At 36.5% G+C, this 563021-nt stretch overlaps 3 protein-coding genes, 3 long non-coding RNA genes and 1 other non-coding gene across 9 annotated transcripts; 3 read left to right on the top strand and 4 right to left on the bottom strand.

The window, feature by feature from the left end:
- The first annotated feature begins 58209 nt into the window (after window positions 1-58209).
- On the top strand, window positions 58210-115593 carry LOC123630194. Of its 2 annotated transcripts, none has more exons than XR_006732614.1 (3): window positions 58210-58236; window positions 112514-112651; window positions 115325-115593. It is a non-coding gene; the product is annotated as an uncharacterized LOC123630194 (long non-coding RNA). The 2 variants fall into 2 exon arrangements; XR_006732613.1 differs by lacking the exon at window positions 58210-58236 and adding an exon at window positions 112095-112194.
- Window positions 115594-118393: 2800 nt separating this feature from the next.
- Window positions 118394-125166, top strand: LOC123630193. The gene is made up of 3 exons (XR_006732612.1): window positions 118394-118532; window positions 122867-122961; window positions 124838-125166. It is a non-coding gene; the product is annotated as an uncharacterized LOC123630193 (long non-coding RNA).
- A 2191-nt stretch (window positions 125167-127357) lies between these two features.
- On the bottom strand, window positions 127358-142093 carry LOC123630195. Its single transcript, XR_006732615.1, has 3 exons — window positions 142049-142093; window positions 139805-139874; window positions 127358-127378 (listed from the first exon to the last, which is right to left on the bottom strand). It is a non-coding gene; the product is annotated as an uncharacterized LOC123630195 (long non-coding RNA).
- A 39311-nt stretch (window positions 142094-181404) lies between these two features.
- ARHGEF26 (Rho guanine nucleotide exchange factor 26) lies at window positions 181405-310004 on the top strand. 2 transcript variants are annotated; one of them, XM_045539510.1, is made up of 15 exons: window positions 181405-181521; window positions 181910-183028; window positions 184351-184390; window positions 189431-189576; window positions 210302-210358; window positions 213553-213713; window positions 250815-250967; window positions 253710-253839; window positions 256856-256930; window positions 261851-261940; window positions 267400-267554; window positions 284130-284339; window positions 297234-297301; window positions 298563-298667; window positions 299457-301621. In XM_045539510.1, the coding sequence occupies exons 2-15, from the start codon at window positions 181961-181963 to the stop codon at window positions 299597-299599; spliced, it is 2601 nt and encodes an 866-aa protein (XP_045395466.1). In that variant the 5' UTR covers window positions 181405-181521; window positions 181910-181960; the 3' UTR covers window positions 299600-301621. The 2 variants fall into 2 exon arrangements, with proteins under 2 accessions (XP_045395466.1, XP_045395467.1); XM_045539511.1 differs by adding an exon at window positions 309783-310004 and having other exon boundaries at window positions 181411-183028; window positions 299457-299644.
- Window positions 310005-310785: 781 nt separating this feature from the next.
- On the bottom strand, window positions 310786-361833 carry DHX36 (DEAH-box helicase 36). Its single transcript, XM_045539512.1, has 25 exons — window positions 361519-361833; window positions 356671-356795; window positions 355491-355725; window positions 346301-346339; window positions 344768-344938; window positions 342298-342377; window positions 341493-341567; window positions 341192-341358; window positions 339368-339449; window positions 335237-335377; window positions 334839-334941; window positions 334381-334468; window positions 331425-331480; window positions 329877-329941; window positions 329006-329149; window positions 326766-326883; window positions 325319-325417; window positions 318046-318219; window positions 317826-317912; window positions 316470-316553; window positions 315470-315569; window positions 315285-315375; window positions 312663-312783; window positions 311820-311972; window positions 310786-311460 (listed from the first exon to the last, which is right to left on the bottom strand). Exons 1-25 carry the CDS (start codon window positions 361756-361758, stop codon window positions 311275-311277), a joined length of 3024 nt encoding a protein of 1007 aa, XP_045395468.1. The 5' UTR covers window positions 361759-361833; the 3' UTR covers window positions 310786-311274.
- A 10885-nt stretch (window positions 361834-372718) lies between these two features.
- On the bottom strand, window positions 372719-435284 carry GPR149 (G protein-coupled receptor 149). Its single transcript, XM_045556245.1, has 4 exons — window positions 434204-435284; window positions 433061-433253; window positions 426936-427384; window positions 372719-373314 (listed from the first exon to the last, which is right to left on the bottom strand). The coding sequence occupies exons 1-4, from the start codon at window positions 435182-435184 to the stop codon at window positions 372742-372744; spliced, it is 2196 nt and encodes a 731-aa protein (XP_045412201.1). The 5' UTR covers window positions 435185-435284; the 3' UTR covers window positions 372719-372741.
- Window positions 435285-443388: 8104 nt separating this feature from the next.
- On the bottom strand, window positions 443389-443495 carry LOC123631089. Its single transcript, XR_006732965.1, has one exon. It is a non-coding gene; the product is annotated as a U6 spliceosomal RNA (small nuclear RNA).
- Window positions 443496-563021: the final 119526 nt, after the last annotated feature.

The raw sequence follows: 563021 nt of genomic DNA on the forward strand, positions 1-563021 counted from the left end.
CAATCATAAGAGCACAGCACACTGAGACTGTTTACAAACAGGAAAAATAGTCTTATATACTCCAGTAGACTTTGGGGGCATATTATATATTAATGGCCCAAAGAATTTATATTAATGATAACAACACTGCTTTGTCCAGAGGCAGTCATGTTCGATTTATCACTTTCAAGTAGATAAGGCAGTGTGAAATACACTTCAGGAAGATTTCTATAAAAAATTTAAATTTAAAAGTTTTGGTGCTTAAGAAAATTCATCTTTATGGGATCTCTTAATCCCCAATGATAAGGGAAAGTTTCTAAAAACTAATATAGTGATAATCTTACCCTGGGAAAAGGAACTATAGAAATCCTACTAAAGATGTTTAGATTTATACTCTGAATAAAATTAGTGCTCAAAATATACAGTTTTAAATAAATGAGTTAGAGAAAACTTTGCACCCATCTGCAGATGCTAGCCTCAAGAATATTTTAGCCTCCAGTGTTACCAAATTAATCTACATAAACAAGATGCTTTACCCAATCAGAAGTAGCTCACCCCTCTCCTCATTTCTAAATGAGTTAGCTACAGAATGTGGTTGCCAGATTCAACATACAAAAATACATGATGCCCAGTTAAATTTTAATTTCTCTGAAATTCTCTGAAAGTTACATTTAACTGGATGTTGTGTTTTTATCTAGGAACACTACCACAGATATAAAACATGCTATGGACATAAAAAAAGTGTAGGAAGGTGAATCTCCAAGTTCATAGGGGACTCTTGGAGAAGATGGACAATTAAGTAGTTACACAGAAATAAGGAAAACAGACTCTAATATTGCTAATCCCTGTTCACTGGCTAAGACTTAGAAAAAAATTTGTCCAGGTGATACCTTAAAACCAAACTTAACTCTGTTATGTCCTCAGAACAAGAATCTTTGCCAGGGACCCAGCAATGGCTAAACTGTGGTCCCAAAAAACTACTACCAGGGCTTTAATTTTTGTTGACAAGGCCTATGGTTTGAATGCATCTCTCAAAGTTCATGTGTTTAAAATCTGATTCCCAATGTGGATGTATTGATAGGTAGGACTTTTAAGAGGTGTTTTGGTCATGGGGGCACTACCCTCATATATGGATTAATGCAGGAGGGGGTTCTTTAAGAAAGGATGAGTTCAACCCCCTTTTGTTTCTCCTGCCTCCCCCCATTTCTCTCCCCCTCTGCCTTCCACCTGCTGCCATGAGATAATGAAGCAAGAAAGTCCTTGCCCAACTTGACCCCCTGGTCTTGGACTTCCCAGACTTCAGAACTGTGGGCAATAAATTTCTGCCATTATAAATCACCCAGTCTCAGGTATTCTGTTATAGAGGCATAAAATGGACTAAGACAGCCACCACCTTGGAAGAGGGTGTCCAGGTATGAAATCTCTACCCTGGGATCAAGGTGGAGAAAGGTGCTACTTTCTTCCTCATTACAATAAATATATGTGTGCTTTGAGAGCCTGGCTGTGTGATTACTCAATTTATCCACATAGGTGTGTTGAAGTTGCGTGGAAACAACTAGATATTTATATCAGCCCAGATATAGGCTAGGACTTAAGCTGAGTAAAATGCCCTGGAAAAACGAAAGTCACAGTGTCTGGAGCACAGGTGAAAACAAGCGACCGCAATGAATCCCTGTGACACACCCTAGACACCAAGATTAATGCCTAAGACTAGGCACTTGAACAGAGTAGTGTTCTTGGGGAAATTACCTCTTATGCTTCAGCTTCCTCATCTATAAAATAAATATAATAATGCCACATACCTCATAAAATTGTCATGAAGATTTAATATAGGCTTACAATAGTGTATGTCCATATTAGGCCTTTTTAATAAATGTTACAATTTTCACAGTGATTTTCCTCTGTCTTAGTCTTGTTCAACCTGGAACTTTTTCTCCCAAAAGGTCGAATTTGGCCAAAGCCAAAACTACTTTCTTAAGGCAATTAGCAGTATTGGCCTCATGGAATTATTTCTTATTCTCATGGCCTGAGGTCTTTAGTAGCTTCAGAAGAATCTTCATAGACAATGATCAGTTTCCAAACATTTTAAAAACCTTGAAGATTTATAATTCAATATCTTGTCTAAATGGTGACTAGATCACTCCTTCTAGCGAGAATACCTCATAGCCGAGAAAGACTTCCCAACTTGTTTGTCAAGTTAGAATCAGGAATAGAATTGCCTGGGTAAAGCTTTCGGATTTGGACTGCCCTGAACTAGGTAACTGAGATACACGGTCCTCCCTGCAGATTGTGTATACGTCAAAGGTAACTGTCTTTGAATTAACCATAGACAAAACCTCCCAAACTTCTACCTGCTTCCTCACCCCCTCCTCTCCCCTGAGCTGAGGTGGCTGAGTTGACTTGGCCTGCCTTAGTGTCTGGAAGAGACAGCTGCTTTTTAATGCTGCTTCTTAATGTAGATTATTTAGGAACCACCTTACAAAGTATCTATTCTCACTTAATATTTAGTTGAAACTTTTGGGGGTTGAAGAGATAGTATATACTGTGACCTTTATTCATTTCATATTCGTGAAAAGCCTTTCATTAAACATTGCCTGACGGTATTTGAAACTAATTAGGAGCAGCTGAATGAGTTAATAAAGAGCCCACTATCCTTTTTTCCCCTCCCATGTTCTTATTATTCTGTAGTCATAGTTCCAAAATTGAGACTTCATCATTGGAGCACCTCCCTGACACGGAAGGTCAAGCCCTCACCCACGCTATTTCCAGCACTCCACTATTCATTTGGATTGGCAGTTCTCTTAATTAACACCTTGTCTCTATTTACCACAAAAGTTCATAGTTGGAAGCTAATGCCAAGAACATATGTAGTGTCTTTAATGTAAATTTGCCACATTCAAAATGGAAATTATTTTATCTAAAACATAATGTCTCTAAAATGCACTGGGAAGTTATGTTTTCTAATTGTTAATTATTAATCGCCCACATTATACAAGGCAGAATGAGTTTATCATTTCTCATTGCTGATTATCTACATGGGGAAAAATACAAGTAAATTAATACACATTCTTCGTTGTCAAAACGAGAAGCCACAAAGGTAAGGTAGATGCTGGCGTTGTTTATAATTATAAGCTACCTAAATGAATATTCATGAATGCGTAAAAAAACTGCACGTGTAACATATTCTTCCAGTATAAAAGATACAATTGTGTAATTTATATACAATGCTCTCTTGAGCCACTATATGATAAAATCTGAATGGCATATTATTAGAAAGAGGTGTAAATAGTAGCCTGTGAGGAAACAATTGGAGAAGAACTTTCTCTTTTGCTGTTAGATTCTGCCCTTGGGATATTCACACCTCAATAGGGCCCCTTTAACTCTACAGTATTTCTAACAGGTCACTTGTCTCCCAGGCATAAAGCTATTAATGGCTGTCTGATCCTCCTAATTAGCTTGACTGATTGATGGGGGTCAAAGCAACATCAGGAGTCTGGCAAGGTTGGTTACAAACTGACATGTTATTGTTTCATTTATCACTTATTAATTACTGTTAACTACCATGTCAGAGCGTTCTATCTCAAGAAAGTGAAACCAGTATACTGTTAGTATAATTTGCCGGTACAAATCTCTTTAGTATTGTATTTTTATTTAATCTAACAGGACAGATTTTCAGATTCAGTGACAGGAGTGTAGCACTGGGGATATTTCTACATTGCAGAGTATATATCTGTGGTTTGCAAAAAATATGTTGGTAACACTGAGCTAAAGCAAAATGAAAAAGTGTTATAGAATGGTCTTTGCTTGGTTCCATTCAAGAGAATAGACAATTTCTTGTAAGGAATTCAAAGCACACTGTGTTTACAAACCTTGAAACTGATGAGAGTGTCATCTCTTCATCCTTTCTCAGAAGCAACAGAAGTCTTTTGTGATTAAATCATTTCACTGATTTGCAGTTTTACTGAATTAAAAATTGGTTTCTACTCTATAATTACTTCAGGTAGTCCAGAATCCTCTTTAACTAGAAAAAGGAGCAAATCAACCATGTTTTTCTTCACTGATAATAAGAATATAAATACCTAGAACAATATGATGATGGAAAAGTTACCGAGAATTTTAAGTCAGTTCTTGGTTAAAATGGCTAGGGGAGAAAGCCAAACATTGCTCCCCTAAGCAATCTCATAGGATGCCCCACTTATCATCCGCAGGCCTCCAGCCTCCCCTGCCAATATCCTCCAATCATAGTGTCTTGAAACCTGGCCTTTTCTCCCACCATAAAGCTCTCCTGCTCCTCTACTTGCTTTTGAGTTTCTGCCAAACACAAATGATGGTGGTGGCTGACTCCCTTGCTATAGCAAGCTCTGACTGAATAGGCTTTGCCTGTTCTCATTTGAGTGATCTTCACTTATTTCCACACTTAGTAGCAGGCTACAGTTTTCTAAGTCATATTCTTAAAATGTGTGACTCTTTATCAATTTATTTTTATATGATTCTTAGACAGCCTCCATAAGTCAATTATATCTTCCAGAAAAATGAAATCTAATTTTATCTATAATTTGTCAAATATGAAAGTGATTTTTGACCCAAAAGTAATTAAAACTATTATTCTTAAGAGAAGACTCTTAGTTTACTGGATATAATGCATTCGATAGCATTTTAAAATAGAGCCAAGGAATTATATACTATAATACTAAAGTATAGTATATTATTATATTACATTTAATAATATGCTATACTTAGATCTAAAAGAAAGAATAGAATTAAAAGTAATCTTTCCCAAGAAGTTTTTCAAAGATAGAATCAAAAAGTGGAAGGCATATTCTGAACAATGAGGATTTTATGAACTTCATAGCTTTCTTAACCATGAAGTGAGTAGAATAGGGAAATGGATATTCAGCCTTGTTTCAAATTATATAAAAATGCATAAATTAAAAATGGATTAGGAAAAATTCCTAATAAAGATGAGTCTAACTTATATGCATAACTGCTTTGGGGTTTGTTTTGGTAATAACTATTATGTTGAACAATTACCATGTAAAGCCACAATTACATGACACATTCACACCCGTACTGCACCTAAAATTAAAAGACATAAAAATAACTTTAAAGAAAAAGAAACCTATCAAGGCCACAAAAGTCAAAGTTGAAGCCATCTATCAGCCTCAGGAGCTCCGTGTTACTACTTGATTCTTAATTAAAATAAGCCATCAAGTATGTTAGCACAGAATAGTGGCATTCAGGGATATTCCCAGTTCCTGTCTAATTCACTCATGCTGTGAACATTTCTCTTAAGAGATCTCTGGGAATACTAGCACACCCTTCCTTAAAAACACATTATAAATCAGGTTTTATTGGCATCAAGACTGCCATACATTCCCCTGTTCATTTTCTAATTAAATTGCTACAAAATTATTTTTCAATTTAATATATTTTAGTTTAATATAGTTTAAGTATTTGACTTTCTTATTTGTAGAAAATCAAATGCTTTAAAATACACTGAATACTATAATTAATTACTAAAAGTACTATAAACAAATTTCAATTTTATAAAATTTTTTCTTTTTCTTTTTAAGAAAGACCCCAAATACACAGCTAATCCCTTCTGCCTAGGGAAACATTTCTCTGAGGTGTCAATATTAATTCCCTGAAACTTCCTAGCCTAAGTTTACTATGGACCATTTAGTCCACCATTATAATGGGAATCACAGTGAAGGACACTCTGGAGCTATCACAGGGTCAAGAGAAGAACAAATCCCCTTTAATTTAATTCCACCCGATTTTTACACATTGCCATCCCCACATTCCTTGCCAACAGGCCTCCTCCACCTCCTACATGGTTTTACTTAAAGAAGAAACTCCAATGAGTCAGTAGAATTTTGTTACAAATTCCAGGCTTCTGTTTGATTCTTTTTGTTTCTTGATCTTATTAAAAATAAGCACAATAAGACAAATTTTTACATAAAATTTATTTAGTTTTTATTAGTTTTTCTAAGTCAAATTCTGATGAGTCCAGTGGAAAGTGTGGCAAAAAAGTAAGCAGGTAAACAAAAACATCTCATTTCATAGTGAATTATTGGACCTGTACTCTTTCTCTAAAAGCTTCTGGAACAGGTTTCTCACCAAAACGAAGGAGTTAGCCAAGAAAAAGGAAAACGTGGGACATAGGAAACAGGAGATCTAATGAGAGAAAAGAAGCAAAGGAAATCCCCAGGATCCTAACAGAGAAGACCCAAGATGGCATCTACAACGACAGTGCTGAGAGCAATACAGGTGTCTCAAAGAGAAACTTCTCTGGAGAAAAATTATAATAATAGAATATCTGAAGCCACTGAACATCTCAGGGATGATTTAGACCAGGGGCTGCAAACTACAGCCCATGGGCCAAATCTACAATAGCAGAGTTGAGTAACTGTGACAGAGACCACACGCTCTAAAGGATTAAAATCCTAAAAACTTTATATCTCTTTTTAGAAAAAACTTGCCAAAAAGATTTGAGGTTGAATTAGTTATAAGCACATTAAGAAACTAAGCAAAAGAAGATAAAGGATGATAACTGACTCTGGTTAAAGCAAATAGTTGTGTAGGAAAGGAAAAATAATAGTTTACTACATGACTCAGCTATAAATTGCATTTTATAATATGAATGTTGAGTATTCATCTAAGCAAAATTATAATATTTGAGGAAGATGGTGAAGGCTGGGGGAGAAAAGAGAGCTTAATTCTTGTCATACATACTGGAAATTCAATAAGTAATGGCTAAAAATGAAAAATCAGGGAGTAGTGATTAAAAACATATTTAGACACATGGCACCAAGAAAATCAGCTACAGGATATAAAAGTAGTTGCCTCTGGGGAGGAAAAGAAAAAGAAAAAAGTTGACATTGCTGTTTGGGTAACAAACCTCATACAACTCATGAACTCAAATTATGTGCATACAGAATTTTGAAAAAAATAAAATTAAAACTAAAAACATACTAATTTGGGCCTGGCATAATATAAAAACCATCCATAAAACATCAACAGTCATTTCAGAAAGTTTTCAGTCCTGCACAATGTGCTGCCCACATGCATTCAATTCTCTCACTAATCCACGGTTGGAACAATTATCCAAAATGATTAATTCACATGATCTTTACATTCTAATAAAAAACATTTATTGTTATATAATAATGTTTAAGTCCCACTGGTTCCATAGGACTTTCAATACTTGGTTGACCTTTGAACAATATGGGTTTGAATTGTGCAAGTCCACTTATACATGAATTTTTTCCCAAACACAAATAGAGTATTTAAATATAGAGAAAGCTGACTTTGTGGGTGCTGCAGGCCCACCTTCAGGACTTAAGTATGCACAAATTTGGGTATATGTGAGCAGTCCTGGAACCAATCTCCACAGTATAGTGAGGGACAACTATAATAGATATTCTGGGAATTATTTCTCCAAGAATTCTCAAATAATTCTGGAAGTTATTTATTTGTGTTAACACTATAAGTTAATGTTTCTATTTCAGCTCTTTGGCCTGTAAAGTGGGGGGAAAAAAGGAAAGAAAGAAAAAAGAGAGAAAAGGAAGACAGATATAGTTAAGATTATTATTAAGAGAAAAGATAAATGAGAATTCTTTAGTGCTAGGTAATAGGAAATTTTTAAATACTATATAAAAACAATATGTACATTATAGACCAAGAAAAGTATTTGCTGGAGTAATTCTCATTCTCTTCTGACATTTAATAGATTCATGCAATACTCTACTCAAATTTCCTGAATGCCAAGCTATAACCAAAGCTTTCTTGTTTCCTAAAGAATACTTTGAGATTTGGAATACTTTTTTCTAATAATCATTCCAGCTATTTGGCTTACATTTAATGCTTTTAATTTTTACTTTGATACATAAATAACATGCATGCTGTTAAGACTGCCTTCAAGGAAAAGGCATTCCTACATATAATCATGGATATTGCACAAAATTGAGCTTCTCTTTTGTTTGTGCATGTATAATTCAACATTTAAAATATCATTGCATTTCATTTCCCTGATTCTCCTAGCAATAATTTGTCCTTTTTATACTACATCTAAGACTTGATTCATCAACTATGAGATCATTACTATTTGGGTGCTGGCATTCTAGAATGTAAGAGTGATAAATACAATGAGCCTTGTGTTGAGAAACTCTTACAAGCACCAAGGAATGCACATAATATGAAAGAAGAGATGAGCTCATGCATAAAATGTATTAGTGTGAACTGAGGTATTGAAAATTGGTATGCCTTGATGTCAAATAAAGATCTTTATCTTCTTTGACTCTTTGGATGTAAGGACTACAAGATTGAATGCTGTGGTTACAGTCATCTGAAGTCTAAATGTTCTCATTTTTAATACCTTTTATTCAAAGTGACTACTATAATCAAAAGAAAACATGGAAGAATCAGTAAGTTTTTTAAATATATATTTAGTATTATTTTCAGTGGGTTTTTAAACTGTGTCTACATAATATCAGAACATTAGGATGAAAACTGAATTTGGCCAACCAGAAAGTTTTGACTACATTATACCAAAAATATAGATGAAAGATAACAAAATATAAATCCTAAACCTTCACAGAAAATTTACTTTATGTTTTATTTCTTCTTGTCCCTAACCCTTCTGACTCCTTAGACTCCACTGAATCTTTTTACTTTGTCAGCTCTCTTTTTTGGGCACTTCAAAGTTTCTGAGTGAGTGATTACATTCCCACTTACCCTTAAGAAGTTTGACAAAATTCTTATTCTGTCTTTATTTCCTCTTTTAAGTCTAGCATTCTACTTTCCAAGATTGGTTTTGCTCCTGAAACGACTCCTTTCCTCACATCTTCCCAACTGTCTTCCCATTTAAAGAAAATACCATTTTCCTCCTCTGACTTTAGGTTAGGAAAGGAAAACCACCTAAAATAACTTAAAAATGTAAGTCAACCAGCACCCTCTTTTAAGCAAAGAAGTTTCCATGACTCAACACATAAATCACCTAACTTGCCCCTGATTTAGGGCCTCCTATAATTTCAGCCATTTCAACTGGATCATATAATGTTAAGCTTTAGTCTCAAGGTCTTCTCTTAAAGGGTTGTCTTTTTTCCTTGCCTCTTGGGTTCTTTATCTGGCTTTTAACTCACTAATCTTTTTCATTTATTTATTCTTTACCCCTGGCTTCTATGTAATCCTTAGTTCCTCATTGGGCACCAATATTTTTCATTCATTAAATTGTATTATTTATTCAACAAATATGTATTGATTATTTTCTTTGAGCAAGGCATTATGCCAGGTACAGCGAGGAATTTTTAAAAATCAAACATATGTACCTCTAAGAATCTCACAGTGTAGTAAAGCATGCACACATAAGACTAAAATAAAAAGAAGTATATATGAACCTACCACAAGAAAGGTTCAGAAAAAGTGAGTTCTGATAAGTGGGATTACCAGGATGAGAGGAAGGTTGGGGCATGAAATAAAAAAAGTGTCATGTAAAATGTGAAGATGAATGGGATTTGAAAACCCAAGACATGTGCACAGGTGTGGAGGGGATAGTGGTAAAAGGAGCGGTTCAGAAAGGGGAGCATTCCAGGCAGAGGAAACAACCTGAGTCACATCAGGCACAGGAAGCTGATATGAAATATTTATGTTTGTTCAGAGCTCAGACTGAAGGAAAGAAAGAGCAGTAAAAACAAGAGTAGCCCCCTTCACCTTGCTTCACCCCCAGTTTTCTTGGTTTAAAACAGTTGATAAGATATTTATCTACATAAGAATCAGGGACTTTAGTCATGTGAAATAAATGCTAGTAAGAACTAGTATTTGGCCAGCATTTTAGAATATCTTTGTAATCTACATGATAAATCAGGAGCTGATTAAACAGCAGTGCCGTTTTCTACGGTTCCCTGGAGATGTTCAAGGGTATAACACAAGCAAGAGCCAGGAAGGCTCATCACAAATGAGGAATCCATTTTCAGTTGACTCCAAATGGGAAGATTCTTCATGCTTAATGGACTGCCAAGCCTCTTCTATCAATCTGCTCAAGCAGAATATTTCCACAAAGTAGTGATGCTTGTGCTGACATGTAAAATATGACTAAGACCTAAATGAAGGGGGTATGTGTGTGGTCAAGCATTCCAGGGAGGGGGCACAGCCTGCACAGAGCCTTCATGGTAGGAAGGAGAATGGCACTTTCAAGGAACTGAAAGTCTGTAGCTGACACAAAAGGAGAGAGGGGCAGTGTGTGGCATGATGAAACAGGAGATTACAACAGAGCCTTAGCCAGGTTAAGGCTTTTGGTCAATATCCAAAGAGCCATGAGAAACCAGAGAAGACTTTTAAGTAAGAGAGTGACATAATATGAACTGAACTTAACAAAATGGACTATACATCTGACTGCAATGAGCATTATATGGTGCTGTGTCCCCAGTAAGTAGAATATATGGGACCAGGAGCCAAGGGGTAAAAGCAATTCCCTTTACTATCCCTCCCAGTGACTTACTTGGGGAATGTACCACCACAACTTTAGACATTGTAGTTCTACAGCGCTCATTCCCAAATAGGTAACTCAGCAGGATTTCCATTTAACTTTGAGTTATGGCTACTATTCAGTCAAGTCAGGTCCATTGTACCAAGAGACTAACAGGTAAGGAAAGGAGTTACCATCTGACAAGCATAATTGATCCTAATCATCAGAAGGAGATAGGACTGCCAGTACACAGAATGGATAGAGAAGAATATGTTCAGCACCGAAGTGATCCATCCACTGGGACTTCTCTTGGTACACTCCCGCCCAATTTTGAATGGACAGGCAAATGGACAAGTCCAGCAACCACAGCCTGAGAAAGGCATGGTGACTTTGTTGAGGGGCATGGGTATTAAAGAGGAAATAATGAAAATCTATTGTGGCCTCAAGACCAGGTACAGCAGCTGCAGCTCTAGTTCATCCTATTAACATGCATCTTGTAAGTTTTCCCAAGAAATAATACAAATAAGAATCTTGGATCTCACCAGTTTACAGCTGAAAAAGAAAAAAAAGATAAAGAATTGTGGAACAACCGTCACTCAATGTGGTGCACTTACCATATGAAACAAATGGGTCTGAGCAGTACAAGGGATATAGATGCACCCAGGCCCTTGTTTTAGAAGAGGAGCTCATTCCCCCAGTTGACTGACTGGTTTGTTAGCTGCTGGGACCTCACAGCTGTATTTAACTCCTGAAAGTACCAAAGGGAACCTCCTTGCCCGAGGTTTCTTTTCTTCTACTTCAATGACAAGTTAATACAGCAAACAAAGGACCTGTCCCCTCACCTCAATTCAGAACAGCTTTGATGGACCATCTCAGTTCCAGAACTCCCACCATACCTGGTAAGGCCTCTGGTGTAAATGCATCACAGTTATGCCAATCTCTCCTTCTTCACAGTCCTGCTCCCCCCATTTCATTATAGTCCCTTCTGAAAGCGCTCTCCAATAATCTTCCTACACACAAATCTCTGTCTAAAAGTCTATTTCCGGAAAACCCAACATAAGATAGGTTATTCCTAATAGCCATAGCTGTATGCATAATGTGTGCTCATGCAAGAAGGGAATGTATTGAGGAGTAAATGGGAGAGGAAGAAATGGAATAAAATTTGGCTAAATAAAAAGAAAGAATTAGGGTAATAGCTCTAGTTCTTCAATGTCCTCATTTGTAAAATGGAGATTGATAATAATGCTCTTCCTCAAAGATATTTTATCCTTTTGTTATGTATTGGGAGGATAATATTGCTATACCTGATAGGGTATGTCTTTGTTAGTCATCATTTTACCAATTAGGAAGTTGAGGTACAGAAAATTTATGATTGTCCAAAACTTAGACATACTAAGGGGTAGAATCAGGACACAAATTCAGACAAATCTGACTGTAGAGTCTATGCACAGATTCCCCTCCCCCGGCATTCTCTAATGCTTCTTCAGAAAATAAGAAGGATCCACCCAGTGGTGTGATGGAGCTAGACTGTATTGGCTTGCAAAGCCCAAGTGTACATCTCTTTCCATGCATTGTTCATTGATGTCATATTGGTAGCTTCCAATCAGCCATGGTGGAAGTATTTACACCATAGAAATCAGTAAATGCTACAAATTAGGATTTTTTTTTTCAGAAAGTTAGCTGTTAAACATTTACCAGAGCACTGCTGTATTGGCTTTAAAAGGAGAGACACCTCCTCAACTATAATAGGAAGGAATAAATAACAGTGTAGATTCACAAAAATGAGTAGGGCCAGTGGTGGGAAATCAAAGTGATTTCTATTTTCTCTGTGTGGGAGGTGGCAAGATCATCTACTAAGAGTTGGGACACAGATATGGTATTAAATGATTGTGGGGAAGATTGTTATCACTCAGTATAATTCCTGCAATATTAAGGATGCATTAAAATACAGCTATTATTATCAAATATGCCTTTGACCATTTATGGTCTGACCATAATTACTAAATAGCATACAATTCTCATTACAGAATATTAATTATACTCAAAAAATATTTTTCTTTTACAAGTCTAGAATTGAATAATTCCTTCAATTATTAATATTATTGAATATAAATTTCTTAACCAAATGGATCCTATTTGATTGATTATTAGATTTAAGGTTTTTATGCTCAAATGGCAAAACAATAAAGTACATGCAGCCTTCCTTTGGAATTTTATCAAGGCTTGTTTTTGTCAGGTGCCCTACAAGTTACTCTTTCTCATATTTCAAGTTAATGACTCTGAGAAGTGTGTGTGTGTGTGTGTGTGTGTGTGTGTGTGTGTGAATGATTTTTGTTTCCCTGTAACTCTTTTAAAAAAAATAATTAACAGTAAAATTATTAAAATAAAAGAGATCTTTGCATTTTACAGTGTGGTGAAAAAGGAAACAGAAAAGAAGGAAAAAGAGGGAAAAACTATAACTCTCCGACAAGCATATTTGGAGGGAAGAGGAGCCCCAGGGCAGAATTAAGAAAGAATGAAGCTTAAGTTTAATCCCTGAGATCAGTAGAACATTGGAAAGAACCAAGAGATGCCACAAGCCAACTGAGAAGTAATCCAGGCACTCAGTAGGCTGTAGCCAAAGAATGGAGCCTTCTGAGTGCTAGGATGGTGCCTCACCTGCATAAGCACCTGTTCCAGGTGACCAATTTCAACACTCACCGGCATATGTGAATCTCTTTTTGGATTTTATGGGCCCTGAAATAATCATATGACATACATGGCTCGTCAAAGAGAGTAAAAAAGAAGAAATGAAGAGTTGCTAATCTATGAATATTGTACCATTTATAATCACTTTTAAAAAGAACTCAGTGTTTAAAAGTTACATTATACATATTTGGATAAAAAATATTTTTACTTAAGTATACCATTTCTAGTAAGTTTAGAGAGAGAGAGCAGTAATTCTTGGGAAAGGAAAATCTTTATGGAGTTCTTAATCCTGTAACACTTTATCAATGCATTCTATAATCTTATAAGCTAAGAAGATCTTATTTTATCATGAAATAATGACTTAGCATTAATGTCATAATTAAATTCAAAGTAGAATGTAGCACTCAGAACAAAAAATAAGCTTTGTCATCATAGGACTAAATTATCTCTAATGTTCTCTCCAGCTAACATATGTGAGTGCTTAAAATTCTTTGTCAGAAAAGACAATTCTTTTAGGAAAAGGAAAGACCATACTTTAGTGATTATAGTTGCTATTTTTTATGGTTTGTTAAACAATTAGTCTGATTCACAAACAGGACACATTCTGAAAAGTCAGCTTCCCATCCCATATTACTGCTGCATTTCACACTGCTCACAGTACCAATTTTACAAACATTTGCCGGTGTAATGATGCAGCAAAAGCCAGGGCATAGATTTGGTGGAAAGAAATGTCAAGTATGTAAGTGAAATCAAGAGATGAAAGAGAACTAAAAGAAAATAATCTTAAGAGACCAACAGTACAAATTTATCTAGACAACAGGTCAGTAGTATTTATGAACATTTCATCCTATGACATCTTACATTCACCTTTTATATGGCTCCTTTTCAGTATAATTGCATTCACTCATTTGATAAGGATTTACAAGGCCCCTTCTCTGTGCCAATCACAGGGCTCTGCAGCTGCAGCACACAAATGGTCAGATAAAGAGATAACTATAATACGATGCAATGTAGAAACACAGTGCTCCATTTCAGTACAATTCAGCTTAGATCAGAGATAGCATCATGAAGTGAAAGAACTGGTCTTGATTTGTTCCATAGTCTCATCTGCAAATGGGGGTAAGTACACATACTTGCTCACCTCATTCAGCTCAAATGCATGGCTTCTAAGTCTCCATCCATAATATTAATAGTAGGCAGTGTATAGCTTGATGCTTAATGTTACCAGTATGATAGCCAAAAAAGTATGAAAAAGGGCAGCATTAAAATTGACCTGATGCATCAGTGCAGTCCAGAAAAGTAAAGTAGCCATGGGCAGACAGAATGCCAGTCATGGCTACATGGGCAAAGCTAGAGGCACTGAAATGCTCACGGCCTTTTTGTGAGACCCATAGATTTGTTATACTGGCTCCCTCCTCCCCTTTCTCTCTCTCCTTATGTTCTCTTCTCCTCACTATATGAACTCATGTGATCTCATTAAGGGGTAGGTCGGATACAATTTATCTTTATTCCAGAGTGCTTCCAGCTAACTGCCTCTGTGATCCCTCTGTCATAAGTTCTTAGAAAAGAAGCTCAGTGTGCGCAATGTAAATGCTGTGTCATCCAGCCACTAAGGTTTGGCCACATGAAATTTAAGATCTACCATTTCTTACCTAACTTTAGTCAGTTAGTGGGTTCCCCAAACATACCCAAGGCTTGTTGATATTCTGTAAGTTCAAAGCAATAAACTTCTCCAACCTCACCCCGACTGCACCTCCAAACCTCTTGCCTGAGGTCTCACCCACCTTTTCTCCCTTAGTCCTACTGCTTCCTCGCACAGGCCTCCACAGCTGCATCCATTCTTACTGCTTCCCGGCTCATCCTGTGGTGGTCAGGAAACGTGGGGAAACGTGCCTCCCCACGTTTGTTGAGAAGTGAAGGTGACTCAGCAAGCCTTCCAGATCCTCCCATCCCACGCTGAAGTCCCACCCCCTCAGGGAAGTCCACCTGATGGTGCTTAGACCTATCACCCTCTTCCATCTGGCTGGAGTCAACAGGTTTCATCTGGTTTCATGTCCTAGCTTGGATCTATGTGACCTTGGGAAAGCTGTCAACCACCTTGTCTCCATTTCCTCATCTGTAAAACAGAGATATTTTCACTTACCTTAAGAGGCCATTGTAAGTATTAAATGAGATAAATCAAAGTATATACTAGGAAAAGTGCCTGGTTCATAGTAAGTACACCATAACTGTTCCCTTTTATTAGTATAAATAACAATTAATTAAACACTATCTTTCAGATGCTGTGTCCTGATTAACCTTTCAAAGCAGATATTAATATGAGTATTTTACTCATTGGGAAAATACACCCCTAAATGGTAGAAAATTTACCAAAGATCACACATAGAATAATAGTGTTAAGATTTTAAGGTCCTTCAGCCTAAGACGTGGTGCTTTTCTGTTTGTTTGCTTTTAATTTCGACACATTTCCCTTGGTTATTATAGTAAAAGAGGAGAGAAATGACATTTATAGAATGCATTTCTTTATGCAGGCACCAAGCTGGTCCCATTTTTTCTAATTAATTGGGTACTTATATGTGTAACCCAGATATCAGCTGAAGTCACTCTACCCTTTGAGAGATAAACAAGATTTTCCAGAACTCTCTATCCTACATCATAGGCCAGTGTGATTTCAAAAGTGTATTTTCTCCTGAACAATTCTGGTTTGGAGTTCCAGTGTCATGTCTTGGCTTCAACTTCTGGCTCTGGCTGAAACTTTCAATCTCATGTTTGCCTCTCCTCTCTCCCCCATGGTTTCTGGTCCACACTCACCCACACATAGGACTCCACGGTTTGCCTCTAAGTACATAAGAAGGCTGTACTTCAGATTTAGAGAGAAAGAGGGTGTTTAAATCACAGAAACACAAACAACTTAACACTGAATGTTCAATATCCTTGGTCTCACAACACCTTTAGGCTCCCTGCCACTGCGAATTTCTCAGTTTCCCATTTTTTGGCCCAAGCTCCATCATCCTGCCAAGTTGACTCCCTTCCTTCCCCTCAAAACTCTCCTAAGAGCTTTTCTCTGAAAAAGCCTTTGAAATTTCTGTCCTTTTATTCCTAGCTGATTTAGAGTCACAGATTTTTTTGTTTCACAGATACAAATGTGGCCATTTACTGCCACTCCAAAAGGGGAGAAGTTGCAACAGTTGACAGTCCATTTGGATTTCACGTATCAATGTTTTTCCACTATGATGTAGGCATTTAAATGTACTGCTAGTTCAGACTTCTTACTGATAAATTTTGCATAAGCCTACTTCAATCTTAAACTCTTTGAAAAAACGAGCTTTGACATATTTCACTCTCTTCCCCTACACTACAGTATCCAGAGTAAATTTTTGCAGATCATAGATTATATTAAGAATGGGCTATTAGCTCATCTATTAGATAATGCCAAAATACGTTGTAGAATAGTAGGAAAAAAATTATCCCTTGTATTATTCAGAGTTTTTCAGAGAAAGAGTACTAAAAGAACTGGGAACCCTGATTTTATATACATATACATATATATTATGTATGTATGTATGTGTATATATATATATATATATATAGAGAGAGAGAGAGAGCAGATTGATTTATTGTAAGATATTGGCTCATGCAGTTATGGAAGCTGAGCAGTCCCATGATCTGTTGTCTGCAAGCTGGAGACTCAGGAAAATCAATGGTGTAGTTAGAAGTCATAGGGCCATAGGGCCAATGGTGTGGATTCCACTCTGGGTTTGGGGCTGAGAACCAACAACATATAGGAAAGCAGACAACTGATGTCCCAGCTCAAGCAGTCAGGCAGAGATAAGCCAAATTTCCTCCACCTTTTTGTTCTATTTTGGCCCTTAGTGGATCAGATGATGCCTACCCACATTGGGGAGGATCATCTGCTTTACCCAATCTTTAATTTAAATGCTAATCTCTTCCAGAAACACCCTCACCAACAAACTTAGACGTTATGTTTAATCAGGTAGTTGGACATCCCATGGCCCAGTCAAGTTGGTGAATAAAATTACCTACCACATCCCTCTCTTTTTTTAAAATTTCAGAATATTACAGGGGTACGAACATTTTGATTTCATGATTCGCTTTTGTGCAGTTTGAGTCAAAGTTATAAGTGTGCCCATCACCAAGGCAGTGTGCACTATACACTTTAGGTGTAAATTTACCCATCCTCTCCCCCTCACCTACTTGGTTTCTGTTGAGTTTTACTACCATATGTGCACATGGGTGTTGATTAATTAGTTCTAATTTAATAGTGAGTACATGTGGTGTTTATTTTTCCATTCTTGTGCTTATCACATCCTTCTCACTTAAACTCTTTTCATAGAAAAGAAACTACACAAAGCCTGGATGTCACCAGAGATGCATTATCAAGCACATTCTAAAGAAAGAGAAAAGTAAAATGAGAAAAAGAAAACAATGTAAATAGTACAGAAGAAGGAGGGTAAGAAGGAGTAGAGAGAGAGGAATAAAATGGAAGTGACAGTTCCAGCCTGTTGGTTTCCTAGCCAACATCCATTACACTCTTCTTCCCTTTTAGCAAAATTCTAAAGTTGTAGAGAAATGAATACCATAGGAAAATGGGGATAAATCCTGATTATTCTAAACCGATTATTGTAATCCCAGCCCTTGCTAATTAACTGTTTAGGCAGCTGCATTTGATGCCATTCTGGCCAGCAAAATGTGAGAAGAATTGTGCTGGGGATGAATCTTGCAAAGGTTTCATCACACTTAAAAAAGAAAGTGAAACACAAAGAAATGTTTCGTTTCTCTGCTTATGTTGTTATATTTAGACAAAATGACTAAACTGAGATAATCATCTACTTTTTGACCATTATGGTGTCCAGTTTGAAGACAGCAGAGTGAAGGGTGAAAAGGAAATAGGTTCTTGAATCTGTCACCAAACAACCAAAATAAAAAGCCTTGGCAGTTTTATATCTCATAACTTCTGATTACTTGAGATAAACATCATTATTTAATTTAGTTGTGCCAAGGTTTCTATTAAATATCATTGTCAGTATTTTTACTGAAATGTAAAATTTTTAAACAAGGTAAGGTTACACTTATATCTGCTATTTGTCACTGAAACAAATTACTTAAAATTTATTTTAAAATATATAAAAATATTTTAAATATAATTTATTAAAAATTATATGCATGTGTATGTTTACATAATACAACACACACACACACACACACACACACACACACACAAAAGTAACTGGTTACAGAACAATGGTAAAACAGATCTTTCCATGCTCTGAGAACTATTGTACACTCCTAGCCAACGAGTTTTAATATGTAAATAGTCTTAGCTACCACACCATTCTGAGTTGCAGTTTTTGTTCACAATAACCTCCCTCCATGACGTTTATTTTATATTCCAGAGGACACAAAATTACTGGCCCAAAGTTTTGACTAATAGCTGACAAAACCATGCTGGGGCTAGAACCACCACAAAGAAACCAAGAAATAAAAGCATGCTGGATGTAAACGTAAAAGTTTTGCACCAGTTCCAGATGCCATCAAGGAAACAGTCAAGTTAACCGAGTGTAATGATCAGCAGACAAGTCAGTGCTGAGGGCAGGCCACCGACAATTAAGAAGGGCTTCATAAAATTGCAGCCAGAAAGGACTGGCAACCAATTATATGAACTGTAGCTGGGAAAAACCATGGCTAAATGCAACAGTATGAAGATATCCTACCAACAGACAATTCTGGGGACAACTTCCAAAGAGACTGTACCACAAGGACTACTTAAGGCATTGATTCAATTGTACCCCTAATTCAAGAATGTATATCACTGGCTAAAAGAAATATTAGGGGATGGAAAAAGAGCCCAGAGAAAGATGCGAGCATAAACAAAAGAATTATCCTTCGAAAAGACAGATTTGTCCTCCTAATTTCTCACACCAGTAAAATAGATAACAATATAGAGAAGTATATACACAGTAAAAGTGAGCATATATATGTATATGTTTGGTGGAAATACATAGATATATTAGACCTAAAGTCTAATAAAAAGATTTATGGCAGCTCTATTCATAACCAAAAACCAAAATGTCCATCAAAAAGAGAATAGATAAATTATAATATATTCATACAATGGACTATCACACACCAATTTTAAAAAAACTACCACTACATATAACATGGAAGAATCTCGCTGACATTGTTTAGAAAAAGAAACCAGAAACAGAAAAATACTTACCTATGAGTCTACGTATATGAAGTTTATGAACAAGCAAAACTAATCTCTGGTAATAGAGGTCAGAACGGTGGTTACCTCAGGAGAGGGCTCTGAGGGGCATATAATTAGAAGGGGCCAAGAATAGGTTTCTAGGCTGCAGAAAATGTTCTATATCTAGATAGGGATGCTGGATACAGAGAGAGAGAGAAACTCCACTGGGCTGTATATATGTTATACCTCAATTTATCAAGAAAGAAGAAAAAGAGGAAGAGAGGCAGGGAGAAAAGGAGGAAGATAGAAGGAAAAGGAAGAAGGAAGAAAAGTAGGGAGGGAGGGAGAAAAAAAGGAAAGGAGAAAGACAGGCAGGCAGGCAGGTGGGCAGGCTGGCTAGAGTGGATTCTGTTGCTGGCAATAAGAAGCCCTGATTAAAACAAAAGTAAGAAATAAATAACAGTCTAATGGTATAATTAGATGCCAAGAATTTATAGCAGGCTTCAATCTGTATTTTCTCCAACAATGGCCATCAACTCTAAGGTAACGTTAGAGGAAGAGGACTGACGCTGAGTGCCGACAGCTGCATTACACTGAATGTGCCTTCTCATTTAAACCGTACGATCAAAGAAGGTATTACTATCTGCATGTGTTAGAGTAAGTGACAGGTCCAGAAAAGTTAAATCATTTGTCTGAGAGCAAAGAGCTAATTAATACTAGAGTTGAAATTTGATTCAAGTCAACCTGACTTCACTGACCATGTGGGTTCTATAATACTCTGCTTCGAGAAGTAGGAAGCCTCAGCTTGGAGACTAGAAAAACAGATATCATGGAAGGCCAAAGAGCCATAGTAGTCTAGGGCAAACTCTCTCCTGGGTCCAGTTCTGATAGAAGTGAAAATACCATCAGGAGACAAATTGGAAAATAAAATTATGTTAAATGACCAAAGACCATATGAGGAGAAGATGCAGTACGAAAGGAAATTAAAGCTTGGAGTCTTGGAGCTGGAAGACTCAAGAATAATGAGAATACTCATGTGGTGGGAAACAGTTGACTATATGAACACTCAAAATATATTTAGTAAGCTTTTATCATTTCCAGATGATGGAAATACAGCACAGACCTACCCTTAGTCACAGCTCGTTGGTGATAAATCCAGAGGAATATGCTGGAAATTGCAGAGTATCTTATAGCTCCATGGCAATAAGGAGCAGGACTGGTTCAGTGAACTGGAGTGCCACATGCAAGAAAATAATGTGAAATGTTAAGAACAACTTGCTAATGATATGGACAAGTAGGTCAATCTTTCAAATTCAATTCCTTTACATTTTAATATGTAAAACCATATACCTATTTTATGTATGTTTTTTGTTGTGTTTTACTTTTAGTTCTTTCATAATTGACCCCTCCTAAAAATGCAGTATTTGGGAAATGCTTGGTAATTATTCTGATTTGGCAAATACTGACCATTTCATTCTTTTAAGTTTTATTACTATAAATAGAGATGTGGCTAAAATTCTATAAGCTGAGAATTATTCTGAATTTTCCTCTCTCAATTTCTTCCTAATTTTCTCTTTTCCTACTATTTCCTTTTTATATGCACATAAATATGAGGATAAAAACAAAAGGAAAATGGGAAATTCCTTTGCAATGAAGGTAATATTAATAGTATCAGGAAAGGGACTTGCTGACTTCTCACTATGGTTGGTGAGTCTTAATTTCAGGTTTAAGTCCTTCCTGAATTAGAAGCAATATAATACATGTTCATATCATAATTGTTTTCATGTTAGGTTTGTGTATCAAAGTAATAGTCGAAGTGCCAAATAAACAGAACTCTCATATACTGCTCTGGTGGAGAAGTGGCGTGGCACTTCCCAGCCTCATATAATTGATAACCCCAGAAGGTATGATGATGCATACCACATCAGAAAATCAAATCATCTGATGAGAACTCATCAAAATTCCTGCAGTAATATTGCTGTCTTTTCTTGTATTTGAAATAAATGCTCTTCTCCAATATATGCATTAGTATCTTCCATGAATCAAAAGTTTCACTCCATACCTCACCTTTATGTTCACATACTTATTAATTTTTAGAATTTTTCCATAATAATTACAGTAAGATTTTTATTTTTAGTTTTCTAGATTGCCTTCCAGAAAGAAACAGAAAAGATGATGATTAAGGAATCAAGAAAAATGTGTTTTGTTTGTGCTTCTGTCTTTTAAGCAAAGCACAGGGAAACACCCATATAAGCGGAGCACACATAATTAACTGGGCCCTCCATGACTTTGGAAGCAGAGATCTTGGAGAATGACTCACATTTTCAGGCAGAGAACTCTTGCTAGAATTCTAGTCTAACATTGTGAAGGTATCTTCATCAGCTAGAAGCATCCAGAGATACAGAAACTACTAGAGTGCCACATTGTGGTGAGTTCAAGAACAAACGTTAAAAAGCCTCTTTTTTAGTACAAATAAGCAAACGAAAAAGGAGCCCCATCTATCAGATCAACTGGGTCTTTGACACTTAACATTTCCTTGTGGATGTAAATTAAAGTGAATCAAATATGTTAGTCTTTTTTCAGATGCTCAGGTATTATTTTTTTGAAACTATGTAAGAATGAAATCATCAAATATTAATAGATACCTAGAAACTCATATAGGCTTCAGTGATGGCAGAGAATGGAGATGAGAGAAAACTTTTAGACAGCTGTTTGACTTTTTGATACAATTGACTAGCAAATTACTCCAGTTAGTCACTTCACTAATATAAAATTCTATGTCAAGTTTTCCCACCCTTGAACACTTATGAAAAGCTTTACATATCTACCTTTCCTGATCCAGGTCTTAGCAGGTGACAGGAAGAAAAACCCAGGGAAGTAACTGAATTATCCACCCTTGGGTGGGTATTTATACAAACTGCCTGAGGCCACATGGGGTCATTCCTAGTGCCTGGGTTAATTCTGAGCCTGAACTCGGGGTTTATTTCCAGGGGCTGTGGAAAGAGAACACGGAGAAGTGCTGGTGAGTCCCCAAGTGTCCCAATACAAAGAACAATGCTGGTTGTCCTAGTCCAAACTAGCTCAACTGTGGAGGCTCTGTGCTAAGGAGATACCCTTTAACTGCCTAAATCCACCACTTCTCAATCCCCCTCTGCACATAGCCCTGTGGGAAGAGTCTAAGAGACATTGCAGAAACCAAGTGGAGAGACCAAATGGGTCAAATTCATATTAGAACTTCAGATCTTGCAGAAAGGCATTTTTAGCTTGGCTAAAAGAAGTTTCTGAAATATTTTAATATTAGCACATATTCAGATTCCTTGAGGGCATAAACTTTGTCACCTTCATTCTGTATCCTCAGTACTCCTCATAGGGTCTAATACTAAGTAGGTGCTCTTGTTGATAGAACAATTATTAAAGGCATTTTACCAAATCCCTAAATATGATATTCTGCCCAATACCATGGTCTCATTTCTTTTACAGAGTAAGACATTAATGCATATAATAGTTTAGCAAAAAGTAATATGGTTCTGATAGACTCAAAAACTTTATAGAAAGGCTTCTATTTGACCATTTTCACTTACAAAAATGCCCCAAAAATGAGATTCAACTTCACAACTTAATTTGGTTTCATAGCATTTATGTATTTTCCAGGCATATCCATGTATAGGGCCTACTTATTACTATGAGCTAGATTAAGACCAGGAGAACATCCATTTTACAGATCAAGCCCAGAGAAGTTACATGTCTTCCTAAGGTTTCCCAACATTGTGGACAGGACCAGGGTTAAAACCAGCTCTCTTGCCTCAGTTAGGTTATTCCACCATCCTTGCCAACAGTTCCAGAAGTAAAATAAAATTATTTTATTTTTTCCCTCCTTTTCATATATGATGTTCCTCTAGCAGTCATCAGATTCTGTGTATCCACCAACTTGAAAAGAATACCTGTCACTTTAAAAGCTAATGGACCAAATTGCAGTTTGAACACTGAAAATACTTATTTTAATACAGAGCAATAGAGAATGAAGCATTAAAGCCAAATCCTTATTCAAACCATTTAATAGAACAAAAGCCCCACATTCCAACAAATCTTACAATCCCCTTTACTAAAAGTTGGAATCATTTTTAAAGAGGTTACCAAGACACTCGTTTTGTTATTATCCATTCACACACTTGCTAGGATTCAAAAATTACATTATAAAAAAATTTCCATACCTATCCTCTGGGAAATTTTCAACTGCCCAATTTTATTTCTTGCCCATAGGCAACTGGAATTAATTTACATAAAATGGTCCTCCAAGCCATAAACCACTTAAGCATTTTTTTCCAGAAGTAATCTTGCTATTACTGTTTTCTATAAAATATATAGTTTTTTTCATATGGAACAATTAATCTCAATGATATCTGGTCTTTTCAGAAAGAAATTTAGTTCTTAAATAAGGATAAAAATTATTTTATCCTAAAAATGTGATTAAAACTCATGGAAGTCTGATATAGTGAAAATAAAAATCTAAATAAAACCTTTTAGAATCAAAACTGAGATCAATCTAGAACTAACGAACATTTCATCACATTTTAAATTATAAGCTATTTTTACTTCCCAAAGATTTAAATTAGTGATTTTTAATACTTGAATTAATTTCCCCCAAATCTTGATTTAGGATTTTAAGGTATGTCTAAATATTGTCAAATTCTAACCTTACTAAAGTTTTCAAAATTGACTTGTCCTATGAATACTAGAAATCAAGTTTTTATATTGTTTTTGAAGCAAATTTGAAATAGACATAGTATTTCCTAAAAATGTCCTAAAACTCATTTATAGTTTTTCCCCAAAATCTGAAAGTACTCTATGTCTTCTGTGATGTGTACATTTGCCAGGTAATAACATATCTAGAGAACAACTCTTCTACAGGCATCTCTTCTTGAATGGTAGATGGTACCCTGGGACTGTGGGTGGAAGAGGAAACAGAGGGAGAAACAAGAACATTCTCTGCCGAATGCTGGCTTGATTCGGTGGACATACTTTAATAAAAGATTTGGTTCAGAACATGTACTTGAAAGAGATTTCAACGCTGAAGGAAAAGCAGCATATAAGTGCCATGGTTTCCTCTTTTCCAAAGAAAAAAAGGTGAGACTTCAGAGTGGTTGCCATGTAGGCAAGTGGGCAGCCAAGCAACAAGGCACTTCTGTGTGCGCTGTGAAAATACTCTAAATTCTACCATCATCTTGGGATCTGCATTGTTGCTGCAAAAGTGACTATTTCCTTATTTTGTTCTGTTTTGTTTAAAGCAGTATTCCAGTTAACATGCACTTCACAGTTCACTCAGTCTGTTCCACACCGAAATCTTGCTGCTTATGCACCTCTGAGAGTGGAGCATTTACATACAATCTACATAGCATCACCAAAGTTGCAGAATTACCCCAGATGGTGCAACATACTGGTAACTATGTGCACATGAAAAAGAATTTTTGACCGTCAACCAGTTTCCCACTCACTCCTTTGTAATGTATGGCACTGGGGAGTTAACATGACATCCTGAGAGGGAGAAAAGAGTGCTAAATTTCTCATCCATCTCTCTCCTTTTCTTGTCAGGGTCTCCCTGCCCTCAGACAAGCTAATCCCATCTCTATCTCCTTTAATCAGACTTATACTGCCTCTTAAGGGTAGGATACCTTATAATGACTAATCATATGTGAGTGCACGTGTGTGTGTGTGTGTGTGTGTGTGTTTCATTCATTTACATATATTTACTGAGTATCCATTATAAGTATGCTGGACACATTCTAAGCAATGGAGATACAAAAATAAAAAAGAAAGACAAGATTCCTGCTTCCACAGAGCATATATTCTAGCAGGAGACAAAGAATAAGAGGAAAATAAGCAAGATAATTTTAAAAACTGTAATTAAGCCATTTAATTTACAATGAGCTATGATTTCTTAGCAATCATTTTACACACTAAGAAAAAAATCAAACCTACACATTTTTCATATATAATTAAATTTTTTGAATATTAAACTTAAAAATTAATAAGGCTGTTGCAGTGTGTGGACACTTAAACATTGGGGTTTTTTATTTTGCAATCTTTCAATATATTTTAGAGCCATTAGTTGCTTTTTCTAGTCACAAAAATTTTTGTAGGCTCTTAAGAAGAGCCAAGGGCTTTGGCACTGTGTTCACAGAGCCCAGTGAATCAGTGGACTCTCCTTGCAGGCTATGTAAAAGGTCTATGTTTCACACTGAGCTTTGCCACATACCAGAGAATCTCAACTTTCTTTCTAACTCAGGGGCTCATCAGAAATTATAAGGTGGTTGGTGCTTAGTAAAATAAAGAGAACTATATGTATGGAAAGCCTCTAGTGGGAACAGATCCACTACTGAAACTGAACTGAAAGTTATAGCAATATTTTAATACATCTATATGGTGACATTTGTTAAAGTGATTTTTTTGCTTACATGTTAATCAGTGTTGAAAGGTTAAATTGCAGCATCCCCGAACTGTTTCTTCAGCTAGGGAGGATAGTTCATGATGTTGCACAGGAAATGGCACGGCTGTCATGGGACTACCAAAAGAGGAATCAATTTTCAGTTATACTTCCCACCAAAATTCAGAAAAAAAGAGGGCAGATTCCCAGGAAGAAACACAGAAGCTTTAGAACTCCACAGGTTAGTTCAGAAAGATAACTCAGCTTTTGGGTTCTAGAATCAGACTTGTGAGTCACATACTAGCTGTGAGACTCTGGGAAAGTTACTCAACATCTCTGAGCCTCAGTTTGCATATCTGTAAAATGAAGATAAATTATCATATCTAATTCATGGAGCTGACTATCTGCATTTGTCTGTCATTATGTTTATTTAAGATGTAAAATTTCTTATAGCTGATAGAAAGTATCAACTACTTTACCCCACCCCCTCCTCCCCTTTCAAAAAAGTTCTTCCTGAGTTTCTGGAGTCTTGTTCAGTATTCAGCATTCCCCTGTCAAAATCAAATCTATTCAGGTTTCCTCACCATTTAAAACATCTACTTTTTTATGTTTCTTGGCTCAAAAACCAATTCCATTTCTAATGTTTCCTTCACATGCAGGCTAATTGGTGGTGAGACAGCAGGAAAGGAGGAAGACTGTGGTTTATAATGTGTTCCACTCAGGCACTAAGTGATTTTAGCTTTGTTTAAGGTCTTCTGTCCAGCTTTAAGCACTTTGTAAGACATGGCCATAAGTAGCTTTTCTATCGGAATTCCAGATAACCATGTGGGTTAATAGCCATTGTGTTTATTCCTTTACCCAGAAATTGTGGTAGTATCTTGAGGTAAAATAGGCAAGTGAAATGAACATCTCTGCTGTGAATGTTTTAGAGAAAGAAATTCTCAAAATTTTGTAACTAAAAGCAAATTACATTATTAAATATGGGTATCAGCTTTATTCCCCATTTCAATTCTTAACATTATTAGTTAACTTCCACATTAATGAGAATTGACCATAGTTATTCCCAAATTAAAAGAAACCAACTCTTACCAGTATACATGCGTTATGAAGTGAAGTGACACATGTAGGCACTGTACCCACTGCCTGTCCCAGTAGCTCAGTAAATGTTAGCTGTTAGCACAGAGAGCAGCAGCACCGAGCAGAAAATGAAGTCTTTTGAGGACTAAAGAACAAAATAGGTAGTTGACATTGTGTAGAGTATATTATTTAGAAATTCTCATATCCAAATTTGGTATTTGGAGAAAATTTTGAGAAATAATTTAATCTGACAATTTTTTCATAACTAATAATTAGAATTGTGAAAAAGAAAAGAAAACAAACTTCCAAATGTGCTACTTCATTTCAGAATAGCTTTGAATAAAACTTATGCTAGAAAATCAGAAATGGCTTCAGTTTGAGAAAGACAGAAAAATTTCTTTTAATTTCTTTTACGTTAATTCTTTATAGAGGAAACTGAAAATGGTTATCTAAACCATCGAGGTGTTAGAACCCCCCTGGGTATATGTTATTAATAATTAACAGAATTGTAACATGCATGTAGTTGTCATTCATTCTCAACTAATCCTTATAATGTATTCTTAAAGTTTTTTTGTTTGTCTGTTTTTTTTTTTTTGTTTTTTGTTTTTGAGACAGAGTCTCACTCTGTTGCCTAGGCTACAGTGCCTGGCATCAGCCTAGCCTCAAACTCCTGAGCTCAAGCAATCCTCCTGCCTCAGCCTCCCGAGTAGCTGGGACTACAGGCATGCACCACCATGCCCGGCTAATTTTTCTATATATATATTTTTAGTTATCCAGCTAATTTCTTTCCATTTTTAGTAGAGATGGGATCTCACTCTTGCTCAGGGTGGTCTGGAACTCCTGAGCTGAAACGATCCACCTGCCTTGGCTTCCCAGAGTGCTAAGATTACAGGTGTGAGCCACTGCGCCCGGCCTATTCTTAAAGTTTTGATTGAAAAATTCTTTTAGGTTATTAAAATTGATAGACACTTGGCCTGAATAAAAACTTGTTGGTGCTTGGATGGCTCTGACATCAACCAGGCAGATTTTTATCTGGTCCTACTGCAATTACTTTATACAGTCTTTCTACACTGGTCATGCTGTTTCTCTGTTCATTTTACAGATGAGGAAATGACATCTAGTAAAAAATCAACATTAAACACTGGCCCAGTAGCAGAGTCATAATAGAGCCCTGGACTCATGATGGCTTCAGAGGATTCTTCCCACCTTCCCTGATTAATTCCAAAATAGAACAGCAATCTTGAACAAGTCAGGGGTGGATTTGCCTAAGGACATGCCTGCCTCCATGAATGGCAGTCAGGCTAGAACACAGACAACTTAAAGCTACATGGGAAGATTACGACTTTTGAGAAACAGACTGCAGAGCATCATAAATTGAACCTACCTGAAACTGGGTGTGTGCTTCCAGACAGGTCCGGGAAGCCATCCAAACATTCATGTACATTTTTTTTGTATGTCAGCTGCTGCATGGGTATTTTGAGAAGCACTCTGAGAATTCACAGCAGGAACCTGGCTTTTGTGTTTCGAATATGCCAGCTTTATTGCAACTCAAACAGAAATAAAAGGGAAACAGCGTCATTACGCAGCAGGTTTTTCGGTATGGTTCCGGCCTGGTTCTCACTTTTCTAGTTCCAACATGCTTGCCTCCCCAGCCTTGTGAAAAGAATGCTATCTTAGCAGAACCTGAACCCAATATGAAACACGGATGCAACATTTTCCTGCCATTTTTCCTGGGAAACGCTTTCATCAGAACATTTTGGTTTGCTGAGAACATGTATACCTCTTCTTTTGAGAGAGAAAACATTCTTTTATTTGGTGACCTCAAGAGCCTTTTTACCTTCAGCTGGAGGTGGGGAGGAGGGAAATGGAACTCCATTGGATAGGTAATTGTACTTCTCAGTCACACACTTTCTTGCTGAGCTACATAATGCTTCACGAGCTCTTAACTGAGACTTATCAAAGTGTTCCCAATTGTTAGTTCAAGGTCTGTAGCCAGCTTAGAAATTGTTGAAATGTACAAAATAAATGAGAAAAAAAACAGCAGGGAAAGAAATTCTAGGTCATGCTTTTAAAAGCTGCTTGACAAAAAATAAAAAAGTTTTTTCAGAGGATGGGAACAATTTCAATGTTCAGTTTTCTATACCAATGGTATTGTTAGACACAATACATACATCTCTGGTGCAGATGAGTCAATGATTGAAGAGAGCTTAATTCTAGGTGCTACAACATGCAAATATATCAAGTGGTATGGAATCCTGCCAAATACCAGTAATCCTGGATTGTATAGCTCAGTTAAATCTCCACATTGCATTCTCCTTTGTAATAAGTGCTTAGGGGGAAAAAAAGGAATTTTGAGTTGAGGTAAGAGGCAGGAAATAAAGTGATGACACAGCAGGAGTATATTAAATTTTTAAGAGAGTCTTAAATTATCTAAAAGAAACTTGAGGGAAAACACTGCAGGGCCCATAGGAAATGATATACACGAGTGAGGTGATGGTGCCAGGTCAGAACGTTTTGCTGTGCTAGGGCACAGAGTCGTCATTCACATTGTGTAGTATGCACCGTGGTTTCCCCACAAAGCAATGCAGTCTACGGTTTACCCAAACTAAAACATTCCTGTCACTCTGAATCTCTTCCCTCCAGCCCTTCTAGTTGCTCAGCTTTGATTAACTTCTAGTCACCTCTCCAATCTCAGCTCAAACATCATGTCCTTGGAGAAGACTCCCCTGACTCGATCTTGATGGAGTTGTGTCTCTCTGCAATACACTCTCTTTCTAGCCCCAGATAGCACATCACGGTTGATTTATATTGGTCTAAGTATAGGACTAACGGCTGTCTCCCAGCATCTCCTCAGAGCTCAGCACAGTGCCCAGCTTGATAGCAGATCTTTAAAAGATGTTGGTTAATAAATGAATAAATTTAGCAATGAATAAACAAGCAAATTAAAGGAATGGAATGGAAGCACTGGAGAGGATGCATTTCCTACTGGAGGGAGAGGAAGAAGCCAATAATCTTGACTTTGTTTCCAGACACAAAAAAACTCCACACTGTCTTAATTTTCACAATTTGTCCATAAAATTCAGTAACATTATTTTATCTTTCCATTCTTTATAGAACTTCTAAAGCAGGCTGCCACATTTCTACCCATCTTAACATTTAGCGCGGTGTTCATCATTAAAACATATCCATCCTGTATCAAGAAATTTAAGCCATATCTGATATGTGGGGATAGTTATTCTGTAATTGAGATTGATGGATCTCTGAGAGGGAGATGTCAGAGAAAGGACATGGCTGAGGCAAACATGGGCCTCCAGGTTTTCTCCTGGGGTGTCTCTGCCATGAGCAGCAATAACACAAGTCTTCATGCACTCAACACCCCAGTGACGCAACACAAGCCCTCTTCCTGGACCTGCATTAGCCCAGCTTTTTACTGTGCATTTTTTAAATGACCTCATTATTCAAGAGTAATGTCTGTAATTCCATGGTAATAATTCATGCAAAAAATAATCATCTCCAAGGTCTTGAAGTTAGATACTAAAAACAGACTGTAAAATTGCCCTCCTTCTCTCTCCTTCACTTTACCTTTCACTCCAGCCCTCCCCATGCTCTATAACCTTTTCTAAAAATAAAATCCCACATCTTTACTCCAAGTTAGAAGTCTCTGCTTCATAGCTTTGCCCAATGAGGAAAAGCTCCAGACCACATTCTTGACCATTCCCAGAACCATTCCTTAATTTTCTCCACCCTCACCTCTCCCATCTCCCCAGCAACTCAGGGCTTAGCCATCCCCAGGTTAGCTGCCTAGAGAGGACTGCAATCAAAAGGAGACTGTAATGGCAATCGTGGGCAACAGTCCAATATCGTGGAACCCAAGTGATGCTAATAAAAACAAACATGGGTCAGCAGTGACAGTCTACATAACGATCTAGTTCTTGAAATGGAAAATACTAATACTGGAATATCACTCACAATGGACATCTGATTCAGTGCTCATTTAAATGAACCACCCACTCCTTCTCCTTTGGGCCCCTTTCTAAAATCTTTTCTAAAATAAAGGACATAGTATCATAATTCTCAACTTCTTCAGACATATGTAGCCTTGCATTGTGCATAATCATATAATTTCTATGTTTAATTTTAATTATGTGTTAGATTCCCCCTGGCTTCCTCTTTTCCTACAGACTCTGTACAGGCATAGCTCAGAGATAATGCATGTTTGGGTCCAGACCACCACAATAAAGAGAATATCACATTAAAGTAAGTCACACAATTTTTTGGTTTCTCAGTGCACATGAAAGTTATGTTTACATTATACTGTAGCCTATTAAGTATACAATAGCATTATATCTAAAAAAAACAATGTACATACCCTAATTTAAAAATATTTTATTGCTAAAAAAATGCTAACAATCATCTGAGCCTTCAGCTAGTCATAATCTTTTTGCTGGTGGAGGGTCTCGCCTGTGTATTGATGGCTGCTGACCGGTGGTGGCTGCTGGAGGCTGGGGTAGCTGTGACAATTTCTTAAAATAAGGCAACAGCAAAGTTTGCCACATTGATTGACTCTTCCTTTCATAGAAGATTTCTCATCAATAGCCTGTGATGCTGTTTGATAGCATTTTACCCACAGTAGAACTTTTTTCTAAAATGGAGTCAATCCTTGAAAACCCTGCCATTGCTTTATCAAGTAAGTATATGTCATATTGTGAAGGCTTTGTTATCATTTCAATAATTTTCACAACATCTTCACCCAGAGTAGATTCCACCTCAAAAAGCCACTTTCTTTGCTCATCCATAAGAAGCAACTCCTCATCCATCAAAATTTTATGATGAGACTGTAGCAATTCAATCACATCTTCAGGCTCCACGTATAATTCTATTTCTCTTGCTATTTCTACCAAGTCTGAGGTAACTTCCTCTATTGAATAAGACTATTGAAGTCTTAAACCCCTCAAAGTCATCCGGGAGGGCTGGAATCAACTTCTTCCAAATACCTATTAATGTTCATATTTTGACCTCCTCCCATGAATGAAAAATGTTCTTAATTTCATCTAAAATAGTGAATCCTTTCCAGAAGATTTTCAGTTTACTTCATCCAGATCTCTCAGAGGAATCTCTATCTATGGCAGCTATAGTCTTAGCAAGTGCATTTCTTTAATAATAAGCCTTGAAAGTTGAAATTACTCCTTGATCAATGGGCTGCAGAATGGATGTTATGTTAGCAGGCTTGAAAACAACATTAATCTCCTTGTATATCTCCATTAGAGCTCTTGAGTGACCAGGTACACTGTCAATGAGCAGTAATATTTTGAAAGGAATCTTTTTTCCTGAGCCGTATGTCTCAACAGTGGGATTAAAATATTCACTAACCATTCTATCAATAGATGTACTGTCATCCAGGCTTTGTTGTTTCATTTATAGATCACAGGCAGAGTAGATTTAGCATAATTCTTAAGGGCTCTAGAATTTTTAGAATGGTAAATGAGCATTGGTTTCAACTTAAAGTTACCAAGTACATTAGACCCTAACAAGAGAATCAGCCTATCTTTTGAAACTCTGAAGCCGAGCATTGATTTCTCTCTAGTTATATAAGGCCTAGATGGTATCTTCTTCCAACATAAGGCTGTTTTATCTACATTGAAAATCTATTGTTTAGTATAGTTCATTAATTATTTTAGCTAGATCTTCTGGATAACTTGTTGCAGCTTCTCCATCAGCACTTGCTACTTCACCTGGCACTTTTATGCTCTGGAGATAGTTTCTTTCCTTAAACCCCATGAACCATCCTCTGCTAGTGCCATTTTTTTTTCTTCTGCAGCTTCCTCATCTCTCTCAGCCTGCATAGAATTGGACAGTGTTAGGGCCTTGCTCTGGATTAGGCTTTGGCTTAAGGGAATGTTGTGACTGATTTGATCTTCTATTGAGATCACTAAAACTTTCTCCATATCAGCAATAAGGCTGTTTCACTTTCTTATCATTCATGTGTCCACTGGTGTTGCACTTTTAATTTCCTTCAAGAAATTTTCCTTTGCATTCACAACTTACATAACCGACACAAGAGACCTAGCTTTTGGCCTGTCTCAGCTTTTCACATGCTTTCCTCACTAAGTTTAATCATTTCTAGCTTTTGTTAAAGTAAGAGACATGTGACTCTTCTTTTCACTTGAACAATTACAGGCCATTTTAGGGTTATAAACTGACATGATTTCAATATTGTTGTATCTCAGGGAATAGGGAGGCTCAAGGAGAAGAATAAAGATGGGGAACGGCCAGTCGATGGAGCAGTCAGAAAACACAAACCATCTATCGATTAAATTCACCATCTTATATGGGCATGGTTCATGACACCCAAAGCAATTATAATAGCAGTGTCAAAGATGACTGATCACAGAACACATAACAGTTATAATAATAGTGAAAAAGTTCGAAATATTTCAAGAACTACCAAAATGTGACACAGAAACACGAAGTGAGCACACACTGTTGAAAACACAGCACCAACAGACCTGCTCCCTGCAGGGTTGCCACAGACCTTCCATTTGTAAAAAACACAATATATGTGCAAAACACAACAAAGTGAAGCTCAATAAAACAAGATATGCCTGTAATTGTCATATGTGTTCCAAAGCCTTATTTAAACCATTCATAGTTATGGTGATCTAAAATATTTTTAGAATCTCAAGAAAATTTGATTCATTCTCTACATTCTAGAATCACAATTATACCTAGAATTATCTTAAATATTATTTGGAAATTTTATTTATAATACTTTCTTGCTCATTTTTCATTTATCTAACAATTTTTTCAGTGGGAAAAATATTCAGTCCTAGAAGTCATTAAAGCCCCAAGTTTCAGTTCTAATTTGGTTGACTGTATGACTTTTGAAATAGTACTTAATATTAATATCTCAGTAACTAAGTTTTATACTCTGAATAAGGAGCTTAGACCAATGTATTTTAAAGGTCCCTTTCAGTTTTAATATTTAAGATTTAATGTTCAATATTTAAGATTTAATAATTATAATTGCTTACATTAATGAGTACTAGGCGTTCTGTTTAGAACCTAACATACTTTACCTCACTCAATACTCCTAACAGCTCTATAAAATAAGTACTATTATTATTGACATTTTATAAATGAGAAAACTGAGGCACAGAGAGGTTACATAACTTTTCTGAGATTATTCAATAGAAAGCAATGGACCTGGAACAAAAATCTGTGTGTGACTTAAACTACTCTGATTAACATCTAAATCAGAGGTCAAGGGAGTGAAGATAACAAATCACCCCAAAAGTTAAATTCAGTCACTTTAGAAAATCTCAGAATACTTGGTGGTAACTCTAGTTATAAATTATTCAATTACTAAGAAACTGAGAGAGACTGTTTTATACCTCCAGCTATCTATGGCCCCTAGTCTATATTCTGTCAGCACATCTCTTCACAGACTCTCCCTCACCACACCTAAATACACAGGCTCACATGTGCACATGCACACACACACACACACAGCACACACAATGCTGGAAGGATACCTACCTACTGTAAGTCTATTTTTTTTTTTTTTTTGAGACATAGTCTCGCTGTGTTGCCCGGGCTAGAGTGAGTGCCATGGTGTCAGCCTAGCTCACAGCAACCTCAAACTCCTGGGCTCAAGCCATCCTACTGCCTCAGCCTCCCCAGTAGCTGGGACTACAGGCATGCGCCACCATGCCCGGCTAATTTTTTTCTGTATATATATTTTTAGTTGGCCAGATAATTTCTTTCTATTTTTTAGTAGAGACGGGGTCTCGCTCTTGCTGAGGCTGGTCTCGAACTCTTGACCTCGAGCAATCCACCTGCCTCGGCCTCCCAGAGTGCTAGGATTACAGGCGTCAGCCACCGCACCCGGCCTGTAAGTCTATTTAAACCGCACGATATTTTATATGGCAATCCTCATATAATAAGATTAGTTTGTTTGCCAAGCACCATATGTACTCACCATCAAATTGGTATTAACTGATCAACACGTAAGTGCACATATAGTAATATCATTCATCAGGTGTCGGGCAGATGGGAGCAGGGAGGAAGGGATGGGTATATATACACCTAATGGGTTTGTGGTGTGCACCGTCCGGGGGATGAACCCACTTGAAGCTCTGACTCGGGTGGGGCAAAGGCAATATACGTAACCTAAATATTTGTACCCCTATAATATGCTGAAATTTAAAAATATTAAAAGAAAAAGATTAGTTTGTTTGAAATTGGATTTTTATAAAGATAATAGAGCTTTTCATTTTATTTCCACAAAAATACCTACAGAGTCATACACATGCAAATTAGCTGGCCCCTAACTATGTAACACACTTTTTTATTACCAAAAAAAATTTTAAATTATTTTTGCTTAAGACAATAATGGAGGAGAAACAAAAAGTTATTCAGTCTGATAAAAATCAATTAAATGGGATATTGAGCTGAAATTCGAATGATCCTTATTTTTATTCCTGCCTCATCAATTTTGAAAGCAGTGTCCATAACCTACAGGAATGTTGCTAATACAACACATTTAAAAATTTTTCAGCATTTAATTCCTTCGTAAAACTGAAAAAATGTGGACAAAATAATGTGCCTAAATTCTTATCACTAAAATAAGCACTAAGCTAGCCATTAGTTAAAGAGCATATTTTTATTACTTTGTGGTAGTAATCCCTACTTATTCTCATTTTATTTAACCTATTCCTATTTTATTTAAGTAGTTTCAGGTTTAATTAAAGAACAATAAAGAATATTTGGGATTTTAGTGGAATGATAAATTTAGTTGTCCCTTTGGCAAATATATGAATAATTAATAGAGAATTATATATCCAAATAGTGATAGAAATGCATTATAGAAATATATACATACATATATAGACACATAAATCAAATAATGCATATAAAGCACTTTTAATTGAGTATTTGTTATACTTCTAGAGGATAATGGTGTCTAAGTTTAAAAGTCATGCAAAAAATTCAGGAAATAAAAGCTGGAGAATGCTTCCTTCAAAACAGTGTGCTAGGTAGTTTGAACCATTCTTCCTACTGGGAACAACTAGAAAAACTGTATAAAATACAAAAATATGTACTTGAAAGCATGGAAAAGTTAAAAAATCATAAAGAAGTATCTTCTTAAGATTCAGGAAGAAGGTGAAATTCAGAGTTAAGCCTATCCTTTGAGGCCACCTTTGTTCTTGCTGATGGGCAGCTGAAAGACTGAGAGTGGTATCTTTGAAAGTCTCACAAGTTTGGCTGGGCATGGTGGCTCACGCCTGCAATCCTAGTACCCTGGGAGGCCAAGGCGGGTGGATGGTTTGAGCTCAGGAGTTCAAGACCAGCCTGAACAAGATCGAGACCCCGTCTCTACTAAAAAACAGAAAGAAATCAGCTGGACAACTAAAATATATATATACATACACATATATATATATGTGTGTGTGTGTATATATATATATAAAAAAATTAGCCAGGCATGGTGGCACATGCCTGTAGTCCCAGCTACACGGGAGGCTGAGGCAGGAGGATCCCTTGAGCCCAGGAGTTTGAGGTTGCTGTGAGCTAGGCTGACGCCATGGCACTCTAGCCAAGGTGACAGAGAGGGACTCTGTCTCAAAAAAAAAAAAAAAAGTCTCACAAGTTTAAGAAGAAAGAGTTGAAGTACGATAGTGAAGAATGCAGGTCCTTATAGAACACTGCCCTTTATGTGGGAATCCTGAAGAGCTGTACCCTAGTAGTAATGATGAACCAGAGATAAACGAATGAGCATAAACTACAGACCAGCTTTGTATTATTCAGATAGCTCAGAAAATCTTATTTCTTGAAATTGAACTTTAAGAATCCGGGATTTCTTCATAGATGACACAAACAAATGGAAAAGCATTCAATGCTCATGGATTTAAAGAATCAGTATTATTAAAACGTCCATGCTGATCAAAGTAATCTACAGATTCAATGCAATTCCTATCAAAATACCAATGTCATTCATCACAGAATTAGAAAAAACAATCCTAAAATTCATATGGAACCAAAAAAACAGCAAGAATAGCCAAAGAAATCTTAAGCAAAAAGAACAAATCTGAAGGCATCAGATTACCCGACTTCAAATTATACTATTAATATAAGGTGATAGTAATCAAAACAGCATGGTACTGGTATACTGGTATAAAAGGAGACACATAGACCAATGGAACAGAATAGTGAACCCAAAAATAAAGCCAAATACCTACAACCAACTGATCTTCAACAAAGCAGACAAAAACATACGCTGGGGAAAGGACACCCTATTCAATAAATGGTGCTGAGAAAATTGAATACCCACATTCTGAAGAATGAAACTAGATCACTATCTCTCACCATACACAAAAAGTAATTCAAGATGAATCAAAGATTTAAATGTAAGATCCAAAACAATAGAAATATTAGAAAAGGTCCCAGGAAAAACTATCCTTGATATTTGCCTAAGTAAAGAATTTATAACTAAGACATCAAAAGCAAATACAGAGAGGGTTGGGGGGGGGAAGCAAATACAACAAAAACAAAAATAAATAAATGAGACTTAAACTAAAATGCTTTTGCATAGCAAAAGAAATAATTAACAGAGTAAAGAGACACCCTATGGAATGGGAGAAAATATTCACAAGCTATACCTCTGGCAAAGGACTCATATCCAGAAACTATAAGGAATTCAAACAAATCAGCAAGAAGAAAAACAAATAACCCCATTAAAAAGTGAGCAAAAGACATGAACAGACATTTTTCTTTCTTTTAAATTATTTTTTTTATTTCAGCACCTTACGGGGGTACAGATGGTTATGCGAACAAATATGTTTCAAAAGAAGTGAAACAAATGGCCAATAAACATATTAAAAAAATATTCACCCTCAGTAGTCATCAGGGAAATTAAAACCACAATGAGATTCTACCTTACCCCTGTCAGAATGGCCATTTTTGGGCTGGGCGTGGTGGCTCATGCCTGTAATCCTAGCCCTCTGGGAGGCCGAGGTGGGTGGATCGCTCAAGGTCAGGAGTTCGAGACCAGCCTGAGCGAGACCTCGTCTCTACTAAAAATAGAAAATAAAAATTATCTGGACAACTAAAAATATATATAGAAAAAAATTAGCCGGGCATGGTGGCACATGCCTGTAGTCCCAGCTGCTCGGGAGGCTGAGGCAGTAGGATTGCTTAAGCCCAGGAGTTTGAGGTTGCTGTGAGCTAGGCTGACACCATGGCACTCACTCTAGCCCAGGCAACAAAGTGAGACTCTGTCTAAAAAAAAAAAAAAAAAAGAATGGCTATTTTTAAAAAGTCAAAGAACAGTAGATGCTCGTGTGGATGTGATGGAAAGGGAATGCTTATACATTGTTGGTGGGAATATAAACTCATATAACCTCTAAGGAATAGAGTATAGAGATTTCTCAAAAAACTAAAAGTAGATCTACCATTCAATCAAGCAATTTGCTATGGGAGATCTACTTAAAGGAAAAGAAGTAATTTTATTAAAAAAAAAAAAAAGACACCTGCACTGGTATGTTTATTGCAGTGCAATTCACAATTGCAAAGATATGGGACCAACCTAACCAACCTAAGTGCCCACCAACTGTTGAATGAATAAAGAAAATATGGGGTATATATACCACGGAATACTACTTAGCCATGAAAAAGAACGAAATAATACCTTTTGTAGCAACTTGGGTAGAACTGGAGGCCATTATCCTCAGTGAAGTAACCCAGGAACAAAAAAACCAAACACATGTTCTCACTTATAAGTAGGAGCTAAGCAATGGGCATACATGGTCATACAGAGTGACATAACAGACATCGGAGACTCTGAAGAAGGAGAATGGGAGTGGGGTACGGGATGAAAAATTACCTATGGGATATAAAGTACACTATTCAGGTGACAGGTACACTAAAATCCTAAATTTCTGCACTATACAATTCATCCATGTAATAAAAATAACATTTGTACTTCCTAAATCTGTTTTTTTAAAAACGAATCTGGGATTTCTATTGAACTAAGGCTGAAAGAGTCAGATGAAACATTTCTCTCCATATTAAGATAATACTATTCCAGGCCTCAAATTATTTTTACTAACAGATTTTAAAATACTATGATAAGTGTACTGTCAAAGATAACTAGATACATGAGGAGAAAAGGCAACATAAATGAAAAATAGTAAAAACAGCAGACAATAGAAATATACCTACAAGGACTTCATATGTTAGAATTATCTGTTAAGATTTTAACTGCATTTACTATGTTTAAGAACATAAAACAAACTGTGGCAAGGATTAATTATTAAAAAATTACATAGTCAATGTGAAAAAGAGCCAAATAGAAGCTCTATAGCCAAAAACTATAATAAAAATTAATAACTCGGTGTTTTGTTTCAGCAGTAGATTAGATTTGGATAAAAGACAACTGGAAGATAGCTGAGAAAAAGATATATAGAATTAAGCAAAGAATGGAAAATATAGAAAAGTGTTTAAGAGACATAGGGGACATAGTAAAAACATTTTACATACAGTAATTGGAGTTCCCAAAGGAAAGTAAAAAAATGAATGATTTAAAAACTATATTTAGAATTACAGTTAGGAGGAATGAGTTCTGGTGTTCTTCCATGCTATAGGATGAATATGGTTAACTATAATTTATTGCACATTTTCAGAAAGCTGGAATAGAGAATTTTGAATGTTCACAACCCAAAGAAATGATAAATGTTTGGGGTCATAGATATACTGATTACCCTGCCTGGATCACTATACATTATATGCATGTATCAAAATGTTACTCTATATCCCACAAATACACACAATTATTACATGCCAATCAAAAAGATAAAGGGAACAAAAGAAACTATATTCAGAGATAATGCCTAAGAATTTTTAAAACTAATGAAACTGTTTGATCCACAGATTAAAGATCAATAAATTACAAAATTGGATAAATAAAAATGAAATTCCCATCTAGATATACCATAATAAAACCAATAATACAAAAGATAAGGAAGAATTCTTAAAATAGCGGCAGTGGGCAGAATTCTAAGATGGCTCCCAACATTACCTTTTTGTAAACCCACCCTGTCTAATCCCTTACCCTTGACTGAGACTTGTAAATATGCTGGGATAGTGCCCCTGGATTAGGTTACATTGGGTGGCAAAGGTGATGGGACAGCAACTACTGTGATGACATTGGATTTTATAAGACTCACTAGTAGCTGGCTGGAGAGAGATTCTTCCGCTGAACTTGAAGAAGTAAACTGCCATGTTGTGAGATGGCCACATGGCTAGGACCTGGTGGCCTCTAGGAGCTGAGAACAATACACAGCCAATAGCCAGCACAAAAACAGGGATCTCAGTCCTACAACTGCAAGGAATGAACCCTGCAAATGACTTAAATTAGCATGGAAGAGAATCCTGAGGCTCCAGCTAAGATCACAGCCTGGCTAACATATTGATTGCAGCCTTGTGAAACATGGAGCAGAAGACTCAGGTAACCCTGGTATAACCAGTGCTTCATTGTTATGGATTGTTTTATGAATTTTCCCAGCTAATATTCTGTTTTTTTCCATGTAAACTTTAGAATAAATATGTTGTATTTTTATTAGGTTCATATTACACATATAGATTAATTTATGTAGTATTGGTATCTTTATAATAAGGTCTTTCTGAGAACAAGCTATATATCATTATATTTGGTCAAATTATCTTGGACTCTCAAAAGCAATGTAAAGCTTTTTCACATAGATTTTATGAGGTTTTATAAGGTTTATTTATAGATCTTTTAAGTTATAGTAAATATAATCATTCCATTATGTTTTGTGTTTTTGTATGTTGTACAGCAATTGATTTTTGCACATTAATATTGTAGTCAGCTACTTTAAGTTCTTACCTACTGCTTCTATTATTTTATTGTTGATTATTTGGGTTTTCTATGTGTATAGTCATCTCCAAATAATTGTCATCTGCCTTTTTCCTTCCAATTTTTATATTTCAACTTTTTCTCATTTGATTGCATTAGTTATGATATCAGGCTCTAATATTTCACCAGTAAGCACAGTATTTCAGGCTTAATTTTCAGTTTCTTTATAATGTAGCTAATGTTAATAATATTTATTATTAATAATTGAATAATAATTGAATGCTTAGTATGTTCAGTGCTCTTTCCATGTAGTGATTGAATTAATCCTCACATTAACTCTCTAAGGATATTCTATTATCTCCATTTTACAGATAAAGAAACTAAGTCACAGAGAGGGCATGCAAAATGTCCAAGGTCACATTCTCCTCCTATAACCAGCATCGTACTAGCCACAACAGTGTAGTTATTGTTTTGTCTATCTCCTCACCACACTGTACCCTTTGAGGGTTGGAGTTCTTAAGACAAACCCTGGAACACATTAGCCATTCAGTAAATGTTTGCTTGGAGAAAGAAAGAAGGAGCTGGTTTCTGAGAAAACAACAGGCAAGTTCAGTTTGGGATATGACAAAAGTGAGTTACCTGCAGAAACATCTTGGCTAAAGCTAATATTTGGAGCCACTAACCTCTAACGGGCCTTGAAATCATGAGAGTGGTCAAGAGCACACATGGAGGACATGTAGAATAAGTGAAAAAGAAAGTCAGAAAGGTACACAACACCATGATATTTCCTGCCAGTACTGAACAATGTTCTTAGGAAACTGGGAGGATAATTTCCTGCCAACATGTTTTCTTAATAGATTTCCCCAACAAAAAAATAATATGTGTGTGTTTGTGTATTCTAGTCTATGGAAGAAATTGTCTGTAAAAGAAACTCTTTCTCAGGTCCACAGGTACACTCTATTATCTTATCCTTCCCTCTAGTGATCCTTACTGTTTTGTCCACTGTTGATATCACTTAAACTATATCAAATGGGCTTGCCTATTGCTTTATTTCCTACTGTATTATCTAAATTTGCCCCCAATGTCTTTAGTACTTTTTCTTCGGCACAGATGACCAGTTCATACCTAAAAACCACTGAGTCATTAAAATAAAGTAAAACATGACAAAATATAGCATGCAAAAGAGTTGTATGCTCACTGATAGGACCAATTTTAATAAGCGCAACCAATGCAAAGTGTTAATACAAATGAGATGTCAGGACTGAAAAGTCAAGTAGATTAAACATATAAGGAAGCCAGGACAGATGACAGAGTAAACCAGCTGACCCAGGGCTCCAGTATCTTGTATCAATTTCTGCTTCTCCCTGTCAACACTGAATTCCAGCACCATAACTTCCCCAGAATCCCCAGAAAATATGTTAGTCCAGATCTGGGTTTAAACGCAGGATAGTGTTAAGAGAATTCCAATGTGTCAAAGCTGATTGAAAAAAAAAATCCATAATGTACGATTGCCTTCTCCATTTGTATTCATAATACTGTCTTATTTGTTTAATAGGCTTTTTTTGGGGGGGGGTGCTGAAAATAACAGAAACCCAAATTAAGACTGGATTAAGCAATTAGAAAACAATTTATGTTACATGGGAGAAGTCTAGAGGTTGTTTCAGTAGCCTGGTGATGCTAACAAGGATGCAGGCTCTTTGTATTTTTCTGCTCTGCTGGCCTTTCTTTTCCCTGCTCTGGGTGGGTCATGGCCAGTGGCCAGCAGCAACTGGGACACTGGGCTTCCTTAATCACATATAGCAGGAAAAAAATAAGACTGGAGAATATAAGATACTCACTCTGTAGAACTGGGCAAACCTGAGACACATGCACCAATAAAAGTGATTAGGTAAATTTTTCATGCTCATCCTCACTTAAACTCATTTAAACTAACCGAGATCAATCCTAGGGTTTCAGATGGAAAAGATACATGAAAAAAGAAGAGTTTCTCTGAGAAAGGCAAAAGGGGAAATTTGATGCAAAAGAGGAAACAGGTCATGTTCTCTATACCCCATCAGAAAGTATGAGGGAACTTAATAATGAGCAAAGTTTGCTGTGTTTTTCCAATCCAGTATATCCTATCAGTTCATTGCTCTGTAAAGTATTTTAATTGTATATTAAAATGTCATAGTACATTTGAATTTTTTTATGAAAATGCTAGTTTTTGTTTAAAATAGAGCTGAGCTTGATTCCATTATATTTTAGAGCCATTTTTGGCCAGAAGAAAAAGTACTACCAATTTTCTAATAACGCTCAATGTGAAATCCAGCAAAGATCCCGCAATTATATAATATGGGATACACCCACACTCCTCCATTATAAAAAGTAAAAGAAAAAAAAAAAAGGTAGGAAATCTTTAGAATATTCACTATTTTCTGTCAATAAATGGCATGTTTTGTTAATTAAAACTTTCTTGTTAATAGCTAATTGGCACATATTTCATTTATTAACAGTTGGAGCATATGATAAATAGCATGGAAAATAGTAATGCTTTTGCAGATGTATCATTATAAATTCCTTTGTACAGAGGCTTTCTTATTTCATCTTATCAGTTACGTATTACATATCATTTTCTTTCTACTTTGATTATAATTCTGCTCACACACTTGCTATCATCAAGCAATATAAAAGAATATAATGCATTATAAGTAAACATGCCTGTGTATAGTCAGTGCTATAAGAGATTTCAAATAAGCCATTTGTTGGAATCACCAAAACTCTTTGTTGACACAATCAAGAGTTTAGTTTAATGTGCATATATTATTGGGGGCAGGGAGGAACTGGGATGACATTTCGTGATTTGAGGGGGAAAAAGTCAGGACTTTGCCACCTTCCACTCCATCCCAGTGGCTAGTCATTGGATCTGGCTGTCCACAGGGACGGGGGTGGTGTATAACCTCAGATAAGACAGCTGCCTTCTGCTGAGAACATTTCCGTGGAGGGTTAGCCCTGAGCGGCAACATCCAACCTTCCCCACAGCTGCGGAACGATTGTCTTGGTCCTTAAGGAAGGGTCAGTGATGCGCCACAGCACCAACTTCTGACTCCACCTCTTTCCTCTAAGAAGTAGTCTTTAAAGATAAATAATTCAGCATTTATTCTGCCTTTTTGGAATAAACTGGTCAACAAACCTCATAACATTACAGGATGAGAAGTTCTGTAAAAAGGAATCCAGCTAACAAATGCAAAAGGAATGAGAGAGTTAGAAAATCAGCATTTTGCACCCCTAAGTAAAAAATATGATTCATACAATGGTCATTAAAAGGAGCCAAAATTATGAAGGAAAATGCTGAAAAAATTATAGTGAAAGGATGAGTTTCATCTCCTGAATTTATGAATTAATTTTACCATCAAAACAGTATGGAAGTTTATCAAAAATAACAAAAATAGCACTGTCGTATGATCCAGCAATCCCACTAATGGGTACATATACAAAAGAAAGTAAATCAGTAATTTGAAGAGGTATCTACACTCCCATGTTTATTGCGGTCCTATTCACTATAGCCAAGATATGAAATCAACCTAAGTGTCCATCAATGGATGGATGGATAAAGAAATTGTGGAATATATACTCAATGGAATATAAATCACCCATAAAAAAGAATGAAATCCTGACAGTTACAACAACATGGATGGAACTGGAGAACATTATGTTAAGTGACATAAGTAAGCCACGCACAGAAAGATGAATTTCACATGTTCTTACTCACATGTGAAAGCTAAAAACAATTAATCTCATGGAGGTGTAGAGTAGAATGATAGATAGCAAAGACTGGCAAGGGTAATGGGGGAAGGTGGAAGATGAAGAGAGGGTTTGGTTAATGGGTACAAAAATGCAGTTAGAAGGAATAAGATCTAGTGTTTGGCAGCATAATAGGGCAACTATATTTAACCATAATTTATTGTATATTTCAAAATAACTAGAGAAGTGGAATGGATTTGGAATGTTCCCAACACAAAGAAATGATAAATGTTTGAGGTGGAGTGGATATCCCAATAACCCTTATTTGATCATTACACATAATATTATTGTTTCAAAATATCACATGTACCCCATAAAAATATACAAATATTATATATCAATAAAAATTAAAAATTTTAAAGTGGGATATTATCTGCTTCCTAAGTTGGGCACTATGAAATACACAGTGACATTTATAAATTATTTTGGACTACAAAAAAATTGGAACCTGATTTTAGATATAACTAAGTCTACACAATAAGGGAAACAAATAAAACTATACCACAAAGAAGGAACAGTCAAATCCAGGAAGTAGGGCCTCATACAGATCAATGAATCTGATTTCTCCAATATGCCAAGAGCTTGAAATAACAAGGTGGGTGACAGGGGAGGGAGCTGGTGAGAAGAGAGGAGGGGACAGACTTAAAAGAAACAACAACCATAAAATGTGGGAACTACCTTGTTTAGAACTTGCTTTAAGTGAACTGCAACAAAACACTTTTAAGAAAATCAACAAAAGTGGAGCATGGAGTAGGCCTTAAATAATATTAGAGAATTATTTATTAATTTTATTAAATATGATATTGCCATTGTGGCTATATTAGAAAATGTTCTTACTCTTTTGGAAATGCATGCTAAACTATTCAGGGGTGAAGTGGCATAACGTTTGTATTTATTTTCAATTACTCCAGGCAAAAACAAGAAAAGGTGGGGTGGGGTGGGCTGACAGGGGTGGGGAGAAAAGGCAGCTGCATGTTGACAATCATTAAAGCTGTAGAAGAGATACAGGAGTACACCGCACTATTCACTCTACTTTTTTGTATGTTTAAAAAATTTTATAATAAAATTTTAAAGAAAAATTATTTTCCAAGTTCTATGATTTTTTTTCCCATTCTAGGAAAGAATGGCAACATTGAGACTTTAGTTTATAATGTCTACAAAATGGTTCAATTATAAATATAAAACACAACTCTGAATTTTTTTGTAATTAAATATAAAATATGTAGCAATTTAGAACTTTAAATGTGAAAAGAAAAGAATGCTCATTATTCCTTCCTTAATGCATGTCTACCATTCAGTGATACTCATATTGTGTAAACACAAAGCAAATGATGGAAGAATATATTTTATTTAATATAATAAAATACGATTTTTTTGTGTGTGAAGAAGGGATTATATCTCAGACTTCTTGCTGCAAGATGACACTGTCCAACATCATTAAAATTCTAGCCCAATCTACTTTTTAAGTGAAACTCCCATTAAAATATGCAGAGAAAACTTATATTTTTATAATTCATATATTGCATATCAATTTCCAAGAATGGATCTTCTGACTATATATTTGTACTGGTTTTTATAAATCTAGAGGCATGATCAAATTGTAGCCTGAGACTAGTATGTGTTTGAATACTTTGGTTGCATTTTTAGATAGGATGCCACAGTGTTGACTAGAAATATCACTGACATCAAATTTAGAGAGAGAGAATGGAAGATGAAGGGTACTGAGTATCGTTGGATCCACACGTTTGAGAAGAAGGAAAGAGTCACTACTTTTGGCATGTCACTCAGGGTTCATGATCCTTTAGACAGAGTAGGCTCCTCCATTATTAATTTGTTCACTATAATGGAGATAAATTGATATTCCCCTTCCCAAACCAAGGATCTTTTCTAAAATCCCAATTCTTTTCTGTGTTTTGATGCAGTTTATACTCTTGAGCAAACACCAGCTGTAACTTGAAGCATACACTTTTTCCTCAGCTTTGAATTTATGGCTTCTATTCATAATCAAATAACTTGATGGTCATATAGTTATAGTAAATGAAGTTTTATAGGATAGATTTTAATGATTTGTGGGTTACAGACTCCACTGAGCATCTGTATCAGTCAGCACCTAGTTGCAAGCAACAAAAACCAATTCTGCCCAATTTAAGCAAGACTTCAATTCATTAAAAGGATGTTGGGTAGTTCATAGAATTCTTGGGTACGGTGAATAATCAGCTTTGGGGTTAGGCAAGCAGGAAATAGGTCCAAAATCTTTCTGCAGACTCAGTTTCAGTGAGGACACCCCTGCTGCCATCTCTGAGCATCCATGGTGAGGCTTTACTGCTTGAATCACTATCACTGGGCACTGGGGCAGGACAGCTGTCCTTGTGACCTCAGGACTCACTCTTCCTGCGATTGCCACCACAGTCAGAGGGTTCCCCACATACTCTGCATGTTTACATCTCTAGTTCCCGATTAGCATTCAGGAACACTGGTAAAGTAAAGGGCGAGTGTTGACACTCTAACTGCAAGGAGTGCGGAAAAGCATTTGGCATTTTCACCTTCCCCAGTGGGAGGTGAACAAGACTCATATGGAAGGGCTGTCAGATGCCAGGCAGATAAAGGGGGGGAAAAGGGTGTGTGTGTGTATATATATATATATATATATACACACACACACACACACATATATATATATATATATCGAAACAAATCCTGGTATGCCGTATAAAGCCTATAGAAAATTAGTTCTAATTTAGTTTTCTTTTTCTAAATCAAACATTTAAACTTAATATTTATATATCAGGTTGAGTTTTAGGTGAAAAGTATGGCCATGAGTGTGTATTCAAAACGAAAATAATTTCTATAAATAACCTCTTTCTCTTACGAGTCTATGTCCATAAAAATTGTCAATTATCATCATGTTAATAAAAGGACATTTTTATCATTATCCAGGTATCTGTAATATTAATCAGGGCCCCATGCATCCTGTCTTTAGCTGTGAGTCATATATGTGTGTATATGTGTGTGTGGGTGTATATATATATGCAATCCAGCCATCCAAACTGATTTCAGATAAATTTTGATATTTTAGTCTCATCTCTCAAGAAATATTAAGGAAGATCTAATTCACACTCCATGACAATACTTGTCTCCTCTCCTTCCTTTCCTCAGTCTCTGATACCCTCTAGATTCTCTGGAGTTGCAATGTCCAATAAAGTAGCCACTAGCCTCATGTAGCTATTTAAATTCAAATTAATTAAAATGAAATGAAATTGCAAATTCCTCAGTCACATTAGCCACAGTTGAGTGCTCAATAGCCACGTCCAGCCAGTGGCTGCCTTAACTGGGCCGTGCAGACGTAGACTGAGTGTGCACCTGCAGACCTCAACAAACCACCAAACTGTTTCTGACACCCACCTGTGCTGTGGTCTTGTCACCCCAACTTCCCCAACTCTTAAAATGAAATAGTGGGCACTGTGCTTCAGCCCTCCCCCTTTTTCTTCCGCTTCTCAGTTCAGTTCCTTCTCTAGCATGTTTTTCTCATTTTACATCACTAACGGACCCAAGGGCTGAGCTGACAAAGACAGAAAGTGCTCTAAGAGAGAGAGAAGCATGGAGTCAGGCAGGGAACATTTACATGTTTATATCTCTTTTCATGGTCACAGCAATAATAACAATTACTATTGCTTACTAAATGCCTTCTTATGTACCCAGTATTTTTACCTAATATATTAATATTACTTCTAATGCTCATAACAACCCTTATGGGGAATTGCTTCAATTTTATTTTAAAAACAAAAAAAATGAAGTTTTGAGAACTTAAATCTTTTACCCACAGTCCTACAACTAGCAGGGGTTGAGGTCAGAGGTAGATACAGTATCTCTTAACCACAAGGCCCCTGCTCTCTCTACTCCACCACCCTGAAAAGCAGTACTCTCCAAAGATATAATAGTGGACATTCCCATGGCAACGTAAACAGATAAGGGCAAAATTCCCAAAAGATCTCCCTTAGCTACACTAAGTGAGAAGTCTCTGCCACAAATACATTTTTGAATAAACTCTTTGAGCAAAGAAAAATCTACTTGATCATGTCTCTAACATAGCCTGGCCACAGGCATTTTAAAAGTTTCAAAATTCATTATAAAAACAACTAAGAAACATTTTCCATTTTGAATTTCAACAATACTTTCCAACTCTTCTTAGTTTGGCCTTTAAAATAAGTTTAAAATGTATAATCAAATAAGCAGATGGAAAAATGCCAGTTTTACTCCTCATTACTGGCAGTCTATGCAAAACCATCTGATTTTAATCTTCCCACTTGATTTGCCTCATGTTTTAAAAATTCATCCAGCTAGTGAAGAATAAATGCAAAACAAGTATAGTGTTAAGTTCTAGGGCTTGCCAGAAATTCAAATGTAGACATTACCAGTTTGCTATAAAAATCAATGTAAGAAATGTTTTAATTCCACAGGCAGAAAAGCACAAATGCCCTTAAAATTCCTCCTTTTAAAAAAATCATATTAAGAAAAAAGATTTTCCGCTTCTGGAACTTAAAGAGAGCCTGGTTTAGAAAAAGAATATAATACATTTAGAAGAGAAAGGGGGGAGGTGGACTTTGCTAATCTCTACATTTTCCTTTTCCCAGTTCCTCCTCACATTTCCATTTGCCAACAGTAAAATTGTTTTTTTAGAGTGCTAATTGGACCAGATTCTAGCCCAAAATATTGGTACTTATTGTTTACTGGCTTAGGAAGAATATGTGTATCACCAGACAGAATTTAACCCACATTATTTAATCAAAGAATACAACTGTTTCATGTGTAAAGTGAATTTGGGGAATTATATTCACTAGTGCCTGAGAGCTCTTTACAAGAATGATATATGGTTTCAAATATTAACAAGAACTATCAAAAGGAGATAATATGATTTCCAAATACTCTGTCTTGTTTTGTGATGAAAGTACAGATTAGATTTACTGAATCTTGCTAGACTAAAGAACGAATTTCTCCATTAAAACTGAATTATCATAGAGCTAAGATAAGAAAAAGAGACTTTAAACACAATGAGAAGAGACTCTGAAGATATTTTCAAGGTAGAAGTGAATATTATCTTAGCTGTAGTTGCATCTGTAGCCCTTTATTTTAAGTCATATATATACACACATACACACACACACACACACACATATATATATATATTTTTTTTTTTTTTTTTTTTTTTGAGACAGAGTCTCACTCTGTTGCCCGGGCTAGAGTGAGTGCCCTGGCATCAGCCTAGTTCACAGCAACCTCAAACTCCTGGGCTTAAGCGATCCTACTGCCTCAGCCTCCTGAGTAGCTGGAACTAAGGCATGCGCCACCATGCCCAGCTAATTTTTTCTATATATATTTTTAGTTGGCCAGATAATTTCTTTCTATTTTTAGTAGAGACAAGGTCTCACTCTTGCTCAGGCTGGTCTTGAACTCCTGATCTCGAGCGATCCACCCGCCTCGGCCTCCCAGAGTACTAGGATTACAGGCGTGAGCCACCGCGCCCGGCAAAGTCTTATATTTTTTAACTCAACTAAGAACCTGAAATATTTTCTAACTCTACTGCCCTGATTTTGCATTTAGCAAAGCATTAAATCCTCAGGATTTGTGAGCAAGCTTTCTTAGAAACTGTGGAAGTGGTTCCAACAGTGTTCCAAAATTAGAAATAATAGGAGGCCACCAAACTGAAAATTCTGTCACTCTGCTTATTCTCTTTCCCTTTGAAAGTCCTACTCATATGTCACCTCCTCTCTTCCTAGACATCACATTGAAAAGTGGCTTCTCCTTCCCTTCTATCTGACACCATCATACACACCAAGTCTGACTAACTCATGCAGAAAAGGAGTTTATGCCAAGAATATTGAGGAGCTAAAGGAATAGGAATTGACCAGAATGCTAGAAATTCATAGCTTAGCAAAGATCAGCAATCAGGTTGGCCAAAGGGGGTTAATAATTTCATGAGCTACAACTACATTTTTCAATCTTCGAGTAACTCTGGAAAACAGTCCAGGAGGCATGATCTGGTTCACAAGATCTCTCCTTGCTAGAGAAATGCTGAGCACCTTGATTTATAGCTCCCCAAGACTGCAAGGGAAAATGATTCCAAAAACTGAATTGGGTACTGTCACTAAAAGAAGGGGGCATGTATATTGGGCAAAGGGCAACTGAACCATTCATTTTGTGATTCATCAGGCTCTGTCTACCAATGTTCTCTGGTTTTCATCCTCAAATATTATTTTGTTCACATTTTATTATTTAACTTTTACTTACATTTCATCTTTTCTCTACATTGTCAGCACATTAAGGGCAAAAATAACATGTTTAAAATTACCCACAGTGCTTTGTACAAAGCAAATGTTCAATAAAATCGTATTGATTTAGAAATAGAAATAATAATGTCTAAACAGTTAGTTTTACTACATAGTAAAATCACTTTCTATGTTTTCTAGTCATTTATTTTGAAAATCTCTTAAAAAGACAGGTTTTCAATATTTGCAGATGTTTGTTCTTTCAACAATATTTGGTATTTTATTGGCAAGACAAGTTGCTGGGAGTAGTTTCTGAGTACGGGAAGAATGTGTCAACAGATCAGGAGCTTAGCATTCACACAGGGCTTATTAATCTTAAGTATTTACTTCACGCTCTAAAGATATCAGTTATTGCCATGTGATGAAACTGTGCCCAACAAACTGCAGGATCTGAGCTCTGAGACTCAAAATTATGTCTGACCACTTTCTATTCTCCCCTGAAAATACTGCAAATTGGACCAGGGTTCTAACCCTCTGCAGTGATGAACCAAAGCCTCTGTACTAGGACTTATCATTAGAAACTTGGAGGCACGCTGCTCACGGCTGTTCTCAACAGGCAAACATTGGCCTGCAAACAAGCAATGGAAACATGATGGCGGCCTTTTCCTAATCGGCTATTTCACTCGGGGTATTATTGCTCCTTTTGGTCTAAATGTTTCCTCTCCTAAAAAATAAAGGTGCTAGATGTGACCAAAAATGAGGCTGAGATATATATATTAAAAAACTGAAGTTACAACTAAGTATTAATAACATCTTACCTAAGATCACAAAACTAAAATGTTTTAGGGTCAGGGTTTATAACCAATTCCATTTCACTCCAGGGCTTGGGCTTTTAATTTCTACAGTCAACAACCTTGCAAATGTCCACTGTCACTGTAAATTCCACCACGTTGAATGAAGTAGATGAGAGAGTAGTATCTACCTAAGCTATTTACTAAATTCAGTGTTTCAGAGCATTGAGTATAGATAATCAAAAATCCACAATTATTTTGATGTCAGAACCTGGTTCTCTTTTTGCCATAGTACTACATTATCATTTCCCTGCAGTACTTCTTCACTCATCACCTTGATGTTCAAATGCCTGGATTGTGACAGAAGAGTAGGTGAAAAGCCGTCACCCAGCCCAACCACATCCGTGGAATGTAGCTACCTGGAGTGAGGCAAGAGAGGTCAATCTCAATTACTTAAAAGTAGTGGTTCATTTTTACAGATGATGTCTCTGGAAATGAAGATCAAACCTGTGTTTGACTATTCTATTAGCTGAAGCCTTACCTCAAACAAGATTGTACAAAAGTCAGTTTATTTCTGTCACCCTCATTTTCTCAATGCCACTCACAATTCCCTCTTTCAGCCGTGGTGCTTCTTCCCCTCTCAGGCTTTATGCCCTCCTTCTTTCTCCTTTTCAAACCCTGTTCTTAAAAACCATTGAGACACATAAATGCTCAAGGTGTTCAAGAATGAAAACAATTAAAAGATATGAGTGCTGGGACTATCTGTGTTGACGTGACTTAAGAATATAGACCAGCCATGTCAACAGGAATGAGGTATTTGTTCCAGGAAACATTGCCTGGGAATGATAAAGCTGTAAACCAGTTTAAAAAAAAAAAACCTCACTGTTTGCTTCAGGAAATTCCCACAGATCAATAATCAGAGACAAGAGTCTGCCCACCTGGGCAAACATTTGCTTATCACACCAAGTTTACTTACCAAGGCTGGTTTCAAGACCCTCACGTTGCAGGGTCCAGGAATTCTAAACTATTAGATCATGAATTTTGCCCAATCCAAATCAATTCCTCAGCTTAAAAGACCAACTCAACCCACTTGAGCTCAGATCCCAAAGCCCTAAAATTATACCACGTCTGACTTTCTCCTTCTGAGACACTACCATGATTGTCAAGGTGGTTGTCTCCTTAAGTATGGTGAGTTCTAATGAATTTATCCTTGCTTTATTAATAGGGTGTCTGGTGATTTAGGCCAGAGTCCAATAGGTACCTATGTAAAATGATATAACCTTATTTCTCTAGGTCACAGCAACCTGGGAATACAACTTTTAAGTACATAATAATATTTCCCTGATTACTTACTGGTAAAGATAGGAATCAAATATGCCCATTTAGTCATAACTGAGGAACATCGAGTTTTCCAAAACTACCAACCTATTTCCAGAAGACCTGAGGTATATCTCAAATGTACTCATGACCCAATCTCTCAATATCCACTCATTGGTAAGGCTTCTGCTACATTCAAACTTAAATAAAGCAAACATCACTATAATTGGAACCCAGTATTATTAAGCTTCTCCTTTAACTGAGGAAAATCTTGGTATCCACTAAAGTCACTGACCCTGCCATCCACCACTTAGGTCATGGCTGTTTTAGTCTCCTAAGCTGACCATGTGTTCAAAGCTGGCCAAAACCAGTGCTGTTCATACCACTGCTTCCAGGGCTGAAGCTGGGGAGAACTCACAGTGAGGAATGCTCCCAAATACCATGAGATTATACACTGTGTAAGCCATTATCTGCTCCACACATATATACGCCAAGTGGGTGGCCACATACCACCATTATTGATGAGCAGTTGAACAATCAGAGGAAAATGAGTAGAATACAAAGACTTTAAAAAAATCTTTTGTTCATTTATTGTTCCTTTCATGAATTCAACAAATATTTGAATGGCTCCTGGCGGTGACAAAAAGGAATTCCTTAATGTTATCAAAGTGTTGGTATCCATAGAGTAGTTTTGGCATCCATTCATCATCCACCCCATATATACTGAACACCTTCTGTGTGTCACAGAAACTGCAATCCTGGGTGTAAAATAAACAAGGCAGACAGTCCTCACCCAGCCTAAGGGAGGAATGGGGAACTAGATAATGAAACAGTTGGGGTGTACAATGACAAGGTCAGCACAGGGGACGTGGAGGGTGGGTAAAAGAGCAGAAAGAAGGTGAAGCAATCCGGATTTTAAAATCAGGGAAGGCTTGCTGGAGTAAGTAATCCATGGAGGCTCGGAAGCAAAAGAGAACATCATGTATTCAAGGAACAAAAGTTCAGGATGGCCAGAATGTTTCACGTGAAATAGGAGGACGGGGATACATGATGCTGAAGATTGGGGAACACACCATGGAAAGTCAGGTTGAAGATTTTGAAATTTATTCCCGGAGAGAAAAAGGAGGCTACTTAAGGCTTTAATCAGGAATATAAACCTATCAAATTTTCAGAGTGGTCACTCTGGAAACATTGTGGGAAATGAATTAGAAGGGAACAAATAGGAAGCAGGAAGGCCCATTAAGAAACTATTAAAATAACTCAAGTAAGAAATTAAGGTTTTCTGAACTAGTGTGTAGTGGCAGTGATAATGGGGTAGGGGGCGGGGGAGATGCGAGAGATCTAAGAGAGAGGGAGGAAGTAGAATTGATAACCCACAGTGATTGGCTGAGAGGTGGAGAATGTGGGAAGTCATCATTCTCAACTGATGAGTCAGGTCATGTCACTCCTCAGCTCAACGCCCTGCAATGTTTTCCATCACACTCAGAATGAAAGCCAGAGTCTTTACAATGGCCTACAGGTCCTGAGGAAGCCTACCCCACCCACCAGCCCCCTTCATCTCCACCCATTGCCTCCGACAAGCTCACTCCATCTCACCCACATCAATCTCCTGATGTTGCACGAGCATCCCAGGCCTGATCTTGCCTTAGATCCTTTGCTTTTGCTATTTACTCTGCCCAGATAATGGTGTGATTCACACTCTTTCCTTCTTCAAGTCATTGTTTAAATAACCCCTTTTCAGTGAGGCCTCCCTGATCATCCCACTAAAAATTTCAACCTCTGTGATAGTACTCCCGAGTTTTCTCCCTAATGCCCATCACTTTTTGAATTACAACATACAGCTAATTTATTTATTTTGGTTATTATCTATCTCCCACTACTCAGATGTAAGCTCCTTGCATTCAGGCAGGGAATTTTGTCTTGTTTTGTTCACTGCTGTATCCCAGGCTCCTGGCATAGTGCCTAGGATGTAGTGAGCATTCAATACTTATTGAATGAATTCATGGGCAAATCCCATGTCTGTAGCTTGACCAACTGATCAGATGATAGTTCCAGTTACTAAGATAGGAAATATAAACGGTAGGGAAAGTTTGCATAGAGAAGGTTATGAGTTCATTTTGGAATCATTTGCAGGGTCCTCTTGCCCGATGCCAAAACTATAATATTATAAGCATGACACTTTTATGTAAGTCAAACTATTAATAAAATTGCAACTCTTCCTAAAATAGCAGGAGCCAAACTCTTCTCTAAGGGAACAACATTTAGAATTAAAGCTCTGCTCTCACTGACAGGGCACCTGCATTAGTTTCTTACAAGTCAATCAGTGCTTCAGCTATAAATCACTGCACCAGGGCACATCAAGAAGATGCCAGCATCCCTGCACGCTTCTGCATGGCACACGACATACAGTGACATAGATATTCAGAACACAGTATGTTTGGGGATTCTATTTGAGGTCTTGTGTATCTTATATACCTAGGCAAGGATTGGCAAATAATCATCAGATACTGTTGTGGTAGTTTACTCAACTTTTCATCTAGCAATGGTTAACACTTTTTTTGAAAATCGTAAATCAGGTGTCAAATAGGAGATAGGCTAGTTGGAAAATAGGTGGGTTATATGACAGAGAAAATGCTAGCAAAGTGCAGTTTAATTCTTGGTACCTAAATTTTTTTTCTTTTGTTTTTTAACAATTTTGAAATCCCAATCAACTCGTAATAGTGTTTTGCAGTCCCAACTGGGAACAAACAAGTCTTCATACATCTGTAATTCTCAAAACTGTGCCATGCATCAGGATCACCTGGAAGAAAGGCTTGTTAAAAAACAGATCGCTAAGCACAAACCCGGAGTTTCTGATTCAGTAGGTCTCGGGTGGGCCCCAAGAATTTGAGTTTCTAACAAGTTCCCCAGTGATGCTAGCTCTGGTGGCCCAGGCACCACACTTCGAAAACCACTGTAGGTCAACAAGACTTTCCCAGGCCAGTTTGTGACCAGTTTAACCATTTCAACGGGGCTGTTTGCTGACTCCAAACTGAAGTTAGTTGAATTGAATATCTAAATACAAAACAGCCAAAAGATGTAAAATTAATTCAGATTATTTTTTAAACTTCCTTTTATTTAATTTGGCTTAATTCTGATATTTTTCACACATAATATAATCTATCAGCCATCTTTTTTTTTTTTGCAATTTTTGATTAAACTGGAAGTGAATATTTATGTTTGTGTGCTAGGATAAATGTTCATTGCTAAGTACTACCTTACGTATATTATGTTTCCTCTTGTGTAACTTTTTGTTTTTTCCTAAAGTTACTGCCTCATTTTTAACTTGTTTAGTTTTCTATGACCTATCACTAATGTGATAGAGCTTTCACCTGTTTCTTGAAAATATTTCCCAAATGATCAAACACATGGGATGATCAAATAGTTCTATTTTTTTTCCCCTAGAGACCCCACTCCATCTTCCTGCCCCAACAACCTGACAGGTAGTTTTCCGGGCTTGCTGCACAATTGTTACGCTTTGTCACTTTCTTGTGTTGGATCCACTGTTTTCTAATGCCTTGTCTTTCTATTTCTTGACTTACCCTCTTACTTTGCTGAACCACACAGTCTGGTTGTGTCACAGGAAAGGAGGTAAATATTGTGAGTCATTGCATGCCTGAAAAATTCTGTATTCTTCATTAAGCTGGGTATAGTGTTTTATATTGAAGTTTATTCTCACCTTCGATTTTTGAAGGCTTTGCTCTATTGTTTTCTAACTTGCAGTATTGCTAGTGAGAATTGAGATGCCATTTTGATTTTCTTTTTCCTTTTTATATGACCTTTTGACTTTTTTCTCTTAAACTTTTAGAATTTTCTCCTTTACTATGTTCTGAATTTACACATCCATGTGGCTTGTTGTAGCCTTATCACATGGGTGGAGCACCAAGTGAGCCATTTCTGTCAAGAGACTCACACTTTTCAACCTTCAGAATTTTTCTTATACTGTTGATTTGATCATTTCCTCTGTGTTTCTGTGGAAATCCTAGTAAGTAGATCTTGCAGGTCTTATATTAATCATTTAAATTTCTTTTTCTTTTAAACAGTGTTAGCATTTTATTAGGTTCTTCTTTTATTTTTAACCTATCTCTAACAATGTTTTTGAGTGTTGTGTCCCTAACCATATTTTCCCCACAAGTCCTATGTTATTTTTTAACTTTTTATTTTGAAACAAGTATCAATTTACAAAAAGTTGTAGAAAAATGTACAGGGAGGTCATAGATACCCTTCACCCACAATCCCCCAGTGATAACATTTTGCATTACTATAATACAACATCAAAACCAGGACACAGATTTTGGTACAATCCACAGAGCTTACTTAGATTTCATCAGTTTTATTTATTTATTTATTTATTTATTTATCTAGTCTTTCTTCCCCATTTCTGCACTTTTTTTCTTTATAGGTGCTTTCTCCAAGTCTACCTTCAAACACTTTTATTGAATTTTTATTTTGATTAATTAAATTTTACTTTATTTAATGTAATTGTTTTCATTAAATATTTGTTATATATTTCATTTTCAGTTCCTTCTCATTCTCTTTCATAGCATTCTCATGTTTCTTTGAGATCATTGATTATAGCTCCTTGGATGTTCTCTACTGCTCCATGTATTGTTTCTTTTCCATACAACTTTTGTTTTTTATAATTTGATTTCTCTTTTTCATTGGAAAGTTATGTCAGCAAATTGCAAACATTAGCCTGCTTCAGAATAGCCTGAAAAGTACATTAAAACACAGATTACAGAGCTTCAGCTCCACAGCTTCTGATTCGGCAGGTCTGGGGCGAGGCCATAGAACTTGCATTCCTTACAAGTTTCTAGTGATGCTGATGCTACTTGTCCAGGAACCAATCTTCTAGAATTACTGTTTGGGGTGCAAGGGTGTTGTATATCTTGAGGAGTAAAGGGGACTCTTGTGCGTAAAGACTAAGAACCTGCTTCTGGGTTAGTAATATAAAATTTTGCAATAAATACCAAATCTTGGTAGAAAATTGCTGTGCAAATAAAACATATAACACATACAACTGTGTAACACTCATAGAATTTCAAAATATGTGCTTATAAAATAGACAGTTTCCATAGAAAAAAGCAGAATTACCAATTACCAATGAATTACCAAGATGTTTCCAGAAAAAGCTTAAGATTTAGAATGTCACTCTGACTTTAGCTACTGTGATATAAAAGAATGAGCAAATTGCATAATACATCCTGATTATTCTTTATTAGCTATTGAAATCTTCCTGCTGATGAGTGGAAGTTTGGTAATTGAGTTGCAGCTTCCCAAGTGACAATGACACTGAGCAACCTGGAAATTATGTACTAGCAGCATTAAAAGGACAGTAAGTGTATTCTTTGTCCATCTTATAAAAGATATTATCAGTTACAGTTTTTCCTTTTCATTGGCTCTAATTCTCTTGAAAATCCTGAACGCTGCAGTAGTTAAAAATAAGACAAACAGCTCCGTCTAGTGGCAAATTTGATCATTGCAACCAAAGTCAAGAACAGTTCTCAAATCAAGCCCCTTTTTAAAATCTGTCTAAAACTTGGCAAGCAAACCTGACAGGAGGTGGCTGTTGTAATCCCTGCTCAGGAGACACAGCGGATAAACACTTAAAGCTGTCAGTCATGTTATCTCCATTTGGGACTTTTCTCAATAGTTAAGAGAGACAGGTGCAAAGCTCAGCTCAGTAATTTAATCTGAAGGGAAATATTTTTGTGAAACAGTGCTCTTCAGATAACTTTGTCTGCAAAACATAGGTACAACTTAGCCTACTCGTATCTTCACCCTCCTTTCTTTACGTTCCCTCTCCCCTCTCCTGCCTTTATGAGAAATCTGGAATTGAACTAAAAGTCAGAATCTTGTCATTCTTCATATGGCAGAGATAAACCACCCCATGGCAGCTGGAGTTCCCTGCCTTTGACAATTGTTTCCACAAAGCACTCGAGAATGTGAACAGAACACTAAACAAAGAGCAAAAGCTATTTCCCCCTAATTCCACTATGAAGCAGTCAGAAAATAGTCTTCTTCTCGTAAGAACTGGTATATCAGGGCAAAAATTTATCTTTTTCCATGTCTTTCCATTTTCATAATATAATGTGAAGCATCTTACAATAAGTTTAAAAAGAGAAAAGAAAATCAAGTTTAAAAAACAGGAGATGAGAAATCCAACTGAGAACTAAGATGGGCCTGTGGTATTTCTCGATATATGGACTAGAGATATTTGCTAAGGTGAATTAAAACTGATTGGACAGGGAGGATGGGAATTTGGTTGCTTTTTAACTCATAATAATTACAATATGTTAAGCCTATGGCTGTACCCCCAAAGTAAAATGATCAAAGGGTTAAAATATTACATGTGTTTGCTAAAGGTAATAGTCAAGAGGGTAGTTAATATTGAAGAAGTCAATTAAAAATTAACACATATTCAAGAAACATTTTAGTGTCAGAAGAATATTTACTTTCAGAAAATAAGTGTAACAACATGCTTGTTATTATTTAAAAAGAAAACTTACAGTGCCAAAAAATATAAAGAAGGTAAAAAAAATCCATAGTATAAGATCTACAGAAAAGCACTACTGATATATATGATATACCCTTTAAGATTTTAATTCTCTGGGGAAAAAAGCTATTTGCATTCTGTGGAAAGCAATTATTCTTTTTTATGCATTAATATTATGCATATAGGTGATGACTAAAGATGAATATAGCAAAAAGGATCATCCAATAGGAAATGTAGATAAGCTTTTTATGCACACAATTTAAAACTGTTTATTTTTTAAATGTATCAAAGAATGAATTTGTGGAGACAATCCACACTGTGAGATCAAAAAGGTAAATTTAAAGACCCAAAAGACGCCGATGATACCAATGCTGCCAATGTCACGGTTATTCTGAGGCTGGAAGGAAAAGGCATGTGTTCTATCAAACTTTCCCTCAATGGCAATATTCTAAGTTTTAAGCTATGAAATGATCTAAATATCATGTAAGTAACAAACCAAGAAGTCTAAGAATCCTGAGCACGATTTAGGGTTTTAATCAAATAAAGCCCACCACAAGGCTAATGTGACACATACATAATGATATGCATAATCACTGTAGTATTACACAGCAATTTGGCATAAATGGCAAATGATTACTTAAATGGCTGAAATTAGCGTTACTTTCACACAGCCCAATTAAGCATTTCTGGGGTCAGCTGAGGAGAGGGATAACAAGAGAAACTAAAAAGCGGCCGCAAGGCCCCACCAAAGACAACCAGGCAGCTGTGTCTCCCTCATTCTCTGGTGACAGCACAGCGTTGAGGAGGGGAAAGAAAAAAAAAGGTGGTACGAATCCTACAAAGGCACCAGGGAAATACAGTCTGTGGTTCCCGGTTAATTTTTTTTCTTTTCATCTGGGGATTTCTAGAAAATTCAAGACAGTTTGATCTTCCCTACCAGATAAGTGGTAGGACCCCTCAACCACCAGACTCTCAGAGGGAAAGACAAAGAAGTCTTTGAAGCCACACAGAGGGGCTGTTTGTCTGGTTTCAATCTATGTCCGCTCCCCTCCTCCACTCTCCTCAACAAGAACGGACTCAACTAAGTATGTGATTTAAGAGAAATTCCTGCACTTTCTTCTACTGTCACCTCCATCACCACCGCCGCATAGAGCCCCAGTACCCTTTCTGAAATATCAGCCATTTCTTCCCGTTAATAAATAAACAAGCCCTGGGATGATCCACAGGTGCTTCGCTGGATATTCGTGTCTGAACAGAGCAAGATCACTGGGTGTTAGAGTTTCTGAGGAGAGGGGTTACAAGGGGAGAGAATAAAAATAGCACAGACATGAGAGTAAGAAAGAAAAGACAAAATTTCACCTTTTTCAGAAATTTACCCCAAGTTAACCCTGCCTATTAAGGCATCAGAAAATAATATTAATAGAAAGAAAATGTGAAGTAAGATTTTAAAATTTTCAATAGTGGTTGTACAATAGCAATGTGAGCCTAGATAGGTTACTTAACCTCACTGAGCCTTAGTTTCCTTATCTAAAAAAATTAAATAAAATAAGAGGAATATACCTACTTAATTCACAGAAATACGAACTGGCTAATATACATTATGCTTCTCACATGCTTCCACAAAAGAATCCACAGCAGTTAAGAGTCCCTCCATGCCTGTAGAGATTCGGGGCAAAGCCAGTCATAAGAGACCCAAACCGCATGCAACACTTATTTCCAATTTTATACTTTAACTTCAATATTAATACATACTTGATATTCTTCTCTTTATGCATGTGGTTTTAAGAAAAATAAGTGTTTTAAAGTCTTTACCGTCAAGTAAAATTGATGCTAATGTTTGCCTTATGGTTTAGTGCAACCTGGACCCACACTCTAGTTTGAGAAGCCCAAATTTATGTAAAAGCACAACTAATGCTCAGTAAGTATTCTTTTTCCCTTACTTTCCCTTCCAGTTGTCTCAGAAGCCAAAAGCAGCCTTCATCTCACCTACAGGTTTTTCTCTCCCTCTTCCTACCCGAAATGCACAGATAAGGGTAGAAAATAAACCTGTTATTGGGAAATTCTCAATCAGAAATTATTTTTTGACCCCCAGGGCATATTTGGAAATGTCTGGAGCCATTTTTCGTTGCTACAACTGGGGAGGTGTGGCACAGGATAGTGGCATTTACTGGGTAGATCCCAGGGATCCTACAATGCACAGGACAGCTGCCCACAACAAAGAATTATTCAGCCTAAAATGTTCATCATGCTGAAATTGTGAAACTTTGAGCTATAAGTAACTGACCCAATTGTGACCCTCACCAGCAGAGACCCAAGCTAACCGATCTGTGCAGGAATGTTTTATTCTTTGCCAGGATGTAGGCACTCCCACACTTCATGGGCCTAAATTTAAACTTAAGCTAGTTGAAAACTAGTTCAAAGTCTTTACTCAATTCTGATTTTGTTCAGAAATGAAAAGCTTACTTTTCCAAGAAGTTTAAAATAGAACTCTGCCAAATAGTCAGAGGTATAATTTCTTCATCCTATATTTCATTTTTCCCTGAAGAATGCTAAAAAACCTGTAAACTGATCCATTTACATTCTAAGGGCTAATGACAACTAGTATTCTAACCTTGAGCTTTCTGCAAAATGTGTAAAAGATCATAGGGTTGAGTTTGATGCCAATTCTTGATTCAAGAAGACACATACACCCATAGACTCTTCAGAGGATTTCAGAAATGCTCTTCACCCTCAGCCAGGAAGTGGGATGTGTTATTTCACAACGTGCTTGCTAAATAATAAACTTCTGAGTGTATGTGCCCTTGCCACTCTCCTCTTTTCTCAGCCTGGTGTTCATGACTAGCTGGTTGACATAAGTCTTATGCCACATGGTGTTCTGAAGCCACAGCATCAATCAGGACTGAGCTGAGAAGTGTTTCAGAAATGAGGATACACTTCAGCAGGGGACGAGATATAAATAGTAATAGGAGTGAAACAAGTGTTAGTTGAAACTAAGCAAATAGGCATTTACCTGTGAAAACATCAAAATGTGTGTTAACTCATATAAAATATATCCTTATATACCAAAAAAGTACTGACACCCAGGCTCCATATGTTTCAGAGTATGGACAATTTCCTTTTTTAAAGCCTAGTCAACTTGTCCATATTTGGCTCCTTCTCATCTCTGGACACAACAAACACTGAACCTGATGGTCAGTCCACGGAAACCAAGACAGAAAACACTTGGAACCCAATGTAGGCCAAAAATGGCCAGAAAAGTTGATAGTCTACAAATGAAGTACCTGTGCTTTCCCAGAGAAGAGCTTTGCTCTGACAGAAACTATTTTTTTTTTTCTCTCAGCGATAAGAACTCCTAGTTTTCATTTGACAGGGTGCAGAAACAAGGACTACCCTTAGGCCTGGGCAAGAAGGTGCCCTGCTCTGACCCCATGCTCTAGAGGTGTCCAAGTGAGGCCTTCTCTGTTCATCTCCACTCCAAAGGATGAGAAGCTAATGGGGCCAGAAGAACTGCTCAGATGCCAGAGTATGGTCTGGATGCTCAGGACCTGGAATTCCTGCTCAAACAGCCCCTAACGCCCTTCTGAGGACTACATAAGCCTTTTCCCAGGTTTGTTCTGTCTTCCCAGTGGAGCCCTGGGCTTGGGGAATGAGCAAAGGGCAGTTATTTGTGCATGGTGCTTTGAGAGGGATGTGGGGAATGGCGCTGGGGCAAACAAGCTAGGCAGGTACCCGCACTTAGCAAGCCAGGGCCTCACAGTGCAGGACAGAGCAAGGAGTAGAAGAGCAGGGCTGGGGCCGGGGGGAGAGGGGTAGAGGCTGAGGCCCTGGGACCCTGAACCAGCTCTCTAATTCTGCTATATTCCGGCCAACTTCAAAAAGTCCAGGAATTCTAAATGTGAATCTGGCCTTCCATGTTTTTAAGAAAGTATTTTGTAAAAATAGGTAGCCAGACCATTTTACTATATTTAACAGTTTGGTAGCTTGATTTATAAATTTAAGAAATTTTTAACCATGTGGAATATGGGTTTCCATTTGTTCTCTTGCTCCATCTCTGAAAATAAAACAATGTGAGAGTTGCTCCTCACCCCATCCCGCTTCCCATAATAGCTTTTGCCATATCTGGTTCACTGGAGATGGTTTTGTTCTTTACTATAGCTCAACTGTATTTCCCCTGCCTCTTGGAGTTTGGATGGCGCCATGTATTTCAATTTGCTGGGCATTTTTCATGCACAATCTGCTGTCTGAAAATCTACTAACTCCAGCTCTCTGTTTTCAGATGGCTTCTCCAACTAGCTTTAACCTTATATTTTTGACCCTTTCCTTACTCTTCTCACCCTCCTCTGTTCTGGGCAGGCACCCACATTCATGCCTTTTGCTCCCTCCCCTGTAACTCCTTTTATAACATCTGACTCATTTCAGACCCTTTGTGTGTTCCTTTCTGGCTTCGTCTATCACGCTGCCTGCCAATTTCTTGCAATCTTTGCTCCTCCGCTCAGCATACTTTCTGGCTGCTTCTCAATTCTCATTCTTTAGCAATTTCAGTTGCTTACCCCAGTGAACATTCTCCTCCCTTTGCCTCTTGCATTCTTATGGGAGATAGGAAATTAATTGTTTATTTCTAATTTTGGCATTCTCCCTTCCTATACCTCCCAGACATTGAGTCTCCGCCTTACTGGAGGAGAAAAGTAATAACAATAATAATAAAATTTGCTTCTGTAGGGGCATAAAGGGAGTGATCCCTTTCTTCTCCATCACAAGGGTCACAGCTGACACCCCTATAATAAAGACAGGTTAGCAAGACAAAAGCATAACAAATCTATTTGATCATAGCTTCGTGTGACATGAGAGCCCTCAGAATGAAGATCCAAAGATACGGAGGTAACTGTCCATATTTGTACTTTGGTTCAGTGAAGTGTGGACAGCTGTGTAGAAATATGATTGGGCAAAATTGGTATGATCTAATGCTAACAGACCGAGTGCGGAAACTCAGCAAGGCCTGTCCATATTTTTCTTGGCCTCTTTGTGCAGCATTCCTTCCTCCTGGGTATGGGGCAGGACCCACTCTGGAATAAGGGTCTTAATTTCTTTATGGCCAGCTCTTACACAGAAAGGTGGGGCAAGGCAGAAGATTAAAGTAATATTTGGGGGCTTTATGGCTGCCTTTGGGGAAAAGTGGTTCTGGTAGCTATGATCTGCCTTGAGGAAGGGGAATTCTGGTTTCTATGGTTTCCTGGTGGGAGAATGAAGGGTGAGAGACAGGAAGGCAGAAGAAGGTCAGAGACTTTGCTTCTAAGGCTGCTTCCTAGGCTTTTTACTTTGGGGTATCATTTTCTGAGCCCCAACACTTTTACTCCAACACAGGCTAAGCACGGCTGGCTTTTGAAGCTGAGGTATTTCCATATTCACCAGTGATTTTTCCAATCATTGCTCTACTTTCAATTCCTCTCAACTTCATTCTTTTTCCTTTAATGAAAGTGGTCAAACAACTTTATAAAGTGACTAGAAACATATCAAAATTAAGATCTTTTACCTAGGACCACTTTATGTATCTAAATATATATGAGTTAGTGAGATGACTGAGGGGCCCCCTTGTGCTTATGTGTTTGTGATCGTGTTTTATTTCACAGATAAGATTGTTGCTGGTTTAGGTTGATGAAATGACATGAGATTTTTGAAAATTTGTCTTGGAATTGCAAGACTCACTGTGCTAGAAAGAACCTTAGAGATTATTCAGACTCAGTCTCTTATTTATAAGTAGGGAGATTTGGAACAGAGAATTTAAGTGGTTTGTCAAATAATAAATAAAAGCTATTGTTTATAGCTTATGTACTGAAGACCTCATCTAATTGCTACTCAAAGCAAGCCAGTCCTGTAAGTAAACATTAATATACTATAGTATAGTGAAACTTTAGAAATCTTCCAGTTAAAATCAGGAACAAGGCAACAATGCTTGTTATTACTGCCACTCTTTGACATTGTTCTAGAGGGCCTAACTCAATAAGACAAGAAAAACAGTGTTTTATATATAAAAAAGGAACACCTAGAAAAGTTAAGATGGCCATCAAGTAAAAGACTAACATAATTAAACCATATGAAAAACTAAAACTTTTATATTAAAAAGTGAGAACATGCACAAAATTAAGAAATAAGTGGGAGATAGAGGAAATATTTGGAGTCCATATGGAGACACAAGATTACTATCCATAGTACATAAATCAGTTAAAAAGAATCAAACATCCAAGAGAAAAAAGTGAGCAAAAAATATAAATAGCTAATATACAGAAGAGGAAATTCAAATGACCAATAAATGTGAAGGTATGCTCAGCCTCACTAGTTAAATAGTTCACTAGAATCAGGTTTGGGGTAAATAAGAAAAAAATATTCATTGTATTAAGCCACCAAGATTGCATTGTAGTAAGTGTTATATTTAAGTCTCCGATGGTCATAGCTTTTTAATACCAGACTCATATGTCATTATTTATCTGCTTCTTTTGAGAACAATATTCCAGAAATTATAACCTCAGGTCATTTTGCTATGTCACCAATCTATACTTTTCTCTCTTACCCACATGAGGTTTTTGTTGTTGTTGTTATTCTTCTTCTTTTGGCTCATATTTCTTTATTTAAAACATTATTTTTACTCAGAGATTCAAAATTTTAGAAATTTTGAAAGATGTTTCTAGTCAAAATACACTCATAAAATTTTTATATTGGTTAGTGCTATTGATAAACTCTTTCTAAGATAGTTATAGATGGAGTAGATGTATAAGGATAAAACAATTATTTCAGGATTGATTCTCGAAGCTCTATATCTATCAATCAATCATCTATCTTATCCATCTGTAGGCATAAATATATATAAGTACTTATAGTATTAGCTAAAACCAGTATGAACATCAAGGATAAATAATTAAAACTTCATGGATTCCTTTTATATTTATACTTTCGTATAATTATAAATAGAAAAATAGTAATTATACATTTACGCAACTCAGAAATAGCTTTTTCATTGAGGCTTTTAATTTTTAAAAACTACATGAAATTAGTAATTCAAAAAATATATAAAATTTTGTTTTGAATTTCACATCAAAGATTCTGGATTAGCACAGATATTAGATGGTCACATCTTTATTACAGATTATATATACATATATATATATATATATATTCCATATCTTTTTTTTTCCCTCTACTTGATCTAATCATATGTAGAAGAGGTATGTTGAAGTCACCCAGTATGATATGGTTTGTGTCAATTACTCTTTTTATTACGCACACTTTTTAATACAATTTTTATTCCAAAATATTAGAGGGTACAAGTGTTCTTGTTATATGCATGAATTGTATAATGCTGAAGCCAGAGCTTTTAGTATGCCCCTCACCAGAATAGTGTACATTGTGCCCAGAAGGTAAGTTTTTATTACTATCCACCCCTGATCCTCCCCACTTCTTAGTTTCCAATGTCCATGACACCACTTTATGACCATATATACCCACTGTTTAGCTCCCACATATTTGTGAGAACATGTGGTGTTTTTTTTCCATTCCTGAGATACTTCACTTAGGATAATGGTCTCCAGTTTCATACAGGTTGCTGCAAGTGACATTATTTCATTCCTTTTTTTTTTTTTTTTTGAGACAGAGTCTCACTCTGTTGCCCGGCTAGAGTGCCGTGGCATCTGCCTAGCTCACAGCAACCTCACTCCTGGGCTCAAGCAATCTTCCTGCCTCAGCCTCCCGAGTAGCTGGGACTACAGGCATGCGCCACCATGTCTGGCTAATTTGTTCTGTATATATTTTTAGTTGTCCATATAACTTCTTTCTATTTTTAGTAGAGACGGGGTCTCACTCTTGCTCAGGCTGGTCTCGAACTCCTGAGCGCAAATGATCCACCCGCCTCGGCCTCCCAGAGTGCTAGGATTACAGGCATGAGCCACCGTGCCTGGCCTACTTCATTCCTTTTTATGGCTGCATAATACTCCTGGTATATACATACCACATTTTCTTTACTCATCAGTTGATGGGAACTTAAATTGATTCCACATCTTTGCAATTGTAAATTGGGTTGTGATAAACATTCAAGTGCAAGTGTCTTTTTGATAAAATGACTTCTTTTCCTTTGAGTAGATACCCAGTAGTGGAATTGCTGGATTGAATGATAGGTCTACTTTTAGTTCTTTGAGGAAATTTCATACTGCTTTACATAAAGGCTGTATTAATTTACAGTTCTACCAACAGTGTCTAACCATTCCCTTTTCACTGCATCCATGATAAAATCTATTGTTTTTTGATTTTTTAATAATGATCATTATGATAAGGGTAAGGTGGGATCTCATTGTGATTTTAATTTGCATTTCCCTGATGATTAGTTACGTTGAGCATTTTTTCATATGTCTGTTGGCCATTTGTATATCTTCTTTTGAAAAAACTCTGTTCATGTCTTTGGTCCACTTTTTAATGGGGTTATGTGTTTTGTTGTTGCTGTTATTGATTTGTTTGAGTTCTTTGTAGATTCTGGATATTATTCTGGATTTTTTCCATTTGTTTGTGTCATCTATGATTTCTTTCATGAGTGTTTCATAGTTCTTGTAGAGCTCTTTCACCTCCTTGGTCAAGTATATTCAAAGGTATTTTATTTTCTTTGTAGCTATTGAAAATGGTATTGCATTCTTGATTTGACTCTCTGGTTGACTGTTATTAGTATATAGAAACCCTACTGATTTGTGTATATTGATTTTGTAACCTGAGACTTTACTGAATTTATTTATCAATTCTAGGAGTCTTGTGATAGAATCTTTAGGGTTTTCTACATACAAGATCATATCATTGGCAAACAGGAATAATTTGATTTGATAAAGGATTCCCTTTATCTCTTTCCCTTGCATGATTGCTCTGGCTAGAACTTCTAGTATTATGTTGAATAGAAGGGGTGACAGTGGGCTCCCTTGTCTTGTTCCAGTTTTTAGTGGGAATGCTTTAAACTTTTCACCATTCAGTATGATGTTGGATGAAGATTTGTCATACATAGCTTTTATTGTATTCAGGTATGTTCCTTCTACACCTAGTTTGCTGAGGATTTTTATCATGAAGGGGTGCTGGATTTTATTGAATGCTTTTCTGCATCTATTGAGATGATCATATGGTCTTTGTTCTTACTTCTGTTTACATAGTGAATCATATTTATTGACCTGCCTATGTTGAACCATCCATGCATACCTGTGATGAAACCCACTTAATTATGGTGGATTTTCTTTTTGATCTGCTGTTGAATTTGGTTTGCTAGTATTTTATTGAGGATTTTTGCTTCTGTGTTCATAAGGAATATTGGTGTGTACTTTTCCTGTTTTGTTCTGTTCTTTCCTGGCTTTGTATCAAGGTGATACTGGCTTTGTAGAATGAGTTAGGGAGGGTTCTCTCCTTCTCATTGTTACGGAACAGTTTCAGTAGAATGGGTACCAGTTCTTGTGTGTAGGTCTGGTAGAATTCAACTGGAAATCCATTTGAGACATTTTGTTGTTGTTGTTGAGAAATTTTTTTACTGTTTCAATCTTACTACTTATTATTGGTCTGTTCAGGATTTCCATTTCTTCCTGATTGAGGCTTGGGAAGTTGTGTGCTTCCTAAAATTTATCCATTTTCCTCTAGGTTTTCTACATTGTGTGCTTAGAAGTTTTCCTTGTAGTTCTAGAAGATTTTTTTTTTTTATGTGGTATCAGTTGTAGTATCTCCTGTTTAATTTCTGATTCAGCTTATTTGGGGCCTTTCTCTTCTATTTCTGGTTAATTTAGCTACAAGTCTATTTGATTTTGTTTATCTTTTCAAAGAACCAACTTTTTGTTTAGTTGACCCTTTGTATTTGTTTGTTTGTTTGCTTCCATTTCATTTAGTTCTCCTCTGAGGTTTGTTATTTCTTTCCCTCTGCTAGCTTTCTGTTTGGTTTGTTCTTCTTTTTTAAGTTCCTTTAGGTGTGACATTAGGTTGTTAATCTGTGATCTTTCTGTCTTTTTGATGTAAACGTTTAAGGCTATAAATGTTCCCCTTAGCATAGCTTTTACTGTATCCCATAGATGTTGGAAGCTGTGTCACCTTTGTGGTTCAATTAGAAAAAATTCTTTGATTTCTATCTTGATTTCATCAATAGTCCACGGATCATTCAGCAGCAGGTTGTTTAACTTCCATGTATTTGTGTAGTTTTAGAGTTCCTCTTAGAATTGTTTTCTATTTTTATTCCACTGTGGTCTGAGATGATACATGGTATGATTTTGATTTTTTTAAATTTTCTGAGATTTGTTTTATGACCTAACATATGATCTATCTTGGAAAATGTTCCATGTTTTGATGAGAAGAATGTAGTAGGTCATTAAATATGAAATGCCCTATTTCAAATCAAAAGTGTAGTTTATCATATCTCAAACAGGAAGCAGTACAATTAATCAAAGTATGCACCTAAACTATTGACACAGTTTTGCCATCTTAACAGTAGCTTATTTATGCCAGCAGTGAAGAAGCCTGGAGAGCCAGTGGTGATGAAATCATGAAAGGTCACAGCTTGTTGAGAATGGAATACTTTTCCATGCAAGAAGTGGTCCAAAGCCTGGAAGAAGTGGTAGTCAGTTGGTACAAGGTCTGGGGAATACAGTACATGACAGAGAGTTTCTAAGTCCAGCTTCTGTAGTTGGAGCAGCATTGTGTGTGCGACATGTGGTTGAGCGTTGTCTTGCAAGAGGATTGGCCTGTGTCTATTGACCAATCTTGGATGCTTAATCAAGCATCCTCATCATTTCATCCATTTTGTTTCAGTAGACATCTGCTATAATTGATTGACCAGGTTTCATGAAGCTATAGTAGATAATACCAGCACTGGACCACCAAACAGACACCATTAGCTTTTTTTGATGAGTATTTGGTTTTGGACTATGTTTTGGCACTTCATCTTTATCCAGCCATCATGCTGAATGCTTATGATTGTCAAAAGAAATCCATTTTTCCTCACATGTAATAATATGGTGTAGAAATGGTTTGCTTTTATGTCACGACAGCAAAGAAAAGCAATATTTGAGATGATTTCTTTTCTGACTCTTGTTTAATTCATGAGGGTCCCAGCTATCCAGCTTCGTTACAGTGCCCATTTGTTTCAAATGGTCCAGTAATGTTGGAATAGTAACATTAAACCTTGCTGCTAATTCACATGTAGGTTGAGATGGATTTGCTTCCACTACAGCTTTCAGCTCATCATTATCCACCTTGGTCTCAGGTTGCCCATGCAGCTCATTTTCAAGATTAAAATCACCAGAACAGAACTTCTCAAATGATTCAAGTACTGTACATTCATTAGCCACATCCTTCCCAAATACTTCATTGGCATTTTGAGCTGTCTGTGCTGCATTGGTTCCATGACAGAGCTTATATTTGAAAATAAGACAAATTTTTTATTTATCCATGGTTTTACAAACAATTGCTCTAAAAAATTTTGAAAAATAATCACAAGGCAAACCATGTGCTTAAAAGAATGAGGATGAACCTTCACAATAAAAATAAAACAAGAAGTATCAAAGTGAAATACCATAAATATCAACTGTCAAAAAAAGTACTTAAGGAAATTGGACATTTCATACCTAATAACCTAATACATTTTGCAATTTTTGGGTAGAATGTTCTATAAATGTCTGTTAGGTCCGTTTGTTCTAGAGTCCCATTTAAGTCTAGCATTTCTTTGTTGATCTTCTGCCTCGATGATCTGTCTAGTTTTGTCAGCAGAGTGTTGAAGTACCTGCCTATGATGATGTTGCTGTTTATTTGTTTCCTTAGATCTAGGAGAATTTGCTTTATGAATCTGGGAGCTCCCACGTTAGATGCATATATATTTAGAATTGTTATATCTTCTTGTTGAAATGATCCCTTTATCATAATATAATGACCATCTTTTTCTTTTTTTGCCATTGTTGATTTAAAGTCTATTTAATCTGATATAAGAATAGCTACCTCTGCTCACTTTTGATTTCTATTTGCATGGAATATTTTTTCAGTCCCTTTACTCTCCCTTGAGTTACTGTTTTATAAGAGCTATGATTTTTAAATTTTGGGTGTTTTTACAATACAAATACTCTCTTAACTTGCTTGAAAGAGATAATCATAGACAATTTCACCTGTCTACAGATATACTATCTGTATCAGTTTTCTAGGCCTGCCGTAACAAAATCCACAGACTGGTTGGCTTAAACAGGAGAAATTTATTTTCTCACAGTTCTGGAGGCTGCAAGTCCAAGATCAAGGTATTGGATGGCTTCGTTTCTCCTAAAGCCTCTCACCTTGGCTTGCGAAAGCCTGCCCTCTCACTATGTCCTCACAGGGTCTTTTCTCTGTATGTTCACATCCCTGGTGCTCCTTCCTCTTCTTATGAGGACCCAGGTCATATTGGATTAGGGCCCCATCTTTATGATGTTGCTTCACATTACCTCTTTAAAGGCCCTATCACACTGGGGCCTTGTACTGGGGTTAAAACTTCAACATAAGAATTCGAGGAGGGAACAAAATTCAGTCCATAACAATATCAAAATAATAAAAATAACATCCTAACTATACTATGAAAGGAAAATAAAAGAAAGTAAATTGATGATGAAATCACATGTATTAATATTTCAAAATGTAAATTATAGAGATCACTACAGTAGAAGACACTTTGAAGTAGTCAGCGGCTTTCATCCACTTATAACGAAAACATTTAGGTTTAAGAAAAGAAAAAATAGTAGAAGTCAACTATACAAAGTAGTTGGAGGGAAAAAACAACAGTGGCATGAGTAGCACTAGCATAAAACCTGATAAGATATGTAATAATAGACCAGAATGGTTTGCATAAGGTAAGGGAAAGAGCAAAATAGCATTGGATGAAGTAGGGATAGATGCCAAGACTAATTACATGTTTTCAAAGTGGAAGAAATGAGTGGAAGTAAGATAATCTCACCAATGAGCTAGACTACATTTAAAAGTGTAGTGTTCAAATAATCCTTTTGTTACAACATGGGATGAAATAATACAAAAATATTATCATCTCTCCTGAAATCTCCCTGCATGTTGAAGCATACATAGAGTCTCAAAATTTTATAGAGACTCTAGAAATCATAGCTTTTGATAGGTGATTGGAGAATAGAGGATATTTTTTTAAAAAGGAACTTCTAAAACAAAAGACTAAGGAAAACTAGTCTTCTAGGCCTTTGGAGACAGTATCAGAATAATGTCTAAATGCAACAGGCAGCCCGAAAACAATAACTAATTTCATTATGCAATTTTCAATATATACGTATTTATCACCATGCCACACGAAAAAAATAAAAATATATAGGATGACTATAATATGAAACTCTTTTAAGTAACTTATAAGTAAAATTTAGTGAAATCCTCATGCTTCATACAATTCCATTAGATGATATTCAATTCTAGATCTGTTCAAAAGAATTTATTTTCTCTATTGTACATGAAAATCACAGAAGACAAAATAGTCCAGTTTTATGATTTTGGTGATTTACATACCATGAGCACTGTTACTGTCAGTGAATTGCTTTTCTGAAGTGGTGAATAATTTTTGGTGAAGTTCCAAACAAAACAAAGTATAATGGTCACTGAATTAATGTGGTAGTTACATTCCTGGAAAATTCAGTACATAATAAAATCTTGTGAAAAATACTTAGTATTAATATGTAAAATAGGGTCTTCACTTAGATGCTTTTTAAATAGGCGTTTCACTGAGACATCTGAAAGTCATTCAGAACATACGAGATTGTTGTACAAGACTATCCTGCACATGGCAGGAAATTAACCATGCCTGGCCCCCACCTACTGTCAGAAGCTCTCCACCCTAACTACGACAATCAAAAATATTACCATCAATTTCCAAAACACCCCCTGGGGGGCAGTGTAGCCCTGTTGGGAACTAGTGTTCTGTCTCTACTTGGATACTATTTTCTAAAATTTTGTAATGTATCTCTCTCTCTCTTACATTATTCTTGTCATAGACCACTCTTTATCGTTTTTCCTGGAATCTCTCAGAATGGAAATCATATCTTAATTCTTAATGCCCTCTAATCGACTATAGACTACACACTTACCTTTCTAAAATATAAATCTGGACTTCTGGCCAGGATGGTGTGTGATTTCTCATGGAAGACCACCCTGCCACCTCTCACCTCCACCCCAAAATAGCAAAGATATAAGAAAATATGCAAACATATATTAATATTTACCCTCACAAACAAATGGCTCCAAAAAAAGAGAACAAAAATACAAGGATGATAAACACTATGTCTGAGATTTAACACAGACAGAGAATTTTCCCCTCTACTGTGTAGCAGGGATAGAAGTCCCCAATCATTGTGAGGAAAAACATCAGACAGGCCCATGTGTCCTGCCCAACTGTCCTGCCCTAAGGGTTTCCTCACCCGTTAACCAACATCAGTGCATCACCACTGTGGAGGCCTGTACAGAGCCATTGCCTGGGCTGACCAGGAAGGAGCAACAGGACCTGAACCAAACGTCTTACTTGTTGGCCTGCAATATTTCTTCAAACAAAAGTCCTGATCCACTGTTTTTTAATGGAGGACCCTGCAGAAACCAGCAGAAGCACCAGACACCAAGAGATACAAAGACGGCAGGGAGGCAGGGAAGATGGAGACACACAAGAAACTTCTACGTAAGATGGACTTGAGAACTAAAATTCCAAAGCACATAATGATAAGATGAAAAAGAGCTAAAGTAATTTTAAGACATTCAGCAAATGGGAAGATTCAATTCCAAATAAATAAAAATAATAGAAAAGCCTTCTAGAAGAATAAATGTCCTTAAAATTCTCAATACTTTTAAAAAAGGAATAACACCAAAAAAAAAAAAAAGCCGAAATAAGAACTACATAAAACAAATACCTATAAATCGAGGACAGTAGAGATTTTTGAAAAATCAGTGAGGAGGAAGAAAAGGAGGAGATGATATGAATGGGAGGAGAAGCAGCACTAGGAATCCTATAAATTAAAATTTTAATAATTATAAAAAATTAAATAGAAATCCTAGCCAAAGAGAGTATTAATGAATTGGAAGAGGTACAGTACAGAAAAACTGAACCAGAGCCAGCATAGAGATATAAAGAGACTTTTTTTAATATGAAAAGATTTAAGAGTCCTGTAGCTGCCCTGGGTGAGCAGAACTTCCTTCGAATATCCCACTGGGAAGGTCCCCACAGCCAAGGCAAAAAAAAAAAAAGAGTCCTGTAGTATAGACTAAAATGCTCCCGCAGGAAGCTAATCAGCATTCCGGACATAGAGAACAGTGAGAATGAATAAGAAGTGGCAACTGAAAATACCCTGTTGATAATTTTCCTGAATTTCAGAAAAAGATAATCTTCACATAAAAATCTACATACTCGTAACTAAGTAGTATAGTTAAAGGTACGCACATACCTGTACACACCTGTTATAAAGACAGACAAATAAAGCAGTGAAACAGAGAGAGTCCTGAAACCACCTTTTATAAAATTAATAAAGGGCCACAAGGTGGGAACTGTTGTAGGGGCCTAAACTCTGCAAAGGTATAGGCATAGTTAAAAAAAAAAAGTAACCAGCTATTGTTCCCTAGCTTGTTTTCTATAACTGCTTACTACTCAGGAGTCACGTAACTGATGGTCATAAGATTCATAGCTTTCTTAATTGCTCCTGTAGACAACATCACCTTTGTGTAACCTCAGGCTGGTCTTTGAGATATCTTCCAGGCCTTACATTCTGGTGGACCAACTGACCCAGCTGGACCAGTGGCCCACATCTCAGCTGGTCTTGCGACTCCCACCCAGGAACTGACTGAGCTCAAGAAGATAATTTCTATATCCCTATGATTTCACCTCCAACCCAACCAACCAGCAATACTGATTCCCTAGTCCCCTGCCCACCAAACCAGCCTTAAAACCCTAGTCTCCAAATTCTCAGGGAGACAGATTTGAGAAATTTCTCCATCCCTTCACTCAGAGCTTGAAATAAACTCTTTCTCTGCTGCAACCCCTGCTGTCTCAATGCATCAACTTCCTTCTGTGCTGCAGGCAATACAACCCAGTAGAGCCGTAATAGTCCCCAAATAGTCCCCTTCCTACATGGGCACTCAGTATGTGATATAGGGAGTGTTACAAATCAGCCAATTATTTTCAGCTTTCATAGTTTAGTGACAGTTCTATGGAAACAGGAACTCTCACTTTGTATTTTAATATGTTTGTATTTAGGAATTTTTTTTGACAATTAAAACAAGTGAAAATAAATTGCACTATTACTTTCCTACAGCCTCCCTATAATACTCACTATGTGAGTTTTTGACATACTTTATGAAATAGCCATTCTAAATTTTTCACATCAATAAACCCTGTGAGCCATTTGAGGAAGACTCTCATTTTTCTAAGTAATAACAAAACAGAGCGTGTGATGCCCAGATGTAATTGAAAGACTGACTGAATTATATTTTAACTCTATGAAAAGAAGATAAAACCCACTCTGTGTTTTACAGAAAGTTATTATAATTTCAAAAAAGACAGATAAAGACAATCCATGTGAGAAAACTTAAGTCTCAATTAAGATAAATAGAGCATCAAAGTATTCATAGTTTACTTATGGTCTGACGAAAGGAATTTCAGCCAAACCCCTTGTTAGGTGAACAGAGAACACAGAAACTTCCATACCTGGGGCTGGGGGCTTGATTTAGGCACTGGCAGATGGAGTAGCAAACTTTCCACAGAGACATTTGAAGGAAACCAAATATTTCACCCCAAAATAACTGAGAGTCTGGCACCTTTAAAGATCTGGGGGAAAAAAAAAAACATTTGCCATCTATTCCCTCTCAGGGCTGCCACCTGTGACATTCCATCTGTATAACAAGTCCGCCTTTGCTAGCCAGTCCTCCTCTTCTCTCACTCCCATAATGTATTTTGCCACTATCCAAGCCCCTATTCTTTCTGTAACCTCAAGATGGTATAAAAGCATCAACCATCTTTCCTTTCTTTGAGATTTTATAATTTGTAAGACTACCATGCATGTTAACAAACTTGTATGCTTTTTCTCCTGTTAATCTTCTTTTGTGAGTTGATTTCCAGTGAACCTTGACAAGGTGAAAGAAAAGTTTTCCCTTGGCCCCAACACAATTTACAGGAAAGAGGGGAAATTAGACAAGCTTCCAGAAGATAGTGTGGGCCAACAAGACAAATTGGAAGCTGGAAGAGATGCAATCACACACACACACACAAACAACATTTACATGGCCCAAAAATTCATCTTCTTTCACTCAGTTATAGCACCCATAGAGGGGAGTCTGTAACCATAGTTCTGCATAATCACACAGTGATTTTGTTCCTGGAAACTAGTTCAATTAAAGCTGGAGTAACTCAACTCTAACAGGAATCTGAGCAATCAGCCTCTCACCTTCTCTGAGACAAAATGTCTCCATTGTTTTGTGTTTTTTTTAATCACAGTGTCTGAAAAATATTCAATAGAAGCAGAGCTATAGCTAACCAGTTACCTAAAGAGCAGACAGGACTTAAAACAATTGTTATAAATATGTTAAAGAATAATATAGTAGGTAAAGGGATAAAGTATTTTAGAAGAGAAGAACCACATAGAATTCTACAATCAAACAAAATGTGCTATATTTTAAATTTCAAAATTCATTGGATGAGATTAACAGCAAATTGGATACTGCAGTTGAAAGGATAAGTGAACTTGAAGAAAGACCAATAGAAATTATGTAAACTAAAGAAGAAAATAAAAGTTTGTAAAGAAGTAAATAAAACATCTGTATTCTGTAAGATAGACTTAAATGATCTAGCACATGTATAAAAGTTGCAGAAGAAGAGAGAGGGAATAGAGCAGAAAAACATTTGGAGGAAATTGTAGCTATTTTGCAAATTTGATGGGCAAAATGTGAAATCTCAGATGCAGGAAGCTCAACAAATCCCAAACACAGGCTGAGTGTGGTGGCTCATGCCTGCAATCCCAGCAGTTTAGGAGGCCAAGGAGGGAGGATCACTTGAGGCCAGGAGTCCAAGACCAGCCTGAGCAACACAATGAGACCCCATATCTCCAAAAAATTTTTAAAAATTAAAAATTAAGAAAAAAGACACTAACCTTCTACTGAAGATGTAGCTTATAATTGTTTTATAAAACCAATTATTAGTCTTCCATCATTGTTATTAATATAACAAATTACTACAAGCTTAGTGGCTTAAAAATGACATAAATTTATCTTGCACTCCTATACATTGATATAGTTCTCACTGGGCTAAAATCAGGAAGTCAGCAGGGCTGCATTCCTCCCTCTCTGGAGGCTCTAGGAAAGAATTTGTTTTATTTTTCCAGCTCCTAAAGACCACTCACCATACCTCGGTTCTTGATCCTCTTCCTCCATCTTTAAAGCCAGTAACCCAGCCGGGCACAGTGGCTCATACCTGTAATCCTAGCACTCTGGGAGGCAGAGGTGGGAGGATCGCTCTAGGTCAGGAGTTTGAGACCAGCATAAGCAAGAGTGAGATCCCATCTCGACTAAAATATAGAAAGAAATTATCTGGACAACTAAAAATATACAGAAAAAAATAGCCTGGCATGGTGGCACATGCCTGTAATCCCAGTGACTCGGGAGGCTGAGGTAGGAGGATTGCTTAAGCCCAGGAGTTTGAGGTTGCTGTGAGCTAGGCTGATGCCACTGCACTCTAGCCAGGGCAAAAGAGCGAGATTCTGTCTCCAAAAAAAAAAAAAGCCAGTAACTCTCTGACCCTTTATCCCTTTATCTAGTCATCACATTTCTCTCTGACTGACTACAGCTAGAAAAATTTCTCTGGCTTTAAGGATTTATGTGACTAGATTGGTCCACCTTGATAATCTCCTCATATCAAGGTCTTTAACCTTAATCACATCTTCAAAGTCTCTTTTGCCATGCAAGGTAGCATATTAACCCACAGGTTCTGAGAATTAGGATATGGATATCTTTGAGTGCCATTATTCTGCCTACCACAATTGGCAGAGTAGGAGGGCACAAACACGGGCTCAAGACTAGAAATAGAACCAATCCAATAGCTGGTTTAGTGACTGAATCTGCAACATCACCAAAATCATGTCAATGCAGAGGCACCAAAATACATTAGAAAGCCTGATTTTCACTGTGGACCTGGGATCTAAGTGAAGACCAAAGAAAAAAAACACTCATGAGAGATGAGCAGGCACAGGCACAGAAGGAGAGAAAAGGGGAAGGAAACTACCGTTCAAAATGAGGCTGCAAATCAAAATACTATGACAAAATCTAAAGTTCAACAAGACAGCCAGCAAAATATACAATCAGAATGTTTACTTACTCAAGACAAAGTTAATTGTGTAAAAGAAATTGTAATCAATATATTACTCTATTTAAATTGATAAAGGAATTGTATCCATGAAAAAAATAATAAAAATTTAAGAAATTCAACTTGCAGAAATAAATAAAAACATAGTTTTACTTAAAGGAAGTAATTAAATTTTTGAAAGACACAGAGATGAAAGTGTATCCAATGTAAATCTCAGAGGAATATAAGAAAAGTATGAAAGAAACAATGCAGAAGTAATTTTTACAGAGATAATTATTCAAAAGGATAAAATCATAGTAAAACCATAATCATCAAGGATGAAGAATTAATCCTAAAAGCTAAAACAAATAACAAATTAAAGGAACACAAACTCACAGTGAACACAGAAATTGCATTGCTAAACTATAGAAGGACAATACAAATAAAGAAAATTATAGAACAATTACACTCATGAACATAGATGCAAAAATTCTTTTAAAATATAGCAATCAAATTCAGCACAGAGTTTTCAAAAATACATCATAAACAAATAGGGTTCACCCAAGGAATGCAAAAATGGTTTGTCTTCAGGAAGTCTATTAAATTTAATATACCACATTAAAAGAATAAAAGAGAAATAATATGCACAACTTTTAATTGATCACATATAGCAATTCAATACCAAAAATTATTTGGTAAAATACAGTCTCATTGTATTAAAACAAAACAAAGCAAACAAACAAAACCACTAGCAAAGAATGGACTGGAACTCTTCTAACTTGATGTATTATTAGAGGTCCAGTCAAAAAAATAGATCCCATACCAAATAGTCCTATTGAAGGAATTTAACACAGGGAATTAATTAAAGGTGTGGAGGGAGATGAAAGCCAAAAAAGGTGACAGAAATTAATGAAGCAGAAGCTATTATATCCCCAAGGAGGTAGCATAAACAGAGCCCAAGACCGAAGGTCACCAGGCAGGAGCTGAATGTATATGGAAACTGTCTGGGATTAGCTAGAACCACGAAATGAAGGACTGTCTTATGGGAGGTAGTGTCATGGAGGAGATGGAGCTGCTGCCAGAGACAGCTGAAGCATCAAGAATGGGGCAGAAACTCCCTGATGTCTCTTTTTCTTCCTCAGTCTCCTAGCAGTGCATACCCAAAACCCAATTAGTTGGTAGTGTCTGGGAGATGTAGTTTGCAGGAAAAAAGCAGAGATCTGAGAGCAAAGAGAGAAATGACCAGCATACTTGATAAAGGATATCTATCAATGAGGCAAACTAACTTTGAAGACATTCTCTTAATGTTAGAAAGAAGAGGAGAATTCACTCATCACCACTTCTATTCAACAGCCTATTGGAAGACCTAGAAAAACAAATGAAAAGATGGTGCTAACAGGAAAGGAATATATAAAACAGTCCTTCTATGCTGACAATATGATTGTCCACACAGAAAATCCAAGAGAATTCCCAGACCTACCATTCAAATTAATGAGAGAGTTCAGAAGGGTAGGTCAATAAGCAAAAAGTAGCCTTTCTTTTGCCATTAATAAGCAATTAGAAAATTTAAAAGAAGAAGATACCATTCTCTATAGCAATAAAATCTAAAAGGTATCTAAAAATAATACTAAAAAAATTGTGTAAGACCTCTATGAAGAAATTTGAAAGACATTATTGAACAGCTGATTAAAAGAATAGCAATACATATACTATTATTATACATACAGTATTATGCATGCCAGGGCTCAAGATCTTAAAAGTATCCAATATCCCCAAATTAATATATAAGTTTAATGTAATTCCAATCAAAACCCCAACGTGGTCTTTTATGCAACTTGGCAAGCTTATCCTAAATTCATATGAAAGATCAAAGTGGCCAAAATAATAAAGAAAAATTTAATGAACAAGGACTAAAGACCAGATATTAAGACATTTATTTTAAAGTTTTAGAATTTAAGATAGGAGAGAATTAACAGGGATAAACTGCCAGGCCAGAAACAGAATAGAATCTGAAAGCAGACACCAGAATATATAGACTTGATACATAATAGAAGTAGCACTGCCTATAATTTAATAAATGGGGCTAGGATAATTGGGTATCCAAAAATAAAAAATTAAATCATATGCCTACCCTACACAATACACCAAAATAAATCCCATGAAATTAAAACCAAAAATGTTAAAAAATAAAATTTTAAAACATTTGAAAGAGGATATAGAATATTTTTATGACCTTGTTATAAAAGGAATTCCAGATTGCACAAGTCACAAAGGAAATTATCAATAAATTTGATTTTAACACCACAAAAGCTAAAGACTGGAAGAAGACATTTGCAATACATATCACTGAAAAAAGACTAGTACCTAGAAAAATAAAAGAATTACTAAAAGTTAATAAGAATAATATTAATAACCAAATTTTAAAATAGGTAAAGGATTGGAACATATGCAAGTCACAGAATAAGAAAACTAAATGACCAACAAACATGTGAGAAGATGATCAAACTGACCAAAAACCAAAAGAACACAGATTCAAACAGTATCATATCATTACTTACCCATAAAAATAACAAAAATGTTACAATCTGCCAATATCAAGATTTGGCAAGTATGTTGAGAAGCAATCATAGGATTATAAAATTGGGACAAACACCTTGAGAAGCAACTTGTCAATATCTAATAAAGCTGGTATACATACCCTGTGTACCAGTTAGCTCTTGCCAGAATAAAGATGCATAACAAATCACCCCAATAACCAATGATGTAAAGCAATGATTATGTTCACAGCTCAATGGGAGAAGGGACAAATGTTACAGTATATTCATATAATAGCCTGTTATGTGACAGTTTAAATGAATAAACTAAAACTATATGAATCAACATAAGTAAATCTCTAACACAAAATGTGAAGGAAAATAAGCAAGTTGCAAAAGAATAACATCTAGAATAATGCCATTTATATTAAGTATAAAACTATGAAAAATAATACTCCAAGCTGCTTAAGACTAAACACTTGCATGGTAAAAGTATAAAGTCATTTATGAGAAAAATAAACACTAAATTCAGAACAGTGGTTGCCTTTGAAGAGGAAAGAATAAAATTAGAGAAGGGGATATAGGATCTAGGGGCTCTCAACTCTACAATGTTTAATTTTTCCCTTTGGTTTTAAGGAAAAATACCTGAAAAAAAAAGTTCCAATATCTTAAGATTTGTTAAAATTTAGTTCTATGTGCATGTCATCTCATAATATTATTCTTTAAATTTGAAATATTTTTAATTTTAAAAAAGAAAAAGGATAAGTGATCATACTCTACAACTAAAATATTAAAAACTTCTAAATATGTGGGTAGCAAGAATTTTAAAAGGATATGAGACAATGTAAACAGTTATTGAAGGAATATTTTTCTCATTTTAATTTCCATTGCTATTGTTACAATAAAGCTTTTTGAAGAAATAATTATATAAAAGGTCTACAGAATACACGGGTGAACTGATAAAAGTTAGGTCATTTCGACCATGGTTGTTTGGGTTTTTAGCCTCTCCTCAAAATATTTAATTGATATGCGTATATTATAGTAGATTTAGCTCTTAGATTATACTTTTAATCTGGTCAATTAATTTAAATAATCAACATAGATTAGTCTGAGTAGAAGACAATTACTTTCTTAAAGATTTTACTATGTATTACTTGCTTTTTGATTGGAATACCCATACATACCCTTTAGTCTATAGTCTCCAGATTCAGTCTTTTATTTACAGAATATTAAATTAAATTTTAAATTTGAACCAAATATGGCAAAAGCATTTTCATGGTCCTGTGTGTTTATTACAATAGCCTGTCAGACAAACAGATTAGCTGACACAAAAACATCTCTTCCAGAAAAGCTATTTTGGGAAAGCCCACGGATATTCTGATGGTTTCAAATTCCACATGTAGTCCCTCTAGACAGTTAATCTGCAACACATTTTATGTCACTCCTTTAGGCATGTGTGCTAGAACCTCCAGCAGCCAAAAGTCTATTTGCTTATATAAAGATCTAAGTAATAGTTTGAGGTCATACTGGGGAAACTCAGAGCCAATAAATTCAGCCCCACTGTACTTATGTCATGGTCTCCAGATGATTGCCCTGGCCTGAGGTGACCATTTATGGTCCAACTGTACAATAGACATATGAGAAAACACCGCAGACTTAAAAATACCCATGCTCTTTTGTGTTTTCTTATGACACAGTCACCACACTTGGAAGAGTCAACCGTATTGCCAAGTGGAGACTGGCTTGGCTTGAGACAAGAACTGGGTGTGCCCCATGGTGCCAGGCTGCTACCAGATGGAAAGCAGTACTTGGCTTCAGAAAAATATCTGTCGGGAGCCAGCAGAGCCCCAGCCACAGACTGAAGGCAGAGCTCAAAGCCCTAGCAATGTAGGAGATTAAGAAGAAAAAAGCCAGGACACAGGAGAAAAAGAAACTGAGCGCCAACCAGTTTATAAGACAGGACCTAGTGCACAGGGATCAAGGCATTCAGACATCAATTATGATACAGATCTTTCTTGAGGGCCTACTGTGGGCCAGGCTCCGTGCGGAGTGCTGGGCACAAGGACCTGCCTCTTTCTTTGCCCAGGCCTAAGAATTCCTATTCTTGTATATGCAGGTAAAATTATTGAAAGTCTACAAGATAATGGTAAGAGAGATTCTATGGTGAATAAAAGGTAAGAATTAGGCATTAGTGAAAAAAATTAAGTATTTTATCTGTGCAACTTTTGGTACTACTTGACTTTATTACCATGAGCTTATGTTAGTTCAATCATAATTTATAATTACATCATTTCTTAAAAATAAAGTAATGAAATGATGGTTTCACAATCGGCTCTTCAGATGTGTGAACTGAGGCCTACAGATATTAAGTCATATAAATTTATATGTCAAATTGGTGCTAATGCCAATGGGACAATTTAGGGCACCCTGTTCCAATTAGAACACTAATTAGTGTTTTGTTTTATGTTTTTTGTTTGCTTTGTTTTGTTTATGTTTATACCTTTTGATCAAAATATATGCTAAATATAAACATACTCAATTGGATATGGGCAGATTCCAAGAAACTTTACCATAAATTTTAAGAATTAAGGGACCAAACTACTTGACCTGCTTTATAAATTGCTTTTAAGGCATATTTTCATAATGCTCTATTTGAAGGCCAAAATCCTACCTTGGTTTTAAGAATCACATTTATATCTGAATTCTATAAATACTGCAAAGCAGTGGGAACAGCAAGGAGCCATAATTGCAGGAACATATTATTTAGGATTTGATAGACAGCTTTGATTTTATAAGAAACATGTAAATAACATCAAAGCCTAGCCCACTATTTTTTCAAATTTCTTCAAAAATTGTCTCTAAAATGTCAGAAACGAGCCCAGCTTACCAAGTGTTGCTATCAAGCTGGAACATCACATCGTTTTTTCCTGTCTCATCCTTCTTGGGCCACGTCAACCTCACACTCTCCCACTGTTTCCACTAGGTTTCCTCTGCTGGTTTCAGTCAATAACCACTGCATTTAAGGAACACTGCCCACATTAAGCTCTCAGTATCACCTACTGATTTGAAATTCTCATTTTTGCCTTAGCTTTACATCTTCAGTTTTAATTCATCTATTCTTTTATCTTTTATCTAATCTTATTTCTTGATTATCACATTTAGGCAGATGAAACTGACTTTGGATAGTCTGTATATAACATCCACAAAAATCCCATTACAGTTTTCTTTCCATTTTTCTTTCACTTAATATTGGTCAAAATTAAATGGATATACTGGAAATGACTAGAATGTACCAACTCCTAAATTCAGGGCAGATAAACAGGGGATCTCCTAGCAGAGGACAAGAGATGACATAGGGGGAGGGGGCATGGCAGGAGGCAACAAGTGGGACATTTGGAAGTCGGTAAGGTTCAGTATTAGGGCTTCAGGAGCAGGAAATAAGCAGACATCAAGAAAGACAGGCTTTCAGAGAGATCCAGTAGCAAGTACACTAAAGATATAAGAGCACCATGTAGGAAATGATGACTGTCATTTTTTGCTGTCTACTTAATACCTATTTCTACTCCCTTTTTTTGCTAAAAAGAGAAAGGGGGAAAGAAAGAGGAGAGTGAAGGGAAGGAGGAAGAGAAGGAGAAGGAGAAAGAAGAGGGGAAAAAAGAAGAAAGGAAAATAAGTGTTATTTCAATGTCAATGTCCCAGGTAAATGCTTTTATTAATATTTTTCAGCCTCCCTCATCACTAGACATGGTTGTGTGGCATCGTTCTGTCTGTGGCAAATTGCACTAAAGGCCCCAGTTCTTCACTCTCCCTATGGCCACGTGATTTGCCATGTAAATTTGCTGTGGTCTCTGACTCTGACTCTGAGCTCATCCAGGTGATTTGCTTTGGCTAATAGAATTATCCTTGCCAATTCTATAAGCCTTGGTCTAAAGAGGCTGTGCACATTTCTGCTTGCTTACTCTTGCACCTCTGCTCTGCCTGGCATAGTCCACTAGTTCCAGGAAGAGGAAAAGAAACCAGTGAGACAGAGCTGCCTCAGCTAACGTGCCTCCACCAAGCCCAGCCTCCCCCAGCCCAGTGTGCTCGGCAGAACTCAGCAGAACCACTCCAGTGAACCCAGCCCTGATCAGCTGAACTTCAGAGCATGCTAAATAACTGTTTGTTGTTGTATGCCACCGAGGTTTTGTAGTTATTTGTTATGCATCAAAAAGTAACTGATAAACTAACTAATGAGACATGTTGATAATCAGATGGCAGAGGGAGGAAAGGCATTTTGAGGTTTAATTTGACCCACTGGCCGCCTGTTTTAGGACCCTCAGTTATTTGGAGCTTCAAACTTTTCCTTTCTTTTTTAAAATCATTTTATTACTCTTTTTTTCCTAATACTTTTCCTTTTCCTCTTTCTTTATATATTGGCATGGGCATTGTTTTCATGCATTCTTTTTTTGCTGTAAGTCCCATTAACATCCACCAAATACATCCCTTTGTGCTATGAAATATATACTTTTACAAATAGAATTTAATTTTTTTAAAGTAGCACAGAAATGGTATAGCATGTTTTTGCTAAATTCTCTCTAAAATCAGGTGAAATTTCATATAAATTTGTTCTACAATTTAAAGCACAAAGGACTAGATATGAGTATCTTAAAGCAATATTAAAAAAAACACCAATATGGTATGAATGTGTGAGAATACAAGTCAAATGTGGGCAAATATCTGAGAAATGTCACAATGTCAAGACTTTCCTGTCCCCTTTCCCCATATACTTTCCTGTAATTGGCTTGCCCTGGGCTACTGGACACGCATCTGTGACTTTCAAAAACTATACTGTTAACAGTTCTTCAACCTGCCAGATGATTTAATAATATCTTCTCCAAACATGGTTAATGTACAAAAAAAAAAAATGGGGTTGATCTCCATGTCCTTTTGCTGCTGCTACATAAATCTACTGTTTGGGATTTCATTAACACAAAAAGAAAAATTTATTGAATATTCCCTATGTGTTAGCATTTGATCCACTGATCAATTAAATCAAAACAGCAGGGAGGAAAAGGAACAAAGTCCATCTTATTTCTTCTTACTACTGCCTTGGGACATTGGGGCCTTGAAAGATAGTAACATGATAAATATAGAATAACTTCAGTGGATATAGAATCGAATTTCTACACAGTTAAATGAATGTATTAGGTTTCTTTGGCTGCAGGCAACGAAAATAACTCCTTTTAACTTAAGGAAGGGGGAGAAATATACTGAAAGGCTATAAGGATAGTTCAAATAATGGAAGGAAAAATTATTTTTAAAAAAAGGCTTCAGGAAGGACAGGAACTTGGGAAACTCCAGGGATCGTAGCAGCAGTAATTAATAGCTATTTCTTAGAGAATTAATACCAAGAATAAATCAGTCTCAACTGGTTTTTGTCCAGGAGAGCATCTATTGCCTAAGGAAAGACTAAGACACTAGCAAAGAGTTTGAGGGAGTTTCCCTTTAAAAAAAAAAAAAAAGCTAAGGATTATTTCAAAAGTAATAGGCCACAGGGCAAAGTCAAGAAATATTCACCATAATGATAAAATTACAAATCCCAGGTTTTACTTCTCCAGGAAGACCAAAGTACAGTAAGAAGAATTAAATATTACAGAGAGATCCAGGGTCAAAACAGAGCTTCTGTTCTGTTCAACAGATGCACCTACTTTATTCCTCCTAATAGAAAGGATAGAAAGTAAAATGCATTAAAAAAAATCCACTTTCAAAATTAACATCTCTAGAGAGCAAAGAAATAAATTTCTGCAATTGTTCTTCCTTGAAAGTACAATACTGGTTTTTAAAACTTTCCTCCTTTGAACACAGAATAGTCATATAACTTTCACGTTGGAAATGGTTAGTAGTATTATTATATAATTTATATTATAAAACTATTTCTGAACCTTTATTTTTCATATGTATAAGCTAAAATGCAAAGTAGATTACATTTTATGAGAGCAAAGTTATTATTTCATTTCATTAAGCTGATGGAGAGAATTAAATACAAAGATTAGCACAATTAAAATCAGTTAATAATTGTTTTAATATTCTTCTGGATCCAAATCAGTATTTCCATATAATAACAGTCGAATGCACAATCATGTATTAAATGCCAAGTAAATTAATCATGTGAAAGGTGCTGATTTAAATGCCAAAAGAATTAACATGACCTTTAATTTATCAAGAACTCTTGGCATTTTGAAAAGAAAAGATTTAGAAAATAGTGTTCTGAACATACTTCAGTACTCTCAGGAATAATTTTAACTTGTTTCTTTTAAAGATAGTCTTCTCTTGAAATGCAATATTATGAAAAGAGCTAAATATTTTTATAAAGGAGCATTTGAGCATCCCTCTAAGTGAGAGAAGCATATTAACACTCAAAGGTTGTTTAGAATTTGGATTTATCTTTTTATATGTAAAGTAAACATCTCAACTGTAGCATAATTTGACATTCTAGTACATCTGGACATAACCCTCAAGGCAGAAGGGAAACTTCACTGGAAGCCTATTTTTCAGGAAACTTTTAAAGCTAATTCATCCCAAAAGAGGCAAAGGTAGAATAAAAATAAGCAGGCCTACTGTAGGCATAATTCTGAGATGGCCCCTGAAGGTGACCTGCCCTGTCCTTGAACTACAACTGTGATGAGCTGACATGTCTGTGATTATGTTATCTTATCTGGCAAAGGGGTTTTGCAGTAGCAGTTAAAGTGACTAATCAGTTGACTCTGAGCTAATCAAATGTGAGGTTATTTGAATGGGACTAATAATCACACAAGTTTTGAAAGCCAAAGAATTTTGTCTGGTTAGGAAGTCTGCCACTAGCCAGAGGAAGTCAGAGAGATTCAAAAGTACAAGAAGGAATCTACATACCACTGCGGGCTGAGAAAATGGATAGGACCAAGGCTGAGGACTGGAGAGAGACCATTAGAAGTGAGAGCAACCCCTGGTGGACAGCCAGGAAATGATACCTCAGCCCTACAGTCACAAAGACATTAAATTGGAACAATAACTTGAAGAATCTGGGAAGCAGATTCTTCCTCATAACTTCCAGATAAGAGCTCAGCCTGGCTGACACTTTGTTTTGGCCTTGTGAGACCTGTGCAGAGAACCCAGTCCAGGCTGCCTACGTCTACAGCACTGTGACATTGAGTACTGTTTTAAGTTGCAAAATTTTTGATAATTTGTTACACAGCAATTGAAACTTGTACATGGACCTAAGATGAAAATGTTCTTTACCCAGGAGGATGGCATGAGACTATCATTTGAGTTTGTCTCCCAGTGCAAATGAGTCTCCGGATTCATGTGAGTCCTATGGAGAAGAGGAGGATATTTTGGATAAAATAGGTGCTAACCTCTTTACGTGGTCTAGATAGGACAAATAGAGACCCAGAAAATGAACTTCTCTGCATACAATTTGCTGTAAAACAATCCGGAAAAAAAATTAGAGGGGGGTGAAACAAGATTAACAAAATTTTGAAAATCACTTAATATATGTTTAAAGTTTCTGTATGATAACATATGTTTCCATATAATATGTTTCTATATATGTTTTCATATGGTGTTATATATGTTTAAATACATATTATATGATAAACATAATAGGCATTTAAAATTTCCAAAGCAACAAAAACCCCTGGTACCAGATTGTGGTCTCTAAATACCTTTTCCCACCAAAAGGAGCTAGTTTTCCCTTAAGAATGGCCAGTTAAAAGTCTGGAGCAGAGAATGCACTAGATAAGCCAGAATCACATTGCTGTGTCAGAATGCAAGAAAGCTATCAGAGACAACCGGTATCTTTTCAATAAAAACACATGTTGAGTCTCATTGACTAAAGAATATAAATTTGAAAATCAAAAAATAATTGTGCATATAATGGATAGAAACACATCAAATATATTAAAATTCATTAATTCATAATAAAACTCCAAAAGTCTATGCCAAACAATCTTTGGAGGTTGTTAGAACATCAATTTTCTTTTTCTGAAAACTGAAATAAGTGAAATAATTAGCATATATCTTATCTTTTTTGTGAAAACCATTTCAGGATGACCAAAAGGTTGATAAGGGAAAAATTTTTCTTCTTTGTAGAACAAGTTCAGTTAGAAAAATCAACACTTTTCTATCCCTAATGAAAAATGATGTAATATTCATTAATGTTTGCTGAAAATACTAGATAAAAAGTTGATAAGAATCTTTATAATGGATGGCTAGGCAGACAATACCTGAATCCACTGATGAATCTGAACATCATTAAACTATCTTTGACTTACATACCTAGCCCCACTTATGTATTAATCTTGCCAGAAACTGAATCAGAATCTCATCAAGCAACAAGATCAAAATATTAGAAAATTTAAGTGATAAAAAAACATATTAAATGATACCACAAAGATGCAATCAATAAAATCCAAAATATGGAAAATTCTACAGAACAAATGATTTTGTTTTTTCAATAAACAAATAGTGTGTGAAACACAAGTGAGGACTATAATAGAATAAAGGAATTTAAGAAGGAAATCAACAAAATAAACTGTGTAGACTTATTTGAACAAATCAACTGATATAGAAACTCAGAGAAAATTGTTCATAAATTAGGTGTTAAATAATATTAAGCAATTTTTGTTAATTCTTTTCAGAGTGATAATGATATAGTAGTTAAAAAAAGTGTGTATTAAAAATATTTCAGTACTTACTATTAAAATAATTTTTCTTGAATTTACACTAGTCCAACAAAAAATATATATATGTTCATATAGACATTTATATAGTACATGCACAGGAATAAATAGATGATGGATAGATAGATCATGTGTAGAAATAGATAAAACAAAAGTGGAAAATAGTAGTTCTTGAGATTGGATGATGGGTACATGGGGTTTCATTATACACACACAAAGATACATACATACATACATGCACACACACAGCTTTAATATTTCACTTAGAATGTAGCACCAAAGAGCCAAGAAAGAGGATAGATTGAAAGGTTTCAAATCTCTCACTGGAATTGCAAATGTAAAGACCAAAGAAAATGGAAGGGAGAGAAAAAGATTTAAAATTTTTGTTTTAATTTCAGAACTTAAAAATGGCAAGAATATTTAAAGCTCTGATTAGAATAAATGAAAAAGAGCCATTCCCTGAACACATCATGGTGAAATTTCAGAACATCAAAAAAATCTGAAAATCCTCCAATGAGGAAAAAAGACATGACCTATTAAGGAGCAAGAATTGAAATGACATACAACGTCTCATAGGTAAGAATTACTACAAAGTAATGGAGAAATATCTTCAGTGGTTTAAAAAACAAATAATTTTGAAGCTAGAATTTCAAATCATTTACACAAAAAGGCAAAATAAAGATATTTTCAAGGCCGAGGCAGGAGGATTGCTTGAGCTCAGGAGTTTGAGATTGCTGTGAGCTACAATGACGCCAGCCACTGCACTCTACCCACGGCAACAGAGAGATACTCTGTCTCAAAAAACAAACAAACAAAAAGATATTTTCAGATATTAAAGTGTTATTCCCATAAATTTTCTCTGAAAAGTTAACTAGGGAATTCTTTTAAGAAAAAAAAAGAATCAGTAATAAAAACAAAAACAGTAGTAACAACTGTTAAGTATTGATTGTAAGAAGTAATAATAATAAAAATGTGTAACTAAAATCTCAGATGATTGTAATCTAGGTAGGAAGGAGAAGGAAAAAAAAATGTATTTGGGCACAAAGAATGAAATTAACCCAAGATTATTTGTAAAACTATGTTTAAACATAAGAGTTAAAATTTTCATATTTAAAATGTAAGTGCTAAAATGAAAAGAACATATGATATTAAATGTTGGTGAAAACAGTAGAATTCTCATTCATTGCTAATGAGAGCTCAAGTTGGCACAATCACTTTGGGAAACCGGCTGAGTCTACCACAGTTAAATATTCACATACCATATGATGCAATAATTTCATTTGTAGAAATATATTCAACAGAAATGAGTACTAACGTGCATCAAAAGACCTGTATTAGAATATTCATGGCTGCGTTATTTGTAATTGCCCAAAACTAGAAACTACCCAAAGCCCATCAACAGTAGAATAAATAAACATATTTTGGCATACTGATATAACAAAGTATTATACAGTAATGAAAATGAATAAACTACAACTATATATAACAATATAGATGAATCTCACAAACATAATGTCAGCATTACATTTAAAAAAAAAAAGCCAAATAATAGGTAATACTACATGATTCCGCTTATGTGAATTTCAAAAACAGGCAAAACTAGCCTACTATATTAGAAGTCAGAATAAGGGTTATTCTTGGAAAGGGAGTTAGAACTGGATGAAGGCCCAAGAGTACCTCTGGGATGCTGGTAATATTCTGTTCCTTGATCTGGGTGTGAAAAATCATCACGCCGTATGTTTATAATTTCTTGCCTTAAAATCAATAAAAATTTTTAAAAATTTAGGGGACTCCTAAAAATTAGAACTTACAAAAAATGTAGAACTTCCAAACTATGGATGGAAGTGAAAACAGAATGAGTGGTTGACCCAACAATAAGTAAAAGGAAATAGCAGGGAATGAAAGGGGTGGTGAACTGAGTACAAAAAATGACATGGCAAAAATATGTTCAAATTTACCAGTAATCCAAAAAAATTGTGAAAGGTTTAAATTTAACTCTTAAAGATAGAAATTCTCAGATACAGTTCAGTGTTAAGTACTATTTATATGATTTATAAAAGACTCATTTAAACAAAGTAACACAAAAGATTATGACACCAATTTTTTTAAACATCTGTAACAAGAAATACTAATGAACAGAAATCTGATGTACTAATATTTAATAGTAAAAAGTAGATTTCAAGAAATTAAAAAGGACAAAAAGGAATATTTCAGATTTATGAAGGGAATAATTCACCAAAAAGGAAAAATAGTCAAATATAGCTTCAAAATATATAAATAAAGAAATTGATAAAACTGTAATTATGTTAAGAAACTTTCCTATGGGCTCTTTCAAACAGAAAATACACATTTTATTCAAATATGAATGAAACATTTACAAAATATAATTACCTACCACATAATTTTATTTCAAATCCTGTAAAAAATAAAATTAAAAAACCCTTTACTCAGGATAAGCCAAATTATCATATAATTGTAGGTGTCTGTCTCATACATGAGTGAACAATTCATTACCATAATAATTACATGTTTTCTCTGTCGTAATTGCAATCTGTTTTACTAAAGAGTAAAATTACATAAGACCATGATAAAGCTCTAGTTATTGCTCAAGGCTGTCTGTGTGGGGAAAAAAATTATATGAATGCAAAGAAATATGACCTAGGTCTCACAGGTTTCTTAATAAGTAGGCTTGTGAGAGAATCTTGGACTCTATCAATCTTAGAAGTAACTTTTAATGTGTGAACTCTGGAGCAGAAGAGAGAAATCTCAGTATTACATTTTGAAAACTATTTAAGCATAAATAAATGCTAATGTTAGCTAATTCACACACATAATCTCTCAGGCAACAAATTTGTGCAACTCACGGTCCCACCACCAATATTGACTCTCCTTTTCCTGGGTATGTGCATTACATTGAGGACAAAAAAGGCTCTTATAACTGGTAACAATATAAATAACAGTATTTGGAGCAGCCTTGCCTTGGGACTAATTCTATATTAGTAGAACACTACAATTTTACTTTGCCAAGAAATATTGCCTAACATTAAATGGAAATTGAGTCTAACTTTGGGCTCCTTTTTTGAGGCAAGAGGAAGAATCTTGTAAGATATTTCTCCTAAAAAAAAAAAAAAAGAGAGAGAGAGAAGACAGTTGCTTAGTTGTAAATGGAGTCCTTATTTGTTAAGATAATAAACCAGTTATTCATTTTCACTGAACATGTTTTCAATTGGAGAAAAATAGAACTGTATGTCCTGAAACCAATTCATACATTTTCTACAAGATATTTGTCTTTTGTCCAGTCTTCATCTTTTTCTCCCAAGAATATAGCACATTTGATTCACAACAAATTTACAGAAAATGTTAATAGCCAATTTGATAATAATCACTGAACTTTTCACTCCTAACCATACAAACTTTACGAGAGAGAGCGAAAGAGAGAGATTAAGAGAGACAGTTTGTATATACAGGTAGTGGTGTGCTGGTTAATGTTCAACATCTGGCCTTTGGGGGGAAAAAGTTGTGGTTTTTATCATTTGCTGGTTTCTGTGGTGTAAATACTCCCTCCATGACTGATTTCAGGCTACCAACAGGATTTCTAAAAATTGAAGAGTGAGGTCTCATAAACCAGTGCAACCCAGTTTCAGTACACCAGTAAGGTGGGGGCATGGGATGCACTTACACCATCAACACTGAAGAAATGAAAGTATCTGCATTTTGCTAATCTGATTATGCAGTTTAGGGGATAAGATTTAGTAAATGTAATCTTTCATATTCTATTCAGTTATTCTTTTACTTAGGCAAAATATTCTACAACACAAATACCATCCTTTTATACAATCAGACCTAAGAGAGAGATGGTTGAATAAAATCACACAAGAAAAAAATTAATGCTACAGTAGTAGTCAACTGCAGAATAAAAGTGGATTTTAAAGAAATATTTTAAGGGCTCATTTAAAAGCAGAGCCTAAAGACAATAAGCAGGTCTTTGTGTCAGTTTGTTTCTTTTTTAAAATGTGAGGTAGTTAATAACCTTTGCCTTCATGCTCTGCTCAGTCCTAAGAAGAGTTTTTCAAGCTGTATTCCAGAAATGCAACATTAAAGTCATGCTGAGAGCTTTTCCTTTTAAAGCAGATACCAGCTTTTATAGATGTGAGGAGATGTCGCTCAGCTACACTCCCAGCCTAAGTGACTCTGATGAGCTTTGTATGATTTTCAAATAGGAGAAATGATCTTATGGCCATTTTCTCCCAACCTAGAATGGGCACCTTTTAATTGGAAAACTAGATAGCATAACACTTCGCTTTTTTCCCTAAATTATTGTACCACCTAATTGCTATTCAAATTTTTGAAATGACATCATTTTCTGAAAGTTGGTAAACTTTGTTCTATTTAATTATATACATTATACAAGCTGAGAATCCCTTATCTGAAACACAAATCCATTATCTGAAAGGCTTGGGACCACAAGTATTTCGGATTTTAAATTTTTTCAGATTTTGGCATATATGCATTACATATTTATTCCCTGGTTAAGTATCCCAGATCTGAAAATCCGAAATCCGAAATGCTCCAATGAGCATTTCCTTTGAGTGTCATGTCAGTAACCAAAAAGTTTTGGATTTTGGAACATTTCAGATTTGGAGTTTGGGATGCGGGATGCTCAATCTGTACCAAACACTTTCCTAACTACCTAACACTTTCTGTGGGTTATAGGAACAAAGATAGTTTTAAGGAAATAAATTCATTTAAAAATGGTTTCCTTTCACAATTGCCCTCCTTCTGCTTCACAAAACAAAAGAAATTGCCTTAGGAACATAAAAACCTCTGGGGCACCAAAGACACTAGTTGAAATGTTGGTGTAGGTTGAGAAAGTTGAGACTAGGTCTTTCTTAACTGAGGGAGTACTCAATGCCTTGTCTTAAAAAAATTTGAGAGGAACTAATCCAATTGTCAAACAGTAGATCATTAAAAATATTTTCAATCAGAGATTATATTAGTCAGGGTTCTCCAGAGAAATGGAACAAATAGGAGCTAGAAATAGAAATAGACATAGAGACAGAGAGGAATATAGAAACTGAGAAGAAGATAGAGATGGAGATGGAGGGAGGGAGGGGGTGAGAGAGAGAGAAAGAGAGATTAATTTATTGTAAGGAATTGGCTCATGCAATGGGGCTCACATGTCTGATAGGCTGGAAATTCATGTAGCATTTGATGTTCCAGTCTTGAGACCAAAATCTGTACAGCAGGCCAGCAGGCTGGAAACCCAGGCAGGATTTCTCTGATACAGTCTTGAGGAAGAATTGCTGCTTCTTTGGGAAACCTTAGTCTTTCTCCTAAGGCCTCCAACTGAGTGGGTAATCTGCTTTACTCAAAGTCTACTGGTGGTAAATGTTAATCACCTCCTCAAATAACTTCACAGCAACATCTAGACTGGTGTTTGACCAAATAACTGAGCCCCATAACCTAGTGAAGTTGATATATAAAGTAGCCATCAGAAAGATCATATATGATTTTTTTTTGCATATGACTTGAGTCCAAAAAACTGAATGACATTACAGTAACAAAACTTCCATTCTCATTTCCTTAGTTAAATGAACACAATCTTTTCATATGTAAAGAAGAAAAATAGAGCAAAATTGATGCTCAACCCTGTCTAACAATAAAGAATATTCATCCATGTCTACAATGAGGTAATTGGCAATAAAATAAAATTTCTGTCTATCCCCCTAAGAAATGCATTTGCTTAATAATCATGTATCAAAATCTATAATATATTTATACCATTTAGTTCAATTTTGTACCAATAACTATAATGAGAACTCAATCCAAAAGAAATATTTGAATAGTTAGACCCTATGGACAGAAATTTTTAAAAAAGGAGTTCCTAAATGAGTATTCATATTTTTATAGTAATATCATGATTAATAAAAGAATTTTAAGCAAAAAAATATATAAATATATTAAACAATGAAGGATTTTTAAGCATAAAAATATATTAAACTAAGAAACAATTCTGTGGGGAAGTGATATGAACATAGAAGTACAAAGAAAACTACAAATGAAATTTCTGGTTTGAAAGTATAGTCACCTAGGCTGGGCATGGTGGTTCATGCCTGTAATCTTAGCACTCTGTGAGGTCCAAGTGGGTAGATCACTTGACGTCAGGAGTTGGAGACCTGCCTGAGCAAAAGCAAGACGCTGTCTCCACTAAAAATAGAAAAATTAGCCAGATGTCGTGGCTTGCACCTGTCCCAGCTACTCGGGAGATAGAGGCAAGAGGCAAGAGGCAAGAGGATCACTTGAGCCCAGGAGTTTAAGGTTGCAGTGAGCTATGATGATGCCACTGCATTCTAGCCAGGGTGACAGAGTAAGATTGTACCACAAAAGAAAAAGAGGGAAAGGAAGGGGACGGGAGGGGAGGGGAGGGGAGGGGAGGGGAGGGGAAAGGCAGTCACCTATTTTTGAATGTGTTATAATTAGTAACACATTGCTACAGTTTTTAGGTTATATTGAATGCTTTCAAAAGAGCTTTTTTCTAAAAGGTCAACATTTACATGGTGCTGAAAATTATATCCCTTATAATTCCTTATAATTATGATAAGAAATATTAATGTCCATTTAAACATACAAGAGGATATATAGCTTTTTAAAATTCTTTTAGGAGGTTTGTAAGAAAAAATGTTAAAAGACTACTGTTATACGTGATGTGTATTAAGAACACAAAAGACATTTCTGTCTAAAAATAACTGTGCTAAGTGAAGGAAACTCTTGGAGTTCTCAACTCTACAGAATATATTGCTAAATATAACTGAACCTTAAGATCATCTAATTCAGTTCCATTATGAGGAAATTGGGCCCAGGAAGGGTAATAAGAGAGTCTCTCCAACTACTCCAATATCTTTGCCTACATCATGTAGAGACCTCTTGACAACGTGATTTGGCACATCATCTTGCTCTGCAAACAAGAATGTAGAGGGCAAATACACAGCATCAAAATGTTACATGTTAACATAATGGTATTTCATTAAGACATTTTATTTAATTAATCCTCCAACCTTATCATTTTTTGCTAAGGATAAATTTAATGTTTGTCCCTGAACTTTCATTTTAACAGATATTAATATGAACATATCTGAAAGTCTGATCCTGACATATAAAGTCCTGAAATATAAAAAAATGGCTACCAAGGATTATGCCCCTCAGATCCCAAATGCCCCGGGAGCCATTTCACTGGAGTAGGAGGGAAATCTGAGTGCTTTACCTTAGGTAAAGTGTTTAATACAACTAGGCTTTTTTAAAGGAAAAAATGAAGAGAAAGCAAAAAAATAGAATTGTATTCATTTGTAGCAATTTGTACTAGGATAATACTACCGTAGGTCATGTATTTTTTTTTCCTTTATTCTAAATTTTCTATAGTGTGATTACATTACTTTGACAATGGAAGATTGTCTTCAGAAACATTCAGAGAATCTAAGTTGCTTCACGTTCACGAAATTTGGGGAGTTTAGACAGAAAAGCAATATCAAGGGAGGGAAAGATATTTTTGAGCTTTAAATAGAGATCTACTAAGGGATATAAGATATGGTAAGAAATAAATGAAAATCAAAGACGTTTATGCCTTCACATTTTATATTTAATACAATTATTTCATCCTACCAATTGAGGAAAAGATGAAGCTCAACCCTGTTGGATTGTGATCCATGAGTAGTACTGCTGTCAAAGACACGCAATCAAAACAGGCAAAGAATGTTTAAATAGAGCCCATTCCTTAGTAAACCTTTGTAAAGACAGTAAAGAGATCCATTTCTAAACACCCAGCAGAATATCACAGTTAGCACATCTTGTTTTCCCCTCTCCTCTCCAGTTCTTTCAAATTCCACATCCACTAAAGACTTTCATTTGCCAAAACCAAAGGAAGGGAAGAAAGAAAAGTAATAGAAAATAAATTAAAAAGTAAATAAATCCCCAGTCTGAGATTGTTTCTTTCTCTTTCCCAACCATTTGGCATGCTGTGATTCAATCCCTGTGCTGGGTCGTACGTACCCAGCCTTCCCCTTTCTCAAAGTGGTGATGGGTATGGGTGGGGGGTGGAGAATGGTAGTTGGCTGGGAGTTACAGTATTCTTAAATTATTTTGCTTCAACTGAAATCATCTAAGTTTACTTTTAGAAACAAAAAATTTTTGAGAAAGGACCTTGCTCTATTGTCTAGGCTAGAGTGCAGTGGTGTCATCATAGCTCACTGCAACCTCAAACTCCTGGGCTCAAGTGATCCCCTCCTACCTCAGCCTCCAAGTGGAGGGGACTATAGGCACATACCACCACACCTGGTTAATTTTTTTATTTTTTGTAGAGACAGGGTCTTGCTCTTGGTCAGGCTGGTCTCAAACTCCTGGCCTCAAGCAATCCTCCCACCTCACCTCGGCCTCCCAAAGTGCTAGGATTATAGCCTTGAGCCACAACCCCCCACTAACTTTAAAATATATTTTTAAAAACTTAAACATTTACTCACAAAATCATAACAAATGCACTTTATCATTTCTTGCACCAAAAAATCAGAATTTGCTGTGGACACTCACTTGTTTAAAAAAAAAAAAAATTGGCACTGACAAAAAAAAATCTCATAGTCACTGAAACTCTACGAAATGTGTACTTTGGGGGAAGTCTGTGTTGACATGCAGGAGTGATGTGTCAGAGTCACTACTACAGGAGTATGGGTGCAGCGTCTGCAGAAGCATACAAGAAGACCACATAGCAGTGCTTGGAAAGATCCCTCAGTACTAGCTGCTCGCTTTTCCTTGCCTTTGCTTAGAAAATTTCTCTTTCAGCCTCCCCAACTGGGATATCTCCTGCTCAGTGGTAATCACAACGGCCTTTTAGAGTAGCTTTTGATCTGCCCACAATGATCTGCCTGATCACACCCACGTCTTGAGGGAGTCAGCACACACTGTGCTGCTCTCAGCCTCCTAGATCACACTGTGGCCTCTCAGTGCTTCCCCACTGCACCAGAGCAAATAGCAAATCATATCTGCATTGCCAAAAAAAAAAAAAAAGAGAAAGATAATGAATACATTTTAAAATACTTTTAAAACAATTCCATTGTTTAAGATGTTTATTTTCCAGGTAAATGATCTATGTACACACACTTGATAATATAATTCCCCCAACAAAAGGAAAGAAGAAAAGCTATGAAAGGGAGGTAGCTCCGGAGAGAGATACACAGTCAAGACACTCTATAGATTGGCCCCTTGACCAAAATATATTCCCTCACTCAGCCTGAACAGTCTCGTCTAATTAGCCAGACTACATAAAACTCCACTGTTGGAGATACTTTCAGGTTAACACATATATTCCTTTAAAGCACAATCTTGGAGTCTTATATTTAAATCAGATTATTTTCATGCTAAAACGTGATTAGGAAGACTTTCAGAAGTGACAGATTTTATTTGAGAGGTATGAAGGGTCTGAGTAGAGAAGAAATAGGTAATGTTGGAGCAACAAGGCTTTCCGTGAGAGAGCAAGGTCAAAGATTACACTCATGCAACTAGGAAGGCACTGGAGAGAGGTCCTGAAGAGGCTGGAAAGAAGTATGAATAAAGAGGCAGGATACAAAAGACACTGTGTGAGCATTATGGTTTTACCTGGGGCAGTGATTTGCCCAGGAAAAGAGGAGGAAATGTCAGCACTAAATACCACTCTCAGATTCTCTCCATGAACTAGCCCTCCTCCCTGCCTAGCTTCTATTCAGTTGTTCATTTATGCAACATTTATTAATAGTCCTCTGATTATAAATTACAAGATGAGTTCAATGAGGTTTTTTTGGACTGGTAGATAAGGTAGCCATAATTTGCAGTTCCACTTTATGGGGAAATGTGCACCAAATACCCCAAAATATAAACGCAACTTATTCTGAAAAATGCATATAAGAAATAACTGAGAATCTTCTTAGTGAACATGCAGAAAGAGGAAAAAAGATTATTAAAAGTAGCTAAATAGAATGCATACATTTGATTGTCATACTGAAACAGTATAATCTATTAGTCATTTATACAGTAATATGAATTAGTTAAATCTGATTGTTTTTCTCCTAATGCATAGCTGATACCATTGCCAGAAAAGGGAACTTTTACTGTGGATTGAGACCTAAGCAGAAAAACATTATTTTGCAACATGGATCAGGAAGTCTTATAGGCCAAGATACAGAGGTGCAGGAAAAAAGTTGGGGCAATAAAAATATAAAGGCCTGCTGAAGACTCGATAGAGACTCAAAAATATATTTGGATAAATTGGCTATATGATTAACTCAGAAGTAAAACATTAAGTAGACAGATGCCCCCCACCCAACGTTTTTATTTATTAGCGACTATTCTGGGGAAGAAGGGCAAGAGAGGATTGCTGAGTTTGAGAAGAAGGTACCACAGAATGTCATGGAAGAGGGAACATCTAGCACATCTTACCTGATGCATGAACTCAGCCAGGACAAAAGGATCAGACAGAGGTGAGGGGGTTTTTATAGGGTTATATTTCTTAAAGTAATTCAGTGCTAGCATTAAGTCTTTTAAGGAGCTTATTCTTACAGGGAATGAGAAACAGACTTAAAATGACTTAACAAAACACATTTTGGACCTTGAACTAGGCCCTCTATTTTAGATAACTTATATATCCCTCAGTTTGTCTCCATTTATATGCAGAAGAACAATTAGGTCATTAACAAGACACACCCAATGCAGTGCATCATCACTACAAACAACCATAAAAATTCTTTCTGGGAAAAGTAACCCTGTCCTTCAACATTTCAATTGTCAGATCTTGTGCCGAATTAGATTGCAAAGATTACATAATCTCTCTGAGGATTTCAGGCCTTTCATCTTCTCAGCTGGCATGAGAACAGCTAAGTATTCTCAAACAGCACTGGAATTAATATGTGTGTGGGTCCTATCACTTCATTTATATCATAAATCCTTGGCTTTTAAAAATGAACTTGATTATCCTTCCTCCAAGTAATGTTCTATCATTGTCTAAGACTAAGGGAAGTAGGTTCTGATTTCAAGAGTTTTTAATCCCTTAAAAGAAGAATTCTTCAAAAGGATCAGAATTGTAGAATATCAGAGTTCAATAGATCTTAGAGATTTTGGACTAAAGCTGTCTTTTTATTGATGAAGCCATGGAAAATTATTTGCCCAAAATCATACACCTAGCTAATAGAATATGTGAGACCAGGTCTTAGACTTTTGAGACTCAAGTTTATATATTTGTATACAAAAACAGAAATAAACTCAAGGGAGGTTGTTATGATTTTCAAACCTGTCTTCACATTAGAACCACAAGGGGAATTTTTTTTTTTTTTTTTGGAGACAGGGTGTCACTCTATTGTCCAGGCTGGAGTGCAGTGACATGATCATAGCTCACTGCAGCATCAAACTTTTGGGCTCAAGTGATCCTTCCACCTCAACCTCCTGAGTAGCTGGGACTACAGGCATGTGCCACCACACTTGGCTAATTTTTTTTTTTTTTTTTTTGTAGAGATGGGGTCTCACTATTGCCCAGGCTGGTCTCAAATTCCTGGCCTCAAGTGATCCTCCCACCTCAGCATCTGAAGTTTCTAGGATTACAGGCATGAGCCACCATGCTCAGCCCCTACTAGGGGAAATTTTTAAGCAAAATTCCCAGATTCTACTCCAGACAATTCAATGAAAATCTCTGGGTGAGAAGACCTAGCCAATGAATTTTTTTAAAATTTCCCAGGCAATTCTAATGTGGAACCAGTTTGAAAACCACTAGTGAAGAAAAAGAGTCCATCATCTTTGGCTAGGATGAACATAATCTATCTTTCCCCAGCATGTTCTTGGTGTACATCTATCATTCCAGGTCTAATTATTCATAGAAGCTCCTTTCACTCTCAAATGTGTTCCAGTGTGCATGATAAGCTATTAATACATCCTCTCTTTAGTCTGTCTGATTTGTAGGCATTGAAACATCTTCAATGGTGAATGCCAAATTCTCCCTGAAGTGTTAAAAATTTAGACCTATGAATTATGGTGCCCATCAAAAGAATAAAACTGTTCACCTACTTTGGAATTCTCCCCTTGAGAAAGAGACCTTTCTGTCTCCATGGCTTCCTAAATCTAAGGTGACAGTATAGCCAGATTATGAAAGACTTTGAGAAGGCTAACTTTCTGGGATCTGTCTAAGCTTACTGTTATAAGAGTTCCCTATTTCCCTTATCAAGAAATAGAAATTTATTAATATAAGATACATGAGGAGTAAAGGAATTCTGACACAAAGCCAAGTTGTAAAGGAAAATGCCTAGACCTTTGACATATCCAGAAAACTCATTTATACAATTCAAGGGATTACTAAATTCCTACATTTTTTAAGAATCTCCATTTCTATTTGTTGTTGTTGCTTATTTTAGTCAGAACATTTTCAGTTGCAGATAATAGAACCCTAACTCAACTAGCTTAAGATTAAAAAGAATTTATTCCTCTAACTCACATAACCAACAAATAATTTTATCCAGAATATTTTAAAAAAAACTCTCAGGAACTCAACAATAAGAAAACAAACAACCAAATTTAAAAATGGGAAAAATACTTTTAAAAATACTTCTCTGAATATTTGAGCAAAATATTTATCTCTGATAGGCTCAATAAAAGTCATGAATTTGAAAAAAAGAAAAAAAGAATTTATTAACTATGTAATTGAGAAGGGAAGAAATGGTCTCAGCATCAAGCATAAATATATCCAGGACCAGGCCATCAAGATCCTTTCCCCTTGAAACATCACACTGGACCCCATTGTCAATTAAAAAAAATTATTTCCCTCATGTATCAGTTCTGCTTCCATCTGAACGTGGCCTCATTCTTTCCTATTGTTGGCAGGCTCTATCCAAATGATGAGGAGGATAGCTGCCAGTGGTTTTAGATTCATATCCTTCCAGCAAAGGGACCACAGAGGCAAAAGACAATTTTCTACCCTTGTCTCAGTAGAAATATCCCAAGAAGTCTGATTGGTTGGCTGATGTCATTAAGCTACCTCTGAACCAATCTATGTGGCCAGGAGAATAAGTGCTCTTATTGGCCAAGACTGAGTCTCATTTCCATCCACTGATACTGAAGTGTATAAAGGTGGGGACTATTATATGAAGTTGGGAGCTGTACATAAGAAAGCTTGTTGTACAGTTAAAAACAAGAACTACCACATATTTATGCCACCATCCTCATAAATCCTTAAAAAGTAGGCGCTTCATTTCAATCCATTAGTAGAGGAAATCCCACAACATCTTTGAGGGAAGACTGGCTTGTTTCTAAATTGAAGGTAAGAAGGAATACTGAGTGAAAATGTAAAGTTTATTCTCCTAAATACATTGTTCCAAATTCACTTAGATATAGTGAGAATGGCCTTCTCTTCACATAAGTACCTGCACATCTACTGGGAAGCTGCCATTAGAAACGCAGTTACATACCAGTGAAAGAAGTGACTGAGATCTCTCTTTTATTCTAATAGGACCCTGAGTGCAGATGGAGGAGCATTAAATTACACAGGAAGTCTAGAAAAGAATGAAATCCAGACCTAGCATGTCCTAACCCTTCTCTGACCCTTAAAAACAAAAACTTTACAATTCACACTTTAATGCTTTATATTCAAATATCAGGTGGTAGCAAGAATTTGTGGATTACAGAAATGGAGCCTGAAGAAAATAAGTCAAAAAAAGGAGGTATAAGATTAAGTAGTTAATTCTTTTCTCTGATCAATTTTAGAATATATTTCTTAGTCCTTTGTCTCCACGTTGGGACTACATTCAAATGTGAAAAGAAATAAATACTGATTGAACACAGCTGGTGAGCATTTTAATATCACAAGTCCAAGAGAATGAAGCATGAGCCCGTGAGCTCCTCTCCAGTGTAACCTCTGTTTATTAGCAGATGTTTTAATGTATTCAATTCTGCTTCAGGAATGCACTTTCAGCACTTTATAACTATGAAATAGTAAGTGTAACTGAGTTCATAATTAATTTACAAAGAAGAAAACTGAGGCATGAAGAAGCTGGGCTCTTTCTGAAAATACTAGCAAATTATCATGGAGACTAAAAACCAGTTGCTGAAGGATATTCACCAGTCAGTGCATTTGCAGTGTCAGAGAAGGAAATGTTTTTCCAAACTCAGCTACTAACTATTGTACTCATTTCTATACTTCAGGGAGCAAATTGTGGTTCTTCAGATCAATGTTACTTAAAGTTTGAAATGCTAGTGTAAAACGCACAGTACTGGGTCTCACTCCATCCTTGCTGACTTAGTATCTCCAAGGAAAGGGACTGCCCAGGAATCTTTATTTTAATAAGCATGATCACATAATTCTTAAGCAAGATAAACTTTAAGAACTACTGCTTTACTGTCTATTAATTACCTGTACAATATTCACGAGCTCTAGTAGACAATTGGGTTTTTTCCCCTTTACATTTAAATCTTAATAAAAAACTATACTTGATCAATCAGTATTGCCTTTTGTTCCTTAAGGAATTTGGAAAAGCATTTCTTAAACAGAGTTTAATTTATACCTAGTCTGTTTCAGGAACATAAACAAAGGTTCCCCTATCATTCATTCAACAAATATTCACTGAATAATTATTATGCGACAGGCTCTCCTCTGTGCATTGGGGATAGAGCAATGACCAAATAGACAAAAATCCCTACATCCAAGGAATTTACATTATAAATGAAACAGAGGTTTCTAATAAGATTAAAAAATGAAAATATATATGTTAAATAATAATATTTGCTAAGAAAAAAACAAAACAGTATAGCAATAGGTAATATATATTAGTTTAGGTGCCATGGTTTGAATGCCTTCATGACTTTGGATTAATGCCACTATAAAAAGTGCTTGTAGGAGTGGGTTCTCTCTCTCTCCTGCTTTTCTGCCATGAGAGAACACAACCTTCCTCCTCCCTGGAGAATGCAGTATTTAAGGAGCCATAATGGAAACAGGGAGACCAGACCCTAATCTGCTGGCACCTTGTTCTTGGACTTACCAGCCTATAGAACTGTAAGAAAATTAATTTCTGTTCCTTATAAATTACCTAGTCTGTGGTATTCTGTTATAGCAGCACAAAACAAAGACAATAGGGTAAGAGAAAAACAGTGTTTGAAATTTTAGGTAGAGAAGTCAGAAAAGGTTGACATTTAATTTCAGGCTTAAAGGAGGTAAGGAAGTGTGGATATCTGAGACAGGAGAATTTCTGGCACAGAGATCAGCAAATGTGAAAATCTTGAAGGAAGCAGAAGCATGCCTGGTATGTAGGAAGAACAGGAAAGAGATCAGTGTGGTTGGAGCAAAGTGAACAAGAGAGAGTAGTTGAAAATGAGGTCAGAGAGTTGAAGGAGGGCAGATCAGGTGGGATCTTATAGGTTCTTCAAAAACATTCATAATATAACCCAGGTTATATTATGAATGAGATGGTAAGCCATTTGTATTGAAGATTTTGAGTATTATTATTTTTGTTGTTGTTGTTTAGAAGGCAAAAGTAAGAGGAGTATAATAGAATGGTTTAGAATGCAAACCTCTCACTCTGGAGGATTTCACTTCCAGCACTAGCCAGTCCAGTGATTTGGATCAACCTACTAAAGATAACGAAAAAGGCTAGATAACAATTTTTTTAACTTCCTAAATGCATTTAAAACTAACAAGCAATTGGGAATTAGGAGAAAACAGAAATCTAGAGAGATGAGCGTAACATTCAAAGTCACTTTTGTCCAGTTGGCATTTGTAAATCCAAAAGTGATAACTAAGAGGTTGTGAAACACTTTTTACGGCTTCATTGGAGTAGGAACATAGTAGGGGTCAAAACTGGAGAATATAGAAAAGAACTCTCCATTTAATTTTGGGCTCAGAAGGGCTGCAAGGTGTATTTCATGAATTTGAGTGAACTGGAAATAAACCAAGAACTATATGGACTGCAACGTCTTTAGCCTCATCCTGCGATCAAATCATCTGCCATGGTGCAGAATATCTCAAACCCTAAAATTAGATTAAGGTGATCCTAGACTAGTACTGCCACCAGGCACATGAAAGAAACAAAAGTAAATCTTCTCTAGAGGAATTAACATCATTTTTTACCTCAAATTATTTCCATAAATAATTTTTTCAAATACAATATCCAGCACCTAATCAAAGATAACCAGAAACATAAGGAAACAAGATAACATAAATAAGATCTGGCACAAATAACAGTAAGTAGAAACATCCATAATTTATCCAGATAGTATAATTATCAGAAACAGAATATAAAGCAATTATCATTTCTATGATAGTGAAGCTAGAAGACCAAATTTTAAGTGTAGCATACATTTATTTGGAGGTGTAAAAGAAGATATGAAAGTGGGACTATATATACAAAAATATTGGGTGACATTTTTCCAAAATTGATGAAAGAAGCAAGGCACAGATCAAGAATTTGCAGGTCAGATTAAAAGAAATTCACACAAAGATACAGTACAGTGAAACAACATATTATTAAATAAAAAGAGAACAATCCCAAAAGCATCCAAGGGGAAAGATAAAATGTAAATTCCTTTCAAAGGAGCAACGGACTAGCAGCTGACTTCCCAGTTTTCATCAAATGAAAACTTAAAGAGTGAAATATCTTTAACATACTAGTAGAAACAACTTTCCACTTAGAATTTTATACACAGCAATATCAGTCTTCAAAAGTGAAAGTGGTAGGAAACATGAGCTGCTTAAAAGAAAAAAAGTGAAAGTGAAACAAATACATTTTCAGATAATAAAAAACTGAGAGTATTCAAAGTTAATTCAAGATCACCTTCCAGTAATAGTAAAGGATAAATAGGCCTGCAAACTTTCAGCAGATAATGACTATAAAACATGGAAGAAATTAAGAAAAAAAACTATCTAAAGTCACAGAGAAGTATCTAAAAGCATAAGTAAACAAAAATTCCATTGGAGGGCTAAGAATTTTCAGGTCATAGCCTGAAAACCACAGAGACCCAAATTAAGAACCTGAACTGCTTGAATAACTGACTGATAGCTAAACTATTCATATTATGAGGTCCCAGGGGACACGACAGAGAAGAAAGCAGAAAGCAAAAGGATATCTGTTCTTGAAAAATAAAATAATGCAGAGCAAAATCTGTGAATTTGAGGCTTTTCTTTAAAAAGTGAATTGCCAGTTACGGAAAATTCAAATAGCAGAAAACCTAAAGGTCAGAATACAAAGCCCAAAGCAAACAAACCAGCAAAAAGTTACTTTTATCCTTAGAACCACAACTTAACTCTTCTTCCCTGTTATTATGTCCTTTGTACTGCTTTTAAAACCTGGTCCTCTGTGGGTTTCGCCTCTGCTGAAAAATTTGGTAATTATCCAAGTATTTAGGCACATAAGGAGTTTACCACAGAGAGGGTTAGAGTGTCTATAAATATATTCAAATAATTGAAGAAAGATATGGTATCAATGAATAAACAGGCAATCTCAATCAAGAAATAAATATTATTACTAAATGATAATTCTAAAGCTGAGGGAGTACATATATTAAAACTATAAAATCTTCTAGATGGGCAAAACAGCACATTGGAGATGCCAAGAGAAACCACAGAGAACTTAAACACAGCAATTGAAATTACCCAATCTGAAAAATAGAAAAAATAAGGCTGAAGAAAAATAAACAGAACTACAAACACTTGTGGGACAATAAAAAGCAGTCTAGCACGTAAGTGTTAAGATAAAGAAAAAAATAAGATAAACAGAAAATACCTTGTAAGTAACCACAGAAAAATGACCATTTATGGACTAATAATAATAATGAAATTAGCAGCTCACTTCTCAGAAAGTATGAAAACCAGAAGACATTGCAATGATCTATTTAAAGGCCCAGAGGAAAACTGTTATTAATCAAAAATTTTATGTTCAGTGAAACTTTCCTCTAACATAGTAGGTTAAAAATCATATGAATATTTCAATCATTGTCCAAAAAAAACCCTTTGATAAAATTCAACATCCATTCACATTTTTAAAAATATTTGCAAAGTAGGAACAGAAGGGGATGTCTTTAATCTCATATAGCAAACAGTTGTATATAATGATGAAATATTATAACCTTTCTTTTTGAAATTGAGAACAAGACAAAGGTATCTGCTGTCACTGCTTCTATTCACCATTGTATTGGTTGACCTAGTTAGTTAAATAAGAAAAAGAGAAAAAATAAAAAGGCTACAATTGATAAATTGAACTACATTAGAACAAAGAACTTCTGTTAATCAAAAACATTAAAGACTTGCATTTTTAATGCAAGTCATAAAATGAAAGAAGATATGTAAATCTAACCAAGAGCTCAAATCAAGACAACATTAAAAAGTTCTGCAAACTAATATGAAATAGAGATGACTACATTAGAAAAATGGACAAGAGATTTGAAAAGGAAATTCAAAAAAGAGGCAAATGGCTAGTAAACAGAAAAAGATTTTCAACCGCATTAGTAATCAAGAAAATGCAAATTAAAAACACAATGAATTCTCACCACGTATTTATCAGAGTGGCTAAAATTAAAGCAATGTAAATTCTCACACTGTGCTGATGGAAATATAAATTGGTCAGTAATTTGGAAAGCATACATTAACTGCCAAAGTAAAACTGTTGGTGTCTAGTTTTCTCTTTGTGAGGGTATTTTTAACTACTGCTTTAATTTAATAGTTATGTGAGTATGAAGGATTTTTATTCTTGATTGAGTTTTACTAGTTTATGTTTTTCCAGGAAATTGTTCATTTTGTCTATGAGTTTTTATTCAATGACATAAATTTGCTCACAGAGATATCTTGCTATATTTTAAATATCCATCAATTCTCTAATAATACAGTTTTTCTTTGACTTGCTATTTTATTATAGACGTTTTCAAACATAGTCAAAAGCAGAGAGATTAATGCAAATCAGGATAGTAAGTCACTCTATAACTATTTCTATCTTTTCATTTTGACTTTTTGTGTCTTTCTGCTTTTGAGATTCCTCTTGGGGATAGCACACTAGACTTTTTTTTTTTAATTTAATCCAATCTGACTATCTTTGCCTTCTAACTGGAGAATTTAGCCATTCTACCCTTCTTCTTTTGTAAGTTTAAGTGTTTAACTCCATTTTTTCTTTCTATAGTTCGGAATATTACATGCTCTATTTTTACTCATTTAATAGTTAACCTTAAGATTTTAATATGTAAACTTATTAACATCTAATATTTCAATATTTAGATATTAAATATTTAATATTTATTAATATCTAATATTTAATATTTTATACTGCCTTCCAAACAGAAATACTTTACATTTAACACCTATGACACCTCCTCATCTTATATGTTAATTTTCCTAAACATTTATGTTCTATCTTAATTTAACTACCGAAATTGAGACAGGGAACCGGCAGGCACTGCTTTGGACAGTGCTTTGGGCATTGCCTTTTAGGCATTGCTTCTGACACTACTTTTGGTATTGCTTTGGGCATTGCTAAATTGTGCAGACATTGTTTAACTGAGTCAGGAAGTCTCAAAACAAAGTTTCAACTACCTGATCAAAACTAGTTGGAGGCAGAACAATCAGTTAGAACCAAGATAGTGGAGAAATTGACCTCCTCTTGACCTTACAGCTTCATTATACACTTCATTACCATAAAAGTTTCTTAGGAAACCTCCCATTCCCATCATGTACCTGACACCATGATACTTCCTATTTAACCATATTTAGTCAAAAGGAGGTCATCATCCTAATTCTAGGAAACCACTATCACTTTCCAAGAAATAACATGAATATTCTTCCCTTTGTTTAGTCTATAATTAAGATGTTGCTTAACTAGAGGGGTTAACGGAAACATGGGGCCAGTTCTCCTCCACAGGGAGAACTAGCCTCCACTCTGTGGAATACACTTTCTATACTTCCTGAATAAAACTTGCTTTCACTTTATACTGTTTGCTTGACCCTAATTTCTTTCTTACACGAAGCCAAGGACCCACTTGTATTTCAAGTGATTCCCAGCATTGGGAGTCACTTTCCTGTGTCAAAATCAAATATTACTATTTTACCATCCAATTTTTTTTCCAGATTTACCCACATAGTTCCAAGATTTCTTGTTCACCAGTCCTTGTTGCATCTTTGAATTCCTTCTCGAATGATTTACTTTCTTCTGCAAGAGCATCATATATAGCAACTTTATTGAGATATAATTTACATATTGCATTAGTTCCCTGAGACTGTTGTAACAAATTATTACAAACATAGTGACTTAAAACAATATAAATTTATTCTCTTTAACAATTTTGAAGCCAGAAGTTTGAAATCAAGGTGTTGACAGGGCCAAATTCCCTCCAAAGGCTCTAGTACAAAATCTTTGCTTGTCCCTTCCAGCTTCTGATGGCTTCCAGCATTCTTTGGTTTGTGGCAGCATAACTCCAATCTCTGCCTCCATCCTCACAGGGTCTTCTTTTCTCTGTGTCTGTCAGTACCTTAACCTTTTATAAGGACACCAGTCAATGAATTTGATGTCCTAAATCCAGGATGATTTCATCATGAGATCTTTATCTAATTGCATCTGCAAAGACCCTGCTTCCAAATAAGATCACGTTCTGAGGTTCCAGGTAAGCATGAATTCTGGAGGGACATTATTTAACCTTCTGTACATACCATACAATTCACCAATTTGTACATAATAAAGTGTACAATTTGATGGTTTTTAGTGTATTTAGAGTTGTGCAACCATCTCTACAATCAATTTTAGAACATTTCCATCACTGCCTAAAAGGAACCCTGTACTCTCAAATACATCTTTTAAAATTTCCTTTAGTGAGAGCCTAGGGGTTGCAATTTTTTTTCAGTTTTTTATGTCTGGAAGTATCTTTATTTTGTGTTTATTCTTAAAAATTCAGCAAAGTTTACAATTCTAGGCTGACATTTATTTTCTCTCAACAGTTTTAAATAAATTATTCCACCATTTTCTGGCTCTGTTATTGCTGTTGAAAAGTCTGTCATTAGTCTAATTGTCATTTCTTTGTAGCATCTGTTCTTTTTCTGTCTCTCTGTTTTTTAAATCTCTTTATTTTCAGACTTCTGCAATTCTACCATGATGTATCCAAGTATGATTGGAATTTGTCATAACTTGAATTTTTAGATTTGTATATTTCATCAAATTTTTAAAAAATATCAGCCGTTACCTTTTCACAAATTTCTTCTTTTACATTTTTTCTACTCTCCCCTTCTGGAGATAAACATCGGCGGGAAAAATTAGCTTCCAGTTAGCTTAACAGATTGCTGTGTTCTGGTCCCATTTTCAGTGGAGGGACTTTCCTATACAGCACTGTGACTGACAGTCAAGCCAACTCACAGATTCGTGCCATTATTCACAGAAGCAGCTGTGGAGAGACATGAATTCCTCAGTATAAAGCCATTTCCACGCCACTTGAGGGAAAACTCAAAGCCCATCCCTCACTGAGAATGGTGGTTATATTAAGTCATCTTTCCATATTATGGACAGTGTTGCTATGTTGTAAATAAAGAGAAGTATGTTAATTATAAAAAAGGTCTAGAAATAATTGCTTGGCCTATAGATAAATATTCGAGTTTAGCCACTGATCTCTATTGGTTATTTCCCTAATGTTCCTGGGTAAGAGCGTTACAGAAATCTCATCAATCATACTTTGCTGTTTCCAAAGAAAACACACAGTATTAATTGAGCAATTATTGTAGCCAATATCCCAGTATATAATTCTAGTTAATTATTGCCAGTTAATTATGGGTTTTTGACAATATTTCTCTTTCACTGAGTAAAACTCAGTCTCAGAATGAGACATTCTTTTATTCATTATGCCAGAAATGAAATCCCAAAATATATTATTAAAAATCAACTATTACAAACCTAACTGTCTAAATGGAAGCTGTGTCTTTGTCATAAAACTTACTCAGGATATTTGGAAACTATAATTTGAAAAACAGAAAGCAAATATGTCCCAGAGCTATGGTCCATTTGTCAGAACATTTCCACATACATACTTTAATTTGATCCCTCTAAATAATAAAAGATATTTACATATGTTTGGCAGAAGTTATTGCTGTATTAATGTGTGTGTTTTTCTTCTGTATTTTCCCTTCCCCCTTTCCAAGAAGGTAGACAGGCTCTTTCTAATGTCCTTCCTTCAAGTGGTGGTCACTGCCAGGCCTGCCCACAGAAAGCACCTAAGCGAACTTAAATGGGAAACTCAGGTAAGGAGAGACTGTCCCCATGCTGGAAAAGCAACAATTTCAAGGCCTGAAACCCACGTTTTTGGTCTGGTTCACATGGCTTCCTAGAGAAAGTGAACAGAATGATTGCTTTTGATGGTGATTTGTTATTTTGGGGTGCTGATGTGTCTTGAAATACAAAAGGCAGTGAGCCCACCCCCAACTTCACAGACATTCCTCTTTTCAGGAGCTGCTAAGACCCCTGAAATTGGGTGTGCCTCAGGGTGAGACACAAGGGAGGCAGCGAGGAGGAGGAAGAGATGCATCTACACATTCGCATCCTTATCTTTATGTATTTCAGCTCTGCTTTTATGATGCTTCAGGAGTAAACTGAGACCAAGTTGTACTTCTTAGCCATCCTCAAACCCAAACCAGACTCTACTGTCTAATTTGGATACCCAGGAAAGTTTGTAGGGCCTGAAGCAAAAGCTGCTCAAAGGTAATCTTTTGTGAAAGTCTACACTCTTCAGAGATATTATGCCAGCTGTCCTTGAGTAGCGTTGAGGCTGTATGCGTGAGTTTGTGTCTGTGTTGGACAGTGTGACACAGATTGTTTTAGGCAACTTGGAGGGTTGCCTAGAGTACTAGAAGATCTACATCTTGCTCCCTGGCAAAGCCTAGGGTGGGTAGCAAGCCCACAGAGGAGTGGTGTTGCTCTACACATGTCACAGAAACACACAAAACTGCTGGATTTCAAGCGTCTATGGGTGCTTGTGCCATGAGTGGCAACCACCGCGGGCTAGAGATTCGAGACCCTGCCTTCATTTTCTAAACACCTCGTACACCTTCTGTACCATCCTAGAGAGGGAAAAGAGCTGCAGTCAGGCTTAATACCGCATTTGTCATCCACTTCTCAGAATAGAGAAAACAGGTCAAAGTTTAAGATGATTTAGAAGAAATAAAGTAATAGATTATTTCCTAGAGATTTGACTATGTGGTTTAAGAATAATAATTACTGTATATGATTTGTATTCACAATTTATCTTTCAAACTGAGGAAAATTTCAAAAATGTTATCACTTTCTGATAATACACACACCCACACACACCCTCAAAGGCACACACACATATGTACATACACACAGGCATACAGTCCTTACTGTTTCTCTCTTGTGCACACGTGTGTGTTACTTTTTATATATTTTTCATTTTCCACAGTATCAGATTTAGTATGGTCTTCACCCTCATGACAGTGGTTCTCTTCTCTACCTTTTCCTCTTTTTTTGGAATAGAATACCTATACGCTTTTTGCAGATGCATTTTATCCACCTCACCCTTCATCTCTACCTTCTTCACCCAACAAGAACCATTGAAACTGGCTCCACTATCTCTGTCTTCCATTGTACAATAGTTACAATTGCCATGTCTCTTCTGCATGATTTTCTTTTCTTTTGAAATGATACACTTTTCTTTCCTGCTTTGAAACTTCAAATGTTTAACTGACAGACTGAAAAAAGTGTAGACTTCTCTTACAGGAAGATTAGTAGCACAATGAAAGAAATAAAAACATAGGTCATCGTAATAGCAAACAGAGACAAGATATGTTCAGCACAGAAGAGACACAAAAATGCTTCTCCTCAGAAGGAAAGAAGTCAGTAGAGCCAGAAGCACCAAATGTGTGAGAAAGAAATTGATAATTAAAGGAGTGATTCCTATAGGAGAAAAGAGCAAGTGACATCAAGGGTATCTCGAAAATGAAGGCTCATTTTAAAATTAAAGAAGAGAATTACTAAATACACAGAATATGTAATGTAAAATTGAAATTAATTGGGTTCATATCACTTATCTCACTATTCTCAATAGAGTAGGAGATACTGCCACTGGCTGAGAATGGAATTGGAGCTTAGCAAGTTGGAAAGGTTTGAAATAACTGCTCTGAGAAATTCTAAAGAAGTGACAATAATAATAACAATAACTACAACAATGAGAATAACAATAGTGGCATTGTAATATAATAACTGCAGTCTTCTCTTTTGTCCATCTAATTAACCTCACCTTCTGTCCTATCCTCCCACTTCCTTCAGTTGTGTTCCTATTTCTAGAGACTTTGTTCTGGCTGCTGCAGGCCTATTGGCCTCATTCATTTTGGTCTTTCCATCCACTGGTTCTTTATACTCATTTCCCTCTTCCTGTCATCCTCTATTCACAAAGCCAAATTCCACTGGTTCCTTTTGTCTGCAGGAGCTCCCTTCTTATTTTCTTGCTACCCCTCACATTCAATCCCACCTTCACATTCCCCCACATCAGTTCCAAAATCTATAAATTACCCTGGATTAATTACTGAATCCAAATCTACTATTTTTTTCCCTTCCTTTCATGTCCCAAGTACTTTCTCTTTATTCATTTGGTAGCTGTTACCATCTCAGTTGTTTTATTCCACCTTCCATTTTATATTCCTAAAGATAGGCCAGCTCTTCCCACCTGCTCCCTTCTTCCCAGGGTAATCATAAGCATTTTCATAACTAGTCTTCCTTTCTCAGAGGTTATCACAGTCCCATCTGTTAAAGAAGGCGCTGTCACGCTACTTCCTCCATCCCAAAAGCTCAGTACTTGACAACTAGGTAATTTCTTGAGCCACAGTAAAAGTACATTTTAACCTTAAACTTTTTCTGCCCTAAAATGGTATCTTATTTTACTCTTCTACCCTTGCCATAATTATTTTATTCAAATTGGTTTTCTACTTTTCTTGAGACTAGCGACTTCTTTAAACAAGCCCAAGTGCTTTTATATTCAGACTTTCCTTCCCAAAGATAAAGAACAATCTTCATACTTGGTTGACTAAGTGAATTGCTTCATAAATCCTCTAGCATACTGTAATTCCCCCACCCCTGAAGCTAGAGAGAAAAGATATAAATCTAGACTCCAACCCATTTGCATTTGCTGCCTGTGCTCTAACAGACTTTATTCTCAGACAGGTCTGTGGCAAGTTAAAGATGGCCTTGAATTCTCTGATATCCTTCTCCTCCAGAGACTGGATGTACGTCCCCGTCCTATGAATGTGGGTAGGTTCTGTGCCTGCTTTGACCAATAGCTTGTGGTAGAAGTGACGCTGTGTCAGTTTCTGGGCCTGGGTCTTAAAAGACTGATAGCTTCTACTTCTTCTTTCTTGGAAGACTCACTCTTGGCACCCTCAGCCACTCTGTACAAAAGTCAATCAGCCTGATAGAGCAAGCAAATGGAAAAGACTGAGGCCACACTGAGAAGAAGGGCCCAACTGAACATAGCCTTCCAGACATACCCACTAAGGCCTCAAGCATGTTGGGAAATCTTCCAGGCCAGACCAGCCACCCTCTGCCTAATACTGAGTAGCCCCAGTCAATTCAATGTCACCTAGAGCAGAAGAATCACCAGGCCACGTGGCTGATTCTCAGCCACTTGCATTTCCAAAATACGAAGGTATGTATATATGTAAAATTGCACATGTATATGTAATATCTGTGTATAAAATTATTACTGTCTGAAACCACAGAATTTGAGGGAAATGTATTATGTGATAATGGATGAAAAAGCAAGATCTTATGGGCACAACCAAAGCAATACCATTCTTGCACAAATAGATGAAGTTCGTTTGTTCCTCAGTGATCTTAGAATCAAGTATTATCCTTATTTTACAGATACAAAAAATGGTAATAACACTGTGGGGTCGTATAGTATAAGGTTAAGAGTGTGAGCTTGGGAATGAGACTATCTGTGTCAAAGCCCACCTTGGTAACTTACCAGTTGTATAACCTTCTGAAGCTAAATTGAGCTTCAGATAGTGTCCAGATGAGTATGTTACATTGAATTACAGACCATTAAAAGTAGAAGAGATCTCAGGACCATCTAGTCCAGTGGTTTTCAAGCAATGCTCCTGGCAGCCCCCTCAAGAGCAGAAGGGAAGAGAAGAGAGTAAAACTCAACCTGACCTCCACTCTCTTTACCAGAGCAACTACCCTTTTATGTGTTTTATGAATTAAGCTTCCAGATAGAATTTTCTTAAAAATATATTGCTGCTGAAGCAAAATAAAATAAAACACTAAAATATATACATATGTTTGTTTTAAACTAGTACTCAAAGCCCTGATTCAAAGATGAGGAAAGTGTCAGGGAAAGTGACTTCTGCCTGGAATCCTCTTTCCCAAACTCTTCAGAAAGTCTTGCTCATCCCTCAGGTCTCAGTCTACACTTTCTTCAGAAAGATTTCCTCCACTTTGGATGTCTACTTCTACCACCATTCCTATGGCTTTCCCAAGTGCTTACTGTTTCATTTCATCACCTACAAGATGCACGTTTTTTTTCATATTTTAATATTTCTGAAATGAGAATGCATCATATGATTGATAACATTACCAGGTGGCAATCATGAGATAGTTTTGTGAAAACTTTCTACTGGGAGCTTCTGGTGAAATCAAAAAAAGCACCAAAGCTTCCAGATTCATTAAAATGACGGTTCTTTGTAATATAATTGCATGTTTAAATATTTGTGTCTTCTACTGGACTAGAAGTTACGAAAATACAACCACGTCTTTCTCATTTGTTGTTATAGCTCCAATCCCTAACACATACTACATTCTCAATGAATATATGTGGGATCGCTCAAGTAGTATTTACTTCCTGTCTTAAGAATTAAGAAGTTCATAGAATGTTTAAACACAAACAACAACAACAATTCTATCTCTTTGTAATTAAGGCCTGAATTTCCAATGGGCCAAAATCTTTTTATAGATTAGATATAATTACTTTAAGGTTAGTTTAATATTTGACAGAGATAAGCACAATATAGTAAAGTGAGACTGGGATCTTCAAACACTGCAACTGGTTTTGCAAATTGGTGTCAACTTTTAGAAAGCAGTTTTTTCAAATTTTAGTAATAAGGAACATTTGGATTGCACATCTTAAAAATCTGACTCTGGTTAACTTAACAAAAAGAAATATTAGAAACATACTCACTTAAGGAATAATTGAACTCCTCAAGGGCCATTGTGTGTGTGGAATACAAAGACTGGGGATGCATGCCAGGGTCACCTGGAACCGGATTCTGAAACACAGTGCTACTCAAAAAGAGTGTGGTGAGGGGAAGAAGAGCCCTTCTGTGATACTCAAAAAAGGTGTGGAGGAAGGGGAGGGTGACTCTTCTTTAGTGAATGCCAGCTAATAGAGAAGGAATGAGGGGAATAGAAAATCACCATTCTATAAGCCACAGTTTATAAATTGATTCAGGCAGGGATCATCGGTTATTATTAAAACAATTGCTTGTGATCTTGTTTGAGAAAACTATATAATCTCACAGTATCATTCCCACAAATTACTTAATAACTATAGAAAGAAGAATATATCTTTACAATGGAAAAGTCTAGAGCTTACCACCTTAAGCAGGTAATCAAACTTAGCTTTACCAATAATGGGACACTTAACATTATTTGCCTCTTGATATGATAGAATAATAAATAAAAAAATCACCTGTGTAGTATTCTTGAATACGACTTAATATCATTTTGAGTTTATATATTATATACTACATAATATTCTAGAATACTACAAAATATTATTTTGTTTTTATAGTAAAAAAATTTAAGTAGAAAAGAAACAAAAAATGCATATTTGTTTTTTATATTAAAGTTTCACTAGTCAGTCATAACAATATGAAGTATTTCAGTAATTTTGCATATTCCCTCCCTGAAAATACATTAACATCTGAAAATATTTGCCTTCTCAGCCCTTTTCTTCCAAACTGCTTTATTCATCATCATCTACATATATGCTTTGGGAAAATGTTTGGAAAAAGACAAACCCAATTGACACTAATCTAGCCACTTTGACTTTAATAAATAACAGATAACTAAATAATTGATATTGCACATTCATGTCAAATTACAATATTTATTTTAAAATGATGAGTGTGTTCATTGCAGATTAATGTCTGAATAGTTTAACAAAATTGTTTTCTAAAAAGTACCACCGAAAACAATGACTGAGTGATTTTGTATCAATCTACCCACTGAGAACAACTAGAAAAACTAAATTAAATGTAAAATATATATTGTTGAAGCATCTAACAGCTAACAAGCCAGTAAGAAATTGCAGAGCCAAAATATGGGTTTGGAAGAAAGCCCAGAATCCCAGAAGGGTGAGTCTTACATCTGAGACTGCTTTTTCCTTACAGGAGACTGCTGATTTTAAAAGTGGCTGCTAAGAGTCTGAGAAGTTGAGCATAGCTTTGAGCATAATCCAGAGGCTATTGGAACAAAAATTGGGATTCAGGGCTTCATCAAAGAGGAGACACCATGACAAACACGCAGTGCTTTGATTGGGATATGTAAGGACCGCATTCTAGGAGCTAAGGTGACAAAAAACAGACCGGTTCTAACAGAGACTAAAGTCAGGTTTTGAATCATCATTGTACCTAATTGAATGAAAGTTTATCTGGGTCTGCTAGTTCCTACCATAGCTGCTTGTTAAAAGCAAAAGTAAATCTCTAGAAGAAGATGACATCATCCACAATTTTAAAATATCTCTAAAAATTTTCATATATATTGCCTGGCACTCAAAAAAAAAAAACCAAAACTGGGCATATGAGAAGACAGCAATTGAAAATAAGAAACCAAAAGGAAAAAAATACCAACTCCAGATAATGGGATTATTTAATATAATTTAAAATAAGTATGATTAGAGTTTTCAAGAAATTTTAAAAAAAGTTAAGAATTTTAGTAGAAATTTTAAAACTATAAAAAAGAATCTAATGAATGGATTTAAGAGCAGATTAGACAAAGATGAAAAGAGAATTAGTTAACTGAGATATACATATATACAGATGCTTCCCAACTTGCAATGGGGTTACATCCTAAAAAACCCATCATAAATTAAAAATATGTTAAATCTAAATGCATTTAATACACCTAACCCACAAAATATCATAGCTTAGCCTAGCCTACACTAAACATGCTCAGAACAACTACAGTTGGGCAAAATGATTTAATGAAAAGCCTATTTTATAATAATGTTTAATACTGTACACAAATGGGCATTTTATAGACATAATGGGGTGCAAAAACACAAAACACAATATTCAAAAAACACTGACAACACAGTACATGGTTGTTTACCCTTGTGCTTGTATGGCTGACCAGGTTGCTCCTGCTGCCTAGCACTAAGAGAGAGTATTGTACCACGTATCACTAGCTTGGGAAAAGATCAAAATTCAAAATTTGAAATATGGTTTTCACTGAATGCTTATCACTTCTATGCCAATATAAAGTAAAAAATCATAAATCAAACCATTGTAAGTCAGGGATCATATGTGTGTGTGTATATATAAATATACATGTAGCATGAGATAGGGAAACAAGGTATAACTTATGATTATTTATAATTCCAGAAATAAAGGAAATAGATAACCCAGCAGAAGCAATACTTGAAGACTCAATGAATAACAATTGTCCAAAATTGACAAAACACGTAAGGCCACAGATTTAAGAATCCTTACAAATCCCAAGCAAAAAAAAAAAAAAGAAAAAGAAAATGGCACATAGATATGTCAGTATAAAACTACTAGAAAATACACACAAAATGAATATCTTAAAATCAGTAAGAAAAAGTCATATTATCTTCAAAGGAACAACAAATGGGACTGATAACTGATTTTTCAACGAAAACATTGGTATCTTGGAGGCAATGGAGTGATATCTTCAAAATTCTTTAAAAAAAAATACTGACAACTTAAAATTCTATACCCAACAAAAATATCCTTCAGGAATTTAAATAAGGAAATAAAGACTTTATAAACACAAAAACTAGAATTAATCACCAGCAAAACCACCCAAAAGGAAATACAAAAGGAATCTCAAAGAAAAGTGATTCCTAAGGCCGGGCATAGTGGCTTGTGCCAGTAATCCTAGCACTTTGGGAGGCCAAGACAAGAGGATTGCTTGAGGCTAGGAGTTTGAGACCAGCCTGAACAAGAGCAAGATCCCATCTCTACAAAAAAATAGAAAAATTAGCCATGTGTGGCGGCACATGCCTGTAGTCCCAGCTACTCAGGAGGATCACTTGAGCCTAGGAGTTTGAGGTTGCAGTGAGCTATGATGGTGCCACTGCACTCTATCCTGGGGGACAGAGTGAGACCGTGTCTCAAAAAGTAAAAAAGAAAAAGTTTCCAGATGAAAACTTGAAAATTCAGGAATAAATAAAAAGTAATGGAGAGGACAAATATGTGAATATATATCTTAAGAAATATTAACCAAATAATAAAATTATAATAAAATAATAATGCTTTATGAGGATCAAAATTTAGAAAGAATTATATGCATCTATGAAAAGTTCTCAAAATATATAAGATCATTAAACAATAAAAGGTTTGAGAAAATGCAGTTTATTAAAATTGGTCAAAAACTAATACCTTCTAAATTTTATCACTTTAGTAACAGTAAACTAATGAAAAATTCTTACTTAAACTATTAAATTTATAATCATATTACAATCCATTTTCATCACATTTCATCACTTTTAAGTCATTTCTTAGACTTAAAAGGAAAAAAATCCACAATTTGCCAAAATTTCCAAAAGCCTGCAAAAATTTTATTTGCTTAATTATAATGACACCCTCAAAGGCATAGCTATTCTAGGGGTGAGGGGAAACTTGTCCTTTCCCCAAAAACTTTGCTGAAAGGTCAACTAATAATCAAGGCAGATTAATAACAGAAAGACTTATTTACCATGTGCATAGGGAGAATCACAGAGTGATTACTCAATACCCCACTGGGATCCAGATATTTTTATTCACGCCTTATAGAGGGGAGGGGGAAAATAAGGAGTACAGGTAATTCTGTTTAGGGGTGACAAATGGTACTAGGGAGAACAAACGGATGGAGGAAACAGATTGGCTTGTAAATTAACCTGAGAGACAGGTATTGTGTTTAAAATAATTTGGGCCAGGTCTGGTTGCATTCTTGATCTTTTTTCCTGCAATATATTGAGATGACAGGGAGAGGAAGACAGGGAGAGGAATCTTTTGATTAGTCAGTCTGATTTATGCAGATGGAGGGAAAGCCCCTTCCAATGCTTTTTGATCTCAAAGGGCCTTTAATTCAAAATACTTTTTATACCAAGGAATCATCTTTTGGGGTGAAATTTCCTGAGCTCTTTCGCTACCCTCTTTTTTTTCACTTTAAGAATAAACATATATTTCTAGCACATGATGTTTAGAATGAGTCCCTCCTCATGAATTGAAAGCAAGTGTATCTCGAGTCTCCTACTTGATATTTTTAAGCCATCACTGAATGTCTTTAGACAATAATTTGCCTATAAGCTTTATGCTCGTAGAGATTACATACATAAGTGTGGGTAGAACTTATATGTCAACTATTAATAACAACAATCATTTTTATGGATCTGCTTTAGTGTCCCAATTCACCTTATAATTCCAACCCAAATTCAATGCTTTTACATGATGTCTTATGGCTTAGCAAGTACCATACAGGATGTGGCGAAGGCCAGTTTGGCTACAAGGGGCCCAAATTAGGATGTTAGGTGAATCAGAGGGCACTTGATAGAGTTAGGGATAGGCAAGTAGTAAAATCCAGAGAGTTTCAGTTTATGCAGTGCAGGCAGGAAGTGACACCAGTGCAGAGTCTAGAATCCAGCCCATAGGGAGCAAGAATAAAACTGCTAAGCCAGGATGGTAATATCTGATCCAAATCCACAGAATGTTTTGTTCCCACTTCGTATACGTAGACTTAGGTTCATAGTCTTTCACCATCATAGGAAGCCCTGACAACATAATAATTACTAGGGATATTTTATCCTCAAGTATAAAACAGCTGGGGAACTGAAAAATTTGGAATTGATATCTTTGAGATTTTCAATTCTCAATCCAGTTTTAAATTCCATTTCTGTGCCCTTACTTATTAAAAACCTTTTGCATGTATCTAATTTTTGGCATATACATAACCCACATGATATTGGCTCTAAGTGGTTAAACTCCTGAGCTTCTGTATACAGAAACGATGTTTAACAGACTTAGACAGGAATTACCATGGCATTACTGTTCTTGCCCAATGGGGGATCTTTTTCAGTTCAAACTCATACTGCAAATTACTTTTCCATCACAAAAATAAGTGAAATAAAGCCCCCAGTATCACAACATGTATATAGAATACAGAGGCAATAGATAGAGAGTATTCAAAAAGAAGCTAAAAGCTACAATCCAGCAAATGAAAAGAGAAGTCTATTCCAGAGGAGTAAGTAGAATAAGCAGAAGGCATTTAACAGAAAGTCCTGGATGGGAGCCACCTCCATTAAAGACAGTCGGTAATGCTTCTATACTGACAGTGAACTCAGAGCAATGACAAATTTTTAAAAAAGAAACCTTCTATAATTGGTATTTAAGGCACAGACTTAAAGTTATAACTTTCCTAGCACAGACAGGAAAAAGACAGGAGACATATGCAGAACAACACAGACAACTCAAGAAGAGAAAACCAGATCAGAGATAAGTCTTTACCTCTACTTGGTTAAAAGATTCAACAATAACTTAAAAAGGCAGATGTGAATATTAATTTCAGTATTGGTTCATTATTCATGCTTTATTATTAACTCCACAGAATACTTTCTATAGTTCTCATTTTAAAATATAAGTTTAGTCATTTTCAATTAATTTCTCTTTTTGCTGCTAAAACTAGCAGCAGCCCCTCTAGCCATTGGTACAGATAGTTAATTGGACCAAATGGACTCAATTATTTTGATCAAGACGCAGCTGCCCAGAGAGGCAAAGAAGGTAAGCAGCATACCTTATCATACACATTTGGACCATTGTGGTGGAAAACAGAGAACAGTAACACAGGTTATTCAGGTGTGTCTGCAAGCTTCTCCCAATTGCGCACTAGGTGCTAGACTTACAGCAACTAAATTAATTCCGATCTCTACCAAATGGGGTTTGGCTTTGGAGTTTTTTTGTTTGTTTGTTTTTCCTTAACTTTCCTTTGAGCCCATGTTCACCTCAAGCTACCTTCCTCTGGCTTTCCTCCTCTTTATGAAAAATACTGGTAAGCTGTCAGATTGGAGTAAGTTAAGGAGCATATGGGAAATGCAGAAAAAGATAAAGAGGGAGTACAGATGAGTCTCACTGGACATTTTGTATGAAGGGAGCCTTAAACCCGGTCTGCTGTACTATGATTTGTCTGTGGCTGTGCTTCTGCTTAAGGCCACACAAAATGACAAAACGTCCCTGAAGACTCAAAGGTATGCTCCTTTTTTTCTTTTTTCTTTTTTTTTCTTTCTTTTTTTGCATTTTATGTACTCTTCAATTACTCACTCTAATATAGAAACTGTAGACTTTGGAAGAATGAAACTGCTGTCAAACCACAGCAAAACAGGGAGAGAGCCAGGAAAATATATACCTGATATCTCTCTTTTCTCATTGGCTTGGTCCAACATCAAAGGGAACCTGAACAATACAGGTCATAGAAATTAGCTTTCTAGGGAACAGAGGGGCAAGAGTGGACAGACAGAGAATATTCACCATTCTTTCCCAGTTTTCTCTGCAATTTTCTGACACGTTCTTCTCAATGAATATAGATTTCCTGGGCCTCACAAGAATGTAACCACTTTGCCTCATCAGCCCTCCTGAACTCCTACCCCTACTCCTCCTTTTTCTTTCCCTCTGTATGCCTTTAAAATGCTGAAGGTTTCAACTTCTTCTTTGCAAAAATACAGCCACAGCCCACATGCAGTTCAATGATTTTCCTGGATGCATCCTCAACTTAAGCTTAATAAACGTCCATTGATTGAGATTTTTGCATCAGTCATTTACTTGAGTCAACAGATTTAATCATCCAAGTGCCTCCTGTACATTTTCCATTCAGTGTCTCAAACTCAACATACCCACAACTGCCTTCATAATCTTCTTCTCAAAATGAGACCCTCTTCCAGTATTTCCCCTCTCCTTGAGTGACTGCAATAATCAGAATGTTCCGCAACCCCAGAATCTTCTCCTTCACATTCCATATGCAATACATTACTACGCACAAGGGATGTGCCCTGGAAAATCTCTCCAACTGATCCACTGATCTACCACCATTTATATCCACCATCACCAGGGCCCAAGAATCTTCATCTGTTCCAGGACTACTGTTGCCTACTGCATTTCTAACTCTACTCTAATCTGTTTTCAACTTTGCTGCCAAAATGATCTTTTAAAATAATCATAAGTCTAGTCACTTCACTGTCATGCTCTACGAGAAGCCTTTAATCATTTCTTAGTCTATGATCAGCATCCTTATCATGATCTATAAGACTTCTTCCAAATCCTCCCCTACCCCCACCTTCTTCTCACTGTCTGTGCTCTTGTCACACTGCCCTTACTTAGATCCTGGGAAATGCTGAGCCCCTCCTGTCAGAGGAGCTTTGTGCATGGCTCTTTCTGTATGAAATGCTCTGTTCGCTGCCACCTCACTCCTTTGGCACAGAATTCCAACTCATCCTCCAGATCTCAGCTTGTAACAGAATAGTCGCCCCTCCTGCCATAGATATGGAAGCCTAAAATTGAGAGTGGAGAATATGTAACAGAGGGAATGGCCCAGAAAAAAAAAAAAGCAAAAATATTTTCTGTCTCTCACCCTTTTCAGAACTAAAACCAGCATCCCCCGCCCCAGCTGGGCAGGGCAGGGGAGTGTCTTTTGTTCTTTGCACTGCAGGAGATGGCTCAGAGAAACCATCCTGGTGGAAATCCAGGTGGCAGAGGTCCCAGGAGGTCCTGGCTAGCCCAGTGTCTGGGCTGGCGGAAGGTCCCATCTGATTCTGGAGATGAAAGGATCGGAACCATCAATTGCAGTTGAACAACAATACTCTGAACCTGAAAACGCTCCCCTTAAAAGCTCTGTATTTTTGCCTATGGGGGACGAATTTGGTACTTTGAGACAATAGTCTGCCATTTTCCTCATTTGTCAGCAAATTAATAAACTTCTCTGTTCTTCTTCTCAAACCACTTGTTCTTGTTGTTCTGATGCAGCCTCAAGGACAAGTGCTGAGCTTTTGGTAACAAGCTTAGCAAGCTAGCATTTTTCTGGAAGAAAGCCTTCCTACCCTCTCCCCTCAACCCAGTATGCTCTCTCATAGCATTATGTATGTTTGCTTCATAGAACTTATCTTATTTCTAATTTTAAATATATTGGGGATGATTATTTGATTAATATCCCCAACCCTCAGTACACTATAAGATCCATGTGGATAGGACTGTGTCCACTCTTGCTTACCACTGTACTCAGAGCACTATGCCTAGAGTGTGGTATGTGATCAACAGACATATTTGTTAAATGCGGGTGGAGATAGACGACTTGACAAGTGAATAAATGAGTGAGTGCATGGGAATAGTTAATGCAAATCCTACAGCTGGAAAGAACTGTCATTCCAGCTGGGAGGTCTTGGGTGGAGGCTAATAGTACAAGACTGAGACATGAAATAGAATGTAGAAACCAAGTTTTTAATGATTTCAAGATTTGTGTAAATCAGAAAGTCTATTCAAGTAATCCCTTGGGTTGGCCCTGCCTCAAATCATGCTGGGACCTCAGCACCCCAGGCCAGAAGGAAAGGGGAAGAACCCAGGGCCAGAAAGAATCTCGCCTACAGCACTCATTGGTGCAGGGCCCGCTGTGAGGAAAGGAGCTCAGGAAAACAGTCCAAGATGCTGAGATTAGCACTTGGGCACTGGCTTGGGCACTTGGAGTTGACAGAGATGTTAACACAGAGTTCAGTTCCTATTACAAAGAGTTGTCCTGCAGGGGTTTGCCATACCTGTCAGTCAGCTGGAAAGACTTTCCAATCAGATAACACACACGAGAGCCTGGAGAGAGGAGGGAAAAGAATCCGGTCAAACTGGCAGTCTTTTACACGCCTGAGTGCTCTCTTTGCAGGGAAACCATTTTGTGCATCTTAATGTTCCTCACACCGATGCCAACATTCTTTTTTCCACTTCCAAAATGTCTTGGAGCTGCCATGTAAACCCAGTCTATAATTCAAAATAATCAGCAAAACTATTTTTAGAAAGAAAACTCACTGCTTCATCTTTTAACCTAAAATGAATAAAAGTAATTAAGAAACTTGTTTTGGAAATAGTACAATGACTCCTCTGTATCTGAATATATCATGCTACCATGAATGAGAAACAAAACTTGCATATAACAACCGCAATTTGTAAGGTTGAATTGTTAGCCTGAGGAGCTGCCAAGGATATATGGAATTAGGAATTTTTTAAAATGCCATAACTAGTATTCTCTAACACTAGATAAATTGTGTTTTATCTATCTACAAAAAAAAAAAAATCAAGACTCAGACTCCCTGGCAGGTTGAATTTTGTTTATTTGTTGTTTTTGTAACTTTTAGAGCTTTTCTCCATTTTTTAATGTCAATGGTATTCCCACCTAAATACAACTATTTTCAGTTCTTTTGTAGTTCCTGACTGGATGCATGCAGCATGCATACAAAGAGTGAAGGAAAGAAAGAACAGACCCAGGAAATGCCTTTCCTCGGAGGCAGGATAATGCCAAGGCTCAGACTTGACTTTGCAGTTTTCCAAACTTGTCTCTGTTTCCATTGGCAACTGTGAAATACAACCAGCAGAGTGTTTCTCATTTAGATTGCTTTGCCAGTAGGTTGCATAATTAGAATGAATGTGCTTAATCTTTCTTAGAGCTAAAACATGGAAAGATTTCATTTGATGAAGAAAAAAAACAGTGGAAAGTATTTAAAGTTGAAGCATTTGTGGATTTCTAACATCAATACATAATGTTCTTTCCTGGTTTGGTTTCAGAAGTTGCACACTGGAACTGCTGCATCTAATGGTAAGGTTTGTAGAAAAATTTGTTGTGGTTGTTTCTTGCAATCAGAGCCAGAATAAAAAAGAATTACATCATAGTATCTCTCATTATAGAGTTAGGGAAAGAAAACAAATCTATCCCATTCAACAAACCTTTTTTGAGGACCTACAATGCCAAGGCATCGGGTTTGGCCTGATGGGGGAGAAATGAACCAAAGTCCTGCCTCTGTGAGTTTGCAATCCATGAAGGAAAATTTTACTGTTAAAAATAATAAATAATGTAACAGTGACCATTTTGCAGTCTTAAGATTGTCAAATAAATACCTTTGTGCTGACAGGATCAGAGAAGACTTCTTGGGAGAAAGTATCAGTTGAGCTGAGTCTTAAAATAAATGAACAAATGAACAGAGGCAAGAAGCACAAAAGCCACACATTTCCTGCCCTAGTCTAAAATTCCACTAAAACAATGGTCAAAGTATCCATTTTGAGAATAGCAAGCAGCTTTTCTGAGTGTTTTAAACTGTATTTATTTGTTGATTTATTATTTACAAGTAAGCTTAAATACCAGAATTGGTACTAACAGAAAATACTCTGAAAATCACCTAAACCAGTACATAGACTCCCATCCTTCAACACAAGTAGAGAGGTAAGTTTTGTTTTCTCTTAAATTTTACAGTTACATAACTATATTTTTCACTGCAGGTAAGGATTAACTCAGGCTCAAAAATGCTAGTTTTAAAAGCTTTGCTTATCCAATTTTCATCTGTTTTTACCATTCCACCACCTCAAATACTTCCTCTTCCACATATGTAAGTGTGTACTTACCTCCTATTAGATACCATTTCTGCCAAGAGGCTGAGAGGTTCCTACTCTCTTTAAACCTGTTCTTCCCAACACATAGTCTTTCCTATACACACACATACATATACACACACACACACACTCATCATGGAAGAAAGAGCAGCGCTCTGCCCCTAGACATCTCCTTATTGTCATGGATCTATCCCCTGAAAGCCCGTAGGAAAATGCATTATCAAGAGGGACTGTGTGTTAACTTCACATACCCTGATAAGCTCAGACTTATAAAATCACCCCTTGATGAGCGACTCCAAATGTGTGTGTGTGTGTGTGTGTGTGTGTGTGTGTGTGTGTGTAGGATCCCCGGGGGTGGGACCAAGGCATCAGGATTTTGACTGCTCCCAGGGAGATTCCAATGCGTTAATACAACCAAGAAAGCTCCAAGAGAATGGGACCATGTCTGTCATTCTGTCCTGTTTGTTCACTGCTCTGTCATATCACTAGCTCCCAACATAGCGCCTGGACATGGTAGGCTCTTTTAAAAATGATTAATTAATAGAAATAATTAATTGACTAGTGTGACAGAAAAAAATCTCAGTAGGGTAGGAACAATCATCTGAAAAGTCTCATAATATAATTCTTCTGACCCAATCATTACGCCGCACTCCACTCCTGCTGCAGCTGAGCTTCACTAAGAAGGACTGCACAATGTTGGAACGGCAGCGGCCTTAGAGATCACTTGGCCATTGGCTTTCAGCTGGTGCTCCTTCTTAAAGAAAATGAAAATATTTTATGCCAAAATATACTTCTTTGACATATTTTCAGATGGCTGTTCAGAGAGCCAACAAAGAGAAGTAGCCCTGCAAAGCTGTCCTTTGTGGGGAGCTTTACATCTGCAGAGAAAATCTGCATTGATGCAGCCAGGCTTTTTCTGAGGGCCTTCCTTTGTCAGATCTAGGAAAGATTAACTGAGAATCTGACAACTTTAAAGATCTGAAAGAAACATTTGCCATCTATTCTCCCTGAGGACTGCTACCTGGTGAGGTTTTATCTACATAACAAGACCACCTTTTCTGTCTAGGCATCCTCTTCTCTCTCCCCCATAATCCGTCTGGCCATCATAACCAGTTTGGGACCATGCTCTGACCCCCACTCTCTCCATAACCTCAAGATCGTATATAAGCCTCTGTACCCCATTGAGGGTTTGAGAGTAATTACTCTGTGGTTCTCCCCTGTGTGTATATTAATAAATTTATATGCCCTTTCTCCAATCAACTGCCTTCGGTCAGTTGATTTTTCAGTGAACCTTCAGAGAGTGAAAGAGTTCTCCCTTGGCCCCTATCCCGTGAAGTTCCTTAGGAGGACCTCAAGGGCAGCTCAAGGGGATGAGGAGAAGGCCAAGCAAATGGGGGTCCAGACTCTATGCCGTCTTTCCAAGAGAAGCTCTGCTTTTATTCCTTCATTCAGCAGCCGCTTGTTGAGTACATTGAGGGCATTTTGCCAGGTTTGTGGTTACACTACGGATACAGGAATGAGAAAAACAATTGCCCTTCTTATAACTTGAAATTGTATGTGTATTATTTGTTGCGTTCTACATAAGATTTCTTTTGAAAAATTGTTTTGCTTTCATAGATAGATAGATAAACACAATAAAGGCCTACTTCCTCATTTTATAGACAGAGAAACTGAGATTGAGTGAATTATGGAATTCACTTAATAAAAGAATTGGCAGAATCAAGACTAAACCCTTCTTCCTCTAACACTAAGCCCAGTGGTCTATCCATTTAACATTCCACATTTTAGAAGTAGTGGTTCCACGAAAGAGCTGAGACTACGTGCAAGAACAGATTCCTAGCCCTACTAACTACCTCATGAAAATGGGAGTCATGTAAAAAGGGAACTGCCAGCAGCTCAGTATTTTTGTCAGCATGACTTTGTTTGTAAGTAACTAAAAAAAAAAAAAAAAAAATTCAAACTGGATTAAACAATACAAAGAATTTATTGACTCACATACCTGAAAATCCAGAAGCAGCTATTGTTTTAGAAGGTTTGGTCCAGTGATTCATACAAAGTGAGCAGAATGTGGTTGGTTGCTGCCTCTTATTCCTCAGCAATGTTTCCTAAGTGGTGGCTCCATTTGCAACAGAAATTCTCCTTGAGGTTTCTAGAAGGTCTCCAGGCTATATGTTTCCAGCAGAAAAGAGAAGTTCTGCTTCCCACAATTGGAATCCCAGAACATAGTCTTATTGATCCTGACTGGCCCACCTCATCTGTACCCATCTGGGCTAAGTTACTGTGAAGGAGCACAGGGGGCTTCACCCCAAAATATGGCTCCCTTGTATAATCATTTTTTTGAATTAAAGGCCCTTAAAGATCAACAGATGCTAACAGAGACTTTTCTCCTATCCACAAAAAGACAAGACAGACCCACCAACGTGAACAATTATTTTTCCTTCTCCCACTTCCTGTCTCTCAGTCCTCTACCTCTCCCAAGGCACAAAATGAAATTGTTCTCTGAAGTTCCCTTAATTGCCTAAAGTCCAGACTCCCCAAGGAAGAAAAATTTTACTGCCAGTCCCTTCCCTGAATTTTCATTAACTGAACTCATATCTCAGGAAGAAAGACTAAAGTCTGTCAACAAACCTAGACAGACTTTGTCTGTTCTGCACACCCAACAGACTTTGTCCCAGGCCATTGTATGTTCTTCAAACCCAGTGAATTCCCCTAAAGATCGTTTACTACCCCCCTAAAATCATCCACACTTTCCTTAAGAAGTTGGGTATATAAGCAGCTGTACCCCATTGGGATATTGGGTAGTCATTCTGTGACTCCCACCTCTCTATGTATATTAATAAATTTGTATGCCTGACCTCCAATTAATCTGCCTTTTGTGAGTTGATTTTTCAGCCAACCATGAGACGGTGAAGGGGAAATTTTTTCCTTGGCCCTTACAGCTGATTGGTCCCCTACAGCTGCTTGGCTTTAGATGACCTGGGGCCATAGCACTCCAAACGTGGCTGGGAAATTTGAAGGAGTTTTAGAAAAGAGGAAGGGAGGAATGGATGGAGGAAAATAACAAATGAGTACACTGTACTTGCTATTCTAAGGTATTATATCTGAATCTAACTAAGCCGCTCAGTCAGCCAATGAGAATTCTAATGAGACATCTAAACTTTTAGAGTTCTTAAACATTTAAATATGAACACCAAAATCCTAATAGTGTTAGGGTTTCAAGATGTCTATGTTTGTTACAATATTATGTATCATTAAAATTATCTATAAAGTAATATTTAAGTGATCAGTGTAAAAAAGTAACAATGCACATTTGACTCTTGAACATCCAAAGGCACTTTTTCTTGGTTAAACAGTAGGTGATAAAAAAAAATTGTGGACTTATTCCTAACCTTGCCTCAAAAGTAAAATAAAATTATCTACTTATTCCTGAATGCTAAATAACCACAAGCAAAATATGCTATTTTTGCTTAAAAGTATAATTGATATAATGACACACTTGGTACGGATGCTCAGTTGTTGCTTCTAATTATAAATATTTATATTTGCACTTATGCTTTTTTGATGTGTTGACATAAAACAATTTGTTTTGATACGACTAACATGGAGCTTACACTGACCACTCCCCCCACTGACAGCATCTGCTATCTCTCCTTATTTCTGAAATTATAACATTTCTGAAATTGTATGAATTGACAGAAATTATCTTATGTGTGTGTACAATGATGAGTCATTTTTAAATTTTTACCTTATTTTATTTCTTAGGCTTAGAAAATTAAGATAAATATTTTCTTAGGCCAACAGTTCAAATTTGAGAAAAAATTAATATCATTAGCTTTCATAATTTTTGTGAAGGTATTTATAATAATATAAATTACAAAGAAGATAACTTATTCTCATTTTCCCCTGCTTCCTATCCAACTTTTTTTTCTCTTAAATTTTTATTGTCACACGATGACTTTAAAAAGTGCCTTTTATAATCTTCATGCCGCATATGTGTGAGTGCCTGGCTAAACCGTAGAGCATAGGAGTGCCCGGGAAGCCTAGCACAACTCACGGAGGAGTGTACCCGGGAATGTTCGTCCGCTATTTGGTTGACTATATGGCTAAGATGTAATGACAGTAACCACTGAAAACACAATGTGCTTTGCGTGTCTCCACACATTTAAATTTTCACAATAACCTTACAAAGTGTTATCTTAATTTTACAGATGAGGATTAGTTGACACAAAAAGGTTACTTTTCTTGGGAAAATTCTATTCTAAATGTCAGTTCCTATTCTCATCTACCTGGTATGATTCTCTCAGATTATAGAAAATCGTTTCACAACCCTGCTCCTCATGAGATTCACAAGATTTTTTTTTAATATTGATTATCCTAAAATATAAAAGACTGACAATAGATAGCAACTGTAGGCGAACCTGTGGAGCAACTGGAATTTCCTTACTTAGCAAGTAGGAATGTAAATTGGTACAACCACTTTGAGAAAAACAATTTCATCTAACAAGTTATTTGGCGTGTTGTAAGTAAACTAATAGATTACCTTCATTGTTTTGATTTTTAGTTATTTGATTTGCAAATAATGTCTGGTTCTGAATGGCTCCTCTGAGCTATCAGACTCACTCTGGCTGGCACCCCAGGAAAATGTGTCTTCCACCCCCTCACCACTGATCCAACTTCTTCCCAATCCTCCCTGGTCTCCTCTTAGAGTTGATTTGCTGTTTACTGCCCTAAGCTCCTCCAGACCTGATGCTTAAAGCCACGATAACCTTCCTTTTCCTTCTTAACTGTTGCTTTTGTGGTCCCTCCAGCTCACTGGCCTCAGTTATTCTGGGTGAATATTTCTCCCTTGTCCCTACCTTGGCACAACCCATCCACGGACAGTGTTTCCCTGGGATCTACCCACCCCATGGTTCCAGATCTCCCTTCTCAGAACTCAGTTGCTGGAAAAACAGCTAAGTCTCACAGCAATTTCCTGGCAATACTTCTTTAATAACAAGGATCATCTGCCAGGCTTTATGTGAGACCTGGATATGCAGCCTATTATTTTGGGTCTAGCACAATCTCTGGCCTACGTAAGCTACTTAAAAATGTGTTTAATTGTATTAAATACCACAGTTTCTCATCAGAATTATATATAAGTCAATTTTTTATGTTTCTTAAAAAACTGGTTTGCTGTTTTTACATGAAAACTCATCCTGGGTGGTATATAGAAATACAAATTATCTGAAGCTGTTTTGTCAGTTAGAATAAGTGTCATGAAAATGTCAAATAGAAAATCAAGCACAGGGTTTTCGTAGGAGCAAATTGAGAGAAGTATAACAATTTTCTGTTTAACAAAAGAAAAGGAAGAAAAAAGACATAAGGTAGTAATGATGTTACCACACTGTTTAGTTCTTAAACTTGTTTCTAGTAGTTGACTCAAAAAGTTTAGGAAAAGAGTAGGAGTATTTATTTTAAGATGTCATTGTGAAGTATTATTTAATAGATAATAACTACCTAGCAAAACAGCTTTTAAAAAAATCTTCAGAAGAACACACAAAAGCCAAGAGCACATTACTGATACAGCGTTCTCCTCAATGGACTCTTCCTGCCACAATCCCTGTGTGCTTTGATGTCCAAAATAAAATTTGTGTATACCACCCACCTTTATATGCACTAGACCCAGGACCTTTTAAAGAGATTTTACTCTTCTGTAGACCACACAAGATTTGTGTCATTTTTCTTCTATTTCTAGAGCAGAGATAAAATAAATTATTTTTTTTCCAGCTGTTACTTTTCCATTTATGTAGATAAGGTAAGCGTAACTCATTTGAGGATTCTCAGCCTCCTAGAAAATAATGGTTGCTCTATGTCACAATGTGTCACATTGTGGAATAAATATACATATTGAAGCAAGTATATTGGTTAATACTTTTTTGGTTGTAAGTGAGAGAATTCAACTTAGCATATGCAAAGAAAAAAATTGGGTGAGTGGTGAAGTGGAAAACTGATTTCCTCATGAGACTCAACAGGTCAGGGATACCCTCCTAACAGGGGGAGGTCATACGTGGAATGACTGTATCTAAGAACTCAACCCTGTCTGTATGGTTCTCTCCATTCCTTGGTTTTGCTTCACTCTGTATATATTGGCTTCATTCTCTCCTGCTATAGATGGCTTTCTTCTTGCAGCAGGAGAAGGAGAGGTATGGCTACAGATAACTCCAGGTATGTATTATTCTAGTCAGTTGAACTCAGAGCAAAGAGAGAACTTCTCTTTCTCCCAGTGCCCACATATAAAATTCTAGGGCAGTATAATGGAATCTAGCAGTTCTTGATAGGCAGATACACAAGAAATGCATGGAGTGGAGGAATATCAGTTCACCAAATGAAGGGCCTCTGCTGTGACTTGAAGATATGGGCAAGAGATAATGGCCAGATAAAAGCAACAGACGTTCTGAGTAGCAGTGTGGCAGATGCTTTTGGCATCCACCCCATCTCCTCTTTACCTGGTTCTAAGTTCACCTGTCACTGTGGTAGATGGTTCCTGACATAGACAGCTTCCCCTCTCAAGTCCTTGGCTCTTCCCTTTCCTCTGCCTGAGGGCTTTCTCTACGTGGTGGGAACTTGCCTCACCACAGACAGTCACTACACAAAGTGTGAGCGAGTTAACCTCCAGGGATGGAGTCAATCTTCACCCAGCAGAGGGTGGGGCATGGTAGGTAAAGTCCCAGCCAGTAGGACAATTCCAGTGGGATTGAACTGCAGTTGCCTACAAAGGTAGCTGGTTTATTAGACACCTTTTACTTGTTCTTCTCCTTTTCCTTTCTCCCTTCTTCACTACCTCACTTAGCTGCTCGGGTTTACATCCCAAATAAACCACCTCCACCCAAGTCCTGTGTCAAGGCCAGCATCAGAGGGAACTAAAAGCAAGAGGATCAGCTTATCTATTCAATTGGTCAAATAATATTTGTCTTAAACACTGAGAATATAACAATAAACAAGATAGGTATAGTCTCTCTGAGAAAGGATAGCAAAGAAATTTAATTTCTAATTATAACTTATGCCATATTATTTTTATGTGTATTCTTGGTACCTTCCTTAAAATAAGGAAAATGGTTCATTACATAGGGTTACCTTACTTGGTATAGATATTGGCTATAAAAGGAATTTATTTTTAAATATTTAATTAATTTTTGTACATACATTTATGTTTTACTTTGTCCTACATTATAAAATTAGAATTTGGGTCCCACTCAAAAATTTTGTCCCCAACTCCAAGAATAAATCAAATTTAGGGGTGCTATAAATAGAGTCAGGCCCAGCCTCTCTCTTATCCCATCTTTCTCATCCAATTTGTTGCCCTTCTGCAGGCTGAACTTTCACTTTAAATTCTAGCACCGATCCTAATCTTCAGCAACAGAAATTTAAATTATTCTTGTCCAGAACTTTGGGATTTAAGATGAGATTACCTCTAACCTCAAGTCTCCCAAATCCTAACAAGGCTTTGGTCTTATTCCTGAGACTTGTGTGCCCACCATGAATCATCTTATAACTGGGCTTCTTCATTATTCCTGGCCAACATCTAATGTATCAGTTGCTTTCAATCACAAGTAACAGAAAACTTAAACTAAATGGCTGGAACAAAAAAGGAATGCATTGGTCCAGGCAACTAAAAAAACCAGAGGTGATGCTGTCATTAAGCATCACATCATCCAAGGTTTACTATGTCCTTAGGATTTTGTCTTCATTTCTCTGCAAATTTTCAGTTCTGCCCATCTCCTTGTGTCAGCTTTTCCTCAGAATGGTTCTCTTCAAGGTACCAAAACTGACAGCAATAGTAGCAATGAGGGAAGAAACCATCTGCATTTCAACCGTCTTAGTAAAATTCCTAACATTCACTTTGATTAATCCAGTGGGTGGTGTCAATCCCATGCTGACCATATGACTGCTTTTTCAAAAGACACTGAAGGTAGGAAGAAAGGGAATGGAGGCTGTGCGGCAAGACAAGTGTCCACTACACCAGCATCAAAATTCCATAACTCTGTATTTTCTGCCTTGATTCTGTTTCTTTAGTCATTTATCATAGTCACCTGCCTTCTTACCCATGCTATTGAGCCCTGGGTCTTGCTTTGTTCTTTCCAACCCCTGCTAGGGACCTGGGTCCTGGGGTCTATTGACTAACTTTCCTGCAGCTAACCGTCTGAGCTTCTGATCATCAAACACCACTCAACTTCCTCTTACTCTGCTCCACAAATCTCCCAGGATGCCTCTTAAAGCCCCAGTGCTTCCTTTTTCTTTTATCCTACTGTTTTGGCTACCCTGACTTCTTGGATCAATACCACTCATGCTCTGTCATCAGGTCTGTTCACAGGCCAAGTGTCAGGTCTGGCTCCAGCCCCCTCTCCACTACTCTGCACTGCTGGGCCAGACCTAAGGAATGTTCAAAATATTTTTCTTAAATCTTCAAAATTATACATTTAGAAAGAGGGGAAAATCTAATAAAAAGATAAATAAAGCTATTCAAAATAATTTACAGATATTATTTTGAAAAACATTGATTTAGATTTTTTTCTGGAAAGAATAATAGGAATTATAAACTGCTTTAAGAAAAATAATTTTACTATTTACTAATGACATTTTAGCAAAGTATTTTCAAATAAATATGTTTAAGGTGATAAAACTAGAATGCCACTGAATAACCTTTCAAATTTCTTCCAAATAGGACAGGATTCAGAATAGGTGGAAATAATTTGCACATGGGTCATCTGTTTATTTAAGTTCATACTTCTAAAGTGTTTGAGAATAGCTTGTTCTTTGTTTATCATCTTAAACATCTCATCTGCAGACTTATTTATAACATTAAGCTGCTCCAAATTTTTTCACCCCAGTTTAAATGGTACAAAAACAAATTTTACTCCATGTCCCATCTGGTTTATTATAAATTATGAATTGGTCAAAGCCAGAATTATAACATTTTATGGTCTCAGGAACTAGCCCTTGGAACCAGAATTATGTGAGTGGCTGAGGTACACTAAGCAGTTTCCCAGTCCTGAAGATTGTGTCTTTCATCAAGGTAAGTAGTCCCTTCTGAAATGTTGCTCTCTTACATCTTTTATTAAAAGAAAGAAGGAAAAAAACAGACTTATAAAAAATGTATTATAGTGATTGGCTCTTTTGAAACAGTGTGATCCTTTCATGTCAGATTCTCCATGTTGCTCACGTTAGTGATGGATAAAGTGCTAATTAACTAATTTAGCCTTTATGATTAAACATTTATTCAGATTTTTAAAAAATCAAATATATTTGTATCAAGAACAAAATACTGCCTTTTTAAAAATAAAGAAAGAAAAAATAGAATTTCATACCTCAAAAAATGAAGATCTTCAAATGCAGCCATACATCTGAAAGATTTTCAAGGGTATTTCTTTCTTTTTTTGAGACAGAGTCTCACTCTGTTGCCTGGACTAGAGTGCCGTGGCATCAGCCTGGCTCATAGCAACCTCAAATTCCTGGGCTCAACCAATCCTCCTGCCTCAGCCTCCCGAGTAGCTGGGACTACAGGCATGCACCACCATGCCCGGCTAATTTTTTCTGTATATTTTTATAATTTTCTATAATTTTATAATTCTGTATATTTTATAATTTCTTTCTATTTTTTCAGTAGAAATAGGGTCTCGATCTTGCTCAGGCCGGTCTCGAACTCCTGACCTTGAGCGATCCTCCGGCCTCAGCCTCCCAGAGTGCTAGGATTACAGGCATGAGCCACCGCGCCCGGCCTCAAGGGTCTTTCTAAAAGATTTAATTATTTCGCTGCTCAGATATGCATATAAAAGTTCTCCATTGTATCCTGACGATAAAAATCTGTGTCTTTTACTAAAGAAAAAGCAATCCTATCTGATGACAAAGACCAGCCACATTATCCAAGACTTAGAAGCAAGTAAGAGAATAAATGCAATGTTAATATCATTTAATGTTGGCCAAATAGACACTCTTATAGGTTTGCAATAATTTTTCCTGTCAGATTATGTGGTTATTTTCTAAGGAAATAAAATATTTTATTGTTTGGCAAACAAGCTTTTTCTGCTCCCCCAAACATTTTCACTCCTAAGTGGAAATATTAATGCATTTACTATATTTTGTAGCATGAAACTGAACAGGGTACGGAATTACCATGTGTTTCTTTAAATTGCAACATATGTTTTAACTGCTCTCAAAGATGGTTAAAAGCAAATATTGAAAAACAAATGTAAGACTGACCTTAGGATTTTCACTACTTAGCAATACAGCATTACCTCGTGCCCAAAGTCTTGTCGTATATGTGCTCTGTTAACCAGGTGCCCTACTGCTGTGCTCTCATAATACCTTGGACACATCTCTGTCACTGTGTTTATCACACTGTGTTAAGGAGGGGAGGGAAAGAATGTCACAGAGCACTGATGTGGCCTCAGGGGCTCACTCCAAGGGGAATTTTTATAGGACAGAACTTCTCCCAGTCCCAGGGTTACTTCTGCATAAACCTCGACTGCTCCAGAAAGGTATCCTGTGGTAATTAAAAGACCATGGGTCCTGGGGGAAAAAAATCCACCATATATCCAGCACAAAGTGCCAGCTCTGAATTCTTCACAGGCATACCTTTCTGAGCCTCAGTTTCATCATTTGTGAGGCAGGTATAATAATGCCCACTGTGTAAGAGAAATGATTTGTAAAGTGCCTAGCATGTCATAGGTATTCAATCAATTCCATCAGCTGAAGGTACTATCTCCCTTGAACATTTACGCAACAAATCTTTGCATAATTCTATGTCTTTGTCACTATTTGTGCATATTTTATCTATCCTATTAGATCAAATATTCTTTAAGGGCAGGGAATGTCTTAGCTGTTTTTCTTCTTAGCTAGCTTAGCCTTGGTACATTATCCAGCACATTCGAGTAGAAGAATAAATATTTGTTAAAGAAGTAACTCAACTGTACTCAATAAAGTGATCTGGTTCTCATTTGTAGATTATTACTTTTTTGAAAATGATTAGTTCTTCTTCAGAGGACAAGCAAAATTAATCTTTTTCCCAACTTCCTCTCCCAAAATGTACCAAATGCCTTCTGTGTAGCAAGTACTGATGGAAATACTAATAATTGAAAAATGAATACAACTTTCTCTGCCCTCAAAGAGTTGAATATGAACTTGTTGATGTTGTTATTTAATTTCAGATGTATACTTCTATGTAGCTAATCCCACATGTTCTTCATATGCTGAAAAAATAAACATCTTTAAATTTGGCTCCTTCTCTGTTACATGTTGCCTTCAGATCCACACCCATGATGCAAGTGGAAACTATTCATGTGTATTTGATTATATAAAAATGGCTTGTGTATTTCCTTCCATTAATTACAGTGACTTTAAAATTTATAAACTATTTCCTTCTCTACCCCATTTGCCATATTCTCACAATATTAGTTACACATCCTTGATTTAACATAACTGGAGCACAGAAATATTTAAGATATATAAATAGATTTTAACCACATTAATATTCTGGGTTTTATGTATAAAACTTATTTCTCAAAATTTAATAAAAGAAGGTTTGTTTATATGAAAAATTTAAAGAACTCATTTTAAGTAAAGAATGACAAAGTTAAATCTTTCAATCAAACTGAAAGAAACATGTCAGTCTATTACAGCCGATTTCACTCTCCAAGGTCTACACCATGTTTTATTTGACTCTTCTAATGGATTCACCACAATTCTGCCAGTCCTGTGTAATTGAAGGTGCTAGGCGACATAAAGAACCCCACTCACTCTGGACACTTTCAACCAAATGAGCCCCACTTTGCCCACCCAAATGTAGAGTCTGCTCTAAGCTAGGAACACATATCCAGTCTCCCTTTTTCCGCCTTTCTTTTATCAGGACACCCCTTTATCATTTGTGATGAACAGAACAATCCAAACATCTGGTGCTGGACATCACTGGCATCCCCGAGATCTCAGTGAAACACAAAAGATCCCACCTAGAAATACCTACCTGTAGAGCTGGAAGAAGCCTTGGAAATCAAGAAGTCCAGGGCCTTCATTTTGCAAATGAGGAAAAAGCTCTGGCAAAATGAATACTGAAATAAATTGAGCAGCTTGACCAAGTGTACATACTGGTTAGTGAAGGAGCCTACATGGATGACTAAGTAATCTGTTTTAGGAGAAGGGCCTAGTGATCTCTAGAAGCCAGCTACACAGTCATGCCTTCTATGCATGGGGAATTGGTTCCAAGTCCCTCCTACGGATACCAAAGCCCACAGATGCTCAAGTCCTTTATATAAGATCGTGTAGTATTTGCATATAACCTATGTACAATCTCAAAGCATATCTTGGGGTCTTGGACCCACCCCTCCTCAAGTGTTCTCATGCAAGCTCACCCCAAGCAGACCTGCTTTTCCAGATAGTGTGCAAAGATTCATACTCTTCCTTTTCCACCATCAGAACACCTACATTTTCTAGTTGTTTCAGCCAATTTGGTTAAACCAATCCACCCTTCACTGTATGGTGATTTAACCCTTGCAGGAGGGATTGCTTGTTAAAAGAGAAATTTTGTTAGCCCTGCTACATGACTCTAATGATGCACCAGGACAGGATCAGTGTGGGTTTACCGCAGCTTAGAGCTCCTGTAAAATGAATTTTAGTCAGTGGATGGTTCAGTATTTTTATGTAACAGCCACTCAGATGAGTCATTCTAGATGGATGGGGGTACTGTCAGGCTTTTCATGAAACTGAATTTGCCTAGTAAATCCACTATTTTTACACAGATTTTACAGGAGTTTTACTTGGAGTAGCTTTAAGGACAATGACAAAAATCGGGTCAGGTTGCCCCTTGACACACCAACAGATTATAGTACTTTTCAAAACTGATGGTATTTGGTCTAAGGAGCCAGTCCAAAATTGTATCTCACTTGCTTACAAATTTCTTCTCTCCCAAGTCTGGACACAGTTGTCTTAACCTTTTCCTGAAGTAAAAAACAATCAGTGTAAGCCGTGAGTACTGCCCTAAAAACACTCCACATACTTCTACCTCTAAAAGCGGTTTCAACAGAAGTAGAAAACAGGGCCAGTTCATACAAAGCTGGCTCAACCATGTTCCATTTTAAGAATGATTAGAAAAACAGAAATTTAATTATTGTAACGTACATGAATTCTGCACACTTTCGAAAGAGAGAGTGAAAAGCATTGCTTAATGTATCAGACTAGAGATCTGATATTAGCCTGTGATCCTGCCTGATTCCATGCTGATATATGGCCCATACTAGCACCAAGTAAATGAGGGAAGATATTTTGGGGGAGAGGCCCAGTCTACACTTTAGAGTAGGAAATATACACCTCAAAATAGCCAAACTGTCAGTCCCTGTCACCAGGCCCCAGATGACTGGAGGAAATTACAAATTCCTTGAAGCCTATGCTGAATCTTATTTGTATTATTTTTTCCTTCTGCCTCCCATTGAGATCCCAGCCCATAGCAGGTGCTTAATAAATGTTCCCTAAATGAAAAAATAAAACAGTTCTCAACTTAGTTTCTTATCAATTCTTCCAAAAACATATAGCAGGCAAGCTATTCCTCTACTAATCTATATTATCTCAATTGGCCCAGTTATTATAAAACATTATCCTTTCCATTTATATATGTTCCATTTGTCCTTTATTAATTATATATTTTTTATAATTTTACATAATTATTTTTCACCAACACAGAAAGGAATTTTAAAAAAAGAAAAAATGAAAATTATGATAATCATAGAAAGAAAATGCTTACATGTACATTTTAGGAAAAATATGCCACTTATAATGTCATATTTAAGCTTTTTCATGTGTCATAGTTTCTGAAGACTTATGTACATTTTCCATATTTTATTATTAAAATAAAATAAAGAAAAATAAGTATTAAAAAGTGTTATGTATTTTAAATATATATAGTTAATAAGCCAGCAATCTGAAATAGTCATTAAGCTCTCCCTGTAGCTCCATTGCCCAGAGGCACTCTGGATAATCTTGCAGGACAGCTTGCTCACCATAGTTTGTACGCCTGATCTAATGAACGTGCAGCAGTAGTGCACCAGGCTGGCCTTGGGTCCAGATCCTGAGTTTGCACTCACAGCTTCTCGGCAGAAGACAAGGGCTGGCACATGCCTGGCCTTACGACAACACATGCCCCCCACCTCCCACCCAGCTGTCACCTTGGCTTCTGTTCCCTCTTTAATTCTGAAGTCCTTTTTGAAGTCTTTCTTACCTTATCTCTTAATGCTTCATTACACTAGGACTAGATTGGGTGTCTCCTTCCAGTGATTTAACTGGCTGGCATCCAGAATCACAGCAGTCAAGGCTTCCTACTTGTTTTCCTAAGGTAGCAAGTCTCTTGACTATCTTTATCTCCTTCCTCATGGCCACAATGATGCCCTGACCATCATCCTCCCATACATCTAGAACAACTAGCTTTTCTCCAAAATTCCCTGACCTTCCAATTATTGCAAAGCTTAATAATGGTTAGAAGCATTAACTCTAGAGTCAAAGCCTGTTAACTTCAAATCCTGGCTCTACCATTTAGCCACCATATGACCTTGGGCAAATTAGCCTCCTAGGCCTTTGTTCCTCAGTTGGAACATGAGGATAATGATAAAAAATAATATCTATGTTAAAGGGTTGTTATGAGGGTTAAATGAGATAATATATGTAAAGCACTTGAAACAACAGTGCAAAAAATAAGCTCTTAATAAACCTATCTATTACTGTTACCAATCCCTTCCTCCCTCTTTTAGAATACATATGTGAAAATTACAAATTCACAAGATTTACAAGGGAAGAAACTTGAAAATCAACTGGTCCAAGGTTAAAAATAATCGAATGTCTGCAGGGCCAAGACAGGCAATATGATTGATATGATTGAAAAGAACTCACAGGCAGGAAATGGGAGGTAGGACTGCGGTGGCCTGGCTAGACATCACCCTGCTTGCTACTCAGGGTGAAGCACACTGCTGTAATGTGAGCTCAGGAGCCTGGTATTACCAGATTTTCCAGTTTTTCAAGAGAAGCCAGAAATGCAGATTTGTGTGTAATTCCAATGTATAAATGTTGACAGTTAATTCAAACTCTTATAAAATGCTTTATGGGTTTTAAAAAAATAAAGCATGGCAGCTTCTACTTTAGAGCCTTTAATCTAATTGTATCTCATTTGCAAACTGAGAAAACAGGATTAAGAATAAAAATGCCACATGCCCAAGGGTGCACACAACTATGTAAGGGCAAAACTCTGATAAAACTCACGTCTCCCAAGCCTGACTCCAGGGACCTTTTACATACCTCCCTCTGGTGCTTTCCCCCTTGACATCTGCTTCTAATCTGTTCCTAAATGCTGTTATTCTGTACTTTCTGGTTCATTCTCATGACCACCATGCTAACTGGACCACTGTTGCCTCATAATCTCCTCACTAGGGTTTCTCTCACTCCGATCCACCTTGCTGTGTTTGCTAAGATCAGACTGACCTTTTTTTTTTTTTTTTTGAGATAGGGTTTCACTCTGTCTCCAGGGTTAGGCAATAGAGTGCTGCAACCTCGAACTCCTGGGTTCAAGCAATCCTCTGGCCTCAGCCTCCCGAGTAGGTGGGACTACAGATGCATACCACCATACCCAGCTAATTTTTCTATTTTTTGTAGAGACAGGGCCTTGATTTTGCTCAGGCTGTTCTCAAACTCCTGGCCCCAAACAATCCTCCCAGCTTGGCCTTCCAAAGTGCTAGGATTACAGGCATGAGCCACCACACCCAGCCTAGACCGACCTTCTTAACCTTAGCACTCACACCCTTTCAAAGATTCTTTACCATCCCCTGCATCAGAGCCAAGTACAACTGGTTTGTGGTTCAATAGCCTTGCTCCAAAACAACCTGTGTCACATTACCTTGGCCTCCCCTAAAGTAAGATGGAAATAATGGGAAAGTATAATAATAGCATTTACCTCAGAGTGCTGTTACGGGAAGTAAACGAATTAATACCTCTAAAGGGCTTCACATATTGCAAACATGCTAGTTACTTATGAATATACCTGTGTTATCTCTCCTACTAGACTCTCAGTGTCTTTAGAACAGAATCTATGTCTAATATGCTCTTCCCACCCAAATATTTAGTACATATTATCTACTCATTAGATACTTGCTGATGAGAAGAGTGAACGACTACATGAGTAAACGAAGAATCTGTATAAGAGTGTACTAAAGATCTCTTGGGCTGCAGAGACAGAAGCAGGCAGTGACTGGGGGGAGTTTGGCTCCTGTCTCATAATGGCAACTTTCGAAGTTTCACGTGAGTGATGAATTGGGGGTGCAACAGCCAGAGCCAGGCTCACTGCTTGAATAATTGTTCTGAGTGGAGTCCCCTTACTTTTAAAAGGATGCTTTTAAAAAGTTACTCTGTTGCCTAAGACTACAGCCTAACAGGGACCAGGGAGGCGAGAGAACACAGGCACGGTCTCATGACAGGGACCGAACCAAGCCACTGGTTATTTCTACGGCTGGACCTCTGTATCCTCAAAAGCACCGCAGAGTAGGATTCCCAAATTTCCATTATAAAGCCTAGCTGTGGACTGTGGGCACAGGGGCCATGTGGAGACAACTGCAAAACCCTAAAGAAGGAAAGAAAAATAGAAAACAAATAAATAAATAAATAACCAAAATAAAACTACCCAGTCAAATTGAGCCTGGAAATACAAATTCCAAAATACATGAAGAAATCCAATGCTAAGAAACACAGACAATAAAATCAAGAATCAGACCATGAATTCACTAAGACAAAACTATATGGAACAGCCTGAAAGTGTGTTTCAGATTTTCATAGAAAATAAAGGAATAACATCCTGAACAAGAAATGCTAAAGTAAAAAAAAAAAAAAAAAGAGCATAAATGAAACAAGAGCAGGGTGATAAGAAAAAAACAAGTTAGATGTATTATAAATAAAAATGTAGTCACTAAAATAAAAACTCAATAGATTGCTGACTCTTTACAGTGGTTAAGTAAAAGAGAGAATTAGTGAATAAAAAAATTGCACTTAAAACATTCACCCAGAACGCAGCAGAAAGAAAAATTATAGGGACTGATAGGACAGCAACTCTTAAAGTCATACTAGCTATATTTCTAGAACTACAGAGAAACAAGAGAACCCAGATTGCAAATGCTCTCTGACTGTTGAGAGCAAACAAACATATATCCACACCAACATATTCTTGTTAAAGTACATCAAAGATGAGAAAAATTTTAAGAAAAACAGAGAGAAAAGACAGATTACCTGCAAAATAATGATAATTAGATTCATCACTAACAACAAAAGTTAAAAAACAATGCAATTATATCTCAAGTGTTTACAGAAAATCTAGAATTATATGCAATAGCCAAACCATTTTACTTCCATTTCCAAGATTGGAAAAAAATACCTTTCAGACTCACAAAATTTGTGTGCTACCCATAGATCTTCTCTAAAATGATTTTTAAGTTATATCCATATCTATTAGTTTTCTATTATTGTATGACAAATTATCACGCACTGAGCAGTTTAAAACAACACAGTTTATTATCTCACAGTTTCTCTGGGTCAGGAGTTCAGGCGTGGCTTAGCTGGGGTTTCTGTGTTCAGGGTTTCTCACAAGGCTGCAGTCAAGATGATGGCCAAGGTGGATATCATCTGAAGCCTCAACTGGGAGATGATCTACTTCCTACCTCACACAGTTGTTGGCACAATTCAGTTTCTCTGGGTTTTTGGACTGAGAGTCTCAGTCCTTTGCTGGCTGCCAGCCAGAGGTCATCCTCAGTCCCTCATCACATGGATGTCTCCATAGGGTAGCTCACAACATAACAGCTTCCTTCTTCAGAACCAGCAAGAGAAAGAGAGTCTGCTAGTTACCAGGAAGTTACCATCTCTTGCAATCTACTCATGGAAATGACCCATAATTTTTGGCATGTTTTATTGGTTAGAAGCAAGTTGTACAGCCAGCCCACACTCAAGGCAAGGGAATTATGCAAGGGCATAATGATTGTAGGTCAGCTTAAAGTCAGCCCACCATATTTAGCAAGAGAAACACCCAGAGAAAACGTGGATTGCAAGAAAAATGTTCTTATGTTATGCCCCTGATATTTGATGCCATAAATGGTTTTACTCAGTGACTGATTTATAAGCCTATTTGTACTTACTAAGCTACTTTTTATTTTTCTGTTAATTATTTGAAAAATCACATTACTAGCGCACCCCAACTTGGATGAGCAAAGCATAAAGGACTTAGGTGTGATGACTAACTCTCTTATCAGGGTTGGTTTTTGAAAGAGAAATGTTCTGGTTCTTTGGCTCCTTGTTTGGAAAAATCACAAGCAGGGCTGGAGCTACAGAGTGAACACAGACAAGATGCAGTTCCACACAAATAGCTGTCACTGTAGAAAAGAAAGGCGAGGCCAGGTGCGGTGGCTCACACCTGTAATCCTAGCACTCTGGGAGGATCACTCGAGGTCGGGAGTTTGAGACCAGCCTGAGCAAGAGCGAAACTCCGTCTCTACTAAAAATACAAAGAAATGATCTGGACAGCTAAAATATATACGTATAAAATTAGCCGGGCATGGTGGCACATGCCTGTAGTCCCAGCTACTTGGGAGGCTGGGGCAGAAGGATTGCTTAAGCCCAGGAGTTTGAGGTTGCTGTGAGCTAGGCTGACTCCACGGCACTCTAGTCCGGGCAATAGAGTGAGACTCTGTCTCAAAAAACAAAAGAAAGGAGAAAGAAGGAAGCTTATACAATTGTGAAAATATGTTCCAGAAAGGGGAATAGGTCAGTCTCCATGAGTGGAGAAAGAGGTTAAGGACTCCCAGGTGGTTTCCTATATTGGCCTGGTCCAGGGGAGGGCTTACAGGGGGTGTAGGATGTTACCGGATGATTAATATACATGATTGTCAGGTGTTTTGCATTTTTCTGCAGTCCCTTCCCCCAATTGTGTCCCCCACCCCCTGCCACTAAGAACTGTCCTGCTGGCCTGTATCTGATACCTGCAGATTTGATGCCTGCCTAGCACTCCTTCCATACTGCTTACATACTCAGCACTTTAGTTCGTTTAAAAGAGAAACAAGGCGAATGTGTGGTTCAGGTTATGAGAAGGTATTGAATTGAAACAAGCTTGGTGCTTTTGAGGAAAAGTGTATATAACATATGCAAGAGAATCAGAGCATACGGGCACCTGTTTCTGGAGGCAGGTAGAGAAGGAATGGAAGATTTACTTCCTGTCTGGCATCACTAAAACAGCAGAAAGGGAGGCAATTTTTCCATTGGTATTCCGGCTGAAGTAGGGAAGGTATTGCCAAAAGAATTTTCTGCTTCTAGGCCATTCCTTTCCTGATCCTTCACCTACGGGAACAGAATTACTTGGAGCTTTTTTGGTCTGTGCCTATTGGCAGTTCTGCTTTGGAGGCAATAACGTGTCTCGAATATGTGAGAGGAAATAAGGAAACCCAGAGAACTCACCACCATGTCATTCCTCAAGTACCAAGGTCCCTAGAAGTGTTTCTTCTTTCTGCCTTTCTGAATCTTTCCATCCTTGTTCATTGTGTTATCTCCAAGGTTTTTCAGTTGTAAGAGAGAGAACCTGGAAAAGATGGAGCCACCTCATCTTGGCTGGAACGTGATTCGTATTTTTAAATGATAATTGTAACAAATTTTAGAAAAACATTTTTGAGACAAACACATTTGAGTATGGACTGAGGATTAGATGATATTGAGAAATTACTTTTAATTTGATTTGATATGATAATGTTATCATGGCTACATAAGAAAATATCCTTATTTTTTATTCTTTAGAGATGTTTTCTGAAATATTTGAGGTAAAATTATATAGTGTCAGGAATTTTCTGTAAACTATGTCTGCAAAAATAGAAAACATAAAAAGAAGAAAGATAAAGACAAAAAGAAAGAAAAGGAACGAAAAAGGAAAGGAAGAAATAAGAAAGGGGGACAGATTAAGCAAGTGTGGCAAGATGCTGGCAATTATTAAATCTGGTTGATGAGTATATGGGAGTCATTATGTTATTTTTTCCATTTTGGGATGTGGCCAAAATTTTTTGTAATAAAGAGTTTATTTTAAAAAAATCACTCTGGCTACACTGTGAAGAAAATATTAAAAGGGGAAATTTAAGAATTGGGGACCTAAGAATCTAAGAATCTGCCACGTTTCCAAGGAGTTTCATTCCATGAGTGGGGCAGGGAAAATACAAAAGAATAAATTTTCATAAAAATGCTCAAAAAATGATAGAAACATGTCAAAAGGACAAAGATCTCAATTTGCAGGGGTTCCCACTGGCCAAACTGGGGAAACTTGGAACATCAAAATAATGATATTAACAAATTATAGCTCATTGAATAAAATAGAAACCATAAAACCAAAGAGATGTAAGTAAATGAATAAATTAAAAGTTTGGTGAAGATCATGATACTATATAGTCTTATAGTCTTAAAGAACTCCCAAGAAACACTTATACAATTACGAAGTGAAAAAGAGTAACTTTACAGTGGAAAAACTGACAGGCACCACCTTAATGAAGTAATGAAAGTGAAAATTATTAATAATAGGACAAACTGAAATCATGTGTCACCTGATAGTATATAATGAGAAGAACACAGCATCACTTCTGTGATATTTCCACCAATGTATCACCTAAATCTAACAAGGAAGCTTCAGACAAACCCAAATTGAGGAACATTCTACAAAATAACTGGCTAGTATCTTCAAAGCAGCAAGGTCATAAAAATGGAAAAGACAAACAAAACAAAACAAAACAAAAAAACTGCTCCAAAATGAAAGAGACTCAAGAAATAACCAAATGCAGCACATTATCTTGAATATGAGCCTTTTACTATAAAGAACATTACTGGGACAATTGGCAAAAGTGGAATGAGGTCTAAGGTTTAGGTGATAGTAATGCATCAGTGTTAGGAAACACACATTAAAGTATTCAGGGGAGACAGGGCACTACACCTGCAAATTTCTTTTAAATAGTCCAAGGGGAAAAAAATTTCTTTGTACCTGCAACTTTTTTATAAGCTTGTGATTGTTTTAAAAAGTTTTTAAATTTTCTGTATGTGAGGAACAATTTGAGATAACAATACAGTGCAAGATGCCAAGGCCTAGAAGACACAAGACGTATATACAAAGAATTTACAACCCAGCAAAGGGTTGAGACATGAACACACATATGCCTGGTAAATCAAATCATGCCAAGAGTCAAATTTGACTGAAAATTCCTAACAGAGTTCTTGCCATAACATGTTATCACATGTTTAAGGAAAGTTAATACACCTTAAAAAATAATTGCCCCAACTTGATCCAACTTATTTGCAATACTGGATCTTTGAAGAATTCTTTATGCTTAAATCTGATCACCTTGTAACTGACTTAGATGGAATTGAAGAAAGATATCAGTTTTACCCATGGCCCAACAAAGTAAATTTATAAAGGAATTTATCAGTGAAGAAAAATGGAGCTCCAGAGAACAAAAATAAAGAACACTTTGTTTCACGCTCATTATACCTGGTTCCAGAGCAGCATTTATTTTCTGGAGTAGCAATCATCCCCCACAGAAAACTAATTTGTAAGACAGAAGAGGCACCCAGAGTACATTGGTTACCGTGTTTTTCAAGACACCTAATAAAGCAACAGGATGAAATGATCACTAGAGGGCACAGCTGGGTTGCTCTGAGCATATATATGCAAGGACATTTTTTGAACTTTATATCTAAAAGGAATGTATACCATCACTTCACCTGTGAAACACAGTAGATAAATGAGTTCATTTCCAAGAAGGTGCAATGCCTTGCCTGATACAGGTGATTTAGTTGCAGGAGAAAAAACACTGTCAGCAAATTAAGACATTCTCATTTCTAGATTACAATGTCATTTGCATTTTCTTATGGTTTTCAGGACAAATCTATTGTGTTGTAGCATTTAAAAATAGGACAATATGTCTACCCACAGTTAAGTTCTATTTCATTATTAAGAAGCCTCTTTGCTTTGCATAACTGCTAGCCAGCACTGGAGACATCATTTCCTTGCTGGCAACTTTCCATTTATTTTAATCTTTGGCTCTTTAATGGGAATTAAACTCGAAGAATTTTTTTTAAAAACAACATCCTTGGTAACTTAGAGTGATCACTTCTATGCCACTCTTACTGATGAATAGTGAGGTTTTGAAATCTTAGTATCCAATATTCTCTAGAATTTTCTCTTTTCAATTAGATCTCCTCTTCTGTCAATCAAGCTATGATGAACAAGAGTTTTCTCCCTGGCTACTACGATGCTTAGCAGCCTGTGGTATGTGGTATATAGACAGTGGACTTGAGGCAGGTCCATTATCTGTGCTCTGTATCCTGCCTCCACCTGCCCAACCTCTCTCTACTTGCAACTTTCCTATACGTTTGTGATTGTTTTAAAAAGTTTTAAACTTTCTGTATGTGAGGAATAATTTGAGATAACAAATTCTCTGCAAAATCTCTACCCCATATATACACCCTTCCCTACACCCATTTCTGGTCTTTCTCAAAAATGACCTGACCAAAAACACTAGTTAAGCATCTGAGCAACGCAAGGAGGATAGAAACAAATGAAAAATCACATACGCATAAGAACCTCACAATCTAGTTGGAAAGACAAAGCGTAAAACTAGGGAAAATGTTACTAACACATGGCTATTTAATTAACAACAAGCTCTGAAGACCTGAATTAGAATATAAGTTTGCCACCTATTGTGTGCATTTGGGCACTCTTAATTTCTCTGAAATTGAGATTTCTCATCTGTAATATGGGAAAAGTAATACCTATCATAGAGTTAATATGAGGATTTTATTTTCTGGGATAATATATAGCAAATATTTATTAATAGCTATAATGAACAATTACATCATCATCATGTGTCAAGATATATATGTTCAAAATTTTTTATTGGAAAATTTCATCATTGTGGCTACATATCAGGTACTTAGCAAAGTGTAAAGATAGTAATAAAGATAAATCACACCGTCATTGCTCTCAATGGGCTTACCATATAATATTAATACTAACATTGGTATTATAAATATATAAAAACATAAATAAATAAAAATACATATAGAGGAGGCCACCTTCCAATTTTGACCATTAGGGGTATATGATAAAGTTAGAGACCATTGATAGGCATGTTAATAACTAATTATTGTACTGTGTTAAAAGATTCCGAAGTAGTGGTGTGATTTAATTGTTATGGGAGCCCATGGATGTGCGATAAACCTTGACAGTCTTAAGTGTGCTTAGGAATTCACCAGTCAAAAATATGGGAATGGAATTTCAGGCAAATGTAATGAGCATGGCTTTGGGTAAGATAAAGTTGTGTTGAAATACTGACTCCATCACTTTCTAGCTGTGTGACCTCAGTTTCCCTCAGTTTGTGTGTGGAAATACTACCACCCACCCCAGGGCTGCCTGAGGGTCATTTTTTAATTATTTAAGATAATACTCATTAGTTCAACACAGTTCTCTTGCTCTAGGTCTCTTTTTCCCTCCTTCTTTCAGGAGGATGCTCTTGACTAGATGTCTCTGCACACATCAGTTCCACAAAGCACACAAGGGTAACAAATATTGAATTCTTCTATTATTGCTGCTCCAAGGTTGTTAGTGGTTAATGCATGGATTTTAGCCCCTTATGAACACTTGCTTTATATGGGTTTCTGGGACATGCTGTTTGCCTACGTGGACTTCTGATCTTCTGTCTGGCTCTGAACTATTAATATTACTACCTATAGTGGACATTCCTTGGTTTTTGTACTCTCACGTCTCCCTACTCCTGCTTCTCCCTACTGCTGGTAGCAGCACTCTGGTTTCCTTTGGCAGTGCTTCTATTTTTCATTCAGTCCATATGATTCTGGGGACTCTGGCCAGCCACAACAATTTATCTTCCTGGCGAGAGCAATTGTGTCTAGGATAGAGTACAGTGTGTGTCAAAGAGAGCCACATCTAAGATTTTTATTGGAACTTAGCAATAGAGCTTTCTCCTTCTTCTAGATTTGGAGCTGAAGTTGCCAGAGACCACCATTAAGGAAGCACCTGGCTGAGAGTGAAGCCAGTCTAGTAAAATATAATCAAAAGATAGTAAGAAAAAATAGCTTTCTAAGGACTTTTCTGAGCACCTGGATCCAACAATACCTGAAGCCAGTAGTTGTACTAAATGTTTCAGTATATGAGCCAATAAATATTTTTTTTTCTAAAGCCTAGTTTGGATTTTCTATCCCCTGCAACTGAAAGAGTCCTAATACCTCTAAAGTTTGTCAGCCAATCCAGTCTTCTGACTTACTACATTTAGTATTGGCTGCCTCTCTAAACCAAAGTTCTAGCTTTACTGCCGCCATTGACAACTGAGTTTGTTACGAAATACAGAATAAACCCACCTTCCTTCTTAGATCTGTTACATCTATGATGTGGCAATTTACCTGTGCTTATGGACTGCTTCTACATTCTGAAGCATATGGTATCGCTTCTCAGCCCTTTGGCTAAGATCAAATGTGAAGCGTATGGTAAGATCAGAATAAGTTGAATAAACCAATTCCCTACTGTTTTAGGAGGGCACTGCCTTTAACCACCTCCTTCACAATCTCAGTGCTACTATGACTACTACTACTACCGATAATAATAATAGCAAAAATGATAGATGAAATTTACTGAGCATCTACTGAGTATCTGACACTATATCATTAGTGGGTTATACTTAGTGGGTGGCAATTATCATTTCTTTAAAAATATGAGGAAGAATGGAATAGAATCAAGTAGATTAAAATGGAATGGAACAAAAAAGAATATACTGGAATGCATCCAATATAGTTGGATTTTGTGTGTGTGTGTGTGTGTGTGTGTGTGTGTGTATAGAGATGGGAGTCTCACTATGTTGTCTAGGCTAGACTTGAACTTCTGGCTTCAAGTGATCCTCTCTCCTCAGTTTCCCAAAGTGCTGGAATTATTATAGGTGTGAGCCACCACACCTGACCAATTAGTTTGCAAATTTCTCTTTCTATGTATGCAGTGTGTCTATGTGTGCATATAAGTACTGATTTGTAATATGCAGCATATTTTTAAAATATGAGTTGTGATGAAAAAAGTAACTTGTCCAAGGTGGCAAAGATAGTAACAGAGCCATCTCTGAATCCAGGTATTTGAAAGCCAGCTGACTGTCAAAATCATATGCCGTTTATAGATAAGGAAATTAAGTATGGAGAAGGTAAGTAGTATGGGGGAAATGATAATACCTACCCTATAGAATTATAAAGATTAAATGAGATAATACAATTGCCTGGTATACAAAAGATCATAATAAAAATTAGTATTAAACTATTTGGAAGTTTTTTTAATGTAACAATATATTATTAACAGATTTCCATTTCTTTAAGTATTCTTTTACAACAGCATTTTAAATGGCTGCAATATATTCCTTTGTTCGCGTTTATAATTATTTCTTTGCTTACCTAGTCTTATAAAGCATGTAGGTTGTTTCCATCTTTTTACTACTTATCACAGCAATTAATAGCTTATGGCAAAATCTCCATGTACAAATATTTGCATAGGCTAAATTCTGAGAAGGGGAATGGCTAAGTCAAAGGCCATATACACTGTAAACTTCAGAGAGTTTACACCAATTTACACTTTCCCCCAGCAATTGCTCTCTCTAAGTCTGACATCTATAAAAATGGGGTGTTATTTGTCAGGATCTTTGTAACAACTTAAAAATCCATTTGTAGGGCATGTCACTGCTGTTGCAATAAGACCAACAAACCACAAAGCTGGCTTTGTGAAAACCTCATCAAAGCATCCCCATGCCTCATCTCCTCTCCCTCATCCCTCTCCTGTCTCTACCCTTGACTCAGCCTTTTTTTGGAGAGAGGGTCTCCCTCTGTCACCAGGGCTAGAGTGCAGTGGCATCTTCATAACTCACTGCAACCTCAAACTCCTGGGCTCAAGTGATCCTCCTGCCTCAGCCTCTTGAGTAGCTGGGACTACAGGCGCATGCCACCATGCCCGGCTAATTTTTTTCTATTTTCAGTAGAGACAGTTTTTCACTCTTGCTCAGGCTGGTCTCAAACTCCTGGTCTCAAGTGATCCTACCACCTTGGCCTCCCAGAGTGCTAGGATTACAGATGTGAGCCACCGGGCCTGGCCTAGACTCAGCTTTATGTCTCTCCCTAGAGCACTCCCAGTTTCCGCAGGAAAATAACCATTCCTGCCATCATTGGATGCACTCTCCTGAACCTTGATCGAGTCTATCTGCTGAACACACAGGAACTGAGCAGGATCTTATTCTATTTCCAAATATAATCATACTGGGTACAACAATACTAATTGCCTGTTAGTGGACTCTGATAGGTACTACTTGTAAATACCCAATACGCTTTCCCATCCCCATTCTTCTTTTAGAAGCATATCCCCCTTTCCCACTTCTTTCTTTTAAGGAACACTTCCCTAATTCTATGTGGTCCTAGTGAGGGCCCTCCATCACAGTAACATGTCCTTCCCTCTGATGAGTGCAATCACCACCCTCTCTGTGCTTAGCATATTCTTCTGGACATAGAAATTGGTCCAAGGGGCAGATACAGGACACAGATACAGGGGCAGATTCAGGGTCAGAGTCTCTCTGTGAGCTCAAAACACAAATTTTGGGAGAAGAAATTTCTCTCCATGTGGTTACTACATTGTGATTATACATCTGCTGCTGCTGTCAGCCATGGTCGCAGCTGCTGGAGGAAGTTGGCCACTCCAGAAGAGAAGGAGATCAATATACCAATAGAACAGAGATGAGCACACCAAAGGGGTCTGATGACATCACTGAGTCTTGCATTCCGCAGTGCTTGAAGTCAGTGCCACCAGCAAACTTCCAGGTAAAAAAAAAAATTTTGGTTAAGGACAGTTTGATTGGTTTTATGCCTCTAGTAATTAGAAGAGTCTTGATTGACACAGTTGTAAAATGAGCAGTATAAACAACTTATATTTTGAGTTCAGAGTAGGGAGTTATACAGTAATGGAATTTTTTTTTTTGAGACAGAGTCTTGCTTTGTTGCCCGGGGTAGAGTGAGTGCCGTGGCGTTAGCCTAGCTCACAGCAACCTCAAATTCCTGGGCTTAAGCGATCCTACTGCCTCAGCCTCTCGAGTAGCTGGGACTACAGGCATGCGCCACCATGCCCGGCTAATTTTTTCTATATATATTTTAGTTGTCCAGATAATTTCTTTCTATTTTTAGTAGAGACGGGGGTCTCACTCTTCCTCAGGCTGGTCTCGAACTCCTGACCTCGAGCAATCCACCCGCCTCGGCCTCTCAGAGTGCTAGGATTACAGGCCTGAGCCACCATGCCCGGCCTGTAGGGCAGAAACCTGTTGAGTTGTAAAAGAATATATGTAATAGTAGTGGCAAGAGAATGAATGATCAATACAAAATACCTCTCAGAAAATTGTTAGTTTTTAAAGGTAATGTATTGAATTTAAATAAAGGAGATGGAGTGCAGAAACCTGGCTGTTGTCTCAATTCTACCTCTAGATAGGTACGTGTCCTTGATCAACTCACTTGTCCTTGATCAAGCCCCCTCTTGGGGGCTTCCATTCTTCATCTGAAAATAAGTAGACTCAATGGTTGAATTCTGGCATTTCTTGTAGCTCTAAAATCTGTAAACCTAGCCCAGTAAAGACGTTGTGATCGAATCTGTGTGTCTAGGAAATGCTATTTGCTGGTTGGCTTAGGCCTATTGAGGTGGGCAAGGGAAATATTACACTTGGGGCGGGGGTGGAGTCAGTCCCACCCAAACCACATAGTTATTACACATTAGAGGAGGGAGGAATAGATATGAAGGACACAATCACGATAACCACACAGTGGTTTTAGAAGGCAGCTGTGTTTGTCAATAACCAATTTGATAAATGATGAAGCCATTGAGCATTTCATAAAGTTAATCTAGGGTATGTGTGACTAAACCAGGGGTGGGGAACCTGAGGCCTTAAGGCCACATGTGGCCTTTTAAGTCCTTAAACATGGCCTTTTGACTGAATCTAAATTTTATAGAACACATCCTTTAATTTTTATTAATATTAATACATTTTTGTTCGTCTTTTACATTTTTATTTTATTTTTAAAATGAACATATTTAAAATACCAAAGAATAAAAGAAGTTTCAACAAAATAATCCTCCCAGGTTGACTGGCACAATTAGAACATTAGTAAGCCGTAACTGCTAAACTGATGGCTGCTACATTCATGATTTAGTTCTAACTTCTTCCACCAGACAGGAGCCACGACCACACAAGCCTGGTTGGTAAGCATTTATGGGGGTCAAGTACGCCACTCTGTTATCAGCTTTTGACAACGGTGCACTGCGTTTCTGTTTGAAGTGGAATTTGTGAATAGTTGCACAGCTTCAGAGTATTTCTATATTCTGTCTTAACAGTCTATCATGTCAAAGAAGACCAAAAGAATGCTGAAGGAAAAAAAGAGATTTTTTTTAAATGAGAATTGGGAATTGCAATATTATCTTGTTTCTGCCAAAGATAAAATGACTTGCTTGCTTTGTGATACTGCAATATCAGCATTAAAGAAATTCAATGCTCATCAGCAGTATAGTACTCATAAGGACTAAAAATATTTTAAATTAGAGGAAGAAGCACAAAAGGTTGTATTGCAGAAATTAAAAAATGAAAAGCAAAAGCAAAGACAAGTCTTCCAAGCAGCAATAACACCTGGAAATAATGCTACTGAAGCAACTTATAAAGTAGCTAATATACTCAGGAAGAAAGGGAAGCCATTCAGTGATGTAGAAATTGTGAAAGAATGCATTGTCTAAGTTGTAGGATGCTTAGACCCCGATAACTTTTCAATAAAGTACAAATAACTGCCTCTTTCAAGGAGAACCGTAACTGATCAGCAGCATGAATTATCCTTCAACTTAAGAGAACGACTTCATGCAATACTTCTAAAGGAAAATATATATTATTCAATCGCTTTGGATGAACCAACTAATACTGCTGACTCGGTGCAGGTTTTATAATTCATTGGGTCATAACAGATTTTGTTTGCTACGAAGAGTTACTTGCTTTGGGCACTCTAGCGCACAGAACACGGGGAATAAATATTTTCAACAACTTTCAAGATAAATGTCATGATGTTGGACTGAATTTGGTAAATTTATTTAGGCCATTAAAAATTAAATGCCCAATTTCGAATCAAAAGTGTAGTTTATTATATCTCAAACAAGAAGCAGTATAATTAATCAAAGTATGAGCCTAAACTATCAACACAGTTTTGCCATCTTAACAGTAGTTTGTTTATGCCAGCAGTGAAGAAGTCTGGAGAGCAAGTGGCAAAGAAATCATGAAAGCGGTTTTCCACAGCTTGTTGAGAATTGAATATTTTTCCTTGCAAGAAGTGGTCCAAAGCCAGAAGAAGTGGTAGTCAGCTGGTGCAAGTTGTGGTGAATATGGTGGATGATAGAGAGTTTCCAAGTCCAGCTGCTGTAGTTTGAGTAGTTTTGTTTGGGTGACATGTGGTCAAGGTTTGCTTTACAAGAGGATTGGCCTACCTCTATTGACCAATCTTGGCTGCTTAATCACAAGCATCCTCATGATTTCATCCAGCTGGTTGCAGTAAACATCATTGTAATTGATCAACCAGGTTTCCTAAAGCTGTAGTGGATAATACCTGTGCTGGACCACCAAACAGACACCATTGGCTTTTTCAGATGAATATTCGGTTTTGGACTGTGTCTGGGCACTTCATCTTTATCTAACCATTGTGATGAAAGCGTGTGATTGACAAAAATAATCCATTTATCATCACACATAACAATGCAGTGTAGAAATGGTTCACCTTTATGTTGTGACAGCAAAGAAATGCAAGCTTTGAGACGATTTCTCTTCTGACACTTGTTTAATTCATGTGGAACCCATCTCTCCAGCTTCTTTACCTTGCCAATTTGTTTCAAATGGTCCAATATTGTTCGAATAGTAAAGTCAAGCCTTGCTGCTAATTCACACGTAGGTTGAGATGGATGGATTCACTTCCACTACAGCTTTCAGCTGATCATTACCTAGCTTGGTCTCAGGTTGCCTACATGGCTCATTTTCAAGATTAAAATCACCAGAACAGAACTTCTCAAACCATCAACATACTGTGCATTCATTAACCACATCCTTCCCAAACACATTGTTGATATTTCAAGTTGTCTGTGTTGCACTATTTCCATGACAGAACTTATATTCGAAAATAACACAAATTTTTGACTTATCTGAGGTTTCAAAAAAATTTATTGAAAAGAAAATTTGGAAGATAATCACAAGCCAATACACATGTTTGAAAGGCTGAGGATGTACCTTCACAATAAACATAAAACAAGAAGTGTCAAAGTGAAATGTCAGAGATACCAACTGTCAAACTTAGTACTTAAGCAAATTGGACATTTCATACTTAATAACCTATTGAGTATATGTACAGACAGTGCACCTTCCATGACAGGAAAACATAAAGGGTTTATAGTGCAGATAAAGAAAAAGTATTAACAGATCCAGATGCTCTCATTTCTTTTCATTGTATCTTGCATCAGCAAAATCTCTGTGTTAAAGCTACTATTTTAAGTGGCACTTTGCAACAAGTTATAACTGTTGTTAACTATATTCATGCAAATGCAACACAGCATTATCAGTTTCATAACAGGCTAAAGATGAACCATGACTGAACCATGATGTATTCAGTGTGGATTTGCCATATTATTCTAAAGTGCATTGGCTACTGCAGGGACAGTTGTTAGCCAAAATTTTATCTCTGCAAGAACAGATAGTTAAATTTTATGAAGAACAGAATCAGCAATGTGAATTATTGAAAGAAAATTTCTATAGGAATGCAGTATTTCTGTATGATATCATGTTAAATCAAAATCATTTGAATATTTCTTTGTGAGTTAAAACTAAGTCTGTATATGATATGTGTCAAAAAATCCAAGCATTTCAAAAAAAGCTCTTTTTTCAAAACACTTCTTTTTCCAAAGGAAGTTCCAGATGAACATTTTCTCCAGTTACCAAAGGTCATTGGTGAGCAGGATGATATATGTGAATCATTTGAATAATACACAGCTATTATAGACCTATTAACTGGAGAATACAATGAAAGGTTGACTGACTTTGAGAATCATGATATCACATAGCATTTCAGCCTCACATAGTTGATATCACCAAGGCACCTAAAAAACTACAGATGAAATTGATTGAGGTCTCAGTAGATGACATTTTAAAATCATTATTTGATGGTAAGAAAGAGCCAATTGAAATATGGAAAAATGCAGTAGAATACCCATGCTTTTGGCAACATGCCCAAAAAATGCTGTCTTGCTTTTCAACCACTTATTGCTGTGAAGCTACATTCTCCTACCTAACCCAAATCAAGATCCCCTTAAGGTCACAAATAGAGGATCCCATCTAGAGGATCAACTGAAACTGCGACATCCATGCTGCAACCAAATATTCAAATGCTTTCCAACAAAAAGCAGATATAACAAAGTCATTAAAAGGTTAACTTTAAAATTAACAAATAGTTTTCATTTTTTGAAATTATTAAGTACATAGTAGAGTTTTAAAAAATAATGTACATTTTTAAGTATATATGATTGAAGTTTCTTGAATGCAGCCTTATTTGATTACAGTTAAATTAATGCGGCCTTCCAACATGAAAAGGTTTGCCACCCCTGTACTAAACCTTGACTTACCACCATCCTTTCTGAATGTCTGACCCCTTCACAAACTGGTAGGCCACAGATGGGTTTTGTTAGGATCACATATTATACTTTTAAAATTTGGAATTAGTTGCCAACATTTTAAAAATTGGGAGATTTTGCATTTAAAAATCTGGATTTCTGGCTTCTCTTGAATCAGAAGCTCTCTCTGGCAGTGCTGAACACACATTCCCACATGGCAACAATAGACCGGAGCTGAGTAGCAGCTGCTTCCTTCAGACAGGCATGTGTTTTTCAGGTTTTTACTACCTCTCTGTGTCACACTGCACACATAGGTTACCTTTTGGCCTCCGTAGATTTGCTCGTCTGTGAGCATTATCTCAGGGCCTGGTTATGAACATGCCCACCCACTGTGCTCATGCACTCAATGTGGTAACAATTGAGCTTACCCTGACCCTAGACGCCATATGGCAAAAAATGCTGTAAAATTGTGGCTAAGAAGTAACTGCTTAGTCAAGAGCTACTTCCCAGAAACTCCATTTGCAGTGTAATCTGCACACAAAACTACAGAAAATGGAAAATTATTTCTACTTCTTCTTTATTAGGGACTAAAGGATTTAATAAGACAAAATTTTTTTAATTGGCAAATTCTAATCCTGGACTTGTTGAGTACAAAAAAAGTCAATAGTCAAATACAGGAAGGAAAGGGATTGTTCTGAAGGATCATAACAAATATTCCAGGAAGCAAATTTACTCTAAGAAATAAACAAAAAAAATATTGTAGTTCCATAGTCTCTGTAAGGGTGAGAAAAAAAGTTTCTATTAAATGTGTACATTTTGAGATCAGAAAAAAATTTAACACATAAAAAAGCACATATCAAGTTATCTTTATCTGTTTTTAAAGTCAGGTTTATTGAGGGACAGTATACATCATGTAAAATTGTAAAATTCACCTTTTTTGAGTATATGTCTCCATGAATTTTAACAAATGTATATAGTTACATAACACCACTATGCTTAAGAACATTCCCAATTGTCACCCTAAACACTTTCCTCTACCTCTTTTGTGGTCAATCCACTTTCCCCACATCCAGACCCCTGGAAACCATTGGTCTTTTTTCTATCACTATAGTTTTGCCTATTCCATGTAGTATATATCCTTGTCTATTTAGATTGTATCACTTAGTATAATGCTTTTGAGATTCATCCATATTGTTGCATGTATAAGCAGTTAGTTCTATTTTGTTATATGAACGCACTGTGATTTGTTTATCCATTCACCAGTGATGGAAATTTGGATTGTTTACAGTTTGGGGTTATTATAAGTAAAGCTATTATAAACATTCGTGTACAGGTCTTTTCAGGAATGTATTTTTCACTTTTATTAAATACTTAGCAGTAATATTGCTGGGTCATATGATAAGCATGCATTAAACTTTATAAGAAACTGCCAGTTTTCCACCAGCAAAATGTAGGAGTTTCAGTTGCTCACAGCATTGCCAACACTTGGCATTGTCAGTCTTTCTAATTTTAACAATTCCAGTAGGTGTGTAGTAGTATCTCATTATATTTTTAATTTATATTTCCTTCAGCAAATGGTGTAGGACAATTTTTATGTGCTTATTTGTCATCTGTACATCTTTTTTGGTAAAGTCTCTGTTGAAATCATTTGCCCATATTTTTTATTTAGCATCTTTATATACAAGTAATTTATATATTCTATACAAAGGTCCTTTATCAGATATGCATTTTGATAATATGTATGGACACAATCTGATGGCAGAAACACTTTTGTATAGATTCAAAAGCAACCATCAATTTTTAAAACGCAGGAGCAGCAATAAAAAAAATCTAGTAGTATCTCATAGAAAATAGAATCAGTGATTTGGAAGGTTTAAGAAACACTCCCAAACCTTAGAACAGAAGGACAAAGGCCTGAAGCTGGGAACAAAAGAGAAGAAATTTAGCCCAGTGTGATGGCTCCTTCCTGTAATCCCAGCACTTTGGGAGGTTGGGAGAGAAGATCACTTGAAGCCAGGAGTTCAAACAGCCTGGGCAACATATCGAGAATCTGTCTCTATAAGAAATTTTTTAAAAAATTAGCCAGGCACAGTGGCACACAGTAGTAGTCCCAGCTGCTCAGGAGGCTAAAGAGGGAGGATTGCTTGAACACAGGAATTCGAGGTTGCAGTGAGTTATGATTGCACCACTGTAGTCCAGGCTGAGCAACAGAGTAAGACTCTGTTTAAAAAAATTTTTTAAAAGAGACAAATTTGGATTTACAATTGAATAAATAAAACAAAATGTCCCTAAACTCAGAAAATATGTCATTCTTCAAACTGAAAGGACACACAGAGGATCTGCAAAATTAAATTAATTTTAAGGATAAAGAAAAAAAATTCCTAAAGATCTAGGTGAAAGAAAAGGAAAATTACTTCACTAAGGAAAAAGAGGAAAAAAAAAAAGGAAACTGATTGGATTCAGATGTATCTTCCACAACTCAAAATGACAAAAAAATGGAACATTTTTTATACTTATGTTTTTCAAATGTTGGTCCATTAGTGAGTCATGAAATCAATTTAGTAGATTACAACCAGCATTTTATTTTTAAGTAGAATAGAGCAAAAAAGAATAGTAATATAAAAGTATCTAGCACGTATTAAGAGTAAATAAATTTGGGCTGTGTGTGTGTACACTGAGTAATAGCATAAAATACATTTCTTACTGTGGCCTGCATTTGAAAATGTTCAAGAAAAAGACAACTACAGAATTTATTGCCCATATATCGTTTCTGAAACAATACTCAAGTGAATATTATAGTTGACTCAGTAATGTAAAAAATATGGGCCTGAAATATTACTAAACAAAATGTAGCATGCATTTATATCTGCCAAGGGTCTAGTTGGCAACAACAGAAATTAAAGTTAACTCAGGTGGATTTGAACAGAAAAAGAATCTCTTGGAAGTATATTGGGTACTATATTAGTTATGTGTTGCTGCATAACAAATTACCACAAAACTTGGTGATTTAAAAAAATATTTATTGTCTCACAGTTTTTATGTGGAGGCACAGGTGGGTGAGTGCTCTGATTCTGCATCTCTCAAAGTGCTGCCGGGGGGGGGGGGGGGGGGTGTCAGCTGGGGCTGCAGTCATCTTAAGGTTTGATCAGGTATGAATCCATTTCCAAGCTCATGTAGTTGTGTTGGCAGGATTCAGTTCGTTGTGAACCACTGGATCTGGGGCCTCAATTCCTCATGAGCTGTTAACCAGCAGCCTCCCGTACTTCATTGCCACATGGACTCATAGAGTGGAAACCATTGCAGTAGTAACTGAACATTGCATATCACCTCTGGCACTGCCAACTCAGCCAATTCTGAACTCCAGATACCCCCCACAGCATTACTTAGAAGTAATGTATAAACAGCTATTGACATCATCAACAAATATTGTGAACATTATAAAAGTAGCTTTTTAAAAACACATATAAAATAAAAATAATTTATTTTTTCACAAATAATAATAACCTGAAACTATTAGAAGAAAAAACTTTTTATTGACTAGAGGAAATTAATAAGTAATTATATATACATAATGTAAAAATTTTTCTTATGAAAAATTTCAATCATAAACAAAAAAAGTAAAATTATTAACCTTCATGTATCACCATCCAACATCAGCAATTATCAATATGTTTTGCCAATCTTGTGTCATCTCTTCCATACACTTTCTTCTGGCTATCAAATTTTAAAACATATTCTCAACAATATAAATGATATGATATTGATGCTAATAAACAAATGGCATTCCAAATTACTTGTTAAAAATGTAAAGTTATCATTAGATATGTGTTTATTAAATGTCACTATGTGCCAGGCATCTGGGCAAACATACTCTGATAAAAATTGAATACTATCTTCTAAGCTACATTAATGAGTGTTTATGTGTTAAATAACATACCACAAAAATATACATAATAAAATTTGTGAGAAATTATAGTAACAAATTGAAAAAATCACAGGGACATTAATCTGCCTTTCTCAGTCTTATGAGAGCAAGAGGAAATTAGCAAATATAATATACATTATATAATTTAAAAGCTTAATTACCATATGTATTGACCTTTTTGCCACATAAACAATACATATTCTTTTCAAAAATCCATAAAGCATTTTATAAAATATTGTAAAGGAATTCTTAATAGATTCCAAATAATATATCTAGTAAAGGCACACTCTTTGACTGCAATATAATAACAGTAAATATTTTTACAGCAACAAAACATAAATGAGCAAAAAATAAAAGTCTACTTATTAACAAAAGTAAAATGTGTATAACTCAAAGCATAAATAACAGACTAATTAGAAAGCTGCCAGCAGTACCTATAAGCATCACGTAACATTTAAATCTATGAGAGGTGCACATAAACTGTACTCAAAAAATGCATAGCTTTAAATACTTTTAGTATTTAATAAGAATTAATGGGATTATTTGATTTTTTCCTATCGAGTTGTTGGAGCTTCTTATATATTCTAGTTATTAATCCCTAGTCAGATGGGTAGTTTGCAAATATTTTCTCCCATTCTGTGGGTTGTCTTTTCACTTTGCTGATGTTTCCTTTTTAGCTTGATATGATCCCATTTGTCCAATTTTGCTTTGGTTGTCTGTGCTTTGGAGGTGTTACTCAAGAAGCACTTGCCCAAACCAATGTTCTAAAGTGTTTCCCCAATGTGTTCTTTTGGCAGCTTCATAGTTTCAGGTCTTAGATTCAAATATTTAATCCATTTTGATTTGATTTTCATATATGGCAAGAGATAATGGTCTATTTTCATTCTTCAGGATATGAATGTCCAGTTTTCCCAACACCATTTATTGAAAAGACTGTCCTTGCCCCCATTATATGTTCTTGGTAACTTTGTTGAAGATAATTCCACTATAGATGTGTAGATTTATTTCTGAGCTCTCTATTCTGTTCCATTGGTCTATGTGTCTCTTTTTATGCCAGTACCGTGTTGTTTTGGTTACTACAGCTCCTTAATATAATTTGAAGTCAGGTAATGCGATTCCTCCAGTTTTGTTCTTTTTGCTCAGGATGGCTGTGGCTATTCTGGGTTTTTTGTGGTTCCATATAAATTTTAAGATTAAAAGGATCTGAATAGACATTTCTCAAAACAAGACATACAAATGGCCAACAGGTATATGAAAAAATGCTCAATCTCATTAGTCATCAGAGAAATGCAAATCAAAACTACAAGGAGATATCATCTCACCCTAGTTTAAAATGGTTTTTATCAAAATGTCAGTCAATAACAACAAATGCTGGCAAGGATGTGGAGAAAGGAGAACCTTCATACACTGTTGGTGGGAATGTAAATTAGTGTAACCACTATGGAGAACAGTATGGAAGTTCCTCAGAAAACTAAAAATAGAACTACCATATGACTCAGCAATCTCACTGTTAAGTATATATCCAAAGTGTGGGAATTCACTATATTGAAAAGGAATGTGCACTCTCATGTTTATGCAGCACTATTCCCAATAGCCAAGATATGGAATCAACCTCAATGTCCATTAATGGATGAATGGATAAAGCAATTATGATACATATACATAATAGAATATTACATAACAACAATAAAGATGAAATCTTGCCATTTGCAGCAACATGGATGAAGTTGGAGAACATTACGTTGAGTGAAACAAGCCAAGCACAGAAAGACAAATCTTGCATGCTCTCACTCATATGTGAGAGCTAAATATTAAAAACAATTGGTCTCATAGAGACAGACAGTAGAATGACAGTTACCAGAGGGTGGAAAGGGTAGCAATGAGGGGAGAATAAAGTGGGGATGGTTAATGGGTGCAAAAATATAGTTAGATGAATAGATAGAATGAACAATATTTGATAGCACAACAAAGTGACTATAATCAACAATAAGTTAGGTATACTTCAAAATAATTTAAAAAGTGGAATTGGAATGTTCCTAACACAAAGAAACGTTAAATGCCTGACGTGATGGATACCCCAATTACCCTGGTTTGATTAATACACATTGTATAACTGTATCAAAACATCATATGTACCCTATAAATATACAACTATTATGTATCCATAATAATTAAAAATTAAAAAATAATTAATGAAAATATGTGCCAATTATCTATTGATTGCTTCTCAGTTCCAAATTCACCCTTTTTGGTTGTTCTGTAAAATGGATATGAATCCTTTAACTGTTTTTTGTTTGCTAGCTGGCACTAAAGCTTTATCAGTAGAGAGTGCTGGAAAGACACTGCAGTAGAAAAGGGGTTTTGCTTCCTCGTTCTGGTGTGCTTACCAGGAACGCTCCTGAAGTATGAGTGGGTGGCTTTTTCCAGCACCAGGCTCCTGTAGCACTGGCATCTTCTTTTTTTTTTTTCCAACCTTCATGCTTATTTACTTTGAAATTACATTTTTTTAAACATACAGTTTAGTTACACAATTCAAAAATGAAACCAAGAAGTCTCACTCTTATTTTTGTTCTATTTATCCCTACACTTTCTCTTTATACCAATACCAATACATATTAATTCCCTGCTTTTCTTACACAAGCATTAACATTCGTAATTTACTGTCATTTGTTTGCTTTTCTCACTTTAGAAAATGTACTGGAACTCTTCCTATATTGGGATTCAGTGAACTTCATCAGCTTTCCTTTCACTGCTGCATAATATTTTGTTGTACATTGTACCATAATATATTTTAACAGCCTCATCAATGAATGTTTGTATTGTTTCCAATCTTTTGCTATTACATTGCTGTAATACATAACCTTGTATGTATGTTACGTATGCTGAAAAGATTCCCAAAAGTAGTATTGCTGGGTGAATAGGTAAATGCTTCCATAATTTTGGTAACTATTGCCAGATTCCTAGGCACAGAGTTGCATCATTTTGTATTCTCACCAACAGTGTATGAGAATGTCTGCTTCTCCACAATTCAACAGAGGATGGTGTCAAACTTTTGGATGGTTGTTAATCTGACAGATAATAAATTGTATTTTATTATGTTTTTTCATTTGTATGTGTCTTGTTGCTGGTGAGGTTGTGCAGTTCTTCATGCATTTAAGGGCCATTTGCCTTTTGTCTACAGTGTCATGTCCTTGGCTCATTTTTTCTATTGAATTTTTATTGTTTTTTTTTTATTTTTAGAAAATTTGTATCAGAGGATTAATGAGCTGAAAATATCTTAACACTTTCTTTTGTCTTTTTTATAGTTTTGAAATTATTTTAAGAACTACAGTACAGTTGACTCTTGAACAACATGGGTTTAAACTACTTGAGTCCACTTATCCATGTTTTTTTCAATAAAAGTTACATCGAGTGTGTCTGCCTCTCCTGCTTCCTTTCCTTTCACCTCTTCTAGAGACTTCTTCTCCCTCTGCTACCTCTGAGACAGCAAGACCTGTACTTCCCCCTTCTCAGCCTACTCAAAGTGAAGATGATGAGGATGAGAACTTTATGATGATCCACTTCCACTTAAAGAATAGCGAACATATTTTCTCTTCCTTATGATTTTCTCTTGTTTTGTTTTCATTCTACTTTTTAATGCTCTTTTAAAAATAATTTTTATTTCAAAATATTAGGGGGTACAAGTGTTCTTGTTACATGGATGAATTGTATAATGCTGAAGTCAGGGCTTTTAGTGTGCCAGAATAGTGTACATTGTACCTGATAGGTAAGTTTTTATCTCTCACCCCAGGGACTGGTTTCATGAAGGACAATTTTTCCATGGACGAGAGTGGGGGGCATGGTTTTGGGATGATTCAAGCACATAACATTTATTCTGAGGTCTAACCTCTTTGCTAATGACAATCTGTATTTGCAGCCACTCCCCATTACGGCCTCAGCTCCACCTCAGATCATCAGGCATTAGATTCTCATAAGGAGTGGGCAACCTAGATCCCTCCCATGTGCAGTTTACAGTAGGGTTTGAGCTCCTATGAAAATCTAATGCCACCTGATCTGACAACAGGTGGAGCTTATATGGTGATGCCAGTGATGGGGAGCAGCTGTAAGTACAGATTAGGCTTTGCTTGCTCGCCCACTGCTCACCTCCTGCTGTGAAGCCCAGTTCCTAACAGGCCATGGACCGGTAACAGGCCATGGACCAGGGGTTGGGGACCGCAGCATTATACCACTTTATAACCACGTGTACCCATTGTTTAGCTCCCACTTATTAATGAGAACATGTGGTGTTTGTTTTTCCATTCCTGAGATACTTTACTTAGGATAATGTTCTTCAGTTCACTCCAAATTGACTTGCAGCTTCTTGAAGCCTCAACTTTTGCAGTGCATGGCAGCCAGTAGCACCCAGAGGTAAGCAGGCTACTGCTTTTTGCAGTGCCTACAGCTTCTCCAACGCCAGGCTCTGGAAGTCCTCTCGCCTTCTCCAGTGCTTGCCTCCTGCTTTGCACAGTGGACAATAGCAGCCAGTGGCCAGAAGCTCCCCTGCCCTACCCCCATTCCTTTGGGTGGTTTTGTAGCAGAGTGAGACACCTCCCTGTGAATAGTTTTCCCTGGCATACTAAAAGGCAGATTGTTGGCAAGTTTCAGAGGACATATTTCCAGCAAGTTCCACTGGTGCAGCACCACAGAGACTTCTCTACCCTGGGTGAGAGCCAAGAGGGCATTCTCTCCAACAAGGTCTGGAGCTCAGTCCCAGGGGCCGGGTCGACCAGGGGAGGGAGCTTCTTGCTTGGGTGCTCCATTTCAACCAGAGAGTAGTGGTTGCTCCTTATATTGCTATTCCTGTCTTCTTTAGTGTTCTCTTTACTTCTTACTGGCCAATCCCTAATTACTTTGATTCCTTGTTGTGGTTAATAATTTTTATGTTAAACCCTCCTTGTTCAAATTACTATGTGGCTTATCTCTCCTGATTGGATCCAGACTGATACGAACCATTCAATTCAAGAAATTAAAAAAAGAATAAACAAAAGAAAGAAAAACAGAAGATATTACTAATGATAAAAGTAGAAATTAATAAATTTAGAAATGAGAACATCTGTAGAATTGATAAATACATACAAGAAACATTTGGAAAACACTGCCAAATTTAAATGGACAAGCTTGTATGGCAATGTTAATTAAATAAGAGTGCACAAATGCAGAATATTAAAAATTGGACAGAAAATATAAAACAAAGGTGATTAAAGCAATTGAGAGAAAGATTAAATAAATATGAGAAAGCACAAAGACAAAAACTAACCCAGAAAAGGTATAAAATCCAAATAGATAAATAACTCTGAAAGAGGTATTAAAGTGCTATCCTTCAAAAAAGCCTGATTCAGGCAGTTTCACCATGAAGTTTTCCAGCTTTCAAAAACAGGTGAGTCTTATGCTATTTAAATTGTTTTAGAAAAGAGAGAGAGAAGAAAAGAGCTTACTCACTGTAAAACTTCTCTAGGTCTGATAGTAAAGTACAGACAGTAATACCAGAGGAGTTGGTAAAGATTAAAATAGTTAAATAAAGTAACTGGTTCAGTGATTTACAGACTATAAGAGGAAAGGAGAAAAAGAAACAGTATTTGTTGAGGTCCATATCACTAGTGCCAAAACACCTACTGTAAGACATGTTCTCTGGCAATAAGTATCACAAAAGAAAATGTGGGTAATTTTTAAAAATAACCATAGGGTAGAATAGGTCTCTTTAAACATAACATGAGAGAAAATACTTAAACATTTGATGTAGATCTGTATGGCAGTGAACATGTAAACAGAGTGAATAGGTAACAAGCTGGAAAACTATTTGCAAAACATATAATTACAAAGGACTATTTTTCTAGATACTCAAGGTGCTCATATTGAATAAGAAAAGTATCAACTATCTGAAAGGTGGCCTTACTAATAACCTATCTAATAGAAGAAAATAAACTAACAGAAAGTAAGAGAAATAAACTCACAGCACATAATTTTCCCTTTAAAGGAAACTCACAATAAAACTACCCCCTTTGTTTTGTTAATTAAAACACCTGTGACCTAATTTTCTATCTCTAAGAGTTTGTTTCACAGCCTTGAAGAGCCCAACGTGGACAGTAGGGATGTGAGTTCCCACCCCAGCTCTCTGCCTCAGTTCCTGTCAAAAACCAGATTCCGAGTACTCTGATAAGCCAGCCTTGCAGAGGAAAGAAAAAATAAAGCGCACCTGCAACAGCTTTGCAGCCACTTCTGTTATCAGTCTACTCAAACAGAGCGGGGGTGGGGAGGGGGGCGTGGGGTGGGAGGGGGGAAGCCATTTTTACCCTTTAAAAAATACTGAGCCACTTCTCTTTGGCAGCTTGACATCCTTCTTGCCGTGCTGTTTTCCTTTTCTCTCTCTTTGTCTCTCTCTCTATCTCCTTCCCACTTTCTCAAAAAAAAAATAAAATAAACTTTCTTTCCTAAAACTATTCTATACCTGGTGTGAGAATTCTTTCTCTAACCTGACTGTGAGCTCCTGGTGAGGTCCCCACCCTAACACTACCCAGCATAAAAATGCACAAAGAACATGAACACTTGGTACATGAAAAATAAATATATGTAGTACATACATACACACATCAGAGCTTTGGCCAGGAAAATTTCCCTTTTGCTTATTCAAATCCTATTTATCATATCCTCAAGAAAGTTTTCCAGAGAACTCCCTTAGCATGCCTAACTTAATGTTCAATATTAATATCCCTTCTATTCATATGGAGACAGTAAGAATCCCTTTGAACAAATAACATCTGCCTAGGAAACAGTTAACATTACCCAAGTGAAACCAAAATTTCTAAAAGTGAGGTCTAAAGGCCATCTACATCAAAATCACCTGGATGCCTTATAAAATGCAGATTCATGGGCCCTGCCACAGACCACAAAATGAAAATCTCCTCAAAACCAGAGGGCCAGGATAGTTGGGCAGGTGCTGACATTGAAGGCTTTGAAAATGCTTCTCAGGTAATTCATATGTTCACTTGACTTGGAGAATTCTGCCCCTGTGAATCAATGATAAAATGTCTGCCTTTGTTTTGTATAGTTTATAAGGTGTTTTTTCACAAGCAATTTCTAATTCCATGCTCACATTCAATCTGGATGATTATCTGGGCTAGAGGAGTATTAGCTCTACTTTAAAGATAAGGAAATAAAATCCAGGGAGATTTAGCAATTTGCTCAAAGACTCACCTAGAAAATGGTGGTGCTCAGGTTTCACTATCTTTTCACAGCTATAAACTCTGTCTTTACCCAACTCATCTATAAACCCCCTAAAACTCATATTGCTTGATATTTGTAGAACCAACCCACAGCGGTTCTTCAGAGCAAACTGATAACAGGAAGAAACAGCAGTGGTGATAGAAGCAAGTGGTCGGGAACTCACGGCTCTATGAGGTAGAGGCAGATTTCAAAGATGTGGAAACTGATGGCCAGGGACGTGAATGTTTACACAATCGTCCCCTCAAGAAGGAAGGGTCAAGAACGTATCTATAGCAGGGAAGAGTAACAGGAGTTAAAGAAACACTTTGAGGACATAAGACAACCACCCCACAAAGAAAGGAAGGCACAGGCTAAATCACTCACCCTGAGTTGAGCACAGGTTTAGGTGTAGTTCACTACAACTGGGCCAAAGACACTCACTCAGCAGCAGAAGCAGCAGCAGTAGTAAGAACACTGACAATGACCTCAGGCCAGAGATAAGGAGCCAACTGTATCACCCAGAGCCTCTGCCTCTGCGAATTCCTTAGTCTGAGAGACTGCAAGTTTTGGCAGCCCCTTGCTTCCCAGATGCTTGAGAATCCCACAGCTGCAGAATTTGCTCTCTTGATCCATGCCAGAATCTGCAGGTTTCCCTGGCTGCAAAGTCTACTCTTCATTCCCAGACCCCTTTAGTGACCTCTACATGTACCTCGCCCCCGGGCCCCTGTGACACCTTGTGGAGCTGGCAGGCCAGATGGGAGCTATCCTAGAACTTGGACATTTTTGAATTGCTCAGTGTCTGCCCACTGAAATGACTGCCTGATCCCCTCAGGAAATCATTACAAAACCCCGTAACAACTGCAGGTTGCTGAGATTCATTCATGTTGTTGTCTGAAGATGCCGTTTGTTCACTTTAATTGTTTTGTTGACCTCCGCAGTGGAGCTGTACCATATTTTCTAATCCATTCTTCTGTTGATAGATAATTGAGTAGTTTCCAATTTTGGCATGTTGCAAATAATTACTGTTATGTTCATCAATTTTTATTGGATACCTACAAGTGGAATTGGTGTATATAATAGTTACCCTTAGAAGATAACGCCAAAAAGCCATCTACAGTGGATTACTAAGTTACTCTCTTACAGGCAATGTATGAGAGGTTCTGTTGCTCTAGAACCTCACCAACATTTATAACAGTACTGTGAGACGTTAGCATTTTTGCCAATCTGTTGACTGTGTGGTTTTAATTTTCATTTCTTTCATGACTAATGAGATGGAGCACTTTTCAAATGCTTTTTGACCATCAGGATTTAGTCTTATATGAAGTATGTGTTCAAATGTTTTGCCAGTTTTTCCAATTGATTGGAATGAGTTCTTTAAATATTTTTAGATACTAGTCCTTTGCTGGTCATATGTGTGACAAATATTTTTTCCCATTCTGTTGCCTCTCTTTTCATTCTTTATGGTGCCATTTGATTAATTACATTTTAAAAATATGTTTATGATGAAACTTTTACTACTCAGGAAATGATTTGTTCTTTCATTTTAAGAGACTAGAATAAATGATTATTTGGAGGAAATGGATTAGAAAGATTACATATTCTAATATTAGACCATATATTCCTTCATTCATCATATATTTATTGAGCACCTAATATATGCCAAGAACTGCTGTAGGTTGAGATACATCTGGACAAAAGAGACAAATACTTCTAGCATAATGGAATTTACAAGAGAGGACTCAATATTGCTTTTATTAAAAAAGTATAAAACTCATATAGTTTCTATTAAACATTCATTTTGAGCTTCTAAATACACATATATAAAAACAACATGGCACAGAACTTGAGTAAATATTTTAAAAGATAAGCAAAAGCTTTTTGTCTGGGTTGCTATGATTTGCCACTGATTTCAGCAGCCAATTTTCCAGAAAGCACACTGAAATGTCAGACCCCAGCCTCTCTAACAGATACAGACACCATAAAACCATATAAAGAAATTTATTTAAAAACACCTTATCAAAGATGCAAGTAGCTTAAATGTGAGTCAAACTGTGGGCTGAATTCATCTACAGTAATTACATTGAAATTTCAGTTTGAGTCATCAATACATACACATGATAAAATGAATCGGTGAGCACATAGGATGTGTGGAGCAAGCATACCTCTCTCCCATTCCGGACCCATCCCCTCTGATCCACCCCACACCCCCCCACTCTGGCAGCTACAGTTAGCAGCTTCTGTGCGTTCTTCAGGAGGTGTTCCATCATGCACAAACACGTAGGGGTTACGTGTGCATTCTGTTTTAACTATTTCGTACTGCTGGGTTAATTTAGTGAGCAGAGGCTGCAGGTTGTGTGGATGGGGGCTGTGATTTAGATTGATAACAAAGGGACAGCCTCTCCCAAGCTCACAACAAAGCCTCTGCAGTCCCAGGCTGGCTCCCCACGCCGATGCAAGCAGCCTGAGGATCTCAGTGGCCCTCCAGCGGATCCCAGGCCACCTCCCACCTCAGCCCAGGCTTCTGAGTGAACATTTATGTGGAGGGCTTTACTTCCCCTCCTTGTCCACCTCAAAAATAAAATGCTATGTCATGCCACTTTCACTTCCTCCCAGGTTTCTGAGCAGTTGCCTTTCCTTGCCACCCATGATTTTGCCCTGTGGGGTATATCACGGTCCCTGCATGTTTCACCCCTTCCTGTGCCTGTCCTCCTTCAGTTTAGCTTTCCTGAGAGCAACCTTGGGGTGATTTCTTGTCCCCTTCCATTAGCTCCTGCCCTCCTAGCACCTTTAATCTCCTGAAGTTTAGGCTCCTTCTCAGGCCCAATAGCCAGTACTCTGCGGAAGGTATTTTAGTCCATCAAGTCAGGGGCCTTGGCAGGACCAAGTTAATATATGTAAGGTATACTTTACAAATATCCCTCTACTCTGCATTATAAAACTCTCCAAAATAGGGTTGCAAGATTTAATGAATAAAAACACAGGAGGCCTAGTTCAATTTGAATTTCAGATAAACAATGAATGATTTTTTTAGTAGTACAGTATATCAGATACAATCTTTCATCTGTATTTAATCTCCCAACCCTATTCCAAAACCAGTTGAGCAGTTAAACAAACCTTCTAATCTGCATGTCTTTGCCCTAAAAACAAAGTTCTAATCCTTCTTTCAATGACTGTGGCCCATACACAGCAAAAGGTCCTACCAATTTCAAAACTGGGCATTTTAATTAATCTTGGGCCAGTGCAGGAGGCATTTCAAAGTGGTTGCTAGGTGGCAGATCTCAACTCCAGAAAGCATTTTTCAAATTCTATTAGTACTGCTGGGTGAGAGTAGCTTGGTAATGAGCCCAAATGTGTTTTAGTCTGTTACCATTTTTTTCTTCCAATTTAAAATCTACGGCAAAACTGAGTTTAAGTAACACGTCTAAAAAGCTTTGTCTTTTGAGCCAAATGCCAGAATGTCTAGTTAAACACAGAACCAAGTAATCACAGGCTTAATTTATTTCAGCTATTTTTCCCTGCTGGATTTTTGAAATAGATAAGATTAGATTTCTTCCAAACAAATCTGGGCAGGAAAAGACTTGAAAGTATTGGCCAGTCTTAAGTATCCTCACATGATTCCTGATACAATTTTACCTGGAAAACAGAGTGTGCACAACAGAATTTTCTTTTTTATCTTGAGTTCTTTTGCAAACACCAAACTCTGTACGTAAAAGGAACACTGTGGTCTATTCAGATACCTCTTTGTTCAGATTACTTTAACAAACTTCATGAAACAAGAGTTGTGATTCTACATGCTGTCTTGTTAATCCAGAGAAAGAGCAGGATCCAGGAAAGGAAGAAAAGAAGGGAAATAATCAACAAAAGAACAGTGATAGTGATGACAGTGCTCCATTCCAATTTCCCCAAAAACGACCAGAACCCTGCTTAGAGCATGTCCGTGCATGATGATTTCACCATTAAGATTGCATTAAGAGCAGATTCCAAATTAAACACGGCAGAATTAAACCATATCTGCATCTTTGTTCAAAAAAGTGTTCTCTTTTGCTATCTTACCTGTCCCTGGCATTGATGGGAAAGAAAGCAAAGAATCACAGAAATTTAGAGCTGGAAGGAAATTTACTTTTTTTTTTCCTTATTGGTGCTCGGGTTTTGCAAAGAAATAATTTAAATGTTTATCAACAGAAAATTTGCTAATAAATTACGTAAATTAGATGGAACTATATGAAATTGCTATATGACTGCTTTTGACTTAAAAGAATGGCAATTTCATTTGTTTCTCTCTAATGTCATGCAGCCATTAAGAAATATATGGTAGTTCTATAAACATTCATGTGAAATGAATGCTACTTAAGATAAATTATGAGGAACACAGCAGCACTATAGTGTGCGTGTGTGCGTGTGTGAGTAGTATATGTAGGGCTTATATGCTTATTTATGTCCACTGTAAATCTGAAAATTTATAAAATACAACAAACCGTTAACAGTAGATGCCTCTAGAGACAAGAGGCAGAGATATTTTTTACTTTTGTGTATATTCTCAATTTTTACTACATAGATATATTAAAAATTTCAAAACAGACACAAAACAAAACAAAAAACAAAGCAACATGGAAACCACTGTTTAAAGAGGTGAAGGGTCTGTTCAAGCCATACGGTGAGCTCATGCCAGGACCCATTGAAGAAAGTGGCTGCTTGATTGCTTATCTCACCCCTACAATTCAAAGAACAAAGGTGAACAGCTCTTGAGGCCTGACAAGGTCTGGGAGTCACTCACTACACTGACCTCAAGGTTGATTAGAGATCCTAATCACTCTGGTTAAATGGAGACCTTCCCCTCCCTCAAAACACAGTGTCATGGGAGGTTTAATGCCTCATATTTGAATCATTCTCACTGTGGTCGTGAGTGAGAGGATTGGGTGCTGCATGCAAGGGCTGGAAGCAAGAAAGAGGTCCTTCCCCTCTTGGTCAAGTCTTCTTACAATTTCCCTTAGGTCTGGCCACAAAGAGGCCTCTGAGCTATTAATATTTTCAACATTTCCCTACTCTTTTCTCATTATAATCTTTTTTTCTTAAGTGTAAAGTTAAAAATAACAGAATTTTATTCTAATTATTGGCCATTCAAGTCAGAAGAAAACCTGATTAGAAATTAGTTTTTGTGCAGTTATCCCTCCAGGTCTCTTCCATGCCCTGTCCCCACCCTCACTTCCATGTCTTTTCCTGCAACCAACCATTAACCAGCCACATTCAAATTATTCTAATCTATACCAGTGCTTCCAAACTGCATTAGGGAAGAGGAATAACTTCACCTTGCAGTTGAAAAAACTGTGGACTTAGAGATTATATGACTTGTCTTCATTCCCACAGCTCAAAAGTGGCAAACACAAACTGAAAACCAGCCTCCAGACTTCCAGCCAAGTGTCCCTGGTCTTGAAATTAAAACTACTTATTTCTCCCTTCCCCTCTAGCTACTGCCCTGTTTTTCTCCTTTCCTTTACTGTCAGAATTCCCATACTTGCAGTTAAGTGCCTATACTGTTTTCCGACTGCTTTCTCTAAAAGCTCTGCAAGTTGGATTCCATCCCCACCAAGGCGGAAGGTGCTAGTTGCAAGGGCACTAAGTGAGCAGCATCTTTAGCACTTGATGCTTTCTAAGGCTGGTCTTTCCTGATACACCATGGCAAGGATCACGTGTTTATTTCCTTTGCCACTGTATCTATTGCCAGCCGAGGCCCTGGCACCAACTGGGAGCTGAATAAACATTAGGTGACTAACAGGACTGCTGATCTGTCTCTCCTTTTGGAAACTCTTCCTTTCTCAGGTTTTTGTGGGTCTCTTCCTACTTGGATGGCCCCTCTTGCTCCACCTCTTTTTTCTGATGATAACTTTGGGCATTATCATCAATTGGTCAATCTGTCCGTTACTGAAGATTTGCTTGTTTTCAAGGTTTTGGTTAAGTACCATCTAATTGCTCTTCAGAAAGTTTGTACCAATTTACATTCTTACCATGAATAATTCACCTTTACCAGCACTTTACCAACAGTGGGCATTACCTTTTTCTTTTTTTTAAGTCTTTGCCAATCTAATGGATGAAAAACTATAATCTCATAACATTTTAGATTTTGTTTTTATTATTAAGTTTGAGTATATTTTGATGTATAGTGGGCCACTTGCATTTTCTTGAAAATGCTTATTCTTGTTCTTTGCTTATTTTTCTGTTGTATTTTTTTCTTATTCATTTGTGAATGATATAGTTTTTTATACTAAGAATTGTACTGTTACAGAAGAAATATGGTGTTATTAAAAAAGAATTTTGTGGTATGCTGCTGCCAGTGTTCATAAATATTATTCTTGTGAAATAGAAATTTATGGAAATTCAGAGAGGTAGATGTTAAGTACTGACAAAAGAAGTTTGTCCATTATGGCACATGTGTTACAGGGATAGCTTTTGTATAAAGCTGCAAACTGAGCTCTCTTTTGAATACTCACTGATTCATGAGAAGTGGTTCGGGAATCTTTTGAAAGATTCATTTTACCACAAAAACAAACAGACTTTCAAGGGTCTGGAGGGAATCATACCTGAAGATGCTCCAGTCAGCAGAGCATCGTGTTGAATATTCTGCAGACAGAACTGTTTCAAGTCTGGGAAACTTTCGGAGGCCGGCACTCAGCCCGCGCTGTTGAACCACTTTCTTCATAGCGGTGACGCTGGTGGAACCAAACCTGGCGCAGCAGAGCTGGGACTATTCCCGGGTCCGTGGGTCGTGGGTCCGCGGGGTGAGACGGCTCTGACATATCTATACTACTAACGCTTGGTCTGTTATGTAAGTATATTTAAATACAATCCGTTATCCCTCAGACTTTATGGCCTATTCGACTTTTCTTAACGCACAGAGGTTATACTTTTAAAACTGTGACTCTGTCAATTTTTTGCTTTTTTAATTTCTGACACTGGTATCATCAGATTTATTTTTAAAAAGATAGCAAGGTTTAAATCCCCTTCAGAGAGTGCCAGTTGCCATTCAGGTAAAATCCAGACCCCTCAGGTTCTGTTGCACACCACATTCTGTTCTCACCAAATCCAGCCACATGAATCTTCCACAACTTCTAAATGCAAACTCTCCGTTCTGGTGCGTAGTTTCTTGCATGTTTCAATGCATGGGCTCTGGATGATGGTAGAGAGAACCAGGTTAGGATTCTGACTCAACCATTTATTGACAATAAGAGAAATGCTTTTAGAGCTTCAACTTCTTCATGTTTAAGGGGGGTCAGAACTAATGTGAGATTAAGTATAATAAATAACCAAGCTTAACACATAGTTGGTACTTAACAAATATCAGTTGTCCAGTCATCCCTCCACATTTTTGCTCACACTGGGACATTTCTCTGGGATACCCCTCGCTTGTCCACCTTCCGATATTTTACACACCCTTCTGGCCCAGTTCTATCCAGACTCTTCACAAAGGCTTCCATAGAAGAGGGAGCTTGCCACCCATCTCACACAGTTTGGGTGTCTTGTCATTTCAATGTTTCAGGTATGTTTAATGAGTCAAGTTGTAAGCTTCAGGAAAACCTGGCCCAATGCTTGGCACTTAAATGCCACAAATACATGAATAAAAAGTGCATGGGACATAACAGCAAAGGTATTAAGACCAGTTAACAAATTACACTTAAAAATTAGCCTAATTATTATGCCAGAGACACACAATTGATGATAAATGAAAATTTGTTTAGTAAATGTAGCAATATATCCTGCATTATACCATTGAATATCCTAATAGTTCAATCTACCATTAGCATATACTAATAGAACATATTCCTAATAGTTCAATATACTGTATTGATTCAATTTTAAGAAGCATTTGGTACCACATTTTAACCCCTGAAACTGAGCTTGTCTTACTATCAAATATATAGCCAGTGGCTCGATGACAGTGATGATATAGTTGGCATTGCCTCTGTATTTGTGACCATGGTCATAACTGTTTGAATTGTCATCATTTCTATGAAATTCTATGCAATTTAATACAACATGTATCAAAGCCACATGCCAAGAAATGCAATTAAAGGCAGGAGTAATATCCAGATGTGTCAGATTAGGTCAAAGAAATTCCAAAGCAACAGGAGGCTGATATAACCAATTCATGTATCATGTAGAACTATGGTTAAGGCATGGAACTACAATTTGTCAGAAACTTCCTCTGGTTATCAATAGAGAAGCTACATAGCATGTAGTGACATATGACTCAGCTGAATGAGAAAATTACATGTTTAGTCAAATAGGATAGTGCCTATTTGCAGAATGGGTGTCGTTGGCTAGGAAGCAAATCCCAGACACAAGACTGGAACAACTTTGTAAGAAATGCTGCATTATCAATGATGTAATGTAGAAAAACACACATATTAATTCTCTGCATAAAAAGGAGTCAGAAAAATTAGTCTCAATGTACAGGACTTAATTAATTTATTTTGCTTATATTTTGCTTTTCTGTATAGGCACACTAAGAAAAAAAATCTGTGTCTAAGTAAGTCTAAGAACATTCTTTCAATTAAGTATAAAGTAAAAATCCTATATGATCCCACATTGTGTCATAGTTTATTTAGCAGCTCTTTTCCTTTCTTGGTGGTACATACAATCAAAGATGTCTTAGATTTGAATACATATAATAAATTGAATAGGCATTAGGTCTGTGAGTTTCCAAACTTCCAAACTTCACAAGCGTGGTGTTTTGTTGTTTTTTTGTTGGGTATTATTTTGTCACTTAGGAATGAGGTAGGCAGATCCTGTGATTTTCTCACAAACATCAGTTACACTTATTTGTAGCATGAACATAATTTGAAGAGAAGTCAGCTTCTTGCATCACCATTTACAGCTTCATTAAATAGGTCATACATTCTGAATTAGGTCTACATTCCATTTGTTATTAGTTAAGCACTTCTAAACTAATTTATATTTTTCCAATACAAAAGTAACATGTTTGTATAGAAAATGTCCTATATTAAAAAGCATCTATGTACATGAGTGTCTGATCAGTCATATATCTTCCAACTGAAATACTTGGTAAATTTCTTTTTAAAAATTTTATCTTATAAATTTTTTGATGCCATTTCTTCTTTTCTTCTATAATAGTTTATGAAAGTGTCTCATATCAAAGTAATATATATTCATTGTAGATACAGCCTTTGGTAAGTATAGAAAAGCATAACAAGGCATGAAACACATCATCTCACCACGCAAAGATTGCCTCTTAATATTTTTGGCCATTACATTCAATGTATCTATGGCAAAAACAAGCAGCGTAATGTGCACACAGTGGATGCTCAATACATCCCTGCTGAATGCATGAGTGCTGAAAGAGAACTTGGAGAAGGGCCCTTGTCTTGCTAATAGCATCAATTATACAGATCTTATGGTCTAAAATTATTTGTCTTCTCAAGTTTGCCTTATTATTCTCACACAGCAGGAGCCTGGCCAGGACACAACCAACTTTCTACTATTGGGCAACGGAGCACTCTGGAAGGCATGATCACTGTTCTGACTTCATTCTTTTCATTCATTCACTCAATTATTCAACAAATACTTATTAATTGACCAGTATGTACCTGGCATAAGGAGGAGAAACACATAAACATGTCCCCTGCCCTTATGCAGATTGTAGTGTAAAGACAGAAGAGACCAAAAAAAAAAAAAAAAAAAGAAAAAAGAAAAAAAACAGACAGAAGAGACAATAAACATAAACACACATATATATGCAAATTTTGGTAAGTGCATAAATGGAAGAGAACAAGTGACTGGGAAACTAAATGGAGGTGGGGCAGTGGTCTAATTCAGGAGGGGCGAGGGAAGGCCTTTCTGATGAGTGACAAGTCAGGAGGTCAAGCAGGAACAAAAGGGAAGGTTCTGAAGCTGTCGAACTGTGAGTGTGGCCAAAGAATAGTGAGGGAGAAAGTAATGGAGGAAAGACTAGGCTGAAGAGGTAGGCCGGTGGTGCCCTTAACCCACGGCAAGAATTTTGAATTTTATTCTATGTACGTCTGAAAACCAATACCTTTTTTTTGTTTATTGTTTGTAGGTAATTCAAGGTTCAAAGCATAAAAAATTCAAAGATTATTAAGTGAAAATTCTCCCTCCCTACGGTTTCCTAGCCACCCAGTTCTCCTCTCCACAGCTGCCAGTTCCTCCTCTGGAAATACTCTAGGCACAGACAAGGAAATCTGTCTGCACTACAAGGCATTTTAAGCAATAGAATGAGCCCATCGGATCTTTAAGACCACTGGATCTTGAGAGGTGCATGGTTCTCTGCGTGAGAACTCCGCGCTGCTGCTCACGCATTGCACAAACCCTACTCTGCCTTGCGTTCTTGGTTGCAACAAGAGCGATCCTCCACGGTTCAGGGGTTCACAAACTGCAGCTCGGAAGGGCCCCCACGCTCGCTCCCACGGTGTGCTCCCGGCAACGACCTTGAGCGCCCACAGTTCCGGTGCCGCCAACGCCCCCAGTCCACATCTACCAGCCCGAACCCCCTGAGCTCGCTCAGGTGCGCTCCTTTGTTTTGCACAGAGGCTGGAGCACTTTCAAGGCACGCGTGGGCGGGGAGACAGCGGCTACTTTCTGGCCGCGACGGAGGCGGTTCTGGGCGGGACCAAGGCTGGGGCGGGCCCGAGCTTGGGGGCGGAGCCGGCGCCGCGGTCGGGGCAGCGCTCTCCCGAGACCTCGCAGCCGCGCTGGCCCCGGACCCGGGCCACCCACGGGGCGGTGGGCGCTCGCTAGCCCCGGGCTCTGCAAGCCCCGGAAGGTAAATTCACCTGGAAGCCGGACAGTTTGAGCGCGAGGGTACCCACGATGAGGGCGGGAGGCCGGATGGCGGCGGACGGGAGCGTCCCGCGGCGAGTTTCCCAAGAAAGCTGAACTCGTCCCAAGTTTCTTGTACATCGGCTTGCACCGGGTGAATCAGTGACGGGCGCATTTCATGCGGGTGGCCTTTGGGCCTTGGAGGGACGCGGAGGTGATTGGATTAATCCTCCTGGACGGCAGCCCAGATTTCTGCCCGAGAAAGGGCGGGTAAGCGCCGTGCAGTCGTGTCCCGCGCAACAGCAGGGCGACCGCCGGGCTCCGAGCGCGCGAGTCTGCGAGGCGTGCCCGGTTGTCCCGAGGCAAAGTTCCATAACTTCTTTCCTCTTTAGGCAAGACTAGCTGCGTGCTGTTTGTCCCGGGGCTTACCCCGAGGCCCCGCTATGGACGGCGAGAGCGAAGTGGATTTCTCTAGCAAAAGCATAAACCCTTTGTGGCGGAGACGTTCGACCCCTGCGCCCCAGCTGCTGGGCCGGAGCAAGCCGAGGCCCCAGTCTTATCAGAGCCCCAGCGGGTTGCTGATCACGGATTTCCCGGTGGAAGACCGAGGGACGCTACCCGCAGCACAGACTCCCGCCCAGGTGCCCACCGCCTCGGACAGCAGGACTGTCCACGGGAGTCCCCTGCTTCTGGGCGCCCATCGGAGAGCGGTGGCTAACGGTGGTACCGTCTCCTTAGAGTACAGGGCTGTCTCTCCTAGACTTCGACGGCCCAAGTCACCCCAGGTCCTCAAAGCGGTGCCGGGCGGCTCTCCGAAATCCCCAGCCAATGGTACGGTGACCTCGCTCCCCGCGCCGCCGCCGCCCGTGCTGCGCCCCCCGCGGACTCCAAAAGCGCTCGCCCCCTGCAGCCCCGAGGGGGACCCGACCGGGTTGACAGCCAGCCCGGTGCCTTCCCCTACTGCAAATGGCTTTGCCCGTAATAAAGACTCTCAATCCGGTCTGTCGGCTATAGACCCCGAACCCTCGAGACTCTCTCCTGCGCTCCAGAAAAGGTCTTCGGAACAAAAACTCCCCTTCCAGAGGCTGCTTTCACAGGAGAACGAGCTCCCCGAGAATCCTTCCGTGATTTTGAGTACAAACAGCCCCGCCGCCCTCAAAGTGGGGAAGCAACAGATCATTCCGAAGAGCCTGGCCTCAGAAATTAAAATAAGTAAATCCAATAGTCAGAATGTGGAGCCCCATAAGAGACTCCTCAAGGTGCGCAGCATGGTGGAAGGCCTTGCAGCACCCCTGGGCCACGCAGGCGAGGAGGCTGAGGTCGAGAACGACTTGGATAGCCCGGGGTCTCTGCGGAGAGGCTTGCGGTCCACGTCTTATCGCAGGGCAGTGGTCAGTGGCTTTGATTTTGACAGTCCTACCAGCTCGAAGAAGAAGAACAGAATGTCCCAGCCTGTTCTGAAAGCAGTGATGGAGGACAAGGAGAAGTTTTCCAGCCTGGGAAGGATAAAGGTAAGAGTGGGCAGGAGTGTGGCATGCAGTTCTCTAAGCCAAAATTAAATGTGTTGGGGGCGAGGAGGAGCAGCACAGAGGAAACCAGGAGCAGTTATTCTCTTTTAATTCTGTTCTTTGCTATTGATTACCTGTGTATGCCTATCTTTGGTCATTGTTTAATGCAACTTTGTGGAAAGAAGTGAAACTCTTATCAGTTAACTTTCTAAGCTCAGGCAAAATCTGGAAGACATAAGGGAGAATTTTGAATCCAATTAAGTATTGCCTGAGTGAGTCCTGAGCACTTTTAATACAGGTAGCTGAAAGGGGGAGGGAGGCATGCTTAGATCTACACTCCTGACTGTGGTCAAGTTCTCTGGTGTTTGTTTAGAGCTGTCAGTGGGTGGTAGCTGTTATCACAGCTGATATGGGAAAATACTGATTCCCCTTTGAGCCTGTTGATTATTTTCTGCTGTTACTTATTGAATTGTTTTTGAGTGGTGATCACACATTTGATGTCATTCAGGTAAAATGTGAATTTTAAAATCAATTGCCAGAGTCAAAAAAGACACAAATAGTTTGTGGTCTTTTTTGTTGCTTATTTTTGTCACCATGGCCTTTGGTTGTATTTTATTCCCATTTTATGCCCATTTATCCTTATGCCCATTTGACAAATGGATAGCTCAAAACCTCAGGTTGGCGTGAACTGTGTGGTATTGCTCCTTGGTATAGGACTAGGAGCTGCACTTACTAAATTATTGCCAAATATGACATAAAGAAACGGGGAAAACTAGAGAGGGATATTTTGAAGTGTATGCTGCCTTCCCTAGAAGGCAGATCTCAGCCATAGGGCAGAGATTCTTTTTGGCAGTGACATTTTTTCTTGATTAATCAGAGAACTGGAACTAGGCTATATAAATGTCACACACATAATACACAAGCAAGCCTGTTTCATTTTAGAGCCTATGGTCTTAAAGAAAAAAAATTACATAACTTTTTATGTGTCTTTTTTTTTTTTCCAACTCTGCAAGTATGGTAAAGTTCAATTTAACAGTGATGGTGAATCACAGGTAGTGAAATGAGTTGAACTGCTCGTCATTTGAGGATTCTCAATCTGTTTTGGTGGGGTGTGGGGAACCTTGTGTATTTTATTTTACTGTTTCAGTGAATTGTGGTCATATGAGTGAACTGCTCTAGGGCTCATCTGCTGGGTGCTTTTGGAAATCTAATGAGTGTAACAACAAAAAAAGTACTTTTACTTAAAATGGCTGTATTTTCTATTTGGCTCATTCATACATAGTTTGCTTTGCTTTTTCCTTTTTTTTGCTTTTCTTGTCTCTTAGAAAAAAATGCTGAAAGGACAAGGAACATTTGATGGGGAAGGTAAGCATTTAATTTTCCAGACTTTTATTGCTGTTTCAATGTGGAATACCAATTATAAGTTGAAATCCAACTGCAGTAACAAAAATGCTTAAGATGAGAAGTATGTCCAACTTCTTTTCAAATTATACAGTCCAAAGCTCTGCGCTAAGCTACATTTTCATGTAGTAATACCAACAGTGAATATAATCAGTGGCATTTTGTATAAGTTAATAACTTTTTCAGTCCATGTCCTGAGATTTTTAATTCTTCTCTACTTTGGCTCTATCCCCATCTTTCTCAATAAAACGGAGAAAGTAAGAGCAAGCTCTAGCTGTTTAATTAAAAATTCTGAGAGTTTGGCATATAGATCTGAGGTCATATTTCCTTAGGTCACATTTCCTTTGACTTAATATTCTTTTCCCCGTATTTCCACATTTTATTATCACTTCTGACTTCCTGTTTCCTTATTAAGTTTCAACTTTGGGGAAGTGTTAATTCTCCTGGCTGACAAAAACATATTCTTAAGAATTTGTAACCCATATAGTACTTTGTTAAGGATCCCCAAAACAAAAGCAGCTCCAACCAGGTGTGTTCAAACCCTAATCAGATTAGTAGACTTTCTGTAAACAAATGGGTCAAATGTCAGCCAACTGAAAGAACCTTAAGGGAGCAGTCCCAGCTGCAGCCCTTATTAGGACTGCAGGGTCTTGGTGGCAGTGAAGGTAACTACTTCCTGTCATGCTTTGAAATGCTAAAGTTTCCCGACCTAGAAGGAATAATGAAGGGAATGCCCCACTTAATTGTAAAACCACCCAGAGTTATAAAATGTTAAACCTCGGGTGATTACAAAACATTTCCCTATACACTTCTTGTAAAGATGAGTTTCCCATTAAGCCTTTAAAAATGGCTAATTTATAAAAATTCATTTATTGCACCAATCTTAGGAAACTATATGGAAAAGAAATTCACATATAGTATTTTAGCTGGTTAGGATAAATTCATCTCTCTGATTTTATAACTGAGGAAACCGGAAGCTCTGAGAAATTTAGTAACTTGTCCTCTGTCACACAGCTAATACTAGGACACAGATCTGGTTCTTAGTCTACTTCGCTTCCTTCTTTACCACTCCATGACTGTGAAGTAAACAGAGAATCTTCCTAATATCTACTTAGGGAGACGCCTTACATCTCGAATTTGACATTGATTTTGTGACCTTTTTCCTCACAGGGTTAACAATTTTGAGATTTTTTTTTTTTTTAAGCCAGAAAGCAGACCTTCAATTTAACTAGTTTTATGTTCTTTCCTTTTATAAGGAGCTGTTTCTATGTATTCGCTCTTGTCTCTTCTCAAATGTGATGACTTAGAAATGCTTTTTCACATGTTCATGAGGAATGCAGGATTCTTATAGTTAATGATTAAAATGAAACTCAGGATGCAGTGTGGTGGAGTAGTGAGAACCCGTGATGTTCAGACCAGGCGAACCTGGGCTCCTGTCCTACTGCTTAGCCTCATGAGTTGAGTAACATTGACCTTAACCTCACTGAGCTACCTCATGTGTGAAACAAGGTTAATAATACTGTTGGCCACGTTGTGAGAATGAATGAAAAATCGTATCAGCAATATTATACATATACTTTGTGCCAACCACTAAGTACTTTGAAGACTAGAGAACTCAGTCTTTACCCTTATAATCTGTTTTACATTTACAGAAGACTCAGATCAGCAAAATCTTGCATAGACTCCAGTGTTACGTTAGTCATGGTGCATTCAGAACAATCTACAGTTGATGAGAAAAGAGGCAGATGTTTGCTTGCTTTGGTAGATGGGAAAGGCATTTCAAACTCAATATGTCCCAAACCAATCTCATAATCTTTCCCACTCTTCTGGTGTTCTCATCTTCTACTATCCAGTTGTGGGACCTGAAGACCTAGGAAATACCCTTAACATCTCCTTTTCTCTGCCCCCATATCCAGTCTATCATCAGTCCATTCTGAGTCACGTAGCCCAAATCTCCATTTCTTTCATTGCCAACCCCAAATAACATCTGGATTAGTCTGAGGTAGTCAGTGTTCTGCTCTTTAAATTAAGCAAATCTTTCCTTCCGGTGGGTTCCCATTGCATTCAGGATAAAGTGCAATCAGTACAGTGTGAAAGAAACTCAGTCCTTTTGTACTTAGGGTAAAATCCAGTTCTTTAACGTCGCCTACAAAGCCCTGGTTGATTTGGACTGTCTGGCTCATCTTTCAATTCACCGTGCACTATTTGGTCACTAGAAACACCCAAGCTTTAGCCACATTGACCTTCCTTAGTTCTTTTAAGATACAGTCATGCATCACTTAACCAGGAAGACACGTTCTCAAAAATGTGTCCTTAGTGTGTTGGTGAAGGGGTAATTCTGTTAAATAGAAGGAAAAAGTTCTAGTGTTCAATAGTGCAATAGGGCAACTATAGTTAACAATAATTTACTATATTTCAGAATAGCTAGAAGTTTTCATATGTTCTCAACATAAAGCAATGATAAATGTTTCAGGTGAATCATGTCCCAAGTACTCTGATTTGATCATTATATGTTATATGCTTGTATCAAAATATAACATGTACTCCATGAAAATGTACAATTATGTATCAATAAAAAATTTAAAAAAGAGAAAAAAAAATAAAAAATAAAAAAATAAAAATAAAAATACAAAAAAAATGTGCCCTTAGGGAATTCTGTCAATGTGTGAACATCATAGAATGAACTTACACGAACCTAAATAGTATACCCTACTATACACCTAGGCTATAGCCTATTGCACCTAGGCTACAAACCTATACAGCATGCTACTGTATTGAATACTGTAGGCAATTATAACACAATGGTAAATATTTGTGTATCTACACATAGAAAAGGTACAGTAAAAATACAGTATAAAAGATAAAAAATGGTACATCTGTATAGGCTTCTTACCATGAATGGAGCTTGCAGGACTAGAAGTTGCTCTGGGTGAGTCAGTGAGTGAGTGGTGAGTGAATGGGAAGGCCTAGGACATTACTGTACACTGATGTAAACTCTATAAGCCCTGTACATTTAGGCTACACTAAATTTATAGAAAACACTTTTTTCAATAATAAATTAACTGTAGCCTACCGTAACATTTTTACTTTATAAACTTTTTAATTTTTTAACTTTTTGATTTTTTAATAACAGTTTAAAATACAAACACATTGTATCTTTGTATGAAAGTATTTTCTTTATATTCTTATTCTATAAGCTTTTTCCTATTTTTCAATTTGAAATTTTTTACTTTTTAAACGTTATTGTTAAAAACTAAGACACAAATTAGCCTAGGCCTATACAGGGTCAAGATCATCAATATCACCGTCTTCCACCTCCACGTCTTGTTCCATAGGAAGGTCTTCAGGGTCAATAACACACATGGAGCTGTCATCACCTGTGATAACAATCCCTTCTGGAATACCGTCTGAAGGACCTGCCTGAGGCTGTTTTGCGGTTAACTTTTTTTTAAGTAAGCAGATAGACTGCACTCTAAAATAATGTTAAAAAGTACAGTATAGTAAATACATAAACCAGTAACATAGTCTTTTATTATCATTATCAAATATCATGTACTGTACATAATTATATGTGCTACACTTTTATATGACTGGCAGCACAGTAGGTTTGTTTACACCAGCATGACCTAATGCATTGTTCTGTGACATTAGGACAGCTATGATGTCACTAGGTGATAGAAAATTTTCATCTATGATCATGTGAGACGGCTGCTGTATATGTGATCTGTCGTTGACTTCAACAGCGTTATGTGGCGCATGACTGTATTATGTTACCCTTTTTGTTCCTGCTATGACTTTTGCGTGTGCTTTTTCTTTAGCTCTGTATCTTCTCAGCTTTCAGATCTTAGATTTTCCTCATTGACACCTCCCTGATCCCCAGACTAGATCACTCCCTGCCTACAGTCTGTTCTCAGAGCACCTGTGTATAATTCCTTCAGTTTATAGGTATGTATTTGTGTAAAATCATTGTGTCCTCAACCCTACACTGACTTGTCATCATGCTTGGAGTAAAAATCAAAGTCCCTTCAGTGACAATGAGGCAAGGCCCTCTCCTCACCCTTGACTTCTATCTTCTATACTTTTCGTCCCCCCTCATGGTACTCCAGCACACAGGCCTCCTTCTGCTCTTTGTACACATAGACACAGCAGGCAGACTCCTTCCTCAGGGCTTTGTACTTGCTGTTTCCCTGATGAGATGCTCTTTCCCTGGCTGTACAGCCTTGTTTTCTCACCTCTTTCATGTCTGCTTAAATGTGACCTTAGTGAGACTCTCCTGAACCACCCTGTGTAACGTCTACATACCCTCCTCCCAGCACTTTCTAGCCCCCTTCCCTGTTTTACTTTTCTTCGTGACACTCATCAGCATCTGAAGTACTATAAAAGTTACCTGTTTGTTTATTGCAATTATTCTCTCATGCTCTAATGTCAGGTGATGAAAATTGAGATTTTTATGTTTTTGGTTTATTATTATATTCCCAGTGCTAAGCAGTTGCTGGCACCTAGTAGGCATTTTCTAAATAACAGTTGAATGAATAAATGCATGAGTGAATTTGACTGATTTTGCATTAAATTGTTAGCTCATGAGAGGTGTCTCTTACTTTCCATTTTACTCTCAGCATATCATAGATGTATGGTAAATGTTTGCTAAATAGATAAATGAATATTGATGCACCTTGAAGACAAGATAGGGTAGCGAATTCAGTTTAACTTAAATGATAATGATTTAATAGGCCTGACCTTCCTGAGTAGTGAGCAGGGGCAGGGAAACTTTGCTTCTATTGGCATTCTGTGTATGGGCCCCTCCCCTTCCCCTGAAGACAAATTTAGGACAGAGCTGTGAGAAAATCACTTTTATGTAATTATTCTTCAGTGACAAAATCTGTTTTTCTCCTTGTTATTTATTAAACTGGAGACCAAACATTGTGTGAATATGGAATTTTGTTTAGAACAAGTTGAATGATGATTGAGGGCAATTAGTGACACTTAGAGCTTGTTTTCTTGCAGAAAATGCTGTCCTGTATCAAAACTACAAAGAAAAGGCCCTTGACATTGACTCTGATGAAGAGTCGGAGCCCAAAGAACAGAAGTCGGATGAAAAAATCGTGATTCACCATAAGCCACTGAGATCCACATGGAGCCAGCTCTCTGCGGTGAGGGTTTACCTTCTTTTTTATCTGTGGGAGGAAAAACCAAGTTGTGGAAATAATGTGTGGACATGGCTTTTATTTTTTCTGCCAGTGATCCTGTAACTCTAAGGAGGAAAAACTCTTCTTTTTAGATTGTGAAATGTTCCTCAAAACTCTGCAGGCACTAATGAGAACATGAACTCTGACATTTCTGATCAGGAAAATTAGGTTTTGATAAAGTGCCTTGAGACTGTTATACTATCGACTCTGGAAACTTCCTACTAGATATCTTTTTTAAGATATAGTATATGTGTAGTGGTGACTTAATATATCCTAAACTTTATAATTATGGCTATAAACACATATACAGGCATATGTGTATATATATGTACATAGCCATAATTATGATAAAGTTCAGGATGTACACACATATGTGTGTATATATGTACCTGTATATGTCTCTATGCACAATAGGGAGCTTATTACAGTTCTTCCTTGGAAATTTCATTTCATATGGACATGTTCATATTTTCTTGAAGCTGATTAATGAATGGCATTCTGTTCCATCTCCCTCTGTGCATCTTATTATGTGTGCGTGTGTCTGACACTTATTTTTGTGATCAACTTATTTTTACATTGAAGAGTAATTTCTCCTCTCTCCATCAAACATCTTTTGTCTTTTAACCATAATTTCTTTTCCTACTGGCTTATAAAATGTCGCAGTGTGATGCTTAGTTTATTTGATAAGAATTTGGGCAGCACATTTTCGTGCATCTGATGCATTAGCAAGTAGAAAGGAATTCCCACGGCTGGCTTGGGTAGGGGAGCATGACATCAAAAACAAGCCAGTACACCTCCATGAGTCCTTAGGCAGTATCAGAGCAGAGGCAATTCCATTTTAAGCCACAGTAAGCATTATTGAGAGTCAGGAATCTCATGTATTTAGGGGACCCACCAGCATAAGAAAAGGAGTTATGTTGGTGTTGAGTATACAGGACCATGGGAATGTGTGTAATGGTGGGATATGACTTCTGGTTCAGGCTCTACCTCCCCTCTTCTAACCTGTATTGGGATAGAGACCAAGCCCTTTCTCTCTGTCTCCTTCGACTTCCTAATTTCGTTCTAAGGAGAATCCATACATTTCCAGTGCCTCCAAGGTGTGGCACCCTTAGTATTATGCTACAATTTAAAATGCCTACAGTGGCAGCACAAGTAGTGTGAATAAATGTGTGTAGGCAGTAGGGGATAGGGGAGGGGCAGTGGTAAACAGGTCTTTTATAAATTGAACAGCTATTACTTAGCTCAAATCACATGAATACCAGGTCTCAGTGTTGCTAGATCTTCTTTTTAGAAAAGGGAATACAGAAATCCAAACTTTTATAAGTGTTATATCCCAATTCAAGTTTAAAGAAATGTTGTGTGAGTCCAACAAAATGTCTATGGGCCAGACTGGCCCTGGATTTTAGTATGTGGTAAGGTGCTAACACCTACGCACAGAGTTGGTGTTTTGGTAGTCTTATATCCTAACCTAATGATCTCATGATATGTGTTTACCAAAACAGATAATGTGGAAAAACTGGTGACAAGGTTTATGAGGCCATGTCAGCTCTGAATGGCTGTCTTTCAGTTCATTTGATTGTTGGTATAGACCATTTGGTAGAGGATCTGAGAGAAGAAAGAAGGCTGTGAATTTTTTGAGTTTTTCTCTGTGTGGCAGCAGCTGCGTTTGTTAGCACAGGGCTAAATCCTGCTGTTAGCCTCTGATGCTAAACACAAATGTGGATTTCTGTGGCAGTTACACGCTGATCCAACTTAGCTTTAGCACTAAAAATCAGGCTCCGTATTTATGCCTCCTGAAGTCTGGCGTTCATTTAGGTGATCAAATGTACATGCAATTAAATAGTAGTGCATATCTTTCCGTTCAGCTTCCAGTATGGACATGCGTTTTATTTCACATAAAATAAATATACTGATGTGCCTTTTGTTAGTAAGATTGATATCAAAAAACTATCTTGCAGCCAGGTGTGGTGGCTCATGCCTGTAATCCTAGCACTTTGGGAGGCCTAGGAGGGAGTATTGCTTGAGCTCAGGAGTTTGAGTCCAGCCTGAGCAAGAGTGAGACCTTCTACTGAAAAAAAAAAAAAAAAAGAATAAATCAGCTGGGAAACTAAAAATAGAAAAAAAAAATTAGCCGGGCGTGGTGGCATGTGCCTGCAGTCTCAGCTACTCGGGAGGCTGAGACAGGAGGATCACTTGAGCCCAGGAGTTTGAGGTTGCTGTGAGCTAGGCTGACGCCGTGGCACCCTAGCCCAGGTGACAGACCGAGACTCTGTCTCAAAAAAAAAAGAACAAACAAAAAAAACTATCTTGCAATAAAATATAAAACTATAAAGTGTGTTCTAACTTTATGTTATCTTGGAGTTGAGTGTTCCCAGGAAGCCTGTGTGTATTTACTGTGTTACTTGGCAATTATATTTAATCAAAGTAGCATGGTTGGACTTTGCCACTTAGCATTGCTTAGGCACCAGCCTACATTTTCTTTGTGCCTTTTTTGTTTCCTATTTGCTTAAATTTTACTTTAATTTTTTTGGTGCAAAATACTTCAAACCTGCAGACAAATTTAAAAAAATAGGTAAAGGTAATAGATTTCTGTGTACCCACTACCCATATTGAACAAATGTTAATATTTTAACATATTTGCTTCAGCTTCTGTTTTCTTAGACAGATTCAGCTAATCACTCCCTCCTTTCTAGTATTTTCCTCCTTCCTGCCTCCCCAGAAGCAATCACTGAAGTTATCTTCAGTCCTTCTCGTGTGGGTTTTCTATCTATCAAGAAGATACAACCAGCTCTGGCTTTTAGGAAAGCAGATATTTTAACACCAGAAAACAGCCCTTACCTTTTTAGAAGCCTATCCAGTTAGTAAATGTCCAAGTTGCAGTTGGGACCCTAAAGAGAGGAGGCTTCTTGAATCATTAACATCAGGGTGTCTCTCATAAGTGATCGGCACCTCCATTTCTCTGTCTGACCTCATCCCCTGAGCCCTCCTTGTAGAGAACATGCAGTGTTGAGGGCAGATCTTAAAAGACTTCCACTTTATATATATATTTTGCATCACCCTTCCTTGCTTAACTTTTAATATATCAAATTGGTAGAGTAGACCGCATCTAATCTTGCATGTGACATTTTAACACCAAACTCTTCTTGGAGTAAGGCCTTGATCCCAGGAAGAGAGTAGGAAAAGGGGTTTTATGGCAGTGGGTTAGGTCTCAATTTGGCATATACCTTGACTTTCTAATTAGGAGGGGAGTGAGTGGGGGCACTGTGCATTAGCTCCTGTTGGTTGTTTTATTTTCTAAAAATCTCTTATCTTTGTTGCAAACACCTGCCTGCCTGCTGGGATGGTGACATTTCCTCATCAGTTGACTGTAAGAAGTATTCAGTATGCCGAAGACTCTTTTGAAGTGGGGCAATTTGCAGTAATTTATGGTTGTTACATAAGGTCTTTAAGCCTCCAGTCTGTAGTGCAATTTGTCTGAGCGTGTTTTTCTCTGGTTTCATTGGACAGTGCCAGGTAGGGCAGTGTTCAACTACACAGGTGACAGGTGGTTCCCCATTTACAGTGTTGGGACAGCTTTAACTGTAGGGTTGTGGCCATCTAGGAATAAAGGAGAGTTAGAACTGGGTAAGAGGGGCATTTATTTGATCAGGCCTCAATAGAATACTGAGCATTTAGGCTGCCACAGACTTCTATGGTAGGACAAAGTGAATTAATGGTGAATGTATTTAGCAGTGGTGTCTCTGCCAACACATTCTCCATATAGAGATGAGCTGTTCTCTTCTGGTGAAGGATGCAACCTGGGCTCTTTAACCTTAGCGTATGGGGACAGGCTTATTCTTCATTTACTCGATTGTCCAAGTGTGTAGATCTGTTCTTAATTGGAAGTACAGGATTTCTTCACTCCGGGGAATATAACTTTGTGCTGCGCTTTCAGGCCTTGGGGAACATGAACGTATTTGAAATAATTTAAGTGGCCATTGTTCCCAGTGTTTGGTTGATCATATGTGGAAGAGATTCATTGAGGTTTTGAAACCTTAATGAATTTGGAAAGTCATTTTTGACCTCTAAAGATGATTATCTGGAACTGTGCCCAGACACAAGGAACCTGCCGTACACAGGTGAATCTTGCAGTGACTCACCTGAAACACCAGTGCGAGGACTAAGCCAACAGTTCTTAGATCTCTGGGAAAAGCACGTGGGTTTCAAGAAAAATATTGATTGTATTAGTCAGGGTTAGGACACTATGTGCTTGTTACGGTTAGTGCCAGGTGTGTGGCCAGCTAGGCTTCAGGTTTTTCCTAAGTTCATCCTTTAATAGGATCCCACAAGTATTTACTGCCTCTTCTTTTAGATAGATTTTGACTGGAGTTTTTTTTTCTTTCTTTATATGATAACCCCCCCACTCCTCCAAAATCATGTACTATGCATGTACTAAGAAATGACTGTTGTGAAACCAGTGTTTGTTTTGTTAAGTTTAGTGACAGCACCAAAGCCACCCTTCCTTGCCAGCTGTGTCCTGACCCCATTTATTTGCCATGGGGTGTGTTTGTGTAATTTCCATCACCTTTGAAATGCCAGGTCCCTTTGAAAAGGGTGTTCTGTATTCAATACCTAATATAATCATCATCTACTGTACTCTGATTTTGTACTTGCTGACATGTGGCTTTATCAGTAATCTTAAAACATTTTGAATATTTCTTCCGTTTGCTCAAAAATTTTAAACTCTTTAGTCAGGGGTTGGTTTTTATATTTTTATCAAAGTATTTATTCAGCTGTGCTTAGCGTGGCTAATGGTGTAATGAGAGATCTAGAATTTGGACCTGAAGCTCTGGTTCTGGGCTCAGAGCTTAAGGCACGTGCAGTTTACCTTTGGGAGACTGCAGGAGCTTGCAGGGTGAGAAAGGAAAATTTGAGAAGTGGCAATTTTATTATAAATATAATGTAATTCAGCTGAAAATACAACAGACACTTTGGAATCTTAGCAGTTCAATCTGATGGGACTTAACTTTTTTTTAGAATTTACACTATGTTTATTGTGAAAGATGTACTATTTTCTACTAAAAATCAGAGTTCAACAGATGTAATAAATCTGAATATCATTATGTTTGCAGAAATGCTTAATGCATTTATTTTTATTTATTAATATTTATTTAATTTTTGAGATAGGGTCTCACTCAGTTGCCCAGCCTAGAGTGCAGTGGCATCGTCATCACAGCAACCTCAAACTCCCAGGCTCAAGTGATCCTCCTGCCTCAGCCTCCTGAGTAGTTTAGACTACAGAGGTGCACCACGGTGCTCTGCTAATTTTTTTATTTTTTGAAGAAATGAAGTCTCACTATGTTGCTCAGACTGGACTTGAACTCCAGGGCTTAAGTGATCCTCCTGCCTTGGCCTCCCGAAGTGCTAATTTTACAGGGAAGAGCCACTGCACCCGGCCAATTAGTGCATTTAGATTTTCATTCTTTTCCCTAAATTTTCACACTTGTCTGAATTTTCAGTTGTTCAGCGACGTGTTGCTTAAAACAGTAACTTGTGCAGTTATGTAATTTTTTTTTTTAAGACTAGTCAAGTGCAGTAGTGAGGAGGTGGAAAGTAGTAGAACAAGGAGTTCAATCTCTGATTGTGAACAATCAAGTGAGATAACTCACTACCTTCGGACCAGCCTGCAGTCATATAATTTTTTATTTACAGTTTTGTGACACAGCAATGTCATAACATTATTTTTTACCTTAAATAGTGATTAAGGCCTTTTACTATATCTTTTGTGTTTAAAATGTAGAAAAATACTCTTATTTTCACGTCTGGCTTACTTTTAGCATTCATAGTTTAAACAGTTAGGACTGCAGGCATATACTAGTCTATACTTTTAAGTTGGACAGTGTATCTTCTAGAATCTTTGTGTCTTTATAAATAGAAATAGAGGTCCATGTGCCTAGACCTGAAACCCTGCTATAGTTTGAATATTTGTTCCCTCCAAAACTCATGTTCAAATTTAATCCATGAAACAGTATTAAGAGGTGGGACCTTTAAGAGGTGATTGGATCATGAGGGCTCTGCTGTCATGAGTGGATAAATCTATCCATGGACTAATGGATTAATAGATTAATGAATTAATGAGTTATCATAGGAGGGGAAACTGGTGGCTTTATAGGGAGAGGAAGAGAGACCTGAGCTAGCAGGTTAGCATGCTCAGCCCCCTCCCCATGTGATACCCTGTGCCACCTCCGGACTCTTCGGAGAGTACCCACCAGCAAGAAGGCTCTCAACAGATGTGGCTCCTTGACCTTGGATTCCTCAGCCTCCATAACCATAAGAAATAAATTGCTTTTTTAAATAAATTACCCAGTTTCAGGCATTCTGTTGTAAGCAACAGAAACCAGACTAAGATAGACCTCAGTAAGAATTCCCCTTGTAGCTGAGAATTGAAAGTAGGGACTGCTTAGCCTGGGCCAGAGACTAAGCTCTGTGTGGCCTTGCTGTTTCAGTATAATTGGACTGTGGTATTCTCTTAACATTTTGGAAATTAACTTTGACTATGTAAGCAATACATAGCAAGTTCTCCATGTAGAAAAGAATTCAGACATTGTTCATAACCTTATTCAGATAAGGTTACAATCTCTTTGATCACGCTTACAATTCCAGCCCCTCTCCCCTTCTTCATGGATAATGCTATTCTCAATTTCATAACACAATTCTGAAAATCCACGTATGTACATTTAAGGAAAAAGTGTAAATTACATGTACTTACATAAATAATATACAGATTATTTATAACATACAACTTGCTTTTTTCCTGAACAATGTGTCTTATAAATCATGTCATGTCTACACATGATCTTATAATTGCTATATTATTATACAGGATGGATATGCATTTAGCCATCTTTCCTTTTGGGGGATTATATATACTTTAAAAATCAAATTAAAACCATGAGCCATCGTCCTTCTCTTTGGAAAAATGCACATGCATATACATGTAAGTATTTGTTTATAATTTTTGTCTTATTTTTTTAGTTTCAGTTTGAGGGTTTTTTTGTTGTTGACTTTATTTCTCAATGCTAGAAACAACTTACTGTAGCCTTCTATGTATTGAGTACAGTTTCCATGTTGTTAACGTCACCTTTAAAAGTTTTTCTTGGCCGGGCGCGGTGGCTCACGCCTGTAATCCTAGCACTCTGGGAGGCCGAGGCAGGCGGATTGTTTGAGCTCAGGAGTTCGAGACCAGCCTGAGCAAGAGCGAGACCCCGTCTCTACTAAAAATAGAAAGAAATTATATGGACAGCTAAAAATATATATAGAAAAAATTAGCCGGGCATGGTGGCACATGCCTGTAGTCCCAGCTACTCGGGAGGCTGAGGCAGTAGGATCGCTTAAGCTCAGGAGTTTGAGGTTGCTGTGAGCTAGGCTGACACCACGGCACTCTAGCCTGGGCAACAGAGTGAGACTCTGTCTCAAAAAAAAAAAAAAAAAGTTTTTCTTTATTTGAATTACAGCAGTGTTGGAACTTCATATAACCCCTTCTGAAAAATATGGAGAGAGGGAGAAAAAACTGCTTGTTTGGAGCTGAGTAATTAAAGGCCAACTGAGTGGTAGATGTGCCAACAGAGAGGGTCTTCTTGTAATTTCACTGAGTAGAAAATCCAAGAGAGAGATTGATGAATGATTTCTTCATTCATCATCTTTATCAAAGGCCTGCTCCACTCCAGGTCTTATGCTAGGCACTGGAGATAGGGCAGGAACACACTCCACCTTGTTTTCATGTCCTTGCAAATACCCTGAATGGCAGGGCTGGCGTCAGATATCAAATCATCCCATAAATAAATGCAGAATTACAGCTGTTGTGAAACTATGAAGGACATGTTGGTGCTGCTGTGATATCTGCTGGGGAAGAGTACCTGTTTGGGCAAGGTGCTGTCAGTTGTAGGAAGATGTCAGAAAAGGTGACCTGACCTGCCATCTGAAGAGTGTCTAGATGAGTGGCGGGACAAAGCTGGGGGACAGGATGGAGAAGTTACAGGCAGGGAAAATGTCACATGCGCAGGCCCTTTTGGGGTAATCGTGGGTGAGAGATACTGAAATAGGCTGGTGTACCTGGAGCTTCGTGATCTTACTTGTAGGTTTTTCTTCATCCCTCCAGTCTCTACATATTGGAGGGTCCCTAGGCTCAGTCCGTGGGCCGTTTGTCTTACGTGGACTCATGTGGTGATCTCATCAGTCTTGTTCTTTTAAACACATCACACACTGATGACTTCCAAGGTGTTGCTTACTACGAAATCAGATTAAATTATAGTCTCATTCTTGATTAGGTATTTCTTTTGGGGAGGTGGATGGGATATATTAAAAAACAATAGCAGTGTGTAGGAATAAAGTGTAATTAGATAAAAGAAAAGAAGGGTCAGCTACTTGGAAGAATTTTGAGTAACTGTGGGGAAAGGCTCTATAACACTGAGCTTTGGATTGTGGACTCATTTATTAGATTCTTGTGTTTGCCTTCCTGACGTCTCCTCCCTCAGTCCAACGATGGCACTGTTTCTCAGGGCCGTGTTCACATAGTGGTTGGTCTGCATGATGTCTGGAGAGTATTGTCACCCTCAAAATTACTGTTGAATCTTTAAATATAGAATTAGGCTGGGCATGGTGGTTCATGTCTGTAATCCAAACACTTTGGGAGGCGAGGGCAGTTGAATTGTTTGAGCCTAGGAGTTCAAGACTAGACTGGGCAACATACTGAGACCCTATCTTTAAAAAAAAAGAAAAGTTAGCCGAGCATGGTTGTGCACACCTGTAGTCCCACCTACTCAAGAGGCTGAGGTGGGAGGATTGCATGAGCCCGGGAGTTCAAGGTTACAGTGAACTATGATTGCATCACTGCACTCCAGCCTGGGCAACAGAGTGAGACGCTCTCTCTACATAAATAAATAAATAAATAAATAGATAGATAGATAGATAGAATTAGTCCTTAAAAATTTGTTACTCAATTTTTTTTGAATTTATACAGAGCACATATATCTTGTTGAAAAAGATGATTAATCTATACTCTAATGTCTTAAGATTATTAGGACATTTATTATCCATATTTCTATTATTTGAGGAAATAAGGACTATAAATTCAATAGACAGCTTCTGCAGAGGGAGGTATTATTGCCAGTAAAAAAATAACTTGCAGGTTATTTCCCTCTTTGATGTAGGAAGTAAACCCATCCAACTGCAGTAACACAAAAATAGAGCAGTGTCCACTTTGGGTGGGGCAAGAAACCCTGCTTTTGGTAGTGGAGTGCAAAGGACTATGACTGTTGTCTGCCCGGCTGAGCAGCGGGGAGGCTTTACATCCACGTGGGTCCAAAGTCTCCATGTGAGCAGGCAGTGCAATGGCTGACTTGCAGGTTTGCTGTAGCTCTGGGACCTGCCACGTAGCATCACAATATTGATTTATTTACATGCAGTTAAATTATTGACCAAATACTTGCAGAGGATATATTGTGTGGGAGGGTTACAGCTCATGTAGTCCTTATGACAATATTATGAGGGCAAGTTCTTTACTTCATATCAAGGCTGCTGAGACTCTGGGATGTTAAATCTGGCCACTCTCCTGCTGTTTTCGTTAGGGTCTTGAGATGACCTGGAACAGCCTTTGAAGTTCCCTCAAAAGTGGATACATGTGCCTAAGGCTCTGGAAGAGCAGGAACCATATTTCCCTCTGGTGCTCTGCCAATAACGTGACTTGGCAACTCTGCCTGTTCGTTCTCTTCTCATGAATTGGCTAATTTTCCCTTTTTTTACTATGCCTGGCTTTTCTCCTGATAGCTTCTGAATACTCATAGTTTCTGAGTTCTTGAACTTAAACTTGGGGTTACCCAGCACAGCCCTGTCCCACCTTCATGTCATCCTTTCAGCTTCCATATAAAACTGCCCAGTTTAGATCTTTCTGTTTTGTTTTGTTTGTTTTTGAGACAGGCTCTCTCTCTGTCAAGAAGGCTGGAGTGCAGTGGCATGATCATAACTCACTACAGCCTCAAATTCCTGGGCTCAAGTGATCCTCCTGCCTCAGCCCCCCGAATACCTGGGACTACAGGCCTGTGCTACCATGCCCAGCTAATTTTTAACTTTTTTGTAGAGATGGGGTCTTGCTATGTTGCCCAGGCTGGTTTCAAACTCCTGGGCTCAAGTGATCCTCTCACCTCAGCTTCCCAAAGTGTTGGTTACAGGCTTGAGCCACTATGCCCAGCCTAGATCTTGAGAGAGAGGATCATATTGGCTCAGCTACTCTTCCCTCACTTATAAGCCACTTAAACATTTATTGTCATTTGGACAGGTGCCTGACTAGCTCTGTTCCAATCAGCTTTGGCCTCTAAGATGTATTATAGTAGGAAATGTGAACACTTTGGGCTGCTGCTTTTGAAGAGGCTGTGAGTAGAACAGCTTTTTTTGTAGGGGTCTACCGGAGTGGTAAGTGCTGTGACTGACTTGTAAATTTACACATCATAGCATGGATGTTGCAACCACGGTCTTTTTCAGGGGCTTGACATAATGAGAAATATGTTTTACCTTGTAAACAAATATGTGTGCTTGGGCATGTGTGTTTCTCAAACAAAATTAGTTTTTGTGTTACAAAACAGTTCTGTAAACTACATTTTTCTCTTAACAGTTTACAAAGCAGAAGTTAACCTTGATGCTTACAATATACTATGGTATTTTATGTTATTTCTGTTGTGTTACATTTAAATAGATAATGATCAGTCCATCAAAAGATGAACTTTATTTTGTTATTCACTAAGAGGTTATAACTTGTAATTTGAAAAACCCTAATGTCTGACTCCAAAGTTTGTTTGTTCCCACTGCGTTGTAGTGGATGGGGCAAACAAAACAAGTCTAAAACTCATCCTGCACTCCAGGAGCTTAGAGCCTAGTCCAGGAGACAATAGAAATGAAATATCTAAATGAAGTGTTTGAAAAAATGTAAGACAGAATGCCAAGGTGAATGCCAAATAGAAATGATAGAGAACGGTGTGAAGGTCAGGGAAGTTCTCTCGATAGGATATGACTTTAACTAGATGGGCTAGTGGAGCAGAAGAGTAGGAAATAAAAGTAATGCAAGTATAAATGACTTGAATAAAGCTTCATACATAAGCAAAGGGAAGAAGAAAGATGGTAATGCTACGTGGGTTTCTCAGATCTCCGTGCACTAAGGTAACTCCTGTCCAATGAAATCTTCGCATGCTTTGTATGTCTAATGTAAAACATCAGTTTACTCCATTACTTTTTCCAAAGCAGGTTTTGCTTAGATTAGATTTTTTTTGCACACCTCAGAAATTAACTTCGGTGTCAGTGCTGTTCTAAGTAACTTACTGTTTTGGAGTTTGTCATTCCTGTACACCGGCCACTTACATAAATAACAAAAATAAAATGGCATCTACGACATTGGCACTACTTTTCGAAACAGGTGATCAGGTGTTCTTTTCTTCTGCAAGAGAGGTACCTCAGACGTGTTCTGCCTTCCTTAGCCCCTTGACTCATACCTTCAGTATGTGTAAATAGCGTCATTCTCAGTTACGCTGACTGTGACCCTGGCCTTCCTCCTCCTCTGTCTCACGCTTGCAGATCTGCCTGTCATCACTCATTTTCAACACTAGTTTATAAACCAGTGCTTGGTTTGGACATGAATAAAATCCTTTTTTCTTATGGCTGCCCTTTATCTTAGCTTCTTTATTTCTTTTATCTATTTTATCCATCTCATTTCTCTAGCTTTCCTTTCGGCATCAACAAAGAAATACGTGTATTATTGGCATCCTTAAACAATTCCACTTGTCTTCTCTACTTGTTTTCTTTCTTTTTTGAAAGAGGATGTTGAAACATTTAGTTTTTGTTATTCAAAATGATGCTTTAATTACAAAGCCAAGACATATTTATTATAGAAAAATTAGAAAGTATCGATAGATAAAAAGAAGAAAATAAAAACTAGTTGAAAGGCCGGGCGCGGTGGCTCACGCCTGTAATCCTAGCTCTGGGAGGCCGAGGCGGGTGGATCGCTCGAGGTCAGGAGTTCGAGACCAGCCTGAGCAAGAGTGAGACCCCGTCTCTACTAAAAATAGAAAGAAATTATCTGGCCAACTAAAAAATATATATACAAAAAAATTAGCCGGGCATGGTGGCTCATGCCTGTAGTCCCAGCTACTCGGGAGGCTGAGGCAGTAGGATCGCTTAAGCCTAGGAGTCTGAGGTTGCTGTGAGCTAGGCTGATGCCACGGCACTCACTCTAGCCCGGGCAACAAAGTGACACTCTGTCTCAAAAAAAAAAAAAAAAAAAAAAACTAGTTGAAATCTTTCCCTTCACCAATTCCTGTTGACATTTTGATATATAACTTTTCAGATTTTTTTTAAATGTATATATAGAAATTGGTCTTTTAAGCAAAAATATAATAATAATAATAATTTTGTCACTTATTTTTTTCCTTTAACAATGTTGTAAATATTTTTTTCATGTTATTAAACCGGCTGTTTTATAAACTACTTTTTTTCTCTTAACAGTGTTATGAATGACTTTCCATGTCATTAAACTTTCTTCCACAATAATCTTTTTAAAACCGGTGTACTGTTTTATCAAATAAGTGAATGTTTGGTTCTTCCAATTAATTTCCTATTGTTAATCATTAGTTTGTTTCTCATTTTTCAGTTTGAAATTTTTCAAAATTTTAAGCTTACTTTTTAAAAACAATTATTTTGAATCACAGAAGTAATACAAATGTATTCTCCTTATTAAAAAGTTAAACATAGCAGTTAAGACTGACACCTGCTTTGACTTCACCACCATCCCAACCTCTCAACTGTTCATTGCTATTATTAGTCTGGTCTGTTCCTCAGTATTTTATTAAATAGCCCACTTTTTAGAAATTGTTAATGTTTCATTATGTAATTTTATAGAATTGCCCTTTTATTCTAAAATTATTCCCTTTCATCCTCGTTACTTCTTTGTCACTAGTGTTTTATATATTTGTTAACCTCATTTTCTTTTTCTTTTTTTTTTTTTTTTGAGACAGAGTCTCACTCTGTTGCCTGGGCTAGAGTGCCGTGGCGTCAGCTTAGCTCACAGCAACCTCAAACTCCTGGGCTCAAGCAATCCTCCTGCCTCAGCCTCCCAAGTAGCTGGGATTACAGGCATGCGCCACCATGCCCGGCTAATTTTTTCTATATATTTTTAGTTGTCCAGATAATTTCTTTCTATTTTTAGTAGAGATGAGGTCTTGCTCTTGCTCAGGCTGGTCTCAAACTCCTGAGCTCAAACAATCCTCCGGCCTCAGCCTCCCAGAGTGCTAGGATTACAGGTGTGAGCCACCGCGCCAGGCCTGTTAACCTCATTTTTCTCTCTTCTTAATTGCTGATAGATATATGAGAACTGCATCTCTCTTGTTCATCTGGGAGACAGAGAATGAAGACGTTTGGTCCAGGCTTAGTAGCCCACAGAGGGGAATGCAGAGAGAGAGCCACAAGGAAAAGAGAGGAATTTGTTTAGTGGGACAAATGTCAGGACTAATCAACAAGTTAATTGACTAGGGAGCCCCACTGACAGATTAGTTTTCACTGCAGCAGAAAGTGGCAAAGCCCACGAGAAATGTGGTTTCTGGGGCATCCATGGGGAGGAACTTAATTTAGGGGAAGAGTAGCTGCATATTATAGCTCTTGAAAAACTCAGAAGTTTTAGAAAGTAGCGTGCCACAGTGATTAAGAGCTCAGGCTTTGGGAGCGAACAGTCAGGCCTGGGTTTGAATCCCAGCGTTGCCGCTTGTTAGGGTGAATGCCTTGACTTTTCTGTGTCTCTGTTTTTTTATTTGTAAACTAGGGATAGTGATACCTTCCTCAAAGAGTTGTTATAAAGTTTAGATGCTTGGAAAGAACAGTGCCTGGCGCATGTTAAGCATTTGATATAATGGTAATTTGAGACATAAATTAAGGACTACCAAGAACTCTGAATCAGGAATTGCAAAGAGGTGGGTAGGAAGCTAGTGAAGGCTGGCTGCAAATGAAGGAATACACACTTATCTCTGAAATCGTACAAAGCACAGCAGTTTATTCTTGTACATTTAGTTACCTGTTTGTGGTTTCTATTCTGAGCCTCATAACTGTTGAAATAATTTGAGTTCATTCAGGAGGCCTGGCTCTGTCTGTAGAAGGTGACATAAGCCATAGAGGGACAAAAGCCCCAAGCCCCAGCCTGCTTTATCTCAGTTTGCCATCATTTTAGAAAACCTGATGTCACCTGCTTGAGGTGCTTGTTACTGTAATATTTCTTGAGATCCAAGAACTTTGATGAGAATTATAGAATTAAGTTTAACATCAGTAGATCAGAAGATCAAATTTTTTAACAAATGAATTAGGAGGTCACTGGCCTATTTTTAAATTAAGCATATGATTTTATTAAATGTGCCATTATCTTTTACCTTTCTTTTTTTTTTAAATAGTGTTCTTTCTATTTACCTGTCACTCCCCAAAGAAATGACCACATCTTGACCTTGTATTTGGTCTGGTTATACAGATCTCTGGCCATTGAAACTGATGTCATGTGGCAGCCCTAGCTTAAGTGAAGTGATGTCTCAGAACCTTTCCCTGTGGATGCCGTAGGACTGGAGAAAGCCTATGAGGTCTGGTTACAGAGGACCCTCTTTCTGGACCTTGGCAGGTTTTTCATTTTAATGGCTTCAAACATACTCTCAAATTGCTGCTGTTCCCATGTTATTTACAGTGAAATAACTCTAGCTCATTTGTAACTCAGGGATGACTTGGGCTGTGTTAAGTCTGTAGAAAGGACTTAGGAGTGATTGTGTCCTGTGGTGTAGTTTTACTTTGGGATCCCCTCCCACTTGAGCTCTTGGGAAAAGAAGCCTGCGGGTAGAGAATCACCAGTAGGCATGAATAACCAGCTTATTTTCAGCAAATGAGTGAACTCTGACAAGTTTAAAGGTCTTAGCTCAAATGGATATTCAGTGTAAGTTAGTGCTTTATGGAGCCAGAGTGATCTTGGATTATAAATATCTGATGTAATTTTTAACTGCCTACATTTCTGAGTCTTTTTGGTTGATCAGTCTTTTGGGGTCCTCCCATTCTGTTTTCCCTGGTTGGTGGAGAAAAATAGAGGGAATGCATACTCATCTTATCTAGAAACAATATCAAGTCATGGAGGGCTTGAGAACTCATCTCTGTTTATCCCACAGAAAAAGATGATCTAATTGGTCAAGAGACTAGTGCTGTTAGTCTTAGCTCTATCCACAGATAGGTTCTATGTAAATGGCAATATTAGTGTTCTATTTGGGGCTTAGAGAACTTGGCTCATAACCTCTTCCACTTAGTGGAGTCAGAGACCAAGGAATATTGCACAAAGTGTATGGCTTTCCTGACACAGCTCTCTGTGAGGTGAAGATGCTTAGTGTAACCTTGCTGACTGCAGTAGTGGACTCACTGCCTAAGCCTGTCTCTTCCTTTGTAGGATATTCATCTGAGAAGCTCAGATTGGCAAGGTGGCTTAGTTTGGGCTGCTATACGAAGAAACCATAAACTGGGTAGCTTATAAACAACAGAAATTTATTTCTCACAGTTCTTGAGGCTGAAGAATCTGAGATCAAGGCAGATTCAGTATTTGGGCAGCTTTCTGACTCATAGATGGTGCCCTCTTGCTGTATTTTCACATGGTAGAAGGGGTAAGGGGGTCTCTGTCCGACCTATTTTTTAAGGGCATCAATCGCATTCGTGAGGGCAGAGTTTAATCACCTCCCCAAAGGCTCCACTTTCTAATGCTGTCACCTTGGGGGTTAGGATTTCAACCCATGAATTGGGAGTTGGGGGCGGTGGGTACAGACATTCAGACCGTGGCACAAGGGATCAAGAAGGAAACCAACATGAATTTTAGATGAAGTATCTAATAATTAACTTTTGGGTCAATAGTTTAGGGTATTTACCCTTTTATAAATTTCATAAAGTGTGTTTTGGGTCTAACTAGACAAATATATATCTGTAAAAGTATCTTGTAGTGTTCTTTATTAGGTATAGTCAATTATTCCTTTCTTTCTCTTTTGGACATGCAAAACATGTCATTTACAAAGATCACAGGTCAATAATTTCAGCATTGATTAAAACAGTGAATATAAAATTTATAATTATGAATTTAAAACTATTGTAACATTAGTGAGTTCTATGTATTCACTATCTTGACAAGCCACAGATATATTTTCATATTTTTAATATATGAGAACTATAGTCTTGCATATTCTGTTTTTTGATTTGAATTAATTGTTATTCACTTAAAATGTTGAAGATATTGACATGTGTTCATACTTTCTCTTTAGAGTCTGGAGTCTGCCATGGCCAAATTTGAGCAGATTTGTGAATTGGTTAAATTATACAGAAACAAAAAGCTCAAATCGAATCCAGTTCTTACTGCTTCGTTAAACTACATTTGCAATTCTACTTGTTGATGACATATTTAAATAAGAAATTTAAACCAGCGAGGAATAAGAAAGTTCAGTTGAGGTTGCTTTGGCTGTCCATGTGTTTAAAAGAGTGTTGCTTTGGCTGTTTGTTCCCATCTGTACCCAGCTGGAGCTACCAGTATAAAATGTATATTTTAAAAATGAAAAAGGAGCCTGTACAATTTTAAATTTCTTTCACTTTAGATAGTAAATAGGACTCATAGGTTTTAGGAGATGGTATATTATTTTTTCTTTTCCACAAATAGAGACAAGGGGAGCATTTGCAGAAATGTGATAAACTTGGCAATACTTTAGATTCTCTTAGCAAAAACGGGCTAACTGCATAAAACATTTTAAAACTATAGGTATAAACATATGCTTTATACATATTTTTTTTTCATGCAAACAAAGCCTGGACCTTCAAATGATTTTTACTTAAGTTTACTGATGATAAGATCACTGCTTTTTAATTTGAAAATTTCCATAGATATTTCCTTATACAAACTTTGAACATGTTATTTCTTCTTCTTTCCTTCTTTTTCCTTTCTCCCTCCCTCCCTTCTCTCCTTTTATTCCTTCCTTGTTAATTTCCACTTGATATTATGTGCCTGTGTTCTCATTCTCCCCTAATTGTCTCTTCTCTGCCTTCTGCCAGTCTTCTTGGGGCCCCCTTTTTGGATCCCTCTCTCCCCCTCTTTGGTTTCATCCCTCCACACTCATCAGTCTCTGACATCATCCTGCCCGCTCATGCCCTTCTACCCCAGGCACCTGCTCTCAGGTGCTACTTGATTTAGAGTTGAGTGTGGAAGGCCCCAGGCAAACAAAATGATTTCTCTGGGCTCTGGAGGAAGAACCTGGCGAACCTGTCCTGTTAGAGAATGTGGAGGGGCTGAGGCAGGAGGACAGGCAGTGGGAGGACAGACCTGGGGGCAGTGGCCTGGCAGCCAGCCACAGTGAGCTAGCTGCTTTGTCAAACTCTCTACAGTAAACTTGCAGGCTCCCCAGTGTGCTGCACTTCAGTTTTCTCAATCATAATGCAGGAACACTTCCTGGAATTTTTTTTTTTTTTTTCTATTACTGTAGTTTTGTGTCAGCCACTGGTTCCTTACAGGATGGCTTTTTGGTTAAAGGGATATTTTACTATTTGTCATATTAGTATTAGTGAAAGATGATAATTCTGTATGTTAATATTTTACCCTTTTCCAAACTACCTTGTCTTCCCCCTCAAAAGAACAACTACTTTAGCTGTGTATTTTCCCTCTTTTTGATAGAATGAAATACTCTTAATTCCTCAGTAAACTATCTGTCATCTGGGTAAGTCTCTAAGCCCAAGTGTTTCTTTCTCTCCCCTGTAAGATTTTTGGGTCTGAGCTCTATTTGGGTGGAGATACCAGTGGTGTGGAAATTCTTCCTGGTGGCCTTACCTGTAGAGTGTGGGCATGGCACCTGTATATCCATCTGCCAGGACTTTGTGTCATGCAGGAAATCCTGTGAAATTCCTGCTCAGGGTTAATCAAAGGTAACAGCTGTGAAGGGTCTCACTCTTCTGGCTAGTCTCCTCTCTTACTAAAATGTGTGAAGAAGCCTTTTTAGCCTTCAGTTCTTGCTGACAGGCTGACCCAGGGTTAGGCTGGTTGGTAAGGCTTAGAACATTCCGCAATGTACGTAAACCAAAAAAACACATGGAAACTGGTACCAACCTGGCATTCGAAGGGGTCTTAGTGATGATATCCCAACCCTAGAAATGGGCTGCCTCTCATAGAAAACAGGGTGTTCCTAACCCATATAAAGCATGACTAAAAGCATGAGCCCAGGAATTGAGCATGCATGGATGCAGATCCTGGCCTTGCTACCTATTAGTTGTGTGCTCTTGGAGTCTAAACCTTCTGTGAAATAGGAATAAGAACAGTATCAACTTTTTAGGATTTTTATGAGGATTCAATGGGAAAAGGGGTATAAAATGCTTAGCATATTTCCTGGCCCATAATAAATGTTTAGTAAATGATTGCTGATTTTGCTATTGATATTCTACTCTACTATACTGCTTTCCAACTTTTTCCAAAGACCAAATTAAGGACAGTAACATATAAGCGTCTTCTTTTTCACAACAGCACAATATAGAGAGAATTGTGCACCAGCTGTCTTCACATTAGAGTATGCATCACACTCCTGGGAATTCATGACGACTTTGTAAGGATGGACAGAAAGAGTTTTGAGGATATCATTGTCCAGATCCTCATCTTCTGGGTTCCCCTTTCTTCTTCTTTTTTTTTTTTTTAATTTTATTATTTATTTATTTATTTATTTGAGACAGAATCTCAGTCTGTTGCCCGGGCAAGAGTGAGTGCCCTGGCGTCAGCCCAGCTCACAGCAACCTCAAACTCCTGGGCTCAAGCAATCCTTCTGCCTCACCCTCCGGAGTAGCTGGGACTACAGGCATGCGCCACCATGCCCGGCTAGCTTTTTGTATATATTTTTAGTTTTCCGATTAATTTCTTTCAATTTTTTAGTAGAGACGGGGTCTCACTCTTGTTCAGCCTGGTCTCAAACTCCTGACCTGGAGCTATCCTTCCGCCTCAGCCTCCCAGTGCTAGGATTACAGGTGTGAGCCACCGCGCCCGGCCCTGGGTTCCCCTTTCTAAAACAGACTGCATCTGCAGTTAAAGTGTTAAGGCAGGTTGTCTTTCCCACCTCCCTTTCACAGCCGCCGTTTTGCCATTTTACCACAGAAAGGCATCTGTCTTATCCATCTCAAATCTTACCGTCGTGCCATGTCCCAAGGTGTAAAACCACTGGGGCCTCACATTAAGGGGTCATTTTGAAATACTGGTTTCAGCAAACTCCTTTAATTAAGGTACCATCAACCCCATCTCAGTAAGAGATTCAATCTCAATAAAATTTTACTTTTCATGCTTTAAGCATTGAAATTGGAAGTAATTGTGTTGTTTTGATCATAGGTTATTAGTGATATTTGTATTGGAATCTTGTATACTTAAAGCTCAATGATCATAGGAAATTTTTAAAAATTAAATTAAAAAACTTATTAGCATCTGCTAGGGTGAGTAATGAGACTCACACAGAATTATATTGCATTAAGAAAACTTGGGGGGAGTTGAAATAGAAATGTGGTTTCAGGTTGACAAAAGAATAACATAAAGTATATGTTAAGGAAAGCTTACTTTTAAATGAATATCAGTGGGTATCAAATCATTATGGTTTTTACATTCCATTGGATATATTTAAAAGTGTATAGTAACACATTTTGATATGTTTAGATTTACAATTAGCAGGAAAATACATCTTTTTAAGTCTTTAAATTTGTGATAAAAATACTAGATGTCAACTTAAATAGGTCTTGAGAACATGGTTTTTAAATTTTGTTTTTTAGGAAGCATAGGATTTCATTGGTCGGTATTTTACATAGGCCTTACCTTTTGCTAATTTAATCTTTGACTGAGAAACATGAGTGTCTATCATGTGCCAGACTCAGTGCCAGGTGTACCAGAAGAGACTCCAGGTCCTGTCTTCACGGAATTCATAGGTCAGCCTCCACTCTTTGGTTTAGAAACTGAATGATGATGGGAGCTGCAACAATCAAATACGTGGCAGTTGAGATAGGATTGCAGTGATTCTACTAACAATGCCAATACATCACTCCAAGTATGGTACTGTGTACGTGGTTCTTTTAGGTACTATAGCTACAAAAAAGCTTCTCAAACTAGCATCTTTATTTGTGAAATTTAATATACTGAAAGACTATTGAAACTTGGAATGGGGGAGGGGACTTTGTTTTCTTGTTTGATTGGATTTTTGTGAAGGGCACTTGTATTCCATGGAGTCTTTGTGGAAAATAGTGTTCAAATTACTTTCTAAGTGTGTGAGCCTGGACAATAAAGTCTCAGAGTGGTGAATTCATTTTCTTTATTATCAAATTTCTTTATTTATGATTTGGGTGATTAATTTGATATATATTTTAGAAATATCCAGAAGTAAGACTAGAACAGAAAAACTCAACTTGATAGGATTGTGTTCCAGACACTTTTCACTTCTTCAGTGTTGAACTATGCTAATTTATTCATGGATTAAATGTTATTTGAGGGTGTTGAGAACAGAAAATTAATGTGCTAAATTCAACATTTTTCATAATTTCTCTTCATTTTTGAAGGGCATAGAGTTATGCCTTACATAACAAAGAAACTTAAATGAGTTAAACTCTGTTGTGCTTTTTCTCCTAGGTGAAAAGAAATGGATTATCTCAGACAGTAAGCCAGGAGGAAAGAAAGAGACAAGAGGTATGTTTCCACCCAGCAGATGCTTTAGAGCTCTGAAGTGTGCATGTGGGTGTCCGCTTTTTTGTGCTTTCACCTACTATGTGCTCTCGTTCAGTGTTGTTCTTTGGAAATGTATTTGTTTTCTTTTTACAAAAGCAGTTAGTGATCATTGTTAAATAAAGCTACACATAAGCCTTAAATATCTCAACATCATTTGAATTTAAACAACAAAGCACCTAGTCCAGGTATTTAAACTGGAAGAACTATGTTGAAAAATGAAATCGACACTAGGTCTGGAACTGAAAAAGAATGTTAGTGGAAAAGCTGTGAAATCTGAATAAAGTATGTACTTTAGTCTGTAGACAAATGTACCCTGGTTATATAAGGTACCTTGGTTGAGGGAAGCTGGGTGAAAGATACAAGGAACTCTGAACCCTCTTTGCAAATTTTCTATAAATCTAAAACTATGTTTATTTAATTAAAAATAAAACAGATAATACTAGAGTTTTACAGCTTGAAGTTTAAATGAATGCAGTTTAAGAAAATTGCTCATTGTAATGATGTGAAATTCTCAAAGCACTTTCCTCCTGCCTTATGCATATGTATTTGTATGCATATGCATATATATTAAAATCTATGCATGTACGTACATATAAATTAATTCCACGGAGGACACAAGGATATCCTTTTCTTATTTCATTGGCATGGAATAAAGCAAAAATACAAAAGTGCAGTATAGTGCCTTTTTTTTAAGTTTAAGAAAATATAATAGTATAGAACTTTGATATACACATCCACTGAGAATGAATGAATGTATTACATTTATAATTTCTCTTCATATTTTTTAAACAAAATAAAACTTTTTTTTCAATATAAAACTTTTGATGAAGTAGAATTCCTGCATTCTTACATACTCCTCTTCAGTCTCACTCCCTTCCTTTCCTCCCCAGAGACAACTGTAATTATGAATTGATACATATCCTTCCAATCTGTATTTTAAATCATGTTTTATATATAAATGTACACACAGACATATTTGTGTGTGTGTGTGTTAATATGTATATAAATGGTATGATTCTGTACATATTTTTTGGTTACTTGCTTTTTGCACTCAACATTGTTTTTGAGATTTATTCATGTTAATGCATATTAATCTATATCATTTGAACCACTATATAGTATTACATTCTGTGAATACCACATTTATAAATTTTTTATCCATTTTCCTGATGATGGACAGTAGGTGGTACTTTTTTCTTCATTGTTAACATTGTGGCATAAAAGAATGTTTCTCTCTCTTCGATTCAAAAGTTTCTCCAAGGTACTTAATCCTATTTGGACATTTCTGTTCTTTTAAATCTTATATATTTGAACCGCATCTATTTCTTTTATATTCTGAAAATATTTATTCAGACTCGTTATGTCAAAAAGTAATGACAGCAGTACCTTACATTAAACTACCAATTATTTATCTTTTCATGTGATCTATTCTAGTTTATTCTGTCTTTTTGTACAACTTTAGTATTTTGGATTTGATTACACAAGCTTTTTTTTTTTTTTGAGACAGAGTCTCTCTCTGATGTCCGGGCTAGAGTGCTGTGGCGTCAGCCTAGCTCACAGCAACCTCAAACTCCTGGGCTTAAGCGATCCTCCTGCCTCAGCCTCCCGAGTAGCTGGGACTACAGGCATGGGCCACCATGCCTGGCTAATTTTTTCTATATATATTTTAGTTGGCCAGATAATTTCTTTCTATTTTTAGTAGAGACGGGGGGGTCTCGCTCTTGCTTAGACTGGTCTCGAACTCCTGAGCTCAAACGTTCCACCCACCTTGGCCTCCCGGAGTGTTAGGATTACAGGCATGAGCCACCGCACCCGGCCTACACAAGCTTTTGTTGTTGAAAATATTTTAAGGCGTTCCAAGGCACCATATTCTTCAGCAATCTGCCACTTTTGGTCAGGAAGGAAGCATTTTCTTTAGTTTGCCTTATATTATGTTTCTTGGGGATCATCGTACTGATTGAATAGAATTACACAAGACACAATTTAGGTGAGACTCTCAGTGTTCTTACTCCTTACTCTTCAGGTAGTTACATCGCTTAATTCCCTGGAGCACAGCTGAGGCTAGAACAGCACATTTAAGCAAGACCCAAGTCCCTGCACTTTATGGATGCTAAAAAGGGGGATGAACACTGAGATTAGCAATTCTAACGTGACTTACAAAGTATGCACCACCCATCAGCAGCTGGGCATCCACCTGCTTGTGCCTCCCCTGCGCCCCCCAGTGCTCTTGGGGCAAGAGCTTGAAGAGGTAGAGCCCTGGAGGTCAGGGTGATGAAAGCAGTGTTACTGGGGAGCTTTCCAGGAAGGATGTGAATCTCAGGCTGAGGACTTCTCCCTGCATTGCCGTTTTTAGAGGATCTGAATTTGATTTTGTTAAGGAGCTAGATGAATTCCTTACACAGGGCGTTGGTGTCTATCCACATGTGTGGATTGGCATTTCATCATTAACGCTTATCAGGAAAACCACTGTGTGCCTGACACCAAGAGTTTCTGCAGAGGGGTCCTTTGCTCCTTGAGACACTGAGGAGAGTAGAGAGGGTGCTTTGTTGAATGGATGGAATGACTTTCAATTGTATGAGTTTATATAAAAGAATTTCTGTGGCTGATAAGAGCCCTTTAAGGGTAAGTAAAGTCATGCCAGAATATTTGCTTTTATTGACTGCAAATTAGTCAGATTAAAGCATAGAGAAGGAGCACGTATGAGAGGGGAGTGAAGGAAGACATTTGTGAGAAATTGTCTCTGAATCCCAAGTGATGACCATAAATCCTTACTGTCCCTGAAGCAGCATGCTTTGAAAGCAGGGCTGGAGGAGGTGACCCCAAAGGTTAATTAGTGTCATACTGAGATTTTATGACATACCCTGGCTTCCTTCCATAGATTCTACCCCTTGGCAAAGGCATGACCTCAGGATGCAATGTCAAGTCATCCAAATGCTTTCATTTTTTCATATATACACTACAGGCAGTGACTATTTCTTGAGATTTGGATATATTTGTCTTATATAAAGACGGTAGTTTGGTGATGCAGTTTTCTCAATGCTTATCTTTTTGCACTTTTCAAGATATTATGTCATTCTTATAGCAGAATTATCAGAGCTGTATTTAGTTCTCCAATTAAAATAATTAATAATACATTTCTTTTTCCTTCTTACCAGGCTATCTTTGAAGTCATATCCTCTGAACATTCATATTTACTCAGCTTGGAAATCTTGATTCGAATGTTTAAAAATTCTAAAGAACTGAGCGATACCATGACTAAAACCGAGAGGCACCACCTTTTCTCTAATATTACAGATGTCTGTGAGGCAAGCAAAAAGTAAGTGCGCTTCAGCCTGCCTTTGGTCATGCCAAGAGGTTGCATACTAATAAATATACCTTGTTATTTCTAAAGAAAGGCATTTGGGGTTATAAAGTCTCTCATTCGTTCAATTGGCTTTTGTCTTCATTCCTTGAAATAAATTTTAAGATATCTTTCAAGTTTGATGCATAGACAGATGCTCAGTATGTAATGAATTGTCACAGTGCACAGCTGTCTGAGGTCTCTTTATTCCTTCTCTTCCCCTACTCTGCTCACTCTTTCCTTCTGATTACATCAAGGGAACAGTCTTGGTTTGGGGCTAGTCTGTGATATTTGTCTATTTTAGTAAAGAAAGAGTAGGCCTCAGGCTTAAGGCTTTCATAGGCAGTATCTGGCTAGCATTTAATATTTTATTTTCATTACATTTAAGAATTTTTTGTTTTAGTTTTTGTCATGAAAAGTAGATAAAATCATATAATAGATTTTCACACACTGAAAACTTATATTTAACAATTGTTAAAATATTTCCATATTTGCTTATGTATTCTTTTTAAGTATCTCCAAGTATGTAGAAACAATGTTTTACTCATAAATAGTTCAGGATTCAGCTCTCATAAATAAGGACATTTTATATAACTACAATGTTATGGTAATACTTATCATTGCTTCTTTTATGATTTTATTCTATTTAATTTTTGTGTGTATAATAATAAATTCATGTTTTAAAATTCCAAAGATACAAAAGGTTCTATAGTGAAAATGTTATTCATATGCTGTTCCCTGGCCACCTCAGAGACAAGAGTCAACATTTGTTTTCTCTCGTATCTCTTTAGAAATAGTTTATGATTATATAAGAAAATATATTTATTTTTTTTTCATGTTTTTACTTAAATGGTAGCATATTGCTCTTCCTCTTCCTTTTTTCACTTCTATTCTGGAGATCATTATATGACTGTACATTAAAAGTTTCCTCATTCATTTTTATGTTTTTTTCCTTGCAATTATTTGTTGACGAGATCAGGTCATTTGTTCTGTAGCATTTCTCAGGAGGCACATAATGTGTGAGTGGTATAGCCAATACCAGATCCATTAATTCCTTAAGGATTATGAAATGATGTTACTCTATCACTCTTTATTAACTTATTATCTGGAATATTTCTATTAAGGGAAATGTACATTTGTCTATTAAGGTACCCAATACTAAATTTCATGTCATTGTACTTATGGATGCTCACATAGTTTTATTTTTAATCTCAATAATTTTTGATCATTTTCTTGCTATATGATATTTTAAGATGATAAAGGACCATATTTTACAGTTCTTGCTACAGGCTTAGAATCAGCCATTTCCCCAGAGAGCTCTGGTGTCTTTTGATGTGAAGTGGTATTTTAAGACCTCAAGTGTGAGTGCTAAGGGTGCTGGTTGCCTAGTGGTTTTAGGCTGTTTCAGTAGGTAATCAGACAAAAAATCCAGACTCATTTCTACAAAACAAGGTATATTCAAAGAAACCTATAGGTACTTAAGACTTATCAAAATGTACATATGAAATATGTACAGTTTTTTAATATATCAATTATATCTCAATAAAACTTGAACAAATTTAAAAAAAAGAATCTTAGCTTCTATGCCTGTCCCCTCTACCCTGTTGCCTCCTTGTATAGGCCAGAAAAGTGGTTTATCTTTGTTTTTTAATGTAAGCATATGTATATGCATATTTGTATTCCCCTAACTTCCCTAGATAAGTGAAAGCATATTCCACACGTTCTTCTCAACCTTTCTTTATTTGCATGACAATATATAATAGAGATTGCTCCATGGTAGTTATTCCTCACTCCTTTTTCCAGCTGCATAATTCTCCACAGAGTGGCTGTGCCATAGTTTATTCATTCAGCCCCTTATCTGTGGGTAGTAGGTTTATTTTCAGTCTCACTATTACAAAGAGTACTGCTTTGTGCTTATGCCCTGCTGCTTTTTAACCATTGTATCTTTGGGATGGATTCCTAGCAGTAGGATGACTAGATCAAAGGGTAAATGTGTATGCAAGTTTGTCAGATATTGCCAAATTCTCCTTCATGGCAATTGTACCATTTTGCAATACCACCAAGAGTAGATCAGTACCTGCTTTCCCAAAGCCTCTCCAGCAGAGCGTGTCAACAAACCTTTAGATTTTTGTCAATCTAATAGGAAAGAAGGATTATCTGAGCATAGTTTTAGTTAGCATTTCTCTTACAAGCTTTTCCATATGAATAAGAGCCATCTGGAACATAGTATGTGTCAGTAAATAACTAATAATATTCCTCTGTAATGTTGAAATGAATTAAAATTTGAAATAAGCACTGAAATTACATCAACAAAAGTGGAAGAAGGAAGGAGTTTTCTAAACCCAAGAGTATTTGCTTTGACTAGACCAACAGTGTTAATGTGTAAGTTCAGTTTAGCTAATCCCAGGAATTATCTGCTTAACAAGAAGGAGAGTGAAAAAATATTAGCATTTCTTCTGCTCAGGAAGATAGAAGCTATCACAGGCATCTTATCTGAAAAAGTTGATAAAATCATAGAAGTAGAAATGATGGTCACAACTGAATTCATCAAATAACAAAATATTAGAATCCAAGGTGCTCCCTGAAGCTTGAAGAACATGTATATTCATATATTTAGTCATTATTTTAGTTATCTTTTGTGGGATACTTACTTATACCAAGCTTTGCATTACAGCCTTTTCAGCAGAGTATTTATATATAGCTATATAGAGTGCTCTTAATGAACATGAGTGAAAGTCTTAGGATAAATAACAGAAGTATTAGTGTAGTTAGTAAGCATGTAAAACTTATCACTCTAAGAGGACAGTAAAACTGAAAGTGGAAAATTCTAAAAGGACTGGGAAATGTACTGCAATGTGGGTTTAGTTTAACGAGCCATATATAGCTATATAATGGACAATTATATAACAGAATGCTTTAGATGAATATTTAATAATATAGAAAATTTTTCATAATATATTCAGATTATAAAACAGATCTAAGGAGAAGGATTTCATATTATATTATATTTTAATTATTTGGAAAGTAATTTATCAAAAGCATAAAGGATAATTATCTTTGGATGATAGAATTATGAGTTATTTTATTTTTTTATCTTTGTGGTTTTCTGTAGTTTCAACTTATACAGTAAACATTATGTTTATATAGTCAAAGAAGGCAAGAATAGGAAAAACAAGCAATGAAGATCGTGAGCCAAAAATAAAACAGGGGAAGATATTGGATAAGTTTATGGCTGACAAATCCGTCATTGGTTAACCTTGAAATGTCATTTAATTTAAATTATAGATTAAAAATAATTATAATCATTTACAAAATTTTAATCATCTATGATTTTATTAAAACATTTTATTTCTATAGTAGCTTATAGTAAGGGGCTGTTTTGAACATTTTTGTCTATTTTTTACTTAAAAAAGAAAACTCTGAAATTTCTCAGCATTCATTAAAAGAAAAGAAAGAAATATATTTATCTGTTACATTTTTGCTCTGTTTTTGCTAGAAATGCAATGCTTTAATTTGGATATCTGCCGTCACGATAATTTGAACTGTTATAATTTATTTCAACTAAGAATGTTCAGCTTTTACATGATAATCCTATGTCTGTATCATAATAACTTACATTACAAAAGTTTGATTTAATTTGAAACACTCATGGCATAGACAGTCTTTTTAAATTTCAAAGTACTCAGAAGACTTGCAGAGGCTATTTCATGATGTAATGCCTGCTTGTTGAACTTCAAGAGTGATTCTCAACTTTTGATAACTATTATACTTAATGTGCTACTCGTGAGTTTCCAGTTCTACGAAAATGTATGATAAAATCTTGAATAAAACAAATGATATGATCAGTGTCTTAATTAGATGTTACTGAGTAAACATGGCATTGTTAAGTATGTCATACCCAAGACTATCTTCATTGTTTTACTTTTATCCAGTGAAAAATTATAGCTATAGGTGATGGCGTATTTGGTATTAGACTGAGATCAGAATATGCTCAATATCCAAATTAACAATGTGTCAGGTTCCCTGACGTTAGGTTCTTGACTGTTTGCCAATAAATAACCCTAAGAAGGTCCTCTATATAAGTTGACATTATTTTAAAACAGACAAGTGGGGGCAGTAATTACTCTAATTCTGTGTGTGCGTGTGCGTGTGCGTGTGCGTGTGTGTGTGTGTGTGTGTGTGTTTATAAGTAGTGTGTCTCTACAAAATTATTTTCTTTTTTATAAAAAGTTCATTTCAGTTAAGACTTATGGGGCCTCCCGTTCTGCAAGGCTTGTCAGTTCCAGGGCATTTCAGCTGGTGGCATCTGCCCAGTGAGTGAGTGTTTGTTCTCAGGGGGCCCATGGTGGCTGTCCCCAGTGTGTGTGCGGAGGCATTTCAACGTAGAGCACTTCCCCTGAAACAGGAAGGTTTGGGTCAGGCTGGAGGTTATGGGCATGAGGCCCTTGGTGAGAATCAAAGGGAGGGACGAGAGCAGGTGGTGAGGGCCTCGTGTGCCCTGCTGAGGAGTTTTTCCTGTTTCCTGAAGGCTATGTGGAAACGTTTAACAATTAAGTGGGGGACTGATGTGGTGGCATCTGAGAGAGAACAGCGCGGCATTTGCGTTAGCAGTTAGCAGGAAGGTGAAAATGGTGGAAGATTTGTGGCAACGGAAGTAACAAAGCCGGCTATGGTGGGAACTGACTGGGGACTCAAAGGCCTTGACAGATATTTAGAATATAGACTCTTGAGGACTTGCTGAAAAAGTGGGAGAAATTTAGTTTCCCCCCTGGTTTCTGCCTGGCTGTGTGATTGGAGGTTGGATTAGCCAAGATACAAGAGAAATGGGCTGGGGCTTAGTGAGGAAGACGTGGCATTCGGTTTGGGGCATGTTAAATTTGAGTGACTGTGGAACATGAGAAGAGATATATAGTTGAAAAGAGAAAAACAGATTAGAACTTTAGAAAACTCTTGAGTAGAGATGTACATTTGAGTCATAGAGGTGGTTCTTGTCACTCTGGGTTTAAACGAGCTTACTAGGTCTGATAGCGGTGGTTTGTAAGTAATGGTGGTGGTAGTGGTACTTTCCCCCAGGGGTATTTGGAAATGCATTTTTGGTTGCCCCAGTGACTCAGGGGCTGTTGCTGGCATTAGTAGGTGAGGGCCAGGATGCCAGGCATCCTGTGATTGTCAGAACAGTCCCAGACAGGCATGAATTGTCCCACCCAAATGCCAGTAGTGTCTCCTTGAGATGCAAAGAAGACCGAGGTCAGAATTTTGGCACAGAAACAGTCTGTGGGTTGGGACAGAAACAAAGTAACTAGGACAAGAATTGCATAATGTGCATGGTCCTTTATCAAGTCTTTTGGCTGTGAAAGTTTTCTCTCTTGTTTACACCTTCCTGTTACCCTGTCTTTTAGTGTCATGGGCCTGGCAGCTGTTTGCTCCTTGAAAGGTGTATGTGGGAAGGTAGCTAGAAGCCTAATGATCCTGTATTTGCCCCCTCCGAAGAAGGGTGCCACTTTTTTCTTTTTCATGGGATGATTGGAGCTAAATCCTTTACGTTTAGATAGAACTAAAATGACTTTGGATCCATTCCAGGACAAAGGCTTTGACTACCAACTCTGGACTTAACTTTCTTCCTCCTTAACTATGGTAACCTATTCTCTCTGACTCAAATTCATGAAATGTCCCTGGATTCATGATCTCCCTGTCTTTTGAGGACCTGAGGTGTCCCAAAAGCCTAATCCCATGAAAAAGGGAGTATTAGATATCCTCTTTCATTTAGAAGTGAATAGGCTTAATTCACAACTAAATATCACACATAGTATATGCCTTGCATGTTGCATATTTTTTGTTTTTATTTTTTGGTTCTTCCTTCATGAATCTGTGTTCATTTAGAATAATTTATAGATAATTGCCATATTAGTAGGGAAAGACCTATAAATGTGACTAATTTACATTAGGTTGCAACAGAATATGATCTAATACCATTTGTTTTTTAAATTTAAGATATATCCATGGTAAAAGACTGATAACATCAGGAAAGGAAATTATCTTTTGTACAAGACTGAATATTAACTCTACTGCTTTGTTTAGAAACTCCAAGGTCTAAGAAAGATCTTTTGTGTTGGAAAGTTTCCTGCAAAATGAAAATTCAATGAATCTTTGCTAAGATGTTTTATAAAATGATGTATTTTTACCCTCAATTCTCAGTTTTCATTCTAAATATCTAATATGCTAACAATCTTTCATTTAAACTTTTTCAGCAACAGGGTATGCTGTTATTTGCACCCTATAAAAACTGTACTGCTAAAGAACTTTGCAAGGTGCTTATTTCTTTTTCCCATTACAAAGTTAAAACATTGATATTTCTTCGGAAAGCCATTTAAAGCTAAAACTATGCTTGTCTTCAATTTCTGCAGAGTAAAGTAAAAATATCCATCAATGTGCTTTTGTGTCCTAAGGAACTGAATTTGTTCCCAACATATAATGAGCTCCAGTTTCTGCTTTGTGTAGCAGGGTAAATTACAATAATAGTAAACATACGAAACAGTATTTACCCAGCACTTGATTCTCCAGAAGATTTTCCCCTAATTTTAATCAGATTATATTAAAATTGAAATATCATGGACATTAAAAACTATTTTAAGTGCATATACGTTAATATTATTTTATGAAATGAGTTCATATTATCAAAAATGACATTTTATCCAAATAATAGCATAGCCAATCTGCCGTGAAACTGTTTTCTATTTGGTAATTAAAATTCTAAACCTTAATGCATTAACCAAAAAATAAATTGTAAGCCTTCAAAAGTTTTTTATAGTATTAATATTAGCATTTCATCTTTCCTGACTAATTCTTAAAGCTAAATTTTAAAAAGAAAAGCATATTAAATTTAACTAGGCCAGAGAATATGCAACTCTTTAAGCTGTAGAACCTGTTTAATTTTTGCCGTGAAGTAATAGCCGTTGCTGATGTTTTTTGTTAGCAAATGTTCTTTTCTTACTCAATATATACTCAATATAAGTTTACCACAGAATCTTTGGTATATAAAGCCATTCCCCTATTTTCCTTAATATAACAGAGAAAGTCTATTCTTTTTAAAACCAATTTTTTCAACTGACAGTTGAAAGACAGTGACATTCAGAAGCTATTCTTTATGATGCTTTTTGACTTTTTCTCTATCCTGAGAAAGATGAACAAAGAAGTTCATTTGAAATTCACCTCAAATACTCCACCGTGACATGGACGTTTCTGTCCATGTTGTTTAGCTCTTTCCAACAACCAGTGTCTGAAATAATAGTAAAAGAAATAAGTGGTTAGTTATGTAGCATTGCAAGTAGAGAAATAAGGACTACAGATGTCTTAAATAATAGATGCAGCCCTTTTGGTTGAGACTGCAGAAAAGCAGTGTGGGATCTGAAGTGTTTGTAAAATTGAACAGGAGGCATTGCCAGATAGTGTTGAAAATTTGACCATATTAGATCAATTTTGGTGGATTTGTTCGTAAGATAAAAAAAAGACTGGTGAATCTTTTACTGCAAAATGTTTCTGTTAAAATGGAAACATAGTCTTTGCTTTGTTTCCCTCTTTTTTTGCATTTTAAAAAATTTTTAATTTTTATGGGTACATAATAGTTGTATATATTTATGGGGTACATGTGATGTTTTGATACAGGCATACAATGTGTAATAATCAAATCAGGATAATTGGGGTTTCTATCACCTTGGTATTTCTTCATGTTAGGAACGTTCCAATTCTACTCCTTTAGCTATTTTAAAGTGTACCATAACTTACGGTTGATAGTCTTTGAAAGTGGGGAGGGAGGAGGCAAAGCTTGTCATAGCAGATTTATAATGGTGATCAAGTCAATCAATGTTGACCATTATGTTGAAATATATGTGGACTGTGGAAATGAAAATTGGAAAAGACTATAAATAGATCAATCCTAATGATTTCTCTATATACAGGAATGATATAATTACAAAAAAGCACACCCATAAAAAAGGATGGCTGATTAGAGACATGCACTTACCTTCATTCCCTTCTAAAATCCCTGTAAAAGTGATGGGAAAGCAAATGCACAAACAAGGATAAAGAAAGAAAAAAAAGAGAGAGAGAGAGACAAGAGCAACAATATTTTGGAACCTGAAAAACCAAGATGGATGCTCAGTAACAATTTCAGGCAATCCAAGAAATCTTAAATCTAAACTGGTGGTGAGGTAAGCCAAGAAACAACCAGACTTAAACCCCAGAACTTCTGAAAGGTGCAGGAATTGATGATGAAGTTGGTAAAGGTGTGACTAAAACCAGGAGTTTTGTGAAAGTCTGTTTGAGAAGTAGTCAGACCCTGGATTCCCTGTTCACCCTAGCAGCAGGGCAAAATTGGTGCACACTGGACTGGGAGACTCAGGCCCACCTGAAAAGAGGACCACTGGACAGGAAACAAGGATATAGTGACAGCTGGCACCTAAAGCCTCCTGTTGCCACTCTCCTTTGGAACTGTGGTAGCCAGGTGCACGAATGGGTACTCTTCCTTTTTTGTCAAATGGTGATTGGCATAGTGTAGGTTAAGTAACATTTCTCAATGTTTTTTATGCTCAAATACATCATTATTATCCTTACTATTAAGTTTTTTTTATTTCAAAATATTAAGGGGGTACAGGTGTTTTTGTTATAAGGATACCTTTTATAATGGTTAAGTCGGGGCATTTAATGTGCCCATCACCCCAGTAGTGTTCATTGTGTCCAATCATTATTATTAAGTTTTGCAGGAAGCGGTAAGTTGAGGATTATAGCACAAATATGTAAAACCTTAAACTTTAAAAAATATAGCCATTTTAGTAACATGTTAGGCAAATACTTACTGACTCTAAATCTCAGTTTCTCCCTCTGTTTAATGAGGATGACAGTATACCTAACCTCACATGATCGTTTTGAGAATTAAATGAGATAATACATGTAAAGTGCTTAACATAACACTTGGTAAGCCCTCAAACAATGATTATTTTATGATACGGCTGTCATTTTGATCATCTGTCTGGTATTCTGAAATGTCTCTGGGTTTTGTATTTGTCAACTTTTGGGTGTGTTAATACATCCTCTATATGTTGGCTTCTACCAGCATTGTTCTAGGACTAGGTTAAAGAAGAAATCTTGTTTCATACAGAATCTAGTGCAATGGTTTGCATGAGTTTGTTTTTAAAGACAGTTGTGGCACAGTATTGCAACATATTAGCAATCATTTTTATTTTAATATTGAATGAAGTCAAAGTAAACAGACTCTTCCGTAATCATAATGCATATTAGTTGTGACTGAGATTAAGACTTAAACCTGAGCTATATGTTTTCAACCAGCCCGGTCTTTTCCTTGTGAGTTGTAGATTCCTTGGACCAGTGCTTCAGAGCAGGCCCTGGCATGCTTCAGCTACCAGTTAGGCAGTTCTCCTGGCTACTTTTTGCAGGCATTTGGGCCTACTACATTCTTTTTTTCCTTTCTGCATTGCTTTTGCAAGCTCCAAGAGTCTGTGGATTCTGAGTTGTCACATGGAGATTTATACTGGATAATGATCCTGGTTGGGACTGATTAAAGTGTTACCAAGCTCAGTCATTAGCTGTTATCAATTTTAATATAGGGTAGAACTTTGTGGAAAAAGAAACAAAGGGTGGGGTTTAATTGCAGTATTTCATCTGCATTGCATTTACAGCTGTGGTGTTTGAACCATTACATGGATTTTTGACTCTGCCAGTTGTGAGTAAAAAAGCAGGACCACACAGTTTTTCAGGCTGATGGAAAAGATTTTAATGTAAATTTTGTGATCTAGCCAAGTTAAATGTAGCACTTGATTTAAGCACAAGGGCGATGGTTGATGTATTACATTTCAAAAGCAAATTTGTTTAAGCTTTCTAGTTGCTTATTGTGGGATGTTGCTTCTAATTGCTACACATTAATTATTAGCATCTGGGCCTCAATTTTGTGTTTTTCCAACACTTTTCTTATTTCATATGCTTTAATCCTTTATAGCATGCTGTGAAGTACACCAAGTCCTGGAGTAATGTTGTTTTGTTCAAAGTCGTTTCATTATAACATTGATGAGGAAAAAAAAAATCTGTTCCTGGCCAGGACAATTCATTGTCTGTGTGGAATTTGCATGTTTTCCCTATGTGTGTGTGTATTTTCTCAGGGTGCTCTGATTTCCTCGCACATCCCAGAGATGTGCATGTTAGGTGAATTGGCGTGTCTAATGGCCCCAGTCCAAGTGAGTGTGGGTGTGTGAGTGTGCCCTGCAATGACCGGTCCAGGGTTGGCTCCTGCCTGGTGCCCTGAGCTGCCAGGGTAGGCTCTCGCCATCTGTGACCTTCAACTGGAATAAGCTGTTTGGAAAAGGAATGAATGAATGAATGAATGAGTACAAATTATTGTAAAATACAAATTCATGCAGTATATGATAATCATACAAATGCCAACAATAAATGATGCGGTATGAAAGTGCTCCAGTGAGCCCGCTGTATCAGTGATTGTTTTTGAACTGTGTGGTGGTAGCAGGTGCTCCTTACACCATTTTGCAAACGTTTATTCCTTGATTCAACCCACCACCACTACAAGTGCCATCACTCACTGCTTCACCAAATATTGGGTAAATAATTATCTTACTTGTTTTTTCTTCATGTTTATTAAATGTATATATAGCTCACATTTATTTCAGTGTTTCACGTGAGAAGTGTTTGAGTCTTTATTTAGAAGTTTGGTGATGTTTTAGTGACCAGAATTATCCCATAGGAGCTAAACTCTTGTTTATATCAGTTAGCCTATGGTAAAATCGGTTTTGCTGTATATTGTTTCACTTAAAGTCCCAATTAAGTTAACCTATGGACAGTGTTAAGTGAGGACTTACTGTACCCTACTACCCTTTTGCAGGTGAGGAGACTGAGACCGAGATTAATGATGTGGATTTTCTTAAGTTATTCACTTAAATAGAATTGAGACTAGTGGGTTTTTTGATTCTTCAGAATGCATTGGCATAGACTACTTGTTCAAAAATACACATATATTTTAAATGTAGTTAAGGGTTCAGTCTAAAGAAATAAATTTTAATTTAGACCTCTGGTAGGGATCACACATCTGGAAAATTATTAGAATATGCTCCTTTTGGTGTACATCACCCATGGAGCTAGTCATGGAGAGAGATTAGACTCATCCCCTATTTGAATGCCTTTGACCTGTTAGAGTGTGGAGACCTTAAAAGCAAAGAGCATCTTGTTTTCTGTGTCACGGCTCTCTGGTGCACCATGGATATCGGATATTGTCATCTTGTCATTTTTTCATGGACGTTGCTTCCTAAGTGAGGAATATTGTCTAGTATCTTCATCATAAGCAGTCCTGAAATGTATCGCCATGGTTGCACTTTCTCAGTATTCTCTAGAAATAAGCTAATTGGTTATAAAAGTGTCCTATAATTCAAAATCTCTGGATTTTGTATTTATTAACCTTTGTATATATATCCCTGTAGATTTTTATTAGATTACAGAGACATCCAAATAACTTATATTAAATTCCTTAAATTACTTTTCCAGTGATTTGAGGAAGAAAAGAAAATGTATGTTTGGAAAGTGCTGACTTAATTGTGATTATTATTTTCTGCTTTTTGGTATGAAAAATCTAGTGTTTCCAAAATAAACTTTTGTAGAAAATGATTTTTCAAGTCTTTCTTAGGATTTAAATGAAAGGATTCTTTATCCCTTAGGTAGTAATGTAAATACTGAGTCACTTCACAGCAAAATATTTTGATGTTTTAGAGCATCAACTTTGTTTAAAAACATGTGAAAATGTGATTTTCTTAAAAAATTCTGAAATCACTTTCTGTATGCTAAGAAGACGGATGACTACTGTTTTAAATACTAATTCATTATATTATCAACATTCTCTAATTTTTTTAAGGATGTGGATTAAATGATACAAGCCTTGTGTTTCTAGATTTTAGAAGTATATTTATAGAAAAATATCCTGAGGAACATGTGTATATAGTGAATGGTATTTGTTAAAGTACTTAGCAGACACTTTATCTATATAGTGTTTTCTTTGGATTTCAGAAAGTTTTCGGGAAATGATTTGGACTTGGAAAAAAAATTGGTGGAAAGGTTCCATAGAAATGTCAAGATTGGCTAAGATTGACCTTGTCACTTGTGGGGGATTCAAACAAAGGTCTCTTTGTAACAAGAAAAACTGTCTCTGTATCGGGAGTTCATTGGAATTTCTCTTCTAGCAGAGAAGAGTGATGTGAACAACCAGAGCAGGGCACAATAGGAATGTTTGTGTTTATATCTGCTGAAATTGTCCTGTGACATAGCTCCTACTTCTCTTCTCTTGCATCTTGTATATTTCATACATGCTATGTCGTTATACAGATTTAAGTATGTATTTATGCACATATTTAGATATTTTTGAAAAAATATGCTATGAATAAGATATTTTCCAGCACATCTTTGCTAACCATTCCTACAAGTTGAAATTTTATTTGAGGCCATTAAATTGAAAAGAGAGCAGGAGTGATTAACCGTTGAAATTATTCTCTTGGATTTTGCTAAGTAGTATTAAGTTAAAGGTCTTTAGGAGGACTGGTTTAAAAAAAGTCTATATCACAGATTTAGCTACCTTATCTTTAATTTTTGGAGCATCTGATATAGTCATTTGAGAATTCATGTTTTTTTGGGTTTTAAAAATGTTAAATGTGGGAGAAGAGTTAGGTTTACCTCGTTGGTGTTTATGCCATTATGCCATCCCTGGGGATCACTGTGTTTAAATGTCTCCTGTTCTGAACCTTCGCTTATCCTTCTATCCCTCACCACCTTTTTTTAGTCTTCCTGGCCAATATCCAGTTTGCTTTTACGAAACTGCTTTTGTGATTAGAGTATAATTTTATTAATTTAGGATATCAGAATATTGTTCTACCAGTTTATTAATAAATGTAGAAATCAGGATATCATTTTATTAATATTTATGAGGTGCACACTAGGTAACTTACTGTTATTCATGAAGTATCCTTTTCAGCTTAGAGAGAGGGAAAAAGTATAATTATTTAGACTCAAAACACTTTTCTCCTGCATACTGTTGAGGAAAACATTCTTCTGCACTCTTTGAAGACCCCTATATATTCAGAAAAGCAGATGTTCAAACTGGAGAAACTTGTGCTTGCCTTTGTGTTTTATTTCAGATCTTCTCATCATAAACTAATTCCCAACTTTGAAGACTAGTTTTTGTTGATCACATCTCTCTTTCCTGAGACTGGAGCAAGGAGTCTTAATCTCACCCTTAGGCAGATCACTTCCTCCCTCTGCGTGTCAGCTGCTAAGTGAGCTTTCCATCAGCGTGGAACTCAGGTTTATCGGAATAACTGAAGAGTCTGAAACCAGGGCCCTTAGGTCCTGACTTGCTGTGAGTCCATTATCACCAGCTCACACTGGAGAATTACTTACTCTTCTCAGTGCTTTTTCTAGACCGTAAATTGTCCCCATGGTATGTGGATTTAGAAAAGTTAGTCCCAGAGAGTGGCAATTCTAACATTTCCTTAGGCTCAGAAGTCTGAACGCAGCGCCTTAGGCTGCTGGGCCATCCTGATGAGGCTCGAAAGTCTGACATAAATCGGGGTCTGGACGTGGTGAAAGCCTTTTGGGGATGGCATGAGAAAATACAGCTTTCCATGTTGCGAGAGTATTTTTCTTTTTAACATGAGAAACACTGGCTAGTGGACGTAAAGATGTGAATAACCTGCTAATAGGATAATATATGAAAATGATTTTCTGAGAGTGAATGTCCAAGCTCTGAAAAAACGGATGGAGCAGAGAGCTTTATAAGCTTTATAGCCTTCTCTTCTGGAATTGTTGAACAACGTATTTGAGGAAAACATAGCATAATATTTTGATAATTTTAGTGAATATATATCTTTGAACAAGCCTGGAATTGAGTTGCGGGCAGAGTTTGGCATGGTAAAAGTTTGCATTGTCCAGAGCTGCTTTTGATCCCTTTGAAATGCTCATTTTTCCCTTGGGAGCAGTGTGCATCCTTGTCAGGGGCCGGCTTACTGTTTGTTTGGGTGGAGGAGGCTACTCTGCCTTAATCAAAGAAGCTGGTTGACAGGGTCCACCTGCTACCACCCAAAGTAATAAATGTACATGATGAAAAATTCAAATTCTGTCAAAGGGATGCAGTGAGGTCAGTCCCCTAGTAGAGCTGGTTTGGGGTGTAGCTTCCAGATATTTTTTGCATATAGAAGTATAATTTTAAAATATGATGATAGCCTTACCATATACACTGTTATGCTCTAGTACCTCTTTACTTTTCCTTTAGTCCATCAAATAGCCAGAGTCTTAAATGAGGAATAACACTAGGTATCAGTTTTTTCTTTTCCTATACTCCCCAGATAAGCCAGGGCTTTTTCTATCTAGTTTCTTCTCTTCAGGAATTTTAAGTGAGTTATTGAATTTGTTTCTTGGGGAGATAGACATTGCTCTGAATATGGGATTTTTATTGAGAGTTATATCCTAGTCTTTGATGTAATAAAATATTTTAGGGTCAGTATTTTCAGCATGATTTACTGGGCACCTGTACGTACCAGGCACTGTACTAGGCATTGGAGATATACCAGTAAGCGTGACAAATCCTTGTGATCTATTTGGATAAACACACATAGAACAGGTGCTTGAGGATCAGGGTACCCCTCAAAGTAGGACTTTGACCCGGACTAGGGAACCAGGGGAGTGACTTTTCCCTACCCCTTAATTACTCTTTATTCTTTTCCTCCCTCATCAAATTAGTCTCATAAGATTGATGATCTTTAAAAGATGTTTTAATTCAAATATAATTCAATCTAGTCTCTAACTATATATAGAAATACCATACAAGTCACATGCTATTAATTATTTTATGTTTGCAAGTAACTTCCTTAAATGGGCACCTGGGATGTAGGGAACAGAGCTTGATAAACCCACATTTATGCAATGCAATTAAATTGATCATTTAGCTACAATATGAAGGTTTTTTTTGTTGTTGTTTGTTTTTTTTTTTTTTTGAGACAGAGTCTCACTTTGTTGCCCAGGCTAGAGTGCCATGGTATCAGCTTAGCTCATAGCAACCTCAAACTCCTGGGCTCAAGCGATCCTCCTGCCTCAGCCTCCCGAGTAGCTGGGACTACAGGCATGCGCCACCATGCCCGGCTAATTTTTTCTATGTATTTTTTAGTTGTCCAGCTAATTTTCTTTCTATTTTTAGTAGAGATGGGGTCTCACTCTTGCTCAGGCTGGTCTCGAACTCCTGAGCTCAAATGTTCCACCTGCCTCGGCCTCCCAGAGTGCTAGGAGAAGATTTTTATTTAAAGAAAAACAGAACCTGGATTATGTCACAGTTCAAAATACTAAACATACGTCTAGTTTAAATGCATAATTCTTTGATTATCTTGCCTCTGAATGATTTATAAATCTGGGGGATTTGGATGCTGTCAGTTTATCTAGCTTAAGGAAAAATCATCTGATTTATGCTTCAGGTTCACTAGAAACTCCTTTTATATCATGTCCTTAGGTAGTGTTTGGCTTTGTTAAAATTTCTGTAACTCATGATTACAGTTTTATTTTTAAAACCTCCAAAGATAAGTTGGTTGAGGTAGCAAATAGAAATTGTAAAATTTATCAACTGTGTGACCATTAGATCATTAGCTTGACTAAGATGTAGCTCACATGCTGTTAATTTTTTTTGTCAGAGTAAACCATGTGGTATACCCAGGCTCATTTTACTCTTTTGCTTTGTTTTGTGATTAATGAGCTATTTCCAGGGAATTTTGGGATTGAGAGGGAGCTTAGAAACCATATATTCCTATTCTGTAATTTACAGATAGTACCCCAGATCTCATAGCTAATTAGAATCAGAGCCAAGGCTAGAACCCAGGACTTTTGACCTGTTATTTTATGGGAAAGGCTGTTTCACCAAGTTTTTAATGTTATATATTTACATGGCTTAAAATACTTGTGTGCTGAGAAACCCATCCTTAATGATTCTGCTACCTCTCCCCTTCTGTTAATGTATTAGATGATTTCTTTATCCTTCTGTTAATAGCATTTCCTGTGCAAATATAGGCAAATACAAATAGTTTCTTATTGTCCCACTTTTCTTAAAAAATGTAGCATACTGACTGTATACACTATTCTGCACCTTTTTTCCCCTTTCATTGCAGATCCTGCTTCATTTACTGTGCTTGGGTCAGAGCCAGGTTGCTGTATTTAGCCTAACTCTAGCATATGAGAAATGTGGGATAGCTCTATACAGACCCTGTAGTGAAAAAGGATTAGAAATGGAAAATTAAAATCAAGATGAAAAGTGATTGAAGTTGCTATTATTTAGCCCAAAGAAGAGAAGGTTTGGGCCTTATTTATAGATGACAAAAGGTAGTCCTAGACGGAGGTGAAGTACCTTACCAACAGTCACCCAGCCAGCTGGTGTCTGAGTGGGGGTTTGCACTCAGATTTGCCTGTCAGTATTGGAGTCCCAACTCTGCTTCTACTGCAGCAGCCTGATATCGTTGTGAGTGACAGGTACAATTGATGGTCATTATTTGCAGATTCCATATTTGCAAATTCACCTACTTGTTAATATTTATTTGTAACACTAATTCAATACTTGTGGTGCTTTTGTGGTCATTTGCAGACATGTGCATGCAGAGAGGCAAAAGATTTGAGTCACCTGACACATATGTTCCCACTTGAGGTCGAACAAGGCAACGCTTTGCCTTTGTGTTTCAGCTCTTATACTGTGAACAAGTGTCCTCCTAGTCTATTTAGTGCTACATTTTTTGCATTTTTGTGCTTTTTTTTTTTTGTGATTTTACTGCTTAAAATGGTCCCCAAGCATGGTGCTGAAGTTCTGTCTAGGGTTCGTAAGTGCAAGGAGGTTGTGCTGTGCCTTTCAGAGAAAATGCATGTGTTAGGTCAGCTTATAGTGGTATTATTACAAGATATGGTTATGGTGCTATAGTGCCATTGGTATGAGTTCATTGTTATTAAATCAACAAATATGTATATTAAATAAGACGTCTTTAAACAGAAACATACATAAAACAAAGTTATGTATTGATCAGTTGATGAAAATGTGGTCAAAGGCTTATAGGAACCTACCCTGTATTTCCACTAGGAACAATGGTTCAGTATTCACAATTTAGCATTCACAGCAACTTTATAGAACAGAACTTCTGAGAGTAATGAGAATTGACCATAAATGCAAAACCAGAACTGGCCAGCTCCTTGCTAGTTCTAGTTGCATTTATTTCTTCTCATTCTACCCTAAGGTACAACAGGAACAATTAGTTTGGATGTTAGGAAAAAAAACTAACTTCCCAGTAGTGAATTAACTCAGGACTGTGAAATACTGTTATATAATATCGTTTTAATGGCTTGTTTTAAAACATTGTAAAGATTGAGACTTTTAGAATGTTGCTAACAGTAGTGTCACTGCGAATGTCACTGTGACTAACAAAGAGTATCATCAGTCTGCCTGGGCTCCAATCCTTCCTCTGCCATTTGTCCTGTGTGATGTTGGACAAACTACCTAACGTCTTTGTGCCTCAGTACTCATGTGTGTAAGATGGAGATGATAGCAGTCCCCACTTACTTGGATTGTTAGGGAAGTTAAATGAGTCAGTATATGTAAAGAAGTTAGACTTGTTCTTGGTATACAGTTAGTGCTCTTTGAATGTTTAGTGTAATTGCAATCTTCATTTGCCCAGGATAATTTTTAGTTGTTTGGGTGTAATTATTAATTGTCTTTTTTTCAGTCTCAAAAGGTATCCCAATTTGAAGGGTAAACTACATGGTGACCCTACCTGGGAGGATGGTTCATAATGGTCAGCTAATACTGAATCAGTGGCTACTTCTGTAGATACAAGTTGACTGATTTTTTTTTTTTCTTCTTGAAGACGTTGAAAAATTCCTTCCTCCTGGTTTAGAGGGCTGGTTAGAGAAGAGAAATTGAAAAGGAACAGGTTGAGTATTCAGATGGGGCATAATTGTGTGACTTTTACTCATTTTCTTTCTTGCTCTATGAAAGAGAGTGGTTTAGAATCTGGGTCTGAGTGCTAGAATAGAGAGGTTATGTTTTTCCCACTAGTCGGCTCTTTTCTCTAGTAGCCAGGATAGACTTGCAGGAACTATATTTTATATTGTAGAACAGTTTTAGGTTACAGCAAAATTGAGCAGAAAGTACAAAGAGTTCCCATATACCCCTGATGCTGCCCCTACAACCCCAACCCCATACAGCCTCTACCCATTATCAACATCCCACACCAGAGTGGTAAATTTCTTGTAATTGATGAAGCTACAGTGACATATCATTATCACCCAAGTTTCATAATTTACATTAAGGTTCACCATTGGTGTTATATGTTCTATGGGTTTGGACAAATGTAGAATGACATGTATCCACTGTTATAGCATCATATAGAATAGTTTCGCTATTCTGAATACCCTCTGTGTTCCACCTATTCATCTTGCCCTCCCCCTAAATCCCTGGCAACCACTAATGGTTTTACTGTTTCCATAGTTTTGCCTTTTCCAGTACTATTGAGGTTTTCTGTGGTTATTTGTTCCGCATACCCCGTACCTTCTGAGGTGGCTGTGAGGCATCAAGAGGCACTATTGAATAGGCAGATAAGCAGGTCTGGACTTGAGCAGTTTGAAGGGGAAGACATATTTGGGAGTAATTAGCATATAGAAGAAATTTCAAGCAGTTGTGCTGAATGAGATTATTGGAGAAAGAATGGAAGTAGAGAAGAGAAGGCTGAGTGAGCACAAGCCCTGGGACCTCCCAACACAAGATATTGGGAAGGTGGGGGAGGAGCCAGCCAAGAAGACTGAGAAGGAGAGGCCAGCTGGGGCAGAAGAAAACCCAGGAGAACAGTGTGCTCTAGAAGCCAAATGGCATCTCATGTTTTTTTTTTTCTTCATATTTATGAAGGAAAAAAATCAACATGCCTTCAGAATGACTTCAGTCTCTTGTGGCATCTTTTTGAGGATTTATATTTTGCACCATGTCAATGAGATAGAGAGTTGTAGACAGGAAAAGCTCTGCACAAGAAGCAGTTGCAACAGGGAGGCTAATGGTGTGATCCATGTAAAAGGGGTATCCCTTCAGAACCCCAGAGTCTTGGCATGGCCTCTGTGTCCTCAGAGGATTATCAGAGTAATCGGCATCACTTCCAAGAAAGTGAGAAGAGAAGGAAGCGGGGTAGGGCACTCCACTCTACATGGCAATGGATATTGTTGAAGTTTCACAGTGGCAGTGGAATGTGGACGAGTCTTCCTGGTTTCATTTGTTTTCAGAACGCAGGAAGCACAGGTTGTATTTAGAGACAGGCTGGCCGAAGAAGATCCAGACATGTAGAACAGATACAATCTAAGGCAAGCATTACCATCCGCAAATTGTTTTCGTTTTACAAAGTGAACCATCCAAGATTTTTTCTTGGGGGGTCATTTTGTAGTGATTTGATTTACAAAAAATATTAGCTTTATAAAAATATCAATTGCATAAATAATGTCCCCATTTTATAACTTCAAGTTGTTGTTGTGTAATGGATAGGCTGTGCCTCCCAGCTATTGACTTTGAAATAAAATGCTTATAAGGATCATATTTTGGCCCTTGTCTATACCAATTTTCACATATGCAGTAGCCAAAATCAACATTTGAGAAACTGCTAAGGCTTTACAGCACAGTTTACATCAGAATATAGTGTGTTCAGCCAAGTGCCATTAATACCTTTTCATAATCTTAATAATGCCATTTCAAGGGAATTTATTAGTGAGATTTCCATGGATTCTTCTCTGCATCACCTCCCACCCTAGTCCCTCCGCCCCCAAATTCATTATGTTGCTGCCTCGGACTTTTGCCGGCATAGTATAAATAATTGGACTTAGCTTTGGATATAGTTTCTAGCTCAGATCATGAATATAAGTTGACAAGATTTTCTGCTGATTTTAATTCACCAAGATTGCACCAAGATTATGAAGAGATGGCTGGGTGTAATTTTTCTTCTCTTTAGTCCTTCTGCAATTGAACTAATCTGTAAAAGTTCTTGCAGATTAATTATAGTTCTTGCAGAGATATCAATTATTGCAATTTGCAAACTCCAAAGCCTTTTTAATGAAAGACAAACATTTTAAAACCATATATTTGTCAAAATTTGATGCTAATTACAGCAATTCATTTTCCTCAGTTTAAATAACACTTCACAGGTTAATGAAAGCCTGTATTCTCTCTTCTATTTTTGTGTTTATATGAGAAACTTTTCAGGGATAGAGAACAGATTGATTGATACATGCATAAAACTATTTCTGATGAACAATATATTGCTTTCTTAGCAATTGGATGAAAACCAGAGGTTGCAGAGGTTTATTTTTGTGTTTTTGTATGTGTGTTTTTTTTTCACTTACATGGAGTTGGGGCTTTGAGGTTCCTGACAAAAGAAAGCAAAAGTTTAATGAGTCCCTAATAACTCAGTTTGCTTCTAAATAAAACACAAATTTGGGGGGTTAAAATGAGTTATTGCCAAAACTTTTTTGGCCTGGATGGAAATTAGCGTCCTCTGGAGTTATGCCTTAGATGCCTTGTCATTTGAAGATAATAATAGTAACAACATCTACCACCATTTATTCAGCCCAGTGTGCCTGGTATTGTGGTAAGTTCTTTTTATAGTTTATGCTATTTAATCCTTGCCACAATCTATGCAGGAGATAGTATGATCTTTTTTAGCAGATGAGAAACAGAAGAAGATTGTACCCAAGTAGTAAGTACCCAGATACTAGGTGATAAACCAGAATTCAGACCCAGATCTGACTCCAGAGCCCTCTCTGCAGGGAGACACATTCAGGTACCTGCCCTGGCAGCCAGGTCATGTAGCTGAGTAAAGTAGGATGGGTGTGAGATGGTGCTGAGTAGTGGGAGTCACCGTACACCAGGCTGTGAGTGCAGACCCCGTAATTCTGGCCATGTGAGCTCAGTGTTGCCAGATCTTCTGATATTTCAGAAAAAGCGGGAATCCAGATGTCTGGATGCAGTCTCTTGATTTTTATATGTTGGGAGCTAATTTAGATTTTTAAAATACACATATGTAGGGTGATCTCTGATGCACACTGCATTGGTTTGCTTTTTTGGCCTTAATGAGCCTGATAGAAATGGTTGGAGTTTATTGTGTCTGTGCACAAAGTGGCACGCTTGAAGTTCCTCAGAAACCTTCTCTACAAATTTAGCAGGGGTTGGAGGGAAGAAGGAAAAATATATCTTAGTGTACTATGTTAATATGTAATTTGAGGCTTTAAGGAGATACAATTGTGTAACTTCCAGTGATAAAGCATGCTTTTCTTTCCTACATCCCCCTGTTAAAATTAGATGGACAATCGGTTAAATAATGCACCATTGTCAAGTTTTTTATATTAGAGCAAATAATCAGGTAGATTTGCCTTCTCTATATTACTTTAAAATTAGTAGCCTTTCTTTAAAAGAATAGGGAAGGGAAATGCACACACACACACACACACACACACACAGTGTTCTGTAACCTTTCTGGCATTAGGGACTGGTTTCATGGAAGATAATTTTTTCCACAGGGGTGGGGAAGCCACTGACAGGAGGTGGAGCTCAGGCAGTGATGTGAGTGATGGGGAGCGGCTGTAAATACAGATGAAGGTTTGCTCCCTCACCCCACCTGCTGCTTCCTGCTGTGTGCCCCTACCACCCGGCCCCACCCCGCCCCCAGCCAGCACCGTTCCTAAGTTTCACAGAAGACAATTTTTCCACAGGCAGGGGCAGTTATAAAGGATAACAGCCTCAAAGCTATTTGTCTTGGGAGAGATTTATTAAAGGATATAAAATTACAGCTAGATAGGAGGAATAAGTTCTGGTGTTACACCAGCAGTCCCTTAGCATCATGGACCAGTTGCATGGAACACGTTTTTCCACAGACGGGGGTGGGGGGCAGCGGGGGGCAGAGCTCTGTGGTCTGGTCCCTAACAGGCTGGCTGGTACTAGTCTGCAGCTCGGGGGTTGGAGACTGTAGCATATACACACTCATTTTTTTTTTCCTGATTAAAAAAAATTAAGAAACTTGAGTTGGCTTTGCAAAAAGGTATGGCAACTAAAGAAAACTGAGAAATGCTTAAAATACATAGATAAGAGAAATATACTTTTTATAAGCACTGAAAAGAAAGATGATGAAGGAAACTATTTTTGTGTTGAGATTCTAGAGGTCCTAATAAATACAATATAAGTACCCTCAGCATACAAGTCATGATTTACCAGGGAAGGGTCACCTATATATAATGTCTCTACTTTTTAAAGAAATTGAATTTACCATTCTATATCTTAAGAATAGAGGGTAAAGTTCAGGTTTTGAAAGTCGAAGTAAAAGGGATGACATCCCTTTCATCTTGTTTTAGAGGTTCTGTGAAATGTAATGGTTAGATTTTTGACCTCTGTTCCTATACCTGCAGCTACACATAAATCAAAATGTTTAAGCCTATGTTGCGCTGCACATATAACTTACAATGTGCAAGCTGCGTATCATAGGCTATTTCTTCTGTTGGAGTGGGAGAGCAGGCATGTGGTAACTCTTTTATACCTAGAACTTCTTATGTTCATTGACTTTCTAAGGAAATGAAATACTTCCTTCTTTTTCTATTGTTAACCTTCAAGCTATCCTTTTAAAAAAGTGCAAGGAATTAAAATACCCGAACCTAGAGATTTATAAAAGTAAACTTTTACAAAATTACATTTTTCAAAAAATCTTGTATTCTTTTAAAATTCCTGTAGAGAATTTAGTAAAGAGAAATTATGCAGACTTTTTTATGAAGCTGACTGCCTCTGGTGTATTAGTATATCACTGACAAGTACTGTTAATGGTAGAACCTACAGATGATTTTTTGTTTCAATGACCACTTCTCATGGAACAATTCTCTGTGGCTAAATGAAAGTGTTTTAGTACCCCCTATCAAGGAAAGTATTTACACTGTGTGCTTTGCTTTGTTTTAGAAATAAGCCAGAGGATGTTTATTTTTGCATAGCTATAATGAGTTCGAAGGAAAGCACTTGGAAATGGAAATAATGTTTAATGGAAAGATGTGTAAAACCACTTGGAAATTGTAAAGCATTATACAAGGTATAGTGGAGCTATCAGGTATAATAACATGTATTCATTCTATAGCTGAAATTCATGCTGGCTTTGTTATTAGCACAGGTGCCAAGGCACTTTTGTGCTCCGACATTTTATAGCAATCAGAGTAGCTGCTGACAACTTGAACGCTGATGCACACAGGCTGGGCCTGTGCCCCGCAGTCCGGCTATACAGGAGTGCTTGCCTTCTGTCCCACAGGTGCAGCTTTCTCCATTCCTTTTACACTGGAGACCATTGTCTTTTGAAGGGATCACACATCTCTTGAGTAAATGACAAGTAGACAGTTTCTTTAATATTTCTCAAATTCCTGCAACTAACTTGGATCCAGCTCTGCTTCTGTGGCAGAAAGTGAGGATGGAAGTGACCAAATGTAAGTGTATAGGTATATTGGCCAAAGTCCAGATTAAATTTTTCTGGCAGTTTTCACTGCAATCATTAAGATTTCAATTAGGGGGAAAAAAAAAAAAAGGAAAGCTAGAGAATGACAAACTCCCTGAAGCTTAAGTGATCACTTCTCTACAAACCAGCCACTGTGTGTCCTGGTGAATGACATAGTCCTGGTGATCTCGTGTCAACATCCTTAGCAAGCAATAAAAGAAGATTTCACAGTGATATTGTTGCTTCGCAGTACATAGTGGGGGCAGGCATTTAGGTTGACTGAAAGGCATGAAGTGGCTGAGAGGACTCATTGGGAAAGAACCAGGATGAGAGGAGTACATCCGTGGGCTTTACTTAAAGGGTATTTGGTTAGAAGCTAATGTTAGAAATTTGGTTTGGAAAGCTGAGTCCCATTGATGTTTCCAAGCAAGAGGGTCATGGTGCCAGAGAAGTTTTTAGAAAGGAGTTTTGGTAGGTTCTTTAAAAGTGGATTGAAGCAGGATAAAAGGGAGGGAGATACCACAAAGAGCCCATTGCAGAAAGATGTGTGCTTTGGGGCCAGGGTTTTGGTAAAGAAATACAAGACGGAAGAGTTGCACGTATAAAACAGAACACAAACATTGGTGCCATGTGACTGTTTAGGGTTTATAAATTATTGACTGGCAGTAGGAAATATAGATTTAAGAGCATACATACCATAGAAATTTTTCTAAAGAAACAGATAACATATTTTGTAATTCTAAACTCACCATTAAAGAAAGTTAAAGTCTGCCAGTACCTTGGTTATCATCAAATGCTAACTAAGATTTTGGGGTATGAAAGAGATTTTCTGAACATTTTGACCCTTCTAGGCTAAATTGCCATACATTGGAAAGCCTTGTATGAGGGTATACAAACAAACATTTCTTAGCTTTCTGTAGGTGAAGTCATTATTCCCTCGTACTAGGAGGTCTTGCATGGTGATTAAGCGGAAGGATAATAGTTGTCATGGGTTAAAGGCTGAGCTGTGGAGCAGGGCAGGCTTTGGCGTGACATCCTGCCTGTAATTCCCTGGTGTGACTAGGGGGATTTTGGCTAAATTCCCTCTCGCTGACCCTACAAAGATGCCTAACATTCCACATCTCTCAGCCCTTTGGATCTGTAGAGTGGTTTCAGAATGCGGTCCATTGGGCCTGGAATTCCCTGAAGGCACGGTAGGGTTTGCCAATTTGGGTGTCAGGGAAGCCAAATAACTGGGCTCTGGGCCTCCTGACACTGCCTCAAGTAGAATGGCTCTCCTTTATTCTTTAGGCTTTGGGACTTTTCCTGAGAGTCACTTAGAAACCCATGAAATACAGACAAAATCTGCTAGCTGGAAAGCAGGAAAAGGGAGGGCTCTATACATGAACAAAAACGAGCTGATACCAGTTCTTGCCCTCTGTCCATTTCCCTAGCTGCTGTCCTTTTTATTAAAAGAGGTTTATTGAGATATTAATTCATATGCCATACAAATAAACCACTTAAATTGTATAAATCAGTAGTTTTTGGTATATTCACAGGTTGTGCATCCATCACCACAATCAGTTCTACAATTTTGTCACCTCGAAAAGAAATGCTTGTACCCATTAGCACTTACTCCCCACTTCCCCCAAACCTCCCCAGCTCTCGGTTACCACCAGTCTGCTTTGTTTCTATGAATTTGACTCTTCTAGATATTTCATATTAATGGAATCATATAAAATGTGGTTTTTTATGATGGGTTCCTTTCGCCTAGCATAATGCTGTCAAGATTGATCCATGTTGTAACATATGTTGGTACTTCGTTTTTATTGCTGAATAATATTCCATTGTCTGGATATACCACTTTTTATTTATTAATTCATTAATTGGTAGATATTGGGTTGTTTCTCCTTTGTACTATTATGAATTATGCTGCTATGAACATCTGTATACAAGTTTTTGTGTTTCAGGTGTTTATTACCCTCAGGTACATACCTAGGAGTGGAATTGCTGGGTCATGTGGAAACTGAATGTTTAACATCTAGAGGAACTGCCGGCCTCTTCTCTTTAGTGGAGAAGAATATGTGTAGACTTGTGGCTGGCCTCCTTGCCTTCTTTGCACCTTAATTCAGCCTTCCCTATCTGTTTATCCCATCCTTCTCCCTGCTACCTCCAGGGTTACCTTCCTAAAATACCAAAAACCTCAGTGGTTCTCTGTGACTTAGAAAGGAATTAAAACTGCTTAACATGGCCCACTCCAAGTTCTGTATAGTCTAGGCCCAGGCTATGTTTATAATTTCATCTTCCGGTAATTTTCCATATTTTGTGTATCCTTCAGTTTTGGATGTTGCGTTTCACCAAGCCAGTGGTTCTTAAATTTCTTTGTCTCATGGATCCTTTTGGGAATCTTTTAAAAGCTATAAGTTTTTTCTTCCTCAAAAAAAATTCATGTACAAATGTGCTGACACAACAAACTCGGCCTTCAAGTTCAGAGAGTCTGGATTTGCTTTGAGACCAGGAACAGAAGATGCTTTGAGACCATGAAGTCCACCACGGCATTCCATGGGCACAACCTGAGTATTTCCATATTTGCTCACACATCTCCTTCGCCTCTCTCATTGCCTTCCTCCTTCTGCCTTCCTTCTTCCTGGTGGTTACCTAATGTGAAGGATGTGAAGGTCTCTGCCTTTCAGAACGTCTTTCAGAGGACCTGGAAGGGGAAGTGTTTGGTTCCATTTTTGCTCATTGGTCCTCAACAGTTGTCTATGCAGTCCTGCAGCAGGGCCCCGAGGGGACGGAACAGAGAGGGCTAGCCTCCCTGGAAACTAGATTTTGATTGCCATGAAGGCAGGGATTTCCATTGGAATTGCCTGGGCTGTGTAGGTTGTGTGCCTAGAATAGAGTCTGGTACATAGTAGGTGTCCAGTAAATAGTCACTGAATGAATGAGTAGGGCAGGGAGCTGGTTCTGGAACCTCCAGCTTCCTGGGATAGATGAAGCTGTAAAGTAGGGCCCATGGGTCATGAAGGGGCTGTATGCAGATGCTGGATGTTGCATATTGGGGAAGGAACAAGAGGTTACAAGAGAGAGAGTTTCTAAAACAGATATGCAGGATGTATTAGTTTCTTATTGCAGCTGTAACAAATTGCCACAGACTTAATGATTTAAAACAATATAGATTTATTCTGAAATCAGAAGTCTGAAATCAGTTTTACTAGATAAAGTCAAGGTATCACCAGAGCTGCTTCCTTCTGGAAGTTCTAGGGGAGAATCAGTGTCCTTGCCTTTTTCAGCTTTTGGAGGTCACCTGCATTTCTTGGCTTATGACCCTTCCTTCTGTCCTCAAAGCCAGCTGCATCTTCTCTTCTCTCCGATTTCTGCCCGCCCTTCCGTCTTCTCTCTGCCTCTGATCCTCCTGCCACCATCTTGTAAGGACCTTTGTGATTGCTTTGGGTCCAGCTGGGTAATCCAGGATGATTTTCCCATCTCAGTATCCTTAACCACATCTGTAAAGTCACTTTCACCATATAAGATAATGTATTCCCAGGACATGGACATCTTTGGGGGCCATTATTTAGTCTGCCACAGGGGCTGTAAAACTAAACATGGTGCCCTTTGTGTTTTTGCCAAGTATATCTGTGCCTTGCCTGGCTTAGAGCCTCTTAATTGTGACATGAGTTCTTTCTCACAACGATTAGGAGGCCAAGGCCCAGGGCAGTGTTACATGTAAAGAAATGTTCTACCACTTCTCGGTTACTAAGAATTGTTAGTTTTCTCTGGTTCATTGCTCTCCCGTGTGTAACTTGCTGAGGAGGTATCAACACGTAAGACCTAAAACGTCTGAGCTAGACCCTTCTCTAATTTTGTCATTGGTAAATACCAATTAAATTTTTAAAAGCTGATAAGAAAGCATGTACCTATGATTTTGAGTGGATCTGATGTATGACAGGAGAATGCTGCACCTGTCCACCTAGACCTAATTGATGGAAATACGTGTATAGGAACCAGGCTTGCTGTCCTTGAACTGAGTGGACTAGAAAATGGAGAGAACCTGTTGGCATTACTTGGAAGACATGTGAATTATGTGAATTCATATGGGAAGAACGGCATTTTATTGCACTTTAAATGATAGTTAGTGTTGATGGGCATGTACCAATCCTTAGTTCAGTTAGTCATCATGAGGTGCTACCATTATTATTCCCATTTTGCAGATGAGGATTTAGAGGCATGGAGACCTTAAGTTGCCTAAGGAGAGGAGGCTAGTAAAAGATCAGGCTAGAATTTGAACCCAGGCAGTCTTGTTCCAGTGTTTGCACTTGTAACCAGTACCCCACTTAAATTTCCCAAAGATGTGATGTGCATGGTACGTGATTAGCTTTGCTACAGTGTGTCCGGTGTGGTACACTGTGAAATGGACTTTATCTGGAAGTGTGTTCAGTTATGGGTGTTATTATAATGTTTACTCATGAGGTAAGTGATCTCATCTCACTGATACAGAAGGAAAAGGAAAGTGTAAACGTTGGGAAAGAGAAAGTGGGAAAGCCTGGTCTCTGGTGCTGAGGAGGTGATTGGGAAGCTTAACAATTACACTTTCTCTCTTTTTATTCCTTCGTGTTTCCCTGCCATTGGCTTATAGTATCTTTTCTCTCCTTCCTGTTGTGTTTCCCTCTTCTCTTGGTTGCCGGTGGTCGGTTGCCGGTGGTCTTTCTTGAGCTGATTACTGCCTATGGCGGCACTGAAGGTTAACCCTGTCTTCTCTACCCAGTTGTTTGTTTTGTTTTAATAAATAAGTGGAAATTTATCATTATTCCCAAATCCATTTAAATTCAGGACAAGAACTTGTTTACTTCGTAGATCCTATTCTTCTGATGCTTGCTGACCAGTGCTAATAACATTTAAAAAGAAAGTATTTTTAAAGCCCTTGATTAAAGTTGAAGGAGAGAGTTGTGTGAAAACGGGCAGATTGGAGCCAGATGCTCCGTAAGCTGATGCAGGATTGAAAATGTCAGACAGGACATGAAATTCCCTTTTCCTTGTGCATCATTTTTCTTAGGATATTATGGCTTTGGAAACTGACTGCTAGAGTTTTTCAAACTTCTGTGTCCTGGTTTTTTTTTTTTTTTTTTTGAAAAAAGAAACTGAAGAGAGCCATAGAGAACATTTCTTTCTTTTTAAATGTTATTTTTACCTGTCAACTGAATTCTGATTTGAAATATCATGGACACTCCCTAAAAAGGGTCTGGAAATAGTGCCCGAGAGAAATTTGTTCTTTCCTGTACTGATTTTTATCCCAGAACAACCAGTCCACAATAGGAAAGGGGGCTTTGGCATGCAGAGGCTTTTATGTTTTATTTGACTTTGTTCCAATATTCTGTAAATTCATTCTTGGTGCCGCTTCCAAGCAGCAACTAAGAATCCACATTTTTCCAGTTTGTTTATAATTTATAATTTATACCCTAACCACATCCATAAAAGGCTCAAGGAAACTTACAATGAAAGACAGGTACACAGTGAGGCTGTTTAACTGGGAAACAGAAAACAAGGCAGGGACGAAGAGAACAAACACGCCTGGTAGAGTTACTGTGAGAGAGGATTAAACACAGCAACACTCTTCTGGGCAGCCATGATGAATGGGTCACAGCATTGGTTATGCAGCTATTGTAGACCAAAGGGAAACAGTTCCGTAGGAGTCATCAACCTTTCCTAGGGTTTGAGTTTACAAAGAATTTTTGCCAGGCAACGGATTAGCAAAACTGTTCTTGAGGATACAAGCCCTGCCTGGGGTATGCTGTGTAAGGAGTGCAAACTCCCACGTGGGATATTTGCCAACCCAATTCTGACAGCTGAGAAAGCTGAGGTCAGCAGAGCCATTCAGCCCACCCCCATCACAGGGACCCTCGTAATTTAATGTGGTTATTAGGTCATGGTTGGTAGTTCCTTGCTTTGTGTTGTTATTCACTATTCCTTTCCTTGGAAGAAGGTACTTGAATGGTGGGGCAAGGAGGAACAATAGGTATCTAGTATTGATTCATTTAACACATCTACTGAGTGCTCACTCTTTGTTACTTGGTCTCTGTCTTTATAGTCATATATAAAATTGAGGGGTGGTGTTTCCATTAGATGGAAATTAAAAATTGTGTCCACATAAAAAAAACATAAGCTGTAAAACTGTCCATAAGAACCCAGAGCATCTCAGGCCCAAGCACGCACAGGCGCTCATCCCCTCTAAAGGTGTTTTGATAATAATGCTGCCACGTGTTTTCTGTCATTTGCTATCCTCATTTCTAAGGAGTGTTATGCTCATTTCTGGGAGAAATTAAAATCTGGATGAATGCATGTGAGTAGCACTGAAAGAGAAGAATCAAGTAGGTAAATGGTTACCATGGGAAAAAGCGCCCTCTTCGCTACTTTATTTCTGTGAAGCAGGTTCAGATGATAAATACTTTAAATTCTCATTTTTAAGCAAAAAGTCAGTCTAATGGTATTAAAAGTTCAAGGTCTTCTTAATGCTGTTTTCCTATATTTGTGTGGTCCTGTTTATATTCCTTTTAGAACATATATTATCAGTGAGAGGCAAGACTAAGCAAGTTGGAGCCTCAACTGATGCGAAAGAGTCTTGAGGGATACTTGGTTTTGTGGCCTTTCTTTGCCCCTCCCTTCTCTGGTCCCCAGGTCCACCCTCCTTCTCTGGGATTTGCCGGGTACCTTGAAACGAAGGTGCCTGTGTGGAGCTGGATTTAAACCTAAGCAGGCTCTGTGTTGTGTGGTATTAAGCGTAAGAAAACCCTTTGATTCAAAGTCCCGCAAATACCCCTAGCTTAGGTCTTTTACCTCAGTCTCTTGTGCCAAATATCCAGGCTGATCTTTAAGGTCTTAACAGGATGATAAAAATTATTTAACAAAAATCATCCTCAAAATTTTAAGGATCAAACAGTAGCTATCAGAATGGGAATAAGAGCTACCAGAACATTTTTGTGTAGAACTCTTTTTTTCGTCATATTCCAAACCACTTTTAATTTCAGCTGTTATCCCCTTATTATCAATCCAGAGATGAAATTTCAGAAGCAAAAGCTAAAATAGAATGTGAGAAGTTGTACAGTCTGCTGAGGAGGAAACCTCTTGAGACCTTTACTTGATCAGGAGAGAGGTAGCATATTCTGACTGAGGAGCAACAACCCTGTATTTTTGTTGAATTAACACATTTCCTATTAGTGTTAGTCGGGTGAAGGATTCATAGATGAGCTTCATCTTCCTCATCGCTGATTCTGATTGATTGATAATAGTTTCCTGGAATGCAAATTCTGCATGCGGGCAGAGTGCCACGGTTGGTTAATGATGCCTGCCACGGGTTAGTGGTAGTACTCTCACCACGTGTTTGCTATCTCTGTCCAGTGTGTTCAGAGAAACTGAATCAGATCTTCAGTGTCAACATGACCACTGAAAGAACCAAATAAACAAGCGCCAAATCTCACTTATCCGCAGCAGACTATAAATTCACTTTGGCAGAGTTCAGAATGTTCCTTTGGTGCTCTATTAGGAAAGTTTTTCCAGCAGCACATAGTTTGCTGCCACTTATCTGGAATATTTCTTTGTTTAGTGAAGATATTTTATTATGTAACAGCCACTTAGACATGTGAAACCTGCGTGGTATGTTACAAGTCTCCAGCCTAAGTGAATATGACCCTCTCTGGCGGGATACTGCAGCTGTTTAGGTTGACAGACAGCTCATTCAAGTGAGAGAGACATCCAGGAATGATGAGTTTGCTTTAGGGAGATGGGTATTAATGAAGAAAAAGTACCTTGAAAGGATGCCATTCTGAGAGGGGCACAGGACAGTGTTGATTATAACCAGAGCCCTTTTTTCTCTGCTTCCAGAGAGCTGAGCGCTGAGCTTAGCTTTGCTGGCATCCTCCCTAAATTGGGCGGGGGAGGGGCTGGTCTGGCAGGTTTTTCAGAAAGTGCAGCTGGCATTGAAGAAAGTCAGGCTGGACTGGGTCTCATTTTAGTGATCCCACTTGACAGGATCGTAAAAGCTTGTGCTGGGAGTTCATGCCTTCACTGGTAACGCTCACTGTACCTAGCACAGTGCTGGGAACCCAGCTTGTGGTCAATAAATAGATGTTGACTTGATCCACCAGTGGGAGAAGCAGGGTAGAGACTGACCACTTAGAAAGTAAGAGAGAGACTGACCAATTTGTGGGTATCACGTTATTGGTAAAATAACAATAGAACAAAATTCTTTGAATATGTTTCACCTTTATAATTTTCTATTTAAAAAACCATATATTTGATTTATTCCTCCATGTGCTCACTTATCAAATATTTGACTGTCTCCTGTGTTCTGGGTGCTAGGGCCGGGTCCCGGGTATAGAGTGGTGAACGCAACAGATATGGCCCCGTCTTCTAGATCTTGCTAAGAGAGACAGAAGTAAACAGACACCATAAAACAATTGTGATCATAGTAGGTGCACTGAAAGAAAAGTGTGAGGTTTATGAAGGCATAAAACAAGAGAGCTTAACCCATCCTAGAAGGGTCAGGGAAAGCTTCCTGAAGGAGATGAAATTTAATCCAGGACATGAAGGTTTGTGGGGCTTCCTTAGGCACAGGGGAGGGCGATAGGGAGCAAAGAGAGCCGAAACGAATGACCCCAGAAAGTTTCACAGAGTACCCGTAAACCAGTACTTGATCCCGTACTTGATCATGCTGTGTCACGCAGGACCAGAGCACATTGCTGGCTGTGACCCTCCTCATTGTCTTTCCTGGAGGCTGTACCTAGTGTGGCTGTTGACCCCTCTGTTGTCTGCACATCTTGCCGAGAGACATAAATCTTCCGTGAAAGTCTTCACTATGTTGATTTGTGTAATTTACTTGCTGAGACCACTCAGCATTGGTCTTCTTGGAAAGTAACATATTTCTTTTCAGTTCCAGCTGTTACTCTTCTTGCTGGATGTCTCGGTTGCGGGTTGACCCTTGTTAACCAGGTAGGCAAGATCAGCTCACCCCTGAGAGCAGAGGCAGCAAGTGTGTGGTTCCAGCACAGGCAGGGCTCTGGGTTCAAACTGAGGCTCAGTTGCTTAGAGTTGTGACTTAAGCTCTCTTAGCCTTGGCATTCTTATCTGTAAAATGAGTATAATGGCCACCTCATAAAGCAGGCTTAAGGATTTGATGAAATGAGGTAGTAGACGGGGAGGGAGCACTCAGCACCGGTCCTGGCACAGTGGATGGTGGTCATATTTAGCAAGTGTTTGCTCCTTGACATCCACCAGTGCCTGTCACCCTGTGCCAGACACAAGGGAGCTTTTTTTGGCTTACTAATTAAACCAGTTATATTTTTTGTGTGTAAATTAAATAAGTTTTAATCTACTCTCTATATTGGTGAGCTTTACTATACAGGCTTTTCAAGAGCAATCAGGAATGCTCTATCTGACATGCCAACTTCATTACCAGTTGAATTTTAAGGCTGTCAGTAATGGTATGGGGGGACATTGATGCAGCACATTTGTAGGTCTTTTCTGTCTACTACACAGGACAAAAATGAATCTACCAAAGGTACACACACTGAGTGTATTAGGAGTGGCTACTTCACTATTGATTTTGCTTTTTCCTCAAAAATGCAATGCCACATTTAAGACCATCATTTGATAAAGCAACCACAAAAAGCCTGAAGAATATATAATCCCTACAGTTCTAGGAAATATTAGAGGACAGGTTAAAAAGACCATAAACAGGCTCCACATCAGGCTTTCTTAAAACATGGGCTTTAGTAGAATCATCTTGAACCTCCTTGGAGATTGACCTTAATGTCCTTGGTCTGACCATTCTCTTCACAGCTAAGGAGCTCACCTGGGCAGACTGCAATCATTTAAAGCACTCATTTGAAGTGTGGGTGTGATTGTGCTGGTGATGCTGAGTTAATGGTCAACCAGGGCTAACTTGTGTTTCTGGTTAGGAGTAACTTGTGTTTCTGGTCAGGAGGGAATATTTCTAGGCAGCTTTTTCTGGTCACAGGTTTCTTAAAAATCTAGATGTTAGGGATGAGATTAGAAATTTGGTATTTGGTAGAGAAAAAAAAAAGATTGTGTAACACGATTGGTTGTAAAACATGACCATCCTTTGTAATACTACAAAGAGGAAATAATGAGAGTGTTTTCCAGAAAAAAATTCATTAAACTGAAATGCATATTTCCATTAAAAAGTTGTCCACCTAATAAGCCGAATTACTTCATTCAAGTTTCATCCAGGGAACCAGAATGTTTTTACTTTTGCTTTTACATCACCAGCATTCTTGGTTCCTGAAATTATGCCTCATTCTTCTAAATACTTTCTTGGTCTTTCTGTAGCTCAGTTCACTTAGTAAAGTATGCAAATTTGCCAAAATAACCAAAAGATCATTTAACATAGAAAGCTTTAAATTAATGTCTTGATTGTGCTAATGTAAGAATAAAAGATGGGTGGTTTGGTTTCTATTACATCAAAGTAGTGACATAAACAGATATTTCATTAGTACCTTGTTTTTAATCTTGTACTTTGGCAAACCTTTTACAGTGATAAATGAAATTTTCCTTTTCATTGGGAAAAGCCAAGTTACTGTTGTTTTGGTTATATATTAATAGCTACATTCTTTCAGATTGTTAACAGTTAGTTAAAGACAAGAAACCACAAGAGATATTTGCCTCAGGATATTTATTTCTTAGAATTACACGATAATGACCTTATGAATGATTTCTTCCTTTTTCAGTTTTCTTTGGACAGTTTTCTTAAATTTTGCATTAAAAAACAATTGGAGTTAAATATTTCACATTTATATGAAAACCAGCTAACAAGGAACTACTCTTGACTGTGCAGTTGCTGGAATTCCAGTTCCTCTGAATTTTCACATTGTGTATTTCCAGCTGGCCATTAGATATTTCTAAGGCAAAATTAAATGGTTTTCTTCTTGCTTCTCCTCCCACCTCCTAAATCTCTGTCTTCAAGGACCCACCTTATTGCCCAGAACCCCAGCATCTTCCTTGACTTCCCATCAAATGGTTTTGTTTTGTTTTGTTTTGTTTCTCTGAGACAGGGTCTTGCTCTGTTGCCTGGACTAGAATGCCATGGCGTCAGCCTAGCTCACAGCAACCTCAAACTCCTGGGCTCAAGAGATCCTCCTACCTCAGCCTCCCGAGTAGCTTGGACTACAGGCGTGTGCCACCATGCCTGGCTAATTTTTTGTTTCTATTTTTAGTTGCTCAGCTAATTTTCTTCTATTTTTAGTAGAGATGGGGTCTCTCTCTCTTGCTCAGGCCGGTCTTGAACTCCTGATCTCAAGTGATCCTCCCCACCTCAGCGTCCCACAGTGCTAGGATTACAGGTGTGAGCCATTGAGCTCAGCCTCTAATGGGTTTTTTGAATCTATTACTTTTATCTCTACATTGTTACTTTAATTTTGATTCCCCACTGCCAGGCTTTATCATTTCTTGCTCAGATTAGCCATCTAACTGGCCTGCTTGCCATCTGTCTCTCTCTCCTTGTAATCCATCCTTCCTCTGTCCCAATTTTCTTTGTCTCATTAAGTGATTTATTGGCTTCCGCACCTCCAGTGCTTTCTCTCTGTCTGCAGATTAAAGAAAGCCTAAGCTCCTCAGTGTACAGTCTAGCTCAAGCCTGCTCTGCAGTCTCCTTTCTCTGCCCTTGTTCCTCCTGGAGTCCACACCTCACCTCACTGAGCTACCCACAGTCCCCCTGCAAGATCACGCCTGTGCCCGCGTTGCTTCCTCTGTTCCCTTCTTGTCAGTCTCAGCACTGATGACCCAGCTCCCAGCTCGCACGTTTCCTTACCTGTGTGTACGGCGCAGTTAGTGACCCTGCCCTCTGGAGTTTTCATCATACGCCTCTTGAACTGTTTTTACTCGCCACGCTTCTGATACCAAATGTGTGGGGTTTTATTCTCACACCAATCAATTCTCCAACTCTCCGGAACAGGTTTAAGGGCCCAATCCCACAAGACTGCCCTCACTTCAGATGCCATTTGTAAGTATTGTATCCACAGGTTACCCATATTTCTCTCCTGCTTGGCTACAAAGTCGAGGGTTCCTGCCATCCACCCCTCTTTCAGGCTCTGATTTGCTAGAACAGCTCACAGAACTCAAGAAGGCACTTTACTTGCTATTTCTGGTTTATTATAAAGGACACAACTCAGGAATAGCCAAATGTAAGCGATGTTGTAGGGCAGGTGGGGACTGGCACTGCAGAGCTCCCATGCCATCTCTGGGCCACTACTCGCCCCGCACCTCCAGGTGTTCACCACCCCTCCCTGACCCCATCAGGTAGGGATTTTTATGGAGGTTTTGTTAAATAGGCACAATGGATTAAATTATTGGCCCATACTTATTGAACTCAACTTTCTGCCTCTTCCCTGCCTGGAGGTGTAGAAGACAGGAGCTGAAAGTTCCAATCCTGTAATCATGGCTTGGTCTTTCTGGGGACCCCAGCCACCAGTCATCTCACTAGCATGCAAAAGGCACTCTTACTTAACACTGGAGATTCCAAGGGTTTTAGGAGCTGTGTTCTAGGAACAAGGGTTGAAGACCAAATATTTATTTTCTATTATGCCATACCTCTGTTACAGATCCAGTATTGTGGTTGGCTCCATGCTTCCTATCTGTCACTCAGCTTGAGTGCTGGGAGGGAAAGGACCATTTCTTACTCACCTTTCATGTAGTGAACTAACTCAGCTTTTTCTGTATTGGTCCTCGGTATTATGCTATCATTTCTTGATATATATGTATACTGTTACTGGCACAGAGTCAGTGTGCTTAAAATTCTACCTCTAGTTATATACTCAAAAGATTTGAAAACTGAGAATCAAACAGATATTTGTATATGAGTGTTCACAGTAGCACTATTCATGGTAGCCAAAAGATGGAAACTATCCAAGTGTCCATCAACAAGTGAATGGATAAACAATGGCCATATACATGTATATATAGATATATGTGAATTCTAAATCTGGTGACCCTAAATTGCTATCTCTCTAGATCTGGTAACCCGAATTGCGATCTACTTAAATTATGAAGACATTTAAATACCATGCTTATTATTAGAAATGCTTATTATAAAAATAATGTGATTATTTTTATCTTGAGAGAAAGGACACATAGTTAGGTTTATTTCGGATTTGTTTTTTAAACATTTATTCGGGTGTTTTGCTCATGTGCCTTTCAATACAATAAAATATATAAGCATGAACTCCTTTCCCCTCATATCCAGGGAATTCTTGAAAAATAGTGAAATGTGTTTATTCTAAAATGTACCTGAAGGCAGAGAAATGCCCCAAATGATCAATGTCTGTAGCCAAACACTTCAAGCAATAAGATGTTACTATGATAGATTTAAATTTAGACAAAATTTTAATAGTTTTTTGGGGGGAGCTTTTTGAGTTGGAATTCTGTATTTTTCATATTTTCCAACCCTGTATAATGGCATTACATGAGGATAATCTGTTTTCTCTTAAAGTATATGGAAGAAATGTAAATGATTTTTTTCTTTTTTTTTCAGATTCTTTATAGAGTTGGAAGCAAGACATCAGAATAATATCTTTATAGATGATATAAGTGACATTGTGGAAAAACATACAGCATCCACATTTGACCCATATGTGAAATACTGCACAAATGAAGTGTACCAACAACGAACACTACAAAAATTGTTGTAAGCAACGTTGAATGCTACAGTTTTAGTAGTCTAACCTAGTTTTAATTAGGACACATTGACTGAAGTTAGTTGGTCTTTTAAATCATATTTAGAAATGTCTTTTGATGGGCTACTTCCCAGGGGAGAAATGTTTATGAGGGTTACTTTTAGGGTAAGGCTGTTTGAGTAGAAAAATACAGTGTGTGGAGAATTTTCATTCTAGTGAAATTATAGTTTGTATTTTTTCTTCTCTTTGTTTTTCTTTTTTTAATTGCTGCAAGACACAGAATTGATCATCCCTCCAAACACTGCTGTTTTCTAAGCCGTTAACTGGCAGTTAGGTGGTTTGTCGGAGGCCTAGAGTGGGTTCTTGAGTAGATGGAGCTAGAAGGTAGGATGCAGGATTTTCTCTACTATTCTCATCTTCCTCCATTCAGTTGACAACTGTAATAAATTGTTTATAGAATTGCTGATTTTTCCCCGTGGGAAGTTAGGCTGAGGAGAAGACGGAAGGTCTGAAGGAAAGCAACAGAAAAAAAATGTTCTTAAAGGTTTTAATTATGCAACAAAAAAGAGTCAAGCTATAAATTTCCCTCCACACCTTTTCTTTTTGTTCTTTTTAGGTTAGGTTTGATATGTATACCATCTCTATCCTTAAGAGAGTCAGCGATTGTTCAGTAATATGTATATTAACTTTTAGGGCCCCTGTTCATCAGAAGTAGCTGTTTGTTTTACAGCAGGGTTGAGCATTGCTGTAAACCCAGTGTGGGGGCTTACTGGCTATTATCATTCTCACCCCCTCCTGTGAGTTGTGGCATTTATGACCAGAGCAGGGAGCTTTGGTCAGCTTCTATGCAATGTGTGAGACCCCTGTGGAGGGGGTGGGGGGTGATGATTACATCATGGCTGCTTGGAGAAATAGTCAAAGCCTCCAAGTTGGTGAGAGGGGCTGATTGTGCCCCCTCTCTCCTCCACATCCTCATGAAATTCTCATATGGACAGAGTGGAAAACCCACAGCTGCCAACCCCAAATGAGGTTTTTAGTACAAAGCAGGGTTTGTTCACGCTATTGACATTGGAGCTGGATAAATCTTTGTGGCGGGCTCTCCTATGCATTGCAGGATGTTTAACAGTATCCCTGGCCTCTATCTGCTAGATGCCAGAAATGTCTGTCTGCAGACATTGCAGAAGGTCCCCTGGGGGCAAAATCACACCCTTCACTTTCTCTAACCCTTCCCCCAACCCCCAACCCTGATATAGGGACAGAGGTTGCTGTAATAATTGTTATAAAAATGCAAGCTCATGTTTGAATTAGAACTAAGTTTGGTTGTCATTTTGCTTTACAGCATTTAAAAATGTGAATAAGTACTGCTATACATTATGTGACTCTTAAAAACAGAAGTTTTGTCTAAATTAGCCTAATGATACCATCATGTCAGCTTTCCCATGGAAATTAGTAATTGTGTTTTCAGGGGCTTTGTTGCAGTTGATGTGAATTTAAGGTTACAGCAGTGACTTTCATTTTCAGCTGCATGTTAGAAACGCCTGGAAATCTTTGAAAATGAGCCGATAAACAGTACCCAGAGTGCATCTCAGACTATTTAATCAGAACTTTTGGGAGGTAGGGCAGGGGACCTGGGACCTGAGTGATTTAGATATACAACCAGTTTAGAGTTTGATTTTTTTTTTTTTTTAACTTACTAAAAATCTATTCAAAGCTATCAGGGAAAAGAAACTTAAAACTTCTCAATTTGAGAAAAATGAAAATAAAACATTTCTGTGTAATTTATTTTAATTTGCTATTCTGGGTATTTCCCCATTTTTTTAGCAGCCTTGAACCAAATCATTTAATTTTCAGAAAACATTTTTTAAAAAAAAGCTCACTATTGCCACTTTCCTGCTTCCTGGCTGTTTTTTCCCCAGGCCAACGGAATACACCATCCATTTCCACCCCCTGACCTCTCTTGCCTCTTGAAACCCCCTTGGAAAGTGGCAGTGGGCCTCTGCAGAGCTCCGCAGGGGGAAGTTTGGTGAGAGAGTGAGAGGTGGGGGACAAGAGGATCAGATTGAGAGTAGGAAGACTTCGCATATTAGGGAACTTTATCAGTCTCTTACTGGAGTCCCAACCTGGCTTTCCTTAAAAGTTATGTGGGTCGTTCCACATGCAATAATATATGTCACAGTATCTTGCTAGGGTCCATTAAAAACCTTGGGGCAGTATTATCACTGTTCCTATGTCAATAGGAGAGGGAGAGAAATATTCTGGCTGATGTGGTCAAAAGAAGGGTTTTCTGTCTTGGAAAGATGATCTCTGAAAAAGGCCAAATGCCTCCCAATAATAAGTCCAGCCTAACTGGTAATTTCTTAGAGCATTGTCTATGGCTAGAGGAGTGATTTAAAACATACTATTCACTGTCTTATTAATGGATGTGTTTATAGATGATCAGATACGAGATTTGTGTACTAATTTGTAAATGACATGTTCACCATTGTTCACTTTCCATTTCCATAAAATTCTAGCTTATACATTTTTATCTTGTTATTATTTTTATGTGAAACTCACATCTCATATTCAGCCTTGAGTATGAAAGGAAGATAAGCCATTCATGTTTGCTTATGTAATTATGTTTATGTTTTCGTATATTCATTTAAACATTGTTGATAATATATGAATTTTTCACAGTATTTTGTAATCCATTTTTACTTCTTAACTTGAGGATGATATATTTTGATGTTTCCTTTTTCTTTGTTTTTTCTCAGAGCCACCAACCCCTCCTTTAAAGAAGTATTATCAAGGATCGAGTCACATGAAGACTGTAGGAACTTACCCATGATCTCCTTCCTCATTCTCCCCATGCAGAGGGTGACACGCCTGCCATTGCTGATGGATGTAAGACATGCTTTTCCCTCTGTGCATATCTGTGCTGCTCTAAATTTGATTACAGAAATTATTCTTATTCCACTTAAACTAATGTGTATACCTGCTATAAAATTCCTCCATTATGTGAGAAGGTGCTATTTGGTTGGAAAGTTTCACCTGTGTCTGATATCTCTGGAAATTATCTTTCATTTAAGATTATATGGTCATTCTGAAGAAATTAGATTACATCACCCACTTACCATTTTTTGAGGTAGGAAGAACAGTGATTTCTCAAAGTCAAGAAACCTGGCTTCCATTTCTGGCTGAGTCACTGGGCATGTGACCTTGGGCAACTCACTTAATCTCTTTGGGCCTAAGTTTCCTCAGGTGAATCACTAAGATCCCTTCATCTGTAATGTTCCAGGATGCTCTGGGGCTTCCCTTTCACCCAGGAATGAGACTCTTTCCAGCATGACAAGGCATAACTTTGCCTATATTATGCATTGTGCAAAGTGGGTGAGAAAAGCCCAGCATCCTTCTTGTGTTAGGCAACATTCACAAAGAAAACAAATGTTTGACTTTGAGTCTTGGCAAGACACGGCTGGGAGAAGTGAGTAGAGACTGCCTGGTATGAAGTGCAACTGGGAGGACAGGTAGGCCGTGGGCGGGAGCATCTGCCGCTGGCTGCGCCGGAACTGCAGATGCAGCAATGAGAGGAAACCTGGGTGGCCTGACACAGGTCCCATCCTGCCAGTAGACCACAGAGTGTGTTTTTGATCCAATTAGAATATTTCATCATAATTCTACTTTAAAATTGGATCATAATATCACTATATCAGTTTTTACATTCTTGATTTTATAAATCAAAACACAGGATAAAAATAGAACAAAAAGTATGATTAAGGTTACAAAGTAAATTCCATATCCTATATCCCATTGTAAATTCTAAGAGTTATTCTAAATTATCACTGAAATTTTGAAATGTATAAAAAGCGTGTGATCATGGGCACTTAGTTGACTGCTGCAGTCTGGAGGCTTTGTTAGTCATTTCAGAATTCCCAGCATCTTGCTGCTCTCCAAGTCCACCTCAGTCTACTGCCTTTACACCTTCCCCACCCAGTGCCTGTAATTTAGAAACTTTTCTCATGGATAAATATCGGGAAGCTTCCGATTTTGAAAATTTAGCTCCAACTCCTTTTTTCTGAGATTAATATTTATCATGTCTAAGGATAGAATGTAGCTAGGTTATCAGAACCAAATTTTGTTTAAAAAGAAAACTTTGGTCCATATAAGGAAATATTATTTCAAACATTACTATTTTTTAAAATGAGAAATGGGTGCTAAGCATAAAATTTGTCATAGTCTTAGATTTTTGAATTTTCAAGGTTCTTTTTCTTCTGAAAATGGTTTTTAGCTGTGTGTCCTTAGATTCTGTATATGCTGTGATCTCCCAGCCTTTTGTATCCTCTCTCTGTTAAATTTTGAGAAAATTGCCTGAATAGAATGTGACTCCAAAATCTAACACACCATGTTGTACAATGTTGGAAATTCATGCCATGATTATCCAGTAGGCTCTAAACTTTATTGGGTCACAGACCCCTTTGAGATTCTGAGTAGAACTGTAGCTTTTCTTTCTGGAAAATTCACGTATGCGCAAAATACTAAGGATTTCTGGTCTCAGGAGTATAAACCAATATTTTTCATATTGCTTTCATACCCATTTGTGGGTTATGAAATTGATTTTTGAATCATGAACAATGTTTTAAAAAATGAAATAAAGTAGAACACATGTACATGGCTTATAATGTGGTTAAATATTGTTTCATAAAAAACTTTGTTTCATTTATGTGTGCATGTGTACTGGTTGCAGGGTAAATGTATTTCTTATGGTTATAGTAAAAAAAAAAATATAAAAACCATTAATATAAGCCTGCAGATGGTGCACTCTGTGCGTCTCACCTATCACATAGTAACAATCCTGACGCCGACTTTCAGGTTTATAGGCCTGGTGCTCATCCACATGTAAAGTACCCGTGGCTTGCCAGCTGCCAACCTACTTTCCTCCTCTGCCTGTTGCCTATTGCCCTAATCCATTTTTCTTATGTAAGAATCTGACCACCTGGCAGACTCTGAATGTACTTAAAATGTTGTTTCTTCAGTTTTACTTCATTTGGAAATTTAAACTTGTTAATTGAAATGAACACTTTTTTTTTTTTTTTTTTTTGAGAGGGGAGGGACAGAGTCACCTGGGCTGGAGTGCAGTGGCGCAATCATAGCTCATCGAAGCTTTGAACTCCTGGACTCAAGGGATCCTCCAACCTCCCAAAGTGCTGGGATTACAGGTGTGAGCCACCACACCTGGCCTGAAATGATACTTTTAACAACTAAAATGGTTCCCTAAGCTTTGAATGTGTATAGTTTCAAAAGTTATATGTAATTCAGTTTACCTCTTTGAACTTCATTTTACCATCACAAATGAAATTTCTTAGTATACATATATCAAGAGAAAAACCTACAAGCCTTTTTTTCCTTGCTCTTTTTCTTCACATTGCATCATCTACAAACACAATCACCTCTAATAATAACCATTATGATGGTGATAATTAAAGTAACTCTTATTTATTGAGGGCCTACTGTATGCCAGGCACTCATAAAGAACTTTACATAAATTATCATTTAACCCTTGCAACAACTTTGTGATATAGTTGGCATTGCCCTGATTTTACAGATGGGGAAACTTACAAAAATGGGGTTGGTGATTTGCTCAAGGTCAAATAACTCGTAAGGGGGAGACCTGGCATCTGAAACCAGCTTACCTGCCTCTGAGTTCTATTTTCTTATTAACCATTCCCTGTGGATTTACTTGGACTGTGTGTTTAAAGATTATTTCCTAATTTTTAATTGGTTTTAATATTGTTCTCATACTCATCCATGATATTGTGTTCAGCACTGTTAAATTTGCTGTAAGAGGATATGGGTGGTCGTTGGTTTTATTTTACTTAGTGAAATAAATCCATTGATTTTGTGCACTTTTAATTCATTACAGACTATATGTCAAAAAACACCTAAGGACTCTCCAAAGTATGATGTCTGCAAAAGGGCCTTAAAAGAAGTGAGCAAGGTAACTGCTGGGTAGCTCCTCAGACAGCAAACCATTCAGATACCTCAAAAGACAGCGTGTGTTGGCTTGATACTGTAAACTGGTAGATTCTCACAGCCATTTGCACAGCATTCTTTATGTAGTGAAAAATAAAATAATATGTGTTGTACTAAAATGAAATTGATCTTTTCACTGTTTCAGACAGGTTTGCTTTAAGAGCCTAAATGCATCTCATTTTCATTTGATGTCTAAGTAGCTATTTATTCATTTCTCGTTCAGTAAATATTTATTTATTTGTAATTTTATTTGTTTATTTTACACCCATTGACCACCCCTCCCCACTACCCTTCCCAGACTCTGGTAACCGTCATTCTACTCTCTGTCTCCAGGAGATCAATTGTTTTAATATTTAGCTTCCACATATGAGTGACAACATGAAAGATTTATCTTCCTGTGCTTGGCTTATTTCACTTAACATAATGTTCTCCAGTTCCACACTTCTTGTTGCAAATGCCAGCATTTCATTCTTTTTTTGGCTATATAATATTCTATCATGTATGTATACCACAATTTCTTTATCCATTCATCTATTGACGGACACTTAGGTTGATGCCAAATCTTGGCTATTGTGAATAGTGCTGCAGTAAACATGGAAGTGCAGATATCTTTCTGATGTATTGATTTCCCCTCCTTTCGATATATACCTAGGAGTGGGATTTCTGGGTCATATGGTAGTTCTAATTTTAGTTTTATGAGGACCCTCCACACTGTTCTCCATAGTGGTTGCACTAATTTACATTCCCACCAACAGTGTATGAGGGTTCTCCTTTCTACACATCCTTGCCAGCATTTGTTGTTGCCTGTCTTTGATAAAAGCCATTTAAACTGGGGTGAGATGATATGTCATTATAGTTTTGATTTGCATTTCTTTGATGATTAATGATGTTGAGCATTTTTTCATATACCTGTTGGCCATTTGTATGTCTTGTTTTGAGAAATGTCTATTCAGATCTTTTGCCCATTTTTTAATCAGATTATTTGATTTTTTTCCTATTGAGTTGTTGGAGCTCCTTTTATATTCTAGTTATTAATCCATCATCAAATGGGTAGTTTATAAATATTTTTCCCCACTCTGGCATTGTTTCTTCATTTTGTTAATTGTTCCCTTTGCACTGCAGGAGTTTTTTTAGCTTGATGTGATCCCATTTGTCCAATTTTGCTTTAGTTGCCCATGTTTTGGGGATATTACTCAAGAAATCATTGCCCAAACCAATGTCCTGAAGTGTTTCCTCAATGTTTTCTTTAGTAATTTTCATAGTTTCAGGTCTTAGATTTAAGTCTTTAATCCATTTGGATTTGATTTTTGTATATGGTGATCATAAGGGTCTAGTTTCATTCTTTTGCATATGGATATCCAGTTTTCCTGGCACCATTTATTGAAGAAACTGTCCTTTCCTTACTGTATGTTCTTGGCACCTTTGTCAAAGATGAGTTCACTTTAGAAGTGTGGATTTATTTCTGGTTGTGTATTATCTTTCATTGGCCTGTGTGTCTGTTTTTATGTCAGTACCATGCTGTTTTGGTTGCTATAGCCCGGTAGTATAATTTGAAGTCAGGTAATATGATTCTTCCAGTTTTGTTCTTTTTGCTTAGTATGGCTTTGGCTATTCTGGTTTTTTGTGTGTTCCACATAAATTTTAGGTTTTTTTTTTTCCTATTTCTGTGATGAATGTCATTGGTATTTTGATGGGGATTACATTGACTTGAAGATTGGTAGTATGGACATTTTAACAGTATTGATTTTTTCCAATCCATGAGCATGGAATATCTTTCCATTTTTTGGTGTCCTCTTCAATTTCTTTCATGAAATTGTTTTCATTATAGAGATCTTTCACTTCTTTGGTTAAGCTTATTCCTACGTATTTTATTTTATATGTAGCTATTGTAAATTGGATTACAACCAGTGGTGGCTGGCAACATGGTAGGGAAGTGCCGAATGGTGTCTAAGCAGAGACGTAATGCGATAGTGGCTGTAAGCTAGGGATTGGGGGAAAGAGCGTGTCTCAGGTGTGTGTAGAGACTCAAAGGCAAGAAAGCACTGGCGAATTTGAAGAACCGGATGTTCTTCTTGTGACTAGAACCCAGTGTAAGAGAGTGAGAGCAAGTAGTGAGGAACCAGTTGTGTGGGGCCCCGTTACACACATTAGGGAATTGGGGGTCTTATCCTAAGATGACGTGGAAGGTGTAAATTTGTTTGTTATGAAGATGACAATGGGATGAGACTAGTTATGAGGCCAGTTATAGGTGATTAGGCAAGAGTTGTCAGGGGCCTCTACTGACGTGATGATGGTAAGGTGGAGGGAAGTCCACCTATATATTGGGCTCAGGGATAGATTGGGTAAGCACATTTGGGGACAGAAGGCAAGGAATATAGTCTCTGGCTTGGGCAATGAGGGGGATCCTCTTCTTTATCTACTATAGGAACATAGTGAGAAGCTGATGAGTTTCAGTTTGGACGTGTTGTAATTGAGATTCCTACAGGACATCCAAGCTGGCTGAATAAACAGAGCTCTAAAGGGAGACCTGAATTAGAAATGGGGTTTGGGAACCATCAGCATAGGGATGATACCTGAAGCTGGAGAGTGGATGGGATTACCTAGGGAAAGTATGTAGAATGAGCAGAGCAAGGAGTCTGAGACACAACCCTGAGGAACGCCAACATTCCTGGTCTTATTTAGGGAAAAGGAGCCGGCAAAGGATACTTAAAAAAATAAAACAAAATAAAACGTATGAGAGAAGAAGAAGAAGGAAAACCATAATGGCCTGGCAAAAGGCAGATAATTTGATGGTCAACCCTGCTGAGTGCTCCTGGAAGATAAAGTGACGCGATGGCTGTGTTCGTTGGGTTTGCCCTCAGGTAGTGAGTGTGGAAACCAGAGTGGACCGTGTTGAGGAATGAGGGAGGTGTGAGTGTGCAGCCGGCCAGGGGTGGTAGCCGGCTGTTCCAAGAATCTGGCGGGAGTGGGAAGAGAAAGAGCTGTAGCTGAAAGGGAGGGGAGGGAGGGTCTTTGTTTATTTATTTATTTTAAGATTAGAAAAATGTGGGTGTGGTTAGCTACTGATAGCAATATCTAGCTGAGAGGAAGCCAAAGAAGGCATACGAGTGACTGAAGACACTCACTGTATAGCCAGGCACAGAGGAGCAAAGATAGTGATAGCATCAGAATCTTCCTAAATGTCTGCTGCTATATACCCCCCGTTTGAGTTTAGGATGTCTTTGTACCACTTTACTCTTAAGTACTGTTTCTTTTAATCCACTTTAAATTGACTCACTGTGTTACTTATTCTCGTCCTTGCTAATAATAATTATTAATACAAAATCATGGGCTTTATGAGCTAGTTGTTTATGATTCTCACATACATCTTTATATTAAAAATAAATATATCTGGGAGCCACTTGTATTCATCTCTTCTCCCATCAGTGGTCTGCAGACCCACTTTGTTTTTACTTTTTATTTATTTATTTTTATTTTATTTATTTATTTATTTTTGAGACAGAGTCTCACTCTGTTGCCCAGGCTAGAGTGCCATGGCGTCAGCCTAGCTGACAGCAACCTCAAACTCCTGGGCTCAAGCAATCCTCCTGCCTCAGCCTCCCAAATAGCTGGGACTACAGGCATGTGCCACCATGCCCGGCTAATTTTTCTATATATATATTTTTAGTTGTCCATATAATTTCTTTCTATTTTTAGTAGATACAAGGTCTTGCTCTTGCTTAGGTTGGTCTCGAACTCCTGACCTCAAATCATCCTCCTGCCTCGGCATCCCAGAGTGCTAGGATTATAGGCGGGAGCCACCATGCCCGGCCCTTGCAGACCCACTTTGGAGAACACTAAGAGAAAAAACAGCCTGACCACTTACCAGCTGTGTGACCTCATATAAGTTACTGAATCTCTGAATTACAGTTTCCTGATCAGTTCAATGCAAATGATGACAGCACATAAATACATTTATCATGGGGTGGTTGAGGGGCTTACCTGAGAAAATGCATTCAAGTGTTTGCTGTAGTGCCTGGCACATAATAACGGATTGGTGAATGTTTGCTGTTACCGCTTTTGGAATAATTGATCTATGAGGCAAAGGAGGGGAAGTTTCCTGAGGTCCTCCTACTGCTCAGGAAGATCTCTCCTCCAGGACTGCAAATCCTGTGCTGCCCCCTGAGAGGAGAAGTAGGGGAGGAGAGGGCCTTTAGGAAAAGCTACTAGAGAAGTTCTAACCCTGGACATAAGAGAGATTTTGACAAATTTTGCTTGGTTGTTACTGAGACATTGAAAAGAAAGAATTTGCACAGAAGAGAAAATAGGAAGGTAGTAGTAATTGGTTGTTGAATTAAACCAGAAATGTTACTTAATTTTTTTCAAGAATTTCACATCCCAGTTACAGTAGACTACTCTGTTCCTTCAGGAATCTCCTGTTCACTTGATTTCATACCGGTACTTTCAGGAAAGGCTGGCAAAGATGTATTGGGCAAGTGAATTGCTCTACCTTTATACTAAAAGTATACAAAAGGCTATCATGTGAAGAGATGGAGTCCCAGGGACCTGTTTTCTCTGTAAGGCAGCATTTCTTTCTCTCTCTTGAGCCTAAGTCACGAATATCAAGAGTTATTCCCCCAGTCTCCTAGTGTTATATGGGAACTGAAATCACTAATATAGCCAGCTCGAGAATTAATCTTCTTTTTCATTTGTGAAGGTTACTGATAGGGTTTTGTAGATTCTGGGAAAACAATATCATTATTTCCAGCAAAAAGAGTGTGTATACAGAGCATTTATGAGTCTCCGGGGCTTCCCAAGTGCTAATTATTTCCTGGGAGGGAAATCTGCTTCTGAAAGTGAGGTACCTCTCCTTGACCTTTAACTCTCCTTACTATTCTGTTCCCAGTTGGTTCGACTGTGCAATGAAGGAGCCCGGAAGATGGAAAGGACCGAGATGATGTACACAATTAATTCCCAGCTGGAATTTAAAATTAAGGTATTCTCTTACCTGTGTTTATTAGTTGCTTTTGCTTAAGTCTTATCTAAATAGAGATAATTGAGGGCAACAAAGTGGATAGGAGTTTGCTTTTCAAAGAAGGATCGTAAATTGGTTAGAGAGAGACTGGCAGAAGGAGTAGCAGATGCTTTGGGCAATTCTGCTCTTGCTTGCACCAGACAAAATGACCTTTCTCCACATTGTGAAGTTAGTTATTATCTAAAAAGCACATACTTTTTTTTCAGGAAGACACCAAATGTGGGAGAAAGTGTAGTTAAAATAATAGAATTTTAGAATTGAAAGGAGAGTTCTTCAATATTCTCAAAATGTCCTAAAAAACAATAGTATCCCATGAGCTGAACCAGGGTGTTCTCCTAAATCAAATAAGGACTCCTTTTCCCGTTTGCAAAGCAGATCATTAATGGACAGTTCTTTTCAAGTTTATTTTTCTCCTATGACTCTTTTTTGAATATGCGCTGCTTGTTACTCCTTGTTTAATACTGCTCTTGAGCAGATGGCAAGATGAACAAAGAAGAAGAAAATGACAGTTAATGGCAAATCTAGGTCATGGCTAGTCCTTTGTTGCCTCACAGCTTAGTTCTTAATGGATGTGAGTGCTTGTGATTGTGATTCTATTTAGTTTTATAACACATAAATTTAATTAAGCAATTTTACATGACTGGTCATATTTTTCCCTAGTGAAAGTGTTTCTAATTCAGGCAGTAGAATTATAGTGAGTAGCATTTCGTGGTATTCTATTGAGAGCAGATTCTCTGCCATGTCATATAGTTCGAGGACCATAGACATAGCGTAGCTACACCCGTTCATTTTATAAATGAGGAAAAGAAGCCCAGAAAATAATTGTTGGCAGATTCACTTGGCTAGCGGTGGTAAAATCAGGACTAGGGTCCAGGCGTTCTGACTTGCAGGTCAGTGTAGACTCTTCTACCATAACACCCTGACTGAAATAGTTTAGATGCAGAAACTCGATCCATGAAACAGAAGATGATGTGTACTTGCTAAAAACAACACACACACATACACACACACACCCTCTCTCACTTTACATAGTCATAATGTCCTCATACAGAAATTGCCAAATGCAAAATTTGCTTTTGCATAAGAAATCTCTGGAAAGTTACAGAAGAAATTAGTTATCAGTCATTCCCTGTGGCGGTGGGGTAGGTGGGGCAGTGGTTAGTGGGTAGAACTGGGTGGATGAGGGATAGTGTGGGAAGGAGACTTTTCACTTAATACTTTTTTATAGTACTTGCTTTTTTTTTAACACCCTCCTCTGCCACCACTACAATATAGAATTTATTATTTAAAAAATTTTTTTGTGGCAGCTGTGTGGAGGTTGAGCTGGGAAGCAATAAGACCAAGACAGAAAGCCAGTGAGGAGACGGGCAGCGGACTTGGAGAGACTCTCACACGGGGTGCCGGGGGCAGGCCAGTGGCGATGATGTCCCCGGGCCTTGTCTGGCTGCTGGGAGGAATCACACCATCACTTGGAGGAACAAGTTGGGGGAAAGGCAATAAGTTCAATTTTGGCCATATTTGGTTTATGGTACAACTGTAGCTGCTACTTATACAGCTTCTGAGAATACTGGTTGAGTTATTTACTATGTGGTGTTTTCGTGTAGTCTCATTTCATTCTCACAAGAACCCCATGAAGTATTCTATTTAATGTTATTACCCTCACTTTATAGATGAAGAATCTGAAGCTTAGAGAGATTAAATAATTTACCCAAGGTCATACACCAAGATGTAGTGAAGTCTAGATTCAAATCTTTGTCTGACTTCAGAGTCCACATTCTTAACAATGACAGTATAATAATGTGGATCTTTTTTCTAATTTGGAGGGAAATAAAATTTACGTGTGTGGGGGGTGTGCGTATGCATAAACACACATTTTTCATTTTTAAATTTGCAAGTTTGTACAAGAGTGACATGTACTGAACTGTGGTAATATGAGAGAGGGTGGAAAGCATGCCTGGCCTGGCACTGGGAAGCCAGTGTAGAGTAAGAGCACGGGCTCTGGAGCCGGCCTGCCTGAGTCGCGGTAGTAGCGGCACCACTTACTGGTATACTAACAGTACAACCTTGGGTATTACTGACCTTTTCAAGTCTTGGTTTTCTGAACCATAAAGTGAGTCTGATAATAGTACTTTGCTTCATGGAGTTCTTGTGAAGACTAAATTATTTAAGAGATGTAAAGGACTTGAAACAGACCTGATTCATAATAAGCAAGCAGTAAAGATTATTGAGAAGCTGTGGGGGAATAGTTTCATGGGCATAGTGGGCACGTTGCAGAGTGAATGGGATGTGAAACAGTTTAAACTGGATGATTTCATTCAGGAACCTTGACTATAAAGAGGACAGGCCAGTGATAATAACTAGAGGAGGCACAAAGTCGAGGGACCATTTTAGTGAACAGTCTTCAGGATATCCTGTAGGTTGCAGAAAGGGAGCCAGGAGGGAGACAATACTAATGAGAGGGGGGAAATCAAGGAAATAAGGTCTTAGAGTTGCAAGAAGGTGTTGAGGCAGGAGAGCTCATCCTCTGAGATGGGAGGAAAGAAGTGATGGTTGTAGAGAAAAAGCTGGTCGCCAAACCAAGATGATCAAAGACCAGAGATTAGTTGGTGCCTCCAATCCAGAGTCTTTTCCCTCTAGATCACAGCTTTTTCTAAAGTTGCCTCTATAGAGTGGGGAAGAATTATTTTTTGTCTTGTGATAGAAAGTTTGACCTTGAAAATATGCACATGGAAAAATTGAGTGTTCTCAGCCTACCCCACAAGCTGTAAATTGTGATTGAGTAGGGTGCTGGTGTGTTGGTTGGTAGGAGGATTTGCTGGTTGCTGTTTGGGGGCCTTGCTAATGAATAGAAGTCCAAGAAATAACAGACAAAATAAATAACTCTAATGTGTTAAAAAATCTTTATGTTGAAGACAGTCTCGTGGTTTCTCAAAAAGTTAGACAGGATTCCGAAATGACCCACCAGTTCCACACCTGAGAGAACTGAAAAGAGGTATTCAAACAAAAACTCGTACATGAATCTTCATGGCAACATTATTCATAATAGCCAAAAAAGTAGAAATAACCCAAATCAACTGATGAATTGATAAATAAAATATGGCATATCCATACACCGAAGTATTATTCAGCTATGAAAAGGAATGAAGTTCTGACACATGTTACAACATGGATGAAGCTTGGAGACATTACACTAAGTGAAAGAAACCTGATTCAAAGGTCACATGTTGTGTGATTCCATTTATATGAAATGTCGATGTAGGCCAGATCAGAGTTAGATTAGTGGTTGCCACGTGCTTGGGAAAGGAGGAGTGGGAGTGACTGCGTATGGGGAATAATGCATATGGGGTTTCTTTTTGAGGTAATGAAAATGTTCTGGAATTCGATAGTGGCGATCATTACATGACATTGTGAATGTACTAAAAGCCATTGAATTTTATGTACCCTTTGAAGTGGTGAAATGGTGAATTTTATGTTATGTAAATTTTATCTCAATTTAAAAAAAAAGTATTTGCTCTTCAGAAGCTTTTCCTTTTCTTGCTCCCCCATAAAATTAGTTATATCTTATGCTGAGGCAGGTTTTCTAGGATGCTGAGTGACACAAAAAAGAATGAAAAGTCTCTTCTCTACAGGCATTGCTTCAGTACTGTTTAGGCCTTGTTTGTGAGTTTCTTTTCTAGTTTTGCACCTGGGTTCTAGTTTCAGAGCTTCCTTACTAGAGGAATTCACTCATGCTTACTTTGGGTGGTTTTGATTTCTTTTATTTTGGTCATTTTAATAGTCTCTTTAAGAAAACTTATCTGAATGAGTTCAGTCATCTAATAACTTTGAAACATAAACCACTTACAATATCAGATTTTTGTTTTCAAAAGAAGCATAGACAATATCGAAAGCCACTGTCAATTCCAGGTGTAGGTAGAAATTTAGTTTTGCCTAGTGGTATGTGAGGAGTCCATAAAAATCAATGTGCTTTTAAAATAATAAAACAATTGAAAACCCTTTCTTTCCCCATCCCCTAAACTAAGAACAGTCAGAGGGCAGCACGTACACTGGAACTTAACCATAATACTGTCCTTGGTTCATCTTGCAGGGTTACACACAAAGGCACGATAGCCCTGAGTTTCCTGTAATTACAGCCCTCCAGCAGGACCCAGCCTGACACAGGAGCGTTTGTGGTGACCTCTTGTGTGTGCGGACTGGTTCTCCAGAGTTATTTAAGCAATCTCTCTGTCTGTTGACCTTTAAGGTCTCAGCTGTCCCTGGTGGTTAATTGTCTGATTTGAGATTTTTGGAGCTGGAAACTTCATGAACTCCCTTAATAGGCAGTTTTGAAAAGCTTGGGGTCAGCCATAATCTTCTATCTTCGTTTTTAAACCTTCAGGAAAGTAGTATCTAACTAATGAGCAACCTTCTTATGAAAGCCCTTGATGTAGTTTTAAAAAGTATGAAATCCTTTCTTAGCCTTCTCTCTTCCTCTCAAATATCTTCAATTTCCTTTAGCTATTTTTAATCATTACTTCCTGAAAAGGATGACATTTGATGCTCTTTGCTTATTTTATGAGTATAGGCTGTTAAACCAGATTTGGGGCAGTAAACATTTTTGGTAACTTAAAAAAAAAAAGAGCTCTCAAGGGTAAGGATTATTCTGTGGTTTTGAGAGTTTTCCAGTTGGCTTGTACAAGACTGAATAAAGAAAAAAAGACAATGCAATTCCTGAGATACTGCCTTTTCTATAGGTTTGTGATGGATTATTGAGGAAAAACTTTACTTTGACAGCCAAAAAGTGGCATGATGTTTTCAGGGATGAACTTCCATGGGAAAAACTACCATAAACTTAACAACAGGTGTTCTCAAGAATATGGTTAAGTGGACAATCAGTAGACAAAACATAAGTTTGTGGGGTTTTTTCCCTCTTGAAAAAGGCTTTTTAGTTCATAATGTAAATGCAGACATTATTATTTGTCTGTTGTTAGTTATCTTGTAGTTATCTATGTTTTTCTGTATGTTTAGATTCTGATTTGAGATATTTAAAATAAGTGCAGTTCATACTGATAGATTTCATTATTAGGCTTCTCAATTTTAAGTGATTCCTTACTTCAATCTTCTTTTTCAGTTGAGAGTTAATAGAAGGGCCATAATTTTTGATTGAACCAATAACAATTTCTCATTGAGTTTTAGTTTCATATTGACAAGTTAATATTGTTTTACATTGGAAGATAAATTGTTTTTTTTTTTTCATTTTTTCTTGGAGAATATGCTATACTTCTCTAGTTTATTTCAGTGTTGTTAATATATGCCTATAAAATAATGATGCATACCATAATATATATCATTCTTTTGAATGTAAGTTTTATACTTTACTTTCTGTAATCTTAAAAGAACTTTAATTTGGCTTTGGGCACTGAGTTTTTCTCTTTTTGTAGCCTTTTCCTTTAGTCTCCTCTTCCCGGTGGTTGATAAAAAGAGGTGAGCTGACAGCCTACGTGGAAGACACTGTGCTTTTTTCCAAAAGGACATCCAAACAGCAAGTCTACTTCTTTCTCTTTAACGACGTGCTCATTATCACCAAGAAGAAGAGGTAAGTCTTGGTGTTGCTGGCTAGACATCCAGTTTTAAAGTTCTGTAATTCAAATGCCTGTTAGAGTGATCATCCTTTAAAAGCTAGAGATGTTGGACGTATAGTTCCTACATATTGAATCGTAATTGCATCTGTGCTTAAATTACCTGTATAGTTAAGACTTGAATCATCAGCATCATAATTCTAGCCAACCTCTGTTGAGCTTTTACAGCGTGCAATCCACTGTTCTAAGCATTTTGCATCTTTCTATCATTCAATTCTCATATCCCTGGGAAGGCAACACTCTTATGTTCTCATCTAGCGTTTTTCAGACTTCTGCCATAGAACCTTAGTGTGTAACAGATTAACATTGGTCCAGTTTATAATAGGCTAGAGAGCAGCTCCAGTGCTCTTAATAACTTAATTTGAAATCAACTGCCCATAATGATTGTTAGTCCAGAAGTTCCCGTGTGACTGGGAAGGTGTTAGCCAGACTCCCGTCTGAATGAAACAACTGAATGGAAGTTGAATGGCAGAGTGTTTGTTCTTCTTACTTTGGACTTCTGGTTGTGCATTCATGTCCAGCTGTAGGGAGATGTCCAGGAGGAATACTGTGGAAGCCTTTTCTTTATAGAATTTCTTTTTTCAAACTGTTCCCACTCTTAAAACACATGCACACACGCACACACCTTCAGCTCTGCCTTTCTCTAGGGAGCATTCTTTATTAAATGTACTCAATACATGTAAGATTGTAAAACATCTTCCTGCTAGACCTACATAAATGTTCCATCTTTCCTAGAATATGAATTTAGAGTAAAAACATAAATCTGTGGTGGGTTATTTCCACATATGAAGGAAATGATGATGGGCTGAATTAATGGCACATGATGGGAGTAGGGTAGTTCATGGGCTACATTGTAGGCACAGTGAGGAGAATCACAGAAACAAATCCTTATGAAAATACAAAATAAATGAAATATTGTTTAAATGCTATTTCTGAGTTGCTGACTTTGTAGCTTGAAAATTCAAATTAATTAAAATAGATTTGGCTTTTATTTTGGCTCCTTTTAATCAGACCGTAATATGAATTATTTCAGTTGCTTGGATGTCTAGCTGAAATGAAAACTTTGTTATGGTCTGCCATAATATGACGATGATAAATACATAAAAATGCTGATAATTATTTTTTATACTTCAGAAAATAGTGTTTTCATATCTCCTAGGAGGAACTAGTTCTCTTACCTGAAGTAGTCTAAGTGTTCTAGTAGCTAAGTAGACTTTATGAAGATTGGAGAAGAATTATAATTTTTGTGTTTTTATGTTTTGTTGGTTTCCTATGAGATAGCCTGTTTCCTTGGCTTTCTTCAAGATGTTTTGTTTTTAGGGAAGAGTAATTATATATGTCTCTTCAAATGCCAGAACTTTTAACATCTTCCAGCTGTTGAAATATTTGTTCTGTCTCAGTGGACCAAGAACTTTATCTAAATTTCTGATTTAAATGATAAAATGTATATTGACAGTACCAAGACAATTTTAGATATAAAAATAGTTTTTTATGATTATTTTGGTGACTTGATGAGAACATTAAGGGTATTTAAACCAGTATAATGCAACTTTTATTCTTGTTCTTACACAGAACTACTCAGTAAATACAGACTTTTGAAAGTTAGAATTACGATGTATATTGTATCCTACTTAGCAGCATACTTTGCCCTCCACAGATGGTTTTGCCATTATATTTCATGTTGTTCTCCTAGCTATCCACATTTATTTACTTGGGTATATTTGAACTTGTGTTGTTATATAAGAAAGAGCAAGATATACAGCTCCAATGGAGTGGGCAACCTGAGTACCTAATTTTGCCTTTTCGAAACTGGGATTTTGTTGCCTTAACAATTAGTTTATCATATTTCTAGGGTGCTCTTAATTTAAGGAATAGCATTGGAGGCCCAACTTGTTTACATCCTGAATAAGTGGTGAGGTGACAAGCAGGTCACAGAAGCTCGATAAGCAGGCTTGGGTAAAAATGTACAATATGCACAGCCATATTTACACTGTAGCTTTAAGGAGGCAACTGCAAATGCTTTGCATGCCAGAGGCAGCAGCAAAGGAGATACAACAGCTCTAAGCAAGGCAATAATTTAGGCTTGGCTATGAGGCACAGATAAAGGATAGTGTACCTGTGCCAGCTCTTTAGGACTGATCCAAGCAACCACTGCCTAATTTTAATTCCAGGCTTCGGTTAAGAAGCTTAGCTTCTGGGTCTCCAGTGGTTTTCAGCTTCAGGGAGGCTTCCCAGCTACTAGGGGAAGCTGCTCTGGAGGATAGTTACTCTTCTTCCTCCAATCCAGACTGGGAGATGGTTTATGCTGAGCATGTTCCATCAATTGCTGAGGTGTGTGGCCCCCCTCAGCTTTGCAGAGCTCGTATTACTGCTAGTCCCTGCAAAACTGGGCTTGGTTAGTGGTCATGGGGCTGTCTTCAAGGATAGGAATTTTCACTTTTTTAGAATATTAAAAAGAAAGATTAATTTTTAAAATTTTTCAGAAACATTATCTCAGCATGTTGCCCAGGGTGGAGTGCAATGGTTAGTCACAGATGCACTCATAGCACATTATAGCCTCAAACTCCTGGCCTCAAGTGACCCCCACCACCTCAGCCTCCCCAGTAGCTGGGACTACAGGGATGCACTACTGTGCCTAGCTCTTTAAAAGAAAGTCTAAAGTTTTCAATAGCTCTGGGCTGCTTGTGAGTCACTCTGTTTGCTCTACCAAATATCAAGAGGATACATGATTAGTTTTACTACTCTGAATGAAAGTGAGAACTCTTTGGTATTTGAAGCTTTGACTAGAAGTTACCTGGGTACTAGAGCAGACTGCTCAACCTTGGTGCTATTGACATGGGCCTGATGATTCTTTGATAGGGTTAGGGGGAGACTGTCCTGTGCAACACAGATGTTTTAGCAGCATCACTGGTCTTTATCCACTGTTTGCCAGTAGCAGTTCTCTTCGGTTGTGATAATCAAAAATGTCTCTGGCCGTTTTGGGGCAAAATAGCTCCCAGTTGAGAACCACTGTACTAGAGTGATGGCAAACTAAACCAGCTTTGCCTTCAGAGTAGTGAAGATGTATAAATCTATCAGACCTGGCACCGTCATAATAGTAATGTTATATTATAAAAGTAATAGGTTGTCGAGTTGTACCCGTAGTTTGATGAATAATAACTTACTATAATATCTATTTGTGCCTAATAATAACTTATTATAATTGCCTAATTACAAACCATACCTACATGTACAACCTTATGGGTTCTTAGTTTTAAAATACAAAATGTGGATCCAATACCTAAATAGGTTCAAACTCCCAGAAGATTTATTTTGTAAGGTAGTTAATTGTCTTATTATTCTCATTTAGTCCTTTATATCTAGCTTAGGCCTTCCCTCCCAATTTTGCTTAAAGCTAAAAGCAAAAATTTCTTCCCTGTATTAGTTTCCTACAGCTGCTGTATCAAAAGTACCACAAAGTGGGTGGCTTAAAACAACAGGAATTTACTATCTCACAGTTCTTGAGGCCAGAAGTCCAAACAAGGTGTTGACAGGGGCTCCTTTAGAAGGCTCTAAGAAAGAATCCTTCCTTGCCTCCTCCAGCACCTGGTGGCTTCCTGGCATTCCTTGGCTTGTGTCAGCATAATGCCAGTCCCTGCCTGTGTTTTCATATGACCTCTCCATTGTCTTTCTGTGTCTCTGAATGTCCCTCTCCTTATAAAGATATAAGGATCGGATTATTGGATTTAGGGCCCACTCTAATCCAGTATGACCTCAACTTGATTATGTGTGCAAAGACCTTACTTCTAAATAAGGTTACATTCAAGGTTCTGGGAGGTTAGGACTTCATTATACTCTTTTGGAGGATACATTTCAACCCACTACACACCCCTGTCCCATCTCCATTACCTCACTTAAACACATGATTAAGAAGTGTGCTGTCATGTCTTAAGCTAGTTCTAGAACACACATTTTTAAACATTAATTCATGCCATTTTTCATAGATTTCTGAATGTCATTATGGTCTTGTGACTTGAACACCTCTGTGTGGGGGCCTCATATGTTACCTTTATGGCCAGATCTTCTCTTTCAAACCTGTTCCTTTTCCAGGGTTTATTCCCTTCTTAGTAAAAGGCACCTTCATCCACCCGGTTGCTCCACGGTAAACCTGCACGGTTACCTAGACTCTCCCTTTGTGTGCCTGCACTCCATATCCTGTCCGTCACCAGTCTTCTCTCCTCTCACATTGCCACCACCCTTGTACCAGCCACCTCAAACTCTGCCCGTAAGACATGTCTAACTGGATTCATGCCATCCCCACCCCAATTCTTTTTACATTTGCCAGCCAGAGTATGCTTTTTAAAAGACAGATCTACTGAGTTTGTCTCTTGCAGAAAGCCCTTCCATGGTCTTACCTGGCACTTGGCATAAATGCCTCACTGAATACCACCCACTCCCTTTCGCAGGTCCTTGAACTGCCCACCTTCCTAGCCAGCAAGGCCTGGCATGTTTTCCTCTCTCTGCCTGCAATGCTCTCCCTCCCCTACTAACCTTACCCCACCTCAGGCCTTTGGTAGCAAAGTCCCTTTCATCCTTTAATTGTCACATCCACTGAGAGTTACTATCCAGCTCTCTAGAGTAGGTTTATTTCTGCTGCTCTGTGGTCCCATAAAACCATATATTTTCCTTCCATAACATTTAATGTTAACTACATGTTCATGTCTGTCTTGTTGACCTTGGTATCCTCAGTGTGTAACCAGGCACCTAGCCCATAATGATCGTTTAATAAATATTTGTTGAATGTGAACCAATCATGTAGGCAGTCAAGTATACACATTTTGAATGAACACATTATTCAGTGGGCAGACTTCCCTTTCCTATTAGCTCTCTGCTGCTAAAATCTCCTTGAATTCTTTCGTTTTTAAAAGATATGTTATTTTGTATTCTATGGTATTTATATATGTGTGTGTGTGTGTATACACACACACACAAACTTTTTTTATACTTAAAAAAGTATATTTAGAATTAGCCAGCTGGACTCAGTTTAGATGATCCCAGTTTTGTTGGCAACATCCAATGCATCATAGTCAAGAGCCAGTGAACTTAAGCCTTCTCTCCATTGGGCTTGATCAGGGTGTTGACCTTGGCCACATCAATGTCACAGAGCTTCTTTGCAGCCTGTTTGGTCTGGTGCTTGTTGTTGGCCTTGACATCCACAGTGAATGCAAGTGTGTTGATGTCTTCTGTCTTCATGGCCAACTCAGTGGCCAGAGAGAGCTTGGTGATGGCATAGCGGTCAAGCTTGTTCTCCTAGGGGAACTCTTGAGGATATCTGGGCTGCTTTCAGAGCCACAGCGTCTTTGGCCACTGGAAGATGAGTGATGTGTGGATCGTTTCTTTGTGGCTGTGGACACTTTTCATTACTGCCTTCTTGACCTTCAAAGCTAGGCTTTGGGAAGGGCAGGGGCTTCTTTCTTCACTTTAAGTGCCATCTTCATGAAAAGGGAGATAAATGTTTTTAATTATTTAATTTTGTCAGAAACAAATCTGGAGGTTTGTTTAGCATGTGGCTTCTGACATCCTCTGAAATTTGACCCATATACTTATCTATAAATGCCACGTAACTTCAATTTGAAAAACTTTTAAGACTACTTGCAAAACTGTGCCTTATAAAGAAAATTTTTTGTGCTTGTTTTTGTTTTGTATTATTTTATCAACTGATGTTTTTGGCTCCCAGTAGAAGTGTACTCATAAAAAGGGTTTAAGCAATAAAAATATTAAATTCTTTCTTTCTCTCTCTCTCTCTCTCTCTCTCTCTCACACACACACACACACACACACACACACACACACACATACACACACACACGAAACAAAAACTAAGTAGTCAAGTGAGTTTGAGAAACCCTAAATACTCTATTCCCCTTTGGGAGATTCACTGTTTGATCATATAGGCAGGCTTTTGGCTGCAGGTAACAGAATTCCCAAATAACAGTGCTGGCTCAAGCAATAAAGAGTTCCTTCACAGTGCATGAAGACTGAGCATGGGCAATCCACGTCCAGTAGCTTGCCCCATTCCATTTCCAATCCAGAACCCTGCCCCCCTTTCCATTCTTTGGCTACACTGTGCTCTGTGCTCACTTTTGCCCTGATGCATAGAGCCCCATGGGTGTGTATGACTCCTGCAGGTCCAGGCATCATGATTTCACTCAAAGACATGGGAGGGAGGTGAGGGTGAGGAACAGAGGCTGCCCAAGGGGGGCTTTTGCTTCTCTTTTTATCGGCAGAGAAAAACCCTTCCCAGACAGTCCCAGAAGACTTCTTGTACCTCGTGGTTAATTCTTGGGTCACAAGACTTCTCTTCAGTATGAGGGGGGCTGGGAAAGTAAGCACCTGACAAGGAGAAATGGAAGAGCTGTGCTTGTTTTAGGGGTCCTGATGCATCCCCTGGGGCTGGGCACATAGGGCCTCGATGGCCAAGGAGGCAGGAGAGGATGGCAGCTGATTAGATGGTAGATAATTCCACGCACAACTAGGAAATCCCTTTTCCACAGAACACCTATTAACATACAAGTAGTTTTGGAAGCAGAAAGAGCAACTTAAAAGTACTGATTAACACCTTGGAGGATAAATGGGATGGAGGCATCAGTTTCAAAGGAGACAGAAGTGATTGGAGATTTAGAACTCGGCTCTTTTTGGCTGGTGCTAGTCATCCAGGTATGGTGCAGTGGTCATGCCTTTTTGCTCCCACCAGCCCAGGTGTGCCCTTCAACACATTTAGAGCATGCAGATAGGTGGGTCTGGTCTGGGCATTAGGCACAATACCAAAAGAATGCTGAAAGCTAGCATAGTCTTGTTATCTATGACAGTAAATGAGATCATCTCCTGGTTTGTTTTTCATTCTTCTTCTCATTCTCCTACCCCCAAGTGATCTAGCCATGATGTTTCCAGGTATTCCTTATAGTTAGATCAGTCGTAATAGTTATAAAGTGTTAAGAGCCTATGTTGTTGAGCACATACCATGTGCCGTTCACTGTGCCAAAGTGCATATGCAACATATCATTGAGTTTTCACAGTCACCTAGTATTATCACCGTTTTACAGATGAAGACACTGAGGGAAAAGAGATAAAATATCTTTTTAAGATCTTTCAGCAGAACCAGGATTTTAATCTGAGTCTCTGATTCCAAAGGCTCAATTTCTTTGTTTTCATCACTTCTTGATTTCATTTTTCTAGACTGTTTTCACATTTTCCCCTCATCCTATAATGTTATTGGGAAAAATAACCTAGAAACTTACACCTTTTTTGTTGTTTTGAGAAACACCCTTTCCAAAGCAAGTTTTTGTTGAGTATTTTTATAGTTTTACTGGATGTAGGAGAAAACTGGAGCCACTACCAAATTGTATTTGCAGGTTTTCCTCTACCTTTAGCTGACCCAGCATCTGAATCTGGCGAAGAGTTTCCCTTTCATAACATTTCCTTCCTGCAGTCATTTAAGGCAGGAGATGTTCACTTCCTGATTCCTGCTTCCATAAACATTGTACCTACTGACATAACTTGAGCTCTGTGACATGTTACAAATCCTCAGGTTTTATAAAAATAATTTTCTATAATAGAAAACTACCAGGTCATTGTCATAAGATGAGGGACTTAAGTTAGAACTTGCGTTTTCCCAAGTAGTTTGAATGCCCAGGGGCTTAAAGCTGCGCAGGCTCTCTGGAAAGGGTCATGGCGTGGTTTGGTGCCATTTTTGAGTTTTTCCATGAGAATGCTCTTTCCCATTATAAAAACTTGTAGTCACTGATACTATCTGTCTTCCTCTGTAGAATAAAACTCCTTCCTCAGGAAATTAACTCTAAGAGCGTCTTGGATAAAGGAAGGGTAGTAAGACTGATTCAAAGCTCTTTGATTCCTGGAACCTAAAACTTGGTTGTTTTTAACTATTGTGGCATTTGGTTCTAAACTCAAGATGGTGAGATGGGTAGAAGAGACATGAGAGCTCCATTTTCTTTTTCCTCTTCTTTTTCTCCTACCACCCCATGCACCATTGATTCCTTTGACGTTGTGAGGTATTGTTTCCTCTGTAAGGAGAGTTGACTTGCCATCCAGTGTTGAAAGCTGCCTCTACGGAGAAGCATGATGTCAATGCCTGGGGTCAGACAGACAGAACTGGGCTCAAATCCTAGCTTTCAGCAAGTTACTTTTAATCTCTCAGAGCCTTAGTGTTCTGTATATAAAATGGGTTTAATAATGTCATCGTCATCATGGAGTTTCTGTGAGAATTAAATGAGATAATGCACATAGAGCTCTTACCATGGTGAATGTGCACAGTCCCTGCTAAGTGACCGATACATACTGACTGTCATTGATGTCACTGTGGTGCTTCTCTCTCTCTAAAGATCTTGCCATAAATCAGATTACTGCCCTTCTACCCTCTAGAATATTTTATTGTTTAAAAAAACTGGTTTAAAATCTTTATCCCATTGCTGCACAGCTGAAGGTTGTGGCACACTCTGGCACCAGACCTGGATTTAAGGCCTCCAGAATAAGAGCATTTTAGGAATAAATGCCTTTAACTCCATGCCTTTCCCTCCCCATCAAACCCACGTCAGACAGCAAGTGAGTGACAGATAACTATTGATCAACTTTTATTCTTTCTTTTATAAATTGGTGTGAATCGTGTATGCTTTTGTAGCAGTGATCTTCTTGCAACATCGCTCACAATTGATTAGGAGACACAACAACACTGTGGCTGAAAAAAGTGAATTAAGTCAGTGGTGGCACGCTTGTATTGAAGTGTGGGGGGCTGTGGGGGAAGTGGGGTTGCTCTGTAATTTGGAGTAACTTTTTACCCACTTAAGAAGCTGCCTACTTACTCTTCAGAGCTTGCTTAGTTCTGGTTATCCCAGGGAGAAAAAGCCTCGGTAAGGTGCTGATAGCCTCTCGGAGCTGCCCATCCCCTCTTTGTCAAAAGGGATGGGTTGGCCGGGCACGGTGGCTCATGCCTGTAATCCTAGCCCTCTGGGAGGCCGAGGCGGGTGGATCGCTCAAGTTCCGGAGTTTGAGACCAGCCTGAGTGAGACCCCATCTCTACTAAAAATAGAAATAAAAATTAGCTGGACAACAAAAATATATATATAGAAAAAATCAGCCGGGCATGGTGGCACATGCCTGTAGTCCCAGCTACTCGGGAGGCTGAGGCAGTAGGATCTCTTGAGCCCAGGAGTCTGAGGTTGCTGTGAGCTAGGCTGATGCCACGGCACTCACTCTAGCCCGGGCAACAAAGTGAGACTCTGTCTCAAAAAAAAAAAAAAAAAAAAAAAAAAAAAAAAGCGATGGGTTCAGGGCATCCCATGGGCAGCTACAGAGGTGCTGGGCTGTGGAATCTGGCAATCCGTGGTAAAGGGATTGGGGCTTCCTGGTCCTGTTGTGGATCACTGGCCAGCTTTTTTTTTTATCCTACCCACAAATGTGTTCTTCATCTCCAGTATTTGTTGTATTATTGACAATGAAATAGGATGCTTGTGGCATGTTTGTTAGTCTTCGGAATTATTTTGAGGAACTGAGCAAGTAAGGCTTTGAAACTAATTTCTGGGTAAATATTGTGCCTTGTTTTGCTGGTCAAAGTGCTTGCCAAATTATGAATTTCTTGACATAGGTATTTAGCTCTAATTATATTTAATCCACTTATGTTTTTGCAAAGCACATATAATTATCAGGCTTTTAGCAGAATGTCAGGCAATGTAAATAGATGGTGTTCTATTAGGAAAATAAAAAATAATAGCTAACATTTACTGATATTTACTGTAAGGTAGGCATGATTGTAAGAGCTTTACACACAGTGAGGTAATAAATGTATTATTTAATGCTCACAATAATCCAGTGAGGTTGGTATCATTGTCCCCATTTTACAGATGAGAAGACTGAGAGGGTCAGTAACTTACTCAAGCTGACAAAGCAAATGAGTGATAGAATTGGGTTTCTTACCAGACATTAGAATCAAGTCTGTATTCTTACCTAGTCTACTATACTTCATTACTTTAAAACTCAAAAACTTTTTTGTATAATCCTAAAACCAAACTTTAAAATTGAAATCTACCTCAATCAGGTGAAAAGGTGTTTTAATCCCTTAACTTGAAATAAATTTCAGCGTAGTTCAATGTCCTCCATCCCAGCGAAGTTCAACTAGAGTATTTTTATTGCAGTTAAGCACAAGATCAAGTGTGAGGATTTAGGAATCATGCTTTTAGATAAAGAAGGGGAACAAGTTGAAATTTGCAGAGGAAGAGTTGTCATACATGTCTTGGAGGAAAATAGGAAGAATTTCTTTTGATCTCATAAAACCCCAGGGGCTGCTGTGTTAGCACTACTGACAGAATGGCAGAGCCATTAAATCCCTGTGCAGGGGGTCTGGGAGAGGACCTTGGAGAGTGACCCCAAAGAAGGGTGACGTAGGAATGTCACAGAAGGCATTAGAAGATGGGATTTCAGTGTCATCAGATTCTGCACCACTGGGCAGAATAGTGGTGAAATCAGAAGCACTGGATTTGGTGGGCTCTGGGCCCTGGTGGCCTTGCAGAGCCATTTCGCTGGCCTGTAGTCACAGGGTCTGTGAAAACACAGACAGCTGCTAGCTTAGGAGACATTTGTCTTGGCACCAGCAGACTCTAGTAAAGGTTTTTTTAGGGCAGAGAAACTGTGAATTATTTCCAAAAAAGCCTATGGAAAGGGAACTACTGACTAGGTAAAAAGTTTAAGTGTCACTATGAGGATATATGTGGAAAATCATTGTGTTTTGATCGCATCTTTCCTTTTAAATTTAATTTAACTCTTGTACAAAAGGAAGACTTGGAAGTGCAGTGTGGGTTTCCATCTGTCATATTGGGGCTATAAAAGAGAGTTCCAGAACAGTGCAAGGGGTATGTGAGACTTCTCACAGCTAGGGCTGAGAGAAGCGGGCTGTGGGAAAGCTGATCTTTGCAATCTAACCCTTCGCCTCGCTTCCCCTTCCCCATCCTTCCTTTCTCCCTCCTGGGTCCATCTTGGTCAACGAGCCTGTGGTTTCCCGTTTCTACTCATCCTTAGTAAGTACCTAAGATGTTTGCTAATAAAGGAATGGACATGCTTGAAGCTCTGACTCGGGGTGGGGGGGGGGATGGGCAATATACATAATCTAAACTTTTGTACCCCCATAATATGCTGAAATAATAATTAAAAAAATGGTTAAGGCAGAAACGTGCCCTAAAGCATATGCATGTTTAAAGGCACTTCGCTGATCAGGAGGCAGGCCCTGATAGTTCTGCGCCCAGGAGAAAGATGACCCATCACCAACCTCTTCTTCACGTCTCTTATGTAGCCAGAGCTGGGTCCAAGGAAATATCCTGGCTTAAGGAGTGAGATTGGGATCCAAAATTTTTGCATCTTTCAGATGTTTCCCTGAATGTCTCACTATTATTTATTGACTAACCCATGAATTCTTCACTGATTTGAAATGTCACCTCTGTGGTATACTAAATCCGCAGACATGTCTGTGCCAGCTCATGAACCCACTGTTCTGTTTCACTCATCTGTCTTTCAACTCATGCCCCTGTTAAGTTTAATCCTAAATATTTTAAGAGTTTAGTGGCTATTATGAAAAAGGTGACTTCCTCATTATATTTTCTAACTGGGTATTGTTCACACATAGGAAAGCATTTTTTTTTTTTTTTAATCTAACCGCTAGACGGAATTCACTCTCACTTCGTGGTATATTTTCAGTCAGTGATGTCATCTGCCCGTAGTCAGTTGTTAGTAGGGCAGAAAAGACATCCCATTACCCAGGAGTCACTTCATCTACATCCTTCAGCATCCACAGACACCTAGAGTGATGATCGTCTTCATGTCTATGCATTTTTGATTTAAAAAATTATTTTTTGCTTTTACTTGTGAAATAGTATGCATGAAAATCATCAGAAAATCATGCAGAAAATCATCAATTCTAACATACCTGTCATCCAAATTTAATAGATACTAATTTTCTACCAGATTCTCTTTTTTAAACAAAAAAAGATAGAAAATAGCACAGATTACCCAAATTCCCTCCCCCATCCTTCTTCCTCCTCCTTCCTAGAGTAGCTACTGTGCTGAAGTTGGTGTCTGTTATTCCTGTGCTCACTACTGCATATGGATAGGTATAGTTTCGGTGTTTTAAAAATGTGTCTTTGTTATATGCAGTTTTTAAATGTTTTCCTTATTTGAAAGTAATAAATACGTGCCCAATATGAAAAACTCCTATCTTTATAGAAATTATAAGGCAGAAAGTTAAAGTGCTTTGTAATAATCTCTTTAAGAAAGCCACTATTCACAATAAAGTGTATCATTTTCTTTTATCCATGATGTTATGTTGCATAGAGTAGAAGCAAACACTGAGCTGCTTAACAAAGAATACCTTCCAGAAGGAACAGTTGAAGTATGTGTTTACCATCTTATCCTGTTCTCTGCTAGTAGTTCTTTATTTTGTTTTTTTAAAAGAAGAAGAAATCTCAAAAGAGGTTACTAGGACTTTCAGTGTGTTTCTACAGGGAGACCCATCATTGTCTACACACGGAGCAACAGACTTAACATAGATTTGATTCGATAGCTGCATCTGATAGCGGCCGCTGCTTGCGCAGAGCAGACAGCCTTGATGAGCAGCTGGTTAACCTGGAGCACATATAAGACAATCGAAGGAAGTCTCCATGTAAACTTCTCCAGGCAAGGAAAGGTGGTTTTCCCATTTGCCTTTTTCTGAGCAATTTAACTTCCTAATTACATGATCCAAATTGTTTCAGAGACTATGTAAACCATATGTTTGTTAAATGATCGAGACAAACATGGGGAAGTCTGATTGGCGTCAGCTTCCCTCAGGAAAGGGGGTTCTTTCCCGCCCCAGCTCAGCCTCCTTCTTGGCCACGGGTGGGTAAGCAGAAGAGGGAAACGGGGCTGTACACAGCTGCATCTGGCTACAGAGTCTCCTCTCCTGCCCAGACACATCATTTCAACACAGAGTTGTTATTCTGAATTAGGATGAGAGACAGTAGGTGCTGGCTGACACACGGAGAACAAATTCCATTCAGTATTCAGAGAGGGAGAGATACCCACGATTATATTGAACCTTCATGATATTTAAGTGTGTGGGAGAACACACGAGCCAGCAAGTGAGCTGCTTTTCAGTTTTTGTTCCATTTTTTCCCCTTTCTTTTCTCTTTTATTTCCCAGTTTTTGTTCCACTGGGTTTGAATGGTAGCCAATGAGGATAAATAATCAACTTAGTTCACTACTGTTAATGGAATCAAGTTTTTTAAATATTAAATTCACTAAAAGAGTAGTGAAAAAGTTATAAACACCTACATTGTTTATTATATAATGCAGAAGTTTAATAGACTAGATAAAATAATGATATCCGATGATTGATGGTAAATCAGTTAAAAAGCAAACAGGCCAGTATGTTTCCTGTATCTTATTAATATTTTGGATCAGAAGTCCAAACCCTGTTCAGACATATTCAGTGACACAGCTGTGCAGATATGTGGAAATGGACACTTGAGATGAAATCACATAGCTGTGAGTAGGGTAGCTGCAGTTTATCATTTGAACTGGACAGTTGGGAGGACAACAAGCATAAACTGAGTCAAACAGCCACCCTAGCTCTTAACCAATGGCACTGTAGTTGTCATTGCTTAACAGAACAATTAATAAATGTTTTTTAAAGTTTATCTACTTCTTCTGTCTGTATCCCCAGAAAACAAAGATTGAAAGCATCTATGAAATATACTAGCAGTTGTTTATATTTAGGCAAACATTTAGAAAATATGAACTTGGACAATTAAGAGGAAAAAAAGACTTAAGTAGTTTATTCACATCAGTTTATATTAGTTTCCTGTGAACTTTTGATCTTGAATTCTGTTGGAGGCAACTTAATAGTGAAACCACTTTATGCTGAAGACTTTTCGGAACTTGAGTCATCTTGAATGATGATGTTATAGCATATACATTTCTTTGACTTTCATTTCTTTGGAAATACCTGCAATACCTATGCAAATGTCATTGTTTAGGGCCCTGCCTAACTATTACCAATTTCTCTTTCTGAAGAAGAATTATTTTTAACTGGAAACAGGTAACTTTGACTAACAAGTCATCTTTTTTAACTTGTAAATTGGACCAAAAGAGTAACCAGGAGGTGCAAAGAGAGGACAGTAACAAAGAGGTCCCAGTTCATCTTCTTTTTCTCGTTGTTTTGATGTTGTTGAGGTTTTTTGTTTGTTTGTTTTGATGCTGTTTTGTTTTGTTTTGTTTTTTGCTTTTTGGTTTTCATCCTGAGTCCTGGGCTGTTAAATGCACGTCTCAGGTATCTATACAGCCTTATAAACCTTTTCTGCTCTGCTAAAAACTATTGTGTTTCTAATAAACCTGGTCTTTTAATAATAGAACCATATTTGTTTGTAGAGTGTATGCTTTTATACACTGCTTCCTCCTTTTATAAACTGCTTCCTCCTTTTATAAACATCATATGTGCTTTGATAAGTCTCATTTTGGATATGAGAAATATTTTGTATATCCTGGGTGTGGATATGTTGGTCTGTAGGCTGTCTCAGGAGAGCTTTGGAGATAATCTTGTCACATGAACTTTTAATTAATACAAATCACTACCCTAGGAACAAATAGCCTTAATCAGAAAGAAATATTTTGCTTTTATAGATGATAACTGTTTGCTGTTTTTTGAGGGAAGAATCTATCAAACAAAATTTTAGGAAAGATTATAAAGTTTCTCAAAGAGAGTTATAGGAAGTGGTGTACAGGCAGATGCCCACCATTGAATTAAAGAAATTCCAAGAAATCTTGAAGTACAAAGTGACCTGTTCTGAAATTCCTAGTATATTTTACTGGGCATAAGGATTTTTCTTTTCTCTTAGCTCCCCTGACTTCATACCTTTGTGTTTATTATTAAATAAGGTAATAATGCAATGTTCCTAGAATACACTAGAATTTATTCCATATTTATCCATTTGTTTAACAGTTATTTACTGAGCTCTCCCATGTTTGGCTGCAAGGGTGCAGATGTAGAGGAGAGGGAGCACAGTATTAAACCAGGTTTGGGGTTTGCCAGGCAAGTACAACCCAGGAGATTAGCGTAGGAGTGAGTAAAACCAGATGCTAAGAAATCCAAGCTGGTTAATTTAACATGCATGAATGAGAGGACATGAGGGATTGAAGAACAAAGAAAGAGGCGGTAGACTCAATGGGTTTAGGAAGTAGTGGATTAAATAATTGTTTGGGGTTGAGGATTATGGGAGAAGAGTTGGAAAGGCAGGGGTTGCTGGTTAGAGAGTGGAATGTTTGACACTGGGATGACAGAGAGGTTGTAGTTGATGGTAATGATGAAGCGTAAGGTATGACTGCGGAGGAGTGGCTGAAGTGGGACAGAGAACAAGATCATTGGAGAAGAGGAAGTCTGGGAGCCGCGGGTTCAGGGTAATGGAAGGATCCTCCACAGGGAAATTCAAGAAGGAAGTAGTGCTGTGGGGAGACAGAGCCAGCAATTAAACTTGTGGAGGAGGATCCAGAGTGAGCTCTAGGGGTCTGCAGATGACTCTGTGAGATAGAGACCCAGGGCATGAGCTTCAAAGCTGAGGACTCCTCCGGAGGAGGAAGTGGTCGTTGTCTGGAAGCAGGGATGAAAAGCAAGCAGTCAGAGAGCCCTCAGGGGATGCAGTGTCCTCTGGGGAAAGCCCAGTTTCTGTTATGATGAGAAGGTGGAGGGAGGGTTCAGAGAAGAGGCTGAGGATTTAGGAGATTTTACTGGATTCCCTAAATGAGGTACATCCACAGACGGCACAGTGGAAGGGGTTCGGGAACCAGCTGAGGAGCTGAAGGAGGTGGGGCCAGATTAGGCATGTTCACAGTGCTGCAGGGGTGAGTCCACAGAAATGATGGGTACTGGGCATAAGCAGCAACAGAGGGCGTGGCAGGATTAGTCCCGGTGGTTTCTGAAGCAGGTGATGAGGCTGAGTATGGGAGAGGATGGGTTGGGCAGCTTGCCAGAAGCAAGCGGACCTGTGTGGGTCTTCTCTCCCATGCACGGTTGTTTGGAGGTGGGGGTTGGAGCGTAGGGCCTTCCTACCCAGAGCGTGGGTAGGTAACAAGGACTCACCTACCTCTTCATTCTACGTGGAGGTGTAGGAGCTGGGGAGGCATACATGTCGAAGCCAGGACGCATGCAAGTATCATTTATTATAAAAGTTCTAGGATGACATCTAATGAAACCTAGACAGGTTAGTATTTTTTTAGTGTTGCTTTTATACTTGAGATGCAATTTGGAATGTTACATACATAAAAGTAGTAATTAGGTTTAATTGGAGGGGTTACGTTGGTTCATAATCTGTAGATATAATGCAGATTCCAATACATTTTTAAAAATAAGTCATTCTCTCTTTTCCTGCCTACTCCCTGCCACCTTCCTCCAAAATGTGACTTGAAAACTGACGATGTCACAGTCTATAGAATAATTGACATGTTCTTTTCCCTTTTCCTTATAGTGAAGAAAGCTACAACGTCAACGATTATTCCTTAAGAGATCAGTTATTGGTGGAATCTTGTGACAATGAAGAGCTTAATTCTTCTCCGGGAAAGAACAGTTCCACGATGCTTTATTCGAGACAGAGCTCTGCCAGTCACCTCTTCACTCTGACAGTCCTTAGTAACCACGCGAATGAGAAAGTGGAAATGCTGCTAGGGGCTGAGACGCAGTAAGTATGTGTTAGGAATGGATTTCAGAATACCTGATGTCTGTCTCCTCCAATTGCCCTTGCTCTGCAGACTCCCTAAAACCTGTAGCTACTATTTATTTATTTATTTTTTGTTGAGCACCTATTATGTGCCAAGCACTGCATCTGGGTGCTTTATACAAATGTTGTTCTTTTCATTGTGATCTCTCGAGGTCTTAAGAGATGGTTGTTATTTTTGTCCCTGTAAGTCCTGATAGATGCATTAGGCTTTAGGTGATGTGGGTTTTTTTTAATAGAGTGGTTTAAAAATCATTTTACTTTTTTCATTAACAAAAATATATGACCCACCAGCCTTAGGGAATATGACTCAATTGGTAGTTTGAGTCTAGGCCATAAGTTTTCTTAGATTTCTCAGTCACCTGCTTTCAACCAGACAGCAGAAAGCTCAATGATTTCTGTCAGAAGAGCTACTGAGTTTAGGGAAATGTGTTGATGAATGCTCTTTCCAATCCAGAGTGTATGCAGAGGCAGAACAGGCATCCTGTTCGTGCCCAGAGTTTCACCAGCAGTTAGTGTGCAATCAGTCCTCACGTCAGGTTTCAGTCTGAAACGTCAGTTCTTGGTGTGCTCATGGCCAAAGAATGACCGGACACTCGAAAGTTAGGCAAGCACAAAAATGAGGTTTATTGAGGAGAGAAAGATAGGATGATAGGGCAAGAGCAAGACATAGGTTTACAAAGCATGATGCATGGGCCACGGATGACGACCGGACCCACTGTCGCACTAAAGGGAGAGCAAAAGGAAGGGGAAAAAGAGGGACTAGTTATGGTCTGTGTCTTGTTTTATAGTGCCCAGATTTGAACTTCCTTGTGGCTCAGATGTCACGGTGGAACCACTTTGATTGGACAGTTGGAAGTCACATGACCTGAGCCTTAACTATGCATGCAGGTTGTTCTACGTCAGTTTCCAGACTTTATGGTATCCATGCTGCTTGGCCCGGGGGCTAGAGAGTCCTCTGCATTCTTTTGCAGCTGGTGCACCAAGTTCTGATTGGCAGATTCATAGGGTATTTCCTCCTCCCCCAGGTATGGAGAATTAGAGTGGGGCAGGATTAAGATAGGGGTAACAACATCCACTTTTGTCCCTAGGAGACCCGGAATCCCTTGCTATCTACCTAACACTCACATGGGTTGAGGGGGGAGGGTTTGATTTTTGAGTTTACTCTAGTGATTTTTTGGTCCATTTAGAGATAATTATCAATTTATTTATTTGGAAACCTGGAAACCTCTGCTTCAACAATTACCATGAGTAGATATTAGGTTGGGTCAGAGGGTGAAACAGTGGAGGGAAAGGAGAAGCTCCCTAATTTTTTGTCCTCTCATGTTCCTACATATGTCTCCCGGCTTCATCTGCCAAGGTTCCCATGGGGTGTGGTCAGAATGGATCAGCAGCTGGTAAATAACAACCTTAAGACTGTAGCAAGATCTTAGAAAAAGTCACCCCAGAGAGATATCTCTACAGCCTCTCGGTCTGTTGCCCGGGCTAGAGTACAGTGGTGCCATCATAGCTCACTGCAACCTCAGACTCCTGGGTTCAAGTGATCTTCCTGTATCAGCCTCCTGAGTGGCTGGGACTACAGACCTACATCGCCATGCCCAGATAATTTTTATTTTTTTTCTGGAGACAGGGTCTCACCATGTTACCCAGACTGGTTTCGAATTCCTGACCTCAAGTGATCCTCCTACTTTGGCCTCCCAGAGTGCTGGGATTATAGGCATGAGCCACTGCACCTCCTGGCCAATGTCTCTACTTTTTAAGAGTGATTTTAACAGCACTCCTGGGTCATTAAAGAGAATGTTAAAAAAAATTATTCAGTGACACTTGTCAAAGCACAGTAAGGCAGGCTTTATTCAGGACCATCACAGTAGGTATGGGGACCACTGCAGCAGGGTCTTGCGGTGGGGAAGAAAGACTGGCCTCAACTCTGAACACAGCATGGGCGAGTGGGAATTCATAGCCAAGGAGCAGTGTGAGGGTCAGTGGATGGAAAATTACTAAGAGCAAATATCAGGGTCAAGGAGGACTCTGGCTAAACTGAACTAACAGGATTCTTACTGAAGACAGGCCAAGGTGTTCTGACATCACCTGGGGGGCAGGAGGGGTGGAGGATGAGTAATCTGATCAGATATCAAGGATGAGGGGGTGTGGGGGGGTTCTTGCTAAACTGACTTAGCAGGGTTCTTTGCTCAAACTGGGTTTCATGAGGAAGTGCACAGGTGGGCCTAGGAGAAGATTCAGAAGCCTGACTGAAGTTTGGCCAAGCAAAGAATCTTGCCAAGAGGCATAAGAAAAATGTGAAAATTACAAGGCATCCACATAAGATGCTAAATGATCATCTCATACCTTTTGGCACTAGAAATACTTCAATGCTGGCAAAAACCAAGAAGGACAACTTGATGTGAAGCTGTAGAATATTCCAAATGAACTTGAGAGTTAGCTGAGGGAATGAATGAATGAGAAAAGGAGCTTCACATTCATGTGTGTATTTACAAAACAAAGAAATGCCTTTCTTTGAAGTCCCAGAGTTTTTCCCCTCACGTTGCTGAAATGCCCAAGTATGGCCCCCTGTGTTTGCTGCCCTGGGGAGGAGAGCTTGTGTGGATGTGTCGCTTGCTGGTTTGAGAGGTGACCAGCAAGAGACACACCCAAGGCTGGGGCTGAGGGAGGACACTACTTGAACTCTAAAAGTGATTCAAACTCCTCGGCCAGTGAAAACAGAACTAGACTTCCTTGATGCAGGGAAACTTGTCTTAAAAACAGAATTTAATATGTCTGAGCTTTGGGTTTTATATGACATCAAGTATGAGAAAGATTTAAACACTTTGGAGATTAGTACTTGTCCAGACATTCTAGAAAATTCTCAGAAACTCTGAGAGACTTCCCTTTCCTCATATAGTTAGTAATGGTGAAAATGTTGTTGGTTTTGTCTTGTGTTTTCTTTTTTCCCTGTTTACAAGGATTGTTTGTTCTTTATTCGGGGCCTTGCCAACATCTCAGCAGAGCTTTTCCTAACTATTTCATTCATAATTTATGAAATCTCCACCACTTGTTTCTTAGATTATTCAAAGAGAGTAGGAAGTAAACTGACAAGTCTAGTTCTTTTCACACTGAGGCTAGATCCTTTCCTGGGACATTCTGTAGCATTTGTTTCATCCTCTTGCCTTTTAATCTTTCCATAGACTGAATGGATGTTGGTTTCCTCAGCCAGACATGTTCTCAGAATATTTAATTATGTCACCCGTAAACCCATGGGTATGACTCATATTTGTAGTTCTTTAATTAATATCAAGAGTACATTCCAGAAGGGGCAGAGGTCTCCTTGGATACAGAAGGAGTGACACTTTCATTCTCCTCACTCTCCCTGCCCCTGCCCTCAATTGCAGTTGAGAAGTAAATAAATGGACAAGTGCTTATATGACATAAGATAGCATTGGTGTTGAAAGAAAATATACTGCAGCCAAAGATCACTTTCCTTAAAAACATAATTGGCCGTTTAAAAGCCTAGCAAATTGTCACATGCTGTGTTTAGAAATATGCAGGTCAGCTCTGGGCTACCTGCTTTTGACCAATCAAAGTTTTATTCTGTGTAGAAAGTGTTCTTTGCTTCTAAGATTTGTGAAATGTATCGATGAGTGTATGTTTTTTAGCTTTTCTCTTTTATGTTTTATTTGGTTAATATGGTCCATTGGCAATCTAGCTGAGAAAATGAGGTTTTCACTACCACTCTGGCCTTGGTAGTTGCAGAACTTCAGACCAGTCAGGTGTATCCTTTGGCTACTTATTCCTTGACCTGAAAAAAGAATAGGTGTCACTAAATATTAATATTTACCTTCTCTGAAAAACTGTTGTTAGTAGAGGCCGCCTGGGGATATAAAAAATGTAAAATCTGCAGTAGGAGGGGTACAGCTGTTTAGCACAAGGAAAATTCAACTTCATAAGACAATGAAATTGTGGAAGGACAGATCAATGGCTTTGATGACATAAAGAATGCAGACATGCTCACCAAAACAAAATGGGACAAACACTTAGTGAGCATCTGGGATGTGCCAGGCACTGAGCCAGCTATAGAACATAAAGAAGGGACCCATGAGTGCTCCCAGAGAAGGACAGAATTTCAGAGCGGAAGGAAACATGTAGGTAGGGTGACTGGACATCTCCATTTCCCCAGAATCAATAGTTCATGTCTATTATCCTAGCAAAATTATGAATAGCACTCTCTTTGACTCTCAAAAGGTTCTTGTGTAGACAATAAAATATGTGATGACCCTAATTATATATAATTACAATATTATAAAATAAATATTATGAAACATCATATATAATTATAAATATGCACATATAATTATATACATAGCCCCACTCTGTTATTTTTCTCCCCACGTAAAATGAGACTCACAAAGGTGAAGTGATTTGCCTCAAGCCATATAGGAAGTGATATATTGTCAAGGCTGAAACTAAACCTGGCCCTCTTCACCATCCAGCCCTCTTTCTGTTAACAAATTTTAATTTTCTTACTGAGAAGCTGCCAACCAGTAGTCTGTTCCATCCCCACCCTGCTGCTCAGTTTAGCCTTCTTCTGAATTTGGAAATCCAGAAGTTTTCGAGGAATACTCCAGGAAGTCAGTTGCTATTAAGTGTGAAAAACTACTAAAATAGGGAATATTTGAAAGTCCATAGACTCTAAAAAAATACAAGTTTGTGGAAACCCAGATGATAAATTTAGGATGTCATGTGGTTTGAAATATTTTATAATTAAATGTTAAATAGATATTGCATCCCAAGAATTATTTTCCACTTGAAACTTCCTTTTTGTTCCTTTGCTTGTGTTCTTCTCACTTCCTCGAATGCCCTCCTTAGGCCTCGTTGGATTGCCAGATGTCTCTTCTCTTAGGGCCCGCATCAAGTCTGTTGTCTGCCAAGGAACCTCTCAGTACTGCTCGTAGCAGTCTCCTCTCTGAGAATTCCAAATGCTCGCCATGTGTGCCCCTCTTGTTAATTCATTTTTCCTGTTATGTTTTCTGTCTAATATGCCCTCCACTGTATTACTCCTGACTCCCAACCTGCTCTTTTTTTTTTTTTTTTTTGAGACAGAGTCTCACTCTGTTGCCCAGGCTAGAGTGCCATGGCATCAGCCTAGCTCACAGCAACCTCAAACTCCTGGGCTCAAGCGATCCTCCTGCCTCAGCCTCCCAAGTAGCTGGGACTACAGGCATGCGCCACCATGCCTGGCTAATTTTTTCTATATATTTTTAGTTGTCCAGCTAATTTCTTTCTATTTTTAGTAGAGATGGGGTCTCGCTCTTGTTCAGGCTGGTCTCAAACTCCTGAGCTCAAACGATCCTCCCGCCTCGGCCTCCCAGAGTGCTAGGATTACAGGCGTGAGCCACCACATCTGGCCCCAACCCACTCTTAAGTCTCCTTCCTTCCCTTTACAGAACTTCGCAAGAGAGTGGCCTTTTCTTTGTTTATTAATTAATTCAGTGAAGTTTTACCAGGCACCTATATCCTGTCAAGTGCTATTCTGAGAGCTGGGATGTAGCAGTGAACAGTACAGAAACCAGATCCTTTCACTTAGGTTTATATTCACGTGAGAAACCTATCGCCCTGTGCTTCCTGCCCTCGGGGCAGGCGACTGTGAATGAAAGTGAGCTTCTGCAGTCAGCCTGGCCTACAGTGAGCTGGGACGGAGGGAAAGCATTTCTTCTTGATCCAATTAAAAATTAAAAAAAGATCATTTCAGGTATTGGTAAGTGCAGCGAAGACCATAAAGCTGGTGATGTGATCTGGAATGTTAAATGCTGGGGGGCATATGTACTCTGACTTAGGTGGGACGGAAAGACTTCTCTGAGGAGGTGACATTTGAACTGAGCCCTCAGTGACAAGAAGAAGTCAACCCCTGGGAAAATGTAGAGCCAGAATCTTCTAGGCAAAGGGAACAGCAAGTGCAAAATTCCCACAGCAGCCAGGCACGGTGCCTCACACCTGTAATCCCAGCATTTTGGGAGGCCAAGGAGGGAGGATTGTTTGAGTCCAGGAGTTTGAGACCAGCCTGAGAAACATAGTGAGACCTCTTCTCTACAAAAAATAGAAAAATTAGCTAGGCATGGTGCTGCCCACCTGTAGTCCCAGCTACTCGGGAAGCCGAGGCAGGAGGATCACTTGAGCCCAGGAGTCTGAGGTTGCAGTGAGCTATGATGATGCCACTGCATGCTAGTCCAGGCATCGGAGAGAGACCCTGTCTCAAAAACTAAACACAAATGAACAAACAAAAAAACTCCTAAGGAAACAAGTTTGAAGTTGTCAAACCTGGCTCGCACATGGCAAATGTGGTAGGAGCAAAATGAACCAGAGAGGGTGGGTGGTCAGAGGGCAGCGAAGGCCAGATCATGTGACACCAGAGCTGTTCCAGTGCTGTCTGTGGCCATCAGACCTCAGACCGTTACCAGCCCGGTGTGAGCAAAGGCAGTTAAAACTTACAGGAATTTGACAATTTTGAGGCATCAAAGCATGTGATGATTTTAACAGCAATTCATTTTTACTGTATTTCTGAAAACACTTGGTCCCCAGTGGGTTGGGGAATGGGGCCTGTTTCTCCACCACAGATATTTTGAGAAGCACTGATTTAGAGCCACACAAGCCATCGTAGGAAGCTCCACAGCTGGCTGGGGTGAGGGAGGTTGGAGGGTGGGGCAGAAGTGTCAGTGACAACAGTTAGGACTGGAGTAGTCAGGGAGTCCTGATGTTGGCTCGGACCACTGTACAGCAGAGAAGATAGAAATGGTACATTTTGGAGGCAGAAACAACAACAGGACCAGCTGATGGGTTGGATGAGTTGGGGTGGCAGTAAGTGAGAGAGGAATGGGTGATGCTTTAGATTTTTGGCTCGAGCGGCTGGCGCTGTGTGTTGCGCTACTCCTTAACCATCTTTGATACGGCGTCTTCCTCTGCCACCCTATTGAGGCCTCTCTGTCAGATTAACGGTGGCTTTCTGGTTTCACATCCAGCAGTCCAGTCTCCCTCTTTCTTTACCTCTGGTATCGTTTAATCTTGTTGACCCTCCAGCTCTCTCACACTAAACTCCTTCTTGAGATTGTCCTTCCTCATCCTCTCATTTGTGCTCCCTCTGTTTGCTCTACGCCTGTAACCTATTCGTCATCTCCTTCTGTTCAGAGGCAGCCTGTCTGAAACCGGTCATCACACACCCGCTGCTTTCCTCGCACACCCGTTTCTGTGAAAGGTCTCACTGAAACTGTTCAGCGTCACGCAGCCTGGAGACTTGGTGCCGTTTTTGATGCTTCTGTGTGAGAACAGACCCATCATCTGCCAGGTCTTCCTGTGCGAAAATCTGTTGCATCTCTCTGCATGTTTCCATCCCACTGCCTCCTTGGCAGGTCAACCGTGTCACTTACCTTTTGAACCACCTTGATTGCCTCCTGACCATTCTCCTCTCTCACCAATCCTGCACTGTTCTATGACTAATCCCCAAACTCAGCTACGGTTGTGTCTTGTCTTTGTACACAGCAGGTTCCTGATATATATTTTGGGAATTCACCCATAATTAATATAATTAGTTTTTCTATGTCCAAGACCAGGTAGAACATAGAATATCCTATATATAAAACATAGAATTCTATATCCGGTACAAGGTGGCCACGTGTAGGGAAATACTGCTTCCTATCAGTCTCTGTTGACTGTCCTTTTTGTTGCCACTGGAGCAAGTTTTCCCCAAATTCCACTTGTTTTTCAACTTTTGCCATTAAGGATGTGATCAAATGTTTTTTAAGATATACATCTAAGTCGTGTATACCGTTAAATCTGTTTGTCCCACAGACCCTAAGTCATTGTATTGTTGATGAGACAGTAGTCTGAAAAATACAAAAGCTTACTCCTTATAAAAGGACAAAGGAAGAATGTTTTACCACTGTCATTCTTTTTTCCCTCTGGGCCTTTCAAGAGGAATGTGGGAGCCCAAGAGACCCCTTTGTCTGCCTTCATTAAAATGAAGCCCAGACAGCTGCAGCTGGCTCAGGCGACAGGCTGTGGCAAGAGGCATCCTTGGCTTCCTGCACTTGCAATAGAATTTGGATGTCATTTGGGTCCAGTGTGTACTGTGATGAGGCATCTAGGACGTGTTCAGTGAACGTGAATTTTCTTCACCCATTGTATTTAGTTATAGGATACGATCATCTTAAACCATAATCAAAGACGCTTCTCAAAATTACTTCTCACAAAGAGAGCTAGAAGCCTAATGAATGTGGTTGGTGCTGTCAGCCACCCAGACAGCCAGTTCCTAGCCCTCCTGATAAAGGGGCATTGTTTGCAGGGAGCCTTTGAGCTCTTCCTGCTTCTGTTAATGATTTAATTAACAAGAATAAATGGGATGGAATAAAATTGTAAATAGTATCTCTGACATAGTCATATATTTCATCCTTTAAGAAAAATCACAATATAAAGAGGAGAAGTTTACATGAAAAAAATGTATTTATTGCAGGTTACAGAGTTTTTTGCTTGTCAAATCTGGACTCTAAATCCAATAATGATCTTTTACATTTGTATAGTGCTTATGAAAGTACTTGATCTTATGTGATCCTCATCAAGATCCCAACAGGACGGGAGGGAGGTGATAGGATCAGTCTTTTATTGGCGAGAAAACAGATAATTGACCACAGTAAAGATTAACTGAAGGATTCTGGACTGGACTCTAGGTCTTAGCTACTTAATATGATAAATAAGAAATAATGGATTTAAATGATACAACATGTCAAAATCCTACAGTTTAGAACTCTTTTAGTGAGCGTAGGGATGTTATTTTGCTTTGGTTGGATTTTTAAAATTAGGTAAGTTGAGCTGGTATCTAGTTTTCTAAAGCCTTGTCTCAGCATTTATTAATGACTTTTTTTGTTATGCTGTGGGTTTTCTTTCATGGATCAGTTTTTTTTAACTAATCAAGTTGAATAGAATGAATGAGAGAATGAACAAGAAATACCATCTTCACAATCCCACTCCTTATGGAGGCTTGAGGGACTTTTTTTCAAAGGCCATGAGCATAGAAGTTTCAAAAGGAACCACAGGTAAATTGGTAGGCTGTGAGAAGGAGCACAAAAGGTAACTGGTCAAATGCCATTTTAGGACAGAGTAAAGGAAGGTTGAAGAGCACCTAAGGTCTCTGCACTTCTGTTGAGAAATCAGGAAAACCTGTCAGCGATGAAGTCCTCAGCGGGAGTCCTACTCCTTGCAGTCTCATTTGCAATCCTGCCTCTGTTATTTCAAAGCCTACTTTCTACTTTCTAAGTGTCTTATCTGTCTTTTCTAGCAGATCTCTGGATTCAGTGAAAAGTTGAACTTTGCTATATCTTTGACCTTTCTGCAAATACGTTTAAACCTATTGTGCTTAATTATATGAGAGGCAGGACAAGCTGCTACCACAGCTGAGTAGGAAACTGTCGCGACATTATTTCATGCCATGCGTAGAGAATTTGGGGGTTATGGAAGGACTGCATTTATAGAGAGTTAAGTTCAAAGAGTCTTTTCTCAACTTGGTCTTCTTTCTCTACCCCTGGGTCAGGTGTATTTTGGTAGAGTGATCTGTCTCAGCACACTGCACACCGTATTTGGCTTTTGTGTGTGGTTTCTCTGTCTGTCTTCTCCTTCGTATTGAGGGCGGTGAAGAGCAAGGGACTCCACTTTATTCACTTTGCACCCCCAGCCTAGCACAGGGCCTGTGCAGAGTGAGCATTGGTTGGCGGAAGGAGGGGTCACGCCAGCCTTGGAAGGTGATACACTTCAGGTTAACGTTAGTGCAGCCCTGGTTATTCTGTCACTTTGAGCAAAGAGAAAAGTTCATGAACTGGGTGTGTGGTGGACTGAATTCATCTCGATTGTTTCATATCATTCCTGAAGAAAATAGATGTCTGTGACTAAGCCCTGGACTTGATATCTAAATTTAATAATGGGTAAGTCTATGCCCTGGTTTTTCTTGGCCTTGTAATTCTGTCTTACAAGTGAGTCTAGTCCCTGCGTTAGAGATGGAGTGCTTTCCGCTCCATGGTGGGGGGAGCTCCTTGGCAGGGCTCTTGGAAGCCCCAGGGGAAGTCCTGTGGTTTTGACAGCATCTAAGAGGGGGTGGGACGGACTCCATTGAAGCAGTTTCAAGCAGCGGCTCCTTTCAGTGAGGGCAACAAGGAGCGTCTTGTTCTATCCTCTGGAGTCCCTGTGAGGGGCCGCCGTGTCTAAGGGATGCCATTAGCATCCAGGCAGCGTGCCACGGGAGTGAAAGATTTCATCTGGACTTCTGGAAACTGGCGGCAGGGTGAAGCCATTGCTGAAACTGGCCACTCGATGCCAGAGACGGGCTTTACTTAGAAAGTCATATGTGCGAGAAGATCTGCTTCGCTGGTTCCACGTGGCTCCAAGGTGCTCTAGGAGGACAGCAGCGTGGGCCGTGTAAAGATGGCAGTGGTGGTCCAAGTCTGGGTATGGCATGTAGAGACACAAATCAATCATTTTAGATTTCTCTTGGTGAGCAACTCTTCCATCTGTAGGGTATTTAGTTTTCAGTTGGCTTACTACTTTGGAAATTCCAGTTGAACCTGAGTAAAAATAGATTTATCCCAACAAAGAGATGCCATCAAAGATTTGTGTTTGCTTGGGGGTTATTTTAAAGGAATTTGTGCTTTACTCATTTCTTATAAAACCATTGTAAAGCCCTTTATCCTCTTTAGAGAGAGACAAAGTTTTAAAAAGCCAGACAATGTCATCAGTTTCTGTATAACTTGTGCATATTACTGTCTGACACACCAGGTTGACCGGGGCCTCTTTTTATTCTTTGAAATGTCTGCCTTTCAGGATACCATGGTTTCCACCCTTTCTGCCCTCTCCCATTATTTTGTAAGCTCCTCCTAGGAAACACTACCTCCTTGCTCCCAGACTGCCTGGGAGCAGGTACTTAACACTCCAAACTGGCTTCATCCTTTGAAAAACATGGAAATAATAATGGTAATATTTTGTTTCTAAGATTGTTGTAAAGATTAGATTAGATGGTATCTGCAGATTTCTTAATCCTATACCTGACACATAAATGCTTCATGATATTATTTAGAACAGGATCTAATTCCTGCCCTCCCAGGGTTTATGGCCTAGTGAGAGAAGCAGACAAGTCAATAAATGATCAGGGTTCAGTGTGCAGTGGGTGATATGATTCATTCGTTGGCAGATGTGTACTGAGCCCCTATTACGTGTCAGGTAGTGTTCTGGAGATAATGCGGTGAACCAAATAGGTAAGACGCCTGCCTGGGCGAGGCTTGCTGTGGACCAGCAGTGTGACAGAGCTATGCAGAGGGGTGCCCTGGAACAGGAGTGTCAGAGTGGGCTGGGGATGGAAGGTGGGCTTGCTTACCAGAGGAAGCTGCCTGAAGGAGGTGAGACTTGGGTTTTCAGTATTGAGTGGACACGTTGAGTAAAAGCAGCCAAATACAAAAGCATATATGCTATAGGACTTCATTTTCTTAAAGTACAAAAGAGGAAAGATTAATTCATTGTAATGGAAATCAGAATAGCAGTTAACTTTGGACAGAGATTATTTATTGGAAAGGGACAAAAGGGAACTGCCTAGAGCGTCTATATCTTGATCTGGCAGTGTGCGTATGTGGGTATACGTAAGTAAACACAGGACTGGATACACTTACAATGAACACAGATTATTTTATGTATGGTACTAATTTTAAAAAATTGACGGCAAAAATGAGGAGGGATAGCTGAGTGGAAACAGGGAAGGGACAGGAAAGGCTGTGGCCCAGGGTGCCGCCCACCCTGCTTGGATGGAGGGATGACGTGGGGAGAAGATGGGGTGACAGTGATGAGAATCTTAGATGCAGGCTGTTATGGGAGAAGAGATTTTTTTCAAGTGTTGGGCATAGAGGTATTTTTATTAAGGAGGTGGAGTGGTGTAGTGGAAATTGGCCTTGGTTTGAATCGCGTACCTCTGAACTACTGTCTTCACATCCTTCAAACAGGCTTTTGGGAGGATTACGTGAAACAATGGATGTCAAGCCCTGTATCTGACATGTAGTATGGGTTTAAGGATTGTTCCTTAAGAGATTTAAAAGTGTGTGTATGTGGTTATTTAATTAATTACAATCCTAATACTTGATTCTCAATAAAATACTGGGCTATGTTGTAGAGCAGTGCTTGCATATCTGAAACTTTTGATCCTTTAATTATTTTATTTCATGTCAATAGCTTAGGTATAAAAAGTCTTGGGTTGTTTTTTTTTTTAATTTTTTCCCTGTACTGATTAAACCATTTTTAGCATTTGAGAACAGTCTAAAAGTGGTCAAAGAATTTGTTTCAATAAGGTTCATATTTGGCAAAATTAGTTGTATGAGAGATGAGATAGCTTTAAACATGTCAAGTTTCTCATCTTATCCAAAATGGTTTGAGTGTGTGGGAAGGGAAGGGGAGATAGCAGAGAAATTGCTTTAGGTAGGATTTTTTAAAAATGAAATTTACCTTTTTGAAATGTTAAACATTGGAATATTATGAGTGTGCTAAATATTTTTTTTTGTGGTTGTAGTGTGTTAGTGTAATTAGCTCTTTATTAAATTTTAAACTGCCATATGACAAAAGATTCATTGTCAAAAATCTTTTGACAGTGATGACTAGTTTCCTGCCTATTTTAGATTTCCCAGATTATCATTTTTAAATAACTCTTATCCTTGTTTTGAAGGCCATCCCCATACCTCTCTGGAGAATCTCTCCTGGTTTCTGGGAATGGCTTTGCACTGGCTGTCTAGAACATTCTCCATTCTGTGTGTAAACACCTGGAATCTCTCAGCTGGGTCTGCCCTTTGTGTTTAGGAGTGAGCGAGCCCGCTGGATAACCGCCCTGGGACACAGCAGCGGGAAGCAGACCACGGACCGAACTTGTAAGTTCCTTTGAGGGGACGCCTGCTCTGGAGCATGGAGGGACTCTGCCCCCTGCTGGACACTTGGTCATTAACGCATTACACAACCACAATACTTGGTTTATAAGTCAAACTCCAATGTTCCTTCCTTCTGCCTTCTGGCAGAACTGTGTGATCCCTGCTTTGGAAGTCGGGGGGGGTCTGAATTCACACCCAAGGTGCAGTTCTTTGTTGTGTAAACATGGAAATTCATTGCTTAGCCTTCCCCAGCCTGTTTAATTATCTGCAAGTCAGTTGCAACACAGAATTATTGTGAAGGTTAAGTAAGATATGTTGAAAGCCCTTCTTGAACTGTAAAACTCTTAAATTTTTACCTGTAATTTATTAATGGGCAATTGTTGCATGTTTAAGCTTTCTCCGTACTGTCAGTCTGAATCTAAGCTGAAAAGTATTTTTAACCTAAAAGAAAGTTACTTGATCATTCTTTTTGACCTTATAAGAAAATGTATTTTATTCTTCTAGGGAACCAGGAACGGGTGGTGTCGTGTGCTTATTAGCTCCCTAACTTTGATGTTATGCCTCTTTGGGTGATTCTAGTTGGAAGGTCAAATCCACAGAATGAGGGCAGCAAAACTGATTATCCTGGAGCACTCAAAAATCATACCTTTTAAGCTTAGAGTTAAAGCCAAAGTGATAGGTTTGAAAGGTCCCTAGAATCAAGTTTGATTTGAAAAAAACAAATGAAGTAAGAAATCACACATTAGCATTTTGGGGGAATGCTAATATTTCTTTTAAGCTTTTGGTTGGATCTCCTTTTACTGCTAAACCTCTTCAGCAGCTTTCAAGCACTGCTATTGGGATGAAGAAGCATCCCAGATGAGAGGCAAGAGAGCTGGGTCTGCTGCAGATTTTGTTACCAGTTGCACAGCCTTGACACATCACTGACTTTTTTTGCCTCGGTTTCCCTAAAGCATGATGGCTGTTTTCTGTTTCATTGTGTGACATGGCTAATGACTCCTGATCAAGGCTGTTATTGAGGGAATTCATGCATCATAAAAGGCCTCTCAAATCTGAGAGAGTTCCAAGTAAGAGAGTTCCTAGAAAAGTAACCAAGTAAGGGAGTTCTTAGAAAGATTTTGTTTCTTGATAGAAGCCCAACTTGTTTCTTTCAATGCCAGCCCTGAATTGCAGAGAAAGGCTGAGTAAATGTACATTATTGGTTTATACATGTTTTGTTTTTCCTCTGCTGCTGGAAACTTATTATGTCCTTTTTCTGTTGTAGCACTGACCCAGGTGGAAATCATTAGATCATTTACTGCCAAGCAGCCAGATGAACTCTCCCTGCAGGTGGCTGACGTGGTCCTCATTTATCAGCGTGTGAGCGATGGTGAGTGGGAGTGTTCTCCTGGGGCACTGATGGTCCAGGATTCAGGATGCCGTAGACCCAAAAAGTCTCATTTTGTCATTAACGCCTGTATACCAAATTCTGATGCATTAATGTTTGTGGTCACGTGTACTGACTTCTCATCTCTAAGGCGAATTTTGCTTCTTTTCTGTTCTTATTCCTTTCTCTCTTTCCAAAGACTTCATTTCCTAAATCAGTGGCTTCTCAGAAGCCAAAGATGACTTAGGCATTTCCGGGACTTTGAGTTGAAAACTGTTCTCAACAGCCCTTCTCCTTGTGTGCCTTCCCTTTGACCTTCTCGTGTGCACCTGCCTCTTGTCTATCTACACTTTATCATTTATCTACACTTTTGTTTTTGAATATGCATGCAGTCACATGGTTTGTTATTCAAAAAAGAAACATGAAGTTTTCTTTCCTTCTTAGTCTTCCAGTGGCCTTGTTCTCATCCCCAAAGTTTCTTCCCTACTTTCAAAAAAAAATTTTTTTCCCTGCTGCCCTTACCCAAAGGGTCCCCTTTCCCTAGCTCAGCCCAAGCTCACATACTCTCTCAGGCTCTTCTTGTCAGGCCCCTCTACTCATGTTCTGTCCCTGGTATGTCATTCCTTCCCCCCTGAAACCTTTTCCTGTCCTATTTCTCTCTTCTCACCTTGTATTATCCATGGCACCCTTGATGCTGCCTCTCAACTTTTCCCAAATCCTCCTTGGAGCCTAGCACAGTAAAGATTCCTCCAAATACTCATTGCTGGATGTGGACTCTGTTCATTTTTGCAGGATGGTATGAGGGGGAACGACTGCGAGATGGAGAAAGGGGCTGGTTTCCTATGGAATGTGCCAAGGAAATAACGTGCCAAGCTACAATTGATAAGAATGTGGAGAGAATGGGACGCTTGCTAGGACTGGAGACCAACGTGTAGCTTCTCAGATGGCCTTTTGCTGCTGCGAGATTTGCACTACATCTGGTAGGCTGGTTGGTTCTGGGCTGGTCTTATGGTTAATTTTATCACAGCCTATTTAATTAAAAGAATGAAAACACTCACCTTTAAGCTTGCCAGGTTGTTCTGTTCTCTCAGGAGAACAGCTACTGGATACAGTTCAGTGTTTGTGTAACCACTCCCTTGCAGATTCCTTTAGGTACACAGAGCCACTGAGTAGTCCACTTCAGGGATCAGGCAGTCTCAGCTCCTTCTAGTTTCACTACGTTCTGGCATAAAAAATGTATATAAGATTCTGTATCCTGGTTTTCTCTATCCTCACTTCACTAACACTACTATTCCTCCTTAAACATCTCCTTTTGTATGGTTCTCCCAGTATTAGCAAGGTTTTATGTCTTTAAGGAATGTTCAGTTTTATAAATATTTTTCCTGCTTCTTATTTTTCACACTCGATTCTAATGCTGTGTTAATTTCTAAAGGAACTGGTAGAGTTCAGAAGGTGAGCTGTTATGTTTTTCTAAACCTCTTCCCAGGAAAGGGACATTGACACTTGAATTTTTGCCACCTTTTTCCTCATTAGATGGTAAGGAGCCTTACTTAAAGGATTTTTTTTAATCCATCTCACCCCATATTGGTCTTAGATAAGTATAGCCTAATAAACCTAAGCTACTTTAAATAACATAAAATTTAGGTGATTCGCATGTTTGAGAAAATGCTGAGCATAGCACAGGGGGCCTGTTTTTTTTAATATTCCCAAATGAGCTGATAAAAAACTGACGTGAGGCAGCTTTGCCTTTAGTAATGCATGGTTTTCAACTGTTCCCACTCCAGTTTCCAATAGGAAATTAGCTGGAACACTGTAACAATCTCGAGGAAGGGAAAATTAGGCCTTAAAGGGTATCAAGAAACCAACATGGTACCTAACTGAAACCTTTTGACCTTAGTGGGAATCCATTCTATAATATTTGCACTAAAGGTTGTACTTGCTATATTTGGGGTCTCTCTTAACTGTTTCTGTAGATCTTTATTTCTTCCACTAGTGCAAGGAGAGAGAAAAGTTATTTTAATAATTGGTTTCATAGAGCTAATGAGGGTTTGGAAGACTGAGAGGGGAGAAATGATTTTTACTGGCAGCTATATGCCTTCTCTACTCCATTCTCTTTGACAAAGGGTAAAACCTGGCAACGTGTACATTGTTGGAAGACTCAGATCTATGTATGACACGTCCCACTACCATCGGCTAACTGGTTACCCAAGTCGTAAGGTTACAGAAGTCCAGTGCTCTGGCTCTCACACCCAGCACACTGCCACCTCAGCAGCCAGCCAGTGTGCTGTCCCTGGGGGCTTCTCACCCTCGGACTGTGGATTGCTGTCTTGACCAGTGCATAGTTTTGATTGTAAAAGACATTCCTGGGCCTTGAGTTCCTGGAGGTCTGGGCAAGTATGTTAATGAAGTAATAGCAGTGGACCACAGAAAGGGGTTTGCAAAACAAGTCGTCTGTCTCCTCTTTAATAATGTCACTGACTTTTTAGAGGAGAGGCTAACAAGTCGTAATTTAATCTAATGCCATATTTTATTTAGGAAGGAAGGTAAATTTGTTGCTTGCAAGGGAATAATTTTATATTATTTTTGCTAATACCCATTTGAAGCTAAAAAGCATTTATATGAATCCTGTGAATTAATTTATAAGTAGAGATGTTAAACAGCTTTGGAAGTATACACATCTTATAAATGGAAGCCTTATTTAGCGAGATCAATATTGTTATTAAAGTGTTTGTTGTTATACGGCAGGTATTTAACACATTCACAATGTTTAATTTCAACCGTGTTGTTTTTAACATGACAGTATTTTTTTCAAATGTAGTTCATTTGCTATGAACACCTTCTCTGAATTGTATAGTGATTTCATTTGTGAAGAACAAAAATGTTCATTTTTGTCCCAATAACTTGAGACTGCTTGTACACTTTTGGCAAAATATATGAATTTATAAAGATTTTGTATATACTTGCCTTTTTGTGTTGGTGTGATTTCATTTACTCTAGCTTGTTTACAGTTAAAAGTGTACAGTTCCTGGATTTTTGGTCAAATCAGAGTTAAGTAGCTAACATTGCAGGGGACTAATCTTTTCTTTTTGGGTATATACTAGCATCAGCTGCCCTAGAAAACAGGAACATTTTTAAGAGATGGGCCATGCTGTTGCTTCTCATAGTTGCCACAAAAATGCGGGACTGAACAGCTTAAATAGTACACAGTTCCCTTACTGCTGTTTGTCCCCTGGAGCATATCTTATCATTAATTTTGGTCACCTAGTATCAGAACCTTTGTGCTTATGAAATTTCTCTACTTGTGAATCTTGGTGAAAGACAAAGAATAACAACTATGTTAGTTTTCTATTGCAGTGTAACAAATTACCAGAAACTTAGTGGCTTAAAATAACACCGATTTATTATCTCACAGTTCTGTAGTCAGAAGTTCAGGACGGCATGGCTGGGTTCTCTGCTTGGAGTCTCAAAAGGCTGAAATCAAAGTCTGTGGGGACGGCTTTCTCATCTGGAGCTTGGTGTCTTCTTTCAAGCTCATTTCTGTTATTGGCAGAGTTCACTTCATTCTGGTTGTAGAAGAGGGGAACCTACTTGCTTGCTGGCTGTCAGCTGGGGCTGCTCACAGCATCTAGAGGCCATTTGTATTCCTTGCCACGGAGCTTCTTCCTTCTTCAAGGCAGCAATGATACATTGACTCCTTTTCCCACTCAGAATCTCTCTGACTCCCTCTTATGCTACCCATGGGAGAAAACTCTGCTTTTAAAGAACTTATATAATTAGGTTAGACTCATGGGATTATCTCCCCTATGATTAACTCAAAATCAACTAATTTGGGACCTTAATTAGACCTGCAAAATTCCTTTGCCATGCAATATATATATTTTTTTGTTTTGTTTTTATTTCAGCTCATCATGGGGGTACATCAGTTTAGGTCATATACATGCCATGCAATATAAAATAATCACAGAGGTAGTACCAGGGAGGGGTGGAGATCGGAGGCCATCTTACAATTTGGCCTACAGCACCCTCTATAAAACCTTAAAATGCTAGATACTTAGTTTTTCAGCATTCCTTGCAGCAAAGATGTAATAGGAAACACCAATCAGACACCTCTATCTTAGAATACACCAATCAAAGACATCTTTGGCCGATTTTCACTCATGCTAGTGATGGGAGAGGTAAGAAATGAGGAGTCCCATCTCTGGAATTAGCAAGATGCATCATCCTCTTTGCTTCATCCCCTATCTCAAATTGCTGCTGCATTTTCCCTGGGCTTTGAGAAGCAGCAGAAAGGCAGAGCTATTTGGTGGACTTGCAGTGCTAAATAATCCAGGTCAGAGTTTAGTACCTACCATTAATAATCTTTGTTGTGGATTGGGTCCCCAAGGGGCTTACTCTGGAGTGAGAGAATGAACCTGAAAGACCTAAAGCATTGTTTTCTGGGCTTCTAGTATATTGAAGTCCTGACAGAAGGAAACAAAACCTCTCTCTGAAGGAAGCTAGCATCATCTTATTTCTCAATTGTTACTAAAAGCAAATTATCAAATTGAAGGTTCAGTATAAACACTCTGAGATGTGGCATTGTGATATGGAAAAAACATCTAGATACTAAAGTCATCTAGAATATCTAGAAAGTATATCTATAGACAGTAAAATAATTATCTTTGCTATGTTTATGGAGATAAAGCCAAATTTTAAAATGTAATACAAAACTAGGAACTACAAAAAGTGATAAAGAATTTGAAAAACACAATCAACTAGAAAGTATGGAACTAAGTTTACACCCAATTAGATAAGAGTTAAAAGAGATGTTGGGGAGCTGGAAATGAGGCCAGAAGATACTACTCACAAAGAAGCATGGAGAGAGGAGACATGGAGAATGCAAGGAAATTGGGGTCCCAGAAGAGGGGAGAGAAAAGGAAGCATTGGCAAGGGGGCTGTGCCATTATAACCCTACTCTCACCAGTCATAGGATGCAGGCTGTCCCCAGAAAGGGGGAATGACCTTGAATAAGACCCTCAGCTGTGGACAATTCCTGTAGAGGCTGATGGGTGGAGGCTGTTACCTGGTAGCACTCCCAGCACCTAAGGGAGGTCCTTCAGTCCTGAAGGGGGATCAGGGCAGAATATCACAGCATTCACTACATGGAGCTATATCAATATTAGATAAAATGGTCTCTAAGATAAAAGGTATAACTGGGATAAAAAGATTGCCTACATGGTGATGAATGTTTCATTTAATCAGGAAGATGCAAAAATTCTAGATATACATTCTCTCAATAATATGGAATCAAACTATCCGAAGCAAAAGTTGGCAGAAATATAAGAAATAAATCATAAGTCATAGCATGAGACTTCAACACAGCTCTTAGTATTTTATAGGAAAAGTAGATCAAATCAATAAAAGTAAAAAATGTTAATGACAACAGTTTAACATAATGGGCATATATAGGACACTGCAATGATTTCAGCATATACAGTATTTTCAAGCACATAAAATATTTACATTTGACTATTTCCTGGGCCATAAGATTCAACAAACTTTAAAGAACTGAAGTTATACAGAGAGTTCTTTGATTGCAGCATAATTAGGTTAGAAATCAACAACAAAATTTAAGAAATATCCATTTATTTGGAAAGTTATGACCTAAATGTAAAATGCAAAACTATAAAATTCCTATGAGATGGCATTGGAGAAGATATATTTGGGTTTGGTAATGACTTTTTAGATATAAAATTATTAACAGTTGCAATCTGTGAAAGAAAAAATTGGGAAGTGGAACTTGATTAACATTGAAAACCTCAGTTCTGTGAAAGATACTGTTAAGAGAATGAAAAGACAAGCCACAGAGAGGGAGGAAATCTTTGCAAAACGCAATTGATAAAGAATTGGCATCTAAAATATACAGAGAACTCTTAAAATAACAATTAGAAAATAACTCAATTTAAAAAATGGGTAAAGAACTAGACAACTCACCAAAGATACACAGCTAGCAAATAAGAATATGAAAAGATGTTTAAGATTAGGGAATTACAAATGAAAATAATGAGATACCATTATACCCATTAGAATAACTGAAACCTAAGACCCTGACAATACCAAATATTGATGATATGGAGCAACAGGAACTCTTTTTCATTGCTGGTGGGAATGCAAAAACAACTTGGGAAGACAGTTTGGCAGTTTCTTTATAATTAACATGCCTCACATACGATCCAACAGTCACATTCCTTGGTGTTTGTTCAAATGAATTGAAAATATGTCCACACAAAAACCTGCATATAAATGTTTATAGCAGCTTTATTCATAACTCAAAACTTGGAAGTAACCAAGATGCCCTGCAATAGATTAATGGATAAACTGTTAGATCTATACAATGGAATATTAACCAGCAATAAAAGAAATGAGTTATCAAGCCCTGAGAAGACATGAAGTAACCCTAAATGCATATTGCTAAGTAAGTCAATCTGAAAAGTCAGCTACACACTTTATGACTTCAACTATATTGATGAAGCAAATTATGTAGACAGTAGTTTCCCAGGGTTACGGGGGAGTGAGGGAGGAATAGGTGGAGTTTTAGGGCACAGGGGTGTTTTAGGGCAAGGAAAGTATTCTCTATGTAAGCAGTGAAACAAATGAAAAGATGCATATGATTGATACATGTTCTAGCAGGACTGACCAAAAAAAAAAAGAGAAAACTAATTATCAACGTCAAAAATGAAAGAGAGATACATTATGGATCCTACAGACGTTAAAAAGATAATAAAGCGGCACTACAAAAAAACTTCACGCATAAATTTAAGAGCTTAGAAAAAATAGACTAATTCATTGAAAACCGCAAACTACCAAAACATTGAATAGTTCTGTAATTACTAAATAAATTCCCAATTTTAGAATTTCTGAAAAAGAAATCTCCAGGTACAAATGGTTTCATTGGAGAATTTTACTAAATATTTAAAGAAGAATTAACGTCAATTCTACATCCCAGAAAATAGATGGGGAAGACACTAGTTCCCAGCTCATTTTGAGGCCACAATTACCTTACAAAAACTATAGACTCGTATCCCTTATAAACAGAGAAGCAAAAGTCTTCAGCAAAATATTGCCAAATCCTATGCAGCAATATATAAAAAGAATTACATGCTGAGCCCAAGTGGGGTTTATTACAGGAATGCAGTGCTTGCTCAGTATTTGAAAAACAATGTGTGATTGCTATGATTTGAATGTCTTCAAAATTTCACGTGTTGGTAACTTAACCCTCAAATTCATGTTGACTGGAAATGGGGCCTTTGGGAAGTAATTAAGCTTAGATAGGGCAATCAGGATAGGGCCCCCATGATGGGAATGGCAGCTTTGTAAGAAGAGACCTGAGCTGACATGCATGCTCCTGTCCTCTAGCCATGGGATGCCCTCTGCTATGTCATGATGCAGCAAGAAGGCCCTTGACAGATGCTACCACCATGTTCTTGGACTTCAGAACTTTCTTTTCTTTATAAATCACCCAGTTTATGGTATTGTTATAGCAACTCATGCAAAAAAGAATACTTGGAAAAACAGCAAACTAGGGCTAAAACTCATTTTTGATATTCTGTTTTATACCATTTTTCATCAGTGTGAATGTATATTTGTCAGTACAGGAGGTCATTTGATTCAAATTTATTAAACTGATTTAAAATTTAAAAATATTTAGAGATCTATTAATAGTATATTAGCCTCATTATATTCTAACTTCAGACATCACAAAAATATTAGAGCTAGGTCTATTACACCTTTGCCTGAAAATCAAGAAAAAGCTTCCAGAACTAAAAATAACCGATCTAATTTTAAAAGAGAAATAGCCATGAAAATACAGTGAATGGAAGCTATGGAAAAGATTGAAATATTTAAAATAAATCTACAGCTAGAAGGCCTAGAAAATCACTATTTCATTAAAACTTTGTTAAAATGAATTTTATTCCTAATCGTCTTCATTGTGTAAAGATATTATACCATGCAAGGACTCAGAAATATACCATTCATTGTCTTCTTCTTGGAAAAAAAATTGCTTGAAAATTCATACCAGATCATTAAGACATGAATCAAATTTAAGAACCAGAAAAGGTAGTCACAATTTAAAAAGAAGTTTCCTAACTGGCTTGATCCTATATATAATCCACAGGTAAGGTTGGCTATGCAGTGCTTCCGTATTAGCCGTTTTCCTTAGCTCTCTTGCCTTTCCCAACACCAAGAAATATTTTTTTCTCATGCACTAGTCTTCACCTCGTGGTGAACATGCAACCTCTTGCCATCATGACTACCTGAAAGTGGTGCTTTCTCTTCTGGCACTTGGTAACAATGGCTTAACTCTTTACACTGTACCAGCCAAGTCAAGAGTAAAACATCTGGGCATTTTCAACATTAAGGAATGTACATAATCATTTTCTGCATCCCCCAATCACTTAACACATAAGCAAGAAAATTAAAATCCACATAGAAGTGTGTAAGACAACTAAGGAAAACAGCATACAAGTACATGAAAGAAAAGATGTTCATCACTAATCATTATAGAAATATAAATTAAAACCACAATGAGATAGGACTCCACATTCACTAAAGGCTAAAATTCAACAAAACAACAGCTAAAAATACAAAGTAGTGGCAAAGAATGTGAAACACTTTGACCCCTCACACATTGCTTTTGGGAATATAAAATGGTACAGCCAATTCTAAAAACAGTTTGGCAGTTTCTCATAAAGTTAAACACACTTACCATATGATATAGCAATCTTAAACCTAGGTATTTACTCAAGAGAAATGAAAACATATAACCACACAAAAACTTGTATATACATGTTCATAGCAGCTTTATTTTTAATAGCAAAACACCAAAAACAACTCAAATGTCCATCACCTAGTAAATGAATAAACACTGTGATAGAACCATACAATGCGATACTAAACAATAAAAAAGGAACTAACTACTAATACATGTAACAACATGAGTAACTCAAAAGTATTATGTTAAGTGAAAGACATTGGACACAAAACACTACATAGGATTCCATTTATTTGAGATTCTAGAAAAGGCAAAACTATAGTGACAAAAAGCAGATTAATGGTTGTGAGGGGTAGAAGTAGGGGCAAGAGGGACAAGTAGGGGCAAAATAAGGGACATTTTTAGATGATGGGAATGTTCTATATCAAGATTGTGGTGGTGGTGGTAGTTACATGATTTTTATACATTTAACAAAATTCACTGATTATACATTTAAGTTGGTTAGTTTTATTATACATAAAATAATACCTTAAAGCTTAACAAAAAGTACGGACATATATACTAAAATGTAAAAATGGTAAGATGATTAACTTTGTTGAATTTCCAAATATTCTTCAGTGATGATGTACTGTTTTAAAATCAGAATAAAAATAGTCACTTAAAAACAATTAGCATATTGTAAACAGGATTATACAACATCATCACAATGAGTTATAAATAAACACAAACTCAGAGCTAACAATAGAAGAAAACTTACCACTATTTACTTTGTGTGAAGGAGCACTAAAATAAATTCCTTCTAAAGCTTTTGTATAATTCATAACTTTTAGAGTGGACTTTATTTTACAAATGCAGTAAGATTAGAGAATAACTTGTAATAACTGATGTAAATTTATCTAGAGCTTTTGCCCAAATTAATTAAGAAGGCATTACATGTACTCACTTTTAAAGATGCATTTTTTTAGAGATTATTGGGCTTGCTTTCTTTCATTTTTTCAGGTAAGTTTCTGTTTCAGGGTTATTTTTTTTTTGAAGAGTTATCTTCTGCACTGCTCAGAATGGTAAGACAAACAGATTTTCCTTCTTAATTTAATGTCTTATTCTTTAAAACCACTAAAGAACAAACAGTTCTTAGATCTGAAATACATTTTCCACTCCAATAATGCCCTATTTTGTAAACAACAACAAAAAAACCTCAGAACATAAATAGCACCTTGAATTAAAATTTCCATCCTGATCAGTTATAGAGAAGACACAAATTGGAGGCGACAGTAACTGCGCTTTAATCTCTGTTAACACTTCATCTATTAAATAATTCTTCAGGAACATTTTCCCCATTCACATGGAGATTAAATATTGGTTTGCAAACATGGAACCAATAATCTTTTTTACAGAATCTTTTTCTTTTATTTATATATATATATGTATTTTTTTTTTCTCCCTTTAACTCCCTAATGCGAGTTAACAGAATCTTTAAATGCTTTCTTCCAAGACCATTTTGGCCAACTGACTTTGTGAATTAAAACCAGACAGTAAAAGCAAAGAAAAAAAGCATAAAGATAAACACTCTTATAGAGCAAATAAGACCAGATCAGATGGTCACCTTGACTTTAGGGGCAAAACCAGTATGCTACAATATTGTGGCATGACTCAATGCCAGAATTGAGAGACAGATCACTTTTGGGAGAAGTGCAGCCAAGAAAACGGACTTGGGACTCACAACACATTCACACCCTTGGTAGGCAATGACAGGTAGCAAACATTTCCAGAAATGGGAACAGTACCTGAACCAGTGCTGTTAACAGATCTCCGTAGCATTATCAATACATCCCAGTAATTGTATGATACTTAATCCTTTGGTTTCCTTGCATTTATGGGAAGGCACAATAAAATCTGCATTTTTTTAGAGTGCAGCAGGATGCTTTTCCTGTTTATTTTTGCAGTACGTCCAGCACTTTTACACCTTTTGTCAGACAAGGGTCAAAACTAATATCACAAAATATTAACAAACAGTAGAAACGGATATCTCAGCAAGTTAACACTCAATGATGGATAGTGTAAATTTTAGTTAATACGCTTTTTGCCAAGTTAATACCCTGCTAAAAGTAGTTTAAACAATGAAGGCTTTTTATTATATCAAAATAAGTTCATGTGTAGAGCAGTTCCAGAGTTGGTTAATTCTGCAGCTCACCAGCATTATAAAGGACTCTGGTGAGTTCTGTCTTTCCACTGAGCCAACCTGAGTTTATGGCTGTGTCCCCTTGTGATCACAAGTTGGCTGCAGCAGTTCCAAGTATCAGATTCAGACAAGACAATGTCCAAACAGCAGAATTTCCTCCTCTATTAATGAGAAAAATCTTTCTCAGGCACCCCCTTGAAGATTACTTCTCAGCTGTCACTGGCCAGGAGAGCTTCACATACACATGCCTCACCAATTACTTAATAAGCGGAATAAGACCACAGGACTGGCTTAGAACCGATTTGCTCTTGAGGAAGAGGGTCCAACAAACGTAGGCACAAAGCTAAGCAGCGGGGAAACCACCAGAACAAGGAAAGCTTTCTTTCGAAGCGACAAAATGGTTGTTGGACAACCACCAATAGTATCTGTCACAATCTGATCGGGCTGAAAACGTACATGTTGTCACACTAGCTTCCACTGGCTAACAGGGTAAAGCAGCAATGAAAAAAAGTGTATTATAATGGATTGTTATACATTAAATAATAATTAAGATTGAGAGAGAATACTCTATGTGCCAGGCACTAGCTTATGTACTTTACCCATATTAACATACTTCATCTTCACAGCTGTTACCTGTACAGTTGTCCTCGCTCCAGGACCCCCCATGGATACTAAAATCCACAGATGCTCAAGTCCCTTACACAAAAGGCATAGCATTTGCATATAACCTAGGGACATCCTCTTGTATACTTTCAATCATCTCTAGATTACTTATAATACCTAATACAATGTAAATGCTACATAAATAGTTATTATACTATATTGTTTAGGGAATAAGAAGGAAGAAAAGTCTGTACATGTTTAGTACACACACAATCATCTACCTTTTTTTCCCCATATATATTCAACCCATGGCTGGTTGAATCCACAGATGTGGAACTTGCAGATATTAAGGGCCAACAGTATTTTACAGATAACGAAAAGGAAACAAAGAAAAGCCAAGTAACTTGCCCAAGACATCCAGTAAATGACAGAGCTAAGATTGGAACTGAGGTAGTCAGGCCCCAGACTCATGCTCTGAACTGCTACAGACAATGATGTAAAATGGGTACATATACTTTAAAAAGAGTAAAAATATCAAACAAACCAAGCGATAGGTGTACACATAGAAACCAATCCAAGAAGTTAGCTGAGATTTACACATTGTACATTTTATTAAATACTGGGCTTTATTACAACAAATTAATTTACTTCTTATAGAAGTTTCATTTTAAAAAATATGGTTGTGTTCAAATTCTTACTTGACACAGCTTTTTGGCTAACCATTCTATTTTTACTGGTTCTATACTCAGTCATTATGGATAGAAAGATTAATTTTGTATAACAGAATTAAGGAATTTCTCAAATGGTACAACATTTAATATATATAAGGGGAATATACTCCCAAAGAGTGGACATGACCACAACAGAGAACAGAGAACATACTGCTTTTTATGGTATATTTATAATACCTACAGATATCATTAAGTCATGCACATTAAGTCTTTAATACCTACTGAAGATTTCTACCTTACATGTGAAAATTAGTCATGTTCCAGGGTTTGGCATCTAGCCCAAAATTTAAACTTATGATGGAGATGGCTGTCAAATGGGATTTTCAGACCACCCCAGAAAAGCTGTCAGCTGTAATATCCATCCTGGGATCGTGACGGAAAGTTCCTGGGAGTGGCCTTTTCCTGTGTTTTGATCAAGTCTATAATAGCTGACAGTACTGCACAGTCTCTGGATTTAGTGTCCTTCCAGTCCACAGGATGAGGACTTTCGATCTTCTCTTGCAGAAGGATATCTAGTTCCTTTCTTAATTCCTAAGGTTGGAAAAATTATACATGTTCAACAAAGGCAGATATATTGTCCAACAATATAAGAAATAAAATGATTTTAGCTGATATAAGGAGGTTCACAAGCTATTGCACAGAAGATTGAAATATTTAGTGAGCAACCAACTAAAGTGTAGTTAAATTCAAACTTCAAGCACACTGAGCCATTTAGAAGTCTGTTACCACCTCAAAGAATAATCTGGAAAACTATGAATCAATTTCTCAACGTTATTTGCTTTGTTGAAATAGAGCAAGAAGTTTTAATATATATAACATTTGGAACAAAACCACGAGACCACATGCTGACATATGTGTACATTTAAAGACAATCACGTAAAGTCAGTCACCTTAACAAGATGGGCAATTCTTGCCGGAGACTGAAAGACAATCCATTCATCTACAGCTATGGTTTCCTGATCGTTATCCTTCTGGATGGAAATATCACCTCCAAAGAACAAGAGACAATATGGGGAAACCTCCGTGCAGTCATACAAGTATATCTGTAATGAAAATTACAGTGAATTAATACATTCAGGAGTCTGAAAGCGTTATTACCACATTAATTTAACAATATTAACAGTATTAATTAATTAGTACCTTCTAAACTATGTATTAACTTGCTAGTGTAATTAGAGATTAATTTTGAAGAAATATCATTTTAAATGAGCCATTCTTCATTTTCAGGGACTATAGATATTTTATACTTTTGTTTTAAACTATAGCACCATTCTTCAAACAAAATATTTTTTGAGCGACAAAACTAAAACACTAATGTATTATAGCTGAAATTATTTTTATCTATATACTCAGTATTTTAAAAATCACATCAAATTATTTTCCTAAAGAAAAAAATATAAATAAACAGAATCCCACTTAATATTCTGACCAATATTTATAAGGTATAGTGACAAGCCAACAAAATTCTTTACACAGTGTAAACACCATAAAATGCGCCAATATTTCTTGAAAAAGTAGGCTCTGAAAGAAAATTATACAAATCAAATAACTATTCTAACTAATTAAAATACAAAGACCCATTATAATAGACCTGTAAATTAAAAGTATAGGTTATCTGCTTACAGAAAAAAGTTATAAATCATGTCAGAAGGAAAAAAAATACAAATTTTGTTTATAAAAATATCAGACTGATATTCAGATCAGACCCTTCACTATTTTAAATGTTAACTTACACTACTTGTCCTCATCTTCAGGTGATAGATAAGCCAGTTGTAGTGAAAGTCTGTTTGCTCCACATTAACAGATTTAGGATGAATAGAAACCGTGCCATCAGTTTTTGTGTAAACTTTCACCCTTTAAAAAAAGGCAAAATGTAGTCTGTTAAAAAGAAGTTTTCCTAGGATTCTTTTTTTTTTTTTTAAACTACCTCAAAAACTGACAGAAGGGCTTGGTAAAAACCAATAAAGCCTAGAATCTAAACAACTCGACAGGTGAATTCAGTTTATTTTTGCAAAAAATAAATTTTCAAATTTATAGTGGAAGAAAGAGCATAATTTTTAAAATATACGGAAAATTTTATCTAAATATGAATACTTTAAATCATATAACTAATTCTCTTCTTATAGGTATAACATCTCAACATCTTAGTAAAGTGACAGAGTATTTTTTTCCTTAATTATGTTAATATATACCACTGGAGGATAAACACCAAAATAAATATATAAAATAGCTGTGACTCAGATCAAGAGAACAGTCTATACATTTTACTATGACAATCATGATACTGACAAATAGCCCTCAATTTATAGGATAACTTTGTGAAATGATCAATTTAAAATTTTACAGAGCATGTACCCAGATGAATATAAAATAAAAAATTACACATTCTGTTTAAATATACATTGACACAGTTCTAGTTCAGTCTCTCAATTCCTAGGGGTCTTTTCGTTGACAGTCATGTCATACACATTTCACCTCAATTTGTAAGAGTTAATATTATTCAACAGGGAGACATTTGATGGTTTATTTTTAAATAGTTAATGGTAATTACCTGTATTAGACAATAGCATAAGACCTAATCCATTAATCCTTCCTATTTGTTTGTAAGAGCATTTTTTTGAGGTTCTAGGAATTCATAATACTTGTACCAAAAAATCATGAATAATATTCATGATTCATATTTAGAATAAAATCAGAAATTATGTTTTCGCAGCCCAATGTCAATTTAACCAATGCCATCCTGCAACCCTGCATGACTACAGCATCAGGAGTTGGCAAATTTCTATACAGGACCATAGAGTAAATATTTTATGCTCTATATTGTGGGGCTCTATAATCTGGTACAACCACTCAAATCTGCTAGTATAGTGAGAAAGCAAACAGACAACAAATGGACATGGCTGTGTTCTAATATAAAAATGTACAAAAAACAAGCGTATAGGCCAAAATTTTCTGACCCCTAGTCTGGACCAAAACAAAGCACCAATGCAAAAAGAACTACATTTTTTTCATAACGCCCTCCCAGGATGGCAGAGGGCGGGTAATGAAATATTTGTATTTCAAAGAGTCTCTCTGTGAAGTTACTGTAAAGTTAAGTAACACTACAGAAAAGAATTTGGCAAAGTACTGATGTCAAAAAACTACTTGGATCACTTAAAATCTGGATAATGCAACCACAATGATTAAAACTCCGCTACCCATGATTTTGTACCTTAGAATAGGGTTTCTCCAACCTCAGCACTATTGACACACTGAACCGGGTAATTCTTTGTTGTAGGGGGCTGTCCTGTGCATTTTATAGGATGTTTAAATGCATTCTTGGCCCCTGTCTAGTAGATGTTAAGAGTACTCCCCAGTTATGAAAACCCTAAAGGTCTCCAGACACCACCAAATGTTCCTGGGGGGTGGGGGGAGCGGTAAAAATCACCCCAGTTGAGAACCACAGCCTAGGAACAATGTTTGCACTTCGGTCTATCTTTAAAATCTGTATTTTTTAATGTTTATAACCATAGGGTATCCAACTTTTACATTTAACATCAGCAGTTCAAATATTTCACATATTACTATCCAATGACTTTTATTTGCTCACCTGCTGACACATCATATAATGTGGTATTATAAAACCATAATTTCTCCACTGCTACTGGACATCTATATTGTTTGCAATATAGCTATTAAAAAACATTTGGAATTACTTCCTTAGGACATATTCCTCAAATTAAAATACTCACTTATTAATGCACTGGGCCACTGACTATTATAAATGACCCCCGACACATGATTCTAATCTAGAGCACCTTCCAAAAGGGTGGCAACCATATCACTAGCCTTTGTGACTCTTAGTTTCTTTGTATCCTTACTAGATGAGCTCATTTACTAGGCAAAAACATGCCTTGCTGCTACCTCCAATTCCTACTGAAGCTATTTGTACATATATTACACTTTATTTCTCAAAATAGTGAGATTACCACAATTTTATTCAAACAGCTAAGTTACAAAATTATCCATTTTATAAGAGAGGAAAAAAAATTCCTGAAACAAAATCTACTCTAAGTAACTTCTATCCAGGCATTGGTTTTTAATAGTAGGTAGCTTTTCTAATACTGACACTGGCATCATATTTTAGCATTCTTTGAGAATGGGTGATCAAAGAGGTGATTCTAAGATGTATTGTGAAGGAAAGCAATGTTTATGCTACACAGTTTGTCTTCTTCTAAGTGATCAAAAGCAAAGAACAAGAATATGGCCCAAATATGAATAAGAACAAATTTACAATATAAGCCTTGTTACATTAAAAGATTTCAAAAGTTTAAGGAGAGAATTACAAGTACTTCATAATAATCTTCAATGCTTACATTTTTCTTTTTTTACTTAAATTTAGTCGGATTTTAGCAACTTTGGGATATAAACCAGCACAGATGACAGCTTTAATTATCTTCTCATTATCTGTTCAGGGTGGAAGGCAGAGGGGAAAAAAAAGTAAAATACTGATACAATGGACAGCAGTAACAAGTTATTTATGCTATGTTTTCTGCTTTACCTGAATTTATATTAGATTCTGGATCTTTAGGATTTCTACTGCTTACAAATCCAGCCCCAAGAAGATGTTCAGCAAACTGTCCTTTCATGTTATGCAGCATCTGGGGAGTAATAGTAAGAAACAGAACTAGAATACCCTTCACATGTAAGGGCTATACAGCATACATTCATAAAATAAATTTAATTGCAAACTTTCTCTGCTTTATGAAAATACTTTTGCAAAACAATGTTTTACAGCCAAGAGTCGGTAAACTACCAAAAACCTGTTTTTGTCAATAAAGTTTTATTGGAACGTAGCCACACCCATTTTCTGTTGAAACATGTTGTGTTCTGTATTTTCCTTTGTCTGTAGTATCAGAGTTGTCAAGATCCTTTTTTTCATTTTGCTAATGATTGGGCTCTTATATGCTAGATCACTGTTTACCACTTTGTAGGGTTGTTAAATGCCTCATGCCACACAGATGGTGTGCGTGTGTATTGCGAGAAGGTGAAGATATTCCTATTCCTACTGGCTTGAGAGTCCCAGTTCAGTGCAGAGTCTGAAGCCTGATGTGCATATGTCCTACCTATTGTTTACTTTCTTCCATTTTACAAACACCTGCCATGCAATGATTTCACTACAAAAATCAGAAAAGTTAAAGATATCCAGTCTATTTAATATTTTTCAATAGACTTTAGGAGTATTAGTGAAAATTCTCCGTTGAATCATCAAAATGACAGGTAGATGGTAGGGAAAGGAACAGAAATTGAGCCTTACTGTGCTTTGCTATTATACTCTAGAACCTTGTTTCCTTTCTTAGCCATTAGAGATTTTTGTTTGTTATATTATTACATATCTTTGTTTTGTTGCAGTTCATTTAATATTCTCCCTATAATTTTGTATATAACAAATACATACAATTTCTGTATATTTAACTTCTTGCTACAGATCTAGTTGTACAAAATACATATATTCTCTAATCTAGCATATATGATAATTACTGCAAAACATTAACCATTACCTGCAGTGTGTTTGAAGACAGAAAATATTCCCAGCAATAGTCCTTTTCGTATCTGAAACCGCGTCGCCTAGCTTCTTCCCAGCCCTATCGGACAAAGAAACCAAGAAATCTATTTATATTGCTCCTCAAAGCAAAGATTACTTACTGGTTTCTGTCTTTATTTAATGATAGTTTAATCTTCTACTGATATTTAATTTTCTTTGTAAAAAATTCAAAGAATTTTATAATTTACAAACTAAAAAGACAAACTCCCCACGGTCATAGTCCCTGAGAGATAACCACCACTGAAGTTCCAGACCTTTACACAATTAAGCACAAGTTAAATAGTAATACAGGGTGTCCCAAAAGTCACCGTACATAGGGAAAATGGGAAATTGTAGCTAAATGTACATTTACAAAATAGTCATTACAAAATTTTACAAAATTTTTCCTCTGTAGTCTTCCTACAATTTTGTAAAATTTTTCCTTGGTAGCCTTCATACAATTTTGTAAATTTTTCCCTTTGTAGTCGCCATGCAATTTTATAATGACTATTTTGTACATAAATGTACATTTAGCTACCATTTCTCATTTTCCCTATGTACAGCCATGTGTGGGACATCCTGTACATAAATTATATATTTTGCACAAAATCCCACTATAACTATACATAGTATATTAATCAAAAAGAGTATACTGTTAAACTTCAATGCTATTATATATATTCAAATTCACAAACTTCTTTTAGCTAGAGGAGGGAAATGGGGAAAAAGGAAACACAAGCTGAATGAACTCAAAGGGAAAAAAACCCATACATTTTCCCATAATATGCAGTACAAAACTGAACCTACAGTTATAAAAAAAAGATGCTACCTCTAAAAACCAAATTACATTTAAATTTTACAAAGATGAGTGATAAATGTTTATCCTTGGATAAGTCTGGCTTTTGGGAGCAGACAATGTCTAATCTGAATTATGCAGATGATTATGATACTATATTAAAATGTTACATCTGAATACAATATATAGGTGTAGTTTATTAATAAACAGAGACTATCATGAATGTTCATAAGACAAGGATACCAAGAAACAATATCAAATATAAAATTTTAAAATAAATTATTTACCTGTTCTGTTATTCCAAAACAGACATTTTTCCCCAAACGAGTAAATGTAATGAGCTATTACAAAATTGAAAACAAATTACAATTTTTTTCAAATGCTCACATAATTTTAAACATTCTCAGCAATGCATTCCTGATATTTATTATATTATAGATTTTAAAAGGTTAAATGTGCTCATATCCCATTATCAGCTTTTCACTTGAATAATCTATCAGTACAGAACAAGTTTTTTTTAAAATTAATTATTTATACCTCAAATGCATTCACAACTGTCAGGTGGTCACTTCTACTATTCTTTGCCAATTCTTTTCTTCTTGCATCAGCAATCTTTTCTTTTCCCTTAATAAAAAACATAAAGGCAATTTAAATTGCTCTGATGCTATAAGAGAGCATTCTAATAAACAGCTAATGAAAAGTGTATCTAAGCAATCACTTTCTGTATCTAAAAATGCCTATACTCAATCTTTCTTACCAATGGAATGACAAAGGGATCTTTGAAGCTGAGACTAGCAGCGATAGTGAGTACTGGGTCTAAGCAACAGAACAGAGCTCCAAAAAGAATCATTTTTCCAATATGTGGTTCAACTGGCAATCGGGCTAAGTGGACTCCAAGAGGTGTCAATTCTTCCTGTTTATCCAAAGCATTCTGTAAAGGAAGAATTTATGTTTAAAATAGACATTGTAAAACATTACATTTAAGTCTATTTTAGTATGCTTTAGGCCAGTACTCAGTCTTATAAGCCCAAATACCCTAATATTGTTCAGCTTTAGTTTTCTTCATCAAAACATAAATTCTGAGGTCAGCAAAGGTTACAAAGTTATTTAAACAAAAATAAAATTAATCAACAACTTGGCTTTTCTGTAAGTATTAGGAGAGAAATAACAGAAATAACAAACTAGCAAACTTTCAGTCAAATTAAGGAAATCACCTAGTATAAAGTACAGGAGCTCTGGAAGAAATAAAAACAAAGGAGACACTATCGTATATTAGGAATATGCAATGCATAACCCCTAGATCAGCAGTTCTCAAACCTTATGGCACCAGGGATAAGTTTCATGGAAGACAATTTTTCCACAGATGTGGGTGGGGGGGTGTGGCGGTGGAGGCAGAGCTCAGGCAGTGATGTGAGTAATGGGGAGCAGCTGTAAACACAGATGAAGCTTTACCACCAGCTGCTGGTCACCTCCTGCTGTGTGCTCCCCCTTTTCTAAGTTTCATGGAAGACAATTTTTCCATGGGAGTGGGAGGGTGTGGCATGGAGCTCTACAGCCTGGTCTGTGGCCCAGGGGTTGGGGACCACGGCCCTAGATTCTAGTAGTTTAGGTGGCATGAGACAGGAAGGCCAAAGATGAAAGACATATCTAGAACCCTGGGAAACAGCACTGACTTTTGCTCTGATTCCCTAGGTAACCTCATCCAACCATCCCACTGTGGAGAGCTAGGAAAGTGGCTTAAATACACCCAGGAATTAACAAAAGAATTACAAGTCTAGAATTTAGGAAAGGACACACGTCCAGAGAGGTGAGCCTATAGTCCCTCTTCTCCTGGCAGAAGCAACATAAATTCTTGTTGGAGGAAGTTACCCTCATCCCAGGGTTCATTCAAATTTTTATCTACAAAGAATTTTATAAATAGAATTTCTAGTATACAATTAAAATAACTAGGCACACAAGAAGACACAAACAAGAAATAATAAAAAATAGAATCCATAAGAATCCCATCAGACACAGATTTCTACTAAACATTTATGGAGAAAATGCCCTCAACCTTAAAACTCTCTCAGAGAAAAAGATAAAGAAAAAAATCTTAATACGCTCAACTTGTTTTTTGAGCCTACCATATCTTGATACCTAAATTTGACAGGGACATCTGATGAAAGGAAAACTAAACATGAAAAACACAAAACAAAATAATGGCAAATTGAATTCTAGCAAGTTAGATTTATTTTAAGAATAAAAACTTGTTTAAACATCTGAAACATTAATGTAATTCAACACATTAACAAACTAGAGAAGTCAGATCATAACCTCACCAGAAGTGGAAAAGGTGTTTGATAAAATTGATTATCTACACATATGTAATGAAAATCTCTTAGTAAAAACTAAAGATGTCCTTAATTTGATAAGGGCTTCTACAAAAAAAATCCTCAGCAAATTTTATAGTCCATGACAACTTGCTGAAAACTTTCCCTTTGAGAAGAACAAGACAAGATTTGTACACTAGGGCCGGGCACGGTGGCTCACGCCTGTAATCCTAGCACTCTGGGAGGCCGAGGCGGGTGGATCGCTTGAGGTCGGGAGTTCAAGACCAGCCTGAGCAAGAGTGAGACCCCGTCTCTACCAAAAATATAAAGAAATGATTTGGACAGCTAAAAATCTATATAGAAAAAATTAGCTGGGCATGGTGGCTCATGCCTGTAGTCCCAGCTACTCGGGAGGCTGAGACAGTAGGATTGCTTGAGCCCAGGAGTTTGAGGTTGCTGTGAGCTAGGCTGATGCCACGGCACTCACTCTAGCCCCGGGCAACAAAGCGAGACTCTGTCTCAAAAAAAAAAAAAAAAAAAAGATTTGTACACTATCATACTACTTCTGTTCAACATTGTACTAAGGGCCCTAGAGAATTGGAAAGGAATAAATAAAATTATTAATTATTTAAAGTTGTGACTGTGTATGCAGAAAAAAATCTACATACAGTTATTAGAATAAGGGATTTAACAGCATTAATGATTACAAGGTCAACATTCAAAATCCAATTTCTTTTCTGTATTAATCAGACTCACAAGAAAATGAAAAATTTAAAAGTTAGAGTAGAATCCAAAAATACTATTAACTTAGAAATAAATCTAAAAAAAGATGCATAAAACCCCTACACAGAAAACTCTTACAATACTGAGAGAGATTAAATAGCCAAATAAATGGAGGGATAGATGATGTCCCTGTTTGCTAAGACTCAATACTGTAAAGATATCAGTTCTCCCCAAACTGATGTACAGATTCAATGCAATCACAATCCAAATCCCAAGATTCTAAAATGTACTTGGAAATACAAAGCACAAAGAAGGGCCAAGACACTCCTGAAAAAGACTGGAAAGGAGTGATTAGTTGTCCCAGATAGCAAGTTTTATTACAAAGTTAGAGTAATTAAGGCAGTGTGGAACCCACTCAGGATAGAAATATAGACCAACAGAATAGAACAAAGCCTAGAAACAGACACACAAATCTACTGACATTTGACCTATGACAAAGACTGCAGAAGAAAGAAGAAAAAACAATGAATTTTTCTATAAACAGTTCTTGGTCAAGGGTCAACTGGATCTACATATGTAAAACCTTTGACTCCAACCTCACCATACACGTACAAAATGAACTGCAGATGGATTATAGATTAAATGTGAAAGATAAAACAATAAAATTTTTAAAAATGTATGTTCATGATCTCAGAGTAGAGAGTTGTTAAAAGGCAAAAATCAATAATCTTTGAGACTGATACATTTGATTACATTAAAATTAGGGATTTCTGTGTATCAAGATACTACTAAAAAGAGAAAAGGTGAAAATATAGACATGTATAATACACAACTGATAAAGGGTTCAGGTAAAGAGTACACAGGAAGTGTATAATGATCTACAATCTAACAGAAAAACTGGCACCAAACATTTATAAAAGAGACCATCTAAATGGGCAAAAAACATATGAAAAGGTGCTTACAAATTCAACGATACTTATGGAAATGCAAATTAAAACCACAAATTAAAACTACTACATACCTACCAGCATGGTTAGAATAAAAGACTGACAGTATTAGATTATTAAGTATGAAATGTCAGATTTCCTTAATACATTTGACTGCCACACTAGAAAATTTTTCTTTTCTTTGGGGCCACAGTGTTTTATTACAAAAATAGAATATAAACTTCAAAAACTAAACAATCCTTTCTAATCTAATGAAAAAAAATTTTTTTTTTTTTTTTGAGACAGAGTCTCACTTTGTTGCCCAGGCTAGAGTGCCCTGGCGTCAGCGTAGCTCACAGCAACCTCAAACTCCTGGGCTCAAGCAATCCTCCTGCCTCAGCCTCCCAAGTAGCTGGGACTACAGGCATGTACCACCATGCCTGGCTAATTTTTCTATACATATTTTTAGATGTCCATATAATTTCTTTCTATTTTTAGTAGAGACGGGGTCTCACTCTTGCTCAGGCTGGTCTCAAACTCCTGAGCTCAAACGATCCACCCGCCTCGGCCTCCCAGAGTGCTAGGATTATAGGCATGAGCCACCACGCCTGGCCTGAAAAATTTATTTTTTATTGTTTTCTGTGCGTGAGTTATATGCAACTTGAATAATAGTTTTACGGATGCCAAGGTGAAGAGACATGTGAGTTACATATGCTTCATGAGGCCCCAGCCTCAAAACTAGCATGAGTTAAATACAACACACATGCCAGTTAATGTGTTAAGTGCTAAATTTGACAGCTGATATCTCTGACATTTCACTTTGACACTTCTTGTTTCCTTTTTTATTGTGAAGGTACATCTTCATTCTTTCAACTGCATGTTTTGGCTTGTGATTATCTCTCAATTTTTTTTTAGAGGAACTCTTGTGAAACCATGGGTAAGCCAAAAATTCGTGTTATTTTTTAATACAAGTTCCATCGTGGAACCAAGGCAGTGCAGACAGCTTGAAATATCAATGAAGTGTTTGGGCAGTATATGGCTAATGAATGCACAGTACAGCAATGCTTTGAGAAGTTTCATTCTGCTGATTTTCATCTTGAAAATGAGCCACATGGCTGACCCGACACCAAAGGGGATAATGATAAGCTGAAAGCTGTAGTAGAAGGAAATCCATCTCAACCTACATGTGAATTAGCAGCAAGCAAGGTTTGACATTACTATTTCAACAATATTGGACCACTTGAAACAAATCGGCAAAGAAGCTGGATAGATGGGTTCCACGTGAGTTAAATGAGCATCAGAAGAGAAATTGTCTCAAAGCTTGCCTTTCTTTGCTGTCCACAACATAAAGGCAAACCATTTCTACACTGTATTATTACGTGTGATGAAAAATGGATTCTTTTTGACAATCACAAGTGTTAGGCACAATGGTTGGATAAAGATAAAGTGGTGAAACACAGTCCCAAACTGAATATTCATCAAAAAAGGCTAATGGTGTGTGTTTGGTGGTACAGCACTGGTGTTATCCACTATAGCTTCATGAAACCTCGTCAATTGATTACAGGGGATGTCTACTGCAACCAATTGGATGAAATGATGAGGATGCTTGCAATTAAACAGCTGAGATAGGTCAACAGAGACAGGCCAATCCTCTTGCAAGAGAATGCTGTTGCACAAACAATGTTCCTCAAACTATAGAAGCTGGACTTGGAAACTCTCTGTCATCCACCATATTCACCAGACCTTGCACCAACTGACTACCACTTCTTCCAGGCTTTGGACCACTTCTTGCAAGGAAAAATATTCAATTCTCAACAAGCTGTGGAAAACGCTTTTCAAGATATCATCATCACTAGCTCTTCAAGCTTCTTCACTGCTGGCAAACACAAGCTACTGTTAAGGTGGCAAAACTGTGCTAATAGTTTAGGTGCATACTTTGATTAATTGTACTGCTTCTTGTTTGTGACATAATAAATTAAACTTTTAATTCAAAATCGGACATTTCAGATTTAATGACCTAATAACAAGTGTTGGTGAAGCTACAGAGCAATGGGAACTTTCATGCACCCCTGGTAGGAGTGTAAAGTTTGGCAACTTTGGAAAACTGTTGGGCATTATCTACCAAACTTGATCATACATTTATACCTTCTATCTCAGTGCACCAGGAAACACTGACTATTGAAGAATATTCATACCAGCATTATATGTAATAGCCCAAAATTGGAAATAACAAAAATGTCTTTCAGTACTCATAAAATAAAATATGGCACACACACACATACACACACAAAAGTAATGAAGACAAATCTCACAATCTTAAGTGAAAAAAATCCAGAGCCTTGCTCCCCTGACCAAAAAAAAAAAAAAAGGGAAAGCACATCCTGTATGACTTCATGTAAAGTTCCCAAAATGGGCAAAATTAAATTGAACTCTTTATAGAGATGCATACTTGTATGGTAAAACCACTAGTAAAAGACAAGCAAGAGAATATCATCAAAGTCACAACAGAGGTTATCTTTGGGAGTAAGGGACAGTGGTGTAACTGGAACAGCGTATTGTACAAGGGGACTTTTAGCATACTGGGAATATTCTTACTTCTTAATGTAAGTAAGTATTACATGGTGTTTAATTTGCGATAAATCATTAAGCTGCACATTTTTGCTTTGCTCCATTTTCCTAGATGCACAGGCTATTAATATATTTCACAATAAAAACATTTTTTAAAAATGTGGGCCCCAACCCCACTATTGGCAAGGGTTTGCTGACATTTTCACGATTGTATTGGCTACAAATGGCTAAGACTGGCTTTCTTATTCAGTTGGAAGACAGGAAATAATCCCGCTGAGGCTTCCAAGTCCAGCTGAGTCACGTGGTTGTCCATCTCTACCATAAGTAAGTTGATTCTCTGATCACTACCTAGCTCTCAACAACCATCTTCTGTGAGCTAAAAGCCTAAAGGGGAAAAGAGGTCAATAGTAAAATCTCACCACTTCCTGAAACACCAGTAACCTCATTAACTCTAATCCAAACTCCCATAGAGAAGTGTAGATAATTTATAATGCTTTCTCATTTAAACAGCTTATTATGTCAAAAGCTATTACAATATTTCAATGTCACCAAATTCTCCAAGATTATCTACATGGATGGCCCAAAAAACCTGTGTAATATGTAAAATATATCTTTGGCATCCTCTAACCCAGCACTAACCAACAGAACTTGTAGCAATGACAGCAATATTCTATTTCTGCACTGTCCAATACAGTAGCCACTAATGCCTACAGAGCTTATGAAACCTGTGAATGCAATGAGATACTGAATTCCAATTTAATTCAAAATTTAAATTGCCACATATGGCTCTAGTGTCACGTATACTGGACAACACAGCTCTAACCCCTAGCACCCTTTTCCCCACACTGAACAATAACCAAGAGCTAGTCCGGTGCCTGGCTCAACATGGTCTTGTGCAGATATGGCTGACAACTAAGTAGTCACTTAAAACACTGGAATTGGTTTCTTAAAACACTGACTTCATAAAAAGGAACTAATGAAATCAGACAACCTTGTCCTAAGAAAATAAGTTGTAATAGTAAAATGACAGATGGAAGAATACAGTATTTTGGAGAAAAGCCACCCAGTTAGTGTTTCTTCAAAAAATATAAGAGTTGCCTTTATAAGATGACCATACTTGGACCATTAAGTTACTTGGACTTGACAAAAGCTCTAACATATCATGGTAATCAGGAAGAGTGGAATAAACCAATCAAGTTCATTTCAAGAAAACATATGAAGATCAGTAATTTAAAAATTTTACGTAATTTTAAATCAGGACTGCAATGAAATAAAACTGCAAAAAGGGCCCAGTCATATAAGAACATCACAAAACTACGAATGTTTAATTTTCTAAAGCATATCTTATATCCGAAGCTGAGAGCCTAATGGTGAACCAAATTTGGCACTGCACATTCACTGGACTACTTTGCAGTAATGAGAATAAATTTTACAATTAACTGGTTTACATGCTCTAACACTTTAAATTTGTCAGAATTTTAAAAAAATAAAAAATAAAATTTACCAGTTCCATCAGGTGTCTTATGGAGAGCAACACTGCCTCACTTGATGGTGGATCCATCAACCTACTCAGAAAATAAGCAATTCCACCTAGCCTTAAAATCTGAAGGGGGTGAGGGGAGAGACAAATATAATTAAACATATATCATACATTGATGTAATAATTTAGTTCTACTTGTGTTGAACACTCAAAGCATCAAACTTATACGTGATTTTCAAGTTATTTTACCAAAATGAATTAAAATTATACTTATAATACTATAAAAATATGTTTAAAGGCCTACATACTACTTTCTACCAGCAACTCTCTTAAATTTCTATTAAGAAAAGTAGCTGGTGGCTGGGTGCGGTGGCTCACACCTGTAATGCCAGCACTCTGGGAGGCTGAGGTGGGTGGATCGTTTGAGCTCAGGAGTTCGAGACCAGCCTGAGCAAGAGCAAGACTCTCTCTCTACTAAAAAAAATAGAAAGAAATTAGCTGGACAACTAAAAATATATATAGAAAAAAAATTAGCCAGGCATGATGGTGCCTAGTTCCAGCTACTCGGGAGGCTGAGGCAGAAGGATTGCTTGGGCCCAGGAGTTTGAGGCTGCTGTGACCTCGGCTGACGCCATGGCACTCTAGCTCAGGCAACAGAACGAGACTCTGCCTCAAAAAAAAAAAAAGAAAAAGTAGCTGGATAAAATCTCAACAAACAAGCTGCTTACCAATTATCTTCAACAAAAGATATCAAAAAATATAAGATGCTGAAAAAATGGTAAGTAGTTAGGGATAACATTTTAAGATGTAATAAAAGTAGTTAACATTTATTGAGCACTTATGATACCACGTACCAGGCACCATTCAAGAATTTTATGAGGTTAATTTAAGTAACCTGCCTGCCCAATGGAATAGAACTAGCTTTTCAGGGGAGGTGGGATTCACACAGAGACAGCCTGGCTACTCCAGATCAGTACATAATTAAAAACAGTTTAATACACATTTGAAGGAAGTTTAACACATTGACTGCCACACTAGAAAAAAAAAATTTTTCCTTGAGGCCACAATATTTTATTATGAAAACAGAATAAAAACTTTGAAAACAAAACAATCCTTTCTAATTTAATAAAAATGAAATTGACTGACTTCTATTCATTTAATCCATGTTTTTAGAATTAATTTGTCAGTATTAACTATAATAAGAACATCAACAAGTAAGATTTTCATGAACCAACGGCAGGGTTTTGCCCAGGTTTTGCTTCACGAAGCCCTGGACTCAAAACTAGTGTGAGCTAAATACGACTCACATGGCAGTTAATGTGTTAAATACACAATTTACTAACATACATGCAAAACAAATGCATGGTAATAATTCTTTCTCTCAGATTAATACAGTACTTTCTTCCATAAAAGATGCTGAAAATTAAAACATCATCCCCATTTAGTTTCTTAATTCTCCCACCTAATTTACCTTTATTTGTAAACAAAGCTCTTCCAAAGGAGTTCTTGAAATTTCTGGCAGTTGATAGTCATCTAGGAGACTTGCTCTAAGACCATTATAAAGATGATAGCAATGACCAGGTTGAACTCTTTAAAAAAAAAAGGTGGAGGGGAGTTATCAATGACTGTTTAGAACTCCAGAGAAAATAATAACCAGGGAAAGTAGCCAATATCTATTTCTTACAAGCCACATTATAACTAGTTTACATAATTATTATTTTATTTTTATGAATCATACATGCTGACTCCCCATCTGTTTGGAAAAACCTTAAACCTTCTATCCCCATGTCCCAGTTTTAAGAAGAAATACAAGACTTCCTCCTTCTGCCAACAATTTGGTTCCCTATATCTGACAGATTTCAGATTACTGTGCTCAGCAATAACAGTCTACTTAGGTTAAGCCTAAGAGTTGTAACCTCAAATATGCCTTGTGATCATATTATATAACAAATCCATGTTAACTGTCTATATTATTGAAAAACATTTTAAATACTGTACATTCTATTTAGTGAGCTCTCAGAGGTGTATTAAAACTTTGTTTTATATTTGCAACCAGTGACATGAATGATATTTTTGGGACAATGATAAGGATAGATGTGAAGAGGTAACTTAATATATTCAACATATTTTCAAGCAGAAGAAATATTTCTATAGGCTCTTGCTGCTACAGGAATAAAAATTCTAAAAATCTTAGCTATTTCCGCCATGGGTTTACAAAGACCCAGCATCTATTATGTAACATGGCTAAACATCTCTTTAGTAGAAACTAAGAGTAGTTCCATTAAGAACCACACAGTATAGCTCTTTCTGGCCTCCAAAATAACCATCAACCTAATTAGGCTTTGCTAAAGGAATTTATATCCATGAACCCTACAAAAGATGATTTTCCTTTTAAATTAAACATTATAATTCCACAGTTAACCTCCACCATAGTAGTGGGGATGAATGATTCATTAAAATGTAATACTCTACTCATATTATAATAATAATAAGGCCTAATGTCTTTACTGCTCATATATAAAGGTATGCCAAAACCTGTTCACTATAGTGAATATATTTTGAATCAGTATTCAGTGATGATGGGTCTACACAGGAAAATCCCAGTCTTGCTGGATTCTCTATCAAGTTATTCCCTGATAATCAATGAGGAGAATACACTTCGTTGACTAAACCATGATTTTGGTTCAAAAGCATCAACTGTATAATCTAATAAATGGCCCAAAAATCAAGTTATGTTGGGATAATCTGCAAAGACTATAGCAAGTAAGTCAGAACTTTACAGATATCGTATAAACTTAAAGGGCTGATAAAATGGTGTATTAAGTTTTCTTTCAATTCTCATTTTCTTACTTAAATAAGTCTATACCTGAAGATTAATAGGAATCTCTTGTTCTATGTGTAAGACGAAAAAGAAAAACTCTCTTCTGCAACTCCAGACGTGATTCTATCACTCATATAAGAGTGTAAAAATACTGTGAAGTGTGCATTAAAATACAGAAATAAGTGCAATTATTTGTAGAAGTTCAAGACAAATCATTTTTCTTACCATTAAGACAGAGAAATTTTATTTCTTATGCTACTACATCATCAATGGGAAAAAATGACTTTGTGTTTTCCTTAGTAACTAAGGGTAAAAAAATCAGTCCTGCTATATAAAGTACAGTGATTAGGAGTCCAGGCTGCAGAGCCGGACTGCCTGGATTCAAATCCTGGCTCTAACTATTTACAAAGCTGTGTGACTGTGACTTTGGACAATTCATTTAATTTCCTTGTATCTTAATTTCCTTACTCTTAAAATGGAGAAAATAACCTACCTTGTAGCACTGTGGTGAGGATTAAGCAAGGTAACATATATAAAGTGCTTAGGACATGACCTGACACTCAAATAAAATTAACTGTTATTATTATTAGGTAATATCTGCTTTTAAAAAAGGCAATGGATACAAAATTACAAGTAACATAACTAGTAAGAATAAAAGTATTAATTTTAATCAACCAGACTTAAGAACTACAGGTAAAAAAAATTCACAAAATAGAAAACTTGGCTGATACTTTTTCAAATAAACTATGATTGAAATAACTTTCCTTTTTAAAAATACCCTGCATGAAGTTCAAAATATCTCCTAATAAATATCTTTAAATGCCAGTAAAACATTTTGTTACATGAAATATTTTTGTGTTCTAAAGACTCTGGACAAAGTTCCCACTTACCTTCCAGCTCGACCTTTCCTCTGTTTGGCATTAGCTTTACTAACCCATTCAGCTGACATCGTACTGATGTTGTTCTGAGTATCAAAGTGTGTCTCTTTTATTTTTCCTCCATCTATCACATAAACTACATCATCTATGGTAATGCTATTTGGAAAACAGATATATAAAATGTTAAAAAAAAAAAACCACATCAAAACAACTATTAACCTCTAAGAGGCCTACAAATAGGGATTTTCACAGCATTTTTTCTCAAATCAAATTGATTTTAGCCATTCAGGATTTTCACTACTCTTCCCACATTTACCAACATTAGAGGAATCAAGCCTAATAGTAGGCACCATCAGTAGCTATAGTGACAGCACAGTGCCAATTATGTGGGTCACGTGCTAAATTCTTACTTGCCCACACAACCAAATTTCACAGTTTGCCTAATGCCTAGCTCTGTCAGTCCCCCAGTGTCATGGTTTAATATCACCTTCCATAAAACAATCTGTTTCAGTGACTGAACTGTATATTAGTACCTCCAAGGAAATACAAGAAATTTTAAAGGCTGGATACAACTAATTACCAAATTAATACCACCCCTAACCAGAAAGAGGGAAAAACGGACCTCAGCTCCCATGATTCTTCAGGAAAGCCTTGAAAAAAATCCACCCAAAAGGCTACTTCTGAAGAAGGCTAAAACAGTGCTTAGGTTTAAAAACAAAACCCACAAAACCATGCTTACCGCTATGACTAGTTTTAAAAAAAGCTTTATTTTTAAGAAATGACAAGGAATCTTGTAGGGGAAAAAAGATGATAGTACATTAATATTTTGTGGTGCTCAAAACTTATGCAGTCATCAGTAATTGATCCTTAAAATTATTTTTACCTAGTTTCAGCAATGTTGGTAGCAATTACTATTTTCCGAACGCCAGGAGGGGTTTTTTTAAATACCTGTAAGAATAAATACATCAAAATCCCGAAAGTACACAAATCTCTGATACGTTATTTTTGCAATTAGAGGCATTTACTTCATATATTGTTCATTTTTAGCATTCTGTGTTAATTCACTGACATATTTATAGATATATTTATAGTATACATCATTTTCAATACTACAAAATTCTCTCTTGGTAAACCAAACTAGATCTCCTACAGATGTCACTATCTTATCATAAACAAAATTTCAAATGAAATATGATTATTTAAATTTATAGCATGTCCTTTAATAAAAGCTGGAGGGTATAAGGTGGAGGGAAAGAAGGTTACTTTAAGGATAAGAATCAGGCCAAAACTACATGAGTAAGGACACTGGTCAATAAGGCAGTTGCCCAGGCCAACAGAATGGATGCCAGCTGACTATACCTCTATATACTAGATTGAGATCAGAGTACTAAAAAAAAAAAAAAAAAAAAGAAAAAGAAAAAGAAAAGAAAAAAAAAACATCTTCAAAATCTGAATCCTACCAACAATACTGCCCCATAGCCCCACCCCAACAATGCCACTGAAGTAGAAGGAAGACAGGCAGTCAAGTACTACTGGCTAAAATGCAAAAAATAATGCATCAACTTATCTCTTCATTTATAAAAATGGTAATCAACAGAGAAAATGTGTCCCACACTAGTCACATATTCTTTAGCAGAGGAATACATAATTTACTAGGTTATGGTGTCAAAGGTGGAAGTATCTCTACATTGGATACTCTCTGGAATTAAGAGTTTCTTTCTTCTCCCAGGTATCTACTCTCTCTATCTAATTCAGCTGGCTAAGTCTTACTCAGGTGCCAGCAAAAAGGATATTGAAAGGATCCCAATACAAAATATCTTGTTATTTTCTTAAAAAAAGAAGAGTAGAGAAACTAGAAAGGAAGAGAGGCAGATTTTCTCACCAATTTCATTCTCTAGGGCCTGCAAACACTGTGGTTTAGAAAATTATCTTGCCTCTGAGAATGCAGTGTTCGTTCTAATTAGGGAAGTCCCTGTTTCTGACAGAACCAAAACATTCATATAATGCATTATTAATTAAAAAGGAAATCTCATACCAGCAAAAATACTAATTTTGTTAAATTAAAATCTCAAACATCAAGCTGTAGTATGTTACAGGTAATTAATTTCTCGGTTGAGTTATTTTTAGTGGTACTCACATACCTTTATCTTTTATTCAGGAAACCAAAGCAAGTTATTGGTGAAACCAATTTTTAAACTTTTCCCTAATGTTGACACAACTAATTTGATTTGTGGATTACCATCTGTTATTCAAGTTTTTGTGCAATCATCCCCTGAAGACTCATTTGCAAAGGTTCTCAAGGAAGTATTTTTTTTATATGGATTACTATTTGAAAATGCTCTTTAAAAAAAATAAAAGAAAGTAAACAATAAGCACTCCTTAAAGCTTGGCTCTGTTTGAAAGAGAGAAAAGGATACATTTAACAACATACCTGTGTCTGATTAACTGTAGGCATCAGAGAATGTAAAGGTATAATTAGAAACTTATCTGAAAAGTAAAAAGAAAATTAAACTTTAAGATAAAGAGTTGCTGAAAAACTTCATCAAACATATATGGGACAATGAATTCAAATACTAAGCGACATAATTTTAAATTTATATTTCTAAATATAATCAGACCAACATTTTTTATATTCTTGTTTTCTGAGTGCTCCAACAAGTTCAAACTGATATTTTATTCTGTTAATTTATTTCATATTCACAAGTATTTTACCCAAATTCTTAATAATGTTCAAAAGTTGGCAGTAATCTTTTCAAATTATACCAGTAAAAGATCCTTAACTCTATTCCCATTGCTAAACTGAAGAGCCAAAAATTTTGCTTAATATGAGTGTACGTCTGTAGATGTTGGGTGATCCTCACTATTTCAATCATACAGAGACTAGTAATATCTGAATTTTTAGAGCAAATTACTTATTAAATATCCACATCCTACTTAGAAAATAATAGAAGTCTGGGTTAAAAATATTTAACAACACATTCTAAAGTGACCCACATTTTAAAACACAATTTTGTTAAAAATGTAGGAAATTATATTCCTACTTTTTAAGTTTCAAAATGAAATAACTCACCCATTCATGATTATTAGTCAACAGAGAAAGTTTGGTGTAATAGAGATGGGAAAGAGAGAGGATGTTAAGAAATCAAGGGCTAATTTCATGTTTAACTATGGTTAACAAAAATGCAACTTGACTTAAATCTCTAATAACAGTGTCCAAATGGTTCAAGACAATTATCTTTCCCCAGAAAAGAACTATTATCCAAAGGAGATATGAGGCTCGCCATAGACTCTTTATGACTCTGAAAAGATTTTATGAATTTTAAATACTTAACTTGAATTGAATCAAGCATATAGACATAACTTCCAGGTTACAGGAAATACAGGTAAAAGAGAATTAAATGAAAAGACATCACAGAGACAGACAAATCCAGAAACTGGATTTATTACCTAAAGCTAGATTAAAAGATTTATCTGGCTTACATTTTCTGTAGTTTGAACAAGCTAGCTATAAAAGACACTTTTGGAAAAAAAAATCAGAAAAGCTATTTATAGTCTGGATTATTAAATGATATTAAGAATTAGGTATGACAATGGAATTATGGTCACATAGAAAACTGTCTTTATTTTTAGAGATGCATGCTTATATATGTAGATAAAATGTGACAGCTACAATTTACTTTAAAAAGGAAATATCTAGACTGAAAAAATAACTCTTTCCCTGAAGTCATGGATATATGGTATTCATTATGATTCTCTAGTTTTCTATATGTTTAAAATGTTTGTTTACAAAAAGTTTATAAAGTTAAGCCGCCAGGGATAATGAAAGTAAAAACAATTCTGTTGACGAGAATATAATTTGGAAAAAAATAATCTATATTGCTGATACTGCATAACTAATGGAGTTCATAGGAACAAAGTCTACACTCTTATGAGAAGAAATAAATAAGGTGATAAGCATTCAGTAAACTAAGTTTCAAGGTTTACTTCTCATCAGCATGGAGTTAGGCCAATTTTCTCCCCTGCTACAGTAGCTAGGTACATAACTGATTATTAAGGCTAAATGTTTTTCAATATAATTTACTAGAGAAAAAAAATTCCTGTTAAGTTTTGGAAAAATTTCCTTCAAAAGGAATTGAGCTGATGGTAAATGTATAAAATGATACCTCTTTCCCTGGAATAATTAATTCAAATTAGAGTTATGAAGTCAATTATAACACTCCATAATACCCCACCCTTTTCCCACTGCCCATCCCATACATTAAATATAATGATAATGTTACACTTTGGCATATATCTTAATTTAATATTAGTCATTACACACTCTTACTTTTTTAAACTGTAAGTACATCATACAGTAATGGTATGATAGGAGAAGAGAGGTCAAAGTTAGAAGATTCAGCTAAAAAAAACTCTAGTTGTCTAAAAAAATTCAGCTGTATAATCATCACTGTATTTTTTCTATAAAGTTATCGAAAACAAGGAAAAGAGAAAGTAGCATTTCTTTATAAAGAAGTCATGTTAATTAGATCGAAATATTTTAGCAGCTAAATAGGAAATAATTTTAATTATAGAGAATGCCTTAAGGGCATTACAATAGGGTTTAACAAAATAAAAATACACCTTTACTATTTTAGCCAATACAATTAAATCAAAATATTTTCTAGTGCCTAGTAAAGATTAGATAAGTCAAAAGCATTTCAAAGAGTGAGGTTAGAAACTATTTTCAGAACTATAAAATACTAAATAGAATTTGCTTTGTATTTTATCTATTTGAAGTTAATAATGATTCCTGAAAATGCTTTGACTAAATTTTATAGGAGAAAAATGTCCTCATGCATTTCTCTAAGACATGAAGAGTTTATGTCTTTCAAAACATCCTGTTGAATCAAAATCACCCAAAGATTTATAAAAACTTCAGATGTCTGGGTCACATTCTTAGGTTTGGAGTGAGGATGGAGTGTAGGTATCTGAATTTTAAAAAAGCTCTGTGGGTGACGCTACTGCATAGTCAGAGCTCAGAAACACTGGGCTAAGGGATAAATTCATTCTTTTCAGCAGCAGTGAGTGAAAAAAAAACCCCAAATGTCAACATTTTTATTTTAAGGCCCAATTTTATTAAGCAGATTAAGTGAAAGAGGTAAAATGTTTTCTTCATAATACTAAATAAATAAATAACTTCACTATAAACCCACCACCTTTGTCTGTGACCCAGAACTTTAGATAAGATCAGACTTTAAAAAAAAAAACCCAACCTTGGCTTAGATCACCAAATTCTTATCACTGAGGTAGCCCCAGCAGCAAGACTTTTTCAATGAAACAGGGAAAAAAAATGTGCCATACAATGATGCAAATAGCACTTGTGGAATTGCAATACATTTATATAATACCTGATTTAAACATCACTTGTGACATCAAAAGATCATGTAAAGTGCTGATATTGTCCCAGCCTGGTAGAAAGACCAGTATTGCACCATCCTATGTGAAGAAGAAACGACCATTACAAAGGATCACATCAATAAAACACAGTCACAGTAAAATTGTTTAAATACTTAAGTGTTCATTAAAATTATACTAGCTCAGGATAATCTTAGTTAACAATTAAAAGAACACAAACTTACTTTCTAAAAAGAAGATTTATAATCATATATTCATTTGTTTAGTCTTTTCCTCAAACAGGTCAAATGCCTCAATACTTTACTATTTTGAGATTCTTATTTCTAGTGTCACAAGCAATTTCTTCCATGGTGTATTTTTAAAAGCATTTAGGAAAATTATTTTATTCATGGCCTTGATACATTAATAAAATTAAAATTGTTACTTGAAGAAAAAAAAAAATAAAACTAACCTCTTCTTCCAAAACAATGTATCGGATAAGAGCAGCAATCAAATTCAGATCAACTTTATCATCATCCATCATTTCTACAACATCTACAGTACTTGCAGAATACCTACCAAAGTTAAACAGAAGTCATAAAATACTTGATAAACTTTCCTGTGGCTTAACTTGTTATAAAAGCTTAAAATTAACTCAATCTGCAAATGGAGGAAAATAATCTACAGATAGGAGAGAATTACTGGGATAACAGTGCTTAAAAGTCAAATCAGCACAGTATTTAGCTGGAGTATGAGATTCACAAGACATCACTTTAAGTGTGTACAAATTCAGAAGACAATCCTCCCCCCTCCACTGCCTTTTGTTTTATTTACCTACTGTGTTCTCACCTTCCAACAAAATAAACTTACTTCCTTCGTAGTTCCCTTACGTAATCTGGCCAGCGTTCTTTATAGATTGTTTCTTTTTCTTCTTTTTCTTGCCGATTTACATGTCCTTGCATGAAACCCCTTTTAAACTGGGATCTCTGTTCTTTTTGCTCTGGAACATATCTAAAATAAAAATGTTCTTAAATACCTTCATTTTTTAGAAACTTTTTGATTTTAGCTAGTATCTGGGACTTTTTACATTTAGGATGTTCAAAAGGATTTCAAGAGTATTTTCGCTATACTTTCAAGTGCATGCCAGTTAAAATATCAGTTTATTTCTAAATGTTCATAATACATAAAACCTGACATTTCAGATAAAAATCATTTTTCTCCACTGAAGTATATAAACCCATAGACCATATTTAGTAGTCAAAATAAATATTAGAGTAACTTTTACCTTCAATTTTAAGTTTGCTCTAAAACAAAACTTAACATTAACATAAGTCCAAAGTAACAGTTAATGACTGCCTAGTTGAAAGACTCAGAGTTTTAAAAAGTTTTCCAAATCTGACTGCATAAAAGAATCCCCTGCGGAGCTTGAAAAACAGATTCCTAAATCCTACCCCTTGTGATTTAGATTCAGTAGGTCTGCCTGGGGTGTGCTAATCTAAGAATTTTAATTAGTGCCCCCAGGAGAGTCAAACAGTGTATCCACAGACCTACAGACCCATGCTAGAGAACTATTTAATTCTGCTCAGTCACACAGTTATAGCTAATGGCAGATCAGGAATCAGCATTCAAGTGTCCTTTGCGTTAGTCCAGTGCTATACTATGATTCCACCACTCCACAGTGATTGCTAAAAACAGAGGCCACACCTGTCCAAGAATTCTACCTACCACTGTGGGTTCTGAGAGACATGGAAGAGTGGAAAAAGACAAAGAAAAATGAACCTACCCTTTAACCCCAAAGCCTCTGAGTGCACTTATAGGATACCATAGAGATGTATTATTGCCCTTTATTAAAAGGATTTATTCTGTAAAATTTGGATTCAATCAAAAGGCCACACTTAAGGATCCAGAAGGCCACAGGTTCCCCATCCCACTATCTGGCCTTTAGTTTTCTTACTTGAGAGATTAATATCCTTATAACAGTATTGGCGTGAAAATTTTTAAAAAATGTGATAAAGTAAAGCATAATGCTGATATATAGTAGACAGCCAAAAAGTGTTAATCCCCTTCCCTATTCAGTACCTGTGACCCAGGATTCCCCTAAGTCTTCAATACATATAGAGGCACCAACTTGAAGTAGGGCAACCTGAGGCAGAGACTGGTCCTAGTCAGCAGTATGAACCCACAGTTGGTTCCCTTTCCAGAAATTCTAAAAACAGAGATAACCTTCAACTCCCCAATCACAGTACTGAATCAGAACCTTCCATGCCATCTTGCCCTACTCTTGGTCTGACAATCGTGTTTCCTCCTTCCTACTTCCCTGTTGTGCAGCTCTTCTTCTGGGAAGCAGATAGCTGGGAGCTTCTGATGAAAATCTCTAACCAATGACCACCCTCCTCCTACTGTCCTCTTAGAGCTGGTTTGGGGATGGCAAATGCACAGACATCATCTTTTTGCTTCAATAGACCCCTTAGCTACGCCTTCTATGGAGCTTAAGCAAGCAATTTATCATCATGTAACTTTAGCTTACTGATCCCTAAAACTTTGTTTTCTTTAATTGTCAAGCTGTTGCCTATTATTCTCTTAGAAAGCAATTGCTAAATGTGCCATGATATGAAGTGGGAAAACAGAATTAAGAAGAGAGTATGTAGAAAATTTACAGCCACTGATGATAAAACCAGGGCATGGAAAACCAGCACATGCTGTCTCTCTCACTTTTAGTAAGTTCTACCCTTTCTGACATACAATTTCCCTTCCTACTGATCTTCACTGCTTTCCTGACTTGTCCAGTCCATAGGTGATATATATAATCTCATTTCCGATACACTCTTCACTTCCCTCAGACTATGTATGTAATAGCTTATAAGTCTCCCTGTCTAGACATAAATACTGAGGGCATATACCAAGTCTTTCCTTGCTTTATGCTCAGACCTAACTATAGTACAAGACATACAGCAAAGCTTAATAAGTACTTGTTATTTGTTCACATTTGGTTTTTTAAGGGAAACGAGGAAAAGAAAAAAGGAAAAGAATATTAAAAAAAAATACTTATTAAACAAATGTCCATTCAAAATTCAGTACACTTTTTCCCATGTAAAATAAGCTGTAGGATCTTTGCTCTCACCTTCCCACTCTCACTTCCTGGTTTTCTTATTTAACAAGTGAGCTACATAGTCTCGAAAAATCTCATCACAAGTGTTTCTACAACTATCCCTTTATCCCAGTTTCTACAACTATCCCAGATGTGTACTGTAGGTCAGGCACTGTGCTATGAACAAGACAAAATTCTGGACCTTGAAAGGTTTGAAATTTAATGTAAGAGGCAAACATAAAGCATATAAAGAGATACACCACATGGTAAATAAGGTAAGTGTTATAACACATAAGATAAAAGTACTACAGGAGTCTAGATGAGAAAGCAACTGAGTCTGTGAGAGGTATCAGAGAAGGCTTAACAGGCAACCAGGCTAGGACTTTTCTTACACAACCAATAGTTTACAGATCAAAGGGCGAAGAAGACAATAAACATAAGTCTAAAAAGAGGAGACAACATGTAACAGCACAAACTCATGCCTGGCACATGAGAGAATAGTACATTTAGGATGGGCAAGTCATGAAATACATGATTGGGAAATGAGGCTAGAAAAAGAGAATGGGGTCTATGGCCATACCACCCTGAACACACCCGATCTCATCTGATCTCAGAAGCTACATAGGTTTGGACGTGGTTAGTACTTGGATGAGAAAAAGAGCATGGGGCCAGACTGTAAAGGGTCTTGGGATGATTAGCTAAGGAACTGAACCTGATCCTACGGGGGGGCTGTGTTTTCCCAGACCTGTTCCCATCAAGCAATATAAATATAATTCTGTATAGCCCCCTAGAGAAGGCTGCTAGCAGTTAAAGACCAGTGGCCAGAGTGTTAAGGGGATCAATAACTTGGGCATACCAGCTGAAGTACTCTGCTATAGCCCATGGCCAACCAAAAAAGACTATTAAATGGTTTTTTAAAGAGATATCAGATATGCAAGAGGCTTGACCATGGGGAGAAAGCTCACATGATTAGATTTGTTTTTAGGAAAATACATGGTAGCAGTTGCAAGAGTGAATACCACAGTACCAAAAGAGAACCTATTAGAGGAAGAAAAATAATAAGAACCTTAAGTAAAGAAATAACAATGAGAAGGCATGTTTAAGAAGAAAGGTTGCGTGTGTTGGGGGATAAGTACAAAATGACTTACAGTAACTTGGTTACTCAGCATGTAAAGCAGTTAGCATATCCTGGTACATAACTGCTTGAAATATTAGCTCTTTTGATTTATAATTGAGAGAACTGGGCAGAGAATAATATCATTAACCATTCTAAGGTGTACTGGGCAAGACATGTTGTTTTGTTTTTTTGGTAGGAGAATGAATGGTGGAGATCAAATGCAAGGTAATGATTTTGGCTTCAAAAATGTAGGTTTAAGGGCTCTGTGGTACTGGAATGCTGCTGAATAGAAAACAAGTTTAGAATTTAGGAAGAACGTTAGTCCTGAAGCTATAATGTTAAGAGCTGTGAAAACAAAGAACTATGGTCATGGAAATAGATAGGATGGCACAGTGAAAACGTAAAAGACTGAGAACCCTGGGGTGAAATTATATTTAAAGGGTGGGCAATGGAAGCCAGCAAAGGAGAATGGAAAACAGGTAGGAGAACCAGAAAAGACGTTCAAATATTAAAGACAGAGGTTGCCTAACTTTGCTGCCAAGGATCTTCAAAAAATACTGATGCCTGGCTACCACCCCAGACATTATAATGTAATTAAGGTGGAAAGAATCGAGCAAGTGGATTTCAAAAAGGTTCAGGTGATTTTAATGTGCAGCCAAGTTTGTGAATCCCCAATTCATAGAAAAATGTTTTAGAAAGAAGTAGTCAATGGTGAGGTTCTGAGACTAAAGTTTGAAGTAAGAAAGGTGACATATTAGTACTTTTTAATTTCTTTTGTTTTCTAATGTTTACTTACCTTATTTTTTCAATTATATCTTCCAAAAGATATTCTACAACCGGAAAAGTAAAACCAGGTATGTGTATCATTGGACAGTTACCTATTATGGAAGACAAAACACAAACACAAATTTGTACTCCAATGTTCAAAAAAACAATCAATATGATGTAAATAGGACAGTACACTGTTACTATTCTTATCTTCAGAAAATGGTTCTGTAGTTTTTACAGTTCTACCCTAATTTTTCCATATCTAGTTTAAAAAAAGCAGCAGTCTAGTCTTCACTCAATACCATTTTATTGATACTAAACTGTACAGACATCTTATAGTTCTACAAAATAACACAGAATATCAAAGAGTAGAGTATTTTAAGTTGAAATCACTTGAAACCTGTTAGTTAGGAGTCTATTTTCTTTTCATCATTAACCAAGATGGTGCCACATCAGAATCCAAGTTTTATTAAAATCTAGATAAGAAGCACTACTCCTGTGGCACCCAGAATTAGGGGAGAAAAGTGGTCAAAATAAGACCTAACCAATATTAAATCATTATTTACCATTTCAGAATCACTAAAAAAAAATTATGTCAGTACTGTTATTTAAATGCTACTTATATTTTCATAACAAACAAAACAAGCATCACACACATCAGAGGCCAAAATATCTGAGCCAGTAACACTGCTCTGCTTCTGACTTGCATAAATTTGAGCAAGGTGTTCAATGTTAGTTCTGAGTGTCTCATTTAAAAATAAAAAAATAATAATAATATCTGCCCCAACTAATCTTACAAGGCTTTCAAAATTAACTGGGATGTATTTTTGAAAACTTTTAAGAAGCCAAAAACAAGAACATTTATTAAACATAGCTACGTTACATTTCAATTCTCTCTGTATCACCCCCGCCACATACTTGTAAGCATGAAAGGCAGTGAGGCATAATTTTGAACTTCGTAGCTAGTCAAATCTAGTTTAGATCCTCTCATCCTTCTGTTAATCACACAGCATTGGGAAAGCTACTTAACTGCTCTGAAGCTGCTTTCCCATCTGTACAAATGGGAACAATAATAGTCCTTACCTCACAATCCTTATTATGAGAATTAATAGACAAAAGTGCCAAATACACTACGTGGCATGTGGAAGGTATCTTCCATAAGTGGTTACTAGTAGTATTATTAGCAAACTGCCACTTTAGCCTGAAAAAGTACACAAAAGCTACAGAAGAATCACTAAAAAAGTTTATAAAATTATTTGAATCTGTGGTTTAACTTCAATGATATAATCTTAATTGTAGCACCAAGAATCTCCATGTCATCACTATGAGCTAAAAAGAGGCACAGTTCTCCAATCCATGAAACCAGAGGGTAAGACAATATTAAAATAAAATGAATTGCTAAACATCTATTTTGACTACTATGTACCTAGTACTGCATTATTATTATTTTTTTTTTTTCGAGACAGAGTCTCACTCTGTTGCCCGGGCTAGAGTGCCATGGCGTCAGCCTAGCTCACAGCAACCTCAAATTCCTGGCTCAAGCAATCCTTCTGCCTCAGCCTCCCAAGTAGCTGGGACTACAGGCATGTGCCACCATGCCCAGCTAATTTTTTCTATATATATTTTTAGTTGTCCATATAATATCTTTCTATTTTTAGTAGAGACAGGGTCTTGCTCTTGCTCAGGCTGGTCTCAAATTCCTGAGCTCAAACGATCCACCTGCCTTGGCCTCCCAGAGTGCTAGAATTACAGGTGTGAGCCACCACGCCTGGCCTGTATTAGTTTTTTAAAAAATTAAATTTAGTGGTTTTCTGATACCTTTACTCATATAATAATCATAAATTTTACTCACCAAAATATTCTGAAAATTTCTCAGCATTCAATGTTGCACTCATCAATATTACTTTCAGGTTAGAACGAAAGTTGAGAAGATCTTTAATAACAGTCATTAAAACATCTGACTGTAGATTTCTTTCATGAATTTCATCAAGCACGATATGACTCACACTGGACAAACACCTAAAGCGGAAGTGTGAAGTATGTAATTCAGTACAAAATTTAGAAACAATAGTTTTTCTTCAACAACTAGTTAAAACCAATTTAATAATTACAAGTTTTGATAATATTTATTTCCTTAATTGCAACATACTCACGGGTCTGACTGGAGCCACTGAAGGATAATTCCTGTTGTACAGTATAAGATAGAACCCTGTTTCCTTGGCAACCGACTGTCAGTGAAAGATAGGAATTAATAATTATTGGTTTTCTTTTCTAATAATTTACTAAGTACCACAAAAGTTGCAAAAAAAATCTCCAATTTTAGCAGTGCTTTCAGTTTTAATGAAAATCTTCACACTTAAGTTTTTAATTATAAGAACAATCACCACAATAGAGAAATGAGAAATACTATATTCAAGTTAACTATACATTATCTTTGTTGTCATGATATGATGTTAATGATTTCTTTCTAAAGGCATAACTATTAAAATTTGGAGAACGACTGAATTACTTATGAGGCCTAAATTTCTGGCTCAGTGATCGGAAAGTCTGCTCATTTAAAACAGTAAATGGAATTCTGAGCTCCAGAAAAGGACTAAAGAAGTACTGTATAGTGGAGTTGGACAGGGGATTAAAGATACCAAAATCAATAAATAAAGTCAGTCAGGGGTGGGTAGGTAGCACCAAAAGGGATAGGACAACATCTTTTCAGGGGGACTGATGGTCTACTAATGTATGTCCAGGAAAAGTTATTTTTCTAATCATTATGAAATGTAAAAGCACAATTAAAACAGATAATCCAAAACTGATTTGGGGTTAAAAGATGAGTTGGTGGTGGCAAGCCATCTATGCTGTAATTGCTTTAAATGTTACTTCTAATAGTAATAACCCAGCTTTTCAATCTCCAGCTTTAAAGTTTTACCACAATCAACCGGTATACAAGAAACGAACACTTCTTACCTCTGGAGACGAATTTGGTATCCAGTACTATTACCATTGCCACAAGATTCTGCCCTTTCTGCAGCCACTCTTTCTGCAACCTTTAATTCAAATAAAATAGTTACAAAAAAAATACAATTTCCTTTAGAACAAACACCCTGAGCATCTATGAAATTCTGGGATTGCTGAAAAATTGTTCTTCAGATTTTAGATGAATTAAAAAAGTAAAGATATTTATTAAAATCTGAGGAATATAAAATTGTGTGTGCCTCCCTTAAGAGCTGTAGACTACTTGCTTATGTTTGTTTACATTTCATTCCCTCTTATAAAGTCCTTCAAAGTCAAATTCTATCTCATCACTATTTTCAAAGTGCCTTTCTATAGCATCCTTTCATTAGTTTCTGCCATTCTTTTTGTCTTTTCTAAAAGAGTTGGAAACCATGGTCTAAACTTGTAAGACTTGTGTATAATTTGAAGGTAAGTACATGTTGATACTTTTTTTCTTTTTTTGTTTGTGGTAGAAACTGGTGTTGCTGAAGTTCTAGTTCTTGGTTGTGTTTTCAAAGTTATGGCTGTCAAAGATAAGTCCTGGAGAGATGAAATGTTTTATTCTAATACTGATTTGTATAACTAAAAGTGACCAACAGTTATCTTGTGACACAACAGGGATAATATGAGGTTAGAAATAGAAAATCACATAGTTAATTTTTAAGATGTAAAACTTTCCAATCAGTATATCCAGTATACACTGACTTAGACCACATTAACCTGCCCATTTCAACAGATCCTGGAACAAATAATAAAAAAAAACCTAGTTAGCATGTTTTCCTGTCAGTGTCTATGGTAACTACCATGTATTAGAGAAAAATGATACTTAAGTCTAACTACATAATTTTGTTATGACAGAAGTGGTTTACTCTTAAACATTCTGTGATCTTACACAATTTCCAGGAATATGGTCCCCCATAAAAGGGTGAAGACTGTCGCTCTTTTTCCAGTATTTTTAGAAACTATAGCTAAAAATATATACCATATTTATTGCCAAATATTGCCATAATTGGTAATGTAGTTCCTAACCACAGATTCTATATTAAAATGTTGTAGATATGATAAACAATTATCATAAAATCAAAGACAACTGTAAAACTCCATAATTTAAATTTACACACAGAATTACAATACATAACATAGAAATAAATTTACTATACACACTGAATGTTATATAAGAAGCCTCAAACACCTTTAAAGAATATATAACTCTGGCCGGGAGCAGTGGCTCACGCCTGTAATCCTAGCCCTCTGGAAGACAGAGGCGGGTGGATCGCTCGAGGCCAGGAGTTCGAGACCAGCCTGAGTGAGACCCCGTCTCTACTAAAAATAGAAATAAAAAAAATTATCTGGACAACTAAAAATATATATAGAAAAAATTAGCCAGGCATGGTGGCGCATGCCTGTAGTCCTAGCTACTCGGGAGGCTGAGGCAGTAGGATCGCTTAAGCCCAGGAGTTTGAGGTTGCTGTGAGCTAGGCTGACTCACTCTAGCCGGGCAACAAATTGAGACTCTGTCTCAAAAAAACAAAAAAAAAAAAAAAAAAAAAAAGAATATATAACTCAAATACTTAACTACGTTATCTAAAAACAACAACAATAAAAAATACAAAAAACCCAATGTTATTTGTATAAGTTCATTATCCCTCATCTGAAATGCTTGTGACCAGAAGTGTTTCGGATTTCTAATTTTTTTGGATTTTGGAACACTTGCATTATACTTACCTTTGGTTAAGCATCCCAAACCTGAAAATCCCAAATCTGAAATGCTCCAATGAGCATTTGTTGGCACTGCTCCAAAAGTTTTCAGGTTTTGGAGCATTTCAGACTTCAGATGCTCAACCTGTAATAACATGTACTTATAACTATTATTTGTGCTTGCCTTCTCAAAATTTTGGATTTAGCAAGATTAGACAGCCAAGATAGATCACTTAAGCTAACAATATAAACTTGAAATAAGCCTTATTTTTCCTCAATGATAAATTTCTTCTTATTGAGTAGATGCATTCAAAAATCACTGACTATAGAAATGCAGCTTTAAAAAAGGTAAGGTTTCCCACTTTGACCACCATTCAGTGTATTTGTGCACTAAAAAGATAATCGGAATTGAAAACAATATTAAATAAACAAAGTAAAATTTAAAGCATCCAATGATGGAGATCACCTGAAGCTTAAAATCAATTCTATAAACATTTTATCAATTTTTCATTCTTTTGGGTTTATAATGAAATTTTTCTGGATTTACAATTTATCTTGAATTCAGAAGTATCTATTATCTGTAAGACAGAGGTCACGCAATCTTTTTGCCTTTACTACCAAATATTTGCTTTCATAGCAACAAATACTAAGTCTAACTAAGAATCATCCTAAACCTTCCAAATCAGTAGATTCTAGCAAGATTACTTAAAAAAGGGGAAAATTTCAAAACTGAGAGATTACTTACCGAAATGGCACTAATTCTTCTTGGCTGAGTACAAACTATTCTGCAAGCAGATCCTTTTCCCCTTTCGATGTAGTTATCCAAAATGAACTGAGTGACCTGAGTGGTTTTTCCACAACCGGTTTCACCACTTATTACAGTTACCTGATGGTTATCAATTAAATTCAACAATTCCTATTTCAAAAAGGAAAATAAGAGAAAAATATCATACATTGACCAAGTCTGAAAGGATATTAACCAAAATTCTACCAAACTGAAGGTAACTGTTCTTAATAAACAATTTAATGCTTTCTAAATTTTGTCATATGCAATACTGGCAAGTTTAGATATCTGGATCTACTACTTTTAAGAGATAAGTAGCATCAAATTATAAAGAATATAGCCAAGGCACTATTAAAGGAAAACATACTGACAAAAATGAGAGCTCCTAAGTTCCATGCATAAGAATTTACATTAAATTAAAGGAATACTGATATATGGAGCTACTGACTACAAAGACTACAAACCAAACCTCTGGCCTAAACAACTACTGAGAATATCAGGAACTTATATCATAATTCATAAATATGGCTTTGTCTGCAGAACAAGTTTTATGCATTGTTTTAGTAATAAGGAAGAATATAACATATTTTAAGATTTCCTTTCAAATAATTAAAATAAAGTTTTTAAATATCTAAATCAAATGGGTAAACTCTAGGTATCTAGAAAACCTCACATTTGGGGAAGATTTTCTTTCTTAAAAATTTTAGACATATATTAATATTTTTAATAATAATGTTCACTGTATAAACAAAACCATCATTTCAGAAGTGTTAAGGGTTATTTTTATCTACAAAACAATTTAATGTGAAAACCTACCTTTTAAAAATTCCTCATCTATTCTAAACACACTTTATATATCAAAGGAAGTTTTAAGTTTAAACACTGAAATTATAGCTGGTAAACACTGAGAAGTGGAATACGATTCATTCACTTAATAATTATTTACTAGATGTCTATAAAATGACAGGCACTGTTTTTAGTCAAGAGATACAGAGTAAACAAAACAAACTCTATCCTCAACAACTTACATTGGCCTAGGAAGGGAAGACACACAGATGTCAGGTGGTAATAAATGCTATAAAGAGCAAAAACATAAATAAATAAAAGAAGATTGGGAGAACAGAAAAGGATGAGGGACTATACTATTCTACGTTGGGTGACTGTGTTATAATGTGTAATCAATTAAAGCACTATATTTTTAGTAGTGCCTCAATTTTAATTGAAGTGTTTGGTCCTGAATTAAATTATTTATCTAGAGTAAAAAATTCTATTTTTTAAACTCCACAGATTTCAATTATGTACAAAAGTATGAAAAAACATCAGGAAAATTCTTTCATGACCCTTTTTTCTTTTTGACCTTCCAACAATTCAAAAGAACAAAATTAAGGTCTAATAATAAATACCCTATAGCAGAAGGTTTATTAATTTATATTTTTCTTGACACAGAGCTTTTATAAATTGTGTAATTACTTTGCAAATCAAAGTAAACTTTACCTTTCGCATTCCATATGAAGGCAGCTTTTCTCTGAAATGCTGAAATTAAACAAAAGTTTAAATTTTCATAAGAGAAATGTAATCAAATATAATCGTGGTGATCAGGATAAAACATAGGTAAATACGTCCAAAAGTATTTTTACTATGGCTTGTGTGAAGTTTCAACACTTAAGGAATTTACCAATCCTTTTTAATTTTGAAACACTCAAAAATAGAATTCTATCACATTCAACAGAATGAAGACACTTCTTTAAAGTTTGTAACAGTAAATAAAATCAGATCTATCATCTACTAGCACTCTAACAATCCCTAAATTATTTTTACCATTTTTCTACATATTTCTGTTTTACATATTCAACTTAGATTTGATTTCTATACCACACTCTTTTTCCAACCCATCAGTGCACCATTTACTAATACATCAGGCACAGCAGCAGATTCAAAGATTATTTCAGGGTATGTGCCTTTGAGTATAAGAGATAGCCTAAAACAAGTAATATCTGGAGTCAAAAAATCTAGTATTGCCATTTTATAACTACAATCTTAGTTAAGTCAAACTTGGAGCATGAATGCCTCAAAAGGTTTATCTCATATGGTTGCCAGTAGATCTGAATGAAAAATTTTTATATAAAAAGTATCAGTTTCTCAATAAATGTTGGTGTGGATGCAAAGAGATAGGAACACTCATACACTGCTGGTGGGACTGCAAACTAGTGCAACCTCTGTGGAAAGCAATATGGAGATACCTTAAAGAGATACAAGTAGATCTACCATTTGATCCAGCAATCCCATTACTGGGCATCTACCCAAAAGAACAAAAGACATTCTACAAAAAAGACATCTGCACTCGAATATTTACAGCAGCACAATTCACAATTGCAAAGATGTAGAAACAACCCAAGTGCCCATTAATACATGAGTGGATTAATAAAATGTATACCACAAAGTACTATTCAGCTATAAGAAACAACGGTGATATAGCATCTCTTGTATTTTCCTGGACAAAGCTGGAACCCATTCTACTAAGTGAAGTATCTCAAGAATGGAAAAATAAGCACCACATGACTCACCATCAAATTGTTTTCACTGATCAACACCTAAGCGCACATAAAGGAATAACATTTATAGGGCGTTGGTCAGATGGGAGGGAGGAGGAAGGGATAGGTATGTACATACATAATGAATGCGATGCACACCATCTGGGGGATGGACACGGTTGAAGCTCTGACTAGGGGCGGGGGGGGGGGGAGTGGTGGCCAGGGTAATATATGTAACCTAAACATTTGTACCCCCATAATAAACTGAAATTTAAAAATAAATAAATAATTTGGGGGAAAAAAAGTATCAGTTTCTGACACATTTAAGCTACTTGTAATTGTAAATTTATTGAATTATGACTGGAATACTAAAAAAGGAGTGACTAACTCTTTCCTAGATTTCTTTATGTGACACTTTCTAATTTTGAAAACTTTTATGGGACCTATACTATGTTAAAATACTAAGAAGTGGTACTATGGTTAACATTCAACTAGGTAAATAATATAACATGAAAAAAATATTCTATGGCATAAAAATAAAGCCAATTTTAATAAACCTCCTTTATTGAAAGGGAAAATATTTAATTTAAAAATAAAATTAGAAAATGAGTTTTCAGCAAAGGCCACAAAGTCACAGGAAATGGAAAGTAATTCTAGGTTAAAGAAGAAATTGCCAGCATCGCTACATATAATAGACATTCAACAAATGATAAAAGATTGATGGGCTGATTGACTGATTTCTTAAATTGATGGTCAAGAATAGAATTTAGGAGACAGGGCGGAGCAAGATGGCCAAACAGAAACCTCCAGCAATTGTCCTTCTGCAGGAACACCAAATTCAACAACTATCCATGCAAGCAAGCACCTGCAGAAGAACCAGAGATCAGGTGAGCGATCATAACAAAGAAAACAATAACATAAAGGAGCTCCAATACGTCTGGCAGTAGACCTCTCAGTGGAAACTTTACATGCCAGGAGAGAGTGGAAAAATGCTAAAGTAAAAAATCTTAAGCCTAGAATATTACATCCTGCAAAAATATCCTTCAAATGTGAAGGAGAAACAAAGACTTTCCCAAACAAATAAAAGCTGAGGGACACCAGACCTGTCCTACAAGAAATGATAACAAGAGCTCTTCAATATGAAAGAAAAGAACATTAATAAACAATAAGAAATCATATGAAGGTATAAAACCTACAGGTAGCAGTAAGGACACAAATACAGAATACTCTATTGCTTGAGTAGGAAGACTAAAAGACAAACCTATCAAGAAATAACGATAGCAATTTTTTGAGAGAGAGATAGTATACAAGGATATGAATGAAAACAACAGAAAGTTAAAAAGCAGGGGAAGGATGGAGTTAAAGGGTAGAATTTTTGTGATATTTCTCTTTGCTTGTTTGTAAGCAGAGTTTTCACATATTTAAAATCTTTTTTTGTAAGCCTTGTGGTTTTTTTGTAAGCCTCAAATCAAAAAACCCACTACAGACACACAAAAAATAAAAAGAAATTAAAAGACACTATCAGAGAAAATCCCTTTTAACAAAGAAAAGACAGGAAGGATATAAGAAAGAGAAGACCACAAAACAACCAGAAATCAAATAACAATATGGCAGTAGTAAATCCTTACCTATCAATAATAACACTGAATGTGAATGGATTAAACTCTCCAATCAAAAGACAAAGAATGGCTGAATGGATAAGAAAATAAGAGCCAACTATATGTTGTCTGCAAGAAACACACTTCACCTGCAAATACACACAGGGACTGAAAATAAAGGGATGGAAAAAGATATTCTATGCAAATGGAAGCCAAAAAAGAGGAATAGCTATCCTTCTATCAGATAAAATAGATTTCAAGACAAAAACTGTAAAAAGAGACAAAGAAGGTCATTATATAATGACAAAGGGGTCAATTCAGCAAGAGGATATAACAATTCTAAATATGTATGTACCCAGCATTGGAGCACCCAGATGTATAAAGAAAATATTATCAGAGCTGAACAGAGACAGACCCCAGTATAATAATTGTTGGAGACCTCAACGTTCCATTTTCAGCAATGGGCAGATCATCCAGACACAAAGTCAACAAAGAAACATTGGACTTAATCTGGACTATATGGACCAAATGAACCTAACAGATATTTACAGAACGTTTCATCCAACAGCTATAGAATACATGTTTTTCCCCTTAGCTCATGGATCATTCTCAAGGATAGACCATATTTTAACCCACAAAAAAAGTCTAAAGAAATTTAAAAAAACTGAAATGATACCAAGTATTTTATTTTCTCTGACCACAATCGAATAAAACTAGAAAGCAAGAAGAACACTGGAAACTATACAAACACATGGAAATTAAACAGTATCTCCTAAATAACCAGTGGGTCAATGAAGAGATTAAGAAGGAAATTAAAAAATTTCCCAAAACAAATAAAAATATAACATATAGAAATCTATGGGATACAGCAAAACAGTAATAAAAGGAAAGTTAATAGCAATAAGCATCTACATCAAAAGAAGTAGAAAAGCTTCAAATAAATCTACCAATGCATCTCAAAGAATTAGAAAAAGAAGTGCAAACCAAACCCAAAATCAGAATAAAGATCAGAGCAGAAAAAAATGAAACTAAAAAAACAAAAAACGCCAAAGATCAACGAAATGGAAAGGTGATTTTTTAAAAAGATAAAATTGACACACCTTTAGCCAAACTAAGAAAAAAAGAGAAAACTTAAATAAAATCGGAGATGAAAAAGGAGACATTACAACTGATAATGGAGAAATTCTAAGGATCATTAGAAGACTACTATGAGCAACTATATGCCAATAAATTAAAAAACCTAAAAGAAATGGATAAATTCCTAGACACACACAACCTATCAGGAAAAAGCCCAAAAAATCCAAAACCTGAATAAACCAATGACAAGTAACAAGACAGAAGTAGTAATAAAAACTCTCCCATCAAAGAAAAGCCCAGGACCCCACAGCTTCAAGCTGAATACTACCAACTACTCAAAGAACTAATACCAATCCTACTTATGCTACTCCAAAAAACTGAGGAGGGGATATTCCCAAACTCATTTTAGGAAGCCTGTAGCACCCTGATACCAAAACCAGGCAAAGACACAAAAAAAGAAAACTATAGGCCAATATCTCTGCTGAACACAGATGCAAAAATCCTCAACAAAATGCGAGCAAATGAATTCAACAAGGCATTAAAAGGATTATTTATCACGATCAAGTGGAATTCATTCCAGGTATGCAAGGATGGTTCAACATATGCAAATCTATCAATGTGCTACATCATATCAACAGAACAAAGGACAAAAACCATATGATCATTTCAACTGATGCTCAAAAAGTATTTGATAAAATTCAACATCCCTTCATGATAAAAAAAAAAAACCCTTAAAAATCTGGGTATAGAAGGGAATTATACAATAAAAGCCATCTATGACAAACTAACAAGTAGCAGTACACTGAATGGGGAAAAACTGAAACTCTTTCCTCTAAGGAACAAGACAAGGATGTCCACTTTCACCACTGTTATCCAACATAGTACTGGAAGTTCTAGCTAGAACAATCAGACAAGAGAAAGAAAGAGAAATAAAGAGCATCCAAACTGGAAAGGAAGAAGTCAAATTATCCTCGTTTGCTGATATGATCTTGTATCTAGAGAAACCTAAAGACTCAACAAAAAAAACTATTAGAACTGATAAAAACCAAATTCAGTAAAGTTGCAGGATATAAAATCAACATACAAAAATCAGCAGCATTTTTATATGCCAACAGTAAACAATCTGAAAAAGAAACCAAGAAATGTATCCCATTTATAATAGCTACAAATAAAATATCTAGGACTAAACCAAAGTAAAGGATCTCTGTAATGAAAACTATAAAACATCAATGAAAAAAATTGAAGCCAATATAAAAAAGGAAAGATATTCCATGCTCATGGATTGGAAGAATCAATATTGTTAAAATGTTCAGACTACCCAAATCAATCTATAGATTCAATGGAATTCTCATCAAAATACCAATGACATTTGTCATAGAAATACAAAAAATAATCCTAAAATTTATAGAGAACCACTAAAGACCCAGAATAGCCAAAACTATCTGAGCAAAAAGAACTAGAGGAATCACTTTACCTGACTTTTCAAATTACACTACAGAGCTATAGTAACTGAAATAGCATGGTATTGGCATAAAAACAGACACAGACCAATGGAACAGAATAGAGAACCCCAAAATAAAGAAATACATCTATCGTGAGCTCATCTTTGATAAAGGTGCCAAAAACATAAAAAGACAGTTTCTTCAATAAACAGTACTGGGAAAACTGGATATCCATATATGCAGAAGAAAGAAACTAGACCTGTATCTCTCATCATATGCAAAAAATCACAACAAAATGGATTAAAGACTTAAATCTAAGACCTGAAACTATGAAACTACTAAAAGAAAACATTGGGGAAATACTTCAAGACATTGGTCTGGGCAAGAACTTCTTGAGTAATATCCCCAAAGCAAAACTGGACAAATGGGATCACATCAAGCTAAAAAGCTTCTACAAAGCAAACAACCCACAAAGTGAAGAGGCAACCCACAGAATGGGAGAAAATATGTCCAGACTACCCATCTGACAAGTGATTAATAACTAGAATATACACGAAGCTCCAACTACTCAATAGGGAAAAAAAACCAAATAATCCCATTAAAAAATGGGCAAAGAGTCTGAATAGACATTTCTCAAAAAAAGCCATACAAATGGCCAACAGGTGTATGAAAAAATGCTCAACATCATTAGTCATCAGAGAAATGTATATTAAAATTACAAGGAGATATCATCTCACCCTAGTTAAAATGGCTTTTATCAAAATGTCAGGCAATAACAAATGCTGGTGAGGATGTGGAGAAAGGGAAACCCTCATACGCTGTTGATGGGTATGTGAATTAGTGCAACCACTATGGAGAAGAATATGGAGATTCCTCAAAAAACTAAAAACAGAACTACCATGTGACCCAGCAATCCCAATCCTAGGTGTTCCATATATATCCAAAGGATGGGAATTCGGTCTATTGAAAAAATATCTGCATTCCCATATTTACTGCAAGACTATTCATAATAGCCAAGATTTCAAATCAACCTAGAAGTCCATCAATGATGAATGGATAAAGAAATTGTGGTACATATTTACAATTAAATATCATATAGCCACAAAAAAGAATGAAATCGGGTTGGGCGTGGTGGCTCATGCTTGGAATCCTAGCACTCTGGGAGGCCGAGGCAGGAGGATCATTTTGAGCTCAGGAGTTCCACACCAGACTGAGCAAGAGCAAGACACTCTCTCTACTAAAAATAGAAAGAAATTAGCTGGACAACTAAAAATATATAGAAAAAAATTAGTCGGGCATGGTGGCACATGCTTGTAGTCCCAGCTACTCAGGAGGCTGAGGCAGAAGGATTGCTTGAGCCCAGGAGTTTGAGGTTGCTGTGAGCTAGGCTGACACCACAGCACTCTAGCCAGGGCAAGAGTGAGACTCTGTCTCAAAAAAAAAAAAAAAAAAAAAAGAATGAAATCCTGCCATTTGCCACACCATGGATGGAACTAGAGAACACTGTGTTAAGTGAAATAAGCCAAGCACAGAAAGATAAATCTCACATGTTCTCACTCATATGTGGGACCTAAATATTAAAAACAATTGATCTCCTGGAGATAGAAAATAGAATGATGGTTACCAGGGTACCAGAGGCTGGGAAGGGTAGTGGTGACAGGGGAATAAAGTGGGGATGGTTAATGAGTACAAAAATATAATTAGATAGAATGAACAATATTTGATAGCACAATAAAGTGACTATAATCAACAAGTTAGGGTATACTTTAAAAGAACTGAAAGAGTGGAAATGGAATGTTCCTAACACAAAGAAATGATAAATGCCTGAGGTGACAGATATACCAATGACCCTAATTTAATTCCCATTATATGCCTGTATCAAAACATCATGTGTACCTTATAAAGACATGCAACTATGACGTACCCATTATAATTTCAGAAAAATTTAAAAAATAAAATTATAGTAACTATAAAACATAATTAAATAAAAATAAAATCAGAACTGTTCTAGATAATCTGGTATATTACTGCCATGCTTGTTATGGTCAGGTAATTCCTACTGGTATCATAAAAATGATAGTCAATGTGATTAATTAAATGAATTCTGATACATTAAAATAATAAAAGCCATCATCCTTTTGTACTAATTTCTTTCATAAAAATTTTTAAATTTGAAAACTTCTTAAAGGACATCTAAAAATATTAACACTTCATGTAATCAAATGTAACCATCTTAATACGTGAGTATACAAGCTGCCCCACTGCACTTCTAACTGGCATTAACCATATTTGCTTTGCTTTATATATACATGTAAATGCTTCTAGAAAATGAATTACAGAAGATTCATTTCTAAGGCAGCCAAACCTATTTCCTAATTTTTGACTATAACCAAGATATGAGATAATGTGATCATAATCTGAGGACAGGAAATACCACTCTTCAGAAAATATAACATAATATTAATTAAGTGGCATCTAGCAAGTATAAAATTAATGTTAATTAAATTATAACAAAGAAAAATATTACTCATTGCTAAGAAGAATTAAAAAGTTGAGTTCTTAAACACAACTGAATTTTAGACCTGCTTCTGTTACGAATTGTACATCCTTAAGCAGGTTACCTAACTAAGATTCTTTTTCCTCATCTGTAACAGACATGTATGCTCTCTTAACAAGGTTGTTGGGAGGTTTATATTATATAGTACATTTGAAGCACTTTTAAACGCATCTGGGAAACAGGAAAATCACCAACAATTTTTATGTTTTTTATTTCTTTTTCAGAACTATATCAATCACTCATCTTCAATAATATTTGAGTTCTGTCCACTATACAAAGCAAAGCGACAGACAATAACTAACTCTTCTTGTTCCTAAGGCTATAAAAGCAGCTCTTCTCTCAACCACAAAATTCTGAATTAATTCATTTTGAAACTTCCTCTATTCTCAAATCTTATTTGTACTCAATAGGCATCAAAAATCTACTTAATTTGTCCCTGGACAACCTCAGTTCACCTATTCTAGTAAGGAAATTCAACTTTCTTCAGTGACAGTCAATGGATCCTTTCTTCCAAAAGATGAGACATTTACCTATTCCCAAAACAGCAGTATGTACATGCATATTAAAGACAATGGCCCTCAGAATTCTCAGTATATTCTCTTAAAAATATGCATACCTACATGTGAATATTTTATTACATTTCTAGAACACCCACAAAGCATACAATTTTATGGGGTTTTTTTTGTTTGTTTTGAGACAGGGTCTTACTCTGTTGCTCAGATTAGAGTGCCCTGGTGTCTTCATAGCTCACTGCAACCTCAAACTCCTGGGGCTCAAGGGATCCTCCTGCCTCAGCCTCTCCAGTAGCTGGGACTACAATTATATACCACAATGCCTGGGTAATTTTCTTTCTTTCTTCTTCTTCTTTTTTTTTTTTCTAGAGACAGGGTCTCACTATGTTGCTAGGATTACAGGTGTCAGCCACCACACCTGGTTACAATTTTAGGTTTTAATTGGAAGGACCTTAAAATATCTTGCCTAGCATGGAAAGAAAATACTGGAACACTTTTGGAAAATTTCAGTTCTTGTCACAGTCCTATATTTAAAATGTTGATGAACATGGCATATCATATGACTCTTGAAAGATTTAATTTTATCATCTATAAAAGGAAGGAAATGTATTAAATAATCTGGAAGAAACTTTACAATTCTAATTGCTTGACTGTTATGATGCCTCACTAAACTGGCCTAGAAAACTTAGGTTTTTCTTCTTTTCCCATTCATACTAGTATTTCTGAAACACTTCTTCTCCTTACTACATAAGCTTCTGTGGATGAGATAGGATACTATTATGTGTAATTTCCATTCCCATGGCTTTTCTCTCCTATTCAAAAAGAAAAAAATTCCCACAGAGGATGTCTTGTTGAGGAATCTTATTGATCTATACCAACCAGCTATCTATAACCATATATACATTTTTATCAAGGGTGAGAAAAGAATCTCAAGTAAAAATTTTTTCAAAATGTTGCTTTCCTTTACCTGCATCTCAATATACCGAAGGTCATTTTTTTTCTTTTGTAAATCTTCCAATAATTGTTGGTCTAAGGTTACATCTGGTTCATTTTCTTGCAAGAGATACTCAGAATCTCGGTCGATACATGATCTGTTCCTGATTCTAAAGGTCCTTTTTTCTTGGTTTATCAATTTCATTTCCTGGTTATCATGTTTCTTCTCTGAGCTAGGTTTGTTTTTAGCAGAAACTTCAGTACCGTATCTATTTTGACAAAATAAAAATTAAAAAAAGGTCAGATAAGGAACCATTCAAGGGCTGGAACAAAATAATATGCTGTTTAAATATTTCAAAATCACCCAAATCAAAAGCTTTTATTCTTTTCTCTTAGTAGAGCAATTATGAAATAGACTTAGATTCTCATAATGAATTCAAATTTTTCCTCCCTTTAAATAGATGTTGCCAGATAAGTTATTCCTTTTGGTAGTTAAAACAAAAAATTAAAAATCCACACAATAGTCACTTGTCCATTGCAGTGTTTTTTCTGATTTTCTTGGGACTTGTTTTATTTCACAATGTCTTCATTTTCTTCCTGCCACCTTTTCTGAGCTATAAATGGGATGCTACATTATACAGTTCTTAAAATACTTCAACTAATTTTTCCTTTAAATCAGTAGTCCCCAGACTTTTTGGCACCAGGGACCAGTTTCATGGAAGACAATTTTTCCACGGATTGGGGTTGGGTGGCGTGGAGTGTTGTGGGCAGGGGGAGGGTGGTGCTGAGCTCAGGCGGTGATGGGCAGCACATTTCCTAATAGGCCATGGATCAATACCAGGCCCTGGACTGGGGGTTAGGGACCACAGCTATAAATGATACAGTTATTGCAACCTTCCTAAAACGCAGCAATTTAACTTCTTGTAGACCTTTCCAGCAGGAGAATTTTGAAAATACAAAGATGACTCATCTCATATCCAGACACATTAATATTCATACCATTTAGCTTTCCTGTGAAAATATGCCGTCTACATTTTTTTAAAAATTTTTCTACAAATCTCTTCGATCTATTTAAGAAAAAAATTACTTCAAGGTTAACTTTCACTTACTGAAAAGTCTAAAGATGTATTTTTATTATCATCTTTTTTAGCTAATGCTATGAAAGAAGTATTACTCTTTGCCTATCCTTTAAAAGAACACTTTTTATGTCTTACCCATGATCCTCAGGAGCAAACCAAGATATCTGTGCTTCTGAATCTTTATCATTCTTAGCCTGGACAGAATTCAGTAGCTGCACAATTTGTTCTTCTCGTCTTTCATCCATGTGTACTACAGCTCTCTATTTTGTGCAAAGGAAAAACCATCTTTTTCAATATAAGAAAGCATGTGCAAAATTATTAACTACTAAAAAAAATAAAGACAAAGTAATATGTGTTCAATAAACATATACAAAAAAGTTACTTACCCCCACTGGCCTTCTGGCCCAACCCTACTTCCTAGATGTAATTAACATTAACATTTTTGTATATATCCTTCAAGACCTTTTACCACCATATATCCATAAAATTAGCTAACATGATTTGTAAAGAAAGTATATTTATGTCTCTTCCTACAACTTTGGCTCTCCTAACTCCAACTCTTACATATTAATTATTATGAATTTTTCTGTATCTTTGATTTTCAAAATTCTTAAAACCCAAATGGTCTGCCAAAAAAAAAAAAAGTTGAAAATTGGAATACTTTGGTTGCAATGAGTACTTAAAAGTTCTTATAATAAAAAGAAGACTAAACCATGAAGTAAGAGGACTGAGCTCAGAAGTAATAAATAAAATTGATAAGTGCTCATGGAGATGGTAATCCAATGTGGAAAATGAAGCAGTTGTTTCAGAGAATGAGAATAAAAAACACAACAGATTTGACACAAGATAAGATCTTTGGGGAGCTATGAAAATTTTTTAGAAACTTTAAATATGCATCTAAGAAATTTAACTACAGGTCAAGGTAAAACAAGAATAAATGTCAAACCCAATTCTTTGGAGACTTTTGTTTTTCAGATATAGTAAGCTGAAAAACAGATTTTCCAAAGTCCATGGGTCTACAAACTTCAGGTTCTTTAAGATCCAGACTTAAGGATGTACGTATGAATTGACAGGCAACTGGAAACACTTGAGGAATGGTGAAAATTAGAACATACAATGTTAAAGAACAAAAGAAAGAGTATGAATGAAAAAAGAGTTAAAAATTGGAATAAGGAAGTCTTACCCTTAATAAGTATTTAATGAGGGTGGGAAAGAGGCAAGAGGAAAGAAAGAATTAAAGAGAACTGTTTCAAATTAAAGGGTGGGTCCTGAAAGAAAAGCAGTAAGATCAGCCATTAGAGAGCTACTGTGCATCTTTCCTTCATCTCTCCTTCACTTGCCACCCTACTGCAATTTGGTTTTTACCTCCACAATACCACAGAAAGGGTTCTCATTAAAGTCACCTTGATGACCTTGTAGGTAAATCCAATAGATAGTCTCAGTCCTTACTTTACGGCATCTGTGCATGCTTGCCACTGATTACTTTCTCCCTTAAAGAAACACTTTAAGGGAGTGTTTAAGTGTTCTCTCCCTTAAACACTATTCTTGGATTCCAAAACAACACTCACCTCCTTATTTTTCTCTTCTCTGGCTACTCCTTCCTAGATTCTTTTGGAACCTCCTCTTCCTCAGCCTGACCCTTAAAATTTTTGTGTTCTACATTTTACAGCCTGATTATTCTACAGACCAGCAGCAATGGCATCATCTAATTGGTCCCACCACAGTCCTATATTTTAACAAGATGCCAGGTGATTCCTATGCACCTTCAAGTTTGAAAAGCAATGGTCTACAGAATTCAGGCATGGGCCCACTCTTCTCACTGTTTACTCTCACACTCCAACTATCATTCAATGGCCCATGAACTGCCAAATGCTCATCTCCAGTTTAGATTTCTCTAGGCATCAGATCCACACAGCTCTCTACCTCTTGGAAATCCTCATTTGTAAGTCCTATGACAATATCAAACTCGTAGTGTCCTTGGCTGAGCCTATAGCCTTCCTCCAACAAGCCTGATCCTTATAAAGGCATAAAAGTGTCATCCATTAACACTTGCTGTCCCCAGACCTCCAGATAATCACAAATCATTTTTAGTTTACCTCCTAAATCACTTTAATCTGTCCACTTCCCTGCATTTCCACTGCAAATGTCCTAATTCAAACTGTCAATTCTCACCTTAATTACTGCAGTGGCTACTTAACTGGTCTCCTTGCCCCAGAACAGCCTATCTCTTCAATTCATTCCCTATACTGCTACCAGAGTGAATTTAAACATTTAAAATTCAGTTCATTTCATTCTTTGTTTAAAATGCTTTAATAGCTTACTACAGTTCTTAGAGAAAAGTCAATGAATCTCAAAGCCCTGCTTATTTTTCTAGCCCAGAGCTTTTCAATCTGCTGTTTGTGACATTAAAATAAAGAATCATTAACAGCATTAATAAAAATAGAGTGGAGAAAGAAGTTCAAAAACAACAACAAAACCCAGAGTAATGCATAGGTAATTAAGTATTATCTTACAAAATTTTTGGTTTAGTTGTCCATATATGTGTACCAGATTGTAAACTGAAATGTATTCCTTTTTGTGTGAAGTGGTCAACAACTTTGAAGTCTAGTTCTCTACCCTCATCTCACCACCCTCCACATCCACGCTCTTACCTTTCAGTTTCTTGAATGCAGTCTTCCTCACTTCTATGTTGTGGCATATGCTGCTGCCTCAGCCTAAAGATCCTTTCCAAACCCCAAAACCCCAAACACACACACAGACTTTGGTATCTTTCAAATTTTCAACTTAAGGAAAGTCTTCTAAAATACCTTGATTTGAGTCAGGTGACAGCCTATATTCTCCTTGTCATAATACTCTCATTGTATTCTAAATGTCTACAGCCTCTAACACAAGGCAATCTCTGTAAGGTAGAGACCATTATTAACAAAGTGCCTAAGATACAGTCTCAAACACTGCCCTCAATATTTGTAGAGAGAACACTATGACAGCATCATTAGAATGCATTCAATTTGTAAACATGAGGATTACTTTAAAAGTAAAAGCTATGGAAATTCTGATGGGGATGTAATCACATCAGGCTGAAGGTAGTCAAAGGAAGAGTTAGGATGAGCCAAATGAAAAATGCACACATTTAAAGATGGAGACGTGCATTTTAGACAGGAGAATGATATGACCCTGTAATAAAAAGCAAAAATAAAGTATGTTTACAAAAGCTAGAATTACATCACACTGGAAACATGGGCTCAGAGAAGAAAGTGCATAGAGGAAAACCTGTTATGTTGAAGCCAGATTACTAAGATTCCCAGAAAATATGTTAAGAGGCCACCGAAATGTATTAGACTGAGACAGAGATGACATGATTTTCAATCTCAAGTTGTGAGCTCAGGAATGAAATGATCCTTCTGAAAGACCACCATGCATGGGTGGCTCTATTAAGGACAGACTTAATGGGGAGCAGGAGTGAAAGCTGGAAGACTAATTAGGAGGCTATGAACAGAAAACAAAACAGTAGCTTGATCTATGGTAACTGCTGTAGAGGCAAGTGGTTGAATCTGAGAGAGATTAAGAAGGCAGAGTAGATGCATTTGCTGAAATGAAAGGGAAGAATCAAAAATAAATTCCATTTGGTCTTGGCAAGTGAATAAATGGTAATGACATTGACTACAATGGACATATAAGGATGAGGGTAGAAATCAAGGGTTCCATTCATGATATCCTCTGCACAACTAGCTAAATACCTATCAAGTGGAAATAATGAAAATGTTTCCTGACTTACATAACTTTTCATCTGTTTAGATCTTATTTTCCCAGGTAGGCCATAAGCTCCCTGAATATTACATTTCTTCAGATCCCTGTAACAACACGCATTAAACCTTGTTTGAAACAGAGGATAAATAAAAGTTACTGTGCACATCTCTTTATACTTATGACACAATCATTCTAATTTCAAGATGGTTTAGATGTGCCTACCCTGATTTTCAAAAACCAGTTGCTCAATGAACAATTCTGGACTGTCAAAGAAATGGGTTTGTTTTTTAAAGGGAAGAATCTGATAAGTTATGAAAAGAAATGGATAAAGCCCCCAAAACACATCAATTAAAATAACATGGTTAAAAGAAATGGAATGGTTTAAAAACAGTAGCCTAAATGATGATTTAATTACACTCTGTAATATGAAAAGTGCTTTTAATAAAATCACTAAAAAGCTGTTGTAAGGCCTATATTAAGAAAGTTTCTGTTTAATAATAAAAGTTATTTTTTTTACTAGAATAGGCCTCTCAGGGAACTTCGTGTTTCCTTTATTACAAATCTTTAACATACCAATCAAACTGACAATCCCCTGAAGAGAAGAGACTAAGCCAAATTATCTCTTGAAGTTTCTTCCACTTCTAGGATCCTAAGTTTCCTTCTCAAAGAGAAGGTGGTAATCAATAGAAATTTCCCCACCCCAACATAAAAACAAAAAACCTGGGTTTGTGACTGATAATTTTAACACTAACATTTTATTGCCGGACTATTTTTCTGAACGATCTACATTCAAAATAGTGTTTGCTTCCGTTCCGCGCCAATCTATCTCTAATGCTGGAAGCCGCTATTTTGGACTTCACCAAGCAAAGGACCTAAATGAAAGTGACAATAATTATTCTAAGGAAAAGGACGACCAGAAGTACGACAAAGACACCCCAATAAAGTTAATTTCTGTTGGAACCTTGACTTAACATTTGTTTTGTCCATAGTTCTCACGTCCTTTAAGCAAAGAATACAGTCTGCCTGCATAAATCCTGCTCGGGTCAGACGCGCATGGCTAACAGTAAGTGGTATGACACACGCTGCAGGAAACCTCAGCGTAACCCAGCTGCACCTCATTTACACTTCACAAAGCACGTGTGTCAGTCAAGAAACAAAAGCAAGAAAAAAGGGGCCGCGGGAGGGTAAACAAAACCTGTCACGGCTCAGCCCCTCCACTATCGAATGTCAGATTACCTCCTGTCTTTCCGCTTCCTTGTTCTTCTGTCCCTGTTTTTTCGCGTACCACAGGCCGATTTCGCGGCCTTTCAGGTGCCCGGGATGCCGGCCCCTGCCGCCACGACCACCCCCTCCGCCGCCGCCGCCTCCGGAGCCTCGGCTCCCTCCGTGGCTCCCTCGATGACCCCCTCCATAGTCCCCACTGGAGCTGCGGGGCCCCCCATCGCGGTCCCAGTTCGGATGGTAGGCAAAACTCATTGTCCTAGCAGAATACAACCCGTGAGAAACCTCAACCGCCAGAAATGGCGCCCGGGTCCGGAAGCGAGTGCACGTCCACTTCCGTTTTGCTTCCGGCGCCCAGCGCGAGAGGGAGGGCCGTTTAGCATCACAAGCAGCCGTTTCCGGTGACGTCACGAGCGGACGGCAGTGGTGGTCTGGAGAGTGACCCGGGGTAATTTTTCTGCGTGAGGACAACTGGGTTGTCTACCTTTGTGGGTCTGGAGGGAGAGCGAGCGGGAGGCTCGCAAGTTTTCTTTTCCCAGGCCTAGCAAGTGAGGAAATGACTTTTGGGTTTTACTTTATTACTCGTCGTTTACCGAGTGAAGGCATCCTGAGTATGCTATCAATTAGGCCCTGGATAGTAAGCATTGATTGAAACAAAAGAACCCATGGATCGATGCCCTCTCTCCTAAAAGTCTCAAAGAAGTAAGTTCCTCATATGTCTTGAAAGCAGCCTGACATCTTTCAAATAATAATAATAAGTATAAAAGTGCCCCTGCCTCCTTTAAAGGATTGTCATTATTTACTACCTATATCCCATTAGATAAACATGTCTAAACCAAATTCAGTGCAGAGCACTTAGGCAACATGTGTAAATAAACAGCAATTGAAGATTCATATGTTCATTTGAAGCCATATACTGTTTATTAACCAGACCACTTAGTGTTTTTGTGCAAGCTCTTCTTGAATAGTGAAGTTATAGGGCCACACAGACTTGGATGTTCACCAGTGGAGATCCACTTCATTTATACATTTAATTGATTTAAAAGTGCTGGGAAATACTCATTGAACCAAGCAAGTAGGGCATTAGCTTTCATTTGCTTACAGTGTTGGGGGGAAGACAAAAGCCATCATTATATAGTGAATTAAGGAAGAGAAATGCTGTATGCTATGAAAGGGTCCAAAATACACCATTGTGGCCTAAAAATTATTTTGAGCAGAAGGCATTTGAGTTTCTGAAATCTCTTACCTGCCCGAAAGCAGATAGCCACCTAAAGAAACTCAAAAGAGCTCAATTGTCCTAAATCTCCTTCTTGGGTGGGAACAGGGAAGACTGACTCATCACTGGAAACTAGAAGTCCCCAACATACCTAAACAGACATTGCCACGAAACTATCATATCTTGCATCTGTTTTAAGGTCCCATTTATCTTTCCTAAAAGTCATTTGTTTTCCCATAAGTGCTCTTCTTCCCCTCCCCTTCCCCTATTAAGGTAGTATATAATCTCCAAACTCTAACTGCCTCCTTGAGTCTCATTTTTCTGTGAACTTCCTTATGTATGTGGTTAAGTCTGTCTTTTCTCTTTGGAAATAGGTGACATTTGACACCTTTATTAACTAGCTTCAGATGTCACATAGCATTGCTTCCACTATACTTTACTAGGTGGGACAGTTACATATGCCCACCCAGGTTTAAGGGCAGTTAGGACCACACCAACTTATGGGAATAGAGCCAAAGTCACGTTAAAAGAAGAGCATGTGGGAGGGGAGGTATTGTGCTCCTCTTTGAAGATAGCATCTGCATTAGTGCTAACTCAGACCCTCTCTAAAACCAGGTTGCGGCCACCATTTTGACAGTTTTATAACTTTCTTATCACAGATACTCCCACTGCTGTCCATGTGACAACTAGAAGTAGGAAAAGGGGTGGTAATACCATAAGTAGCATTTATTGAGTGCTTATTATGTGCAAGGCACTATAAGAGGGCACGATTTTATCTGTATTTTACTAGACTTAGGCCAAAATCTCAAGAAATGGAAAGACTAAAAAGAATGAACCCTCTCTTAGTTCATGAAAAATACGGCAGTCTTAAGGAAATTAGGGGAAAAAAAAACAAAACCCTAGACATCTATAAACATTCTTCATGTGTCGTTGATTTATAAAGCTTCCATTTTCAATTATTGAAACCTCGTTTATCTAGTTATCAGAGATATTTTAAAAATCCTAAATGGACATTTTCAGTCCTCTCCCTTATAAGTCATATTCCTCAGTGGACATTTCACAATTGTAACTACAAAGAGGAAGGATAGTGAAGTCTGCCCTGGAAAGACGATGTGAGGAAATGGAAATCCTGGCACATAGAAAGGAGAACAGAAAAGCCTCATTGTTATAGGAAATCATGTGAAGGTAGTGAGGATGGGGCAGAGGAGAGGGAAATATGGTTGGATCACAATCTTCTTCCTCCACCTCAGCTTTTGCCACATCTCTGGCTTAGAGCTCTGAAAGCAGACCATGTTTTGAAATATATTTTTAAAAATCTCTGGTTATAGATTTTAGTATATCCAGTGTTTGTGCTAAAGAGAAAAATTACTGACTGAAGCCTCGTATTCCCCTAGAATTCTAGGAGATTTTACTTTTTCATTATCTCAAGTTAATCTGTCCTCCTTTTTGCCAATTTTATCTGTTACTGCCACCAGCTTCTTTTGCTTCACTTATCTTTGGAGAATATTTTAGACAAATCGGGATTTTCTCCTGGTCTTCATCCTAAAATTGGTGAGGTCTCTTGATCCAAGAATACCAAACCTTTGTTCTACCCAAATCCATAAAATGTATTCTTCTTGAATATGGAAGACCATCATATCATCATCATGGTATGGTTTCTGTATAACACAGGAGGAGCTAAAGATCTATAAATTTCATTTTTTATCTTGGAGTCATATATGTAATGCTATGGCTAAAAGGATTTTAGAGATAATCTAAATAATAATCCATCTGGGCTTACTTTATCCCCAGTCTTTCTGAACATCCATCCAGTGCTCTTCTCACTGTACACCCAAGACAGTTACACACTAGGAGAGGTTATAGCTTGTGGTTATTTCAGTTTGAGTTCCTGTAGAAAATGGATGGCAAACTCATGTGAGGATAATTCAAGGAGGGTTTATATATATGCATATAAAAACTATTTATTCAGGTGCAAGTGTAAAGAGACCATAAGACATTTCTATAACCTGGAATTAGTAGCAACAGAGATGTTACCATTTCTAGGCACAATTGGATGAAGAGAGAAAGCAGATACTGGCATCCTGAAAGAGCTGAATACAGTCAGCTGCCTAAAGGGGCAGTGACCTTTGGTAAAAGGGCAGATCCACTTCAAGGTGATCTTGCAGAGAAAGAGTTAGAGAAATAAGTACCCTGACCTCACTCTCCTCCTCTGTCATCTCTTGTTGGAAGTCCCTGTTGGCTAAACCCAAAGGGAAGCAGAGGGCATGTGAAGTGTATTGATGCCGTTGGTACAGATCAGTCTCTTGAAGAAGAAAGTAAGGTGGAGAAGAGTAGATGGATCTGCAGGAGAAAAGTTAACATATTTTGATGCTCTTGGTTGGCACAAGTTGCAAATATCATGCCTCTAAGAGGCAGAGATCAGTCAGAGGATTTCCCTGTCCCTTTATTCCTTATCATACCAGATATTATCTTCTTCCAGCCTCCTGTTTGAATCTAATTGACCGAACATTCAATGGCTCTGGATGGCGTTGCTTACTCTGTGGACTCAGGGCATTTTGCAGGTAAGGGGTGGGAGTGGGGGTGTTCTCATCTTAAGGACAAGTTTCTGAAAGATGACAGGCCTGTCCTCCTCTTATTACCTTCTTGTAGGGTGGATCTTTGATGATATACTCAATCATAATTTTCTTATTTCACCTTTCTTATTGAAAAGGAAATTTCTGTTTATTCTCTAATCATAAAAAGCAAACAAGAGTGACTTTTAGCAGGAAATTTGCAGACATTACATAGTCTCCTTTTCAGTTATAGTAGGTATCCTATATTTTGGTGGAAAGAGCATGTAGATTTGGTATAACTTGCTTAAGAACTATAGATCAGGTGGCAATTTATTGTCTAAACTAGGACACTTTTAAGTGTGAAAGAGGACACCATTAATTATTATGCTGGGAAAACAATTGTAAAACGGGACCATCCTAGGTGAACCAGTCATTTGTATGAACAATTGCCATGTCTGCTGATTCCATCTGTTTCCTGTGAAAAGGGGGAAAAAATGTTATTTGGTAAGATCATAGGGTTTCAGGATCCATATTAAAGACCTTTTTGAGAGTCTTCCATATTTTCCATAATGCATTTTCCTTTGAAAACTACATAATCTCGTTAAATTGGTGGATTTTCCTCACCCACTTTAAGCATGCATTCTTAAATATTAGGAGAAAATATCATAAAAGAGTGCTAGGAAAAAATTTTTTAATTTGTAAACTTTTTGTAAATTTAAAAAGGTCATGAAAACATAAGGTCTTAAGGCTTCAGTTGGCCCATAAATCTGTAGCTTTACTACTCTGAGTAATCGTGATTTCATCTATATCCTTATGTTTTTTGACCTTGAGATTTCAAAGTTTTGGGGAGTTGAATTTCTACTAAGTGGTAGAGAGTAAAATTTACTTCTGAGTCTTATTTTTTTTTCCTTTTTTTCTGGAAAAATTACCCAGTAGGACTCTGGGTATGTAAAGGTAAAGCAAAGATCCTCCCCTGTAACAAAGGGTTTCAAGACAATGTGCCTCCAAGACTCTAAATTGCTCTACATAATATTGCAAAATATTGTCTTCAAAGTCATTTTATATTTGGATTTTTGAATGCTCAGTTCCAGCAAATTACTGCTTATTCTCGGGAGGAATATGTTTTTCTATGTTTATGTGAATGTTTGTGCATGTGTATTCTTTATGTATTTGAAATTAGGACCCATGACTGTAGGAAACACATGTAGATATGATCTTCTTTGTATCCTGAGCTATAAAAGAGATTGTTATAAACAAGCTGACCTATGTTTGGAGCATCATAGTCTGGGCTAAAGTCTTGAGGTCACAAATTCAGAGTTAAGACCAAAAAACTCAAAGTTAGGAAAATATATATCATTGTTATATTATTGTGTGCAGCACCGCTGCCTCTGCATTTTGTAAGACTGGACAGTGACCACCATTTACATTCTACTCTGGTATGGTATGTGATTGTCTAGTTGGGATTATAGGGCATGAGACAGAAACTAGCTAGCTAGCTTGAGGGGAAAATGCAGGTTCTCCACCACACAACAGAAACATGGTGCTAGCCTGGAGTGCTCAGCAAAACTGTTACAAAGTAGAGTAGGCAGGTGCCAAGATAACTACTGGGCCTGGGGAAAAGTGTCCAGCACTTTCTTAGGTGCCTCAGTACTTTCTTGCCCTGAAAGAGTCAGCTAAAACCAACCCTGACTGCTTTTCTTTTGAGACAAAGTCTCGCTTTGTCACCCTGGCTAGAGTGCAGTGGTGTCATCCTAGCTCATGCAACCTTTAATTCCTGGACTCAAGAGATCCTCCTGCCTTAGCCTCCCAAGTAGCTGGGACTACAGGTGCACACCCCCTCACCTGGCATATTTTCGATGGGGTCTCACTCTTGCTCAGTCTGGTCTTGAACTCCTAACTTCAAGTGATCCTCCTGCCTCGGCCTCCCAGATTGCTAGAATTACAGGTGTGAGCCGTGGCACCTGACCCAACCCTGACTGCTTTAAAACTGCTTTGGTTGTCCTATAGTGCCCTTTAGCTAATTGTAATACCAAAATCCCTGCCTAGTGAAAAATTGTAATATCATTAACATAACATGGGTTGTATCATGGCTCATGATGATGGTATGTTTGATTTGTTTCACTATGAACAAGCAATGATACAATATATAAGCTCTATATCACTCATTGGGAAGGGATTTTAGGCAACACCACAGGATGGGCAGATGCATGCGAGAAAGTTCCTATGGAAGAAATTCTTGTGCCACCCAGAAGTAAGAGCCCTTGTAAGTAACCTCTAATAAACTCATCTAACTCGCCAAGCTGGACTTGTTTGAGTCATTCTTTATTTTCTCAGCTCCCTTTCACTTTGGGGGGAAGTTTTTCCATACTGTCTCAGGATTTTCCTGAAACATAGCTAGTCACCATATTATGGGTTCTTCTTCCTCTACACATGGCTAGATATATTTCACAGCCTTCTTTGGAATTGGTGTAGCTGTGTGCTGAATTCTATCTAATGTAGCAGAAGCTGCAGTGATTGAAGTGCAGTTCTTCCAGGCCAGTCTCACTAGAAACTCCAGTGCAGAATCCCTCACGTTCTTTTCCCATCTGCCAGCTGATGCAGATGAGCATAATGATCATAAGAACCATACATTAAAAATGTGGAACTATAAGATAGAAGGGACTTAGGCCTCCGAACCATGTCTTCGAGCAGAAAGGCCCCGCTGACAAGGAACATTCATTTAACTGCTGCTGCTTCTCTTCAACTCTGCCTTCTAAATCTTGCGCAAATGCCTCTCGTTGTTAGATGCTAAGCCTGAACCTTGCTGACAAGAGACTGGAAAATACAGTTTTCAGCCCTGTGATACATGGAGGGCTGAAGAGACATTGAGATAGTACACTATTGACATAAAATAGATGTCAGAGGTAATTTTTTTCCCTCAAGCTACAGGCTTCATAGATAGGCATTTAAGAAATGTGCAATTTATTTAATGTTACTAAGGAAATCCTATTTATTTATTGAATCAGAATATAATTCTGTCACCATCTCTACTACTATCACCCTAATCCTAACCAATGTCATCTCTAACCCAGACTATTCAAATAGCCTCCTAACTGGAGTTGTTCTGATCATCTTTGTATCTATATATTCTGCCCCCTCACAACAGACAGTGATTTTTGAAATCAGATCATGTCACCCCTTTGGTCAGAACCCACCAATGACTTTTCACTTCATTTAGAATAGGACATGAAGTTCATACCTGGTCTACAAGGCAATAATGACCTTTCTTTCCCTTCCCTTATCTGTTTTTATCTCCAACCACACTTTCTCTCTCTCTCACTCCTCTGCATTCACACTGACCTTGATGGTTTCACAAAATACAAAAGGCAAACTCCTACTTCTGGATTCTTCTGTTCCTTTTGCTGGGACTGTGATTTCCCTAATCAAATAGCATGTTTCCCCACTTTGAGTCTCTGATGAAATGTTACCTTATCAATGAGTCTTAACTGAATTATAGGAAAAAGCACTCTTTCCACCTTTGTCCCTTTCTTCTAATTTTACTCCTTAAAACTTATTACCTCTGTTCCTTATTTTCTGTCAATACACTTAGTACCACCATATATATTGTGTATACATATACACATGTATATGTATGTGTGTATATATACACACATACTTAGCACTACCGCATATATGTAAACATGTAGTAAAGAATTTAACCTATCCAAAGAGAAGTTTGGCCTTTGTTTTTAGATTCTGGGAAGGTAATCTCTAAGCCCTTGGAATCTCATTCCTGATAATAGTGTCTTTGTTTGTCTGGGGGCTTTGGACCAGCCAGATGTAACAATGTGATTTTGGATGGGGGCTTTGGATCATTTTATATCAGGTTAACCTCCTGTGGAGCTAGAAACTGAGATCAATCATATGAGCAGTCAATCATGCTTACTCCTGCTCCTGCCATGATGGAGCCCCAGTAAAGCCTCTGGACCCCAAGGTTCAGATGAGCTTCTTGGTTGGCAATACTCTGTGCATGTTGTCACACAGTAATGCCAAGAAAGTAATGCTGTTCATGACTCCATGGGACAGTACAATAGAAATTCCACATTTAGAACTTTTCCTGCACTTTGCTTTATGAGCTCTTTCCTGGGCTGATTTTCATCTATGTCCTTTCCCTGGAATAAACCATAACCATGACAATATAGCTTTTCATGAGTTCTGTGAGTCCATCTTGTGAATTACTGAAACTAACCGTGTAACACATAACCCCTTGTTACCTGTTACTAACAGGTAACCCCCTGAACTTGCAATTGGTGTCAGGAGTGAAGGCAATCTTGTGTGGACTGTGTTCTCTAACTTTACAGCTCTCTCAAACTCATAATATGTATTTATAATTTGTTTTGTTTTTGTTCATAGTTATAATCCCAAGTACCTAGAATAATTTCTGCAGCAGTCATTTATTAAATATTAGAATGAAGATATAAATGAAAGTAGCTAAAAAGTAAGAAATTAAAAGGAAATCTATTTCTGAAATCCAATACTATAGAACCGTATCAAGAAAAACTTCCAAGTAATGCATATCAAAGTCTATTTTTATTATACTCTAAGTAACACTGTGATGTTTGTTGTCTTCAAAATAAGTTGCCTCTGTCAGTCACAACTCTCAGAAATCTTAGGGCTTTTATCTTATGTGTTTAAGTTATTAAGAGAGTTTTAAGGATTATGTGTTTGCAGTTTGTAGTAGTCACCACCAGATGGTGATATTTTTATCAAGTAACAAGTAGCTTCTGTCTTCAGTTAAATCAATTTATAGGAAAAAAGTGATAAGTGATACAAAACATAGTATTTATTAATAACAAGAACAATATAACTATACAAGGCTAAGATATCTGGATATAGCACAAGGTATCTATAAAGGTACTTCTGTTACCAGAAACATACTTTCACAATCAGAATCACTCTAAAGGAGAAGTAGACTGAAGTAAACTTCAGTTTACTTCAGCTTAACCTTCCCCTCTCTTAACCAAGAATTTGGAGGAGCCATTCATGTTTAGGCACAGCCCTAGCAGATTTTTCTTGTAGATTAGGATACTGTTGGTTTGGAGTTTGAAGCATTACAGGTTAGTAATATGCTGATGAGCCGCTCAAACTATGTCTTTGGGCTAAATAATCCTGCTATTGTTTTAATGCAGCAGAATTTTTAAGTGCATTCATTGTATAGTTAATTGAACACCCATGGGCAACTAAATGGAAATATCCTAATTTTTTTGCAGTTTTTCAGCCTAGTCTCATGTCCATTGAAAATAAAATGAAAGACAGGAGGAAAAATGTGTATTACTGTCTTCCAATCCAATTCTTATGCTCTTTAAACTTTTGATTTCCATTATCTTCTCCTTCCCATTCAAAATGCCATATAAAGAATTTATTTGCATTCAAATCTTTATTTTCTTCAGGTTTATTATGATCCTGTTTCTAATTTCTTTGTCATTGGAAATTGCATTTAGAGCTGCAATATCACCTTTCTCTTTCAGAAAATTATACATCTAAATTTAAGATATTAAAGCTTATCTTTTACAAAGCATTATTAGAATGTTCAGTTCAATTTTTATTTTATAAAGACATTTAATGCTATTGATTTATAACATTAGATTGATCTGCCCATTTGTCATTGTGTTAAACTAACCATTAATGTTGGTGATACAAAGTCTTTTATTATTTATCTTTTTTAGAGATGGGGTCTTGCTACATTGTCCAGGTTGGTCTTGAAGTCCTGGTCTCAAGTTATCCTCCCACCTCAGCCTCCCAAAGTGCTAGAATTATAGGTGTGAGCCACTGAGCCCAGCCACAACGTCTTTTAAAATAAAATATATTGTAATACACTTGAATTTGAATCTATATGTTATGCATTATTTAAGGCTTGCTTTACAAACATTATGATGGCATTATACTTGCTTCCTAAATTTAGATAATAAAATATTGAAAAGTTAAATGAGAGATGGAGAAAGTCCACTGAGATAATAATTTTGACATTGACTTGTCTTTGTGGCAAAAAAAAAAAAATCTGAAGATAAAACAATATGAGGGTCTATGTCAAGTAATTTAGAATTCTGATTCAATATAATTAAATAGAAACCAAAATAAATCATTCTAAAAAATAATTCACTCAATCTGTAAATAAATACATAAGATATATGAGTAAGGTAGGGGTGTACAAAGTCTAAGATCATGTAAAAGTCAATTCAGTAACTTTGGAAAATAAACATTTAAATAATACTTTAATATATGTTTACAGAAAGATTAGATAAAGTAATTTGAAGAAAAATCACTTTATAATTTTTGAAATATACATTACTAGTATTCTGACAAGGTGATTTCTGCATTTTTGCAATATAATGCATTTTAAAATTAATCTTGAAATGTATACTTTACAATCATTTAATAAAATAGTTGAGTTGTTTGAGACAACACATGTTGAAACAAAAACTGTGTTTGATATAATATTTGAAGTAAATTTTTCTGTTTCAAGAATGGCTAAGAAAGTTTGTGCAATCCACAGCTTTAGAAACAGATACTTTTGTTTTAGATTTGGAGGATTTTCCTTTGCTTTATCCAGAAGCTTATTATCCTAGTTGGGTATGCTTCTCAGAACGAAATTTGCCAGTATTTTCCCTCAATTTCTACTCGAATAAATAAAACAATTCTACAATGAAGTATACAATTACAGCTTTTTCTAATAATGTTTGAGTTAAAGACTACTTCTACCTGTAACACATAACACAGTTGTTTTATGGGCCAGTCTTAACATATTAAAAGAATGAAAGGAAAACACTGTTATATTTAAGAGAGAAACAAACAAACAAAAAAAACAGTCAACAATTTGTATTTGATAGAAATGAAGGAAACAACTATATATAGACTAGGGATATTCATGTTTCCAAGTTGAAAGCTAATTTGGCATTTTACAGAAGAATATATTCCCTAGAAATCAGTATAAAGCTAAAGCAGTAAATGTAATAAGCTTGCTTTGCCAGCCACATTTATGCAGGCCTCTTCAAATGCAACCTGGATTTTTGCTACATTTCTTCCATTCCTAAAATGTCTTTTTCCCCTTGCAGTAAAGGCCAGCAATATGTGTAGAAATATGTGCATGGGAACAGTATATTCATTGAGTTTATACAATTTTGTGTTTACTCAGAGGTTGACAAACATTAGTAAACTAGGCCAAGATTTGATTTAGAAAAGATTTTTTTTAGAAATCAGATAAGAAACAAAATCTTTTAATTACCACAGTGTGTGATCTTTAGGTAACACATCAAATGCACTTAAGTGTTTGCACTAGTCCAGCTGTTCACAGGAAAAATAATTAAAAACTAAATCAGTAAAGCTTACATAAACCAACAAATAAAAGGAAATCAGTCTCACAACAAAGGTGTTAGCTTTGCAGTTTGAAGTGGTGAAGTGGCGGAGCCATTCTTTCTTTAGACCAAATGATCACTAACTCCCCTTGCTTTCTTCCTCTCTTTTCCTGTAAGCTTTATTTAACAACTGGATTTCCTCTTGGTAGCCTTCCCTCTCTTGATGCTGCCTTTTACTGTTCTGCCTGTGCGCTTCAACAGTGTCTGGAATAGAGATGTTGATATCACCATCAGGATTACTTGTGGGTAAAAAGAGGGAGTATGAGGCTGTTTCTCCTAGATCACATGAAACAAATCTGTTTTCTTTCCGTGAGTAGCGTAGGGACGGAGATCTGACTTGTGTGGAGGATTGGCTGATGTTACTAATGATCGATACAGTGTCCAAGGCCTCTTCATTATCACAAATTTCAAGAACCTCCAAGTGTATTTTCACACTGGTATCCGCAAACGTGGAGGGAGAATCCTCTGAGTTTGGTTCATGGCCAACACTTTTGGATCGATAGACTTCTATTTTCTTAGAGGCTGGGGTTATTTTTTGCCCTTCTGCGCTTACCTCGTAGGTAGAAAGAGATAGGGTTTTTCCTGTAGGTGCATGGAGAGACACAGTCCCCTGGAATGCACACAGGGGAATGGCAAGGGCACCACCGGAACGCTGGGGACAGAAACAAAATTGTTATTATTGGAAACCCATTTCTGAGACTGAGACATTTAGAAATTCATTTTATTCATCAGAAAGGTAAAGTTTTTCTATTTCAGATCCATTTCTCTAGAAACCTTTTACAGATATGGGATTTAAATTCTGGCACCAAAGTGCCATAGCTCAGTTTCTCCTAGGTCAGACCAGACATCTAAATGAGGGCAGTCAGGAACCTTTCTTTGAAGGTGAAGGCCATATTTCCACAGTTGAAGGGAAAATTGTTGTACTGATGGGAAGCTATAATGGGTGTTTCCAAGGACAGAATTTGGACATAAAATTAAATGCATATTTACAATCTGATATTGCTTTTATATTTTTGTTACATATTCAGTTATATTAAAAAGTTTACATAGATTGAAAGAAATGCAGACTGGTGTTATCATCATGTACTTTTTTTTCCCGTTTAGTATGCCAGAGGGAATGATAATTTTGAAACTGCCTCAAATTAAGTTCAAAGGATATTTGAAATGTTAGGTGTGAGCATACACAAGACAAATTAAATGTCATCAGAACTGTGCTACAGTGTGCTTTTCCACAGAGAAATCAGTCATTACAGTAAACTCAATAGTAAAGAACTCCTCTACCTCTCTGCAAAAATTTGCCTGAGGTTTAAACCTTTTCTATTACGCTTATATATGTATACGTATATGTATATATAAGAAAAAAATAAGATTGATTCTTATAAAAAGTTTGTGCTTCTTACTGCTGATTCATGCCTTCATACTTTCAAATGATCCTTTTTTTGATTACATGTTAGTCTCAGAAGATAGTAATATGCCAAACTTCTAGAGCAGTGATTTTCTGAACTGAGTCTCTAAGCCAGCATCATCAGCATCACCTGGTAACTTTCCAGAAATTTAGGTTTTTGAACCCTACCCCAGACCTGCTGAATTAGAAACTCTGGGTACAGGGTCCAGCAATGTGTATTTTAACAAGCCCTTAGGTGATTCTCTTGCATAGTAAAGTCTGAGACCCATTGCTCTAACTAAAGAAATGTTGTCATCCAGAAAATAAGGTGGAGGTTAACAGACACTTTTTATATATGGGCCTACTACCTTTAAAGCCTGGAGTTACTAATTGGATTGGTATAAATGTGTCTGTCCACCTGGGGAATTGGCATGGGGGATCATGTTTTTTTGCCAATTTAGTGGAGTTGTCCTACTTTTAGCACTGAAATTTCTTCACTGCAGGAAACCCATCAGTCCCAGGCAAACCAGTAGAATTCAGGGGAGGGAGTTTGGTTACCCCAACAGTCCTGAACCTTTTTGGCACCAGGGACTGGTTTCATGGAAGAGAATTTTTCCACGGATGGGGGTGGGGAGATGGTTTTGGAATGATTCAAGCACATTATAGTTATTGTGCAGTCAAACCTTTCTGCTAATGATAATCTGTATTTGCAGCTGCTCCCCAGTGCTAGCATCACTGCTACAGCTCCACCTCAGATCATCAGGCATTAGATTCTCATAAGGAGTGCGCCACCTAGATCCCTCCCATGCACAGTTTACAGTAGGGTTCACGTTCCTATGAGAATCTCATGCCGCTGCTGATCTGACAGGAGGCAGAGCTTATGTGGTGATGCCAGCGATAGGGAGCAGCTGTAAATACAGATGAAGCCTCACTGGCTTGCCTGCTGCTTACCTCCTGCTGTGTATTGGGTTTCTAACAGGCCACAGACTGGTACCAGTCCGCAGCTTGGGGGTTGGGGACCGCAGGGTTACCCTATTTGGCATGGGCGTTTTCAATCTGGACCCAACAGCAGCTAGAGGAAGCCCAGGTTTCCACTATTGGAGAACAGTTTGGATTCTCTTTTATTTAGAGAAGTTTAAGGAGACCTAGGAATCTAACTTTAGGGCCTTGCACTCTCAGAAGGCTGGAAACTTTAAAAATTCACATGGTAAAATTTAACCTTCTGCTAAGGCAAAGAACTTTATTGACTCCACATGTGTAATATTGGCTAAAGTAGGAGAAACAGAGGTTCATTACTGCACCAGAGCATTATTTTGGTAGTGGCAATGTAAAATCAATGGACTGCCCAGGTTTCAAGGCACATATCCTGAACATGCCCACATGAACCAAGTATGCCAGATTAGTGACCCTGGAGCCGGCTGGAATGAAAAAGTCAAGTGCATAAGGCACTTAAGTACCTGGATGAGGAATGAGGACTAAATTAAGAAGCAAGGGGTGCCCTGTTTTGTTGCAGTACAAACTTAAAAGCCAAGGACCTAGCACCGCCTCTCTGCATAGCCCAATCCGATCACACCTTGTTGCATTTTCCTATCTCCCTCATAATTACTCTCTGCCTATGAAACTTGCTGCCAGCCGGGTGTGGTGGCATGTGACCATAATCACAGCTATTTGGGAGGCTCAGGAGGTAGGATTGCTTGAGCCCAGGAGCTCAAGGCTGCAGTGAGCCATGATCGGTCCATTGTACCAGTCTGTGTGACAGAGTGATACCTGTCTCTCTAAGAAAAATAAATAAAATAAAGAAACAAAAAATCCTGCCCCCAGATCTCAGCTAGAGGAGACAGATTTGAGTGTTATTTCCTGTCTCCATGCCTGTCAACCTTGCGGTAAAGCTTCCCCCCCCATCAAAATCTGGTGCCACAGTATTGGCTTCTATGTGCATTAGACAGCAAGTCCATTGTTCGATGACAGCAACTTTTGGCAAAGGGGAAGGGGCCTTCACTTTTATTTTTATTCATCCATTCATTAAACATTTACTAAGTATCTATTATGTGCAAGATTCTGAGCTTGTCCTGGTTATACATAGATACTATCTCTTCATTCTAAGACCTCACAGATGATTAGGTGAGAAACACATATGAAAAAACAAAATAAAATTTTTTTAGCTCTAAGTGTAGTAATTGAGATAGGAACCAAGTTCTATAGGGTTTAACGAATGACTATCTGTGGTAAGGAGATTTCATATAAGGGTGGCATTTGAAATTGATCTTAATAATTAAGAAAAGATTTATAGTTTTAAAAGCCTTGCTTTCTGAGTGATAAATCGAGTAAAGGGCCATCCTAAAAAGTTTCCATCCTCAGAAAATATTTTTGTTTTCAAAGACAGGAACTTCTGTTTCTTTTTAAAATCGAATTTGATTGCGACATTATTCAATCAGAAAATTTGACTGTCATTTAATAAGATGAATTATAAATACAGCCTTCTTTACTCTGAGAGCTAGTTAATTTGAAAGCTGAACTACCTTACATTATGCTTTCTACAAGAAAAAAACGTACAACTCTACCTTAGTGCTTAAAAAAATGTGACTAAGTTTTGTCTTTGATATGGGGCATTGTATAAACAAACTGCTACAGAGTGTGTTAGTATAAAAGAGAAATATTAGATAATACCCAGCAGTGTAGGCATGTCTATCTTCAAAGAACCTTTACTAGAGCTTCAACAGTATAATTATGTCATTATATGTACCAACTTGCATCACTGATAAGTAGTTAATATAAAAGCAAATGTGATGAGGAATTTTTCTGCACCTCATTTTATACATCCACATAATGCAGATTTTGATAGTTCCCCCATGCTAACCTTACCTGCAAATGAATAAGCAAGCTTTACTGAGTTATTAAATGATAGCTCATTAAAATTGGCATTTGAGAATTGCATAGTGCCATAGTTTGGCTAAGTGTGAAGTCCGATTTTTCTGAAATGGCACACAGTCTCGAGTTATTAAAATCATTTTGTGAATCATTGTTATTCAAACAGTCTCGATTTGAGAGTTATCAAGGTAAAAACACAGAGATGACAACAACAACAAAAAAACCCCACAAACAACCTGATTAAAAAATGGGCAAAGGACTGGAATAGACATTTCTCTAGAGAAGATATAAAAACAGGCAAAAAGCACATGAAAAAATGCTCATCATCACTTATCATTAGACAAATGAAAATAAAAAATATAATAAAAGACTACCTCACACCCATTAGGATGACTACTATCAAAACAGAAAACAACAAATGCTGGTGAGGCTGTGGAGAAACTGGAACCTGTGTGCACTATTGGAGGGATTATGAAGTGGTACAGCTACCATGTAAAACAGTATGGCAGTTCCTCAAAAAATTAAAAAATAGAATTACTAAATGATCCAGCAATTCCACTTCTAGGTATATACTCAAAAATAATTGAAAATAGTGTCTCTAAGGGATATTTGTACACCCATATTAATAGTAGCATTATTACAATAGGTAAAATGTCAGAGCAATCCAAGTGTCCATCAACAGATGAATGGATAAGCAAAATGTGGTAGATGCATACAATGGAATATTATTTCAGCCTTAAAAAGGAAAGAAATTCTCACATATGTTACAACATGGAACCTTGAGGACATTATTCTAAGAGAAATAAACCAATCACCAAAAACCAAATACTGTATGATTCCAGTTATATGAAGTACTTAGAGTAGTCAAAATATAAAGACAAAAAGTACAATGGTGGTTTCCAGGGGCTCAGAGGAGGAATGAATGGAGAGTTATTGTTTAATGGGTATAGAGGTTCAGTTTTGTAAGATGAAAAGAATTCTGGAGATAAATGGTGGTGATGGTGGTACAGCAATATGAATATACTTAATACCACTAACTGTACACTTGAAAATGGTTAATACAGCAAACTTTATGTGCATTTTACCACAATTAAAAAATTGGAGGGACAACATAGAGACAGATCACATAGAAATAGCCATCTGAGCATACAACTTTATACTATTAATCCAAAATTGGTAAGTTAGTTTCAGCAAAACAGTTCTATCTGTCACTTTAAGCTAATTTAATAATTTTAATTATGCTGGTTTTAAAAGTATTTAGTGTAAGAATTTGGTTTTGGTTTAGATTTGCATAAGAACTATAAGTGTGAGGAGTTTATACCAAATTTTATTTGCACATCTTTAAGCAAAATCATAACAATTTGATTTGACAGTGAGGTTTATAGAGATTTTTTTTTCCTTTAAAGGGGACTTGTATATTATTTAAGTTACAGAAACATTTCTCTGGGTAAGAGAAAATGGCAGCTTAAACTAAAGAAGTAGTAATAGGGTTAGAGACACAAGGAGGAAGCTGACAGACTGAGTAAAATCAACAGAATTTTCTACCTTTTTTAGGAGTTTGGAGGGAGGACTAAAATAGAGATTAGAAGCTAGGAGAACAGACTAATTGAACCATTATTATGTGCTAAGGAGTGGGTTAGCTGGTAGGTCTGTAGTAATGGAATGAAGAAGCTCGAATAGCTTAAGAGCCCACAGAATACAAAAATGTTCAAGCTCATAAACAATCGTATGTCCATGTGATAGATGCTGCAATAGACTCAGGCTGGGGTATTATGAGAATATGGAATAAGGGTGCCCAACTTAGGCCGAGTGAGGGAAAAGTAGACCAAAGAATCCTTCCAGAGCAGGGTTCAGATTTTACAGGTGATATTAACACTTGTCTAACATTGTTCTAGAAGTCCTAGCTGGGCAAAAATCAGGAAAAAAATTGAGAAATATAAATAATGAGTAGAAAGAAATAAAATTATCATAATTTATAGATGAAAATATTGTCTGCTTAGAAAATTCTAGAAAAGCAAATCTAGAAAAGAACTAAATAGGGAGTTTAGGAAAGTGGCTGAATTCTAGGTAAAAACTTTAAGAAATCAATAACTGTTGCCAACCAAAAAATAATTTTAAAAAGGTCTCATTCAAAATAGCAACAAAACTATAACAATGTATGAGACTTCATGAGGAAAATATGGCAACACTAAAGGAAGTCCTCAATAAATAAGAGACAAAAGAAATAATGTTTCTGCATAGGAAAACTCTATATTGTATATATGGCAATTTTCTTTTAATTCACTGATTTAATACAATTTTAATAAAAAGCCCAGTGGAATTTTATCTTGGAACTTGAAAAGTTTCTCTTAAGATTTATTTGCAGAGATAAATGCTTGTAGAATAAAATTTGGAAACAGACATTGAAGTTGATTTCCAAATATAATATTGATGCTACAACAATTAATACAGGGTGTTAACAGAAAGATTTGATAAATCTGTCAAAGAAAGTAGAGTCAAGAAACCAGATACAGTATATCAAGAAGATGGCATTTCAAAATAAGCAGAGTAATTATATTTTAGCAACAAAAAACAAAAATAAGTGGGATAAGGATTCAAATAAACTTTTTACATATTATTGGCTTTTCCTTAATTAAATTAGATAACTTTTTCATGTTACGTGCAAAAAAATTTTTGATTCTTAATAATTCTTGTAAAGTCCTTGATGAATAAGACTTTTCCAAATCTGGAATGAAAACTGGAAACCACAAAGTAAAAGATGGCCAGATTTGATTGTAACAAAGCTTAAAATCTCTTTATAGAAATATATGTTATAAACAAAGGTGTAAGACAAAAGGTAGCCTGGAAGAATGTATTTGCATTAAAATAAAATACAGTAGTCATAATATAGAGAACTCTTCTAAATCAATGAGATAATCAATCTAACAGAAAAGTGGAAAAGGGAAATGAGCAAAATAATTGGAGAAATAAAAATAGAGAGTAAATACATAAAAGATGTGCAATTTTACCAATAATTTTTAAAAAGTAAGTAAAAAATGGACCATTGTTGTTTCTTATATTGTCCTCCATAAAAAATAAACAACAAAAAAACCCAGAAGTAAAAAGATTGATACCATCTTTAGTATAAATTTTGATATTTGACTATATAACAAAAACTACATATACTTGCCAGTGTTCTTATTTCTGTGAGTCAATTCTACCAAATATTGATTTCAGAAAACAGTAATGTTTATTTTAACACTGTTGTGAGCCCTCAAATTAGAAACACTGTAAATGTCCACATACAGAAAATAGTGGAATACATTGTGATATAATTATGTACTGGAAAATTGTCTTGAACAGATGAGGTAAAACTATGACTACTGCCTGTACAAAATAATTTCCATATATTTTAGGTTATAAAAGCAAACTGAAAAACAATATCTATGGTGTGATTTAGTTTTCTTGTAGAAAAACACCCACCAGAAATCAACCCAGAAAATTATGCATGTATACAAATAAAAACATACACAGACACTCAAACACACATATATACTATAGGCATAGAAAAAAGGTTTGAAAGGCTACACACTAAACAATTGTTTTCTCTCCGACTGAATAGTGGCAGGGTATTTCACTTTTAATATTTTATATTTCTAAATTATTATTATTATTTTGCTCATGGAAGTTTAATAAGTAGAAGGAACAGATTGCAAAATATTACTAGAAAGGCACTCAGAATGTGGAGGGCAGGTACTGAGTGTGTGTTGCCTATGATGGTAGTCAGCCTCAGGGTTTGACATTTAGAGTTTGTGCCGCATTTGGGTTTGTTCTATTTTTAGGTTAGCAGAGAGAGAGGAGACAAGCTGGGTGGAGAGTGTTGTCTCAAAATTTTGCCCTAGTCCTTTGGTTGATTAGAATAAGAGTCCCAATGGGGATATAGCTAATATCTGATTCATATTTAAAAAGAGTAGAGAATGGCACTGATGGCAGGAAAAATAAAAAAATTAAATTATCTAAAAGGAAAAGCTATTAAAAAAATTCTATGGTCCTAGTCAGACAAAAATTTATAGTACTCTCAAAGTGGCCAGTGTCTGTAATATGTCAAACTACCCTCACTAATTTTACAGGAAAAACTGTTATAAACATTTGAGTCCAACAAATTGGCAATGTGAACTTTAAGTTCGAATAAAGAGTATCATCTCAGGAAACAATAACAAAAAAGGAAATACTATACAACTTGAATCACAAATGATAATGTAGCCTGCAGATCTGTAAATCATTCAGAAAGTTCAAGAACAATTTCAAAAAGAGAATAAAAGTAAAAGGCAATAGAACCTTAAGAGTAAAATGAACATTAATTATAAGAAGTAGAAGATAATACAAAAGGCTGTTAATACTGTTTTAATTGTTATTCACATTTGTAACGAGTTGAATAGCATCTCCTCCCCACCAAATTCATGTCCACTGTAAACTGTGAATATGACCTTTTTTGGAAATAGGATTTTTGCAGGTGTAATCAAATTTAATGAGGTCATACTGGATTAGGATGGGTCCTAATCCAATAACTGATGTCCTTGTAAGAGGAGGGAAATTTGGACACAGATGCATGTAGAGGGAAGATGATCATGAGAAGAGGCAGACAATTGGAGTTATGTTGTCACAAGCCAGGGAACACCAAGGACTTCTGGGAGCCACCAGAAGCTAGGGAGAGGCAAGAAAGAATCCTTCCCTGGAGCCTTCAGAGAGAGTATGGCCCTCCTGACTCTTTAATTTCAGACTTTTGACCTACAGAAATGTGAGACAACAAGTTTTTATTGTTTTAAGCCATCTAAATTTGTGGTAATTTGTTATAGCAGCCTTAGGGAACTAATAAAATATCTTACACAAACAAGTACAAAAATACATTTGAAAATAAACTTATGTTTCGAAGTCTGACAACTGCCCATTATTTTTCTGGACATTGGGTCTGTGTGGTCATTTCTGTCAAACCCATATGGAATGTAATTTCTTCAAAGGAAGGGAGGATTTATTTGTTAATCTTTATTTTCTCTACCATGTGTAACAGTGCCTGGCACATGGCAGGCCCTCAAAAATAATTGTTAAATGGATAAATAAAAGTGTGCATAAAGGGATGAATCTGCAAAACGTTGACCTTATATGCTTTTTAGATTCCATGTTTTAACTTTTTAAAGCACAAAAAATAGGATCATCTTTAAAAATATTGCTGCTTAAAATTTATATTTAAATAGTCTTATATAATAAACAATACAGTTACAAGTGCATCAGAAGGTCATATTAGAGCATATTCCTTTTATAAAAATAAAATATTATGGGACTGAATTGTATGTGAAAGTTTATTGCATGACAAAGAATGATAGATTCAGAGAACATAAACTGATTCATTTCATAGTCTCTTCTTTCTTTTCATTTAAAAGTCTATGAATTAGCATATGCTGTCAGGAATAATGATAATCCATTATTGCTGTATTCCTGAGTGTAGGCGGTCGGGAGCTTTTTTATTTGGTAATAAAAAGAAGTCTCTAAGCTTCACAAATGCTCCAGCAGGAAGAGAGCATGCCATGTAAACACATTAGCACAAATAATCTGCTGTGATAATTGATTCAGATTTACCGACCTTGGGTATATTGAATATTTTTATTTCTTCACTGTAACCTTCTAGGTGAATTCAGGGTGAAATTATAATGTGAAAGGAGTTGCTCCAAATTTCTCTCCTAACAAGGTGAAGTATTCTGTTGATTATGTGAATCATTCAACTTAAGAAAGACATATTATAGCAGGTAGGATCATAGCCCTTACCAGATACCATGGAGTTGCAATTTCTCATTTTATAAAGGGAGAACTGACAGCCACAGAGGTGAAGCTTGCCCAGGGTCACATAAGTAATAGTAGTAGGGCTGGCACCAGGACTCTGTGAAAGATGGAGTGTGGTGGCAGGGGGAACAATTAGGAGGTTTTTAAAATCATATGAGCAAAGAAAAAGATCTGAACTTCAATACTGGTAGTAAAAATGGCAAATGGGACTTCGTTTTTTTTAACTCTGGTTAAGTGCTCTTTCTACTCTATCATGCTGTTACTTTAAAAGAAATCTGCTTTAGCCAGAAGTTAGTCATAGGTTTTCTGCCCTGGAAGCTAGAATTCTATCACTAACTCATGAATAATCCAAGTGACTGAACATTTTAATCTCAAACTCATACAGATGATCTTTAGGTGATTTAGGTGACTTTTAGGCCTCTAAAAGTACAGACCTTGAGGAATTTAAGTTGAGCAAGACCATTTAAGATGATTTTGGGGGAGAAGCAGTAAGTAAGGACATTAAAAGAAAAAAATAGCAGGAAGAGCGGCAACTTTGTGAGAAAAACAAAAGTAGATTTTTAATAATTTACTTTCTGGAATTTACTTTTTATTCAATATACAAGACTATGTGATTACTGTATTTTCATATATTCAACTCCCAGAATATTCCTTGTGTCATTCTGTCTTCTTCATTTAAATGTTTAGGAAACCAAAATAAGAGAAGATGATACAGGAATTGCTCAAGGAAAGAGATGATAGGGGCAAGAAAATAAAGGCCCTTATCAAGGGTCTACTATGTGGCATGGAAAGTGCTGGGAATTTGACATATTTCACATTTAATCCTCAAAGGCCTTAGAGCTACAGATTAAGCTTTTTCTTTTTAATGATGAAAGTCTAACAACTGAGTAACAGCTTTAGGATTGATATTCATCATAACTAATATTTACTGATCCTGTTGAACATGAACCATGTGTCAGACTTCTTGCTAAGCCCTTTTATGCACTTTTTTATTAAATATTCATATCAACTTTATAAAATAGAGACCCTAATTATCCCAAATTTACAGATGATATAATTGAGACATAAGGAAGTAATGCAAGTCACTAAATGGCAGAGTCAAATCCAAATATAGTGTTATCTGTCTCAAACTCTCTGCACTTAACCATTCTGCTACTTCAAGACATAGTGTTACATAAAATCGGAATAATACCTCACTCTCCTAATTCAACTAGAACTCTGCAATGCTCTCTGGAAACAAGGAGACAGAAGGGATTTATTCACATTAGGGAGTGAAGATAGTATTTAGAGAAGACATTTAAGAAAATGTTTTTTAAATAGAATCCTAAAAGATAATTGCAGTAGGCACAATAGTGGGGAAAATGTATTCCAGGATGAGGGAACAAGAAGAGCAAAGACAAATGGAATTTTGGGGAAATGAGGCCAGAAACAGAGATTAGGCTCAGGGCTGAGAGCCCTAAGCAACACAAGTTTTGATTGTGTCCCATAGGCAAGGGGAAGCACCCCAATTTTTGTTTCTACATTTATAGAAGGGAATGAAATGATGACATATGGGGTGTCTACTATGTGCAGGCATTGCACTTGGCACTTTCCATATGAAATATAATTTAATATAATCATGAGGGTGGTGAACTTATTTACATTTTGTATGTAAATAAATTGAGATATGATGAGGTTAAATTTGCCCAGGTTACCTAGAAAGGTAAAGTTTGAACTATGATCTAGACTCAGCTTAGATTCCAAATCCTTCCCACTATGTCACTGAAGACCTAAGAAGATAACTGTGGACCCTGTGAAAGACAGAAGTGTGGTGGCAGGGAGAACAATTAGGAGGTTTTAAAATCATATGAGCAAAGAAAAAGAAGATCTGAACTTCAATACTGGTAGGAAAAATGGCAAATGGGATGGACTATAGAAATGTTGCCTAGGCAAAACTCTCGAGACTGTGGAGGGTAGTGGTGAAATACTGCCGTGAAGTCACGTACACTTGGCTGTGGACCTGGTTGAGTTGCTATCTCTATAATTCTTACCTTTCTAAACCTCAGCTGTCTTATTTGCAAAATATGAAGATTAAATGAGTTAATGCATGCAAAATGATTATTGGAGTGCCTCACCCATAGTAAGTGCTCCATAAATATTAACTATTATTAGAAGGTGAGTAAGGGAGAGGAATTCAAGACGTTTTTGAGGTTTCTAGTTCTAGTGTTGAGATAAGAAGTTTAGAAAGAGGTAGAAAATGAAATGCTATTTCCACAATCTTTATCTCCTAACTAGACAGCATGTTCCTTTTATTTTATTCTTATGGTCTAAATAGATCAATTAAAAGCCAGACATGGGCAGAGTGGATTAAAAAGACAACTCAACTATATATTGTCTACAAGAAACTTAATTCAAATGATATGGGCAAGTTGAAAGTACAAGGATAAAAAAAGATATATCATGCAAACATCAATCAAAGAAAAACAAAAGTGGCCATGTTAATAATCAGACAAAATAGACTTCAGAGCAAAGAAAATTACCAGAGACAGGTAAAATTATTATATAATAATAAAAGATTCAATCCACTCAAGTGACATAGCAATCCTAAATGTGTACAGAGCAAGCAACAGAACTGTTAAATATATAAAGCAAAACTAATAGAACTAAAAGGAGAAATCGTCAGATTCACAAGTACAGTTGGAGACTTTGACACTTCTCTGTCAACAATTAACAGGACAACTAGAAAGAAAATCAGCAAGAGAGTGAAAGACACTATCAATCAATAGTATCTAATCAGAATTTGTATAAAATTTTATAGAAAGAAAACTTTTATTTATAGAAAACTCCATCTGACAACAGCAGAATACACATTATTTTCAAGGGCCCATGAAACATATACTGACATATACCATATCTGGGCCATAAAACAAACCCCAATAAATTTAAAAGAAATAAAATTATACAGAGTAAGTTTTCTAGTTATAATGGAGTTAAGGTAGAAATAAACAGCAGAATGATAACAAGAAAATCTCCAAGCTCTTGAAAACTAAACAAAACACTTCTAAATAATCCATGAGTCAAAGAGGAAGTCTTGAGGGAAATAAAAAAATATATGTTAAACTGAATGGAAATGAAAATACAATAAATAAATATTTGTGCTAAAACAATTCTGAGAGTTAAGTTTAAAGCATTAAATGCATACATTAGGAAAGAGAAATAGTCTCAAATCAATAATTTAAGCTCCCACCTTGATGATCTAGAAAAAGAATAGCAAAATAAACTGACAGCAAACATAAAGAAAGACACAGGTAAAAGCAGAAATCAATGAAATTGGAAACAAAAAAACAATAAAGAAAAATCAATTAAAGAGAGTTGGGTTTTTGAACAGGTCAATAAAATTGACAATCCTCTACCAACACTAACAAAGCAGAAAAGAGAAGACACAAATTACCAATATTAGGAATGAAGCAGAGATATCTGCAGACTCTGCAAACATTGCAAGGATAGTAAGAGAATAAATACTACAAACAACTTTACAATTTAAATTTGACAACTTAAATAAAATGGACCAATTCCTTGAAAAACACACACGAGTACGATACATCCAATGTGAAATAGATAATTTAAATAGCCCTATAACTATTAAGGTAATTGAACTCATAATGTAAAACCTTCCAAAAAGAAATCTCTCCAGGCCCACAGTTTCACTGAAGAAATCTATCAAACGTTTAAGTAAGAATTAATACAAATTCGACACTATCTCTTACAGAAAATAGAAGAGGAGGGAACACTTCCTGATTCATTTTATAAACCGATTATAGTTATACCCTGATACTAAAACTCCCAAGGGACACCCTGAGGTAGAAGAAATTCTGCCTAAAGACCTCAGCATCAACTTCCAACGAACAGTTTCCAGCTTGTAGGCCTGCTCCACAGAATTTAAACTTGCCAGTCCTCACAAGAGCATGAGCCAATTCCTTTAAACCTTTTTTATATACATCCATTAAAAAATTCCACAGAAACAGTACAAAAAATAAAACTATGATATCATTTATGAATATAGATGCAAGCATCCTTAAGAAATATTAATAAATAGAATTCAGCAATCTATGAAAAGAATTATATACCATGCTCAAGTGAGATTTATTCCAGAAATTCAAGGCTGAGTCAGTATTCAAAAATCAATTCATGTAATCCACCATAATAGGCAAAAGAAGAAAATATGATAATATAAATCGATGGAGAAAAAGTATCTGACAAAATCCAACATCTGCTCATAATTTTAAAAAAAAACCCAGAAAGTGAAAATAGAGGAAAACTTCCTTATCTTGATAAAGAGCATCTGTAAAAACCCTACAGCTAACATTATTTTTAATGGTTAAAGACTTCTTTCCTCCTAAGATCAGGAACAAGACAAAAATGTCAGTTATCACCATTTTTATTCAACAATAAAAATTCTTGACTTATTTTACTGGCTAGAACTTCCAGTAATAAGGCAAGAAAAGGAAGAAAAAGTTGCAATAAGTCAAGAAAAGGAAGCAAAAGTTGTACAGACCAGAAAGGAAGAAATAAAATAGTTGCAACTTGCAGATGACATGATTGATTTATGTAGAAAATCCCAAGGAATTAATAATTGAGCTAAGAAAGGCTGCAGGATGCAAGATAAATATATAAATGCATTTGTACTTCTGTATACTAGCAATGCACACATGGGCATCAAAATTGAAAATACGGTACCATTTACAATTGCTCAAAAATGCTAACTATTTAAGTGCAAATCTTACAAAACATGTATAAGACTTATGTAGTGGAAACTACATCACAGTCTTTAAAATCTGGGCAATCAAAATAAATGAAGAGACATACTGTGTCCATGGACTGGAAGACTTGACATAGTAAAGAAGTTAATTCTCAACAAATTAATACATAAGCTTAATGTAATTCCTTTAAAATCCTAGCAAGATTTTTTTGCAGGTATAGGTAAGACTCTTCTTAAATACAAATGGAAAAAGGTACATGAACTAGAATAGCTAAAGTTATTTTGAGAAAATTAATATAGTTGTCCATTGGTATCTGTGGGCAATTGGTTCCAGGACCTCTCATGGATAACAAAATCCACAGATGTTTAAGTCCCTTATATAAAGTGGCATAGTATTTGCATATAACCTACACACATCCTCTCACACACTTTAAATCATCTCTGGATTACTTATAATGCCTAATATAATGTAAGTGCTATAAAATAGTTGTTACACTATATTGTTTAGGGAATAATGACAAGAAAAAAGTCTGTACATGTTCAGTACAGATGCAATTTTTAAAAATAATTTTGATCTGAAGTTGGTTGAATCTATTGATCTGGTACTGACAGATGCAAAGATCTGACTGTATAATGGGGGGAATCAATCTACCTAATTTCAGTATAGCTACAATAATCAAGACTGTCTTTTTGATAGAAAGATAGACACGTAGGCCAGGCGTGGTGGCTCACGCCTGTAATCCTAGCACTCTGGGAGGCCGAGGCGGGTGGATCGCTCGAGGTCAGGAGTTCAAGACCAGCCTCAGCAAGAGCGAGACCCCGTCTCTACTAAAAATAGAAAGAAATTATCTGGTCAACTAAAATATATATAGAAAAAATTAGCCGGGCATGGTGGCGCATGCCTGTAGTCCCAGCTACTCGGGAGGCTGAGGCAGGAGGATCACTTAAGCCCAGGAGTCTGAGGTTGCTGTGAGCTAGGCTGATGCCACGGCACTCACTCTAGCCAGGGCAACAGAGCGAGACTCTGTCTCAAAAAAAAAAAAAGAAAAGAAAAAAAAAAAGAAAGATAGACACACAGAACAGTGGAACAGAATAGAGAACCCAAAGGTAGGCTCACACAAATATACCCAACTAAGTTTTTACAAAGGTGCAAAAACAATTCAATGGAGGAAAATTAGCCTTTTCAACTAACAGAGCTAGAAGAATTGGACATTTATATGCAAAAAAATTAACCTATAACTGTCTCACTCTTTATTCAAAAATTTAATTCAAAATGAATTATAGACTTAAATGTATAATGTAAAACTATAAAACTTTTATTAAAAGCATACGGAAAAATCTTTGAGATCTAAGGCTAGGAAAGAGTTATTAGACTTGACACAAAAGTGTGATCCATAAAAGAAAATTTGATAAATTAGACATCATTAAATTAAATATTTTTGTTCTGTGCAAATGCACATTTTGATTCAGTAGGCCTATGGTGAGACTTGAGATTCTGCACTTACTAAAAGCTCTCAGATGATGCTGAGGCTGCTGGTCCAGAGACCATACTTTGAGTAGCAAGAGACATGTAACCTGTTTGGCTCTTTACAGTTCTAAAATTACATGATTTCATGGATAAATAGACTTCATTATTTTATAGTGTTAGCAATTTGGAGAAGTAGAGGAGGGAATTTAATTTCATTTGAAGGAATAGTAGAAAGCCCCTCTCCCCCTGCCAAGTCAACATTATAGCTGACTAGATTGAAAAACAGTCTTATCTTTTCAAATATCTTTAATTATACAATAATCTAATGCTTTATTCAAATAATAGTTATATTGCAAACGATGAACCATCTGATGAAAGATAATCAGATTTCAGCATAAAACCTCACTTTATGTTGATCTTATGGCCAAAATATAAGCTTCTGGAATGAATATATCATTGCACTTAAATTACATATTTCTTATTATGGAAACTGGCATTCTTATATTTTCTTTTCTTTCTTTCCTTTTTTTTTTTTTTTTTTTCTTTTGAGACAGACCCAGGCTAAGAGTGCCATGGTGTCCACCTAGCTCACAGCAACCTCAAACTCCTGGGCTCAAGTGACTACAGGCACACATCACTATGCCTGGCTATTTTTTTTACTATTTTTAGTAGAGACTCGCTCTTGCTCAGGCTGGTCTTGAACTCCTGACCTCAAGTAATCCTCCATCTTGGCCTCCCAGAGTGTTAGGATTACAGGCGTGAGCCGCCAAGCCCAGCCCCATATTTTTGATTCATATTTTTTAGCTCTGAGTCGATGACCACAACCATCACAAGCTGTAAGAAATCCTGGAGGAATTTTGAATTTTAAGTCCATTGTTGCTCTTGGGATTATTAGACAGGTTTTTCCATTCTGTGTCCTAATAGAAACTAAATCTCTTGTCTTATCTCTAAAATGACATTTCTTCAAAGTCCCTGCAAAGTTCTAAAAAAGAAAAAAAGCTAAAAATGACATTTCAACTCAGATATGATGTATATCCAAGTTTATTTCCATGTATTATCCATTCTCTCTATTTTTCTAACAAAATAAAAGAATAAACTAACTTGAAAGAAAGCACACACTTACAATATTTAGACAAGAAATAAAATTTCAACGAGAATAAATGAATCCTAAGAAATGAAATCATTTTTTATATCTTAATGATAAGCACTCATTCAATTGGGTGTTTCATCAGTTAGGACTATCCTATGAAAAGTGGTTACAAGATAATTTCTTCTTGTGCCACATTAACCAGAATTAGGTCAGTAATGAAGATATATTTTCATTGGTAAAACAGTTTAAAGGATAAACACAATGTTTTCATAAGATTGCTGCACTCCAGAAAAGGTGTTAAATTTCATGTTGATGGTGTTCATGAAAGTACAAAAGACAAGAATATTTTTATCAAATGCAGTAGTATTTACTACTACAAATATAGTAGTAAAAAGAGTATCAAACAGAAAAACAAATCTATAGAGACAGCAGATTAGGGATATCCTGTGGTAGGAGGTGGTGACAGGAATTAAGAGTAAATGGGCACACAGGATTTACTCGTGTGATGACAATATTCTAAAACTGATTTATGGTGATAGTTGCACAACTTAGTAAACTTACTAGAAATCATTGAATTGTGTACTTGAAATGGATGAATTACAGCAGCAGCTCCCAATCTTTTTGGTGCCAGGGACTAGTTTCATGGAAGATAATTTTTCCACAGATATGGGATGGGGGAAATGGCAGGGTGGAGGCGGAACTCAGGTGGCTCAGTTCCTAGCAGACCACAGACCAGTACCTGCCACAGCCCGAGGGGTTGGGGACTGCAGAATTACAGGATATGTAAAATATTCCTCAATAAAGTTTTCTTTATTAAAGAGCATTCCACTAACATTCAAGAGACCCTGTTCTGTCACTAAATAGTTGTATGGCCCTGAAAAAGTAGTGTACTCACTATAGATTTTTGCTTCATTATCTATAAGGAAGAGGCTGGGCTAGGTGAATCCCAAAGTATCTTTTATCTTTACTCATTCCAACATTCTGTGACTATTTTGACCAAGTTAGCCTCAAAGAAAGCACTTCTGGTCCTTGACAAATACCTAAGTAGGAAGGCTTTCCTGAAAAAAATTAAAATCACAAAATTTCCTATAAAAACTTGCCAAAATAAATTATAACTCCAAGACCCTTTAAAGAACATTTATCAATAAAGCTTTGTATGTCTACAGCCATACTACCATGAACATGCATGATCTCATCAATAAAGCATTGTCGCTGATGGATATTTTTATGCACTCAAAATATATGAAATTTAAGCCACTATGCATGTTACAATGAAAATTTTTGTGGTAGGAAGATATAATAAGAAAAGGAAGTAGATTATAAACCAATGTTTGTGTGTTTCATAGACCTTCACAAACTGGAAAGAAACCTGTGAGAAAGGTCTAATGATGCTTCTATTAATACAATTCTAATTTGAACTCTCCATCAATAGGAAACACTTATTGAGCACTAAATATAGGTAAGAAACCATATGAAATCTTCAATATATGGGTGTATGTGTGTATGTGTATGTGTGTATGTAGGATTTATAGATAACTTTTTTCTGATGGTAAAAATAATACATTGCTGCTTAATTTTTGGAATTGAAATAATATCTAAAAATCATGTACCAAGTAGTCCTTAGGTTATAGCAAAGTAAGGATGACTTCCATGTGATTATAACATTAACAATTTTAATCCTTGCAAAAAAAAGAGAATCGTTCAACTTTATACAGCCTATGTGGACAATATGCATTACCTAAATAAATGAAATTTTTCCTCATATTTTGCAAAATAGGAAGGAATTCTCTAGAAAATTCTCTGACATTTATCTAGAAAACAATTTGGTAAGTCTAATAGTTATGACTTTAAAAAAGACAATATGTGGTAGATTCAGAGACAGGTAGAAGAAGAGGTGCCTGGCAGGTGCAGGCATGGTTCTCTCTGTATATGTGAATAGAGATCTAAGGTATTTTCTGGTTAGTATAATTTTAGGTTATTTGCCCCTCTCTTCTTGGTACTTTTCTGTGTTGCTTGTATTTTAGAAATAATGAGCATATGCTATTTTAATAAAAACAATAAACTATTCTTAAGACGAAACTGAATGCAACTAATTTCTCTTTTGAAGAAAATACAAAGTAAAATTTCAGGTCTTAAATATGAAAAGACTGCTTTGTTTTTTCTTTCACTCAAAAAATTTTTTTTCTTCCCACTACTTACATAGCAATAGAACATAATATGTGGAAATTGTTTTCTAAAATTGATTTAGAAGACAAGGTCTCCAAAATTTTCCCATCTCACACAGCAAATACTAAAGCAATTCTTTTGTTTGTTTTATTTTTTTTTTTGAGACAGAATCTCGCTCTGTTGCCTGGACTAGAATGCCGTGGCTTCAGCCTAGCTCACAGCAACCTCAAACTCCCAGGTTCAAGCAATCCTACTGTTTCAGCCTCCTGAGTAGCTAGGGCTACAGGCATGCGCCACCATGCCTGGCTAACTTTTTCTATATATATTTTTAGTTGTCCATATAATTTCTTTCTATTTTTAGCAGAGACAGGGTCTCGCTCTTGCTCAGGCTGGTCTCGAACTCCTGAGCTCAAATGATCCACCCACCTCGGCCTCCCGGAGTGCTAGTAAAGCAATTCTTTTAAAATACATTATTACAAAGATTCTTTCGAAAAAATTAACTAAAAATCCTAGTAATATTATTGGATCTCAAATAAGGAAAATGTTAATGACAAAGTTACACGTAGAGTATCACCCATGTACACACTCCAGAAATCAGCCACTTGCCTTCAGAGGAAATGAGTCCTGCGAAAGTGAAAATGGCATATTCAACTAGTTTTCTTATTCCTGGGGAGAGAATAGCATGCATATTATAACAGGAATTTTATCAGGAATAGATAAGAGTACTTGTCCTAATAAAATCTATGTTTCATTGTAACTTGCTTGATAGTACTTTTTTAACTGATGAAATTACGGAGATATTTACATTTAAATTTTTCTGGGTTTTGGTTTTAATTCATATTAATTATTTGTGTAGTGGATATAACATTCATGAACAAATGCATATTTTAATTCCACAGGGTAAAAATTGGTGATGCTCCAAAGTTTTTTTTTAAAATTTGGGCCTAAAATTAATAAGAGAAAAATAATAGGCCCTTAATAAATGTTTGTTCAATAAATGGATGAAAGGAAAATGGAAAAAGTAACTGTAATCTTTATGACTAATAACAAGAATTTTTTACAAAGCTCAGAAAAATATGCTACAGAAAATAACTTCTGGGTGCTTACAGTTGTTTGCCTATTTAAAAAAATTTATGAGCTGTTTGAAAGCTCAGTCATACATCTAAAGTGGCCCACATGAGTCTTAATATTCCCCAAGAATCCTCAAATGCCAGGTAGTTGAGGATGAGGGCTTTAGTCTCTCACAATAGCCAGGGATGTTCCAGACTCTCAAGCCAGGCTTGGTTAAAACACGCAAAAATGAATATTACAGTATTTTTCTCTTTTCTTGGACTATCACAATAATTTTAATAGCAAAGGAGAGGAACACTGACATGTCAAATTTTATTTGGATTTGTATGAAAGCCCAAGGGACATATTTTAGAAGAAATCATTCTTGGCAAGTCTTAGGAAGCAAGGGAAGATTTAAAAGCAGTTGACTGTTGGCCTGCCTTGGGCTTTCCTCATACCGTCTTTGGAGAGGCAGACTTTTGTCCTGAGAGAAGCACTTGGAATGGACTCAGTAAACATACTGGCATTTCCAACAACCCACTCATCCTTTCTAACAGACTGATTTTGCAGAGATACTTAGTCTTGTTTTCTCTGGCTGGCCTTCCAAGCTATATGATGTGGCACAGTTTGAGCAAAAATAAATATTTACAACTAGCTGTATAGCAGCTTTTGACAAAGTTTTGTTCCTGAAAATTCAAATATCATATGCTCCTTAGGAAATATCTAATATGAAATTTTAATTCAGATGTTCACCCAAGAGCCACTTTTTAACATTACTTGCTTCCTTTTCTTTTTCTAGTAGAGGCACACTGTGTTAATAGGCAATTTTATTTGTGTTAAATAGGAAACATTACCTAAAAAATTTAGCAAATGATTTGAGGGTAATTTGTCCTCAGTAGTCTCATGCCAAAATATTATATTTTGTAAATGTTGTATTTTTTCTAATGCTTTTCATCTTTTTAGAAGTTTTTTTTTTTTCCTCCCCATTGAACTGTACTCAGTACCATCATCACAGATTACCACAGGGCATTTTTATTGCTATTAACTCTGTATAAATTCCTGTCCAAATTACCTTTAGGTTATTTTGCCAACTTGAAACTAGAACATTATTTTCACCAGAGGACTAGACTAGATGTGCCAGAATATTAACTTTTAACATGCTGAATGGATCCTAATACTGAAAGTTATTATCAATCAAATTATATTTTCTCAAAATTTATATCCCTAGTTGCAGTCAGACTTAACAAAAATTGTAAGAGATTAATTATGCTGAAAATGGATGGATATTCATGTCCCAGATTATGAAAAGTATATAGTTAATTTATGTGTCAGTTTGACTGGACTAAGGGATGTTTACATAGCAAAAAAATATTATTTCTGGGTGAGCCTGTGGGAGTGTTTCTAGAAGAGATTAACATTTGAATCAGTAGACTGAGTAAAGAATATTACCTTCACCAATTCTGGTGGGCCTCATCCAATTTACTAAGGGCCTGAATATAACAAAAAGGCAGAGAAAGAGCAAATTTGCTCTCTGTTTTAGCTGGAACATCCATTTTCCCTTGCCCTCTGACATCCATGCTCCTGTTTCTCAGGCCTTTGGACTTGAACTAGGACTTATACCATCAGCTCCCCTGGTTCTCAGGCCTTTGGCCTTGGACTGAATTATGCCACTGGCTTTCCAGGTTCTCTTGCTTTTAAACACAAGATTGTGGGATTTAGCCTCCATAATCGTGTGAGTCAATTCCTATATTAAATATCTCCCCTGACCCCTGTCTCCTGTTTCTCTGGGAAACCCTGAATAATATTAATACAAAATGTATACAACAATTTCCTGTTTTTATAATTTATTTGTTTTATTATTTAACCTTTAGTTGCTGAAAGAAGCATCTCTCACAATACCTATCTCATTGTTTGTATGGAAGTCATACAGTCAGGCTTTCAAATTTCTTAGAGAGACTTGTTTTCTCCACTACATATCAATAATCAAAATTTCTAAAAATGTATCTATAGTAGATATGTGCTTTTATAAGTCAGTTTTTTCTGTTCAAGTTGTTCCTCCTTAAATACATGTCAGGATGAAGCAACGTGTTTAAAGAGATTATTGGGATTAAATTCGAAGCTCTACCAGGAAGTCAAATAAACAATGTGTGTGTATGTGTATTCATATTGTATGTATAAGAATTTATAATATTTTTCAATAACTGATATCAAACAAATGTTATTTTGGAGGAATAGGTAACAAATTCTTATACTATGTCCATAAATTTCATGTTTTGTCTTGGCTGAAAGGAAAAAGCAATATATACCTAACAGGACATTCCTGTTTTGGAGAGCTTTATCTAAAAATACTCAAAGCAACAAGGGTATTGTAATGGAAACGAAAGATAAAATGCAAAGCACTCTCTCCCTTTACATTGCTTTGGAGAGGAGGCAGTAGAACTGAGTGCTTAAGAGGTTAGGCGCAGGAGTCCTATTTTGGCCTTGCCACTTTAGAGAGGGGTGACCTTGAGCAACTTCTTTGTGCTTCAGTTGCCTTTACATTATATAAAGATAACAATAATGACCACTTCCTACGATTATTTTCAGAATTAAAAGAAACTAAGTAAGGAATAAATAAAACAGATGCGTAAAGTATATAGAAGAGTACATACTTCAAGAAATGTTAGCTATTAATGTTAACACTGGTATTCCTAAATTTAAAAAAAAACAATAGAGGACAACAAACAATAAAATACATGGGGTAGAGAGGAGCAGGAAATTATAGCAGGTATTTATAAAGTAAAAAGATATGAATTGGCAATGGTACATACTTTTAAGGTGAATGGGATGGAAATATGTCATATCATTACTTAGTGGATATTTGCTACTGTGGCTTTTGAAGAAGAATGAAGTATTAAAAGAAAAAAGATTTTAGGTAAAGGATGTTTTGTTTTTAAATTTATAAATCCTGTCTGTTTAACTCAATATTTAGCAGTGAACTTTGGGCTAGAAGATCTCTAAATTTTATGGGCATTTACATAAATGGAATCATACACTATGTAGCCTTTTGGGTCTGGCTTCTCTCACTGTGCATAATGTTTTTGAAGTTTTTACATATGGTAGCATGTATCAGTAGTTCATTTCTTTGTATTTCTGAATAGAATCTCATTGTCTTGACATATCACATTTTTAATCCATTCTCTGTGAAAGTCTTATATTTTATTTTTTGCATTTAGATCTTTGATACGCTTTGAGTTAACTTTTGTGTACGGTGTGAGTTAAGTGTCTAAGTTCTATTATTTTTTCATATTGATATCCAATTGTCCTAGCACCATTTGTTGAAATGTCTATCCTTTGCCTATTGAATTTTCAGCTTTTTTTTTTTTTTTTGGTCAGAAACCAATTACACATAAATGTAAAGATTTATTTCTGGACTCTCAATTCTGTTTCATTTACAGTATCTGCATGTCTATCTTTTGCCACTCTTGAACTACCATGGTTACTGTGTCTGCATAGTAAGTTTAGAAATCAGATAGTGTTAGTCCTGCAGGTTATTCCTCCTTTTGCACTTCAATTAGGCATTCTTTACATTAAAAATTATAAGATTTAAACACAGAATAAATTTTTTGTGTGTGAATGTGTGTGTGTGTGTGTGTGTGTACGTGAGCTCATGTTTTCTGTTCATCTTCTTGGTAGAAACAAATAAACAAACAAAATAAATTAAAAAAAAATAAAACCTAAAACAGTTCTCTTCTATTTTCTAGAAAATCAAAAGGCTAGTCACATATGGTGAATGAATATAAATATTTTTTTTGGTATACAGTTAACATTTTATAGCTCTTGTTCATTAACACCTTTGATAAAATTGTGTGTGTGTGTGTGTGTGTGTGTGTGTGTGTTTTCTTCTATTGGGTAAACCTGCAAGTATCAATGGTGTGCAATGGTCTGTCAACATACTTCCAGGGAGTGAACTGTATTTATTATGTTGTACTGCAGAAACTCAAATAATTACTTGTGAAATTATTGCTTGGTGTAAAGGTTTTTCTACTATTTGAACTGATACCCATCTCCTTTAACTCCCACTGTTGTCATAGTCATTTAACACAAATAGGTGTGAAAACAAAATAAAATAAAGTAAGCAGGAAGGGGACAAACAATATTTTGCAATGACCCTACTTCTACGCTATTTATTCCTACATTTATGTGATTACACTAAGTTATTTATATGGATTATTAAAAATAAAAGATTATTTCATTTAAGGCATAATCTAAACTCCCTTTTACACAAAAAAATAGTCAAAAAGATGATTATAACACTTTCATTGATTTAATTTTTATATTTGCTAAAAAATTTTTTTTAATTGTGGTAAAATATTACATAAAAGTTATCATTTTTTTATGCTTCTCATCATTTCCTACCCTTTTTAAAAAATTTCAGCTTATTATGGGGGTACAAAAGTTCAGGTTATGTATATTGCCCATGTCCCCCTCATCCCCCTGAGTCAGAGCTTCAAGTGTGTCCATTCCCCAGACAGTGCGCATTGCACTGTACATGTAGGTATGTACCCATCCCCTCCCCCCACCCTCCACCTCTGTCCGATACCTAATTGGTGTTATTCCCATATATGCACTTAGGTGATGATCAGGGAAACCAATTTGCTGGTGAATACATGTGGTGCTTACTTTTCCATTCTTGGGGTACTTCACTTAATAGAATGGGTTCCAACTCTCTCCAGGGAAACAAAAGAGATTCTATATCACCATTATTTCTTATAGCTGAGTAATACTCCATGGCATACATATACCACATTTTACTAATCCACTCATGGATTGATGGGCATTTGGGTTGTTTCCACATCTTTGCAATTGTGAATTGTGCTGCTATAAACATTCGGATGCAGGTATCTTTGTCTTTTGCAGGTATAGAATGTCTTTTGTTCTTTTGGGTAGATGCCCAATAATAGGATTGCTGGATCGAATGGTAGGTCTACTTGAATCTGTTTAAGGTATTTCCATAATACCTTACTTTCCACAGGGGTTGCACTCGCAGTCCCACCAGCAGTGTATGAGTGTTCCTGTCTCTCCGCATCCACGCCAACATGTATTGTTTTGGGACTTTTTGATAAAGGCCATTCTCACTGGAGTTAAGTGATATCTCATTGTGGTTTTGATTTGCATTTCCCTGATGATTAGAGATGTTGAGCATTTTTTCATATGTTTGTTAGCCATTCTTATATCTTCTTTTGAAAAATTTCTATTCATGTCCTTTGCCCACTTTTTGATAGGGTTGTTTGATTTTTTTCTTACTGATTCATTGATTTAATTATTGTCCTCTCCTCCACCTCTCACTTCAAAGTTCCATCTACAACAATGCCATGTTCAGTTGCTGTTAAGTGATCACATATGAGTATAGTTCTGCCTTCATGAATGGAAATATTAAAGCATGAATAACCTGAATGGTAATTCATAAAGGTGTGATAGAGCTATTTCATTATCTAGATGCCTGTATTCAAGATTAATACCAGGTGTCCAAGGAACCATGCCAAACTTATTGTTGATCTTCTTGAAGCACTTTTTGATTCTCCTTGTACCTTAATTTAACTAAAATGTAGAGACCATTGCTCATTATACATAAAACTCAAACATTTATATGATGCAAATTATATGGGCCCCACTCTGGCAGAGAAAAATAGTCCTTCACTATGTGTTTCCACAAATAGGATCTTTTATTCTGCAAAAAGCCCTTTAATGCCTCCCCAATCAATTTCTCCATTACCCATTTTTTTGTTTTAGAAATGAATATGTTTCAAATTTAATATTCTAAGCTAACAATTAACACAAATTAATTATATTAATTGTGCCTAAATCGATTAAATCCATACTGCCAATATCCAGTATTATAAAAGCATTTAAGGGTTAGATTATTCATATAGAGTTTTTTTTTTTTAAAGAAAGCTTAACCACCTGCTGTCAAGTCAGGTGTCCAAATGAGTCCCAAGCAAACTCAAGCCCAATATTTTCTGAGCTAAGCGAATGTCAGATACACGATTTTTAAAGCAGAAACCTCAAAGCCAATGAATGACTAGGCTCCAGTAGCAGAAAGAGCTGAAGGAAAATTCCTACAGCTGTTTTGTTTTTTGAAGCTAGTGGATATTATGCTCTACACCAGTGTTTTCCAAATCTGAATATTCATCAAAATCTCTTGGAGAATTTTTTTTTTTTTTTTTTTTTTTGAGACAGGGTCTTGCTTTGTTGCCCAGGCTAGAGTGCAGTGGCATCATCATAGCTTGCCGCAACATCAAACTCCTGGGTTCAAGCAATTCTCCTACCTCAGCCTCCCAAGTATCTGAGGTTCCAGGCACATGCCTCCATGCTGGCTAATTTTTGTATTTTTTGTAGACATGGGGTCTTGCCATTGCCTAGGCTGGTCTTGAACTCCTGGGCTCATGTGATCCTTCTGCCTAGGCCTCCCAAAGTGCTGGAATTACAGGTGTGAGCCACTGTGCCTGGCCTCTTAGGGAAAAATTTAAGAAAACAAATACCAGGGCTCCGCATTCAGAATATTTGATTTACTTAGTCTAGGTGGGGACTGTGAATCATTAGGTAATTCTAATATGCAGTCAGTTTTAAGGACTACTATTGTAAAACAAAGCCTCCAAAACTCGGTTAGGTGTGACATCATGACTGGAAGAACATTACTGCGGACCGTTATGGTGCATTCACTGAACCCCAACACTTGTTGCTATTCATGTGATCTCATATGTTCCATTCACATTGCCACAGACTTATAGAAAATAACTTGAAGAATTAATATGTTCTTGTTGCTCATTATATGTTTGCTTTTCTGATAACTATATATTACAAATGTGGCAGATCTACAATTGCTACATCACTTTGAGAAATCAAGGGTTTTTTAACTAAAATTTTTCTTGAGTCTCAACCAAATAAGGTTTAACTAAATATGTAAATTGCTGTATTTGTAAATTAATTCAGCTCCATTTGTCTTCAAATATTTAGGGTTAAGTTTTTCTTATAATTAGTAACTATTTGAAATGTTTCATACCATGCCAGAAATATTTAATTGCTTTAAGATATTTAATATAAAGTCATCATATCTGGTGGTGGTGGGGGGAGGATATCCAAGATAAAACCAACTTTAAGATGTATGGTGGAACTACCCTAACAACTTACCTAGGTCTAATTGAGGAAATAAAAGTCATCATTAGATGTCCATTATGAAAGAGCAGGGAAATCATGTTAGGAAGTCCTTATACTCAAAATTGAATTGGATGATATGTATTATATTTTTAAAAGATATGATTACTTCCTAACACAAATTGCTCAGGAATACGTATTTGTCATTATGAGGATAGGAAAATATTATGCTCAAATGAATCAAATAGATGCAAAAACTGTCTACTTTATTGCCAGACTACCTCTATTATATTCCAAATGATAAAGGTTTTTCCAGTAGAGGAATTCTGCTAAAAGTCAGAAAAGATTTTTCAACATAGAGAGTTAATATTGGGAATTTTCAAGTTTTGTTATAACTTTAGCATAATTCTGAGAGACTAGAAGATATTTAAATACTGGATTTTGAAAGTAAAAGAGCATGGAGCTTTTGCTCTGTTGTGGCTTGAGATTCATCACTCAGGCTGAGCAGGAGAGAGTGGGGAGAAGGGATTGATCTCAGCACTATCGGGCTCCATGTGGGTAGGGCAAGGTAGCCAGCAATGGTGTTTCAGTCACGTAGGTAAGGCCCATCTGCTTCAGGGAGTGGCATTCTCCAGTCAAAACCAGGGGACCAGATGTAGCAGAGCTCAGCCAGTGGTGGGCGGGTGGGAAAAACTCAGACTTCCAGGAAGGCTGACCATCAGTATAGAAGCATGAACACAGCACCCAAGTGGCTCTAGATAACTTTGCCAAAAGTCAATTTCCAGAAAGCAAATTCATTAAAAGATCAATTTGTCAAATGGTCATTTGATCAGATTTACCAATTATCAAAATCTCATGTTGAAAAACAGTCCTCTTGAATATCTTCAATTAATATGTTTTACTCAACTGTATTTTAAATAATCTTCAATTTATTAAGTGCTGAGGATCATAAGAATAATTTAGTTTTCTTATGAGTATGTTCTTGAAGAATATGTTCATGAGAAAATTCATACTTAATATATTCAAGAATGTATTCTTGATCATATTTAAGCAAAATATGTCCTTGAATGTATTATCAATAAGAATATATCCAAATTCATTTATTAATAATAGATTCAAAAAGAATGTTCCTTAAAACAAATTGTTAGTATATCAGTAAATTCATTAAATTCAGTGAATTAGTCATTAAAAAATTGTTCATTCACAAAATTGATTTTTGATGAATTGGCCTATTTTCAATGTGGACTGGAATTTGGGGGCAGGATGAGGGTGGTGGAATCTGGAACAAGTGTAGAATAGCTCTAGTGTGGAATGTAACAAGGGCAACCCAGGACATAGTGCCTATGCCCATATCTGGGGCCAGCCTGCAGGAGAAGGGGTACTATAATAAGCCTGGATAAATGGAGGCATTGGGCTTGAGCCTACTTATTTATATCCTGCTAAAACCCAAATTACTCTGAAATTAAATAGTGAGGCTGGATCTACAAAAGATTAAATGAGTTGACCCAGCTGTGGGAAAACTGGGGAAGGCAGGAGCTGGGAAAACAGGAATAAAGCTGAGACGTTCCATTGAGCAGCTCACATTTAAACCATCTGAGACTTTACACTATCATCTCTGCTTCTTTGAAGTCATAGGCAGTCCCAGTGTAGGAGACAATTCAAATAAGGTTTGGCTAATTCTGGGAGCACCTGATTCTATACAGATTTCTTTCCTAGGAAGGAAGCAGTGTTTCTAATTCCTACTTTGTGTGAGTGCCTCACAGTGAATATGGAGCACAGTGCTGGGCATACTGAAGTAGCTTGGAAAAAATGCTTGTTGACTTGATATATATGGATGCTTAAAAACCTCATTTTAAGTCTTTTATGACCTCACCCATGACAAAGTTCTCATTTGTTCTTTGTAGAGCAAAATCCCCATTGTTTAGAGTCCCATATTCCACAGGCTTGAGAAACAAAGTTACTACCATCTTCGTCTTTGGTCTGAATGTTTGTCCCACCAAAATTCATATGTGGAAATTCTAACTCCCAAAGTGATGATATTAGAGGAGGCATTTTAAAAGGTGATTAGATCATGAGAACACAGCCCTCACAAATGGGATTGGTGCCCTTATAAAATAGGCTCAAAGGAGCTGGTTTGACTCTTCTACTATGTGAGAAAAAAGCAAGAAGACAGCTGTCATGAACCAGAAAGTAAGCCCTCATCAGACACTAACTCTACTCGTGCCTTGATCTTGGACTTCCCAGCCTCCAGAACTGTGAGAAATGAATTTTTGTTGTTTGTAAGCTACCCAGTTTATAGTATTTTGTCATAACAGCCCAAGCAGACTAAGACAGATGGAGAGAAATTTACATATAAGATACTAAATTGAAACAATGACCTTTGCACACAAAGTGCTGAAAGTTCAGAGAAGGTTTAGAAAACTGTGAAAAATAAAAAGCTCCAGGCATTTTTATAAAGCCTGTGGTGATATTTTATTTTCAGTAAATTAAACTTAAAAAGAAAATTCATAAGTAACTGTTACTAGTAAAGCAAAAGTATAGACATTTTCTCATTGCTGCTGCATTTCCAGATTCTTTGATTATATAAAGCACTTAAGAATTATAGACCACAGCATGTTAGGGGTAGGAAAGACCTGAGGTTATCTAGTTCCAATCTTTCTGTTTTTCTCAAATGCCTCATTTTTCAGATGAGAAAACAAAAGCAAAGAGCCTGCTTGATGTTATGTAGTTAATCAGTCCCAGAGTCAGAGTTACAGTCCAAATTCTGCCCAGCAACAGAATAGCTTTCCTAATCCATCCAAGATTCTGGGGCTTATGTGCCTTCATATATAATTACTCTATGCCAGGATAGAGCTAATTTAGGGTCTGTGGTTGTAATTCCATAATCAGGATGATCACTCTTTTTTACTATAGAATAAGTATATAAATAGAATAGTTTTAGTGCTTCTCCTAGGTGGAAGAGGGCAATATATGTATGAGTCATTGCCATCTCTTCACCTTCTTTCCTGGTAACTTCTCCTGTGGACTTCCTCAAATTGGATATATAAATAAACTATAGCTTTGAATGCATATTTGCTGCTTTGTATGTGTGGTTGTATGCACGCCTGTGATTGATAAATACCATTTCTTAAAAGATATGAGCATGTTTCTTAAAGGATACAAGTACATAGTGCATATCTGAGCTTATGGGTTGTATCTGGATCATTTTGTGCCTGGGGACTTGGTGTTTAGATGTTAGCTGGAGACGTAATTTGCTGAAAAGAAGCTTGTGCTAAGCCTGCTATAGTACTAGGCAAAGATGATGATTGGAGATTGTTCCACTTGGTTATTATCCCTAATCTCTGGGGAACCCTTTGGAGATGGAAAATCCAGAATCAGCTTTCATACTTTTTGTATTAGTTATGAGTGCTAAGAAGCTTACAACTCAGGAGAGGAACTCCTACTATAATGCACAATACCCTTGGGTACAAACTCTTTGTAAAATTTCTATAAACCAGTCATTGTCTCCTTTGTGAAAATTACCACCTAGTCGTCTCATAGATACTGGGGGGAGCGAGTAGGGTAAACCAGGGTTGGAAGTAAATATTGGATTTTGATACTCTGGGTAGAATCTTGGCCTGGTTGTATGTGCTTTTAAGGCTGCTCCTTTTTCGTTTGTTTTTGTTATGCCATCAAATCTACACATTGACTCCAGCCTTAGGAGCTGGTTAAGGGAAAGTCACACATCCAAAGATCTCCAATGCAATAACTTTCACAGATGTCTGTAACTTTCTGATTTTTCTGGTACGGATAAGGGGAATAACTAATGGTGCATAACAAATATTAATCAAATGAATACATGAATAAATACGTATTTAATGAACAACAAACACCTAATCTTTGAAAAACTTCATAATTTTAGCTTGTTTTACCTCAATACCCTGTGAAGTGAGTATTTTTATTTCCCTTTTCAGTTGAGGGAAGTGAGATGAGAGTCAAAAAGAGGTCTAATAGTTGCTGTGGATCAAAACTAGAAAGTACCAGCTTTGAAACACCTGCATCTGACTCCAAAGGCCCACAATTATAATTTACACAATTGCAAAGAGATACACGTCATTTCTGAGAAGCCAAGAATACTTGTCTACCTTTGTTTGCAACACTATAGGATCAGACTGACAAGTTTCCACCAAAGAGGGTCAGAGTTGATCTCAAGGGCATACTCTATTGAGGGAGGCAGGTGGCTTTGTCTCATTGTGAGACTCAGTGATCATAGGAAAGAGCAGTTTGTACAGATATTTAAAAAGAGGAGATGTGAGTTCCAGAGTTGAGCCTGTATTCATCTCCTTACTGTACCCAAAGCTTTTTGTAGTGTAAATCAATTCCATAAGGCAACATGCATCATCTACTCCGGACATACTACCTCACACTCTTTAATTCCACCTAGGACCACCTGAGAGACTGTGCATTCTGTATGGACAAGTTATTCCTGTGAAAGACATTGCTGAAGAAAACATAGGATTAGGGACAAAAAGGAAACATAGCTACTATGGATTTAATTCTCATAGAGTTATTACCAAGATTTAGGTAGCTAAAAATAATTTTTATGATTTTTCTTGCAAAGCCATTCATAATCAATAAAGCTAGAATTGTCTGAATAGAAGAGTCGATATTTTAAAAAATTATAATAATTTATGTATTTCCCTCCTATTCATCTGGGATTAATTCAGCTTTTCTTTTTCGGAAGAAGGGGTTGAAGTATATATTTTCTACTCTTTTTCTCTTTAAAGAAAATAGCCAAGGGAATCTCAGGATGTATATTAATTTTTAAAACCACTAACTGAATGTATATAAAATAATATCTATCACCACAATTTTTGAACAGAAATTTTATACTGAAGTGAAATGTGGAAAGTTCCTGGACTTCTCATGCTTTTGTGTGTTGAAACATGATATCTTCCTCCAACCCTTTCTGCAGGGTGAACTATTATTTCTTTCAATCCTCAATGAAAGCTGTGATGATTTTATTTCTCCTTTTAGAAAGATTATCTGTGCCTGTAATACTTTTGCACATCTGTGGTAACCAATTACCTTGAGATACTGTCATTATCTGTGTACTCCCATGCCTTCTGATTTCTGAGTTACTTGGGAGTGAGGACTTGGTCTTATTTGCCTTTAAATATTTCATACCTAGCCCTAGAATCAATGAATGTTTGTTGAGTGAATAATACAATCCAAGTCAGAAGTATCCTCACATTCTCCCCACAATGCCTAAGGATGAAATGCAGTGATCTGACATAACCTTTAAACCTAAGTATAGGTCAGATCTTATGTCTCCTTTAAATTGGTAGAATATGAGTCAGTGAGCCTAAATTATTTTCCTTGTTAAATCATCTACTATCTCTGGTTGTATTATTATACTTAAAAAATCTGTACCTTCTTTTAACTCATGGGAATGGTGAAAAATAAATGATACATCTAAAAAACCAGGGTTTCTTACTACCACATTATTATCATTATACCAAGTAGGCTCCAGGAACTCTCCACGGTGCTGAAAAATCTACCCTGAGGTAAAACAAAACAAAACTGGAAACATTTTCACTCTATCTGTGCTGTTTTCTGTTATTAAATAGTACGCATCCTATCAACCCCTACGGTATGACCTTAGAAAACTAAAGCAAAATATAAGACAAACATTGAGAAAAACAAGCCTAAGCATAACTTATGTTTTTGTGTGGGGGGCACTGATTTTAGTAACTTACCTCAAGATGTAGAGGTATTTAAAATAAAGAAATAATATTTTTTGTCTATTTGGAGTTGCAGGAAAGCATACTGATATGTGAACTATGCAGTTACTAATAAAACACATTAAAATATCACTGGTTTTTCAGGTTATTTTGGAAAAGATGTTTTAGTCAATGACTTCTTTAGAAAAACCCACTGACCTTATGTTACCTTACATTTACAGTACATTTATATTTACTGGTTTTTCCATCCACAAAATGAGTTGTAGGAAATCAATTTTAAAATTGTCAATTGCAGAGTAAATAGCAACATTCCAAAATATATTAATATGTACTCTTAAGAACTGTAATTTGTGGGAATAGTACCAATTTGGAATCCAACTTTCCTGTTGCTTTTCCTGAGTATATCAGGAGAATTTCAGACAACTTCTCTATGTCTTTTTGTCTCTGTCTCTCTTTTTCCCAGCATTCCACTGCTCTCTACACTACTGTTTTTGCATTTTCTGAGTTTTTAAATACTTGGGCCTTCAATTGTGCTTTTACTAGAGGGCTAGCTTAAGAATGATCTTCTGGTACCTTAGAAGATAGCATTCAGAAAACATAGCTCTTGCCCCCTTCCCAGAAATGCCTGTGGAGCTTATAGGATAGAACAGGGGTAGGTAGGTCAAAATACATTATTTATCATTGCCTGACTCTATTCCATCCAATTCTATTATCCTGAACTTCATTCAATTTACCTGTGTGTATCCTGGAGGTTGACTATCCCAGTACAGAACCTTATCATTCATGGTACAGAGAGCTGGAGAGCAGAATTCTTTCTAATAAATTGACCACTGTCAGAAGAAATAGAATCACTGTTATGCTACACATTTCACAAATATAAACATATATTCAAAAAAATTAAAGGAACCACTTTGTCTACATAAAGCACTTTCTAGTGAATGGGAGTGGGAGTTAACACAGGCAAGGAAGAAGAACAAATGAGTTTCCTCAGAATTTTGTGAAAAGGTAAACACTCATATGAAAATCTGGAAAAGAGTAGTTGAGCCACAGGTCATTCATTAATTAATCATCATGAAGTATTAATTTCACACAGACATCATACAAGGTTCTAGGAGACACAAAGATTTAAAAATTCAATCAGGAATGTCAGCAAAGTGACAGAATAGGAAGCTCTAGACCCTTCTTTCTCCCATAGAAACAATGATTCCCCAGTGATTCTCCAATAAAACACAGGCCAATTCACTTTGTAAGAAATCTGGAAACTAGTCAAAAGGCTCCTGAATCCCAGGCAAGTGTGAAACCAACCACATAAAAAACAGTGAGAGGCTGGAACATCACTTCACCAAGGGCCCTACCGCTGGCATGGTGCCATATACTTGAGGAGGGGGGGAACCCCAGCTCTCAATTTCTCTTTGAGGATGAAAGAGAAGAAAAAGACCATACATTGAACACTTGGGTATATTTTGGAGGCTGCCTGAGGCACTGGCTTCTGTCTCACTTGCCTTGGAGGTTTGATGGGACCAGTCACCCAGGGATACTAAGAGCAAAGACTATGGTTTGAAATAGCAAGCTAACACATGAAATAACCCAGCTCAGCACAAAGAATACAATCAAAACAAACAAACAAACAGAGAAACCCCTCCTCCCACCCCAGATTGCAGGGTCTCTCTGAAAAGGGAAAGAAATAATAGGACTGTGCATCTAATTCTCTGATATTTTTTAGGGGGCTTCCCAAGGTACTGGCTTTTATGTTGCCTGTCTCAGAGAACTGATGGAACTTGGCATATTATAGTCACCTGGGAGCTACTGAGACCAGAGACTATGGTTTGAAATATTAAGTTAACTCATGCCACAGCCTCAGTCACTCCCCCAGCTCAATGCAAAGTGAGTGGATGGGAAAAACCTCTAGCTCCCAGCTTCTCCCTGGTGAGGGAAGAAAAGGATGGGACCATACTTACTACAATCTGATTCTGCTAAGGGCTGCCAGAGGCAGGGGTATCTGTTTTACCTCTTTCAGAGCACTGAAGAGACCTAGAATACTCTAGATGCCTGTTGGCCAATGAAAACAAAGATATCAGTTTGACTTAACATGAAGGTTTGAGGGCCTCCTAGAATCTCTGGCTGGGCTGATTGCTGAGGGTCCTCTCCTGTACAAGACTAGTTCATGAAGACAGGGAATAGTAACTGTTTTGTCTAACGTATAGACACAAGCACAAAAAGTCAAGGAGAATAAAGAAACAGGAAAATATGTTCCAAACAAAGCAACAAGATCATTTTGCAGAAACAAACCCTAATGAAATAGAGATATATGATTTACCTGATAGGGAATTTAAAAAGATGCTCATAAAGATGCTCAGTGAGATCAGGAGAGTAATATGTGAACAAAATGAAAATTTCAACAAAAAGTAAGAAAATATAAAAAAAATTACCAAACAGAAATCATAGAGATAAAGAATAAATAACTGAACTGAAAAATTCACTAGAGAGATTCAATAGAAAAATAGATCAAGCAGAAAAAAGGATCAGCAAAATCTAAGACAATTCATTGGAAATTATCCAGTTAGAAGAGCAACAAGAAAAAAGAATAAGGGACTCATGAGATGACATCAAGTGTGCCAATATACACATTATGGGAGTCTAAGAAGGAGAGAGAGATAAAGAGGCAGAAAGCTTATTCAAAGAAATAATGGATGAAAACTTCCCATACCTGGAGATGAAAATGGACATCCAGATCAAGGATGCTCAACAAACCCAAAGAGGTAAAGGTAAAAAAATTCACAGTAAGACATTATAGTCAAATTTGCAAAATTCAAAAGCAAAGAGAGAATTTCAAAAGTATCAAAAGAAAGTGACTCATCCAATACAAAGGAACCTCCATAAGTTTATCAGCAAATTTCTCATCATCAACACTGCAGGCCAGAAGGGAGTTGTCAAAGTGGTGAAAGGAAAAAAACTGCCTAACAAGAATACTATACTTGGAAAACCTGTCCTTTAAAAATGAAGACTTTCCTTGACAAACAAAAGCTAAAGGAGATCATCACTACTGGACCTGCCTAACAAGAAATGTTAAAGGTAGTTCTGCAAATTGAGACAAAAAGATGCTAAACAACAATACAAAAACATATGAAAGTATAAAATTTGCTGGTAAAAGTAAATATATAGTAAAATACTGAATACTATAATACTGTAATGGTGGTAAATAAATCACTTTTGATTGTAGTATAAAAGATAAATGTCAAAAGTACTGAAAATAATTATAACTATAGAAATATGTTAATAGATACACTATATAAAAAGAAGTAAAATGTCACATCAGTAACACAAAATGTATGTGTGTGAGGGGGGAGGGAGAAGTAAAGGGTAGAGTTTTTGTATGCAATTGAAATTAAGTTGTTAAGCTTAAAATCAACTGTTATGCCTATAAGTTGTTTTATGTAAGTCTCATGGTAACCACAAAGAAAACACAAACAGAAGATGCACAAAAAGAAGAAAATAAAATCAAAGCTCATCAATCAAAAAGAAAAATCAACAAACAGAAAGGAAGACAGCAAGAGGAGAAAAGATGGCCAAAAGAACTATACAACAGTCAAAAAACAACAAATGGCGATAGTAACTCCTTCCTTATCAAAAGGAAGTACATCAATTACTTTAAATGTAAATAGATTAAATTCCCCAATCAAAAGACGTAGAGTAGCTGAATGGATTTTTAAAAAAGCAAGATAGAATTATATGAAGTCTACAGGAGATTAACTTCAGATTTAAGGACATACATAGATGAAAGTGAAGGGGTAAAAAAAAAATTCTATGTAAATGGTAACCAAAAGAAAGAAAGAGTGGCTACACTTATATCAGATAAAATTGATTTTAAGTAAAAAATTGCCCAAAGAGACAAAGAAGGACATTATATAAATGATAAAAGGTCAACTCACCATGAATATGTAACAATTATAAATATGCATGCAGTCAATATCAGAACACCTAAATATATAAAGCAAACATTAACAGAACTGAATAACAAAATAAACAGTAATACAATAATAGTAGAAGACTTCAATGTCTCAGTTTTAATAATTGTTATTTATTATTAATAAAATAATATTTTATGTTATTATTAAAAATAATAGGCAAAACATTAGCTAGACTAAGTAAAAAGAGAGAAGCCTCAAATAAATAAAATCAGAAATTAAAGAGAAGACATTACAACTGATGAAATCAAAATAGAAAGAAGCATAAGAAACTACTATGAGCAACTACACATCAGTAAGTTAAATTCTACCCAACATTCAAGGAAGGATTAATGTCAATTCTTCTCAATCGCTTCTAAAGGACTGAAGAGGATGCAATATTTCCAAACTGATTTTATGAGGCCGGTATCACCTTGATAACAAAGCCAGCCAAAAACATCACAAGAAAGCTATAGGCCAATATCCCTGATGAATATAGATGCAAAACTCCTCAACAATATAGTACCAAACCAAATTTAACAGCTTACTCAAAAGGATCATACACCATGACCAAGTGTGATTTATCCCTCGGAGGCAAGCATGGTTCAGCATATGCAAATCAATTAAGGTAATATAACACATTAACAGAAAGAAGGATAAAAATCACATGATCATCTCAATAGATGCAGAAAAAGTATTTGCCAAAATTCAACACCATTTCATGTTAAAAACTGTTAACAGACTATAAATATTAATAGATGAAAATTACCTTAACAGGACAAAGGTCATACATGAAAAGCCCACAGCTAACATTATACTCAGTAGAAAAATTTTTTAAAGCTTTTTCTCTAAGACCAGGAACAAAGCAAGGATGCCCACTCTTGCTACTTCTATTAGTACTAGAAGTCCTGGCCAGAGTAATTAGGCAAGAAAAAGAAAAGGCATGCAGGTCAAAAAGGAAGTAAAGCCGTCCCTGTTTGCAGATGACATGATCTTATAGGTAGAAAATATTACCAAAAAAAGTTATAATTGATTAACAACTTTAGTAAAACAGCAGGGTACAAAATCAACATACAAAAATCAGTTAGTTGTACTTCTCTACAGTAACAATGAACTATCTGAAAGGAAAATCAGGAAAACTGTCCCGTTTGCAATAGCATCAGAAAGAATAAAATATTCAGGAATAAACCTAACTAAGGAGGTGAAAGACTACTATACTGAACACTACTGTACTGATCAAAATCACAATTAGATATCAGCTCACATGTATTAGCATGGCTATTATAAAAGAAACAGACAAGTAAGTGTTGGTGAGGATATAAAGAAATTGAAATCCTTGTGTGCTATTTATGGGAATGCAAAATAGGTGCAGCTACTATAAAAAACAGTATGTAGATTCCTCAAAAAATTAAAAATAGAATTACCATATGATCCAGCAATCCCACTTCTGGTTATTTATCCAAAAGAAATTATAATGTTGAAGAGATATTAACATTTCCATGTTCACTGTAGCACTATTCACAATAGGCAAGACATGCAAACATCTGAAATGTCCATGGACAGATGCATGGATAAAGATAAAGTGGTATATACATACAATGCAATATTATTAAGCCTTAAGAAAGAAGGAAATCCTGCAATATGCAATAACATGGATGAACCCTGAGGACATTATGCTAAGTGGACTAAGCCCATGACAAAAGGACAAATACCTCATGGTTCCATTCATATGAAGTATCTAAAATAGTCGAAAACATAGAAGCAGAGAACAGAACCTTGTTTGCTAGGCATAGGGAGAGGAGGAAATGGAGAGCTGCTAATCAATGGGTGTAAAGTTTCAGCAACCCAAAATGAATACATTCTAGAGATCTGCTTTCAACATTGTGCCTATAGTTTATAATGTTGCATTGTACACTTAAAAATCTGTTAAGAGAGTAGATCTCATGCAAGTGTTCTTACCTCAATAAAATTAAAATAAAGATTTTTAAAAGATTCAATCTAGTGGCAAACACATAACTACAATATATATCATTGAAGATAGTAGAGAGAGGTATACATTAAAAAAAGGCACAAAGGAAAGAACTATCACTTATTCTGGGGATAGAGTATATTTAAACTTACTGCAGCCACCTGGGAAATGGGTCCAAATCTTTGCAAATGACCTTATCTCCCATGAGTCTCCCAGACCAAAGATGAGCAAGGGCAACACTGGATCTACTGGGACCATTATATATAAAAGCAAATGTTTTGCGCATACTTTAGTGCAGACTAAAGCCCCCCAGGTTTGTGTTGGCATTAAACTTGGGTTGGATGTGTGTAGGATAGAATTTGAGTCCTGATCACCTGGTTTTGGCAGTAATAGATGAGAAGAAAAAAATGGACTTCAGCTATTTAAATGAGGTTTATAACATAAAAGCTATAGAGTAACTCTATTCAGTAGAAATTTTTGCAATGATGGAAATGGTTTATGTCTTCACTGTCCAGTGAGGTACCCACCAGATGCATGTAGCTATTGAGATCTTGAAATGTGGCTAGTGATACTGAGGAACACATCTAAAATTTTTATTTAATTTTATTAAATTTAAAAGGCCACATGTGGCTAGTGACTACATTATTAGACAGTGCATATTTAGAATATAGAAGACTTGGTCCCAGAACACTGAGATGAAGTGGCCAATTTAACTAAATTAATAACTATGAGTTACTCTAAAATACAGTTGGAAAAAAGTTTTAGATACTGTAAGACTTAAACCCAAATATAAATGTTTTAAACATTGCATTATGTAGACATGCAGATATTGATTGACTAGCATTAATCAGTCAGCTGTCAGACCTAATGTTAATTGTCTTTTAATTAGCATTCCAACTCTTGGTAGCTTCCATCTACTATTGATCATTCAAGCTGACTCCTCCCTTCTTGCTTTGTAAAAAGAATATTTGAATTCTTACAGATTGCAAGGCTGAAATATAATGTTTTAGATCAACAAGTCTATAATTAATATAGGTGAAAAACTGTAATATTTTTGAAAGAAAAGTGAATGCTGGGATACTAACAAGCTAGAAAGCCAAAACAGACCTGAAGATTGAGATATCAACCTAAAAGAAGCACTTAATAATACTCCCAAGAAATGCTGACTTATTCTTGGAATGTGAATAAAAGTTAAGCAGGTAGACTGGGGGAAATATCTTTAAAATCAAGTTTTATAGTAATTTCTAGAGCAAAACTATAGATACCTTAAAAAAACACACATTGCCAATTAAAGGTAATGTTTTCTAAACGTTGAGTATATGACCAAAACAAAAAAATGTGAGAAGGCAAGAAATAATTTAGAGATGTTTTCTTGATAGGAAAACACAGTCAGGGGTTTCAAAAATATTTAATATTTGAAAATGTTATATTTCTTGACTACTTAATATTTTTCCTGATTCCTTAGGCTCCCTCCGATAAGAGGAGCAGTGATTAGGAATTATATATGGGGCTAGATGCAATGGTTTATGCCCGTAATCCCAGCACATTGGGAGGCAAAGGCAGGAGGATCACTTGAGGCCAGGAGTTCAAGACCAGCTTGGGCAACATAGCAAGACCCCATCTCTATAAAAAATGAGGAAAATTAGCTGAGTGTGGTAGTGCACATCTATAGTCCCAGCTACTTGGGGAGGCTGAGGTAGGGAGATTGCTTGAGCCCAGGAATTCCAGGCTGCTGTGAATTATGATTGCACCACTGGGCAACAGAGCCCAACACTGCCCAACCAGGGCAACAGAGCAATACCTTGTCTTTAAAAAAAAAAGAAGAATTATAAATATGTTCATGTGTGTCTAGATTTGAACCTAAGTCTAAAGAGTACTGAGGTGGTCTGAATTCTGAGATTCTCTCTGGAACATTTTGCTCCAAGCATATTTCATGATGTTGCCCAAATGAGCTTTAAGCTTTAAATTATATAAAATTATGTAAAATTTTTATTCAGACCGGTCTCCATTTCATATTAGGAAATGTTTGTTTAGTGTGGGACCAATATAACTATTCTCATTTTACAAGATAGATAATAGACACTAAGAAACAATGTCAAGCAGCTAATTATTAGTAATTGTTGAGGAATAGTAGAGTTCACATGTTTTTGGTTTCTATAATATTAGCAAGGAATTTTTATTTTTATTTAAGACATTACTAAAGCAATAGTATTCTTGATTGTAAATATATCTACTTAAAATATATTTTCTCTTGTTTCATGACTTTTAACTTGCAGCAATGGGAGGCTTTAAAACATTTCTGTCTATAGTTAAATGACTTTGTTACCCTTCTTTTATTTTAAAGTCTTCCTAAATTTAAAGTTTATTATCACTCAGTATGGGAACTATTCATTTAAATTAAACATTGTGTAATTTGATAGGGTGTCATTTTCAGAGAGTTTAAATCTAAATTATAACTAAAGGAAAACAAAATATTATGATTCTAAAAACACAATTGCAAATAATGCTTGATATTAATAAAATATTTTTAGGAATGTAAATACTAAAATCAGATTTTTATTACGTATGTAAGAACTTTGTAGGGGCCAGAGCTACCTTTTCTCTTCTCTTTGTTTTTTTTTTAACTCTTTAGATCTTCATTAATCATTTCCAACAGACTGTGGTAGTGAGGGAGATAGAGGTAAAAAAAATAATGCGGATGGTCTCTTCTGTCAGTCAGCTCCTTCTTATTTTAAAAATCATAGCATTTTTTTTTTAAAGCACTAACCATTGAGTCAGAAGACATGGCCTTGAGTTTAAAGCTTATAATAATGCCAGTCATGTAACTTGGGTATCTGAGGACATCCCACTGATTCGTGTGTCCATTGGGATGGTGAGAGGAAGGAGAGAAGTGTTCCTGAATTAGAGACCGAATTTGAAATGGAAGCAAATCTAATCCCTATTAGTTGGGAAAAGTTGAGAGTCAAGAGAGGAAAACCAAACACTTAAGCCAATTCTAGGGTGAGGTACCTGGTAAAGGACAGACTCATAAATGGAAAAACAGAGAAAGAATCAGATTCTAAGAAGAGATAGAGTCAGAAAAGGTCTAAAAGAGAACATGGATGGAGGGAGCGGTCCAGTATAGCCAGCCTGGAGGGACTATGGTTCATATGATCAGAGACTGGGTGTTATCGCATGTATTTTATGCTGGATTTTCTTAAACAACAGAATATGCCAGTGGTGTCCTGGAGCTGGCTCATGTTGGCTCATGACATTTTCAGGAACCTTGCAAGCTGGTTATTAAAAGTTAAACTATATTGGCCGGGCGTGGTGGCTCACGCCTGTAATCCTAGCACTCTGGGAGGCCGAGGCAGGTGGATTGCTCGAGGTCAGGAGTTCAAGACCAGCCTGAGCAACAGCGAGACCCCATCTCTACTAAAAATAGAAAGAAATTATATGGCCAACTAAAAATCTATATAGAAAAAATTAGCTGGGCATAGTGTCGCATGTCTGTAGTCCCAGCTACTCGGGAGGCTGAGGCAGTAGGATCGCTTAAGCCCAAGAGTTTGAGGTTGCTGTGAGCTAGGCTGACGCCACGGCACTCACTCTAGCCCAGGCAACAAAGCGAGACTCTATCTCAAAAAAAAAAAAAAAAAAGTTAAACTATATAAACTTATAATAAACTGAATTATATTAAAAACAAAGGTAATAAATACTCAAAACTCACCACTTCCAATTATTCTAATATATTTCATTATTATCTAGGCTCTTGAGATTATTTACATCTATTGTATCTGTATGTTGGAAATACTATAGGATGTTGTGTTACTGTATATCTCTTCCCAAGTCTGCATTCAGTGATGTCACATTGGTAGCTTGAAATCAGACATGCTTGGAGTATTTGTACCATGAAAGTCAGCAAATGCTTCAAATTAGAACTTGATTTATTGTTTTATTGATTGTCTTGAGAGTTAAGAAAGTAAAGGAAAAATGTTAATAACATATATTAAGTGTCATGTCTATAGCTAATACATTGTGAAGAGCATGGAAAATAGAGTATTTAAAAACTAATTATCTGATTCAACAAGGAAATCACCTATGTTATTAATAAATGAGTTTAGCGTATGTCTTTTTTTGTTTAATTTTCACCTTACTCATTAATGTATAAAAATGTTAACCAACATTTATATTTTCAGTTGCAACTATAGGGTGGCTATGGATATAAGATTTTGGTAAAAATCAACCAAAGGGTTCTGTGAGAATCAAGTGGCTGTATGGAATTTACAATAAAGAGTAACATCTATTTTAATATTATTTGTAAATTATGTGTTGCATATCTTTTACTTCAGTAAAACTTATACATATACTTCTATTATACTTACATACATAACACATTTTCCCCACAAAGTCAGTAGTTTAACATTCACCAACACACCACTGGAATATTAAGCTCAGCTCAACTTACTTATCTGTCAAAATACAAGAAAACATAATGATATGATTTATCTTCACATATGTTTATGACTATTGGGGTTTCCTCTTACAGGAAGTGTGAGTTTAAATCTTTTGCTCATATTCTATTCCATTGTCTCTTGTTTTATTATTGATTTATTGGTGTTCTTTACAAATTATGTATTCTAAATAAAAGTTCTGTGTAGATTATACATTTTTCAAATATCCACACAAAGAGTTTCTAAAAATATTGATACTCAAGTTTCACCCCAGACCAATTAAATCAGAATTTCTGTGGGTGGGATTGAGCAGCCTTAAAGATTCCCCAGGTGATACTAATCTGCCCCTTTGAAGAGAAGGGATTTGAACTTACTGTAAGAAAAGACTTGTTGACCATCAAAACTATCTCTCTGAAGAAGTGTATGGTAGTGAGCATGTGGACTGTCTCTGGAGTCAGACAGCCTAAGTTTGCTCCCAGGATCTGATAGACTTTGGGATTAACTTCTCTGTGCTTCAGTTTTTTCATCTGTAAAATCAACTAACAGTACCTACCACATAGAGTTTTTGTGAATGCTAAGTGAGCAATTTCACGTAAAGTGCTTAGAACCTTGTATGAAACATAGCAGGTACTCAATAAATATTAGCTATCATCATCATCATCAAAAGTTTAAATTAGTTAGTTGCCTCACAAAGTACTGAGAGCTGGCATCTTCCCTGATGGGAAAATATTAGAAACCTTTCCAGTAGTATCAAGAACAAGGCAAAAATGCTTGCTATTTCCTCAGCTATTCAACATTGTTCTAAAAGTATTGGCCAATATCATCAGACAAGGGAAATTAAACAGGGGCATAAGAATTGATAAAGAAGAAGTAAAACAATCTCTATTTGCAGAGGGTAAAATATACCTAGAAAACCCCGATAGTGATAAAAATTTTAATCAATAAAATGATTCAGTAAGGTAGCAGATATAAAATTAACAGGCATAGATCAATAATACCCTTAATGTACACAAACAATATCCTGTTAGAGGACATAGTGGTAGAGAAAACCTCATTTATAATGGAGACAAAGAAGATTGAATACTTAGGAATAAACTTAACAAAAATATGTAAAACTTATATGAAGAACACAAAATCTTTCAGGAGAAAGATACAATGGACTAGAACAAATGGAAAGACATTCCCTGTTTTTGCATAGGACAAGTTGACATTAAAAAGATGTCAGTTCTCTATGAGTTAATTTATACATTTAACACAATCCTGATGAAGCTTTTTTTATGGAGTTAGACAAGTTGAAACTAAATTCGATATGAAAAAAGAAACAGGCAAGAATAGCGAGAAAAATACTAAAAAAGAAAAAAATGCAAGGAGATCAGCCCTACCAGACAATAAACTCATTATAACAACCTTCCTCATTAAAACAGTGAGATATCAGTGCGTGAATGGATGAATAGTGAAGTAGAATAAAAAGTCCAGAAATAGATCCAAGAAAACGTGAAAATGTATAAGATAAAGAGCATAACTCACTGTGGATAATGATTGGCTTTTAAATAAATGTTTTTAGGTCGGGTGTGGTGGCTCACGCCTGTAATCCTAGCACTCTGGGAGGGCGAGGCGGATGGATCGCTGGAGGTCAGGAGTTCGAGACCAGCCTGAGCAAGAGCAAGACCCCGTCTCTACTAAAAATAGAAAGAAATTACCTGGCCAACTAAAATATATATAGAAAAAAAATTAGCCAGGCATGGTGGCGCATGCCTGTAGTCCCAGCTACTCAGGAGGCTGAGGCAGTAGGATCGCTTAAGCCCAGGAGTTTGAGGTTGCTGTGAGCTAGGCTGACGCCACGGCACTCACTCTAGCCAGGGCAACAAAGCGACACTCTGTCTCAAAAAAATAAAATAAAATAAAATAAAATAAGTAAACAAACAAACAAACAAACAAACAAATAAATAAATGTTGCTTTTAAATAAATTACAAGCAACCATTTGGAAAAAAGATATAATTATATCCATATCTGACACCAAACACAAAAATAAACCCCAAATGGACCTGAGATCCAAATGTAAAAATTTAAGCCACACAAGTACTAGAAACATGAGTAAATTCTGTTTTAAAATGGCTTTCTATTACTCAAAATCCAGAGGCAATTAAAGATTGATAATTTTTACTATAAACAAATAAAAAGTTGTGTGTGGTAAAAAATACCATAAACAAAAGTAAAAGATAACTAAAAAATTAGAAAAAAATATTTGTAATGTAGTATGTCATGAACATAATATCTCTAATGTGTAAAAAACTCTTAAAAATTGAAAGATAAATGAAAAATCCCAATAAAAAATCAGAAAAAGATAACAGATAATTTACAAAAAGGAATAAGATAAAAACATCCCTTAAACATACAAAAACTATTCAAACACACCTATAATTAGATAAATATAATTTAAAACAACCCTGAGATATCATTTCTCTTTTATCAGACTGGCAAAAATTAAAAAGTATGACAATATGTACTGTTACTGAAGTGGTGGGGGAAAAGATCCTCTGTCATATATTGCTGATGGCAGTGAAAACTGGTTTAATGCTTTTTAAGGGGAATTTGGCAATTTCTAATAAAACTGCACTTGCCATTTGATCCAGAAACCCTAATTCCAGGAATTTACCTTGACAATATACCTCCAATAATTTGAAAATACATATACTCATTGCAATACTATATTTAATCACAAAAAGTTGGAAACAGCCTAAAGAGAATAGTTGAATTGACTATGATATATCTACACTAGATTATTATGTAGTTATGAAAAAAAAGAATGAGGAAGATGTCTATGAACTGACATGTAGTAACTTCTAGGATATATTAAGTTAAAAAAGCAAAGTGCAAAAGCATATCTTTTATACATGTAAGAAAAAAGGGGCTATAAGAAGATAAGCATGTATCTGCCAATTTTTGCAAAAAGAAATACAGGTAGGTTAAGCCATAAACTATATAATTAGTTATTTACAGAGGGTGAATAGGAACAGCATGAGAAGAATGGGAAATAGAAACAGTGAAGAAGGAATGAGTGAGGAAAGTATACCTTTTATAGTTCTGACTCTTGGAAACCTGGTAATGCTTTACCTACTCAAACATAAATAATCAAAATCAAAAAGGATGTGAGGGGAACCCAAAATGTAATACAGCATGAAGGGAATGGAGAACAAAAGCACGGACTTGTGTAACTTTCAAAGATTACGTTCTGACTATAAACTGTAAGCTAAAGATAAAAAGAACTGTACACAACTATTAATATTATACTCTAGTTAATATTTTTTCCCACAAGGGTGTGGGTTAGCAATTTTAAAACTTTATGTGTATACCAGGATTGGGAAAATAAGTAAATATATCTGTGGATAATAAGAGCCAGTTTTTCTCATCATCAGAAAAAGAAATCACAAATAAAAAAAGGGAAAGGCATGAATGAATCCTATAGTAGTTGATTGGAATTGGAGGTATCAGTATAAACTCATGTTTTAAAATTATTTACAAATAGAGACTGGTATAGAAATATAGATGTGTACATGAGCATATGTATATGTATTTCCTAGTGAGATCGAGAACCAGCAGGCCTTGCTCCATAAGGAGCCATAAAACCTGAACCAAGATCTCTTATAAAACAGGAGACGGCAGAGAAACCCAAAGCAGCTAGAACCCAGATGGCCACAAAACATGACCTCAGGTTACCCTCATTGCTCATTATACACTAGTTATAATGTATTAGCATACTAGAAGAAACTCCCAGCAGTGCAGGTGACAGTTTACAAATGCCATGGCAACACCTGGAAGTTACCTGCATGGTTTAGAAAGAGAAGGGACCCTCGATTTCAGGAACTCCCCACCCGTTTTCCAGAAATCTTATGAAAAATCCTCCCTCCACTTAACATAAAATTAAATAGAAGGTATAAAATAAGACTCTAAAAACTCACAAGGTGCTACTCTCTTTTGCTCTGAGGGATAGCCACTGTCCTATCTATGGGGCAGTCTCCTTTTTTTCTTTTCTTTAATAAACTTGCTTTTGTTTTACTCTGTCAGCTTGCTCTTGAATTCCTGCATGAAGCTAAGAGCCTACTTGGTCTTCTGGCCAGACCCCAGTTTTGGGTTCCACTTTCCTGTATCACTAGCTCTGTCCAATAGGGTTCTAGAAGCAAGACACCTCAGTAGCAATGAGCATACCTAGCACCTGGGTCCTGATTTCTAAATACCATTTTCCAATAAAAAGAGCCAAAGCTCCTTGGAAAAAGGGTTGATTCTAGGGCTGGGTCAAGAAAAATACAAGATGCTGGAATATCTTGTGCTGTCAGAAAGTGAGGAAAGTAAGGAAAAGATGATGATGGCATGTTGAATGGATACAGAAACCAACATGAAAGAGCTCTCAATGGTCAAATCTAGGACAATTTGAGTAACAAAATAAATTATAGTGTGGCTTATAAACTATAAGTTGAAATAAATATCTATGAGTTCATACTGATATAAATAAATAAGTAAATGGAGGAAAAGAGATAGCTTTTCTTTATAGTAGAATTCCAATGATAAATCAGAAATAATGATAGAATAAAAAATTACCATCACATAATAATTGTTGCAGGCAAGATTCATCAATGAACACTAAAGTTAGTGGAGAAAAGTATGATATAAAGCAGAATATTTGTATAGTCTCAAAATGGCTCTCCATGAGACACTTATAAATTATAAACAGGCAAATAGTAACTTTGCATGGAGAAATCTGACAGACACCAGTTTTGCAAAGTGATCAAAGTTTACATTACCATCAAAAGACATACCAACATTATGTACCTCTTGATATGATGTACTAGAAAAGGCAAATGTCACTCCTGTGGTATTCTTGCCAAAAATACATAACCTCAATTTAATCAATAGAAAACATAAGACAACTACAAATTCAGGGGAACTCCAAAAACAAACCAAAACAGATCAGTAGTCTTCAAAAGTGTCAAAGTCATATAAGACAAAGAAAGACGGAGGAGCTGTTACAGATTGAAGGTAAGGAGACATAAAAACAAATGCAGCATGTAATCAGGGATTAGATCCTGGACCAGAAAAAGGGTATCAGCAGGGAGGACGACTGCCAAAACTGAAATAAGATCTATAGTTAATAATTTATTGATAATGGCATTATTGTTATATAACATGTTTTCATTAGTGGAACTTGGATAAAGGATATATTGAAACTCTCTGTACGATTTTTGCAGCTGTTTTGTAAGTCTAAAATTAGTTCACAATAAAAAGTTTTAAACATATAATGAGTTGCCAGAAACTTGAGTTCAAGTAATGGGTAGTTACTCTATAGAAGGTCATAGAAGAGGTTGAAGCCATAGCTGGGTGGTTTCAGTACATAGCCTTTTATAGAAGGTCATAGAAGAGGTTGAAGCCATAGCTGGGTGGTTTCAGTACATAGCCTTTAAGTTCTCTATAAGGCATGAGACTTGACAGAATTCTTAGCTTAACAGGTGTATTATCAGTTTTCACACAAGCCTTGATCCAATGCTAATTCCCTTGAATTTGTAGAAAGTGAGCAGTTAGCTCTATTTAACTCATTGCAGCAAATTATGCACGATATGAGGATCACAAAATGTGTTATGAAATATCCAAATTAGTTTAGAATAAAACTCACTTAGTTTCAACTTCTGAGCCTTTAAATACTTGAGAACAAATTTACATGCATGGAAGATTTTCAGCCACACTTCAAATAACCACTCAAAACTATACCAGATAGTGACACAAAGGGCTGCAACAACTTAAATGAGATGAAAATAGAGAAAAGCAGATCCCATGCAGATTATAGAAACCTATGCTGCCCCATGCAGTGTGATTCCATTTTTATCAAAAGTAAAAATATATGCATAGGAAAGAGCCCAACATTTTATATGACAAAATGTAAACAATGATTAATTCTAGGTGGTTGGAAGTGGATGTTTTTTCTTTACTTATCAGCAATTTCTAAATTTTCTACAATAATTGTATATTATTTTTATAATCATAAAAATGATAAAAGTTATAAATTTTTTAAAAAGAAAGTTGTATAATGATTTTCAGGTCCCTGAACAGTGAGTAATGGACTAACCTCTTCAAATAAATGGATGTATCCAAAAATAAAATATCTATACTCCAGAGAGTCATTTGTGTTAGGATGACTGGGTGGAGGCCACAAATAGAAGGTGATAAGTGTGTTTTCTTATTATGGTCATTTCAGTTAAAAATGTCAAAAGTTACTCAGAGACAAGTTTAAGCACATACTATTGTTAAGCTGAAAATGTCACAAGAAACACTAATATTTTGTGCCAAATTTGTTTTTTAATAGTTTATTTTTAAAAGTGAAAAAAGAAGATGTACTTTTTTTCGGGAAAAGAGAGAGAAATGTGCATTGGGATTTTTTTTTTTTTAGTTTTACTATACTTGATGGAGCATACATTAAATGGAAAAAATTAATTTTGCCCTGCTCTTTAAACTCATATCCATTCTCCAGTGCTTAGACTCTAAAGTAGTGCTTAAATTTAACATGCATATGAATCAGCCAGAGGATTTTGATTTTGCAGGTCTGGAGTAGATCCTTGAGTTTGCACAGGAATTACCTGGAAGATTATTAGTAATGCAGAATCTTGGACCACACCTCATACCTACTCAATCTCAATCTGCATTTTAATAAGGTCCTCATTTGATTTGTATGCACATTAAAATTTGAGAACCACTCGTCCAAAGAACCAAAAATAGTTTAATTGACTTTTGGTTTTGGTAGTTTCCTATGAAAATTACTTAAAGAAATAATATAAAAAAAGATTATAGAAACCTATGCTGCTACTAAACTCTGTTAGCAGAGCACACAATGTAATTTTGATTTGTAAAACTATTTTTAGGTAGTTAAAACATTTCCCTTAAAATGAAAATAAAATTTCCTTATTTCTTAGGTGACTTTAAAATTAGTTCTTGTTGGCTTTATTTATCCCTTAAGCTAAGTGGTTGTGTAGCAAATTTAAATACAATCACTTTCCCCTGCTTTGTCTCTCGTTTGAGGACTGTTTTAGAATCTGTTTATGTATATGTAATATAATATACTATATAATATTATATAGTATATAAAATATTTATATATAATATATAATTTTATATACAATGAAACATGTATTTATATATAATTATTATATTATCTATTATATAAATATATATTATATAAATATATATATTATAGTGGCATAGTGGAGGACCTTTCATTTTCAGATGCTATGGTGATAAGATTTTAAATGGGTTAAAAGTTATATCTTTGTTTCAGATATACAATAATAAATGAGTGAGTTTCTAGAACTCTAAAACAAGACATTAAAAGAAAAGAAAATGTAATCCATGCAGAATTTTATGAGCTGAGTATTAAAAGAGAAAAATAGAATGATCACCCATAAGCCACTAAATTATTTTTTAAGTCAAATTTTCTTTCTTCATAAATGACAAAATTTGGGGCTCTAGAAAAATCATCATTTCATTTCAGAAACAGGCATACTGTGGCCACCACATTAAAACTTTCTAACTGAACTCTGACATTACTGACTATTCCTTCTGAGCATTTTAATGGTAAACCACTTAGGATTCTACCTGCTACAGGTCCAAAAAGAAACAATTGTGTGGCCAGGTTTAACACTGAATTTGTATTACAAACACCCTCAACTCTTAAATTTTATTGGATCTCATTTAAATCTACTGAAATCATTCTACTACCATCTACTCTACACTCTTACTAGGTAATCTCAGTCTTACAAGATATACTGAGAATTCATTTACTAAAATAAATTCTAATAAAAAAATTAAACAAAATATATTATAAAAATAGAGCTCACTAAATATATTTGAAATAAAATCTGCTTTTTAAAAATCCTGAATACACATACTATTCAGTGTGGTGCCATTAGATATGATCTGATAAATTGAGCCCAAATATTTGAAAGTACAGCCATAAAAATTCAAAAGAATTAGTGTTTTCATAAAGTAACTGCAGTGTCTACCACAGTTTAATGTATCACTGTACAAGATGCAAAAGTTAACATTGCTTTCAGAGTAAAGCAGGCACTTGGAAGAAAAGGCTAAAAATGAAAGTGCTTTCGAAGTTACCATCTGCTTACTCCCATGTAATATTTACTGCTGGAGAATAGGGTAAGAGTTAAAAACTGTCTTTGATCTTGGAAAAAGTTCTCATGAGCTTTTTGGCCCAAAATGTATTTTGTTAACATTTTAATTTACAATGTTAACATTAAAATTTTTGTATTTTAAAATGTTTTGTAGAATTTTATACAATTTTTAAATTTAAATTTTGTAATTTCACTTAATGTTAACCTTAAAAACTATAGACAATTTTGTTAAGAGAAGGTCATAACAAAAATATCAGTCTCTGGTTTGAGGATTTTTTTCCTGATGCCTTAAAATTTATGATAGTATTTTAATTTTAATTGGTTTCTGGAAATACCAAGTTTTATCTTTTCTGAATATTGTATTACCTGTTTTACCGCTGATCATTTTTGTCCACAGCTACCATTTCATAAGTTTTCTGACTTACTTGCTCATCATAGTTTTTTTAAATATCACTTCTTAATAAGGAAATATTTATAGTTGAAAGATATATGGATTGATCAAAGTTTTGTACATTCCATATATCATTTTATTTTTTGATTTAAAGAAGATTGTGGGTAAGTTGTGCTTCATCATTCTCATAGGACAATATACTTATGTGCAAAGTGTGTGATTCTTTCACATGTTTCTAGGTGAAGTTAATAAATTATATTTTCCAAACTATAATCAAGACTTTTAAATGAGGGTTATAAGTTGTGATATTTTAGATAATAATTCCTGCTGTTTTTAAAAAATATATTTTAAAATTGAGTTAAAGTAATATTGAGTGACAAAAAGCAAGTCCCAGGAGACAGTATGATACCATCTTTGGAAGGCTCAAAAGTAGCAAAACTGAATTATATATTGTGTTAGAAGTACACAAATTGGTGATAAACTAATTTTAAAAAACATGAGCAAGATTCAAGATAACTGTAACCCCTAAATGGTCAACATGAGGATGGATAGGGGAACAGCACACATGGTAGTTACAAGTTATTGGGACACACACACACACACACGCACACACACTTCATCACAAATATCACTTAATTTTTATGTGCAAGAAAACAAGGAGGTTTAGATTATTTATGAACAAATTGGTGATGAAAGTGTAGGAATTCGTCTCTTAGCTAGGGGAAACATATTGTCCTAAAAATTGGGATAATTGTGTTCTTTGACTTTTGCTTTTCACTGTATTTTTCCCTTTATGGCAAATATTTAGTGATATTTTTCTGAGATTTCTAATCACTAAACAATATGCACAACTATCTTTTCTAATAATATATTTTGTATACTTTGTTTTACTATTCAACTGACTTTTTAAATGGTGATATCAGATTGAGACTAGTGGTTTTAGCTAATGAGAATAAAGGAAATCTCAGATTATTCTGCTCATATTCATAGCTGGTGTTATATGGTTATACTTTTAGTCAATTAATGCATTATTCCTAGCAGAATATTTTTAGAATTATGTTTTTGATTCCAGAAACTAGGTGCAAGTAGACTCTGATTTCCATTAAATCATGTAGAAAAAGGTCCCTTTTTCCTAGTAAATCAATAGTATGGAAGGCAAGGGCAACTTTAATTATCATATATGAGAGTTTGGGAGAAAGAACAATCTCATATCAATATTACACTGCAATTTCAATAAAATAAGAACTATCTCTCATCATTCTAGGCAAGCTGGAATCAAGGAGAGAATGAGATAAGATTCAGGTTCAAATTCTTTTAGTTTTATAAAACATTATAAAACCATGCTTTAACCCTTATGGAAATGGGACATTCAGCATAGCTTGCAAATGCTCGCCAGAATGTATTCTGGAATAAATCTTTTTTTTTTTTTTTCTTACTGCATACTGGAGGGACTAGTTCTTGCAAGACTGATAGGCAAACTGTCCAGTACAATTGCAATAGGACAACCATTCTCATTGCTAGTTGTATAAATATTTGCCTTTACATGAAAGAGAAAACTTCCCTTGGGGACTTGTGAGATACTTTTAGGATGGAGAAGGAAAAAATAAAATCTACAAGTCAACTAATCTGAAACATAATTTCTAAGAGTCTGGTCTGGATTTAAGCAGGTTACTTGAGGTTAAAATAAAAGGGTCTACCCTTCTCAAAGTGCTTATTTAACTCTGCTGATTCCAAAATGTATAGATTTTGAATGAAAATATATTCCTACAAAATTAAAAGGTCCTTCAAAAGATACCTTGAAATAAAATGAAATATTGTGGAAAATAATTGAGGCAAGTGAAATTAACCTTTGACTTGATTGAATGAAATAAGCAACTAATAATGTTTTTCATGCCCATCATATTTAGTCTTACACAGGAAGAAGAACTTTTACTGTACCTGACGTGGGGTTCTTTCTGATTTACTTCTACACCACTCCCAGTCTGAAAGGTCTGGTTTCTGACTCTCCTCATGAGACAGTCTCCTTTCTGGCCCTTCAAAAAAGGTGGTTTCTTCATAGTTAATATCACCTCTTGTTTTGTCAGAAAACACACCCCTTTCTTTGTCAGAATCCTGATTAGTCTCTGTAATATCAGTATTCGTGCATTTGTTGATCCCTTTTATTGTGGAGCTGTCCAAAGAGGGGGTGGTGCTGATTTCTACTTTTATGGCATTGAAGACATTACGGTTGTTTCTCTGAGAATCTTTTGTAGCTTCACACTCATAATTCATCAGGTTGTGATAGGATATGGAATTTTCATCATCATCATAGTAATCTTCATGTGCTATTTTATAAATCCCATAACTTTGTTGGAATGATAGATTGAATTCAAAGCCTCTCCTCTTGGCTAAGTAAAAAACAAAAACAAAATTCCATGGCTAGTAAGGTAGATAAAAACAACAGCTGGATATACATAGTGAATAAAAATAGGAAGTGCATTCAAGCTGATTATTATGCAATAAAAAACTACCTTCATTTACTCTGTGTCAATTATCCAAAGCAATTATGCCTCACAAACTCAAATCATCTTATAACCCTGGGCCTAATTTTTGTCACTTGCACAATGAGGGTCTTGAAATATATACAATCCTGAAAACCCTTTCAATTTTTAAAGGCAGTTTTACATAACAAAAATTTAACCATAAGTTAGTAAACTCGCAGACACATTGAGTTTTAGTTTTTGCAGCCTATCAATTGTTCTGTATATTTCTTTATTTTGGGATAAAATATATTGTTTTTAAATCTTATTTTGCTAGAAATTAATTATTAGGTAGCCTTTATATTATGTGAGTTATTCAGCTGACTATACCACCAATAGATATAATTGCTTTAATAATTTTGATGTATACCATTTCTGACACTTATGTCTATAAATGCATACAATAAAAAGTAGATCATGCTGAAAACCGGCTTTTAAACTTTTTAAAATAACATGTACATTTCTGATACAAATCAATTTGGAATAAATCAGTAAAAAAGTGGATGGACTTAAATTTTTGTGATGTGAAGCCCTTTACAATGTCTATAAAGCGGATTAATTACAGGATGAGGTTAGCAGGAATGCATAAAACTTTTTATGATTTAAATCAAGTGAAACATGATGGTATACTAAATATAGTTGGTGCATATGATGCAAAATCTTAGTAAAATAACAAAAGTGTAACAGAAAGTGATACAAAATTTTATGTGTGAATGTCATTAAATGCTAGATCATTTTTACATATTAAGAATGAAGTTATATCAAGGTGGTAGACAAGATACAACTTAATGTTTTTGTTTTCATCTTTCAAATGTATTGTTTTGAACAAATTTTCTACTTTGGTAGCTCTGTGTTTTATAGTCAGACATTTAGCTGTCTTTGGTAGAAAATAATTTATGAAAAGCTATAAAGTTTCTATGGGAAAAATAGGTAAAATTTGATTCATTTTACCATACACCCTAGTGTTGTTCACATACTGATTCTATTACTGAAATGTTCTCAGAACTTAAGATTTACAAACAAATTCTGCTGACTGGAAAATAGAATTTGTCAGTATCATTCATTATTGTTTGAGCCAGAGCACAAACAAGAAAAATGTCAATTCAAGGAAAATGGAAAAGTAGAAACAGATGTTTATATTTTATATTTGAACATCTCATTTATATTTCTACCTACCTTTTCTACTATAGTCAAGTAAAATTAAATAAGCCTTTTTAACTTACTTTAGCAATGTGAAAAGCAAAGGAAAAAGGATATTTTAATTATTGATAGGTTTCCCTTTTCTCCAAATAAGGATGTAAAGTGACAAATTATCAATTCAGTACCATCAAGAAAAAAAAAACTATCACAATATCCCAATTTTGTGATATAACACTTGATAAAATTGATGTCTATAACTATATGTTTTATTAGTGGAATATTATAACTCTGAAATATATAAATCAAAAATGAATAACATTTTTGATGAAGTGTGCGGAATATGTTAATAAAGGCCCTCCCTCCATGCCATGAGACACACGAGGCGGTCTGAGATAAGGCCATAAGAAGAAAGTAGAATTGTGATAGAGACCTTGATGTGATAGAGCATTCCAAGGCCAACTTCTGCACACATCATGTCATTTAACACATCAACAACCGTATACAACAAAAAGCTTATTGGTCCTATTTTACAGCTAGGAATACTGAGGTTGACAGAGGAAATCTACTTAAGATTATTTACTTGGTAAAAAGACTTGAATATAAAACTAACTTTTCAGAATTGGAGTTATTTGCCTCTATGTGAAATTGACCCTTAAAAGAAACATGTTAATGGAAGACAAATGACCCATATGTACTGTATTTACTTCAGAGAAAGTACACTAATTATGAAGTGTAACCAATAAAAACATTTGTTAGTGACTTTCCTTACACTAAAGTTAAATTCTTTATCACTGAGGTAACTCATGATACCTGAGATACTTAACCTGAGATATAAAGATTTATAACAATATCACAGAATTGATAATATTTGACTAGAGGCTGGCTATAAAGGGATAAATGCCTATAAAATATATTTAAATGACATTGTTAATAACCAAAACTAAGTTGAAAGAAATCTTAGAATCAAAGTCAAAATTGATCATCTTTAAGTTCCTTGAGGGTAAAGACTATGCCTTTTTTTTTCTTCTTTATTAACCAAAGGTAGCAAAACTCAAATGTTGATAGGGGCCAGTTAGGTAACATTAATCACAAATAAAGGTTAGACATATATTATAGCAAATGGGAAAGCTAGCTCCTTATCTAAGGTAGGCTCCTGAACTCCAGCCAATTGTTATAGAAGGATTGGGGACTGTATTGTCAACTATGGTGATTTTTCAGACAAACCAGATTCATAGATTTTGATGTAAAATATCCTGATCTTAAAATTTTGGTGCATAATTAAAATTAGTTAAAAGTAACTATAAAATTGGTTTTAAAAAATATATCTTTGAGCCAAATTCAGTTCATGGACCATGAGTTGGGAATTTCTGTTCTTTATCACAGTGCAGCGCTAGACACATAGTAACCTATGTGTCTTCCCTAAAAAAATATTTGTTGAGTGAATGAGTGAATGCATGAATGAAGCAATCTGTCAGAAGCATGCATGGAGTTATGGGAAGGGTTTGTCAGGATAGCCTTAACTCAATGATGCTAGCTGAATGGAATATGATTTAAAAAAATGATATCTTTAAAAAAACTGATTTATTTATAGGTGGAAGGCCTTGAAGGTGTTAGAGTTTCTGACTCCTATTTTATGTCACTAAAAAAGACTCCAGTTGCATTGTTTTTAAAACTTTTTTTGTGTCAGTGAAAGTCAGAGACCTTTCACTGACTAATAACTTGCAAGAAACTTAAAGACCATCAGAATATTGTCCAGAATCTTTTGAAATCTATGCTACACTTCTGAAAAATAAACATAATGTTGTATTTGTTCTGAAAAGCAAATGCTTCACTGTTCCAAAATCCTGGATGAAAAATGAATTAGCTTTATTATTTTGTTTTTAGTCACATCTTGCCAATTATAATTTTAGAATAAGTAACTGTATCAACTCATAAAAATGAATAATTCTTCAGAGTAATGTGTCACTTACCAGATACTCTGATTTTGTCAAAAAATAGAAGCTTAAAATTTGATTTTTATATAAAATATTTGATTAGCTGTTTATTTAATTTAAAAAAGAAAACATCATGTCAGGCAAACAAAATGAGTCTGAAAGCTGTATCCAATCCATATGTCTACCACCTGAGACCTCTGTGCTAAAGTCATACTTTTTAAAAAAACAAAAACACTTTTGTTTTGAGACATTAGTAATAAGATTATTGTTGGAAACAGGAGAGAATTATTATTTCTGCAAATTACTTTCCAGTACTGACATTCATTTTCCAGTTACATGTCTCTCAGTTCCTGTTCAGTGAAGCTGAGAAGAGGAATTATATTTACATCTGCAAAATTAGTCTATGGTAGATAGGAGTTAGGAAAAAAAATCTTTCCTTCTTTACTTCTGGAATTCAGAATGGAAAAACAAGCACATTATTCTTATTCTCAGAATTTCCCAATGGCATAGCCTGGATCAAAGAGGGAATGGAACCATTTGAACTATAAAAACCTTGTAATTAAGTTTCTCATAATATTTTACTTTTGCAGCCATGACTCTTTCTAAAAGCATCCACATTTCAAGTCTTTCTTTGGAATTTTGAAATTAAATCAAATAAAAGCAATAGTAATTTTAGAGAAAAAATATTATTTTAATCTTGAAAGGCATGTTTTTAATTTCAAAAATGTGATATTAATGTGATCATTGATTCTGCTGGCTTGCCACAGTCTCTTCTATCTTGTGCAGTACAGAAGATAGAATATTTCACAAGTCATTCACAATAATAGGTCTGTTACTTGCTTTGTTTTCACTCTGATATGGATGCTTTATACTTCTTAAAAATGATCGCCTTAAACCACTTTATTGTGACTTTTCATTTTCACTAGCACGGACTCTTGCTTTTCTTACAATCTTAGACATTATAAGACAGGGTTGGTTCATTAATGTAGCAGAAAAATGTTAAAATCTGTTGGACTGTTAGAGCCTTCAGGCTTGTGAATGATTTCTGATATATTATGTATTTGTAAGTGACCCATAAAGGTTTATCACGAATTTTCTCTGTCACTGTTGCTTTGGATATTAATCTCCAGAGAACATCATTATTATAAGTTCTATGGTAATTTTAAATGCAGATTAATTTGCCTTCTATTAACAATAAAACCTTGTGACATTCTTAACAATAAAAAAATTATGATCAGTTGAAAAATATCTAGACATTCTAAATTTTAAATGTGATCAATAAATGGAAAATGGCCATTTCATGACTAATATTTATAAAATAACTCTGTTGTTAAGTTGATTGTAGAGAATCAATCTTTGAGAATATACTTGGATATTCTCCAGATTTTACAACCCTAAAATAATGTGAGATGGACAGTTTTTATATAAACTTTCTTCTGTTAAAGAATAATATACTTGCTTATTCTGAACAAAGGACAATTAATGGAACAATTAATTCAGTATTCTTAAATTTATTAAATGGTAGAATATCTTATCTTTTGTCTGGACTGATAAAAAATATTCTCTTCCTTTCTGGCAGAGTCAAAGCATACAGCTCATTCCTCAACTTTGCCTGTTTTAGAATATGGGAACAATTACACTGCAAAGTTTTAAAATTGACCCTGCCTTCCACTTTCATTCTAGGTGTACTCTTTAGAACTTAGATTTTTTTTAAATGTAAATAGTGTGGCTAGATTCATACATGAGCATACAACGACAAACTCTGCCACTTTGTCTTCTCTTGAAACTGAGGTTGGTTTGGTTTGGTTTGGTTTGGGGTGTGTGTGTATGTGTGCATACATCCAACAGTAGAGGCCTACACTTAAAATTTGTTTTGAAATTGTCTTCAGTCTCTCTGATTACTTACTCAGAACTTTTCAAAACCTTGGAAGAATACAAGCAGCAAAATAAGGAAAATGCTTTCCTTTACTGTTTCACTGAATAATAATGGGCAGCAACATAATGAGTTTTTAATTCTTTCCAGAAAGTTAATAATCATTTCAGAAAGTTAATAATATTATAACATATAATATTATTAGCTTTCTGCAGGCTTCTCATAGCAATGCCCTTCTTATTTGCAGACTTGGGAGGGGCACTAATTTTCTGCTCTGGATTAAAAGCTATGTGAATATAATATCTAAATGCCTTTGCTGGCATGCTGTGTTGAATGACTTCTAGTTCCCTTTTTACATAAAATAATTATTGAATAGCACAAGTAGTACTTCACAGGATAGTTTAAACCGCGTCTCATTTAAAACCTACTTCAACACTGTGCTAGCAATTGTTTGATGTTATAACATCTTCTCTATATTTACCACTTACATTTGTCCTTGAACTCTTCATCCTCTACTGAGGCAACTTTCTCAATAGACCACTTTTCTGAATTTGACTGTATCCATATTATGCCCGACCACCGCAGTGCCAGACTTACTTTTTTTCCCATCGGATGCCACTGGGTATGCGTTCTGCCTGCAGTTGATGATGCAGCCACAGGGCAAGTGGGTCCAGCGGTTGGACAAGACAAACACTGGGGTTACAGTGGTGGCCAGCAGGGTGAGTAGAAAGCTGAGTGTCTCGAAGGGAAGGCTCTGAGATCTCACTACGTGCTGGACCACCATGTGGATCTGCAAAGGCGAGAGAACTTCAGATCTAACCCAGAATCACATTTTCCACTTCCCAAGCCTTTCCCCGCAGCGCGCTGCCCCAGACCCTTACCCAGTCCCCTTTCCTGATTGAGAGTCAGAAGCTCTGCTTCTGGGCCGGTGCCCTCATCTTTGGTGGTTTGCTCTTGGGAACTGGTGAGAGCACCTCACTATGCCAGACCGCACAAGATTTGGTGGGGCTTCTGTTCCGGAGTGTTGGGTCTGCGTTCCCTGCCAACTCAAGTCCCCACCAGGAAGGCATGGTCTACGATGTGGGGGACGCTACCCGGGAAAAGGGCAGGCATCCGGGAGTCCTGCATTTGGCACCCCAAGTGGACTTTGTAGCTCCCTGGACCCTCACCTCCTCCCGTGTGCGCTTGTAATAGCAGGGCGCCACTTTGTCACCTCTCAATCGGGTTCCCTCCTCAAGGCAGGAAAAAAAGCCTGTTTTGTCCCCTCTCTTCTCTCTTTAAGTCTTATGCTTCTCTCCTCTATCTTTCCCTGCTGGGGATGGGGATGTCTTTACCAGGCAGGAATGGAGCGGAGAGAAAGGGGTGACAGAAGGTTGGAGGAAAAACAAACCCTTCCTTTTACTCCCTCCTTCCATTTCTCAGTACTCAGATTCTGCTGTGAGAAACTACACCCTTGGCCCTCACAGAACTAGGAAAACTAAGTTGCCCGCGACCGAAAGCCCTCCCCACCCCCTTCAATTTTGAAAGGAGAAGCACTTAGCAGCAAAGGCTTCTCAGCCAACTAACCCTACCGGTGAGCTGCCTTCCTGCAAGTGAGTCTCTACAACGGAGCGAGACACATCTGGAAGCGTACTTAACCGCGCGTCTCTCGGTGACTCCCCAAACCAGCATGCTGGTTCCAACACGCACTCACACAGTCTGGCACACACACTCGCGCTTTGTGAGCAACTGCACTTTTACCATCATAGGCAGCCAAAGGATGACTTTTGTCAGCGCTAGGATCAAAGAGAAGCGCTTCTGCGCCACACTTATGGTGAAGCTCCTGGTGCCATAGAGAGTCCCCCGGTTCTCACGCCTGCTGACTCCAGCTCCTGCGGCAGCAGGCACACCCGGTCCGAACACAGAATCGGAGCTCGGGGAACATCCCCCAGAGCGCCGCGGGGCCGAGCCCGGGGCATCCTCTGGTGACAGGGAAAGCGCTCTCCCCCCCGTAGGAGGAGTCCCGGGAGTGGACGCTCCACGGGAAATTTCCTGGTAGTTGGCGTGGAGTCTCAGCGGTTCCTCCGAACACAGCAACCGGTGAATGAGAGGAACGGAGAAGCCCGCGAGGAGCGCGAAGGCCGAAGCGTACACCGCGAAGAGGAAGAGCACGTAGGAGCTGGAGCAGTCTGCCAGGCAGCCCCAGGGCGTGCGCACGAAGGCGCCCCAGCCGCACAGCGGGAGCGCAGAGAGCAGCAGACTGGCTGCCCACACGGTCAGCGCCACGCCGAGCACCTGGCCCGATCTTCTGGAGGCTATCTGGCTCCCCACAGCTCTGTGCATCGTGTAAAAGTTGTAGGAGACTAGGAGAGTCGCTTTCAAGTTGCTGGAGAGACCCTGGCATAAATACAGTAAGGCAGAGGTGGTGCACAGAGACTGGAAGTAGCCAGGGATCTCTTTTGGCCACTGCAAAAACATGAAGATGGTCACCGACAGGACGCTCATGAGATCATCCACAGACCAGGAAGCCACAAGCATGGACACGACAGTTCTGTTCTGCATCCTCAGCAAGGAAACTAGTGAATAAATGCTGCCCGCCAGGGCTGCAAGAGTAATTAAACATGTCAGGCAAAAAAGATAGATATTCAGAGTTCCTGGTGGATTTAAAAGGTCCGTAGAATTATGATTTCCTTTCCACAGGCTAGAGTCAATTGTTGATAAGTTACTGAGTAATAAAGACATTGTCCTTGGTCAATATTTAATTTTCCTTCTCAGTGAATCTGATAATTTTCTCAAAACAAAGCATGGCTGTTGCAAATCAGATTTCATTTCTCCCACCCAGTTTCCCTCTAGATGTTTCCCTGGTCAGTCCTGCAGGAAATGGTGAGGCATGTCTCCTTTAGATCTGACTCAACCCATATTTAAAAATTAGGTTCCATTTCAAGCATTAGTAAGAGTATTTTCAACACTCCAATTATTAAAAACAAACCAAAAACTCCCTCCCATTATCAAGTTTCAGGCAAGAAAGCAAAAACTCTTCAGGTAGATTGAGAAGCAATGATGTCTGGATCCTTTTGGGTCCTTCTTATGGAGCAAAGCAGCTTGTAGCGTGAAATAATCAAACTCTATTCACTTTTAAGAGCAGAAAAATGATGCATTTGGTTCCAGAGCTGGATTCAAAGGCAGAGATATCGTCAGGTAGGTTTCAGCTCTGAAGGCTGAGAGAGAGAGAGAGAGAGAAAGCCAGTGAGCCAAGCGCGAGCTCATGAGTGCCAGTCAGAGGGAGCCTGAACACAGGCTCCAATCTGAACCCTTGTGTTCTTCAATCAGCCTGCTATCCTCGGAGCTGCAGGAAGGAGGAGTCAGCTCCAACTAGGAGAGAAGCAGGAAAAAATAGGGAGGGGAGTCAGCGTGTGAGCAAAATGTGCGTATGTCTTCTCAGCCTGCCTCATTCAAAGCAAGAAACAGTGTCCTTGCTAAGCTTCTCCTTTGGTTTTGACATATAAAACTACCCAAATACTTGCTCAGGCTTAATGTAAACTACAAATATCACCTTTGAGAGGTCTAAGCTACTCCAATAACTAAGGGGCTGCTTTTATCCTTATCTAGACTTCTCTGTTTCATAATTCATTGGAGGAAGAATATTATCGATGCCGTTAGTAAGAATAGGATGTACTATATTTCTTTTTTTAAAAAAATATTATACTTAAGGATGTCATTATGGTCTTTATTTCACTAAACAGGTTTATGTAGAATCTTTGAGTAAAGTCACACTAACATTGCACATTTACTTATAACTATTTTCTGTCAATGTCATCAAGTAAACAGGCTGTCATTTGAATAAATGATATTTCTAATTGTTCATAAGGCCAGATGACATTGTATAGGGCCTAAAAGGAAACTCACCCCACAAAAAACATTTTGAATGAGAGTATTTGCGGAATTGGGTACAATAGTTGCATCTCTGAGTTGCCAGTTTTGCAAGATGAGTAATTTAGCAAAGAAGTAACAGACTAAGTGAAGTATCCCAAGAATGGAAAAATAAGCACCACATGTACTCACCATCAAATTGGTTTCACTGATCATCACCTAAGAGCACATTTAGGAATAACATTAATCGGGTGTCAGGCAGATGTGGGGGGGGAGGGGATGGGTGTATACATACATAATGAGTGCGATGCGCACTGTCTGGGGGATGACACGATTGAAGCTCTGACTCGGGAGGTGGGGGGCAAGGGCAATATACGTAACCTAAACTTATGTACCCTCATAATATGCTGAAATAATAAAAAAAAATTAAAAAATAAATAAATAAATAAATGAAGTAACAGACAGCAGTACTTCTGGACTGGCATTTTCCAGGGTGGTTTAGGGTAGCATTCCCCCTCAGCTTAGCCTCATGGCCTGATGACTGCATTCCCCCACACGCTGCTGGAGGTCTGAATAGAAGCAGGGGAAGGGAAAGGGGAAAGTTGATACGTTAATGATTTAAATGGATGGAAGTGGCTAGAGAAGTGTGATCATTCCTTTCATTTTAGAAATAACTGAAGCTACATTTTTTTTTAATTTCAGCATATTATGGGGGTACAAAAGTTTAGGTTACATATATTGCCTTTGCTCCCACTTCACCTCCCCCAATCAGAGCTTCAGGCGTGTCCATCCCCTAGAGGGTGTGCATCGCACTCATTATGTATTTATACACCTATCCTCTCCCACCCCCACATCTGCCCGACACCCGATTAATGTTATTCCTAAACGTGCTCTTAGGTGATGATCAGTGAAACCTATTTGATGGTGAGTATACGTGGTATGAAGCTACATTTTGAACCTGAATCTGTTCAATTGCAAAGTGATTGCATTAGTCATTGCCAGCCACACCCTGGGATAAACGCAGCAGGCAGTTCACTTATCTTGACATGTTGATTGTTTAATTTTCTCCTTCACTCAGCGAATGGAAACAAAAACTACATGCAACAGCTAGCGCAGCACTCTAGCTCTCCCTACTGATAGTAATAGATCTTGGAGAGCTGTGTGAGTAAGAAGGGTCTGGGGATACATCTATTTAAAAATAATGTTGATTCAGAAAGCACAATGATAAATAGACCTTATTTTTGAAGATTTTTAAAGTTCTGTGGCATTCCATTCTGCCTCTTCTCACAGACCTTATTCTTTCTTGCCATAGCAAAAATATTATTCTTGAATATGGTATTTAATCCTGGATTTTCAGTTAGGTTGGGCAATAAGTCTCACATTATTAAGATACAATGAATATAAATCAATAATAGCTACTGCAATACCATCTCAGGTCTGAGAACATTTCCCCTACTATTACCATCATTTCTGGGATTTCCATTAAATATAAATTTGAAAAAGGGACACTTAACCACCAAGTGGCACTGGCCTCTAGGATGTTACCGAAAAGGCAAGAGTGTTAGCACACTTCCAAATGTTGGTGGTAGGAGCCAGGAGAGATATCTGAATTTGACTCCAGATTGTGCTACTGCTGGACAGGTAACCTAGGACAAAAATTCTTATACTTTCTGTGGGTATCTATTTCTGCATCTATAAAATAAAAGGATGTCTTAGTCTATTTTGTGTTGCTACAATAGAATACCATAGACTTTCTAGTTTATAAAGAAAATAAGTTAATCTCTTACAGTTCTGGAGGCTATGAAGTCCAATATTAAGGTGTCAGCATCTTGAAGGGACTTCTTGCTGTGTCATCCCATGGTGGAAGGTATAAGGACAAGAGAGCATGCATGTGTGCAAGACAGAGAGCAAGAGGGGCTGCATTCACTTTTATAGCAAGCCCATTCTCTGAATAACTAACTCACCCCTGAGATAATGACATTAATCCATTCATGAAGGAAGAGCCCTTATAATCTAACCACCAATTATGAGGTCCCACATGCCCACATGTTGCACTGGGGATTAAGTTTCCAACACATGAACTTTGGGGGACACATTCACACCATAGCAAGGGGTTTGACTGGATTACTTTTAGGGATCTTTCCAGTTCTAAAATTAAATGATATATTTTTTTTAAAGTTTAGGTTAACCTTATCTTGTTTTTTTCTTACTATTTCACAATAATCAACATTATCATCTATTAAAACATGGAAGCCTATAAGAGGTGCTGCTTGGATTCTCCATGCTTTCTCTTTCTTTATGATAGCATGGAGGCTCTTGTCAATATGAAGAAGGTATAAGATTCAAGCAGCCTGGAATGTTGAGCCAACTGAGGGATTACAGCTCCCCTGGACAACTGTATGAACCTATAGAAATTTTTTGTATGAATAGGAAGCAAACTTTGTTGTATAAAAGTCACTGATTGTTGGCAGTGGATTGCTACTGGATGGTATCCTATTGTAACGGCACAAGATCAGTCTGGCTCAACTTTTATGTAACAAAGTTGTGAGCTGTTTTTCAATTGCCATAAACACCCAAGTTGAAGGTCACGTAACCTGAGCATGCCCAGATGAAACAAGTGTGCAATCACTGGCAATAACCTAAGTGCTTGGACTGAGGAACAGGGACTGAATTAAGAAGTGGATGCCGCATGGCAGGACCCAAGGTCCAATCAGATGAGGCCCTGGCATCACACCACAGCAGGATCCAGTTAGATTATGCCTCCAGGCATCTCTTCATTGCAAAATCCAATCATATCATGCCTCATTACCCTACACTTATAAAACCTGACCCAGCCTCCAGCTTGGGAAGACAGATTTGAGCATTTCCTCCTGTCCCCTTGCCAGTTGACTTGTAATAAAGCTTTTCTCTTCTCAGAGGCCAATGCCATGGTATTAACTTCTGTGAACATCAGCCAACAAGCCCATTGATTGCTTGGTAACACTAGCTCATCCTAATATGGTTAGGTATAATATTGCCTCCATTTCATTGATGAAAAAACAGAGGCACAGAGAGATTAATTGATTTTCCCAAAGTTACACATTTAGCAAGTGGTAGAATCAGATTTTAAAATTATTGTCAGTCCTCTGGTATGTACCGATGTTTAAAAAAAAAGAAAATTGTAGTCAAGTTCTGCATTCTTAATCATAACAGACACACATTTTCTAGTAACTCCCTCTTAGTACTTCATCCTTGGAAATACTTTCAATGGATATTAATATGCTGCTTTCCTTTCTTGCAAAACATGCTTGAAATGTCTCACTTTATAAATTTTTAATTTACAATATTTTACGAACCTTTAAGTTTTATAATACATTGTGTATGTGTGTTTATATATAAAACATATATAAATGTATGTATGTTTTATAATGCATTATATATTATAAAACATAAAGTTTGGTAAAAGGTTGTATATTGAGTTTATAAACATTATTTATATATGAGTAATGAGTTCCTTGAACGTTTTAAGTCCTCCCTTTTGCCACAATCCCATTTTTATTAAAATATCCTCTTGAGAAAAAAAAAATTCACTCTAAATGCCTTTCAACAAGTATAGCTTTTAGGAGACTAGGAAGAAAGATTTCTAAGAAGCCTCTTTGTGCCTTAAAAAAATTTACTCAGTTCCTATGAATGAGCTTTGTTCCTGTCTTACTTATGATAGTTATTTTTTTAATCTATGATAGAGCTTTATGTCTTCACTTATTTTAAATTCTGCCTTCAAATTACTTAATAATGCAAATTTATATTGATTTAAATAGAAGTTATTTATTTTTGTCCCACTGCTTTTTTGGCTACTTTAAAACATGTATTATATGTTTTAAACATGTACTGTATGTAATATAACATTACAGACTATTAAAGAACCTACAAAGTATTAAATTACAGAAGTTTAACAGAAAAAATTTCAGAGAATTTAAACAACCTACAGAAAATTATACCACAATAATTCTATTAGGCTTTTAGTTTATAAAGTCCTTGATATACTTATACCTTTGGAAAACACTGCAGACAATTTATTTTTCTAAAAGTCCACACTATATCTGAAAATCCTCAAAGACTAGGAAACACTATAAAAAGTTTTAGTTGAATATTGTAAAGTACATTCTTAGCAATGTGGGGGTTTGACAATAAAAAAGTAACCACAGGACCAAATGAAAACATTAGGTCTTGTTTCATAAAAATAAAAAAAGCATTATAGGTAAAGTTAACTCTAAGGTATAATACTTTTTTCTTTCTAGAAATATAATGTTATGCCCCCCAAATATTTTAGAGTACTGGCCCAGATTAAGACTGTTACTAATTTATCATCAAATCTCTAGTGAAAGATCTCGTAAATTATCCAATATACACATAGTACAGACGCATGTAACATAAATAAAATTCAAACTCTATAAATATATATTAACCATAAATTTATAATTTATATAATTGTGTTTATATGTAATATCTAGGTTATATAAAATACATACTCTGCTTCAGCTGATAATACAAAAAAAGTGACTAGCAATTTGGCATCAGAGGAGAACCTAAATGCTGTCATTTATTTTCTTCTTTTCTGGTGTCTCATTAGAAACATATAGTATCTTAATACTGTCTAGTAACTATAAGGACACAATTTAACTTGGTTCCAAGTCAGAGAGACTAACTTGGTGAATACGATCTTTAGAAACCTGATAAATACACTGTCAGCCCAAAGACAGCCCTTGACATTTGTGGGTATTGTGTCAAAGGTCTCTCAAATGCGAAATTCCAGAATTTTCTTTTACCTATTTCATATGTACATACATACATATAAGTGTATATATGTAAATACAGAATAGCTAGAGAGAAAAAGATTTGTTTTTAATGGTCACAGTCACAGCTTATTCAATTTCACTTATTCTGGACATGGATCTTGACTATAGTAGTTATGTAATTTTTACCTAGCCATATAATAAAGGTAGTATCTGGAAGAGAGTTTTTATATAGAGCTATGTGAAGCTGTTAAGTGCATTGGGAATGACTTAACTCATCCCATAGAATAAAAATATAAATAATATACAGCTATCCTAAACATATGTTATAAACATTCATTCATTCAACATCTATTTGAGTGTCTAAAGATCAGACAATGTCCATCAGTAGTAAACAGAATATTGAAGTTCCTGTCCTTGTGAATTTTACCATCTAATCATTTTTCATACTATTGCCTTCCTTAAATTCCTCTTCGAAAATCGCCTCTCATTCCAAGGGATTCAATGCATTAAATGTTTACTGCTTTGGGATGAGAATGCTCTGCTGCAAAACAAATTGACCAAGCCTTAACTCAGTGATGAAATAACGCAGGAGGACACCTGTATGTTATTATTTTTTTGAGCTACAAGGTTTCAAAGAAATTCTTTCAACATCTCAGTATCTCAAGGATAGAAGAACATCCTGAGCTAATTACTGTCACTATACATGATATGCAAAAGAATTCTGACGTTAATTTTTTTTCTTTCATTAGGGAGCTGGCAAAAACTCTGAAGTAGCTATGAGAATAGTTTTTGGTTCTGATCTGGTCCAGCTTTCCCTTCATCTTGCATGGTCTGTGTTACGCTGATCTTGATTATTACTTACCCCTCTCCATCCCCCAACATCATTCCTGTTCCATACCAGGGTGTGCAGACTATTGCTTCCTTTTCAATAATGCCTTTTTTTTTTTTTAGCATTTTTAGGATTATGTCATTCTCTACATATATAATCGCTGTAAGTTTGCTTTAAGTACCAAAGCCTAATCAATCATGTTCTCAAAAATGGTTGCTGTTTCCAACCTTTTGTAAAATGAATGACACATTGCCCTGCAAGTAGCTTCTCTCTCTCTGCTACAGCTTTGCTTTCTAACGTGAGCACTCTGTGTCCTCTGGAAGCATCATCATCTTGCCTTGAGTTGACAGCTGGAGCATGGTAATAGGAAATGTGTTTTATCTTAAGTCTTTAGGCAGAAAGAGTAATTTCCTTATAGAGGTCCCAGCTTCCCTCACTAGGTAAAAACAATGATGCTTTGAAAGATTTCTTGGTTTATTTTAGGGATTAGCAAACTATGGCCTATTTTTGTAAATAAAGTTTTATCAGAATACAGTCACTCCCATTCATTTATGTTTGTTTAATGGCTGTATTCAAGCCACAACACAGAATTGAATTCTGAGTAGTTCTGAGAGAGACTGCATGGACCATAAAGCCAAGATTATTTGCCATTTGGCCCTTTTCAGGAAAAAATTTGATGATTCTTGGTTTATCTGAAAGAGTATCATTTCGATCTAAATTTATCTCTGGTAGAATGTTTGGGTCACTTTGTGAAATTTAGACACATCCAAATCCCCTTATCTATTCTAACATATATAATAACATAATATTATATAATAAGTTTTTATTATATATTTATACATAAATCATATATCACTGTTAATAACATCAATAGCAACAATAACAATAGCTAACATTTATTGAGTTCTTATAATGTGCTGTACATTCTTCTAAGTTATTTGTATGTGTTAACTAATTTAATTTCACAATCTTATGAGTATTAAGTTTAACACCATTTTCCAGACAAAGGTACAAAGCAGAGAGTAAATAACCAACCTATAGTCACACTATTGGTAAGTGAAAGGGTTAGAATTTGAACCTGATTATCCAGAGACAGAACTCTGGCTTACAGAAGCAGGATGATAGATGCTTTATTTTTCTGCCCAATTCTTTAGATTTCTTGCCTTTACCGACATCCTGTGAGCCTCAGTAAATCAGAGTGATTGCGGGGAAAGAGAACTTCTTGAGGCAGCACACATTCTTTAGCTTCTAAAGAAATGTTAGAATGATGCAGGTGGCCTCTTGTTCTTTCTTTTCAGTTAGTATCATTGAGCTCCACGGGCTTTATAAAAATTGCCTTCCTAACTCTTAGTTCCCTGAGTAGAAGTGAAGTTTTGCCCAAATTCTATGGCTGAGATGTTAAAGCATGCAAGCAAAATCATTTGTTCAAGATGGTACAGCAATTCAATGACAGATGGAAATTATTATTTTTTTAAAATATGGAAGGCTTCATGAATTTGCAGGTCATCCTTGCGCAGGGGCCATGCTAATCTTCTCTGTATCATTCCAATTTTAGTATATGTGCTGCTGAAGCGAGCATGGCAGGTGGAAATTAAATTGACCTCTCTCCATTTCCTCATTCCTTTGCCTACCCATAAAGGGGGAAGTGTCTCTGGGTGGCATAGTGAGAAATACTCCTGGGTTTTGGATGTATTTGAAGTGAAAATGTTATTTATTTATGAAGGACTTTAAAAATCTTGTATGAAAGAAAAACACAGTAAGGTCTTAGAAATAAAACTCCTGCAGAGGTGAAAAGTGATATTGATTCACTACTCACTGGGGTGGAGAAGTTAGAATCCGACAACCTGAATGTCATTTCTAACTCTCATTGTCGGTTTCTTTGAATCCTTCAACAACCACTTAATCTTGCCTGTGGCTCAGTTCTTGTATCTTCATAAACAGAATAATATCTATCCTGAAGAACTTTAAAAGCTCATAGGAAAAGCATAAGATGTTAGAATAAATAATGATGAGTTTCTGGTATGTTTGTCTTCATAACTGGCAATTTTCTTTGAAGTAAAACTCTACATCGTCATAAACTCTGGGTTCTCTAGATGATGATAAGAGGAAAAAGAGTTGTAGTGTATCTCTTTGCTTCCTTCCCTTCCACTTCTGATGCAAATCAGAATCACGAAAGTCACCATACACATTATCCAACTTTCCATTTGATGCTCAGATTAATATACTATGCAATGAAAAAAGGGTGGGGGAGAGAAAGAGAGAGAGAAAGAGAGAGAGAGAGGAGAGACAAGAGAGAAGACAGAGAGACCGAGAGAATATCTAGTTGACTTAAGATATCTGGGCTGATAAACTGGTACTGATGTTAAGGCATTGGGGTTGGGACGAATATGGCTAGCCTAGCAAGGTTAGGGATAAAAAATATTGACAAATTAATAGACACAGATTCCATATTTTAAAATTGATTTGTTTCAGAAAATATTTGAGATGACTTCCATTAAGTCAGACTTGTAAATGGGTTAAGTGTAACTGTGAAGGCATGGCAAACAACAATAACAAAAGTACAAAAGAAATCTATGCTGTCACTATGCAGAAGCTATGACTATTAGTCATTTATATGCACAAATGGAATCTATATACATATGTGGTCATAATTAAATATAGAACAAGCCCTTGTTTTTTCGTGAATCAAAGTTTCCTTGGAGATCACTTCATATTAATTCTTTTTATATAGCTGTTTTGTATGGGTGAACTATAATTTACTTAATTAGTTCTTTATTGAAGAACAGTTTTTTCCTCTATTGTTTCTCTTTAAAAAACAATGACAAGTGAACATCTTCACACATATATCAAAGTATCTTTTTTTAAGTACATATGTAAGGTAAATTCTTAGCACTGGAATTGGTGAGTCAAAGTTGCTTTAAATTTTGACAGATTTGGCTACATGCCTACCAAGAAGTTGCATGAATAACAGTAACATAAACTCAGGAATATTAAAAATGCCTGTTTTTTTCCCCACATTCTCATCAATACTGAGCATTGTGAAAGTTTAAAAAATTTTTTTGTCAATCAACTAGGTTAAAAAATTTTTGATTTAAGGGATTCTGAGACAATGATAGCATAAGAAGCACCAGGAATCTGTTTTCCCAGCTAGACAAAAATTGTGCTGGCAGAATCTATCTAATGTAACTATTTTGTTACTCTGGAATCTAATGAAGGCTTGCAACTTCCAAGGGAAGACTAGACAATAATTTGTGATTGATTTCAGTCAGTGTCAGCACAGTAGCATCTACTTATCCCCTCAGCTCCTGCCAGGCACCCGTCCCTGTGTTCCTAGAGCAGCTTGTACACAGCTTGCAGGGGAGCCAGGGAGAGCAGAAAGAACCCTGTTCTTCAAATATTGGAGAGCTGTGCTCTGATTGCTAGTTGCTTCTCCTGATCACAGAGATGCAGACAAAAATGTGGCCTGGCCATTATTGTTGCATCTCCCCTCATTGTTGCAAGTCCCTCTCCCTCACTGAAGTTACAGCCAGGAGATTTAAAGGGCCAGTGCCCCCTTTGCCTCCACCCTAAATTTCTCTCTCTCTCTCTCTTCCTCTCTCTCTCTCTCTCCTTTGTGGTTGTCAGAAATTACACACCAAGCCATTTAAAAGCAACTTCATATGCAGGGAAAATTAGAAAGTAACCATGCATGCCCAGAGAAAGGTGCAGGCTAAGAAAAGACCTGAGAAGACCTTAGGTTTATATATCAGGTTTATACTTGGCACAGAGACAAATTCTTAGAAACATAAAACCTACTAAGACTGAATCATCAATATATAGAAAATCAGAATAGACCTGTAACTAGCAAGGACATTGAATTAGTAATCAAAAATTTCCAACAATGAAAAGCCCTAGACCTGATGGCTTCAGTGGTGAATTCTACCAAACATTTAATGAACAACTAATACCAATGCTTCTCGTTTTTTAAAAAAAATTGGAAGAGCAGGGACTATTTCTTAATTCATTCTGTAAGGCCAACATTGCTCTGCTGTCAAAGCCAGAGAAAGTCACCATAAGGGAAGAAAACTACAGACAAATATCTTTTGTAAGCATTGATGCAAAAATCTTCAATAAAATACTAGAAAATAAAATTCGTCAGAAGATATAAATAAATAGAAACATATCCCATGACCATGGATTAAAAGTCTTAATATTGTTAAAATGTCAGTACTACCCAATGTGATCTGCAGATTCAACACAATGCCTATAAAAATCCCAAGTTCTTTTTTTGTAGAAATAGAAAAATTCATCTTAAAATTCATATGGAATCTCAAGGGACCCTAAATTGCCAATGCAATATTGGAAAAGAACAAACCTGGAGAACTCACACTTCTTGATTTATTTATTTTTATGCTTTCTTTTCTTTTCTTTCTTTTTTTTTTTTTTTTTTTGGCACAAGGTCTCACTATGTTGCCCAGGGGATTTCAGGTGCTGATTTATTTTCCCACAAGCAGCTGGGATTGCAGGTGCTGATTTATTTTCCCACAAGCAGCTGAGATTACAGGTGCTGATTTATTTTTAAAAGAAGTTTTTACTTTTAAGGCAAATTAATTAATCGTTTTCTTTGGGACATAAGAAACACTTCACTTCAGAAGCAAAAAATAGTCTTTTCTTTTTAGTGCTAATATAGTATTACTTTAAAAAATTGATATAAAAACATATAACAAAATTTGCCATTCTAACCAGTTTTTGAGTGCACAGTTTAGTTGTGTTAAGTATTACATAGTCACACTGTTTTGATGTAGATCTCTAGAACACTTTCATCGGGTAAAACTAAAATGCTGTACCTATGGAACAATAACTCCTCTTTTTCCACTCCCCTTATCCCCTGATAATTATCATTCTACTTTATGTTTTTTCGAATTTCACTATTTTAGATACATCATAAAAATGCAACATGCAGTGTTTGTCTTTTTACAACTTGCTTATTTCACTTAGCATAATGTCCTCAAGGTTCATTTATGTTGTAGCACATAAAAGGATTTCCTTCTTTCTTGTGGCTGAAAAATGTTCCAAAGTATGTATGCATCATATTTTGTTCATCCATTTATCTATTGATAGACATTTGGGTTACTTTCACTTAGCTATTGTGAATAATGCTGCTATAGGAAACACATATGCAGATATCTCTTCGAGAATCTGCTTTCAAGTCTTTTGGATATATACCCAGAAGTGAGATTACTGGATCATATTGTAGAACTATTTTAAATTTTTAAAGTAATTATCATACTGTTTTTCCATTTTATAGTCCCACCAACAATGCGCAAGGGTTTCAATTTCTCTACATCCTCACCAGCACTTACTGTTTTTTCATGGTTGTCATTTGTATCACTTTTGCATTTCAATTTTTACCTGTTGAATTTATTTTGGTATATACTATTAGAAAACAATTTTGATGTATTTCTGTTTCCTAAGTAACTTTTCAGTTGCTCCAACATAGTTTTATGTAATCTATCTTTTTCCAACTGATATAATATGACACCTTTGATATACAGGTATAATAATTTCCCATATGATTGTGTGTATTTCTGATTCTCTCTTCTGTTCCACAGATTATTTTCTGTTGATTCCTTTCCATTAAAATAATTTCTTATAAATTCCATTGATGGATACCATGAATGCAGAAAAGTGATAATAAGTGTATAAATCAGTAAATTTTCATAGAGTGAACTAACTTTTATAAACAGCACTAGAGTGTCAAAGCCCCTTTGTGCCCCTTTCAGTTGCTACTCCCTCCCCCAACTACTATATTGATTTCTAAATTATAATCATATATTAGATTTCCTGGGAATGATAAAGCATGTCCCTTTGTGTGTCTATCTTCATTTGTTCAACACAATATTCATAAAATTCATCCATGTTTTTGAATATAGTGATTCTTTCTCTTTGGTATACAGTATTCAAGTTTATGAACATTCCATAATTCATCTATCAGTTTTACCATACCAGGTACATTTGTGTAAGTACACTCTATGATGTTAGCACGATGTAGTAATAAAATCACCTAATGACGCACATCTCAAAAGGTATTCCTATAGTCAAGTGACACATGACTGTGGTTTATAATGGGTAGTAATTTTACCTGTCCTTTACTCTGGAGGGAGAGACTGTTTCTTTCTTCTAAGGCTGTAAACAAACCTGCCCTTTACTTTGGAAGGATATAGTTTCTGTATCTTTTAAGGCTGTTTGCTATGCAAACAACACTGAAAAGAGAATCCAGAATAAAGACAGTCAGTGTCTTTTCTTGCAAGACATGCAGAAACCTGAGAGACTGACCCATGGAGACTTATGTCTCCACAGGAACAGGACAATGATATTCAGTATTGACATTACTATTTAATATATCACTGGAGGTACTAGTCAGTGCTAAAAATACAAACAAAGTTTAGAAGGGATGGAAGTAAAAAAAGGAAATTATCATCATGTGAAATGATATGATCATAAACCTAAGAACCCAAAGAATCTATAGACATATTGTTACAATTAAAAAGAGAATTTAAGTGTTGGGTACAAGATCAATTTCTAAAAATCAGTAGCAGGAACAATCAACTAGAAAATCTAATAAAATACTTATTTTCATAATTTCATTCCTGAAGCACTAAAAATTAGGAAGTATCTGAGGAATTAATTTAACCAGGAACACTCAAGCCTGCCTTAGAGAAAACTTGAAAACTTCAGTCAAAATGCATAGAAGATGATCTACTTAAAAAGAGAAATATTCCATGATTCTAGATAAAATGACTTGGTTTTAAAATGATATAAATTCTTTCTAAAATTATATATGTATTTAATGCAATCTCAATCAAAATTCTAGTTGAATTTCTTGAAGAATTCAATAAACCTAACTTAAAATTTATTTGGAAGCATAGAGATCTATGAAGAATTAAGCCAGTATTATAAAAAAGTGATAATACATATAACAAAGCCATTATTATAAAGGTAGTAGGATATTAGTATAGGAACACATAAACCATCAATGCAACACAACGGAGAGTTCAGAGACAGGCATGTGTAAATACGACAAATCATTATATGACAAACATGGCCCCATGAAGCATGGGCTGTAGAGTAAGTGATAATGGGAAAACTGACTTACTTTATGGAGAAAATTAAAAATGGATTCTAACTTTGTACCACAAATAGGAGTGATTTCTATGGATTAAAGACCTAAATATAAAAAGGAAAAGTGTAAGTTCTTTGTAATGTGGGGCAGTGAAGTTCTTATTGATTAAAACTTAAAACATAAGCTGTAAGGCAAAAATGTTGATGAGGCTTTTTATACCAAAATTAAGAATTTCTGCTCAAAGCACAAATAGCATGGACAAGGTTTATAGAAAGATAACAAAAAGAGAGTATTTTTGTAATTGCTAGAACCAAAGCAAAACAAATAATAATTAGTATCTATTAAAAAGGATAGTTCCAAATCAATACTTGGAGAACAACTATCCCAATGAAAAAATAGGCAAAGGGTAGGAACAGGAAACTTACCAAAGAGGATATACTAAAAGCTAAGAAATATGCAAAGAGATATTAAAAATAGAGAAATTCAAGTTAAAACAATGATGAGATATCATTTTACACCCATTAGGCTAACACAAATAAGAAAGCTAAATAATGCCAAGATTTGACAGGGCTCTGAAAACATAGGAACATTTTCGCATTGCTGGTAGGAGTATAGAGAGAGTGGTGCAAACATTCTGGGAAAGTGCTCCTTAAGGAAGTTAATTCTTTAATTCTATACCTATAACCTGGTAGGTATATGAAGTATTTATGCAGATTAATAGGTGGAAATGTAACAGGATGTTCATTATAGCCTTAGTTGTGTGGGTGGTGAGCTGGAGGCAACCTGGGTGCCCATAACTGAAAGAGAAGATAAGAAAAATGTGATGGATGACATGCCTCAATGAAAAGCACTGATGAGTTGTACATAAACAATATGATATATATTAGAAATCTTCATCTTGAAAAGAAAAATTTAAAAAACACAATGACAGGCCAATGTAACAGAATCAAGAACTCAGGAATAAAGCCATATAGTTCTACAACCAACTGAGTTTTGACAAAGTAGACAAAAACATGCACTGGGGAAAGGACACTCTAATCAATAAATGGTCCTGGGAAAATTGAGTAGCCACATGCACAAAAATGAAACTGGATTCCTATCACCATATGCAAAAATTAATTCAAGAAAGATTAAAGATTTAAATGTAAAACCTGAACCCATAAAAGTTCTTAAAGAAAACTTAGGAAAAACTTTTCCAGACATTGGCCTAGGCAAAGAATGTATGACTATGACTCCAAAAGGAAATACAACAATAACAAAAATGAATAAATGGGACTTAATTAAACTGAAAAGTTTCTGCAGAGCAATGTAAATAAACAGAGTAAATAGACAACCTACAGAATGGGAAAAAATGTTCATAAACTATACATCTGAGAAAGGACTATATCCAGAATCTACAAAGAATTAAATCAGCAAGAAAAAAGCAAATAACTCCATCAAAAAGTGGGTGAAAGATATTAACTGATGTTTTTCAAAAGAAAATAGACAAATGGCCAACAAACATGAAAATATGCTCAACATCACTAATTATTAGGGAAATGCAAATCAAAACTACAATGAAATACCACCTTACCCCTGTCTGCATGGCTATTATTAAGTTAAAAAACAGGCCGGGCGCGGTGGCTCACGCCTGTAATCCTAACACTCTGGGAGGCCGAGGCGGGTGGATATCTCGAGGTCACAAGTTCAAGACCAGCCTGAGCAAGACCCCGTCTCTACTAAAAATAGAAATAAATTATCTGGACAACTAAAAATACATATAGAAAAAATTAGCCGGGCATGGTGGTGCATGCCTGTAGTCCCAGCTACTCGGGAGACTGAGACAGTAGGATTGCTTGAACCCGGGAGTTGGAGGTTGCTGTGAGCTAGGCTGATGCCACGGCACTCACTCTAGCCCGGGCAACAAAGTGAGACTCTGTCTCAAAAAAAAAAAAAAAAAAAAAATAGATGTTGGCATACATGCAGTGAAAAGGTAATGCTTATTTATACACTGTTGGTGGGAATGTAAACAAGCACAGCCTCTGTGGAAAACAGTATGGTGATTGCTCAAAGAGCTAAAAGTAGGCCTTGCATTTGATCCAGCAATCCCACTATTGGGTATCAATCTAAAGGAAAAGAAATCATTTTATAAAAAAGACACCAGCATGAAAATGCTTGTTTTAGCACAATTAACAATTGAAAAAATATGAAACCAACCTAAGTGCCCATCAACTCATGAGTGGATTAAGAAAATGTGTGTACACACACACACACACACACACACACACACACACACTGTTGGATACTACTCAGCTACAAAAAGGGATGAAATAATGTCTTTTGCGGCAACTTGGATGGAACTGGAGACTATTATCCTAAGTGAAGTATCTCAGGAATGGAAAAACAAATACCATATGTTCTCACTTATAAGTGAGAGCTAAATGAGGGGTATATGCAACCATAAAATTATGTAATGGACATTGAAAACTAAGCAAGGGGGAGGGTGCTGAGGGATAAAAATTTACCTATCGGGTACACTAAAACTGCAGTCCCCAACCCACACCCCTTTCCGTGGAAAAATTGTCTTCCGTGAAACCGGTCCTTGGTGCAAAAAAGTTTGGGGACTGCCGCACTAAAAGTCCAGACTTCAGTATGATAGAATTCATCTATGTAACAAATAACACTTGTACCGCCTAAATCTATTGAAATTAAAAAAAAAAAAGAAACAGGAAAGAAATGTTTGGTGCAAATTCTATATACATATGTTAGAAATACATGCGAATAAAACATTAACTCACATTTTGTAAGGACATATACAAACAAAAATGTAAATATTAAACACAATAGATTGGATGCCTTAGGGATAAGGGAAATAGGAATGAGGTATATAAATAAAGGGAAAAAAAGGAAAAAAGGAAAAATCACCCGTTTTATCCGGGTTTTCAAATATATTTGCGTAGAGTTGAGCAAATCATTCTCTAACAATTCTTACAATTTTTCTGTTTCTTGCATATTTCTCTCTTCTAAATTTCCTTTCTGAATGTTTGTGTTTTGGCACTCTGTGGATTAGATTGTGGTAGGTAGTCTATTTTATTGCTTTTTTCAAAGTACTAGCTTCAGGGTTTTTTTTTACCAATACAGTTTATCTTCTTTTTAACTCATTGTATTGAAAAATAAATTTGTTTTTATTTTCTTACTTCTTGGATTGCATATTTAATTAATCCTATTTCTTCTTGTTTAGTAATGTGAATGTTTGAGGCTATTTATTTTAGCTGAACTCTATTGTAGCTGAATCCCTTGAGCTGTGATTTGGAATGAGAACAGAAATGTTAACCTGTATGCTCTAAAACCAGGTGGTATTTTTCAATTGTGAATATATTATTGCCTATGGAAAAGTAGTTCTTGGGTAAGGTAGTATCTTCTCTTTTGAGCTCAAATAAATATTGCTCTTCCATTTCCAACGGTGTAGATGTATTGATTTCATTGAAAAGCTGCTATCAAATTTGAATCTTATTCTGGTCTCAATGACATACCCTGCCACTCACAATATTGCTTGCTGCTTGAAAATGGATAACTTTCTGATTTTGGCTTTGATTATATCCCTTGGCTTTTCCCTGGCTGTGGTGGACACCAGAGTCTCTGTAGATGCCTCTTAAAACATGCACTAAATTTGCACTGAATAAGCAACACAGAAAGAGGTAGATGAAGGAGAAAGTGGGAGTGTCATATCCTTTTCATCATCATTTTAAAAATTATATGCAATTTGTACTGTTTTTCACTTAGACCCAAAGTTATTTGAGAAGGTTTTCATTTTCATTTCCAGGTGGGAGAATACTTTTTCATATTTTTTAACATAATTTCTCATTTTATTATATTGGATGAGAGAAAGTGATATATATTAAATTTTGGAATGAATTTAGGTTTTCTTGATAGTTTAACATTTGGTTAGTTTTTATAAAAGATCTATGGGCACTTGAAAAGAAGATATATTCTCTATGATACAGCATTTGGCACTGAGTTTTGGATAACTCTGCTTCTGGACAACTGCAGAGACATCTCCCACTACTTTGAGTACAAAACTCACTGCACTAGAGAGTGTCCTACAAGACGGTGTTTTCTTCTCTATTTTCCACACTCTTTTTGGAGGAAGGGATAGCTGATTTTGTAGAGGAGAGTGGAATAGAAATACTTTTTTGCTATCTTTGATTAGAAGTTGCTTTAATAAATATCTTAAAGTACAATTTGAAGATAATAATAATAATGAAGCCCAAGTTAAACATCTTGAACTTATTAATTAATTTATCTCAAGTCAAAGCAAAGAGCCTAGATTGTGACCTGACTAGCCATGTTCTATAATAAAAATTGTTTACAATACTTCACAGGACTCCTCCAATTCTCTCTTTATGTTAGAATTTTATTGTCCTGAAGATTCTTAGGATCTTGCTAGAGGATTCTAAAATGAACCCTGAAAGAAAAACGTTTAATAGCTTTTGGTTGTAATGGGATTTGTCCTACAAAAAAATAAGCACTTTTATTTTATAAATATTTAAAATATAACAATATAAGTATTATAGTCAAGTCTTCTTAAAGCCAATGAATAGTATCAGTTGCTAAGAGATCTGATTAATATTAAGCATGAAAGTAGATTTTAATGTATAGTAGTAATAGATAAAAATTCTACAAATAATGATTGTGACAGAGCAAAGGGGAACTTTCATGAAAATTTTCTTTTCTCTGAGAGCCACCTAGGAAGAAGACTTCAGATTGTATAGTGTCATGCATAGAGTAGGCATTTAATATATATTTATTTTTTGTGTTAATTTAAGCTGCCTTTGTTAAAAAAAAGGTGAAAAAATAAAGATGAAGACTGAGTCATAGCATCTTATTGCCTCTCTGAAAAGAATTTGAGTGTTCTGAATGTGGCTTCAAGGTGAAGTAGAGAGAGGTCTTTGAAACATTTTAAATAAAGCAATCTTGAAAAAACTAGTTATAGAAAGTCCAAGAAAGAAAAAAAATTAGAGTTTCGATGATAAAAATAATAATAATAGCTTGCATTTATTGAGTGATTATTGCCTACCTGAGTCTCCTTCAAGTGCTTTACTTATGAGAGTTATCTCTGAACATTTATTTATGGGGTCTTTATATAGAAGTAGGATTAGATTCAGTCCTTAATTCTCCAAAATCGGGAAATTAGGACTAAGTTGTGGAAATTAGAAAGAGGTTTAAAGTGAATATGAATTTTAAAAAACACCACAACTGGTTGAAATTCAAATGAAAATCTGCTAAAGTAATGAGATTCTCTAGTATTGGACGTGTCAAAAGAACACCTGGGCTCCCATTGGCCTGGGGAGTTTCAGAGGTAATAATACATGATTCCAGCTGATGGTTAGTATCAGTGACAAATACCCTGACTTGATTACTACCCATTATATGTGTTTCACAAAATTTCACATGTACCCCCAAATTTGTAGAAAAAATAAATAAAAATATAGGCTTTTGATAATAAGATGTTGAAGTCATCACTAGACTTAAATTTATTCTACACAATTCTGGGACACATTAAAAGTGATAAAATTGCAGGATAGTTAATATTTGATTAATAAAACCAACAAAACACACTTGTCTCTCTTAAACATATCTCCAGAAGAATTTTACTCTACTGTTGACATAGTAACCAATGTCCAATTCCTATCAGTTTATTTAAAAGACAACAAGCATGATGTAGGACTATAAAATGCTCTTTCTATATTCCACTCATCAATAATTAAACATATGGAATGCATGAATCTTCTAGTTCTTTGGTTTAGATATTCACATTCTCTCTCTCCACACCCCCAGCCCCTCTTTTGTTTCTTACATATTCTAGTTCTTCCAAACACAGAATTCCCTGTTAGAAACCTGTAGAAGCATCAATGGCATAGAGGCAAAATAAAATTAGAACTTTTTGTTTCCTCAGAAGGATTACATAAATGCTCTCTTTATCTTTTATTACACTTTTAAATGATGATGTACCTTAGTATTTTTGTCTACATAGCCCTTAACATTTTTTTTTATATTTGTAAAGTGATTTACAGTTCACTAAGCAATTTCACTTACATTGTGATCTTGTTTACTCTTACTACAGTATAGTTGATTTAACAAATACACAGCATTTATTATCATTTGGCTTTTGTATATAAAAACAGACTTACTAATATTTTCAATAGCTGTATTCCACAATTTTCAGTATGTACAATGCAATAATTTCCTATAGCATATAATTTCCCCCATAGAAATTTTTTCTAGTCAGGACCTATTTCTTTTTGGAAATCTTATAATCCTCTGCATTTTAATCACCATCATAAGCATTTTGACTGTCTTTCAGAAGCCATATTTAACAAAGAACATTTTTATGATTTTATGAGAATTGCAAGCACATAGCAACAAAACTTGTGGAGAGTTTAAGATCCCATATGTTTGGCTAGATTCACTCGTTGGCTAAATGTTGGCTAAATGTAAAAATTGGGCAAAACCATTGATAGATTAACACATAGCATGAAGCTTCTTCACTGCTTAGAAATGTTCAACCTGATGAATGTTAACGTTGGGAATGATAAGCCCCAACTATATGTAAAAGAAAGAACTGACTTTCGGTATCTGGGAACTAATTTCATGTTCAGAGTGTTTATCAAAGTTTGACATTGACCGATACATGATATTTTATAGCACATTGGAGATCTTAATAATATGGAAAATATTGCTTGTGGAGGTAGCACAATAAAGAAATGGTTTCTGTCTTAACTCTGTTTCTGAAGCTGTGCCTTTTATGGCCCTAGTAGTAGCTGGGCCGTGAGTAATCTTTGAAGGAGACTCTGGAGGTTTGCCTGTTCTTTGGGGGTATGACTTCAGTGCTTTGGAATCTAATAAAGTGTTTCTCTGAAGCTATCAAGAGCCCTTGTATTTCTGCCAACAAAGATTTAATTTAAGAATAATTAGAGATAGCATATCAGGGGCATAGGTTTTGTAGTAAAAATCTCAAATAACTTGATGTCTTTTTTTTTGCAAAGAATTAGACTGATTACCAAGAGGCTCTGAGGCTTTGTGAATCAAGTACAAATAGATGAACAGTTTTCACCATTTAAACTCAAGTTTGACACAAATCCCAAAATGTGATATGTGCAATTTGCATCTAAACATAAAAGTCATAGGATTGTGACTTTTCATCTACCCACCTCAGAATTTATAGTTGAGATTTTTGTTTTTATTTGTTATTTGTAAGTCTAGAGAGTAACCATAACCCAGATGATGGGTGCAATCTTTTAAGTTTTTACTAACAAATTGTTCAAGAACTAAATAGATGTTAGATTCAGACTAGTTTTTACAAAGACTTTTTAGAGAATTTTAGGATTTTCATACTGTTTTGCTATTACAGAATTGTGATGGGTGGGTCAAAGTTAAAAATAAACTGATCTAGTGCATTAAGCTGTATTTTTTTATAATTATTATAAACTGGGTATCAGTTCCTATCATTGTAAATAAAAGCCTAAAATATAGACTGAATTTAAAAAGTAGACATTATTGCACACAAAATGAGAAATAGAGTCCCTGTGATAGCTCAATAAATTAAAAATATTTTATTTGTCCTTGAAAGAGCTTAAATTCTCAGTCTGCCGTTAGAATCAAAGAACTGCAGAGCTGCAGAGAATCTTTTGGGTTATTAGTCAATGTATTATTTTGGAGAGGAGGAAACGGAGACTCAAAGAGGCTAGGTGACTCACACAAGGTCAGGAGCTAGCTAATGGCAGAGCTGGCCCCAATTCCAAGTCCATCTAGCCTTAAATAATGCTTTTTATGAGAATATGAGGTTTCCCTACTTTTCTGCTAGGCTGATGGAAAGTGCTTCAGTAATGACTTTGTGGTGCTTCAGGTCTTTCCCTTCCAGCCCCCTCCACTGCCAGTGTCAGTCTCAATGTTATTTCCCTGCCTGCCTCCCTCAGCATCTCTGATAGATGCTTCTGCAGGCTCTGATCCACCTGATTTTCTGGTTAGTTCTAAATGAGTTGTGTAGTGTTGTCCTGTTTATCTTCTGCCTCCCCCTGGGGGTGCTTTGGCTTAAATCCCCATCCCCAAACTGTTTGTTTGCCTCTGGGAAGATATCATGTGAAATACCGTTTTCTCTGTACAGTAAAACCCAGTGAATGAAATGAGTAATTCATCATTAGTTTATTTATTCAACAAACATTTATTGAACGATTACCATGGGTCAAATATTGTGCTAGAAAGTGAGAATGCAAAGGAGTAAGCCATGCTCATGTCTTCAGGAACGTGGCAGTCTCCCTGCAAGGGTTAGAATGTTGTATGTGTCCCCTGAAGGCACAAGTGAGGCTCACCTGATGCAGATTTTCTCCTCCACACTGGAAAGCCCTTGAATGTCCTCTTCGTTCACACCAAATATTCTGTACCACTTTTTTAAATTTTTATTTCATAACACTTAGATGACATATACCATCTATCTGCCAGACACTGTTTCAAGAACTTTACGATTATTAACTCATTTAATCTTCAGACCAACCTAAGAGGTAGGTTCTATTGTGATTCTCCCTTAAAGATGAGGAAACTGAGGCACAGAGAAGTTAAGGAAATTGCCTAAGTAAAGGTATCAAATCTTTAAAAGTTCTTCTCTTTTTATTCTCTGAATCTTTTTAAAGCTAATCTCCAGAGGCTTTAATGTCCTCCCCTGTCTTCCTTTTATTACTAAAAGTGGAATTCATTAATGTTCCTTTCTCATTTAGTCCACATTCTTAACGTAGGGGTTAAGCACACAGGCTTCCTGGGGACCAGACTACCTAGGTTCAAAGCCTAACTGTACTACCTGTTAGCTCTGTGCTCATGTTTTGATACTTCTAATTTCTTTGTCTGTTTGTTTATACTAAACTATAGAAAATCTGGTTAAATAAAGGTCTAGCATGCTTACCTGGGGATTCAACAGGGAACAGTGAGCCTGGGAAAACGGCGTAAACCTGCCGTTTCTCTTAAACCTGTCTCCTTTCCGAATTGGTGAGTATCAGCACTATCCACTCAGACGCCCCAGCCAGAACCAGCAATCTACTGTTGGTTTCCAGCTGGGCACACGTGGAAATCTCCTGGGGAAACTTTTAACAATTCCCGATGTCCTGGTCAGAGTCTGGTCCAATCAAATCGAAATCTCTGGGGTGGGTATTTTCTTTTTCTAAGCTTCCCAGGTCATTCCAATGTGCAGCTACATTTGGAATCCAATAGTGTTAAGTGCTTTTCAAACTTTAGCACACCTCAGAATCACTTGGAAGGCGAGCTAAGCATGGGTGGCTTGGCCCCGTGTCCTGAGTTTCTGATTAAGACAGTCTGGGATGGGGCCTGAGAATTTATATTTCTAACAAACTCCCAGGTGGCACTGATCCTGTTGTCCCAGGTACCCTGTTTAATGAACCACTGACTTAGTCTCCTTCTCCTATGCCATTCCTCCGCTTTCTGATCACTCAGTCTCCTGACTCCTGCCTTCTAAATATCCTCATATGCTCTCTCCATTTACTTGTTTCTGTCCTAATTCTCCCTTCTTGAAATTTCTTTCTTTCTGTGTTCTTGTTTCTAGTCTTACCCCACTCCAATCCATTTCCACATTGCTGCCAGGGTGATCATTCTAAAAATATGAATATTATGTAACCATGACGCTACAGGTTCAAATGATTAATTTGAAGTGTGAAGTTCCATGACTTTTATAGTCAAACTGTATTTCTACTACTTATTCCATATTGTCCCCAACTCTATCTAACTCTTTCTTTCCTGGTGCACAAGAAAATCTTAGTACTCCTTCACCATCTTCCACAGAACTGAGTGTGTACCTCTGGCATAGCATTTATTATTCATAAAGGTATTCTCTTCTGCACTGTGTACTACAGGAGGGAAGATACTGTATCTTATTCATCATTATATAACAAGGATTTATTGCAGTACTTGGAACAAGGAAGAGTCCAAGAAATATCTGCTGAGTGAGTGGGTTGTATTTTTTATGTCATTTACTCCAAGTTTCCCCAAATTTTTTGAACAATGCTTTAGTGAGGCCCTAAATAAACATAAATTTATACTTAATCATTTTTAATGTAATTATCACTGTGATGATTTTTTTAAATTCAAACTGCTTTTTGAAAGAAATTGAGAGTTTTGAAATATTAACCATCTAAAAAAGTCAATATTTCTTCCAGAATAGGATATCGTAACCCATTATATGAACATAATTTAAAATATTTAGGTTTTGATTTTCATTATAGTCATATACTTTTTGTAAGTGTATAGCAGAGTAAATTGTGGTCATGCATTAATGTATTATATTCATGATAATAATAGGCATATCATTCAAGTATTATCCTGTTAACTTTGATGATGAAATTTGACTCAGTTTATGTAAATTGTGAAGAGTTGACATATTCTCAAATTGAGATTGAGAGTAAGATAATAATGTATATTTTTAAGAACTTAATATGAAACCCTAAATGAATTTTGAGGTCTGAGTATTAAATTAATTACCATTTTATATTCTCTAAATCTTTGCATACAAATTTAGTTTGGATTTAGTATGTAACTTAAATTTATGAAAGGCCAATGTTATCCTATCAATACTGAATCCTTAGTAAAGTCATATACTGGGCTAAAAGCGGAAGCTTCTTGTTTTCTCCATAGGGTGGACTTTTTTTTCCCGCTAGCCAGCATCAGTTCTACCGGTGGTAATATACCCCAGTTTTCCTTTCTTTTTGGAGAATTGCTCTTCCTTTATTGTGTGCAGTGATGATGGCAGTATCATTCATGGTGCTCCACTCTGATATCCAACAAGTGGGTGTGTGGCCCAACCTAAGCCTTTTGGCTACTCCTTGCTGTAATTCGGAAATCTGAATGATGCAAAAATGGAAAAGAAAATGGTTGAAGCCAATTCATTTGAATAGCAGTACCCAGGGTTGGTTAATCAGTGTTGTAACATGCCATCAAGGACCTAGGGGTTTCCCTGCTTTAGCTCTATGTTACTAGCATATAGGCTTCTGTTGGAATCAGGTTCACCTCATGGTCTCAAGATAGCTACCATGCATCCAAGGGTGACAATATCTAAATGAAGAAAAGTGAAGTTTCCTTTGTAAGATCAAAGAATACCTTTTACAATGTCTTCCCATTAGATTTTCTCTCATGTATTATTGGCTAAAATTATCTTATATGTTCATTCCTAAACCAATCCTGGGTCAGGTGAATGGGATTATTATGATTGGCTTTGTCTGGCATTGCACATGATTCTACTGTAGCCTCAGTGTTTCCTACTGTCTTTTTTGTTGGGAAAATATCAAAATTCAGCACTCTGTGAAATAATTTCTTATTTTCATTTATGTTCTAGTTTCTTCCGTTATGCTAACGTAAGAGAGGCAATATAACTCAAGGCTAAGAACACAAGCCCTTTCTCCATATCCCTATTCTGTATTTCTTAACAGGACCTCATTTTCTCAACTTTGTAAAAAGGGAATCATAACTGTACTGACCTCATAGGATTATTGTGATGATTAATTGATTTAATGTATGCAAAGTTTTTAAAACAGTGCCTAGCACACAGTAAGCTCTCCATGCATGTCAACCAATTTTATTAGGTATGGCAGAGGCAGAGAGTGGAACTTCTGGCATAATCTTAATTTACCACATTTCTAGGAAGATTCCACTTAGTCTTTCCAGTTGTATTCATTTTGGACTACATTGTTGAAACAGAGAGTAATAGTAACCACTATTTATTGGACACCTTTGATGTGTAAGACAATGGCCAGGCATTTTTTGTGTTTGTTATGCATAACCTCATGTTCATCCTGTGAGCCAGGGGTCATAGAAATATTCTTTTCTTCAATAACTTTTAACGTGTTTGGAATTGTGTCACATGTGGCTAGTGGGAGCCTCTTAAAGTTGGCCCTTGAATACTTTTGACACAACCCCAGTAGTTTTGGTAACTTCCTAGCATTTTGGTGTGATAAGAAGTAATATTCTAGGCCCATCTTGGATGTTTTCTGCCCCAGAACTGGTAGTGGATTATTTTTTAGTGAAAAAAAATTTCAGTGTCAGCTTAAAGTGACTGACAAAAGTCACTTAATAGATGATCCTTCAACACAAATGCTCAAAGAATATTTGGTGAAGAATTATAGAACTGGGATTCTCCTTTAAACCAGCATTTGATCTCACCACACAAAAATTAATTCACGATGGATAACAGACTTAAACCTAAGGCATGAAACTATAAGACTTCTAGAAGAAAATGTTGGAAAAACTCGTGTAGACATCGGCCTAGGCAAAGAATTTATGAAGAGGACCCCCCAAACAATCACAGCAACAACAAAAACAAATAAATTGGACCTGATTAATTTGAAAACCTTCTGCACAGCCAAGAAAACAATCAATAGAGTGAATAGACAACCTACAAAATATTTGCATGCTACACATCTGATAAAGGGCTGATAATCAGAATCTATAAAGAACTCAAGCAAATCAGCAAGAAGAAAATCAAACAACCCCATTAAAAAGTGGGCAAAAGGCATGAACAGAAACTTTTCAAAAGAGGATAGACTAATGGCCAAAGGTATGAAAAAATGCTGTGTCTCTAATCATCAGGGAAATGCAAATCAAAACCACAGTGAGATTTCACCTAATTCCAACAATGGCTTTTATCAAAAAATCCCAAAACAACAAATGCTGGGTGGGACTGTAAACTAGTACAACCTCTAGGGAAAGTAGTATGGAGATACCTCAAAGTACTAAAAATAGACTTACCATTTGATACAGCAATCCCATTACTGGGTATTTGCCCAAGGCAAAAAAGAACATTTTATTAAAAAAGACATCTGCGCTTGAATGTTTATAGCAGCACAATTCATGATTGCAAAGATGTGGAAACAACCCAAGTGCCCATCAATACATTAGTGGATTAATAAAGTGTGGTATATGTATACCATGGAGTACTACTCAGCCGTAAAATAAATGGTGAACTAATACCTCTTGTATTAACCCAGATGGAACTGGAAACCATTCTTCTAAGGAAGTGTCATCACAAGAATGGAAAAACAAACACCACATGTCCTCACCATTAAGTTGGAACTAATCGAACAACATTTATGTGCACATATGGAAATAAAACTCACTGGAAATCAAGTAGGTGGGATGGGGGAGGAGGGAATGGGTAAAATCATACCTAAAAGGTACAATGCCCACTATCTGAGTGATGGGCACACTTATAACTCTGACTCAAACTGCACAAAAGCAATTTATGTAACCAAAATGTTTGTACCCCAAACTACTCTGAAATAAAATAAAATAAAATAAATACGCATTTGGGAACTGAGCTATTGAGGTGTGTCTAGGCTCCTCACTGCACACACAGGGTGTGCTGGCCCCACTGCACTCCTCATCCAGAAAGTCCCCCAAACCCCAGCCATGGTAGAACTTTGCCCTCTCTTATTCTTAAAGAGGAGTTTGAAACTTTGTCCATATTGTAATTTGATGACAGGCAATACACCTGAAAAGATGATATGACAGTGATTTCTCCTGGGTTTTTGTGAGAGAAGAATATCCAAATAGTCTACCTTTGGACTAATAGAGTATAATTGGACATTTTTAAAGAATAACTTTTAACATATACAAAGAAAATCCTTTAAATTGAAAACTTCCAATTCATTTCCCAGTTTTAAAGGAGAAGTGCTCAATCTGTCTATTTCTACTTTTGAGGCCTTGTTTTGTACTCCAACATTTGCTTTACTGTATACAATGAGGGACAAAAAAATTGTATCATTGCTTCACATCAGATAAAAGTAAAACGTGTCAAATCTTTTCCTAAGTATATAATTCTTCACTCATTATAGACACTATATCTTCCATATGAACTTGAGTTTGTTTGCCTAGAAAAAATTTGAGAAGCCACATGATAGAGATCTAGTCAATTGTATAAGACAGATTTCGAAATGTGATTTATTTCCCATGAAAGAACCTTTAAGCAACAAGACATATTTTCCAAGAAACAATAGCAGAGCCTGGGAAGGGTGGCTCAGAAAAGGAGTGATGTCTTGTATAAGAAGACTCTGAAATTATGCATTTGTCCTTTTAACACTTGACATTCTAAGACAGATTCAACAATAGTAACATCAATAATATAATGATTACTTACTATGTGTCAGTCACTATTAGGTGTCTTACTCACTTATTGAGTTTATTCTTCACAATGGCCCAGAGGTAGTAGATATTCTTCTATCATGCAGATAAGAATAAAATCTCGGAGAGGCTAATTACTATATGCTGTATCACTCAGCCTGTTAGTGGTGGAGCAGAAATTGAAAATCATGTCTGCTTGAGTACAAGGTTCATAATCTTTCTGTTAACACTACACTACCTTGAAATTGCCTTGAGGGTAAAAATGTACTTATTTCTCCCTCCCTGACCTCATCTCCTATTCCTATTTACTTTATTTTACATTAAAATAAAATCTCATTTCTGACATTTATCTCAGTTCTTGGATACTATTATAACATTACTAACCTTCAAAATAAATGATTTCTTTTATATTTGCCATAATGTGTGTGTTGCTAGCACTCAAAGAAAACATCAGTTTTAATATTGTCTGCACTTTGCTTGAAGCACTGTCAACTAAATTAATACATTCACATTTACCCCATAATGTTTTCAGATCACAAAAATTAATGTACTTTTAAAATACAATGTGGAAAGCAATAAAATAAGGAATAATTATGTTGAATGAGTTATGGTATTTAAAAGCAGGGCCTGTCATGAAGTGAAATAAGAAAAGGAAATGAAACCACATATACAATGCAAAATTCATTTATCCTTTATTAATATGGTGAAGCAGTACTATAAGATCTATAAAATACCTTTGGAGATGATTTGTATTTTCTTTGGTGCCCCATTAATGAAAGCATGCATATTGACATAGAAAAAGAAGTTAAAATAAACTTTAAGAATTCAAAATGGAACTTCTTTCCTTCATAGGTTAAAAATCCTGAATTCAGGTCACTAGGAAAATACTAGTTGGGGAGCACCACATAATACTTCTTTATTTAGATCATCAACGTATTTTCTGATAGTCAAACTAAAGTAAGTTTTATATGATGCTAGAATATCTCAATATTGTTGAATAAAATTATTTTTTTCTGGAAAAAATCTTGGTTAGATCTGATAAAAAAGACAATTGTTTACTTTTGTAAAGTACTGAATTATTAGGAGAAAATATTCTACTTTTTCAAAAGTATTTGTTGTAAATTATAATCAAAACCTTTGAAAGCCACTGTTTTTGATGGCTTATTATATGATTTTGTGACATCAGTGCTAGGTATTAAGTTCAAATGAAAAAAGCACCTTTGATCCCCTAAAAAAATATGTGTTAGTAATAGTCCTTTAAATAACAATAATCAAAAAAGTTTTTATTTAACGATGGTTCATTTGATTAATTTGATTCCTTTTTCTTAGAATGATTTCTTTATCTAAAATATATGTGTGTGGCAAGGGGACCTTTATCAGCTGTATTAGTTTCCAAGGGCTGCCATAACAAATCCCACAAATTTGGTGGCTTAAAACAACAAAATTTATTCTCACAGTTCTGAAGGCTCAAAGTATGAAAGAAGGTGTAGGCTGGGCTATTTAATCGCTGAAGTCTCCAAGGGAGAATTCTTCCTTGCCTCTTCAAGCTTCTGATGCTTCAACGTGTGGCTGTGTCACTACAATCTCTACCTCTGTCTCACATGGGCTGCTCTTCACCTGGTGTCTTTCTTCTGTGTGTCTCCTATGAGGACAATTGTCATTGGATTTAAGGCTTACCTGGATAACCTAGGATGATCTCTTCTTGAGATTCTTCATTACATCTGCAAAGACCCTTTGCACAGGTTCTAAGGGTTAAATCATAGAAATAGCTTCGACCCACTACACAAATTTTACTCAAACTTTATGCTCACAGTTCAAGAATGGGCTCTGGGATCTGAAAGCTGTAGGATCAAATGTTGGTTCTACCATCCATTAGCTGTGTGATATCTGGCAAGTAACTTAACCTTGCTAAGCTCCTTGTATGTATTTGGAAACTGTACAGGCCATGTATTCATAGAATAGGAGTTTTGGTATTAATAATTGTCCCTTTTTCCTGCTAAGGTGAATTTCTTTTGACCATTTACATTATACATGGTCACTCTTAGTTGATCTCTTTGTGTAATTTGGTGCTGTTGACCACTCCCCACTTCTTGAATATCTTTATTGCCTTAATTTCTTTTTAAAAAGTTAATTAATTAATTGAATTTTTAAGAGGTAAAGTGTTGCAATGTTGTCCAGCCTGCCCTCAAACTCCTGGGCCCAAGCCATCCTCTTGCCTTAGCCTCCCGAGTGGCTGGGACGGCAGGTGCACCATTATGCCCAGCTTTACTGCCTTCTCTTTTCAGATATCATGCTTTTCTGACTGTTCTTTCCCCTTCTTGTGCGCCTATCCACTCTCTTAAATATTGATTTCCTATGGTTCCTAACATCCACCTTTTCTTCAATTATCCCATATACTTTTTCCAGATGACTTTACCTGTTCTGAGAAGTTCAATTAACATCTGGTTGCTGATGAGTCTGAAGTTTATATCTTCAAATCAAATATTCCCCTACATGTATAAACCTGTATAAAACTGCCTCGTAGGTTTCTACACCTAGATGCTTCACCTCTAACTCTTCATATTCAAAGCTAAATCATTATTTTTTTTTATATCTGGGAATATATACCTTCTTTGTAGACTTACTGTTACTATCCAGCCATCCTGGTTTACTAGTAATTTCCCAGATATATCATGGTCTTTTGCCCCATCTTATCCTTACTCACACCTTTCTCTCAGTTTGGAACGTTCTTTGCCCATTTTGTGAAGTGCAACCCCTGTGGAAAACAATATGGAGATACCTTAAACAGATTCAAGTAGACCTACCATTCGATCCAGCAATCCCATTATTGAGCATCTACCCAAAAGAACAAAAGTCATTCTATAAAAAAGACACCTGTACCTGAATGTTTATAGCAGCACTATTCATAATTGCAAAGATGTGGAACACCTATTTATCTTTCAAGACTTAGTTCAAACATCACTTTATCCTTAAGATAGCCACTTTCTTCTTTGTATCCCTACTGAATCTTATACCTACTTCCATCACAGCAAATGGCATTTTTGAGAACTTGTTTTTCTCCCCCACTCAACCATGAGCTCCCTGAAAGCTAAGTATCCATGCTCCGTTTAGCTTTGTAACTTTACTCTTCAGGATAGCGTCTGGCACATTGTACTCAATAAACATTTGTTAAAATGGTTTCTTAAACCTACAAAAAGGACATCTTGCTATTATTATCATTTATGTTTGGCTTATTTTTAAATGTACTTAATGAGAGTAATAATAGTTAACATTTATTGATAGCTACTGTTTCAGGCATCTGGTGGTAGGCAGCCTTTTAAAATGACTTCACACAATGCCTGCTTCCTAATATTTACACCCTTATGTAATCTCCTCCTTTGGGGCATGAACTTGGTGACCTGCTTCAGATGAATAGAATACAGCAAATGTGATTTGACGTCACTTCTGAGATTAGGTTACAAAGAGAACGTGACTTCACCTTGCTCACACTCTCTCCTTTGCTTGCTCTGATGCAGAAAGTTGGCTTGTCGTGAGTTGCTCTCTACAGAGGCCTGTGGGACAGGGAACTAAGGGTGGTCTCCAGCCAACAGCCAGCATTGAATGGGGTCCTCAGTCCAACAATTTGAGAGGAAAATAATCCATCCAACAACTACGTCAGTGAACTTGACAGTTGGTTCTTCTCCAGTCAAACCTGACGGCACCCCTGGCCAACACCTTGCTCTCGGCATTGGGAGAGACCCCGAGCAGAGGACCCGGATAAACTGCACCTGGACTCCTGACCCAGAAACTGTGAAATGATAAATGTTTGCTGTTTCAAGCTGCTAAATTTGGGGATAATTTGTTACATATCAATAGATAACTAAAACTTACTGTTTCAAGCAATTGATGTGAATTGACTCATTAATTTTCGTAACAACTCTACAAGGTAAATGCTATTTTTAACCCCATGTTACAAATATTCATAGAAAACTGAAACACAGTTTTGGGTCTGGGCAGAGCTTAGCTTATCCTCAGTTCATTTCTCAGAAGGCTGCCATGAGGGTTTTAGCCAGAGCTGCAGCTCATCTTGGGCTCAAGTCACCTTTCCAAGCTCATTAGGCTGTTGTCAGCATTCAGTTCCCCAGGGCTGTGCGGTTAAGATCCCCATTTTCTCATTAGCCGTCAGCCGAGGTCCACCCTTGGCTCCGACACCACCACACGGCCTCCACAGGCAGTTCACGAAAGGAATGTTTGCTTTCTTCCAGGACATCAGGAGCATCTCTCTGACTTCTGACTGCTGACTCTGACCTATAGACCCCCTTTTTAGAGCTTATCTGATTAGATATTAGATTATTAGAATAATCTCTCTTTCCATGAACTCAACTGATTAGGAAACTTAATTACATCTGCAAAAATCTCTTTGTCATATATAACATAATATCATAGTAAAATTCTATTGTACTTGTAGATCTCACCAAGAGCATAGGTCACTAGGGATCATTTTAGAATTCTGCTTACCCCATGTATTTCTTTGGTCTTTCATTAAGACTTTAAAAAAAATAATTATAATAAAACAGTACATTTAAATAAGTATACCTTCCTTTTAAGTCTATCATATCACAAACATTTTCTGTATTATTATATAGGCTTCATTGCCATAAATTTGATAGGTTTATGTAATATAATTTTAAATTTAGCAACATTTTTCTATACATTTTCATGTTTAGTGTTGGGCAAATGACATAGCATTGTGGTTCAGAAATTTAATGTTGGAGTGAGATATGTTTCTTAACTTTTTTTGTTTCTGTTAATTTATAAAATGGGATAGTAAAACTACTTATTGCATATGATATTCTTAAGATTAAATAAGATGACACATATAAAATACTTAACGTGTCTTGAACCTAAGCTTTTTAAACAGTATCAGCATCATTATAATCATTATCATTTATTTGGTCCCCATTCCCATTTTAGTACAAATTTTTACAGACCTATTTGGTCTAAAGATTTCTTCTTGATGTCAGAGGGAATGCAGAAATACTTGGGATTTGAAGAAGTATAAGGCAAATAATAATTTGAGCTTTTATTTACTAGCCATGAGACTTTAGGCAAGTTACTTGTAAAATGGAAGTAGCAATATGCCTTACACAGCCTCTTGATAATGTGTACAGAAGGACAAAGGGTGTAATTGTTACATAATTGGTGCTTAATAATACTAGATGATTCACCTTGAAAACTCCATAAAATATCCCATATACTTGATATATATACTTATGGTCAAAAGTTGTCCATGTTTCTCTTGCATTTAGAGTTGACAGAAATAATGAAACAGGTTTAAAAAGATGGATTATAAAATTAATAGGAGTTTGAATTGAAAGGAATTAGACAATGATCCATTTTAAAATAATTTTTTTATTCCAGCATCTAAATGTGTAAATAAAAATAAGGATATAGAATTTCATAGTTCCCACATTTCTTGAGGATAACTTAAATAAATGGTACACATTCATATACTCCTAGAAAAGAGTCAAAGTCTTTAATAAATCACATATATTTCAGTCAACCATTTTTTTTTCTATAGATTTCTTAAAGCAGGCATAAAAAAATCCTTATTCTGAAGAGTTTCTCTAGTTACCATTTACCATGTTTAAATCAATTAATTGCTATATTTCAAAACATCCATCTTTATTTTTCAGTGAGGTTTTGTCATACTTGAATCTGAAACATTTACATAGAAACTGTCTGGGCCAAATGCCTAAATGTACTGTAAATCATGCTAATTAAATTCAGTATTATTGGAATCTTTTAGTTTCCTTTTTACAGGAAGATATCTAAAGATAATTGATGGAAACATTACATTTAGAGAAACATTTAGGCCTATGTACATTATAAAAGCAAAACAACTTGTAGCATTAAGGCTGAATTGTGAGAAAAAAAGCTGTCATTATATTTTAAGTTTGTAAATTAAAATATAAAAAGTTTTAAAAGTATTCTATTTTAGTAAAACTATTCCTAAAATGTAAATATCTCAAACATCTTCGTACTGATATGACTGACTTTTTCATTAGACAAGTAGTTGAGAAGACGGGATTCTGTGGGCCGCTGAGCACACAGCATGGTGGGGAGTGTCCTTGGGGTAGTTACTAAGCGGAGGGTCAGATTGGCTCTGCATCAACCTACCTCTTGGCTTCTCAATTTCCCCATCTATAAAATGCAGAATACATTGACACTTATTTAAAAGGGGTTTTGTGAGGAAACAATGAGATCATCTGTATAGAGTGCTGAGGCCTGCTGTATTATAAGTGCTCAACCAAAGTTAACTTTTATTCCATTACTATAATTTATGGTACCATTTGCATAGACAATTTCTGGAATGCTAACCCATTGCTTTTCTAATGCCTCCCTAATGGCATTTCTTTCAAGAAAACCTGATAATATTTAAGCATTAAATTGAACTGTGGCTGCCAGGCCTCAATTCTGATGGGATTTCACTATGTTTTCATGCCAATCCTCATTCTAGATGAGTTTGGGGAAGGGCTTAGTTGGCCAGGAAAGGAAATTTAAAGCTTTTTTCCTTTCTCAAAAGGTAACAAATCAAAACCATTCATGAAAAAATTTTAAGAAAATATTGTGATGTCCATTAGCAGAGAAAAGTATAGAGTAAATAGACTGCCATTCTTTCCATCTTCTTTCCTTTGTAGCAAATATATTCAAATTAGAACAAACTCCTACTGTTTTAATACATGGAGAGTTTGTCACAACTTCTGACACAGGAAGAGTCTCTGGCACCTCAGAAAGACCTGTAGTTACATTCCCTCACCTCTGGGAACCATTTCTGCTCTGCTCTCCACCTTCCCTTAGGTAAAGGCTTACTCTCTTTGATGGTTCTGATTCCTCTCTTCAGAAACTACCCAGATCATTTGTCCTGAGCAGTCTTTCAGCCTAACTGAGACTTTGCCCTTAGATAGTCTCTCTTTCAGTTCTGTCTTCTTTGGTTCTTTGTTCCATAGCCCATGGGTCAGCATTGCTTTATCCCATCTCAAGGTTCTGACATCTAGAACCTTGGCTCTGGTAAATCACCCAGACCCTTCCCTGCCAGAGACAAGGAGTCAGGATGTACTCCAACCTTGGGTATTCCTAGTCTAGAGATTTTCCTGGAGAATTAAGAGCTCATGTTCATTCTTACGCAGAGTGACCAAAGTTATGTAAAGGAGGTCTCCAGGGTTAATTCAGACTCCCAACCAGGAGTAAACTGAAGCTGAGCTGACCCTGGGAGGCTGGACATCTTCTCTGTTTGATGTTATCAAGAGTATCAGTCGTACAAATATTTCAGGTGAACCCAGCCTGCATCTATATTTTTGGACCTTGCTTCGGAAATGTACAGGGCTCCTTGTGTGGTGAAACAAAGTTTTGGTTGGTAATTCTGAAGATCAGACTTGCATGAGTTGAGGAATTATCTAAAGATGATACTCTTGCTCAGAGTTGTTTTTTCCCTCCAAACTTTAGATAAATTTGTCCTGGGCCATGTAGTTCTGACCCAGTGCTCTTGTAGCCAAGGGAACTCATGGCTTAGAGGTATACATTTTTAGATAATTTCAAGCCCAATTGTAATTGGCTTCTTTTTTTTCCCCTTAGAGACAGGATCTTGCTATGTTGCTCAAGCTGGCCTGGAACACCTGGCCTCAAGTCATCATTCTACCTTAGCCTCCTGAGTCGCTATAACTACAGGTGTGCACTATCATGCCCAGCTTGTAATTGGCTTGCATGGGATACTCCCTTGAGGCAATATCAGTGCCACAGTGAACAACTCTGTAGCCCTACACTAAATTACCAAGATCAATTACTTAACTGGAAGATTCTTTTGGAATATATTACTTACTTTGCATGTTGCATTTCTAGGTTTTGAGGGATATATAAAAATATATGGATAGTTCTTATCCTTGAATAGATCATGACCTATGAAAAGTCAGAGAAAAAATTAAATAATAAAACATGCTTTTGTGCTCTAGGAGATCAGAGAAGGAAGTGATCATTTTAGATTGGTGGCAAATGATTTCATGAAAGAAGTAGATACAAGCCGGGGCTTAAACAATGTAGAGTTTGCAGATATGAAAAACATTAGATTGGGAATATTCAGAAAGACCCATATTTCATATGGAACTGTTGGAGCTCAGAAAACAATACCCCATAATGAAGTCTTCAGAAGCAGCCTCAGCTCTGACCTTCCCCTGCCCTCATATCTCTCAGTCCCATTCTTCCCCTAGGCTAGCCATAGAAACTAGAATCCCTCTTTCCCAAGGCAAGTCATAGAAGCCAGATCCACTTTTTCCCAAAGCTAGCCATAAAACCTAAAAATATTACTCACTTTTCCCTCTGCCTTTCTGTGTAAAAACTGGCCATAAAGAAATTATTTGACCTATCTTGTTTGACTATAGGCCATAAGACCCCCATTTCCAGAGAAAGCCCTATACCACATTAGAAGGAAAAAGTATATGCTCAGAGTGGCCAAGAAGAATCTACACAGACAGGCCTTGCTGAGTTTCCCCATTCAGTCGATTAGCGTAAGATCATATCCTTTTTGTCCAATCACATGTCTACATTGCTGTCCATACTTTGTTGAACCTAAGCCAAAGCATAAAAATGGACAATTTCTCCTGTGTCTTTGGGTCTTCATTCTGAAGATTTTCGTGTATACATGCTAAATAAATTTGTATGATTTTTCTCTAATTAATCTGCCTTTTGCAAGTTGATTTTTCAGTTAACTTTCAGAGGGCCAAGGGGAACTTTCCCCTTTGCTCCCCATTGGCACCTACAGAACAAAGCTGATTATGTCATTCCCATGCTTAAAACCCTTCATTGTTTTTCAGTTGTGCTTTTCAAATTTGAATATGCATACACAATTAAACTGATGATCTTGTTAAATGCAGATTCACATTCAGTAGTTCTGCAGGTGTCTGAGATTCTGAATTTCTAACAAGTTCACTAACTGCTGCTGCTGCTGCTGGACCTCAGACGAAACTTTGAGAAGCAAGGGTCTGTATTAGGTTTTGGGAGTAGGGCAAATTACAGCCTCTGGGCCAAATCTAGCCTGTCACCTGTTTTTAAAGTTTCATTGGATCATATCCACATCCCTTTGTTTACCTGTTGTCTATGACAGCTTTTGTGCTATAAGGATAGCATTAGGTAGTTGTGACAGAGACCATATGGCACACAAAGCCAAAAATATTTACTATCTTATATTTTACAGAAAAGGTTTGCCAACTCTAGTATATACTATAGGATAATGCAAATACTTTAGGATTGTATATGAGGACCAGCAAAATTTGTCTTCAGTCTATCTGTCCAAACTCTCTGCTGTGCCTCCTTAGGTACACTACTGCCATGTGATCAAGTTGCAGGTACCCAAGTCCTGCATGGTCTTTCTCATTTCTTTGTAGGAGTATACCACCTGAAAGTTGAGCAGGTTATTTGAAAATTAAGCTAACATCATGTAACAATAAGTTTGTCCTACAGAATTTGACTAGAGAATCTTTTTGATATGAGATACCATTTATCTTACATTAGTGTTTTGTGGGATAACAATTGAACAATGCTGTACTAGTATATAAACATGCTATATATATCACAGAATTGCTATAAGATTACTGTTAAGTATAGTTTCAAAGTCAGAATCCTCTGGAGGGTAGGCTGGCTCTACTGTTCAATAGATGTGTAATCTTGGGCAAATTTAATCTCTTGCGAGTCAGTTTCTTTACATATAAAATGGGTATAATACTTCTGTCGTTAGAATTAAATAAGATAGTGTAAGTAAAGTACTTAGTCTGGCACCTGGAAGATTATAACCACTACTAAATACTGTCTTTTATTATACTACTACTGTTGTCACAACTTGCATCTACTGTTTGATTTTTGTCACCACCAGTTTGTCATTATCCCTGTGTTCTGCCTTATCCTGTGACTCAAAGTCATTGACTAAGATTTACTGTGAAAAAGCCTAGAAAATACACAGTGGCTTATTAGGTGCTGAGAGAGATCACTGTGGTAAAATCAGCTTTAATGTCAAATTGGAAACATTTTACCCTATACTTTCAAAATATTATGTTTCAGTTTATTTTAGAAATATTTCTGACATAATTGTGGTATATAGTAACTGAACATATTATTATTGTAGTCTTCTGAGATCCATGAGACAAAGAAGCAATTTCCCATTTCATGAAAAGATGACAAGAATATTTCTTAAATTTGTTCCCTGATTGAAATTTTTCATTGTAAAATGATAAGGAGAACTACACATTTCCAGAATGGCTAGAAAAAAAATTTCCTGTTATTTATGTAGTTGATGTCAGAATGCTAGGGAATAAAAGAATCTTGGGAAAAATATAGGCCTCCTTGTGGTATAAGGCCTCTAGGAATTGAAGAAAAACATACGCTTCTGTGGATCTTAACACCAATATCAATGGTAGAGTATAATAGTTTGTATTCATACATTTCAAAACTCCTTTAATAATCTCACTGGGTTATCAAATATGTCTTTGCCCTAGGTGACCCTAGATTTTGAAAATTGTGCATAGGCTTATCCTGAAAATCTGTGCATATGGGGAATATATAAGCTCCAAATATTTTTTAAAAGTAAGTCCTATTAAATCCATCAGCATTCAGAAAATATTTAACTATCTATTATTGTTTAAATTAGAGGGAAATCCAAATCAATACTTAGCGTAAGAAACTACTACTAAACCCTCAAACCTATATGAGCAAACTATACCTCTTCAATAAAAAAATAAAGAGCAATTAAAAAAATTACAAGTGAATTATCTTTTGCAAATAACTGAAACCTAAACACAATTTTTTTTCTTGTTTTCCGTCCTGTGTGTGACATTGATGTTTCTAGACTTGAAAATATTCATTTTCTTTGGAATCACAATAACAACAAACTGGGTCAAGAAGAAATGCCTGCCACGGGCCCATCTACTAGTCCTGTGTCTGGAAAACCCTTAAGACCTCTCTGACACCTCGTTTATCTATTATTAACTCTATGTTTTCCATAGTATTGTTGTGAGGATAAAAAAAATTAATGTATGTGAAACAGAAATGAAAACCATAGATCACAATATAAATCTTAAGGGTTATTGTGGATCATAAAAGATCTGAATTGTTTTTGAGTCCAGATTTTTGTGAGGCTGGCTTCTCTTTTTCATTTAGTTTTTAACTTAAATGTCACCTCCTCAGAGAGGGCTTCCCTGTCCGGTTAATCTAAAGTAGAAATCCACAACATCTACCATTCACTGTCTTCCTATTACCCTTTTTATACCACTCATAACTATCTGAAATTAGCTTACTTTTGTTTATGTCTTGTTTTTTGTCCCCCTCCCCTTAATACTGCAATGTGAGCTCCACTTGGCAGGGACTGTTGTCAGTTGTGTTCACTGCTGACCCTCAGTGTCTGGGGCACTGTGCAATGAAGGAGTGTGCTCTCCTTAATCACTCCTGTCTCCAGGCACATCTATTTAAATTAATTTAGGTCTTAGAGCTACATCAAATGGAGTGTTTTTATATGTATTTGGTAACAAAAGGTCTTCAGAAAGCAACTCATACCCAATGATAAATCCTATCCAAAAGAGAATTGCTTTCTCTGTGGGGTTATTTTCACCTCAGATAAAGTCTCTTTACTCAAAAGTGCTGCACAGAATTCATCCATCTCCAGAGAACCAGAAGAGAGATTTATTTTTTGATTTTCCCTGTTAAAGCAGTTGAGATCATTTAGACCACTGTTTTGATATTCTTCTCTCCAGTGCCAGCCTGGAATTATTATTATAGGGCTATGAGGTCTGTCTGATATTCTCAAATGGCATGAATGCACTTCACATGTTGGTTAAAAGGATAGGCAGTTTATTTCCATTAAACAAAGAATCCCAAAGTTTATGTGATTGAAGAGCTAAAATACCTTACATAACTAATGATTAAGACCCCAAGTCTTTACAAACTCTTGTGATGTCTCACACTTCTAGCCTCCACTAGCCTCTCTGGCCTTATACCATTGCTCTTCCTGTCACTCCTTCAACCCAGCCACACTGGCCTCCTTGCTGTTCCTGAGATCCTCCAAGATGTCCCTTCCCCAGTCAACACAAGGCTTGCTCCCCTGTATCCTCAGGTTGTTGCTCAAATGTTGCATTAGCAGAGATGCCTCCCTCACCAGCCTATTTAAAATCACAAAACCTTGCTCTGCATTCTCTACCACCTTCCTTGCTTCTTTATTTTTTTCATAGCACTTACGACCATCTGATATACTTATTTTATGTATTAATTAGTTTATTTTCTATATCCTCTCACCATAATCTATGTTCCACAAGGGCAGGGATTTTTGTATGTTCGCTGTTAGGCACTGTTGGCATCTTAGTAAGTAGTTAATAAATATTTATTAAGTTAATTAATGAATGAAAGAAGGAATTAATATGTAAAAGAGTAGCATGATTCAAATAACTGAAGTTCAAACAATTCATTAAAATTGATTATATATAGTTCTCCAACACTTGAAGCTGGGTGTTAATTAGATTACTGCAAGGAACGGAAGCTGTGGGGTTACTTCAGGATGTAGGATTTTATTTTAAAGGATTCAGGGGAAGTAAGGAAGAAGAGGAGCCATCTGTGCAGCCATCCAGGAGTTGCTTATGGAAATGGAATGTCAGTCCTATCTTTAGGACTTATCATTAGGTATGAGTTTCTTTCTGAAGACCTTTTGTTACTGAGTACATGGAAAGTTGTATAAAAATACTCATGTTCAGGATGCAGTCACTAACCTACTGTGGTGGTTCTCAAACTATAATGATGTATCAGAATCACCTGGGGTGCTTATTAAAACCAGAATTTGCTGGGCCCACCCCATCTTGGACTGAGTAAGTCTGGGTGGGCTCTGAGAATTTGCACTTCTAACCAGTTCTCAGGTGATTCTAATTCTGCTAGATCAACCCACACTTTGTGCACCTGACCTAGTAGTGTCAAAACCACTCTATTGACCTTGGGGTAATCTAGGGCTAGTGACTTAGTTCTTTCAACTTTACCTCCATATTATTCTTTGATCTTATTCTGATACCAGTTCTCATCTTTAATCTCAAGTCCTTGGTTTAGTTATGGAGTTTAGTGCCTCAAATTTGTTCTCTGGACCCTCTGCCTTTGTGCCACTTTGTGCCTGATGACTGCGTCTGTGTCTCTTATTTGAAGTCCCTGGGGCAGTTTAATGGCTGGATTGGATATCCTAGTCATTCTTCAGTAGAGAGTAGCGCTGTAGAATACAGCTCTCATGGTAGATACCTCATAGACCCTTTGGTTGTGCAAAGGTGCTGGACTAGTAATGTCACCTGGAATAAAGCATTAATCACTCATGTATAAGGCACCTCATGTCTCTTTGTTCAGAAGGGGTCTGTGAGGATGAAGAAACTTGAGTGTTTTTGATGGGGCCACTGTACATGTCAGGCAACTGGCATGGAGTATCTATTTCAAGGTGATTAAGGATATTTTGAAATGCTGTGGGAAAGAATGCCTGTATTTTACCGCCAACTGAGCCATAAATTAGACTAGTAGTACTGGACAAATTTTTGTTTTTCTCTTGGCCGTCATTTCCCCAGTGATAAGGTAGGGGAATTTAACAGAATGAGCTTTCAGTTGCCTCCATTACGCAGTGTGCTATGTTTTGATGACTCTTATTCATTGATGTACTTACATAGGTGCATGACTAAGTCAGCCTCCATTTCCAGGTTGTTATGATCCAATCTGTTATAGTTGAACATCAGATTCTGATTTTCTTAAGTGCATGGATATAGGACCAATTTGCCTGGGTTTGAATCCTGGTTCTGCGACTTAATAGCCATGTGGCCTTGGGAAAATTATTTTGTCTGAGCCTCAATTTTCTCATCCATAAAATGAAGATTATAATAATTTTCTTAATAGTTTTTTTATTAGATGAGTTATTACATCTAAGAGTATTTCTAATAGTTGGAAATGAAATATTAAAGTGTTTAGAAAAGTTTCTTGCATATAGAAAGGACTATATAGGCGTGTCTTTAACATTACTTTTGTGTGTTTTTATCAGTGCTATATTTTGTCTAATTTAACACATGTAACTATACTGTGCATGGGAGTTTTACTTAGAATTGTGGTTAGAATATGAAGACATCAGAAATTCGTTTAGTAAAATGCTGCTGTAGTGAGCACTCTGAAGTATTTTAGAAATACCTACATTTTCTAAAAAGACATTTCTGGAAGCAAAGAGGCACCTGACATTTTATAAAGGACCAAACTATAAGAACATAAAACATACTAATATTTGCGAAAGCCTAGGAGTTGGGGGCTGGGGATTGACTGAAAATGAGCACGATGGGACTCTAGGGGGTGATGGCAATATTCTATATCTTGTGGTGGTTACATGATTGAATATGTTTGTCAAAATGCATATACAAAAGAGGGGTTAATTTTGTTGTATCTATGTTATAGCTAAGTAGACCTAACTTTATTTAAAAAAGTGTTTCTCAGTATCATCTTTTGATATGGGAGATTTGGTAAAACACACAGCTTTCTATAATTCTGAGCTTGCACATTGATTTTGCATTTATTTTTATTTCAAGTATTCGAAATCTAACCTAAAATGTCAGTAGAGACACTGCCACAACTGCTGCCATTTTTGCAGGACCTGCTATATTCATGTTTGGATTTTTAGTCTGTGACCCTTTCTCATTAAATACCTCCAACCTCCCTCCTTCTCCACCTCCATCTCTATCTACTCATTTCTCCTGGGGCTCCTTAGGCTTCCCCTAACTCAGAAAATAGGAACAAAGAAGTGTATGTGATATTTGCTGATGCTGTTGTGGGTGGTACTGATTTATAACTTGTTGCTGCTGGTATTCAGGGAAAAAAAAATAGGTTTTTTGAATATTGATCTCATAGTCATTAATCTAGCTAAAATTTTTTAGTATTTTATAGGTTGTTTTGGTATTTAAAAAAATCTTATTCAGGAAGTTCCTACTTTACTGAGTACTTTTTAATTGTTATAAATGAATATCAAATTTTATGAAACATTTTTCTGCATCTGCTGGGATCACATGCTTTTTCTTCTTCATTTTGTTAATGTGTGGTAGATTATACAAATTGATTTTCAAATGTTAAAGCAGCCTTGGTTTCCTGAGATAAATCCATTTAATCATTATATTTTATTCATTTTATATTTGTTGAATTTAATGTATTCACATCTTGGTTAGGATTATTTCGTCAATGTTTATGGGTAAGGTTGTGCTTGATTTTCTTTCCCTGTGGTTTCCTTTTTTCTATATTCCAAGAATTATAGGAAGGTGTTCATCTTTTTTCTATATTCTAAGGATTTTTGTAAGATTGGGGATAATGATTCCTTAAGTGTTTGGAAAAAAGTCACCACCAAAGCCATATTGGCCTAGAGCTTCCTTTAAGAGAGTTTTTTAATTATGGATTTAATTTTTTTAACAATCATGAGACTATTCATATTTTTAAAATTCTTCTTTGTTCATATTAGTAAATGTTCTTTACTAGAATTTTGTCCATATTACTTAAGTTTTCAATATTTTATCAGCAGAAAGTTTCTCATAACATGCTCTTATATATTTTTGATATCTGAAGAATCTATAGTGATTTTCCTTTGGTTATATATGTTATCTCTTTGGTTTTTTTTTCATTTATTCAAGAGTTTTACCAATTTATTAGTCTTTTCAAAGAATCAAGCTGTGACTTTGTCAATTCCTTTTAATGTGTATTTGTTTATTTCATTAATTTTTGCTCTTAATCTTTCTTGCTTTTTCTTTGAGTTTATTTTGCTTTTCTTAATCTTGAGATGGATGTTTCGTTCATTAATTTTCAACCCTTATTTTCTAATTTCTGCATTTAAGATTTAAAGCTATAAATTTCCTTTAACACTTTTTTTATCTGTATTACATAAATTTTAATATTTAATATTTTGTTATAATTTTATTATAATTCAGATAAGAATATTTTCTAATTGTTGCTGCAATTCATTACTGGATACATGGGTTTTTTTTTGTAGCTCTTAATTTCCAAATATAGAGATATTTTCTAGTTATCTTTTTGTTATTGATTTCTAGCTTAACTCCACTGAAGCCAGATTTTAATCCTTTGAAATTTGCTTTATGGTCCAGTGCATATTCAATTTTGTTAAGAGGTGTGCCTGAAAATAATGTGTTTTCTGCAATTGTTATTTTTAGTGTTCTATATGTGTTTATTTGGTCAAATGTGTTATTCATGTTTTCAAACCTTTTATACCTTTTCTATGTCTCCTTATATTAATATTGTCAAGTATTGAGGCAGATGTGTTAAATTTTTATGTTAATTGTGAATTTGTATATATTTTTTTAGTTCTGTCAATAGTCATGCAAATTTTAAAATGTTACATCTTCTTGATGAATTGAAAATTTTATTAATGTAAATTATCTCTATCTCTAGTAATGCTTTTTGCCTCCAAGTCTGTACGGTCTAATATCTAACTGCATGTGCTTTTTCTTGATTAGTGTTTGCTGACATATAATTTTCATCTTGTTAATTTCAGTTTTTATGTACCTTTATGTTTTACATGCCTCTTGTAAACATTTAGTGTTGTGTGTGTGTATGCACACACTTGCATTTATTATCATCTGAAGATCTTTTCAGAATTTTTAATGAAAAATTTCAATCATACAGATTTTTAACATTTTCATATAAAAATACACATATATGTGATTAAATATGTATTATTAATATGTTATTCCAGTCCATTTCAAAATAATGATTGCAGACATCACGCTACTTCATCCCTAAATACTTTATTCATGTCCCAGGAATAAGAACACTTTCTTACTCAAGCACAACATTAATCACATCTTAGAAATATAATACATTTTTAATGTTATCTATATCTAGTCCATATTCAAATTTATGCTAGTGTTCCTCAAACTTATTTTATAGCTTATTTTCCAAGTCATAATTCAATAAATATTCAAAATGTATTTGGTTATTATGTCTTTTTATTCTTTAGTCTTTAAAATCTAGAGCAACTTCTCTCCATCCGTCTTTTCTCTTATGCTGTTGAGGTTTTTTAAGAGATTAGACCACTTATAGATTGTTCCATTTTCCATGTGTCTGTGATATTGTTTAATTTGTTCCTCTAACACGTATATTTTGTGTTTACCTGGAAGTTAAAGCCTTGATTAGATTCCTGTTAAATAGTCCATTGTCTTCCACATTTTATTGTTTTTTCTTGGTGTGTGTGTGGGGGAAGTCACTTGTCAGTCTACTGTTGCTCTTTTCAGAGCAGTGGTTTTCAACCAAGTGTGACTTTGCCCCCAGGGAACATTTGATGATGTAGGGAGAAATTTTTTGTTGCTTCCACTTGGAGGAGGGGTGTGTTATTGACATTGAGTCCACAGAAGCTAGGAATCCTGCTAAACATCCTGCAGTACCTCTACAGCAAGGAATTATCCAGTAAAAAATGTAAATAATGTTAGGTTGAGAAACTCTGGTTTTAGAGTAACATCTCCTTTCAAAAGAGATTTTTTTAAGGTATCTTTTTTTGCTTTTGTTTTTCACAGTTTCACTACAATATAGCTATGTGTTTTTGTTTTTTTATTTGTTTTTAATACTGCTCAGGCTTTGCTGGGGTTTTTGAATGTATGAATTGATGTTTAACATTAGTTTTAGGAAATTCTCAGCCATAACCTCTTCAAATATTGCTTTTGCTTAAGGATGAATCTAGGTTTCTTGGGATCTGAAGCTTTTATAATTTTGTGAAAACCACTTAAATAAGAATACAAAGTTAAGTATAAATTTTATTACTTATGTAACATGATAAAATAAATCACAACAAATTTCAAAAAATTTCTAAATACAGCAAAAATTTAAAAATAAAAAATCATGATACACTAATTAATTAACTGCCTGACTTCTGTACAATGCTTTTCCCCTGTCCATTTTTGTCATAAACACTTTACTATTCGTATAACAACAATTTGGTAATAACATTTCTGATTGAGGCAGTAAAAAATAAATATAGTCTTTTCTTCAGCATGATTGATTAAAATATTTTTAATTCATTATTAATATTTTAGAAAAGTTTATTTTAGCTTCAGTAGGAGAAAGAGAGATAAGAAAACGAAGCCAGTGCAGTGATTCTAACAAGCTGTTTTGAGTTTTCCCATAAAAAAGAATAGAGAAGTGAGGGGCACAAGATCACAGGATTTTTTGTTGTTGTTGTTTATTTATTTAAGGTAAGAGAAATTAGAAAATGATTGTATATTAATGGTAATGATTAAGTAAAGAGGTGAGGAGATGGGAATTATTTCAGGAATATATGCTTTAAGCAGTTGTGTTTGAAGAATTGGGATTTAATGTAGAAATGGAGGGGTTGTCCTTATCTGGGATTTTTAACCTGGGATCCACGGACTACTAAGAAGCCCACAGATAGAATTCATAAAATTTGTGAACTTGAATGGGCAAAAAGTACATCTTTATTTTTACTAATCTGTAATTGAAATTTAATGTTTCTTTCTATAATAAATGTAGTCAACAAATCAGAATTAGCTACCAATACATATATTTTTAAATTACATATCATCCATTGGAAATATCTTAAAATATCATTTACTTTCCTCACATTAAACTAGGCAGTTGTTAGACCACCTGGCAGATCATCTTATATAATGTATTAATAAAAAAAGCACATATATTACTATAAGTTTTTAAATATTTAGATAACTGAATTTAAATATAATTGGTTTCCTTTGTATTCTTAGGCATTTTATTTTATACATTAAGAACATTATTCTGTTCAGCTACCATGAATCCCAATTACAAAAAAAAAAAAAGAACATTATTCTGAAAAGAGTCCATAGATTTCACCAGACTGCTAAAGGGTCTCATGGCACACAGAAAGGTTAAGAACGCATGTTGTAACAGGAGGGAAGGCAGATTATATGGGTACAGAAGCAGGGAGTTTAGCAGATTTGGTGCTGGAAGTTGGAGACTTTTCACCTGACTGCTTCTAGTTTTCTCAGAGAAATAGGAGACAAGGTCATCAGGAAAGAATGAGAAGAGGGGAGGAGATAATGGAAATCTGAAAATAAGAAAAGGTGTGAATTGGGTTTCTAAGAGAAGAAGAAACCTAATTTCTTTCTAGGAGAATGAAGCAAGATTGCAGGGCAGTGCTCATTGGCCACTTGTATTTTCAAATTTAAACGGAGACCACAGTTGTGAGTCTCTCCTGCTCTGTTCAGAAGCTCGTATACAAGTGCAGAATGAGGAAAGAGTTGAGTTAACTAGAGTTAGAGCTTTACTAAAGAGGAAGATGTAAAGAGAGGGGAGAAAGAGAATTAATGGTTTAAATAGGAGAGTGATGTTAGAGATGGACTGTCAATACTTAGCTGGAAAAAGAGGGAAGTAAGAACATGAGGGGTACTATGGTCAGTGGTGGGTGAATAGATACTATTTCCATGAGGTGGATGAAATTGGTAGAGTTAAGGATACTGCAGTAATTAAACTGTAGAGAGAGGAGGAGAACCAGAGAGAATGAGAAAAAAAGTTCTAAAACAAATTGACACAAATTATGGCTTAAGGAGGAGAGGAGGAAGTGAATATATTAGCAAAGTTTATAAGCTTAAAATAAAAAATTTTAACATTGAAATCAGCTCCTCTTTTCTTGACTCTCTCCTTCCTAGGTTTCCATAACTAACACTCCATACAGGCTCTCATCATCTCTCGGCTCTGATTCCTCCTGAAGGGTGAAGTTGGCTTCTTTCACATTTGAAAGACCCACACCCCTTTGCTGCTATGAAATAGCAATCATATCAATTAGTAAGACAGTGACTGAGAATTAACATATGCTTGTGTTTGCTCTGTTCTTTGAAATATTACGCACTTTTCATGTGTCTTTCACAAACAATCCTATGAAATATAGATGAATAAACTAATCTTGAAGAGGGAAATTAATAAGATCAGTGGAATACAGGTAGCACCTGATGGAGTTGTAAATTTAAGAAAGGTCTGACTGTAAACACTTGATTTTCTCATGCTGTTATCTTGGCCAAGAGTGTTATTTTACCATCATATGGAGCCTGTTTTACACAAGCCTAAGTATGGTCATTGTTGATGGCTCCCTGAGAAAATCCCTTCATGCTATTAAATAACATTACACATAAATCTTATTTAATTTTGTCATAATTTATTAAAACAGCTGACATGTCATTTTCTTCTCTTTTTTTCCTTTTGCATCTATCTTCCTTGAACCAGCAATCTCAGTTTTAAGCAAATTTGAGATTATCTGAATAAAATGTTCCACAAATCCTCCTGACATGAGTATCTGAAAGTTATTTGTATCCTTTTTCTTTCTGCCATTGGTTGTAGTATTATAATTTCTATAAGTTGTGATTTAACTTATTTCTATACAATGCCAAAAATGACAAGTTTATTATGAAATCCATGGAAGGAAAATCAAATTTTCTGTTTAATAATATGTATATCCATCACATGGCAGAGTGACTAGATTTTTAAAGTATCATTGGGCTGATTTTGTGCTGCCTGGATATAACCTATGTATTATGAGGATAAAATAGTTTAACATAAAACCCTTGGTTCAGCTGAACATATTCCCTCATTCATCCATGCGTCTACCATTTATCCATTCATGCATATATTCATTCAGAAATGCTTACTGAATCCATGCCAGGTACAGTGCTAGGCACTGTGGATACAATGCAGGACAGACTCAATTTTGTCTTCATGGAATATACTATACATTTCATGAGATAAAGGAAATAAAGACAACCAGAGTGGTAGGGGCTTTAGAGTAATAGGGGAGAGTGCTTCCAGGCAGCACTTTGCTTAGAAGAATCAAGTCCTAAACTCTTGATTTATATGTATTGAAAAAATGTTGTACAAGAAATAGTCCTGCTTCTAAAATTGCCCTTAGTCATGGGGAGTTGTTAGGAATCACTAGAGGACTTAACAAAATGATTGGGCCTACTCCTATCTATTTTCACTCAGTGGTTCTAGGGTGGAGGTGAGGTAGGCCCAATGCTGGTCTATGCAGGACCCTTGTGGCAACTAGGAAATGGTATCCCTCTGATGGGTACAGCCACTTGGGGAGTATGGCTTGGCTATCAGATGACACACTGGGACAGGCAGTCTCATGCCAGGGTGCAGGCTTGGTGAGCACAGCACAGAATGGATTTTGGGCCTCTTTATTGCCTGGATCAGACACATTTATGCAACGTTCAACATAGCAGAGCTGGGTCTAGGCACCTAAAACATTCTCCTTTTGTCATTGTTAGGTGTGTCATTTGTTCTAAATGTTCTCCTTAACTGAATGTTTCTGTAGGGCTCTGCCTCTCTGATCGTTGTGTACATTTGTCTTGGAGAACCAGAACTTGTGAGTTATATTTCCACTGGATATGTTTTATTGTTGAACAGAATTGAGTACCCCCCATCGCCTTGTGCTCTATGATGTCAAATAATACAATGAAATTAATATATTATCTATATATACACCATTTGTGTATTTTTATGTTCCCAATTTGTCTAAAATTTTCATGATGGGATAAAATTAATAGCTTTAATTTAATGCTACGAATTATAAAGTTAATAAATTTGATTCCTTTTCTGAATTGAGCACTATTTACTGAGTTCTGCATGGGATGATAGTCTGTCATCACAAATACAAGAGTTTGAAAAAAATTATTTTGCTGATAAAATTAGTACTCAGTACTAGCAAAGATTGTATAAAAATATCTTTGTATTTTTGGAATTTACCAAGCTATTTCTAGGAGGAATGGTATAAATTTCAAAATCTTAGTAACAAACAAAGCCAAAAACAGCAAAATAGAACTGATCAGGGAGATATTATCTAGGTCCGTCTAAGGCATAGGATAAAAATGGCTTTGAATTCTCAGGGAAAAAAATCAAGATTAATTATGTTTTGGACACTTGGGCTATTCTGGAGTTCTCTGTCCACAAAAAAGGTAATGATTTTGGAAAGTAAATGTAACAGCTCAAACTAGCTCTGTTTTATAAAATATAAAGTCATATTTAGAAAACAGAGATATATTTTTCACTTTTAAAAATGAAAGCAGAGTTCTAAAGAAGAACAAAGGAGAGAAAAAAGTGCAGAAGGCAGTTAAATAACCCTGGTGAAAGTTACTGGGAGGATCTCAGGTCATAATTAAAAATGAATCTATATGTGAAATAGATCCTAAGGTTTGAGCATCAAATTAAATGACCATAAGTTCACATTCTTTTTCCCAAATATTTAATATTGATTTTTAATTTTTACTTTACAAAATTTTCATGTCCATTTTCTGGTTATAAATGAAAGATTACTCCTGTTTTGTTCCCTATTCTCCAATTAAAATTTAATTTTTTCAATGTCCAGTGTCACAGACTTGATATTTATGAAAATCTACAAAGCTACCTACCATTCTTTTTCTTTTTTATTTATATTTTTAAAGGGATTAAAGTATTAACGTAAATAAATGTTTTTCCAGAAAAGTTTTCATATACGAAAATAAGGCTAATACTTATTATTCAAATGATTAGAATTTCCTATTAAAAAATAGAATTGTCTCCAGATTAATGGTGCGATTACAGAGAATGGGCTGGCTTCCCCATACCATAGTAGTTTTCCCTTATGATGACTGGCAAAATGAACAAGTGTCTATTTCAAGATGATGATTTAAAATTCAAGACCAAATGTGGAATCTGAAAAGCAACTATTATTCTATCAATGAATATTACTGAATATTTACTACATGCCAGGCTTTGAAAATATCAACATGAAGCAGGAAAGCACCAGTGGGGGATTTCCTTGCTTATTGGAGTGGTTCTCAAATGTGAGAAAACGGATTATTTCAAAACCAGCATCATAGAGGTCTCTGTGGATCATATGAATCATGGTCTCATTGTAAAAGTCATTTAACATACTAAAATATACTGTTTCCTCTTAGATCAGTTGCATGTTATACTGAATTTTTTTAAAAAAATTTTATTTTAAGGTAAAATACAGATACAGAAAAATTTCACAAATGGTTTATTGAGACATTAAAGATGAACACCCATGCAATCACCAGCCAGTCAAGAAACTGAACTTTGCCAGCTTTCATGTATGTAGTCTCCCCAAGGTGACCACTGTCTCAACTCCTAAAGTAATCACTGCTTTCCTTACAGTTTTATCACTCAAGTGTGAATCCCTAGCTCAAAATATAGCTTAGTCTTGTCATTAAAAATTTTTATTTGAATTGTTTTTTAAGTCTCTTTTAATCTACGACTTCCCCTTTCATCTTCTTGACTCTCTTACATTATATCTACTAACAGACCCAGGACATTTGATTTGCAGAGTTTCCCACTGTTTGGATTTGGCCAATTGCATTTTCATGATAAACTTAATCATGCACCTCTGTCCTTCGCTAATTGGTAGCTGGAACCAGAAGCCCAATTAAATTCAGATGGGATCCCTTTGGCAAGACTCTAGGGAGTCTTGGGAGTCTAGGGAGTTCCTTCATCAGAGGGCACACAGTGTCTTCTTATCTCTCATTTGTGATGTTAGAAGCTTAAGTTAATCCCTAATGATCTTCAAGTTGGCCCTTGCGTCCTTTCAACATAACCCTAAAAGTTTTTGAGAGGTTGCTCACTATGTGGTTTGACGAGATTTCCAGGATTCTCTGGTATATTTCCTGTTCCAGGCCTGGAATCAGCCACTTCTCCAAGAATCTCTTGTTTCTTTTCTTTTTTTCTTTTGATACAGGTCTTGCTCTGCTTCCTGGAGTAGAGTGCAGTGGCCTCATCATAGCTCACTGCAACCTCAAACTCCTAGGCTTGAGCTATCTTCCTGCCTCAGTCTCCCAAGTAGCTGGGACTACAGGCATGCATCACCACACCTGGCTAATTTTTCTATATTTTTGTAGAGTCAGGGTCTTGCTCTTGCTCAGGCTGGTCTTGATCTCCTGGTTCAAGCAAGCCTCCCTCCTCAGTCTCCTAAAGTGGAAGGATTACAGGTGTGAGCCACAGCACCAGTCACTGGTTTCTTTTAATAGGGGATGACAACTGAAATCCACAATCTGGGTGCAAGGATGTTCAACTGCTTCTGACCAGAACTCCTTAGCAGAAAACATACAATTTTTAAAGACAAAATACATCATGATTTCATACCGATAGTTGCAATTCAAATTCAGGACTATAGGATTTCCACATAACCTCATCTATATTATTTGTATGTTCTAGTTCTCAGAGGCACAGGAGATAGTAAAATTTGAATAACTCATTTACTTTATCTCACATAGTACATACATCTGTGTTAAAATAACAATAATATTGTCTATTCTCTCCACAACGTTAATGAGAACAGTTAGAACCTTATTTGCATATGCTCTTCCCACTCTCCACCATTTTTTACAATTACACTGTATCTACATTGCCTGAACTTACTACCATTGCGTACTGTGCTTTCTCTTGTTTAGCCCTCATTTAACCTTAGTTCTAAAATTAACTATATTTTCTACATTTTTAATTCTCTTCAGCCACTTCGGTTGTTTGATGCTCATTCTCTAGTACATTTCTTAGAAAGAGTTCTGGGAACAATATTTCCTGCAGTCTTGCATGTTGATAACCATTTGTTTGTATCTAAAATCCTTGGCTCACATTTTCTTTCCTGGAATATGCTCCATTTTATTATGGAAGAAAGTATGACTGTTGGAAAGTTAGCAAACAATTTGATACCTATAAGGCATTTGCTATTTTTTTCCCCTAGATTGTCAAAGGATTTTTTTCTTTTTCATTAAAATCCACTAATTTTATTAGAATATGACTTGGTATTGGCTTTTCCAAGTTGATAATCTGAGGTATATGAACTGCTCTGTCAATATATAGATTCAAATTTTTTTTTTTTTTTTTTTTTTTTTTTTTTTGAGACAGAGTCTCACTTTGTTGCCCGGGCTAGAGTGAGTGCCGTGGCATCAGCCTAGCTCACAGCAACCTCAGACTCCTGGGCTTAAGCGATCCTACTGCCTCAGCCTCCCGAGTAGCTGGGACTACAGGCATGAGCCACCATGCCCGGCTAATTTTTTTTTTTTTTTTGTATATATATTTTTAGTTGGCCAGATAATTTCTTTCTATTTTTAGTAGAGACGGGGTCTCACTCTTGCTCAGGCTGGTCTCGAACTCCTGACCTTGAGCGATCCACCCGCCTCGGCCTCCCAGAGCTAGGATTACAGGCGTGAGCCACCGCGCCCGGCCAGATTCAAATTTTTTAAGGGAAGTTTTTTAGAATTATGGTTTTAGTATTGGTTCTGCTCCCTCTGTGTTTTTTTTTTTTTCTTCATGGGACTGCTTTTATTCATATGTTGACTTTTAAAATCTATTTTAAATATTTATCGCTATCTCTCAAATTCTTTTATATCTTTATCATCTCTATTTGATTTTAAATTTTTTTCTTCTTTTTTACCATGTCTTTTTCATAAAGTGATTTTCTTATAATCTCTGGTATTTACTGACTTTTGTGTTCTCTCAGGTTTAATCTTCATTTTCTTTTACATGTTTTGTCCTGAGCTCTGTCATTTCCTCTCTGGGATTTTCTGATATCAATTTATATTATTCTTTTACTGTTTTTAGACAATTTTCTTTATGTCTTTTAGCTCTGTGTACAACAGAAGGTTAGTGTTTTGGTCTTTTCTGTGAGCATGTCTTCCTAGCATTTAAAAAAAAATGTGGATATTATGTTGCCCTTATTCTCCTTTTTTTGTTATTATAATAGCTTCATATAGGGTTTTATCTCAATACTTAATCTTTGCCCGTTTTTATGTGAAATTAGTTTTTCTGCAAGTTTGGAAGGAGGCTTTGCTCACACAGGTTTTGTACTTTCACAGTGATCTCTCTTCTCTTGATTTTGTGTAGTGTTCCAAAATATGGCAACCTGTTTTCTGAGATTTCCTGGCTCTCTTTCCCTTCCCCACTTTTATGTGGATCTTGTATTTCCTTCATCTTTGTTTCACATACCCTGCTTGATTTTTATCTACTCCCAGCAGTTTCTACTGAATGTGGGCCTTGAAAAGAGAGCCATGTTTCAAGTCAGCTTCAAGAGTGCACATGGTCTAGGGGCTAGATTTTAACTAACCCTTTTAACTCCGCTCATGGACTAATTTTATTCACCCACTCAGTTGAGCAAAACTTCTCCTGACTTTAACTGCTGTTTTCAGTCAGTGGGCTGTGCTTTCCAGTGATCAGTTATTGGATCGGTTGAAGTTTTCCTGTTCTCAGGCCTGTAAGATGCCCTGTTTCTTTCCTGTACTTTTTCCTGCTCCAATGCTAATACCATCAAGTCTTGTGACTGTAGTTTTTTTTTTCACTTGCTTGTATTTGCACATTCATGAGGATAGTCTGTCACCTAATGTTGCCATGGATGATTCTATGAAGTTGTTCTGCCTGTTTTTATGCTGGGATTGAAGGCTTGTTACTGCCACTGTCCTCCCAGAATTCTCTTACACTAGATTTTCACATAGATAATTTATAGCAGATATGAAATTTTAATAAAAATGTATGGCAGAAAACTATGGTTGAGAAGATTGTATCCATTGCTTATTATTATTTTGTAAATTTTGGAAAATTGGATTTCACTTGATTTATATCAGCAAAGCACTTTTAGATACTGATCTCAGAAAACCTCTGAAACAGTAATATAGAGAAAATATCTGCAGAACATAGACAATGCTTTGAAACTGCCATGGTAAATGATTTACCTATAGTCAGGAAATAGACAAAATGATATTTTGTCATGCAAATATCACAAGGATAAGATAATTTAATTATCTGAAAAGGGCCTACTACTTCTAAATGTTTGCTTTCTTTTGAAACAAATTTGTATTTCTAACTTAGTTGTGGAATACTTTGAAGGGAAAGGTAGAAAATCTCTTTCAAGGTTGCTATTTTTAAAAATGAAGATGCCAGTGAAGATAACAAGCTCTGGGGGATTGAAATTGCCTTGCTAGGTGAATGGACTGAATAGCTCAGAAGGCAACACCATCCCTTTTAGGTCTTCAGAACATCATTCAGGAAATCAGTGGTATCACTACTAAAGATATTATCCCTGATAAGAGTTAATGCAGCTTCTAAGGGAGGGAGGCAGAGTGCAATAAGCAAAGGTGTTAAAGATATAAGATCTGGCTTTGGTCCTAGCTTCATCATTTATATCTGTGTAATCTTAGGCAAGTTATGTAATTTCTTTAAGCTTTTAATTATTTACCTGCAAAATGTATTTTATATGTGGTTGGTGGCAAAGTAAAGGACCTTGAAATAATTTAAAACAATTATAAATAGTGCTATTATGTAAATACTAATTTTATTCACAGGGAGTGGATATACACATAATAACTGCACCTCTCAGTTTTCGATCTTTGGTAAGTGGTATATCACCTGTCCAGTTGCCCAGACCAGAAGTCCTGAATATTTTTTCTCCTTCTTACTGACAGCCAATCAATCACCAGGGCCTACCAAGTCTACTTTTTCAATATCTCTCAGATATATCTATTTCTCACCATACCCACTACCCCTACTCTTGTTCAGGCCACCATTGTCTTTTGTCTGAATTATTGCTAGAACATCCTTATGAATTTCTCTGCCTACAAGCCTTATATTTCCCAAAAATAGTTTCCATTGTACAGCCAGAGTAATCATTCAAATGTGCTCAAGATTACGATATTTCCTTCCTTAAGCTTTCTTAATAAATTACTATTATATTCAGACAAATTTCCAACTCTTTAACATGACTTATAAGGACCTTGCCTTCCCAGCCCATTTGTTACCATCTATGGTCCTTGCCTACTATACAGCCTAGCAGAATTATTTTCAGTTCCTCAAATATGCTGTGCATTTCTTTGCCTCAGTGCCCTTGTCTAGAACATATTTTTGTCTTTTCCATTTCGCAAGGACAACTGCTAGCCTTCCCTGAATCCCAAAGACTGGGTTGTTTCCCTCTTATGTATTTCAACTACACACTAATTTTTACTTAGTTTTCATTATACTTGCTTGTTTAGTTAAAGGCTTTCCTCATTTGAGCTCAACCTCCAAGAAGCCAAAGACTATGAAATATTCACTTTTATATCTTTTGTGCCCATGACAATATTTTTTGGTTGAATGATTTACCACATTGTTCCCAGAAAACTCACGCTCTATAGACACAATGGTGAGCTGCCATTGAGGCTTGATTAGGAGATTATTCTGAATTAAACCACAAAAACAGCTCCAATTTTTAAGGATAAAAACACATTGTTTCCTACTCTTATGTAGATGTGCAAATTATGTTCTAATATTGTAAGAAAATCTCTGGTAGACATAATGATGATCTTCCCAGTAAGTCTTTTATTTCCTTTATAGATATTAAGCAGAATGTATACACATTAATATGTGTGCCTCATTGCTCTCTGTGGTACTTTTCTTTCTCTGAGATGTATAATATCTGAAACTCTTGAAATATGTAATTATCCATGAATCATTCTTTTGAGTCCTAGTCTTACTGTTATGAACTGAATGCTTGTGGCACATGTTGAAACCCAAAATTCATGTGCTGAAGCCCTATCCCCCAATATGATAGTATTTGAAAATGGAGACTTTGAGAGGTAATTAGGTTTAGATGAAGTCATAAAGGTAGGGCCTCCATTATGGGATTAGCGTCTTTATAAGAAGATAAAGAGAGTCTTTTGTAGATTCTGGGTATTAGCCCTTGGTCAGATATATAGTTTTTGAATATTTTCTCCCATTCTGTAGGTTGTCTACTTACTCCGTTAATTACTTTCTTTGCTGTGCAGAAGCCTTTTAATTTAATTAAGTCCCATTTATTTATTTTTGTTGTTGTTGTATTTGCCTTCAGGGTCAAGAAAAATACAAACAACCCCATTAAAAAGTAGACAAAAGACATGAACAAAAACTTTTCAAAAGAAGATAGACAAATGGCCAAACATAAAAATAGGCTCAACATCACTAATCATCAGGGAAATGCAATTTAAAACCACAACAAGATACCACCTTACCCCTGTCATAATGACCATTATTAAAAAATCAAAAAATAATAGATGCTGCTGTGAATGCAGAGAAAAAGGAACACTTAAACACTGTTGGTGGGACTGCAAATTAGTACAACCTCTATGGAAAGCAGTATAGAGATTTCTCAGAGAAATAAAAGTAGGCTTACTATTCAATCCAGCAATCCCACTCCAGGGTATTTACCCAAAGGAAAAGGAGTCATTTTATCAAAAAGACACCTGCACTCAAATGTTTACCACAGAAAAATTCACAATTGCAATGATATGGAATCAAACTAAGTGCCCATCAGCTGATGAGTGGATAAAAAATATGTGGTAATATATATACCGTGGAGCACTACTCAGCCATAAAAAGGAACAAAATAATGTCTTTTGCAGCAACTTGAATGGAACCTTCACTTAGGACCCTTAGCCTAAGTGAAATATCTTAGGAATGAAAAAAAAAAAGCACCACATGTTCTCACTAATAAATGGGAGCTAAATTATGTGTACAAACGGGCACAAAGAGATGCAAAGGACATTGAATCCAAGAAGGGGGGAGGGCGGAAGAGGGCTGAGGGATAAAGACTGCCTGTCAGGTACAATGAACACTATTCTGGTGAAGGGTGCACTAAAAGCTCTGACTTCATCATTATACAATGTATCCATGTAACAAAACATTTTTATCCCCGTAATATTTTGAAATAAAGAAGAGGAAGAGAGACCAGAATGTTCTCTCTCTGTCTCTCTCTCTCTCTCTCTCTCTCTCTCTCTCTCTCTCTCTCCCTGTCTCTCTGCCATGTAAGGACACAGAAAGAAGGTGGCTATCTACAAAATAGGAAGAGAGCCCTCACAGAGGAACTGAATAGGTCAGCACCTTGATCTTGGACTTCCCAGCCTCCAGAACTATGAGAAATAAATTCCTGTTGTTTAAGCCACCTAGTCTATTGTATTCTGTTATGGCAGCCCAAGCTAAGTAATACACTTATTGAAAAGCTACTAATCATCATTGTATTAGTCTAAATGGAATACCAAAAAGAAATCAAATATTTATAAACAGAAAGCCAATGTGAACCTTGGTACTTCTAAGGTTAAAAAACTCCAAAAAGTCAAAAATAAAAGACCAAGACACTAGAGGAAGAAAAATATCAATTAAACCATTCATTCAAAATATCTCTGCCAGCTCTCTGTAAGAAGGGAAAAAGAAAACTACTCCTCATTGGGGAAATTTTTATATAGCAGGCTCTGGATTTTTCCTCCATTTTTCACATCCTCAAATTCCCCTTTTCAGGATTGCAGCAATATACTTGGTCAGAAGAAAGTCTACCTAATGCACTCACTCTTGTGTGGCTCTCAGTACAGACAGTGTTTTTCCATTTCTTTCGTGGCAATATATTTTTTCCACTATTGGGATGTCTGGGAACACAGGAAATAAAAAGAATTTATTACCTTTTATACTGCAAAAGAGGACTCTAAAACTCACTGTGAAAATGCAATGTATCTTTTTGGTACTGAGTATTTTGAAGAAACTTAGGATACCACTCATCTAAGAAAATGGATTCTCTACTTTATCCTAACATGTCTGAGATTATATGGATGTATTGTTTCAGTAGATGCATCATCAAATTAACATCAGTTTGACAAGATAATAAATATCATATTCAAGGCAATAGAAATATATTGATGTTGGTGTCATCCTGATATGCATGGGCTCTGGATAATTTTAAGAATTGAAAGTCAAGGAAGGGCTCAGTAACTTCACAAATGGAAAGAAAACTGAGTGGAGAGTTGGGGGTTTTGGATGTTAAGTCAAACTGTTACTAGCTATGAATCCTTGAAAAATTCATGAATACGTGATTCAGTTTCTTCTCTTATTGAAATGTCATTTGATATGTAAGAAGAGGTCAAATGAAATAAGTCAATGGATATTGGGAAGTTACAATTTTTTAATTGGTGCAGTTGAGGTACTGCTAAAATATAGGAGGTTTGAACTCCTGTTCAGTTACTGACCCTTAGTGGGACTCCAGTCAACCAGACATCCTTCATGCTCCACAACATGTCTCCTTCTTGAAAATATCTGGCATGGTAATTAAAAAAAGTAATAATGTATGTATTGTAACTGAGACCAAAGGAGATTATTTAGAATCACACTCTGTTTCTATATGTTGATCTTGTACTTAAACTGATATTCCATATACAGTAGATAATACATAATATACAGAGTGACACATAGCGATTTGGTGGCAAAAATGATATTATAAATATAGCAGATGCTGTTAGTTCTCCACCTCTATCCTTGTCCTTGCCACTTCAGTGCAACTTGTCCCATCTTCTCACTTTCATTCAGCACCTCCATGTCTCCATCTGAGAGCTTTCTCTCTTGCTGCCACAGTCCAGTTTTTCAACACTGTGTCACCTGATGAAGGCTCAGAGTGTGAGCATATTAACACCACCACCCCCTCCTCAGGCAGGTTCGTTACCTGACTGACTGGACTTGGTAATTCCAGCTCTCTTGCTCACCACACTCTCAGCCATATACTTCACACTGACTCTAAATTTTTCTAGGGAGATTAACCGGCAGGTGCCCACCCTTCCCTTTCCAACTTCTCCTCCCCCTTACCAATACTTCATGGACCTTCCAAATGAATTATTTTTGTATTTGAGTTCTTGTCTCAGGATTTTTTTTTGTTCCTAGAGTAACATAAAGTAAGAAAATAAAAATTGTACATTATACTTCAAATTATGTTATTAGTGATACTCCTGGAGTCCCCTGCCTTTGCTTTAGAAGCAAGACAGAACATTCATTCCTACCACTGAGGCATAGTAGGTGTGTCGTAATGGGACACACCTTTTTGAAGGGGATACACCTTTTCTCTTTTTGAAAACCCTGAATTACTCAAAAGGGCAGCCTTTCTTTTAGTATTCCCTTTAAAATGTTTTATGGTAAGGGAGGAGTCCTAGTTGGTGTTAGGACAGTCTTTGAACTGACATCTCTAAGAAGTCCCTGCAGTGAGGTAGATGGCATAGTCTTTGGTGGGTGTCTGAGCTCAGAATGTGGAATCCTGAGCTAGGCAATAGGAAAATCCTACTTATCCTCCAGGAACAGGTCTCTGGCTTAGGTCCTCTCCAGCACCAAGTTTAGAGGTTCTCAAAGAAATTCACTGGGATGTGGGAAGAGCATGTTGAGACCAGGGTGATGATCTTAGAACAAAGGTGAGCTAGGTCAGCTGGGAAATGGAAACACAGGCAAGAGATTGGGCAGCATCCTCACTGTGTGCCCTAGGGAAGAGTAGAACAACTTCTGCCAGTTAGGCAGAGGAGATTTAGCTTCTATCAAACCCATGGGGTAGGACACTATTGGAGTCGGGGTCTTGAATGATAAGCGTTTCCCTGGCTAACGAGGTAGGTGATATAGGGAGGGGAGCAGGGAGGACTCTAGTAGACAGAACTACACAAGCAAAGGCATAGAGCCTTAAAATGGCTCATGTAGTTCTATTTACTCTGGGAAAAGTGTTTCCACAGTCCTTGTTTAATGCTGCTACTGTTATCACCGATGGCATTGTGTACTTTAATTTTTAATTAACAAATTGAAAAATAGTTCTAGACAGCAACAATGACAGGAATTATGACTACTTTTTAAAAACTTGAGCAGTAAAAGATCTTTCTCATAATAAAAAAACAAAAAGGAAAAAATGTTTAAAAATGACTGAACTTGAAATCTGCCATGTGATGGCTGTTTAAGCCCCAGCTTCTCAGCTGACTTTTTTGACCTTTCTCCAAGATTTGTGGTGATGTCAATGCTTGTCATCTTCATCATTACTCATCTCTTCTGCCTGTGGGACATTCATGTTCCATATGTCAAGACAGGGCAGCTGCTAGCAGTGTTAGGACAACTTTTATTCCATTCTAAACGAGGGGGAATTGCTTTAGATAAAATGACTCATCACCTTCTGCAGCCTTCCTGCTGACACAGGTAACCTTACATTTCATAAGCATTATGATTGGGATCATATGAAAAGTATTGTGGGGCAATAGGCCATCTCTTTAGTTATTTTTGCTTTTGTTTTCCAGCAAGACACCAGGAGTCACATTTCTCATCCAGCTGACACACTGGGTGTTAGTGCACATGGACACATTGTTAGGTTTTCAGGTTCCATGGAGCCCTGTTATTGAAGCAAGTGTTCATCTGTCAAGAATCCAAAAGAAATTGTCACTTCAGGGTTAACCATCATTCTTCAAGAACGTTGAAGTCATCTTGCAGCCTGGATTCCTAAATCATGATTATATTTTAATTTTTACTTTCTATAGGTCCACTGCTCCTCTAATTTGGAAATAAATATACAATAGGAAAGAAAATGATTAAATTATAAATATCACTCAATTGTACAATGAAAATGATCATGAAAATTTTCTTATAGATAACTTATTGTTCTAACTACTATTAGTTGAAGCATTTATTCAAAATTATACAATTATTGATTATTTATAAATCAATGGAAAAATGCCTAAAACTCAAAACAAAGAATATGCTTGCCATTTAGAATTAAGAATCATGAAAGAGGGTTGAAAATAGTTGCTTATGTAGGGCAAGAAGTAGGGTAGGAGAGAGACAATCTTTTCATCCCACAAGCCTTCTAAAACTATTTGGCTCTAAATTATATAACACATCTTACTTCATGAAAATAAAAAAGAGGCCTATAAAGATATTGGAAAGTTCAGAAAAAAAAACATTTTTTAAAAGAATATATTTGGTTTTTAATTAAAATTATATAAGAATTTAGGTCCTCTTGATTTGAAGAGAATTGGCTGGGAAGTGGTAACTTGGTAATTGCCACAAGTCTCTTTCAAAGGTTATTGTAACAAAGTAGAAAAATGTCTGCCTTGTTCTCTTTGCTGGTTTGGTTTAACTCTTAAATCAATGCCATAGTTATTGGGTTTTACATGGTTGTTTACACTTGTGTTTGCAAGAGTAAAGCTCCAATGCCGTATGTAGAAGATAACATGGGGTCTCTGAATATTCTAGCTGAGGAGGACTTTCTAGGCCTACAGGAGCCTGTAGAAACTGGGGAACACACAGAAACAACTCTTAATATCAGGAGTATTTAAAACTTGTGGGTAAAAACTAGGTCACTATTGAAGGATTGCAGAGGATCCAGCCAGAGGAGAGTGTCTGAAATGGATCGGTAGTGCAAGGTCTTCTAAGGTGACTACTGGGCACTAAAGTCAGAATTCAAAAAGGATCAGAGAGTTAGGGAACACAAGTGCAAAAGAGAAACACTGGAAACAATACACCTGAATTTTTGCATGTTTTGCTGTCATATTTTTGGGTGGTCCTCTCCTATTTAAAGGACTCCAGACAGAAGGGATTCCCATTTTTCTCCAAACTTCCATTTCAGGCTTACCTCTGGAAAACTTGATGACTTTTAGTGCTTGCTGAGACAGGAAGTGAAATCTGAGGAACCGCTGTCCCATATTATTCCCAATGAACTGAGTCCTGGAGAAGTCCTAGGTATTCCCAAGGGTCAGATGCCTTTTCAAGGATGGCCTCATGTGTATTTCTCTGTTAGCTTTTCTGCCATATCACCTTTTCAAATATCAAACAGATGAATAAAAATCATGTTTAATTTTAAAACAGCTCTTTCTTCCCTCCAGCTGTGTGTGTCAGTGCTAGTTCCCATTAATAAAGTGAGATGGACTAGTTAAAATGTTAAGGCCAGGCGTGGTGGCTCACGTCTGTAATCCTAGCACTCTGGGAGGCTGAGGAGGGAGGATCACTTGAGCTCAGGAGTTTGAGACCAGCCTGAGCAAGAGTGAGACCCCGCCTCTACTGTAAATAGTAAAAATTAGCTGGGTGTGGTGGTGCATGCCTGTAGTCCCAGCTACTCAGGAGGCTGAGGCAGTAGGATCACCTGAGCCCAGAAGTTTGAGGTTGCTGGGAGCTAGGCCAATGCCGCGGCACTCTAGCCTGGGTGACAGAGTAAGACTCTATCTCAAAAAGAAAAAAAAAGTTAATGTTAAATGCTAAGTCTTAAGGAGTGTTCTCCTTGTGAGATATGGAAATACAAGGTCTATACAAGTACTAATGACTGATGATGTTCTTGGAGGAAACAAGACGTGTATGAAATTGTGGGACTAATTAATGATTACTTCATCATCTGTTTACGTAGCAGAATGTGCGCTCTATTATTTGTAGCCTTTTTGATATTAGCTATATTTAACCAGATCCTTTCTATTTTTAAAACGATGCTATTCTAGTATTAACATTTATTTCTTCACAAACATATATTGCCTTCTATATGCTAGATACTGTGCTAAGATCTAGACATAAAGTTAGAATAAGATGACACAGTGTTTATGTTCATACGTAATTTTTACTTACGTGTAATTCTGGTGGAGGCAAATATAAAACAGATAATTTTACAAATAAAGAGTGTTTAAGTATTAGTACCATTGTGATAGACTGTTAAGGGAAAGCACAAGGTATATGAGATGTCAGGGAGACTAATTCTGATATGAAAGTTATGGAAGGGAAGTAAGAGCCAGATTGTGCAAAGGCTTGTGTGTCTTTAGTGAGTTTTATTCTGAGAACAATGAGAAGTCATCACATAGAGAGACTGAAAAGATAAATTGTTCCAAAAAGAGACCATTGAAACAGTGAAGTCATCAGTTTGTAGGGTCTTGCCTTAGTGTGGTGGTCTCTTAAAAAAAATGAAGGGACATGTTAGAAAGTTAAGTATGTTTCAGAAGGGCCTGGCCTTATAAACTAATAAGACCTTGGGATTTGAAAGAACAGGAGATTTGAGTGTGAAAAACTACTTTTGATTTTTGACATGTCAAATTCCCTGTGACCTTAAGAGTATTCACAGACCTGCTGGCCTGGCTAGATATGTAGAATTGAGGATCATTCCCAGACTTCTGTGTACAGTTTGTGTACCTGGGTAAGCCCAAAGCCCAACAAAGGAGCAGATCTTTCAGATAGAAGCCACAAAAGTATCTTCTATTCACAATCTATGCATCTGTAGGGTTGTGTCTGTTGCTCAGTTTTGTCATTTTTGCATTTACACAGATGCTGTGTGAAGTAGCAGCAGGTCTGATCTCTAAGAATAACTGAAAGCTGGAAATTAGATGAACTCTTGAGGAATAAATGTGGAGGAAGAGATTTAGGAGGTCATTAGAAGCAAGTGGGAGGAAAGTGAGGAACAGGACAATTTGACAGAAATGTAATGTGAAAGGAAGGGAGATATTAAAGCAAACACAAAAGAAATCAAGGAAGGAAAAGTCAAGAGTGTCAAATGCAGTAAAGATTTTAAGAGAGGGTAAGGAGAGAAAGACTACAGGGATGTTAATTAAAGAATTTAGGGGAAGTTGTAAGAATAAAAACCAGATTTATTTCATTTTTATATTCATTTCTCATTCACTCATTTTAAACATTTGTTCACATCCCTTCTATGTTCCATGTATGTGCTGATATGAGAGGTTTGTTTAGTGAGTGCCTGATGAACATATTCGAAGTTTAGCCAAGAGAAAAAGAAGGCAGGATCTGGAGTAAGCCCCCTTATGAAGATTCATTCAAGGAAAGAAAAACCTAGTTATCTTTAAAATAGAAGTAAGAAAATAAGTATGGGGAAAGGTTGAGGATAATAGGGATATTAGGGAAGAAAAGAAATAAATATGGGAGTAAAACTATATATTTGAGAAGAGAAAGAAGAGAAGATAGTTACAGGATTAGAAAGATGTTGAGGTGAAGATACATTGTATATGATAGACACTGGAGTTATTAATCAGTTTAGATGCTTTACAAATGCATTTTCTGAACTGATTTAATTTTTTTTAACCACTAGCATGATTTTGAACATGGATTAACTATCATAGTAGGTTAGAGTTTTATTGTTAGGCTCAGAGTGGACAGCCTAGAAACTGAGGGAAATAACTCGAATTCAGTTAAATTCTTTAAGAGTTTTTATTTCTAGTGTTATCTATTATATTCCCCTAAATAACTTTATTATAAATGAAAAGCCAATTTATAAAGACATTAGTGGGAAATAAATTCTGAAATATTAATTTTGTGTGTAAATAAACTGTATTATGGTTTATAATTTTTATAGTTAAACTTATTTATTTGCTTTTTATTCTTTTTTTTTTTTTTTCTAATCAATCACATTTTATTTTATTTTATTTTTTTTTTATATATATATTTTTTTATTTCAGCTCATCATGGGGGTACATAAGTTTAGGTTATATACATTTTCCATGTCCCACCCATCCCCCCGAGTCAGAGTCCCAAGCGCGTCCGTTCTCATTCTCCCGACAGTGCACCTGGCACTCATCATGTAGTCATACCTCCATCCCCTCCCCCCCCCCACCTCCCCGGGTCTGCACCTTCAAGCATGACCATTCCCCAGAGGGTGTGCAACGCACTCATCATGTAGGCATACACCCATCCCCTCCCCCCACCCCCCATCCCAGTCTGATATCCAATTGGTATCCTTCCCTGATGTACATTTAGGTGATGATCAGGGAAACCAGTTTTCTGGTGAGTACATGTGATGCTTGTTTTTCCATTCTTTGGATACTTCACTTAGTATAATGGGTTCCAGCTCTCTCCAGGAGAACCAAAGAGATGTCGTATCATTGTTATTTCTTATAGCTGAGTAGTACTCCATGGTATACATATACCACAGTTTACTAATCCATTCGTGGATTGATGGGCACTTGGGTTGTTTCCACATCCTTGCGATTGTAAATTGTGCTGCTATAAACATTCGGGTACAGGTGTCTTTGTTAAAGAATGACTTTTGTTCTTCTGGGTATATGCCCAATAATGGGATTGCTGGATCAAATGGTAGGTCTACTTGAATCTGTTTAAGGTATCTCCATATTGCTTTCCATAGGGGTTGCACTAGTTTGCATTCCCACCAGCAGTGTATGAGTGTTCCTGTCTCTCCGCATCCACGCCAACATGTGTTGTTTTGGGATTTTTTGATAAAGGCCATTCTCACCGGAGTTAAGTGGTATCTCATTGTGGTTTTGATTTGCATTTCCCTGATGATTAGGGATGTTGAGCATTTTTTGATATGTTTTTTGGCCATTCTTATGTCTTCTTTTGAAAAATTTCTATTCATGTCCTTTGCCCATTTTTTGATAGGATTGTTTGATTTTTTCCTGCTGATTTTCCTGAGTTCTAAATAGATTCTTGTTATCAGTCTTTTATCTGATGTGTAGTATGCGAAAATTTTTTCCCATTCTGTAGGCTGTCTGTTTATTTTCATGACTATTTCTTTGGCTGTGCAGAAGCTTTTTAATTTAATCAGGTCCCAGTCGTTTATTTTTGTTGTTGCTGCGATTGCCTTAGGGGTTTTCTTCATAAATTCTTTGCCTAGACCAATGTCTGTAAGAGTCTTTCCTACATTTTCTTCTAGAATTCTAATTGTTTCCCATTTAAGGTTTAAATCTGTTATCCACCGTGATTTAATTTTTGTGAGAGGTGAAATCTGTGGGTCCTGTTTCAGTCTTCTACATGTGGCTATCCAGTTTTCCCAGCACCATTTATTGAATAGGGACTCTTGTCCCCAGAGTATGTTTTTGTCTATTTTGTCAAAGATTAGATAGTTATATGAGGATGATTTTATATTTGGGTTTTCTGTTCTGTTCCACTGGTCTGTGTCCCTGCCCTTGTGCCAATACCAAGCAGTTTTAAGAACCACAGCTTTGTAGTATAGTTTGAAGTCTGGCAAATCAATACCTCCCATTTTGTTTTTATTGCTTAAGATTGCTTTTGCTATACGGGGTCTTCTCTGATTCCATACAAAGTGTATAATTATTTTTTCTAAATCTGTGAAAAATGATGTTGGTATTTTAATAGGAATTGCATTGAATCTATAGATTACTTTGGGTAGTATAGACATTTTAACGATGTTAATTCTTCCAATCCATGAGCATGGTATGGATTTCCACTTATTTACGTGTTCTGCAATTTCCTTCCTTAGCGTTTCATAGTTCTCTTTATAGAGGTCCTTTACCTCTTTAGTTAAATATATTCCTAGATATTTTATTTTCTTTGTTGCTATTTTGAAAGGTATTGAGTCCTTAATTTGGTTCTCCGATTGAATGGTATTGGCATATATGAATGCCTCTGATTTGTGTGTATTGACTTTGTAACCTGAGACATTACTGAATTCGTTAATTAATTCCAGGAGTCTCTTGGTTGAGTCCTTGGGGTTTTCCAGATACAACATCATGTCATCAGCAAAGAGTGAGAGTTTGATCTCTTCTGTTCCTATTTGGACACCTTTGATTCTTCTCTCTTGTCTGATAGCTCTCGCAAGGACTTCCAATACTATGTTGAAAAGTAATGGGGACAGTGGGCAGCCTTGTCTGGTTCCAGTTCTGAGTGGGAATGCTTTCAGTTTTTCCCCATTCAGTATGATGTTGGCTGTGGGTTTGTCATATATGGCTTGTATTATTTTTAGGTAGGTCCCATTTATGCCTATGTTGTTAAGTGTTTTTATCATAAAAGGGTGTTGAATTTTGTCAAATGCTTTTTCTGCATCTATTGAGAGGATCATATGGTCTTTATTTTTGCTTCTATTTACGTGGTTAATTACATTTATAGATTTTCGTATGTTAAACCACCCCTGCATCTCTGGGATGAAGCCTACTTGGTCATGATGAATTATTTTTTTAGTCAGCACTTGGATACGATTTGCTAGGATTTTATTGAGAATTTTTGCGTCTACGTTCATGAGAGAAATTGGTCTGTAGTTTTCTTTTTTTGTTGCATCCTTTCCTGGTTTTGGTATTAATGTTATATTGGCGTGGTAGAATGTGTTGGGGAGAATTCCATCCTTCTCAATATTGAAGAATAGTTTATGTAGGATGGGCACCAGTTCATCTTTGTATGTATGGTAAAATTCAGGTGTGAACCCATCTGGACCAGGGCTTTTCTTTTTGGGAAGGTTTTTTATTGCTGTTTCAATTTCAGTTGTTGATATTGGTCTATTCAGGAATTCTATTTCTTCCTGATTGAGCTTGGGAAGGCTGTGTGATTCTAAAAATTTGTCCATTTCCTCCTCATTCTCCAATTTGTGTGCATAAAGATTTTTGTAATATTCATAGATAATGTCACGTATCTCTGTGGCTTCGGTTGTGATTTCTCCTTTCATGTTCCTGATGGAAGTTATTAAAGATTTTTCTTTTCTGCTCTTGGTTAGTCTAGCCAGTGGTGTGTCTATTTTATTTATCTTTTCAAAGAACCAACTTTTTGTTTTATTAATTTCCCTTATAGTATTCTTGTTGTCTTTTTCATTTAATTCTGATTTGATCTTAATAATTTCTCGCCTTCTGTTGGGTTTGGGGTCAGTCTGTTCTTCTTTCTCCAGCTCTTTGAGTCTATTCATTAAGTTGTCTAGTTGTAAATTGTCTGTCTTTTTGAAATAGGCATTTATGGAAATGAATTTTCCTCTCAGGACTGCTTTAGCTGCATCCCATAGATTTTGATAAGTTGTGTCACCTTTGTCATTTAATTCAAAGAATGTTTTGATTTCTGACTTAATTTCTTCCTTTACAAAATTGTTATTCAGGAGAAGGTTGTTTAGCTTCCATGACTTTGCGTAGGAATGAGAGTTCCTGTTAAGGTTCATTATTATTTTTATTCCATTGTGATCTGAGAAGATGCAGGGTATGATTTCTATTTTTTTAATTTTTTTAAGACTTGCTTTATGACCTAGGATATGGTCAATCTTAGAGAATGTCCCGTGAGCTGATGAGAAGAATGTATATTCAGTGGTTTTCGGGTAGAATGTCCTGTAGATGTCAGTCAGGCCCATTTGTTCTAGCATTCTGTTTAAGTCTACTATGTCTTTACTTATTTTCTGCTTGGAGGATCTGTCCTGTGCTGTCAGTGGGGTATTAAAATCTCCAACTATTAAAGTGTTGTTGCCTATGATTTGGTTTAGATCGAGTAGGATTTGCTTTATGAATCTGGGTGCACCTAGATTGGGTGCATATATATTAAGTATGGTTATGTCTTCTTGTTGAATTGTGCCTTTCACCAGTATGTAGTAACCGTCTTTGTCTTTTATTACTTTTGTTGGTTTGAAGACTAAGTTATTGGAAATTAAAACTGCCACACCAGCTTTCTTTTGGCTACCATTTGCTTGAAATATCAGGTTCCATCCTTTTATTTTCAGTCTAAATGCATCTTTGCCGGTTAAGTGAGTTTCCTGAAGGCAGCAGACACTTGGTTTGTGTTTTTTTATCCATTGGCCCAGTCTATGTCTCTTGAGTGGGGAATTCAGGCCATTGACATTTAGTGAGAGAACTGATAATTGGGATAGATTTCTGTTTATCTTATTGGGTAGAACTTCATTGCTATGTTTTCTCTCTTGAGCCATTGTGGTGGCTAGAATTTGATCTTTAGCTCTTGGGTGGTTTTACATTCGTGGGTCTTTGTTGTGATGATCCATGTGTAACTCTCTTTTGAGTACTTCTTGGAGGGGTGGCCTTGTCTTGGTGAATTCCCTCAGTCCTTGTTTATCCGAGAATGTCTTAATTTCTCCTTCATATAGAAAGCTTAGCTTAGCTGGGTACAAGATTCTAGGCTGGGCATTATTCTGTTTCAGAAGAGTGAGAATGGGGCCCCAACTTCTTCTTGCTTGTAAAGTTTCAGTTGAGAAATCTGGCGTAATTCTAATGGGCCTCCCTTTGTATGTTACTTGTTTCTTTCTCCTTACAGCTCGAAGAAGGGTCTCTTTAGTGGATATTTTGGTCAGTCTGACGACTACGTGGCGTGGTGTTTTCCTATTTGCTATGAATCTACCAGGGGTTCTTTGAGCTTCTTGAACCTGTATATCTAAAGTTTTAGCAAGGCCTTGGAAATTTTCTTCTATTATGTCTTCAAATAGTTTATCTAGCCCTTGCTTATTATCTTCTTCACCTTCAGGGATGCCTATAACTCTCACGTTAGGTTTCTTCACATAATCCCACATTTCTTGAAGACTCTGGTCTTTTTTCTTATTTCTTTGCTCTATCTCTGTGACTGTCTTATTTAATTGGAAAGAGTTATCTTCAATTTCTGAGATTCTGTCTTCTATTTGATCTACCCTGTTCTTGAGACTTTCCACTGTGTTTTGTAGCTCCCTGAATAAATCCCTCATTTCTAGGAGTTCAGTTTGGTTTTTTTTCAATACGTCTATTTCTTTAGTGAATTTTTCTTCCAAATCCTGGAATTTTTTTGCGGTTTCTTTGCGGTGGATATCAATTTTTTCTTGTATATCATTCAGTTTATGTATAACCCAAGACTGAAATTCTTCTGGTAACATATTGGTATTCTGAAACTGGCTTGTGCCAATTGGAGGAGAGTTGGTATTTCTCTTTGGGGGCGAGGTTTCCGTTTGGTTTTTTGTGCTCCCCATATTTTTCCGCTGAGCCCTTCCCATCTGGCTCTATCGTTAGATCTTTTCTCACAGCTTTAGTCTAGTTAACAGCACGTCTTGTACTCTGTTCTTAGGCTATGGAACAGTCTAGGAATGTTGCTTCCTTTATCTATAGGGGGAGACTGTTGTGTGCTGTTTAGAGTTTCTTTTTTCTATCTCAGTTGGGGGACTGCTTCTGATGGGTCCACCCCCAGAGGGTTGGCTTGACCTAAGACCAGTTTGGCAAGTTAAATCATTGTGTTGCGGACTTTCAGTTAGTAGGCAGGATTCACACGATTTGCAAGCAGAAAGCCTCTTCTCCCTCTCTCTTTTTTTTTTTTTTTTCCTCCCCCTGGCTTTTTGGTTCTTCCTCTGGATGTGTGGTTTCTGTCACCTTCAGCAGGAAAGACACTGGCTAGGCCGAGGAGGCAGTGCCCTCACTCCCTCAGTGCCCCAGCTGCTGCAGCTCCCACGGGCAAAGGTCTACACTGTCCCAGTGTTCCCAAGGTCCGGGCTCCACACTCTTGCGTTTAGGGAAGCACTCAGTGTTCACACCTGGGAAGGGGACCTGGAGAGGGTCTATGGATCAGGGGATGGAGCCTCCTGAGGAGTCGCCTGGCACCCTATGGCTCTGCAGCAATTAGACCTTGGCCCGCACAATTGTTCCTGCCCACCCGCAGATCACTGGCACTGGGGGGTAATTTTCAGGGTCCGATAGGAATCACAGCTGGGGGTCTGGAGCACTCAGGAGTTTACAGTAGCTCCTGGGCTGGAGGGACACCGGAAAGAAGAAAAGAAAAAGAAAGGAAAAAAGAAAAGAAAAAAAAAAAAGGAGAGAAACAATATGAATAACAAGAAGAAGAAAGAGAAAACAAGAAAGAAAAGAGAAAGAAAGAAAGAAAGAGAGAGAGAGATAAAAAGAAAAAAAGAAAAAAAAAAATCCCACTTTAATATTTCAGGCTCGGGGCCCCTCGCCTCGGTGCAGGTCCGCGTCTGTCCCTTTAAGAGATAGGGCTCCGGCACCGCGGAGGCCTGCCAGAGTTCAAGGTCCTTTCCGCTTAGCTGTGGGAACCGAGATGGCTACTGCGCGTCCGTCGGTCGCAGGCGCCAGGGGAAAGCGTTCAGAGCTCGGCAGGCGCCAGGGCCCACAGCGGCTCCCCAGCCAGAGAGCTGCCGTACGGGAAGAGAAAAGCAAAAAAGTCCCGCTTTAATATTTCACGCTCGCGGCCCCTCGCCTCGGTGCAGGTCCGCGTCTGTCCCTTTAAGAGATAGGGCACTGGCACCGCAGAGGCCTGCCAGAGTCCAAGGTCCTTTCCGCTTAGCTGTGGGAACCGAGATGGCGACCACGCGAGAGCGTTCAGAGCTCGGCAGGCGCCAGGGCCCGCAGCGGCTCCCCAGCCGGAGAGCTGCCGTACGGGGAAAAAAAAAAAAAAGCAAAAAAGTCCCGCTTTAATATTTCACGCTCGCGGCCCCTCGCCTCGGTGCAGGTCCGCGTCTGTCCCTTTAAGAGACAGGGCACCACGGAGACCCGCCCGAGTCCAAGCTCTCTCCCGCCTATGTCACCTGTCCTCGGAGCTCCACGTCTCCCGAGGTGATTCTGCACCAATTTCAGCCAGATCCCTGACCGAGTGGATGTGGGGGTCAGTGGGGAGATCAAGCCGCTCTGCTGTGGGGCTGCACCCGCCCCACTCGCCGGTGAGGCAGGCACGGCCGTCCCGCACTCCGCTGTCTGTTTTCCGTCCCGCACTCTCCAAATTATCTCGGTCTGATTTCTCACTCGCCTCTGTTTTTTCCTGTTCCCCGTGTCCCACGGTGATTCTCCGTGGGTTCACACCGCCGTTCCTGTGGAGAAGCAATCCTCTAGCGTTGTGGCAGGTGGAGATCCACGCCTTCCTCTCTGGGAGCACAAATCCAGGAGGTCACCTCCACTCCGCCATCTTCTGATCCCCATGTGGTAAATCTGAAAAAATATTTTATTCACATGAATAGTAGAGATATTACTGTTTCCATACACTAGCAACAGAATTTGAGAAATAAAACTTAAAAATAGCATTCTTTATAATAGCATCAAATTATTATATACTTAATGAAAACCTTAATAAAATTGGGTACAGCTTTATGCAGTAAACCCAAAAATTATTTCTCAGAGACATTTAAGGAAATGTAAATAAATGGAGGGTCATACCATGTTTATGAATGGGACCATCCACCTACTAAAGAACTTCTTGATGGCTTCCAAGTTTTGGCAGTTATGAGTAAAGCTTTTGTAAACATTCATGTTCAGGTTTTTGTGTGTACATAAGTTTTCAACTCCTTTGGGTGAATACCAATCATATGGTAAAAGTACGTTTAGTTTTATAAGAAACTCCTGAAATGTCTTCCAAAGTGGCTGCCCCACTTCGCATTCCCATCAGCAACGTGTGAGTGTTCCTGTTGCTCCACGTCATCACTAGCACTTGGTGTTGTCTGTATTGTGTTTTTTTAAACATTTAGTATATGTTTAGTGGTATCTCATTATTTTTATTTGTAATTCCCTAATGACATATGATGCTGAACACCTTTCCCTATGCTTACTTGTCATCTGTATATCTTATTTCCTAAGGTGTGTGTTCAGATCTTTGGCCCAGTTTTGAATAGGGTTGTTTGTATTCTTATTGATTTTTGTTTTTTTTTTTAATTTCAGCGCATCATGGGGGTACATAAGTTCAGATTATATACAATGTCCATGTCCTGCCCATCCCCCTGAGTCAGAGCCTCAAGCGTGTCCATTCTCCAGACAGTGCGCCTGGCACTCACCATGTAGTCATACCTCCATCCCCTCCCCCCACCCCCCACCTCCCCGAGTCAGCACCCTCAAGCATGACCATTCCCCAGACGGTGCGGAACACACTCATCATGTAGGCATACACCCATCCCCTCCCCCCTCCCCCCTCCCCCCATCTCAGTCTGATATCTAATTGGTACCCTTCCCTGATGTGCATTTAGGTGATGATCAGGGAAACCAATTTTCTGGTGAGTACACGTGATGCTTATTTTTCCATTCTTTGGATACATCACTTAATATAATGGGTTCCAACTCTCTCCAGGAGAACCAAAGAGATGTCGTATCACTGTTATTTCTTATAGCTGAGTAATACTCCATGGTATACATATACCACAGTTTACTAATCCATTCGTGGATTCATGGGCATTTGGGTTGTTTCCACATCTTTGCAATTGTGAATTGTGCTGCTATAAACATTCAGGTACAGGTGTCTTTGTTATAGAATGCCTTTTGTTGTTCTGGGTAGATGCCCAATAATGGGATTGCTGGATCGAATGGTAGGTCTACCTGAATCTGTTTAAGGTATCTCAATAATGCTTTCCACAGGGGTTGCACTAGTTTGCAGTCCCACCAGCAGTGTATGAGTGTTCTTGTCTCTCCGCATCCACGCCAAAATGTGTTGTTTTGGGACTTTTTGATAAACGCCATTCTCACTGGAGTTAAGTGATATCTCATTGTGGTTTCGATTTGCATTTCCCTGATGATTAGGGATGTTGAGCATTTTTTCATATGTTTGTTGGCCATTCTTATATCTTCTTTTGAAAAATTTCTATTCATATCCTTTGCCATTTTTTGATAGGGTTGTTTGATTTTTTCTTGCTGATTTTCCTGAGTTCTAAATAGATTCTTGTTATCAGATCGTTATCTGATGTGTAGTATGTGAAAATTTTTTCCCATTCTATAGGCTGTTTATTTTCGTGACTGTTTCTTTGGCTGTGCAGAAGCTTTTTAATTTAATCAGGTCCCATTGGTTTATTTTTGTTGTTGCTCTGATTGCCTTAGGGGTTTTCTTCATAAATTCTTTGCCTAGACCAATGTCTGTAAGAGTCTTTCCTACATTTTCTTCTAGAATTCTAATAGTTTCCCCTCTAAGATTTAGGTCTGTTAGCCACCTTGATTTGATTTTTGTGAGAGGTGAAAGCTGTGGGTCCTGTTTTAGTCTTCTACATATGGCTATCCAGTTTTCCCAGCACCATTTATTAAATAAGAAATCTTTTCCCCAAAGTATGTTTTTGTCTGCTTTGTCAAAGATTAGATGGCTATATGAGGATGGTTTTATGTTTGGATTTTCTGTTCTGTTCCATTGGTCTGTGTCCCTGCACTTGTGCCAATACCAAGCAGTTTTAATAATCACAGCTTTGTAGTATAGTTTGAAGTCTGGTAAATTAATACCTCCCATTTTGTTTTTGTTGCTTAAAATTGCTTTTGCTATATGGGGTCTTCTCTGGTTCCACACAAAGCGTAGAATTATTCTTCCTATATCTGTGAAAAATGATGTTGGTTCAAAATCGCAACAAAGAAAATAAAATACCTAGGAATACATTTACCTAAGGAGGTAAAGGACCTCTATAGGGAGAACTACGAAACACTGAGGAAGGAAATCGCAGAACATGTAAATAGGTGGAAAACCATACCATGCTCGTGGATCAGAAGAATCAACATTGTTAAAATGACTATTCTGCCCAAAGTTATCTACAAATTCAATGCAATCCCTGTATTCTTATTGTTGAGTTTAAAGTGTTCTTTGTATGTTTTTGGATAACAGTCCCTTATCAGATGTTATTGCAAATATTTTCTCGCAGTCTGTTACTTTTCTTCCCATTCTCTTGCTATTGTCTTTTGCTGAACAGAAGTTTTTAATTTTAATGAAGTCCAGCTTATTATTTCTTTCATGGATCATGCCTTTTGTGCTATATCTGAAAAGTCATTATCATGCTCAAGGTCAATTAAGTTTTCTTTTATGGTATCTTTTAGGAGTTTTTATATCTTTGCATTTCACTTTTAAGTCTATGATCCATTTTAAGTTAATTTTGTGAAAAGTGTAAGGTCTGTGTCTAGATTTATTTTTTTGACATATAGATATCCAGTTGTTCCAGCACCATTTTTTGAAAAAGCTTCTTTTAAATATTTTACAGCTAGTCCCCAGCATTTGAAAATCAGGAGATTTTACATAAAAATATGGATGTTCATCTTCCCTTGAAAAAAGTTAAAACGTTAGAGCCAGTTCCCCTGGGCCCCAGGAACAGAAAGACAGAGTCACTGAGGCTGCAAAAAGGCAAAGGAGTTTTATTGACTAGCTCGAGCTAGGGTCCAAGCCCCGAGCACCAACGCAGTGGTCTCTTTCCATGGGGCGGGACCCCGCGCAGTGGGGGCACATGTCTTTTATACTCTGACAGTGCGCCCTGTTCTCCTTTTATTTTTTTTTTTCTCCAGCATTATATTTCATCCTGCCCCTGATTGGTTCCCCTTTTTTCCGGGTCCTGGACTCAGCGCTTTTCCTCAGTACTTTTTCCTTGCATTTTGTTTTAACCCATGATGCCTCATGCAGTCGGGGGCCCCAGTACATCAGGAAGTGACTTGCAGTTTTACTCTCTGGGGTCTTATCTTTCTTTATCTCCCCAAGCCTGTCATGGCTTTACCTAAGCTTAAGCAGACACGCAATATATACAGAAGCAGAACTAGGCTGTTAGCTTCTCACATCCAGGAAGCCTAGCCTATCATGGAGTTACCCTTGCTCTTATTATCTGTTTTTCATTCTGATTAACTATATTTATCAAACAACTAAAAGCAAACACAGTCACAGAAGCAAATAGCATCAGTTAGAATCAAAGAGGGCACACGTTTTCCTACTATCAATTCCTGTTCTTCAAAAAGAGCTGAAAATACCAGGTCCACATTGCTACGTGGTGACCATAAGCAGATACTAAGTGGTGCTGGGCTCTTTTGATTGGGGCATACAGTCCACAGTGCCCTCATTCCCTATTGTATTCTATATACTCAGTGTGTTTGCTCATTTTTGTTATTTCCTGGCCTTTATAGGCATTTGAGTTTAGGCTGATAGTTCTCTAACTTCAGTATATATAAGAACCACTGATGGAGATTAAAATTCATGAGTGCCATCTCTAGAGATTCTGACTCAGCAGGTCTCTGGTTGAGTCAAATAATCTGCATGTTCCAGAAGGAGCATCACAGATGATGTAACTGTGGCCCACATTTTAAGAGGCAGTGCTTTAGGCTGTTATACACAGTAATCATCTTAACTACCTTAGATATTAAAACATTAATTTTCAATCTATAGATTATCAACAACTTTAATAAATGGGACATCACTCACTGTTCTACCTGTGGGCTGTCTTTAAATAAATGATTCTTAACCTGGAATCTTTCTAAAGGCGTTCCGTATTTTGTATACGGACATGTGGCAGACACTGCTGGATTTTGTTTCAGGGAAACCGGTACCCAGCTAAAAATTCACACATCTTGCCCTCTCTTGTGGCTAGAAATATGCATGGGACAATAGGACATAGGCAGAAATTACTGGGTGAGGCACCTGGCAAAGTCCTATAGAGGAATTGACTCAACTGGCAAAAGCCTTTTGCCCCTATCCTTTCCCTTTTTCAGAGGTGGAACATCCATCTTGCTAAAGGTGGCTGAAAAGAGAAAGGAAATATCGTAGGTCTGCTTATATTGTGGAACTGCTATAACTAGTCCTGTATTGCTTAACTCTGGGGGGTGTGGGCGGGCGGGAACCAAAGAAAAGAAAACTTGCTTTGCTCCACTAACTAGTCTAGTTTTCTTTTTTTCACAGCCAAATTCTGTCTTAGCTGATAAAGGACGTTTCCCTCTGTGGAGAGGTTTCTCTTTTATCATATTTTCAAAGGGATTCATGATCCTCACAACCAAGAGAAACTTATTTTCTAGCATGCATTCATTAGGACATTATATTGGAATTTACAAAACAGACTAATCAGTGCACCACAGCTTGTATTTTCTAAAAATATTGTATCAATCTGAATCAATTCATCTGGGAATAAATGGGTAAGACTGCAGCATATATTTATTCCAGCATCTGAAGTACCTAAATATAGAAGAAATAGTTCTTCACAGAAAGAGACAGGAAATACTAATGATTTATTACATTTATTATACTTTGTGTTTTTCAAGACACTTTCAAACTGATAAAAACATGGGCCTGTGCCTTGGTGACAATATTCAAAAATGTATTGTGCAACCCAATCTTATTTCTTATTTAAAATATATTTTTCTTAAATTTACTAGTCAATACATTCTACTTAAGCAAAAGTCAAACTATTTCATACTGTCAAGGTTAGAAAGGACGGTAAAAGGCATCCATCATCTAGACTGCTGACTTGCTGTAACATTTAGTCACAACCAAGAAGTACCTTTGACCAAAGGAACCGAGAGTCAAGGCGAGGATTAGTGAAAGGTTGACTATTGCAGGGGGGTGGGAAGGAGTTGGGGCAGTGAGAGCAGCTCATCTCAAGAGAACACAGGAATCCCAGAGTGAATGAATACAAAGAGGAAAGGGAGAGGGGACGTTTGTCAGGCACACAGCAGAGCTCTGCCTCAGTAGCCTCTATGAAGATAAGTGGGAGTACAGTACAGTAAGCTTCCACTACCAACTGGAAAATCTGCCATCTCTTTTTCCTGTTCATTTCTGCTCAGTCTCTGAGGGGCTCTGCCTCACTCTCTTAGAATAACCAGATGCCTTCAAGCTCTGGGTGGAGGCAGCGGTCACTGAGCGCTCCTATAGCAAGAAAGTGCATAACAGTTCCCCTTCTGGCCATGCTGTTGGGCTAATTCTCCCGCTGTTGTTTCTTCACAGGTCACATAGGTGCTTAAGAATTATAGCATTTCAGGGTGGGGCAGAGACAATATACATAACCTAAACATTTGTGCCCTCATAATATGCTGAAATAAAAAAAAATTTTAAAAATCAATTTCTCCCTTGTGCCCATAGTAAAAATGATTACAAGTTATATAAATGCAAGTTTTATCATGATGGTGAAGCAGAACTGATGTGGCATACTAATTTATTCATTCCAGTGCAAATGAACAAATTATAATGTAAGGTGGTTGCATACTTGCCTTCTGCCACTATTGTCTGGGAACACACACTCCATTCTGAAGACAGAATCTTCGAAGCCCTTCAGAGCACTTTGGTTTAGATCCCACTTAAAAAGTGATTAAAATACCACACCCTAGAGGCAGCATCATTTTTTATTTGGTTCCTAAACTAGAGAGAAATTGCCATTGAGGAAAAATGAAAAATGAAACGAAAGAAGAAAGAAGGAAGAAAGGGAGGAAGAAAGGAAAGGAGGAGGGAGAGAGGGAGACAAAATTTTTAGGGAGTAGAACTTCATAATTTGTGTCATTAATACAACACACATTCTTCTTTAATATCTATTAAACTGGCCACTTTTAAAGCCAAAACAAACAAGCAAACAAAAACATTTGTAACCCCTTAATATTTTGAAATAAATAAAATATATATGTGTAAAAAAAAAAGAATTATAGCATTTCAGAGAACATCACAGCTAGACAGGACCTTAGAAATTGTCTAGCTGAGAGTTTTCCAAAATATATTCTATATTTTAGAAGACATTTTGTGAAAAAAAGGTATGTCATCAAATGAGTTAACTAATATCAGAGCTAAACAAGTTTCTTAGTGCTGGACTTCTAACAGATTTCAGTATGCTTAATATGCATTGTGAATTTCTGACAGGGGAATATGGTACGCAGGGATTCTTAAAATTACCTCATCATGGATCACAATTTTTTTTACAGGACTAGTGTACAGAACACGCTTTGAGAATGCTCATCTGGTAGAACCTACTTAATATATTCTGTAGTGAGTATTTAAGTCATTTTGATTTTGTATGAAATAATGTGAAAATGTTAGCTTGACAGCATTAATATTAGCTTAGAATGCATATAAACTCCCTGGGGGTGGAAGGCAAGACCTCCAAGAATACTGGAGGAATCTAAGAAACAACTAAATAAAAATCATTAAGTAGTTCTGCATGACAAAATAAAGGGAATCAGTTTTTTTTTTTTTTTTCTCTTGAGAGGTAAAGAGACTCTTGGGAGAAAAGGAGCAGTGAGATGATATGAAGAAGGAAACCAGATGAGGTGGAGGGCCTCAGAAATGTCCCAGAATTAAGTACCAGAGGACAGGAGGCTGCCTGCTATGTACTGTGAAATTTTTCTTATTCCTATAATTTAAACCTCTGCCATCATTCTCAAATCTTCAGGAAAGTCATCTATTCCCACAAGTGCAGTGTTTAAAAGAGTATTTTTGATAGAAATCAGTGAAAGTATTTTCCAGTATTTTTGGTGGAAATGGCATGTGTGAAAGCAGGAGTTGGGCATGGAGAAAATTATGAAAATATAAAAACTCTGAGAATTTTCAGGACTTCTTTGGGGCATGAAATGGGAGATTTGGACAAATTTTATCAGGAACTCAAGGGCAGGGGGATCTTAGCTGACATCTGCACATATATGCACACGTATTACCAACATTGTCAGATCTCAGCTCACATCTGGGGATATCTCTCTCTCTCTCTCTCTCTCTCTCTCACACACACACACACACACACACACACACACACACACACACACACACACACACACACATATACGGTACCATCACTTAGGCCTCGGGTAAGATGCATTACCACCAGAATTAATAAAACAAATTAGGAGAAATAAACTGTATTAGAGTCTGGCTACCTGGTCACAGAAACCATTTCTTCCTTCTCCTGGGCACCAGCTAGACTGCATGTTTTAGCTGGTCTTACAGTTAGGTGTAACCATATGACTGAGTTCTTGCCAGTGGAATGCAAGTGGAAGTGATATGTGCCCCCTCCAGACTTTGCCCGCAGAAACCTGTCTTATGAAATTTTCCACACTCTTTCTCTTTAAACCAATTTGATACAGCCAAGTACTGTGACATTGAACAATGCAAATCGAAGATGGAAAAACCACAAAGAAGGAAAAAACTGGGCCTCCAAATTAACAGTTAAAAAAAACACTGCAAAAATAAGGACAGTCATATGGACTTGACCTTAGTAAGTATAATTGTTATTGATTTAGCGCCTCTCAGCTTCAAATTCACTCTTTTATATTTCTCAGTGAAAATGGGCCTGGGTCCTGATCAATTTTTTATGCATGTGTATACGTAATACTGTTTGTGAATGTGTTTTACATAAATGTACAATACTATGATAGTGTACCACAACTTGCTTTTCCACCCAGTAAATACATATTTCTCATATTTTTGAATGGCTTCATGGTATTCCATGGGAATAAAAAAGAAAAGAAAATTAGTCTGGGCCCTTTAAATATTTTTTCACTGCCACCAAGCATTGAGGCTTTATAAATAGAAGGTGATGGAGAGACAGTAAAGGAAGAAAGGATTTTGCATCCTGGTGCCAGTGTGTGCTCACTTGGCTGGCCTCTGTTGCACTTGTAGCTTCTCCCGCTAGCTTCTGGCTCCTGCAGGGCGTGGTGGTCAGCAGCTTTCAGCCATCAGCGGCTTCCCCTGCTGGTTTTGTAGTGGAGAGCCTCTGCGAGGACGCCTCCCCAAGAGCAGCTTTCCCTGGCCACCTAGAGGGCAGATTTCCAGAGTTCTGCTGACACAGAACCACGGTGTCTTCTCTGCCATCCAGTGAGCCACAGCCATGCCTTCTTCAGCAAGGTCAGGATTTCAGTTCTGAGAGCGGGGCCTCTTGCTGGGGTGTTCCATCAGTCCTAAAGGCAGCGGGTGCTCCTTATATCTGCTACTTCTGTAGTCTTTAGTGTTCTTTTCACTTCTTACTAGACAATCCTTTGTTGCTTCAATACCCTGTTATAGTTAATCATTGAAGTTAAACTTTCACTGTCCAAATTACTGTGATTTTTCTCTCCTAATTAGACCTAGACTGATACAATAAAAACAAACATATCATATCTGAGTGATTAGACATTTTTGAGTTTAGTTATTATATTATGGCACATAGTGTTGCCTTAACTAAAATTATGCAAAAAGTTTATCAAAATCATTTTTAAGAACATTTGTTCTAAAGTACTTTAGAACTATTTATTTTAAAACATTTTGGGGAACAAAGCAAATATTCATTTATAGTACATCTAAATGTTGAGGGAGCACTTGTTCTCCTAAAGAAATCCAATTTTTTTTAAAAGGGAAGAGAATTTGTTTTCGTACTAGGCAAAGGAGAATTTATTGTATTTTTATTTATTTTTATTATAGTATTTTTTATTTTTAAATTTGTAGTTAGTATGGGTACATAATAGCATATATTTATAGGGTACATGTGAGTTTTTGATACAGGCATACAATGTGAATTAATCAAATCAGGGTAATTGGGGTAGCCATCACTTCAGGCATTTATCATTTTTTGGTGTTAGAAACATTCCAATTCCACTCTTCTAGTTATTTTACAGTATACCCTAACTTATTGTTGATTATAGTCACTTTGCTGTGCTATGCAATATTGTTCATTCAATCTAACTAACTGTATTTTTGCATCCATTAACCATCCCCATTTTATGCTCCACTGCCTGCTACCCTTCCCAGCCTCTGGTAACCATCATTCTACTCTCTGTCTCCATAAGATCAATTGTTTTTCATACTTAGCTCATGGGAAAAGAATTATATACACATTTTTTCATAGCCAGAATGCCTACTATCACTATCATCTCTTTTAGTAGTTACCAATCTTTCTGACTAACTACAGAAATAACTTTATTCAATGCCATGGTTGCCTTAATCTGAGTGAGAAAATTTATTTTACTAGATATTCCATTTTAGATTTATGCATAAGTAAAGAGTTTGTAAATGCTTTGGAATATATGGAGAATTCAGTGGTAAATATTTGCTTTATTTGCCTTCCTCTTATAAAAATAAGATGGTATATTTTTGCCTCAAAGGAAATATTTCTCTACATATCAAAAAACAATCATTCCATAGTAATAGTAATTTATTACTATTTATTATAGTAATAAATACTTCTATTTGAATTTTCTCACTCTAATGCTAGTGACTAGTATAATTTCTCTATGTTACAAGTTTTCACAAAGTGATCAAGTGTTTTGTGTTGATACATAATAAGATAAAAATTTCTTGCTATTAAACCAAGAATATATTTTGGAAGTTTAAGCCTATTTGAGTCTATTTGCAAACTAAAAAGCCATATAAATACACACAATTGACTCTGTTATACCATATAATTTCACTCCTAAACTATTTAAGACATTTTTCTGCCATGGAACATGGATATTGATATTTCAGAGCCATCAATGCACAGGCATATTATACATTTACATATGTTTACAAAAAATACTTTAAATTTAGAAAGTTAAACATATGAGTTGCATTTAAATTCTTAAACTATCGGCATGATTTTAACGTTTTCATAAATCATTTAACTTCATTATAATAGAAGGTTCTAATTTTTATAAGAAATTTTCAGGTTTTACAAATGAATGAAATTGGTTAAGAAATAAAACTATAGTCAATGGACTTTTAATTATTTAGTATTATAAATTATATACTACTTGATATTAAATGGTACAGAAATTGAAGTGGATTCACTAGACTTGTTACAAAGAGTATTAAACAAGGTTTATAACAAACTGAATATGATCCACAATTTTCAGCACTGTTGCCTAATGTATTAATAGTAGCATGCATACAATTTTGATGGATTATCCCTTCAGTCAAAATCTGAGTCTGCACCTTCAATCTATGCACTTATTTTTAAAAAATATTTTGTGTAAGTATACCAATCATTAATTCACATCCTGAACTACAACATGTACTTCAGCTAATGTTCATACTCAATTATAATGGACATAAATTTGTATTCTACATAGTCTTTTTAATAATTTTTGAAATTGGACTACTTGTTAGATTAGATTAAATATTTGTTGATTTACTTTTTGACTTCAAATGTTGCTGATGACATCAGAACTCAACTTAGGAGTTGAAGAAGTGTCAGCTCTGCAATTTTCTTTTTCTCTCTTGTGCTTGTAAGTGTTATCGTCAATCTGCAGTTTCTTTTTATGCCAGTTATTCATTTTGTGAGGGTAGTTTAATATAAACCAGACATCCAGACAATTATGTGGGTGCATATAAATTACTGTAAGTTGCATCAACATGAGAGAATGAAGAAACTGCTGCAACTCCTTGGTGCTGGGGAATTCTGCAATACATCAGTGCACTGAGTGGGACTCAACCACCTGTGGGTGGTGAGTGCCCCAGGGCTAATCTTATGGATTATTAATGAAGCCAGCTCTCTTTTTTTCTCTAGATATAAAATAAATATCTAGTGATAATATTTGCTTTCATTGCCCAGTGGCTTATCTTGTGTATACTACTTTGGAGACCAGAGTTTAAAGTATACATTATAAAGATGGTGTTTTCTCAGGTGTCTTGTTTTTTATTAATAATTAAAACTGTGGTCCCAGTGCATGGAGCATAATAAAAATGAAAAAATAAGTAAGCTCCTAATTTTGGTGGTGATAGCAATGAATATATGAGATGCGGGCTTATTTCTGTTACCCAGGAGCTGTAGTGGGGAACTACAAATAAGCGTAGCCCTCATCTCTGACTGGTGAGGCTGTTGCTGGGGTAACCATACCTATTCTGCTGAAAGAAGCCCTGAAACAACCCTACACTCAACCCTCCCCCTAAATGGGAGCCTTGTCAAAAGGCTCTTGATAGCTGACTGTCGGACCAGAGGTTGTGATAAGTGCCAAGTACACACCAAATATGTTTATATGGAGAATGCCTGGACCGTCGTGGACACTGACTTTGAGATTAGAACTAGGGAACTGAGCAAACCCAATAAAAAAGCTCTCTTCCCTTCCTTCAGCCCTCCCCCCTTCTCATTTCTTTTCTCTTTATTGAAATGCCTAACATTTATTATTATTTTTTAAAATTTTTAATTGACACATAATTGTATATATTTATGGGGTATAGTGTGATGTTTCAATACCTGTATACGTTGTGTAGTAATCAAATCAGGGTATTTAACACATCCATCACCTCATACATTCATCATTTCTTTGTAGTGAGAACATTCAAAATTCTTTCTTCTAGTTATTTTGAAATATACAATATTAACTATAGCCATTAATTGTAGCCACCCTATTGTGCAATAGAACATCAGTACTTATTGCTCCTGTCTAACTTTAACTTTGTATCCATTGACCGATCTCTCCTCAGCCTCTGGTAATCACTAGTCTACTCTGTACTTCTATGAGATCAGCTTGTTTAGATTTCACAAATGAGTGAGATCGTGAAGTATGTGTCTTTCTGTGCCTGGCTTATTTCACTTACCGTAATGTCCTCTAGGTTCATCCATGTTGCTGCAAATAAAGGGATTTCATTTTTTTTTTTTTTATGGCTGAGTAGAATCCTATTGTGTATATATACCACATTTTCTTTATTCATTTGTTCATTGATGGATACTCAGGTTGATTCCATATCTTGACTGCTGTGAATAGTGTTGCAGTAAACATGGCAGTGCATATATCTCTTCTACATATTGATTTCATTTCCTTTGGTTATATACCCAGTAATGGAATTGCTGGATCAAATGGTAGAGAGACTTTTAGTTCTTTGAGAAATCTCCATACTGTTTTCCATAGAGGGTATACTAATTTGCAGTCCCAACAATATGTACTCACTACTAAATCGGAACTAACTGATGAGCACACATGTGCATAGAGGGAAGTAAAACTCAAAGGAAATCAAGCAGTGAGGAGGGGGGAAGAGAGGATGGGTGAAAACTTACCTAATGGGTACAATGAACACTATCTGGGTGACAGGCACACTTTTAACCCTGACTCAAGCATTACAACAGTGACCTATCTAACCAAAAACATTTGTACCCCGAATAATACTTTAAAATAAAAAAAAGAAAGATTAGAGCACAGGAAGCACAGACTCATGCATCAAACAGAATCATAGAGGCTGCAGATTACCAGATGTCACTTCATTGTCCTAGTTACCATGTGGGATGTGTTTCTGTCATGTGAGATGAGAACTGGCATGCTCTTGGGTCATATCTACACAGGACAGCCTTAGGGGCTTGGAGCTTTTCAACTTAAATACTTTGCTAGTCCCCTAGCACCTGAGAAGATGTAGACTTAGCTCCCATCCTTTAGTTTACCTGTGGTCCATGGTTTATCAGATTATACAATGAATAAGCCTGACAACCAGATACAGAATGGTCAAGAACATTTAATTCCAATCATACGTTCTTTTAGCTGATATTGCAAGAAGTTTGCCCAAGAGCCAAGCTTTACTCAAGTATCCTTGTGACTACAGGAGAGGATTTGCAGACCAGTGATTAACTTACTCCTTCCAGGGTATTATCCCAAAGAGAGAGACTTGCACCTTTCTTCTGTGCAAAATTTCTTTCACATACTATAACTCTAGTCACATCACTTTAATTAGTATTTATGAGTTCACAATCCAAAAGCCATCTCAACTCCTAGAAGAATGGAACTGTATCTGTTTTTACCAATTCTCCTAAGACTTGTATTCTGGTTACTGAATTTCAGACTTGCTTTAGGGTCTTCATGTCACCTGGCATTACACTTGTATCTACCTAACTAACTAACTGCCTGCGAACTTAAACAGATGGGTATTCTAGGAGATCCTTGGTCAAGGTATCCTTTTTAGGTTTAATTCCCCTAACCTCACCATATGCCCATTTGATGGAAGCCATCACTACTCTGGTGCACACAAATGGTGGTCTACGCACAGCCGTTCCTCCTTTATCCTTGCTGGTAAAGCCCAGTCTTAATTGTGTTTCACCTTTCTTTCCATGTCCCAAAATTAAAATCTGAGTAATTCTATTCCTCTTGGTGGTGGTTGGTTTAACTACGGGCATATAAACCCTTTCTGGACAATAAGAGTGAAATTGGGAAATGTTTTTCTACTGAAGTCCAAGCCAAGGATAACCTGACATGTATGATCTCATTTAACCTTCCCAACACCACCAGTTAGATACTGTTAGCAGCATCTTTCATAGGTGAGGAAACTGAGGCTCAAAAAGTTAAATAATCATACCACTCTGTAAATGCTGAAATGCATCGCATAGATAATCTCCATAGAGGAAATAATATAATAAAAATATAGCAAGTCTGATATTGTTACATGAAGAAGCTTGAAGACATTTTTAATATAATTCTTTCTTGAGTTTGATGAAGCTGCACATGAAAACATATCAGATTCCTGGAATAATATCAGATGGTGTCTCTACCTTTTCAATTATTGAACCCTATGCATACTATTAAATAAATTCTCTTTCAGGGCAGTGACCAGGTTGTGTCTCAAACTCCTAGCACATAATCGAATGCCTGCCTTCAATAAGTATTGGTTAACTGAATAAAAGACTAAATTTAGAAAATTTTGTTTTGCTTCTTCCTATGTGCATCAGGCTGTTGTGCAGTTGAGTTCTTGAATAAAATGCAAAAAAATGTAATGATACAAAATAAGATTTAACTATTAAATAAAACTGGCCTGCTTTAAGGAAATGACTGGTCTGCCTTATCTAAATAGGACTATTTTTGGTTTGCTATGAGAAGCATTAGCTTGGTAAACAATATTTAGACTATAATTTTAGCTGATACTGTCAAAGGTTTTATTTCTTTTGATTCCTCTTCCAACTGTCATCTTTCCTAACCAATCTTCCCAAGGTTAGAGAGGGGAAATATTAACATTTTTGTACTTTTGTAAATTTTAAATTTAATTATACAAATAACCCAAAAAGTTAGTGTTGTCTCTCATTTTGTAGCCTCAAACTTCGATAAACCAAGCACACAGATGTTGAGAATGTTTCTTTTTCAATAGTCTAGATAGCCCATAAATTACAATGCCAAATTGCAATTTTGTATTAAAATTTTTCATTATACTTAAAAAGACTCATCAAATTTACTAATTTCCTGTGACACTTGCAAAGATTTTGACATTGAGGTTATGCTATAAATGTCCCTTTTTATATTTTTCTCTGAACATTTGCAAAAAGTGAATCTTTCTTAGAAATAGCTATTTTATACCTGACTAATTAATCTATACATACACTTTATTTTAAAAATTAAAGTAATAAATTGAAATTTTCCTGCTTTTAATATTATGTTAACTTAGGATATTTTCCCTGATCTCTAATATATTTTTTAATTGGCTTCTCCCTTGCATCTTTGGGAATGCCAATTGGTAAGCTTCAATCAAGTGTACTTTGCTTCATTTTAAGAATGACAAGCATCGAATGTTCTGTTGCATTGCTTGGGGCCATCAAATCTAGTTTTCTTTGTTTTTTTCTTAAAAATTTTTATAGCCATATTAGCAGTGGGAGAACTCATGAAGCAGTTTCCAAAAGAAATTGTATTCTAGGAGGTTTCTAGTAAATATTGATATTAATATGCCAGTGGATAAACTGCTTGTTATATTATAAAGAATGTTTGCCTTCATTAAAAGAATCTTAAATTATATTACAAACTTCCTAAAACAAACCAAGATAAAAATCTAAATGCAGTGCAAATAGGGAAGTTGCTGGGCAGTCTGCCTGTATGCTCACAGCTGAAGGTTTAGACCCTGCTTCACCGCGTGCATGTTACATGGGGAAAGCCCATGGTCTCTGCAACACTCTGAAGGAGAAGCAGCCTTGAGAGTCTCAAGTGCCTAATTCCAAACTCAACCATTCCTTTACTTACATTTCTCTAACCACATATTCTTCTGGAAAAGATTGTCTCTGTAAGCAAAACTGAAATTTGTCATGTGTTTGATCACCCTATCCATGCATTCATGCAGTTATACACAGTGCTATCAATACCAGAATCTCCCTATGCAAGTTTCTTGAATTAATTTAATAATAAAACAATACTCAAGTTGATTACTTTCTATTGAGCTGGCCTTGAATTGCACACAAGCATAGAAAAGGTTGCTTAGCAGATGTGATTTCAGGAGCCTGGGGAAAACCACTTTCTCAGAAAAACAACATTACAGTTACAAAGATGCAACCACCTGTTCTCTGATATTTGTAATGTTTTGAAAGTACATATGGATATAGATTCAACAATTAGATAACTAGATATCTATGACAGTAACAAACTGTTTCAATTTACACTAAATATCAATGGCAGATACCAGGTTGCTTATGGAAAGTCAGTATGGGAATGGAGACAGCATTGGGCACCTTTCAAAAAAGTGAAATCTGACAGTAGGAAAGAGCTGCAGAACAGGGATTTGGAACAAATGGCAATATAAATTACAAAATTTGACTAACAATCGTACAAAATTTTGAATATTTCCAGAGTTTTAAAACATGTTGACATATTATTATATGTGCTTCAGATCTTCTCCCCCACAGTAACAAATACAAGGGTTTTGGGTTTTTTTCCCCCACCTTTCCAACTTTTTTAGTGTAATAAGTTTATTCAGATTTTCAACATTCTTCTTTAGACCAAATGTAATAGTTTTAATTTTGCTAGGAAATCATCCTTTCCAGAGATTTATAAACATAAAGTTACAGAGTTACATATGTTTTTTTCTGATAATTATTTTTAATTTCCTTTGCCTATGATTATGTTTCCTTTTTCATTTCTAAACTTATATGTATGTTTTTCTCTGTTGTTTTTCTTGATCATACGAATCAATAATTTTCATATTTTCAATGAAACAGCTTTTGGATTTATTTTTTTCCATTTTGAGGAAAAAAATTAATTTTAGGATTTCTCTTATTGATTTCTTTTTTTTAGTATCTTTTGATTTATTTTTCTTTTCCTAATTTTTGCTGGCGAGTACTAACTTCCTTTAATTTTCATGTGAAAACTGTTTCACTGTGCCTGTTAGTTTTGATATATATCTAGTAAATATTTATTGAGCACTTACCATGTTCACTGATTTAGGACCCCATGAACACAAAATTCTTGCCACATAGATGCTTACATTCTAGTATAGTTTGCATGCTACTTTATCTGCTGTAAAGTGTTCTCTTTTCATTGCTATCTATATAGTTAGTTTGTCATTTCACTTTTATATTTTCTTTGATGCAAAGATTATCTAGGAGAATGTTTCTTAATACCTAAGTACTTAAATGTTTTCTTAAAAAATTGTTTCTCATTTAATTGAATTTTATTCTGAGAAGATTTTCTTTGTAGTAAAGCAAATCATCAATTTGGTGAATATAGATATGCTATTTATTTATTTTTTTTGACTATCTAGGTCTCATTCTGAATGAAGCCTATTGTAGAATTTTGTTTTACTAGTATATATATCAAATTCTTAGCTCATTTTGAATGTTTTGCTTTACGTAATTAGTTGCTTTATTGTTTTATAAATGCTGATTTACTGATTTTTCTTCATAAATTGTTTCTTCTATTCTGATATAATATCTCTTTTTGTCCTAATTATTGCTCTTAACTTCAAATTTCATCTTGTTGGTGTTTTATTCCACTGCTTTTTTGTTTGCCTTTCCCTGGTATTTTTTTCTTTGCCTAACCCTTTATTTTCAACCATTCTTTATAACTTTGTTATAAGTGTATTTCTTTGAAGCAAGAAATGGCCTTCTTTTGTTTTTTCAACCCAGTCTGATTAATGATGGATTTAGTTTGTTCACATTTAGTGCAGTAGATTGATTTACTTGGTTTATTCTTTCTGTCTGATTTATATTTTTTAAGTCCCATTTTCCCCCCTACTTTTTCTGGGTTGATAAAGTTGCAAGTTATTCTATTTCCACTTGTTAATTTGGAACTTCTACTTTACTTCTGCATTTTCTCAATGATTACCTTTGTTTTCCTGGTCATAAATAGCTAGCTGGCACTCTATCATTATGTGAAAACAAGGTACAATTCCTCACCAAATCATTTTATACTTGTAAGTGTCTCACCAGCCCAATAGGATGAGATCTTTATAATACCTTTACTTCCCCCTCTTCCACCTCTTCCCCAGAGGAGATATTTGGAATATTTTAATTTTTTCTCTCTCCCAACATTTTGCCTCCAGTGTTTAGGTATTAAGATAGTTTGGTATTTTAATTTCAAAAAAAATCTTTATTTTGTACCTATATAAAATATTCCCACACAGTCTTTCATTATTCATTTAAGAGTATCTATCTATCTATTTAAGTATTGAGGGATTCATTACTTAGTGTTTGTTTTTTTCTTCATCTTCCCCTCTCTTGGATGATGTTTCTGTTCTGATGTAGTTATTTTTACTTGGTTGTAGAATTTTACATTGACATTTATTTTCTATCATTACTTTTAAAATGTAACTCCATTGACTTCTAGCCTCTCTGTTATTAGTCTGATTATTGTTTCTTTGAACATAATCTGGTTTCATTCTTTGCTAACTTTGAAGACTTTCTTTTTGTTTTTGTTATTGCATAGTTTTCACCAAATATGTCTAGCTGTTGACTTAATTTTGCTTGGGACTCTGATTTTTCAATATGAAGATATGCTTTTCATCAATTCCAGAACTCTAATGAGACATATATGTATTGGATCTTTATTCCTCCTCTATCTCTTAACATATTTCTTTTTCTTTCAACTTTTACTTTTGCATTTCTGTGGCTTTTATTATTAGTTTTATCTTCAATTTTATTAATTTTTCAGCTGTATTCAATCTTTCATTCAACATTCCCATTTTGTTTTTAATTTTAATGTCTATACTTTTTATTTGCAGAAGTTCTACTTAGTTCTTCTTTACATTTGTTTGTTTCATAAGCTTTGTACTCTTCTTAACATTTTAGTTCCTTGTTTTATGTATTCAATCACTGACAACATACTATTTTTTGTATCTTTTCTAGTGTTTTCTTATTACATGCAGTACATGGGCCTTTACATCTACTATTTGCTTTATCTGGTCACTTTCACTCATCATGGATTGTTTTTCTATTGTGCTTTTAATGTTTTATTGTGAGCTTATTTTTAGTGGAGGTTAATTTTTGATTTCTGTGGGAATTTCTTTGTAGGTTGGGTTGCAGGGATATTCTCCATGATTTGTTTTGCATTGTTTCTGTTAAGTATTCCAAGGACTTAACTTCCTTGGGACAACATTTATGTTAATATTTTGGCTCAGTGCTCTCTAAACCATTCATTCATGTAACGAAAACCTGTCTCCGTGCCCATGCAAAATGTGAAACCAGGAGTTAGACTTTCAGGAGCTACCTTTTTTTCCTGCTCAGAGCCCCAGCAGAGGTGGATGAGTTTTGTTGTATTTCTTCTTCTATAATGAATGGATTTTTATGTAGTCTATCTTTTTACTGAGTACCCTAGGCTTTATGGGAAATTCTCAGGTTCTATTTTATACTTTGCAAGGATCATAGTCCTTGTAGTCTACGTCAGGTGGACATTCAACCCCAGCCCCTAGTTTATTGGACTGATAAAGTGCTGTCACCATGATAGAGCTGCAATAACAGCTCATGCTTTATGCCTCTGCTTCTCAATTTGGACTTTATTTCTAGCACATGTGGATTTTAATTTTTTAATTGTAAGCTCAAATATCCATTAAAAATATTTTAAATCTTTAAAATTCTACCCATCATTCTGTATATTTTTAGCAGGATACTTTCCCAGTTATCAGTAATTTACCATTATGTTAAAAACAGTTTTATTTGTCAACTTAAAAGTTTCTAGTTTTTAAGAGATGATTTTAATCTCTTTGCATTATGGCTGTGATTTCTTTTGGTTTTACATTATCTTTCTACATTTCTCTTTTTATCTTTTTCTGCTTCTTATTTTATTGGCAGTTTGTATTTACATATAATGTCTAAAAATGTATACTATTTTTATACTTCTCTAAACAGAAGGAGAAATTTTAGCTACTCATGGAAAATTCCCCTAACATTCTTCTTGTTCTGTTACTGTTGTCTAAAATTGTAATTTAGTCTCTTTTTAAGGACAAAACACTGTTCTTTCTCTTCTTTTTCCTTTTACATCAGTATTTATTTATGGTAGACTTATTCTTCCAGTAATAGCAGGCTAGCTTGTTATAGACCAAATCTCTCACCAAAAGCAACTAAAAAGAGATGGACTCATATATAGCACATTTATTTGAAAGCATCAGAGCGTTATCAAGGGAGGGAGGATTTAGGGGCTAAGATTCTGGACAGAACAAAAACTCAGAGAGGTAAGCACAATGTTAAATGTTGCACTTTCTCTCCAGGTATTGTCAACTCTAAAGTGGTAGCTGGGAAGTTAAAATTGATGAGAAATCAGTGGTCAAGAGGTTGAAAACCTGGAGAGCTCTTGGTATTCCCAGATAGGTGAGTAAAACAAATCAAAACAAACCTGGAGTTTAGGACCCACAAAGAGATGGGGTGGTAATAACACCCAAGGTTTTCAATTGTGACTCTAAAGGAATAAGATAAACAAAAGATCAATGCTCACAATGACTGAAGCCCAGCCTTGAAACAGTGCAATACTCTAATGAGTTAAAGTTATCTGCTCCTACCCAACTGCTTGTCAGAAGCAAAAGTAATTCTCTCTGATGGAATTTAACATCACTCAGAACTTAAAATTGTCTTCATTATATTATAAACAATGTCAGTCAATAAAAAATAACCAAGCATGCACAGTCAAGAATACATACATATATATATACTGTATTTCTGGTTTTGTTTATATGTGTGTGTGTGTGTATATGTATATATATATGCAAAATCTTATATAACATATATGATATATATTTAAATTCTTATCTTAAAACAAAAATGCAAAAACATTCATAGGAGATACAAATATTGGAATTAACAAGACACTGACTTTAAAATAGCTGTTGTTAATATATTCCAGAAAATAATGACAAAGTGACAAAATCAAGAGACAATTAAAAACTATAAAAAATTAAATGAAAAATCTAATATCAGTTTGAAATACAATAATTAAAATTAAGAAATCAAGAGATGGGCTTAACAGAAGATTTAACACATTTGAACAGAAAATTAGTGTACAAAAATGGGTCAGAGTTTCCTCTAGAAACCCTATCTAGACTAGATTATAGAGATATAATGAATAAAATATACACAGAAAATACTGTAAGGGATATGATAAAATTATATAACATATGTAAATTAGGAATTCTAGAAGGAGAATGGAGAAAGAATGTGATAAAAGCAATAGTTGAAGGCTTACTATCATGAATTTTTCAAAATTGACTATAGGTATTAAGTCACAGATTCAAGAATTCCTGTGAGTTTTCAGCAGACTAATGCAGAGAAAATCATACCATCATAGTGAAGCTACTCAAAACCCAAAATAAAGGGAAATCTTAAAAGCATCCCCCAAAATGAATATATTACCTTCAAAGGAGCAACAATAAGGCTGACAGTTGGTTTCTCAACAGAAAAAAATGAAAACTCAGACAGTAGGTTGATATCTTCCAAGTGCTGAGAGAAAAGAATTGTCATCCTATAATTCTATAATAAGTGAAAATTTCCTTTAAAAATAAAGGCAATATAAAATATTTCTAGGAAAAAAAACAGAGAATTAATGATCAGCAGACATACATTAAAGGAAATATTAAAGTATCTTCTTTAGGCAGAAGAAAAATGATCCCAAGAGATGCAAGAAGAAATGTGAGTAAATCTAAATGAATATTAACTGTTTAAAACATTTAAAAATGAATAATTAACTATTCCAGACACACACACACACACACACACACACACACACACACATGCACACACAAACACAAATGACATACACAAGGATCATACCAAAGCAGGTGAGGTGAATGTAAACGGAGTTAGAGTGTCCTCTATTCTTTTCATCGTCCAAAAAGTGTAAAAACTACTAACTTATGTTAGAATTTAGTAAGGCAAGGAAACACGTGATTTGCATCTAGCATAATTTTGAGGTGTTTGAGTTTATATCTATGATCTTATTATTTGCTTTCTAATTGATCCACGTTTTACATTTTTCAGGAAGTGAAAAAACTAACGTATTAGAATTTACTAAGGCAAAGAGTATGTATTTAATAATTGACAATGGTATAATTTCAATGTGTTTGATCTTATCATTTGTTTTCTAGCTGATCTACATGTTTTATGTTTCATTATCACTCCTATCTTGAATTGTTTTCTTGACTAATCAAATATATTTTGCTATTCCATTACTCCCTCTGTTAACTTATCAGTTATGCTTTCTTTTCCTTTTCCTTGTGTTGTTAGCCTAAACCTTACACTGTGTATCCTTGACTTATTTCAGCCTAATAGTATTTATTACTTCTACTTTCTCTGTCAAGATTAGGAACTTAAAACTTTAAATCCAGTTATCTTACTTCCTCTCTTGGTGTTATAGTGGCATGCATTTTAATCCTACATACATTTTATAGCTAACAAAAATTTATTATTATTCATTTATTTTTACCCATATACTTATTTTCCCTTTATTCTGCTCTATATTTTCTCCTTTATTCCTTTGCTTCCATCTGGGGTCATTTTGTTTCTGAACAAAGAATTCCCTTTAGTATTTCTTTAGTGTAGGTCTGCTGCTGACTATTTCCTTCAGACTTGGTGCATCTGAAAATATCTTTCTTTCACCTTCATTCTTTTACTATATGTAAAATCTTAGGTTTGAGTAATTTTTTTCTTTCAGCAATTTAAATGTCATGTCATTGTCTTCTGGCTTCAATATTTTCTGTGAAAATTCAACTGTTAATCTTTTTTTTTTTTTTTTTTTTTTTGAGACAGAGTCTCACTCTGTTGCCCGGGCTAGAGTGCCGAGTGGCGTCAGCCTAGCTCACAGCAACCTCAGACTCCCAGGTTCAAGCAATCCTCCTGCCTCAGCCTCCCGAGTAGCTGGGACTACAAGCATGCGCCACCATGCCCGGCTAATTTTTTCTATATATATTTTTAGTTGTCCAGATAATTTATTTCTATTTTTAGTAGAGACGGGGTCTCGCTCAGGCTGGTCTCGAACTCGTGACCTCGAGCAATCCACCCGCCTCGGCCTCCCAGAGGGCTAGGATTACAGGCGTGAGCCATCAACTGTTAATCTTATTGCTTCTTCTTTGAAAGCAGTGAGCATGTTTTTTTTCCTCAGGCTTCTAAATTTTTCTGTTCTCCTTTGGGAGTTTTCAGCAGGTTTACTATGATGTGCCCGGAAATGGCTTTCTTTATATTTACCTTACTTTAATTTCCCAGTACTTAGTAAGCTTATGGTTTGATGTTGTTTATTAGTTTAAGTAAATTCTCAGCCATCATATCTTCAAATATTACCCTGCCTTATTCTCTCAATGTTCTCTCCTTCCAGGACACCAGTTACACTGACATTAGAGTTATCACTGTGTCCCATAAGTCTGTATGTCCTGTGCCCTCCTTTTTATTTTCTCCTTTCTATTTTCCTTAAATAACTCCCTGATGCTTTTATTTTCTGTATTTATTTACTCTTGTGTTCATTCTAATTTAGTCTTCGTTTCTGAAATAACTTTTTACTTTTTCTCCAGTTCTTCCCAGAGTCTGTTGTTTTTCTTTTCACATCTTCCCTTTCTCTTACCATCTTGTTTCTTAGTTTTTAAAATTCTGATTTTTGTTGTTCTTTTGCAACTTTGGTAACTTCCTTAATTTTTAATTCTCATTTTGAAACGTTAGGTTATAGATTTTAATATGCTTTGTGGGTATGTATGTAGGAACACCAGTCTGTTTCTTTTTCTCTTTTTTCTTCTAACAACTTATTTTACCTTGATTAAAGAATTATATTGCCTAGTTTTTAAGTGAAAGGAGTTTCCTCTATTTTGGGGAAAGAGTGGTATCCAACATGGCATTTCTAGCTCTATTTTGTTAGGGCAGAGGTTGGCAAACTTTTAATGAAAAGGGCCAGAGAGTAAATATTTTATGCTTTGCTGGCTACATAAGGTCTCTGTCTCATCCTCCTCCTTTTCTCCCTTTTCTTCCCCTTTCTTCTCCTTCCTCCCACTCTCTTTTCTCCTCCTCTTTCTCTTTTTCCTCCTCCTCCTCCTTCTTCTCTTCTTCATCTTCTTCTTCCTCCCCCTTCCTCCTTATTATTCTCTTCTCTTTTCTCTTCTCCTCCCTTCTCCTTTTCTTTTCCCTCTTCCTCCTCCTCCTCCTCCTCCTCCTCATCCTTTTCTTTTTCTTTTTCCCAATCTTATCTTGTGGTATCATAGAAAATAAGCCACAGGCCACATTTGGCCATTGGGCTGTAGTTTACTGATCCCTAACCAAGTTAAATAAATAAATCCAGACTGATTTATAACACCAAGAGTGTTAAAGCATTTTTTTCCATCATTTTGCAAAGTGATTAAAATATGGCCTCATATTTTTAGATATCCAATTCCTCTATTCTTTTCTTCCACTGTCATATGGATCTCCTCTTTCTTTATCCATATTTACCAGTCCTTTTCCATTTATATCCTACCACCAGCAATTTTTCTTCAGTGTAGATCTTTGAGAAGTTTGATTTGTTAGTGTCCAGAGTTTTTAAGACCCAGACTACTCCAGTACCTTTATAGTCTTCACTCCCTGGGAATTGAAAAAGTTTCCACTGTGGTTTTTAGATTGATTGGTTGCAGTTTCTGGAGGACACTTGGTCCTGATTTTAGGACTTCCTCATTTTCAGAACTAACAGAAGTCTACATGCCTTCTTTCTACTTCCTCCCACAGAAATGCTGACACCATGCCGATCATGTGCATTTCAGTGGTTTTTACTACCACCTTATGTTTTGAGATTTGTGGGGGGATATTGCCACCTAGTTTTGTTATAGATGTTATCTATGGGTCTTTGTTTTGGTTCTTCTAGTTGCTCTCTCTGTTTTTATGTGGGTTTTTTATGAGGGAAATCCATAGCCCAAACCTCAACTGCCAAAATGTTCCACAAATCCTCCTCTGTGACACGCTTTTTCAATAGAAAAATCTGGCTTCTGTGTGAAGAACAGACAATAGAGAGAGCTATAGGAGACTGTTACAATAACACTGATAGGAAAGGATGGTGGCATGAAATATGGTAATTGTGGTAGAGGTAGGGATAAGTGATCAAATTTTGAAATCTCCTTTGGTACACTCATTTTTTTATGCACTGTCCCATTCTTCCCTCCAGCAATTCAGTTTCACTGGGAATTTGTTCTGTGATTCTTTTGGCGGATGGTCTCCCTTAGACGGGCTGTGGTTTTTCTTTGTTGGCTCATTACAGCTCAGATCTGGCTGGGATGAGAGTTCAAACTGTGGGTTTCCAGAGGTGGTGGGACACAGAGGGATTTCCATCCTGTAGTCCTCAGTTGCAAAGGCAGGAAGCTGGCATTTGCCTGCTGAGGCACCTGGCAAAGCCTCTTTAGTTATTGTGGTCCTGTGCCCTCCAAACCTCCAGTACAGGAAAATTCAGTTCTCCCATTCACTCTTTCTTGGCCTTTCGAGTGTCAGGAACATCTGCCATATTCATAGGGGCTGATGGCAACTTTACTTTGGGAACTCTAAGTGGCTAAATCTTCCCAGTTCCTGTTGCTTTCCATTCCTGACCTTGGCTTGACACTGAGATAAAGCTTCACACTAGTTCTTTATGCCAGGGTGAGCCCAAAGTCTCATTTACATTGTAGATCCCAGGAGGCATTTGGCCAGGAAAGACGAATAGCTTAAAGTTGAGAGTAGAGGGGAAAGGTCACGATGCTCCAAGAATTTCCTTGAGTAGAAAATCTCCTTTCTATTTTGAATATCTTTAAAATCATCAGAACCTGATTAATGTTATATTAATATATATGTGGAGTAGATTTAGTTAATGGATTGTCATTATGGTAAGTTTTCAAATTCATCAATAAAACTATGAAGATTATAAAAGAATATCTATACTTTGGGAAGAAAGTAGAACATTTTGTATTTGGATTTATTTATTGAACTTTGTGATTTGTTTGGAAATATAAAAAAAATACGTCATGGTGGTGGTTCTCTAGGTGTTTACAACCTTGTCAAAAAGTTGGGATATATATGAATTTAAAAGAAAAGGAAGAGAATAGAAGGAAGAAAAAAGCCTCTTATACAAGGCAGCACAAAGTTTCAAATGTGCTTTTAGATAAGTTCTGTAGAAATTCAAAGGCAGGGCATGTAGTAGAACCTTAACTCTAGTACTTGGGATATTCTTCATATTTTATGTTGATATGGCTAAACAAAAGTTTAATTCTACAAATATCTATTTATCACAACTATGTGCTAGGCACCAGTGATTCAACAATACAGGCAAAATTGTCCCACTTTGCCAGGAATTCATGATTTAGAAAGCTACAGTCAGTGGTGCATTCATTTTGAGTTGATTATTTTTTCAGGCTTTGTCATAGTTTACTTCATGACCAACAGCATATATGTGGCAATATTTGTCATGTTTAAGGATGAGAGTTGTAATGAGAGAACAGAGCAAACAAACTGGTCACTGTGTAATAAGGGAAGAAAAACAAAGCAAAGCCTTTGATGTTTTTACCAATCTATTCAACAAAAACTCAGTGTTTATGATGGCTGGCGCTTCCAAGGAAATCAGGAAATGCAAAAGTCCAGACTTGACAGTGATTCTTTCAGTTAGATTTAGAAAGTTGCTATGAACATGATGATGTTGAAATCTAAGTTTTTCAGTGTTTGGCAGTAGTAAGTATAGAGACAGAATTTCCAGTCATTCATTTGTAGAGTTGATCTTGTTGGTAGAGTGTACATGGGGAATATAAAATAATAAACTTAAAAGTTATGATTCATTGCCACTTAGAGATTATGTTTAGATGCAACTTCAATCATCTTTCAATTGAATCAGTTTCTGAAGTTAAATTAGCAATTGATTTTCTGATAGTAACACATTAATCTTTGTGATATCAAAATCATTAATAATAATAAAGTCTCCATACATAGTTCTCTGAGTAATATATAATTCCATTATGAAGCTAAATGACATGAATACTTTTTAGCTGTTCATAAGAAAACTTATCAAGACAAATATGTGTTTTCTTTTCTTTTTTTAAAGATATGAGTTCTCCCTGTATTTTTACTCTGTTTAAGAATTCACTCTGATCCTCCTTCAGGTGTGAATAAATATGACAAGAAGAGTCGCTGAACTAATTAAACAGTGGGATATTTTATCTTAGAGAAAAGTTGTACAAAAAAGGAATTTATTTTATTTTTTAGTTTCAATTAGGAAAGCATAATTCTTATGCTTCTAAATAGAATAGTGAATCTTCAGAAATGTCTTTATTAACTCATGGAACTGTCTGAGGTTTTTGGAAATGTCTGTAAAAATCAAGGGCTGAAAGGGCCAGATATTTTTTCTGGTGAAGTAAAAAATGCTATTAGTGATTTGTCTTATTTATGGCTCATATCAAGATATGGGGTAAAATCTAGAAAAAACCTTGACATTTCTCAATGTCTTAGTGGCTGATGGTTTTTCACAAAGTAATATAAATACTTTCAAAATAACAAGCATGTATAAAATCTAATTTAACCTGAAATTATTCAGTGAATCCCTGACAAAGGGGCTTTTAGCCACTTCAGATTCATATCTTAAGTATAATGTTAAATGTCATGTTGTATTTTCCTTTCAACATAATCGATTTTCTAAGGGTTCTTCATGTACAAATCCGTAACACTAGAAACTTTTTTTTTAAATATCAAGAATTCAAAACATTCTATTTCTCCAATTGTTCCATGGTTGCTATGGCTTTAACAGAAGCATCAAACTATTCTAAAATCCTTTCTCTCAGTGGTCCATGGCTTTTCTAAGAAACCAGCATTGCTGCTATAATGGAACCAGGGGCTCTCCATGGCTATCAGAGCTTTGTTACTACTGCCAGAGCACAAAGTAAATGAAGGCCATGTCTGAATTTATTTACAGAATTTTATCTGCAATAGATCAACTATTGAATATTTATAATACACAGAAAGTGTTGGAAACTTGGAAAAGATTTCTCTGGGGATGACTTTAGAATTCATGTGTTTTCTAACTTGCTCAAAATCCTAAAGTACAATGCATGTCTATTTGCTTCAGGAAGACTGTTCTGATTGCTCTCTTTCTTGGGCCACAGTGTATTATAATCCCCATGCTTTTGGATGCATGTCCATCATCGCTGACTGGTTCCTTAAGGCAAGCAGCCATGTCATATTATCTCTGTACTTCATTGCCTGGTGCCTGGTGAGTGCCTGCATCATAGTGAGGGAAAACATATCTGGAATAAATCAATCCCAGGTTTAAATTCAGGAAGAACATCAAATTGATGACAAAGAGCATAAGATAATCTTGTGTAATCATATATACAGTATCAGCTTATTTAGATGCGACTAATTGTCATCCATTTGCTCTTACAACTATATTCATTCTTTTTTATACACCTACAATTTCCTACCAAAGTTCTCTTAAAAATAGAGAAGAATGAGCAAAGCTTCCCCAGGGGCTGGAAGCTTACTCTGAAGGGGTTGTCATAATTGCAATATTTTTGTCTTGTATTTTTAAAATAACATGAAATTTTCCTTCTATTATCTGTGCTTATTTTATTACAAGCACTATATATAAACATAACATATAAACAGAGTCTTTCCATATTTATTTGATTATAAATATGATTTTTCTAAATATTTAATTCAATTAGACAATACAGGCATATTCATTATTTTTATCCCATGAATTCTTATAGTTTCTTACTCTGATAGACATGGCACTAAGATATATCTCTTCAAACAAGCTATTTCCAGGAACAAAGGCAACTTTTCAGCTGTGTCTCCAATGCTTCATCACATAACAAATATGTTACCTTAGGCTTTTTCTGAGATTGAATTTGTTCTAAAGTATTATCTTAAAGTGAGAATTAATAAATTCAGATTTCTTTATGAATCAATCAGGATCAGGAATATTATCCTATCTGAAGTACACAGAAAGTATTCAAAATACAATACAGCAGAGAAAAAAAAAACAGAAGTACTCTTCCAATTGCCATTTGTTAAATGATTCATTTGTTCTTTACCTCATTCATTCAGCGGTCACAGTATCAAGCAACCAAGGAGCTTATGACTCATTAGGAAAGGCAGGCAAGCAAATGGCTTACCACCCCGTAAGACAGAATGGCAGTGATGTGACAAGGGCTCAAAAATCATGTTGTGGGAGTTCAGGGAGAGTGGGGTATAGTGATGGGGAATGGGGAAGGTCTTACAAAAGAAGAGGTGTGTGTGTGTGTGTGTGTGTGTGTGTGTGTGTGTGTGTGTGTATGTGTGTGTATAGGCAATAGGAGTGCAGGATTTGAAGTACAGGGTAAGAAAATCACCACAAATCTGCAAGTAAGAGTCTACCAAACTGGTTTATTTCAGCAAATAAAGGATATGAGATTAGAAAGAAGCATCTACCACATGTGGTTTTAATGCTGTGGACAATGGAATACTGTGGAGCTTGAACAACCCTGAATAGTGCAGTTAAAGATATGGCAGTCTGGACCCTTTTACAGCAGCAGTTGTAGCATACTATATCTCCAACTTGTGTGTTTAATCTTATTACATGTAAGACCTGTCTGGCAGAAATCACGAACTAAGAGATATCTCTGTAATGTTTCATCAAGATTTTGAGTTAATAGCTCATTATTATCTAACAGAATCATTCCTTACTAATGCTGTAGCTATGTCTGATCTTACTGATGTGACCATCTATCCATTCATGGTATTCAGGGGCAACAGTGCCAGCAGACTATTCTGTGTTGTTCAAGGCAAAGCCTTAGAGAAACACTTTTGGTTCTTTCTAAAGGAGGAAGGGAGACATAAATAGAGATAAATAGAACTGGAATAGGTTGACTGGTGAAATAATAAATAATAGGTTAAATCATAAAGCACATTTTGCAGCATTTTTAGATGTTATAAAGAATTTTCACAGAGGAGTGTAGGTAAATGGGTGATGTTTTTATTTTCATTTGACAAATAAATGACCAAGTGATTATTATACCATCATCCAGTTAGTGGGCAACAAAGGCCATATAAGAACTAGACCTTGCTCCCTTGCTCTTTTCATTAGAATTGTTCTTGCTGGCACTGGGTGGCTGTCAATCACGGATGCTCTAGTTTGGAAGAAATTTCTATCCTGGGTTGATTTATATGTTGTTTCACATTCCTGAAATTCTAAGAATCCTTGATTCTGTAATAAAATTTCAATTCAGGGAGAACCCTTTGAGTTACACAGAAAATGTTTGTGGATTTGGAAAATGTTCTGTCAACAGAAGTAGTACAACTTGGACAGGATCTGGTTATACACCAAGTAAAGGAGGAAAACAAGGACATCATTCAGAAATTTACCCCAAGGTAAATTAGTTTAGAAATGTATTAAAGAGCTGGTATGGTGGTTTATATCTGTAATCCCAGTGCTTTGGGAAGCTGAGACCAGGAGTTCAAGACCAGCCTGGGCAACATAGTGAGACCCTGTCTCTAAAAAAAAAAAAATTATTAAAGAAAATTTACATTTTAAATCTCAATTAATGTGTAAAATAGTGTTCAAAGCCCCATTTGGCAAGACATTAAATTATATAATTTATTTTAATCTCTTAGTGATGTCCTACTATAACTGCTCCTCTTCTTTCCAAACTTTTGGAATGATTTTTTTTATATTTATATATATATATGTGTGTGTGTGTGTGTGTGTGTGTGTGTGTGTGTGTGTGTGTGTGTGTTCACATATACACATTTTGGTAACTGTGCAAAACTCATACTTTCTATCCTTGACTTATTGTGATTCTTTCAAATACAGAAAAAAAGTGTTATTAACTATTATACTACAATCACTAAGAAATTACCTACTTCCATTCATTTTTCAGGGCTTGCCTTTGCAGGCTTCTGTAACCAGTGATTTCAAGGACAGTGACTCCAAGGACAGTTGCCAGCTGCAGTTTGAATGAATTTAGCACAGTTTTAACCCAATAAGCATTGTGGATCTCAAGGGCTTCAGTCTTGTAAATCTCACAGTTTACATAGCAACCATTTGAAGGAGAAGCTGTGGAAGAAGGGGAAATACATGTATATTTATATTTATATACATATAAATTTATATGGTAATTTAAACACAATTGCAAACTGATTGTGACTGATTTTTCTTTTAGTTCTTCATCTCTTTTTCCTGCGTGCCCCCCATACCTTTCTAATCCACTGTCATGGAATAACCTATAATCATTAATTCCGGAAGCAACTAGGGAGGGGGTGATGAAAAATGTTACTCATTTGTAGTTTTATTCTCATTGAAAAGACAAATTTAAGGCATTTCTGAAATTAATATTTAGGAAAAATTAAATATATCCATATAGTCACTTTTTTCTGGAGCTCCAGAAGAAAAATTCTCATTTGTAAAACCACTTATATTTTTCCTTTATTTGTGTTAAGCCTCTTTGGCAATTCCTTCAGCCCATGGCCAGAATGCTGGCAGTCTAACCATAACCAAAGTATAAGTCCTGTGCCTCTCTTGTTTTCAGCGCTCACATTGCTGCTGCCCCCTTGAATGTTCCCCAAGGTCTAAATAAAACTTATATAATGGAGTACTAGGTCTGAAAGCTTCCTCAGAAATTATTTAGAAAACCATTGTGCTGGCAAATGCATCTGTCTATATCTATTTCTAAAGCACTAAATCCCAATTTGGGGCCTCCAATTGAAAATGCTCTATTTTTGGTTCTGGCTGAGACTGTCTCTGATGAAAGCTTACTCCACAGGGACATTATATTAAATACTAGATAACAATGCCTTTTTTTACTGGATAAAACTATTTCACCAATCCATTTATCAAAAGTGTCTTTTAAAAATTAGGTTTCCTAGGCCATGGACAAAAAACTCTGTGATGCTTTGTGATAATTAGGAAAGAGCCTTGAAAGGATTATTTCTTCCTATAAAGATATTTTTGGGAAAAACAGAAAACAAAACAGCATCTGCTGGCTGAATTTCTTTTATGTTGAAGTTGGAAAAGGGAAGCATAGGTTGACCTGAAAAGAGAAACTAGGTGTGGCTGTCCACTATCGAAGGACATTAATATGTTTTAGGCTTTTTCAGTATGGATTTTTTTCCCCTAGAAACTTAGATTAAACCTTATAGGTCAATGCAAAAGATAAATAAAATGCAAATGAAAAGATACTGCCTCTTTTTTTTTCCTGAGAAAAATTAAATATTTTTTTATCTGCAGAGCATGGTTTCTCACATAAAGTACTGCTTTGCTCCATATTGCCCAAAGGAAATATCCCACAGAGCCTATGGTTCCTTTTTATTATTTTACCAACTTGAGAAAAAAATTCTTTCCCCCAAAATCTTTGTGTCTGAGATGAGTGGCTATCGAAGGAGAATTTGAACAAGTCAGGGAAACTTTCTTACAAGTTCTCTTGATATAAAACCTACATGTCAGAAAGCAAATATCTGACCTTATGCATTGGCCAAAATGGGCTGAGATATTGTATTATCCACCTAGAGGAAATTTTATTTCCTTTAATGTGTTACCTTAATAGAATATACTATAATATTTCTAAAGCTATTAAAATGAATGGATCTAGAATCCCAGAGGAGAGATGACGTGTTTCACACATTGGAGATTGCGTTCCGAAGACTGGCTTTTGTGCGGAAAGAGAACATACTGGGAGAAAATTTGAAACATCTCACTTAGTAGAAGACAGGTGAAATAATTCCAGTGGCTAGGGAAATAATTTGTGCCCCTTTTCCTATCATTTCTGACTGCCCTGCCTTATTCCAGAAAAGATTGAGATGTTTGACAACGATCATCATGCATGAGCTCTCTAAGAAAAACATGGTCTACATTATTTTCAGCAAACCTTCTTTGAGGGTCTGTCAGAGTCCCAGCACATTCTAAAGGGCAATTGAAAAGACTTTAATGGAGGGAGTTTTTTACAAAGTGTGTGCAGGACTCAGGGAACCAGTCAGGAATGGTGAGACTCCCAGGGCCTGGCTGGCAATAGTAGGAAGCTATTACTACACTTAGGCCTGAAAAGACAAGAAAAGGTAATAATTACATGTTAGAACCCAGTGAAAGCTGTAGCCATGGGGCCAGAGTCCCAGCAGGAGCTGAGGCCTTAGGGAAGGAAGAAAGTCACTGCCAAACCTTGGGCCAGCAAGCAGAACAGAGAGAGAAATACCTTGGCCTCTTTGTCTCCTTCTACCCTCTTGTCTCCTACTGGCATCTCACACTGACTGAACCCAACTAGAAATGGGAATGTGATAGAACTTGGCTGAAGCAACCTTTAGAGTTTACTTCCCAGGGCACAAAGCAGGATAAAGAAGGCTGCAGAGTTGATCTGGAAAGGCAGAGTATATGCAGCACTACTATCTACCATGTGCCAGGCAATGTATTAAATTTGGCATCATTGTTTTTTTCTTGATAGTATAACTAATTAGGGTGGTAGATTAGGAGGAAGTTATAGAATAGATTCTGATCTGGGGAAAAAATTTACAAATTTTCCTGTGATAGAGTTTTGGCCTAGCGTTGAAGAGTATCTCTAAAGCACTCTTTGGTACAATGTTTTCCTATTCTAGAATGCAAGTTACTGAGGAAAAACAACTTCTTTATTTGTCTTTGTTTCTTTAGTGCCTGGTACACAGAATATATTCCCTAAACAAATGTTACATTTGTGAAAGAACTTTAAAGATATTTAGTGTGAAAAAACAGCTAAAGGGAAATACCCAAGACAGTTATTCTCAAGTATTTATGAGATTATCCCATTATGTAGGAAAGAGAGTACTTTTTCTCCCATTTGGGACACACTTCGGTTTAATGTCTAGAAGTTACATGGAAGGAAGCGTTTTGCTCAAATTAAGAAAATTCTAAAGATTAGACCTCTCCAGCTGGAATTGGAAGAGTATGTGAAATAGGGCTGACTCTGTCACTGGAAACACACAAGAGTACAGGCTGGTTGTATAGAAATATTTCTAAGGAAGAGATCTCTGCATTGGGTATGAGGTGTTTTGGTTTTTCTTTAATTAGATTTTATATGGCCTGAATCACCCTTAGATTATATGCTTTCATAAATTCTAAGAGTTGCTTGCAATTTGTTAAGTCTAGTATTATTTTAACTTCTAACCTACTTCCTATATACTCACATAGCAGCTTTTTAAATCTTCTATAATTATCAACTCTCCATTCTTATATGATTTTTAAATACAAGGTTTTATTTTCTATTAAATTGATTGAATGTTTGTTTACAAAGAAACAGGATGCATAGCAATTTAGCACAGTCTTCAGAAACAGGCTGCCTGGGATGAAATGTTGCCTGTATCAAATTCACCAATTTTGTAAGAATGGGCAAATTATAGAAACTCTCTGTGCTCCAGTGCTTTCATTGTAAAATGAGGAAGCAATAGCACCTACCGGAGATTGCTATGAGGATTAAAGGATTCGATGTCTATAAGACATTAGGATAGTGGCAGATACTGAGCTAATACTGAATAAAGTTTACTGCTACTACTACTAAGTAGTAATATATAGCCCAATATAGCTGTAGCAGAGCTTATATTGTTTATGTTAATTAATTGCAATGTTGTTAAACTCTAAATCTATTATTCGCTTTTATTTCATGTAATTCTGCCTATTAGTTAATCTCATTTAATCCTAGCCTATTTCTTGCATAGTAAATTTTTTAAAAGTTGATTATTTATTCATAAACGATAAATCATGTTGATTGTAGAAAACTAAAAATTATAGATATGATATGTTAAGAAATTCCTCTTAGAGAAAGTTCTCATTAGCAAGTTAGAATATTTCTCTCCAGATTTTTTATTATTCATGTATACATATGTAATGTATATAAAAACCTATCTATCTATCTGTATCTAGATATAAATAAGTGGATGAAGGGATAAGACATATTACTCAACTATAAGAAATAACAGTGATAAGACATCTCTTTGGTTCTCCTGGAGAGAGTTGGAACCCATTATATTAAGTGAAGTATCCAAAGAATGGAAAAACAAGCATCACATGTACTCACCAGAAAATTGGTTTCCCTGATCATCACCTAAATGCACATTGGGGAATGATACCAACTGGATATCAGACTGAGGCGGGGGGTGGGGGGAGGGGATGGGTGTATGCCTACATGATGAGTGCGTTGAGCACCGTCTGGGGAATGGTCATGCTTGAAGGTGCTGACTCAGGGAGGTGAGGAGTGGGGGGAGGGGATGTAGGTATGACTACATGGTGAGTGCCAGGCGCACAGTCTGGGGAATGGACACGCTTGAAGCTCTGTCTCGAGGGGATGGGCGAGACATGGGCAATATATGTAACCTGAACTTCAAAGGCTCTGGTGCCAGGTATGGGAAATACCAAGTTACCTGAGCCTCAGTAGAGTTTTCTCTGCGAAAAGCATCATAGGCTTAAGGATGCAGAGACCAACCTTATCACTATTACGGTGCAAAACGCTATGGTAATGGCAAATAATTACCAACATACTGGTTATTTCAATAATAAGCTGAAATAAAAAAAAATATGTTTTACTTCCCTTGTAAAGAGGCAATGTCTGCTTTGTTTGCCTTAGCCCAAGAGCTATATCCAAATACTCTACACTTAATAAAGACTCAAGAAATGTATTTTGAATGAATAAACATTTTGAAATAACTTAATGATAGAATAACAGTCCATTATATGTATATTCTACAATATATTTGTAAATCTCTTATTGCTGTGACTTAGGCTGGTTTCAGTTTTCATTATTATAGATATTCTTCTTTGAGCATATTTGCATATTTGCATAAATAAAAATTTAACTATCTTCAAGTTCTAGACATGAATTTCTATGTTCAAAGGCATGTACTTTTAAGGCAATATATATTTCAGTTACTCTGCAGAAAAATTTTTATGACTAATGATAGCATTTTTTCTTCTTTTATCCCTTATTTCATAGTAACTAAAAGTTGTTTCATTTTCTATTTCTCTGGCATCCTATTTATATAGTAAATTAATTTTTTATCTTTCACGCCAATTCCCAGATATGCTAATCTGCTTGAAGAGACTTCAACCATTTCTCTAACTTTCCATTATGTATATTTTAGATACGTGATTCTTCCCTGATAATTACTTAGTACATTTTTAATTTCTTTTAATGTATCGAAATGTTTAACACATTGCTTTTTATTTTCTAATACACAAGGAATAATTTAAATAAGATTCCTATTTATCTGTAACTTTAATATGGAGGAAGTGCATAATTTAGTCTTCAGAGCTACACTGGTCTCTTTATGGAAATAGCTGTAAGTTACTCTGTATATCAAAGCATTTATATTAATAGCTATTTATCACAGAAATATATTCATAATTATAAATTTTTGCTTATTTTGGCTATTCAGATCTGAAACATTAAAATCAGTACACAGTGTAATTTATAAGGAAATGAAACAATGAAATCCTTCCCATTTCCTGAGAGGTCTTTTTACTTCATTCAGCATTTTCAATTTAAGTTTCTAGGTTTCCTACTTATTATATTCTCAAGTTACTATTAGATTTTGCAATCCTCAACACCAAATGTAAAAAGTGATCTCTATTTTTAACATGCAAGTGGATTCCTAATTTAGATTTTTGAAAAGTTTCATGGCGTCTCCTGTGGTTGCTTTAAGTACATCTGAGATGATGTATGAAGGTAGCTGGGAGTCACAACTTCAGACCTTTTAATTTGTTGATGCTTGTGGCAGGTGAAATATAAATTACAAGTGCTGTGAAATTCATGCTCATTGTGTTTCCTGCTCTTTCTTTGTCTGACTGGATCATCAACCTATTGGAGATGAATTTTGTTATATACAAGTATTTAAAAATCGACGTTAATCTTTGCAAATCCAGAAAGGTATAAGATGGTTGCTGGATGGAATAGGTTACATTTGTCCTTGTTCTTGCTCTGAGCTTACCAAATCTTATATTCTTAACATTTTAAATTCAAACATAAAATCAAATGTCACCTCCAGGCATGGGCAAGTAAAATATACTTAAAAGCACCTTTAAATAGAATAAATAAAATTATTCTCAAAGAAAATTCGTAACTATGATTTATTGTATCATCAGATATTTCTCTTTATTTTGTTTTTACTTTGACCTTTTTATTATTCCTGAGTTGTTATTACTGAACTCCTGAATCCATTTGAATTGGCAACAAAAGACATGTTTCCTTAAGCGACATTTTCTAATAAAAAATAGGCACTGAATATATTAATGGATTAAATTTTTATAATTTGACAAGCAGTTATAATTAGACATGTATTCAACAAAGACTTACTGAGTTCTTATTATGTGCTGGGAGGTGGAAGAGCTATCCAGAAATAAAATTTCTTCCTCTTAAGAAACTGAGAGGAGACAAAGATTGTTATGGTAGTATGAATGACACCTCTATGGTAAGTATGCCTAAGCTGAGATTGCAGCACAGAGAGTGTCTGTTCAGTATCAAGGTTCAGAGTGACTTGGGCTAGGTCATGAAAGATGAGTGAGAATCACCCAGGTAAAGAAGGCAGACCAAGGGCAGTGTGGATAGAGGAAAGAGCACGTGCAAAGGCACACAGTCATGAGGAAAAGAGGCATACGTGTTACTGGAAGTATGTAGAGTAATAAAGTTGCCCCAAAAGATAAGATTCCATTTCTGAAAGATCTTGTATGATGTTGCATTTTTTCTTCTGACATTACAGGGTATCCATGAAAGACATTAAGCAGTAGAATGATGTGATCCAATTTGTGCATTTGGATGTCACTCTGGCAAAAGTATAAAGAATTGATGAAGAAGAAAGGATACTGTGAGCAATTTGGTCAAGAGCTGGCAAGGCTGAACTCACAATGGCAATACAAATGGAACCTAGAGAGCAAGTTTGAGAGGTATTAAGGAAGTAGTAAAGTTATGACTTAGTGACTGATTGTTGGGGGTCGGGGCAAGAAAAAAGACAAGATTGACTTCCAGACTTCTTACTTGGGCAACTGGATAAATTATGAAATAGGGAAGACAGAAACAGAGCAGATAAATAGGGATAGTGAGAAGTTCAGATTGAACAGGCTAAGTTTGAGATAACCAGTGATGTAGTCAGCATAGGTATTTGTAGGAAGTTGTGAACATGGATTTGGCAGTTAAAAGAAAATTTGAGGTAGAAGATTAGATTCTGGAGATAAAGATGGCATTGTAAATATGAAGATCTAAGATGGTATTTTAGTGGGGGATGAAATGGTAAGTGGAGATGAAATGGCCAAGGAAGAGAGGATAGAGTGAGAAGAGAAGAGTGCTGGCAAGGAAACCTGGAAGACGCCAATATTTAGGAGTTGGGCAAAAAAGAGAAGTCTGTAAAGTAGGCTGTAAAGGAGTCACTAAAGAGGTAGGAGCAATATTATGAGAAAATGATTTCATATAATTAAAAGCTAAGAACAAAAATTTATTCATTGAATTGGATATTTTAGAGGTCATGGCCAACATGGTGAGAATAATTTCAGTGGAGTAGCGAGGGTTGACGCTGACTTCAGAGATGATGTAGGAGAAATAACAAGTAATGAATTATTTATTCAAGATGTCTGTGCAGTTTTGAAGGTACTATGGAGGCTGAAGATCATGAATGTGTAATGCCACCAAACTGCAAGTTTAAAAAAGTTAAAAAAAATAATCCTCATTATCTAAGTTTAGGAGTAGGGAAATGTGGTTGGCTGGGTTGATCCAGGGTAAGAGTTTTGTGACAGATGTCCAGCAAAAACATGACTGCCAGGAAGTCAAAGACATGGATGCTTTAGATACAAATAAAACCAGAAGACAATGACCTAATACTGGAATAAAGGTCCCTCCTGCCAGATTAGACTGGGACCGATGTAATCACATTATTTCAGTTCCAGTCCTGTGCCTTAGACAGAAAAGCTGTTCTTTAATTCCATATATAGCCATCACTTAATGCACAAATTCTCAGAAGGTAATGAGGAGGTGCTCTCTATGTGTCAAGGACACCAACACAGTTGACAGCACAAAAGATCCATGGTATGCTTGCTGAGTAATTAAAGCATGTTCTTGTTCTTTGCTCTCTGTTTATGTTTTATGCAGAGAAGCAGAACAGCTCAAAATGTGACTTGAGGGTTTTCTCTCTTACTGTTAAACAGGAAGCCCCATCTGTTAAAACATAAATGTCAAAGCGAGCATGTCAAATATGCATGGTGTGTATAAAGAGGAGCCACCATCTATAAATTATAATGCTCTGGGGCTTTTGTCAAAACATAGGACTGAGATCTGAGGTGTAGCAGCAGGCAGTTTTTAACTTATTAGCATTTCATTGCGAGAGGAAGAACAAAACCTCCATGAGACATACCAATTATCAAACTATACATTCAGATTGATGAAAATAACTTATAAGAAAATTGGCAAGTAGGCAATTAATAATTTAAAAATGGGCAGACATCTGATTAACTAAAGGTAGTTGACAAATGAGTTTAGAAATGACCATTTCATCAGGACCAAATTGATAGGGCAGAAGAGATCTCTCTGATACATAAGACAGATCTGGCCAAATCTAGATTTGGTATAAATATCTTCATTTTTTCCTTTGTAATATTCTTTTTCAGTATGAATAAAAACCCTGATAGCTTTCTTTAATCCAATGTTCTGTTGTGACAAGCTTTATCATAGCTTTATCACAAGCTTGTTAAGCAACTTCAGGGAAAAGGGAACATCCATTAGCAGTTAAAAAAATTATATATATATTAATTTTATCATATACAGATCACAAGCCTAAGAGAAAATGCACAGTAAATTGAGAGTGAAGTGATTTAGAATTATAACTATGATATTCTGTTTTGGTTACATGGATAATCATAGAAGTAATCTGATACTTATAATTCTGTTTTTCTAAGGTTCATAAATTAAGGATAATTTATCTATCCATCTTGTTGGTTAAAATTAGAGAAAAAGTAATTATCCCAAAATAGCAATAGTAGTTGTTTCCAGTAACTCTTGAATGGCTCAAGAGATGAGAAATTTTATAGTACAACCTAAATTAGCAAAGAATTATAGGGCTGTAATATACACAAAGCTTAGAAACCAAAATAAACAATATAGCTATAGGCTGCTATATTTATGTCTAGGATGTGAATTTGGCATCTGCAGCCATCTAGAAAATAGCTAGAGATGATGAAACTAAAAGAAAACCTCTTAAGGAGCTGAAATTAAAAACTCAAGAGTCACTATACTAACGCTCATGGGCTGTTTCCAGTTAAAAGTTCTGCTCTGATTTATATATGATTGTGTACATTTTTTCCAGCCAGCAGAAAAATCAGAAGTAGTAAATATGGAGTTAAAGATGTGTATTGAAGAGGCGTTACATTTTAGTAGAGAAATAGAGAGCAAGGCATGGTTGGGAGGAGAGGTGGTAGAGAGGAATAATTAACACAAATCTAGCCAATAAGAGATTCTTGAGATTAAAAGGAGTTAAGCCCAAAGTTACACCTATTGAGTACCAGATGTAGGATCTGAAACACAGTATTTTATGAGACCTAAGTTTGACCCCTGGCTTGATCACTTTCTGGCAATGTGATTTTTGTGGGCAATACACGAGAGATTTATGTACCCTTATGTCCTATGTATAAAATTATAATACTAATGTTGTATTTCATTCATTCCAAGGAGCATATTTGTCTGCATTTTAATATTTAATAGAGGTGTGTCTTAGAATTTAACATTTAACATGTTAATTCAATATTAACATTTAATGGAGATAGGGCTTACAGTTGATGGCATCTGGCCATTGCAGTGAACCAGGTAGCTTTTGTGGTGCTATAGTTACTGTCTGCCTAGGCACACACTTGGTTCCTGCTGTCACAACTGGACAACTACAATCCATCAATGACTTAGTCAACCAACTACTTAAGGACCATTTAAGGAAGAAGTATGCATCCTGATTGTTGTCTAAAATATTTTATTGATTTGTTCTTGTGAGATTAAAAAAAAAGGCACCAACATCAAAACGAGCAAACTGGGTGTCAGTGGCTTGGAAGAAGATCCCTGAGGCAGAAAGGGGCACTCCTCTCTGAAACACGCATCAGAGGATGCATTGTGTGGAAAACAGGGACATCCACAGTGCTGAATTGAAAAGTGAGTCAGTTTCGGGTACAATGTACATTGTTTGGGTGACAGGTACGCTGAAAACCCAGACCTCACCACTATATGATTCATTCATGTAATGAAAAACTACTTGTCCCCTTAAATCTATTGAAATATAAATTAAAAACGTGAGTCAGAAGAGATGGGCCAATTATGAAGATAATTGAAAAAATACTTTGGCCAATTTATCTTGCTTCTATTATCCTTTTTAAGTATTCACAGGAATGATGTATGTATATGACACAAATTTATGCCTACATAAGTCTAAAAGAAGCTTTTGAGTAAAAATTGTCAGTGATAAACTATTGTGTTAGTTTAATTGGCAGATTTTTGTTTCTTTCTTAGTGCTGCATGAAATAATGGTGTCTTATAAGCAGTGACATCTTAGAGTTAATGAAATACGGTGTTTGAGAGAGTTGAAGAGAATACAAGAAAAGCAAAAGTGGTTTGTGAGACTGGATAACAACAATACTTTGGGAAATTACGGTGAAAGGAGATAGTTGAAAGCTGGCCTTTATTTACATCGTCATGTGCCTTGCCAATTGCTGCTGACAGAAAAAGAAACAGTTGTCAGCGTTGGTATGTGCCACTGCAGAATCAATCATGAAAAGTATATTTATTTAGTATATTTATTTTCAGGACTTCTGTGTGAAAGGAAACACAAATCACTGTGTTTTACTTTAAGTGCTTTTAATATTAATATTTACTTACTTTATAAATGCAATTGGGTTCAACCTAAACAAATAAAATCAGTTAAATTTTGTTTAAAGTAAATACCATTCACACTACAACATTTAATAAACTATACGCAGTGTTTACATTTTGGAAATAGTATATACAAAGACTTTTAATTTTGAGTAAAATTTTCTTGAATTCCAGGCTATATTTATAATTATCATTATAAAATAGTATATATAAGTATATACTATTTTTGCAATTTACTTTTCAAACATAGTATATCTTGGCTATTGTACCACATCAGTGTGCATAGAACTATCTATCCCTTTTAATGGCTGCTTTGTATTCCATTGCATGGATGTGCCACAATTTATTTGATTAATACTTTATTAATGGATATAAAAGCATTCAACTGCTTGCTCTCATAAACAATTTTATAATACATAATTCTTGCAGCTTCATTTTTGCACACTTTTGTCTAATTTTTTAGGGTAAATTCATACGTATGAAATTGATACATTAGAAGGTATTATGCTCATTTTGTATTTGGATGTACAGAAAAATTTTTCTCCAGAAAGGGCATATACATTTTGTTTGCTTAGCAGTATATTGTAGAGGTAGAAACAATTCCACAGATAAGGTTAGAAATTAGAAACTATAATAGATTTAGTATTGAAGAATTTAAACATGGAGTTGAAATTTTCCTTCTCAGTTAGACAAGTTTCTGATTGGGGTGCTATTTACATTTTGGGCAGGATACTTCTGTGTTGTGGGATTAGTCTGTGCCCTTTAGGAATTTATTATTCTGGTCCTGTCTATTAAGTGCTCTGTGGTGTCATTGTGACAAAGACAAACTCTTCCATACATTTCCAAATGCCTCATAGGGCACAGAAACCCAATAAAATAAGAATATTGTTCCAGGACTAGACAGGTAGGGGGAAGACTTTATTAAATTTAAATGGATGCAGGACCTGTCTCTCTTTTGCTATGCTTACAGAGCACATTTACTGTGGATATCTCATCCTGGGATATTCAGTCCTTAACAACAAAGCTTTTTGTCATCATCTAGGAGTGCAGCCTTCTGATCACAAAGTATGGGAATCCCAAAGCAGATAAAATACTATAGTCCTCTTTTTAAATCTTTAGAATATAAATTTGTTGTAGGAAATAAATTTGTTCACTCCAGTTACAAAAGAATTTTCTTACTTTGATCCACCACAATATAAATTACATAGGGTGTGTGTGTGTATGTATGTATGTATGTTTGATATTTAGAAAACCTAAGATCATCAGGTCTAATTTTCACCTTGTGGCCCTGCTCAAAATAAATAGTACTTCTGGCAAATTTAAATGCAAACATGACTCACAGTCTATAACATGAACATTTTTTATCCTCATCAAATCTGGATAATAATAATGGAGTAGTGGTTAAAAGTGCAGCTCTGAAATCAAACTGTCTCAGTTCAGAAGTTGTTCAATCTTTCTGTGTCTCATTTTTCAAATATGAAAAATGCAAGGATAGTTATATAACTACTTCAAAAAATCTCTGTCAGAATCAGACCCATCCCTGATGTATAGAAAGCACTCAATACCTGCTTGTTATCATAATTACCTGTTACTAGTATTTGTGGTGGCTTTATATTGTCAGCTGAGCTGGAAATAACCCTTCCCAGAATCCCTTTTCCCACATGATATAAGTTAGGGCTGACAGCAAGAGAAATCCGTGTGCCCTTTGGAAGGGGAAAGTCAAACAGCACCCCTCTTTGGTTAGACACCGGTGCAGCTGTCTAACATATGTTGTCTGGGCTCTGCTGGCTCACCTTGGTCGGAGCAGGACAGCAGCCTGGCCCACAGCCCCAGCAGCTCCTGCTTCTCCGACTCCTGGGCCAGGTGCATATTTAGCTCTGTGAGGAAGTATACCATCGTATCTTCTAGTCAGCCCATCATTGAAGTGGGAGGTTTGGAAGCAGTGAGAGATCTATGAGAGTTCTGGTTCTCCATTGAGAGCCATGGGTTCCTGCTTATCCTACTTATGGGATTACAGCTTTTTCTTATTGGCACATCCATCTTCTCTTCTGACTACCAGCCCTGTTGACTGCAGGAAAACCCAGCAACAGACTCAAGGGCAACTCAGTTAGGCTGTTTAATCAGCTTGCATAATCACATCAAGTTCAATCCCTGTGATAAATTCCTTATAGCTCTTATGAAGGTTCTGCTTCTCTCATCAAACCCAATATCTTGTTCATGTCATTTTGCTGTTGTGATGGGTAAACACCCCAGACTCAAGGCTGCTTTTGTTTTAATTTGTACTTCTGTATTATTAAAAGCTCTGAATGTTTTTTGGAGTGTTCATTGGCCATTTGTATATCATCTATATTTGCCTATTTGTATTTGTCCGATTTTCTGTTGGATTATTCCTCTTATATTGCTTTGTAGGAGTGCATTATAAATTAAGGATATCAGAACTTTGTAATATGTGTCATATGTGTTGTTTTTCTTTTAAGTTTATTAACACATGGAGTTTAAAATGTTTATGTAATTAAATCTGTCAAATTATTTTACTTTATAAGTTCTAGCCTTGATATTGTCCCTTCTTCAATCAAAAAATAGAGAAAGATTTATATATTTTTTAATTTGGAAAAATTTATCACGAAGTCTTTGATATGTGGCTTATAGTAGGAAATATTATTATTTAAATAAAATGGTCAAATATTTTTATTACTATATGTATTATTGGATGGACTTCTCTCCTAATGAATATACACAGTTCCATAGATGAAAGATGAAAACCACACAAGTATTGCCAGCTTTACAAAATGAGAACAGTTAGTTATCAGCAAAAAAAAAAAAAAAACTGGAAAACAAATTTATTCTTTATATTTTATGAAGTCAAGTTTGGAAAGGATATTAAAGATCACAAAATCTAAACTCTTAGTCACAAAAGGAAATTTCAATCTGTTTTTCTTGTGAAGGGGAAAAAAGTAAAATATTCTGTTCATGCATCACAAGATTCTTAGCTGAGATACCTAATATGGAAGACAGATTAACAAGAAAAACACACATTTATTTAATATAAGTTTTATGTAACACAGGAGCCTTCAGAAATGAACACCCAAAGAAACAGGGGAATCTGTGTATTTTTAAACTAAGTTTAGTAAGGAAAGTGGATAGTTGTGGATAAGTACCATTGGACAAAGGGGCTATAATCTAATTGTAATGACTTGAGGGATGGTTAGCAAAGCGTTTGTTTGAATTCTTCTCTGTGTTTCTGCATCTTCAGAGATAAGGACATTCTTTTCCTTTTGGTATAGGGAGAGTAACCTCTTAAATGAGGGTCTTATGACCTACTTTAGAGGAATGTTAAAGAAATATTTTATGGCCCACTTAGGGGGGAAGGGTAGGAGAAAGTCAGAGAAACCTTCCTGCTTCTACTGTTTTCTCAAATGCCAAGGGGTCATATTTTGGAGGAGTATGTCCTGAACCCCATCACTTGATAGCTTATTCTAACTTTCTTTCTTAGAAATTTTTCTGTAATTCTATCTTATTGGTTCTAGTTTTGCTATCTAGAGCTCTACAAGAGACGTTTAATATTTTCTCTTCCATACCATAGCTACATTTTTGAAGGCAGCTTTTGTAGTTTTATTGTTATATCTTTTCCAGTTCTTCATTCACGTTCATTTGTTAATTTGTTCAACACATATTTATCGAGCACTGATTACATGACAAGGAATACTTTAGGGGTTGGTTATTTTACAGTGAAGAATATAGATCCCTCCATCATGGAGCTAAGTAGTTGAGTTCCTCCTATTACATAATTTTTACACTCTTTATCACCTTGTTGAGACTTCTATATTCATCGATTTCTTCCTTAAATTCTTTACCTACATTAAACACAACATTATAGATATATAGCTGTGGTCGTGAGCCACATGTTCTCTGTTCACCGAGAAACATTTTTCCATTGAAAGCAATTACATTCCAGCAAGTAAAATAACTCTGAATATAGTAGCAAGATGGGCTTAAATTTTAAGCAACAACATGAAAAAATATTGTCTGATTACACTTTGTATTGTATCAGAAGTTTGCTTAGGAAAAGAATTTGAGACCAGAAGTCTGTAGCAGCAGGGAAATGGTCAGAAAGCAGAACTTTTTGGAATTCTTTTTAGCAAACCAGTTTGTAACAGAACTAGCCTCTAAATCTTCAAGTACATACATAGAGGATAGAAGTTATTACTGGAGGAGAATTGTCAATTTGATCTCTTACTTTAAAATTGATCTGTTTTTTGTCTATCTTCTGTGCCCCATTTATATACATCATTTTGTTTGAGGATGTAGCCTTTGCATTAGTATAATTCACAGAGGCAGAATAGGAGCCCCACTTTTATCTTTTAAAAATTAAGGTGATAATGATTGAGAAATTGTGAAATGTACTTATGTCTTCAATAATGAGTATGAATGCATATTGATAGAAAAATACTGGGGCAGTTATAGAAGGAATAAAATTTCCCACCCCATATTTCTATTAGGGCTGTAATTACATGTTGAATTGCAGTTTTTCTCACATTCTCTTTCTTCACTTATGGTACTGAAAGTCATTAGTTTAGAATGAGTTAAAATAAGGGGGTCATTGGATAAGAATTTGGATGCCTGCTGCCTGCCTCTGAAGAGGAAAATAGAGGGCAGTTAGCCATAATAGGCACTTCACTGACTTAGGCAGAAGCCTTTTGTAATAAGAAACTTCCCTGGGAAATAAATGAAAGCTCTCACACTTCCACACAGATTCATGAAATGCTGATGGGATCTGCTCATATTTCTATGGAAATGCTGTATAATTAGAGGAGTCACTACTTAGTATTCCATCAAGAGGTTGTTTTTCATCTCTTGAGTAACTTCTTTAAATTTCTTATGAAGCAAGCAAAAAAATTTTCCTCTATAAAACTGAACAAGCAGAGGGGGTTTGTTCAACTATTCAGTTATATAAATGTCCATGCCACACATTTTATATTTTGAGTATCAGAATAGGTTAAGTTACCCTAAAACCATTCAAATTTGTTTTTTAGGAAATAAAATTGCATATTCTTTTAGCAAAAAATTAAAAATAAGAATATATTGTCATTTTAAAAAATTTAAAAATCTATTTTAAAATATGACATTAGGATTATCATTTTGTTTATTTCTCTTTCTTCATTATTGTAGTAAACTATAGTGTCCAATCATTGATGTCTTTTGTATTTGAATTTATATTTCAGTTAATTTTTACAATGGCTTTCTTTGCTTGTAAAGATAGCCATTTTCACTCATTCGTTTATTCATTCATTATTTAACAATTGCTTATTGAGCACTTATGTGTTTAATCAGTGGGAGGCACTATGAATGCAATGGGAAGTTCCAGTTAGGGAAGAATAGGGTAGGAGAGAAAAATATGTAAGATTGTGGAGTGCATTGGTAGCAGGTGGAGTAGTTAAGATCTGGGGCTGGAGAGATAAGCAGGGGCCAGATCATAAAGATAACAAACTAAGAGTTTATGCTTCATCTCCAGGACAGTGGGAAACTCTTAAAGGGTTTAAACAGGGGATTAACATGATTAGATTGGGGTTTGAAAAAGATTACTTTTGGCTCCCATGCAGAAAATGAATTGCAAAGAGACTGGAAGTACTGAGACTAGTTAGGAAGCTGTTATAATAATTCAAGCAAATATGATGGTCTCCAGAGTAGGGAGAGAAAGTTATAGACAGGTCTTCTCATCAGAGAATATGTGTAAAGTCAAGAGGGAACAGACTCTGAAACTCTTAGGAAAATAATATTTAAGAGATGAGTTAAGGAGAGAGAACCTACAAAGAAGACTAGAAGGGGTGGTGAGAGGTGGGAGTCAAACCTGGAGATTGTTTTGGGGGAGTCCAAATGAAATGCTGCACTGCCTGGCTTAGTATATATACCTGGGAAGAAAACTGCTTTGATGTTTGTGTTAGGTGAAAATAAAGCGTTGGTTCACTTTTAAAAACAAACTGAAGGCATAGCATCCAATAAGCTATCACTATTACTTGGTTGACTGTCAGTAGAGTAGGTTGCTAGTTATTTTCGAAAAGGTAATTGGAACAAACCTCCTTGATGTGAGACTTTATTAGAGATTTTTTTGGGGTTTGCTATTTCTTGAAATGGGTAATGAGGCTAATCTATCAGCAGCATCATGCTATTTCAGGGATGCAGTGATGATAAATGCGGAGCATGGGCTAGCGCCAGAGACTCTGTAATTAATCACCACCTTGCAGTTATCTTCAGACATTTATTAACAACACTGAGACTCAGTTTTAAGAGTCTGTCACAGTGTGTTTGAGTGGGAGGCTTCTAAATCCCAGCAGTTGTTTTCATTAGCCGCCAAATAAAGAGAAATATGACCATGTGCTCTAGGCAAGTCAGAAGAGCCAACAGCACTTCTGTTTTCCCAAATGTTCACTTAACTGCAGGGAAAAACAACAGCAACGAAATTTAGAAAGGTCTACTTTTTATTCAGACCTATGTTTCAAAGAACATTTTAAGTATCACTTATATATTTTTTGTTAATAGCATCTAATAGGTATGAACAAAATGTGATTTTTACAGTCGCTGTCTTTGTCAGTTCAGGATGCTGTAACAGAACACCTTCGACCGGAAGGCCTAAACAACATTTATTTCTCACAGTTCTGGAGGCTGGAAGCCTGAAATCAGGGTGCCAGCAGGGCTGGGTTCTTGGTGAAGGCCCTCTTCTTGGTTTCCAGATGACTTCTTCCAGGTGTGTCCTTCACATGGCAGAGAGAAAGAGCTTTAGTCTCTTTCTCTTCTTATAAGGCACTAAGCCTATAATGGGGCCTCGGCCTCGCTCTCGTGACCTTATCTAAATCTAATTAACTCTCAAAGGCCTTGCCTCCTAATGCTATTGCACGGGGCTTAGGGTTTCAACATGTCAATTTGGAGGGGATGCAAACACGTAGTTCATAACGTGTATTATTCAGGAAATTCTTACAACAATCCTACCAAGCCAGTATTTACAGTATCTCCCATTAACCAGTAAGGGACCAGAGACCCAAAATGGTTCAGTTTGCACATGTACAAGTGGTTGAACTGGCCCTCAAATGTAGACTGCTGAATGCTCTAGTCCTTGGTCATTTGACTTTTCCAGTGGTTTGAAAGCATGTTTGTCTTTTGAGTCCAGAACTTCATCTATAAAAAACCTAATGTAGAGCAGCTACTACCCTTTTTCCAGAGGCCTCATATACCTTCTCAGAATTTTTATGGCTCCATAAAGCTAATTTTAAACTAGGTACAGGCCACTAGGTTGCCTCACATTAGATGAATTAGACCCCCATTGTAGGAGAAGATGGAGAGAAGGAAAAAACCTAATTTGATATTGATGAATTTAAAAAAAAAATGATTTATGTTTATTGAGACCAGATCAGTGTTATCTGGACTTTTTTTGAAAAGTATGATATTTGTATCATCACTTTTAAAAAATTTTAATTTTGAAGTAATTTTAGACTAGCAGAAAAGTTGCAAAACTAGATCATAAAATTTCTGTATTCCCTTCACCCATTGCTTTCTGTAATGTTAACATCATACATAACCATAATTTATGTACTTACACAGTACCTTTATCAAAACCAGGAAATTAATATTGCTGCATAACTATTAAGTAAACTACGGATTTTATTTAGTTGCTCACGAGTTTTTTCCACTAACATTCTTTTTCTGTTCCATAATCCAATCCAGCACCCCATATTGCATTTAATTGTTGGTTCTCCTCAGTTTCCTACAATCTGTGACAGTTCCTCAGTGTTTCCTCATCCTGAGGTTGTTAAAGAGCACTGGTTGGTCATTTTGTATAATAGAATGTCCCTTACTTTGGGTTTGTCTGATGTTTTCTCAGGATTAGACTGATGTTATCTATTTTTGGCAAGAACACCACAGAAATGATATTGTGTTCTTGTCAGTGAATCATATCAAGGAGTGCACAAAGTCTTATTACTGGTGATGCTGACCTTGATCACTTAGTTAAGGTACTGTCTGTCAGTTTTATCCACTGTAAAGGTACCATTTTTCCCTTCATAAATATCTTGGAGGGAAAGATTTTGAGACTATGTAAATATCCTGTGTCTCCTGAAATTTTCATTCAGTCATTGTGGCATTCATCAGTAGATCTTGCTGAAAATGATTATTACTGAAGTGTTGGCCTCATGGTGATTTTGTATTTCCCTCATTTCTTCCACATTTATTAATGAGAATTCTGTATGGAAGAGGTGGCCCTTTCACAGATTTATATATTCAATTATTTACATTTATCAGTATGGTTATTTATTTTATTCTATGGGTTATAATCTAATATCATTGTTATTTATTTTATTGCTCAAATTATTCCAGCTTTGGTCATTGGGAGATCCTTCAGGTTTGGCTCTTGAAGCCTTTTGGCATGCCTCCAGTCCCGTTTTGAGCATGTTCTTACTTCTTGGAACCACAAGATATTCCAGGCTCATCTTGTATTTTCCCTGCCTCAATCCTGAAATCAACCACTTTTCTAAAGAAGTCTGGTTCTTTTTTTTTTTTTTTTTTTGAGGAATGATGTGTCTCATTGCTTCTAGATCCTCTCAGTGGACAAAGCTTAGAAATACATGTATATATACTAACCCATGCATACACGAATCCATATTTCTTTTTTTCTGTATCTATCAAACAAACAAACCCAAGTTCATACTGATACCTTAGCCCAGGGTCTATAGCTAAATTGATCATATAAGCTGTTCTAATTGAAATCCTTAAAAAATAAAATTTTCAGGGTTTCCAGCTCCAAGTACACTAGGCTATGAGTAAAGAATTTGTGCTTTGTTTCCAAATTTGCCAGAAAGCAGTTGTATCACCATCTTTCCTTTCCTGCTACCTGAACCGTACAAGTAGAATAACAATGCCTGCCCTATCTAGTCACCAGGTGGTTGCATGGATTTAATAAAAGTCTTGATTCTCTCCCCTTCTCTAGTCATGTCTCTGTTTTCCTTCATAAACAGTCTTCCACTATGCCTACGGTCTTTTCCCCTCAAAGCTCGCTGACATCCTGCAGCCAGAGAAAGTTATCAGAAATGAAAATCGGGTTTCATTTTTCTTCCTCTTTAAACTTTTTAATGGCTTTTTATCTGTCTAAAAAGTAAGATCTAAGGACTTGTTGTGGCAATCAAGGCCCTCCATGGTCTGATTATTTCCTCTCTATGAGTCTCATTTCTTGTTATTTTCTATCCTCCCATTTTACACTCTAATATTACAAGATTTCGTGTGATCATTTCCAATCCCTTGCCAACATCAGTCCTTCTTCCAATTCTTTGCTCTTGTGATACTATTTGGCCGGGTTCAGATGGGAATACTCTTGATGGTTTCTTTTAGCTAACTCTTACCTAAATTTCAAGGATCAGTATAGTGTCATGCATCTATCTACCTCGTTATATGCTTGGTCAATTCAGTCAATACTTGACGAGCTTGATGACTTATCTGTTTTTTCTGTTACCGCTTCCTCAGTATTTTACCTGAAACCTGAAGCCACTATAGTTTGTTTTCTGATTCCATTCCATTCCTTATCTAAAATTGCTCTTGATAAGTTCCTAATTGCCAAATCTATAGATACCTTTCAGTCCTTACCCAATTTGACCTATAAAGAGTATTGGACACTAGAGGTAATTCAGTGTGGTTGCCATGCAGCAGGTCATAATGATGCTGCAAGAGTTGGGGGCTTATTTGGGAGAACAGCGGTGCTGGCAGACAAGGCTGGAAAGTAGACAAGGGCCATCTCATAGAAATCAGGATGCCACGGTAAGGAGATTACATTTATACTGAAAACAATGGAGAGCTATGTCACAGGTTTAAATAAGGTAGGTTGTATTTTAGGAACATAATTTAGGAACATGAATGAATTTGGCAAGACTGGAGCACAAGTAAAAATGAAATAAGCCAAGACTGAAGGAAAAGAATTAAGCTGTTTTTCCATAATCATGGAGTGAGATCATGATTTATATAAACTAAGATAGTAAAAGTATGAAGGAAAGTGGATGTTTTTCATAGGTATCAATACAATCTGATGATGAATTGGAAGTGAGGGATGAGTGATAAGAAGAAATAATACAATTTTAGCTTCTTATTAAATGATAGGGGAATTTCCTGAGATTGGGGATGTAAGAAGAGGAGTAGATTTGGGAGAAGTAGAGGGTAACTTTGTTTTTGGAAATGTTTGAGATGCCTGTGGAATGTCTAAATACAGCTGTCCCACTGGCAAACTCATACATTACTAAAGCCTGAAACCCAGATGTGGGCAGGAGATGCAAGTTTCGAAATCAGTAACATGTTTATGGTAAATGAATCCATGCTTGTGGATAAGATATCTGAGGATTTTTATGGTGTGAAAAGGGGGAGAACATTTTTTCTTCCTTTCCCTTTTTTTTTCCTTTCTTCCCTTCCCTTCCCTTCCCTTCCCCTTTTCATCTTAGTGAACAGAACCACTACTCACCCATTTCACCCAGTTAGAAACCTTGAAGTCATGTCCAACTGTACTCTCTCCATCACTTATTCAACTTATGCTCATCCCATCTCCTGCTTAAGTTCTCTTTATTCCAATTGTCTTTGATTTAACTCAGGCTCTTAGAATTACCTCACGGACTACTTATTATCATTCTTGCTGGTCTTTAGGTTGTCAATTTATCCTCTTCAAAGCCATTCATCTTAAGAATTTTGTACCCCAAAAATCTGTACACTATTTATACTTATTAATAAAATATTAATTAGTTAAGATATTTTTGAAATATAAACTAATAATTTTCAACGGATGTTGGAATTTCAAATCTTTGTTCTATAATAATTTATGGGTGAGACTAAACTAAAAATATTAATATTTACTTTCTTTGTGGATATTTGATATCATCTATCATGGGTAGAAAGAAAACTACCCCTCAGAGTAATCTGGGGGAAATACATAATTATAATGTGGGGGTGTCATATGGAAGGTGATCTGGATAAGGGGATAAGAGCTGTTGTCCTGAGGTAAGTGGGAGAAGGGAAGAAAATCAGAAAGAATTTACCAGAGTAATTGTATCATCCCAAATTTCTGACATGATCTTAGAGGTGGTGAGCCATGAAATTGGCTAGCAGTCCAACTGTGTTCTCTAGCTAGTAGCCAACTGCAAGATGGTGGGGAGCTTCTGTACATACCACCTTACCACCTGCTAGGACCTGTGATGGCAGACACAATAGTGTGTTGATGAATGCTAACATGGCTGATGGTTTTATATATGGAATAAGAAAGAAATGTAGATATTTTTAGACACTTAACATTATGTATACAGAAAGCCAAGCAAGAGAAGATAAACTCCGAAGATGGTGTACCTGAATCATTCTGTGAATTTGTTGACAGGCAGGACCAGACAAAAGGTAAGCGCAAGGGAAATAGCGAAATTGATTTTTATTTAAAAAAAACTTTTTGTGAATAAAATTTCTTAGCCAATTGAATAGAACTTTATTTTTTCCAGCTACTTTAACACTCCTTTTCTTTGCGTGAAATGTCCAGAGGCAATCAGTTTTTTTATACTGAGAGTTTTGTTTTCACACCATTGGACAGAGAACACTCTGTAAAGCAGCAGAAGACAAACCTTTAGTTCAGTCTCTAAATGACAAGCTTGCTTATAAATACGGTGGGTTTTCAAAATCATCATAGCAGAGTAGTGAATTTGGAGTTAAGAAATATAATGATATTCATAAAAGTTGCATTTGTTCATTTATTGATTAGCATATACTTATTGAAAAATAAATATGCATCTGATACTGTTACTGATGGAGCAATACAGCAGTGAATAAAGTAAAGTCCCTGTCCTTAATACACTTACATTCTAGAGAGGGACACTGATGATAAACAAGTAAACAAATATATATTATAATGTCAGATAGTGATAGGTACTGCAATGAAAAATGAAGCTAGGTTTGGAAATAAAGAATAAAATAGAAGTTACCTTGGAAAGGATTAGACAAAATTTCTAATAGGATGTCTGAGACCATTTAAAAGTCTCTGAAGTATTTTATTTATAAATGTGGAAGGGCTATCATTTTGTCTGTGACACTGTCTATTGCAATCTTTATAAAAATGAGATATTTTCTACTATTCCAAGATTGTTGGTCTTTGATTTTTCCAAGACCTCATAGTGACACATCTTGACCCAAAAAATAACATAAAAAGATATAATTTTCTTTATCTTAGAAAAGCCCTAATAAAAAGTCTGTGACACCTGTATAAATTACTGCATGGAGTTATGTCATTAATTTTTATTCCTACCAGTAGAAATTTAGTCTTAGGATTAAAATGCTAAATGTACCCTCAGGGGGCTGAAGGCCTGAGACAAGAGATACAGTCATCTCCACTTGGGCTACTTCAGGATGAAGGGAGGCTGAGCAGAGTCTAAACTCACTACACATGTGCAGATGGGTTACATTTTGCAGCACTTTACATTTGTAATCACTTAATAGCTATACTGGAGAAATGTTTTAGGAATCAGTAAAAGCTGCCCGTTTTGCCTTTAAAGAATGTGATTATATCCTTCCATGGAGTCTAGAGGCAGACTGTCCAATAGAAGGACAATGTGAGCCTTATATGCAATCTAAAATTTTCCAGTAGCCACATTAAAAAAGTAATAAGTAACAGTTGAAATTAACTTGAAATAACATATTTCATTTAATCCAACATATCCAAAATATCATTTCAACATGAAATCAATATAAACAATATTGGTTTTCTTTTTATACTAAGTCTTTGATATCCAGTGTCTATTTTATGCTAAGAGCATCTCTCAGTTGAAATTAGCCACATTTCAAGTGCTTAATAGCCATGTGTGGTTAATGGCAACAATATTGAACAGCACAGATCTAGAGGTTCTTTATGTATTGAATCAGCTTTCATTTTATTTTATTTACTGTTTTCTGAATCTATTTTAAGCTCCAGAGATCCTTTATATTTTTCCCATACACGTGCTCAGAACAAATATATTTTGATCATCGAGGGCATAGAGACTTAAACTACTTGTGTCATTCCCTCCTCCTCACCCCTTCAGCTTTTGTCTGATAGAAGCCAAAAGCAAATCAGGCTTGTGAATAATGGGATATTAACAATATTATTGATCAAAAGGATGTGTTTTGCAGATCTAAGACATTCAGGGATCTCAAACACATGGCCCTCAAACTTGTGACTGCACTCTAATGACAAAAGTCAAACTGATGCCATTGCTGCAAAAGCAAGCAGCATAAAGGATTCCTGCAAGCATAAATTTGAAAGTGTAGTTTTTTGAATATTATGCTGTCTGCTAAAACCAAAAGAGAGATGGGTAATGAAGAATCAGGAAGTATATTACTCTACATCCCAGTATGGGTGTTCAAAAGCCTTATCTGGATAATTTTCATTTCAAAAGATTGAGCTTTAACAATATCCTGCTTCTGGGTCCATTTGTTATAAATGTCATAATCTTGAGAGAGAAAAAAGAATCTGATTGGCTCAGGTCACATCAGGAGTTCACTGCTGGACCTTTCAGCTGAGGCAAGGATGCAGGGTAATGCAGTAATAGAAGAGTTATTGGAAGCCCAGCCTCGTATTCCAGGGACTATTCTCAGGGAAGGAAGAATAACTGGAGCTTAACAATGTTCTGCTCCAAAGAACAAGAGCCATAGGAAATGTTAACATAGAAATAATGTTGCTGAATTCATGCTTTAAATTTTATTTACTATACTGCCAGACTTTGCCTCTTTATCTATGTTGCCAAGAGCATTAAAAATGGTAGAATTTCTTTGTATTAAAGCCTCATAACATTGATTTAATATACT

Source organism: Lemur catta, chromosome 1 (genome assembly GCF_020740605.2).
Source record: "Lemur catta isolate mLemCat1 chromosome 1, mLemCat1.pri, whole genome shotgun sequence".
Lineage (NCBI taxonomy): Eukaryota > Metazoa > Chordata > Mammalia > Primates > Lemuridae > Lemur > Lemur catta.

Excerpts from the sequence above, each read along its gene's own strand:
- ARHGEF26 (XM_045539510.1), top strand. The coding sequence starts at position 181,961 with ATGGACGGCGAGAGCGAAGTGGATTTCTCTAGCAAAAGCATAAACCCT. Across the intron at positions 184,391-189,430 it reads AGGAACATTTGATGGGGAAG|AAAATGCTGTCCTGTATCAA; the intron begins GTAAGCATTTAA and ends GTTTTCTTGCAG. Across the intron at positions 261,941-267,399 it reads AGCTGGAATTTAAAATTAAG|CCTTTTCCTTTAGTCTCCTC; the intron begins GTATTCTCTTAC and ends CTCTTTTTGTAG.
- DHX36 (XM_045539512.1), bottom strand. The coding sequence starts at position 361,758 with ATGAGTTTTGCCTACCATCCGAACTGGGACCGCGATGGGGGGCCCCGC. Across the intron at positions 356,796-361,518 it reads AGGAAGCGGAAAGACAGGAG|AGAGCTGTAGTACACATGGA; the intron begins GTAATCTGACAT and ends TGCACAAAATAG. Across the intron at positions 339,450-341,191 it reads GAAATTTTCAGAATATTTTG|GTAACTGTCCAATGATACAC; the intron begins GTGAGTAAAATT and ends CTTCCATAATAG.
- GPR149 (XM_045556245.1), bottom strand. The coding sequence starts at position 435,184 with ATGTCTTTATTACTCAGTAACTTATCAACAATTGACTCTAGCCTGTGG. Across the intron at positions 433,254-434,203 it reads TCCTTTGGCTGCCTATGATG|ATCCACATGGTGGTCCAGCA; the intron begins GTAAAAGTGCAG and ends TCGCCTTTGCAG. Across the intron at positions 427,385-433,060 it reads GGCATCCGATGGGAAAAAAA|CCAAGAGGAGAGGCTTTGAA; the intron begins GTAAGTCTGGCA and ends TTTTTTACTTAG.